Genomic DNA, 576,716 nt, shown 5'->3' on the forward strand with positions numbered 1-576,716 from the left:
AGAGCATGATTTACCAGGGAAGGACACTGAGGGGACATTATAGGTGACAGGCGCTTCTTCTCTTCCCCATTCTAGTGTGCTGCTGTTTTGTCCCCTCACTCCTACCACATGGCTGCCAGCAGTGCGGGGAAAAATCCAGGGCTGCTCGGCCCCAGCTACTTGTCCAGACCACATAGTCACTTGGTGAGCTCACAGCTTTGGCCTCCATCCAGCGACCACCTCACTGTGGCGCTCCCACTGTGGACATCACACACTCCGGGCCTCATGCCGCTCTTCTGGTGAGCGGGCTTCCAGTCTCCCAACCCCTTTTGTGTGCCTGTCTGTTGTCTTGGCCACATCTACCCCAGGGGAGTGCTTTTGGCTTGCTGGCCCTGGCTGCAATTCCTTCCCGCCAGCTTCTGCCGGTCTGCACCCCAGAAGGGTATTTCCTGCTTGCTTGGTGACTGTGGGGCAGCTCTGGGCCAGGCAACCCACCAATTTTTAGCATTCAGTGAATGTCTCCATCTACCACACCCTCTCCAGTGAGATCTGAATTTCATCCTTGGGGAGAGACCCTTTCCAAGTTTCTTCATTCCTTGGGCTCTCCGTCTCCGCCTGACAGCATTCTTCAGAGTTCTCTTCACACCTTTCCAGTTATTCCCCTGTGACAGTTTATATTAAATTTCCCCATTCAAATGACTGTGTGATTTCTGCTTCCTGATGTGACCCTGACTCATACATACCCCATAGTGGATTCCCTTTCCCATGCTTGCTGATTTTATTTATCTCTCTATCCTCAGTAAGTGAATCACGACGACGGTTGCTTAAAGTCCAAACTGTATAAAAAGACTTCCTAGGAAAAGTCACTCCCCTCCCCTCCCCCTTCCTTCTGTTCTGCTCTCATTTCCCATGCTTTCCAACTCCTTCCACCTACTCCTTGATTCTGTCTCACTAGTTTCTAGTTTATCCTTTCTTTCCTTTTGCACTATTGAGAAGATACGTGCATAATTTCTGATTTCCTTTTCCGTAAAATGTAGCATCCTACTGACATCCTTTTACATTTTGCTTTTTTCTCCACATCACAGACTCTCCTGGTGAGCATACCACGCCAGTTCACAGGAATCTTTGTCATTCTTTTTACAGCTGTGTAGTACTCCACTGCCTAACCTAAGTGTACCAGACTTTACCCAGCCACTCTCTCAGGGATCGATATGTAAGCTGTTTCTGCACAAGGCTGCAGTGAATAATGTGTGCATACATATTTTTTGTATTTTTGGAGATGTATCTTCAGGGTAGATTCCTAGAAGTGGGATTGCTCAGTTGGAAAGTCAGTCCATGAATTGCTTTGTTAGTCATTGCCAAGTTCCCCTTTCAAAGGGCTGTGCCAATTTGTATTCCCATCAGCCATGCATGAAAGTGCCTGCTTTCCCCAGCCTTGCCAACAGGATGTGTTGTCATACTTTAAAATTGCTGCTTATCTGATAGGTGAGAAATGGTGTAGTCCTAACTTGCGTCTCTTTAATTGTGAGCTATTTGAATATCTTTTCACAGGTTTAAATGCCATGTCTATGTTTATAAGTGAATTTTCTGTTCCTGTCTTTTCCCCATTCTTCTGTTGATTTTGGTCCTTTCTCCCTTTTTAAGAACTCTTTAAATATTGAGGGAATTAGCCCCTCATCTGTGGTGTAAGTTACAGACCTTTTCCCCAGTGTGTCAGTTGTCTTTTGACTTTGGTACGGTCCTCCTGCTGTGCAAATGTTTTTATATTTTTATATAGCCATGTTTATTGATCGATTCTTTTATCTTGTCTGGATTGTGAGTTGTGCTTAGAAAGACTTTCCCTGTACCAAGATCAAGGAGGAATTTACCCCTGTTCTTTATAGTTTTTCTATAATTTAAATGTTTATGTTTGATTCCAGATCCATTTCAAGTTTATTCTTATGCATGGTGGGAGATACAGATTTTCTCTTGTCAGTAAGTACCCAGTTTTCTCAATCTTTGCCCCAGCAATTTGTAATGCCCCCTTTATCACACACTAAATTTCCATACATAATTGGGTCTCCTTTGGGACTTTTTATTCTCTTCTTCTGGTCTGTTTGCCGGATCCTGTGCCATTTCCAGACTGTTTCAGAAAGAGAGGCCCCAGAGCAGCCCTCAGTGCCTGGTAGAGCTAGTTTCCCCTACAGCTGTGCTTTTTAATTGATTTCCCAGCTATTCGTGTACATTTTATTTTTCCATACCAACTTGTCCTTGATGGTTAATATGATTCAATTATGTGATGCTAGCGGAACTGAGGAAGCAATTCAGGGGCTCAGAGGTACGTTTGCTTTAACAGATAATACTTCAGCCAATGGGAGTCTCCAGCAGAGACCTGGGCCCTGGAAGAAGATTGAGGACCAGGTATTAGTACCCTAGATGGGGTGAGGAAAGTCATAGAGGTAGGAGGCAAACCCAGGGTCAGAGTGCATCTTGGTAGTCACAGTTGGCTACAACATCAGATCGGAAGTTCCAAAACAGTGATCAGGTCCTGAAGAGGCTGGGGAATCATGACTGTATACAGCGGGTGGCAGAGAGCCCTTGGGTTCCATGTGGGAGCCCACCAGTTCCGAGTCTGCAGCTGAGATGAGTTTATATTATCAGCTCGGTAGGAAAATCCTCAACTCTCTAATTCCAGCCATCAACAATGTGGCTTTAAAGGGTTTTGGTCAAGTGTATTTATGCCCGACATATTTCTGAAGTAAACTTTGTTTTATTTTGTTCCTGGTAAATCTAAGTCCTTTCTTCCAGAGTTCACTAATTTGAAACTAAAAGTTTTAAATGCATTTTAAGCAGCCACTTTCCCTCCCCTACCCACACATTGACGAAAATAAACAGGGCCACCCTACCAGCCGCTCTCTGATTTGCATCACAGCAAGAGCTGATGCAAATTCTCACATTTGGGGCTATTTCAGAGCTTGTGGAGATGGCAAAGGGTTCCTTTCCTTAAATAGCCTTGAGAATGGTACCTTGGATGCGTGCTCTCTAAAACATTGTTACTGTAAAGTGAAAATCTTTGATGAAATAAAATGCTAATGATAAACGAAGCATTTTCGATGGTGTCCGGTTTGATATTTGCAGGAAGAAAACATTGCAGCTCGAAGTGGAGAGTCAGTTTGGGGCCCTGCTGTCGTCTGTGGCTCTGCCCTAGGTCCCACCCTGCTCCCTGTCCCGTGGGAGCCCCACCAGTGCTGCCCTCCACACACACATTTCACTTCCCTCCTGCCAAAAAAAGTCAGACATGAGACCTCTTGGAACTCCCTCCCGTAGAGCATCGTGCGCTGTTTCGCTGCATGGCATTTAGCACATATGTTCATAGATAGGAATACGGTACATGGCTTGTCACACTTGGGAAAAGACTGGGAAGCAAAGACAGTTTGTCATGGCTTTTCTCTTGTGGTACCACTCATGCTGCTTTCCTGGCTGGAGGAGCCCAATGTCCCCAGTTCTGGGTTCCAGTTCAGGGATTGATAATGGCATGTTAACTGGTAACGGGAATTGGACAAGGGGGTGGGGAGGGTTAATATCTGCAGAGCAGCTACTCTGTCCAAGACAAAGATCTGTTTACATACCTTCTATCCAATTATTTTAGCTTTCTATGCACTGGGGATTTGTTTTTATTTTTTTACAAGCTAGCAAATAAAGGGAAATGATCATTTAACATGACCTCTTTGTAAGAACTACTCTAACCAACCAAGTTGTTGATGAGGCGGTGTTTCCTTTTCGTTCTTTAAAAAAAAAAATTTCTTTTTTTGAACTGGACGTTTTTATCCTCATTTTTCACTATCATTAGTTGAGCCAGGATTTTCTGTTACCTCTGCTTAACCCAGAGCCTGAGCTGAATCATGGTGCTTTTTGATTTTCTCAATGCCTAGGACAGTGTCCAGCACATAGGACAAACTTGGGGTTGCTCATGGACTTTTAAAGATTCAGAGACTGACCCCAAAAGCATAGCTTTCGAAGTTCCGGGCCAGGATACTTTGGTAGATGAAGGCTTTTTTTTTTGGTTTGACCCCTTTATCCCAGTCATTTGGGTTAGCATGCTGCCTTGTCTGACCCTGAGTAAGATTCCTCTGACTCCTTCGATTCTGTTTCTTCTCTTTTCTGTGCCTTTGGCTGACCCCAAATTTAGAAAACCTCATAACATAATTTGGCCCTCTAGATTTTCTCAAAAGTAAGTCTGTCCCTAATGACTGAGCTGACTCTACAACTAAAGTTCCAGCAAAGTCTGACCTCAAAAGCACCGAGTCGGTTTTCTCCTAATTGAGAATGTCATTCACATTTCTTTGAGGATTCTGCCCACCACAGGAGGCTTCTTCTAGGGCCAGCCAAATACAAATGACCAATAAATATATGTACACATGCTTGACTTCACAAATCATCAGAGAAATGCTAATTAAAATTGAGAAGCCATTATTTTTCATCCAACAGATTTCTCCAATCTAAAAGATTGAAAACATCCAAAGTCAACATGGTTGTGGGAAAACCTATATTTTGATGAGAGATGGACCTCTGTAGATGCCCAGTTAAGAGTGTTGATCAAAATTTGAAATATGCATATTTGCTAGTTTACTTTTAGTTATCTTCTCATCATTTATTTTGAGTTTTTGTGTCTTTTCTTTCTTTCTATAGTAGTCAGGTTTCTCCGGAGAAATAGACTAACTGGAGATTTTATTTATGTCTGTATCTCTAGATCTACATTTCTATCCATAAGAGATGTAGAGATTTATTATAGGAACTGGTTGACACAATATTATGGAGGCCAAGAAGTCCCACTATCTGCCAGGTGCCTTCTGGAGAACAAGCAAAATCAGTGGGATGATTCAGTCTGAGACCAAAGGCCCAAAAACCAGGGAGTCAGAGACTAAGTCTTGGTCAGAATCTGAAGGCCTGAGAGCAGGAGCACTGCTGTGGGAGGGCAGGAGAAGATGGTGGACCCAGCTCAAGCAAAAACAGCAAATTTCCTCTTTTTCCTCCTTTTTGTTCTATTCAGGTCCCCAGCAGATTGGATGATGTGGGCTCACATTGATAAGGGTGGATGTCCTTTACCCAGTCTACCTATTCGAATGCTAATCTTTTCCAGAAACACCCTCACAGACACACCCAGAGATCATGTTTTACCAGCTATTTGGGCATCTCTTAGCCCAGTCACACTGGCACGTAAAATTAATCATCACACTTTCTTCCTTTTTTGTTTTTTCTTTAGAAATCTTGCTGGTTGAAATTTGCTTCCTTAGTCGTGTCTTCTTGTGCTGTAAGCTCTTCACCTGCTTTCCCTGTATTCTTCTTATGCTCGCCTGCCTAGAGAGGGAGAAGCACCTACGAGCAGGTTATTTTTTACTTCAGGGACTTCGCTGAGAGCCACCCTCACTCTTGGACGCTAAAAATAAATGAGACGTATTTCTAAGGAGAGGAATGAGTAGATACAGAGAGATGTGCCCCCCTCAACCCTGCCACACACACACACACACACACACACACACAGGGGCTGACTCCACCCACTGCCTATCTTACTCCTGGACCTTCAGTCTCTAACTGAGGACCCAGGGCTGTCAACGAGCCCACACGGGGTGCTGTGTGATTTGGAAGAAGGCATCACTTTGGGTGAGAACAGCCCTGTGGGCCCATGGTTGGTGAGCAGATGTTGCCTTTGCGTGATCTGGAAAAAGGATTTATCTCTGTTTGCAGAACGGAGCGTGAGCTTGATTCCAGCTCCTTCCACTCACCACCTGGGCCAGGCATCCTTTCGTAGGGCACTGCTGGTTTGTCTATCAGATCTGACACTTGGGAAATTGGCATTTTGCCTGAGCCCTAGGGTATGGTCCTCACCCTTCTTCCCCACCTCAGGCCAGGCTTTAGAGTTTTTTGGCATTGTGTGCTGTAGTTCTATTTGGGGTCAGCTCATTTTTTTGTTTGTTTCAGTGAGTTTTAAGAGAGGAGAGTAAAATAAAATCCCTCCTTCCTTTATCATGTTTAACTGGAAGTTTAATTTCAGAAACATAACATCATAACTTATTTGAATTGTCTTTCATTTTTCACTTCTTCGCACTGCTTACTCACTCCTAGTTGGCTTGTGTTAGTCATCACATTCTCCGCTGAGAGAACCTGTCCTTAGATTGCTACAGTGACACCGTATTGTTCAAAAACAATTTCCCCTTGACTTTTGCCTGTACCATATTTCCCAGACTCCTTCAAGTCATGTACACTCTTCTTTGTGTTTTTTTTGTTGTTGTTGTTTGTTTGTTTTTTTTGCAGTTTTCTCAAGAATGTAGCCACTGGAAAAGCATTCTAATGGGATCAACACTTAGATCATGGAATAATTCACCCATTTCCAGTAAACAACACTAAACCATGCATAGCTTGTTCAGAGCTCCAGTTGAACAGGATGAGTATATTTTAGCTAAACTCTCAGGGGGCAGCAGGGTTGGTGGAATGGCTTCAGTTAGGCTATGGCTGTTTGTATGTCCATCTTGGAGAGAGGCAGGGGGAGAGAAGCAACTCCTACATAAAGAATGGTCAATTCTGTTGAAAATTTTTTTGTTTTGTTTTCCTTGTTTTAAAATTTTCTTCTTCTTCTTCTTTTTTAAAGATTTAATTAATTAATTTATTTGACAGAGAGGTCACAAGTAGGCAGAGAGAGAGGAGGAAGCAGGCTCCCCCTGAGCAGAGATCCCAATGCGGGGCTTGATCCCAGGACCCTGGGATCATGACCTGAAACAAAGAATTATTTTTCTTTTTCTTTTTCTTTTTCCATTTTTTAAATTTAATTTTTATTTTTTTAAATAAATATATAATGTATTTTTATCCCTAGGGGTACAGGTCTGTGAATTGCCAGGTTTACACATTTCACAGCACTCATCATAGCACATACCCTCCCCAATGTCCATATCCCTACCACCCTCTCCCATCCCCCTTCCCCCCAGCAACCCTCACTCTGTTTTTTGAGATTGAGTCTTTTATGGTTTGTCTCCCTCCCAATCCCACCTTCATTCATTTTTTCTTTTCTTACCCCCAACCCTCCACATTGCATCTCCACTTCCTCATATCAGGGAGATCATATGATAGTTGTCTTTCTCCGATTGACTTATTTCACTAAGCATAATACCCTCTAGTTCCATCCACTTCGTTGCAAATGGTAAGATTTCATTTCTTTTGATGGCTGCGTAGTATTCCATTGTGTATATATACCACCTCTTCTTTATCCATTCATCTGTTGATGGACATCTAGGTTCTTTCCATAGTTTGGCTATTGTGGACATTGCTGCTATAAACATTCGGGTGCGTGTGCCCCTTCAGAGCACCACGTTTGTATCTTTAGGATATATACCCAGTAGTGCAATCGCTGGGTCATAGGGTAGCTCTATTTTCAGTTTTTGGAGGAACCTCCACACTGTTTTCCAGAGTGGTTGCACCAGCTTGCATTCCCACCAGCAGTGTAGGAGAGTTCCTCTCTCTCCGCATCCTTGCCTGCATCTGTCATTTCTTAACTTGTTAATTTTAGCCATTCTGACAGGCATGAGGTGGTATCTCATTGTAGTTTTGATTTGTATTTCCCTGATGCCGAATGATGTGGAGCATTTTTTCATGTGTCTGTTGGCCATCTGGATGTCTTCTTTGCAGAAATGTCTGTTCATGTTCTCTGCCCATTTCTTGATTGGATTATTTGTTCTTTGGGTATTGAGTTTGCTAAGCTCTTTGTAGATTTTGGATACTTGCCCTTTATCTGATATGTTGTTTGCAAATATTTTCTCCCATTCTGTCAGTTGTCTTTTGGTTTTGTTGACTGTTTCCTTTGGTGTGCAAAAGCTTTTGATCTTGATGAAATCCCAATAGTTCATTTTTGCCCTTGCTTCCCTTGCCTTTGGCGATGTTCCTAGGAAGATGTTGCTGTGGCTGAGGTCGAACAGGATGCTGCCTGTGTTCTCCCCAAGGATTTTGATGGATTCCTTTCTCACATTGAGGTCCTTCATCCATTTTGAGTCTATTTTCGTGTGCGGTATAAGGGAATAGTCCATTTTCATTTTTCTGCATGTGGCTGTCCGATTTTCCCAGCACCATTTATTGAAGAGGCTGTCTTTTTTCCATTGGACATTCCTTCCTGCTTTGTCGAAGATTAGTTGACCATAGAGTTGAGGGTCTATTTCTGGGCTCTCTATTCTGTTCCATTGATCTATGTGTCTGTTTTTGTGCCAGTACCATACTGTCTTGATGATGACAGCTTTGTAATAGAGCTTGAAGTCCAGAATTGTGATGCCACCAACTTTGGCTTTCTTTTTCAATATTCCTTTGGCTATTCGAGGTCTTTTCTGGTTCCGTATAAATTTTAGGATTATTTGTTCTATTTCTTTGAAAAAAATAGATGGGGTTTTGATAGGGATTGCATTAAATGTGTAGATTTCTTTAGGTAGCATAGACACTTTCACAATATTTGTTCTTCCAATCCAGGAGTATAGAACATTTTTCCATTTCTTTGTGTCTTCCTCAATTTCTTTCATGAGTACTTTATAGTTTTCTGAGTATAGATTCTTTGCCTCTTTGGTTAGGTTTATTTCTAGGTACCTTATGGTTTTAGGTGCAATTGTAAATGGGACTGACTCCTTAATTTCTCTTTCTTCTGTCTTGTTTTTAGTGTAAATAAATGCAACTGATTTCTGTGCATTGACTTTATAACCTGACAGTTTACTGAATTCCTGTACAAGTTCTAGCAGTTTTGGAGTGGAGCCTTTTGGGTTTTCCACATGTAGTATCATATCATCTGCAAAGAGTGATAGTTTGACTTCTTCTTTGCCAATTTGGATGCCTTTAATTTCTTTTTGTTGTCTGATTCTTGAGGCTAGGACTTCTAGTACTATGTTGAACAGCAGTGGTGATAACGGACATCTTTGCTGTGTTCCTGACCTTAGCAGAAAAGCTTTCAGTTTTCCTCCTTGAGAATGATATTTGCAGTGGGTTTTTCATAGATGGCTTTGATAATATTGAGGTATGTGCCCTCCATCCCTATACTTTGAAGAGTTTTAATCAGGACGGGATGCTACACTTTGTCAAGTGCTTTTTCAGCATCTATTGAGACTATCATATGGTTCTTGTTCTTTCTTTTATTAATGTATTGTATCACATTGATTGATTTGCGGATGTTGAACCAAACTTGCAGTCCTGGAATATATCTCACTTGGTTGTGATGAATAATACTTTTAATGTACTGTTGGATCCTATTGGTTGGTATTTTGGTGAGAGTTTTCACGTCTGTGTTCATCAAGGATATTGGTCTGTAATTCTCTTTTTTGATGGGATCCTTGCCTAGTTTTGGGATCAAGGTGATGTTGGCCTCATAAAGTGAGTTTGGAAGTTTTCCTTCCATTTCTATTTTTTGGAATAGTTTCAGGAGAATAGGAATTAATTCTTCTTTAAATGTTTGGTAGAATTTCCCTGGGAAGCCGTCTGGCCCTGGATTTTTGTTTAGAGATTTTGATGACTGTTTCAATCTCCTTACTGGTTATGGGTCTGTTCAGGTTTCCTATTTCTTCCAGGTTCAGTTGTGGTAGTTTATGTGCAGTCAAATGCTCTACCACTGAGCTATACCCCCAGTGGTAGTTTATGTGTCTCTAGAAATGTATTCACTGCTTCCAGATTGTCGAATTTGTTGGCGTAGAGTTGCTCATAGTATGCTCTTATAATTGTTTGTATTTCTTTGGTATTGGTTGTGATCTCTCCTCTTTCATTCTTGATTTTATTTATTTGGGTCCTTTTTCTTTTCTTTTTGGTAAGTCTGGCTGGGGTTTTGTCAATCTTATTAATTCTTTTAAAGAACCAGCTCCTAGTTCATTGATTTGTTCCATTGTTTTTTTGGTTTCTATTTCATTGATTTCTGCTCTGATATTTATGATTTCTCTTCTGCTGGGTTTAGTCTCTCTTTGTTGTTCTTTCTCCAGCTCCATTAGGTGTAGAGTTAGGTTGTGTATTTGAGACCTTTCTTGTTTCTTGAGAAAGGCTTATACCGCTATATATTTTCCTCTCAGGACTGCCTTTGCTGTGTCCCACAGATTGTGAACCATTGTGTTTTCATTATCATTTGTTTCCATAAATATTTTCAATTCTTCTTTAATTTCCTGGTTGACCCATTTATTTTTTTAGAAGGATGCTGTTTAGTCTCCATGTATTTGGGTTCTTTCCAAATTTCCTCTTGTGATTGAGTTCTAGCTTCAGAGCATTGTGGTCTGAAAATATACGGGGAATGATCCCAACCTTTTGATACCAATTGAGACCTGATTTATGACCCAGGATGTGGTCTATTCTGGAGAATGTTCCATGTGGACTAGAGAAGAATGTGTATTCTGTTATTTTGGAATGGGATGTTCTGAACATATGTGATGTCCATCTGGTTCAATGTGTCATTTAAGGCCTTTATTTCCTTATTGATCTTTTGCTTAGATGATCTGTCCATTTCAGTGAGGGGAGTGTTAAAGTCTCCTACTATTATTGTATTACTGTCGATGTATTTTTTTTTATTTTGTTATTAATTGGTTTATATAGTTGGCTGCTCCCATGTTCGGGCATAGCTATTTAAAATTGTTAGGTCTTCTTGTTGGACCGACTCTTTGAGTATGATATAGTGTCTTCCTCATCTCTTATTATAGTCTTTGGCTTAAAATCTAATTGATCTGATATAAGGATTGCCACCCCAGCTTTCTTCTGATGTCCATTAGCATGGTACATTGTTTTCCACTCTCTCACTTTAAATCTGGAGGTGTCTTCGGGTCTAAAATGAGTTTCTTGTAGGCAGCATATTGATGTGTTTTGTTTTTTTATCCATTCTGATACCCTGTGTCTTTGATTGAGGGCATTTAGGCCATTAACATTCAGGGTAACTATTGAGAGATATGAATGTAGTGTCATTGTATTGCCTATAAGGTGACTTACTGTATATTGTCTCTGTTCCTTTCTGATCTACTACTTTTAGGGTCTCTTTTTGCTTAGAGGACCGCTTTCAATATTTCCTGTAGAGGTGGTTTGGTGTTGCAAATTCTTTCAGTTTTTGTTTGTCCTGGAAGCTTTTTATCTCTCCTTCTATTTTCAAGGATAGCCTAGTTGGATATAGTATTCTTGGCTACATGTTTTTCTTGCTTAGTGCTCTGAATATATCATGCCAGTTCTTTGTGGCCTGCCAGGTCTCTGTGGATAAGTCCACTGCCAATCTAATATTTTTACCCTTGTATGTTACAGACTTCTTTTCCCGGGCTGCTTTCAGGATTTTCTCTTTGTCGCTAAGACTTGTAAATTTTATTATCAGGTGACGGGGTGTGGACCTATTTTTATTGATTTTGAGGGGCATTCTTTGCATCTCCTGGATTTTGATGTTTGTTCCCTTTGCCATATTAGGGAAATTCTCTGCAATAATTCTCTCCAATATACCTTCTCTTCCCCTCTCTCTTTCTTCTTCTTCTGGAATCCCAATTATTCTAACGTTGTGTCGTCTTATGGTGTCACTTATCTCTCAAATTCTCCTTGTGGTCCAGTATTTGTTTGTCTCTCTTTAGCTCAGCTTCTTTATTCTCTGTCATTTGGTCTTCTATATCGCTAATTCTTTCTTCTGCCTCATTTATCCTAGCAGTAAGAGCTTCCATTTTTGATTGCACCTCATTAATATCTTTTTTGATTTCAACTTGGTTAGATTTTAGTTCTTTTATTTCTCCAGAAAGGGCTTTTATCTCTCTGGAGAGGGTTTCTCTAATATCTTCCATAACTTTTTTGAGCCCGGCTAGAACCTTGAGAATTGTCATTCTGAACTCTAGATCTGACATATTACCAATGTCTGTATTGATTAGGTCCCTAGCCTTCGGTACTGCCTCTTGTTTTTCCGCCTTGTCATTTTGTCCAGATAAGATTTGCTTTCTCCTCCTCTGGAATTCCACTCTTCTCCTTGGTGAGTGAAGTTGGTCTTGGCTGGATTTCTTGTTGATCTTCTGGGGGAGGGGCCTGTTTTAGTGATTCTCAAGTGTCTTTGCTGGGGGTGGAATTGCCCCGCCCTTATCAGGGGCCAGGCTAAGTAATCAGCTCTGGTTTGCTTTCCGGATCTTTTGTTCCCTGAATGCTTTCCATAAAGTTCCGGGATGGGAATGATAATGGCAGCCTCCCAATATCCGGCCTGGAGGAGCTGAGAGCTCAGGGTCCCTCTCATCAGTGTGCACTCAGAGAAAAGCTCCCAATTGTTCCCATATCCCTGGCCTCTGGTCATACTTGGAGAAAAGTGCTCAGTCACTTCTGCCTCCCTGGCCTCTGGTCATGCTTGGAGAAAAGCGCTCGGTTGCTTCCGTCTCCCTGGCCTCCAGCCATGTGCTTGGAGAAAAGTGCTTAGTCACTCTGTCTCCCTGACCTCTGGCCACACTCCGAGTTTACCCAGCCTGTGCCCAGTTCAAGGTAACCCCGAGCTGAGAGCTCACTCCTCAGCTTTGTCGCTGTAGCCGGCTTCCCCGCTCTAAAACTTGTGACCTCTGCGATACTCAGAAACCCCTGGTCCTTCTGTGACCCTGCGGGACCTGGGGTTACGCTGACCCCGTGTGGGCTTCACCCTGGTTTAGCCTCTGGAGCCATGTCCCTCAGTAGAGCATACTTTTAAAAGTCCTGATTTTGTGCTCTGTTGCTCCGCTGCTTGCTGGGCCTGGACCCTCCCCCCACGGCCTATCTTCCCTTCGCTTTGGATTCACTTCTCCGCAGGTCCTACCTTTCAGAAAGTGATTGATTTTCTGTTTCTAGAATTGTTGCTCTTCTCTTTGATTTCCCATTGAATTTGTAGGTGTTCGCAATGGTCAGATAAGCTATCTAGCTGATCTCCTGCTACCTGATGTCATCTCAGACTGCTACTTCTCCATCATCTTGACTCCTCCCCTGAGCCAAAGGCTTTAATTCACTAAGCCAGGCAGGCACCCCTTAAATTTTCTTCTAATAGACTGCTCATTCCAGTAGGAATATTTGGCCAAATACGTAAAGATTTGAGTGTGGAAATCCAAATTAATCGTGCCATATTTTTCTTAATTTTTTTTCTGATATCTTACAGATTGCCACCTTTGGCAACTGGCTTTGTTTGTAGGCAGTCACAGTGAGGCAAGCTCTTGAATGCCTTTCTTCCCCACAGGCTGTCTTTGACCTTAGGACAATTGCTGATGCATTCTTGATGAAGACCAGACTCCCTGTGGGCATGGAAGCTTCTGTTATGTACTTAGACTTTGTGACCCAGCCTCCAGGGTTTGAACAACAGCCCTATTGGTAAATAGCTTCAAAAGGACACCTCAGTATCCCCAGCATTATATTGAGCCATTTCTTCCTGTTTTGCAACTCTGATTGATGGAGTGCAATGATTTTCTCAAGAGAAAATGTTTTCTTTTAAATGCTTTAAAAAGATGTATGTAATTATTTGAGAGAGAGTGAGAAAGAGAGGGAGCCCGTGAGAGTGGGGGGAGATGTGGGGTAGAGGGAGACAGAGAAAAAGAATCTCAAGCATACTCCCCAGTAAGTGGAGCCTGACACGGGGCTCGATCCATGACCCCAAGATCAAGACCTGAGTTAAAATCAAGAATTGGACGTTTAACCGACTGAGCCACCCAGGCACCCCCAAAATGTTTTCTTTTAAAGAGTCTTTATTTAAAATAATATCCTTTGGTGTCCAATTTACTTTTTATGAGGAGAAACCATAAAAACATACTCATTTGTGAGGAGGAGTGGGTAAAGAGAGCATAAAAGCAAGGCATGCTTTAACAGAACAGCGGTGAAAATCCTTTAGCCTAACCAGCATGGTCCAGGACATCAAGGGCATAAAAATCCCAGTAGCCAACAAACCTTTCTTAAAGGCAAGGAAGTTGGGAGTGGTGTGTACAGAAGGAATCTGGTTTAAATGGGAACTGTAGAAGAGTCAGGATGCCCATCCAGGTTTTGCTGAATGCTGTGGCTAGCGCCTGCCCACTGCTGAGCATGGCCTCAAACACACACTCACCGTCCAGGTCATTTGTAATTTACATTGAGGTGTAATTAAAACTATTTTCTAAAACTATTTACAGTCCCTCCTGTACAAATCAGGGAGTCAGCCCACAATCTCCTTGACCTGCTCGGGCAGGATGTTTAGAGGAAGCTAGGGAGAGAGTTAAGAGAAAGGACGGTCTGGAGCCCCCTGGCCACGTGAAACCCTGGAGACATATATACAGCCGAGGAGTTGTTTGTGTTCAAGTGTGTGTTTACACCCTTTCAACAATACGATCTTTAATATTGCCACATTAAATAATAGCCTTGCCCGTGTTGCTAAGATGGGTCACACTTCTCTGTTTCTTCAAAGCACAATGTTTAAGTCGGGGTGGGGGACTTTAAAAGCATTAATTGCTGCACTGAGCGGCTGGGGGAATTTTTTTTCAGGGCCTGTGGAGGTTTTGGAGAAAGCCTGGAGATCATCCTTTTTGAATTGTGTGTCTTGCACTTTTTGGTGTGCTTTGACAAGTGTTGTTTCTTGCTTGGCTCTCCAAGGCGCCTTATCACTCTATTGGGGCCTAGCCCATGGCTCCCCGCCTGTCGAAGCTTTTCTTCTTTTTATTTCCTTGCTATTCCCAGTCTTCTGGGAGCTTGAAAAACCTTCAAACAAACTTGTTAAGGTTATGAAACTGGAGTCCAATTCACTAACAAAGGCCCGAGGGGGCTCCCCACGATCTGCAAGTGTGCACCACGGGGGGCTGTTTTTGCCTCATAGACGCCGGCTAGCTTACTGCCTCATCTCTGGCTGCATTGTGCAAAGATGAAGGTTTTGTATAATTTAATTTAAGACAGAATATGAATGGTCATAATTTGAAGGAATGAGATGAATAAAAGTATGGGAAAGGCAATATTGTATTTGGAGTTGGTTTTGTGCTCTGACCACTTAAGGGAGAATACTTATACTCACTTGCTTCACTGCCAGGTGGCTGAGCAGTAGGAGACCTATCGCCGAGTCCGGACATTGGGGGACTGTATATCAGAGCCACTGCAGGGAGACTGGGTTGAATTGGGTGGAAGAAAATGTGACTTCTTATTCTGGCTCTGTTGCTAGCTCAAAAAACTAACCATTCACCCTGGATCTATTTCCTTAACAGCAAGTTGAATGATTTAAAACAGAAAATAAGATTCTTCGAGCTTAACACTTTTAGGGGTGTGTGTGTGTGTGTGTGTGTGTGTGTTTCTTTAAAGTGCTTTAAAATTCTGAACTCATGGGTCGCCTGGATGGCTCAGTCAGTTAAGCATCCAGCTCTTGACTTCGGCTCAGGTCATGATCTCAGGGTTGTGAGATCGAGCCCTGCATAGGGCTCACAAGCTGGTTATGGAACCTGCTTAAGATTCTCTCTCCCTCTGCTTCTTCACCTTCCATCTCCACCCGCCTTGAGAGAACGCCCATGCTCCCTCTCTTAAAAAAAAAAAAAAAAAAAATATATATATATATATATATATATATATATATATATATATATACAGGACTCATGGCAGATGGCCAAATAGCATACCAGATCTAGTGCTGTCCTGAGATCGGATGTCAGGACAAGGTGACAGAGCAGATTACCTGGGCCTCTCTCATCAACCCCAACTTGATGAAACCAGGCAGATAAGATTAGAGATGGGACTACTTTTTTGCACAGAAACCTTTTAACCAACATCCATTATTAGGGTGTCTGCTGGGGCCCAAGACCCAAGACCCATCAAAATCAATGAAGAAGAACAATTAAGACACAATCCTGGCAGTTGGGATCTGGTTGGTGTTTGCTTTGCTGTCGGGATTTTATAATCCTCTCATTCTAAAAATGTAAAATCTCATCCTCTATGTTCCCTGATGATGTACGTTTAATATTTTTTCTACCCCTTTAGATGTTGCCATCTGCATGCCGATACGTGAAGGAATATCTCCTTCTGGAAATCTTCAACAACTTTTCTTTCTAAGCAAACTGCAAAATTCATAAATTTTAAAAGGAAGCAGGAGGGTAAGGAGGCATGTTTTACTTTCAACATGTTGTCAGAAATGAGTGAGATACAGTCTGGAGATAAAATCTTGGCCCTGAAATGATGACTTCAGACCAGTGACTGATCTGTCGCAGTGATGAGAACAGACAGATTGGTTCTTCCCGAGGGTCCTGGGGGCCTCCTGAGGATGGAGGCTGGTGTGGAGCATGAACCAAGATTTCCCTTTCTCCCTTTCTGACTGTGATCGCAGCATATCCACCAGCCACGGAGTCTTAGCAGAGCCACCAAGAACATGGTATGCAATGTGTAGAATTCATTGTATTTTAAAGTTGAATATCATTCACGACCACACACGTGTGTAGGAAATGGGGTATATATATTCTATTTGAACACTCATGGTACAATATATGTACCTGGGAAAATACGTCCATGTAAGGACTAGAGTCTCCTACAAGGTCCAGAAAATCCTGTGTGGATCTGTTTAGTGTGTAGATCCTAAGAACACCCGTGATCCCTAGTGAAACATCCTTTCACGCATGTCCCAGGTACACGGTGAGCTTCCAGGATTGCCTGCTAAGGTCTAATTCATACACTGTGTTTATAGGTTCAATTATAATTATAAGCTTATTTTACTTAAATCTCCCCCTTGCTTTCCCATAACATACAACGGCAAGGTCATCATCCTTGTTATGAGTGACGGTGTTCTGTCCCCTGCTGCATCTCCCACCTCCTCTCCTGTCCTCTTCTTTCCCTATCACTCTCATCAGCTGACCACCTTGACCTTCTTTCTGTTCCTAGCACACACAAATCTCCTGTCCTCACGGCCTTTGCACTTTCTGTTCCCTCTGCCTGGAATGCACATCTGACTCCACAAAGTTGGCTTCTTCTTGTCATTTAGGTCTCTGCACAAATGTCACAACTGCAGAGGGGTCACTCCTAACTCCCCTCTCAAATGCTACGCCCATCCATTACTTCATCTCTTAAATGCTTTCTTTTTCTTGAGACACATTATCACTCTGAGGACTGCCCTCTGTTTTTTCACTGGGTATTTGCCCATCTCCCACATAGGAATGTGAACTCCATGCCAGCAGGGACAATGCTGGTGTTGGGCCAGGCCCTGTGCCAAGCTCCTGGAAGAGGGCCTGGCACAGAGGAGTGGCTGGACACCCACTGTGGACTTGATGAGCACACGCGCCCTGACTGCAAAGTGGGCTTTGTTTTGAGCATCAGAAGAGCAAACTCAACTAAAAGAAATAATTCCTCTGAATAATTGTCCCTACCAGGTCACTAATCTGTGTTTCCCGATGGGTTCCCATCACTTGCTTTCGAAGAGATTTAAAAAAAAAAAAAAGAGAAGTCCTATCATCCCATAAGCTTTCCCGCTTCTGTGGTTCACTTCCATCCTTGTTCCTTTGGAGGCCCCTCTCTGCCTGCCAGCCCCCTGCCCCGCTGAGTACCCCCCACTCCGAGGATGTTCTTCTCATCAGCCTGGACTTCCCGCTCCCTGCACATTTTTAGATGGCATCTGTTGTGTCGATTTGCATTTACTTATATCTTTTCCTAGAAGAATTACTTCATTCTTTTGGGGGTGTGTGGTGTTGGGGAGGGGAAGGCGAGAGAACTTGGTAATCATATTTTCAGGTATTTGAAAGGAAATATGTGATTTTTTTTCTTTTTCCAAACACTTTTTTACTTTATTACCTGATATGAGAAGGAATCTGGATCTTCTATTAAATGGGTCCACCGTCTTCTTCAGAAAGTTTGTTGCCTGAGAGAAACAACGAAGTCATTTTTGTCTACTGCCTAAAATTTAAAATGCCCCGTGAGTAGTCATTAATGGACTCATACTTTCCGGTAATAAAAACATGCAATTTCATGGTCCTTGACAGTGCAACCTTTCGAAGGCTACTCATTTCTGTGAATCCCAAGGTTGAAGGATGTTGGAGGTCTTCTCTGTCAGCCTCCCACCCGGGAGAGTTCGTGTGAAGCTACTCAGTGACGGCGCACAGGCAAAGGCTTATAGTCTTAGTCATCTCGTCCTGTTTCCTGTCTCTGGGCAGTAACACGGCTAACCCACTCTAGTCAAATAGAGAGCCTTTATAAGACATACAGTCTCTCTCTGGCATTTCCCAAACAACACCGTGGTGTGGTCACGTGAAGTGACAACACAAGAAGTCAGTTGTGGGACCAGGCCAACTGGGGGTGCTCAGTTCTCTGTCCCAGGCTCAGAGCCCAGCCCACATTCCTGCTGTTTCCATGGAACCAAAATGTTTGTGTGGGTTTAGTAATCTCCAGGAGAAGCTGGTCTTGAGGTGGTGTCCTCCTTCACTAGCACCGGGAAGAAGAACCTGGCGACTCTCTACAGCAGGCGTTCCCTACCTCCCATCCATCCTCCACCTGAATTTCTGAACCTTAAGCTTACGTAGCTCAACCAGTCTTGGAGTGAGGTTACCTAATTCGATGGCAAAATGAGGTACATATTTTACCCTGTTCACACCTGTGGGATTTTGAACGACAAGAAGGAGGAGAAGAGAAAGAACAGAGGCTGGTGAAATCCTATAAATCATTTTCATTTCCCAGCACTCCTGCTTCTGATACCCAAGCGTTTCATCCCGCTACCATTTTCTCTTCACTGAGTCTTCACAGCTCAGGTAGAGAACAGACAAGGAAAGAACCAACAGGCATGATCCAGGGAAAGCATCGCTTGGGAGATAGGGGCCTAGATGGGTTCATGCCTCCTGTGTTTGGAACACAGTATGTGCCGGCCAGCAACTCACACTGGGGCTAAGCCCCTCAGCCATGACTGATGGGTCTGTACACATGCATGTATGTGTGTGTGTGTGTGCGCGCAGGGTGGAGGCCCATGGGATGGGGAGTATAGGAAAAAGCCTCAAAATACAACCCGTAAAGAGGATGTTTTAATTCAAGAGAGTCCCCACCAAGGAACTCTAGTACCACATCAGAGACAAAAAGCATGTATTTTCTGAAAGGTGTTGCCAAGAAACATGTTGAGTACTTATGCTTTTCATTCAAACTTAGAGTTAAGTCACATTTATTGTGCTCATCAAGATGGCTAAATAAGGAATCTGGCCAGACCAGAATTATCTAGAGTTCTGCAAGAAGTCTGCCATGTGCTGTCTGTCACTGGTTCGGCAGATGTTGCTGTGTCCTGAGCGTCCCTTTGCACTTGTTCTAGCCAGTGCTTACACTACCTTTCTGCCCCCCCACCCCCCACCCCCCAATCAGTCATTTTATTTGAATGATCTCTCATGTGTCTCTTTCAAACAGAAAAGAGGAGGTGTCACTAGTGCCCTACAAGGGAGTGTTTCAGAATCATGGCTGTGGCTTCTCAGCAGCACTCCACCAGTGAGCCAAAGTTGTCTCTGCTTTGCTAAATGACAGATTAGGAGGGATACAGAAGGGACTTTTTCCTCAACTTCTGACTGTCTTGTACTTTAAAGCATTTTCAGTCAGGTTGCCCAGAATTATTAATATTTTATAGCACATTAGAAAAGTGATTTCCAGGTCATTTTCTAAAGTCTGAATTTTATCACCAGCTCACCTGTTGACTTGGTATATAGAACACTTTCAGTTTTCACATTTAAAAAGAAAGGTAAATGAGGGGCGTCTGGATGGCTCAGTTGCTTAAGGCTCAGGTCATGACCTCAGAGTCCTGGAATTGAGCTTCACCTCAGGCTTCCTGCTCAGCGGGGAGCCTGCTGGCTGGCTCCCTCAGCCCCTCCCCCTAGTTGTGCTCTCTCTTTCTCCCTCTCTCTCTCTTTGTCAAATAAATAAAATCTTTAAAAAAAAAAGTAAGAAGAAGGGTAAATGAAATTGGCCTTCAGTATGTGTTCAAGAAGACATGATTTTTAGAGTCATTCTGAACAATTTAGAAATGAACACAATTGCTTTTTCTGTCCCTTGGCTGGTTAGTAGAGAATAAGTTTTCTCGCGTTTAAGATAGGGACTTCTAGAAGAATCACTAGCTCTATAGCTCTGGAGGTCTCCTAGCTGATTTTAATAGGCAGCTCAGGTCTGGGCTGGGAAGGATAGCTAAGCCTCAGCTTAGATCAAAAGTGGTGGTGGTGGGTGGGCTGGAAATTCAGGAGGTGGTAAAACAGGACAGGGAAGTTCCAGTTCCAGCCCAGCCACTGATGTGCAAACTTGGTCAAGTAATTGAACATCATTCTGGATCAGAATGATAAATAATACCATTACATTATAGTGTGTTTGTCCTATTTAAAATGAACTTGGTCCATTAAAAATAAGAAAAAAAAAAGATTTATTTATTTATTTCAGAGAGATGGCCAGTGAGAGAACATGTGGTTAGGGAGAGGGGCAGAGGGCGAGACTCTTCAAGCAGACTCCTGCTGAGCGAGAAGCCCAAGGCAGGGTTTGACAGGACCCATGAGATCATGACCTGAGCGGAAACCAAGAATCAGATGCTCAACTGACTGAGACACCCAAGTGCCCTGAACTTGGTCCATTTTTTTTTCTTTTTTAAAAGATTTTATTTATTTATTTGACAGAGGGAGAGAGATCACAAGCAGGTAGAGAGGCGGGGGAAGCAGGCTCTCTGCTGAGCAGAGAGCCAAATGTGGGGCTTGATCCCAGGACCCTGAGATCATGACCCAAACCGAAGGCAGTGGCTTAACCCACTGAGCCACCCAGGTGGTCCTGGTCCATTTTTGAGTCCTTGGATTATACTTAACTTTTTTCAAAAGCTTGGGGGAAGTTCTTACTGAAAATACCCAGCTAAAGTCCAGAATTACAGTAATTCTTCTCAAAGCACATCCAGAGAAACAATTCTACAAATTGTTAGATATAAGATAAATAAGGTCTGGGCACCTGGGTGGCTCAGTGGGTTAAGCCTCTGCCCTCGGCTCAGGTCATGATCTCAGAGTCCTGGGATTGAGCCCCATATTGGGCTCCCTGACTCAGCGGGGAGCCTGCTTCCTTCCCTTCCTCTCTCTCTGCCTGCCTCTCTGCCTACTTGTGATCTCTGTCTGTCAAATAAACAAATAAAATCCTTAAAAGAAAAAGATAAATAAGGTCTGGAGTCTAATGTATAACATGGCGACTGTAACTGACAAACACTCTATTATATCACTGAAATTTGCTGAGTAGAACTTAAATGTTCTCATCAAATAAATAAATAATAAATAAAATAAAAAAGAAAGAAAAGAAAAAGTGGTGGTGACTGTGATAACTCATTCATTGGGGGCAAGTCTTTCTCAATGTATATGTATGTCAGATCATCATGCTGTGTCTCTAAATATCTTACAGTTTCTCTTGTCAATTATACCTCAGTAAGCCTGGGGTAAATAAGTGAATAAGAACAAATGATTCTACCTCATCTTGAATGAAAAAAGATCTTTGGTCAACAGGAAGAAATTTCTTTTCCTCACTTCTCTCCTCAACTGTCACTGCAAGTCCAAATCAAAATTGTTTAAATTCCCCAATTTTTTTTTTATTAAAGATTTTATTTATTTATTTGACAGAGAGAGAGATCACAAATAGGCAGAGAGACAGACAGAGAGAGAGAAGAGGAGAAGCAGGCTCCCTGCTGAGCAGAGAGCCCGATGTGGGACTCGATCCCAGGCCCCTGGGATCATGACCTGAGCCAAAGGCAGAGGCTTAACCCACTGAGCCACCCAGGCGCCCCTCCCCAATTTTCTTAACAGTAGTCTCCTAATGCTTACTGTCCACCCGTGATTGAGCTTCTTTCTCTTCAGTTCCTTTCAAAAATTGGAAATTAAACAGGGAACAAAGCATCGGCTCTCTCTGAGTCCAAGGTGTATAGAGGGCTAGAAATTTGAATAAGACTTTCTGCCCCATGGGGCAACAGTGACTATGTCTCATCAGCAGCAGCATGTAGAAGGGAGGTCACCAGCCCAAAAAAGCCAGAGCTTCCTCCTTCCAAGTTTTGTGCAGCCCTGGGATCAGGAGTGACTTCTGGGGCCAGTGCTCCCTGCCTGCATCACCGTGCAAGTTCCATGAGGCAGACTTGGCCCAGGGACCCTGGGCTCTGTTAATGGCCCTTCCTCCAAATCCTTCTCCTCCCTCATCTTCTGCTCACCTGGGCTGTCTTGAATTTCCCCAGCATGTCTCCTTCTGCCCCTTGGGGACCTTTCTCTTCACCCTTAATGGCTTTGGACAACCCAGGTCTGGTTGTGGGGGTGAATTCAGGACAGGCTTTGCACCGTTTCTGAGTTTCCTAGGTTTTGTCAATGGAAGCCAGACTCTTAATGCTATTTTAATGCAGTTGTTTTGTGTGTGAATAATATGCTCTTTTTGCCAAACCTCAAGCCCTGGAACTAAGATCTCATAAAAATGCCTAGAGTCCAAAGCTAATAGCTGTTATTCAGCTGTTATGGGGTAAGGCCCAAAAAGCCTCAGACTCCTATTATTCTTACTAGGACAGTGGGGGGCATGAAGCTACTGAGGGGTGGCTGGGGCTCCCGATGTCCAAGGACTGGGAAGAGATGTGCCCCATCAGGCCGCTCCAGTAGCTCCACCTCGGGGAGGTCTCTGATGGAGATCGTTGTAGTTCATTCCCTCTGCAGCCCCTGGTCACTGCTTCCCCTTTTGTGATCCTGAATTCAGTGAAGGGCCTCACTTTCCACCGCTCCCCACAACCCCTGCCCTTTTCATACTTTATACCTGATCATCCCCAACATTCATTCAACAATAACTTTTTTATTAAATTGTAGCCATCATGCAATGTTCCATTCAGGTGTACAACATACTGAGTAGACAATTTTTTTTTTAAAGATTTTATTTATTTATTTGACAGACAGAGATCACAAGTAGGCAGAGCAGCAGGCAGAGAGAGAGGAGGAAGCAGGCTCCCCGCTGAGCAGAGAGTCCGATGCGGGGCTCAATCCCAGGACACTGAGATCAGGGCCCAAGCTGAAGGCAGAGGCTTTAACCCACTGAGCCACCCAGGTGCCCCCTGAGTAGACAATTTTATACATTATGCAATGCTCACCAAGACAAGTGTCAGCATACAACATTATTACAGTAGTGACTGTCTTCCCTATGCTGTACTTCTCATCCCCATCACTGACTTATTTCACAATTGGAAGTTTGTACCTATTAATTCCCTTTGTCTATTTTGCCTGTTCTCCCACCTCCTGCTCTCTCTGGCAACCACTGGTTTGTTCTCTGCATCGGTGAGTCTGTGTTATTTGTTTGCTCATCTGTTCTGTTTTTTTAGATTCCACATATAAATGAAATCATATTGTATTCGTCTTTTGATGTCTACCTTATTTCACTGAGCATAATACCCTCTGGGTCCATCCATATTGTTGTGTGAAGATGGGAAGATTTTATTCTTTTTTATGGCTGAGTAATACTCCAGAATCTACCTATCCATCTTTTTAAAAGTTAATTTATTTGAGAGAGAGAGAGAGAGAGTGAGAGCACAGAGGGAAAGTAAGAAGGAGAAGCAGATTCCCCACTGAGCCTGATGTGGGGCTTGATCCCAGGACTCTGAGATCACGATCTGAGTGAAAGGCAGATGCTTAACTGATTGAGCCACCCAGGGGCACCTCAATCTATCTATAATCTATCTATCTATCATCTATCTATCTATCTATCTATCCGTCTATCATGTACCTAATCTACCATATCTTCTTTGTCCATTCATATACTGATGGACAATTAGGTTACTTCCATATCCTGGTTACTGTAAATAATGCTGCCATAAACATAGCATATTTTTCTCATTTAACAAGAATTTATTGAGGGTCTATTATGTGCTGGGCACTTTGAAGGGTGTGATAATAAAATTCATCATTAAAATTCAGCCTGCTTGTAAGAAGATTCTAGACTCATGAATGAGTGTAGACTCTGAAGCCAGAGGTCACATGCTGGCTCTCCCATCCGTTAGCTATTAACCCAGTGACCTTGGGCAAGATCTTCCTGTCTACCTATGTACAGCAGAGCTAATACTGGCATCTGCTTCACAGTTAAGTTTTGATATATAAATGGGTTAAGATCTCTAGTTCAGTGCCCAGCACATGGTAAATACCATGTGAGTGTGTAAGTGAAAAACAAAATAATGGAGAGGAGGTGGGCATCAGAGTGCTCCCACAAACATGTGAAGTAACTTCTGGGAGGAAGAAGAGCAGCCTGTGAGATCTGAGAAGCCTGGGCCGGGTTGAGAAGGACAGGAGGGCATCATGTCCCATGGGACATCTCCTGCCACTATCTTGGATCAAACCGTGGTCACTCTCCTCTCGACCACAGAAATGTCCCCATAAGTGATTTTCCTCCCTGTTCCCCTCCTCTTCAGACTGCAGCCAATGGGTTTTTTAAAAAATCTTAAGTGCGACTATGTCATTTTCTACATGGCATTCTTCAGTGGTTCCCAAGTACTCTCAGGTTTCTATCCAAAATCCTCAGGCGGCTTGCAAGGCCCTGCATCATTTTCCTTTCAGCCTTGTCTCTGCCTCCCCCAACTTTCCTCCTCAACATCCAGGATGTTCCCTCACATGCTATCTGCTAATCCTGAGGAAATCCTTTTAGTTCTCTCTGCTGACCACAGTCTTTCTTCTCTTTAGACCTTTTCTCTTCTTGTGGCCGCTATCTGGAATGCTCATCCCCCCGCCCCCTCCAACTTTCCCTTGGCAGATTCCTAGTGGCCGTCAGACCTCCCTCTCTACCCCACTTCCTTGGGACAGCCTCCCTGGGCTCCATGGCTGGGTTTGGTGCTCCTTGTGTCTTCTCGCATGGCCCCTCCTGAGGCCCTATTGCCACACAGATCACTTTACTGATTGTGTAATTTTGCTCTTCACTCTTCCCTTGACCAAGCTCTGGGAAGTGGTAGAAACTGCCTTTCATGTTCAAGAGTATGTCCCCAGAAGTCAGCACAGTGCTTGACATGCGGTAAGCTCATAATACATATTCTAGGTTGGATTGTGTCTTCCCGAAAATTCATATGTTGGAGCCTTAGCCTGCAGTACCTCAGAATCTGACCTTATTTGGACATAGGGTTGTTGTAATGAGTTAGATGAGGAGTTAAGCTTAGGGTAAGCTTACCCTACTCCAGTGTGACTGGTGGCATTGTAAAAAGAACACCATGTGCAGGGAAAGACACATACAGAGCAAAGATAATGTGAGGACACACAGGCAGAAGGCAGGCATCTACAAGCCAAAGACAGGAGACTAGAACAGGCTCTTCCTTCACAACCATCAGCAGGAAACAACACTGTCAGTGTCTCAATCTCAGACGTCTAACCTCCAGAACTGGGAGACCATAATTTCTTTTGTTTAAAACATTGACTGTGGGGTATTTTGTTATGGCAGCTCTAGAAAATGAATATAACATATTTCTTCACAGACTGGCTTTCCAACTCTTTTAAATGTGCTCCTATAAGTAAAGACTTTGCATGTACACAAATACACCCTAAACGGCTCCATATTCCACAAATAGATGGATCCACAAGAATGGCAGGCCCAGGTGGCTGTTAGTCATCACAGCAAGCAGCCAATTTTAGCTTTGAATGACCCCCTCTTCCTGGGTATTCCAAGAACTTCACCCAAGTGGGCAGGGGAGGCACCCCTCTCAGCAAGCCTCCACAGCAGGGGGAATGTGAGATGATGGGCAAGCAGGTGTTTGTTTTTCTCTCCCTGCCAGGAGAAACAGCTGAGAAGGAGCCAGGGGTTGGGGGTGGGGGTGCGGGGGTGGGGCAGGGCAAAGTGCAAGGAAGGGAAATAAAAGCAGGAATGTGGAGCCAGAGCCAGTCCATTTTGGACTCCAGAACCACACCACAGGATGTCAGTACAGTCTGTACAGAAGCCAAGATGTCAGGGAGAAATTTTCCCCCCTTTTCAAAAAAAAAAAAAAAAAAAAAAAGTTCTTCTCCATTTGATTGCAGCCTCTAATAAGCAATTCTTCCAAATTTCTTCTGACTTAAGAAGTTCAGAGTATGTTGAGCTAAAGAAACACTAGGATCATAATTACGGTTATTATAGGGAGTTGTTGTATGCCCATCACCACAGCATCTGGCTGTAATCACATGCTTAATGGAATGCAAGATGATCCTCTGCTCATAATGGGTACTTTCCAAGCCAGGCAGCCACCAAGTGCCCACCCTCCCACTCGGAGGCCCAACAGAACAGATGTTTGCGGAAAGAGAAGATGCTTGTGCCTGTCTGGGGGGCCAGGGACCTCAGGACAGTGCTAGGGAAAGCCAGTTCCATAACCAGGTCTTGGGGCTTTTATGGTTCTGTCTAGCCAGCAAGGGTAAGAAGCTCACCCCCACTCTGGGTAGGAAGGAAGAGGTTGGGAGGGGTCTGTCCCAATGCTCACCTCTGATCACATTGAGCCTCACAGATGGTGGAGAGGCGTGACTATTGGCTGTGGACCCTTATTTGCTCCTGATAATGGCAAGCCCTCTGGCTCCATTCTTTAATAACTTGGATGCCTCAATACATTGGAAATGTACAATGAAAATCCTTCTAAATTTAAATCCCTTTAAATTCCTCTAAAATGTGATTGTCTTAGCTTGTGCTGCCATGACAGGACACCATAGACTGGGTGACTTAAATAATAACACTTATTTCTCACAGTTCTGGAAATTGGGAAGTCCAACATCAAGATGCTGGCAGATTTGTTTTTTTGGTGAGGGCGTTCTTTCCAGCTTATAAACTGTCACTTTTGCCTTCTTACTGTATTCTTGCACAGTAGAGGGAGGAGCCTCTAGTGACCTCTTGCTCTAAGGTCACTAATCCCATCATGGTGTTCTTGGCTCCCAACCTCACCTAAACTAATCACTTCTCAAATGCTCTGCCTCCTAAAACTCTCCTGTTGGGGGTTAGGTCCTTAACATATGAATTTGGTGGGGGTGTGGGGGGGAGGAGTACAGACATTCTATTAATTAAGCTTCTTATCTATTTTGTGTGTGTGTGTGTGTGTGTGTGTGTGTGCGCATGCGCGCGGGCGCACAGGGATGCGCCCGCTACCCATTTCTTTTTTCACACCTGTTTTGAAAACCAAGAAGTCACAGATGCCTGAGCAGACCTCATACCCTACAGACAGGGCTTCTGATGGCTTTTGGCCTCATCCTGCCATAGTTTACTGGTTATTCCAGATTTTGACTATGGTGGAGTCTTGGTTCATGTCTTTTATGAGTTCCTTTTGATTGGTACTATTAGAAATCCCAAAGCCACTTGATTGTACTGTACTATATATTCTAGGTATCTTTGTTGACTTTCCCTTCCTGAAGCAGAAAAACTTATAGTCACAACACCTTTCCTATCTCCATCATGCTCAGTCTCTATGCTTCTTTCCTTTTATACTAGTTTTTTACTGCTGTCTTCTTTCTGTGGATCCAATGCAAATAAACTTCCCTATTTCCTTAACCAATTCCTTATCTAAAAATCTTCTATATGCCCCCCTGGGCATCTCGAATTCAACATGGCTAGCGATAGACCTTTAATATCCCCTTGCCCACACTACTCCCTGTAAACCTGTATCTTTGCCATTAACTAGTTCAGTTGGTATTACCACCACCCATCCAGGTGGCTTATCCTTCTTCAGTCAAAATCCTTATCGATCAAGTCCTAAAGGGTTTACTCTCAAAATACTGCACTTATCAGAATAGAAGAAATACACATTTAGCATACAACTCCCTGCTTTTTTCAGTTAGAAGATCATCCCCTAAAACCATTTTTTAGGGGTCCTAATTTAATTGATACATAGTCAAATGTCTATCTATATTTTAATTATTAACTTAGTAACGTGTGTATATTTAAAATAACACACAAAAGGTGCCTGGGTGGCTCAGTTGCTTAAACCCCTACTCGTAGCTCAGGTCATGATTCCACATGATTCCAGGGTCCTGGGATTGAGCTCCACGTTGGGCTATCTGCTCAGTGGGAAGTCTGCTTCTCCCTCTTCCTCTGCTGCTCCCCCTGCTTGTGCTTGCTTGCTTTCTCTGCCAAATAAATAAAAATAAGGTCTTAAAAATAATAAAATAACACACAAAATACCAGGTATTAGTTTAGAAAGTAATATACTCATACATATTTCATGAAAGAGTTTTATCTAAAGTCCCTGCATATAATTTTAGCATCAGGGTCTTTGTCATCACTGGAGGCACCTGTAGAATTAATATGGTTTTCTAGAGCAAATCATGGTCAATTCTGTGGTGTTTGAGACACAGCATTTTTAGAATCCAGATGTGATTCTGTCTCTGGAAACATTTCCTAAATGTCACAAGAATCCTTGAAACAGCTGTTTTTTTCGGTTGTGTATTATAATTGTCACTATGTAATCACTTAATATGTTTATTTTAAAATAACCTTTCAAATGCCTTTTCACAACACCCTCTAACACTTGGAATTGTGAATCATAATCCCCAGAAAAATTAATGCTGCTCTATTAATTGACTTTGCCTTGAAAATTTTTCTCAACTGAATCAGTCATAAGACCAAACAACCCAAACCAGCATTGAGTCAAGCCATTTCAGGCCAATGTGCCTTCTCCAAACAGAGGGCCACCATATGCCCAGTTGGCATGGGACAGTTGTAGTCCTAGTATAACATGTTATCCCTGTGTAATTGTCAATAAAACCAGTTTAGACAATTAATCATATCATCAGGTACCGGCGTGTTGATGAAATGGAAACACATGAGAGAACTTACCTAATAAGGACTTAAAAGGACTCAGATATGAGGTCCTGCTGTGTTTTCTGAGGGGTACGTGAGGATAGGGAACACTGTCCCACCTTTAGGAATAAATAGCATTTCCCATGAGCTCTCACAGTACTCCCCCAAGTGATTTCTCTGCTTTCAGCATGTCCCCCTCAATCCAGCTTCTACTGTGCTGTCTCTCCCCTGCTTATGACCCTCAAGGTTCCCCATTGACTATAGGATTCCAAGCTCCTGATGTGGCTTACAATGCCCTCCTTTACTGGATTCCCTTTGCTTTCCTACAACTTTTCCTGATGTTCGTTATATGCTAGAGTGAATCATAGCCCCCCCAAATATGTTCATGTCTCAATCCTTGGTACCTGTACATATTACCTTATACAAAGGGACTTTGAAGATGTGATTAAATTAAGGATCTTGAGATGGCAAATGATTCTAGAATTATTTAAGTGAGTCTGAGGTAGATACAGTGGTACTTTGAAGAGGGAGGCAATGTCAGTGAGGAAATAGGAAGTGGGAGGCAAGTCAGAATCATAGGAAGATACGATATGATGACTAAAGGAGGGACTGGAGTCTTTCACTTTGAATATGATGGAAGGAGCCACAAGGCAGGGAATGTAGTTGAAGATGGAGACAAGGAAACAGATTTTTCCCTTCAGAGCCTTTGGAAGGAGCCAGTACCACTGACACTTTAACTTTAGCCCAGTAAGACTGAGTGTGGATTTCTGACCTCCAGAACTATAAAGACAATAGATTTATTGCCACCATGTTTAAAACCCATGTTGGTGGTAATGTGTTATGGCAGCCATAGGAAATACTACATCCAACTTAGTACTTTACGTTCCAACAACCTCTGTCTTCCTGACACTCACCACCAATCATGCTCTTTCCCACTTCTCCTATTTGGCTGCCATCTCTGCTGCCTAGAATGCTCTTTATGGCCCCACTGTCCTTTCTCCCTCTGACCACCATTTGCTTGACTCACCTTGGATGTTCCCACTGACCTCCATCTAGGAGGGGTCTGTACCCCTCCTCTGGCTCCCACAAATCCATCAGCATTTCTCTAGAATTTCTTTCACCATAGTTTACTAAAATTGTCTGATTGTCATCTCCAACAGTCCAAGAAGGGATTGTGTGAGAGGACTCTGTCTTGTTTTTCTTTTCCTATCTCCATCTTCAGTAGACACTCAATAACTGTTGAATTAAAAAAAAAAAGAATTTGAATAACTTAATTAATAAATATTTCCTGAATAAGAAACATTGGGTTATTCCTTGCCCATTTCCAAGTGATTTGAGGAAGAACTACCTATGTTCAATATTGTATTATGTATCATCCTAGAAGTAATTGTGATTTGCTGTCAATTGGAGAGATTCTAGGAGTCAAAATGGAAGAATTTTTGGTCTTTTACATCCCCCACTGAGAGGTCTTTCTGGAATCTTGGCCTAGCAATGGATGTTTACTGTACTACAGGAAGCTTTCCCCTTAGATGGACTCATTCATCAGGGTCCAGAGGTTCAGGCTCTGAGCTCTATTGGATAATGGGGGCTGAAGTTTAAATCACTGTGTACCAGAAATGTCTCACCTCACACTCTAGCCCAACTGGACTGTGCTTTTCTTTAGACAGGTCTTCTTGTCTTGACAGCTTTGCTCACTCCCTTTCCTCTTCCTAGAATGCTGTTCTCTCTCAATTTCCATGTGTTTATATTTCAACTTACCCATCCACAGAGGTACAGCTTCTAAAACTACCTCAAATCCTGGTTGGCCATTTCACAGTTCAGATGAGAGGATATGAGTAAATCAGCCCAATTCCTCACTATCATAAAAGCAACTGAAGGTCAAGGTCCTCCAAGATGGAGCCAACATCTTTCTCTACAAAGGAGAGAATATTTTCAGAGGAAAGCGAGCACAGCTTTAGCATGGTGGTGAAATCTGCCATATAGGCCTTTGAACATTCTCTTGTGTATATTTTGCGGCCCATTATGGTAATTTCTTCTCCTCTTTACCTTCTTTGTAACTGGGCGATTATACTGCCAATCCCTGGGTACTATAATTTGCATTGCAATATGAGGCTCCATTTGATGCTTGCAAATTATGGGCCCAGGGCTGAAGCTCTGATGTGGGAGTTGGTTGCACGTAAGTCAGAAGAAGTTACATATATATGAGTGTAGCTCTGGGAATAAAGAACCTCTTTTCATAATCACAATTTAATATTTAAAAATAAAACCTCAGTTACAGAAAAATAATAGGAGCAGGCCCACCATAAAAGGAAGAGAACTGAAATGAAGTACTCTCATAAAAGTTTCATAAAATACAACCACACACATATTATACACTGGGGAGAAATGCCATAAAATTTCTACACTGGAAGAGGCAATGTTCCCTCAATCTCCTTTCCTGTTCAACAGGATTTGGCCTGAATTCTGAAGTCCCTATAGGTGAGTGTTGACAGGCATCATGGCATTTCAGAAGAAAAAAGTTACAGTCACTGGGCTGGGAAGATGAGAAAAAAGAAATGAGCGCCATCCAGGGAAATTATAGGGTATTGGTATCAGAGGACAAGGATTTTCATATAGATGTGTTCTTCCTAACTCAGGTTTTAGAAGGATACATGGTTTCTGTTAATCATGAATTCAGGATAAAGCATGTTAGGCTGAGGAGGGCAGTTTCTCTGAAGGTAAGAGGATCTAAATTCTAGTTTTATTTTGCCTCCTAATTGCTCAGCAACCTTTGAACAAGATCTTGGTTTTTTCATCTATTTATTTATGGAGGTTGAACATGGATATCTTCAAGGTCACTTCTATGTTTAATATTTTAGTTCTGTCATCCAGTGGTCATGGACAATATTATTCCAGCATTGACCTACATAAGGGAGTTAGTGAGACACCACATCCAGACCCTGGTAGCAGGACCATCTCTGTTTTATTGGTTTGAGCATAACAGGTTTTTTTTTTTTTTTTCCTGAACCCAAAATCTTCTATAGAGTTAATTGCTCTATAGAAAACACAGATGTGTGTGTGTGTGTGTGTGTGTGTGTGTGTGTGTGTGGTTTCTGGGGAGAGAAAGACAGAAAGGCAGAGAGAGACCGAGGAAGAGTGAGTGTACTCTCAGAAGTAGTGTTGAAATACATAGAATTGGCAAAACCAAGGGCATACAGGTGAAAATGAGGCTGACTTGAACCAGTCTCTTCACAAAAAAAATAACAACAAAAAGGACTGATAATTGTAAATAACCCTCAGATAATGCTCTGTTCTCTGTACTTCAACTACTGTCTGTTTAAATATGATTTATTTGGAGAAAAGTAATTTCAGGTCCTAGGAAATTCATTAAATGAAATTATTTATTTAAAAATTGTGTATGTCAAAAGTCTTCTAATTTTCAATTAAGGTCTACTTATCTCAAAAACTATCCAACAGGGGCACCTGGGTGGTTCAGAGGGTTAAGCCTCTGCCTTCAGCTCAGATCATGATCTCAGGGTCCTGGGATCGAGCCCTGCAAAGGGCTCTCTGCTCAGCATTGGGCTCTCTGCTCAGCGGGGAGCCTACTTCTCCCTCTCTCTGCCTGCTTCTCTGCCTGCTTGTGATAGCTGTCAAACAAATAAACAAAATCTTTAAAAACAACAACAACAACAACAAAAACCCTTACCCAATAAAATAGTTATGATAAAAATTCCAAGGCTGCTTCCCTTAGGACACAGAGATTCTCTTGACTTTTACTATGAAATTTGACCCATATGGAATTTAATATAAAGCAAACTGGTAAGAAGAACCTACAATGACAATTAAATCTTATTTTCTAGTCATGTGACCTATTTAGGGGCAGCATGGCGGAGGTAAAAATGTTCAGACTTTGTCGCTAGACAACCCTGAGCTCCAATCCTGGCATTGCCACCTTTTATTTTATTTATTTATTTTTTTTTTAATTTTAAGGTTTTATTTATTTATTTTAGAGAGAGAGAGCACACATGTGTGGGATAGGGGTGAGCAGAAAGAAGCAGAGGAGAAGAGAAGGGAGGGGGGAAAAATCTCCAGCAGACTCTGAACTGAGCCCAGAGCTGACATGGGGCTCTATCTCATGACCCTGAGATCATGATCTGAGCTGAAACCAAGAGTTGGAAGCCCAACCGACTGAGTCACCCAGGCGCCCCTTAGTATTGCCACTTCTTATGTGACCTTGGGCGAGTTCTATAATCTGTCTAAACTTCAGGTTCTTAAGGGATAGTTGTGAAAGTAAGAAATAATGTATTTAAGTGCATAGCGAATAGAACTTGATAGGAACTAGAAGATAGTAGCTAATGTTACTCCAGGCAGTTGACCTGGCCTGTTGCAGAACTCCCAACTACACATCTACAGGCAGGATGAGAAAACACCAATATATCCTGGGTATAGCCATGACAACAGGCTTTCTCCTTATTGAGGTAGAGGACCATGGAGGAAGCCCTGGTAATACGAACGCACATTCATACATGAATCATATTTAGTTACATGAATTGTAATTAAAACTCTCCCACAGTCACTCCATGCTCATGGGTCACTGGGCTAAGATGGGCTTGCTTACTCCCATTCTAATTCCAATGTCATTGTAAATGTTCCTCACCTCCCACCACTTTCTGTGTTCCCACTGGAAAGTCTAATGACCACTTCTGAGGAGATTCTTAACTGCGTGAGGTGGGAAGTGGCCTGTCTAGAATCCCTTTGAACAACATACGGAATTTACAGAGAACACAGTCTGGGAGAAGTGCTAAGAACCTTGCCCAAACAAAAGCCCTGGGCCCTGAAAAGAGGTCCCATCATGCCCTGCTCAGAATACTCCAACAGCTTCTTGTCATTTTGAAAAACAACAAAACAAAGAAATAGACAAAGAGAAAGAGAAATAAAAATGCCTTATTCTGGTCTACATAGTCTGACAGGATCTAGAGTCTGCCTCTTTCCCATCATTCTTTCCTCACTTTGCACTCACACCCGCCTCGTCTTGCTTCAGGTCCTTGCATTCCTATTCCTTCAGCTTGCAAAGCTCTTCTCTGGAACTTGCCTGGACCACTCTTTCTCTACATTCAAGCATCTTCTTGAAGAGGTTCCCCTGCCACTGTGGGTAAAAGAGCTTCCCCCAGTTCCCCCCTCCCCCGCCTTCTCTTTCCTCCTTCCCCACCTTCTTTCCCTTCCTTCCTCCTGTCTCCTTATCTCCTATCATTTCTTACTCTTGTTATTCATTGCACTTACCATTACTGGGACTTAATTTATTTTTCTTATTTTCTTTTAACTGTCTTTCTTGTCCATATTTTTTTAAATCTCACGGGCATAGAGGGTTTGTGTCTTGCTTGTAGCTGTATCTTGATTGCTTACAACATCTCCTGGTATGTAGTAGGCACTCAATCAGTATTCTTACATGGATGACTAAATAAACAGAGAAGCATCAAAAAGATGCTTGGTCATCAAAAAGATGCGACTGCTGGTTGACCCATGAGCTGGACCTGAGTGGCCCAAGGCTCCTCACCCCCTTCCCTGTCCTTGGAATCTGGGTTCTGCCTGCCTTTCCTGCTCCCCGAGCTTGTTCCAAGAACACAGTCTTGAGGTAATGATGGGGTGTTGAGAGCACCTGCACAGTATACTCGCCTGAACCCAGGTTAGGCCTCTCTCTACATAAAAGCATGTAGAAGGCAGATGCAGGGATCCATTCATCTTGCTGTCACCAAGATAAGCCTCATATGTAAGTTCCCTTTGCTTATTAAAACTGCTACCTACAACCTGGAGTGGCCTGCCTCTTTCTTCAGTCTCTCCCTGTACTCTGAATGTGGGATTCAAGTTCAGATCACACCAGGGAGGTTCCCAAGAGAATTGTAAACCATAAGCAAGAGAACCAAGAGGCTAGATTCTCTCTCCTACTACTAGGTCATGACTTTCCAACTCCAGGAGGCTGGAATGTTTTCCAAGCACAATTAGGTTTGGAGTTTTAATGAACTCCTACATTCAGTTTGCAGATTTACATTGTTTAAGCTGCCATGTGTGTGGTAAAGTGTTACAGCAGTCGTAGGAAGTACTACACCCTGCTTGGTACTTTATGCTCTGGCAATGCCTGTCTGCCTGACGGTCCCCAAAAAACATGCTCTTTCCTGATTCCATTTTGCCACCATCCCTGCTGCCTGGAATACCCTCCCCGCCCCTCACCTTCCTTTCTCTCTCCAAATCCCATTTGCCCATCTGACTCAGCTTGGACATTCCCACCGACCCCCACACTTACATCTACCTAGGAAAGGTTAATCATCTTTTCCAAAACTACCACAGCTAGTAAATGGCAAAGCCAAGATTTTAGCCTAGATGTATGTATTGATGCTATCATATGTGTATTTATTTATGCCATGTAAATTATGTGATAAATCATTCTCATGTTTATTTTATTTTCAAGAAAGTTTATAATTAAAATATAACCTTTTCTTTTTCCTTATAAAAGCCTGGCTTTTGGGAGAAGGGATAACAATCAATGAGAGATGTCAGCAATTTTTAGAACCAAGAAAGGAGATTTTATTTGTCATAAAATGTAAACACAGGATATTTATTTAATAACAGGTTAATAAATCTATATGAGGATTTTAGGAGAGGGAAAATGTCTATGGGTGGGAGTTTTAAGTGTAAGATGCCTAATTCCTCATTGCCATAGTAGGAAGTCAGTAGGGAAAAAATGGGAATATTAAGAAAGAAAGGTTAAAACCTGTATTAGAAACATGGAAGTAAGTAACGGAAGATATAGGGAAAAGAGTTGAAAGTAATGAGTCATATAGGAGGACTTGAAGATGGGGAGGGTTGAAGCCTTATAGTACGCTTAATTTCAAAATTCAATTTGAGTATTGTCCTGATACAAAATAAAATAAAACAAATGCATGCACATTATAGATAACTTAGAAAATACAAATTAGTATAGCAAGAATGAAGGTTATCTCTGAAAATTTCCACCACCCAAATTTAGCCATAATTAACACTTTAGTCTGTTTTCCTCCAATAAATATTATTGTTAAATATATATATTATATATGTTCACATACCTATTAAAAAGGATTCTTTAAAAACATGCTTAATATTGAGGCTCATGGATGGCTCAATTGATTGTGTCCAGCTCTTGATTTTGGCTCAGGTCATGATCTCAGAGTTTTGAGATTATGTTCCATGTCAGGCTCCATGCTGGGTGTGGAGCCTATTTAAGATTACCTCGCTCCTTCTTCTTCTACCTCTCCTCCACCCTTCTCCTTCCCTAAAACAAAACCAAAACCGAAAAAAAAACCAACCTACCACCACCACCACCACCACTGCTAATGAAAAACCCTTGATATCAAGTATTGTTTTATGTGCTTAAAACTTTTTATTTTTTTGCTTGATATTCATTTTTATGGATATTATATAATTAACTATATAATTTTATATAACCTATAAAATTTTCCTAGTGTTTGATATTTAACTTTTAAAAGGTATTACTTCAAAAAAAGTATTACTTCATTTAGTCATTATAGTAGTATTATGAGTTACTTCTCATTATAGTCTTCTTTTTAATAAAAGGAATCTTGAAAAGGTAATGTGCCTTTATGGGCTGAGTATGTGACCCCCTTTCATATGTTGAAGTCCCAACCCCCAGCACCTCAGAATGGACTATATTTAGAGAGAGAACCTTTAACAAGGTAATTAAGTTAAAACGAGGTCATCAGGTGGACCCTACTCAGTATGACTGCTATTCTTATAAGAAGAGGAAATCAGGACACACACAGGAACAAAACGAAGACCATGTGGGGAGAAAGGAAGAAAAAGAATCGTCATTAATAAGGTCTCAAAAGGAACTAATCCTGGTGACATCTTGATCTCAGACTTCTATCCTCCAGAACTGTAAGAAAATAAGTTTTTATTGGTTAAGTCTCTAAATCTGTGGGATGTTACTTTGGCAGCCCTAGCAAACCAACGCATGTGCTAAGGTCATGTCAAAATTAAGGTCTAAATCTGGGTACAAAATGCAATTTTTTGACTCTGTGCATGTGCACACATGCAGAAACATGCATTCGGCTTCCGTGATAGTCACACTCACATTGTACGCAAGTTGATATTCTCATCTCCTCTGCTTTTATTTCTGTTCTTCTCTCTACCTCTTATAATGTTTCTAAGTTCACCTTCTTCTTTTCTTTGTTCCATTCTTTTCATGGAAATACTTGGGCCATTTTTCTTTCCATAGACATTGGTTTTGGAACTCACAGATCTACTCTTTATGTCCTGACTTGTAAATCTCTAACCATCTTATATTCTGTCTCCTCAATTTGTTCCTTTTTAAAAAAAAAATTATTTTTATTTATTTTCAGCTTAACAGTATTCATTATTTTTTCACCACACCCAGTGCTCCATGCAATCCGTGCCCTCTATAATACCCACCACCTGGTTCCCCAACCCCCCCCCCCCCGCCTCCCAGTTTGTTCTTCAAGCCACATTATGGTTAAGAACATAATGTCACCCAAGCTCTTGGTTGTTTTTAGGGATAGACAGAGCAACAAACTCCATGGCATGATGTAATCTGGAGTATGACTTGAGATTTGGTGTGATTAAAAAAGAAAAGGAAAGAGAAGAGAAGAGAAAAGAAAAGAAAGGAAAGGAAAGGAAAGGAAAGGAAAAGAAAGAAAAGAAAAAAGAGAAGAGAAGAGTTGAGTTATTGGCTTGGGACGGTTCTTGAATTGTAACTATCATAATTTTTACCTAGTTTCTTTTTGTTATACTCTGAGGCCTTTATTCCCCATTCCCTGAAAAGAAATTGTAACTTCTTCTCCAGGATTCTGTAATCAACAAAAATAAGTAACACTTTTTGTTTAGAGCAATTCTTGCCTTTATTTAAACAGATGCTAAATAATTATAGACATACTTAGCATTTAAAGGGTGTGTTTCCTTTTAAGTCCTTAAAGCACGTGTTCACATTCATGTTTCCAATGGAAAAACTAGATTTCACAGAGAAGAATCAAAGAGAACAATAAAATTTGAAAATCTTAAATCTTGATGAGTTCTGGTAAATAGAAATGGGACAGGTGGTTTCATCCTCCTGGAATCAATATTTCATTCTACAGAGAATGGAAGTCACTCTCGCTTAGAAATGAGGGTTTGAACCTTTCTTTCTTGAAGTGCAGATGTAAGTCATGTATACTTTCTGGGTAGTCATACGCCGTTGGCAGATGAGTTGATATGCAGAGGTTATTTGTACCATGGATCTATTTTCCACGCTCACAGATTTAATCTTGACAATGACAGTGGGAATTGATGATTAGGGTGCTAGACACTGAAGATAATTTTGGAGTTGCTGTTCTTGTATCCTGGAATCCACTTTCTTGAACATCTTCAAAAATTTGATACGATCTTATATTTCCCCAGTGGTTTTCTAAAGGGAGAGTAGTGGATTTAAATGTTCTCTCAAGATCCCTTTGAGCTCCATTGACTCTGAGTTTCCTGCCTATTCTGCTGGCCACCAGGTGGTATTAACAATTAACCACAGGAAGTGCCATAGTCCATGAAAATAGTAATTAATGAAAGCCTTAGCCAAAGTTGTCATGGGATCTGTTATTCTTATATTCTTATTCTTCTCAGGTGTTTTAAATGGGTTAGAATTAAGGTTGAGGAATGTTTACAACATTCAGAGAATTGATCTGCAAAGACATTAAAGAGAATGTCATTTTCTTTCATTTTTCATTTGCACAATTTCTAATAAAGGTAAGTCTGTGGAGATTCACTGATCTGTTCTAAAGAGCTGTAACTGCAAGAGTTTAAACCTCTATAATCTGGAATTTGAACTAAAAACCACCACCAATATGGGTGCCAATCATCCTTCTTTTAACCATGTAGACAGAGTATAATCCCAGTAGAGTTTTTCTTAGAACTCATTGGGATGCCTGGAAAAAATAAAATAAAGAATCCCAAAATGTGTATGGATGTATAAAATAATGAGCATGTTTTTACATGTTTCAGTTCTGTTAAAAATTTTCACTCCATGAGTGTGAAAGTAAGCTTTGGTCTGGAAAGTATTCCTGGATTGTATTAGGACTACTATTTGTTTTTTCCTGTAAAGGCATATATTTTTTAAAAAATTGCAAATGTTAAGGAGACACAGAGAATTGAAACTTGCATTACAGTAAAATTTGGGCAATTATATGATTAAATAGTTTTCTTCTTCCCTAGAGACACGTGAATAATAAAAATAGCCCCAGATTCACTTAGCATAACCTTTGTTCATTCCGACATTCACTCAGCACTTCTTACTTGGGGTTGCGTTTAATTTATTTTATTCACGTTATTATAATAACAATAACATTTATGGAAATATTATTTGTGAAACGTAAAGTAAACAACTCTTTTTAAACATTTTTTTTGGAAAGCACAAAATTTTAATGTTTTCATATTTATTCTCCTTGTTGTTTTGTTCGCTATCATTTTTATGACCTCAAGTTCATACTGTGGGTAAAAGATAATTCAACATCGTTGGGCGTTCTTTATGTGTTCAGCTACATGTCAGTGTACTTAGTGGGGGATACAGATATGTTTAGAGACCTCTACTCCCTACCAGTTAGCCAAAGTTTGTTTTCTTCCATATGTTTCTGGTTTTAATATTTTGAGGTTTCAGTAGGCAAAAAGTGTTGGTAATTCTCAAGGTTCTGTGTTTTCCTTTCTATGCTGGTCCAATTTAGGAAATGGGATCCTCTCATGTCATAAGGGGAGAGGCAAAAGCCTTCAGTTGCTCCTATGTTACTGAAATCTTTGAGGTAAAATACCACATATTTGGGTCCTTGAACTTCATGTATGTTGTCTTGTCTTCCTCATAACACTTAAGCTTTTGAGGTCAGAGCTGTGTCTCAGGTTTATTTTGAATTCTTCTATCTGGGTCCCTAATAAATATTCAGTAAATACTTGTTTAAGTGAAACGAGCTTTTAGTATTTGATAGGATGGCAATTACCAGTACCAAACAGTTTGGTATTAAAGTTAGTGTCCTTGGGTCATCTTCACAAATTGTATTTACCCAAAGCAATCCCTGAGCCCCGATGCATTTCTCTGGTAAAATAATTCATTCAATTATTCTCAAGAAATTCACTCTTAGTTTTCCTAATTCAAGTAGAACTCTGTATCAAGTCTTATTTTCTTCATGTTTGTAATTCTTCCTAAACTTCTCTATCTTTCTGTACTATATTCCAAACTTCTCTAAGTTCCAAAACAGCTGAACTTTGACCTTCAGAGGGATTTATTATCATTTCTCCAAAACAGTTGCTGGGTATTGTGAGCTCATTTGTCTGGAGTTTTTGACCACAATGAAGCCACTTATGTTTGTTCTGGATGCTTGGCTGCCCAGACCTACATGATTATTATATTTCTTCCCATCTGAGTATACCTCGGGTTATGGAGGCGGGTCTTTGAGGGTCATATCAATCTTCATGTGAGTTCAGTTAAGTCAGATCACTCTGATCACACAGATCATTCCTTAACCAGAAAGGGGAAATTATTGGATAGTCGCCAGGTGCCTCATGGAGTGGAAGAACTGTGTAAGCCAGGAGGCAGATTGGCTACACGGATGTCAGGCCTAGAACCGGGGGCTCAGTAACCATCACATTCCTATTACCCTTCCTTTCCCACATCTCATTCCTCTGTTTCTCTGGGTTGGTTTAATTTTCTCCTACTTCTTACAGGCTTTCTACATGTAGTAAAAACATGTTATAAAAATATGACTGGTTCAGACTCATATCCTTCCAGCTCTACAAATAAAAAGACAGGATCCTGTTTTAAACAAAACAAAACAAAACAGTTAAGGTTTTTGCAGTGGAGGAGGTAGGTAGGGGAGCGGGAGTTGGTGATATAGAGAGAGACCTACTGAGAGAGAATAAGTATAAAATAAAATTAGGGGCCAAAACAAGTTCGTTGGATATCTCTCTAAGTGTTCAGTGCCCAGGGGTCCATGTGGAGGCTGGTTTGCTACAGCAGAAGGCGAACGCTGGTGCAGACCACCGGTTTGCTCTCCTTCTACTTGGAAGCATGGTTGCCATTACTTGATCCAAAATGGAAATTCAGATGAAATGAAATAATTTTCTACATACCTCCAAGTCTCTCTTTATAGATTTCTCCTGTCACCCCGTGTTTCCCTTTTGTTAAACTTTTCATCTTGAGAAGATGTATATTTTCATTCCACTTATTAAAAAATTCTTCTAACTCTCTTCAGTATAGTTTCTCCCTTCATCACCTCCCTGGAATCATCCTGCCAACCTTCACAGTGGCCTCCTAGGGGATAATTTGTGTGATTCCTTCTCCAACAGGTCTTCCTTGTCCTTTCAAAGACTCAACACTGCTCGTGTTACATTTTCAAAACTCCTTTCTGCTTTGTCTTCTAAGATGCCATTTTCCTGTGGTTGTCTCTCTGCGTGCCTTAACTGACTCCTTATTCCTGTGTTTCCTATAAATGTTGGCATTGCCAAAAATCTGGATCTTTTCTTTGGTATTCTTCAGATTTCATTTGGATGAAATCAGAATTATTTCCAAGTATTTACTTGTAGGGCATTTCTTGATCTTGCTTTTCAGATCTGTTTTTCTAACAACCATTGGGCAGCTCCATTTTTATAATCTCCAAACCCCTGAAACTCAGCATGACACACACCAAAGTCTTTTTCTTTTGTCTTTACCTCTTCTTCTTCACTCTTTGTCCAGTTCATTGATAATATCCTCTAAGGATCGGCTAAGGTCAAGATCCTGTTGTGTCTCAATATCTATTCTCCTGTCCTTCCACAGAAATACAATTTCATATTTTTAGCTGGGTTAATGACCACTCAGAATAAAGGTTACTTTCCCAATCTCTCTGTGGCTAAGTTTTGGCCAAAGGAATGCAAATGGATGCATCACGTGATGGCTTTTGAAAACCTTTAAAATACTACTAGCATCTTTCCTTTGCCCTTATTTTCTTAGTCCCCCCCTCCCCCCCATCCTGCTGCCTGGAATGTGAATGGGTTGACAGGAGTTTGAGTGGTCACCTTGAAACACAAGACTGAGAGCCACACCTGGGGAGTACTGAATTCTATGCAGAAAGGAGCTGGGGTTTCTGAGGGCTTTGTGAAGCAGAGGCATTCATCCCACATGGCCAACTTCTGGATTTACGCATAAGAAATTAAGCATCAGTCCTCTCTAGCCTTTGCTATGTTCTGTCTTTGTGATTCACAGCCAAATCTAATTCTCCCTGATAAATCAGCCAAACCCAAATCTTAAAGTAATGTTAGACTAGGCCCTCTCTTCCAATACCCACATCCAATCAGTCTTTCTCTCTTTCTCTTCTCTTTCTTCTCTTAAGCCGCTGTGTTTTCAATGCTAGCCTTCAGTTTCATCCTTGTCCAATATATGCTCCACACTGCCCCTGGAATGACCTTTACAAAACACTTTAAATCCCCAATTAGCCTCCTGAACTTATTCCCACTGCATACAGTTCTTAGTATAAAAAACTATTCATGATCTGGGTCTCACAGTCCATTTCCCGCCACTCCACAAAACTGGTGACTCTCCAAACTAGAGTTCTGGACCATCCCATCATATTTCATATCTCTGTGCCTTTGTATGTGCTGGTCCTACCATTTGGCATGCCTGGTCCTTTTTCTTCCTCAACATTCTTCTAGATCCTTTATGGAGCATTTTCCTAATTCCCAAAGAGAGGAAGGGGACCCATCACTTCTCCCTTTGTGGTAGGATGAACCTTATATGTACATCTGTATTGCAGATTTTACTCTGTCCCATAATTACTTGTTTATATGTCTCTCACTTTTAGACTGTGTGGTTTTTGATGATATCTTTCCTTTTATTATTAGCATTTAACCCAGGGTGGGACACATGATAAGTGTCTCTCTGCTTCCACTTTTGCACACCATCTGTATTAGTTCTTACTGCTTCTGTAACAAATAAGCACAAGCTTTGTGGCTTCAAACAAAGCAAGTTTATCATCTTAGGTTTCTGTATATGAGAAGTCTAAAATGTGTTGGCTGCATTCCTTTTAGAGGGTCTGAGGAGAATCCATTTCCTTGTCTGTTCCAGCTTCTAGAGGCTGCCCACATTTCTTGACTCATGGCCCCCTTCCATCTTCAAAGACAGGAGTGATGGTCAAGTCTTTCTATAGGGCATCACTCTGACTCTTCTAGCCTCCCTTTTCACTTATAGGAGCCCTTGTGGTTACAGTGGGTTCACCCAGAGAATCCAGGATAATCCTCTTATCTCTCCCCATCTGATTAGACAACTTAATTTCATTTGCAACTTTAATTTCCCTTTGCTGTGTGACATAGAAAATTTGGAAGTTCCAGGGATTAGGACATGGACATTATTTTACCTCCCACACCAATTGCAAGTCTTTCCTTACCAAACTAGCCACCAGAATGGTCTATTAAAAACATTTGTTAGATAACATCACAGCTCTGCTGGAAACCTGCCAGTAACTTCTGCTCTCAGTTAGGGTTAAAGTCCTTGTAGTAATACTTCTTACTTCTTACATTGTCTGACCCTCTTCATGCTCTCTGACCTCTGGCTTGCTCTGTCCCAGCCAATCCCAAACATACCAGGACAATCTTGCTTCACAGCCTTTTCCTCAGATAGCTATATTTCTCACTTCCCCATTACCTGTAGGAATCTGATCAAATCTCAACTCACCAGTGACTTTCTTGACAAAATTTTATAAAATAGCAACTCTCACTCTTCAATCAATTCTTATTATATTATTCTGTTTTATTTTTTCTTTAGTCCTTATACTTAAATGACTTACTCTATATTTACTGCTGTCATTTTTAATTTTCTGTCTTACTCAGTTGGATTTTTTGTTGTTGTTCATTTTTGTAGCTCTAGTCCTTAGAAAAATGTCTGACATAGAAAACGTCCAATAAATATTTCCTTAGTAAAATAAGTGGATGGATGCATGTATGTATGAAGTACTGTTGTTCTATCTAGACCCAGAAAGGTTTTATGAGGCGAAGGAAAATGGAAGGTCAGTGTTAAGCTGAGTGCCTGGATTTATCTCAAATCTATTTTTTAATAAGAATTTTTTCATCTTTATCATTAAATGAAGAGGCCCATATCAGCCTCTTAGGAGAGTTCATAAATCAACATGACTAAGTTTTCAAAGAGTTATAATAATTGGCTCTAACTATACTTCAGGAGAGGCAGAGATTAACCAGTACCATGCCAGTCCCATGGCTGATGCCATGCAGAGCCAGCCCCCAGTGAGCTTCTGCAAGCCTATTCTGTGAGCCTCAGAGCCAAGACAAAAAGTAGCATATCTTAAGACTGACATGTTTTAAAATTTAAGAAATTCTTCATTTGCGAGTGAAAATGATACCTTTCCTGTTAACTTTCTTTCAAATTGTTTTCTTTCTGTTTCTTGGAAATGTTGAAAATAGTTAATACCCTCTATAAAGCATATACATGTTCCTGACAGAAATCCCATGTTATTCAAATGTTTAAGTGGTAAAACTTCTAAGATGAAAAACACATGTACACAAAAGAAAAAATATGCTCAGAAAATTTTAAATCTCAGAGTGAATTTTCTGAGGACAATAGAATTCTCTTCAGTGTGGGCATAATAGTAATTTACTGAAAGTAGCCCAAATTTCATGCAAAAAAATGTTCTAGGAATGGCTGACAGTTCCTCCCTGAGGCAAGTGAAGAACCCTGACGCAGAAAATACCTCACGATTTTCTGGGTCCCAAATCATGTGTCTGAAACTATTTCTTGCCTTCATCACATTCCAGAACTTTTGTCTTGGTTGTAAGATTTTTTTTATATAATTTTGAAATTGGAAAAAAAGGAACCTGAAGGAACGAAGGTCAGAAAAGGCATCATGTTATTTTTGCTGCATTTTATACTGAAGCAAACAAAGAAACAGCTGATAAAATTTAGTGTCCCTTAATGTTTATCCAGCATCTTTTTTTTGGGTGTATTAACTTTATATATAATTTTCAGAGTGATGGATATGCTCACTGTCTTGATAGCGTCGTGGCTTATGGTATATGCATATGTCAAAATATCAAAATGTGCACTTTAAACATGTGTAATTTTTTTTTTGCCAATTATACTTCAGTGAAGACATTTTAAAAAATTTAAAAATGCATGCACACACACACAGTTCTACCTTCTAAAGCTCCCCGGTCCAATAAACTTCTGCAGCTATTTACATTAACTGAAATTAAAGAAAATTAGAAATTCAGTTCCTTAGTTGCCCTAGACACAGTTCAAGTGCTCAATAGTCACATGTGGCTAGTGGCCCCCGTGCTGGACAGCAGAGGAGTAAAACATGTGCATCATTGCAGAAAGTTCTACTGGACAACATCATTGTAAATAATTCTTCATTTGCCCCTTACTCACATTTCCATGCTTCACCTAACTTTATGCCCTTAGCAAAGCAGAGATCTCCTTTCTTTCTCATAGAAACTAGGGCAATTTTCTTAAAATGCAAATCTGCTTGTCACTTTCCTGCTCAAATTCTACCCCCTCTCCCCACCCCCGGATGAAATCCAAACTCCTGTGAGCGGAAGCTCCGAAAGGACCTCTCCATCCTCATTTCCTACCTTTTTCCTTCCTTTCATTCTCTGTGCACCTGTTCTCTAGAAACGTTCCTTACCTCCATTGTCCAGAAAGCTCTCTGCTTAACTCTCTACTTAGTATATTTATGCTTATACTTTTGAATTAAAAATATGATCTTATCTGTGAATTCCTCTTGCTCAGGTGGACAATTAAGTGGCTACTATCTTTTGTCCCATAGCCTATTTATTCTAGAGATTTATTAAGATTTTCTTTGTGGGCTAATATATAGCCATCTCTATCAATGTTCTATGCGGACCTCAAAAAGAAGGTACAATGTCTGATTATAGAGTAGGAAGTATGATATGCATATTTTATATCATCCTCACTGATGGCATTTTGCAATACAAACTGCATTTTCTCTCTTCAGACCTAGTCTAAAATAAAATATAATCATATATATATATATAAATATATATATATAATATGAGGTGAAGGAAATATATATATATATATACATATATGTTCATATATATATTCATGTATTTTAGAGAAAGAGCATGCAAATGGGAGTAGGATAGGGTATAGGGAGAGGGAGAGGAGAAGAAGACTCTCCACTGAATGTGGAGCCCTAGGTGGGTCTTGATCTCACAACCCTGAGATCATGACCTGCCAAAATCAAGAGTCAGACACTCAACTAACTGAGACACCCAGGTGCTCAACATAATCGCATTTTTAATGGAAGTTTTTAAAGGTTTTAAACCTAATTTCTTTGACTGTCATAATAAATTGTATATCTGAATTCCCTCAATTGAAAAAATTCAATACAGTTTTAGTCTTTCCTATTCTTGACCAAATACTTTACCATTTCTTTTTTTTTTTAATTTTTTTAAATTTTTTATAAACATATATTTTTATCCCCAGGGGTACAGGTCTGTGAATCACCAGGTTTACACACTTCACAGCACTCACCAAAGCACATAACCTCCCCAATGTCCATAATCCCACCCCCTTCTCCCAAACCCCCTCCCCCCAGCAACCCTCAGTTTGTTTTGTGAGATTAAGAGTCACTTATGGTTTGTCTCCCTCCCAATCCCATCTTGTTTCATTGATTCTTCTCCTACCCACTTAAGCCCCCATGTTGCATCACCACTTCCTCATATCAGGGAGATTATATGATAGTTGTCTTTCTCTGCTTGACTTATTTCGCTAAGCATGATACGCTCTAGTTCCATCCATGTTGTCGCAAATGGCAAGATTTCATTTCTTTTGATGGCTGCATAGTATTCCATTGTGTATATATACCACATCTTCTTGATCCATTCATCTGTTGATGGACATCGAGGTTCTTTCCATAGTTTGGCTATTGTGGACATTGCTGCTATAAACATTCGGGTGCACGTGCCCCTTTACTTTACCATTTCTTAAACTCAGGTTTCAAGTCAGGGGATTATGTGTATGTATGTGTGTGTGTGGGATGTGTCTGTCTGTCTATCTATCTATCCCATCTATCATCTATCCATTATGGGTGAGGCCTTCATGAATGAGATTAGTGCCCTTATAGGAAGAGACACGAGGGCTTCCTCTTTCTGTCCTCCCCTGTATGATGATACAATGTGAAGATGGCTTTCTGTAAGCCAGGAAGAGGGCTCTCACAGACACTGACTTGCTTATACCTTCATCCTAGACTTCCCAGCTTCCAGAACTATGATAAATAAATGTTTGTGGATTAAGCCACTCAGCCTATGGTATTTGTTATAGCAGCCTGAGCTGACTAAAACAGTGTATCTATGTATAAGACACACACACACACACACACACACACACACACACACGCTATAAATCCTGAATGCTGACAACTTTCCCCATCATTCCTCTCCGTATTTGACTCCCAGAGCACTGGCAATTAGATACTTGGACTCTAGGTCTTCAGGCAGGAGTTTGAAAGTATCTTCTCAGGGGATCTGAAAAATAAATGAAGACCTACAAATATCATTGAACAGCATTCAGCTGTCCAGATAAATAACACGAAGGATTTGGCAGACAGTTCTTCCCACTTGCTGAGAGATCTCAATGGAGTCTTTAGTCTTTGTCTTTTAAACATGAATGGACAATCAAGAACTCTCTTGCATTTGAGAGTAGTCTCTAAAATGAAGGAGCAGCACCCACATAACCAAGCAGCAAATACAACTTGTAATAAGGAAAAACTATATAGAAAGGAAGAATCTATTAAAAATGTTATCAATAGCCACAAGAAATAAGTGAAGAAATTGCATCCAGAAAGAAAGAGCATATAGATAGTACTATAAAATGGAACATTCAGAAACATAAATGTTTATTCCAAAAGAGCTTTTGGAAATTAAAAACATGTTAGCAGTTGAGACGGTCAAATGAAAGATTGGAAGAAAGCATAAGGATGTTTCCAAAAAAGAAGAGCAGAAAGGCAAAAACACAAAAGATTAAGGGGGGATTGAAGAATTAGAGGACTAGTCCAAGCTGTCTAGTATCTGAATAGGATTTCCAGACACAAAGAACAGAGAAACGTGAAGGGAAGGAATTACTAATAAATAATTCAAGGTATTTTCTAGACTTGAAAGACATGTCTCTTAATTAAAAGGGATTTGAAAAGGATCTCTGCACAGCACTATGAGTGAAAACAATGCATTCCAAGGCACATCATCATGGAACTTAGGAATGTTGGGTATGAAAAGAAACTTATACAAATAAAGAATCTCTGAGAGAGAACAGATCCATACAAAGTATCAGAAGTCAGTATGATTTTGGACTTCTCAAAGCAGCACTGAGGCAAATGATACAGAGCTAGAAGACAACATTCTGAAGGAAATTTCTGTATGACCCAAAATTCTATGCTGACTCAAAACTCTTTACTCATATGTGGAGTAAAAACAATTTTTCTGCTTTTAGATATATAAGATCTCAGAACATTTCTATTCATCATTTCTTATGCTGTTATTAGGAAATATACCAAGTACAGAATGGGGAGCAAACCATGAAGAACCATGGGATATGGTAGAACAAAAAGAAGATCCACCACTGGAGAGAGGTGGGAGGAATCTCAGTATACCAGGCCGGGGTTAGCCAGTGGCCATCACCATGACACCTTTGGCCACTGTGTCCACGTTTAGCCTGACAAAACCAAAGTGTGCCTGCCTGAATTCTGATCTGCCCCCGGTTTGTCTAAACCACATGCTGATGAGTTCTGTCTCTTCCTTCCATGCTTTGCTGCCAGATTAGCTGAGGATTCTCATTGCTCTACTTTGACTTACTTCTGAGGGCTCGAGATTGACTATGGTAGAAGCAGAGAATACAGAGCAACCCCAGCATCTGATCCACACTAGATTCCTGCCAGATGCCCTGAGTATGGAGAGTCTCGTTTTTTCTGAACTTCCTAATGGCCTTGCCCACTGAAAGCCTCATAAGGGGCTCTTCTATTTTCCCAAGGAAACTGACACCTATGACCTAGACTGTTGAGTTTTTATCTTATAAGGCGGTATAAGTGGCTTTTTTCTTATGCAGCTAAGTTTGTGTTTGCTACTTTAAGTGATCAAAATTTAAATATGTTAAGTGATTAATAACTAAATATTTGTTTGATGAAAAAGGAATGCTTCCATCCTAGGGTCTTGATTGGTCCTTGCAGGCAACACAAGAGTTGAAGAAATGGTTGCATGGGAGTATCAAAAAGGTGGCCTTGACCTGTGGATGATTAGACTGAAGACCACCTAAAAAAGATGGGTAATGGGAACTGATGTGATCAGTGGTTGACTGTCCCTGAAAGATACCTAAGTTCATGTGGCAGAGGTGAGCAACCTCACTGCCCTCTCCACAATTACCTTATTAAGAGCTTATTTCAATGGTCCCTTTTGATATGACTGCCACACGCATTAGGGCAAAAGGTTAAGACTCTGGCCAAGTTCAGTATGTGTTGTCACAGAATTTGTCCTCCAAAAGCTTGTGTAATTTCCCACTATCTCTGGACTTTGAGGATGATGAAAACAGTATTGGATTGCTAGACATTAAAAATTACTGATTTCATAGAGCTAAACAAAAATTCTGTGCCCTTTGTAGCATTTTGACCCCCTTCCTCAGTGTTCACAAATTTCTAATCTCCTACAATGGCTACTGTCTATAATAACACTGACCTTTTCCTGAATTACATTGTTACCTTTTCTTTGAATTTTGTTTCTTGATTAGATTGTGAGCTCCCAAAGGACAGCTAATACCTCTCACTTCTAATTTGCCCTTTAGGTTTTACCACTTGGCATTGAAAGAGTAGTACCAGTTTCTACTCTTCTTATTCCAAGCCAGGTCAAGTACGCTATAGCTCTCTCACTGCACATTTGTTACAGCTCTACCAGAAAGGGGAAGTTAGCCTCTCCACTTTCCAGAAGAAAACACTGAAGCTTAGAGGGGTTCATGGGGGGATCCCTCTGCCAGTGAAAGGCAGAACTGGGAGTCAATCCTGAGGCTGTCAGATTATGCAGCTTCACATCCTAGGCGCTATGCTATTCAAGTTCGCTATTCAGGTCCCTTTTGTTTCAGACAGAATAGTTTCCTTTCAGCTTTAGGAAGGTTAACTTGGGAAGTTGTCACAGAGGCAATGAACATTGTTATTCTGTTCGATTCTGCCTTTTCTTGTTTCAGCTCTCCATCATGATTGTTCCTATTTATTAACCGGAGGGGCTGTGGCTGGGGCAGTGACAGGAATGAGGGAATGCTGAAGGATATTGGGGAGATCCAGAGTTTGGGGGTCTGTGGCAACAATCAATATGTTAATCGCCTAACAATCATCAAACAATTTAGCAGTAATACTTGCAGTATCCTGGGACGGGTACTTTCCATTTCTATTCGCATATGAGGGAGGGCACAAAAGAATGCTATTCAAGATTAGCAGGGGTCCTGGCAGAACCCCAACTCCACTCTGTCCCCATGCCCCCACCCTTGTCTCAAGCCCCTCGCCTGTCACTTCTTTGCATAAAAGGGATCAAGCCTCTCAGTGTGGGGAGTGGTGAGCACTTACATTTAGGTTATGAAACCCGCTGTTGCAAAGAAGCAGAGAGAAGGAAGATTGTGGGAGGGGGTGGGGCAAGTGGACAGGAATAAAGAGAAGGGGCTGAAGTCCGATAAATGGGCAAAAATAATGAGCTGAGAAACTGACTTGCTAGCAAATGGCCAGAAGTCTGTGAAGCAGAGGAGAGGATTCCTGTGGAGAGTGGGGGTGGGGCATGAGATAGAAGAGAAGACTTCCTGAGAGAAGCGAATGGAGCACAGCTGCTTTTAATACTGATCCATGCCTGGGCCACCCCCCAACTACTTTTCCTGTATTGTCTTCTGAAATGTAACATTTGATACGTGCAAAAGAATATGTATAGATCCCAGGTGATGTTTATGCCATTATAACTTCATGTCTAAATAAAATGAGAGAAAGCATATAATAAGTAAAACAGGTTCTAGTCTTGGGTAAGAATGGAAGAAGGGGAGGTATCTGGAATAGGAGACTGATAATTTCCCCCTTTACTCCTCTAAGAAGTATACTGCATGTAAAAAAGCAATTACTATTAGGGATGTGAACAGCTTTCCCCAGTTTACAGGGCTTACTCTACATCCCTACACAGCTGGGTTGGAGACAGTACGCTCAGGCCTTCCTACAGGGAAACGGTGTTTTCTCCTGGTCACAGTCTTAACTGATGTTAAAATGATAAAGCACTGTGAGTCCCTAAGAACGCCTTCTCTAAAAATTAGATTGTGTAACAAGAAGTTAATTCAGGGAACATTACCTGCAAAAATTAAATAACTCCCAACTTGAAAGTGCGTTCATCAAGAGTGATCCACCTGAAAAGGAGCCTGACTAATATTTGGTCGCACTGCATAGTGACCCTCCCGTAATGACAACCCAAGGGTTTCCATCATCTGTTTACTGAATGTCTTCCCATGTCCTCTGGGACCTTGCCTGAGCCCATGTAACTTGGATGGAGGCACACAGGGAGCTGAGATAAAAATGTCAAATCGTCCTCTCTGTGCAAAAATCCTCCATCCTAAACAGGAGACAGGAACTGTCTGGGAGAAGATGCTGTTGGGTGTTCATAGTCCCTGTCATCAGCAGATGAGGGGCCTCTAATCTGGAGGCCCTCCCCCACGTTGAGCCAAGTCATGATGGGAGAGGGCAGAGGAAGATAAGAGAAATGCCATGGAATTCACATGTTGCTCAAGCAGAGAACCCATGCCTTGCTTTTGGTCTGGAATTCTCTCCTGTAGGAATATAATCAATAATGCAGTGTGTACACAAACAAACACACCATTTGTTTTCCTTTTTAATGGGAATTGTGGAAATAGCATTTATAAGCATCTGCATTCATAGGGCAAAAACCATACAGACAATAGTATATTTGTGTGTGAAGTTGCACGTTTATTAATCTTGAATATCAATAATAATAAACAACTCACTGGACTATGCTAGAGAAAAAGGTAAATTATCTTTCTAGTTTCTCCACTGAAGACTGTATCACAAAAGCAGTATGAGTCAGAAAAGGCCAAAAAAAAAAAAAAAAAAAAAAAGAAAGAAAGAAATAGCATAGAGGAGAGGCAGGCAATTAATGAGTAGTAATATTTGTCAATTTTCTGGATTTTCGGTTTGTGGTCTTTTCAGTTTTGTAAAATGAGTAAGTTGTTGTGATTAAATAAATGTTCATGTTTGTACCTAATTTTTAGTGTGTATTGCATTCTCCTTCTTAAGGAAGGCCTTCAGAATTGCTTAATTTGCTGTCACACCAAACAACTTCCTTCTGATTCAGTTATAGAAAAATAAAAGAAGAGGAGCAATCTCTGTACACGGAATCCAGGTCTCAAAAATACACTCATGAATTAAAAATACACTCAAACGGCCCTTGGTCATTCAGCTGGTTAAGCCTCTGCCTTCACCTCAGGTCATCATCCCAGAATCAAGGCCCCCAACAGGCTCCTCCTCAGCGGGGAGTCTGCTTCTCCCTTGCCCCCTGCTCTACTCTCTCTTTCTCTCTCAAAAAAACAAAATAAAATCTTTTAAAAAATACACTCAATATACAAAAAATATATGATTTTGTTTTTAGTAGAGATTGTGCTCAGTTTTTTCTTGTTTTCTTTTTTTTCCTAACAGTACTAAATGCAATTTCCTTCAATGAAATTAACTGTTCTTTGTAGGAGACGCTGTGGTGTGGGAAAGGGATGTGGTCTAGAGACAGACAGGAAAATGTCTGTGTTCTAGCACTGCCACTGACCAGTGGCGGGCTCTTGAGAATGTCTCTGATCTCCCTTCAGCCACAGTCTCTCATTGGTCCTGAACTGATGCATAGTAAATACACCACAGTGAACCAGCCTCACAACAGGATCAGTCCCTCCCTATTTCAGAAAGACCTGTCCCCAGGCCCCTCTGCCAGACATGAAATGCTTTCATGAGTAGATGTTTAAGTTTGTGAGATTTTTTCCTGCATGTATCTAGATGATTATGCAGCTTTTCTTTTCTACTCAGCCAAAATGGTGAACTGATTGATTTTTATAAGGTGAGACTTTGTATAACTGGGATAAACTCCACTTATTTATGGATATATTAATTATTGTTTTTCTATATTGCTGGATTCAACTTGCTAATGCTATGCTAGGAATTTTTGTGTTTGTGATCTTGAGGGATACTGGTCTACAGATTTCTTTTCTGTGTGATGTGTTTGCTTTTGATATCAGCAGGAGTGTTGCTAGGGTGTGTGGGCTCCAGGCAAATATTTTTTTGCCAGGCCTTTGTCTATATAAACAATTAGACTTCTTAAAAAATTTAATTTAATTTTTTTAATGTTTTCTTTTTTTTAATTTATTTTTTATTTATTTTCAGCATAACAGTATTCATTATTTTTACACCACACCCAGTGCTCCATGCAATCTGTGCCCTCTATAATACCCACCACCTGGTACCCCGACCTCCCACCCCCCGCCCCTTCAAAACCCTCAGATTGTTTTTCAGAGTCCATAGTCTCTCATGGTTCACCTCCCCTTCCAATTTAATTTAATTTAATTTTTTTCTCAGTGTTCCACATGCACTGTAAAGTCCATAGGCCTCTGTGAGGCATGGGGAAGAAATAAAAGAGGTACTTATGCAGTTGTTTATTATCTAATTGGTGCACAGAAATTTTCTTTGCAGTATCCATCTCTTCCTATTTAGGGCCCAAAGCCATTTCTTCTAGTTCTTTATCATCAGATGTATTGCTACTTGCTTACTTCCTATCTCCCATCTAGAGAAATGCTCTTATTACTCACAAAGCCAGAACCTATTTGTATCAAAACAGCACAGATCATCATACACCTATAATTCTGTACTGTCATTTACTTGATGTTGATTATGTCATTACTCATGATGCCACATCACCCATCTGCCTGCACCCCACCCCCTCCAAGAATACTGGCTTCCAATGAGACACAGTGAAAGTTATTACCAGGCTTTGTTGATGATGACCACAAATGCAGGTCTTACCCAGAATGTGCAGGGAAATGTGAATGACATTTCATTTTCTGGTCATGTTTAATTTACTGTTTGGTACTTCATAGCACAAATGTAGAAGTTTTAGGCTCTAATAGGTGCATTTCTAGAACGTGATCTTCTTAACGTTGACCACTTTTTTGCATTCCATACATTGCCACTGTTGGGAAGAGGACTAAAGGGAGTCTACAAGTGAAGTAAGAGGGGCAGTCCCATTTGTTGAAATGTCCACCTGTCATCTGGTGTGACTTAAAGCCATCCTGGAATAAGATAACCAGTCAGAGGCAAGAGAGAACATCAATCTGAAGCGCAATGGGTATTGCAGAGCAAAAATCTCAAAAGCCCTTGGAGGAGACAGGCATAACCACTTCCAGAGGACAGCTGACATATCTGTGGAGCTTACAGAGTGGCTTGGGCAATCAACCAGGATGTAGGAAGTGCATCAGGTAAAGCATTCTCACCACCAGGGGTGAAAGACACCTGCTGCCTGCAGGTGCTGTGATCGTGGGTGGCACTGTAGTCAGAAGGTAGACATGTAAGCGTTGGGGCCTAGGTCCAAATATGTACCAAGGGTTGGCAGTGAACTCTTAGTAGCTGGGAAACCTAAACTTGCTAGATGTCCAACATGAGTGAGAGTTACTTAAAATCAACGTGTCAGTACCATTCTGGAGGCCCAATCTTTCATGACCCCACAAAAACAATATTATTCCAGCCAGAGGGAGTAATCTCCTTGCAAGGCATCTCTGGAACTAAAACCTTGCTATGGGGTCCTGCGTTGACTCCATAGGTATGAATCCCTGAGTGAACTGGGGCATATGGTTGATAATAGGTGGAGTAGAGGGTCTGAGAAGGGAGAATCTGGGACCAGGACCAAGAGGTACCTGTCTAATCTCAAGGCATCTTACCGTTGCTAGTTTCAACTGATTCCAGTCACCAGACGGAGATTTAGAATATCTTGAGGAGGGCATTCTGAAGTATGCTCTCTGGGATATAAAAGCCCAGAGCAAGGCCCCTGCTTGCTTGAGTCTAAGAGCAATTAATACTGGATATCAGGTGAAATTTTTCTGTCATTTATTCAAATATTATTTTCTGCCTCTCCCTCTTTCTTCCTTTTTTTCCATAGGGCTCCAATTACATATATATTATTCTATAGGTTACTGAGGTTGTATCCTTTTCTTTTCTTTTTTTTTTTAGTCTTTTTTTCCCAGTGCTTCTGTTTCGATCATTTCTATTGCAATCTCTTCACATTTGTTGATCCTTTTCCCTCCGTAGTCTCTAATCTTCTTTTAATTCCATTCAGTGTATTTTTCATATCTAAAATTTTTATTTGCATTTTTTATACCTTTAATTGGTCTTCCACTCCTGTTAATTTTCCCTCTGCCTGCTTGACATATGGAGCGTAATTGTTGTTTTAGTGTCATTGTCTACTAATTTCGTCTATCAATTCTGAGTCTGTTTCTGTTGATGGACTTTCCCCCTATTTGAAGGTCAAGTTCTCCTGCATCTTAACATGTCTGGAAATTTTGATTGGAAGTCAGGCATGATAAATTTTGTCTTGAGTATCGTATTTTTTTCTCTTCCTTAAAGATTATTGTGCTTTATTTTGGCAGGCGGTTAAATTTCTGAGGACCAGTTTAATAATTCTGAAGCTTCTATTAAAGCTTTTAAAGAGTGGGTCTTGAGTAACCTTTACTCAAAAAGTGTGACTATCACTTGACCCTTCTGAATGCTGTGTCTATTTAATGAAGTCTCTTCACTCTGGCTAAGTGGGGACATGAATTATTCCTGGTCTTATGTGAACTCTTGGATTCATCCAGAGTATGGCCCCTCAGTAATTGTTCTTTCCCCCAAATATATTCATGTGAAGACTGATATTCAGCCAGACTGAGGGGATTCCTTGCAGATTTCTGGAGCTCCTTCACTTCATAACTCCCTTGTGTCCAGTGCTCTGGTCCACAAACTCTAGTCACCTCGGTCTCCCTGAACTTTGGGCTCTTTAACTCAGTAAGGCCACTGGACTTTGTTTGGGATTCCCTTCCTAGGGTGAGGGTCTGGAAATTGCCTCTGGGCAGAGAGCCAGGGTGATCATAGGGCATACCTTGTTTATTTTTCTTTCTTCAGGGATCTTAGTTCTATGCAGCTCTGTTGACAAGTGTCTGAAAATGAGTGTTTTTATTGTATGTTACCAATCATTTCTAGTTTACAGTTATGGGGGAGATCATTCCAGATTCTATCGCTTCTTCATGGCAGGAAGCAGAAATTCTCCAGACACAATATATTTTCTTTCAGCTTTAAGTATTCCACTCTGAGTGCAGAATGAATGCTGCAGATCGCTAGCTTCTCTCACAAATGCAACCTCTATTTATTCTGGGGCTTTCCTCCCTTATCTCTTCTACCCTTAGTTCTCAGAAACTTTTAGCCCAGAATTTCAGCTGGACTGTTGAAATTGATATACTGACCTCCTGAATTATAACTTAACTAGTGCCAAGATTATAGTCTCAAGCTGAGCCGGTTCAAATGGAAAACTCATTTCTTGGAGGCATGTTATTGGGGATCTGTTTTTGGAAAACCGCTTTGTAATATAAAAAATTCCAAAATTAATAATGACTGTAAATATATAGAAATAGTGGTAAAGGGATGATGAGGGACGTTTGTGCTTCCCTGAAACTGCCAACTAGAGTATATGGTTCAGGATAAAACTTGCCAAGTGTCTCACCTTTTAAGTTCAGAGGAATGTCTTCTGGATGCCAGTCCCACACTGTGAGATTTGCTAACAGAAGGCATCCAGCAGAACCAGTTTCTTAAACCCCACTCTTTTGGTCTTTATAGAGTAAAGGACACAGAGCAGGGAAGGATATTAAATCTTTGAAGGAAGGTTCTTGAAGTATTAACAATACCTTCTCCCTCCTCTTTCCTTGGTGGAGAGCCTTGGGAGGCAGGGAGCAGGGAAGTTTCTATTGGTTCCACCCTCTTGTGTTGAAATTTGTGTTTCCCAAGTTCCCTCTACCCCCAGTAAGAACTGTGGGGGTGGGGGGTAGTTTTGTGTGTGCTGAACTGACAGAGCATTTGGTGTTGTTGATGGAACTTCAAGAGAGCATGCCCCAGGGCAGCTGTGTTCCCACCCTTGGCTTGGCAAGGGCTGATGAGTGCTTGCCATGAAAGGTAGCTTGGCCTTGCCAGAAGCAAAGACTTTTGGGTGGATTAGGTATTGCCTTCATAATAGGGGAGAAGAGGACAAGGGAACTGTGCAAGGGTGGGCCCCGTGGAGCGGCCTAATGAGCTGACAATTTCATCCCCACTCCAACACTTGATTCCAGCCCCTTGGTGTTGGGCTGGGAGACAGAGAAGGGACTCGCCAGCTCTGATGTCACTTGCTGTGTAAGCAGAGATCATCCCTCCTCTTTTCCAAGCACAGGGCAAACAGAGAGGGAGGGGGAGTTTTGACAGTTTGGGTTTCACAAATCACAGGATCAAATACTAAACTTGAATGAGGTGAAGAAATAAGATGTCTGGCCTAGGCAGACATCTTGAGGAAGAGTGTAGTTTTGGGGATCCAGAATATTTAGTGTTGCTTGAAAATAAATGAATTTCATTTTGCATGTATCTATATTGAGACTACTCTATCAAACATATCAAAGTGCTTATGCATGTATGTCAAACCAAAGACAGCATTTTAAAAAAAAGCTTTCATATTGTGCCTGATATTAACACGCTTGCAAAATTCCCTTGAGAGAATTTTACTGCATGGATTGATTTGACTGAGGTTTTAAAAGTGTATTTTTTCAATAGAGCTCAGCCATAAGTTGTCTACCTCTCTTCCTGGCAAATCTCCCTGTAGCAAGCCTAGGCATTTTATTACTCCCAAATCCTTTGAATGGTACTTGAAATCAGAGTCATCTGTCTCAAAAATTTTCATTGCTCAGCTGATGAGTAGGTATGAAAGTGTCCAAATATCTTTGAGTGTTTTCATGGGGACTTCTTCAGTCCTCTTCAGCACTTTCATTTCAATAAATCAGATGAGTTTGAATGACTTTGACTGGCTTGTCAGCATTGGATAATTGGTTTGGCTTGGTGAGGGACAAGTGTTGGTCACTCAATTATTAGAGAGTCACAAATATGAATTTTGGGTATAGTAGCTATTAATCTGGGTGTGTGGGGTTTTTTTTAGAAAAATGCAAAATAATCCATATAAATATGTAAAAATGCTTAATGACAACACATATATTAGTTTCCTATTACATTGTAAAAATAGTACCACACACTCAGTGGCACATTTATTACCTAATAACTCTGGAGGTCAGAAATCCTCACGTCAAGGTGTTAACAGGGTAGTATTCTTTTTGAGCCTCTAGGGGCAGAATCCATTTCTTTGGCTGTTTGAGTTTCTGCAATCTTTGCCCTTCCTCACTCCAGAAGAAATTGTGACATTTCTTCCTCTCACTGTGACCTCCTCCCTCCAACGTGTAAGGGCATTGTAATTATAGTCAGTGCGCTGGGTAATTCAGGGTAACCCACATCTCAAAATCCTTAACTTAATCACACCTCAGAGTCCCTTTTGCCACAAAAGGTAACATATTCAAAGGCTCTGGTGATTAGGATGTGCACATCTTTTGGGGTTACTACTACCACATTATGCTCACTAAAAAAGCAAGAAATAGTATGATTTCATGCCCCTCTAAAACTTCAACAGTCTCTGATTGTGACTTCCTTTCTCTTTATTGCCTTCATTTCCTTAACACATTTTTTCCCCCAATTTTATTGAGGTTACCAATTTCCGGTCCCTTTTATACTGTCCGTGTCCATCCTCTATCTTTCCTCTTCTGTTCCTTCTAGACCCCATGACTCATCCTTCCAATCGCTCTTGCCAATGCCCTGACACTCACCTCTTGTCCTTTTGTAACACCTATACTTGTAAACCAAATTTTCCACTTCTTTGCTCTGTCTGGCCTGTTGAGGTTTCTCGGGGAAATCCCACAATAAGCTTTGTTACTATCAAGATAAATTAGTGATCTTCAACCCTCTCCGGGGCCCTCAGTGTGGGCTAGAAAGCCTTCTATGTTTTCACAGTCTGTGCCACTCTTCTCAGGATAAATTACAAGCTTCAACCTCATCTTCTGTGCTCTCTCTCTTTAGGCAATGCTTTGAGGGAAAAATTACAACCATTAAAGCCATCAGAAGCACGTCCATAAACTTTGTCTTTTGTCTGGAAAACATACATTGAAGGACATTTGTCTCTTTCTCCTTCTTTCCTGTAAAGCGGGGGAGGTGTTCTCTTCTAAGGCTAACCCAGAATAGTTGTGAGCCAACAGTATCTACATAGTTCACATTGTCTGTGGAGCGTGTTTCTACTGTGTAAGTATAGTTTTTTATTTTATTTTATTTTACTTATTTTTTAAGATTTTATTTATTTATTTGACAGAGTTCACAAGTAGGCAGAGAGGCAGGCAGAGAGAGAGGGGGAAACAGGCTCCCTGCTGAGCAGAGAGCCCCACGTGGGGCTTGATCCCAGGACCCTGGGATCATGACCTGAGCAGAAGGCAGAGGCTTTAACCCACTGAGCCACCCAGGCGCCCCAAGTATAGTTTTTTTAAATGGTAATTTGTAACTGCTATCTCTACTGATTTAACATTCACTAACACCAATAACTTCTCAATTCTTTGGAATCTAGATTCTTCCCCTACAATTTCATTGAAATAGCCCTTGATCTACACATAAGAAAATCCAAAGCCAAGTTCATTATCAAACCCTATCCCAGTCTAGTTCTCCTCCAGGTTTCTTATTTGTGAAATGTTACTATCATTGCTTAAACACATCTTAGATGGTTTTCTCTCAATAACTTCATAGTATATCAGCTACCAGACCCATAGATTCAATTTCTTAATATATATTACATTCTACTTTCTCATATATATTATATATAACATTCAATTTCCTAAAATATATTATATTCCATTTCCTCATATATATTATAGAGTTGACACTTAAAAAATATTGGAACTGGGGTGCTGACCCCTCACACAGTGAAAAATCCATGTAAAACTTTTGACTCCCCCAAAACTTCACTATAAATAGCCTGCTGTTGACTGGAAGCCTTACTGAAAACATAAACAGTCAAGTAAAGTAACACATATTTTGCATGCATTATGTACTGCATTCTTATAAGAAAGTAAGCTAAGAGAAAAGAAAATGTTCTAAGAAAATCATAAGGAAGAGAAAATACATTTATATACAGGATTGTATTTATTGAAGGAAACCTACATATAAGTGGACCCATGTGGTTCAAACCTAGGGTGTTCAACGGTCAGCTGTATATAATGTTCAATTTCTAAATATATATTTATATGTAATATTTATGTACTTAACACAGAAACGTTGATTTGAAGGGACACATGCACCTCAGTGTTTACCAAAACATTATTAACAGTATGACTAAATTATGGAAAGAGCCCAAATTTCCATAGACTTATGAATGGATAAAGATGTAGTGTATCTATAAAGTGGAATATTACTCAGCCACCAAAAAGAATGAATCTTACAATTTGCAACAACATTGTTGGAGTTAGAGTGTATTATGCTATGTGAAATAAGTCAGTCAGAGAAAGACAAATACCATATGACTTCACTTCTACATGGAACATACAAAACAGATGAACATAGAGGAAGGGAAATAGAAATACACCATAAGAGTTTCTTAACTATAGAGAACAAACTGAGGGTTAATGGAAGGAGATAGGTGAGAGATGCGTGAATGGGGGATGGGTAGGAAAAAGGGCACTTGTTATGAGCACTGGGTTTATATGTAAGTGATGAATCACTAAATTCTATTCCTGAAACCAGTATTACACTATATATTAGCTAACTAGAATTTAAATAAAAATTTGAAGAAAAATTATACATATATGTGTGTGTGTGTGTGTATTTCCCATATCATTAAAGGATATGGGATATATTTATCTGTATTTTCTTATATTTCTCCTCTACCTTTTTATATGTCTCACCATTTAATCTATCTGAAGTTGTATGTGTGTGTATTTTTTGTTTATGTGTGTTTCAAGAGAGGAACGCAGCCTTTTCTTTCTTAACCAATTAGTTAGTCATCCCTTGTCGCCCATTCCTTCAATCACTTATTATGCTCTTACTGACTTAAAATGTCATTTTATTATTTTCTAACTTTATATGTATAAATTAAGACCAGTTTCTGAACATGCTTTCTATTTTGCTGATTTTTCTTTCTATCCTTGAGCCCTACCACATTATTTTAATTATCACACTTATAATTACAATATATTTTAATGATATGAGTAGCTTTAACTACTTGTTCTCAAGATTTTTCAGTTGTTTTACTTGTTTACTTTTCTGCTAAATTTTTAAAAGTTTGCAACTTTAGAATGGAGTTATATCATACCTATAAATCATTTGGCGGAAGAAATGACATCTTTAAGAATAGCATTTTCTTTTTCAGAGTTTAGCATATCTTTTCATTTTATTTGTCTTTTTAAAAAGTTCATCAAGAGAAAAATATACATTATATATTCATGGAAAATTATTATTTTAATATAGTATAGATTTATAGTGATAGTATTTTATCTATGAGAAGTGAAATTTGGTGCTCTTTTGGGTTTATTTTGAGGTGTATTTTCAGTAAAATAAGTTGAGAAGATTTTCATTGTTCTGCTTCTTTGGTACAATTTATTTTTATTTTTTTTCATTATTTAGTTATTAATTTTCATGTTCCAGAGTGGAGCTGGAAGCACATTCTGCTCTGAGATTGCAGATGGTAGACTTCTCTTTACATACATACACAGAGAAGAGGGTAAATCATGAACATCCTCCTGACAACTGATGGGAGAAAGTGAGCTTGCAAGCAAAAGGGAGAAATAACTGATAATTTATTCCTTATCACTCGGTGATTACACAGCAGTCAGTAGACTCATTCCGATAGATTCTGCTCCAGGGCAAGCAGAGTTTCTGTGATGGATCAGTGGGTGCCTAGGCTGGGTAGGGGTGTCTTGGTGCATTCCATGCACCTGCCGTGACAGCCCTGGGCATCCTGTAGGATGTGGGGCTGGGGTTCAGGGGCTGGAGTTCCTAAAGCAAAAATGATCCATCACAAGAAAACCAAACCAAACCCCAAATCTGAACACGTAATTATATTTGAAACAGAGTAGTGATGCAGAAATCTAGACTGCTCCAATGGATGTAAGTGGAATCAGCTTTATATCTAAAATCCACTGACATTAACTTCTTTGTCTGCCACTTTGGTGGCACAAAAAGGGAGTTTTATTTGCTAGAGGAAAGGAATAGTCACAAGGTCCCAGAGGAATTGTTCCAGGAAGTCCTAAAGGTTTAGGTTTACCTTCTCGTTTACTTCTTCAGGTTTACTTTCCTGAAGGTCACATGAAGAAATGGTTTCCTTTTAAATAGTGACTTTGCTCTTTTTCTGGTTTTTCTTAAAGCATTCACTTTTCTTTTCCAATATTGATTCTGTAGTTACATACCTTTTTTTTTTTTAACATAAAACCTTTCTACTCCAGGTCAAAATATAACTTATTCTATGCTAGACCTAACATTCTCAAATACCTCAGAAAAATAATAGTAACAGTATCATGGACATCTATATCTTATTATTATTATTTTTTAACCTTAAAAGGGAATGCCTTTGGTCTTTGAGATGACTATTCCTTCCCAAGATATGGGGCACTTTTATATTATTAATGTTATTGTCAGAAATAACTGTTAAAATTTATCAGATGCTTTGGAGCAACAATGGAGAGAATCATATGACTTTTTTCTTTTTTCTTTTACACTGGTCCCCACCTTCTCTGAGTGCTCACTATTCATAAGTCTCACTTTCTGTGGTTTCAGTTGGCTGCAGTTGACTGCAGTCTGGAAGCACATTATACTCCTTCTGACACAGTGTCAGAAGGTCAATGGTAGCCCAATGCTGTATTGCAGAGCCAGTGTCCTTAACATTACCTCATGCCATCCATAGGCATTTTATCATCTCACATCACCCATCATGAGAAGGGTAAGTACAGTACAGTAAGATATTTTGAGAGAGACCACATTCACAGAACTTTTATTACAGTGTATTGTTGGAATTGTTTTATTTTATTATTATTGCTATTAAATCTCTTGTGCCTAATTTATAAATTAAATTTTATCATAAGCATATATTTACAGGAAAAAACATAGTACATATATGGTTCAACACTGTCTGGGGTTTCAGGCATCTACTGAGGATCCTGGAACGTGTCTCCTGCAGATAAGCAGGGATGATTGTATTGAGACAATGTTTTTAAATAAAAACCCTAGTATTTGCCCATCCTTCAATTTTTAGAATAAACCTTATTAAGTTTTGAAAAATTATATGTATTGGATTTATGTTGTTATGTTATGTTATGTTAAAGCAAATGATTTTTTTTTCTACGTTGGCTTTGTTTTGAGGGTTCTATTAACTTTGATAAATAATTTAGGAAGTGTTTCATCGTTCTGTAATCTTGGAACAGTTTAAATAACATGTGAGTTGTTACTTGAATGTTTTCAAAGATTTGCTCATGAAACACTCTGGACCCAATTCCTTTTTTGGAGATAGTTATTTGAACATTAAAAAGAAGTCTTCCATGAATATCAGTCTGTTATAGCTTTCCAATTCTTATTGAATTCATTTACTTGAAAATTGCACATTTCACTGGGTTCTAAGAATTTGTTGCCATAGAAATATAAAGTTTATTTTTATAATTAAAATAATTTTTTTCACATCTATGCTTATATTGCAAAGTATTTGTTTCTCTCTTGCTTGCATATTTTAGTGTTATTTGTATAGATGAGATACTGTATTTATCAATCAATTTACTTATATATCAGTTCCTCTGTTATTTTTCTGCTGTCTTACTTAATTTCTGCTTTTATTTTGATTAGCTTTTCCCCTACATTTTTCTTTTTTAAAAATTAGTTATTTAATTTATTTATCCCGCATTTTTCTAAGATTTATTTTTATGTATTCTCTACTACATGTTCTGCATTAGTCTTATTTTAAAATAATTACGGTCAAAGATTTTATAAATTAGCTTTTTAAAAAATATTCTTTTTAGATTTATCAAAAAGATACAGTTCCTAAAATAAAAAATAATTAAGAATTAGGTTCAGTAAACCCATTCTCAACAGGTAATAGAAACAAATAAGAAAGGAGACTCCAATGTTTAATACACCATGCAGTTATCACACTGGGGTTGTTTGGTCTTTATTAAAGTTTCAGTTTGCATATAAGAAAAGTTTCACAAGATTAAATCATGAGATCCAAATACACTCAGGGTTTTGACTAAATTGATGTAATTATTACTAACATTGCCTGTTTGAGGCAACTGTGACATCATTGCAATAGGGAGCAATCCATCCCATTTCCCTCAGACTTGCCCTGTGGCCTGGGTTCATTTCCCCAGCCACCTGCAGGACTCAGTACTCAAATGCTTTTCTCCACATCTGCCCCTTTGAATTTCACATATTTCTTAACAAAAAACACAATAGAGTTTTATTCTTCCTCAAGTAAATGGAATTACAATAGCAGAAATTAAAATCCAATGCCTAATTTTAGTTTTAAAAACTAGAAGAGGGGAAAAAAAAGATGTTATTATCAATAATGAATTTGGAAACAATTCTTTAAAACATAATAGGGCAAGTTATTTGGGATATAACTGTATTCTATTTTTATATATGTTTCTTTATAAAGGTGCCCCCCCCCAGGGTGGGGGAGGCAGGAAGGCTGAGATGAACTCCACTGCTTTCTTGGAGGCTTCCTTTCCTGCACTGCCAATGCCCAGGGGGTAACCAGTCTTCAATGGCGATTCAATCCATCTCTTTCATTTAGACTTAGATCTCATTCCAATTTAGGCTTCTCTTTCTCTTCTTCCATACCTAGAAATTCAGGCGAAGTACTTTATTTTAATATCAGATTGAATTGTGAGCAGATTTGCCAAGGCTGCTTCAAAAAACCCTCCCTTATCCCCACACCTCTCCCTTTCTACCCTGCTGCACCCACCGCTTTTCTCCTAGTTCAGAAGGAAAAATCTTTTACAATTTTCTCCAGGAACTTCCTCGGTGACCTGTGTCCCCACCCTTTCCCCCCAAGTCAGGACACTCCCAAGTCTTAACGGCTTCTGGGAGTGATGGTGCAAGTTAGTTCCTGACTCACAGAGTTTTGCACAGAAACCCCAACCAGACTGCTTTGTAACCAGCTTCTAGCAACAGGAGGTGTGCAACTGATGAGTCTCAAACAGTCCTCATTTATTTTTATTTTAGTTGTGTTTCTTCTCAAGGCAAGAACTCTAGATTTTCAGAAGTCAAGAATTTTGGTTTTTTTTTAAACTCATAGAGAGCTTTTTAAGCACAGGAACGATTTATTTCCATATCTTTGTAGAAGATCTCCTTCTATTCAACCCAATCCTGGTAGAACTATGTTTCACCTCCTGAGAGACTCATATGTACTGGACCAGCAAGAGCTTTGCTTGTTGTTTGTGGTGAATAGTGAATTAATGATGTTTCATTTTCCTGGAGATGAAAATGTTGAAGTCATTCTCATGAATTAAAGTTAAATCTGATAAATGTTTCCCACTTCTTTTTTCCTTTGCTTTTTACTAAATACTCATCCTCTGAAACCAAATTCTCAGAGAATTTTGTTGGAACAAAAAAAACTCCAAATACTGTTTTGCAGGTATTGTTGGTATTCTTTTGTAAGTTATAAGCTCTCTGAAGGCAGAACCCTTAACTGGTTTGTTTCTGATAATATCCCTAGCACCCAAAATAGTGTTGACTTATGGTTGGAGCTTAATCTTTAATGAATCAGTTAATAAACAATGAATGTAAGGAAAGCCTCAGAAGGCTATGTTAGTGGGAAAGCAGAGTAAAATATGGAATTTCACAATATAAAAAAATTTAAAGCCTAATCCCAGAGGCTCATACAGGGCTTATATTAAGAAGGACTCCCCTTCCCCCCAGGTTCCAACTCCTAGTATCTGCTTTGTGGAGTCAGGATAGTAATGGGGGAAGGCAGGTAACATGCTCTGAACAGGTGTCCTTAGGCAGACTTTCTGGTTTGGTTTTTATGACTGAGGAACTGGCAGAGATCTGTAACACTTTTTCCAAAGTACTTCTCAGAAATCATATTAAGGAAAACTTCGGTTTCAAGAGTAAGGACATCTGAAGGGAGGAGGAATAGGGTTAAGGGGGAGAAGGCCAAGAGATGCCTTAGTTGTTGGTAACCAAGGCAAAGGCGGAAAAACACAACGTGGATTCTGTTCAAACAACACACATGACTTGGGTCCCAACTTTGTCCCATGTTCCCTCCCCTGTGGAGAAGCTCTCAGGAACTAATAACTGCTTGCTTTTCTTTAAAGTCTGTTTCTTCCTAAGTGTTCTCCTGCAGATGGGTTGACTTGGCAGCAATAGTGGAATCTTCAAAAGTGGGGGTGCAGAACAGGGGGTGTTCATTGACCCAGACAGGAAAAATGGCTCCCCACCTACTTTAGTTTGGCAGCTTTGAGGTAGAGGGAAAAAATTAGACAGCTGTAAATAATATTTGGAAGAACCCGAGGTATAATTTCCACACGAATAGCAGAAAGAAACCTGTCACAAAGCTGAGGCAGGATGTGCTTTTGGGAACATAGAAGAAGAGTTGATTGACCCTGAGAGAGTTAGTCACATGTGATTCGGCCAGGCAGGGAGAAGGGCTCAACCAGAGGGCAGCACTGGGACATTGTAGGCCTGGGTTGGTCTGTGTGGGACATGAGCTGGATAGGCATGGGGGAGAAGGTTTCTGTCACACAAGCCTGGCTCCAAACTCCTTTCTCTTTTGCTTGCTTTCCCTGTCCTTAACCTAACCTTTCACTTTTGGACACTTTCATTTCTGGTCGTATAAAATTTTACTTTAATAAGATTGGTCACCCCAGTTAGACACACTGGAATTGGAATAAATTCTTAGATTAAGTACAGAAAGATTTCAGTGGTTATAGAATTGTATGTTGCCCCACACCCTGCCCCCAGATTCATATGTTGAAGTCCTAACCTTAGAACCTCAGAAAGTGAAAGAGGGCCAAGGGTGCAGCTGGACAACCCTTTGCTAAGGAGATTAGGCATATCATTCATGGATCCAATTAACCATTTCAGCAGAAGCCAGTAAAGATATGTGGGGGACCTTCTTGTCTGATGACTTGGGCCCCTGTGAATTGCATGGGAAACCAATAAGGTTTTTTGAGAATTTTGTACTAGCAGAAACACTGTTAGCCTGGATGAAAGGGACAGATAGATAGCATGAAATGAAGGAAAAATGACTTTTAAGGTGGTTCAGGGGATACCCTCTTCTGTGGGTAGGGCTACCACCCAGGGGCAGAGCCACATCCTCCTTCTGGTGAGCCCTGAGGATGGAGCATTCAGCTAAAGAGGCTCATTCTCAAGCCTTTAAATCTAGAATTTTCCCTGCTATGTTTCAAACTTTGTTGAGAACTGTGACCCCTTTTTCACACCCTGTAATTTCTCCTTTTTGGAAAGGATATGGGTCTTCTATGTCTGTCCCACCAAGGTGTTTTGGGAGCAGATAACTTTCTGTATGGCTTCAGAGGTTCACAACTGGAAAACAATTGTGCTTCAAGATGAATCATACCCCAAGTCTTAACCATACTTGATTTAGGTGATATTTAAGATGAGATTTTGTACCTTAGAGTTGATGTTGGAAAGACATTTGGAGCTGTTGGGGATGTATTTTGCATGAATTAGGACATGAGTTTCGGGGACAGAAAGCAGAGAATTATGGATGGAACTGTTTCTCTCCTTAGAATGTGATTGTATTTGGAAATAGGGTCTTTACCAAGTTAAAATGAAGTTATCAGGGTGGACCTAATCAAATATGACCATTGCCTTTATAAAAAGGGAATTACAGCCTCACATGTAAGGATGAATGCCATCTGAACATGAAGACAGCCATCTACAAGTCAAAAAGAGAGGCCTGGAACAGATCCTTCCCTCATGGCCCTCAGAAGAAACCAATCCTACTAATACCTTAATCTTGGTCTTCTGGCCCCCAGAACCATGAGACATTATATTTCAATTGCTTAAGACCCCCAGCCTGTGGTATTTTGCTGTAGCAGCCCTAGCAAACCAATATAGCAGTCTCAAAATCACCTTGAGTTACCTTCCTTTAAAAGAGCAAATGCCTGACTATTAATTACCTTATTTTAAGAGCTTTTTGTTCATAGTTCATATCAGGCTGATCTATTTTGTTATCTTATAAACTAGGCCTATGGATCTTAGTGAAGTTTCTAACCTCTCATGTGCTGGGTTTTCAATGGGGACAACCCAATGGCTCATTAGAAGTAACACTGGATTGAACATTACTCAGAAGGTATTGGCCCTGCAACCACCATTTTGGTGGGTCACCGAGGATTTCCCAGCTCAGCTGCTGGTTAGTAAAAAGAAAGGGCCAGCTTAGATTGTTTCTAATACTCTTTTTAATTCCAAGATTCTGTAATAATGTGATTTTTATCTTCAAGTTGAAGTCAGTATAACCTAACCAAGTGGAGGAAGTGGAGCCATTAAAAATCATTATGGATACAAGGAAGTGCACTCAGCATGGTATCTCTGCTTCTTGGGAGATTTTGTTTAGGGTGTAGTAAATGTACTCAGGATTGTAATACTGTACTTGATTGTATTCAATTTACTGTGCGTGCACACACACACACACACACACACTCACACACACACAGCACACCCTGCTTTTAATCAACAGTTTCAAATTTTACTATCTACAGAAGCAGGCAGCTAATGTAATAGAGAAAAGTGGCCGGGCGAGAACTAGGAACACTTAGGGAGCCATCGCAAGGAGCAATTTATCCTCAGTGCTAATCCATTGTTGCCAGAAGAGAACAGTGAGCTCAGTGTTGCAAGATCCTAAGGTATTTGATAAGCTGATGAATCTGGCCTGTTTGTGTAATCTCCCAATTTTTAAATGTTGTTTCAAGAACAAAAATCCCACTTTATGGGTCTAACAAGCCATTTGGCAGGTCAAATTTAGAGGAGGTCAAGAAATCTGCAATCCTATTCATAAATGAAAAGCAAAATGTGCCTACTTGACATGAAACATCCACTTCTGTGGAATTAACTAGATGGTCCCATGTAGATAAAATTAATCTCTATACTTAAAATGAGTTGCAAAATGTTAGTCAATCTTACATAAAGGAATGATACAAATTAAGTTGAACAGATCATTTAAAAAACCCTTAGTTTCAGTATTCATTTCAACTTCTCACTCGTTTTTTTGTTGTTGTTTGTTTGTTTTGGTTTTTTTCACTCAATGTTTTTAAAGAGCAGCATTCTATGAAGCGACACTGGATTTTTCTCTCTCTTAGTTTTCAGGCCATCTTCCCTTAGAAGTAGTTGAACAGTGGTCGAATGACCATTGGAATCAAGCTAATCAAGGGGAAAGAGTAATAAATACTTCCTGAATAACATATATTAAATATATTAGCCGAAATTTAAATATGGCCTTCCTCCCAAGAAGCTGAGAAAAGTTTACATTTTGTTCTTAAAATATTTTTTTAAGTTAGCTAAATAATGAGTTAACTAATAAAGATTCATATTCTCATTGAACAGAGAGGGAATTATTAAAGGATTCATTTCTGGTTTCCCAAGTTGTGGTCTGAACTGAATAAAAATTTTTGAGACTTTTTCTAATAGATCACTTAACTAAAATCAAGCCAGCTGCTGAGAAAAGAAATCCTCAAATTCCTCTGGGCCATTTACCATGGACCAACACCTTGACACACACAATTTTAGAAGATCCACACACAAAAAAGTCCAATCCAGTAACTGTGCAATGACTGTGTTTTATTTGTCTAATTAGATCAAGTTCCTGGCACAGTGTCTGGCACAAAGTAGGGTGTTCCATGTTTGTGGAACAGAGATCATTTACGGGTGACGTCTAGAATGTTGTGATTATACTGGCGATGCCCAGAGCTCTCTAAAATTCCCGGACCATCTTGCCCTTCAATATACTTTCATGCAGGACTCAAATGGCTGCATGCCGCGCTGTTGCTTTTTCCACCTTCCCATTTTTCTGCTATCTGACATACACTTTGGATCGGGTGTGCACAGCTTGGGTAAGATTATGTGCCTTGCCAAGATGGAGGCTCTGCCATAAATGGAAACAAAAGAGAAATCAAATCATAGGTTAAAAGAGTTTGGCAGCAATGACGTATTACCCTTTATTGCCTGTGCCTCTTTGCCACCTTCAGTCCTTGAAAATGACAGTCACTGGTGAATCACAGTGGCTGCAGGCGTTCTGCACAGCTTGGAGTTTTAGCAGAAAAGTGGGGAGACCTCTCTGAAGGATGATGTAAGAAGTGGAGGTCTGGGTGGCTTTTAACGGGACTGTTTGGTTACATTTAATAATTTGTCTATTTATTGGGGGGGGTCCCTTTAGCTAAGGCAGTATTTTGTTGATCAGAATGAACTTCCTAAATTTTTTTTTTATTGTTAACACTACATTTCTCCCTATAAAATTTTATAGGTATGCTTCTTTTTCCTTAGATTTGGATGTTTGACTAGCTAATAAGACAAAATGAGTAATAAAACTTTCAGGTAACAGCCAGCAACTCTTAAATTAACACTGTGTAGTTATAAAAATGAAACTCTTCCTAAGCGATCCTGTGCGATGATGGAATTTTCCTTCAGTGTCTGCACACACTCTTTTAGATAGCAATCCTCCCGTGTTATGCTCCCCCAAACAAAACTTACTTCTTTGTGTATCCCAGATATAGCTGTTCAGAACTTCTCCCAGCAGGTACAAAAAGTTCATTAAGATGGTTGTAGACCCAAAGAAGACAATTCTGGCTCCTGGGCCAATGTGTTCCAGGAAAGGGTACACCCACATCCCAGTTACATGATGCACCCAACATACCCTGCAATAGAATTGGAAAGGAGACAAAGACAGGAGTTCTTCTCATGTCAGATTTCAAAGCTCCTGCTATCACAAATATAGAACCCCCACTCCAACCATCCTTCAGCAATGCCAGTTACAAGTTTGCTTCTGACACCCAGGAACTACCAGAAACTTTGTTGTTGTTGTTTGTTTTCTTTTACTTTCTTTAGGATTCATTTATTTATTTGAGAGAGATAGAAAGAGTGTGGGCACAGTGTTCAGTGGGGAGGGATTGAGGGAGAGGGTCTCAAGCAGACTCTGCACTGAGCACAGAGTCCCATGCGGGGCTTGATCTCACGACCCTGGGATCACGACCTGAACAGAAATCAAGAGTCGGACACTTAACTGACTAAACTACCCAGATGCCCCTGTTTTCTTTTACTTTTTGTTCTAAAATAATTTTAGACTCACAGAAGAGTTGCAAATGTAGTACAGAGTTCCAGCAAGCCCTTTACCTAAGTGTCCCAGAATGTTAGCATCTTGAATAATGACAGTACAATTAGTAAGGTGCCATTAACATTGGTACAACAAGTGGACTGCAGACCGCAGACTTTATTCAGAATTCCCATTTCCCCATTAGTGTTCCTTTTCTGGTTCAGGATCCAACAGGGTCTTTGGTAGTCACATCTCCTTAGTCTCCTCCAATCAGGCAGTTCTTTGGCTTCTCCTTCTTTTTCCTGACACTTGATGGGCTCTGATCAGCTATTTGAAAGTGTTGTTTTTCTCAATACTGTTATACAATCTTAATTTCTTCCTTACATATGGAAACAATATAGCATCAGGCAAGCACACTGTAATTAAATCTAGGTGAGTATGTGCCATAGGGCCTTCCAACCAGATAACAGTGTGTACTCAGCAGTGTACTCAGTACAGAGGGCAGCCTGTACCTGCTGATGGAACCTCACCAATAACTGGCTAACCACTATCTGAATCTTTGGATCCTTTATTTGTCCCTCCACCTCCACATTTCACAAATACAATGGAATATTACTCAGCCTTCAGGAAGGATGAGAAACAAGACAGAGGATCATAGGGGAAGGCAGGGAAAAATGAAACAAGATGAAACCAGAGAGAGGGACAAATCATAAGAGACTCTTAATCTCAGGAAACAAACTGAAGGTTGCTGGAGGGGAGGGGGGTGGGAGGATGGGGTGGCTGGGCGATGGACACTGGGGAAGGTATGTGCTATGGTGAGTGAATTATGTAATTGGGTAAGTGTGAATTGTGTTAAGACTGATGAATCACAGACCTGTACCCCTGAAACAAATAATACATTATATGTTAATTAAAAAAAGAAAGGATGAATACCTACCATTTACATTGATGTGGATGGAACTAGAGGGTTTTATGCTGAGCGAAATAAGTCAATCAGAGAAAGGCAATTATCATGTGGTTTCACTCATATGTGGAATACAAGAAATAGCACAGAGGATCATAGGGGAAGGGAGGAGAAAACTAAATGGGAAGAAATCAGGGAGGGAGACAAACCAAGAGGGACTCTTGATTCTGGAAAACAAACTAAAGATTGCAGAAGAGGAAGTGGGTGGGGGATGGGGTAACTGGGTGATGGACATTAAGGAGGGCATGTGATGTAATGAGCACTGGGTGTTACATATAACTGATGAATCACTGAACTCTATATCAGAAACTAACGATATACTGTATATTGGCTAATTGAATTTAAATAAAAAATACTTGCTTTTAATTATTCTATTGTGTTCAAGAGATATTTTAGGCTCTCCACTGTTCTCAGAAAATTCGTTAGAATATTTGCTCCGTTGGTTGGTCCTGACACAACTTCTAAGAACAATTTTCAAGAATATTCTTGGGCTCACCACTTTATCAATTCTTCTCAATGTGGAAGACTGATGAAAATACAAATAACATTACTGCATGGGGAACAAAGATGACTTTTTATACTTATGTGTTTTGGGTTCATCTTCCTGGTAATTCATGGCTTCAATTTTTATTAAGGAGACCTACATATTTACCTAATCAAAGCAGGAAACCTGGGGATCTTTCCCTAGAGCTTGCAGTCTCAGTGAGGGTGATATCATTCCTGCTCAAGGAGGTGAAAATTTGTTCTGAAGACTTCTTCAGAAATCTTACTCTTCTTATGTGTTAAGCACAGATGCATACATACAAAAAACATAAACAGATACACAGTATACATGTGGTCTTAAAATTTCACAGGCCCAGCAATTTCACACCTGGTTATACATCCAAAATAATTGAAGACAGTAACACAAACAGACGTTTGTATACTGATGTTCATAGCAGCATTATTCACAATAACTAAAATATGGAAACAACCCAAGTGTCCACTTAGAATCAATGGATACACAAAATTGGTCTATTCATACAATGGAATATTATTCAGCCATGAAGAGGAATGCAATTTTGATATATGCTACAACAGGATGGACCTTGAAAACATTGTACTAAGTGAAATAAGCCAGACACAGAAAGACAAATATTGTATGATTCCACCTAATGAGATACTAGAACAGGCAAATTCATAGACAGGAAAGTCTAATAGAGGTTACCAGGGGCTGGGAGGAGTGGGGAATAGGGAGTTAAGGTATAATGAGCACCGAGTTTATGTCGGGAATAAGGAAAATGTTTTGGATAAAGATAGTGGTTATGGTTATATAACACTGTGAATGTATTTCATGACATTAAGTTGTAAAATTATAAATGGTTAAAATAATAAAAATGTTATGTATTTCTTACCACAATAAGGCATTTTTGTAGGTTGGATATTAGGAGGAAAAATACCTAAAAAGTTTCCTTGGTGGGGGGCTTAGTAATGAAAGAAAGTGGAGAAATGCTGTCTTAGTGGGAAGAGATGGTCATTAGGTCCATCTGGGTCAGCTTGAATAACTGTCCAAACTAAAAGCCTTTTACCAAAAGAGGAAGGAGAACTAGTCAAGATTTTTCCTTCTTAAAAGGCTGAAGGATTTGTGAGAATCAGCAGAAATTAAATTGTTAGAACTACCCTGTGGGATTCTGATGCATCATATTCTGTTTGTCTATAAATTAGAGGCAGTTTTAGCTTCCTAATCTTTTCTTCACTGGTATAAAGAGTACTGTGTGCTCATCAAGTGATTTATTAATTTCCACTGAGATAATAGGCAATTCTCCAAAAATGTAACACCGAAAAGCTACAATTGATTTTGCAAATCAACTTATAAAATTATAATCTGACTCACTGTAAAACTGTTTCCTCAATTAGGCAAATTAGGAGCCATTTGAATTATGAATGCTAATTGTGTTTTTTCTACCTGTTCCTGTCTTTCTACTTGTTTCTGGTAGAATGAAACTGTCACTAGCAGCTTTTGGTAAGGTGTCTAATGCAGGCCTCTGCTCCTCTGATGTTGTTTGTGATGCACTGTTAGTTTGTATGCAGCCATCTCAAACTATTGACCAGATATAACAACCACAACCGCATCCCCTTTATCTAAAGATGACTCCTAAATTTATATCTCCAGTCTTGACCTCTTCCTGATCTCCAAAGTTCTATACCCTGGTGCAAACTGCACATCTCCCATGGGAGGATGCATCTCCAACCCAACACTTCCATGATGACATCATCATCCTTGTATCCTAATTCCTGCATGACTGCCCACAACCCCACCCATGCATCTCCCACATCCTTCCCTTCTCACATCAATGGTTGCTGCATTACTGCAGTAGTAGCTTGGAACAGAATATGTGGAGTCATCTTTGACTTTTCCTTTCTCACAACTCACATCCAACCCACCCTTAAATCCCATTGGCTCTATTTTCCAAATATACCCAAGACATCTATCTGTCATTGCCATCACTACTATCTGGGTTCAAGCCTTCACCACCCCTCACTAGAACTCCTGCAAGAGCTTCCTGTGGCTTTGCATTTACATTTGCTATAGTCTAGTCAATAGGCTATTCTCATTAGAGCAGTCAGATTGATCTGGTCTAAATGGAAATCAGGATGTGCCACTATTTTGCTCAGAACTTCTGCTTCCCCTCTTGTTAGAGTAAGAGCCAGAGACCCCCAGTGGTTCTTCAAGGCCCTACATAGGCTTGCTGGGCACTCTACTTACTTTTCTTCTCCTCTTCTTTTCTTGCTCACCCACTCCAGCCACATTGACTCCTTGGCCTTCCTTAAGAACACTGAGCACTCTATATTTGTTCCCGTGTCTGGAACATTACTCCTTATCCCGATCTCCCCTATAGTATTCCCAGCGTTCCCTTGTGTCCTTCTGGATTTTGCTTTAAGGACACCTTCTCAATTAGGTCTTCCCAGGCCACTGCATCTAAAAGTTGCTACCTTTATCCTGAAACTTCCTATTCTCCATCCCTTTATTTTTCTCCCCAGCCAGTTAATATACTGTATTTATTTTTACTGATCTGTTTATTGTCTGTCCAACAAGCATAACAGATTTTTTATCTGTTAGGTTTATCGCTAGATTCTGTGGCTCTTGGAGCAATATCTGGCACACAGATTGTGCTCAATAATTGTTGAACTAATAACTGAATAAAGAAATATAAAAAACAACAGCATTTGTTTATTAAGCCTTTACTATATGACAGGCACTTTGCCAACAACTTAAAAAAAAAAGTCTCAACCCTACTCTCCTCCCCAATCCCTATGTTCTTTTTTAAAGATTTCTTTTCAGTGTTCCAGAATTCATCGTTTATGCACCACACCCAGTGCTCCATGCAATACGTGGTCTCCATAATACCCATAACCAGGCTCACCTCCACCCCTTTCCCCTCCAAAACCATCAGTTTGTTTCTCAGAGTTCACAGTCTCTCCTGGTTCATCTCCCTCTCCAAATTCCCCCAACTTACTTCTCCTCTTCATCTTCCAATGTCTTCCGTGTTATTCCTTATGCTCCACAAGTAAGTGAAACCATATGATAATTGACTCTCTCTACTTGACTTCACTCAGCATAATCTCTTCAAGTCCCTTCCATGTTGATACAAAAGTTGGGTATTCCTCCTTTCTGATGGAGCCATAATACTCCATAGTATATATGGGCCATATTTTCTTTATCCTGTGCTCTTTTCTGTAGAGAAAATATTCTCAGTTTTGTAGGCCATATGCTCTCTGTCACAACTCTCAACTTTGCTATTTAGTGCAAAAGTAGCTATAGATAAAAGAGTGTGGTTGTGTTCCAATAAAACAGTGGAAATGTAAAATTCTCAGGGCAGGGTGGTGGATAGCTACTCTGAGTACGGTGTTTTACTAGCATATGTAATCCCCTTCACTATTCAGCAACCCTATGAAGTATGATTATCCCTATTTCACAGATAAGGAGCTGAGACTGAACTAAAGAACTTGTCTAAAAATTGGCAAAGCTGGAAAAGCAATGCACAACTGATTTCTTTTCTGCTGTATGGTCTTGCTTCCCTAAGCAAGGAATTTAACAGAATCTCCAAAAATGGAGTGAAGTTTTTTTTTTTTTTTTTTTTTTAGTTTTCTTGACTATATCTCAGATATAGAAGTCCTGTTATGTATGTGGGTTTCACTGGATTGGTGTGAATGATGCACCCACTTGTCCTAACAAGTTGTGCTTTTGCCATTTGTTTCCTTGATACAATCAGGGCTCAATTCCCTGCACAAAAATGACTCATAGCCTTGCTCATCTATCTGTGGAGAGTTCCCAGTTCTTGGTTGACTTCCATGTCTATCTTGTTAATGCCTTTCTGTCTTAGTGCCCGAATAGCTTATTCTTAAGGTAATGACACCAATTTTAATTTTAGCCTAAAAAATGGATAATTATGTGGTGTGTGTGTATGTGTGTGTGTGCATGCATACACAAAAATATGCAGGTATTTTAGTATCATATGACTTCTAGGATTGTCTATTATTAAATATACCTCCATTTTAATTCAGTTGAAGGTGCAATTTAAAAATAATATTTATTAATGCCTCCTATCTAATTACTACATAACACAGATTTAAAAAAAATACTTTATTTATCTATTTGTCAGAGAGAGAGAGAGAGAGAGAGCACAAGAAGGGAGAGGTGCAGACAGAGGGAGAGGCAGATGCATGATTCCCACTGAGTAGGGAGCCCAATGTAGGACTCGACTCCAGGATCCTGAAATCATGGACCTGAACTGAAGGCAGACACTTAACCGACTGAGCCACCCAGGTGTCTCTTGACACAGATATCTTTTATTAAAGCACAACCAAAAAGTTTCCATCAACTTCATAAATACTGTTCTGTATGTCTTCTCTTCAAAGGCAAACTTCTCCAGGGAATCTGTACTCATTGACTCTATATCTATACTTTGCAATCATTCCTCCCACAACAGTCTGGCTTCTAGTCTTGATACTCCACCAAAACAAAGCAGCTCTTTGACGTCAATTTCTCCTGGTTTTCTTCCTACCACTTTGGTCACTCTTTTTGGTTCTCTTTTTAAGTTCACCCTCCACCACCCACCACTAAACATTGGATTTCCTTAGGGTTTGGTTTTTAAGCTTTCTTCTCATATTGTACATTCTCGGATAATGAGTTCATTTATGTTCACTGCTTCATGTCTAAAACCTATACATGGAAATTTCACAAATCTATGTCTTAGTCCAGACCTCTCCTTTGTTTCAGAGAAGTTTATAAAACAGTGCTCAATACACCTTAAACATACCTCAAAATCCATATATGTACAGCCAAAGTCATGCTCTTCTCCCTTAAACCTGGTCCTCCTCTGATATTCCTTATCCCTGTGAATGGTATTACTAGTCATTCAGTTTTGCAGCTCAAATCTGGGAGTCATCTTTACTACTTTTCTCTCTTGCATCACATATATTTAATCTATTATCTTGTTCTGTCAAGGTTATCTCACACACCTCTCCAATGTTTTTTCCCCCCATCTCCATCACCTTAATTTGTGTTATGATCATCTCTGTTTGGAGTAATGTAATAGTTTCTAGTTGTCCTGACATCTACTATTGTCTCCTTCTGATTCATCCTTGCAATTGCCAGAATAATCTTTTCAAACCAGAAATCTAAACACATTATATCCCTGCTTCAAACATGTCAATGGCCTCTCATTCCTTTTTTGTTAAAGACCTAATTTTTTTAAAGTGACCCTGAGATCACAACCCTGAAATTAAGATAAAGAGTCTGGATATTTAACCAACTAAGCCACCCAGGTGCCCCCAAAGACCTACATTTTTAACAAAGTCTAGAGTGTTCATCATAGACTGGCATCTATCTGTTTCATACTCCCTCTCATACCTGGCTCTTACTCTGACTTTCATTTGGTTCCTTGATTTTACCATATTTCTTCCTGCCATGTAGATTTTTACATGTTCCTCTTTCTGCCTATGCTTTTAGCTCTCTATCCCTTAGACTCCTTAGACTCATTAGGTTATATTTCTCCTTTATATCTTAGCTCAACTATTATAACTTACCAGTCATCACTTAGGAAAATTTTCCCTGATCTACTAGGTTAGGTCAGATTTTCATAAACTCCTTATGAGTCATGAATCTATTCTATAAGCTCTTCTTTTATTAGCACTTAAATTTGAATTATATCTTTATTGGAATATGTTTCTTCCCATCTAGAGTACTAGAGTATCTAAATTCTGTGAGATGAGGGACTGTTTTTACTTCTCCTTTAAAAAACTTTTTTTTTTTTTTAAGAGAGTGAGAGGGCAAGGAGGGGCAGAGGGAGAGAGAGAATCTTAAGCAGACTCCATGCTCAGTGTGACCCTGACATGGGGCTTGATCTCACACCCTGAGATTGCAACCTCAGACAAAATCAATAGCCAGATGCTTAGCCAACTTTAGCCAACTGAGCCATCCAGATGCCCTTATTTTTACTTCACACTGTGTCATCAGCATTTAGTCTGTCTGCCATCTAGTAGAAGAATGAATGAATGAATGAATGAATGAGTAGCATTTAAGCTGTATTAGGAAGGATAAGTAAGAGTTAGGTGAACAAAAATGGGAGGCAAGAACTTTCTAGCCAAATGGAATAACATGTTAAAAGACCTGAAAAAAAGGGAGAGCTCCCAGATATACAAGAAGAAAACATTTTTGTTGAGATCAATGGAGAGAGGGTATGAGGGAGCAAATAGACACCAAACTGTAGGTGGGTTTTTAAGCCATAGTAAGGATTATAGACTGTATTCTTCTGTGGACAACAGAAAGTCTTTGAAAGGTTTCAAATAAAAGTGAAACAGATCAGTTGACCTGGAAACCCATTATATCAGAGTTGCTGGTAGCCAAGATTGGAATGATAGCACTGGGACTGAAAATTAGTGGGTAGATTTAAGAAATATTTAGACCGGCATCTATCAAATTGTGGGTCATAAACAGTAGCATGCTGGAGATGGTCAAGAGAGCTGATTGTTGGATCTTTGGGATGTTTACAAGCTCTTCAGTTGGTAGCTTAACTTCACCCAGTAGAAAATATCAGAAAACTTTACATAAAATGATGACAAAAATTGTTTTATGAAACTTGTGTTTCACTTGTGGGGGGTGTGTGTGTGTGTGTGTGTGTGTGCATGCACATGCATGCTGGCATGATGCAATAGATGTCTCTTTCACTGAAGGTAAAATACATTTAAAAGAAACTGATTTAGAAAATAGAATTAAGAGAACTTGGTGATTGACTGGATTTAGGCAGTGAGGGAACTGAGATGAGTTAAGATTGAATCATAGATTCCTGGCTTGATTAACTGGGTGGAGAGTGCTGCCATTTCCTGAGATAGGGAAAACCTTAAGGGAGCCCGTTTGAGAGGATGATGAGTTCAGTTTGGACATGTTGAGTTCGAAGTGTCTGTAAGTGATCCAAGGGGAGATTTCCTGAAGGCAATTACATGGGTTTGGACTGTAGAGAAAGAACTGATGTAGCAATACAGATATAGGATTCCTTGGCCAAAATATGGTGGTTGGAGCCATCAGAACAAATTGAGATCACCCAGGTAGAGTGTAAGAGCTGAGAGGTCCATGAGAGAGACCTAGAAAAGATCTAAGGGTTAGTTTGAGGAGAATGAAGAAGCTAAGAAGCAGACCAAAATAAATAAATAAATAGAAATGAGCTAGTGACAAGAAAGGAAGACAGAGAAGTATAGTGTTGTAGGCAGGGGATAAGTGGGAAAAGAATAGACTAGACAACATCTAGTAGCATAGTATATTTGAGAATTGAGAATATTAGAAAACTAAATTCCCTCCTACAAAGCAGAAGCAAGAAAATTTTCAGATTCTAAGTGGTATGTGTCTCCTTCAAATCTCTTTTGGATTTTGACAGGGTATACATGATAAATAGTGAGGAAAGAAAAATTGCCCTTGTTAAGCTTAGTAGTTCTTACGCCACCTAGCCAAATTTCATCCCATCACATACATCATGAGTTGTGCTGATCACTGGAGCCCTTGAGGAGATGTAGGGAGGAAGACATATCATCTTCCCTTTTCTGCCTCTGTCACCCTTATTTATCCTGGATAGACATACATACTTACCTATCTTATCACTGATGATCTTTCAATTCTTAAGATGAGTTTATTTAAAAGGCTTTAAAAATTGCTTTGTTATTCACATTTAGTTAAGGAGCTAGGATATTCAACAGCTGGGCTACTACTCATAAGACGCATAGGATGCAGACTCATGCAATAACAGCTAATGGCTAATGTCACTGAATTCTCAGTGACAGGCACTGCACTGAAAGTTCTACATGAGAGACTCTTTGGGAAAGGTCTTATATTATTACCATTTTGCAGATAAGGACACTGAAGCCCTGAGAGGTTCAGTAAGTGAAGAAGCAGGGATACACACCTCAGCAGTCTGGGTCTCAGCCTATGGTCTGGCCTCCTTCAGAGCTCTGAAGAATAGAAAGCGATGGATAGGAACAGGGTTCTGGACAGATTTTAATGTGCTCAGAATAAAAAAGTGATTCAAGTATGGAATCTCTGTGTAGAATTTTTGTTTTTCCCCACTGACTATAAAAGTTATGGAAAATGTGTGAGATATAGAAATATTGCAAAATGTAAGATCAATCAGTTTTGGTGAAGTTTTAACACGAGAGTGAGTCTCTTATAAATTAACTCAAGGGTCAGATTTTGCAACTTCCTGAGAGGGAAGGAAAACCACTGCAAGGATAAAATAATAAACACTTCCTTCAGAAAAGGCATTGACTTAGGTCTTAAGAAAGAGTCACATCGTATGTGGATTTAGCCTACTGAAATTTACTACACTGCTTGGCAGGCAGAGAGCATGTACTCCAAGGTGGGGCAAGATAAGGGATGTGCATTGATCAGCTTCCTGACCAGTGGGTCTCTATATGTCTTCCATGGTATTTCCAACCTGATGCTTTTGAAAGACTTGCCAAGGCCAGTTTTAACTTTTGGTTCAAAATGCTGACTTTAGACGTGGCCCTCTTTTTAGATCTAATAATCTCAATTTAGGGCAATATAAAGGCACCTTGGACCATCTCCTGACTATTGATTGCAATCAATAGTCTGATTATAGATTGCAATCAATCTAGGAGATTGGTTCTTGCTACACTTTTGAGAATCTAGAATTCTGTTGGAGTTTTCTGGAGGTTGCGTACTCATTCATTTATTCAACAAACTCTTCTTGAATCCTTTCTGTGTGCCAGTTGGAATAAGCAGCAGTAAGGATGCGATGGTGTGCCATTGAGGAGATCATGGTGGAGAAGGCTGCCAAGATTCCCACTGTAATGGCCGCGGGCCCCAGGAATATGACAAAAGATATCTGCGTAGGTGGGAACAGGGCTCTGGAAACAGGTCTCAAAAAGTTTTCTATGGTGATGTGTACAGTAATGCTAGAGAATTAGTGCATCAATTCATAGGCAAATACCACATGGAGGGATCCCATTTGAAGCAGTGCTAAAATATCCTCTAGCTCAGTTATAGGGATAATTTTAGAAGTTACAGATAAAATTACATAACTCTTCATTTACTGTGGATTTAATAGAGTATTCTTCAAGATAATCTTAGGATATAATCATAATATACAATTTATCGTGTCTTTCTAATTTTCTCATTGGAGTTAACCCAAATTGACATCAGTTGGAGGTATCTAGACATGAGGCCAGCTTTATGTATGTACACCTAATGCAGTCGCATGTGGTCTCTGACTCAGAAGGACCCTACATTTGACCTAATACTCTGCTTCCTTACCTTAAAATTCCTAATCATTTTTTAATCAGGGGCTCCAAATTTTTATTTTGCACTGTGCTCCACAAATTATGGAGCTGGTGCTATCGGGTAGCTTTACCATTTATACTTTGGATCATCTTACAGGTTATCCACATAGTAATTCGGTCACCCTGAATATTATTTAACTTTAGAAGCCTCAAGTTTCTCTCTGCTAAAGGAGTATAAAGAATACTGCCTATCTTAGAGATCGACTCAGAAGATAACATAAAGTTATTAGCAGAGTCAACTTAGGTTAGATAAAAAAAAAAAAAAAACAAGCAAACAAAACAAAATCTTCCCACTGCTTCCCCATATGCAGAAATACATATTTTTTTCTCTACTCATATACACAAAGATATTTTCAAGGTTACAAGTCCCTCCGCCCATCCCTGGGGAAAAAGACAAATTGTGCATGCCTCCCAGAATGAATTCCTGTAATGAGATAATGAAGAAATGTGTTTTCTTCCTGATTCTAAATCACAAATATCAGAGTAATTTATCCACACAGGCAGGCCAATAGTCTACTTCAGAATATTTTCTCCCAACACATTTCCTGGCACATATCTAAAAAGTGGTTTCAAATGATTTGCTTCTTTTGAATCCTGCTTTCTATAGCCTACCTGATCTTATGGTGATATTTCCCCCAGAGAGCTCGATTCGAATTTCCCTAGTAAAATTCATGACTGATTTTGCTTAACTTCAATCATTTGGACCTTCTTAAAGTATATGGATGCAAAACATCAGGTTGACACATTGAATGTTGTAGGAAACATATGTTCTTTCTAGAAAGAGGTGGGGAATGTGGACAGCAAGGGATTCTCCTAACCCGAACAATCATCAGAGTTGGCTGTGGTAGTGGGAAATGCATGCGCTTAAACTGCTAGCTCTGGAAAGGGAAGAGGAGCACCTAAATCCCACATACGAAAATCACAATTATCCATATTTTGTAGAAATGATCTCTAGTGTCTCTCTAGTACATTTAGTGCTTCTCCTTCTAGTAGATCCTTATTTTTAGGACTGTAGTGTTCTCATTATCACTGCCATGATTATATCTTCCTTGATCCTGCCATCTTTAACTACCAACCTTTCTCTTTTTCTAATTGCCAATCTCCTTAAATAAATAGCAAATTTCTAGACATCTCTTGAGCTCTTGCTTTGTGCCAGTGTCCGGTCTCAAATTGCAGTGAGGCCATCTCTGTACTGTTTGTCGCATCTGTCCTCTTTGTGCTTCTTCCATAACTGTTAAATGTTTCTTTTTTTCATTCAATAAATATGAACAGTGTCTAGAATGTGTCAGGCACATAAATATCACAGTATGTAAAGTAGTAGTCCTGCCCTTGTGACAAGATTTCCAGTATGATTGAAATACAGACACTGTAGTACATTATGCCCTCGCTAGTGCAAGGGAAGGGTGGGGGTGTCAGTTATTATTTTTCCAAGCTGAGTAGTAGTGTTCATTTTTCAATTTCATTTTAATTTTTATCAAAATTATACCATCAGAATCTCTAGATAGTTTATATTAAAAGGCAAAAAGCCAATGCCATACCCAACTTAGTCTCCTTCAGATACCCTGTCCAGATTCCCCAGAGGAAGCCATATTCATCAATTTTAGTTGTTTCTTTAGATTTTATATTTCTTAAAAATTGCCATATAATGCCAATATTCTTGATTTATCAACTTTATATAGTATCTTCTGATTCCTAACATGAAAGATATGGGTTCAGCCACCTCACAACCCTTCCCATCTTTTTTTATCTTTTATCCATAAATTTTTTGATATTATATTTGGGTAGGCTAAATCAGTCCTTTGTATTTCCTTTTCTCATGTTTTTGTTATTGTATCCAAAAACTTTACCAAACCCAAATTCCTTGTTTTCTTCTGGAAGTTTATATAACACTGAACTTGACAGTTTGGGTTATGATGCATTTTGAGTTAATTTTTGTGAAAGGTATAAGGTTTGTATCCAGATTGACTGTTTTTTTCATATGGACTTTCAATTGTTCCAGTACCATTTTTAAAAATTTATCCTTTATTCATTGAATTGCCTTTGCTCCTTTGTCAAATATCAGTAGACTATTTTTATGAATCAATTTCTAGGCTCTCTATTCTGTTCTAATTATATCTATTCTTTTGCCAGGACCACATTGTCTTGAGTACTGTAGCTTTATAGTAAGTCTTAATAGTAGTATCAGTTCTCCCATTTTTTCTTTTCTTCAACACTGAGTTGTCTATTCTATGTCCTTTGCCTTTTAACATAAACTTTAGAATTGGTTTGTCAAGATCCACGAAATAACTTGCTGGGATTTTGATTGGACTTGTTGAATCTATAGATCAAGCTGATAAAAATTAGCATTTTAACAATATTGGGTTTCTTAATCCATGAATATAGATAGATTCACTGTCCACTTACCTCTTATTTCTTTCATCAGAGTTTTATAGTTTTTGCATATAGATCTTGTACATGTTTGTTAGATTTATATCTAAGTATTTTATTTTTTTTTGCGCTATTGTAAATTTTATTGTTTTCAATTCAGATACTCCCTGTAAATTGCTCGTATATAAAAAAATCAATTCCTTTTTGTATATGAACCTTGTATCCAGTGACTAATTAGTTCCAGGAGGTTTGGTTTTTGTTTTGTTTTGTTTTGTTTTCTGTTTTTTTTTTTTTTTTTTTTTGGTTAATTCTCTGGAATTGTCTTCATAGATAATCATGTGATCTGTGAATAAAGACAGCTTTATTCTTTCCTTTTAATTTGTATAAAAATTTTACTTTCCTTTCTTGTCTTATTGCAGTGGTTAGAACGTTCCATATGATATTGAATAGAAATGGTGAGAGAAGACATCCTTGCCTTGTTCTCAGTCTTAAGGATAAAATATCCATTTTTTTTTTTTTTTTTACCATTAAGTATGATGTTAGCTGTAGTTTTTCAAATAGTTGTTCTTTACCAATTTGAGGAAGTTCTTCCCTACTCATACTTTGCTGAATTTTTTTTTCTTTTCTTTTTAAGATTTTATTTATTTATTTGAGAAAGAGAGAACATGCGTGAGAGTAGAGAGGGGGCCAAGGGAGAGGGAGAAGCAGCCTCCCTGCTGAGCAGGGAGCCTGATGCAGGGCTCAATCCCAGAACCCTGGGATCTTGACCTGAGCCAAAGGTAGACATTTAATCCACTGAGCCACCAAAGAACCCCAAGTCTTCTTCTTTTTCAAAAAAATCACAAATGGGGGGCGCCTGGGTAGCTCAGTGGGTTAAAGCCTCTGTCTTCAGCTCAGGTCATGATCCCAGAGTCCTGGGATCAAGCCCGGCATCGGGCTCTCTGCTCAGCAGGGAGCCTGCTTCCTCCTCTCTCTGACTGCCTCTCTGCCTACTTGTGATCTGTCTGTCAAATAAATAAAATTTTTTAAAAAAATCATGAATGGGTGTTGGACTTTGTCAAATTACTTCTCTGCATCTATTAATATGGTCATATAATTTTTCTTCTTCAGCCTATTGATGGGATGATTATACTAATTGAAGTTTGAATGTTGACTGGCTTTGCGTACCTTGAAAACATTCCACTTGGTCTTGGTCGATAAGTTTTTTTAAAAGATTTTATTCATTTATTTAATAGAAGGAACAGGGAGAGAGGGAACACAAGCAGGGGTAGTGGGAGAGGGAGAAGCAGGCTTCCCACTGAGCAGGGAGCCCGATGCAGAGCTCTATCCCAGGACCCTGGGATCATGACCTGAGCTGAAGGCAGACACTTAACAACTGAGCCACCCAGGCACCCCGATAATTTTTTAAATACATTGTTGGATTGGATATGCTAATTTTAAGGGGGGCTGTTACTTTATATCTCATTTTCTTTTTTTTTTTTTGAATTTTTTATTCAAGTTTTTTATTCAAGTTTTATTCAAGTTTCAGGGATAGAATTTAGTGATTCATCAGTTACATATAATACTCAGTGCTCATTACATCAAGTGCCCTCTTTAATGCCCGTTACCCAATTATGACACCCCCCCACCCACCTCCCTTCCAGCAACCATACTTGTTTCCTATAGTTAAGAGTGTCTTATGGTTTTCCTCCCTCTTTGTTTTTTCTTATGTTATTTTTCCTTTCCTTCCCCTATATTCATCATTTTGTTTCTTAAATTCCACATATGAGTGAAATCATATGGTATTTGTCTTTCTCTGACTGACTTATTTCACTAAGCATTCTACCTTCTAGTTCCATCCATGTCATTACAAATGGCAAGAATTCATTCTTTTTGATAGATGAGTAATAGTCCAGTCAGTGTGTGTGTGTGTGTGTGTGTACACACACACATGCATATACATACTACATCTTCTTTATTCATTCAACTGTCAATGAACATCTGGGCTCGTTCCATAGTTTGGTTATTGTGGACATTGTTGCTGTATACATTGGGGAGCATGTGCCAATTTGAAGTGCTATTTTGGTATCCTTTGGATAAATATCTAGCAGTATAATTGCTGGGTTGTAGGGTAGTTCTATTTTTAACTTTTTGCAAATCTCCACACTGTTTTCCAGAGTGGCTGCACCTCTTTGTATTCACACCAACAGTATAAGAGAGTTCTTTGCCCACATCCTCACCAACATCTGTTGTTTCTTGAGTTGTTAATGTTTAGGCATTCTGACTGGTGTGAGGTGGTATCTCATTCTAGTTTTGATTTGTATTTCCCTAGTGCTGAGTGATGTTGGGCATTTTTTCATGTGTCTGTTATCCATGTGCTTGTCTTCTTTGGGGAAATGTCTGTGCATGTCTTATGCCCATTTTTAAAAATTTATTTATTTATTTATTTGACAGAGATCACAAGTAGGCAGAGAGGCAGGCAGAGAGAGAGGGGGAAGCAGGCTCCCCACTGAACAGGGAGCCCCATGCAGGACTCAATCCCAGGACCCTGAGATCATGACCTGAGCTGAAGGCAGAAGCTTAAAACACTGAACCACCCAGGTGCCCCCAGTACCATACTGTCTTGGTGATTACAGCTTTGAGATACAGCTTGAAGTCTGGAATTGTGATCCCTTCAGCTTTGGTTTTCCTTTTCAACATTCTTTTGGTATTCAGGGTCTTTAGTGGTTCCTCACGAATTTTAGAATTGTTTGTTCCAGCTTTGTGCAAAATGCTGATGGTATTTTGATAGGTTACATGGAATGTGTAGATTGCTTTAGGTGGCATACACATTTTTAACGACCCTTGTTCTTCCAACCCATGGACATGGAATATTTTTTCATTTCTTTGTGTCTTCCTCAATTTCTTTCACAAGAGTTCTATAGTTCTCAGAATATGGATCTTTTACCTCTTTGGTTAGGTTTATTCCTAGGTATCTTATGGTTTTTGGTGCAACTGTAAATAGGATTGATTCCCTGATTTCTCTTTCTGCTACTTCATTGTTAGTGTACAGAAATGCAACAGACTTCTGTGCATTGATTTTATATCCTGCCACTTTGCTGAATTCCTATATGAGTTCCAGCAATTTTTTTTTTTTTTTTGTGGACTCTTGGGTTTTCTACAGAGTATCATGTTTTCTGTGAAGAATGGAAGTTCAATTTCTCCTTTGACAATTTGAATGGTTTTTATCTCTTTTTATTGTCTGATTGCTAAGGTTAGGACTTGCAGTAATTATGTTGAATAACAGTGGTGAGAGTGGACAACCCCATCGTGTTCCCAACCTTATGAGAAAAGCTCTCAGTTTTTTTCCCCTTGAAGATGGTATTTGCTGTGAGTCTTTCATATATGGCTTTTATGACATTAAGGTGTATTCCCTTTATTCTTACATGTTGGAGGGTTTTTGTCAAGAAAGATGCTGTATTATGTCAAATGCTTTTGAGAAGATCATATGGTTCTTATCCTTCTTTTATTAATGTGTTGTATCAGTTGATTGATTTGTGGATGTTGAACCACCCCTGCAGCCCAGGAATAAATCCCATGTTGTGGTGAATAATCCTTTTAAAGTACTATTGGCTCCTATTAGCTAGCAACTTGGTGAGATTTTTGCTTCCAGGTTTATTAGGTGTATTGGTCAGTAATTCTCTTTTTTGGGATATTTGTCTGGTTTTAGGACCAAACCCCAAATGTTTTTGCTGACCTCATAGAATGAGTTTAGAAGTTTACTTTCCATTTCTTTCTTTCCTTCTTCTTTTTTTTTTTTTTTTTTTTTTGAACAGTTTCAGAAGAATAGGTATTAATTCTTCTTTAAAGGTTTGGTAGGATTCTCCTGGGAAGACGTCTATCTGACCTTGGATTCTTGTTTGTTATGAAATTTTTGATTACTGATTCTATTTCTTTGCTTGTTATGGGTCTATTCAGGTTTTCTATTTCTTTCTGTTACAGCTTTGGTAGTTTATATGTTTCAAGGGATTTTTCTGTTTCTTCCACATTGCCTAATGTGTTGGCATTTAATCATCCATAATATTCTCTTATAATTATTTGTATTTCTGTGGTGTTGGTTGTGATCTCTCCTCTTTCATTCATCATTTTATTTATTTGGGTCCTTTCTCTTATCTTTTGATAAGTATGACTAGGGGTTGATCAATTTTATTAATCCTTTCAAAGAACCAGATCCTAGTGATCTTCCATTTTTTTAATTAACTTCTATAACATTGATTTTTTTTAAATAAACATAAAATGTATTTTTATCCCCAGGGGTACAGTTCTGTGAATCGCCAGTTTTACACATTTCACAGCACTCATCATAGCACATACCCTCCCCAATGTCCATATCCCTACCACACTCTCTCGTCCCCTCTCCCCCCAGCAACTCTCACTCTTTTTTTTGAGATTGAATCTTTTATGGTTTGTCTCCCTCCCAATCCCACCTTCTTTCATTTTTTCTTTTCCTACGCCCCAAACCTCCCACATTGCATCTCTACTTCCTCATATCAGAGAGATCATATAATAGTTGTCTTTCTTCGATTGACTTATTTCACTAAGCATAATACCCTCTAGTTCCATACATGTTGCAAATGGCAAGATTTCATTTATTTTGATGACTGCATAATATTCCATTGTATATATATGCCATCTCTTCTTTATCCATTCATCTGTTGATGGACATCTAGGTTCTTTCCATAGTTTGGCTATCATGGACATTGCTGCTATAAACATTCAGGTGCGCGTGCCCCTTCGGAGCACCACGTTTGTATCTTTAGGATATATACCCAGTAGTGCAATCGCTGGGTCATAGGGTAGCTCTATTTTCAGTTTTTGAGGAACCTCTACACTGTTTTCCAGAGTGGTTGCACTAGCTTGCATTCCCACCAGCAGTGTAGGAGAGTTCCTCTCTCTCCGCATCCTTGCCTGCATCTGTCATTTCTTAACTTGTTAATTTTAGCCATTCTGACAGGCATTAGGTGGTATCTTGTTGTAGTTTTGATTTGTATTTCCCTGATGCCGAATGATGTGGAGCATTTTTTCATGTGTCTGTTGGCCATCTGGATGTCTTCTTTGCAGAAATGTCTGTTCATGTCCTCTGCCTATTTCTTGATTGGGTTGTTTGTTCTTTGGGTGTTGAGTTTGCTAAGCTCTTTATAGATTTTGGATACTAGCCATTTATCTGATGTGTTGTTTGCAAATATCCTTTCCCATTCCGTCAGTTTTCTTTTGGTTTTGTTGACTGTTTCCTTTGCTGTGCAAAAGCTTTTGATCTTGATGAAATCCCAATAGTTCATTTTTGCCCTTGCTTCCCTTGCCTTTGGCAATGTTCCTAGGAAGAAGTTGCTGCTGTTGAGGTCAAAGAAGTTGCTGCCTGTGTTCTCCTCAAGGATTTTGATGGATTCCATTCTCATATTGAGTTCCTTCATCCATTTTGAGTCTATTTTCATGTGTGGTGTAAGGGAATAGTCCAATTTCATTTTTCTGCATGTGGCTGTCCAATTTTCCCAGCACCATTTATTGAAGAGGCTGTCTTTTTTTTCATTGGACATTCCTTCCTGCTTTGTCGAAGATTAGTTTACCATAGAGTTGAGGGTCTATTTCTGGGCTCTCTATTCTGTTCCATTGATCTTTGTGTCTGTTTTTGTGCCAGTACCATACTGTCTTGACTATGATAGCTTTGTAATAGAGCTTGAAGTCCGGAATTGTGATGCCACCAACTTTGGCTTTCTTTTTCAATATTCTTTTGGCTATTCGAGGTCTTTTCTGGTTCCCTATAAATTTTAGGATTTTTTGTTCTTTTTCTTTGAAAAAAAAAATGGATGGGATTTTGATAGGAATTGCCTTAAATGTGTAGATTGCTTCAGGTAGAATAGACATTTTCACAATATTTATTCTTCCAATCCAGGAGCATGGAACTTTTTTCCATTTCTTTGTGTCTTCCTCAATTTCTTTCATGAGTACTTTATAGTTTTCTGAATATAGATTCTGTGCCTCTTTGGTTAGGTTTATTCCTAGGTATCTTATGGTTTTGGTTGCAATTGTAAATGGGACTGACTCCTTAATTTCTCTTTCTTCTTCTGTCTTGTTTTTAGTGTAAAGAAATGCAACTGATTTCTGTGCACTGACTTTATATCTTGACACTATACTGAATTCCTGCACAAGTTCTAGCAGTTTTGGAGTGGAGCCTTTTGGGTTTTCCACATATAGTATCATATCATCTGCAAAGAGTGATAGTTTGACTTCTTCTTTGCCGATTTGGATGCCTTTAATTTCTTTTTGTTGTCTGATTGCTGAGGCTAGGACTTCTAGTACTATGTTGAACAGCAGTTGTGACATCCTTGCAGTGTTCCTGACCTTAGCGGAAAAGCTTTCAGTTTTTCTCCATTGAGAACATTTGCAGTGGGTTTTTCGCAGATGGCTTTGATAATATTGAGTTGTGTGCCCTCTATCCCTATACTTTGAAGAATTTAAATCAGGAAGGGCTGCTGCACTTTTTCAAATGCTTTTTCAGCATCTATTGAGAGTATCATATGGTTCTTATTCTTTCTTTTATTAATGTATTGTATCACATTGATTGATTTGCGGATGTTGAACCAAACTTGCAGCCCTGGAATAAATCCCACTTGGTCGTGGTGAATAATGCTTTTAATGTACTGTTGGATCCTATTGGCCAGTGTTTTGGTGAGAATTTTCGCATCTGTGTTCATCAAGGATATTGGTTTGTAATTCTCTTTTTTGATGGGATCCTTGCCTGGTTTTGGGATCAAGGTGATGCTGGCCTCATAAAATGAGGTTGGAAGTTTTCCTTCCATTTCTATTTTTTGGAACAGTTTCAGGAGGACAGGAATTAATTCTTCTTTAAATGTTTGGTAGAATTTCCCTGGGAAGCTGTCTGGCCCTGGACTTTGTTTGTTTGGAGATTTTTGATGACTGTTTCAATCTCCTTACTGGTTATGGGTCTGTTCGGATTTTCTATTTCTTCCTGGTTGAGTTGAGGTAGTTTATATTTCTCTAGAAATGTATCCATTTCTTACAGATTGTCAAATATGTTGGCTAGAGATGCTCATAGTATGTTCTTGTAATTGTTTGTATTTCTTTGGTGTTGGTTGTGATCTCTCCTCTTTCATTTATGATTTTATTTATTTGGGTCCTTTCTCTTTTCTTTTTTAAGTTTGGCCAGAGGTTTGTCAATCTTATTAATTCTTTCAAAGAATCAGCTCCTAGTTTCGTTGATTTGTTCTATTTTTTTTTTTTTTTGGTTTCTATTTCATTGATTTCTGCTCTGATCTTTATAATTTATTTTCTCCTGCTGGGTTTAGGCTTTCTTTGTTGTTCTTTCTCCAGCTCCTTTAGGTGTAGGGTTAGGTTGTGTATTTGAGACCTTTCTTGTTTCTTGAGAAAGGCTTGTACCACTACATATTTTCCTTTCAGGACTGCCTTTGCTGTGTCCCACAGATTTTGAACCGTTGTATTTTCATTATCATTTGTTTCCATGAATTTTTTCAATTCTTTAATTTCCTGGTTGACCCATTCATTTTTCAGAAGGATGATGTTTAGTGTCCATGTATTTGGGTTCTTTCCAAATTTCCTCTTGTGATTGAGTTCTAGCTTCAGAGCATTGTGATCTGAAAATATGCAGGGAATGATCCTAATCTTTTGATACCAGTTGAGACCTGATTTATGTCCCAGGATGTGGTCTATTCTGGAGAATGTTCCATGTGCAGTAGAGAAGAATGTGTATTCTGTTATTTTGGGATGGAATGTTCTGAATATATCTGTGATGTCCATCTGGTTCAATGTGTCATTTAAGGCCTTTATTTCCTTGTTGACCTTTTGCTTAGATGATCTGTCCATTTCAGTGAGGTGAGTGTTAAAGTCTCCTACTATTATTGTATTTTTGTCGATGTATTTTTTTGATTTTGTTATTAATTGGTTTATATAGTTGTTTGCTCCCATGTTAGGGGCATAGATATTTAAAATTGTTAGGTCTTCTTGTTGGACAGACCCTTTGAGTATGATATATGTCCTTTCTCATCACTTATTATAGTCTTTGGCTTAAAATCTAATTGATCTGTTAAGGACTGCCACCCCAGCTTTCTTCTGATGTCCATTATCATGGTACATTGTTTTCTACCCCTCACTTTAAATCTGGAGGTGTCTTCGGGTCTAAAATGAGTTTCTTGTAGGTAGCATATTGATGGGTTTTGTTTTTTTTATCTATTCTGATATCCTGTGTCTTTGATTGGTGGCTTTTAGGCCATTAACATTCAGCGTAACTATTGAGAGATATGAATTTATTGCCATTGAATTGCCTGTAAGGTGACTGTTACTGTATATTGTCTCTGTTTCTTTCCGATCTACTACTTTTAGGGTCTCTCTTTGCTTAGAGGACCCCTTCCAATATTTCTTGTAGAGCTGGTTTGGTGTTTGAAAATTCTTTCAGTTTTTGTCTTGGAAGCTTTTTATCTCTCCTTCTATTTTCAGTGATAGCCTAGCTGGATGTAGTATTCTTGGCTGCATGTTTTTCTCGTTTAGTGCTCTGAATATATCATGCCAGTTCTTTGTGGCCTGCCAGGTCTCTGTGGATAAGTCTGCTGCCAATCTAATGTTTTTACCCTTGTATGTTACAGACTTCTTTTCCCAGGCTGCTTTCAGGATTTTCTCTTTGTCGCTAAGACTTGTAAATTTTACTATCAGGTGACAGGGTGTGGACCTATTTTATTGATTTTGAGGGGCGTTCTTTGCCATATTTTGATGTTTGTTCCCTTTGCCATATCAGGGAAATTCTCTACAAGAATTCTCTCCAATATACCTTCTGCTCCCCTCTCTCTTTCTTCTTCTTCTGGAATCCCAATTATTCTAATGTTGTGTCATCTTATGGTGTCACTTATCTCTTGAATTCTCCTCATGGTCCAGTATTTGTATGTATCTCTTTTGCTCAGCTTCTTTATTCTCTGTCAGTTGGTCTTCTATGTCCCTAATCCTTTCTTCTGCCTCATTTATCCTAGTAGTGAGAGCTTCCATTTTTTTTGCACCTTATTAATAGATTTTTTGATTTCAACTTGGTTAGATTTTAGTTCTTTTATTTCTTCAGAAAGGGCTTTTATCTCTCCTGAGAGGGTTTCTCTAATATCTTCCATGCGTTTTCGAGCCTGGCTAGAAACATGATAATCGTCATTCTGAACTCTAGATCTGTCATATTAGCAATGTCTGTATTGATTAGGTCCCCAGCCTTTGGTACTGCCTCTTGTTCTTTTTATTTTTTTTGTGGTGAGGTTTTATGCCTTGTCATTTTGTCCAGATCAGATTTGCTTTCTCCTCCTCTGGAATTCCGCTGTTCTCCTTAGTGAGTGAAGTTGGTCTTGGCTAGATTTCTTGTTGATCTTCTGGGGGAGGGGCCTGTTGTAGTGATTCTCAAGTGTCTTTGCCCCAGGCGGAATTGCACTGTCCTTACCAGGGGCCGGGCTAAGTAATCCACTCTGGTTTGCTTTCAGGAGCTTTTGTTCCCTGAGCACTTTCTGTAGAGTTCCGGAGGATGGGAATGAAGATGGTGGCCTCCCAGAGGAGCTGAGAGCTCGGGGTCCCTCTCCTCAGTGCATCTTCAGAGAAAAGTGCCCAACTGCCCCTTTCTCCCTGGCCTCTGGTCGTGCTTGGAAGAAAGTGCCCAATCGCTTTTGTCTCCCTGGCCTCTCTGGTCACACTCCGAGCTCACCCAGCTGGGACTGGTTCAAGGTAACCCCGAGCTGAGAGCTCACTACTAGGCATTGTTGTTGTAGCCAGCTTCCCAGCTCTAATACTTGTGAGCTCTGTGACCCTCAGACACCCCTGGTCCTTCTGGGACCTCATGGGACTTGGGGTTATGCTGACCCTATGTGGGCTTCCCCCCCGGTTTAGCCTCTGGAGTGATATCCCTCCGTGGAGCAGGCCTTTAAAAGTCCTGATTTTGTGCTCCATTGATCCGCCACTTGCTGGGAGCCACCCCCTCCCCCCACGGTCTATCTTTCTGCCCGTTTGGATTCACTTCCCCGCAGGTCCTACCTTTCAGAAAGTGATTGATTTTCTGTTTCTAGAATTGTTGCTCTTCTTCTCTTTGATTTCCTGTTGGATTTGTAGGTGTTCGCAATGGTTAGATAAGCTATCTAGCTGATCCCCTGCTACCTTATGTCGTCTCAGCCTATTACTTCTCCGCCATCTTGATTTTTCCCCGTATAACATTGATTTCTGCTCTAATCTTTATTATTTTTCTTCTCCTGCTGGGTTTAGGCTTTGTTTGCTGTTATATTTCTAGCTCTTTTAGATATAAGGTAAGGTTGTGTATTTGGGGCTTTTCTTGTTTCTAAACTTTTTTTTTTATATTTTATTTATTTATCAGAGAGAGAGAGGGGGAGAGAGCGAGCACAGGCAGACAGAATGGCAGGCAGAGGCAGAGGGAGAAGCAGGCTCCCTGCCGAGCAAGGAGCCCGATGTGGGACTCGATCCCAGGACGCTGGGATCATGATCCAAGCCGAAGTCAGCTGCCCAACCAACTGAGCCACCCAGGCGTCCCGCTTTTCTTGTTTCTTGAGGAAGGCCTGCATTGCTATATACTTTCCTTTTAGGACCTATTTTTGCTGCATCCCAAAGATTTTGAACTGTTGGGTTTTTATTTTCATTTGCTTCCATGTATTTTAAAATTCTTTAATTTTCTGATTGACTCATTCATTCTTTAGTAAGATATTGTTTAACCTCCATGTATTTGTGGTCCTTCCAAATTTTTCCTTGTGGTTGAATTTGAGTTTCATAGAATTGTGGTCTGAAACTATGCATGGTATGATGGCAATCTTTTTGTACCAGTTGAGTCCTGATTTGTGATGCACTATACGATATACATCTGGAGTGTATTCTTTGTGCACTCTAAAAGAATGTGTATTCTGTTACTTTTGGATGAAATACCCTGGATATATCTGTTCAGTCCATCTGGTCCAGTGTGTCATTGAAAGCCTTTGTTTCCTTGATCTTCTACTTATATGGTCTGTCTTTTGCTGTGAATGTGGTGTTAAAATCTCCTACTATTATTGTATTATAACCAATGAATTTCTTTAATTTTATTATTAATTGATTTATAAATTTTGCTGCTCCCAAATTAGGTACATAAATATTTACAATTGTTAGATCTTCTTGTTGAGTACACCACTTTATTATGATATAATGTCCTTCCTCATCTCTTATTACAGTCTTTGGTTTGAAATCTAGTTTGTATGATATAATGATGGCTACTCCAGCTTTTTTTTGATGTCCATTAGCATGATAAATGGTTCTCCACACCCTCACTTTCAATCTGAAGGTGTCTTTGGGTCTAAAATGAATCTCTTGTAAGCAGCATATTGATGGGGTCTTCTTCTTCTTTTTTTTAAAATCCATTCTGTTATCCTATATATTTTGATTGGTGCATTTAGTACATTTATATTCAGAGTAATTATTGAAATATATGAATTTAATGCCACTGTAAACTTGTAAACTTTACACTGTAAAATTGTAAAGTTGCTGTTCCTATAGATATTCTCTGTTCTTTGTTACTTTTGGTCTCTCTCTCTCTGCTCAAATATTTCTCTTTAATATTTCTTGCAGAGATGTTTTAGTGTTCATAAATTCCTTTAGTTTTTGTTTGTTTTGGTAACTCTTTATCTCTTTTTCTATTCTGAAGGACAGCTTGTCTGGATAAAGCTTTCTTGGCTGCATTCTTCTTTCCATTTAGCATGTTGAATATATCATGCCAGCCCTTTTTGGCCTGCCAGGTCTCTGTGGACAGGTCTGCTGCCAGTCTTATGTGTATACCCTTATAGGTTAAGGACCTCTTGTCCCAAGTGGCTTTCAGGATTTTCTCTTTATCTTATTATAGTGAATCTTTATAAATTCACTCTAATATGCTGAGGTGTTGATCTATGCTTATTGATTTTGAGAAGAGTTCTCTGTACCTCTTGGACTTGAATGCCTGTTTCCTTCCTTGGATTAGAGAAGTTCTCAGCTATAATTTGTTCAAATATGCCTTATTCCCCCTTTTCCTGTTCTTCTGGGACTCGTATAATACAGATATTATTTTGCCTTATGGAATTGCTGAGTTCTCTAAAATCTACCTTCATGGTATAATAGTTTTCTTTCATTCTTCTTTTCAGTTTTATTATTTTCCATAATTTTATCTTCTATTTCATTTAGTCACACTTCTGTTTTGTTCATCTTGTTTTTATGGCCTCCCCTTGGTACTGCATCTTGGTTATAGCATTTTAAATTTCAGCCTGACCAGATTTTAGTTCTTTTATCTCCATAGTAACGGATTCTCTAGTGTCTTCTATATTTTTGTCAAGCCCAGCTAGTATTTTTATAATCATTTTTTTAAATTATAGTCCAGACATCTGACTTATGTCCTTATTGATTAAATCCCTGGCTGTGAGCACTACCTCCTGTTCTTTATTTTAGGGTGGATTTTTCCATCTTGTTATTTTGTCCAGAAAAGAAAGGAGGGAAAACAACAACAACAACAACAACAACAACAGAAGCTTCAGAAAGTGTATGCTGCATACACTCTGTTATTGAGTTTTGGCTACTTTTCCCCACTGGTCTGTTCTCTACAGTACCTCTTTGCTTGCAGTAGGGAGTATCTGGACCTATAACTAGGTATGCTTATTGACTTTTTGTTAAGATAAGCCTGGAGAAGGAAAAAAAAAAGCCTGATCCAAGACAAGAGAAATGGAAAAGGAATAAAAATGCAAACAGACAAACAAAAAAACCATAAGCTTGACTCTAAAGAATAATAAAGAAGGAAAAAAGAGTAAGGAAAGAAGAAAAGAGGAAAAAAAAGATGTTTGATCTGAAAAATAAAAGGAAACCAACCAACCTACCAACAAATGAACAAAGAATTATAAGCCTGTCACCAAAAAAGAAAAAAAAAAGATAGAGAGAAAAGAAAAATAAATTAAATAAATTAAAAATAAGAAATAGAAAAATAAAAAAATTTAAAAAGTTAAGGAAAAAAAAGAAAGAAAGAAAGAAAGGAAGGAAGCCTGGTCCCATTTTCACCAGAAGCTGACATTTTAGAACAATCTTTAACTTGGTACATGCGAGGTGCCTGTGTTGGTCTTCTGAAGAAGAGGCCTGCTGGGTTGGCTCACAATTTAACTTGTCCTTCCAGGTGCAGGGGGCACAAGATTTAGTGTAGGGCATTCTAGTCTCCACTGTGTCTCTCTCTGAAGTCTGACTATGCTAGTGGGTATTGTAGGGTGTGGTGGTGGAGGAGGAAGATGGCACACCTGGCCTTTTATCCTGGGGAGAGGAACACCTGGCTACCACTGTTTGGAGGCCCCCACAGAAAAGGGAACTGAATCCCAGGATTTTGTTATTTCCCTGCCCTTAACCTGTCTGTGCCCAGGCCATCTACAGGCTCAGCACCACAGATCTCCTGTATTTTATCTCCACCCAGAGGAGAGACTTGTGGTGCAACCAGCACCATACTGTCCCAGAAAAGCAGTTGCACAGTGTGTGTACAGAGGCTAGAGTTTATTGTGAAGTGCAGAAAAACTGCAACCAGGTTATCTGCCATCTGCATGAGATTATTCCCTACTCCAGTCTGTCCCAGAAAATCAGTTGCACAGAAGCTTGAATCTATTGTGGCAGACAGTAAAAACAGGGGCCAGGTTATCTGCAGTTTGCATGTGTCTCTGCTCTCTGCTCAGATTTGTCCCAGAAAAACAGCTACTAGGCATGCCCACAGTGGTTTAGGTCTAATGTGGCTCACAGCAAAAAGCTGCTACAAGGTTATCTGCACTCTGTGTACACCTTTCTCCCTGCTGTTGAGCACCCTACCCACTGTGCTCGCTCTTGCTTTTTTCCTGTCCGTGACTTTGCTCCATGAAAAGGGTCCCCCCCTCTTCATAGCTCTGTGGTTTTCCTCTCCCACAGTTCATGGCTCCAAACCTTGCATTTGCCACGTTCTCTCCCTCCAACTGTGCAGACTATTTTCTTAATCCTTAGCTTGTATTCCTAGTTGTTCAAAAAAGTTCAATGCTGATCTGTGTTCAAGGGACAAGGCAAGCTCAGGGTCCTACTACTACCCCACCGTTTAGCTCCTCCCTGTTTTACTAATATTTTTGAGGATTTTTGCATCTATGTTCATGTGAGATACATGTCTGTAGGTTTCCTTTCTTGTAATGACTTTCTCTAGTTTTGATATTATGGTAATGTTGGCTTCATAGAATCAGATAGGAGGTGTTCTCTCTGCTACTATATTCTGACAAATATTGTGGAGACTTGGTATCATTTCTTCCTTAAATCTTTGGTAGAATTCTCCAGTGAAACCATATGGGCCTGGTGCTTTCTGTTTTGGAAGATTACTTATGATTGATTCAATTTCTCTAGTAGATATAGGCCTACTAATATGATCTATTTTTCCTCGAGTGAGTTTTGGTAGATGGGTCCATTTCATCTAGATTATCAAATTTGTGGGCATGGAGTTGTTCACAATTTTCCTTAATTATTCTTCTAATGTCTATAGAGTTAAATGTGAGACTCTTCTTCAATTTCTATTAGTAATTTGTATTTTCTCTGTTCTTTTCTTGGTTAGCCTAGCTAGAGCTTAATCAATTTTACTGATCTTTTCAAAGAATTAACTTTTGGTTTTATTTCCTGTGTTTGATTTCCTTAATTTCTGCTCTAATTTGTATTATTTCCTTTCTTCTGTTTGCTTTTAATTAAATTGCTCTCTTTTCTTTGGCCTCCTAAAGTAGAAACTTAGATGATTGGCTTTAGATCTATTTCTTTTCTAATATATGTATCTAATGTTCTAAATTATCCTTTAAGCACTGCTTTCTCCGAATCCTACAAATTTTGATAACTTGAATTTTCATTTCTTTTTTCAGTTCACAATATTTTAAATTTCTTTTGACACTTATTCTTTGGCAATGTGTTATTTGTTAGTGTGTTACTTAATCTTCAAATATTTTGAGATTTTCTAGCTATCTGTTCCTGATTTGTAGTTTATTTAGTATTATTTAGTGTTTATTTTTATTTTTTTTAAAAGAGAGAGAAAATCTTAAGCAGGATCCACACCCAGTGCAGAACGTGATCTGGGGCTTGATCTCACCACCCTGAGATCATGATCTGAGCTGAAATCAAGAGTTAGCTTCTCAACCAACTGAACCACCCAGGTGCCCCTTGATTTGTAGTTTAATTCCATTGTAACCTGTGAACATACTTTGCATGATTTCTGTTCTTTTAAATTTGTTGAGGTGTGTTTTATGGTCCAGAGTATGATTTGTCTTGGTAGAATGAGAATGCGTACTCTGCTCTTGTTGAATACAGTATCCTATATATGTCAATTAAATCAAGCTGATAAATGGTATTGTTCAGGTCAACTATATCATTGCAATTTTTTTGCTTACAAGAGTTGTTTAAGTCTCCAACTATAGTTAATAGAGGATTTATATGTTTTCTTGCAATTCTATCCATTTTTGTCTCCCATATTTTAAAGTTCTGTTGTTAGATGTATACACATTAAAGATTATTATGTCTTCTTGGGGGAATTAATCCCTTTATCATGTAATGCTTCTCTTTATCCATGATAATTTTGTTTGTTATGAAGAGTACTTTGCCTGACATAAATATAGCTATACCATCTTTATTTTGATTAACATTAGCATGTTATATATTTCTCTATCCTGTTAAGTTTAGCCTATCTATGCCTTTATATTTCAAGTAGGTTTCTAGAAGGTAATACATATTTGGTATTGTTATTTTATCTACTGCAACACTTTTTGTCTTTTGATTGCTATATTTAGATCATTCACCTTTAAAATAACTATTAAGGGGTACTTGTGTGGCTCATTTGGTTAAGCTTCTGCCTTCAGATCAGGTCATGATCCCAGAAGTCCTGGGATTGAGTCCCACATCAGGGCCCCTGTTCAGTAGGGAATCTTTTTCTCCCTCTTCCCCTCACCAACCTTATTTTTTCTCTCTCTCTCACTCTCATGGTCTCTCTCTCAAATAAATAAATAAAAGTCTTAAAAAATATAAAAAATTGATACAGTTGGAACAGTAACTACCTTGTTTGTGTTTTCTATTCATTGTGCTTATTTCTTCTTTTCTTCCCCCTCTTTTCTGTTTTTTCTGCTTTAATTTTATATGCTTCCATTTTCTCTTTCTTTTCTCTTAGAATGAGAATTATGCCTCTTTTCTTGCAGTTTTCTTTTTTCTAGTGTTTCCCTGGAGTTGCAATACAAATTTGAAACTAATCTAAATCAGCTTTCCAATATTGACTCATAGATAGTGCAGATATGAAGGAATAAGGTACTATCAATTTCTCCCTTCCATACCTTATGACTTTATTGTTACTTCACTTATCCATATACAATAATCACCCAATATATTATTATTATTATTGCAACTGTGAACAGCACTTCTCTAAAAGATCAATAAAGAATAAGAAGAATGAAATATTTTGTTTTGCCTTTACTTATTCCTCTTTCTGTTTCTCCTTTCTTTATGTAGATCTAAGTTTCTGACCTGTATGATTTTCTTTCTCTCTTAAGAACATGTTTTGTTTTTTTTTTTTTAAAGATTATTTATTTATTTATTTGACAGAGAGAGCTCACAAGTAGGCAGAGAGGCAGGCAGAGAGAGAGAGAGGAGGGAGCAGACTCTCTGCTGAGCAGAGACCCCGATGTGGGACTCGATCCCAGGACCCTGAGATCATGACCTGAGCTGAAGGCAGCGGCTTAACCCACTGAGCCACCCAGGTGCCCTTAAGAACATGTTTTAACATTTCTTCTAGGGCAGTTCTCTGGACAATGAATTCTCTCAGTTTTTGCTCACCTCAGAAAAATCTTTATCTATCCTTCACTTTGTTTTTATTTTTATTTTTATTTTTTAAGTAACTCTATGGCCAACGTGGGCCTTGAACACAATCCTGAGATCAAGAGTCACATGTTGCACATATAGTGCCAGCCAGGTACCCCTTCTTCAATTTATAGAATAATGTTGCTGGATGTAGAATTCTAGGGTTTTTTTCCTTTGAACTCTTTAAACATCTCACCCCACTCCCTTTTTGCTTGTAGTGATTTCTGATGATAAGTATGCCATAAATCCTATCCTCATTGTTTTATAAGTAAAAGGTATCCTCCTCCACTCTTGCAACCCTTTCCCTCTTAACCCTAACTCCTTTCCATTTCTGCATCACTGGCCAAATTTCTATCTATTTCCCTATTAACTCGTGTTCATCTCATTGATGTTTTTTTTTTAAGTATTTTGAGGGGCACCTGAGTGGCTCAGTGGGTTAAAGCCTCTGTCTTCAGCTCAGGTCATGATCCTGGAATCCTGGGATCGGATCGAGCCCCACATCGGGCTCTCTGCTTGCAAGGAGCCTGCTTCCTCCTCCCTCTCTCTCTCTCTGCCTGCCTCTCTGTCTACTTGTGATCTCTGTCAAATAAATAAATAAATAAATAAATAAAATCTTTAAAAAAATAAAGTATTTTGAAATGTATTTAATATATAGTAGAAATTTTACACACCTCCATACATGTTATACCTACTTACTAAGATCATTTATAATGAATGCTTAAATAACTTGGGAAAGCCGTACAATGCCCTATGGAAATCGTATAAATTAAAGTAGCTAAAACTGAAGTACTAAAATCCTACCAGTTCATAAATGTTTTTGGATCTCCTAGCCTGGGGAAAGGAGAAAATTAAATTAAATTAAATTAAATTAGAGTTACACTTTTTACTGTCTCCTGAGTAAGGAGCAGAAATGATGTTTTGGCAGAGCTGAATAGAAGAACAATGCTAAACCTTAGTAAATTCTTCTCTTTCTTTGAATAACTGCATACCAGGTGACTTTTCTGGTAATCTCTGTTAGAACAAGACAGGGCTGCATAACAAAGTTCCCATATGCTGTTATGGACTCAAATAATTGAGTCACAACCAAAGGGAAGTGACACCAGAATTCGTTTGTTTTAGACAACAAAAACAATGAGAAATCCAGGTGTTGAGTCACTAAGAAAAATGAACACATACAAGAACACAACAAAATCCCAAGCTATTTTCATTTTTTAATATTATCTTTATATTTTAAGAAGTAGATCTTTTTCTGTGATAGTTTTACATTGCACTCTTATTAGTGTACAATTGCAAACTTGTATTTTGTTGGGTTCAGTACTGATGAAATGGTTCTAACCATCATTTAATTCTACTTGTCCCTAGAGTATAAAATGAGACCACCAAAGGTCATTGATAGGTCGTAAGGTAATAAGATGAAAGGGACACCAGTCTCACTTGGTGGATGGCTGCTTAAAAGAAAATCTGAGGAGACAGTATGCCCTCCCTCACTGTTGCATCCAAAGACCAGTTTCCTGACTAATACTGGCATTATTAGTATTCTATTTCTTTTCATTAAGCAGTGACACAGTGAGTATTTGGATACTGTCGATGTTACAAATGAGAATAACAAAAGGAGGACTGCTACCATGGAAACCTACCTGATGGCCTTTGTGGTGAGCTTCTTGCTACTTGAATGCAAGCAAACTCCACACAACAAAGAGCCGATCAATGTTAGGCAAAAAGCTTCTATGCAAGAGCACTGATTATTAACTTTAATGAATGCCTTCAACATTGCAATCCAAGGCAGCATTATTCTTGTCCAACCTCATTATTAAATAAGCACAGGGAAACTTGCATTAAGATATACTTTGGATTGCAAAGCAAGAGCCAATTTAGGGCCATCTTCCACTATTTGTCTCTTGTAAAAGCAAGCTATATAGCTAGCTTAAAGATGCGTGCACTTAGAAATAAACTATTAAAAGAAAACTAAGAAGCTGGGCTGTTGCCAGCTACATTTCAATAGATCAACCTCACTTAATTTGTATGTGTCAGATATTTCTTCCTCTACACAGTCCTTTCCTCAGAGGAAAATTCATTCAGAGGCTTGAAGCATACAACGTTTTAAATGTAGCTGTATTTTCTGTGTGGTGATTTTAGAGAAGAATTTATTTGGTCAAGTTCAGACACTATCCCTACTAACCCAATATGCTATTAAAAATCCAGATTTTTCATAATTTAATAATTTTGGGGAGTATACACAGCCAAAATTCTAACTGAGTGAACAAAAAGGAATAAAAATTAAGTTAATAAAATTAATGGTAATGGGACAGACATATTACTAATAGTTTTCTTTCTTTTGGAAAACCACTTTGACCCTCCCTAATGTCAATTAAGAAGTTATCTCTTATGCTAGATTGTATTTGTGATCCTGGCTAGTAGTCTATTCTTTTCTCTCTGTGTCCACCTGAGTGCCACTTTCCAATTTTGTTCTAGAAGTCTTCATTCAAGAATGGAACAACAAATGTGGACAAGGACAGAAAGTGGGAGAATTGATAACTGCTAATACTTCTGAAAAATTTATTTTTCCTTTGATAGGAAACTTGTTCAGAACTACAAATATATGTTTTGACAAATATTACAATTCTCCCTTATTTTTAAAGGAGTGAAAATTCATCTGGGGAGAGTTGCTATGGTCATTGTGTTGAAATGACATCCACATTACTGTCTTGCCCTAGTTTTCACCATCTTTGACCCTCATGGATTTATGATTTTGAAAGTATGCATCATTCATTTATTTATTCCTTCAAAATATACTAGGCCCCAGTTATGTACCAGATACTGTCTCAGGTGTTGGGGATAATTTGGAGAATGTCTTTGTAGTTCCTGCCCACAAGCTTATAGTCCAGTGGTGGTGCAGGAGTGAGGTTTCACAGTAGTGTTATAAGTGCTATAATAGGGTGATTAGGGATGCCATGGGAATACTTAAAAGGGACACCTACCAACAATCAGAGTGTTGGGGATGACTTCCTTGGTGAAGTGACATCTGATTTGAGACTCAAAGATAGCTGGTAAGTGGAGGTAAGTCCTAGAAGCAAATGGTCCCCACAGAGAGGCAGAGTAAGTGAAACCAAGTTTAAGGAACTACAAAAAGTTTAGTGGAACTGGTGTATGGAGTTCTGGGGAAGAGGCAGAGCTCACCTCAAAGGGTTTTGTGTACTCAAATTTTATAATAGTGCAGCATTATTTTGTAGTATCAAATTTAACCTGGCTTCCCCGTGGCCTGAAATCCTTATGCCTCCTTATAAGCTTTTTCTCCCTTTAACTATGTGGATACTTTATACATTCACACTTCCATCCTTAGCCAAGAAGCAGGAAACAACCCCCAAATGCCCATCAATTGATGAATGCATACACAAATTGTACTTTATCTAGACAATGGAATATTATTTGACCATAAAAGTAATGTAGGCTAATACATGCTACAACATGGATGAATCTTAAAAACATCATGCTGAGCAAAAGAAGCCAGACACAGAAGGCCACATATTGTATAGTTCCATTTATATGAAATATCCAGACCAGGAAAATTCATGTAGACAGAAAGTAGGGTAGTCATTTCTAGAGGCTGAAGGGAGGGAAGAAGGGGGAGTGACTGCTTAAGGGGTACCGTGATAATTTGGGGGGTAACAAAAAGGTTCTGGAATTAATAATAGTGACGATTGCACAACCTCATGAAGTCTTAAAACCACTGGATTGTATGTAAATTATATATCTACATAAATCCAACAAGTATCAGGTGTAGATGAAACAAGTTTGGCAATATATTGATAATTGCGGAGTTAGGTGATGGATAGTAGGGGTTTATTGTATTATTCCCCCTTAAAAAAAGCAAAACAAAAAAACCCTTTCATGTCACAAAGATAATAGAAGCCAAGAGATACCAACTCATCCAGTGTGTAGTCACTAAACCTTAACATTTGTTTACAGTCTCTTCTTATTCATTCATTTCCGTGTTTAACACATGCTTTGAGACTAACATTTTGGTAGGAGGTGGGGTTATTACAATGAACAAAAGAGGCGTAGCTTCTACCCTCAGAACTTTGCCATCTGGAAGGAAAGCCAGACAATAGAGTAACAGGTGAGGGAAGGACATGGTATGAATGCTTTGAGAGCATGGTGTGTCTGAAGGATGAAAAGAATACAGAAGTAACTGAAGGGTAGAGGGTGAGCGGGCAAGGGCAGGAGATGAGGTGGCATAGTTAGGCAAGGGTGAAGTTATACAGGGCCTTTGAGACCACTAAAGGGTTTCAGCAATAAAAATTCTCCAGATGCTGTCACTTCTTCAAGGCCAGTTCTTTTTTATTTGTGTAGGCCAGAAATCAAAGTATCAAGAAGAATTGAGAAGTCACTGTTCTTTCCCTCAACAGTGGCCCATGTATAAGCAAAGATGTCTCTGCTAAGGATGATAATCAGTGTGCCTGGTTGGTTCTGTTATTTATTGCCCCAAACAACAGGATGTAATCATAAGTATGGGGCAGAGGGAGAATCATATGGGTGGTGAACCCAGAACAAGAGCAGTATTTGCCATCAAAGAATGCTATTGAATGAAGCTCTCTTCATGCTGGGTGGGTGGGGAATGTGACACTGCACCTTCGGCAGTGATTCCTGTAGCTCCTGAGAAACTCCATGTTCTTCTTCAGTGAAGCTACCTTGAGCTTCAAGGCCACTGGTCAGAGGTCCTTTTTGACACCTCCAGTAGCCCAGCTGTGCAAGTTGTTATTCTGCATGTGCCATCCCTGTAAGCCTCTGGTCATATGCAGGTGGGTGTACAGACTTGGATAACGGTGTTACCTGTCACCCACACAATGCCCATTTCTGAGGTTTACGCCTGGTCCCTGTTAGCTTATTTATGAGCCTGGCAAGCTAAGACTTGGAACAATATTTCTAAAGGTTATAACCATACTACTGCAGAAGAGAAAGAATTGTACATGATCTCAGGAGAAGTGGTGCCACCCTATCCTGGATGTCCAACAAGAGGTACCACCATCCTCTCTGGAGGTTCACCATCCTCTCTGGAGAATAGACCTGAGCTCCCTGAGGCCAGCTCACTTCCCTCTAGAGGGAGAGGATCTTAGACCCAGAAGCTCTTTCTAGCCACCCTTCCTAGGCATGGAATCATGGCATTCACAAGAATGCCTTTAATGCAGCCACGAGATGTGATGCTTATACTGGCAAGGGCCTAGATGTCAGTACAATGTGTGCCATGTGGCTGGTGGTATTTTATCAAGTAGCTCAGTGTTACAGACTTTAGAACACAGATGTCACAGCCCCAGAGCCAACTACAATGAAAATCAAGATTACCACCCCTGTGAGTGCAATTACAGTATCTGGCTACTCCTTTGACTTTCTAGCAGATGTGGATGAGCAGGTAGAATTTCAATGAGTCTATCCTGCCTGTTTGCCATTGCAAATACTTTTAAATGGACTGCTAGCAGATACATAGCCCTTTTCTGTACAAGTTAGTTCACACGTATAAGTTTTCTCTGGCAAAGGTACACATCTTGTTAGACTTATCTACCAGGAACATGCCGTTTTACAAAGAAACCTGTCCTTGTCTGACAGGAAGGCAAATGGCACTGTTTAGCACTGTACTCCAGTTAGCTATGTTTGATCATGTGTTTTCTGAAATTGTGTACATACATTTGGTTTAAAGTTTATACAGGTATTCTGTGTGACAAAGGGAGGCTAAGTGTAATGTGTTTATGGAGGGGACTTGGCCTGACGTGATGGTGTTTGGCTGACTGACAATGTCATGTGAGCTGTTCACTCCTCTGGGGCCTGATTAGATCTACACAGAGTACTAATGGCAATTCCTGAATTTCTCAAGAGGCTGGCAAGACTTTATGAATGAACTATCACTTCTTTTTTCTTTTCTTTTTAATTTTTTTAAATTGTCACTTCTTTCTTACAGTCCTCCAGCAGAGCTAGGAAACAGAGCTAATCCAAGCCTTCGGACTCCATTTTCCTTCTCATCCAATGTGTTTTCAACAGAATAGCACAGGGCTTAAACTACTTGTTATGGATGCAAAGCAATTTGTGTATTTATACCTGTAAATTTATGCATTGTTTTAATTTACGTAAGATTTTGGTATCATTTCTCAGCTTTTAAGGATGACTTACACATCTTATTTTTCTACTGTTATGTGAGAATATCACAGCCCAGGGATATATCATGGCATAAGGAAAAATAAAAGTGCTACCCAAAAAGAAAAAAAAAAATCCAAACAGGAAAAAACAAACCATTGAAGGGTTTTAAGTAGGAGGATTGACATGATCAGATTTGCATTTTAAAACATTCTGCCCAAGAGGTGGAAAGGGGATAGGAGACAGTGTGAGAAAGGTAGTGAAGAGGGTTTGAGTGTGGGAGGGGCTAGATCAACAGGGCCTGCCAAGGAGAGCATGAGCAGGATACCAGAGGCAGTATGGCATCATGGGAAACAGGCAAACCAACCAACCAACCAACCAACCAACCAAAGGAACACACACAAAACAGGTTCAAACAAGGATGTTGTAGAGAGGTAAAATAAAAGTAGCTCTAGTGGGAAGAGGAAAGGTAGAACTGAGCTCATCCTGACTGGAGGAGGACAAAATGTGGCCAGTTCCAAGTGCACTGAACTTCTTTGCCTATGATTTGCCATCTCTTGCTTCCAGGCCATCTCCTTTCTCTGCCTGACCCACTTTTGCCCTGGCCCTTTTTATGGCCCCTCAAGGGCCAGCTCCCATGTCACTTCTTTCGGAGGACTTTTATGATGCTATGAGTCTGGGCGAGGGAATGTTCATCTGGACTTTCAGAGCCTTCTGTATTTCTATTATATAAACAGCCCATATCAACGTAAGGTAATTGCTTTTTTATTTTTCTGTATTCTTAAGTAGACTGTCAGCTCCTTGAGGGCAGAGTTGAAGCTTAATACATTGTTTACCACCTGTATGTAGCACAATGTCTGACACACCATAGAGAAACAGACACTTGAGAGTCTTTTAGCATTGTACTCAATGAATCTTGTCCCTAGTCTACACTGTCCCAGATCTCTCAGATTAAGGGAGAATTAAGATGTTATAATAATAATCAAGCTAGTTCCATGTCTTTGAAAATTACTAGGAAAATGGGTCTACTTAAATGTATAAAGCCAAAGTTTTGCATAGTTATTTTAGACTAAGTTTCTCTTGCCATTTCCTTTATATCTCAATCAAAAGATCATTTTGGCTGCAGATTTCTTTCTTTTTTTTTTTTTTTTTTGGCTGCAGATTTCTTTTCACTCTTGTGGCATAAACTCAAATCTGGTACTGCAGTGCCTGGATGGTGTAGTCAGTTAGGCATCTGACTCTTGGTTTCTGCTCAGGCATGATCTCAAGAGTCATGCGATTGACCCCCATGTCACTTAAGACTCTCTCTCCATCTCTCCACCCCCCACCATGTGCATTCATTCATGTTCTCTCGCTCTAAAAATAAATAAATAAATATTTTTAAAAATCCCCTCAAATCTGGTACAAATATGTCCTCATCTGAATTTTTTTTTTTAATCAGTGTTTATTTGTGCCTCAGGGGAGACGAGCAATGCTGGGTGCTGTGGGAGACACAAATGTCTGCAGGCTGTGGAAACCCTCTGCCAAAGATGAGACTGAGCAGGGCTAATGGTCACTGTGGAGTTGTTCACATAATTCCCTCCTGCAGTCGCCAGAGAATATGTTCTGAACTTCACAACGCTCCCATATTCTCAAAGACACAGAGAAGGCTCACCTCAGGGAAATGAAGAGTCTATAATTTGACTAATAAAAGGATCTTTCCTCTACTTGAAATGTTTTTATTGCATGACCTAGGTCACCTCCCATACATAGGATGACACTCTGACAAGGAGTTCAGTCTGTGTGGTTCTTTCTAGAAGTCTATCATCTTCAGTTGGTAATTTAAATGAATCAGGCAGGTAGGAGAAGAGACAAGCCAAAATTCAATGTTAGAGAAATGGGTGGTAAGAATATTGTAAACTACTTTATATGGTTACCATTGAGCTAAGTGTAAGGTAGGTGTGTGTGTATGTATATATATAATTTAAATTTTCCCTACTTTGTCTGCTTGCTTTTAGAACTCATGCACTGTCACAGTTTCTCTTATTAAGCAATCTATCTTAAGAATATTTTCTGACATTTGACTGATGTGATGTCTAAAGGAAATGTGTTTGTATTAACCCTTAGAAAACTGTAGCGAGGAAAGCTCTCTTTATTTTCTTTAAGACCAATTCAACTGCTGACCTTTCTCTTGCTCTGGATAGTGAATGGAGGGGATCTGTTTGGGGGCTTGACAGGCTTTGAAAAAAATCAACCAGATAACCACATAACAACAACTGCTTTTTAACTCCTTAGATGGAAAGGAACAGAGCATTACAATAGTGTCCCCTAGAGAGGCTGAACCCAGTCTTGGGAGTCAGAGAAGACCTCCCTAAGAAAGAGATAGTTGAGCTGAGATGTCAAGAATGAAGAATTGTGGGGTTATGACTAAAGGGAGGTGGGGTGGAGGTATGAGGAAGGTGAAAGCTTTGACCTTAGAAGAAACTTAGATTGCTCTTAACCATTAGAGAGAAGGTCACTGTGGCTGGAGCCAGTAAGCAAAGAGGGCAGAGGAGGATGAGGGAGCTAGAGAAGTCAGTGGGTTCAAATAATGGAGGTCCCTGAAGCCATGAAAAGAAACTTTGGACTTCCTGAAAGCAATGGGAAGTCATCCATACTCTCTGAGCAAAGGAGTTACATGGTCAGTATGCTTTTAAAGGATGTGCCCAAGGATCCTGCAAGTGGACAGGTGTGTGGTGGTGGGGGATGACAGTTCTGTGTGTGGTTCAGGAGAGGGACAACAAAAGCTGGGGCATGGTGTTGGCAGTGGAGAGGAGCAAGCACAAAGATTCTTCAAGTACTTCGGAAGAATAGAAGCCAGAAATTGAAGCATGACTATCTGTAGAAGGCCCCAGAAAGATAGGTTGTTGGAGTCTTATAAATTTCTGGCATGAACATCTGGGTGGATGGCAATGCTTAGGGAATACAATCTTGGGGTGCAGTTGGGAAAGCAGGTACTGCTTGAGTATGGTGTGCAATTGTAAGCATGAGAAGCTTCTGAGGCTTATCAGAAGAGAGCTCTGAGTTGCAGATCTGGGATGGAAGAAATCACAAACGCAGAGTTGATGAATTTACTAAGGGAGAGTAGGCAGTAATAGAAAAGGATCTTGGTTAAGAAGGTGGATTCCAAGTTGAGTATTCTCATCACAATAAATTTAAAAAGTTAATAAATTAGAAAAGGAGATCATGGGCTGGTTTCCAAAGTACTCCAGCATGGGGGTTTAGGTAGAGTGGGAAGAGCCTGCAGATGATGCTATGAGGGATGGTTTTGAGATTGGGGAGGGAAACTGGAGATTGTGACATCCTAGTCTGAGAAGACAATGATTCAGGAAGGGGCATAATTTAGTATCAAAACTGCTACAATATCAATGGAAGAGAGGTGGTATAGAAATTCTTCCCCTATTGTCATAAGGAGGGAGTGGGTACAGTAAAGATGTCTACAGGAAGAAACGGAAAGAGTTCCTATTTAAAGTCTTTTAGAGTCTCCTCGAGGTCAGACCACCTGCTGGGAGATCACTGGGGAGTATGAGCTGGAGGTGGAGGGAGGACTAGCAGAACAGGTAGAGGAAATGCAAAGTAAAATTGCCAAGTAACATAGAGGACACAAGCAGCCTCAAAATGGTGATGCTAGACTACAGAGAAAAGAAGTGGTCATGTTGGTATGGATGTCCTGCGGGGAAGTGTGGGAAAGGTCATAACCACATAGAAGATGATTTTGGGGTGGGGGACATGGTTAACAGCATATGGGGAATTCTAGTTCTTCATGTGCTCTCAGCAAGTCTGAGAACCAGCTGTTGGGGTTAGAGAAGACAAAACTCAGAATAATAAGTACTGGGAACTGAGATGGATTATACACACAAGCCTTTTCTGTCCAGATGCAGATCTAAGGAACTGATTTAATCAACACCCAAGTGGGCATTCTGAGGGGATGAGTGCAAGCCATACTCTCAGTTGGTAAGTCCTCCATTGTCCAGAAGATGAGAAAACAACAACTCATCTCAACAACGTGTTTGTAAAAATAAGCAGATCAGAATAATGGGAAAATAATGACATTTTTGGTTCTCAGGGGAAAAGCAGAGCTTGGGAAATAACTTAATGTTTGAACAGTAAGAAATTTTCAGAAAACCCTTTAGCATTCTTAATAGGTTGTGAGGGGACATGAAGCCCATGAAGTAGGACCAGAATCCATAAGAAGAGCAGAGGATAAAATGAAAATAAGAGTTGTGGGGACAAGAGAGAGAAGGAAATGGAACTTTCCCATACACTCCTCAGACAGTCAGGATTTTTGTGGTGGGAGGAAGGAAAGACACAATCATTTCCCAAGAGGCCGATGTGCTTCTTAATCCTCAAGGCAATTCTATAGTGCAAATGTTACTCCCTTTTTAATGGTGGTAAAAAAGTGCTCGGAGAGGATAAGTGATCTTCTCAAAGCACGGGAAGAGAGGAACTGAACAAAAGATGGTGTGAATTCAAGGATCTGGACCTCCACCTCCCAGAACAGGCACAAGAGGTTAATGAGGGAAGAAACATGCAGAAAGGGGCGGGTTATGCTACTTTTGGTCAGAGTATTCTTAGCATATAAAAAGAACAACAAGGATGGCATTTTACACACATCTTCCTTCCTTCCTTCCTTCCTTCCTTCCTTCCTTCCTTCCTTCCTTCCTTCCTTTTGAGAGAGAGAGCAAGAGAGAGCGAGAGAGCCTGAGGGTGGGGAGGGAGGGAGAGAATCTTAAGAATCTTAAGCAGGCACATGTGCAACATGGAGCCTGATAATAATGGGGCTGGATCTCTCATCACCCTGAGATCATGACCTGAGTAGAAATCAAGAGTCCAACACTTAACCGACTGAGCTACCCAGGTGCACCTACACTCATTTTTCTGATTCTCACAGTAATCCTGCCTAAGTGTCATGACTCTCTTTTTTTTTTCAGTTGCAGTAATTGAGGCCAACAGAAACTAAGTGCTTTGCTCAAATGTGTAAGTATTCTACTGCTGGTATAATACATTGCTACAAACTTTGTGGCTGAAAACAACACATACTTATCTTACAATTCTGTAGGTTAGAAGTCCAACACAGGTCTGTGGAGGCTATAGTCAAGATGTCGGCAGGGCTATGTTCTTTCTGGATCCAACTCCTTGACTTCGCTAGCTGCTAGAAGTAACCCACATTACTTGGCTCATGGTCCACTTCCTCTATCTTTAAAACTGGCAGTGATGGTTTGGGTCCTTTTCCTGTAATATCTCTCTGATCCTTCTCCCACAGTCCTGCTCCCCTCTAACTGCAGCAGAGAAACCAGATGATCAGTTTGGGCCCACTTGGATAATGTAGGCTAACCTCCCCAACCCAAGGTCTTAAATGTAATCACATCTGCAAAGTCCTTTTTGTCACGTGAGGTGACACATTCACAAATCCTAGAGATTAGGATGTGGACATTTCTGGAACCATTATTCTGCCCACCATATCAAATTAAAGAGGTATTGAAGGGCTGAACCCAGAGTTTAATTTAGATTCAGTCAAAATTAAGTAGGAAATCCTATTGGCTCTATCTTCAAAATATACCCAGAATTCTTCTAGTTCTGACACTGCCATTTCTATCACCTTGGTCCAAGCCATGCCATTGCCTGCAGTCCATTCTCAACATAGTAGCCAAAATAATCCTTTAAAAATGTCTCAGATTATGTCAGTTTTCTGTTCAAAACCTTCCAATAACTCTTGATTTCAGTATGAACTAAGAACACAGTCTTTACATATCCTACAAGGCTTACATAATTCTTCCTCCACTCCAGGGGTCTCCGGTCACTCTTCCCTCACTCAGCTCCAACATAAGCCTTATGCCTGCACTGAACATACCAGAATTATTGCCAGAGTCTTGAGCAGAAGGGGGCTCTGTATTTTTGTTCTGGCTTCTCTTCCAGTACCTTGAAGTAGAATGGGAGGGCATAGCCTGGTTCTGGGATGCCTCTTTCCTAGCTGGGGATCTGGGAGGGGAAATGGGAGGAGGATGAATAACTCCTGACTTCACTGTCCATGACTGTGCAAGTGGTTTCCCCTTTATCTTTGCTAGTACCCGCTTTCCACTGATAAATGTTGTGAGGCTGATGTTTAGATTCCTACTTTTGCATGTGGTACATATGTGTGAGGTTTGTAGGGGTCTCTGAGGGGCTTCTCTAATTCAGAATTTCCATATGTGGGTTATGGACTGGGTCCTGCTCATGGCAGGATGCTATAATTTCTTGCTGTTTGGAAACCCCTGCCTAGGGGCTGGCCTTCTTGGGTGGGCCACCATTGAGACAGTTGAGCCTAGAGCTCTCCCTCAATGTCAAACCAGATCCACAAGAAACACATCCATCTTTGCCACATACAAGTGATGTGGTCATAGGCGCTTTACAGCTGTCCCTCCCTCCCTCCTGCTCAGGCAGGAGGCAAATGAATGTTCACAAATCTCTTCCTAAGTTAGATTTCTGTCTTATACCTGATTTACCAAGGATTCTTTTGGAGTCTGTTACACTTGGTTTTGGTGAATGTGGGGAGGCAATTCCTTCCCCAATGGCTACCCTAGACCTCAACTCAAGACTGCAAAGACACTCTCCTTCTCCCTAGCCAGACTGAAGAAGGAAAGTTCAGAAGATAGGCATGGCAAAGAGTGTGGATGGTTTTGGTGATGTGTAAGAGAACAAAGTGTTTGAGCTGTCTTTTATAGGCCCCAAGAAAGGCACCTTTCTTCAGAATGTGAGGCATATGTTGCATTACTCTTTTGGTCCCTGTTCTCCACTGCCAGGACATCAGGAAGACTTTCATGCACTGTTAGAGATGTAAAAGTCATCAGGACAGGCAGTTACGGAGAGCGAAAGATTCCAGTTGAACAAAGGAATATGTCATCTGCTGGTCAGAGAACGACATGTTGTTCAGTTTACTTAACTGGTAAAGAAGCATCCACTTAAATAGGGGGACTTCACATGTCTAAAATTTACATGGTCTAAAATTTCACTTTTTTTAGTGAAGAGGGTGTGAATTTTACGTTAAAAATTTTACTTGTTCATGGCTAAAAATTCCTCCCAAGACTTAAATTTGAGTACAGTCTTACTTTTAAGGTTTTTTTCCCCCTCTGTTTTAAAGAAACAATAATCTGCAATTGCATAACTAAAGTATAATCAAGTTTGATGGAGGTGGAACTCTGATTTAGGGCAGTTGAAGACTGTGTCATGTAAGAATGATCATCCTTCATCTTGATTTTACTTTGTTTTGTTTTCTATTTTGAGAAGTTGCACAATGGACACATTTGGGGTAATGAGATTTGGAATATGAAATTTATGAATTTATGAAATTTATGAAAAACCAAAAACCCAGAGACAACAGAAATCTCTATTCTGCTTTAAATAAGCTCACTGTAGTGACAAGAAATGTTTATCCATTAGAAGAAAGTCCTCTGACTCATTATCTCCCCTTCCCTAATGCCTCCTTGCTCCTGCTGTGCCTGGCATTTAGTGTTAGCATGTATTATGCATGGGCCCTGAGATCTCATGTGGGGTCAACTGAATGAGAACCACCATGGGAGGGGGGTATGGGCAGGAGATGGAAGAAACTTCAGGACAGAGGAGACCCACTGCTGAAAAGCAAAGTAGTGTCTTTCAGATTGAAAAACAAAGTAGTGAGTAGCACAAATGCTATACAGGGAGACAAAGGCATGAGGTGCTGGGGGGCCCCAGCCAAAGAACAGATTGACCACCAGGAGGAGTCCTGTATAGGTAGAGTAAGGATACCGTCTCACACAGAATTTGTCAACATTCCATGATCTTTTTTTTTTTTTAATTTAAATTCGATTATACAATGTATAGTACATCATTATTTTTTGTTATAATGTTCAATGATTCATTTATTGCGCATCACATTCTATGATCTCATTCTATGATCTTAAAGCTCTCTGTTTTACTCGGTTCCCCCTTCAGGATCTCCTGATGATTCTTTTAAATTTAAAAAGCAAAGAAAGTGATATTTTCATATCCTTTAGGGCTATTTGGGGTTTTTAAAGTGAAGAGTATATGAGTGAGTGAGAATGAATAAAAGTAAAAGCAAAAGGCTTACACTATTGTAACTAAAATTCTCAGACCGTTGATAAGAAAACACTCTCTGCATTGTCCTCAGAACAGTAAGTATAGAAATACTAATACTAACATCACCACCACTACTACTACTACTATTGACAATAAAAGAAAAATATAAAAATTTTTTATGTGTGTCAGGTATTGTTCTATGGCTTCTATATACTGTAACTGAATCCTCAAAACTGCCCCATGAGGTCCTTGTCCCTATTTCATACCTAACTAAGTTAGAGCTCAGAAAAGTTAAGTGAAGGAGTCAGAATTCCAACCCATAAAGTAGTCTTAACTATTAGACATGCTGCTTCTGATGTATTGCTTCAAAACAAAACAAAAACTAAACACACAATCTATTCAGCCACAGAGGTGCTCTTCTCCCAGAAGAAGGCAGTGGAGAACATGTGAATTGTACAGACTGTGGACACACAATGCTTCCATTCCAGATCTGGCAACACCAAGGATACTTGGCTTTTTCTTGGGCAAGTCATATACTCTCAAAGCGTTAGTTTTCTTATCTGTAAAATAGGCCAGATAATGCCTATCTCAAAGGGTTATTTGGGGAGCTAAATAACGTATTTGAAAAGCACTTGGCACAGAACTCAAAAGAATGGTATTCCTTATAATTCCTGTTAATTACAGTTGCTTTACAAACCAAGAGGACCTCTGTGTTATATCCTGCATAAGCTAATACAGGTCATCCTATTTTTTAGGGGAAACCTCACAACTAAGGTATACAGAATGTGTGGGAGAATGATGATGGAGAGGATGTATGCAGACAAGGTATTGAGAGCCCACCATAAGTGGATAGGGAGATGCTGGTGTCCCAGACCCTGGGTAAATGGAGAGAGGTATGGTGGGAAGCAGAAGGAGGTAGAAAAGGAGTCTGGAATGACTTCTGATGCTCAGTTTGGGAGGACTGAAATAGGGATTGGGAAATGGAACTGCTCAGGGTGGCCGCTCAATGAGCTCCAGTCTATGAGTGAAAGCTCCCATATGCTGTTGCAACTTTGGCTATCCAAATCTGGAAGGAGAACAGGTTTAGGTGGAGCGGGAGCCATGTGGGAATGGACAGCAAGTGGGAATCAGAGCAAAGCACAGACAGTCTGGCCAGCAGATGCAGAGGTACAAATTCAGCTCAACCACACAGGGGATGGCAGGGAGATCTATTTGTTTTATAATTAGCATATGATAAGAGGAATTATTTCTTCCATTTTGGCATGAAGTTCTGGAATGTCCAGTTACAATCCTGGTATGCTACCAAAAGATTTCATATCCTGAAACTTCTAGTATCATGTCATTGGTATGGCAGCTTTGAGATAGTCTGGAAGGAGCAAAAGCCAGTACCTTTTTGATAACAATGAAAATCCTTGGATTTATATACTATGACAGGATATGAGGGGCATTGTTTAGCTCTTGGCATAGCTATGAATACCTAGGGCAGAACACCAAAGGAAAAAGTCTACTTTGAAAGCTCTCTCAGAACAAATCTGAGAGAATTTGCTGGTTAATGCAATACATGTCCAAACAAGTACTGGTTTACTTAAGGAGTATGCAGGCCTGGCAAGCCTCACTTGGCATGAAGAACATGAGTAATGATTCATTTTAATGAGGGATCTTGGGGGTCTATAATGAAGACTATGTGGTATTTGCCATGTGTCTCTTTGAAACGTTGACTGAGTGTACCCACAGTGGAAGAAAAGCTATCAGAAAATACATAGTTGATGAGACTTCTGGGACTCTATAAGTTTCAGATAATTTAATAGTGTATAAATGAATTCACAGAAGTACACCCAGAGATCTCAGAGAAAAAAGCTTCTCTTCCCACAGGTAAGCAAATATGAGCACAAAGTAATGAGACTATATTTTTGGGAGGAAGGGAGGGATTTGATTTTTTAATGATTTTTGATTTTAAGATGAATGCATCCCTGGAATAAATCATAGCCTCTCTACATGATCTTCTGAAAGATAAGAGTCATTTGAATATCAAATGCATATATATAAAGTATGTATATTCATTTTTGAGACATAATTTTAGTCACACTTCACCTGTAAGCCCTAATCATTTGGACTTTTTTTTTTCTTTCTTTTTTTAAGACTTTATTTATTTATTTGAGAGAGAGAGTGAGAGAAAGAGAGAAAGCACAAGAGGGAGGAGGGTCACAGGGAGAAGCAGACTCCCCACTGAGCAGGGACCCCGATGTGGGACTCGATCCTGGGACTCCAGAATCATGACCTAAGCCAAAGACAGTTGTTTAACTGACTGAGCCACCCACGTGCCCTAGACTTTTTCTATTAGAGAAAATCAGTACTTAACATTTTAGGTTGAAACAAAAAAATCTAGAAAGTGATGAGGAAAACAAACAGACTTTGTTTTCCAACAGACTTTGACTAGTCAATGAAATGGCAGATAGAATGAGCATTACTGCACATTTGTTCTGGGGTCTTTCATCTGGATGTCCATTTAGATCTAGCCACAGGGTATGACTTCCTAGAAACAAATTTCCTTTCTGGTCAGATCTGGGGCATTATGTGGTCATTCACGCAAAGTATGTGAAGTACTGTATTGAACTTTATTTTGTACTTATGGGTTGGCTAGAGCAAATGCTCCACAGAGACTGGGCCTCCCAAAAAGCTCCAGGATTTTGGAGGGATTAAATAGAGTTCTGGGGGTGTTTGGAAGAATGTGATGCAATCCTTGAGGTTTAAAGGAGGGGATAGTGACCCAGAACTCAGGACAAGAGAGGCAGAAGTGCTGGTGGGAGGGACCTCTTCTAAGTGTACTAGTACTCCAAAAAGGACTTGGAATTCCAAAAAGAAGTAAGAAATTCTGTCTTAAAAGAATTTTGAAATTTTGAAATATTAAAATATGGTAAGAACTGAAACTAATGTGAAGTAAACCCAACAGTCAACTGTGCTGTTATCAGATAAATGTGGCGCCACCCACTTGAGACTTATTCGTGCCCAATGGAGCAAGTGGAGATTTCTTGTAATTTATTTATCCCAATTAAAAAACAAAACAAACCCTTAAATGCCTATTATGTGTAATTGCTAATTGTAAGACATGTTCTAAACTGACTCAGGAGAATGTCCGTTTTCACTTGTTTCCTATGAAGTTTAAGATCACTCCTCTAAAGAGGCCATTTCTTCTGTCCTCATTTGCATTTGCTCACCAACAACAGCAACAACAAAAAAATCCCAAGCAAAGCCCTTAAGCAATAAAACTACTGTCCAAGAAAAACATTTAGTTTGAAAAAGAGTTGAAAAATGTAGCCTTGGAAGAACCATTGCTTACATGGGATTGTTCAACAAATTCCTGTTGTGTGAGGTTTGGCATATACTTTCTAAAAATATAAGCATCTGGGGAAATGAGACAAAGCCCAGGTCCTGGACCAAATGAGGCACGCAGTGTGAATCTGTTAGTGATTATATCCATAATGAAATATGTGCCCAAATTTAGCAGTGCAAAATCTAATACAATACGAAAGCCCAGCAGGCACTGTCCTTACCATAATATATAGCCAACAGAGAAGGTACATATGGCGGCGAGTCCGCTGCTCCTGCTGGGATACGCATGGTGTGATGTCCTCATCTCGATTAATATAAAGGGCAAAACTGTTGTGTGCTGAAAAAGAACAGAGAGCAGGTGACACAGATTCTTATCATTGCTCCTCAATACTTGTTTTGTCTCCAGCAGGAGAAGGGATAGTGCAAATTCTTAGCAAAAGCACCATAGCAGAGAGCGGCTGTATATGGCTTGTCTAAGATGTAGGATGGACAAGAAAACATGTGATCCATCGATTGCTCTACTGGTGTTTTTCTTCTATATCTGGATTTTTAAATTTTTATTTTATTTATAACTGTCACAGGAAATTTCAGTAATTTTGAAGGATGTGTAGGAAAAAAATTAGAACACAAGAAAGGAATAAAAATAACCACTGTTAATATTTTGGTAGATGTTTTCCCTCCCCCTTGTTTATATTATTTATACATAGTTAAGATCATACTGTGCACGGAATTTTGTTTTGGGACCATACCATGAGAATTTCGGGGGGGGGGGTTGCAGAGGGAGAGAGAGAATATTAAGGAGGCTCCTCTCCCTGTGTGTGAGTCAAACTGGGGGCTAGATCTCACAACTCTGAGATCATGACCTGAGCCGAAATAAAGTGTTAGACACTTAACCAACTGAGCTACCTAGGTGCCCCAACATGAGAATTTTTAATATGCCATTTTAGAAATTCTTCTAGAATATTAACCTTAACTATAGTTGCTCGAAACTCCATTTTATGGATATATTGGATATACCAAAATTATTTGGCCAATTCCTATTCTTGGACATTAAGTAGTAAAAGATTTTAAATTATTAATTTATGAAAAACTTCATGATGAATATCTTTCATAGAATTCTTTGAATGTTAAATAATTTTCTTATAGTTAAAGGCATAATGTCAAATTATGTGTGTAATAGCAGCAGGTTAAGAAATAATGTCAAATTAGTATCCAGAAAGGATGTACTGGTTTTTACCAGCAGAGGATGGATCTAGATATGATGTTTGAAGACCGACTCCAGAGAAGCTTGATGGGACCTTTGTATTTGTTTTTTGGACTCAGTGACCACTCATGCTCAGTTCAGTGGGCCAAGATGGGGATGAAATTTGGTGAGAAGTAAGGAAAGTCAGTTTATCCTGGTGTTGAAATTTGATGAACAGATTAAGGGACAAAGATCTTTTCAGGTAAAACTGGGTTAGGATATAGATTTTTCTTCCAACATTGAAGTTTCTCAAGAGTAAGGAGATGGAAGAACTGAGAACTGAACCATGAATAAGTTTGAATTCTACTTGGTACCTCCTTAATGGCCATGAAAGAATCTTTGCCCTGTTCTTCCTATATTGTTTACATATTTAAGGAAAATTCAGGAAATTGAATATTATAATTTTCAAACTCTCGTAAGTATCATGGCACCAGGTAGCAAGTGGGCCTTGACAGGAAAACACATGGTAGTGATATCCAAGTGAACATCTTAGAAGAAATAAATTGCTTATATTTATAGAAAAAACAGAAATACAGGATTTTTAAAGAACTACAAAGATAGTAGAAATTCTTTGCTTTAAATGTTCTCCTCTCGATAACTATGCTAAATGCCAATAGATTGGTAATTAGAGTCCGGTATTCCTAAAACATCAGGTGGGTAATTCCACAGTTGAGTAGCTTTATATTTCCTTATTCTTTGCTTCTCTATTGTCTTTCTAAAACAGTATAATTACCTCTGAAAGGAACTATGCAAAATGTACATGTGTGTTGATACAGAGACAGTATGTGTTTTAAAGATCTATTTTGTTGTTTTATTCACTATAATCTAGTCACCTGAGATGATATTGGCCTGGAGTTTCAACAACAGTTTGAGAAGCCAATAGTAGTTTTGCAATGTTGCATTCATGTGTAAAATTCAAATGTATAGCTAACGATAAGTCTAAGTCTTATCAAATCTTATACAGGGAAAAAAAAAAAACCAACATTTTTTTTTTAAGATTTTATTTATTTATTTGATACAGAGAGAGACATCATACGTAGGTAGAGAGGCAGGCAGAGAGAGAGGGGGAAGCAGGCTCCCTGCCGAGCAGAGAGCCCGATGCGGGGCTCGATCCCAGGACCCTGGGATCATGACCTGAGTCGAAGGCAGAGGCTTAACCCACTGAGCCACCCAGGTGCCCCAAAACCACCAACATTCTTAACGGGAACTATTAACTCCATTTTACACTGAAGATAGTGCTAATTGACTCTGGTGGCCTGTGTGAGTTACAAAATCATGGTGATATGTTATTTTTTGATTCATTAATATTAAAAAGCATTTAAATTCTACCTCTTCATCCATTGCTCCAAGCTGAGTAGAAAATCATCCCTTTTCTATAAAATTATATAAGTTCAAATAACTTATCTGAATATTCTTAGTTATCCAGTTATCATTCTTTTACTTAGCCTCTTTGTTGATTATCAGATGTCATACCTAGAAGGGTTAGGGTGTATTTTGATAATGCCAGACAGAAAATCTCTGAAAAATGAAAATCTTTCTAGATCACTTCATTAATGGCATCATCACCGCTAAAAAGGAGCTACTTGTTCCATCAATGACATAATCTGTGACATAAGATCTTTCTGTGTGCCAGTTGGCCCAGTGGCAAATCTTGGGTAACAGCATGTCATTCAGAATTTTCAGGCACTGAAGAATGTATATCTCCCTTTCTAAAAATGTGTAATGCAAATGATGTTTACTGTTAAACAGTACATACTGACAAAAGTAAAAGTAGTGTAAAATATTTAGAGCAAATAAAAACATTGCTCTGCAGGTAGTTAAGGTTTTATAAACTAAGAAAATGGTAAAAATCTACAAATGGGCCTGCTGAATCTCTAAGTAACCTTTAGCAGCTCAACTGTAACCCAAAATCTGTAGCAACAAGAGGGATAATTATTTTAGAGCTACAGGTATAAGAAATCCAGTTCTAATCCACTCCCAGGCAACACTGTGCTTGAATGACTTAAGAACCAGGAAGGAAATACTCAAGTCCATTCAAAACCACCTGCTGTACAAAAACAGTAGTCCTATGTTTTGTTCACTGTGGTATTTGTAGAAAAGAGCCTGGCACATAGGAAATGCTCAAAAAATACTCATGGAGATAATTTAATCTTCAAAGCAACATTTTTAATGGAAATTTTTAACTACATTTTGCAGATGAGATAACAAACACTCAGAAAAAGATCATTGTATTGCCCAAGATCATAGAGCTAGTATGTCTGGAAGTAGGGTTCAAGACCAGCTCTGTTTCCAAATGCCAGGCTCTGTTTTCTACATCAGAATTGTATTTGTCAAAGATATAGATAAGTAATATTCAACTCAATAAGCCTGTGGGAATGCATGACTTAAGATCACTTACATTGTCACTCAATTGACCAGAACTATTTTTTGCTTGAGCCTCAAAATAAACAAAGAGGTCTTCACTGTAAAAAAAAAAAAAAAAAAAAAAAAAGTATTTTGCCAAATGTGTTCTTTCCTATGGCATATAAGCATTCTGAATAATAAAACCAGCTGGCATAAAGTTAGGACTTCTCAGTGGTGCACTGATAAAGATGGATGGAGGCAGTTCTTCCCCTTTTTGGCCCAAAGGAGGTCAAGGTGTAACTTTCTTGATCATCCAGCCTCTGGTTCATCTGGCAGCTGCCTTTGTCATGTTGCCCAAACTCCACCCCAATGAGATCAAATTCACAGACTGAGTGCATGAGCTGGGGAGTCGATGCCACATCTACCTCAAGCTCCAACACTGGACCTTGGGTCTGTCTCCCAAAAAAGTTGGTGACATGCAAGGCAATAGGTGACCAGAAGGGTCTGAACATGACAGTGAAACTGACCATTTGGAATAGGCCCAGATTGGGTAGTATCATCTGTCTGTGCCCTATTGTCAAAGGCCCCCAGGAACCAGTCAGAGACAGAAGGAAGCAAAAAACCACCAAGTACAGCGAAAGTCTCACTTTTGACGAAATTGTCAACATTGCCCAACAAATGCATTACCAATCTTTATAATCAGAGAGCTCTCTGGAGCCATTAAAGAGAACCTCTGGGGACTTCCTAGTTTGCGGGCTGCATTGCTGATGGCCGCCATCCTCCTGACATCATAGATAATATCAACAGTGGTACAGTGGACTGCCCAGCTACTTAAGAACCACAAAGGAACATACTTCAATAAAAGATTATCTGAAAACTTAAAAAAAAAAAGGGTATATTCAAGAATGATCTGTTTCTATTTCTCAAACACAAATACCTTTTATTTTGTATTATTATTTTTTAAGGATTTTATTTATTTATTTGAGACCGAGAGAAAGAGAGAGAGCATGAGCAGAGGGGAGGGGCCGAAGGAGAAATAGTCTCCCCGCTGAGCAGAAGCCTGACTTGGGGCTTGATCCCAGGACCCTGAGATCAGGATTTGAGCCAAAGGCAGGTGCTCAACTGACTGAGCCACCCAGTTGTCCCCACAAATACATTTTAACGTTTCCTCAGGTTCCTCAGATAGACTCTGAATGAGTAAAGAAAGATAAAATCTGGTTGCCAGAGGGGGTTCTTAAGAATTGCACTGGACTGTTTTCTGCAGTGCATTGTCAATAGAACAATTGCCCACAGCGGAGTTACTGAGGTTCTACTGTTTGTTTGTAAGTGCTAAGTCAGATGAAAGGTTGAGAGCCCAATGAATAAACCTTTGATTTAATCTATCAACTCTGCCCTGGAAAGCACTGATGTAAAATATAAGCAGTTCTCCTATCCCAAGCTCCAGTTTCCAGTGCCGCTAATTTTAATGAGACTGTGTTCAAAAAACTGCGTCCAAAAAGGGAAGCCCAAATCCATCTTGGTTTTTGGCATCCTTTGTGGATCTTCTTAATGAGGTTCAGGTGATTACCACTACGAACTGACCAGCAACCCAAGGCAAAGGTCAGTCTGGGAGGATCCACCAGGTGTTGTTACCTCTGCACAGAGACACCCAGCCTTGAGCAGAGGACTAGATTCAAGGAAGGACCCATAATTCAATCATGATGTGAAGGAAATGGGATAAGAAAAAGGCTTTGTAGGAGCGGCTCCAAGGAAGAATGCAGTCTTATTAAGTAGAAAGACCAGGGAACTGGCATTTAGGATCTAGTTCTGATTGTATCCTTCCTACCACATTATAAGACTTTAGTCAGGCTCTTTTACATTTGTGAAGCTCAGTACTTTTTTTTTTTTTTTGGTAAAATGAGGGGGTTGCATTAAATTAGTGTACCTCAAACTTCAGTCATGATAAACTAGTATTTTAAGCTTTGCTACATCCCATACTAGGGGTCACCTAGGCGTGAAGCTTGGTAGACATGGTGTCCAGGAGCCATGAAAATGTTTCAATTTCTTCTACAATCAGAAGAAAAAAAATGAACTTTTAGAATGATGATTATATCCATCTTCATATAATGCCATCATAAAAGGTTACATATATAATAAATACATATAAAACATATAAAATCTATAATAAATATTTATAAAAATACATATAATTAAATAAATGTATACACATACATATATATATATATATATATATATATGTATATACATATAAGTAAATGTCAGAAAGAAAGGCCCCAAAAGTGCAAAGTGCCTAGGGCATACTAAAGTCAAAAATCATACTTTAATCCTGTCTCAAGCCATCTCATTTTTTAAAAAAGTATTCTTAATTCAATTCAGATTAAAAAAAAATATGTATTTAATGGGAAACTTATAAATTCTTATAAATAGAATATTTATAAGACTTATAAGTTCTCATAAATAGAATATCACTTGATTGAAGACAATCACAAAAACAAATACAATGAAAACTAATTGATCTCAATAAATATATGGCTAAATATGTGAGTCTGATTGACAGCTCTGATTCTGAGGCCTAAACTTGATGTGTTCAGTAGGGAGGTTAGTAAGCATTAGAGAGGCATTAAAGATGTACTAGCATGAAATAGAGACTCCCCTAAACAGAATCAGAAGGATTTAAAGATAATTGAGAGGGAATTACCTTTTCACTACCTGATTCAATATTGCTTAATGCCCGGTCCCTGTGCCACGTAAATTATCTTATCTATCATCAGAGCTACAATGTCAATGCACTGGAATGGATTACCCATGAGTTGTCTCTCTACCTTTTAAGTGATGAATTATTTGATTTATGAACAGATGTTCTTTTGCCAGAAAAATGGAAAAAAGAAGATAGGAAGTTGAGGTATTGATGGAATAATTTAAGGGTATTTAACAGGATTATAGAAATGGATTTACAAGGCATGAGGAGGATCCGGACATGCTCCTATGAAAGACATTTTGATTATCTGTGATGGTCATCAGTGGCCTACACCAAAAAGGGGGTCTTAGAATAAACTTTGCTGGGGAATGCATAGAAGGATAAAATGATGCTGTGTGATGGCATGAATTCAGGCCAGCAGAATGAATGAATTAGGGAACTTGCTCAAGATGATTTTAGAGCTCTAGAATCTAGAATACTATTTTTTATACAATACAAAACAATAAACTAAAGATCGGAAGAGCATGTTCTACTGTCATTTCTCAGGTCTTCCTCCTCTCCAGAATAGTTTTTAATAGGAAAGTACAACTCCCATACCATGTGAACCTCAGACAAAAATCATTTCTTCCTTGGAGGCAAAACTGGCTTCTGAATGTGAGGTATCATCTACCAGCCCCTGCTTGGCTGGATAATAAGAAACCTGGCAACCCCATATCCACCTCCATGCATCTGGGAGACACAGGCAGACCTCTGGGTGCATTCTCAAAGTAATGTGTACATCAAATCACCAGAGAAGCTTCTTAAAAATGAGATTGCTGGGCCTTGCTTCCAGGGTATCTGGTGTACTGGATATGGAGTAGAGCTCACAGTGGTCCCCATGGAGGTAAACCACAGTTCCTGTCTTTGCATTTGTCATGATATCTAGGGTTTCTTATAACCCTATGACCACTTTCGACTATAAATAAAAAGCTGAAGGATGGTTGTATGTGTGTGCATGTGCACAGAGGTCACCATGCAACTGCATTCTTGGTGACCCAGGCTACAGGCAGGGCTGGAGAAATGACTAGACCTTCCTGGCAGGATGGGGTAAGGGAGAGTCCCTAAGGTGTCCTAACAATTTACAGGTCTATCACAAATAAAAATATCATGGAAAAGTGCTCTAAGAAACAGGAAGTTGTACACTCCATTTTATAATTCAATATTTTGTTTGCTCCCCTCAACATACACCTATAGATTAAATGGGGGATAGTAAAAGTGAGAAATCTTATTCTGTAATAAAGCAAGAAGGAATTTCTGAGTTTGAAGATAGAGCCCTTTGTATTAGCAAAACATGATCTAAAATGTAAGAAAAGGTGACATCAGAGATGACTGGCAAAAATCACAAATGCTCACTGCTCCGAACTTGGCAAAGCTTCTGGGCTCTCCAAATAAGTCAAATGTTTGAAGAATCCAGGAAGAAGCAGGGCCAGGTGGGGACATGCACAGAGCGAGGCAGCTCTTCTTTTGGGGCAACTGTAGATCCAGAGTCAGTAGAGGGGAGGAGGTGCCCATCACATCCCAGGCACCGAGGAAACAAGCCAATGAGGGCTCTCAGATACCTAAATTTTTAACTCGAGAAACCTGTCCATGTGTTTCATCCCTGCCACCAGAAATGGTTTTTATTAATTTTACTAATTGGTCAGCTCAAAATTTGTCATCTTCCCTTACTCTCTTCCACAGAAGAGATTTTAATGTGCTGCTATCTTAACCACTATAGTTTCCAGTTCTCCACAAGTCTGAGGGAGCCTTCTCATGGCATAAGCTTCCTGCTCCTAAGGTCTGAGGTGCTGCTTTTGGTGGGGCTATGCCACAATATGGACAGTGATGACGTAGAATCTTTCCAGAAACTAACAGATCTTTTTTGATTGTGCCGTGGTGGTGGATAGCTGTTCCTGCTGGCTTACATGGGCATCTCAGAATACAGAACTGATGAATCACAGAACACCACACCATACTATAGGTTGGCTAATTGAATTTAAATAATAATAATAATAATAATAATAATAATGATAAAAAGAATCAGGTTAAAATGTGACCAAGGGTCAGAAACTTAGATTCAGGTGGAACCAATATTTATCGAGTGCAATATGCTCTGGGCACTTCCAAAACTTTTCAGGAGCTCCATATCCAACGTGGGACTCACTCTCACATTAGCCCCAACCATCTTTAGGATATGGTTCCAATAATTAGGGCAAATAAACAAAACAGTGCCATGCCTTATACCAAGACAGGCATATCTTTGCAAATAAGAGCAAATGGTGCATCACAGAAACAATTACGGTGGGACAGTGGCACCATTTTACTGGGCTATTATTTTTGCACTTAAAAAACATTTTTAAGATGACTTGAGGTCAGTTAATATCTCTTGCTGAGTCTTCCTAAGGAAGAGACTCACAAGGTGCTAAAGGTCTGTGACACGGTTTGGGAACTTCAGGGCGGAGCCAGCAGCCAGCAGTCCACCAAAAAGAATTCTTTTCAGGAATGTGATGCCAGAGATGACCCATGTTGTACCTTAAATTGCAACAGCAACTTGAAAGTGACCTATATTTACTTCTTCCATGAACACTGCACGAGTGTCTGCAGTTGTCACAGAATAGCACCTCTAATTGCTGACCTCAGACAGTCAAACAGGTACAGTATGATGAAACCCTCGCAGTCCTGCAGACCTGTGATGGTACGATGGCCCTGGCGATTTGGTCTGCTCGGGGTAGGGGTGCACAGCAAAACTTCACGTGACAGGAGACATTTGAACTGGGTCTTTAAGTGTGACTCGGTCTTCAAGGAAGACGTTCATTCACAGAGACAAAAAGTGTGTGAAGGCACAGCACACATCACTGAGAGATCTGTCACTTCTGTAGGACATGAAGGAGAATGACTAGTTCAGTTCAAACAGGTCAGGTAGGCATAACCCAAATCATGGAGGGCTTTATATGGACTTTGTCCTGTAGGAAGCAGAGATACTTCTGGAGGCTTTTAGACTCCTTCCATGGAGTTTGATGTAGATGACGTAGGAGAAATGGACTTGGATATTAATGGTAGAAAGAGCAAGCTGGAGGTAGAGCAGAGGGTGGATTGGTGAGAGCAAAGAGTTCTCTACCAACCCACTTCTTTCTCCGTCTAGTCTTCTATCTTTGCTTTTCTCGTTGAATAGACCCCATTCTCTCCCTGACTTCCTTCTAGAGCTTCCTTAGCCTGCTTTCTCCCCTACTTCTCTGCAGCCTCTCCCCTACCAGTCCCCTTTCTGCTCTTTTCTCTCTCACTTTAGTAAGTACCATAATGCTGAAGACAACAGAGGGAAAAGAACAAAAAGAAAGCCAGCCTTTAATTTTCCCAAATACATATTTGACACATAAACATGATTTCTTTAATCTCTCTGCTGTGTTGCTTTGCCTATATTAATTTATGTGCATAAATACTGAATACATAGCAAATGGATACTCAGTAATTTACTGAACTACTAATATATCCTCACTTTTATGCTGGACAGTGTCCTCCAGTATTGTGTTTAGTTCTCACAGCAACTCTAAAGCAATAGTTATTTTCACCCTCATTTTATAAACAAGGAAATGGAAGAAGAGAAGGTTGAATTTGTCAGAGGTCATGCAGATCTAGTAAATCGTGCAGCCAGCATGAGTCCTCAGATCTACTTGACTCCAAAACCCATGCTTTCAGGGAGTGACACACATTGCTTCCCAGGCTTGTTTGTTCTTTCATTCAATAAATACTTACGGTACTACCATGTGCCACTCAGGAGTCCAGGTACTTAAAATATATCTCAGAACAGAGCAGAAAAAGAGTCTTGGACCCCATCAATGACTGTTCTTGGGAATGCATTTCTATTAGGCTCATAGACATGTCCACTGACAGTGAATGGATAAAAAGATGTGGGGTATATATGTACAAAGGAATATTACTCAGCCATCAGAAAGGATGAAATCTTACCATTTGCAGTGACGTGGATGGAACTGGAGAGTGTTATGCTAAGTGAAATAAGTCAGTCAGAGAAAGACAATTATCATATGGTTTTACTCATATGTGGCACTTAAGAAATGAAACAGAAGATCATAGGAGAGGGGAGGGAAAATTAAAATAAGACGTAATCAGAGGGAAAGACTAGGAAACAAACTGAAGTTTGCTAGAGGGCATGTGAGTGGGGGGATCAGGTAACTGGGTGATGGACCCTGGGTGTTATATGCAACTGATGAATCACTGAAATCTACATCGGAAACTAATGACACACTATATGTTAATTAACTGAATTTAAATAAAATAAGATTAAAAAATTAGGCTTATACAGATTTTAAGCCTCTCACCTCAGAAAAGGCCAAATTTATTAGGGTTGCATGAGGATTATATGAAATCCTACTGTAAAAGTGGCTTGTGTGGTATATGCAAAAAGTAATTGAAGTATTTTGTGAGATCTCCCACTTCAGACATGTTGCCAAATAATAGTCTAACATTCACTGCATGCCAGGAACTCTTGTAAGAACTTTAACATGAATTAAAGCTAATTTACATCTCACAACAATCCTTTGAGGCATATATTATTATCAATTCTATCTTACAAAAACTGAAGCCCAGAGAAGTTAAGAAAGCTGCTCAAGGTTGCCTGCAGGAAGGTGGTAGATTTGGGATTAGACTTGGGCTGTTGGATTTTGGACCCACCTTTTTAACCATGATGCTATCTATATTGCCTCTGGAGCAGAAGACCCAAGCACAGGGGAATAGCTAGTGGAAGAACTGGTATCAGAGAAGGGTACTTGTTGGTTTTATGGCTGTTCCTAAGAGAAGGAACCCATCTCTTGAGAAGAGAACCCATCTCTTCTCAACCACCCATTCATCTTGGGAAGATCTCAGGGGCTGAGAGATGAATGAGTCTACATTCAAGTTTATAAGGAAGGCTATCAGAACAGACTTTTTGCTCATGTTTGGAGGTAAATCCCATGTATACTGAGGGCCTCAGCTAGCCAGAGGGGCAGGAGTGAGAATAACCCCAATCCACTGACACAGAAAAGCACTCTCTTTCTGAGATGCTATTCATGCTACCATTTTGTCGTGTCTTTGGCCAACCCTCCTTAAAAGTGTTTTGAAGTTTGGAAGAACATTCTAGAGGGTGGGTTGAGGGGTGGTGGAAGGGAGAGCCATGGGGGATGTGGTACAGAGAGAAATCCAGGGAAATGTAATTGGGTGTTTCTGCAGTCAGTAAAACCTAAAACCTTCTTAAGGATCACTGACAAGTTTAGGGAGCAAGTATAGAAAACAAAACCCACTATTAGGAGCACTTTGAAATTAAAAAAGAAACTTCAAAAATGAGAAACTAGGATTTTAATGTTATTTGCATGCTTCTCAAAAATTATTCTGAGCTCAGCAGAATGTACTTATCCATATATACAAGCATCCTCCACTTGAAGGCTATTTCTCTAAAAACACAATTCTGACCATTTGGTTCCCTTCTCTAAAATCTCCTCATGATCTTCAGAACAAAGTCCAGGTTTCTTAGCCTTGCCTTCAAAGGCTTGTACTTTTGGATTTAATCTATTTTTCTAGAGTAAACTCAGACTATTCTGACTAGTAACTCTCACTGTTTCCCCCAAAGGCTTCATGTGTTCATGCCTTTGCTTGTGTTCTTCTCTCTGAGTGTAACCCCCTGATGTTTGGGGCCTTCTCTGTAGTATATACTTAAGACAGGGTCATTTTCTGCTTACCAAAGAATCATCCCTCATGGTTCTCTGCACCTCCACAGTTAGATGGGGCCATTGTGACTAGTTCTGTTCAGTGGCCTATTATTAAAAGAAGTGATGTGGATACTTCTAGGCCAATGCATTTCCAAGCTGGGGTGATTATATAATGCATTTATATACCACATAATGCTACAGTTAATATGAAGGAAGGAGACTCCAATGTAGTGGAACAGTTCTTTAGGGAGAAGGAACAGAACTTCCTGGTCATTGTATGCTCAGCTCCTTGCACTGCACAGAAAACTTATAGGGTCTCAGTAAACTTGTGTTCAAGGACCATGATAGTATGACTTTCTCTTAAGTAAAGTTTTGTTTTTTAAAAACTCAGCAATTTAGGAGGAATAAACTATAAGTTCCTGGATGCAATACATAAGTAAATTTAAATATTGCATTCATCTTGAAAGCACAAAAACTGTAATTTTCTATTACAGAAAAAGGGGACTACTTTGCCCCAAACCATATTAATATGGGATAAAGTCACCAAATTAAAGCTGTATATCCACAAAATATATAGTTACTAAGAAGTGAGAAACAGTAACATATTTTCACTGGCCTTCATAATCTCATCACACTGTTCTCTCAGAGTGTACAAGCAGATTTCAGTAATCCCACAGAAACTCCTTTCTTAAAGATCTAAATTCCATTGACATATAATGTATTATTATTACCAGAGGTAGAGGTCAGTGATTCATCAGTCTTATATAACATCCAGTGCTCGTTACAACACATACCCTCCTTAATGTCCTTAGTTACCCCATCCCTCCACAAGCCTCCCCTCCAGGAAACCTCAGTTTGTTTCCTAGAGTTGAGTCTCATGGTTTGTCTCCCTCTCTGATTTCAGCACATTTTAATTTTTCCTCTCTTCCCTATGATCCCTTGTTTTGTTTCTTAAACTCCACATGTGAGTGAGATTGTACCTATTTTGTTCAGCATAATAATCTCTAGTTCTACCCATGTCATTGCAAATGGCAAGATTTTGGTTTTTTGACGGCTGAGAAGTATTCCATTGTATATATGTATCTTCTTTATCCATTCATCTGTTGATGGACATCTGGGCTTTTTCTATAGTTTGGCTACTGTGGACATTTTTGCTATAAATATTGGGGTGCATGTGCCCCTGCAGATCACTGTTTTTGTATTTGTGGGGGTAAATACACAGTAGTCCAATTGCTGGGTCATAGGGTAGCTCTATTTTCAACTTTTTGAGGAACCTCCACACTGTTTTCCAGAGTGGCTACACCAGCTTGCATTCCCACCAACAGTGTAGGAGGGTTCCCTTTTCTTTGCATCCTTGTCAACATCTGTTATTTCCTGACTTCTCAATTTTAACCATTGAGTCTGGTATGAGGTGGTATCTCATTGTCATTTGTTGAGCATTTTTTCATGTGTCTGTTGGCCATTTGTATGTCCTCTTTGGAGAAATGTCTGTTCCTGTTTCCATCCAGCCCATTTCTTGATTGGATTATTTGTTCATTGGGTGTTGAGTTTGATAAGTTCATAATAGATTTTGGATACTAGCCCTTTATCTGATATGTCATTTGCAAATTTCTTCTCCCCTTCTGTTGGCTGTTTTTTGGTTTTGTCAGTCATTTCCTTTGTTGTGCAAAGGCTTCTTATCCTGATGCAATCCCAATAGCCCATTGTTGCCTTTGTTTCCTTTGCCTTTGGAGGCATGTCTAGCAAGAAGTTGCAGGACCTGAAGGATTCCTTGGGGAATTCTACTAAACTTTCAAAGAAGAAATAACACCTATTCTCCTGAAGCTCTTTCAAAAAATTGAAACAGAAGGAAAACTTCCAGACTCTTTTTATGAATCCAGCATTACCCTGATCCCCAAACCAGGCAAAGACCCCACCACAAAGGAGAATTTCAGACCAATATCCCTGATGAGATTCTCAACAAGATATTAGCTAATGGGATCCATCCCCACATTAAAAAATGATCCACCCTGACCAGGTGGGATTCATCCCTGGATTGCAAGGATGGTTCAATATTCACAAATCAATCAATGTGATAGAACAAATCAATAAGAGAAGAGAAAAGAACCACATGGTCCTCTCAATCAATGCAGAAAAAACATTTGACAAAATAAAGCATCTGTTCCTGATTAAAACGCTTCAAAGTATAGGGATAGGGGGAACATTCCTCAACTTCATAAAATCTATCTATGAAAAACCCACAGCAAATATCATCCTCAATGGGAAAAAGCTGACAGCTTTCCCACTGAGATCAGGAACACGACAAGGATGCCCACTCTCACCACTCTTGTTCAACATAGTATTAGAAGTCCTAGCAACAGCAATCAGACAACAAAGAGAAATAAAAGGTATTCAAATTGGCAATGAAGAAATCAAACTCTCTCTCTTCGCAGATAACATGATACTTTATATGGAAAACCCAAAGACTCCATCCCTAAACTACTAGAACTCATACAGCAATTCAGTAATGTGGCAGGACACAAAGTCTATGTACAGAAATCAGTTGCTTTCTTAGACATGAACAATGTAAATACAGAAAGGGAAATTAGAGAATCGATTCCATTTACTATAGCACCAAGAACCATAAGATACCTGGGAATAAACCTAACCAAAGAGGTAAAGGATCTGTATTCAAGGAACTACAGAACCCTCATGAGAGAAATTGAAGAAGACACAAAAAGATGGAAGACCATTCCATGCTCATGGATCAGAAGAATAAACATTGTTAAAATGTCTATACTGCCTAGAGCAATCTATACTTTCAATGCCATTCTGATCAAAATTCCACTGGCATTTTTCGAAGAGCTGGAGCAAACAATCCTAAAATTTGTATGGAATCAGAAGAGACCCTGAATTACTAAGGAAATGTTGAAAAAGAAAAACAAAATTGGAGGCATCACATTGCCTGTTTTTAAGCTTTAATACAAAGCTGTGATCACCAAGACAGCTTGCTACTGGCACAAAAACAGACACATAGACCAGTGGAACAGAGTAGAGAGCCCAAATATGGACCCTCAACTCTATGGTCAAATAATTTTCGACAAAGCAGGAAAAAATATACAGTGGAAAAAAGACAATCTCTTCAATAAATGGTGCTGGGAAAATTGGAAAGCTATATGTAGAAAAATGAAACTCGACTATTCTCTTATACTATACACAAAGATAAACTCAAAATGGATAAAAGACCTCAATGTGAGGCAAGAATCCATCAGAATCCTAGAGGAGAACATAGGCAGTAACCTCTTCAACATCAGCCACAGCAACTTCTTTCAAGATATGTCTCCAAAGACAAAGGAAACAAAAGTGAACATGAATTTTTGGGACTTCATCAAGATCAACATCTTCGGCACAGGGGCCCCTGGGTAGCTCAGTGGGTTAAGCCTCTGCCTTCGAGCTCTGCATCAGGCTTTCTGCTCAGTGGGGAGCCTGCTTCTCTCTCTTTCTCTCTCTGCCTGGCTTTCTCTGCCTACTTGTGATCTCTCTGTCAAATAAATAAATAAAATCTTAAAAAAAAAAAATCTTCTGCACAACAAAGGAAACAGTCAACCAAACAAAGAGGCAACCCATGGAATGGGAGAAGATATTCGCAAATGACAGTGCAGACAAAAGGCTGATATCCAGGATCTATAAAGAACTCCTCAAACTCAACACATGCAAAACAGATAATCATGTCAAAAAATGGGCAGAAGACATGAACAGACACTTCTCCAAAGAAGACATACAAATGGCTAACAGACATATGAAAAAATGTTCATCATCACTAACCATTGGGGAGATTCAAATCAAAACCACATTGAAAAACAACCCTTCACGAGTTAGAATGGCCAAAATTAACAAGACAGTAAATAATGTGTTTTGGAGAGGATGTGGAGAAATGGGAACCCTCTTCCACTGTTGGTGGGAATGCAAATTGGTACAGCCACTTTGGAAAACAGTGTGGAGATTTCTTAAGAAATTAAAAATACAGCTACTCTATGACACTGCAATTGCACTACTGGGTATTTACTCCAAAGATACAGATGTAGTGAAAAGAAGGGCCACCTGTACCCCAATGTTCATAGCAGCAATCAATGTCCATAGTCGCCAAACTGTGGAAAGAACCAAGATGCCCTTCAACAGACGAATGGATAAAGAAGATGGCCCATATATACAATGGAGTATTATGCTTCCATCAGAAAAGAATGAATACCCAACTTTTGTATCAATTTCAATGGGACTGGCAGAGATTATGCTGAGTGAAATAAGTCAAGCAGAGAGAGTCAATTATCATACGGTTTCACTTATTTGTGGAGCATAAGAAATAACATGGAGGACATGGGAACATGGAGAGGAGAAGGGGGTTGGGGGAAATTGGAGGAGGAGATGGACCATGAGAGACTATGGACTCTGAAAAACAATCTGAGGGTTTTGAAGGGGCGGGGGTGGGAGGTTGGGTGATCCTGGTGGTGGGTATTATGGAGGGCACGTATTGCATGGAACACTGGGTATAGTACATAAACAATGAATTCTGGTACATTGAAAAGAAATTTAAAAAAAAGTTGCTGTGGCCAAGGTTACAGAGATTGATGTCTGTGTTCTCTAGGATTTTGATGGATTCCTGTCTCACATTTAGGTCTTTCATCAATTTTGAGTCTATTTTTGTGTATGGTGTAAGGAAATGGTCCAGTTTCATTTTTCTGCATGTGAATATCCAATTTTTCCAACACCATTTGTTGAAGAGACCATCTTTTTTCCACTGGATATTTTTCCATACTTTGTCAAAGATTAGTTGGCCATAGAGTTGAAAGTACATTTCTGTGTTCTCTATTCCATTCCATTGATTACGTATTTGTTTTTGTGCCAGTACCATACTGTCTTGATGATTACAGCTTTGTAATAGAGCTTGAGGTCTGGAATTGTGACACCACCAGCTTTGGTTTTCTTTTTCAACATTCCCTTGGCTATTCAGGGTCTTTTCTGGTTCCATACAAATTTTAGGATTATCTGTTCCAGCTCTGTGAAAAAAGTTGATGGTGTTTTGATAGGGATTGCATTTAATGTGTTGATTACTCTATGTATCATAGACATTTAAATAATATTTGTTCTCCAATCCATGGGCATGGAAAGTTTTCCATTTCTTTGTGTCTTTCTCAATTTCTCTCATAAGTGTCCTATAGTTTTAGAGTACAGATCTTTTCCCTCTTTGGTTTGGTTTATTCCTAGGTATCTTATGGTTCAGGGTGCAATTGTAAATGGTACTGATTCCTTAATTTCTCTTTCTTCTGTCTCACTGTTAGTGTATAGAGATGCAACTGATTTCTATGCATTGATTTTATATCCTGACACTTTGCTCAACTCCTGTATGAGATTTAGCAATTTAGGGGTGGAGTCTTTTGGATTTTCCACATAGAGTATCATGTCATCTGTGAAGAGTGAGAGTTTGACTTCTTCTTTGCCAATTTGGGTGTCTTTTATTTCTTTTTGTTGTTTGATTGCTGAGGGTAGGACTTCTAGTGCTATGTTAAACAATAGTGGTGATAATGGACATGTTTCTGACCTTAAGGGGAAAAGTTCTCAGTTTTGCCCCTTGGGAATGATATTTGCTGGCCTTTTCATATATGACTTTTATGATATTGAGGTATATTCCTCCCCACCCCTACACTGTGATGAGTTTTAATCAAGAAAGGATGCTGCACTTTGTCAAGTGCTTTTTCTGCATCTATTGAGATCATAGGGTTCTTGTTCTTTTCCTAAAGAACCTTCTTCACTGAGTCTCCAAATACAATGATTCCAAGTGGTTTTAATTTAAGCTTGTTTATGATAAGATAAATGTTATTCTGATTGATTGACAAATGTCTACCAGCAGCAATAAGAGCAATTATATTTGACATGAAGACATTATAAAATCTATAACCCAAACCTTTGAAGCCTGATTTGAAATGTCAAATTTGACTTATGAGAAACAGTTATAATCCTACTTCATGCAAAAAGCATTAGGTTAATGCTGGAGCAAAGTACTGTTGCCAAGCATGTGCTGGCATAATTAATCAAGGATATTTCAGAAATGAGTTGTCTCCAAGAGGTTATTGATTTACTGTCACGACACATTCTCCTTACGGCAGCGATAGTGCTCCAGAGCTGGGATGCCCTGGCATGCATGTTTCAGTGACTAAGCCTTGATCTGTCCTCCTGGACGCCTGCCATCCTGCACTGACATCTGCAAACACTCACATTTGACAGCTTCATGCCTGAGCGTGGTGGCTTCCAAGTTGATTAGGATGAGTTCAGAGGGGTTTTGGACCAGTCTGAGTGTAATTGAAAGCAGAGAACTGTGTCTCCAGAGAGAGAAATGCACCTAGTAAATAGCATCATGTTAATAGAGACTGTACATGTTCATAAATTGCTCATGTGCATGCAAATGCACATTGCAAATATATCCATATGCACACACATGTGTAAACACCCCCCCCCACACATGTGTGCACACATAAACATAGCATACGTAAGGGATGGTGCCGATCTTAGTTTTAATATTGAATATTTAATATTGAGGCTTATCTCTATTATCTTTTAAGCTAAATTCAAGTCTTACAGAAACGTTATTTGAACACAGACAAAGCAGCTATAACCCAGCTCTTTTTCACAATGATTTCGTGATCAGAAGGCCTCACAGCGCAGAATATTCTAATATTCTGCCAAAGACCACAGGGGAAAAGTCAAGGGAGAAAGTGACAATTTAGCTCACAGCTCAAAAACTTTTCTCTGTAGCCTTTTAATTTGATTTTGCAAACAGAAAAAGACACACTTTCTACACCAAGTAATGTTGATGGTTACAGAAGTATAGATGGACCCACAGTAGATACTGGGTGGAGAGAGGCCTCTAGGAAATGGATAACATCAAGTTCAATGTCCCTTCTAGGTTTTTTTGCAAGTCATGTTTTCCTGTAAATTTTCTATAAATTTGGCTGCATTGCTGATTGTATGACCACTGAATATGGATGAATGGGGCCTCTAGCAGCTGCATAAGCTCTTCTCTCTAATGGGGAGGTAAAGAGAAGAAGAGCCCCCATTGGCAGGCTACATGACTTCATGGCAACTGGAGCCCTTCTGGACCCTAGGCTCCTCATCTGTAAGAGTCAACAGCAGTCAACAGCAGGGATCCTAAGTCCTGAGAATTCATGTCTATATCCTTGATGATACACTTCTGTGTCCAGTGTTTGTATCTGCCCTTCCTTCCTCCCTCACCATAAACTTTCATTTTAATGATAACACATATGGTGCACAAATATTAAGTATCAGGGGGTTGTGTGTTCACAAAGTGAACTCACTCCCATAACGAGCACCTACAACAAAAAGCCCCCGTCATATCCCCTCTTGTCAACTAATCTCCCCCTCAATGTGACCACTACTCTGACTTTGAACACCAAAGTAGTTATGTTTCATTTTAAAATTTATATGGCTGCAATATTATACATATAGATTTAGATATAGATATATATTTGGTGCCTGGTTTTGCTCAATATTACATTCGTGAGACTCATCCATGTTGAGGCTTAGAGTTGTGGGTTTCCATTCTTGCTGCTGTATAGTTCTCTATTGTGTAAATACAACACAATTTATTCAGTTATTCTTCTGTCGATGACACTGTGGCTTCTTTGCAGTTTGATCCATTTAGAAAACAGGCTGCTAAGAACATTCTTGTGTTCTTCTCTTGGTGAACACATGTTTGCATTTTTCTTGGCTATATGCTGAGGAGAGGAGTTGCAGAATATACAACGTCAGGGAGTTTTTCAAGGTGATTGTACCAACTTACACTCCTGTTAGTGGTGTAGAGAATTCCACACATTCCACATCCTTGTCAGCCTTGAGGCCGTCTGTCCTTTTCGCTTCAGTAGTTCTCATGCTTGCCCTTTAAACAACAGCATTGCTCTCCTAACCGCTATCACCTTCGGTCCCAGGGGACCCAGATTGTCACAGTGTTGTAGGTCAGTTTTCCTGTGGAGCAGACTCTGAGGTAGAACCAGCATGCAGAAGGCCTATTGGGAAGTTTCTGAGCATTAGTGTCTGTCAGAGGAGAAGGAGGAAGAGCCACGATGCAGAGGGAGAAGGGAGCCTGGGATGCGGTCTCAGCCTGGCTGAACCATGGTGAGCTTGGAAGCCGGCCCTGTCCTTCAGAGCTGCCTTGAACTGGAGTAGGTGGACCGGATCTTTGTACCTTCCCAGACCAGTTATGGGTGTGGGCTTCCCCAGCGAAGGGACCTGACCTCTATCAAGACAGTTCTCCTCCGGAGAGGTTCCAGGAAAGGACATCAGAAAGCACTGACAAGGGCAGCACTCCCAGCTGCTAGCAAAGTAAGTCTCTTGTCCCAGAGGGGCCTGGGTGGCACATCACCACCTCCACGGAACATGGATGGTCTTTGTTCAAATCTTATTTGCTAGCCCATTCCATGTCTTGGCCATAGGATCAGGAGTGAAACTAGCAAAACTTCTATTTGTGAAATTCATCGAGGGAATATCTACCACCACAAGAGCCTGACCGTTCCCACCTGCACTGCAGGTCTGTGAATGCACTGACATTGGCACTGAGGTGAACTTTGCATTTTTAGGAGGCAAGAAGCTGGTCAGTATATGGTAAAATCCCTCACTACCCCTTCATCTGGGAGCTATAAAGTCAGCTGTTGTAATTCTACACATGGTCAAGCATGATGAATCAGCCTTCTTGACATGCAGCGGGGTTTCGTATTACATAGGATATAGTTGGCACTTCATGCTCTTCACAACTTGTTATCAATTTGTAGCTAGTCAACAATTTATTTAGCTGAATAAGGCATAGGCTAGACAGTCTAGTTTTGGTGACCATGGATTTGAGATTCTAGGAACCATGCCAGTCATTCTCTTGTGAGAAAGTGTATATGAGAGGGGATTCTCAAGGAAGAAATAGGCTTTAGGCTCCAGATGAAGATCTTAACAAAGTGACCTTTGATTTTATTTTTCCTTATGGCCTATGTTTTGTTATTTGCACCCACAGACCAGTATTTTAAACAACTTTTGTTTTCCAAACCATATATATCATCTCATAATTCTCCCCATTTTAATATAATTAATCAAAGACATACATTTTGGCCAGCATCAGATCAGTATGAGATCAACAGTATTACTACACAGCTCACAGAGTTCAGCCAAATCAAAGAAACCTGACATTTTCATTAGCCTCTGTAGCCTAATCAAGGGCAGAGCTTTTTGTAAGCTTAAACACAACTCATGGGCTGTTCCCCATACCTACTTTTCTTGACCCCTGGGAGTCAGGTCTCCATTGTGCAGATATCTTGGGTAAGCAGAAAAATCCCCAGTGTACATAGTGATGACTGAAATTTGTGTCTCTTCACAGAAGACCTCCTCACTCGTGGATATTGGACCTTCAAGGGTTGTTCATCGGCTTTTGTCTTTAGGTCGACTGGCCCCCTGCTCCAGCCAGCATTATTTTCTGACTCAGTGTTCCTTTTTCTTTGCTAGTCATGGATCAAAGCTTTAGGGGAGCCTCTAAAGAAGGAGTAGGATGAGAGCAGAGCTCACTTAGAGAGTGAGAATTCTCACTCTTAATAATCAGAGAGGATGAAGGAGAAAGATGATTCCACAGTGTAAAATGAGGAGCATTTTGGGCTGTATGAACTAGGTAACAGCAGTCAGTTCCAGAATCCTGGCACAAAGAATAAAGTGAGCTGAATGTTGTACGAAAGCCGTGTGCTGGGCTCTATGAGGATGGGCACCTTAGGGGTTATGAAAGCGGAATACACTGAAAGTATAAATTGATTCAATAACTCTTCTGTTAAATTTATGAACATGACCAAGAATAAAAGATTAGTAAGGAAAGCTAGGGTCCATTGAGAATACCAAGCATCCTTATAGTTAAGGAAACTATATATATATATATATATATATATATATATGTATATATATATATATATGTCCTTCTCCAGTGTTGAGGAGGACCCCTTCCTCTGGCCTTAACTGGTCTGGGGTCTGACCCACCATGGTGATGGCTTCAGTCTAGAAGAAACAAGGTGGCTTCCAGTATTTGAGCAGAGATGCTAGAATCTGTTAGATGCTTGAACAGAAGATGGTTTACAAATGTCGATGAGGAACAGGATAGGGGAGGAGAGGGAGGCAAGGGCCAGGTTGCTCCACTGAGTCATGTGCGTATTCTTTGACTCTGCCTAAATTGGTCCTTAGTCATATTATTGTCTTTGATCGATTCTTGACAGATCATCTCAGGTGATTTCCATCTAATTCCTGCAGGGAATGGGCCCCTGTCTTATCCTTAATTCCTTTTAATTCATCAGCTATGGAGGATTACAGATAAGCAGGATTCTAAATCAGAGTAATGAAGAGAAATGTCATTGAGCGATATCTGGCTGCCCCTGGTGTGCTAAGGGCTGGAGATGAAGGAAATGAAATGTATAGTGTAAGAAACCGACTTCACAGCCTTGCAGAGGCAGCCAGGAAGGAGCGTGTGCACAGGGCTTTCAGACAGTAGGTGCTTTGTACATCTTTGTGCAATGGGGGAGTGCGTAAGGGGTCTGCAGAAACATGGCAGATGCTGAAGGCATGACCCGGTTACATTCTGTCATTTTAAGTTCACAAGGAGGATGAGCCAGTCTTCCTATAAGTGTTTCTCTACCAAAACTCTCTCCTCCAAGTGAGGTATATTGTGTTCAGCTCTTGCCAAACTTAAATTGCATCCATGTTAAAGAGGAAAAAAGGCTTTAGCACATTCCTTAGGGGAATGGAAACAATTTATTTTGTTTGTTTCTAATGGAGAGGGTTAGCTCCAAAATCTCACTGTGAGGTCTGAGAATCTGGGTTGAGGACTGCAAGGCGGCCAGAGGGAGCGGGAGAAGGAGAGAGAGAGAGAAAGAGAGAGGGGGTGACAGAGTGGGAGTGAAACAGAGAGAGGGAGAAAGAGAGGGAGGAGAAAGGAAGAGAGAGAGACTAGTCCCTGAGACCTCCTCAGGTGATTGAGACAGCAGAAGCAGCCACTTACAAAGCCAACACATCAACTATACTTCCTGGATTTAGGGCAGGAATACATACTTAGCTACGTATTATATGAATTGATGTGCTTTCACAATATTTAGTTTTTCTTAAAAATGCTTGTTTTGTTTTAAAATTAAAACCTTCCTCTGCTGCTCAGCACAACCAAGTATAATACAATTTTGGGGGTGGTAGTGGTGGTGGTTTCTGTTTGTTTTGTTTTTCTCCTTGATATTCAGAGAATGGAACCGCCAAGCTTACAGTTCACCTCGCTTCAGAGGAGGGACGTTGAAGGCATAAATGCAAATGACCTGGGCAATAACAAGTAATGAGCTTTTGGAAAGACTCTCTGATTTCCCAACATGAGCTGGATGATGAGAAACATAAGCATGATTTCTCATCTACTGGTGTCCCCAAAAGTTTATTTTATAATATAATTTCTATCCAAAGGGTTGGCTTAGTCTCCTAACTCGAGTGGAGCATCATCACTGCAAAGCTGCAAATGTCAGTATACAGCCTCAGGGTTAACATGGGCAGCATAAATAACAAGGAAAATGCATCCTTCTCTGAGTTCCCAAGCCTGTAATAAGACTGCTGGCATTTCAGTGATATACAGTCTCTTTTTATGTTCAGCAGAGAGCAGTATGCTGTGGGTCTTGGAGATATTGTTTGATTGCTTTACAGAAACCAATCAATAACACACAGGTAAAGTTTTCTGCAAGATACATAAATCCTAGCATGGGGAGACCAGCTGTTGTGAGATTCTGGATGGGTGCCAGTTTCCAACTGGGGAGTCTCAAGGAAATGATCCTGAATCTGGGGCTTTGTTTGGATTTCAATGGAACATAATCGGGCGACATCTGGTCCCCCCACCTTGTGCTGGCTTGGCCACACTTCCTCCGCTGTGGCTCTGGGCACCTCCTGCAGGGCTTCCTGTGAGTGCCAAGGACCAGTACCCTGCCTGTCACCAGCTGCCAATCAGTTTTTCACAGCGGGGGACAAAGAAAACGAACTTGGGGCCCTGAAGAGGCCTGCTGAGAACGACTCATAAAAATGATCTTTAAATCCAATTTGGGTCCTGCTGCCCTACAAGTTACTGGACATGAGATGGAAAAAGAAATTTAAAACTAACTTTGGGGCAGGGCAGGGAGAGGAGCTAGCAGAAGGGAATCAGGAAAAACATGGGAAATTGGCAGCAGTGCGGTGGGGCACAGGGTAATGGAAATGGAGAGAAGGGGTGAGAGACCTAATGAATGAGGGATAATAATAAACAAATTCATGGAAATACATGCACCCTTACTAATAAGCAGTGACATTCAAGTGAAAAACTCTTTTCACATATTAAATTAGCAAGTCTTTCTTTTTAAAATAAGACTATGTTGCAAGAAGGAGGTGAAAAATGCATGCTCCTGAATATTGGACAAAGAATGTGTGACAACCACTCTTTTGGATGGGAACTGACCTTATTATCAAGGGCCCTGAACCTTTTCCCAAAGACTGTAATTGAACTTCTGGGTCTATGCTAAAGAAATAATAATCAGCCTAAATAAAACAAATAAGCACAAGATAAAAACATACCCTTCCTCAGCTTAGTGAACAAAGATATTTTCCCTAACCATATTTATAGCAGCAGAATAATTAAAAATTCTAACGATCTACAATGAGGGAAAGGTTTTTAAATTAAGATATAACCACTTCACAAAATAATACATAGCCCCTAAAAGATATCAAGAAAAATACTTATCATATTTAGATATCAAAGAACATCAAAGACTACTGACATTATCATATGCAGTTTTGAAAATCTTGTTTTTGTTCCTAAAAGGAAGACATTATAACATTAACAATGACTTCCTTTGTCTGCAGGACCATGAGTGACCTTCTTTCTTGTTTCTACAGTTTTGTATTTTTTAAAATGCTCTTTAATTTGTATGTATTACTTTATTATTAAAGATAACTTCATGAAAAATTTTATGCACCAAATAAAAGGTATATGGAATATATGTAAGGAAAAATACTTGAATGTTTTTAAGAAAACCCAGAAATATGAAGAAACAGGGCTCAGCTTACAGCAGATGCTAAGAGGAACAGGAAACAGGGTGAAAAGGAGAATGTTCTAAATACGAGAATTAAAACTGTAAGGGGAAGGGAGAAACATAAGTCAGTGATAAGAAAGGAAGAAAACCAGATAAAGTCGCAGGACACAGAAAATGAAAAGGAAGGGCTAGCCAATGAAAAGTGTATTGTTGACTACTGGATCCCTGTGGCTTTGCTGGAGGACATTTAGAAATGTTTGGTCATTGGAAGTAGTGCTGGGACAAGACCACATGCCTTTACAAACAGTGAAGTCAGAGATGACTGGACCCAGCGGAGGCAATGGATGAATCTGATTTTCCTTGTTCGCTGCCATGGCCAGGAGTTCTGGAGTTTTTGGTTTCAAGTTCTCAAGTCAGTCGGCTAGGATGTAAGTGCCCCAGCAGAGATTCCTTATGGCTTTCCCATTGCCAGTGGATGGTCCCCTGCTTATCTCGGGTGGTCATTTGATCTATGATATCTCAGGCTAACTAATCAGATTTGTTTGTGGAGAAATGGAAAGGGAAGAACTTAGAGAGTGTGGCAATAATCAAGCATATTGAAAATTGCTGAAAAATTGATAATGTAGTGTAGGCAGAAAAGTGTACTTTGCATAAGTCTCATGTGTGGTCCCCTAAAGAGTGTCTGTCTCTGGCCCTCTGGGAAACTCGAGGGGAAAGCATAATTGTTCAATGTTTTCCTAAGATCTTCCACTTGCTAGATTGTAAAACATTTTTATTTTTAATGACTCTTAGATTTTAGTTCTGTTTGATGTATATTGGCTGCCTCTATCTTTTCCTAATCCTGCCTGAAATCCCTTCCTTCATTCTAGAAACTCTTGAGAATCCCTACTTCTTAAAACCCATATATGATCAAGTAGTAAGTTAATGGGATTTCTGGCAGCAATTTCCTTCATCTGAAGGCCACAGCTTCCCAGAATTTCCCTATTTTCTCTGCCTCTGCTTCCCTTTGGCTCTGCAGCTTCACATACAGTAAGATAAAAGAGGACAGTTCTTGTTCTCCAGCGTCACTGTAAAATCAGGCAGTGCTGCATGGTAGAGTTTTTCCCACAGTAAGTAATTCCTTTTACCTCTCACTTGTGGATGGAGCCTTCAGTTTCCTAGAGAAAAAGTATCCTGGCAATGATGTCACCCTGTTTGAACAACATGAAGTATTTAATATTTCTGATCCTACTCGGATTATATAAACCCATTTACCTTCCCCTGGTACAGTTTAAATTTGCAAGTAGATTTAATAGAGAGATTTTTCTTGCTAAGCTATATTACGAAAACACTTCCTCTTGCAAATTCTCCCTTTGCCTTCTGTTAGTCATTTCGCTGCCACATCCATGGCTGGGCTGAAGCAATTGTGGAAAGCCTCTTAGCCTCAGCACCTTGAATGTGTCATTCGAGTCTTTTTTTCAACAGTGGGATGGGGTAGAAACTCCCTCTCTTGCTCATAACTCACACGTTTGCTGAAAGATAATCACTGAGAGAAACTGACCATAAACTAACCATTTGCTTTTCCCAGAGTCCAAGGATTACCAGCCAATTTAAATTTACTGCACTAGCGTCAAGGAAGGAAAAGAATTTGAAGAAGTTCCTTAAGTCATTGCAAGGTTAGAGTTATTTGCTTAGCTCATTGCTCTCATTGGAGGTGTCCTTAACTAGATTTCTCTTTTTCACCAGAGACAATGGCAACTCTAAGTGAGTGAGGTTTCTTAGAACTTTTCATTTCTGTCCACTCAACCCATGTGGGGTTAGTTTGGAGGTGATTCTGTTTCTCCAGGTGCACTGAAACACTTTAGGCTCTGGCATTTGAAACGTTTTTATACGGAGGAAAGGTGTTACAATTTATATGTGTTATTGTAATAGCTTTATACTTCTCCCCTGTAGATTCTGACATTTAAACAAAGCTACTTTTCTTGCCTGCTTAGGTCAAGGTCACCAATGTTCACATGCTACCCCCAAATCCAGCTTTGCAAGGTTTGCAAGTCATCAACATTGAAGAGCACCCAATACGTTCCTTCTTCCTTCCACAGCCCTCTGGAACAATCAGCTGTGTGTGGGTAACAATGAGGGTCCCAGGCCATCATCTCAGGCTGTTTTCTTGGGTTGAAACTCTGGGACTCTCATTTTTAATTTTCTTCCCTTCCCCTTTAACTAAAGAGGTGAAGCCAAAGAGAAAGGCGTGCTTTTATTTTTTGTTAATTTTAATAAGCAAAAGAATGAGGTTGACTGTGGGCTTTCTTTATGTAAAATGTACTGAACAATGAATAAAGAGCTTTTGCAGGTATGAAATGAGAAACAGCTGATTAAGGGAAGGGTTCTGAAGTTGGATGTGGTTGGCATTCTAGGTTTGTACTTACTGGCTTTGGGGCAGAAAGTCAGCTTATTTAAGCCTCAGTTTACACATCTATAAAATGGGATTAAAAAGAATAGCTCACCTAATGGTATTTGGAAATAAATCAGACAAAGTATATAAAACGTTCATCATAGTACCTGCCACAGACTAAGTGTTCCAGAGATGTTTGTGTTGTCATTGTTTTATTGTCCCAGCTGTAATCTTTCCTTGATTCTTCCTTATGACCACAGTACCTTGGAGGGTTTTGAGTGAACTTGAAATACAGTGGCCTTAACCAGCCCATATAGGGAATCTATGATCATGGATGGATGAATGAAAGAATGAATGGATGGATGAAGTTTACTGGCTCTTAAAGAAAATCAGAGGATAGTAGTAAATTCCAACTATTTAATAACCAACTATTTAATAACAATATATTGAATTCACATAATAGGGGTAGGGAGGGATATCTGTAAGGGTAGAATACTCTTACTGTCTTTATTTACCCCCTTCTCCAATATGTTTTTGGTCCACATACTCTATCACAATCTCTATAGAAATGGTTCAGTTGGCCTCCAGGTCATTATATCCAAATCTTAGCATACTGAATCTTTTAGGCAATTAACGTCAGTATGTTTAAAGCTAAATTCATCACCAGCCATCTTCAAGTTATTCATTATTTCAAGATATGGTTCCCCATCCATTATCCAATAGTGTTCAAATAAGAGACTGAGAGTCATTCTGACTTCTTCCTTCAGATTCCTGTTGGTAAAACTGGTTGGGAAACACTGGGAACAGATCAGGTCTTTTTTTTGGCGGGGGGACATGGGGAGGTTACATTTCTAACTTTGGCTATGAGCATTAGACATGAAGAAGCCTTATGATGATCAAGTACATGTAAGTTGGCAGCTTGGAAAGAAGATTTAGCTACATAGTAAATGAAGCCTTGGGTAAATAAGCTCACTTAGGAGAAAAGTATATATTAAGACCAGAAGAGGGCCTAAGAACAAGCCTTGGAGAACTCTGTTTTGTGCTGGATAGAGCACAATGGATTGTGCTGGATTGAGCCTGCAATGCACAGTAGAGGAAGTAGCCAGAGACATACAAGGAGAGCCAGAAAATGTTGTATTAAGGAGCCAAGGGAAGAAAGATCTGAGGAGAGAGCAGTCAGTAGCATTTAATGCCACTGAAAAGGCAAAACGAGGACTGAAAATGTCTACTGATGTTCTGGCAAATGGAGGTCAGCAGAGACCTTGGTAAAAGCCGTATCAATGGTTGATGGAGATAGAAGACAATAGTGTAGTCAATCCCTTTAGTCCATATTATTCAATCTAAACTCTTAGGCTTAGAATTTAAGACCTTTCCTTAACTGTTCCTCAAGTTGTTTTCAAGGTAAGGTTTCATTTATAATCTCCAAAGTGACTCTTTGCTTTAACTATGTCAGTCAGTACCCCTGTCCCCCCAAGGATTTCTTTCTGCATTCTGTTCACATGTCCCCCTTTGATTTTCTCTACCAAGAAAGTCCATGGAATACCTTTGTTAGTTAGCAGAGGATGCGGGGTAAGAAGCATGTGAAAGAAGAAAAATCTTTAAGCAAATGTTTTATGAGTTTTGCAAAAGGGTGTGGCTGAGAACAGAAGATATTGCTCTCTTTAATGTTAGCAATGATTAAGAAGAAATCTTTGCATGGGGATGACTTGGAGTTCAGCATTGCTGAGTCAGTGCAAACATTAATTTATTGATGATTTGAGTCATAATTTGCCAGTTGACTGTTCACAATTCATGAAGAGGCTGAATAAACTCAGCTCATTTGAACTTGTTCAGCATGTTCAATACTCTCCCATTTTATGGCAGATTAAACGATGTGGAAGACTTTTGTCTTTATTTTACTGATGAGGAAATTGAGGGCTTGCATTCTTTAGCATTTGTATAGGAAAGGTTCAGTCTAGTGGGAAACATCTGGCCTTTGTCTTTGGAGAAAACTAGATTCAAATACTGCTGATGTCAGTGATTAAATTGGAGGACTGTGGACATTTATTTGGCTTTTCTGATTCTCAGTTTCCTCATCTATTAAATGGGGATAATACTATTCACATGTGATTGTCATGAGAACTAAATTATATAAACCCACAGCTGTGCAAAAACAAGCATTCAATAGTTACTAGTTTCCTTTCCTTTCCCTCCTTAATTTTCAAAATCCCAACAGAAAAAGCAACACCAGATGCACATGGATATGCTTAACCTGAGCGCTGGCAGGATGTGATGGATGATAAGGGAACTCAGCCTCTCACCACAGTATATGTGTTTGGAGCTAAATCTCCATCTTCCAAAGACATTATTGGACACAGTAAGAATTAGAGCTCATAAAGGGGTTATCTTGGCTTGTTGGACTGACTGAGCTCATGGGGTCAAGACAGAGTGTACATGTGTGAGGAGAGGGACCATGATTTATCTTTCTGTCTCCACACGGCTTGATACAGTATCCAGAAACTACCAGATAACCCAAGAAACATGGGATGGTGTGTTGGCTAGTTAATGTAACAGATGAAAAAAGCCTAGGTGGCTTAGATGGTTCAGTATCTGCTTTTAGCTCAGGTCAGGATCCCAGGGTTCTGGGATTGAGTCCTGAGTCAGGCTCTCTGCTCAGTGGGGAGTCTGCTTGTCCCTCTCTCTCTGCCCCTCCCCCCTGCTTGTGCTACCTTGCACTCTCTCCCTCCCTCCCTCTCTCTCATATAAATAAAAACTTTAAACAAAGAAAAAGAAAAAAGCCTGGCTTAAAAAAAAAAAATTCAACTTGGCTTTGACACAAACTCTGCTTGACCGGGGGCAAATTACATAAAACATCGCAATTTTAGTTCTTTGCGGAGCCCCTTAGAGCCAAAATGTTCTGAGAACCAAACCAAATCAAATCCAAACCAAAAAGGCAGGCATAAAACTTTTTGTAGAAATATAAATGCTTAACTCTAATAGTTTAACCCATACACACATGTAGAAACAGTTATATATTCTCACTGAAAACTCTAAAGATTCTTAAGTATTGCATTTGCACTAATTTCAGAGGTTTAATTTGTTTTTTAAGGGTTTTCTCAATTCTTTGCAGAGGTCAGTGATTTTTTTTTGTTTCTATTCTTTCTTTTTTTTAAGAAATTTATACTACCTGGGAATATTCAAGTTTTCTCTAAATAGTAAAGAGTACATTTTAAACTTTATTTTTGCAACTCAGATGCTATTGAAAAGGAACAAAATGGATGGGACCCCAGGATCTTGGAACACTCCCTAAAAGCCATCTGACATGGATCAAGGCAGTAAGCTTCCAACTTGTTTTTGAAACTGACATAGTGACTTCAGCTAAAATGGCATGGCAGCTTGAAAATGATTCTTTCCAAAATAGCCATTCACCAGAAAGACATAGGTTGTCTTAAATATTTACTTTCTGTGACTCCAGCTGCATGTTTTAGGGGCAAATGAGACCAAAGGTTGAAAATATTTCCTAAGCCAATTAGATGATTTAAGATTTCCAGGTCCCTGTCATCATTGTCCTCAAATGAGGAAAGGGAAGTGAGCATTGTCTTAATTTTTCCATCCACTACTGACATTTTTACAAGAGGCTGCAGTCAGAGGAAATAAATATATTTAAAAGAAACTTCATAAAAAAGCAAAAAACTGGGAACATAATTTTCTTCTGATTATCTCAATATATAGAGAGTACTAAACAAAGAAAGCAATTCATACTAAGAATTGTTGATGGACCTGATCCCATCAATAGAATTCCATGGAGTATACTTTGCATTAGGGAAATACCTTACTGATAATATGCTATATTCAGTAGGACCCTTTCTGACCTTATTTTAGCTATTTGTTCCATTTTTATCCATTTGGCATCCAAGAAGGATTTTGTCTGGTTTTAATAGCTTCATAACTAAAAAAAATAATAATTCGGAAATCACTGGACAAGAAAAATGTCTAAACTTACCAAAATAAAATTTATTTTATTTTTATTTTTATTTATTTAAAATGACCAATGAAAATATAAAGCCCACTTTTAAAAAGTCAACAGTACAAATATGCAATAAGAATGACAGACCCTGGGGCATGTGGGTGGCTCAGTCTGTTAAGCGTCTGACACTTGATTTCAGATCAGGTCATGATCTCAAACTCATGAGATTTAGCCCTGCACTGGGCTCCGTGCATGGTGGGGAGTGTTCTAGATTCTCTCTCTCCCTTACCCTCCACCCCACCCTTGCTTTCTCTTTCTCTTTCTCCTAAACAAATAAATAAATAAAATCTTAGAAAAAAAAAAAAGTAGCCCCAGAGAACAGCATATGATAGGACCCATATAAAGGTGTAGACCTAGAAGATATGGAGAAAGAGTAGGGGTAATTTTTAAAAGTATCAGTCCTCTTCTATTTTCCATTTAAGAAATTATAATTTCTTTCAGTTTTTACCATAGGGCCCATCTCCCTGACCATTTGTTTTCAGTGCTTTCCTCTGCACATTATATAGGCATGAAAACCACTGCTTATCACTGGGAAGTTCAACCTTATTTATTTATTTTTGCAATACTGTTATTACGTCCTATATTCATAATTGCTTTTTAATTTGCTATCCTTCCTCAGTTATTTATTTAATTTATAAAAATGTATTTTTCTTAAGCACATAAGCCATCATTTCCAAAGGAAGACACTCTAAAATACACTATAGTGAAAAATACGCCATCATGTCAGTCATCTTAACAAGCTTAAAAAACCATGTTCTCCAGTGATTCCCTAATCTTTAGAGAGAGTGGCGATTTGTAGGCAAACAAAATACCTTAAAATCTAGAGAGGATGGATCAATGGAGTTTACAGAATCATAGACTCTTTATGAAGGATTGCCAATTATCATCACACCTAGAAAAATAATTAGAAAACCTGATGTAAAACAGTGTATCCTATTAGCATTCTTTTGAAGTTCTCATGAAAGGCATGAACTCTCCCTCTAGAAACGTCCACAAATGCACACACCCGTACATATATTTTCACAAGCTAGTTGTCACCTTCAATCCACCCATGTGTGCTGTTGGTAACCTTATATTATGGACTGGATTCTGCTCGCCCCCCTACATTGATATGTCAAAGTCCCCAACCCCGAATGTGACTGTATTTGAAGATAGAGCCTTGAAAGAAGTAACTGAGGTTCAATGAGATCATAAGGATAGGGCCTCAATCCAGTAGGACTTGTCCTTATAAGTAGAGGGAGATACCCCTGGGGTGTGCCCACATAGAGCAAAGGCCTTGTCAAGACACAGGGAGAAGGCGGTCATTTGCAAGTCAGGGAGAGAGGCCTTGGGAGACACCGACCTTGCTGACACCTTGATCTTGGACTTCTAGTCTCCAGAACTGTGAATAATAAATGTCTGTTGTTTAAGTCAACCAGTCTGTGTTATTCTGTTATGGCAGCCCTAGAAGACCAGTACATCACATGACTGAAAGACCCATTATTATATATGAAGGACAATGTGATTTGATGGATGTTGCTAATTACACACTAGTGCTGTTTTATACCCGAGCACTGACTAATGCTCATACCGGACAGCTTACCTGAGACCACAGAATCAGAGACTTCTAGAGTGGGAAGGACCTACTTTTAATTGCCTTATAAGCCATCATGTCTATTATCATCTTCCTTAGGATAAAAAGATATAGTTCATTAGAGCTAAAAGTGTTATAGACTAAGTCAGTGACTTAAATTGGAAAAAAAATAAAAAGCTCAACAGAATCAACCCACAACGAGTCCACGAGTCTATGAGTCAATATCCTTTTCCTTTTTTTTTTTTTTTAAGATTTTATTTATGTATTTGACAGACACAAAGACACAGAGAAAGACACAGTGACAGAGGGAACACAAGCAGGGGGAGTGGGAGAGGGAGAAGCAGGCTTCCCGCAGAGCAGGGAGCCCAATGCGGGGCTCAATCTCAGGACCCTGGGATCATGACCTGAGCCGAAGGCAGACGCTTAATGACTGAGCCACCCACGTGCCCCATGAGTCAATATCTAAGAGAAAGAAAAATTCTCTGGAATTTTCAGCTTCAAGTTGTATTTACGCATGAAACAAAACAAGTGTATCACCAGGATGGCCAGGTCATTGGCTCATTATAAGGTCTAACCGCTAAGGTACCTGAGGAAGAGTCCCACTTAAATAACTTAAGTTGTTTTAAATTTGGACTTTGCCATGTCTGATGTCTCTGCGATGTCCACCTGGGCCAGAGTTACCATCTACAAATGGACCACTTTAGATGCCATCCCCTGCTTCATGTAAGTTACAGAAGCTACAGCACAATTAAGAATAAGGCGTGTTAATGCCCTCTCCTCCAAGTAATACGGCAGAGTGGTTTTCCTTTAATTCCCACATTTTCTCCAGACTCGCTGAAATTACCAAGACCTACAACTGCTGCTTATTATTATTGTTGTTTATTGCTGCTTACTGCAACAGACCCATGTAAGGCAGGAACCCGCCATTTTCAAAAGGTATTTTCTCCCTGCACGGAAGGGAAGAAGCCTTTGAAGAGGAAACAGGGTCAGTGGGGGCTGAGTTCAAAGCACTCCCCAATGGCTAGGAAGCAAGAGAAGACTTCAGAAAGGAAAAGGGCCAGTCTTTGATGAATTGAAAAATTCAAAAGAATTTCTTCTGCTAGCCTAACAGGGAGAGTCTTCCACCGTGAGCGGCAGGGAGAGGAGGTGGCATCGTTACCAATTTAGCGTAAGCAAACCAGGACCAGGAACTTCGGCATCGGGGACTGCTGCAGTGGAAGATTTGTTTAGTCTTAAGAATTTAAAAATGATTTGAAATCATTCCTTGATTTACGCATTAGGAAAGACTCTGAATGATTTACTGTCCTTGTTGAAACATTTAGATTTTCAGTATAAGTACTGGGGACTGCCTGGAATGACTATAGTAAGTGCATCCTTGATAAACATCAGCTTGTGGTTAAATATTTTGCTTGGGAATAATCTGTTCATATACTTCATGTGAAACAGTTAATGAGCCCTGGATGGCAGAAGTACAGAACTCCTAACTTCCCTACATGGCTATGCTGAAGATCTGTTAACTGGACCGTTGGTCCCAGCATCCCAACTTGACATTTGGGAAGCATATCCTCATAGAATAACAATGAGTGTCATTTTAATAAGTGTAATAAATATACTTTAAAACATATTTAATATATTTTAACAATTTGATAATAAATAAAATAAATGTTGGCTAAAGCAATTTGGTTAGTATGATACTTGGTCTGTTCTGGGTCAGAGGACACTTACCTGGTGGTAAGTCCAGGAATCTAATACCATTTATATAAGAAAAACAGACTAAATTCTATATCCAACTGAGCAAGAAATAACTTTTTGGTAACATGACCCATTTTAAATACTTAGAAATACGTAAGAGTGCCTATGGTAGTTACCAGATATGGCAGACAATTCTAAGATGTGTCTTCCATGACCCCAGCTTCCTGGTATTCATGCTTTTGAGTATAGACTGGCCCACTGGCTTGCTTCTAACTAAAGTATATGGCAAAGTCAATGGGATGTCACTTCCATGACTGGAGTAGATAAAATTAGGATTTCTGTTTTGCTAGCAGGCTACTTCCCTTGCTGGCTTTGATAAGGCAAGTGGCTATGTTGTGGAGGTCCCCATGGGGTTACTTCCCCATATTGAGGGGGTATGCTCTGGCCAAGAGCCAGTTAGAAACTAAGGGCCTGAGTCCAACAGCCCTGGAAAAACTGAATCCTGCCAACGGCCGCATGACCTTAGGAGATCCTTCCACCCTCAACCCTTCATATAAGATGCCAACACTGGCTGCCGCATTCACAACACCCTATAAGAGGCTTTAAAGCAAATGACCAGCAAAGCCATGTTTGGACTCCTGACCTACAGAAACTGAGACGATAAATGTATGTTGGTTCAAGCTGCTAAGTTTCTGGCAATTTGTTATAGAATAATAGAAAAAAACTAAGAAAGCAGGTGTAGATTCATCTAAATATTTTGATCTTACCCATACAAGTTCAAACTAGCCCTTTACCATTTCAACTGGGCCCTGAATGATGTTTCAAAATGATTTCATTTACCTTGTCAACATCCTAGCACATTAAGGATTTTACCACAAAATTTCTCTACTCTTGTTTAACCTCCCCATTTCCCCCCCCCCCCCCCCATTTTCTACCTATTCAGTGATCCGGTATTTGTTCCTATACTGTGCTTTGAGAGAGGGATGAACTCGATGGCAGAGTGCTCTTAAGTCTGCCAGAAGGGGTGACATTCACATAAAAAGCTGGTTTTCAAGAGAGAAGCAAGTGATACAGAAAACAGATAATGCGGTGTGAAAGTTCCAAAGAGGAGAAAGTTCTATCTGTGGGGATGTAGTTTGATTAGGCTTTAGACTTGCAGGGAGCGAGAATAAAAATGGAAAGAAGCTGTAATGGGGTTTATTTCAGAAACAACAGTTTGCTTCATTTAAAGGGAACAAAAGGGAGGGCCGACTGCCTTTCTTACTCAGAGTGTGTATGTAGGTGGCTGAAGGAAGAACCGTGGAAAGAACTGCGAAAGGCTGGGGATGGGGCCAGGATGGGGGAAAAATGAAAGAAAGAAAGAAAGAAAGAAAGAAAGAAAGAAAGAAAAAAGGCCTGAAAAGCTGCAGCTTTAAAATACAGTGTGATCTGGAGCTAGAGGGGTCATTTGGGTGCATGGAACCAGAAAATTAAAACACACACACACACACACACACACACACACTTTTAGGAGGAATTCATCTGGGGAAGTCATGTATTCATTCAACATATAGTATGAAGCACCTGTCTTGTCCCTAGCAGTTCCACTCTCACAGAGCTGGCCCTTTGGTCACCTCAGGATGGCTTGCCACCAGGCTGTCCTGAACCACCCTCGTTTGCAAAAAAAATAAATAAATAACATCCCGTAGGCTGGTTCTGAAGACAAGAACTCTGGAGACGTCCATGGGGCATTTAAGGTAGTGTATCTATTAATTTCCCAGGGCTTCTATAAAGATTACCATAAAATGGGTGGTTTAAAGCAAGGAGAATTTATTCTTTCACAGTGCTGGAATCTAAAAATCTGGAAAGTAAGGAGGTGGGGAGGCAGTCCCTCCAAAGGCTCCCGAGCAGCATCCTTTCCTGCTTCTTCCAGCATGGAGAAGCTGCTGGCATTCCTTGGCTCGGGGCTGCGTTGCTCTGGTCCCTGCCCCTGTGGCTCTGCTTCCCTATCCCGTTCTGCACGTCTACCTCATCTCGCACCGCCTTCCTCACAGTAGGACACTGGTGATCCAAGAGAAACCCCTCCTTCCCAGATCCTTAAGCAATCACATCTTTCTGCCATATAAGTTAATGGCCACTCTTTTGACATAATAGGTAATATTCACAGGTTCTGGAGATTAAGATGTAGACCTATTTTCTGTCCATTTGTTTTGTTTTGTTTTACATTTCAAAATAAACTTACTCATGGAATGCTTTTAAGATTGAGAACTTCCCCAATGTTTGGCATGCTAGCCAGTCCCTACTCCAACTGCTGTAATTAGGAGAAAACATTTAAAACAGAAAAATCATGAGTTATTTCAGGGAAGACTATAAAGAGCTGCTTCCTGTTCCAGAGCCAACCTTGATGGGAAAAGAAGACACAGGTGGTCCCATTTATGGAAAAGAGTGACGAAAGCCCAGGGCCTGCACACAGGGCACACAGAGAGCTGGGCCAGAGTGAGGACTAGGTCTGGGGTTCAACAGGCAGGGGTACTGGTATGGCTCGCCTTGGTTTGGACAGGCCACAGTGCTCTCTGAGAATCCCCGTGCTGCCTGCCACACTCAGTTTCCTTCTTCTAAGGGATTTCTTATGCATGGTTTGTCATGCTGTCTATCCCATGACTTGACTTTCCTGGTGGAAGCCAGTTAGACAAGGAGCCAGACTTGATCCAAAGGCAGCCTACTATAGGCAGGCAATGGACCCGATGGTGACCTGCTTGTTGCAATATATGCCCAATGGAACTGCTTCATATGGGATCATGGCAGCTGACCTTGGTCTTTCTCTAGAGGCTTTAAATGGAAGACACACAAGAGCATTAGCCAAAAGTAGGGGGGGCTGAAGCAAAAGACACAGGAAAAAGGCAGGAAGCAGAAGCCACAAGATCCTAGAAGATGTCAAGTGGAAAGGCAGTTTGTAACAGCAGCAGAACCCATATGGTGGTGGTGGAATAGCAAGTCTGAGCTGGTAGACGGAGAGGTGGGTATAGCAGAGCTGAGTGTTGAACTTGTGAGGCTACTGGAGCTGCCATTGGGTTTCCAGAACTGCTGTCAGATGAAAGGCGCTTCTGTCCATGGTTGGCTATAACAATGATCCATGTTCGCTTCTCTGTGAGGCCTCTCTGTAACCTAGCCTTACAGGGAAGGTTCACGTGTCCTCCTACTGCATTCACACAAGCTTCAGTGACCCTTCTGAGTTTCTTTCTCATAACCGAGAACAACTTGAAACCCAACCTGCGTATCCCATTGGTGCCAAAAAATACTCAGTAACTGATTATTCTGTCAGCATAATAGGAAATGGCTTCAAACTGACCACTTGTCCCCACAGAAGAAATGCCAGTCGTCAAAGGACATCTCCATACCTGGAAGTGGCTTCATGATTTCCCTCAGTTGTGGTCATTAACACATGGTGTGAAAACACTTCAAAAACTGCAATGTACTTATAAATGATAATTAAATTACTTTGTGGTAAACGTGCCCTAATTTTAAAAATATGTATACTATATAATTATGTGCTTAACTTTCAATTAACACTATCAACCCTTCTTATAAGCCAAAATGAAATAAGCAGGGATTGGGCATTTCATTTCCTTTAAAAGGAATGAACCTGGATGCTCAAAATGAGTATAGAAGATAGGTTGTCCTGTTCTCCACATTTCACAAATTTCAGTTTTTCAATGGTGGCATCATTTCAGATCTATTACGCTCTTGACATTTGCTGTGCTTCAGAATCTCTGTGGAACTTAAAAATGTATATATAGAGTTGCCTAAAACTTATTCTGGGAAATTCTGATTAACAAGGCATTCAACTAACGGAAGGGGACCACAGGAAGTAGAGGAAAGATACACTTATTTTTTTTCCTCGATTCAAGTTCTCTTGACCAAACTCACACAGCTTGACTCCTTGGACACCAGCATGATCCGTGGGTAGGAGATGCCACCCCTTTGGTTTTCCTCAGAGATCTTTCTCTGTTTGCAGTGGTTACTCAGGAAAGCTCTTCTGGAGGGTGGGGGGAGGGGAGGTGCGGATCTCCTCCCACTTCTCCCCTCACAACCATCCTGGATGACAGACAATAAAGATTGGGTTTTTAAAAGAACAAGTTGTAACCTGTATCTGTAATTAAATCTTAAATTTCAGGGTACTGGAGACAGCCACCCAAGACGTGAAACTGTGTCTTCAAGAATATGTAAGGACGAACATCTAGATGCCAACAGGGGATTCTAACTCTGCTTTCCTAAAGGCTTGGCTTTCAACTTGCATGCATATATTGGTAAGATCTGGTAGCACTCTTTTTTTTTTTTTTTCCTCTCCACAAAGAAATGATCCAGAACTACTAGCTTCCTAGATAACATTATTTTCAACATTATAGTCACTCCCAGGAGATCACAAAGGAGCATTTCCCTTTTGAGACAGACACTGAGGGCTAACTGTGCTAGAGGGAGAACTCAATAAGGGTTATTAGCAACTTCACTTATTTTTGGGATAGAAGAAGAGCCCTTTAGGCAGTGGTCAGTGGGCCTCTTGTGTTTTTTGCAAGGGAAAGCCAGAGGAACACAGAAAGAATAAGAACTCTTGAATCAGATCCACCCAAGTTCAAATATGGGTCCTACCATTTCTTAGCAATCAGATCCCAGGAGAGTCAGTGAACATAGCTGTAGGCCTCAAAGGGGTACATTTACAGATCCCAGAGAAAGACTGCCAGGATCTGAACCCTGGCTCTCTTGCTTACCATCTAGGAGTTCTTAGGCAAGTTTCCTAGCCTCTCTGCATATCATTCAATTCATCTATAAAATGGGAAAGTTTTAGTGACCTCAAAGAAAGGTCTGGACTTTGCTCCCAGGTATTAGGAGCTTCTCTCTACATTCCTGGAATAACCTGTCTAACCAGAGTGTCTCTGCCTTGGTGCTTTGGCCACCAAACAATCTAACAATGTGATTTTATGATGGAGGTTTTGGGCCACATGATAGCAGTTCTGCCTCGGAAAAGGCCTCAAGACTAAAGGTCAGCCATGTGACGGCACACATCAGTGTGTGATTGAGCCCCAGGGTAAACTCTGGCCACCAAAGGCTCGGGTGCCCCTGGTTGACAATACTCCAGGCACGGGTGTCATACATCCTCACAGGGAGAAACTGGTGCCATTCATAGGTCTCTGGGGAGAGGACGACTGGAAATTCCAGTATTTGGGTCTGTCTGGAATCTGCTCTATAAGCCTACTCCTTTGGCTTACTTTAATACTCTTGTAAAAAAAAAAAACAAAACAAAAACAAAAACTACAGCCATCAATATGACAACATTCAGTGAGTTTTGTGAGCCCTTTTAGCAGATTTTTGAACCTGTGGATGGTTTTGAGAACCCGTGAACTTGCAAATGGTGTCAAAGGAACGCTGTTCCCTCTAGTTTTCTGGTTAGCTAACTCTAACAGTGGGGGAAGCTTCTGCATACCCTCATGGAGTTGGTGGAAGGATTACAAATTCTGATATGTAGAACACACAGAACAGTGCATGGTACGTAAGGTGTTCCGTGTGTGGTGGCTACTGCTTTGTGAACATCACACACAAACATCGACAAATCATTTTTTAAATAAACACATACTACATACTAGTTTGTGTGTTGAATAGCTCAAATGTATCATCTGAATTCCCAATAAACTCTAAGAGTAAATGAAAAAAAAAACTTAGAGGGATTCAGTAAGTAACCTACATCAAGTCAGTTAGTAAGGAGAAGCTAGGACTTAAACCATGTTCTTTGTGTCTTGAACACAGACTCATTTCTGAAAGCCTATGCTTCCAGCTCTTAGGCTAGACTGCCCCATAAAATACCTCTTTTGAAGGTGCTCATGAACTACACATCTATAAGGATTACTGAGGATGTTCCCAGACACCCATGCAAAATGATGAATAAATGGGAGAAATGGCTACCAACCTTCCAGTGTTCTTCCTTGTAGGAAAGAATCATCCAAACAATTCTAATGAGCCCCATTTCAAAAACTCCTTCATTGGATGCCAAAAAAGAGCACCCTCATCTCAAACTTCTTTATTCCTTTTCAAAGCAATTATCATTCTGTAGGATTATAGCTTTGGAAGGGGCAATATTTATTCTTGATTGGGTTTTCTACTGACATATGAAATGAATAAACATCTTAGTTTCTGAATTAGAGTGTATCAAATTCCATTATAGCATCAATAAAATGAAAGAAGCAGTAAATTTAGGTCAGAGCCCTCGGGGGGTTAAAAATCAAATCACCATGAAACTCTACACACTTAAAATCTTCTATAGAAGCTGTGTTCTTTTTTTTTTTTTAATTTTTTTTTTTTACTACTTTTGTATAAATAGATGCCATTTCAGTACACTTTGCTGCTGCATATATCAAAATGTTGCCTAGAAAAAGAACTGACAACAATTCCTCTCATTTTGGGGATTGGCCTAATTACACGCCCACTACTTCACCTCTCCCCGGCAACGAGCTCCTCTTCCCTTTCTCCTTCCTGGTCTTATTCATTTCAACCTCCTTCCCTTTTCCTCAGTTTCTTACAAATTTGACTTCATTCTTCACGCTTTCCAGTATATTTTGTACTTATGAACATGTGCTATTAATAGCAATGTTTCAAATTGGGATAATTCCTCAAATTGCATGCTGCCTGGTTGCCATGGGACCCAGTCTGTTATTAGGTTCACTCGGTTCATCTTTGGGGTGCCAACTCACCTTGAAAAGTATTACAGCATTCTCATAAACCTGAGTAGCCCGTCTATGACTTAACTGGCATGGGATAAGAAAGCAACGAAACACTTAATTGTCCCCAAATTCTCACTACAGATAATTACTCAATCTCGTTTTATTCTGTTTGTACAGGTATTTGGCACCCTTCCGCCCCTTTCCTCCCTCCCTCCCTCCCTTTCCTTTCTTCCTTCCTAGGTGTCTGTTAAGAAAAATAAATCCATATCCTGGATAATGGCAATACAACCACTCAAATAGATTGAAGGATACTTTTCCATCTACATTGAATGGTTACTGTGAGGCCAAATGATATAACGTAGGTGAGAGAAACTGACTGGCCAACTATCCTATACAAATGTAAGAGATTATTGTAATATTAACTTGGGAAAAGAGGGCTGGCTAATGTTCAGTGTTTTGAAGAATAAATCCAGAAACCTTGTTTATTACCTGGGCTTTGAGAGGTGCTATCCTCCAACTAAAAGCAATAATGGTCACTGGTGGGCGCCTGGGTGGCTCACTGGGTTAAGCCGCTGCCTTCGGCTCAGGTCATGATCCCAGGGTCCTGGGATCGAGCCCCGTATCGGGCTCTCTGCTCAGCAGGGAGCCTGCTTCCTCCTCTCTCTCTGCCTGCCTCTCTGCCTGCTTGTGATCTCTTTGTCAAATAAATAAATAAAATCTTTAAAAATAAATAAATAAATAAATAAATAAATAAATAAATAAAAATAATGGTCACTGGTCCTTAATGATGCTAATTTAGTGATAACAATGTTACCAACTGTCTCTTCTTCTTCTTTTTAAATTTAAATTCAATTTTAATTCAATTACCCAGCATATAGTACATCATTAGTTTTTGATGTAGTGTTCTGTGATTCATTAGTTGCACATCAACCCAATGCTGATCACCACACGTGCCTCCTTAACACCCCTCACCCAGCTACCCCATTCTCTCACACACACCCCCTCCTCACTTTGTTTCCCCGAGTCAAGAATCTTTCATGGGTTGTCTCCCTGTCTGATTTCTTCCCATTCAGTTTTCCTTTCCTCCCCTATCATCTTCTGTGCTATTTCTTATGTTCCACATATGAGTGAAAAGACATGATAATTTTCTTTCTCTGATTGACTTATTTCACTTAACGTAATATCCTCCAGTTCCATCCATGTCAATGTAAATGGTAGGTTTCATCCTTTCTGATGGCTGAGTAATACTCCATTGTATATCTGTTTCTTCTTCCAAAGTGGACCTATTAGTCAGATTAATGGCTAAGCTTATTTCCTTTGTTGAGTATTTATTTAAATAAAATGACTTCTCAGAGATGGAACCTGAGTTCAAGTACTCTGGGTTGTCAGGAAAAGGTTATAGTGGTAACACATGCTATGAGCTTGTGAACCCAAACTGAATTTATACATATTTCAAAAAAAGAAGTAACCTGATTATGTAACAAATTGTAAAAGCCCCTGAGTTCATGTTCAGATGCCAGGACTCTTCCAAACTCCCCACCTTTTCCCAGCTTGTACGGGAATTTTCATAATTAAATCAGTTGTCCATCTGGTACCTTTAAGCGCACAGTGTTGTTTTTTTTTTTTTTAAGATTTTATTTATTTGACAGACAAATAGAATACAAGTAGGCAGAGAGGCCAGCAGAGGAAGAGGGAAAAGCAGGCTGTCAGCTGAGCAGGGAGTCTGACATGGGGCTCGATTCCAGGACCCTGGAATCATGACCTGAGCCGAAGGCAGCTGCTTAACTGACTGAGCCACCCAGGTGCCCCTTCAGTGGATTTTTTGGAGGCACTTCAAGTTAAACTGTCAAGGGGAAAGCCACCTTTTTCCTGAATCTTCAGCTCCACATACATTGTGAGTTCTTAGCACTGACATCGTAAGAATATACAGCTATGGGAAGAATTTACCACATGCTCAGGGGCTACCCAGTGTATGGGGGATTCATGGGGTCATTGTAATAATTTCATTGTTCTCAAGGAATCCACATGCCCCAGACCAGGAGTTTTTCTACCAAAAAAAAAAAAAAAAAAAAAAAAAATCCTTAAGATTTTACCTGGCAATCAAGAGGGGACAACTCTTGACCTGAGGCCTTCCTCCCACCCCCACTCCTTCCCATTCTGCCACTCGGACCCGAGGTTGAGAAAACATCTTCATAGGCTGTGCTATTTAGAGCTCCCACGCTGATCTCACCTTGACTGAAAAGTGAATTCTCTCCTCCTCCTAACCTCATTCATATTCATTTCCTCCAGGAAGCACTCCTTCAGGAATAGACAGCTACTCTTCCTTCTGCGTTCCCACACCACTGAATGTATAATCCTGCTATTTCATCCTGCAGTTTTGTAAGCCACTGTTGCTAGTTCTGTTTCCTTCAATAGTCTGAGAACTGTTTGAGGTCAGATGCTGTTTTATTCATCTTTTCATTACCAGCGCAGACCAGAGAAAAGCAAAGAGGTTTAATTCATGTTTCAATTGTTGTGGCTTGAGAGGATCTCCGGAGCACTAGGGTGAGAAGGATTCTGATGCCAAATCCTGGTACAACACAGAAGGGAGAGCTGAGATCTGAGCGCCACATGCACATATCCCCATAGAGGGGGAGGCCTGATAACACCTGCTGTGTGCATGGAGTATACTTTCTGGTTCAAACCGAATGGACATTCAGTCACAGATGAGCCTGGCAAGCATCCACGATAAGCGCCTATTGCTGTTTTAGCCCCCTTTAACCTCAACTCTTTCCAGAAAATCTCCATCTGTTAAATCCCACTTTCCCTCCACACTCTAGGGGATTTCTTTTCTTATTGCATCCTCAGTAACAGGAAGGCAGTGGTCCAGGGTAATACTTCTGAACCACCGTCAGTTGTCAATATGGGATAATTTCTCCTCTTAAGCAAGTACGGAAAGTCTCCTTCCTGCCCTGTCTCATATCCATACTTGAACAATGCCCACGTTACCACTGTTTTACCAAAGAAAATGTACAGGTTCATCTCAGGTGACTTAACATCAGATATCTGGGAAGATGAGACTTCATCTGGTCAAAAGATTCCTGGCATTTGGAATCCAGGATACTTTATCAGGTTATTTTTAACCGGGAGGTCATTCAAAGAGAGGTACAACTTGGGTTTCAAGCAAGGGTGTAATTAACGGGACGTACCTTGCCCGTTGCAAGAATGCATGGGCTTCTTTTATTTATTATTTTTGAAACTCCTATCAATGCTATTTCCACAATTTCACTGGACATTCCAAAGGTATCACTCTTTCTGACCCACTCTGGAATTATTTGGCTTTTATTATCTTCTTGAAATGCTCTAGATAAACTATGAATATCCTAGATAGAATTCCAATTCTGCACTCAATAAGGCTTAGCGCCAACCTATGCAACTGCAAATGTTGCCACACAATCAACTGATTGTTATCAAGAGCTGAAAAAAAGCGGGACCAAAGCTTATTGTAAAAGGAAGGGCATGAATTGATTCCAGCCCCATGGAGTAATAAAAACACCCTCCAGTCTGGTCTCAGGAACCAACTCTATCTGCCAACAAACTTTATGTAGATCTAGGAGGGAAATAATGTTGGCAGAACCCAATAACCCTAGTGGGTCATCCATCCAGAGCATCAGATAGGAGTCAGGCTGAGTAACATTTCGTCTTCCGCAGACCACACACAACCTGGTCTAAGAGACAGACACAGCAGGAGTCTCAGTGAGGCCATATTCTCAGCCAACATGTCACACAATTTCCTCTTGCAAGGTACATATGACAGGACCATTTGCGTGAAATGGAAGTGTTCTGTATCTAGTTAATGGGTGGCTAGGTTTATCTTTCTTGGGTTTTCCCAATCGAAAGCAACAAATAACTAGTTTCATTTTACCATAGGTGCCACAGTTCTGACAATTCTTGGACACATATTGACTTAACACACAGATTTAGAATTCTCTTAATCCAGTCCTTGATGGCATGGGGTCACTAACTTCGATTTATGGCAAGTAAAAATGGTCTATGATTTGAAGTCAAGATAGAACTCAATAGGAAATTTTGGCCCTGCCAGTCAGTAGCTGTAGGACTCTGAGCAACTCATTATACTTCTTTGTGGCTTTAACTTTTTCATCTGAAAAATGTGGGTAATACTGTTTTTCCCTCGGGGTTGTGAAAGACTGAACAAAGGTATATATGTAAGCCACTATATAGTAGAGATTCAAAAAAGTATGGAAATGTTATCTTTATTGTTATTGTTACAGATGTATTATTATGTCCTTTGATGTGAGTTTGTTATGATATATATATGATTTTGGTTTTCTTTTCTCGTGTCATGTCCCAATCCTACCACTCACTTACATTTGTCTTCCTTTACTGTGGCTCGAGTCCCTATCTGTTATTTCTGAGATTTGGAAGCCTTCTTCTCCGGAAGTCTTGAGAAGTCTCAGTCCTCCGCAGACTGCTATTACTCTTGCTCATTTTAAGCCCTTCTCTCTAGTTTTCCTTTTTACTCCACAGAAGGAAACATGTTGACACAGATAAAAACCCAGCTGTGTGGCCTTGGATATTGCTTTAAATGCTCTGTACTCTTGTTTCCTCATCTATAGAATGAGGAGAACAACAGAACTTATCTCATAGGGTTGTCATGAGGATTAACAGAGTTCGAATAGTATCCAACACACAATTCAGCACAGTGAAAGTGTTTGCTGAATAAAAATAAAAGGAAATGAACCTTTTATTCAAAGTGGAGCTTTGATGAGAGATTTAACGGCAGGTTGCAAGATAATAAACTCTCTTTGCCTGGATCATCTCTTTCTGTCTTTTAATGCTCCATCCCAGAAGTGGGAAGATGATGAGAGTCCAAACAGGAGTCTGAATCTGAGGGAAAAGTTGTCGAGAAAGTTTAGTTTGAGCAAGGAATATAGGCTGAGGGATAAAAAGGCTCCACATGACTCTAAAACAGCTCCATTTCATTCATGAGGCCTGGGGGTTCCTCTTGCGTATTTGGATGAGTTCTGTGCTAAAATAGTTTTTGAAGTATGCCCGGGGTCTGTCTCTCAGGAGCTCTCTCAATCCTTGTTAAAAGAGACTTTTAATATCTTCCTTGTGCCCGGCAAAAGATCAACTATAGAGGTTGTGATTTTGTTTTGTTTTTTGTTCTTAATTTTCTTTACAGAATTCTTCCAATATCCTCTGAGATGGACTGAAGTTCTCCAGGGGACTTTGCAAACATTAGGTCAGTGTTTGTATAGGAAAACCTATAGAAATCTGAGTAACCTCCTTATAAGCGAAGAGCAAATAAGAATATGTTAAGATTTCTGCTTCAGTGGTAACTAACTCTTCTTGAAGACCTTTTAGTCAAGACACTGAGAGTGTAGTCTATGGACCAGTGACTGGCTGTTAGTACAGATCCATGAAAAGATAAGTAAAGGAATTGAGAATAACAACTAGAAACTTCTAAAGCAATTTGCCCATTGAAAATAATACATGATTTGGGATTTGAATGTTGTTTGTTTTTTGTTTTCTTTTTCTAATAATAAATTTTTATTGTATTTTATAAAAATTTAGTTTCATACCAGATTGGAAATTAAAAAATAAATGCTCTTTTACCACAGATAGTTTTAAGTATTAGAAAATGTCTACCAGCTGTTGGTCCAGAGGTGAGGAGCCATGATTGACTGATGGCTCAAATCTATGATTCCATAATTTCATGATCCCAGGGAGAAAGTGGTGTCTGTGGTTTATTTGTTTTTTGCAGAAATACTAGGTTTGTTAAAGAAAAAATTCTTTGTGGAAACCTGAGCTACTATCTAGCCTTATTAAGGTCCATAGATTGCTACTAGCAATCTACTTGTGGTCATTCAAATTTCTTACAGCAGGGGTTGTAGTGTCAGATAGAAAATTCAATCCGGATTCTGTCATTTGCTACCTACTTGACCTAGTAGATCCTGATTCTCCTTTAATTTCTCTAAGCTTTAAGTGTGAAAGTACTATTTATTTTCTAGGGCTGTTATGAACCTCGGGTAGTTAGCACTTGTACAGTATTCACTATTTGCCAGGCACATAGTAATATAAAACATACATATATTCATTTAATACTCACAACAGCCTTTGAGGTAGTTACTAGTTCCATTCCTATTTTGTAGATGCAATACAGTTGGCATTCAAACCCAGGAGGGCTGGCTAGTCTATCATTTAATCCCCTATATCAGGATTCTTTTCATGAGTAGTTTGAATAAATGTTTGCTCCTTATGCATTTCATCTCTTTGCCCATTGTAAGTGGACTTAGGTAGTGGCTCAGTTCTATCAGACCCTCATATATTACACATACATAAATATAGGGACTTCTGCCTTTATCCCCCACCTACATTTTACAAGTTCTACTCAGGTAAAACATCCTGAGCCAGGTATGGTTAATACCAGATCTGGTATTAATATCTGGTATTAACTAATACCAGATCTGGTATTAACTTAGCTTCACTAAGCTAGAGGGTACTTGATAAGTTCCAGTTGCCTACATTGCCAAGCATAGAGGCCACTGTTGGCCAACTTCTCGCTTCATTTACTCAATCACCCATTTGTTCAACATCCATGTTTTGAACACCATGTGTGTCAGGTGTTGTGCTAGAGCACAGGAAAGACAAATATGTAATGACACACACTATACTATTAAGGATGTGATGTTTACTGGGTAAGAGGAGCTCATAAATATGGATGTGGAAGTGGAAAGATGTGAGGGAAACAAGATCACATGGTAACACAGGTGGGGAGATAAATACATGGTCCTTCCTCAATTTATTCCTCCTGTCCCTGCCAAGGGGGCTTCTCAGCTCATCAGCAAGCAGCCATAGATAAGCATCCACAACCTCAATATTCTGAGGCTACGACCACAGTCTATCTCAACAAAGAAAAAGAGTCCATGTTTTCCAAGCTGTGAGTGTAAGCGTTGTTGGTTCTTTGGGTCCTGAAAGTGTTAATATTAAATATCTGCTAAAAAAAAAAACTTCAGGACTTCAACTTCTGTTAAAATTCCCTTGGACTAGATTGCCCTTCTCCTATGTTTTAACTCTGGATGCCTTTTTTTTTTCCCCCTTCAGAACTGAGCTCAAATGTCATTTCCATTCTACATCTTCTCCATGTCTTCATTTGTCCCATTCCAAGAACTGACAAGTCCTTTTTCAGTGTTCCAACTGTATTCTGGGCATACCTGTAGTAAAGCATTCATTGTATTGCAATTTCAATTGAAAATGTGTAAGATTATACATTTTTTTTTGCCTATGAGTGGGCGGTATTTTGCTCATCATTGTATCTTAATGCCCTGTTCAATAAAGACTTTTGGAAGAGCAGGGTTCATTCAGGCTGCCACACCAGATGTAAATCTGCCTTATTAATTACTTCTACAGTGTCCACATTTAAGATGAAAGAGAAGTTGTCACTGGTCCTTCTCCATTCCAAATGTAAGCCAGTCATGTGGAGTTCATGTCTCTTAGTGGCAATCTTATCTCCTACCTTTCCCTTCTAAAGATTCTTTCCTCTGGCTACATAAGGTCTTTTTGGAGAACAGAAGTTCTTCTTCAGGATCTATCTTTCCTAAGATTATCTTGAGTATTCCCACTTGTTGCAGTTTCTTCAAGTGTTTTGGCTCTTCTAGGTCTAAATGTCCATTGCTAGAGTGTCTGCTTCTACCCAAGGCTCTACGACAAACATCCTTTATTCCTTATAAAACAACCCAGATATTGTAACTGGTGGAGATCCCCAGACTTCAGAGAAAGCAAAATCCCCACCTTCACATCCAAACGATTAATTATGATTGGTTTAGGGCTTTATGTGTTACCAAGTTCTAGCCAGTGAGGTAAAAAGGAAATGCTGGCTCCTTTTCCAGAGTGAAAACAAAAACAAACAAACAAATAAACAAAAAACCAGAAACAACAATAATAAAAATGCCACAGTAGGGAGAGAGGCTTTTCCTCTTATGGCTTCCTTTTTGCTTTGGATATCATTACAAGAAAATAATTCTGGAAACAAAGGGAATCATCTTGTAACCACAAGGCAATAACTTTGAGGATAAAAGGCCACCATACTAAGGGTGGCAGATTGGAAAATTAGAAAGAAACTAGGTCCTTGGTAGCATTGTTGAGTAACTGAAATAACACCAGAAATACTTACCCTTTGACTTCTTTTTATGTGAGAAAATAAATTCCCAATTTTTTAAGTCACTGGTCATGTTTTTTATTACTCGAAGCTAAAAGCTTTCTGATTAATATAATTCTTGAAGTTTTTCCTGCTTTTTTTTATGAACCGAGACTTACTTCTTTTCTCTTTCCTCATAGTTCTAAACCCTAACCTTCTATCAAAGTCAAGTTCAGTTAGAGTAGAAATGATTTTTTCAGAACTGGAGGTAAACTTACATGATATCTGCTCAATAGATGAAGAAACTAAGGCAGAGATACGTTCAAAGATTTGGCCAGGACACACACAATAAACATTGGTGCTGGCATCCAGCTCTTGTGCTTCCTAATCCTGGAACTGTGACTCCTGGTGTCTTGACATGCCAGAAAAGATGAACCACTAGTGCGACACAGTTAAGGCATAGTATTATTTTTGACATCATAGCCCTAGCCCCTAGCACAGTGACTACATGCTGTTGGATATAAAGGTTTGTGGAATAAGTAAATGTAGCCCCCACTATATTGTAAGCTCCATGAAATAAGGCTCCCTCATATTAGGCTATTCAGGGCTCAGCCTGCATGGTACCTGGTAGATTTCTCCATAAATATACATATTTTTTTGGTGGGTGAATGACTGGGAATTGCCAATGGACGTGTGATACTATTTTTGAGACTTCAGTCAAAGGCACTGAAACTCAAAGCTTTGGATAAGATGGAGGAAGATGGAAGAAGGACATAAAACAAGTTAAACTCTTGAACTAAGAAGTCAGTCAGTGAGCTTTAGAGTTAGGTGTCCTCACTTACCAGTGGCATGGTCATGGGTAAGTTACTTGTCTGAGCTCCCATTTCCTCCAAAACAAGAACAGGGATGGGAATGGTGCCTCCTTCATTGGGTTTTGAGGAGGATAAAATGGAATTATGAGAACATAAAACATATAGCACAGTGACTGGTATATAGAAAAAATTATTATATAGTCATAATTACTATTGTCTATGTTTTTAAAGAAAATAATATTCTGAAGGAGGTATGAGAAAGGAATGTGGCTTAGAACAGACAAAACAGTCATTTAGGTTGACTTGATGCAAATGTGTTTTAAAGGAGGGAGTGCATTCTGGGTTTAGGTAGCTCATATTGCTTACAGTTGAAGAGGGAAAAAGCGAAGCAGATGGCATGGTGACACAAAGGACTGCAGCCTACTGCTGCTAGAGTTTGTAAAAATGGAAGCCCATGGCTGCCAACTTGGCTGAACTTCAAACAAGTCCCACAAAGAGTGTAACTCGCTCAAGAGGGGGCAGGAACTTGATGTGAAGCTCTCTAAAGTGCAAAGAACATTATCATTACATTCATGGCAGCTTGACTCAGTGCTGGGGACTGGCCCAGATGGGAAGCTGGTGTCAGAAAACTGTGGTCAGATAGTGCGCCTCATGGAGGGACTCCAGAGATGGAGGCCTTTGCAAAAACCCTTACTCCAGAATAATGACAAATTACCAACAGATGGCGTGAGTCACGGAAGTGGGGTCGGAGTGAAGCATCTGCAAGCTCCCGGCAGAGGCCCTACCCTGCTGGGCTATGCTTGCAGAAGCAGGCCTGGCCCAGATGGCCTCGAAGGTCACTAGGAGGGGCACCAGCCATACGCGCTCTACTCCTGAGAACTGGCACAACCTGTCAAGCCTACAGAGGCTACCCAGGATCAAATAAACCAAAATATCCTCGTCAGGGAAAACGTCACATTTCCTTTTGGGCTTCCTGGTTACAAGAACATAAAAATGTACTGGGGCGGAAATAGTAAAATGCAGAGCCTGAGGGAGGTATGCAGCAGAAAAAGGCTGCTGTTCTCCATTTCGGGAGCTGATTTGATACATTTCCTTTCTCGTGTACAGGTTTAGCTCCAAATCAGAAAAAATATTGCAGATGATGTACCTTTCCCACATAATTTCCCTGCCAGGATTTTATAAAATCTAGCCACATGCAAAGCTGAGTGCAAAAGTATCCAAAAAAAATTATGATTTTTCCCCACCTCTTTCAACAAAGTAGAAATGGATACATGTAACCTGTGCCCTGAGGGACACCTGCAGTGGTAGAAGAAAATACTAAATTTGATTAAAAAGAAAAGTCTTGCATGGAATAGTGACCTCACAGCATTCCATTTGAGGAAAAGTCTGTCTTTGGGGGTTCCATGGCACCTCGTACACATCCTGCCTCCTCACTCTGGTTAACCATTCCCTAACTCACTTCTGTCACTAGAATTTCAGCCCTCTAAGTCAGCATTGTGTATTATTCATTTCTAAATCTCTGACACGTCCACCTAAGATTTAGTAGGTCCTCAAGTAATGAGTGATGAATGAATGCATACATACGGGGCTCTGGAGTAATAACTCATTTTTGTTGTCGTTGTTGCTTTCTCCCTTTCCAGGAAGGGAAGTGCATTGGAGCTCAGCATGGAATAATCCTTTTGCTACATCAGACAGTCTGATTGAAGTTCACTACATCCTCATCTCCCAGTTGGTTTTTCCTCATATAACCCATCATAGAATATTCACCACCAGTCACGAAAGGCCGTTTTCTAAATCAAGGTCTAAGTATTTCTGTTCCACCTTGTTATCAATGCTGTGAGATTAGGTCCTTAAATCTAATCTGCATCCCTTCTTCCCTGATAAAAGGATTCTAATCAGGACCTATCTGTGGAGTCCTCACTCACTCTATTCCCAAAAGAACATCTGGAAAAATCTAGATTAAGAAAAAGGAGGACCTAGTAAAGTGACATGGGCTGGATAGATTTTTTTTCCCCCTTCCTACTTTATTTCTCCAGCATTTATTATTATTTTTTTTCCCATGAAAAGACAAAACCTAGTCAGTACTCTATCAAAATTTTCTTCTTTTTTCAGATAAAACTCCTGAAAGGTGTCTGATGCTCTCAACCAGGTGGGGCAATTGCAAGGTATTTCTCTTTTCTTTGGGAAACTCCGATAGGGATACTCATTTTATTACTATTCATCACTTTAGTTGACCTCTTAAAGAAGACAATTGACAAAAGCAATCGGACTTGACCTTGTGCAGTTTTCCAGAGCAAAAATTACTTTTTCTTCCTCTATGAATGAGCACATTGTGTGAAGAGAGGATGAAAAAAAATCCCTTAACTTTGAAAAGGCAACTTGCCTAGTGTTTTACTTTAACCGTGGGAAAAACTGTCAAACCCCTCTCTTCCTCTCCTAGTGATGTGGTCCTCACTCCCTCCCCACCTGGCATTCCCAACTCCATGACACTGGGCAGAGGTGTGTTTTTTTGGGAGGGGGATTTTGTAGTTTTCAGAACATCCTCACTGGTGCTCAAGCACCATGGACAGATGCCAGATAGCTAGCTTTCCAGAACCACCTAAATCAAAATGCAGATTCCCCCCCCCCTTTTTTTTTTAAGTAAAAAAAAAGAAAAGAAGCCTTTTCTAATGATTTACTACCTTGGTAAACTGTGGACAGGATAGAGAGGAAAAAATAGCACTTATTCACCACTTCGTGTTTCTTCAACTACACAAATAAGGTTTATTTGCCCTTCCTATTTATTATCTCATCGAACCATCCATCAATCCCAAATCTCCTGAGCTGTGATTGGAGCAAAAGGAATTAACTAAGGTCATGTAATCAGAGGACCTGGTTTTAAGATTTAAGAAACTATAGATTTTAAGATTTGGGTTTCAAATGATTTCAGAAATGGCTGCAGTGCTGGGCAGAGCCACCCCTATTGTCCATGCCCTGAGGTAACAATCATCATCACTTCATGCTTCAGCCACTTTCTGGGCTTCAGGGAGAAGGAGGCTGGATAGTACCTGGAGCAGGACCAGAAATGAGACTCATGGACACCCCTCCATCAATCAACACCTCCCTCTGCTCACGGCCTCCAGTCTTGCTGGCTATCGCATATACATTTAAGTTACTATTATTTGGCTCAGGGGGGTTAGCATAGGCTGGGAGTTCCCAGAGCATAAGAAAGGGGTGGCATGGCCAGCATATTACTTTGAAAATTTAAATGCAAAATAAAAATTTATAAAACACCATTTTACATTCTATGTTCCTTCGTCCTATCTTTAATATCTAAAATTTTTTAAAAAGATTGTAATTATTTATTTGATAGACAGAGATCACAAGTAGGCAGAGAAGCAGGCAGAGAGAGAGGGGGAAGCAGGCTCTCTGCTGAGCAGTGAGCCCGATGCGGGGTTCGATCCCAGGACCCTGGGATTATGACCCGAGCTGCAGGCAGAGGCTTTAACCCACTGAGACACCCAGGTGCCCCAATACCTAAAAATTTATTGATATGCTGTCTTTTTTATTAGAAATCAGTGGAGCCAAAAGGGAGCTGTGGAGCAAAATGGTGGAAGAGCAGATGGGGAGAAGAAGAAAGGGCCAAGAAAGCAGGCAATCTTGAGAAAAAATAAATATAGGTAGCTTGTTTTCTACCATAAAGGGAAAAGCAAAGTGAGGAACTCAATTATAAGCAGGCAAGATGATAAAATAAGTAACCTATTTAAGACTTTTGTCTTTTTAAGAGAAGATGCCCAGGAAAAACCCTTTATACCTCAAAGGAAAGCTGCATCATCTAGAATTTAGGGGTATATGTATACCTTGCCATTAAGGACAGATGACCCGCACACGTGCATTTAGTCATCGCATGATGCCCGTTTGTACTCCTTTGTAGTGGTTGGTGGAGGGCAAGTTCTATTTGACCAAAGAACTCCTTAGCCAGTGGTGTCCACACCCTTTTCTCTGCTACAAACTGATATTCTTTGTTCTTCACCCACCTTCCCCTCAAAATTCTCATAAGCACCTACCAAATGACACAAACTCGTAAGACTCTAAAACCCGATAACAGCTGTCTACTAATTGCGAGTCTGTATGAATGTTTCCTTACGTGTAGAGAAACACAACAGATTGAGAAACACCATCACTGCTCTCTGCACTGAGCCTTCCCAGTAAATCCTTCACACAGTTGTCAGCATCATCTTTCAAATTTGATCTACATAAAATCTCTCAAAGGCATCAAAGGCTCCTGAAGGGCTTCATGATTAAGTTGAGACTCCCCAAAGCTGGCATCCAAGATCTTCATGCTCTGGTGTCTGACGGCATCTCCTTCATCTCCCACCAGTCATTCACATACAGCCTGCTCTAGCCATATCAAAGAACTCTGTTTATTTAGTAATTTAGTATTCCAGAGTTTTCCTCTGTCATTTATTCCTGTGCTGTCAAATACAGTAGCCACTAGACACAGGTGGCTATTGACCACTTGGAATATAATAGTTTGAATTAACCCAGACTGTCAGCGTAAATAAACACCAGATTTCGAAGACTTAGTATGAAATAAAAATGCAAAGTATCTCATGAGTAATTTAAAAATGTTGGTTAGCTTTTCAACGATAATACTTAGGATTTGTTGAATTAAGTAAAATATGTTGTTACAACCGATTTCACCTGCTTTTTTGAAGCTTTGTTTCATCTGGCTCCCATACATGGTTTGTATGGTGCTTCCATTGGGCAGCACAGGTCTACTGTTCTGCCCATACTCTCTCAGCAGGAAGTCTCTTTTCACTTCATTTACCAAGTTATCTATTCCTCATCCTATTAAAACTCAGCTTCAGCATCACTTCTGGGGAAGCTTGCTTAGTTGACTTCATGCTCCTTCCATCTCTATTATAAAAACATTAACATAATACCTGTATTGCAGTCACTTTTTAGGTGCTCGTCTCCTTCTTTAGATTGACTCTTTGAAGGGAAAAACGCTTTCCCCATTATTTCTGCATGAAGGACATCCCATGAATCCTTGCTTAATTAAATAAATGCCATTTCAAACTTGAATATCAGTGGTATGCACCCATTTATTTCCTAACACGTATTTTTTCCCTAATACATATTTAATGAGTACTTATTATGCACTTTGAGAGCGATAAAGCAGAAATATAATCCTTTATATTAGTATAATATGTTGCAGTTTACAAAGTACTAGGATATCTAGTCATTTTCCTCAAAAACCTCTGTCAGGGTCAGGCCACTTATTTATGTTCCCTTTTGACAAGGGAACTAGGGCCCAAAGAGTTTAAATGATTTTCCCAGTCATGCAACATTAGAACTCAAGAAAGGGAGGTGTGACAGCTAATTCCATGTTCAAGAAGCAGCACATCGTTCTGAGTGGCTGAAATAAAGGGTGTGAAGACATACAGCTGGAGACATGATGAAGAGTCACACTTTTTCCGGTTGACCAACATTCTTCAAATTTTAACCAGTCCCTACCATCTTTATGAGCTTTACCACATCAAAGAGCAATGCAGACTCTTACTTACTTAGTATTTTTTTAAAATGGATTCTATATTAACTCACTTACTTTACTTTTGGTCCTAAGCAGTAATAAAAATGGTTTGGTATACACATACTATTATTAAAATACAATGAGATGATCGTATACTATTCTTATTAATTATAATATATTCTTAATATATAATAATTAAGATGTAGTATGTTACATATTATAGCTTACTTTAATATATGTTAGATTAATTAAACAAGGAAGCCATTAGATTGAGTTGGTTCTAATGCCTTGCCAGCTTACATAAGCAAACCAAAACCTAAGTTATAAATGCCTCAAGATTAAGAAGCTGAAACCTAAGGACAAACAGTTATAAACAATCAAAGAGGCTTTCCCAAATAGAGCAATTCCTTATGCTATAGACAAATAATCTCCTTGTTTTTCTTCCATGTCTTCTCTATAAAAGTGTTGCCCCAGCTCTTGTTTGTAGACTTTTCCTAACCATTTCTGGTTCAGGTTGATGTTTTCTCAATTAAACTTTTAAAATTTTAATATGATTCAGTTTATCTTTTAACATATAAATGTTTATATTTTTCCTAATAAACTTTAAATATATATTTTTCCTAATAAATAGTAAATATTTATCTTACGTAAACATATAAGTAAAATAAATATATGTATATATAATATATACATAAATATAAAATAAATTTCACTAGGAATATCTATACCATCCACTGGGAAACTGTAATGGACATTAGGAACCCATTAAGGATCTTCAACTTGGAAATGACATCATGAGGTTGACATTTTAGACTTCTAGAAGCTGATCTCCTCCTAATCTGAAGGAAAGGATGGAAGGTGATGGCATGGTGACTCTAGTCAATAGTAAGTTAAGGGAAGTTAATGTGAACTTGGAACCACATTTTTTAAAGATTTCTTTTTAATTTTTGACAGAGAGAGAGAGAGAGAGAGAGAGATCACGAGTCAGCAGAGAGGCAGGCAGAGAGAGAGGGGGAAGCAGGCTTCCCGCTGAGCAGAGAGCCTGATGTGGGGCTCAATCCAAGGACCCTGAGATCATGACCTGAGTTGAAGACAGAGGTTTAACGCACTGAGCCACCCAGGAGCCCCTGGAACCACATTTTTAATTACCTTTAAATAAAAGAGACACTGAGATCATGAAGTGCCATGTGAAGTGTGATGTGATGTCATTTCCTGCCTCTGAATGATGAGGCTTTGTAAATGGGGCAGGCTGCACATGAAATAGTGCCAGAAGGATCAGCAAAAGTCTTCCTTGCCCATGGTCAAAGATCATTTTTCTGGAAGTCTAAATACCAGAAGCACCCAAATAATAAAGTTATTAAAGAGAATCAAGAAAAAAGCCCAATTAGATGGCAGTGGCCTGATCATTTTCTGTGGAGGGTGGTTTGTGGAGATGGTGTCATCTGCTGAAATAAGAATGAGTTGGCAAGGTCTTGGGGCATACCCCATTTAAGACACATGATCAGGGACATCATTACGTGATGTCTTTTTTCCACTTCTGAACAAGCTACATTTATCCGTTTGTAATAGAACCCCAGAGAAGATGGAAGAGAGTTGACAACAGGGTGGTGAGAATGCTTTGCTGGGATTCCCAACTTGGGCAATATTAGTGGTGGAATGCTTCTTTCAGAGAAAGAGAAACCAGGAAGCTAAGCAAGGGGAACTCAATTACATAATAGGGTGATGTCAGTGCCACAGTTATAACTTGAGTTTCTTCAGATTAATTGCTTTCTGTAGGGAAAGGCCTTCCCATGTGAGTGTAGTTAAGTAAAAATAGTTTTATGTGCTTTGTTCATATTGCAGGAAACAGAGCTGCTCTCTTTATAGTGCCTTACCTCCGAGTCCAAAGGCACTCCTGGAGTCAAGCCTTCCCTCTGCTGGAGGCACAGGACCTACTGAGGGCCATATTCTGCTTTTGGCTGAGAAAATCACAGCTGCTCCTATTGGCCCTCGATATGGGTTTTCTACCAGGTGTTGGTATGACCCAACATTGCCAAAAAGGATTTTGGACAGGCATCCTTCAAGGCCATGTCTCATGTGGCCACAAAGGCAACTTTTGCCTTTTCCGGGGAATAAGAATTGAACTCTTAAATTGAGAATGAGTTGGCGTTTTACACTTGACATATTGAGAATGGAAAGAACACATTTTTCAAAAGCTAGCTAGCTCCACACCTACACAAAGAAGCAGATGAAGGTTACCTTAGTATTCTCTGCACTCCAGACCACACCCATCACTTTGGTGACACTCATTTATTTCTGGATTTTGAGCTTCCAACAGTCCCCTGAGTCCCAAACCCTGAGTCTCTCTCATTTGAGGTTCAGATCCCCATAGTGGCTACTTTGATTCCCTTTCCTGTTCCTCAGCTCTTTTCTTCTTGAGGGCCTATGGCTGTGTGATGCTTCTGCCTTTCCATACTCTCTCCCGGTTTGGCTGTCAGGACAGTCACTCCCCACCATAGTGCACTAGACATGGCAGTCATGATGCCTGCCATGCTAGTCCCTGACACACAGTACTTGCAGTGGCCACCACTGTCCCCAGCCCCACTTAGCCCAGTGCCTAGAATATAACAGGCACTAAAGAAGTATTTGTTGACAGGCTGACTAACTGGATAGAGGTTAAGAGTCTTGTGTTCTGGGATGACCCCCTCCCCCACTGCACCTGAGAAGCCCATTATTTTTGCTCAAGAATCATAACTCGGTGAAGAAAATTCAGAAAGTTAATGACCTTTCTTTCAGTTAGGTTGTTTCTGAAAACAGGATGCTTGGTGGCTTGCCCTGACATCTCAAGTTCCTTGAGAAGGAGTGTGAAATCACGACCTTTCTGTAATTCCATTAATTTTTTTTTAATGGTCACCTGAGTAGTTTCTACATAATTGTCATAAAATTATGCAAATTCTGAGGCCCACACATTTCAAATTCAATGAAAGTTAACTACCCATATTTTTATTTTTGAAAACTCATACTGAGATAAAAGTCTTAGGTAAATAGTCACAGCAGTTGACAGAATTATTTGAGCAATTATTTAATGTAAAGAAAATGATCTCCTGAATTAAAAAGCTACAGAGAATAAGCCCAAGACCTGCATTTTAAGGTAAGATTATACAGGTGTGACTTTTTTCACTCTGCCAGAGCACTTCTGTAAGCGAAACAAGTGGATAAATACCAACACAGAAGTCAGAAAATTATGACTGAGTTCCTCTGTTATCATCATTTCAAATGATCTCTTTGCAAACAAGGAGTTTCCTCTTAAACAGATTCTGAGCACAGATGTCCTCTTAAAAGAATCTGTATGTCTTATTGACTATAAAACAGTTACACAAACAAATATACACCAAAAGAGATAGTAGAGCCACATTACCTTAGAATACACACAAATTGCTTCTCAAACTGGGACAGAGCAAGGAAAAAGAGAGACATATTTCAGAGTTTGGAGAGAAGTAGTCAAGAGGATGGACTATAAGTATTTTCCAATGCCTGAGTCGTAACAGATGCCTGACTTTCCCTGTAGGCATGTGTCAAATTTGCTGCTTTGGCCAATAATTTTTTTTAAAATTATCAATTTATCTTGTCTTTTTTGGGCAAATTAGGCTTAAAAGAAGAAAAATAAATGAGTACCATTACCATATATTTTTAGGAACTTTTGCCTAATTGAGGAAACTATGGCGGTATTTAATTACCAGCAGGGCAAAAGTGACTTTCATTCATTCATTCATTCATTCATTCCATAAAGATTTACCGATCTCTTATGTGCCAATTATCTGAGGCAGAAACATAAACCAGGTATACCTGCCGCTCCCTCTCACCGTTCTTCCTCCCATTTGTGGGGTGTCTAAAACATAAAGCTGACTAACCACAATACAAAACAGAGCACCCCTCTGTGCTATACGATGCGCACAAGACATTGTGAGTAGATTTCAGGGGGCAAAGGGAGAGCTTTTCACTGGACGGATCAGGGAAGGCTTTTTGGAAGATGTCGCATGTCAACACAAAGGACAAAGAGGATTTCAACAGTGGAGACAGAAAGGAAGGCTGTGAAGGTCAAGCGAGAGTGTTAAGCAAAGGCACAAGGGAACACGGAAATGGGGAAATGGGGGAGTTCACCAAGAGCTTGCTATAGAGAAAGGACAATGTTTGGTATTAAGTCTGAAAAAACAGACTGGACCCCGTACAGAAGGACTTCAGACTCCATGCTGGAGAATTTTAAGTTTATTAGGTAGGCAATAGGAAGTCATGAAAGGGTCTTGAGGCAGAGAATGCTTTAATAGATGTAGTTTCACAAGATTAATCTGACAAGAGCCCATGGGATATATTAGAGGGGAGAAATGGAAGGCAAGGAGCTCAACCAAGAGAACATTATTATTCTCCAAGTGACAGAGACTGGGGACAGCTTTGGGGAAAGGAGGAATGCAAATGAAGGGCAGATTCAGAAAATACTCAAGGCAAACGGCAGAATGGCCAGAAGAACGGGAAAGGGAGCTGGTATTTATGGAGGACATACTACAAGCTGCTCCGAACACTAATATACAGAATGAACATGTGTCTTTTTCTGTTGAAGCTCTTTTCTTTGAACACGAGATAATTATTAACAATGGCTTCTTTTGATCTCAGTATGTTCTGGTTTGGACAATGCATTACACAAACCTATTTTTGTATACTTTTCCCTTTGTTCCCTTAATACGACCTTCCAGTTTACACCTGAAGAAGATGAACATCTGAGGAGTCGCCTCATGGCACATGGCCAGTAGGTGGCAGAGCCTGGATCGGAGTCTGGATCTATGCATTCTGAACCCTGTGAAATTTCTGCTATACCTGGTTTCCTGCCCCCAATTTATGACAGCTGTGACTGGAACAGAGTGGGGAAGGTTCATTAAGAGGAAGAGGAATGTCAGAGAGAATCAAGTTAGGCTCCCATGATGACGGTGCTGGTTGGCATGTGTCTATAAGATCTTTAGGGTGATGGAAAGATATAGAAAGAGTTGGAGTGAGTGGCTGGAACTTGGGAGCAAAATCACTCTAGCAACAGATTCGTGAGCCTTCCAAACCAGCAGATGCAGGACCGTAGGAATAAGGATGTGGCCAAGCTTGAGAATGCAGGACAAAGGTCACAGCTCAGATACCTGCAGTGGCTGGGCAGGTCACACCGTGAGTGAGGGGGCATACGTGAGGCATGACAGAGTGAGTGGCAGAGGTGTTTGTGAGGACGATTTTCATTCTTCTCAGAAATTATTGGCAACTTCGGATAGAAACAGTAGAGTCATTTAAACAGGAGTCTATTTCTCTCTTTTTAAAAAATGGTTGTCTATTTCTTAATTAAAGCTGGTAACTAGAGTAATTTCCAATATTGAATTAAAAAAATCACAAGGTATTTATTTATTAAAATAGTTATTTTGTTAATGATAATAACTTCTGTTCTAAATAATAGAACAGAAAATGATAAATTACAGTCTTTCAATTTTTGTCTCATTTTTCCTCCCTAGGAGAGCTCTCAAATGGGAATTTTTAAAAATACAATTAGTTCTTATCAGAATCACTAATTATGTGCAAGAATGTTGAAACAAATTTCAGTACATTTTTGCTGACCTCAACAACGGCCAAATAACTCAGACACCATTGCCAGGAGCCCGTAAGGGAGGACAGGCTTGGGGCAGCATAGGGTAGAGGAAGCTGGGGGAGGGGAGGTGGAGAGCATCTCGAAAAGCAATATGCTCACTTCAAATTTACTTACCAGCTTATTTACTTAGAAAAAAAAATTAATTTATTTAGGAGAAAAAGTTAACTAGTCTCTCCATTGCTTCACACTTTCAGTTCAAAGGTAATAAGTGCCTGTAGCCTTCATGGACCTGCACCAGTGGTTCTCAAACTTTTGCCAGTGTTAGATCTACTTGGACTTCTTGACTGGAGGACTCATCACAACACAGATTGCTGGACCAACTCTCAGGGCTTTCTGTCCTTAGGTCTGGGATGGGTTGTGAGAATCTGTATTTAACTAGTTCCCTAGCAGTGCTGAAGTTCCTGGTCCAGGGACCACACTTGGAGAACTTCTATTCTACATACTGGTGGGCATGCTAGGCAGGAGCTGGCTGGCTTCTGCCTTTTTCAGAATTGCCGTGGAACATAAACATCTACTAAGGCCCTGTTTCTCATGGCACTCTGGAAAATGATTCAACGACATGGCTTGGAAAAGAGGTCCAACTTTTTGCCTCATTGTCTGTGTTCTGAATCCAACCTAGTTTAATATTTTGGAAAATGTTACCCTTTTCTGTACCGAGCAAAGTAAATATTTTGTCAGTTGTTAAGGATGAGCTGCAGAGTAAGACCTAAAGATGTATCCAAATTCAGCAGGAAAGCTTGGAGCTGCTTTGGAACTTTTTCCAGATTGTGATTTGTAATGTATTTCAGAAGCCAGCAGAAATACCAACCACTCAATCTATTAAGAAAAGGCTGAATGAACCTTTTCACAGCAGTTTTTTTTTTTTTTTCCACACCAACTCTCATTACGCTTGGCAAAGAGTAAAGAAAGAAGAGAAAAAAAAAATGCCTTTCTGTCCATAGGATTTCATCTGAGTATTGTTCTCCCATAAAGAATGTAGCGGCAAAGAGCGAGAATTGGGAGAAATTTTTAACAATCCCTTTTTGACAATTAAAACAACGAAGGCCCATGGAAGGTAAGTCATTTGCCTGCAGACCAGTCAGTGGTGGAGCTGGAGCAGGAATGAAACTCAAAGGCTCCTGGCTCCTGGCTCCTGGGCCAGCCCTTCTTTAGCACAACACACCACCTCCCATGCAGCAGAATCCTCAGAGACACATTTTTAAAACAAACAAAAAACAAATCCCACCAATAGTGTATGTAATTCATGCTGTGCTTTGCCCTAAGCCATTTGGGTAGGGTTGGCTTTGCACACTGGCAGTAGCGCTGGAGGGTTGACAGGAGAGGTCCTGGAGGGTACCTGTCACATCTCCCTCCTTGGCTCGACATTTCCTGAGTCATCTTCTGTTATAGTGATCTGGGTCTTTCCTGTGATGGGTGGGGGGCGATGGTCCAGACAGAAGCCTCATTATGGTGAGAAAGATAAGCCCCATATTTCAACAAAGAAACATGTGGGGCAGACTTAAAGGGGCCAAGGGGTCTTGGAGATCATCGGGTTTGCACATCTCACATACAGAGGAGGAAACTATGGCTTTCAGGAGCCTAGGAATGTGCTGGGTGTTTAGTTTATTCAATGGCACATGTCATGCCTGATCACAGATCTCCTACCCTGCACCAGGTTGCTGCTTAGACCTTATTGTATAATGTGTTGACTTAAGCCAGAAAAACACGTTTCACTGTGAGTTTAGATCCAAAAATACCGAGTCTATTCAATACCAAGAAAGAAATATGGTAGTATTTATTGAGTGCGAACCCTATGCCAGGCACTGTCCGGAGCACTTTACATGGACTACGTGTCTAATCCCTCACATTGCTGAGAAAGATAGAAAACCATAAGGTAGGAAATGGAAATGAAGCCTGAAATGAAATAACGAATGTGAAGCACTCTCAAGGCCTGTGCCATTTTCCCAGGATATGCCATGATCTATGAAATGTGATAATACAAGTAAAGGGTTGACAGCAGTTCTTGGCTCACAGAGCATACTAAATACTATCCGTTATTAACACATTTTTCTCTGTTTCTTCAGGTGGAACAGACCAAAGAAACTGGATCCAGATAAAAGTTATGAGCCATATTAGATTCAAACCCAGGTAATGTCTTTGGGAACCAGCTGCCACCAGCAGAGACCACAGAGACCACAGTGTAACAGGGAGAAAAATGCCCTACAAAGCCAAATGCCGAAGTCAGAGAGCACAGAAGAATGGAATTAAACAGGTTTGTACTGGGCCTTGGTTTCAAGGAGCTCAGTGGGTTGACTAGTCTTCTCGTCGTCTGCCTTTATCACACCCAAGTTAAGAGGAAAGTGCATACAGGATGAAGATGTCTTTTATATGGAGGCAGTTTGCAAAAGCAAAATGGATCATTCCAAGCCAGTGGTGAGGACCCAATTTCCTTAATTGAAATGCACAGATCTACTGGTGAAGGAAAAGAATATCACCATTAATTAAGATGAAACAACAGCAGTACTACTCATTATAGTACCCGAGGCAGGTAAGCTACCTGGTAAATTGCTCACTTGGGAATGTGTGACTTACCAGGTCCTGGCATACTGGTAAGAAACTGGGGAAATCCAGAAATCTAGATAGAGTCCACCCCGCTGCTTCTCACTTCCTCTCCTGCCTGGAGGTCAGAAAGGATTTGTTCTGTTTTGTTACAGAGGGATAGACTAGGATCTCTGAGTGGAAGACTCATGAACATAGATTTGGGCTCAAGAGAATACGTTTTTAACATCAGACGATCCAACAACGAATGTGCTGCCTAGTGGAAGTAAGTGATCAAAGAGAAGTCCCAGGAACACTCAGATGGTGTGCAATTATTGGCATTCTAATTTTCATTATTGTTGTAATCATTATCTTGGTAGCATTCCATCAAGTAGATGTGGACACTGATTTGTATTGAAACGGCCCCACCAAGGGAGTCCCAATAAGTTCTCTTCAGTCAAACTTGAGTTTAAAGGCAGGTTCTATCATTTACCAGTTACAAAGCTGGTAATTAAACCTCACTGATCCTTCATCAGTTTCCTCATTTGTACAGCAGAGATTACAATAAGTACCTCTCCCATTAATTTATTCATTTGCCCCATACTTAGGAGGCATCTACTGTGGGCTGGGCACTTTTCTAGGTGTTGGGGACTTGGTGATGAACAAGACAGACAAGATCTCTATTCTTCATTGGGTTCAAATTTCAGTGTGCGTAGAGGGAGTCAGAAACTATACAAGATAAATACAACAAACTAACAAGTATGATACTTACACAGGTAGTAATAAATGTTGTGAATTAAATAAGACAAGATAGCTTTAGTTACAACGGCCATGGAAGACTTCTCCTAGAATGTGATACACACATTGGAACCCAAAATAAGAGAGGAGGCCCTAGGACCCCACCGAGCTAGATTAGTGCATCTGGAGTGGGTTGAGATAAGTAGTTGTAGATGAGTTTGGTGATGAGAATTAAAGGAGGAAATGTAGCATGATCTGCCCTGTAGTTCATGACACACAAGAAGTACTCACATTATTCCTACTAAAAAAAATTCCAGGACATATCGATGACCTCGAGTAGTCAGGGCCGATAGAGGCATCCCTTCTCCCTACTTGGACACCCCAAAATGCTTGGACTAATACCTGCTAAACTCACCACCCTGCTAACACCCAATCCAATGCTAGGAAGATCTACATTTAGAACCACTGGAAAGCACGGAATTTCAGAGCTGGAGAAGACCTTGGTCTATCCATATGTCAATGATCACGCCACAATTATGAGTAATCTGAGGGCTCCTTGGAGCAGCCTCTGAAGACCGGTGAAAAGGGAGGTTGGGCTATTAAGAGGATGGGACCCTACGCTTCCTGTTATTACTTCAACCATAAGAATTCTACAAGAGTCTGCTCTATTTTTTATTTTTCACTTGAAAATGAAATTGTTTTGCTAAAGACAACCCTACAGTTGGAAAATCATCAATTGAATCCAATTTCATAGGTAAGGAAACTGGGTCTCAAAGGGGGTTAAATGACACACTCGAGGTCATTTAGCTGGTTTGTGGCCAGCTGGGACTAGGACTTAAAACTTCTCCATATGTTTTACTAAATAAAACAGCTATACCCATCTTTATAGGTGTGGGATTTGTTTCTGTTCAACTTCATGTAAACAAATATCCTTTATTAAAAGTGTATATCTGAGTTCTGACTCTTTAGAAAATATCACTTTTATTTAATTAATTTTGAACAACAAATACAGGTCCCATTTTCAGGATCTTAAATCTCACAGAGGTTTCCTCAAAAAGAAGAGATGTTTTAGTTAGAGTCTAGGAGGAAATTGTGAGGGAACAGGATTAAGGCAGAAATTTCTAAAAACTGTTTTTAAAAGTTGAATTAGTCTTTCCTCCCTAAGGGAAAACTAAAGCTGAAAATTGGTGACCCTCACAGATTCAGTATAGTTTGCTAGAAAATTCATGTAGTTAACTAAAGTGAGCTGTGGAGTCAGGGGTTAGAAAGTAGCAGAGGTTTAGGAAAATGACAAAAGACATGATTTGCACAACATTGAGACTGAACAAGGACATCCAATTTTAGGAATCACTACCTTTGATGGTGGGAACGGCTCTTCTTCTATTTAGACTCAAGTTCTGTGGAGAAGGGGGGGGCACTTGGCTACTTTAGAACATTAGAAGCAGGTTTAGAAGAAAGCAGAAATCTGCAAAGTTACATAAAGACATATGTCAAACACCTGCTTTGGAGACAAGAAAGTGGGCAGGAGAGTTAGGTCAATTGGAGGCAAATTTTCTAGTTGGAAAAGGATAGTAACAATGGGGAGCATATGATCCTTTCTTTCTACTTTGGACCATTGAAGCACCACTGCCACGAAGGATGAGGTAATGTAAATTGCTTCCCAGATGAGCTGACGATAGTTAATGGATAAGTTGTCCTCTTTTGGTCAGTTAATGCTGGCAGCTAAAGCAAGGGAACAGGAGCATTTTCACAAGGTCACAAATCTTTAGAGCCCAAGGTACTCTCAGAAGAAGGCTAACAGTTTTCTCTTCAAAGGAGAGTAAAAGGGGTGCCTGGGCAGGTCAGTGGGTTAAGCCTCTATCTTCAGCTCAGTTCATGATCTCAGGGTCCTCTCTGAGCAGAGAGCCTGCTTCTCCCTTCCCGTCTGCCTGTCTCTCTGTCTACTTGTGATCTCTCTGTCAAATAAATAAATAAAATCTTTAAAAAAAAGAAAAAAGAGTAAAGGTGTTCCAAAAAATCCTACAACTAAATGGAAGAAAAAAAAAAAGAGAGAGAGAGACCCAAATGAGGACAGTACTAGCAGTAAGTGTAAGATTCTATCTTCATTCTCTATAGACTTCCATTTAAATTGCTTAAGAAAAATAAGTAAATTCAGAAATGAGAAAGCACAATCAGTTAACACACAAGTGAGGAAACATTCACACTAAAATCACAATGAGATGCTGGACCTTCTTCTAGCGCATGAGTGCTGACAAGGGTGTAGTGAGGCTGGTGACCTCATGCACTGCAGGAGAGCAGTGTAAATCGATACAGCCCTTCCAGAAAGAAAGCGATTTGGCAACACATCTTGAGCTATAAACATGGTCATACCACATGACCAGTAATCCCACTTGTAAGAATCCATCTTAAATAAAAATATGTGAAGAGCTATATCCATAAAGATGTTTGTTAGAGTACCGTTTAAAATATTACAAAGTTAGAATGGGCAAGGAATTTCAGTTCAATTCAGCAAATGGTGATTGAATACCTACCAGTATTTGGGTATAATAAAGGAGAGTTCTTTTCCTCAATAATTCATGATCACAACTTAATGCCTGTACTCTTTTCAATATTATGCAACTATTAGAATGGAGGTTATAGAGACACTAAGAGATTAAAATATGTGCAATATATTAAATTTAAAAAGCTGTCCACAAACATTATATTTACCATAATGTTTAGAGGGGAAAAAAAAAATGAAAAAGCCCTGAAGGAAATAAACCAGAAGGGTAACAATGATGGAATCATGGTTCATGTTTTATCTTTATTTTTCTGTAATGTTGGTTATACTACCTTTAAGATAAAGAACAGTAATAAAAAGAAGAGAAACAGAGAATAATAAAGCTGTGATTGAATAAAGATGAAGATTAATGAGGAAAGTACCAAGTACACTTAAAAATTTTTGTTTACTTAAAAATTGCTTTTAGCTATATATCTTTAGTAATTGAGTAGGACTAGGGACTTGTTAATTTTATAAACTATTTTATTTTAGTTGAAAAACTATGAGGGTGTTAAACCAGAGATTTACTGAACCTCACTCATGGAGACCTTCAGAATCCTTCATAAATAAGTTACTCTGAAGGAGGTGTTTAGGAAATGCTGCGACCTAAAAAATGATGGGCTAAAATTAACTTCAAAGGTTTGGGCTTGAAGAAGAGATAAGATTCTGGTGTCCCAACCAAGACAAAAAGAGTGGCTTTTCCTGGCAAGGAACACCCTGTAGGTAATGGAGCAACATAACCTCTCCAGCAAGGAGGTGAAGCCATGCCCAAGAGTAAAGGAGGCCTGTGGGGGCGAGAATTGCTAGGTGTTCCGAGTTCCCCAAATTAATTGCTTCAATTCTCTGGGCCTTGATTTTTCCAGGACACCTGAAGACCTTGGAAGTTCAACTAACATTATCATTAAAATCCCCCAGGAGGGGGCATCTGGGTGGGCTCAGTTGGTTAAGCATCCAACTCTTGATTTCATTTCAGATCATGATTTTAGCTCAGGTCCTGATTTCAGGGTCATGAGATCAAGCCTTGCCTCGCGCTCTGTGCGGGACCTGCTTAAGATTCTCTCCCTCTCCTTCTACCCTCCTCCCCCTGCTCTCTGTCTTTCCCTAAAAACAAATAAATAAGCAAACAAACAAATATCCCACAGGACTAAATTTTGCAGGATTTAAATTTTTTTTACTAAAGTAGCTTTGCTTTGAGGCCACATAAGTGTTTTTTTAACATGACCATCAAAAGTTCTTCATTTTTTCTTGTACCTTGAACCAGGCATGTTTGGGTTTGAGCTTCTCAGTCTATTTCTCACCTTAGGGGCCTTGAATTGCTCATATCTTTCCCCCCTCTATTATGGCAGGGGTAATCCAAAACCTTGCCCTCCTGCCATGAGCAGTTGATGCTAGATGAACACAGATGCATTTGATTAAGCCATTCACCGCTGGGTGCCATGAGCTGTTAGAATCACATTCTGGATATTAAAAAGGATTTTGCACTCTACCTGATGTAGGTTAGAGAATCAATTCCTGATTTCTTCATATTTCCCTGAAAGTCTGTTTTCTGAAAAACACTCCCAGGATCAATTTCCATATTAAGCATAGTTCTTGATTGCAGGCAATAGAAACTGATCTGATCATAATTAACCCAGCAACAACCAACCCTACCCCCCCCCCCGGCCAAACACAATTTTTGGAAGGGCACCAAGGGCTCATAGAACTAATGGAGTCCTCAGGATCAGGCTCATAAAACACCAGGAACAAGAGCTCTAGAAGCATTGGCTGTGAAAACCAAGCAAAATCTCACTAATGAGCTGGTTCAAGTTCTATGGAAGAAAGAAATTATGAAGAATAGTGAAAAGTGTAAAAAAGATCTTATTTACGTGTGTGTATAAGTAATGAAAAAAATCATTGACCTGATTGTGATTTGCCACTCACTAGTTGTGTAACCCTGTATTTTATATTTCTGAGCCTTAATAACGCCCTCCATAAAAGGAAGAACCAGGTTAGAGCCTGGTTAAACTATGGCTTCCTTCTAGCTTTCATGATCCTTGAGTTTATCCGACAGCAGGGACCTGCCTAAGATCCCTCCTCTCCCGTGCCCCGGCACCTGGGGAGGACACAACTGTTAAACCCCAGTGCAGCCACAGAATCCTCCCAATTACAGAGCTCCAGATAGCTACTACCCATCAGCTGGAGTTTGCGGAGAACGGGAAATCAATTTCCCATTCCCCGTCTGTACTATATTGTTCTGCTTTCACAGGATGAGCTGAACCAGAAAAGCCAAGATATCCTAAGAGCATCAGGCAAAGTCTTTTCTGAAAAGAATCTTTAAGACCAGCTTGTGTCCTGCTGCTAAACATCAGTTCAACTTGTAAAATCTCCCTGGTAACACAGTACAATAAGGCACCATCCGGTCCGCCTGGAAGTTTTATCATATAATTCAAACACATTTTGGGAGCTCTCAGCATGGCGTTCTTCATTCAGTTCTCACAGGCCTTGTTTTTTGTCCTCCATTCTCCTTGTCCACACACCTGACAACTGTCCCATTTATATTCTGCTGGAATCCTCCAAACTGAACATAATAGAACGGAGGGAAACCTAGAAAAGCCCCGGATCTGATTCACTTGGTCTTCATAATCAAAAGAATCTGGAAACAGAAATGTCAGAACTCTGTAAAATTCAATCAGGATAAAATAAGAGAGACACTTGTCTACTGAAAGAAAAAGTGTTCAAAAATGAAACAGGAACCTTGATAATTTCTCTCTTCTAAATCAGAAGGTTCATCTCACCAAACAAGAAGCATTAATTAGGTTGGATTTGGCTATAAATCACAAAGACTCGACATATGTCAGTGCCTTGGAGCAGGGATCAACAGGGGGCAGCCCATGGACTCCATCCAGCCCGCCGCCTACTTTTGTATATTGAACTTGTATTTGAACACAGTGCCTGAAGCTCAGGTGTGGTCTATGGCTGCCTCCACAATCCAACAGCAGAGTGGGGAATTTGCCACAGAGATGATATGGTCTCCAGAGCCTAAAAGGTTATTAGCTGGCTCTTTGCTACAGAAGTTCCTGATTCATTTGTTTGTAACTTGTAAGTGTGTAAGTTGTTAACTGCTGCCTTGCAGTGTCCATGTAGCTCTCTCGTGTAAGTAAGCCCAGAAGCCAGGGACACAGCAGTTAATAGTGTCATCAGAGAAGGGACTCCTGTCTTTCTGCTTTGACATCCTTGTACACGGCTTTCCCCATCAAGACCACTGCAAGATCCAGAATGACTTCTGAGACTCTTGCTACCATTTCTAAGATGTAGGATAGAAGAAAGAGGAAAAGCAGAAGAGTAAAGAGGGGGACCTTCCTAATGATCCCTGATTAAGTAGCTTTCTTGGAGCCCACAGAGCACTTCCATTTACATTGGATTTGGCAGAACTTAGCCATTTGCCCTATCTAGCTGCAAAGGAGACTGGGAAATAAAGATTAATTTTTTTTTTTTTTTTTTTGGTGGCAGTGTGCCCAGCTAAAAATAAGTCCATTATTTTGGAGAAAAGAGAGTGGGCTGAGGTAGCAGTCTTGGCTACAAAACACTACTTAGTGAAATCATGTGTAGCAGATTTAAAGGTAACTGATACCTTGTTTCATTTCGGGGCAGAAGTTTTTGAAGAATGAAGAATTTGCATTCTGGCATTATAAGTAGTACTTCTTTTGCCTTATGTTTAATCACTTGGTATGTATATTAGTCAATTAACATCAGTGATTGTCTTGGTCAGTTCGTTTGGGATCTTTTTTAAAAGATTTATTTATTCTGTGGGGGAGGGGCAGAGGGAGAGAATCTTCAAGCTGACTTCCTGCTGAGTGTGCCTGAGGCGGGGCTCCACTCAAGACCCATGTTATCATGACCTGAGCCAAAACCAAGTCAGATGCTTAACTGACTGAGCCTCTCAAGCGCCCCCATTGGGGTTCCTTTAATAAAAATGTTAGAACTAGCATGCACTGGGAGGCTTAAACAACAAGCACTTATTTCTCACAGTTCTGGAGTCGGGAAGTCCAAGATCTAGGTGCCAACAGAGTCATGTGTCTGTTGAGGACCCAGTTTCTGGTTCATAGCCAGCCTTCTTCTCCCAGGGCCTCGTGAGGTAGAAAGAGAGTGAGAGAGCTCTATGAGGTCTCTTTTATAAGGGCACTAATCCCATTCATGGGGGCTCCACTCTCATAACCTTACACCCTCCAAGGACTCCACCTCTCACTACTATAACCTTTTGGATTAAGACTTTAACATGTGAATTTGTGGGGAACACAAAGTTTCAGTCCATCGCAGTGATGGATGCATTTACTCATACAACAAGACTAACTGAGGACCTACACTGTTCCAGGAACAGTGGGAACCAAAGGCAAATTGCAGTGATTCCCTAGGCTCTGGATTCAAGGAGTCCAAGTCAACAAGGGAGAGAGGCAAGCCCATGGACAATGGCCTTTCAGGGAGAGAAGTTTCCTGGGGAAGTAGATACTGGTGCACATGGAAAATACACTGGAAGGTCTCAGGACTTGTGCTGAACGCTGAGGAGCTAGCTTGAAGTACTTTGCCGGGTGAAGAACTGGAGCAAGGGCATTCCAAAATGAGGGAGTAGCGTATGCAAAGACATGAAGAGACGAGAAAGTGACCCATATAGCCTGGTTGAACACACACCGCGTGTGTCAGGAGGCAAAAGAGATCATCCAGAGATGTGGGCACAGATGGTCAGAACAGAAGGGACATTTGCACAAAAGGCGTGGAATATCCCTTGGACAGTGATAAGGAGGCACCGAGGGGTACCACTTAGAAGAGGGGTATGATCAATCCCTTCTTCATAAAGATCATTCTGGTCATGGTGAGAACAGATTGGGGTGGAGTGGGAGGTAGGAAGGCCGGAGAAGTCTTCATTTACCACTTGTCACATATTTTGCGATTATATTTAAGTTAAAGTACGATCTTGTAATTGTTGTAGGAGATCCCTTCAACCAATGGCTACTTAAGAAAAACAACAGAATGGATAGAAATTACCTAGCTTTCATTGAATCTCCTCAGTCATTCTGTGAAGCCCCATCTTATGCAGGAAATCACTGAGGCTAAGAAAGGTGAAGCAGCTTGCCTACAATCTCACAGCTCCTTAAGGGGCACAGTGGGGAGCTTGCATTAAGGTTTTCTGATCCCGAGTCCGGTGCTGTTTTTCACTGCATGTTGAGAGCAACAAGCATTCCAGACTCAACCTGTCACCCCCAAATCCAGTCCAGGCAGAACTATTTGCATATCTTGGCAGCAACATATCTTAGTGGCTTTAAATGTAGGAAAACACGGAGGCATTTCCCCTCAGTCACTTTATGAGGCAAGATATCAAGAGTATTTTATTAGGCTTTGGCAAATACTCTTAATAGGAAAAATCAACCATATATTTTGTTATTCTTTTGTTCAGTGCTGTGGCAATTATTCAAACACCCATGAAAGATCTATGTTTCTTTATGTGTCCAACTTTCTATTTGATTATAGTCCATTTTTCATCATTTATGTGGGGAATAAAAAGAATTATCAAAATAGACTTGCTTAAAGTCTCAAATTAACTAAATTAGGTAATATTTTTATTTTTTTAATTGCTCTTACAGATTTTTGTCTTCTCAGAAAGAGCTTTCCAGATACCTGTTCTCGTCCCATGACCTCCATGTTTGAGTTAGAGGCCGCCTCTCATTTATTATGCTATCCTATGCTCTGCTGAAACACTTAAAAACCTGCACAGTACTAGTTAGTTTCCTCATCTTTTTCTCCACTTGGCAGAAAGACGCTTGAAGTCAGCAACACGATACATATTTATCTTTATATCTCTGGGCACACTAACTGGCATTTAATAGCCCACCACAAGTGTTTGTAGATTAATTAACAAAAGGGACTAACACAAAATTATATTTAAAATGGTACTGTGGGGCGCCTGGGTGGCTCAGTGGGTTAAGCCGCTGCCTTCGGCTCAGGTCATGATCTCAGGGTCCTGGGATCGAGTCCCACATCGGGCTCTCTGCTCAGACGGGAGCCTGCTTCCCTCTCTCTCTCTCTCTGCCTGCCTCTCCATCTACTTGTGATTTCTCTCTGTCAAATAAATAAATAAAATCTTAAAAAAAAATAAAATGGTACTGTGATAGAGTATTTAACATATTTTTTAAAAATCTACCTTTGCTGTAATTTTACTGCAAAAAAGCAAAAGCTCTAGGAACAGCCTCAGGGGTACAGAATCCAGTGGGGCTATTTAAGGCTCCATTTTGGTATTTGTTCAGACTTAGGATCACGATGCTTTTTAAGAAGTTGGTGCAGAGACGGCTGCTTCGGGCTTCCATTTCTTCCTCTCCGTCACATCCCACGCAAAGCAGAGGCTCTACAGAGTAAGTCTGCCTTTCTTGGTTTCAAAGCAGAAAGCCTTTCTGTTTTGCTGAGCTGCTGTCTGAGGAGAACAGATGTACGCTGGGCAGGCAGGCCTTTAAAATTCAATTTAACTTCTATTGTCTGACTGTTCTCCATGCTGCCACCTCACCATCCGGAGCTTCTCAGTTTTGGTGCAAACAGGAGCTAAGCTCGAGGGGCTCTCCTGTCTCAAGCATACCCTCTCAAAGCTCTTTCAAGATCATACATCTCACCTCTTCTCCTCAAGAGTGCAGCACCATACACTCCCAGGTTTACATTTTATGACTCTGTCCTAAAGCCTGAAGAGGTGTCACAATAAAGTAACGAGACATTTTTCCCAGCAGATCGAAAGTCATAATCTGATCAGTCTTTTGCTCAGAACTGCCATTTTTCAGAAGTGCCTTAGGCGCTGCTCATATCCATGCTTTCCCCCAGTCTAGAACTCTAGATGGTTCTTTCCACCCTGACCTTTCTTTTCTACCTTGTGGGTCGGGCTGAGGTCTAAAACCTACGTCAAACTTTGTTCAGGGCAAGGGGGAGCTGAGGGCTGATCGTCTTCCTTCCTGTACATGCTCCTTCCCACCCTGAGGCAGCCAGCCTTAGAGGGTGTGTGTGTGTGCGTGTGTACACACGTGCGTGCGTGTGAGTTTAAGAACTATAACTGCTGAGCTCCAAAAACTGCAGTGTCACTGGGAAAATGGAGCTGAGAATGGGTTGAGCATTAGGCAAAGTACTTGCACTTTGAGGAGAGGTAGAATTTAATTATTGGTGGCTTACCACTGCTTCTCAGCCCAGGCCCATTTTGCTCTCCAGGGGACATCCAGCAATCTCTGGAAGCATTTTTGACTGTCACACTTTGGGGCAGGGAAGGGTCACACTACTGGTGGGAGGAGGCCAGCAGTGTAGCTAAAATCCTACAATGCACCCCCTTCACCACAACAAAGAATTATCTGGCCTAAATATTCAATACTGCTGAGGCTGAGAGATGCTGGGCCAGACAGAGGGCATTCAGGGCAGGTGTCAAAAGTATAAGAAACAGAAAAAATGTAGACTTATTCTTGGAATTTTAAAAAATCATTCAGGTGACATGTCATCAACCTCCCCTCCCCTATAGATGACATGTCACCTGAATGATTTTTGTGTTTGAGGCACTTTTGCAGACATTTTCACATGAAAATATTCTTCTGCTCTTGGCACAGAATGTCAATAGGAGACCTGTGATGTGGCTGGCCTCTGGTGCTCTCCAAACTGGGTTAGTCCACCCTCGTATTTATTCACTTTCTCACGATCCTGTGCCCTGGGTCTCCTCCATGGCACCAGTCACCATAGGCATCTGGGTCATTCTCACTTGCGATATGCCTGTCCTGCCCGAGTGTAAGCCTCAGGAAGGACTGGGTCCATCGTGCATCCCGTCCAACCCAGGAACCAGCCCAAGGTCTGGTGTATGGAGGGGAGAGGAGCAGGTAAGACAGTGGGCGCTGGCATCAAACTGCCTGAGCTTAAATCCGCACTCCATCACTAACCCACGGCGCAACCGCAGACAAGTCACTTAACTTTTGCACACTCAGTTTCCTCATCTATCAAAAGGAGGATATGTGACACCTGCCTCATGGGTAGAATTAAATGAGTTCATTTGTGCAAAGTGCTTAATGAATATTTGATGGTGAGTGACACACCAAAGACCAAAGAAAGATAGGGTTAAACATCTGCCTGCAAACCAGCAATGCAGAAAATGAACAAGAAAGAGAAACCTTTGTGGGTATTTACCTTTGTGGGTATTTCTAAACATAATATTTTTCTTCTTTGTGATGTAATAAATGTGGAAAGCTGTTTGTTAATATTTACAGGCAAAAGCAGTGAAAGCCTCAGCAGGATATACATTGTCACCATATTGATTTTACTTCACAACAAATGTTCTACTCAGTTTCTCTGCTACGTCCAGTTTTCTCACTATGTTTATTGCTATATGTTAATTTCATTTTTTATTGTCTCCTGATAAAAACTGATTTATAGCACTAGGTAAGTCAGTCAAAAAAAGGAATTTAGCAGTTTTCTGTGGTTGAGCACCACTGGTCCTCTCGTGTATAAAAGTTACTTTTTTCTTCAGACTTATATTCTTTTGTATCAGAGGGCTCTTTCGAGCACACGGAGGCTTTAATTGTTCTGTAATTGATATTTTCAGAAAGTTTATTGTGCTCTTTCGATCTAGTCTTCCTATGGGTCTCTGGCCCTTTACTACCCTTCATTGTCTCGTGGTGATTTCCTATGTATATATCTTGTATATATCTTGTATATATATATATATCTTGTATATATCTTGCTCCAGAGAGAAGCTTGATTTCTAATCACTCATTCATGCACACGATTATTCACTTTACACTCAGGAAGCAATTCTTGAGCACCTGTGTATTCCAAACTCTGTTCCCAGCTCCCAGAATGAGGAATGAACACACCAGTGGGGTCCAGCCCTCCTGGAGGGGCATTCTTGAGTACAAAGGGAGACCATAAGAAAATAAAGCATGTGAACAAGGTAATTTTGGACATGATGTGAAGGAAATCAACAGCACGGTGGTATTGGTTTTCTATGGCTGCTATAACAAACTACCACAAACTTTGTCACTTAAGGTAACACAAAATCTTTGTTATAGTTTCTGGAGGTCAGAAGTCTGGCATGGATCTCATTGGGCTACAGTCCTCTAAAGAAGAATCCATTTTCTTGCCTTTTCTGGCATCTGGAGGAGACCATATTTCTTGGCTAGTTATCCTTTCTTCCATCTTTCATCAGCAATGATGTGTTGAGTCTTTTTTCCATTTCATGGCTCTGACATTGACTCCTGTGCCTCCCTCTTCCACACTTAAAGGACCTTGTGATCACACTGGGTCCACATGGATGAACTGGGTAACATCCTTCCCTTAAGGTCAGCTTATTCTTGATGTGCATTCCAGCTACAATCTGAACGACACCCCTCCACTGTATAACACACCATACACATATGTTTCAGAGATTAGGGCAGGGACTTCTCTGGGAGCCATCAGTCTGCCTACCACAAAGATATAAGAGGAACTACAGTTTTAGTCTCCTATTTGCCATCTACATAGAATAGATGTTTAATCAATTCAAGAGTTAGGAAATAGATCAGAATTGTAACATTTGTTTCTTGTCAAATAGTCACAGCGAGAGCTATGCTTCCTTTACTGAAAAATTGGGGAGGGGTGGAGTGCTTTCAGCCAACCTTCCAGGTAAATACAAAGCTATCCCAATGCAGGGAGAGGCTCAGGTGAGGCTCTGGGGGAGCAGCTCCCTCTACATTTCGCTGACTTCTCCTCTGGGTCTGGCCCTCCCCCTGATCACTAGCCCAGGACCCTGGTGCTGATCTTTCCTCCCTTCTTCTTAGCAGCCCCTCTTCCTGTGGCTTACAGAGGGCTCCACCACCTTCATTTCTCTTGGCTGTGGCAATTTTCCTGAATTATAAAATGGAGAATTTTTAAAGGACCCTGGGATAAGGAAACTGAATTCTAGAGTAGCTGGGGGAAATATCTGAAATGGTTGAGAAAGGCTGTGGTTGGTGGATGTGAGTAGAGAGTTTTATGGGATTACTTTTATGCAGGATGAAGGTGGTGAGTTTGGGGCACCTGGGTGGCTCAGTGGGTTAAGCCTCTGCCTTCGGCTCAGGTCATGATCCCAGGGTCCTGGCATCAAGCCCCACTCAGGCTCTCTGCTCAGCAGGGAACCTTCTCCCCCAACCCCCCGCCCCTCTGCCTGCCTCTCTGCCTACTTGTGATCTCTCTCTCTGTCAAATAAATCAATAAAATCTTTAAAAAAATATGGTGAGTTAAATTTTTAATTTCTGCAGTGTTGCTCGATTTTATGATGTTGCTATTTTGCTGAATGCGTCCGAATCACGTTGTTCTTCCTCCTCACTAAACTACAGCCTTTGGTTCCTCAAAATGTATCCTAAGAATTAAGCCTTGACAGTCTAACAAGACCTTGCCTCACTGACCCTTTATGCCCCTGGATTATATAACACAGTTAGTTGGCTGCTTATGTGTCGCTTTGCTTCTTTTGTTTGTAGCCCATCTATTTTACTCTGGGTTCATGGCTGTGTTCTCCATGCAACTGAAAGCTCTCCTCAGGAAGGGAGGAAGTGGCCCATTGCTCTTATTTTGCTGGTATTTCTGCACAATAGCTACAAAGTTCTGTGGCCAAAAGTTGCCAGATTTGATTATCTTAATAAAGGATGTTGCTCGAAAATGTTGCAGAAAAATATTAATTTTATTTCCTAGCTAGCTTTTACCTGCACAACTGAACACAGGCCATGTCCACCAGAAAGGCTTGAGAATTAGATTTTCAGAGAAAACTGCTAATGCCAAACCACATTTGAACACTCGGGAAGGCCAACCCTACTCGTATGAGGATAAAAACTCAGCAGTGCATTCCTTAGCATGCTTTCTCCAGATGCCACTCTCATCTCACTTTATACGGAGTTAGATCTAATTAGAAATTACCATGCACACAGACATTTTTATTTCTTTGTAGAATGGCCACGGAAATCTCTGACCTAGATCATGAAGCAAAGCTGAAATACCCTACATTAAAGACATGCCTCTACCCACTGCAATTCGAAGAGAGAAAAATCTAGGCAGGATAAAAACGATACGTCTATGTTTCACAAAATGAACTGCGAAAAACTGGAAATTTATTTTCTTTGTTTCCTCTCCCCAAAAGACTCCACCCCCCAAACTACTAGAACTCATACAGCAATTCAGCAACGTGGCAGGACACAAAGTCAATGTACAGAAATCAGTGGATTTCTTATACACTAACAATGAAAATACAGAAAGGAAAATTAGGGAATCAATTCCATTTACTATAGCACCAAAAACCATAAGATACCTGGGAATAAACCTAACCAAAGAGGTAAAGGATCTGTATTCAAGGAACTACAGAACACTCATGAAAGAAATTGAAGAAGACACAAAAAGATGGAAGACCATTCCATGCTCTTGGATTGGAAAAATAAACATTGTTAAAATGTCTATACTGCCTAGAGCAATCTATACTTTTAATGTCATTCCGATCAAAATTCCACTGATATTCTTCAAAGAGCTGGAGCAAATAATCCAAAAATTTGTATGGAATCAGAAGAGACCCTGAATCGCTAAGGAAATGTTGAAAAACAAAAATAAAACTGGGGGCATCACGCTACCTGATTTCAAGCTTTACTACAAAGCTGTGATCACCAAGACAGCATGGTACTGGCATAAAAACAGACACATAGACCAGTGGAACAGAGTAGAGATCCCAGATATAGACCTTCAACTTCATGGGCAAATAATGTTTCCTCTCTATATTTTTCCTTGAACCTACCTTAAGGACTAAATATCAGTACAATCTCATTTATTTTATATTGTTCTCCCTTTTGGAATTGAGAACAGGGAAGAACCCAGTTTCTAGGGCTCAGGAGGTGAGCTGTCTGAGCTTTCATTCTGGTATGGAAGCACAAGGAACTGGTCATGTGTCAGCTCCATGGACAGCTCCATAGCTGATGCCAGGGTGTTTGTTTATTTATTTTTTCTTTCTTTCTTTTTTTAAGTTTAAATGCAATTAGTTGTGTTCTCTCCCTTTTTATTTATAATTTTATTAATTTGGGTCCTCTCTCTTTTCCTTTGGATTAGTTTGGCCAATGGTTTATTAATCTTATTGATTCTTTCAAAAACCCAGTTTCTAGTTTCGTTGATGTGTTCTACTGTATCCCTAGTTTCTATCTCATTGATCTCTGCTCTAATCTTAATTATTTCCCTTCTTGTGTGTGGGGTTGGCTTAGTTTGTTGTTGATTCTCCAGTTCTTTAAAGTATAAAGATAGCTGGTGTATTCTGTTTTTTTTTTCAATTTTTTTTGAGGGAGGCTTGGATGGCTATGTATTTCCCCCTTAGGACCGCCTTTGCCATATCCCATAGGTTTTGGACCGAAGTGTCTTCATTCTCATTGGTTTCCATGAATTGTTTAAGCTCTTCTTTGATTTCCCAGTTGATCCAAACATTCTTCAGCAAGGTGGTCTTTAGCTTCCAAGTGTCTGAATTCCTTCCAAACTTTTTCTTGTGGTTGAGTTTCAGTTTCAAAGCACTGTGGTCTGAGAATATGCAGGGAATAATCTCAGTCTTTTGGTATCGGTTGAGCCCTGATTTGTGATCCAGTATATGGTCTATTCTGGAGAGATCACAACTAACACCAAGGAAATAGAAACAGTCTATTCTGCAGAGATCACAACTAACACCAAGGAAATAGAAATAATCATCAGAAACTATTACCAACAATTATATGCCAATAAGTTAAGCAACCTGGGAGAAATGGATCCATTCCTGGAAATCTATAAACTTCCAAAACTGAATAAAGAAAAAATTGACAACCTGAATAGACCAATATCTAGTAACGAGATTGAAGCAGTGAAAAAACCTCCCAAAAAACAAGAGCCCAGGACCTGACTGATTTCCTGGAGAATTCTACCAAACACTCAAAGAAGAAATAATACCTATTCTCCTGAAGCTGTTTCAAAAACAGAAACAGAAGGAAAACTTCCAGACTCTTTTTATGACACCAGAGTTACCCTGGTCCCCAAACCGAGAAAAGACCTGGTTTCTTCAATAAGAAAAATTACAGCATTTCTTACCATCTCTGCTGTCATCACCCTAATCGCAGCCTCCATCATTACTCTCCTATCATTTCAGTAATAATACTAGCATTTAGAGGGTACTTTTTCTGTGTGTGGACACTGCTTTAACTGCTTTGACAGAATTTACTTATAAACCCTCACAACTTAGAGATCTCAGAAACCTCCTCTATCACTGGTCTCCATGGGCTGGTCCATCACTTTGTCTCTCATAAACAACATGCAGAACAACATCTCCCTTTCACAGATGAAGACACTGGGTCTCAGAGGGACTAACTTCTAGGAGACACAGCTAGCCTGGCAGAATTAGGATGGCCCTCAACTGACTTGGTGTGTGGTCATAAGGCTCTGCCTACAGCAGCCAGAGGAAGGTGAGCTTTTCAAAATTTCAGACTCCTCCAAACTTTTCAATGGTTTCCTCCTGCTGCTGGGATAAAGTTGAAACTACCATTATACCCTTCAATGCTCCCCTCCCCCTTTCTGTTCCTTAATGGTACTTTGCTGTCTCTGGACCTTTGCATTTGCTTTTCCCTCTTCCACAAACACCCTTACCCTACTTATAATGCTGGTTTCTTTTCAACCTTCAGGTCTTAGCTTCAAAGTCACGTTTTACAGCAGACCCTGTCTGACCACGGCCCCCGCCCTCTCCATTATATCACCAGAGCACTTATCTCGACCTAAAATCACTTTTGTCTTCTATTTGGTGCCAGCACACACTCCCCACCTCCAAAAAAAAAAAAAAAAAAAAAAAAAGAGAATTTCAGACCAATATCCCTGATGAATATGGATGCTAATATTCTCAACAAGATCCTAGCTAATGGGATCCAATAGTACATTAAACAAGATTATCCACCTTGACCAGGTGGGATTTACTCATGGGATGCAAGAGTGGTTCAACATTCACAAATCAATCAATGTGATAGAACAAATCGATAAGAAAAGAGAGAAAAACCACAGGGTCCTCTCATTGATGCAGAAAATGCATTTGACAAGATACAGCATCAGTTCCTGATTAAAATGCTTCAAAGTATAGGGATAGAGAGAATATTCCTCAACTTCATAAAATCTATCTATGAAAAACCCACAGCAAATATCATCCTCAATAGGGAAAAGCTGACAGCCTTCTTTTTGAGATCAGAAACATGACAAGGATGCCCACTCTTGCCACTCTTGTTCAACATAGTACTAGAAGTCCTAGCAACAGCAATCAGACAACAAAGAGAAATAAAAGGTATTCAAATTGGCAATGTAGAAGTCAAACTCTCTCTCTTCGCAGATACATGATACTTTATATGGAAAAATGAAAAGATTTCACCCACAAACTACTAGAACTCATACAGCAATTTAGTAAAGTGGCAGGATACAATGTCAATGTACAGAAATCAGTGGCTTTCTTATACATGAACAATGAAAATATAGAAAGGGAAATGAGAGAATCGATTTCATTTACCATAGCACCAAAACCATAAGATACCTGGGAATAAACCTAACCAAAGAAGTAAAGAATCTGTACCCAAGGACTACAGAACACTTATGAAAGAAATTGAAGAAGACACAAAAAGATGGAAGACCATTCCACGCTCATGGATCGGAAGAATAAACATTGTTAAAATGTCTGTACTGCCTAGAGCAATCTATACTTTTAATACCATTCTGATCAAAATTCCACTGGCATTTTTCAAAGAGCTGGAACAACAATCCTAAAATTTATATGGAACCAGAAGAGACCCCGAATTGCTAAGGAAATGTTGAAAGAGCAAAACAAAACTGGGGACATCATGTTGCCTGGTTTCAAGCTATACCACAAAGCTGTGATCACCAAGACAGCACAGTACTGGCACAAAAACAGACACATAGACCAGTAGAACAGAGTAGAGAGCCCAGATATGGACCCTCAACTCTATGGCCAAATAATCTTCAACAAAGCAGGAAAAGATATACAGTGGGAAAAAGACAGACTCTTCAATAAATAGTGCGGGGAAGATTGGACAGCTATATGTAGAAGAATGAAACTTGACCATTCTCTTACACCATACACTAAGATAAACTCAAAATGGATAAAAGACCTCAATGTGAGGTAGGAATCTATCAAAATCCTAGAGGAGAACATAGGCACTAACCTCTTCAACATCAGCCACACAACTTCTTTCAAGATATGTCTCCAAATGCAAAGGAAACAAAAGCAAAAATGAACTTTGGGGACTTCATCAAGATCAAAAGCTTCTGCACAGCAAAGGAAACAGTCAACAAAACAAAGAGGCAACCCACGGAATGGGAGATGATATTTGCAAATGACACTACAGGCAAAGTGCTGATAGCCAACATCTAAAAGAACTCCTCAAACTCAACACAGACAAAACAGATAATCATGTCAAAAAAATGGGCAGAAGGTGCGAACAGACACTTCTCCAAAGAAGACAATATGAATGGCTAACAGACTCATGAAAAAATGTTCATCATCATTAGCCATCAAGGAGATTCAAATCAATATCACATCGAGATACCACCTTCCACCAGTCACAATGGCCAAAATTAATAGGACAGTAGACAACAAGTGTTGGAGAGGATGTGGAGAAATGGCAACCCTTTTACACTGGTAGTGGGAATGTAAGTGGGTACAGCCACTTTGGAAAACAGTGTGAAGATTCCTTAAGAAATTAAAAACCTAGCTTCCCTATGACCCTGCAATTGCACTATTGGGTATTTACTGCAAAGATACTGATGTAGTGAAAAGAAGGGCCATCAGTACCCCAATGTTCATAGCAGCAATGGCCAAACTGTGGAAAGAACCAAGTCGCAAAACTGTGGAAAGAACTAAGAGGCCATCCAACAGACGAATGGATAAGGAAGATGTGGTCCATATACACTATGGAGTATTATGCCTCCACCAGAAAGGATGAATACCCAACTTTTGTATCAACATGGATGGGACTTGAAGAGGTTATGCTGAGTGAAATAAGTCAAGCAGAGAGAGTCAAATATCATATGGTTTCACTTACCTGTGGAGCAAAAGGAATAACACAGAAGACATAGGAAGAAGAGGAGAAGTGAGTTGGGGGAAATTGGAGTGGGAGACGAACCATGAGAGACTGTGGACTCTGAGAGACAAACTGAGAGTTTTGAAGGGGATGGGGGTGGGTGGTGGGTGAGCCTGGTGGTGGGTATTATGGAGGGCACGTATTGTATGGAGCACTGGGTGTGGTGCATAAATAATAAATTCTGGAACACTGAAAAGAAGTAAAATAAAATAAAATAGAAAAAAATTCAATTAGCCATCACATAGTACATTTTTAGTTTCAGATGTAATGTTCAATAATTTATCAGTTGTGTACAACACCCAGTGCTAACACAGATTGGAAGGGGTGTGTGTGTGTGTGTGTGTGTGTGTTGTAGTGGTTACAGGAAATCTAAATTGAAACTTTGCTACATGTAGCTTTAATGTTCACTTAGATAATTGCTCTCTTTGTAAACATGGTTTCTTACAAAGTCTTAGCCTGCTGCTATGGAAGCAATGACATTAACAGAAATAACAGTGGTGCCACAAATCTTCAGGGATTTTTTTTTTTTAATGGAAAGGAAAATTCTAAAACTAAAAATATACTTTTTATTTGCAACTATGGGAATACAAACACCAGAAAAACACAAGAGGACTGTATAATTGGGACATGGGAGGTATGCTATCTGGCAGTTTTAGGGAAAGGACAGTCATGGGATGGAATCTAAGTCTTAGGTCATTACGACTTGCTCAAAAGAGAAAAAAAAAATCTGCATTTATGAAGAAGATTATATCTGGGAGGGAGAGACAGCTTCCTCAACTTGTTCCTTCACACACCCTTTGCATTACTCTCCTGGAGTTGAAGGTTCTCATCCTAATGTCTCCTGAGTTTATATTACTTATGATATCATGAACCTACGTCCCCAGGCATAGAGTTTTTAAACACAGATAATCACCTACTACAGAGATACCATCCCTTATTTTAACTGTTAATCTTAGTTGATATTTATTTATTTTACAGAATCCATGAAAAAAAGTCCATATCTCAAAGTGTTGAAATATAAAAGAAATGCCTTCTTTATCTCAACGGTTTGGAAAACACCAGTTAGATCTGAAGGCATATTATTAGGATTAGTAGTCTACCTCATTTAAATTGGCCTCTATTAGCACTATTAGTAAAGACCATGACATGGTTTTCTGCTTGCTTGACCTTAATGATCTTTTGATTACAGCTGTAAATTGTTTATATCAAAATGTTGATTCATAAAACTTGGTTACAGAAAAGTTTTCTTTCCACCAAGGAGCACATTTTCTTTGTTTGTTTGTTCTGTTTGGGGGTTTTTTGTTTTGTTTTTGCGGTTCCCCCCCCTTTTTTTTTCTTTTATATTTTTTGCTTTCTTGTGGATCTTAAAATTTTTAGGGGCTTTTAAGGAGACATGCTGCTTTCTGTATTTTAAAATCCACCTTAAGGCTAAGGTAAATTTACAGTAAAAAGAAAAAAAGCAAAAAAAAAAAAAACCAAATAAAAAAAAAAAACAAACAAAAAAACTTGTCCATGCTTCTCTTATCAAATAGATATTTGAAAATAACACCTGAGGAAATTGAAGAAGAGGAGAAGGGGATTTATGCACCCTGATAGCAGGCTACAGTAGCATCTTCATTTCCAAAGCTGAATATATTCTATCCAGAATGTTTTTACTCCATTAGATTTTACACCAGTTAATTGAGTTAGCAAAATACAATTCCAGATTTTTACAATAGGGAAAATATGATGGCTACAGATTGAAAACTACCTTGAGAAAGAAAAAAAAATTAGTTGTTACTTAAAATAGGTCCAGAATGAGCCAGTGCCAGTTACATCAGTGTTGCACTGCAGAAAAGTTGTCTGCTCGCTATTTACAATGGAGGGTGAAGAATTCCATTTTAATTTTTGCAGCTTAAGCTATGTCACACATGGGGATATGTCAGCTCACAATGATGTCTGGATCTGACAACATGACTACATAAACACTGGAGCCGGCAGACACTTAAAAGTAAAAAGAGAGGTTGTGGAACAACACAGTCAGATTCTGGGTCATTGAAAAGATTCAATAAATGAATAGTTATAGATAATGACTAATGATTTAGAGGAATAAAATTAGAGAACAATTGCCATGTATTTCCATTGGCAGGTTTATCAAACATTGATTCTTTAAGTACTTTTGCTAACCATAAACTCTCTTGGTCGATGTTTTCCTTCCCTCCCCATCCCCCCACCCCGGAATCTGTAGTTTATTAAAAACTTTAGTTTGGGAAATTCTTTGCTGCTGGCTGAAAGAACACATGCATGCCCTGGGGTGTTATAACAGCACATTAATGCAACATTACATTAATCAATGGCACCACAGACATATACTATTTTAAAAAGAAAACAACTGCAAAATCCACATGTGTGTTGTCTGGGCAAGTAAGAGTCTGACTTGGCAAAATGTCACATTCCAAATTCAGCCATCCTGAAATAAATCCAATTTGTACTCTTTACATCAACCACAGAAAACACTGATTGAGCAAAGGTAAGGTATTTATGCATCCATCATTTATCACCGGAATATATAACAGGAAAAGAATGAGACATGATGCCAAAGAGAAACATTCCTTTAAAATTAATTAGCAAGCTACTAAAGATACTTATCAAAAGGATACATACAGGCAGACCTGCGCTGATCAGCCTAATCCAACAGCTCTGTGCATACAACAGGAGCCAAGCCACAATCACTAGAGCTTTGAATCCAGGCCAGAATGTCACCCTCATGTGGCTCTGTGTTTTTATCCAGAAGAGGCTTGGAAGAGATTATCTGGATAATTTGTAGAAAGCGGATTTCACGTTTTGCTACTCAAGCCTTGGCATATGGCTGGTCTGCTCAATCTTTTAAGCATGGACGGGGAATGAAGCCACAGATAGGCTCATTTTCCATGGAGACCAATTTACCTATCCCATAACCCTGGACTACACTGGTACACTGCTTCATGGGGGTACATGAAAAGCATGAACATATGAGCCAAAAGCCTTGCAGTGACTTCAGACTAAGTGTGTGAGGCATGCCTCTGGTGAAACCAAGGAAGACATATTATCTTGATGAGGAAGCAACCCAGAGGTAAAATATATGGACGAGGGTGGCTAGCCTAATTTCCATTACATGAAACGCCCCTTCCACTAGATAGCCTTGGATTACTTGAACTCTCTGAAAATAACTCCTTCCGCTTTCTCTGGTTTTCATTTCAAAGTCTGTCTCCTTTCTCTGAAATCCTTTCTCTTTGTTCTTATTTCTACAGCAGGTTTCTCCACCACTCTAAGGATAACCTTTCACCCTTGCTTTCAACTTGGACTCTCCAAATTATTCAGAATCTTGTTCCATCAATTGTTTCTGTGAGAAACTCAAGATGGCTATAAATTCTTTGTTATTCCTTTCTTTAAGAGGTGACAGCAAGCTCCTTTTCCCTTGGATCTGACCCTGCCTTATTGATTTGATTGATCAACAAGATGCAGAGGAAGTAATGCTCTGTGCTTCTGAGGTTAGGACTGAAGAAGCCTTGCAACTTAACTTTGCCTGGATGTCCTGGAACACTTCTCTGGGAGCTACACTTGGCCGCATAAGAAGTTGAACTAACCTGACAGACTGATGAGGCCATATGTAGCTGCTCTGGTCAACAGCCCCAGCAGAACACAACTGTGTAGCCATCCCCATCAAGGCACAAGACATGTTGACTGAAGACCACTGAGCCAGAGAGCACTTCACTTTGCTGGATAAAGACCGGTCTGCTGATACCATGTAGAACAGAAAAATCACCTAGCAAAGCAGTGCCTCAATACCAGGTCTGCTAAACCTTGATACATTTCCATTGTTGTCAAAAGTCACCAAGTGTTGGGGTGGTATGTTATGCAGCAATTGACAATGGAACTTAATTTTCCTTTTTCATCAGTTCTTCACCTTCTACCTATAAATCTGCTCAGTTCTTCCCAGTGTTAAAAATCTTCCTTCAACCCTACCGTATAATACAATAAATCTCTCTTCTCCTCAGTGGTAACCATCTTCAAAAAGACTAGTCTATACCACTGCTTCCGTGTCCTCATTTCCCACTCTAAACACACAGCAATCTGGTGTTCACAATCTCCATTCTAAAATGGCAGGATTTCAATGTTGGAAGGGACCTTAAAGGCCACGTCATCCAGCCATATGTTCCCTCCTGAATTCCCCTCCATTCTTAGTAGTAGGCGTCTTGACGATGCTCTAACAACTCAAGGAATGTAGCACTTGGTGCCACCCAAGGATGCTCATTCTATCTTTGGATATCTGAGATTATGAGGAAGTTCTCTCTGATTCTGCACAGAATTCTGCCTCTGTGAAGCTTCTATCCACTAGTTTTCTTGCTCCTAATTTTATAGAAAAACCCTAACCTCTCCAATTTAGAGATACTTAAAATTATCCAGGTAAGACATGGATGAGGTGGTGGCAGTAGAGATGGAGAGAAGAGAATGTATCTTGTGTTTATTCTAGTTGAAGACATTTTAGTGTCACAGTTACCTTTTGTCTTTATCCAATGTCATTGAACTTAAGTCTTGAGCTGCTATTCTGAATAGCTGTGGGAAATGTGGAGACCATAGGGACAGCATGATACAGCATAAATGATGGTTCAGGTGATGGCCCATGAGGTCAGGCTGCCAAGCTAGAATCCTGGCTGCAGTGTTCTCTAGCTACGTGACTTAGAGTAACTCAGCTACTAAAACTACAGCCACTTGCGAGGGAAACTCAATTCAGTTCAGTTATTTCATAGTCAAATTCAGAATTCCAACATTCAAATTAGGGTTCTGCCTTTCCTTCTCTTTTTCCTATGGTAGGATCTAAATTCTAAGAAGACCTGTATGTGCCATGGCACCAGGAAGGAGTCATCCAGTCTGTTAGCCCCCATTCCTGCTGATTTTTGCTGGGGATGTTGGCCTGTACTGCTTTTGCCACTGACATTGCTTCTATTCCACAGCCTCCAGCATATGGAATCCACATCACATCTGCTGATGGCATCCTTTCTGCAGGACACCAAGGCCTTTGGGAATCCCTCCCAGGGCAGCCTCTGGGGACACAGGAATGTTAAGATATTTTCCATATAGTCCAAACATCTCAACCAGGCATCGCTGCTTTCCCACTCCACCATCATGCTGCTACAAGATTGCCCTATTAGGTGTGGCCTTTCCTGGAATGATGACTGGATGCAAACCCAGGTCCTCTGGGACTTCCCCAAATGCTTCTGGGCTTTCTGTTCTCTCTCATTTCCAGAGACACCAGGGCATGGCATACCTTCTCAGGGTACTTCAGCATCTATACTCTAGATTCTTCTCCTGCCAACAGCTAAAATGTCATCTTCTGTGGAACAAGGGGCTTCTCTGACCTCACCCTCCATGCTCCTCAACTCTACTAAGTTGTCAGTCTTTGGCTTTTGATGGGTGAAGCAAACTTTGAAGGCAGTTTTTCAAGTTTATCTTTTAAAGAAAATTTGTCTTGTAATTAACCAAATGAAACAGAAGAAAATCTAAACCAACTGTGGCTCCAGACTCTTTGTTATGAACCACATGATCCAACTGTAGAAGTAAAAGCTAAGAATTTGGTTCTTTGTTTTTTGCACTTATTCCTGAAGCTTAAAGCCTCAGCAATATGAGGTAAAAGAGAATTACCAAGAAGGAGAAAACATTGGTTAGAATTTTAAAAGTCAGTCTCATTATAACTACACTTGATTAGATAGTGCTTTCTTTATTTCTGAAAGTTATTATTAAATTAAATTGATGGTACATCTTATATCATATGGCACAATAAAAATGAGGGCGGGGGGAGTAATTCAGGGGTAGTTTGTTTGAAGCCAGAACTGAAAAACCTAGTTTTAAGTCCTAGGTGTCTTTGGGCAAGTTACTAATTTCCTACACCTCAGTCCCCACATCTGTTAAATACTAATAGTAATAATACTGAACTCAAAGGTTGTTATGAGGATCACATGAATTCACTCACAGAGAGCATTAGGACCATGTCTGGCACAAAGTAGTTAATCAAGTAACATTAGTTACTATTCTGTGTGGGATGAGGAGAGAGGTATAGAAGTAAGGACAGCTCTACTAATCAGATTTGCAACTAACTTGCTAGTTTCTGGTGTGGAACTAGAAGCATGCTCTCCTTCCTCCAAATCATTGTCTATCCACTGGGAATCTAGACTCACAAGACAAAGAATAATGCCCACCTCCACTAGGGTTGGAAATTGTCCCCAGTTCCTTACCAAAGAGGAGAAGTAGGGTTAGTGTTTTTCACCACTCCAGGGAGAGCAGAGGGTGGTAGAGAGGTATACAGCCTGTCGATTTCTAATCTGATTGACAGAAAAGCAGCATTTACATTTCTTAGATGATTTGTGTGGTCACCTCTACTTATGGAGCCTCTGGGTTACTCCTGACTATAACTGAACCACAAAATCCTTTCCAATGTATAGCTTAAAGTCAACCACAAATTTAAATTTACAGCCAGCACTGGTGCCTAAATCAACCTGCTTTGTTGCAATGAAGTTATGTGGTAAAGCTTTATTTTTATGGCTTACACACTTCAGCTACTTTAGGGAACTGTCTAGGAATCAATGGACATCTCATAACAAAACACTTCTCATAACAAAGCAGTATTTGCTTGGGCTTCCTAGTCGAAATGTCCTGTGGACCTTTGGCAAATAAAATGATTACTTTATGGGCTGGAGTAGCAAGGTGAATGGGAGTGACATTTACCGAAACATAGAACAGGGAGGGTGATCAGAGTAGTCCAAATTGCAGTTTTGGATATGTTACATACAAATGCCTATGGGAAATCCCGGTGGAGGTATTAGGTAGGTCCAGAGCTCAAATGAGATATAAATATGGGAGTTCTGTTGACTTTTGTTGGGTGAAATCATAGAACAGGAAAATAGAAAAGATTGTAGGAAGAAAAAAAATTCAGCATTGGTCCCAAGACACCACAATATTTAAGCTTTTAGGAGGAGAGGAACCTGCAAAGACAATGAGAAGCAGCAGCCAGGAAAAAAAAATGATAGGCCAAGAAGAGAGAGTTCCAAGGAAGAGGAAGTAGCTAGTTAGGGAAAATACTGCTAAGAGAGTCAAGGGAAGTGAGGAGGAAAATGTGTCCATAGAATCGGTCAACATGGAGGCAGACTATGAACCCTCCATACTGCCCTGAGAGCAGTCTCAGTGGAGTGGTGCAGCAGGATTCTGATTCAGAGTGGGTTATGGAGTGAACAGGAGTCAGGCAGCGGAGACAACCTGTGTAGACAACTCTGTAGAGAAGCTCAGGCTGAAGGAAGAGGAGAAAATAGAGGTATGTAAGCTCTGTGAGTGTAAGGAGTGATTCAGTAGACAGCAAGGGACAACAATATAGAGGTTGTCACATCGGGGATTCATGTCATCTTGAATGTCACCTGAAATCATTCTGCTGTTTTCATGTTGCAGCTGTGGTCATAATCCTCTACTCTCATAAGACTGAGCTTGAAAAGTCTTTTCTCTATTCTCTTCAGTAGTGAATTCATCACCCATCTACAGATTCAACTAGCAATTTATGCAGCTGACTACCCACGCTAACCCCTCTGGGCTCCAACACCATATGGTGAGATGGGCAGCTCACGTGGAATCTCACCAGTGTCTCAAAAACAACATGTCCCTATAAAGAGTAGAAATTTTCTCAGCCAGGTCCTCTCTGCATCCCTATTTCCTTTAATGGGACATTCAGATACTCACACTTAAAACCATATTTTCCTCTTCTGTCATCAGAAAACCATCTCATATTCTCTGACTTGGAGACTTTCTCTTGGTGGTCCCCCTGCTCAGACCACTTTCCCCACCACTTCCATCTGTCCAAAACCTAGCCATCCTTTAAAGCTTATGACATGTGATCCAGGAAACTCTGCTGATCCCTTCAATTGGATGAGATCTCCTAACGGTTCAGCCTTCTCGAGCACTTCTCTTCAGTTAGATTTACTTGAAAGCTTGTCTTATCCACCTGATTAGACTCTAAACTTACTCCTTTTTGCTTCCCTTGCATCGCTAGATACAACAGGCTCTGACCAACTTTTGTTTAACTGGCTCAAAAGCAAATTAATAAATTCTTTAGATGAAATGAGTTTTTTCCAGTTGTGTGCATGCAGAATAAATAAAACGCTGGAAACTTAAGAATGTACTCAACTGGAGTACAGAAATGAGCTCATATGAACATCAGGGTACTGCCAAAAACTGCTTTTCTTTCCTGGAACAAGTATTTACTTAACTTTTTATTATGGTATGGAATATTTCAAATATACATAAAAGTGGACAGACTAGCATAATGAACCCCCATGAACCTATGATCCAGTTGCAACAACTCACAATATTTTCCCATTCTAATTTTGTCTATTCATCGACCCCTTCCATTTTTTCCTGGAGTATTTTAAAGCAAACTCCAGACTTCGTATCATTTCACTTATATATACCCCAGTAAATATCTCTACCAGATGAAGCTTTGTTTTATAATTTCACCACATGTCAAACCTAATGAAACTAATGCTAATTTCTTAATCTGATTTAATATCGAGTTTTTGTTCATTTGTCCTCAATCTGTTGCAGTCATTTTATTCAGGGAATGCTTAATTTAATACTTATTGCCCATTTTAAGGCAATTTAGTGCTGGACATTAACTCTTGATTCTTTTAGCACATGTGCTGGAAGAGGTTAAGGAAAAAGGAGATATTCAATTTTTGAATTAGTTTCCTTGATTCATTTCCTTCCCTCTTCAGCTACTGCTGTTTTGGATCTTCCTCATTACCATGTTTATCAAAAAAATGGGAAGGAAAAGAAAGTGTGGCAGAGACCACTATTTATTTGTCCCCCAATATCTTTTGTCCCTTTTCTCTAGAAGAAAAGAAGCGGCACAAGACTAAAGATGACATTTCCTAGATTCCCTTGCAGTTAGATAGCCACAAGACCATGCAACTTTGTGAGCCAAAGTGATGTGTGCAATTTCTGGGTCATGCCTTTAACTAGAAAGACGTTTGCTGTCTCCTCTCTGATACCGCCTTCTTAATGGCTTAAATGCAGATGTAGTGTGGTAAGCTATTCGCCACCAAGCACATGATGAACAGCCCTAGAGGATCCAGAAGCTACCAGATGAAAGAGCTCGTTGATCTCATCAGGAAGAGCTGGCCTGTCAACATGCAGACCCTCAGTTTTAAACTATTATTACTTTGGTATTGGTTACAAAAGCTGTCCTGATATCTTAATTAAGTTAGAAGGTAAAACTCAACCATGTCAGTAATATAAATCAAATGAAAGTTTTCTAAAAATCTAATGAGAGTTTCTTTTCCCTACATCACAGTCAAATGTTCTCTGCATATGTTTCCAATTATTACCAGCTATCATTCTGTCTGGGAGCATGCTAATCAACTGACATGAGTTAACTAACTGTATACCACAACAAACAGCAAAGTAGAAAGACTGGCTGGGTTTGGTTCCAAACAAATTTATCCTCCCTTGTTTCTTCCTAGCTAAGAAGGAATTATTAAAAGTATGGGACCCTTCAAAGATCTGTAAAATGGGAATGACAGAGTTCCCTAGAAGACTAATTAGGGAGAATAAATAAGTTTGCATGTATCAGAGAAGTGAACACAGTACTTGGCACAGAGAGGTATCAAGAAAAGGCTTATTTCATTTCCTTTGGTTCCCCGCGTACATAAGTCCCAAGGGTCTGATGATATTTTTCTAATAATCTACTATTCTATAGCTATTCAGGCCTCCAGTTCTTGTCCAAAACAGCAAAAATGATCAGACACTGAGTAGGAGCGCTGAGATTTACAACGCCAGTCTCTTTTGAAAGGCCGTGAAAGAAACCATGGAATGCACTAATGGATGAAAATCTTTGTCGAGGATTGTATGGCTGCTCAGAAAGAATGTCGGTAGGCAGTGTATTAGTTGGGGAAAAAAACTGGCTGATACAGCACACTACCCTCTCCTCTCAGAGGGTTTGTCTCCTTTGTGTAACATCAGGGGCTCCTAGAGCATGAGGCTCTGCTCCGTGCAGTTCCTCAAGGATCCAGACGGGCAGAGTCACTGACCAGCCTGATAACAAGGGATGGGAGGATTGTGTGGGGAGATATTTACGGGCTAGTCCAGGAAGTGATTTCATAACTTCCACTCACATTCCACTGTCCCTGAGTCTTACCTTGAGACCTAACTGCAAGAGCTGCTGGCAAATATGGTCTGGTGAGTGCCCAGGAAGAGGAGAGATAAATGTGGGGATCAGCTAGCAGTATCTGTCAAAAGTAGTTACCCTGAAAGAATTTACTGAACTATTTTATTTAGCTTCGACTTGAGTACTGGGAGAAGACACTTAGAAAAACTTGGCCAAAACCTCAATTAGCAGAGTCTTACAAAAATCCTTGTATGATACAAGAAATGAATCTAGGGAAGATGATTTTTTAAAGAACTGATCAGAGAAAAGTCTCCCGAAAACTTCAAAGCGAAACTTCCCCAAAACTTCAGTAAGTAATAATAATCACTTAAAAAAAAAAAAGTTTTAATGGCAGAAAACCCAAATTATTTTAGTTAGAAAAAGACTTAAGTGTTGGATCCTTTTCCTCTAGGAAAAAAACAAGCACTTTTCTTTAGTGAAGGGTTTGAACTTCTAAGGGATTTTCAAGAGTCATTAACTTCACGTTGTCTTTTCCTAAATAATGGTGTCCTAGTTACTGGACCAACAGCACACAGGTGGCCCCAAAACCACACACGCATTGGTCACACTCACTGTGAGAGTCTCAGACACATGGCGAAACCTCCTAAGAGGCCGCTGACGATTATGTTTCATTATAATGATATTTCCAGAAATAAAGGGAATTACACATTAATAAAGCAATGGAACTATGTGCATAACCATAACAACTGCTGCAAATTTAATAACATTTTATACTCCTCAAGAGTTCTTTTTTCTTTTCTTTTCTTTTTTCTTTTCTTCTTCCCTCCCTCTGCCTTTCTTCCTTCCTTTCTTTCTTTCTTTTATTGCCAGAAAGATGAGAGAAGTTCTGAGAAAGAGCTGAGAAGCACTATGTCTCTCATCTGTACCCTCACAGTTCCAAAGATGTCACAGCCGTGCTCAGCACATGATAATAGTGACCTCACAGTAGCCTCTTGGAAACACCCTTCCTGGTTCCCACATGCGTATTTAATCTTGAAGGATGGTCACAGCCTGGAGCCCACAGTCCAGTGTCTTTAAATGACATCTGGTCTGAGAAATGTTTCTCTAAGTCAAGTCCAATTTCATTTGTTTTCCAAAGTACATTTCTCTTTTTGAATTCTCACCAAAGCAAATGGCTCTCATGCATGTCTACGGAAATTTCTGAATATCTAAATAAAATTTCAGAACATTTTATTTTTTTAAACATTTTATTTTTTAAGTAATTTCTGCACCCCACATGGGGCTTGAACTCACAACCCTAAGATCAAGCATGTCATACTTTACCAACTGAGCCTGCCAGGTATCTTAGAACATTTTAAAGAAAGACACAATCTCAATTATGCAGCCTTCCAATTAATTTCAATTAAATCAATCAAGTTTTTGTTTTGTTTTGCTTTTTTGTGTTGACAAATGAGGGGTCACAAATGGGAAGGATTATTTTAAAAATTTCTCTTCCTCCTCCCCCAATTCAAGGAAAGCACAAACGATTAACTTCTTTTTACCATTTTTCTGCATATTCGTCTATGACCTCTCCTTGTCATATACAGATGAGCATTCAGATCAATATAGAAAACGTCTTCTGGATGACTACGTGGCAGAAAGAAGACCAAAGGCCCCTCCTGGGGAAGCTTTCTGACCCTCCTGAGAGCATATGTCAGAAAAAGTGCCTCTTTCACTGGGAGGATATGAGGGTCTCGAGGAGGTGAGCCCATCAAGGGAAAATTATCTGCCCTTCAAGTGTTAATCCATCTGCCCTCATTTTAAAGTGAAAGATGAAGAGGTCTGTCTTCCTTCACCTCAAAAATTGCCATATACGGGGGGTTTTGTTACTGCTTTTTGCTCATTAGGCAGGCTCTCTTTTCTCTGTGGCTTGTCCCCTTGTTGTTTTGCTGCTCCTCGGCACCCATACCAGTCACTGTCTTTTTCTGATGGGACCTCTGAGTGGCTCAGGATGTTTCTTCTTCTGGAAGTGCCGTCCTTCAGGCTCTTCCATCCCTTTTCTCCCTGCACTCGCTTCCCATGCCTATGCCTCCTTCTCAGTCTTCTCCCTTTCCCCTGGGCATCGGCCAAGGCTCTATTCCCAGCCTTCTCCTCCCTCCTAAACCCAGGCTGTCCCCAACACTTCTTCACCTCAACCCAGAAGCAGGGAGCTTCCTAAAATGCTGCCCTGACTCCACTTTCTCTCTGTTTAAAATCCTTTAACAACTTCCCAAAGTAGGATCACCTTCAGTCTCTTCAGCCAGGACACCGGGAGCTTCTGGCTCAGTCCTGGGTGACTGCCAAGAGCCTCCACCTCCTGGCACCTCTTCGCAGGGAGGTCAGACTTTACGCAAGTCAAACATATGGCGGTATTTCCTGTCTCTGCTTATACTGTTACTCCACCGGGCTGCCTTTCCTTCTTTCCCCCCGTCTCTCTAACGTGTAAATCGAATCATCTTCTTCAGGCAAAACTTTCTCATGCTCTAGCATTTCTGAAAGATAAAACCCAAACTACTTTTTGGTACAGAGGGCTCTCCCAGATCTGAGCCCTTGCTTCCTTCTCTAACCACACCTCCAGTTATGCCCTATCTCTGACTCTGCTCCCAGATAATCCAGTTATTTTGAGTCCCCAAATTCAGCACGAATGGAAGTTGTTCCCCAAATCATCATATCTGCTCTAAACTTTCAATTTCAGGTCCCCAGGAGTGGTCCCTGGAACTCTTCCTTCTTCTGCCCCTTCTTGGAGCTTTAATGGTCTTTTCCTTGATTGACTGTTCTTTCTGTAGAGGAACAAAATCATTGCCCAGAATGTCCCAGGCACAAGGGGGTTAAGTAAATATCTGTAGAGCAAATATCTGCCAAAGGGTTAATCTCGGACTATTGATGCTTCCTCATTCCCTGGAGAGGCCTGGTAATACTGCCGCAATGGAGCATCTTTTTTTTTTTTTTTTCAGTGTGAATGGACAGAGGAGATCCTGTTTCTTTGTCTTTCTGCTCTGCCAGCCACAGATGTGCCTGGAGAGCCTTGGGTGCTGCTGCTGGAAACAGTAATGACTGGGAGTTGCAGAGGGGGTCACCTACCAAGCGGTAGAGGGATGCAGCACATGTCCTGACCCTCCTAGGATCCAGGCTGGGGGCAGGGCAAGTATCAGTCCAGAAGGATAGACTTTCAGGTTTCTGTCCATACATTAAACTGTATAACTTGAAATTATCCAAATAATTATGTGGATTAAAGAGATTTCTAAGTACAACCCCTCTACCAAAGTTGTGATGTTTCTAAGAGAGAATGCCTCATATAAAAAATAGCCATTGGCAATGTGACTTGTCGAAGCCTCATGGTCAACAGAACATGGCATGGGCAGAAAGAGTAATTCCCTTATAAATCATTTGTGATTATTCCCAGTTTTCTGGATTTTACTGATCATACTTAAAGCAATTTATTTCTCTTACATGATGTTTCTAAGAGAGAATGCCTCATATAAAAAAATAGCCATTGGCAATGTGACTTGTCGAAGCCTCATGGTCAACAGAACATGGCATGGGCAGAAAGAGTAATTCCCTTATAAATCATTTGTGATTATTCCCAGTTTTCTGGATTTTACTGATCATACTTAAAGCAATTTATTTCTCTTACATTTATTTCTCTTCTACTTTTTTTCTCCCGTGTCTTGCCCTCTCACCAAAAGAAAGGCTATTGCCTTGTTTTCCCCTTAACTGCTCAAAGTTAGAGCTCAAAGTTCTAATCCTCATTTTCTGTCTCTGTGAAATGGGAATAATAATAGGGCTGCAAGGATTAAGTAGATAATATTTAGAAAGTGCTTAGCGCAGCAAGAGAGGGGAACGTGATGCATGTTCGCTGAGATCATTGTCCTTTATATTCCATTTATGAGTGACAAACAGAAGAAAATACAAGAAATAAATCACTATTAAGGAAAAGAAAAGTAGTAAGTCTTATGATACAATTAACATAAAAGCCAGAGACAGCAACTTTGTCTTCTTTAAAATAACCAGACCTATCCTTCTGAATTGCTATACTGAATAACCTCTCAATCAATACTTATTTCTTACTCCTAAGTACATGACTTATTCTAGGTCATGTGGAAGATACAAAAAGAGAGCTTTGAGGAATTGACACTCTAGAAGTCATATCTATTTCTTTTCTATTTCTGTAATGTGTATCCTAGCTATTCCTCAACAGGACAAGGCAGCTTGCTGTAAAATGCTCAAGGTGGTGGAAGGCAACACAAAATGAAGAATCAATCAAACAAACAAAAATATGGTGGGAAAGAAGGAGATAAATCTATTTGGAAGCCACAAATAGCTGGCTTTTTTTTTTTTAATTTCAACTTTATTTGGCCAATGTGTTCAATTCCAATATTATGGTAGAAATGCCTGAAGAATTGTCAACACTTGATTTAGCATCCTTGGCTGTCTCCCAGCCTAGATGGAGAGTCCTTGCTCTGCCTGACACCAACCGGAGGCCACGTAAGAAGTCACAGAGCAGGGTTCCACAGAAGAGGTTCCTGCCCATACCTGTCCTGGGTCTCAGCTGGCAACTACCTCTCATCCAGTTGTAATATAGCCCATGCTGTGGCAGAGACCAGAAGCCCCTGTTTAACCAAACAGTTCGAGAGACATGCTTAATCATGGCCAGAGTGGCACGAAGTGAGAGTGACTGCATCCAGCCTGACTTCGCCCCTCCCCACATGGGACAAGAGTCTCTAGGGAGTCCTGGCCAAGTTAGAACGGACATCCTGACATCCAAAAATGTCTAAAAAATTTCACAGATGGAATTTTAAAAATAAGCGATAGTATAAACCTCACAGAAAGGAGACTTTGCCAGCATGAGGTTCCAAAATGTTTTAGTGAGCACTCTGGGAAAGCCACATATGAAAAAGAACATGACAATTAACAACAAAAAAGATGGCCCACAAAAATGGGCTGGCCTAAACATAAGTTCCTTTCCAAAAATTGAAAAGCAAAAAAAGGGGGGGAGCTTATTTTTTTAATTTTTAAACAGTTTTTAATTCCAGTTAGTTAACATACAGTGTTAGATTAGTTTCAGTTGCACAACATAGTGATTCAGTAGTTCCATAGTCACCCAGTGCTCATCATCAGCGCACTCCTTAATCCCCATCACCTGCTTCACCCACCCACCCCTTCTCCTCTGGTAACCATCAGTTCTCTATAATTAAGAGTTTATTTCTTGATTTGTCTCTCTCTTTTTTTCCCTTTGCTAATTTGTTTTGTTTCTTAAATTCCACACATGAGTGAAATCATATGGCATTTGTCTTTCTCTGATGGACTTAATTTGCTTACCATTATATTCTCTAGCTCCATCCACGTCATTGCAAATGGAAAGATTTCATTCTTTTTTATTGCTGAATAATTTTCCAGTGTGTATATAACACTTCTTCTTTGTCCATTCATCAGTCAGTGGACAATTTGGGTTTGGCTCTTGTAAATAATGTTGTTATAAACATATGGGGTGCATGTATCCCTTTGAACTAGTGTTTTTGTATTCTTTGGATAAATATCCAATAGTGCAATTGCTGGATCATAGGATAGTTCTATTTTTAACTTTGTGAGGAACCCCCATACTCTTTTCCACAGTGGCTGCACCAGTTTGCATTCCCACCAACCGTGCATGAGGATTCCTTTTTCATCACATCTTCACCAACACCTGTTATTTCTTGTGTTGTTGATTTTAGCCATTCTGACAGGTGTGAGGTGAGATCTCATTGTAGTTTTGATTTTCATTTCCCTGATGGTAAGTGATGATGAATATCTTTTCATGTTTGTTTGTCATCTGGATGGCTTTTTTTTTTTTTTTTTTTTTTTTTTTTTTTTTTTTGAGAAATGTCTGTTCATGCCTTCTTCCCATTTTTATTTGGATGACTTCTTTTGGGGTGTTGAGTTTTATAAGTTCTTTATACGTCTTGGATACTAATATTTTATTGTATATGTCATTGGCAAATACCGTCTCCCATTCAGTAGATTATCCTTTAGTTTTGCTGATTGTTTCCTTTGCTCTGCAGAAGCTTTTTATTTTATTTTTGTATTTTTAAAAAGATTTTAAAGATTTTATTTGTTTATTTGACAGGGAGGGAGGGAGAGAGAGAGAGAGCACAAGAAGGGGGGGGACAGGCAGAGGGAGAGAGAGAAGCAGGCTCCCTGCTGAGCAGAGCCCAATGCGGGACTTGATTCCAGGACCCTGGGATCATGACTTGTGTCAAAGGCACATGCTTAATTGACTGAGCCACCCAGGCACTCCAGAAGCTTTTCATTTTGATGTAGTCCCAGGAGTTTATTTTTGCTTTTGTTTCCCTTGCCTTGGGAAATATATCTAGAAAAAAGTGACTAAGGCTAGTGTCAAAGAGGTTACTGCCTATCATTTCTTCTAGGATTTTTATGGTTTCAGGTCTCACATTTAGGTATGACAAAGACAGGTTTAAATTTATATGTATTAGAAAGAAGTGTTACTTCAAAAAAAATTTCTGCATTTCCAATTAATGTTCCCTCCTTATAGTGAGCATCTATGTAGTACACGAGAGTACTAAATGTGGCATCAGAGGAGAAGTAGAAACAGCTCGCATTAACAGAAAGGAGGCTGCTAGCATCAGGGGATACAGCACTGTTTTCACTATTAAATTTTAGGAGGTTACTGTATAGATAGTTATATTAAAAGTATTGAGTAAACTAATTGGCTATATCTCCAGAGTGATTTGATAGAACAGGCTATTCAGACTGGCAAAAAGTGCCTGGAGTCATATAAGCTTGACTTGCACTCAGGCTCTTCTGCCTAAAAATAGGCAGAAGGCATGGACAGACATTATTACAAAATGGAGAAATTGGCCATATTTTTAACTTCTGCGACTCAGCTCCTCGTCTGTGAGATAGTGATAACAGTCCCTAGTCCTCAGAGTCATTCCAAAAGTAAAATGAGATACCGGAAGTAAAGTGGCTGGCCCATGGCAGGTATTTAACAAAGATTTTGCCTTCCTATCCCCAGGTGTATCCTATACAAATTTCCATTATTCCTTGTACAGATGTATTGACTTTAATATTCATATTGTGATATTTCATAAAGGTGGATGAATCATAGGTCATCTACTTGTACAATTATTTCATTCCCTCCCCGACTAGAGTATAAGTTCCACAAGGAGGGGGTTCTGCCTATTTCCTCCTAGCATAAGTGGTAAGGGGCATATCACACATAGTACATGTTCCATCAATATTTGTGGTACGAAGGGAAGAAGACATTTTTTATTGAGGACTTACTAATGTGGTCCAAGTGTGTTCCTTTTTGGTGACCACCTTGAAGCATACGTGTGGCTTCAGAGACTCTCCAGACAGAATGCTTCCTGCTCTTCTGACTGGAGCTCTCAAATAGCAGCATTAGATGTTCTGAACATCCGTGGGCTCCTCAGATTAAATCTGCTTTCCCTCCAGCACCCACATTCAAGTGAAAAGTTTGAAGGGACTCAAAAATGGATTTTATTGCTTTGATGTACTTTTGATCTACACATTTTCAACAATAGAATTTATTTATCACTGTAAATGCACAACCATTCAGTTTCAAAACAGAATGAGGGCAGATTATGAGCTAGCTTAGAAAATTAATTACCACTTACATAACAAATTTTTGTGGTAAAATATATTCTCAGTTCCAAATGACTAGCTCATGAATGAACTTCTAAAACCCAAACCATTTGTACTTCAGGGCTGTCTATAACCCACTCATGAGAAATCATGGAAGTTTTAACTTTATAATGTCATAATTTAAAAAAAATGTAATCTAAAGTAAAATCTAAAGCCTCCTTTTTTCCTTCCTTCTTTCCACCCTCTCTTCACCCTCCCCTCCCTGTGTTTCCCAAACACAGCTTAAAAAAAAAAAAAAATCCTCTGTATTCCAAGCTGCACTGGCAGAAGAAGCTCCAAAAAAGTGTTAAGACTGTGACTCACCTCATTGTAATTCTGCTTATAGAATTTATGGAAAAGGAATGAAATCCAAGAAAATAAAATAAAACTTTAAAAATCCCACTGATAAGCAAAAGTCCTTTCTGTAGGAAATAGAGTTATATAAAAAGATTTATATTTTGTTTCGTATAACTCAGAGGAAACCCATATCCCCTGTTAACTGCCACCTCTAATTAGTTACAGACCATTTAACTCCATAAATGTTTTCCAGGATTAATGATAATTGACACATGTATTATGCTTTTAATCTTTTAAGAAATGCTAATATTGATTCTTTTTCCTGCAATCTTGGGATGGTGCCAGTATTATCCCAGTCAAAAAAGAGGTAGAGATGCCACCTTGTAACTGGCCCTGTAATGGTTAAGTCAGCCTGGTTATGTATGTTGGCCAGGGGCTGTCTCTTTGCCACAGGTCAGGTGGCAGGTCCAGGCACTGCCAGGGTGATTTCCCTCTTTACTTAGCTTTACTTTACTTTACTTAGCTCAGGTCCAGGCACTGCCAGGGTGATTTCCCTTTTTGTGTTCTTCCTAACCACTTTCATTGAACCCCAAGGAAGCCTACGGACCAATGAATGCAAAGATTCTCAAACTTGGCTGTGTTTCCACATCCACGTGGCAAACATTATGAAGAATACAGATGGTGCATGGGCCCCATCTCGGACTGAGTCCATCAGAACCTCTGAGCGTGAGACTTGGGCCAATCAGGCTTGACCAACCTTAGTGCAACTTTACTGGAAGCAGAACAACATTATTCAGATCTCTAACAAATGAAGTTGACTTTCAAGGAAGAGAGGAATTTTTAATGGGGATCTGTCGAGATCGATTTTATGTGTCAACCCAACCGGGCCACAGGGTACCCAGGTATTTGGTTAGACATTATTCTGGATGTGTTTGTGAGAGTGTTTCTGGGCTAGTGTTTTGAGCTAGTAGGCCAAGTAAAGCAGATTGGCTCCCCATTGGGGGTGGGTGTCATCTAATTCACTGATGGCCTTAATAGAATCTCAGGGTGAAGATCGGAGAATCTACTCTCTTCGCCTGTCTTCAGTCTAAGACATGGGTTTTCTCCTGTCCTTTGGACTCAGACTTGGACCAGAACCTCTGCCGTCAGCTTTCCTGCTTCTCAGGGCTTTGGGCTTGGACTGGAACCATCCCATTGGCTCTCCTGGGTCTGCAGCTTGTTGAATGCAGATCTCAGAACTTTTCAGTCTCCGTAATCACATGATCCAATTCCTTATATGTACGTACACACAGACACACATGAGCTCACATGTACACACACACACACACACACATCCTACTGATTCTGTTTCTCTGGACAACCCTGACTAATATAGGATGTTTCTTTTGACCATATATGCTAGTAAATATATATAAAAAGGTACACAGACAATGTTTGAGAGATATTTTACAACAATGAGACAAAGAAGCAGAGGGCAAAGTGCCATTATGTAATTATGTAGAATAAAGGTTGAGAAGGTCCCTACCTGGGACTTTGGAAAGAAAGTTCCTGTTGAATTAGAAGGAGCTGTGCAAGGATACAGAATGAAGTGTTTATATATATATATATATATGTGTGTGTGTGTGTGTGTGTGTGTGTGTTCTCCATATATATATAATATATATATTTATATTATATATAATATTTCATTTCATATATATATTTTTTCATTTCATATAGATATGTAATCTTTACATTCTATTCACATACACATAAATAATCTTATATGATTCTAAAAAACAGGATGTTGAGACTGAATATAGTTTAAAGGTGAAGGTATTATCTGGTAGTCTTGAATAATGATAAGCTCCTTACCTCTTTGTATCTAGAATGTTTACTGAATGGATAAAAGAAAAATATTATCAGGAAGAGAAAGGCAGTGCTGAGTGCCAAACTCAGCAGGATGCAAGGGCACAAGGTTTCTCAGGGCATCAGAAGCTCACTGGCCTGGGCCTTCTTTTTTCATTCTGTCTCTTGGTTCCTGTGAGCTGTGGTCTATGATATCGAGTATCAAAAATGCTGGTGTTCCTTAGGATTGATGCTTCCTGCTGCATTTGCCTCTTTTTTTTTTTTTAACCCTTCTTCAGTCTTTCTCTCTCTCTCTTTTTTTCATTCCTTCTTTATTTAAGCAGTGGGTAAGTGTTTGAGGAAATACATTAAAAGTCAGTCATATTAATATGATGGGGCTTTAAGCTAGGGATGAAGATTATTTGGGAAAATGTGTTCTCCAGGGGCACCTGGGTGGCTCAGTGGGTTAAAGTCTCTGCCTTCAGCTTGGGTCATGGTCTCAGGGTCCTGGGATTGAGCCCTGCACTGGGCTCTCTGCTCAGCGGGGAGCCTATTTCCTCCTCTCTCTCTGCTTGCCTCTATGACTATTTGTGATCTCTGTCTATCAAATAAATAAATAAAATCTTAAAAAAAAAAAAAGAAAATGGGTTTGCCAATAAAAACATTTAAAAGTAAAAAACAAAAAACAAAACAAAACAAAAAGGTCTGGTACTGCAGTTTAAAGCAAATTACCTAAATACAGATAAAGGAAATTGGGCAAGATAATGGCATCTTTCTGAGTTTCCTACACCAGAACTTTTCAAGAAAACTTACCACACACAAGCAACTGGGGAAAAAGAAATTCACAAGTGAATAACTCAACATATAACCCTCAGCAAAATCTAATGAAAAGTCACCATGCTGGTTTTCAATATAAATTACTACATACAAAACCTGTTTTGCAAATATGTTATGGATTTTAACGTAAGTTGCTGCATAAAATGTGAACAGTTTTATGACAACAATATTCTGTAATTTAGACTTTCAGCTTAGTTGCATGGATTACTTATGTAACTCTATAAAATGATGAGCTTATAAGGGAAAAATACCTTCACTTTAGTGATTCCAGTTTAAACTTACAGAAATATCAAATAACTTATTGAAAAAAATCCCAGATGAAGTAAAAAGGAATGTTCTGGGAAGTTGCCATTGACAGTAAGTTGCCCTGATCTTATAGATGTTTGTTTCCCAGGATTACTTAGTGAGGAATATCAGCAGTTTAAAAATAAGAATGGCCAGAGGTCTTTAACAGTCTCATCAGAGGATTCTAGACAGGCTGACTCTTTTCACTCTTTTTTTTTTTTTAAGAAATATTTAATCTAATCCTGTATAAAAATCTGAGAGCAAACTAATAAGGAATAAAGATAATTAATTAAAAATGAATTAAGAGACTATGACTTGTTCTTCACTATTATCCCAACAGCCCACCCTGACCTTGGACTGTCTCTGCTACTCATGACAGTGGAGGCCAGGTCACAGGAAGGGAACCTGGGGAGGAAACCTTTCCAAATCATAGGAATCTAGGAGCCTGATCTCTGACTTCCAAATAAGGTTAAAGCACAGCTTCGTTATCCAGATCCTGAAATGTCAGCCAACTTCACCAGCATGAGGAGTGCAATCAAAAAAAGACTGTGCACCAACAGAAATACATCAGTCACTAAAATGGAAAGCCATATAGCAACAACTGATGTCAAAGCCGACGAGCATTTTTAAACAACAACAATAGACTAGTACAGGGGTATGCGTACCAAGATAAAGGAACATTCTCCTCCAAGAGCCTAAATCTGCTGATTAGGAATCATATCAACTGGGCAATAAATTGCATACAGAGATTTACCTCTTCCGACCATGCTGTCTTTACACACTAACACCCCTTCACTTCCATTTGCAGCTAAACCTTTTTTTTTTTTTTTTTTTTTTTAAGATTTACTCATTTATTTTAGAGGGGGCTCAGGAGGGGAAGAAGGAAAGGGAGAGAATCTCAAGCGACTCTCTGATGATCACAGGGCCAGACAAGTGGCTTGAGCTCATGACCCAAGCCAAAATCAAGAGTCTGGATGCTTAATTGACTGAGCCTCCCAGGCACCCCTCAGTCTACCCTTCATTTTAAACTCCCATGTCCTTATTTTGAGCATCCTCCTTTTCTCCAGTGAAAGCTTGAAACAAACTCACCTAGGAGAAACAACACCAATTTTCCCCATTACCTAATGTTTCCAACCTGTTACAAAGTGCAACTCATAAAATCAAGAGGGAGCATCATTCTTTGTGTGTGTAAAGCAATACCAAAGTGAGGAGCCAGGATTCAACAACGCTACGGATACCCTTCTGGAAATTGCTTGTGCAATGGCACTCCTTGAAGGCCCATATTTCATTGACTTGGCAAAATTCCCTTTCAAGGTCATTTCCAAGTGCTCGTCTTGTGCAGAGCAGCATGCGTGGAGCCGCACTAGCATGGCACCAGGTCAACCCATTAGTCATTGCTGGAGCGAGCCTTCTGCGGAGAGGCAGCCTGCTTCAAAGTCAGATGGGCTTGGCAACAGCATGCCAAGAAAACTTTCAGATTTGAAATGTTACAGAAAAGAAGGTCACAACACCTTATAATGGCCTACTCTCCTTGCAGAAGGTGGCTTTTCATATTTTTATGCAGATATTCATATCTGCCCAGTGTGAAAACCAGGTTAGGAAATGTGGTGAGTGAGGGTGCGCATATGTCTTCAATTGAGCACCGTGGCGGGTGCCAAATTCAACCGAGCTGATCGGATCGTAGGTCTGTGTGAAAGCTGGAAGGGGTGGAATCTAGTTGCTATAGCTGCAAATTAAACAAATAAATGAGACACCGTGGAATGCAGCAAAATATCTGTGGTTTGATTAGTTCACATTTGCCATATGTGTGAATATTAGCAGTCAAATTCTTAGCTTAAGCAAAGTGGTTTACATTAGGTGCAAGCGAGGGGAAATGCTTAAAAATAAATAAGGGAGAGTTGACTTCTACCTCCAAGGATAAATCTCTTACCTGTTATATAAACTTTTAAGGAATTTCATTAATTTTTTATGTTAGGAATATATATATAAATTTGGTGTTGCTAAAAATACAAGATTTCCACCCGAGCATTTTCCTTGAAGCTTTAGACAAGAGTTTGATGCTAGCTTCTCACCTATTATATGATAATAAATGAACATCATTAGCTATAGGGAAATTTTATCTTATCGTTGCCATAAGATTCCTATCTTATCCTCTTTGAGGGGACTTCTATTTATGGGGCATATTAAGTGGCAGGCACTGTGCTCTGTATTTCCATGGCCAATCTCTGGAATTCCTGCAAGAAGCTGTAAGTTCCCCACTCGTGGAATTCAAGAAAGAAATTTCAAAAGACCATTGAACAGAGAATTCTACTCTGACTAACTTCTTAAATCACTTACACTAAACCCTTTTCACAGAATGACAAAACCAGAGAAAACTGGAGAGGTCATCTGGTTCAGCGGCCCTTTCGAGGTGGCTCACGTGTCTGCGTCTCTTAGAAGAGCTGCCTACAGAAACAGAGTGTGGCAGCAGGGAGATAATAGAAGGGCTGTTTACTAAAATCAATCTTTTTATCCTAACACAAACAGATGGTGGCAGTGTGAGGAGTAGCACTTGGACATATAATTCAATATATTACCAGGTCACATAAATGAATGTATTTGATAAGGATGAAAGGGGTTACCTTAAGGGGAAACATTTCCACCCACCAGAGCTAATCCCTACAACTAGGTTAAAATGTATCACAGGATGCCTCGGTGGCTCAGTGGTTTAACCCACTGTCTTCGCCTCAGGTCATGATTTCGTTGTCCTGGGATCGAGTCCCGCATTGGGCTCCTTTCTCCACGGGGAACCTGCTTCTCCCTCTCCCTCTGCCTCTGCCTGCCACTCTGCCTGCCTGTGCTTGCTCTCTCACTCTAACAAATAAATAAAATTTTTAAAAAATGTATCTTAATTAGATCATCAAGGGCAAGTTCATTTTCTGAATATGGATATGGTAAAACAATAAGAAAAAGTCACCCTTGCTTAGTTGAAAAGGAAAATCATCAAAAATGCCAGGGATGTTTATAAGTGTCTCGATGAGATATGTTTATGAAATATAATGACGATTCATGGTGAAAGGCATCTGTTCACTAGATATTAACAAAGCTCCATGAAGAGAGACCCTGGGTATGATAAGTGTGATGGATTGGGTCGCTCAGCATCCTACCTCCAGCTAGGGCGCTGGCTCACTGTGCAAGCCTGGACAAGTTCTCATGCTGCACACTTGAAGCCCAGGAGACAGAGTTCTGCTCTGGAAAAGGGAAAGACTGATTTTGAAAATTATAAGCCAGTGAGCTTGACAAGGATGTTATGAGATTCTAAAACAGGTCACTGAAGAACTTAGGTGGGAAATAGAGAAGTAAATGGTGATCACAGGTACCAGCCTAAGTTCACTTAGAGAAAATAATCTTATTTCCTTTCCAGAAAGTGTTATGAGACTGGGAGAAATAGGAAAGAAAGGCATTCACCCCACCATTATTCACTCATCCTTTCCAAAACATTTTCTGAGATCTTCTATATGCCAGGCACTGATCCAGAAGAGGGGACTATGTGAGGAAGCAAAGAGCATGCACCTGCCATTAAAGAACATCCAGTTCCAGACAGATGCAACAACATAGTACAAGTACAGGACAGTGGATGCTATCATAGAGGCACATGCGGGGTAGAGGTTCCTAAAGAGGGGATGGGCAGTTCTGTGATGTAAGGCAGAGTTGACGCATGAGTGCACTGGGAGAAGGAGGTTTCTGAGAGGGAACTCAGGGCTGCGTGGACACCCAGTCCCAGAAAAGCCCCATCGTAACCTTAAATAGGCTCATGGAAGTTAACCAGTATTCCTAAAGGACCAGGAAATTTAGAGAAAAATTTGGTAGCTTAGGTTCAGATTCAAATAGAAAAGAAGAAGAAGAAGAAGAAAGAAGAAGAAGAAGAAGAAGAAGAAGAAGAAGAAGAAGAAGAAGAAGAAGAAGAAGAAGAAGTAGTAGTAGTAGTAGTAGTAGTTGGGTTGAACATTTCTTGATGGGTTGCCACAGACTTTTCTTGCTGTTCTTCCTTTACTTTTCAATGTGACTCAGATAAAGGAGCATGTGGATAAGATGAAAATTGTAGTGTCTTCATGATCTGGTATGAACTTAAGGGTTTGGAATAATGATTCTGGACTCCCAGAAAAGTTTCTTTTCCCACTTTATCTAAATGTTTCCACTTTATCTAAATGTTTCCAACACAATGACCCCTCAGAACCTCTAGATATCTCGAATCCAGGCAAATTGGGAAACAGCAACACCTACTCTTCTCAGGTGATTTTGTCCCCAAACTACCATCCACCTGTTGCCAATATCGTCTTATAATCCTTTTCCTCATCAGGTCCCTTAGTGTCCAAGAACTCTCTCTTCATTATATGTACTGCGTTAATTTCCTATTTCTCCATCCCTGGATATGGTGATAATTTTCAGTGGCCAATACCGCTATCTGCTCTTCCCTTCTGCTACCACACAGGGCAGTTTCATCTAAATACCTGTCTTAACCTTAGGAATCAACCATCCCCTCGGCGCATGGCTACAAGGTGGTTAAAATTCACCGCTCTGAAAAACTAGGTTCCTTGTTACTGAATTTACTCACAGTGGGAGCCTCCAAAGAAGCTTCAACTCAGGCACTTCAATATGAAACAGTTTCATAAATGAATCATTTTATTAAATTCTAATAGATCCATTTAATGACCCTTAAAATCTCAGTACTGTGGCTTCCCCAGGGCCCACGCTGTATCCCAATTGAGGTTAACCCAATATGGAATTCACTAAGAATATGCCTACGGATCCTACATTTTGTATACAAAAGAACAAAATAACAACAACTTTGAGTCTTAGCTAAGCCACACGCTGGTCTGGTAAGCATGAAGTGCAAGTGTCAGAGTATGGTATAATGAGACTGCCAAAAAGAGTTAATGGAGCTTGGACAACACTAATAAGCCAAGACTTTGGCTGAACTGCTCTGCTGTCTCTTGCCAAATCATACGGAACTGTAGAAATGAATGTAGACAAGCCGAAGCCTCATCAGGGATACTGAGCATGATCCTCAAGGGCCCATATGCCATTTTCTCAGCAAATATTTATGGAGTGTGCAGGAATACCAGAGACTATGCTAGGTTCTCGAGGAAAAGATGAAAGAAAACAACAACGACAACATTTGCTGCCCTTTGATGGCCTCATAGCCCATGGGGGCAATAACCAATAAATACTAATCAAGCAATGTGATAAGTGAAATCTTAGGTGTCAGGACAAAGAGTTCTGAGTGCAGGGAGAAGGGACCCGCTCAGGTGCCTGGAGACTTGGGATCACTTCACACACAGGTGGTTTCTGAGAAAGGAATGGAGCAAGGAGTCTTCACAGCTTCAGCTCTTCTAGGAAGGTAGCTGAGGCAGCAGTGCAGAGAAAGCTCTGGTGAGGAGGGAGTGGGGAGGTGGGGAGAGAAGAGACTAGCCTATTGCCTCAGTTCAGCTGGTTGATGATGAAGCCTTGAACTAAAGCAGGTATCGTGGAGATGAGGAGGCTGGGGCAGCTTTGGGAGCTACTTTGGAGGTACATGGAATGGGACTCATCAACTAACTGTGAGGCATGTGGTAGAAACAGCTTTCAGATGCTTCTGCCATTACTGAAGTGGCAACATGAGGGGAACAATAAGATGAGAGGATGGGTTAACATGATGAATTTGTTTCAGTATGTTCATCTCAAGGTCCTTGTGTCAAATGTTGAGTGTGATACCCCTTGGAAGATGGGCCGGGAAGTATAGACTTGGAATGACCCACATATAACACAGACTGAAGTCATGGGGAGGAGTAAGATCCCCTTAGAAGAGAACATGAAGAGAACAGAGATAGCCGGTATTTGAGTCCTGAAGAATGGATGAACAGTCTGGGAAGATTTGAACTGCAGGAAAAAACAAAGGTTTCATTCCTTATCAGAGTTTTCCCTCAGCTGAACACCCCATGGCCTTGGTTCACTGTTGAAGCTCCATCATTGGAGATGCTCAAGTAGAGACTAAAAGGGAATTTGCCAAGATATTGTTCAGGAAACTGAGGTATCACATGATGCACAGACCAGATGGTCTTTAGAAACACTTCCCAAGTTTTAAGATGCTAGGATTCTGGTTCTCTATGATAGAAAATGCAGCTTTGTTTTTCCACTTCACTTTCTTTGGCAGCTATCACTGATGCTTGCTGAGGTTGGAGCTTCAATTAAAAGGGAGCTGGAAAGGATATAGGGATGGACTTCTGCCAAGGAGCTGGGTCTGTGGCTAATGAATGATCTGTTTGTGGTAATGAAGAAGGAAGCCAGTTCCTAAGACAACACCTTCAGGCCTGGCCCTACCTCTCCCCCAACTATGAAGAACTGAGGGCACGTGAATGGGAAACATATGAATGAAGTTTACTTTGAAATATCTATGGATTTAAGGATTAGGGGTAAAAGAACTTGAGTAAACCACACTTTTGGTTTTGCTGACCCCAAAATATCTGAATATAATTTATAGACCTTTTGATGAACTCAAAATACCGCTGGGCCTGCTCATCTATTCAGTGTAGCTAGAAACAGGGCACAGTGTAAGGCAAACTGTATTAGCCTTGAATTCTATCCTTACGTGGAAAATTAGTTCTACAAAGGAATTTGGGATATCAGAAAATTGCTTTAAAAAGACATGGTCTAGGGGCAGGTGGGAGGGTGGGCGAGCCTGGTGGTGTGTATTGTGGAGGGAGGGCACGTATTGCATGGAGTACTGGGTGTGGTGCATAAACAATAAATTCTGGAACACTGAAAAGAAATTTAAAATAAATAATTTTTTTTTAAGACATGGTCTATTGCCCTAGAGAAAAAACAACTAATACTCAGATAAAATAATCAATATATGGAAGAGCTTTCTAATAAATTTGACCCAGGCTTTTCCATTTACCTGGCCCATAACTTTCAGATGTTCCAGAGACTACGCTGTGTTCTTTGGACATCATTTCAGGCCTTCTCAGGCAGTAACAACAATATGATACGTACCAACCAAAAAGACCCTTAGAGGGGACAGCAGGCTATGTATATAAGATTTTACTGCAGCGCAGCTGAGATTGAGGAGGGAAGTAAAGTACAAGGTAGGGAAAATGTGAATAGTTTGGGGTTGCATTCTCTGTCAACTATCATGAAAAGGAAAAGATAGAGTGGAGGGAAGAAAGGACAAGAAAAAAAACCATGGATATAGGATATTTGATTCTTGATGCAACAAATATTCATTTGATGCAACAAATATTCATTGGATTTCCATGATGTAGAGGCACTGTTTGAAGTGCTTGGGATGGATGAGTAACTGAAACAAAGACCCCTGCTCTTATGAAAATTATATTCCAGCAGAAGGAGATGGACAATAAGCCATAGACACAGCATGTAAGTAAAAGCAGATTATATGTCAAGGATGGCAAGTACCACCAGGGGGACAAAGAGCAGGGTAAGGGGACTCTGGGGACACAGGGGTAGCTTGCAATATCCAATAGGCAGCTGAGCGGGCTTTACTGAGAAGGTGAGGCTGAACAAATGAAAATTCACAAGGACAAAGGGATGATCAGTAAAATGAAGTGAGAGCCTTCTGGAGAAATTCTGGAAGTATCTGCCTCACTGCGGATGGAACTCCCTTCTCGTTCCTGGGTCTTTGGGGTCTTATTTGTTTTCTTTGGGAGGTCCACTGGGAGTCTTAGAAAGTGGTTCCCAAGAAATTTCTGACCTCTGTTCTGGTTTTCCTTTTAGTTTTGAAAATTTCCAGATTTCTTCCAGTTACTTTAGAATATAATGGGAAAATAAGAAAGGTCAGTTTTTTTCATGTGAAATAGAAGATAGCCTTCTCGTGACCAACAGCTTTTTTTTGGTGAAATACCCAGTATTGGGGTGGCACAGACTCCACGGGTCATGATATGCATCATCCGTGTGGCTCTGAACTGGAAAATTTTCCATAAATTGTGTTATTTAACAGAAGAATAACATCAAATCTGAGTTCCTACAAAACCAATGACCATCCAAGCAGTATTTAATGCCTTCTCTTCTAGGAAAGACAGATGTACCAAAACTTTAGTAATTCTCAAATGTCAAAATAATATCAAACAGAATAAATAGTTACCTAAATTTAAATTCCCTTGAGGATCAGTTACCTATAACAAGAACAACTGGCAAATCAAGCATGAAGAGAGGTGGGGTTTATTTTCTTATCTCCTTATAAATTACCCAGGGAATGAACAACTGCTGTAATTATAAGAATATCTAGGTCATGTATGCTTAAAGATTTGTGGTAATAATATAAATATCTAAACTTCTGCAGTGCTTGGTATTCTCAAAGCATTTTATAAACATTAATTAGGTCTTCACTAAGCAAAGACACTTGTCTCACTGTTGGTTCTTCCTTTTACAGCATCGCTGAGAATTTGCAATCTTTCTAGAGTTTAAATATTTATTTATTTATTTACTTACCTACTTATTGCTCTTAATGTATACTTATTCTATTGACAGTGTTTTAAACTTATAATCAGCAGAAGAGAAAAATTTGGGGCTCTAGTTTTGCAGCCAAGAAACAGGCCAGAATAACAAGAGGGCTTCTCCTTGTCAGAGTGAACAAAGCCCACAGGACACACTCTGTTAGTTTGTGGAAATGTTTTCCTACTCACGTACCTCCACCTCAAACAGGCCTTTAAAAGTGGAAATATTCTTCTCATCCTATAACTTACACAGTGCCTAGTAGGGTGTTTTGCATTTAATGGTTTTATTGAAAATTAATGTTTGCCAGATTGAATTGAACCAAAGCTCATCTCCCGGGAGTTGTGACCATGTAGCCCCTGTAATTAGCATTGTGTTTTGAAAATGATTCATTTTGCTGATCTCCAGTTTTCTCTTGTCTTATCATCAGTGGACTGAGGACAGAAAGGCGGTAGAGACAATAAATGTAAACATGACATCCTTCCAGGTTTCATTTTTTTTTTTTTGAGAGAGAGAGAGCACATGCGTATGTATAAGAGGGTATGGGAGTAGGGGAGAGGGGCCATGGGAGAGGGAGAAAGAGAATCTTAAGCACTCAGGGCCCTGAGATCACGACCTGAGCAGAAATGGAGAGTCAGACGCTTAACCTACTAAGCCACCCAGGTGCCCCAACCTTCTTTCAAGTTTCAAAAACAAACATGTAAATACCCTTTTAAATCCCCAACAGGGGTAGAACGGTCTTGACTCCAGTCAAATACATTGTATTTTATAGGTTTATATTTTTAATTATAATACATGAAAATTGTGTGTGTGTGTGTGTGCACATGTTATTTCAGTAGAACCTGGAGATAAGCCAGCAGTTACACAGCGAGGCTCTGTTACTGTTGCAGCCCATCTGGGTACCCATTTCCTCTTCTATTCTCCCCAAAACCTCTAAGATTGCTTGCTGAGAGAATGGAGGAAAACAACAGAAAGGAAGAGATAGGATACTTTCCTTCAGTTACAATCATGTCTAACAGGTACTTTAGAGTAAATCTAAAGGAAAGTCCTGTGAGTTCCAAATCCTCTGAGGTTTTCTTTTTTTTTTTTTTTTCATGCATGTTTTAACTAATTTTTTTTTTTTGCTGGGCAGTTGAGTGGTATAAATTCAAGACTGACTTGGAGATGTCTTCTGAAATAGTGCCATGACAAACATATAAACTACATTTGGCGTCTGGGTCTGGAGAAGTTATGCTGAGACTCTTCAAATAGTAAGTGTGACTCTACACCTAAGAACAGGGCACATCTTCTCTTGGAATGCTTGTAGCTACAATGATCTAGAAAGGTCAGAGCCAAAGGCCTAATGGATCAGAAATCCATCCATAGAAGTATTTAAAAATTACAAATTAAGCTAGTAAAATATTAAATATGCTCTATCCTCCTAGATTGTTAGATATATATTTTAAAAAACAAAATAAAAAATATGTGATGGTATAATAAAGGCATATAGATTTATAAATTATAAAGTTTTTAATTATAAAATTATATTATTTAATATAATATAAATATAAATATCCCAACATTTTATTTTCTTGCCTTCATTTCAGCAAATTCACCAAATATGTAATTATAATGGAATTTTCACAAAATTTAAACTCTACTGACAATATTAATCTAAGGCATTAAAAGTAAAATGTAAGTTTAATCAAAGTATACACAATTTGAAGGTTTTCATCAAATTACAAAGATTCAAATGAATGTAAAAATGTTTAGTTATTTTCATACTTTTAAGACCAAATATTGAAAATTATCTGAGATTAAAATACAAATGATAATTATTAAACTTTTAAATAACATTTAAAAGTAAAGTTGAAAATTCTTATCTAATTTGTGTTTCATAAATACTTTTACAAATTTTTATAAAAATTAAATTATTCATGATTCCAGTAGTTAATGTTCATATTTTAATAGCCAATGTAAAGAAACAGCTTACTATATAAAGTTACACATACACAAATTTAGAATAATGCAAATTAATATTGCGAAATAGTCCTCAGCCACCATATGCAACTTCTTGTAATTCCGGAACCATGAACTGGAACATGAAGAAAACCAAAGAAACGATCATTCGTCTCTACCAATGGACAAAGTTCATCAGGAAAGCAGCTATTGAGCTCTTACTATCTTAGGGGATTTGATATGCTGATTCATTTATCTTTTCCCTTTCTGAAATATCCCTGTCACTCAAATTCTCCTTGAATTCCTAAGGAGTGCTTGTCTCCAAGAGTGAGAAATTTAACTCATCAAAGTGAATTGAGGAGAAGTTCTGAGAGTCAAGTTATCGTTCTAATGGCCTCATCAGTACCTGGAAACCATTCATTTGAAACATTAAGTAGCACCCGGGTCTGCAAAGGTTGTGATTTATTCTCTGGCCTACAGGTAGTTTTGTGCATTTGAGGGATATAGATCAAAGGCGAAACAGTTAAGGCCCATTCTCCTCTAACACATGGTGTGATTGCTGGTTCTCTGTGAAGGACCTACTCATGTTGTTAACTTCTTACTGTGCTTAATGTATCAGCTAAACTTTATCACAGGTGCATATGTATAGGAAAAAAACATAGTATGGTACAGTCCTGGATTTAAGGTTTTAGGCATTCCCTCCCCCCCAAAAAAATTGGGTATTTTGGAAAGGAGCCCTCTCAGATAAGGCAGGGAGGGGAGGGATGACTAGATGCTGAATTCTTGCATTAGTCGGACAAATAGGCATTGATCTTACTACATGCCAGGTGGGTGGGTGCAGTGCTCGGGGCTGGAAAGCTGCTGTTGGCATTAGGAACTCACACTTGTGCAAGGGATACAGACGTGTTTGATGGAGACTTGAAGGTGCCCTGCAAGCCTGACAGGAGAGCTAACCAGGTCTGTGGGGCTGAAAAGAGACTTCTGAGAGATGTTATAGAAGGTAGCAGGGTGAGCAAGGGCTCCCCAGTAAAGAACGGAAAGTGCACTGGGGGCAGAGCATGACAGATACAGGGTTATGCAAAGGGTTTTCACATGCAAGAAAAGCCAAAAGTTGGTGAGGCACAGAGTAGTTACATCAAGCCCCTTAGATGGTGAAATGAATCTGACAAGACCCGGCTTATTCGTTTGGAACTAGAGCAGAGGTGCCATTTTAATCCTTCAACAGCATGGCTCTAATTGATGTCCAAGAAAATGCTAGTTGTCTGAGCTGTGTCACTTTTGAGGAGTTGGCTTGGGAAAGAATTAATCAAAGCCCCTGAGTACAGTAATGTTTGTTTGTTAGTACACACCACTTTTCTCAAAATATACCAAAATTGGGGGCAGAGAGGAAACTGTTCATTTGGACCTATGACGTGTGATGTCTAGCTCTTCGTTCCCCTATAATTTCTGTGATGGGTTGCCCTTTTCACCAGGAGCACCCAGTGACATATTCTAAAAATTGCTGTAACCAGAAAAATGCAGGCTTCCTAGTTAATAACAAAACTGCTCAATTCCAGAAGCAGAAAGGGAAGACCATGCAAAATTTCTCTGCAGAAAATATATCCTCAAGTCTCATAAGGTGACGCACAAACCATCCAAAATACTTGACTTGAAATGTGTGAAGGCAACACCATGTCTAAAGCATCAGAAGGAATCAGACTGAGAAGAAGGGAAAGAGCTCACCGCCCCGGGCAAATGCCCTCTGATGGGCACATCCTGCCAAAGTCACTTCTAGCGCCTGCAGCCAATCTCTCAGAGAAAATAATAGTCTTGCTGCTCTGCTGAGGCCATTTCTCCCAGTGCCATAGTGATTTCCAACACAATCCCCTGACATGAGGAGGAGGCTACAGGGCCTCAGTAGCGGTCTAGGTGAAACTAGGTTCTTAGGCTCCAACAGGGGACAAGTCTTTGAACAGCACAGAAATTAAATTCATCCATAGAATTTGCCAGTTGCATAATCCAACACCACCAATCCCTTACAAACTGTGGATTCATCTACTACGCAGTTTTAATGGTGACTCCGTTTCATGGGAAGATGTTTTTATTGACATTCAGTCTTTTCTAATTACAGTCTCTCATAACCCCCATCATTGCACAGGCAGTTAGCTACATTCTATGGAAAACTCAAATCAGAAAATAGTTCTTTAATACCTTTTTTTTTTTTTTAATGAAAGGAAATTATTTGTTTTAGTCCACTCACCATTCCGTGATTCAGCCACCCTGGGATAAAATTATCAAGCAACTTCGGGTAAATCATCTCTCTGTCATAGGCATAAATGATCCAGAACACTGCTACCACGAACTAGAAGGGAAAAGAAATCCATTATTTCAAATTTACAATATACAAGGTGTTGGTTATCCATTGTTCAAAGAACCCAACAGAATTGTAATCTAGAGTGAGAGACGAATCAATAAACCAGCTAATGACTGGAAAGGGATTTCCAACTTCACTCCGTTTGTGGGAAAGCGTGGGGTCCTTCTGCCTTCCTTGGTCTCCCTGCTGTGTTCTTTCAGGCAAAGGAATCTGTTTTCAAGGGAGAGATAAATGACGTGTCTCTCATCTGGAACAGCTCCCTTCTAGGGCTAACTGTGTTGGTTTGAATCCTCTCAAGAGGGTTTAAAAGTTCACTGGTGGTTTTTTGGACCCCGTTCCCCACTGTACAGAATCAGCACACATTCAAGAAACTGTGGTGTATTTTCCTTGAACCCATCATGTGGTTTAAATTAATCTTCACATTCTCAAGTTTCCATTTCACCACTAACAGCATTAAAATCACTGCTATATAAAATGTCCCAAAGTCACATTTCCTGCAAATGTATTAATTTATATAGCCTAAGCAGGGGCTTTGGCTGCATTGAAAACAGAGCGTATGGAACACAAAGGAAGAACCCTAATTCTCTTGGAATAACTTACATGTTCATCTGGGCTCCTGAGGTTTCTTTTGACTCATCAGCAACATAGCCATTCCAAAGAGAGTACAGTGCTCAATTTATTCTCTTATCTTTCTTCAAACTAACAGTGAGATAAGTTCAGATAAGATAAAAAAATGAATGGTCCAGGGTCTAGACCTTCAGCACAGAATTTTAAAGAAAATGCAAATGCTTTTGTAGGTAGTCAATAAATGTGGCATGGAGACAGCAGCTACCCCAGAGAGAGGGAAATCACAGTCTCTGCAGAGTTGCATCTCATAATAAATGGTACAGAGTGATAAAATGCAGATGAATATTAAGCAGAAACAATTTTTATCTCATTTCTTGTAAGTTATCCATACCCCCACATTTTATTAATAAAAGTAGTAAATATTTTAATGCCACTTTTCATAAAACTCCCAGCACAAGCTAGTAATCAGAAGAGTTCTAAAGTTCTTTTCCAAGTATGTCAGTTATGACATGGGTAATCATAGCCTGAAAAGAAAGTTCACCCTTAAAACCTAAGATGTTATGAACATTTCTCCTTTCATAAAACATATTGAAAGATAATTACAAGAGGCAATCATAGACACACATAGTTTCAATACCAGACTGGGGTCTCTTGTTACTTATCCTGCTTTTGGGTCAACTATTTTTGGTTGATAAATGCACAAGATGGGGGAAAAAAAAAAAACACCCAAACATTATTAGCTTAATGTTAACTATCATTAGGATCTTTCCAAGTACAATGGGTAATTTAAAATTACTCACAACTTCAGTTTAGTCATTTCACTACAGACTTCAAATGTATTATCAATGTTACCTGCCCACACACCTGGGTGCCAAATTTACAGCTTCACAGCTCAGAATGCAGTCCCAAGGATCACAACTCCCATGTCCCCTGAGAGCTTATTAGATGTGTAGAACACCACGTCCTTTCCTGATATGCTCTGATTCTGCATTTTTAATAAGATCCTGGGGTCATTCATGCGCAGTCTGAGATGCCCACTATGGAAGGTCCTACTCCAGCCATCTTGAGCTTCTGGGCCCTGCTATGGAGTGAGGCAGTTACTGAGCTGAGTGACTGGTCTACCCAGAGCCTCCACCTCCTTTTCTAGACCATAAGGTGGGAAACCATGATGCTGGAATTTCCTTCCCCAAAAGACACAAGTATTCCTGTGTGAACCTCCTTCATGGGTCTGAACTGGAGGGTTGAGCACACAACCAATGGGTGTATCCCCTGACCTGGGAGGTGGTTAAGATGTGTCTATTTCTGAAGACAGGGACGAGTTTTACATTTTGTCTGGGACTCCACACACAAGCACAAAGCTAACCCTGGATGGAGCCATAGGTGGAAATCCCTTCATCTTTGCCATCTAATGTAACCCAACCGTGGATGACATCCCATCACATTCACGGGTCCCCTCCCACAGTCAACGGGAGAGGATTAAATAGGTCTGCATCAATAGGGGATGCAATCGTGGGGCCATCTTAGAATTCTGCTTACCATATGCTTCCACGTTTCTTCTTTTCCAAACTGTTTCAGCTATTTTAAGTCCTTTGCATTTCCATTTAAATCTTACCATCTCAGCTTGCTAATTTCTATAAAAATATCCTCTGAGAGTTCTGATTACGACCGTACTGAATCAATACATTCAATCTGGGGAGAAATGACATCTTCACAACATTGCATCTTCTGACCCAGGAACATCACTGATGTCCCCATTCATGTAGATCCTTGGTTTTTTAGTTTGTAGTTTTCAGTGCACGGATTGAACACATTTTTTTTTTTAATTTATCACGAAACATTTCATGTGTTTTTTTTAATGTTATTGTTGACAGTATTGAATTTGTTTTTACATTCTTTGTTACTCATATATAAAAGTACAAATGACTTGTATATTGAGCTATGTCCTCTATCTTGGTTAAATTCATGTAGTTCAAGTCATTCTTGCATAAATTATTTTAGATTTTTATATGTATGTGATCTGCAAATAAAGACAGCTTTTCTTCTTCCTTATAATGTGTATGGCATTTACCTCTTTTTTCTTTTCTTAACTGCACAACCTACAAACTTCAGCACAATGTCGACTAGAAGGGATGAGCAGCAAACACCCTTGCTTTCTTCCCCATCTTAGGAAGGTGTCCAGTCTTTAACATTTAAGTTTGATATTATCTTCAGGTTTTTCTTAGATGCCTTTTATCACATTGAGGAAAATCTCTCCTATCCCTCATTTATGTATGAAGCAGATAAAAGCCTACTTTTTCAGATAATTTTGCTGTGTATTGTCAGGTGATCTGGTAATTCTTTTCCTTATTCTGTTAATATGATGAATTATAGAGATTTTTAATGTTAAACTAACATTTTATACTTGGTCATGATGTATTATCATTTTTATATATTGCTGGATTTGACTTGCCGATATTTTGTTAAGGATTTTTCTCCCATCTTTATTCATAAAGTATTATCAATCTGTAGTTCGTTTTATTTTCTTACGTCTTCTTCTAATTTTGGTGACAGGATAACGGTGGCCTCAACAAATAAACTGGGAAAAGCTCCCTCCTCTGTTTTTCAAGGGACTCTGGGCATTACTGGTATTATTATTCCCTCCTAACCTATTTAATACACTTCTTTTTTTTCTGTTCTTTTTTCTTTTTCTTTTTTTTTTAACTTAAATTCAATTAGCCAATGTATACTACATCATTAGATTTTGGCATAGTGTTCAGTGATACATTAGTTGCGTATAAAGTGGTATGTTTCTCTAGTGGAGCTATCTGGACTCTAAAGTTTTCCTATGAGAAGACTTAACTGTGAATTCCATTTCTTTAATAGATATAAGGTTTTCTGCTTTCTCTGGAGTTCGTTTTAGTCATTTTTTTGTGTTTTGTGGAATTTTTCCATCTCATCTAAGTTTTTGAGGTTATTAAGCTTTCTTACTATTCTGCTATAGAAATCAACAATTGCTATCAATCAGGTATTTTTTCCTTGGAGAGCCCATTGTTAATGATTGACTAGCACACTGCTGTGGAGAACAACTTTCTGATCTCCATTCGTGGTGTCCTTACCCCATGGAGAGCGTTGTGGGATCAGTACTTACCTGTGCAATGTGATCACTTCTTTCACCCCTACCATATATTGAGGGAATTTTGTGGGTTATTAAAAGTGAAGTGACTTTCAAGGAAGTGCTGCCTTTCTTAGTGTAACACTAGAAGGTTAAGAGGCCCAGCTAACTGAATAATCAGCCATCTAAATAATTCTTAAGATAGAAATACAGCACAGATGGTGGCTCCTTGGCTTCAAGCACTGATCTCCTCTTGATAGCATGGTCATCAGCAAACCCAAAATAAGTTTGAACTCTACTACCAGAGCATGAATATGAAACAAAAATAGGTTCTCTTGGACAGGCGAAGTGCCACGGAAATGTTCCACCATTGTGGCTGGCTATTTCTCAGCGGGCACGTGCCGCTTCTCAGTGGCCAGGCCAGGAATACTGTACTCGAACTGAGAGTAGCAGTAACTCAGGCACTTGACAGTCCTTCAAGCTTCCCAGACAAAATCCTTGTGTTAACAGCTACTCATTGAGGCCTCATTTGATGCCCTGGAACAATTAGAAATGAATGCAAAAGAAAACTGGATTCACGCTTTGTCTCCTTCTGTAAGGAGCCTCTGATATGGTTTCCAATAGAAGCTGAAGTTAATCAGCTTTTGTCCACTGCTAAGAAAAGGCTGTACTGCTCAGTGAGAAATTCTTTGGAATTTAATAAAACCGAGTAGAGTGCAAAGGATGTTGCTGAGAAATGTACCATGAAGGAGGTCACAGGGAAAAGTCACTTATCTATAGATTGGTCTATAAAAGCCATTTAGCATATCTCAAACATCCACTGTTGAAGGAGGGAAGGAGGAAATAAATGAATACATCTCTAAAGTCTTCAGCTTCAATATGACATGATCTATGAAATTGCTTTTTTTTTTTTAAGATTTTATTTATTTGTCAGAGAGAGAGGGAGAGAGAGTGAGCACAGGCAGACAGAATGGCAGGCAGAGGCAGAGGGAGAAGCAGGCTCCCCGCCGAGCAAGGAGCCTGATGTGGGACTCGACCCCAGGATGCTGGGATCATGACCTGAGCTGAAGGCAGCTGCTTAACCAACTGAGCCACCCAGGCATCCCTATGAAATTGCTTTTCTTTTAAAAACTAAAAAAAAAAAAAAAAAAAAAAAAAAAAAAATCTGGGGCTCCTGGATGGTTCAGTCATTAAGCATCTGCTTTTAGTTTAGGTCATGATCCCAGGGTGCTGGGATCAAGCCCTTCTTCCAGCTCTCTGCTCAGCCGGGACCATGCTTCTCCCTTTCCCACTCCCCCTGCTTGTGTTCCCTCTCTCGCTGTCTCTCTCTCTCTCTCTGTCAAATAAATAAATAAAATCTTAAAAAACAAAACAAAACCCTAACCCAGTACTCAGACTTTACCAAATACCTATTGGGGGGAAAAATGAATCCTATTTTGAGCTCTATTACTTTTCTTCCAGATTTCCTTGTAATGCTTTGCTTTCCCATCACTTATTTCCATGATAATATTTGCTGAGTGGTAATAGGTAGACATGTTTCCCATTGTGCTTTCTCCTTCCAAACACAGAAAGCATGAAAATATGTTGTGTTTTGGATACTAGCTGGCTTTGTCTCTGATGGGTGCCAGCAGAGAGGGACTCTCTCATTTTGACAAGGTACTTCCTACTCTTCCCATCCTCCAGGTCTAGAAGATTCTGAGTCCTGACATGCTCTCCTGGCTGACTTCCCTCAGCCCTACCCTCAAATTCAGCAAGGGGCCACAAAGCACAGGCCTCTCTGAAATGCTACATTATCTTCTGTTCCAGTGTATAGTTAGTTTCTAGTCCTCATTCCTGGAAATGTGACATAGAATTCCTCTACTTGTAATTATGAGGCTGTGAGGAACACTACATATTTTTTACTCTGTGAACTATGCTCACAGAGCACATTAGCACATTTCTGCTAAAAATGTGTGGAGTAAATGATCAAGATGCATTGGTGCATCCTGTCTGGGTCACGGTCCACATCTCCCATAGGAGGAAGCTCCCTTCAATTTTTTCCCTAATGACCTAAAATTCCTTTTACACGTTCTCCATATTTTTTGGCCTCCTCTCTGTGAGGAAGAGAAACCCTCTTTCCAACATGATTCTTCTAGCCAATCTCGTCTCAGACCTTCATTTGCCAGCCTGTCCTTCACCTGTTTGAGTCTTCTATCATCCTGACATGATCTTTCTCTGGATTTATGGATCAAGATGGAAAACTAAAGGCTCTCTTTCTCCCAAGTCAGCCAGACACAATAAAAAGTGAAACCAATGAAATAGGAAACACCCAGAGTCCATATACCACTCTTTTCAACAGGCTGCTCAGTATTAGGAAAATTAAGCCAGGACAAGGCAAGACTCTGATGTAAGAAATGGGATCCAAAGGTTCTCTGGTTGAGTGAGCAGAACAGAGAAACTGCTGTAGGCGATGCCCTCTAAAAGACATTGAGTGACCCTTGCTGGGAACAGGAGGTCTGAGATGCATGGGAGCACTGGGGAGATGTTCTGATCCCTGCCTGGCTTCAGGTGTCAGAGGTGATGATGCAAAATGTGGCCACAGGCCAGCATGTCATCTCTGCAAGAAGCAGGATGTGGGTATGTTATAGTAAGCAAGAAAGGATCTGTGGTAAGCAGCCTGCGTGGCCAGCTCCTGCTCACCCAATGAACCCTAAGCTTCCTGTCACCATACAAAACGGTTGTGATCAAAATGAGTGAAGGAGAGAGAAATGGGTGTAGCACAGAGAGAAGCCATTCTCCAAAGGAGGTTGGGGTAGGTGGGGGAAAAAGACAGAAATTCATGCTGCCCTAGCTCAGTTCCCTAGCCTGTCTCTAGTACTATTGTTTCGCAGATGGCTGGCTCAGAAAGAACCAATTTAAGGAAGAGTAATCATAAGACAATAAATAGCATGGAATGTGTTCATAAATATCATGAGAGAGAGAGAGAGGGAGAGACAGACAGTGGAATATGACCATTTCCCCTCAAAAAAGGACAACTGAACAATACAAACCAGAAAAATGATTAATTAATGATCAAATAATTATCCATGAAAGAAAAGAGGTCAAAGATGAAAATCTGAGATTAAATAAAGACAGAGCAAGATAAGAGTGGAGAGCTTAGGAAATAAGTAAAATATAAAATACAAAACCACATAAAACTGAAAGTCACATTATAAGCATTAAAAGGAAAAACTGCCTTTGGTAAAGACAGTGGGGGTTTAGCTTTCTGTAGTACCGTGGACCAGAAACACTGAAAAAATTTCCTACCATGAAACACTAGGTGCTAAATAAATTACAACAAATATACTTTCAAATATATTGCTGAGCAGACAAGAAAGAACGGGAAATGACTAGGAGTAAAAACAAACAAACAAACAAACAAACAAAACAAAACCCACCCATGTAGACAAAAACACAACAGGAGGAAAGAACAACACTAGCAAACACAGAAACTGGAGCTTCCCCTGGGGCAAATGCCCATACCAGAATCAGAGTGCTCTGTGGACAGTGGCCATGGACATGGATGATCGTGGCCTTGGATCCATGCAAATTGGCGGAGTGCGTACAGGCACCCGTGGGCCTTGTCCCACAGAGGGGTCAGAGCTTCAGTGAAAGGGTAGGCTCAAGGAAGTGCTCACAAGGCTAAAAAACTGGTTTTTACTCATAATTGCTAATATTTTTTCATCAAAAATGTTTCATTTCACTGAATTTTGTGCTGCATCGAGATCATCATTTTTCCTCCTTTATCTTCGTATCCAATCCAGCTAAGTGTGGTCACTCAGCAAGGTCTGCAAAGACAGAGCTTTTATGCTTGTATCAAATAACTGGGGCAGGTATGCTAGTGCTTCTCCCAGATTCCCGCTCCAGGGCCCATGTGTGCATCCCTTAGATGTTGGGAGCACTGGTCACCAGCTGCTGGGAGCTGCATCCCTCACTGGGAACTCGCTCAGCTACAGGGCACTGTCTTGCCTGAAGTCACGTCCCTTCTCATGGCGGAGTGGGGGCAGTCTAAATCCAATGTCTGACTGATGCCAGGAAACAAACACCCAGGCTTTCTGCATCCATTTCATTTAGGGCAACTCTGAGCGGTCATCCCAGCCCTAGAGGTCTCAGGATGCTGGTTTCAACTGCAGTTGGGTCATCTCCTACACAACACCATGTTCCTCCCTTCTGAACAGGTGTTTCTCCCAAGAGCCCCCTTCTTTTGCAGGTACCCTGAGCCTGTTCACAGGAAGGCCCATCTAAGACCATGCCATGCACGTGTGAGTGCCAGACAGGCAAATTTGAGCATGAAAACCTTCGTAATACACCACCATAAGGAAATGTAATGTAAAAAAGTAAAAATTCTTTGTAATCACACCCTATAGAAGTAAAAGGATGGGTATACCCTTAAAAGGCTTTTTCCTATGCATTTAATGGGCATTCCAGTCACTATTTTAGAAAATTAGACCACACTAATAGCTAGTGTTCTACAATTTTTAAAAAAATATATTTTATTTATTTATTTGACAGACAGAGATCACAAGTAGGCAGAGAGGCAGGCAGAGAGAGAGGGAAGAAGCAGGCTCCCTGCCGAGCAGAGAGCCCGATGCGGGGCTCGATCCCAGGACCCTGAGATCATGACCGGAGCTGAAGGCAGAGGCTTTAATCCACTGAGCCACCCAGGTGCCCTGTGTTCTACAATTTTTTAACTTAAATATGTTTTACAGTGGTATCCCATTTTTCTTAAGCACCTCAAAGTACCACGCTGACTGATTTTACACCACAATTTACTTAAGCACTCAGGAATAGATATGTATCTTCAGTCCAATTGTTGCAGTTTCCAATAATGCTGCAATGGTGTGTGACATGTATGTTTTTTATGTACTCACGTGAGTACTTCAGAGGAATAAATTAGGTGAAGCTCCTGGATCCAAGGTCACATCGCCTTTTGAGTTGACTTTCACAAAGGCTCCTCTCTCATTCCCTGCTTCCAGTGCCTCCTGCCTTTACCCCAGGTCCAGACCACGCTCTCCCTGTTCCGGACTGTTGCGGTAGCCCCTTGGCTACAGCCACCGGCATCAGTTTCCTTTAAATTCTATCCATGCTTTATCTTGGCCTCGGAGTTACCTTATTAAAAATCTTTAAGAACTTCTCAGTTTAAAACTTCCAATGACTCCCCCTTGTTTGCGGAATAAAACCAAAACTCCCGTTGTGATCTGGTCCCAAATTCTCATTCCAGTCCCCTTCCAGCTTCTTCCAGGAACCCAATCAACCGACTACGTATAGTTTCTCACACTCACCACACTTCCAAGTATCCATGCCTCTGTATTTTTTTGTAACTACAGCTTGAGATTCATTACAGTTTTTTTTTTTTTTTCAAAATCTAAGCTCTATTAAGTGTTACTTTCATGGTGCTCTTGTCCCCACCACCTAGAAATCCCCCACAATTTCTTATCAAAAGTAATTAGTCTTTCTCTGACCCACCTCAGTCCTCTGCTTATAACACCAGCCCATTCAACCAAGTCTTACATGTCCTTTAACCTGCTGGTCCCTTTAAGCTGCTGGAAGGCTCCATCTGTTCTCCAGCCCTTCAGCAGGGCTCCATTTGCCTGGAGTGCCTCCCACCAGCCCCACCGGCTCATCATCACCATATAGAAGGGGTCCGAAAGAGCATAACCTCCAAGAAGCCCCCCCTGAGTTGTCCCTTTTCCTTGCATGAGCTCTAGTAGCAAGTTACGTTTTTCCTTCATGATGCTGAGCATCATCGAGACGGAATCAGTGAGAGTGTCATTACTGGTTTCCCCTCCCAGTGGGATGTGAACTCTGGGAGAGTAAAGACCAGTCAGTTTCTTCTCTGTTGCATCGTCACATCTCCCTCGGCGCTTTATATGTTTATTTCTTAGCTCTTTACTCAGAAATAATCAAAGACGAACTAGAAGCTGAAAAATAACACAGAGAATTCCTGTGCCTCCTTCACCGAGCCTCTTACACAAGACTGATGCATTTTCAAACCAGAAAACTCACGATGGCATAACACTATAACTAAACAACACATAGACCTATTCTGATTTCACCAGTTTTTACAGGCACTCGTTTTCTGAGGGGTCACATTATACTACGAAATTTTGCCACATGTACACATTTGTGTAACCTTTACCATAACCAGGATTCTGAAGAGTTCCATCACCACCGAGAAAGCTCCTAATGTTACCTCATTAGGGTCATGCCCTTCCCCAGTCTTAGCCCCTGCCAGCTAGGGATGTGCTATCCATCACTGTATGTCAACATTCTGAGAATAGTATATAAATGTAATCTTTTCCAGTGCTTTATGAAGGCAGGTTTATACCTATTTATTCTCTACTTTACATAGAACAGGAGCTTCATAGGCAAAATATTATTTAAGAGTTACAACTACTTTGAGGTAGCTACTATTATTCTTTTGGTTTTATAGATGAAGAAATAACTTTCCCAGGGTCAAAAAGTGGCCAGGCGATAATGTGAGGCCAGACAATGAGACCCCAGAGCCAATGCTTTTAACCTCTCTTAATACTTCTTATACATAATAGTACATACTTTTGAAGCAATTAATAATTGAGTGAGTGAATGGTTAAATACCAAAGACTATTTCATTTCTAAGTCCTCTAAGAAGGCCTGCATGTAACAGGAATTCAATGAATGTCTGGTGAGTAAAATGTTTGGTTAATCTTTCTAGAAACCCCAGAAGAAAAAGAAACATGGTGACACATGGAGAAAAATCACCAGGCTGTTCGTTTGGATCAAACATGGCATCCAAGGCCATAAGACAAGAGCACAGAATGCAGACCCAGTCAGGAGACTCATTCTTGTCTTTGCTAGGAATCAATGCATCAGTGGTATCTCAAGCATCTCAGTAAGGACTATGTGACCAGGTTCATCCTCCCTCCGGCAAATTCATATTCGCTGGATAGAGAAATAGAATATCTAGATGTAGAAATAGAATAGAAATAGAATATTAACTGATATTTGGGTCTTGTCTTGCACCTTGCAGTCATGCTCCCTTCCTTACTCAAGTTTTACCAAATAAGCTCCTGTCTGATTCTCATGTCATCTTTGGGATGCAAGTCTTTCCCCAGAACACCAGCTTATGTATGGGCTTAGGTGCTTAAGACCAAGTCCTGAGGCACTTGGCCCAGGTCAGGCTAGGTATCATCCCTGTAACTACGGGCTGAACCCACCAGTCAGGCCACATTCCTCTGGCTCTGGCTCTTTTCAGTGTCTCAGGTATCTCCGCTTGGCCTGTTTCAACACTGACTGAAACGTAGAAATGATAGCTTTTATGGTCACCTTTAGTTCCCACCAAGTGGATCCGAAGTTGCCTGGGGGTGGCTTCTAGTGGAAGCAGCCTTCTCTTGAAGGTTTATTACATGGTCCTGAGAGAGTCCTGCAGGCTGTGGGCCTGGTTGGTAAGGTGGTATGCCCTGTGAGGAGGTAGGGTGTGGAGAAGATGAGCCCTTGAGGGCGGAAACCCTGTCTGTTCCCCTTCCTGGTTATCCATCAAGCTCCAGAAAGAAATGGGGGGAAAAGAAATATGAAGGTCTGACTGATATAATAAGTGTGAATCAGGAGTAGTTGCCACTCATTGGAAAACTATAAAGATTACAGCCAGCTGACCAGACTGAATAAAAAGGATGATCAAGTACTCCAGAAAAGTGCCCAGTAATACGGCTAGAGCTAATAAACACAACGGGAACAGTTAATGTTCTTTAATTCCACGATGGTATAGGTTAACCCTGATCATCTGGCACAAACAATTCTTGAAAAGGGACTTCAAGGGAAGATAACTTCTGTTATGGAGACACTGATACAAAGAAGATTCAGTAGGAGCCCTAGATAAACCCATTCTCTAGGTAAGATGTGGTAAAAAGGGAATCAGAACTTACTTATATATCCAGCTATATGATGGAATAAATGTTCCAAACCTACTCTCCCAATGAAAACTACCATAAAAAAAAAATGAAAGGAAAGATAAAAAGTTTCATTAAATATTTAGGTAATCATGTATCAGTTTCTCTTTCATTCCTCCAGTGCTTCTTTTGGTAAAAACAAGAAGAAAGGTATACATTCACTCATATAAATGCCAAATGTTCATATCTGTGTGCCTCCCCTTCTTAAATAGACATGTCATACTATATAACCTTGATTTTGTTGTTTCATAACATATCCAGGAAACATGAAGCATCTTTTGAAAGAAACTGCAATGTGACAAAAAGTGAAACTGTTGGTGTCAAAGTAAAGTGAGGGAGAATCCAGGAGATCAGCCAGCACCAGAGGCCAGCTTTCCTCCGGAAGTATCTGTCAAACCACAGGGACCCTAAACTTATCTTTGGAGGCTCTGTGGAATTCAAGAGATACAAGATAAATGCTGCCCTGGGTGGGCAGTCCCACTGAGGCCTCCACCTAAAGCTAGTACCCCAGAAAGTTACACTTTCCAAGAAAGGGTATTCCTTAACCTGACAGAGAAGTGGACACTAAGGAAACCATGGCTGTTGGAACCTGAGCTCTGTACTGAGAAGACAGAGAAAGAAAAACTACCCTGAAAATTCAGAACCATAAGATAGCCATCAGAACCTTAAGATAGCAATTATGTGGGTTTGTGGCCCAATATGAGCTTTCAGGAAGATGCAGTGATCTCAAATGTGTGTTCTTTTAATGCTCGAGTTAAGAATATAAAAATCTGCCACAATTTAAACTAAAAAGCAATTACGAAAATTTCAGAATATTGGTATCTTACTGATCATAGCCTCTGGCCAAAGGGCATTTGGGTTTGAAATCAATACTAGAAACATAAAAATCCCTGTATGTTTGGCAATCTAAAAACATGCTTTAAAAACTAGAGATCAAACACAAAATCATAATGGTCTCTGGAAAATATTTAGAAATAAAGAGCAATAAAAATGGTAGATAACAATTTTTGTGGGATGTAGTTAAAGTGTTAAATGAGGGAATTTTGCAGCCTCCTAGAACTTACAGTAGAAAGAGAGGTGTAAAAATTAATGAGTGAGGTGTACATCTTCAGACGACAGCAAAGAACAGCCAAATGATTAATGAAATTGAAAACAAGCATACAGGTGCTTGTATGCTGTAGGTACAGGAAATAAATCTGTAGGTACAGGAAAAAAAATCTGATAAAACGGGGTCATAACTATGGCACCCCAGACCACGCTCAGATTACAGGGGCAGAGGTGATGGACATGCCTTGGCGCACTTGTATTTCATTGCAGCTTACTGTTTAGGAAGGTTTTGTCCTGGAGAATCTTTTATACACGTGGAGCAGGAGAAGGAATGTATAAGAATGTTCAAAGCAGGGTGCCTGGGTGGCTCAGTGGGTTAAGCCGCTGCCTTCGGCTCAGTTCATGATCTCAGGGTCATGGGATCGAGTCCCACATCGGGCTCTCTGCTCAGCAGGGAGCCTGCTTCCTCCTCTCTCTCTCTCTGCCTGCCTCTCTGCCTACTTGTGATCTCTATCTGTCAAATAAAATAAAAAAAAATGTTCAAAGCAGTATTGCCCAGAACTGCCAAAAACTTTGAAAAAGGCCTAATATTCATAAATATTAATGTAGATAGATTTCTCTGATGAAAATGCTAGATACAGGTCAGACCTTTCAAGAAATCAGAATTTTTTCCTCTTTTGTGCAATTTTCAACCTACTAGTTCAATCAATCAGTTGCTTATTTGGAAAATAGAAGATGTATCCACCACCCCTCAGATTTCTAGGTGAACTAAGTTGGAAATGGTGAGTGAGGAAGTTGTAGCAGAGCAGACCCATTTCTAACTTAGGACATAAATCCCACCAGTGGTATATTATTTTCCCTTGAAGCCTTTTACCAGTATTTGAACCTTTCCTTCCACCTTCTACTGCCTTCCTGAACCATAAGAACTTCTGGGATTTTGGATGGTATGATCACACATACCCTTGGAATTTCAAGAACTTAGACACTCTAACCTTTTGAATGAGTGTCTGCAATGGAGCAGTGTGAATACTTTGCTGAAAGATGCTCTCGTCTCTCAGGACATTCTCTGTGATGTGAGACCACTTTTGAGGCAAATGGAAGAAAACTGACACTCTTTACTTGTCATCCTGCTGGATACTGTTCTAGCTACTCTGTGACTTTCGTTGTCCTTCACAATAACCCAAGTGAGTTAGGTTTCGTTGAGCCCACCCATCACATTAGAAAACCAGGATTGAGGGAGCCTATGAAATTTGTATTAGGAAATGGTGGATCCAGAATTAAAACCCACATCTTCCTCCAAGGCTCACGTTCTTTTAACTACATCTGGTCTCCTAATGCCTCACACAGGTGAGATCGCCCCATAACGTCGGTCATTTTTGCATTCTAATAACTAACCCTCCTTTTATGAGTTCAAAGTTTAAAAATGATCCATTTTAAATTCAATTCCATTTGAACACAAATTGAGCAGGGCTTCTTTCACTCTCTGTCGAGTGACAACAAATAAAATAATTAAACATATCCCTAAACCTCACACAAGACTATTTTTATTATGTTGGAGAACCACTGCCAATCAAATAGCATTGATAGAAATTTCTTTTTCAAAAAATGATTTAGACCTTTTGTCACATAAAATCACTAAATAATCAAATTCATGCTCTCTGTCTTTCTTTCCCTTTCTCTTTTTAATAAAAGGGGACTGTAGTCTATTATTAGATAGGATTGCATTAAAATGAATATCTACAAGCACATGGGAGAGATATCCAGCTAACTACAACTTGAATTTAAAGTTACCACCTGAGAATAAAATTAAGAAAGATCTAATTTAATCTAATCTAATAAAAGTTAATTAAGTAATTAGAACATCCTTTTGTAGAAGCATCCTGTTAGGTAGCTATGGATCAATGACTGCCTATATTCAGTGTCTTGGGTATAATATCATAATGGCCTGACCAGAACACTATTATAACAGTGGACTTTGAAGCCTGATTAAATGAATTATGGGCTTCCCAAGAAGGATCTGTTAACAGGGAAAAGTATCATTACCAAGGACAGGCTTATGGATAGAACAGGGCAAGAATGGGTCTCCTGCTTTGCATAGAAAAGAGTGCCTCTGGCCCCCCAAGGTTGCTTCTGATCTACTTGGTAAGTCAGTCCCTATGGAGCAAAAGGATGCATCAGACTAGTAATCTGACCACCTGGATACTCTCTGTCTTCTTCAAATTGTTCTGTTCTAGAGAGAGTTTATGCAGATTCTAGTCTCCCTGACAGCTTTTTTTTTTTTTTTATCATTACAAATTATTCAATTATCCTTCTGAGTTAAACTTTAGTCTGTTATCATTTAGTTTGCATTAGTTCATTGGCTGAGAGAAGGATCCCCTTAGAAAAGATTGATAAAATTGAGTGTCTGGGTCTTTGGTCCTGGACTACAGTGACATTTAAATACTGTCCCAGCACACTGGGATACCCACAAATGGTCACATAGCTCTCTCTGAATTGCTGTGGAGACGGGAGAGAAAAAGCACTAAAGTTTTCCTTAGTTTAGGTTATAGGCATAAACAAACTAGGAAAATACATAGAACTTTCTGTGCATAGTTTGCAGTGGGGAAAGAACTTTTGGAAAGGTTGGTGTGTTTGTTTTTGAACATCGTATCAACTGCATATCAATCTTATTTCTTCTTCTAGGAATAATTACCCTTTAAACTTAGAGCATAGATTTGAGGGTCTATTTCTGGGCTCTCTATTCTGTTCCATTGATCTATGTGTCTGTTTTTGTGCCAGTACCATGCTGTCTTGATGATGACAGCTTTGTAATAGAGCTTGAAGTCCGGAATTGTGATGCCACCAACGTTGGCTTTCTTTTTCAATATCCCTTTGGCTATTCGAGGTCTTTTCTGGTTCCATATAAATTTTAGAATTATTTGTTCCATTTCTTTGAAAAAGATGGATGGTACTTTGATAGGAATTGCATTAAATGTGTAGATTGCTTTAGGTAGCATAGACATTTTCACAATATTTATTCTTCCAATCCAGGAGCATGGAACATTTTTCCATTTCTTTGTGTCTTCCTCAATTTCTTTCATGAGTACTTTATAGTTTTCTGAGTATAGATTCTGTGTCTCTTTGGTTAGGTTTATTCCTAGGTATCTTATGGTTTTGGATGCAATTGTAAATGGGATTGACTCCTTAATATCTCTTTCTTCTGTCTTGCTGTTGGTGTAGAGAAATGCAACTGATTTCTGTGCATTGATTTTATATCCTGACACTTTACTGAATTCCTGTATAAGTTCTAGCAGTTTTGGAGTGCATTCTTTTGGGTTTTCCACATATAGTATCATATCATCTGCGAAGAGTGATAATTTGACTTCTTCTTTGCCTATTTGGATGCCTTTAATTTCCTTTTGTTGTCTGATTGCTGAGGCTAGGACCTCTAGTACGACGTTGAATAGCAGTGGTGATAATGGACATCCCTGCCGTGTTCCTGACCTTAGCGGAAAAGCTTTCAGTTTTTCTCCATTGAGAATGATATTTGCGGTGGGTTTTTCATAGATGGCTTTGATGATATTGAGGTATGTGCCCTCTATCCCTACACTTTGAAGAGTTTTGATCAGGAAGGGATGTTGTACTTTGTCAAATGCTTTTTCAGCATCTATTGAGAGTATCATATGGTTCTTGTTCTTACTTTTATTGATGTGTTGTATCACATTGACTGATTTGCGGATGTTGAACCAACCTTGCAGCCCTGGAATAAATCCCACTTGGTCGTGGTGAATAATCTTTTTAATGTACTGTTGAATCCTATTGGCTAGTATTTTGTTGAGTATTTTCGCATCTGTGTTCATCAAGGATATCGGTCTATAGCTCTCTTTTTTGGTGGGATCCTTGTCTGGTTTTGGGATCAAGGTGATGCTGGCCTCATAAAATGAGTTTGGAAGTTTTCCTTCCATTTCTATTTTTTGGAACAGTTTCAGGAGAATAGGAATTAGTTCTTCTTTAAATGTTTGGTAGAATTCCCCCGGGAAGCCGTCTGGCCCTGGGCTTTTGTTTGTTTGGAGATTTTTAATGACTGTTTCAATCTCCTTACTGGTTATGGGTCTGTTCAGGCTTTCTATTTCTTCCTGGTTCAGTTGTGGTAGTTTATATGTTTCTAGGAATGCATCCATTTCTTCCAGATTGTCAAATTTATTGCCGTAGAGTTGCTCATAGTATGTTCTTATAATAGTTTGTATTTCTTTGGTGTTAGTTGTGATCTCTCCTCTTTCATTCATGATTTTATTTATTTGGGTCCTTTCTCTTTTCTTTTTGATAAGTCGGGCCAGGGGTTTATCAATTTTATTAATTCTTTCAAAGAACCAGCTCCTAGTTTCGTTGATTTGTTCTATTGTTTTTTTGGTTTCTATTTCATTGATTTCTGCTCTGATCTTTATGATTTCTCTTCTCCTGCTGGGCTTAGGGTTTCTTTCTTGTTCTTTCTCCAGCTCCTTTAGGTGTAGGGTTAGGTTGTGTACCTGAGACCTTTCTTGTTTCTTGAGAAAGGCTTGTACCGCTATATATTTTCCTCTCAGGACTGCCTTTGTTGTGTCCCACAGATTTTGAACCGTTGTGTTTTCATTATCATTTGTTTCCATGATTTTTTTCAATTCTTCTTTAATTTCCCGGTTGACCCATTCATTCTTTAGAAGGATACTGTTTAGTCTCCATGTATTTGGGTTCTTTCCAAACTTCCTTTTGTGGTTGAGTTCTAGCTTTAGAGCATTGTGGTCTGAAAATATGCAGGGAATGATCCCAATCTTTTGATACCGGTTGAGTCCTGATTTAGGACCGAGGATGTGATCTATTCTGGAGAATGTTCCATGTGCACTAGAGAAGAATGTGTATTCTGTTGCTTTGGGATGAAATATTCTGAATATATCTGTGATGTCCATCTGGTCCAGTGTGTCATTTAAGGCCTTTATATCCTTGCTGATCTTTTGCTTGGATGACCTGTCCATTTTAGTGAGGGGAGTGTTAAAGTCCCCTACTATCATTGTATTATTGTTGATGTGTTTCTTTGATTTTGTTATTAATTGGTTTATATAGTTGGCTGCTCCCACATTGGGGGCATAGATATTTAAAATTGTTAAATCTTCTTGTTGGACAGACCCTTTGAGTCAACGGCATGGATGGAACTAGAGCGTATCATGCTTAGCGAAATAAGTCAAGCAGAGAAAGACAACTATCATATGATCTCCCTGATATGAGGAAGTGGTGATGCAACATGGAGGCTTAAGTGGGTAGAAGAATAAATGAAACAAGATGGGATTGGGAGGGAGACAAACCATAAGTGACTCTTAATCTCACAAAACAAACTGAGGGTTGCCGGGGGGAGGGGGTTTGGGAGAAGGGGGTGGGATTATGGACATTGGGGAGGGTATGTGATTTGGTGAGTGCTGTGAAGTGTGTAAACCTGGTGATTCACAGACCTGTACCCCTGGGGATAAAAATATATGTTTATAAAAATAAAAAATTAAAAAAAAAAATAAACTTAGAGCATAAACATCTGCAAATGACAATACATTTGCAAATGAGAATATACGTGAGATTTACTTACTATGAAAGAAATAAATGCTCATTACGGAAATTTGGGTGGACTTTGTTTTTGCCCTTTAAATTGTTCTGTGATGATCTCTGCTGTATAAACAAAGGTGGAAGACACAACAAACAAATGGTCATCTCTGGAACCAAACTGGCCCAGAGAAGCATCTATGCAGCCCAAGCATCAGCATTCTGTCTGCCCAACAGCATTTCAGGAGTTGTGTTCTGGTATTTGAGCTACTTGAATTCTTTGCCATCTGCTTAGGCTCCTCTAGAATTGCTGATCAATTATGGATTTTTTTTTTTTTTTTTTGGTTGAAGAATACCTCTTGTCAATTAAAAGCCAGGGTTAGACTAAACTAATTACTTTGAAGATCAGCAGTTCAGGAATGTGCCAAGATTGGAGAGAAAATCTCCTTCCTGTGGATGATTCTTTTGCCTGAGAATTCGCTTTCTCTTTCTCCTTCCTTCCTACTCTTTTTACTTGAGGCCCTTAAAGCATCAAGCAGGCATCAAGCATGACTGACCAGGTCCAATATGGCAGGCATTATTCTCCAGGAAGGACCAGACAGGACAAGAATTGACTGCTGCCGCCTATTGTGGCAACAGCTTGTCTACCCTCTCTCAGGGTGCAGGTCCCGGTGCTGGGCTCACAGCCTTGAGGATGAGTGAGCTTCGTCTTGCCTACTGCTTCTTGTTTTATAAGATCCCTTTTGAGAGTAAGTGAAATTGTGTGAGGGTGTTTAACACAGTGACTGGCACATAGCATTCAGTAAACTTGCCAGAAGGTCTATTGGAGATGTGTTCCCATTTTCCTGGTTTGCCTGGCATTGCAAGATAAAATGCACAAGAAAGTTCTTCTGTGTATCCTGCAACATAGCAGAGAAGACACTCATCCAAATAGACAAGATTATTTACAGGCAGCCGGGGCTGAACGAGGCTGAGGCCCAGGAGAGTAGTTCAATTTGATGAACTGATCTGATTTAGACCACCTCAAATCCTTGGTGAAAATAGGTGGAGGTATAAATTATAAATTTAAAAAGAAAAGCAGATTTAACTGAAAAGCTTCTCCTGATAAAGCAGAACAAAATTGCTTTCAGGAATTCCTAGTAAATTTTTTCTGGGGTAGGCACAGTTCATTTGTTAGGATACCCATAAGGAATGTACTGGATCATTTCTTGCCGAAAATATTCTTTTGCAATCCTGTAGCCACGAACTGTGCCTTCTTGAAACCCCAGAGGTGAGCTGCAGATGATACTGGATACAATTAGTAACCATTTTTAATAATGATGCTAATTCTATTGATAAAACCTGATTTTCAGATATTAAAAACAAGCACATTGGGTAAATGGGTGAGCTTAAATCTATACTCAATGGTTGAAACAAGAAGACAAAACAGGATGATTTTTTGTTTGTTTGTTTTGTTTTGTTTTTGCCAAAACTTATACTTTGCAAACTGGCCTCTAAAACTGTATAAAACCATTGGCCCCATAGTGTGAAATAATGCATCAAATGGAAACAGTAATAAGCACAAATGAACAGCTTTTGTTAAATAGCCTCAGGGAAACGGATAAACAGCGGCTTTTAATCCAGATTCTGCATAACTCCCTTTCTTACTCTGATGTATTCTCCTAAATTAGAAACTGTGGTCAGCTCAGAACTTCTGTATGTAGCTAAAAATACCCATCAGGCGAATGATGAAAAGCAAAGTTAGGTCTGGTTTGTCAAGAAGCAGAGTACCTGCTAACAGCAAGCTCCCCAGTGGTCTGGGTCTGGGTGAGGTCCTGGCTGCACCAGGGGCCGCAGACTTGCACCCTGTAAAGTGGGAACCCCATCTGTACAACTGTACCATAGAAGCATCTTCTGTGAAGTGAGAATGACGGAAATTCCTACCGTTTGAGGCTATGAGGGTTGAATACGCAGTTAAAGTAAAGCCCTTAGCACCGTATCTATCCCCCAGTAGCAGGGAGCAGAAGTTAGTGCTCATTTTTAGATTTTTTTTCAGCCCCTTGAGTTGTTTGTGGGTTTTGCCTCTGTGGGAAGGGAGAGGGTGAGAAGTCTCAGAACGTGCAAATGGAACCGCTCTTCCACCGGCTGGAAACAAAAAAGAAAGGCGACTGCAAATGCCTCTGGGTGTGTGATGTCTTCCTGAAAATTCTAAGGCAATTGCAGCAGGAGGGAGGAACAGGTAGCACTTCTGAATATTCAGACAAAAATGTCACTCTATTAATGAATCTAGGGGCTGTTTCTCTTTGTTGACTCAAGGCTAATTTTGACAGCATCCCCTGGGCATATGCGTGCTTGTATTATTTTCTGGGCACGGGAGGGCTGAGGCTTCTTCCTGCTTCATTATTTGTGCTTGTAGGAAAGTCGTCATTCTAATTTTGTAGTGGAGTTTTAAGGTGAGGAAAGGGGAGGGTCCCTCCTTAAGGTTAAGTCATGAGGGAATCCAAAAGGGGAGGGAAAACTTATCTCCGTTCACACTGTCCAACGTGGGCACACCTCCACTTATGCTCAGAATTTTCTTGTTTCCCATTCTTCCCCGGTCTCCCCTTGGCGAACAATGAACAACATGGTAGAGCACCCACAAGCAAACTGGGACAGAAGGGCTCCTTCTGGTTCCTTCTGAGACACGCTCCCTTCATTTTCTCCCCATCCACCAAACCTTAGCAGCACAGCCCAACACCCAGTGTGTTTGCTCCTTTGTGCAGATGGAGCACAGATGTAACCTACGGGATAAATGGGCGTTCTGGAGAGGGAAACCTCTTGGCAGGTGCCCTTCAGAGGAGTTTAGGAGACCATGAGTGGGACTCCAGGGCTCCCTGTGAGCTGTGGCTCCACGCATGCTCTCCCCTCATTGTCCCCCAGTTCCTCATCTTCTCACCTTCCCACCTGTCCCCTGACATGTCCCCCAAAGTTAGAATTATGCCTCAACTTCCATTTCTAAGAGAGCTAAAGGAAGACATGATGAAGGAAAGTCCTATGTAGAACCTGCTATTCGCAGTAAGATAAGCAAATCATTAGCACGGTCATCCCACAGGCACCACTAAAAGTGAATAAACTTTGCGTAGGTGGAAAGTCCACTGGCTCCTTCCTTGGGGGGAAATATTCCTTGTACTATCAGCTGAGGTGATACAGCACATTCTGATCCAGCTAAAACAGGTAAGAGTCACCTGAAGACGCCCATAGGGACTATAGTGATTTCAGGGCACCCACACAGCAAATCACTGTTTCTTCTTCTACAGAGAAGGAGATAAGGTTGGGGTAGAGTGATGAGGGCAAAAGGTGAAAGCAGGAGAGAGAGAGATTGAGAAGGAGGAAGAAAGATAAGCAGAGAAGGAAGAAGAAAAATACTGTGTTCCTTTTTTCTTTTCCTTTTTAATCAACAGTTAATATTGCATCTTGTTCTTGGTTTCCCAAACAAGGGCATACAAAGATCCTGACTGGGATTGGTAGGGGGGTGTGGTCTTATTTTTGAGAACAAGAATCGTGTGTCTATTTTATAATATGCGTCACATTATTAATGTTACTGAAGGTCAAGTCTACCATTTCTCAATCACGTATTTCAAATATATATCATACTTATGGGTATAAATATGGAAAAAAGATGTCTACATTTCTTGAGACACTTTTGTGGCTCTTTGGCCCAGAGAGAGTGGGAATTCTGTGAAATGACACTCAGTGCATGACTGGTCTCTACCACGTCTAGGGGGCTAGTCAAGAAAGACTCTACTCCTCCAACCTGGTTGTCCACCTGTCTGAGTTGCTGGTCTGTGGCAGGGCCAGCTCTCACAAATTTCCTCAGGAGTTTCAGAAGCTGAACAGAAACCATTTAGTCACTTGTATAACATATGGGACTTTCTTTGAGAAGAACTTCAAATACCAGATTTTTGATAGCTGTTTATAAGAACACGAATTAAAATGTACCAAAAAAAAAAAAATGGTGCTGGCAGAAAATAAATGGAAAAAAATATGCCTTCCTTGGCTCAGATAGGAAATGTCCATGATAAGTCTCATTAGTTTTACTCTCTTTTTTGTAAAACAACAGATAAACAAAAAATTACTTAAAATCCCATTTGTTTTTACTCAGTTTACATTTAATAGTTATTCTCAATATTTGTTACTTATCATAGTTCTTAAAACTCCTGATTTTATTTGGGCAGCAATGTGCCCAATCCCTAAGGATAAATCATAATTCATTGAAGCCCTTACAGTAAGCTCATTTCCTTCTCCCACTTGCTTTCCCAGCCTCCCTTGCAGCTGGTTCTAGCCATGTGACTCTTCTAACAAATGAAACCTATGGAGAAGTCTGTTGACAGGGCTTAGAGGAAATATTCATGATCCTGATGAAGAGACAAACACATGGGGAGAGCCCCCTAAAGAACTTCTTCCTCTTCCTGCCCTGAACATGGTTGCAGTGGAGGTGATGTTTGGGACTTTTATCAACCCTCTTGAGGCTGTAGGTGCAAGTGCAAGGCAAAAAGCCAACACTTGGGAGAAAAGAAAGTGGATAATACAAAATGCCTAAGTCTCGAATGATAACACCAAGCAATACCATTCTGAAACTACCTGCTTACAGGCTTCTTGCTTTGTGAGATATTAAATATCTTTATTGCTTAAGCCACAGTTGAATGGATATTCACTCAATAAATACTGAATTATTTAGGTCTTGCTCCTGAGGCTTGGGTTACAGCAGTAGATCAAACATGCAACCTCTCTGGCCTCACAGGGTGCAAAGTCAGAGGAGACATCTGTTACAGAAATAAAAGAATAAACATAGAACGTGCCAGGTAGTGGTAATCATTATGGATTACATAATGCAAGTTAAGGAGATTGAGAATAATGGATAGCTAATTTATATTGATTATTCATGGAAGCTTTTCTGCGAGGTGATCATTTGAAGAGAGACTTGAATGAATTAAAACAGTGAACCAGGTGGATACCTATGGGGGTTCTGTTACTTGCAGCTGAAAGCATCATTAACTTAAACATTCAATAAGTTTGTGGTCATTTGTCAAAACAGAGCTCCAACATCATCATTTCTGGGAAGTCTTCCAAGACCTCCCACTCACTAAAATCAATCCCTTCCTCTTCTAGGATAATTCTTCACCTTAGACCCCTGCATTGTTATCTACACCATGCCTCTTCACTGTCATTGTTCATAGAGCTTATAAAAAGTCACTTTCTCTAGACATTGAGACTCTTGAAGGACAAGATCAATTCTTAGTCACTGGTATCTTGGCTTCTAGCACTCAGTACTACTTACCTAGTAATCTCCTTGTATATACAAATAATTATTGACTTGACTAGAGTTTCTGTCCTTTGAATGTTCTGGATATAAATGTGTGCTTTCCACTGGAGTGTGATTAAAAGTGAGCACCTATAGAAAATGTTATTAAACTGTGATTATTTTTTGTGTTGAAGAAATTTATTTTGCAAGCATCAAGCAAGCTGCCTGCTCCATGAAGCTGTACACATTACATAGATCACGTAGGCAGAAAATCTTTGGTTTCCATCTAGGAGACAAATATATGTAAGATTGTCGAGAAGCAACCTGGTTCCCTATCAGGTACTTCTGTCTAATCACATTATGTCCTTGGTCTTTGGAAAAGGCTATCCAAAAAATGATGTAAGACCACTCACCTACGTTAGGTAATTACAGTCTCCCAAGTATTTCTCCTGGTAGGGGAGGAAAAAGTTCATTTCATTTACTGATCTTGAAGGAATACCCATCTGTGAACCCTCCCTCATAGGCAATCCAACTCACACTCACTTCGGTGCAGGAAGAAAGCATACGATTGGTTTAACCCAAAATGAACTGGGTTTTACCATAAAATATGACCTAACACATATTACATTTTTAGCTTCAAAGGTGAAGAGAAAGGAAAAGGGCATTTGAAGAAACTTAAAACATCAATGAAGGTTTAAAAAAAAAAAAACAGAAAAGAGTTTGGTTTCAGGTACCTGTGTGAAAATTTAATAAAGAGAGGATCAGTGGATATGAAGTGCATTTTTATGTTAAATCCAGAGTTTGTAGGATAAAGTAAATAATGTGCTTTTCTAAAAGTTTTCCCTTAGTATCAAAACAGAAGGAAAGGCATTTGCTTCATATACTCTCAAACAGAATAAAATTCCCTTCCTTTATGTGTTACATTAACAAATATTTATATTAGTAATTAATATAAATTAATGTTTGCTTTCCATTTAAGCCAATCTCTTACTTAAAAATCAGAAAGGAAAATAATTTTTTTTAGATTGTAGGGATATGATCTAAATTCGTACACTTCACAACATTTTTGTGAATAACAGCTTAGAGTTAGCAGGTATGTCAATAAATGAAGCCTTACGAATCACTTTTTGAAAATACTTGCTAGATACTTTTTCTTTAAGTTTGCATTTGAGATTTCAAATTACATTTTCCATATATCTTAAGAAATAGGTATCATACAGCCTCTAGCACAAGCAAAAACAAATTTTCGAGGTACCTAGACTAGGTTGATACATATCAAATCTTTACCACATCTTCACAAAAACACACTTATAACACCGGAGACAGTTACTGAATGAATAGCTTTCAGACTAAACTCAGATAAAAAGCCCAAATTCCAGAAAACCCTATCTTGGCGCATCCTGGTTTGCTCGGGATACCCTGGATGCCCACCCCTGGTTAGAACATCTATCAGGTCCTAAAATCTCCAGGTCCTTCTCGGATCCTCTCCTCCTCTCCACAGAGAGGGACATCCTCATCCTCAGCCAACAGCAACATTAGTTAAGCAACAGCCCAGCTTTCGGTCTCGAGCAACCCAAGCGACACCAGGGACAAAGATGTATGGGGGAGGTGGGGAGATCCGATGACATGTCTCCTGCAAGCTGAGAAGCTGCAAATGAATGGATACATACACTTGAATGATTGGAGAAAGTATGAGAGCTCTAGGTCATTAAAGGGGCTGCTTTGGAGAGTAGTTGGAAACACATTTAGAATATCTGAAAGAAGCACTTTCATACCCATCAGTTTTTTTGTTGTTGTTGTTTTTTTTTTTTTTTTGCCACTCTTCCTCTTTTTCTTTACCTTTTTGTTTGTTTGCTTGCTTCGTTGCAAGTCTTAGCTGATTCTCTTAGCTAGAAGGGTATCTGCTAACACAAAAGTCAACAAACTCACAGGAGACAAAAGACATTCTTGGTTTGATTGCTCCTAACAAACTTCAGTCCTTCCAGACCACATAATGTCATAGAGTTATTTGTAATGCTTCTTTAAAAGGGTGACACGGTTCAGAAATAAACTGCACATGGTACAAAGAGCCTCCCATGGGTTATCCCTGCAAAATGCGTTGCAAGGCTTTGGGAGTGGTGGTGGTTTCCGGCCATTAGTGTTACTAAATCAAGGCCAGCTTTGCATTTCTGGGCATCTACACAAATCAGGATGATACATGCTATGTTCACTCAAGCAACCCCGCTGATTTCTTCAAGGTTACGCTCAAACAAAACTTTGCGCCAATTATCTTTGATTGGAATGCTTCATTATTTTTATATATCCTAGAGATAGAGTCCATGAAGTAGACACTTTAGGTCTATGGGTCACAAAAATCATATTTAGTGCTTCATGCCCACATAAAGCAATTACTGTCAACTCTCAATTAACCTCGTTATCGGAGGAAGCATTAATGGAGACAATACAAATCCTAGATAACCTACCCATGTCTTTCTTGTTGCCATAGTTGCAGCTAAGATGAGAGAGAGAGAGATAATGGGAGCACCAGGCAAAGCTTGGGGTTCAGAGGTCTCTTTAGGAAAATTTGAGTGGAGGTGCCACTCTGCTCCTTATTATGCCCCTTGTCTCTCTGCCCTGCATCAGGAAACAAAAATAACATGACTTTCCCTGCAAACTTCCAGCTGACCAACAAAAGGTGAGAAGCAGAGGAAGCCAGGAGAAAGTGGGGTGAAGGGGAGGTACCCTGAGAGGCTGGCAATCACCAGCAGTCAGAGCCTGGCGGCCTCTGGGGACCACAGGCAGGTTCTCAGCGGGGGCTGTGCACCTTGGTCTTTAGGAAGCTCCAGCCATGTTCAAGACTCTCGGGCACTGGGCAAGTGCTCGAGTGTTGTGCTCTTTCGGATTTTGACTATCTCAACCAACATAGGAAAAGGTGTTTAATTATAAATGTCATAATTAATCACTTGCACACATGATAAGCATTCTTACGCTATAGATGCCTATGGGATAGGGACATTTCCATCAAATCAGGTTGCAGGCATGCATGCTCCTGCCATCCTTCAGAAGAAACGTCCCAGGCCAGGAGCCACAGGAACGGTAAGGATGACCCCTCTTCACGTGATTTCAAGTGGTTCTGCTCCAGAAAGGGTTTTGCCATTTTAACTAGGAAGAAAAACTTCAGTGGTAAAACCACACTGAAATTCCAGACACTAGTGAGTAACTAAGGGTCTGGCAGAGACACAAGAGGGGCAGAAGAGCACCTCCGAAGTCACAGCAAAGACGAGAGCACACCAGAAAGGAAAGCTAGGACGTTAACTTGGGGAAAGGAGGCCAAAAAATCATAAAATTATGTTTTAATGAAAAAACCATGTTAAAATGCTTATAAAGAGACACATTTGTGTCCTTTGTAAATATGACTTTGCTATAAAATGAATGGGGACTGGCTGGAAAGAAGCTATTTATCAGTTTTTTGCCTCAGAATGAATTTCTGTGTATTAGCTTGAGAAACTGGGGAAATAGATGCAAAAACTCAAATGACAGTAAGAAACAGTGGAAAACATAGGAAAATTTCTGGAGAATATAGGCCAGAATTCTCCCTAATACCAAGGGGAGACAGAGAGAGAGAGAGAGAGAGAGAGAGCAATGTAGCAGAGGGACCTCAAAAAGTGCAACCCAGCAATCCCACTACTGGGTATTTACCCCAAAGATACAAATGTAGTGATCCGAAGGGGTACGTGCACCCCAGTGTTTAGAGCAGCAATGTCCATAATAGCCACACTGTGGAAAAGAGCCCAGATGTCTGCCACAGATGAATGGATAAAGATGTGGTTCATATATACATATTACTCAGCCATCAAAAAGGATGACAGCTTACCATCGACATTGATGTGGATGGAACTGGAGGAGATCACTCTGAGTGAAATAAGTCAATCAGAGATTGATTCATGAGATTATTCGCTCATATGTGGAATATAAGAAGCAGCACAGAGAGTCATAGGGGAAGGGAGGGAAAATTGAATGGGAAGTAATCAGAGAAGGAGACAAACCATGAGAGCGGCTTAACTATAGGAAACAAATTGAAGGTTGCTGGAGGGGAGGCAGGTGGAGGATGGGGTAACTGGGTGATGGACGCTGGGGTGGGCACGTGATGTGATGAGCACTGGGCATTATATGCAAGGTGAGTTATTGAAGTCTATATGAAGTGGAGATGTAATACTTGTTGATATAATGAAACAAGTGATGTAATATTTGTTAACTAACTGAATTTTAAATAAAAAAAAAGTTCAAGAAAAAGAAAAGGCAAGTGTCTGTAAAAGGGAAATGACTCATGATAACAGGGAAGATTACGAAAAATGTAAATATTGACTCTAAAATATCAGTGGATAAGCCAAAAATAAGAGTTAAAGAAATAAGTGAAGTTGTTCATCCGATTGATTCATTATTCTTTAAATTCTTCTGCAAAGCTCATCAGGGTGGGAAGGGGCATACCCCTGGAATGAAATGTGATGTGACTTCTGGGTTAAAAAGGAGGGGTGAAATTAAAGGTATAATTACTTCTCGTCCCTTTTTCAAAACACAGAGAAAAGAACAAAAAATAGTGAAATAGAGTAAAGTATCAAACATGATCAAGCAAACAAAAAGTCCCCCATCCTTTTTACGAACCATGAGGCGCACATGGACCAAATTCAGAAAGGACACTGAAAGCTGATGGGTATCTCGAATCTCAAGCAAATGCAAAATTTCTGGCCAAAGTGATGTCAAAAATGTCTAAAGGGCACAGGCAATCTGCCTTTGTTGAGAGCGCTAAGAGGCACAGTTTAAGCCCTAGAGACAAAGTTTGATATGGCATAACAGAGGGAGAGGCAGAGCTAAGAGAAAATGTGTTAATACTGTATTCCTATTTACTTTTGTATTGTGCTACTGTATTCCTTCTAGCCAAGGAAGGCTTCCAATGACATGCCTACAGAAATTCCAAGGGAATAAGCCAGTAAAAAGAAACAAAAGACACGCAGGCTTGGATTTTCTAGATAATTCTTTCATGCACAGAGTATAAGCCTTTTATACCTTATGCCCATGGAAGTTTTCTCTTCCATGATTATTCTGATAGAAAGTATTTGAATTTTATATGTCAAGTCCAAAGAAGGAAATACTAAATAGTATGGAAAGCATCTAACTGTCAGATTAAGCAACAGAATTTGAGAGATTTGCTAGATGGTTTCAATATGAGCACCCATTTATTTTTTCAAAGGAAAAAGATGAAGGAATGAGCAGAGGAGTGTGATCAGATTACAAGAATCTCCTTGTGTTGCTTTCAAGAGTTAAGGACTACTTCATCCAAGAAAATACAATTCAGTACACAGGAAAAGCAATTCAGTGATAATCTGGGTACTCACTAATTGGTCTTAGAACAAGCATCTTCTGCCAGTTATAGATCTGGAAGGATTTAAAAAAAAAACAACTTTCTGATTCTGCCTAACATGGACCTTGGGCTTGATACACATTCTAGACCAGATCACCGGGGTCTGTTTTTTTCTATACAATGGCTGGCAAGGAAAGATCTGAATTTGAATTAGGTAACATGCGCTTCCTTGTTTTCACAATTTGAGATTTAGAGGAGTTCTCTCCCTCTTTTCCTGGTGATCCATAGGTTAATATCTATAGAATCTCATTGGACTCTGGCCCTTTAAAGAAACATGGTTTATGGGCAGATAATGGATGATTAACGGACTTGTGAAGGAAGTCAAACAATGGAGGGACTCTAACAGAAAATAATGAAAATCAATGAAGCCAGAACAGACCCAAACATAAAGCAGCATTTACTTAAGCGATATTAGCCAATGGCACAGTCGGGAGGGCAAAGCAGTTTGAGCTGACTTCCTCTCTCAAGTTTAAAAAATACTAGAATGGTCATAGACCCAAGGACCATACATTTTAAGTTCGGGCTGCTCAAGACACTGCTATGGGTTGAACTGTGTCTCTCTAAAATTCATATGTTGAAGTCCTAAATCTCCAGTATCTGGGAATGTGACTGTATTTGGATCTAGGGCTTTTCGAGAAGCAGGTAAGATTAAATGAAGTCAGTGAGGGGTCCTAATCTAATATGACTGATGTCCTGATTGGAAGAGGAGATTAGGGCATGGACACACATGTGAGGAGATCATGTGAGGACACAGAGAGGAGGCCACTCACTGGCCAAGGACAGAAACCTCACAAGAAATCAGCCTTGCGGATGCTTTGATCTCGAACTTCTAGTCTCCAGAACTGTGAGAAAATAAATGTCTGTTGTTTGAGCCCCCAAGTCTGCGGTGCTTTGTGACAGTAACCCTAGCAAACTAATTCACAAACCTGCTCTATAACCAGCCCTTCTTTTTCTCTTAGAAGTCTGAAATAAGACCCAAGTTTCTTTTGTGGTTAGATGCATTCTACATCATACTCACAACCCCAACAGGAAAGGCCAGGACGGCTAACATCCAGTCCCGGAGAGAGATGAGCTTCTTGAGCTGCCTTTCTTGTTCTTGGTTCCCACTTCCTCTAGTCAGGAGACTGGAAAGATCAGTCAGCACGCAAATGCCAAAAAAGACAGCCTGGATGACCTGGAGGGAGACAACAGCTGGTGTTAGTCAGGAAGATCTAAGGAGGCCCCAGCTGTAGGACAAGCAAGCAACAACTTTATGACAGACATATGATAAAGGAAGACCAGAAGCATACTTAAAAGACTAGCCCTACCAAAAAAAAAAAAAAAAAAAAAAAAGAAAAAAAAAAAAGAAAAAGGGAGATATTTACAAATTGCTCTCATGGGTGAGAGAATTCATCCTAAGAACACTGCTTCCATTTTTGCTCACCTCAGGACACATGCGAAGTAAGCATGCACATATATATCTAAATAGGCCCAACAGAAAACAGTATCAAATATCATAATGACATGTCCATATTTTGAAAATATCATATCTATGATCTAGTTATATTGACTAGTGGGGTTTAACAAATATTGAAGAAAGACAAAGAAAAGAATCAGGGTAGCCTGAATAAGAAACAAGACACTTTTTTCTGAATGTGAAGAACTCTTCCTATGCTTTAATCTAAATTTAGAAATGTTCTTGCCAAAGCTTTTAGTCCTTGAGTCACAATCAAATGAATGCAATAATCAAAACTTATACAGAGCGATTTTCTGTTGTCAAACCTAAATGATAGGACCTCTTTCTCAGGTTTTCTGTTTTTGTGAAATAAAATCTTCGCAAAGTAATATAAACAAAGATAAACCACACCTTATTCCCCAAAAAGCTTTCAGTTTTACATTCCCAATCAATTACTAATTAAATTACTTATATCAGCTATGTGTAACTTGGACTATTACAGGGAGGACTCTGAAACACTAAATCTGTGAAATTCCCTAAGTGGGGGCAAAAGTATTAATGACCCAGAGCTGTAAGTAGAGGCAGGAAACCACTGTCATGTAGATTAGCAAATGATAATTCAAATTATGGAAAGGGAAGAAAATACATTCCTTGGGCTTAAAAAGGCATCCATTTAGCACCAAGAATAGATTCAGTGTAATTTTTCTGGCTTCTTTTACCAGAAATCATTTACTGATGGTATGTTTATAAGAGATACAACTTTACTCACTACTTCTTTAGAAAACAACAAAAAGTGTTGTGTAAATGTCCATGTTGGCGGTGGAAAGAACTTGTGATTCAGTGGATGAGAGGATGAGTTCCTCACTGAGGCACAGAACAAAGGGATCAAAGACCCTCACAATCACGTGGTTCCATCCTTAGCATAGTACTCCACACTCAGATTCTCAATCATTCTGTTCAAATTCTTATGTAAGCCATTTTGAAAATTCTGAATAATGGAGATGCCATTGCTGACCTTAGTGAAATAAAAATCCTGCAGTATTTTTACATAAAGTGCAACCACTATGGTCTTCCAAGCTCCCCAAATCCTGCCATCATTAACCAGTCTTAGCTAGAGTAATGTTCTCTTCCTTCTCATACCTTAGCTTGTCTTATAGCTTCAATGACTTAAGGTTTATTGTTATTCTTTCTACAACCAGAAACACCAGAGTGGGAGAAGCAGAGTCTGATTACTGAGCATGGCCCGACTGAAGGGGTGGCAAGAATCATGTTGTGATGACCAGACATAATTTCAATGACTCAGGGAATAATTTTACACTTAGGAAAACTTTCTATACCATATCTTATCACTTTAGATGTTTGATCTTTACGTCAACCCTAAAGGGCTTTGAGAAATTGGAGTAGCCCAGCTGGGGAATAATAATCTCCATGCCAGTTTGGTCAGTGAACATAGGAAAAGGTGTCCTACCTGATCAGTTATCAGGGAAATGCAAATGTATATGACAGTGAGATAACATTTCTCACCTATATAATTATCTGTAATTTAATTCTCACAATACTACTGGTTATATAGATGTAGAACAACTAGAAACCCTACAGTGGGAATGCAACTTGGGACAACACCTTTGAAGAATACTTGGCAGTATCTAGTGATTTAAAGATGCATATACCTTATTATCTAGTGACTTCATTACAGAGGGTATTCCCTTACTGGAACTCTCATACATGTGTTCTTGTCACATGCACCCAGAAGTTAATTTCTGCATTCATTGCTTCAAAAAAGTCAGCCTATATGTCTCAATTTTTGATTGGAAAAATAAACAATGCTATATCCATACAATGGAATTCTAAGTACATATCTGTTTTTCATTGTCACAACAAAACATTAAACAATAAAAGAAAACAAAAAAAAATGCTACATTTTGCCAGCATTAAAATAAATTTCAAAAGAATGCAAAGATAGTTTTAAGGATGCATGTATATAAAGTAAAATATGAAGAAATCCATGGAATTAATAGCACTGAATTCAGGTAACTCTATAAGGAGGAAAAGATTTGGGGCACTTGGGTGGCTTTGTTGGTTAAGCATCAGCCTTTGGCTCTGGTTGTGATCCCAAAACCTGGGATCAAGCTCATGCTTCCAGCTTCCTGCTCAACAGGGAGTCTCCTTCTCTCTCTCTCTCTTTGCCCCTCCCCCTGCTTGTGTCCTCACTCTCTCTCATGAATAAATAAGATCTTTAAAAAAAAAAAAAAAAAAGAGGGTAAGACTGGAAGAAAGATACAAGGGCCTCAACTGTATCAATAATACTTTATTTCTTAAGTTGATTATTTAGGTATATAAAAGTTTATTGTATTATTTTCTATGTACTTCATTATTATGAAATATTTCCAAATACCTTAAAAATAAAAGGTAAACAGAATGTTTTTCATACTTTGGGGATGTAGTTGGCTAGTCTCTTTCAGCTATTATGCTTCTAACTCAAGGTTCCTCTATTTTAAAGATGGGCTAGTAATAGCAGGATTTAGTGAACTCCAAATGAAGTGAATTTTAAATTTCATAATCAAGTAACTGCTATCAGAGTTGCTTTCCCAGTATAAACAACTAGACATTTGTGCTAAATATAGAAATCACCTTTTTCATATATTGAACTTTTTCCTCTGCAATCAGCCAAGAAATCTTTTTTAATTAAATGGCTCACCTGATGAGGTCAGGCCCACCTCAAATAATTCTCCTTTTGCCACATAAAGTATTGTAATTACAGAGTTGGTTATACTCACAAGATTTTACAAAATCCCATGGGAGGAGATTATACAATGGTGAATATCACTGAAATTAATTTTATTATTCCATATACCACAAGCTGTGGGTTAAATAATTTTCAGAGCTCATGCAGAATGGAGAGTTATTCAAGTTCTGACCAGAGAGGCCTTACTGACTACAACAAGCATTCAGTAGAGACCTAAGAAGTTTATTACCTAAATAGTGATGTTAAAATAACCTTGAAATAAAAGCTACTTTACATCCACCTCAACAATACTTCAAAACAATCATTTAAAAAAAGCTGATCTACAAGTAACTTAAATACCTGCAAAAACAAAATTCTACAATTTTTAAAAGATTTTTATTTATTTATTTAATTGACAGAGATAGCGAGAGAGGGAACACAAGTGGAGGGAGAAGCAGGCTTTCCATTTAGCAGGGAGCCCAGTGTGGGACTCAATCACAGGACCCTGGAATCATGACCTGAGCCGAATCAGACACTTAATGACTGAGCCACCCAGGCACCCAAAATTCTACAATTTTTAAAGAAATATATCAAAATCCAGCCATTTGACAATATCCAACATTATAATATTCAACATCTAATCAAAAATTACTATATTTTCCAAGAAGTAAAGAAATCTTTAACCAAGAGGAAAACAGAGAAATAAAAACAGATATTGAAATGACAGAAATATTGGAATTAATAGACAGGAACATAAATCACTAAATTAAAGTAAGTTCAAGAAGTTAAATGAAAATAAAAAAGACATTAAAAAGAACCAAACTGGGGGTCATGATCTCAGGGTCCTGGGACTGAGCTCCACATTGGGCTCCCTACTCAGTGAGAAGTCTGCTTCTCCCTCTGCCTCTGCCCTCCCCACTGTTCATGCTCTCTCTCTCTCAAATTAAAAAAAAATCTTTAAAAATTAAAAAAGAATCATAAAAGAACCAAACTGAACATTTAAAAATTAAAGACACTGTCTGAAACTTAGAAGTCACCTGGTGGAAATAATGGCAAATTAGACACCTGTAGAAGAAGAATTTAAAAATTGAATATAAAACATCATAAACTATTCAAAATGAATCACAGAAAACGATTTGCGGGGTGCCTTGGTGGCTCAATGGGTTAAAGCCTCTGCGTTTGGCTTAGGCTATGATACCAGGGTCCTGACAGAGAGCCTGCCTCCTCCGTCTCTCTGCCTGCCTCTCTGCCTACTTGTGATCTCTATCTGTCAAATAAATAAATAGAAAAGAAAATTGAAAAAAAAAAGAAAGAAAAAAATTTTAAATATCAACAGAGTCTCAATGAACTGTGAGAAAATGTCAAATGGACTAACCTATGTGTACTGGAGCCCTAAAGGGGCAAGGAGGGAGAGGGAGGGATCTAGAAAAAGTATTAGAAGAAATAATGGCTGAAGTTATTCTAAAACTTCATTAAAACTATGAACCCACAGATCCAAGAAATGAAACAAATGGAATACACACAAAGAAAACTACATCAAGGCATAGTACAATCAAATGCTGAAAAACTAACACTTTAAAGCCACTGGAGGAGGGGTGCCTAGGTGGCTTGGTCAGTTGAAGGTCCAACTCTTGATTTTGGCTCAGGTCATGATCTCATAGTCCTTGGAGCCAGCCCTACGTCAGGTTTTGTACTCAGTAGGGAGTCTGCTTGAGGATTCTCTCCTTCCCCCATTTGCACACACATGTGCTCTCTCTCTCTCTCTAAAATAAGTTAATAAGTCTTTAAAAAAAAATAAGCATTGGAGGAAATAGATATATCACAATCAGAAATATAAAGATAAGAAACTTCAGATTTTTCATGTAAAACAACACAAGCCAGAAATCTATGGAATGATATCTTAAAGCCCTATAAGGGAGAAAATTTCTCAAAGGTGAAAGACTTTTTCAAATTCTGCAAGAATTTATTGTCACTAGAGTTTCACTACAAGAAATGTCAAAGGAATGGAAAACATGATACCAATTAATATTTCAAATCTATACTATACACAGCAATGATAATTACTAAAAATAGTATATATGTGGGTAAAATATAAAATATTTATCTTTTAATTTATTTTATTTTTTAAAAGATAATTGACCAATGCAAAAATATGAGAACATATTGTGAGGATTTAAACACATTCAGAAATAAAATTACAGCAGCACAAAGGGAAGAAATGGGAGGCATGGGTTGTTAAGTTTTTAATTTTATATAAAGTGGCACAATACTATTTGGCAGCAGAGAGTAATAAGTTAAAGTGTGTTCCATAAACCCTAGAGGAACCACTAAGAGAATAAAATGGAGATCTTCAGCTAATGCATTAGTTGTCTGTGCTGCATAACAAATTACCACAAATTCAGCAGCTTAAAACATCAACAGTTTGTTCATTCACAGTTCTATATTTCTGTTGGATGCCTGGCTTCTATGCCATCAAAATCAAGGTATTGGTCAAGCATGGTTCTTATCTGGAGGGGCAAAGAAAGGAGCGTCTTAAGCTCACTCTAGCTGTTGGTAGAACCCAGTTCTTTTTTACTATAAAACTGAGGTTCATACTTCCTTTTTACGTGTTGGCCAGTCATTTTCAGCATCTTGGATCTGCTCTCCCGCCCTTGTACCTGATCCCACCCCCCTATCCTCAAAACCAGCAACAGAACAGCAGATTCTTCTTGTACTTCAGATCTCTCTGACTTTCCCTTCTGACATCAATTTTAAAAAGCTTTCTGCCTTTAAGGGCTCATGTGATAAGATCAAGCCCACATGGGTAATGTCCACTTCTTAAGGGCAGCTGTGCCATACATAAGGATACATAATCAGAGAAGTTATAGCTCATTAATTCACAGGTTCTCAAGGTTAGACTAGGACATCTTTGGCAGCCAATTTAGAAATTCTTTCTATCACAACTAATAAGTTAATATGGAATATAAAATGGAATACAAACAGTACATTAGGGTAATCTAAAAGAAGGCAGAAATTGGGAAAAAGGAAGAACAGCTAGATGAGACAGAAAAAAAAAAAACCAGTAAGATCTCAGACTTTAACCCAATAATGCCTATAATTACATTAAATACAAATGGTTTAAACTCTCCCAACCAATATCAGAGATTGACAGACTGCATTTAAAAGACAAACAAAAAGCATTTTAGGGGCACCTGGGTAGCTCAGTTGGTTGAGCCTCTGCCTTCGGCCCTGGTCATGATCCCAGGGTCCTGGAATCAAGCCCCACTTCGGGCTCTCTGCTCAGCAGGGAGCCTGCTTCCCCCCCTCCCTGCCCCACCTGCCTCTCTGCCTACTTGTGATCTCTGTCGAATAAATAAATAAAATCTAAAAAAAAAAAAAAAAAAAAAAAAAAAAAAAAAAAAAAAAAGAAGCACTTAAAGTCAATAGGTATGGATTTGTTAAAAGTAAATGGATGTAAACATCAATTTTAAGAATGCTGGAATGCTATATTAACATATAAAAAAGTAGGTTTCAAGATAAAGGATGGTACCAAAAATAGAGAAAAACATTTCATAATGATAAAAGGACAATTCCTTAAGAAAGTATAATGATCTTATAAAGCAAAAATTAATTTAATATGGGACTGAATTACTCAGTAAATGTCTAATAATAATTTAATGATAAATAATTCACTGATTCTTGGGAAATAAGTGCCTTTATGAAGATTTAAAAGAAAAGGAGAGGAGAAACCTTAAAATGCAAGGGGGAGAAGAAAGGAAAGAGAGGAACAGAATCTCACATTCGAGAAGAGAAAAACAAAAGTAAATCCACAAATATAAATGTAATAAGTCTGAGTTTGCCAAACTTGGAAGATTGACTGTATTGTGAAGTCTTATGCCCTTCTACAGTTGAAGCACCTTCTTATCCCGTGGTGTCATCTGACACAGCAGCCCCCTAACTATTATCTGGTAGCTCTCCCTGTCCCTCTCCGTAGACCTCTCCACTGGGTCTCCCTGCCTTGTAACCACAGTGCTGCCTCCCACTTCACCTGAACTGCCATGGAAGACTTCCCCAATGAGTGTGTGGAGATCAGGGAAAAGAAGTACCACAAAATGATTTTCTACTCCTTTCCAACTATCAGGAGACTGAGAGAAAATTGTTGGGTTTTGTTAGTTTTTTGTTTGTTGTTTTGTTTTGTATTTTAACTCACAGTGGCTAATTTTCAAAAGATAATCCCTAAATATTATAGAACAGTCCACCATTCTCTAGGGAGAAGCATGGACAGACTTTTGTTTATGTTCCTCATTTAAGCAGTCAGCCAATACTGTTAAGCTAACACTTTAGATCTCTGCTGCTTTAAGAGAATTTGATTTGAGCTGACAGGCAACCAATCGCTTTAGAGACATTGTACTCTACTGCCTATCTGTATCATGCTGTCCACTGCAACTTAAAATTCATTAACATAAGAATGAGAAAGTCCTATGGAGATGCACAAGTGAATCTTAAGTAGGATTACCTTGAAGCATTATTTGGCTCCCACTCTGCAGAGCTGGCATTTCCAAACCATCAACTCAGCATGACACACATATACACCATCTGGCTTGAAGTTCTTAACAGGCTGGTTGCTCTTATTATTTTGTATCACGTGTAGAAATGAAGTGGTCAAATGTACCGTATCTCTCCAAGAAATATAAATAGGAATTTATCAGAATGAAAAAAAAAAAAAAACTCAGGATATTTTGAACTCACTGTAGTATTTGTTCCTCTAAAATGTTCTCTACTGTTGAATAATTTCTTCTGCATCTTCTCTCCACCCCCTCAACTCTCTCTGTCAAGAGATAATACATTATTTACAGAGTCATTTTAGGTCTAGGATTCATTTCCACTAGTATGGAAATGTACCCAAATTCCATTCATATTTTTATCTTTTCTTACCCATAAGTGGATTTTATCAAATTAACTTAATATTATTTTTCTTTTTTCTCTGGAATGCACTGAACTATTACAATTCTGTTTCTAGCATAGGGCAAATTCATTAGACTTCTACCATTTAGTCCCCAACATATACGATATGGTTTATCCAGAATAGGTTTTATTTCACTTCGTTAGGATCATCTTCAATGTCCTCAATTATATGTAATTACACCAAAGATTTAAAAGAAAAGGAGAGGAGAGGAGAAAATGTCTATATATTAGGTTATGTCATTACCATAATTATTTGCTAATTTACATTTCCATCTAACAGGCCAATTTCAGGCAAGAATAAAGAATGCACCAAAGTAAGAAAAGCAGCATTTTACATAAGAAATGCAAATCACTGTTTATATGAATTTTTAAAGCACAGTATGCTTCTCTTGACCACTGGGAGTAAACTTCCAAAGGCTTGTATGTATCATGTACCATGTTTTGACTATATTGGATTTCATAAGATTAACATAAATATTACCATAATATTTGAAAATGTTGCCTATTTTGAAGTTAATTTAGACACAGTGGACAGAAGAAACAAGACAACTCTAAGGAGGTAGCAGTGGACACTGGAGTGATGTGGATCAGGGGCTGAAAGAAAACCAGAAAGAACAGATGGAAAGAAGGCAATAAGTTTTTCAGATGTCCTAAGGGAGGGCCTGGAGGAAGCCCCTGTATAAGGATCAGAGCATTAACTAAAGGGAAATTTAGATAAAAATGAAAGCAATTCATGGCAATATCTGTGTTCAGTGAAGAATAAATTTGACTGAAGGAGTGAACATGTGGAAACGATATAAGGGCCATAAAATAGCAGTACTATAAAACACAATCTTCAAGGAATTCCCCCCTCTATTCGACAAATAGCATATTTTTTAATAGCACAAAATTCCTTCTTCTTGTTATTAAGATAAAGTGTGAATGCCCAAGGGATTTCAGCACCACGAGACAATGACTCAGTATGAGGTCAAATGAGTGAATTCTGCAAGGATATCCTTTGCATTTGTTTCCAGTGTGTTCCTTGCCTGAGACATCTGAGTATCTGTAGCAATTCTCCAGTCCCAGAAGTCCATCAGCTACAGGGAGGTAGCCATCAGTCACACGTTTGGACGCTACTCTTTGGAGAAATCGATGTCTTTAAAACTACCACAGACTCTCTAATCCACGGAGATTGTACCCGTCACATGCACTGGCTGGTGAATTTTCCTCTACTGCCTGCCCTGAACAAGACAACGTGGTTCTCACACTAGTGACTATAACTCTGGTTTTCTAAAACATTTAAGTGATGTGCTGTAAGCCCAAGGTTTTTCAAGAAATCTTCACCACAAACATTTTTGAGGAGATGGACTCACTGCATCCTCAAGCCCGTGGTTTTCAAAATGTGATTTAGAATCCTTGCCCATGTACGCAGACATTTACCTCATACTGCTCTATCTCATTACTGAAAATCGATGAAGTAAGCCATAAGTCACCACAGGCAAGCAATCCATTCAGACAGACAGAAAGAAAAATAAGCTTTTCAGTCAGAAATAACGCACTTCAATGAGCAGCTTCGGAAAGGAAAGCTTGTCAACAAAATTCATTACAAGATCACGTAATTGCTTTCAATATATAACGAGCAAGGAGAACAGTCGTCCAAAGTAGGCATTTGGATATGCTTCACAAAGTAATGGGTGCAATCACACCATGTTCCAGCAACAGCCCGCTAAAAGTACAGTGGGGACCCTTCCAGAGACTCTATTCGAATCTGCAAATAATGAGAGAAAATTCCCTTCGGGTGTTCTCACTTCGTTTCACTGATACATACTATGAGCTACTCAGAACCTGTAGGCTTAAAGACTTTTTAAACTATTAATATTAACACAAATCCCTTTTTAACACCAAATTAAACACACCATTGATTTATTTAACAAATATTTATTGATCACTGTGTACAAAGCATTTAGTGAACCAGTAATGCAGAAATGCGGGTTATGAAGTGATCGTGTGTTGAACTGCAAATGTGAATGTGCTTAGAAGTGTCTAACCTCTGATCTGGTGGAATCTACATCTGTTAAATACATGATATCTAGATGTAAGCACAATAATAGCAATAAACAATTACTGAAAAAAATGTTGTGTCTTAACACAAATCTGTTCTGGAGTGCATTATCTGTCCTAACATCATAAAATGTGGTCCCACTACCTTTTTCCTCATTTCAGCAGAAGATGATTTAAGTGCCAAATGTAATCATTAAAGAGCTAGATAAATCTGAAAACTACATTAAAAAGGACCTTGACCTGAATTAAGACCAAATTAGATCTTAACTGATTAGATGATATAGAATCAAATAATCATACATAACCTGTGTATAATCTGTATATAATAAAATGAGTTACACATATTAAGAACACAAGCACATATACATATGAATTTGTGTTAATAAAATCAATATGAAGATGTGACCCCTGTTCTTAGAATTTTCTAATCTACTGATTTTGATCTAACATTGAATCTACACAAAGTCTATGTCTATACAATTGTAGATAACTATTTGGCAGGAACTGATGGCTAACATAGTTACAAAGGTGCTCTGTTTCTAGTACTGATTTCCGCCTTCAGAAACACATCTTTCAGACAAAAATTTCTGGGTGGCTTTGAGAGATCTCACTCCTTATCAGCCAGTATTTGCTCAAATTGGCCAGTGTTCTACCATATTCACTAATTCAATATATTATTTTGAAGTTTACTATTAGAGTCTGAAAAGTAGAAGATGAATCATTCTTTTCATGTCTATTGTCCACTATTTCATGTAAGACTCCACAATATTTGCCTCTAGACTGGAAATATTAATGAAATCCCAGAGCCCTTATAGTTTGAGAAAGTATGAAGCTACTATTCAAAGAGTCTTCCCACCATCTAACATAAGTGACAATGAAAATATCAGACAAAATTAAAGGTCTCTAAGACATTTTAAGATTTCATTAATGACAAAAAAAATTAGATAATGCCAAGTAGGGGAGACGATATGGAACAAATTAGTGGGAGTGTAGCTTGGTTATATCGCTTTGAAAGACAATGGTATTACCTAGTGAAACTGAGGATTCGTATACCTGTGAATGGTTTTATGTACATCTGGAGTTCATAAATTGGAATGAGTTTGGAGATTTAGGTATAGGCTTTTATCCTTCAGTCTAGTATGGAATTAAAGAAAAAAAGATGCAGTACCATTATTTATTATACTAGGAAACAAATAAATATATCCAATTCTCAGTTACTTAGGTAACAAAATAAATACAGCCATTTTTTTTTTTAAAGAGTTTATTTACCTATTTGTCAGAGAGAGAGAGAGAGAGCACAAGCAGGGGGAATGGCAGGGAGAGGGAGAAGCAGGCTCCCCACTGAGCAGGCAGCCCAATGCAGGACTGGATCGCAAGACCCTGGGATCATGACCTGAGCTGAAGATAGATGCTTAACTGACTGAGCCACCCAGGTGTCCCCAGCAATTATTTTTTTAATGAAGTTATTACTTTTAAGTTTCTCTTAAGAAACAAGCTTTTCTCATAGGTTCAAAAGTAATCTAATGAACATAATTTTGAATCATAACTAAAGTATAGTATGATTTTATAATGTAATATGATTTTATAGTTCTTTAAAGACTTGGTGACATTTAGAACTATAAGTTTATGTTGAGTTTTAGAATTGAATTCATTAATTGTTCTTAAAAAATGACAGGTTTACTATAAAGAACATTTGAGCTATCATAGGAGAGTAACTGTAAGGTGTAACAAGAACTCTTAAAAGGTACTCTGTGGCTCAGAGAGACTATCTAAGGAAAGAAGAACTTAGAAGAAGCTGTCCTTCTCAAGGATGGGCTTCAGAACTCACTGGAAGAGGTAGGTTGCAGCCTCTTGGACAGTGGGAAAGTTCTCTGGGTTGACTGAGCAAGATCTGGTCCATGGTCACTAGGCAAGGAAGAAGTAGCCTTCCCAGATGCAGGTGAGCCTTGGCTGATGTGCAGGAGCAGGGATGGTGCTGAGCAACCATTGTGGGCAGGAGACTGGGAACCTGAGAGGCCCTTCTTGGGAGGGCTACAGGGACATGGTCAGTAAGGGTCCACACTCCCCTGCCTGTGACAGGGGAGAAGTAATACTAGACATCCTTGTTCCCAGGTGGCAGGTCCATGGGACAGCAGGTAGAACCAGTAAGTAAAACCCCTTCCTCATGCCATGTCCCTTCAGCACCCTCCATTTAACGTTACTGTGAAGGAGAAAGTCTGGTCCATTATGGAAAAGCAGATTTTACAGGGTTAATCTGGAGCTGAGAAACAATATATATTCATTTAACTCACCACGGCTTCATTGGTATTTAATAGCACTGATGACACTGTTTCATTTATTCTAATGAAAATACAGAAGAATCAGGGACGAATATTTGCTTTTAATTATTCAGCCTGGCAACATGAGTCCTACCTGACTTTGGGCCATTTAATTATTTTATGTCGTCTTCTATAGAGAGTAAATGAGGAAAACCAATGGAGATATTATCTTAACATTTTAAATATGGTAGAACATTCAAGATGGTCTATTTTTGCTACTAATTTGTGAGACTTGTGTTAGGCAGAGAAGGCTAAAGTGAAGGGCCAAAATGAAATATTGCATACGTGCTGAAATTTAACCAATCATTATCATGACCTTCTTGTTCATTCCAGAATTGTAATGATAAAGAAAACAGAAAACAACCCAAATGTGCACAAACAACCATGGATAAGTAAATAGAGATATTAGAAAAATAACATGGCGGTGAAAATAGTTACCTGTATCAACATAGGTGAATCCTTCAAGCATAATGTTGAATAATAAAAGTAAGCTGGAGAAGACGGAAAAGCTATGATATTATTTAAATACAGTCTTAAAAGAACTGAATAATAATCCACGTATTAGCCCAGGAATACACATGTGGTAAAACTACAAGGAGAAGACAATGATAATAAAATGCCACCCACAGCCGTTAGACCTCCCTCTCCCCTTCTCAGTGCACAGCACAAGTCCCCTTTTACCTTGTTTTTCTGACCACTTGATTCAAGTATAATGAAATCATCAATAGTGTTGCTGTTTTATAAATTCCTGACTCTCTCATAGGCCAGTGAGGGAGGGTTTGGCTGTAACACAATATTGCAACCCTTGAGACTGCCACACCATGTGGCATGTAGTATTAGTACCCATTTGCCAATTACAGAATTAATCACAGTGGTGACAGCCAAATGGGTGGCTGGGAGCCTGACCTGGGACTGGTAGAAGGATGGCATGCAAGTGCTGAGGGTCCCGTAAGGAAGGCTCTGGCAGAGCTATATTCCCACTGACCTGACCTGCTGTGATACTTGTTTGCACTTGCGCATGGTGCCCTAATGATAGTGCATCCAAATGGGATCTAATGGGTTTGGGTGTTTGGAAGCAAGCCCAGAAAGACCCTAGGGCAGTGAGGGTATCAGGAGATGAGTAAGGAGAGACAGATCACGGGGTTTTGGCTGGCTACAGAAAAATCAAGTCAAGAGAGACAGAGGGAGAGAGACATAATGGGAGTCCTTTGCCCAGTGGGGGCGGTCACCTGTCTGGTGGGAGTGAACGAACTGAAAGATGGGAGACTGTGATCAGAGGAGTTCGAGGTCGAGCTGTTCTCGATGACAACGAGATCTGAGGGAGGCTGTAGTGTAGCACCAAGCTCCAGGCTGGTGATTAAAAATCAGCAGAGTTGAGGACAAAATGTGTTGTGAGGAGTGAATTACATGTACTAATTATGTTATTGTAAATGTGGGGGCAAAAAATAAAAAAAAAAAAAGTTAAAAGAGACTGGAGTCAAAATACAAAGAAACATTGATCCTAAAAAAAAAATCAGAGACGTTTTAGGAATGCATCAGTGAAGTATATCGATATGAAATACATCTCTAGAACAATGAAAAGTAACGGAGTGTCTTGCATCAATTGGAATATAAATGGTGGCGGCTTTCCTTTTAATTACATTAAAGTGATGCATCTTCTTCTGACCTTACCGCATTTCTGTTCTCATCAGCAAAGTGTGTGTTTCAATGCTAATAAATAGAGCCAGATATCAATAGCTAAAACTGTACGTGGAGAGAACAGTATGAAAACGTTGATGAGTACATATCATTTTGATACATCAGTTTGATTTATACCTCACAGAGGGATAAAACTAGTCTCATCAGCTTTGTTATGGATGGAATAAAGCAGGAAAATCCAAAATCCTCTGGAGAAGTTCCAGCAGGTATTAATAACAATACACATTTCTTCTAAACACAGTATTCATCCAGAAACTCTGGAAGAAGTTAAGTCAATACCATACATCAAGACGTCAAATAAAATTAAAAAGTATAAATTCAGGAAGAAAAAACACATAGAGCGCTAAGAAATCAGAACACAGGAAATAGTATTGTATGTTGCTTTATAAGGTACATAATTTTTGAAGACAAGCAATAATTTCCTCACTAGAATAATAAAAATCATCAGCTCTTTGTTACAAACGGAAAGTACAAATTTGTACTAAATTTTCAAGATAGCTAGGAATAACAGGGTTGCTGGGGGGTGGGAGGGTAAGGAAAGGGTGGTTGGGTTGTGGACATTGAGGACGATATGTGCTATGGCGAGTGCTGTGAATTGTGTCAGACTGATGATTCACAGACCTGTACCCCTGAAACAAATAATACATTATATGTTAATAAAGATAATTTTAAAAAAGATGACTAGGATAAGCAACTTTATGGACACTATCTTGTTCTGGGTATACTAAATTTAGTAAAAAGCCATTTATAAATTTCTAAGTGATTCTGAACAAGATTTCTCTGAGAATATTTTTTTTGTCTAAATCAGAATAATCAAGAATAATATTATTTGAAATAATTACCGCAAGCTTTTGCCAGTAGAGAATCAAATGCTTACTTATGGTTTATGAGAGTTAACGCTTGTACAGTGAAGCCTTCTATCACTTGCCAGTGATAAGGTTTTGGTTGCTACCCACAGTGCTAACACAGTGGTTCTCACAGCTTCTCCAAATAGCAAGCAGTGACTATTGATGGCAATTTTGCCTGTAGGTAATGAAGGAAGGAAACGAGAGAGCGGTGGAAGGGGAAAGAGAGAATGGAAAAAATGAGTAAGGAACATCCTTGGGAGAAAAGCTTTATGTCACGTTGTCTTAGTCTGTTTGGACTGACATAGGAAATACCATACACTAGGTGGCTTATAACCTACAAAAACTAATTTCTCACAGTCTGGAGACTGAGGAGACCAAGATCAAGTCCCGGAGAAAACCGCATTCCCAGACAGCCATCTTTTCACCGTATCACCTCACCTCTCCCTGGAACCTTGCATAAGAGCATTCATCTGATTCATGAGGGCTCTACGCACTCGACTTTATCACCTCCCAGAGGTCTCACCTGCTGATACCCTCACACTGCGAGTCAGAACTCAACACAGAATTGTTGGGGGTGGTGGGGTAGGGGTTGTAGCAGACGGAGGGGACCCAAACATTCAGGCTGGAGCAAATACAAAGTTATAACATGATCAGATACTCTAAAATATATATACCTCGACCTCAATACAACAGAAGATGTTCAATTTTGTCAATAACTCTCTTGATCAGAATGCAGCTGCTAAAGGTTAGGGTTTCAAACTCGTAAATGCTAGAGAATATGGTGGACAAGGAGGAGCTAATGTATCCATCTTTTCTATCGTTAACAGACGCGGCACGAGAGTTGAATTGAGAATATTATGTAAAGGTGTTCAACAGATCAGGTCAGATTTACCGACTGTCCGTGAGGAAGCTTACATGCGCTATATATCCCATCAGCCTCAGTCACTTTTTAAAAAAAATCCACTGTTGATGCTGAGCCCAGAACAGAGTATTTAGTCAACATTACAAAGCCCAACTTTTCTTCTGTGACTTCAAGATACCCTGAAGGAAATCTCCCCAAATGCAGAATCAGAAATAATCTTTCTTTTAGTGGCATTATTTCCCTTTGTTATCCTGTGATTGTGTTAAGCACACCAATCAGTTCGCGGAATAGGGTTCAGAGATAGGGATGAATGCCTCTCCCCAAGGCTCTTGAGCCAGGCAGGAGCCCCAAATTCCAAAATAAAGGCAGGGATCTACCCCTTGGATAACTAAGCCCAAAGTTTTCATGAGCCACTGCAGACACAGGACTCTTTTCTCTCTGTCAGAAGTGAAGGCCCCACAGTTTTGTAAGATCACGCTGCCTCTTGGAATACAAGGAAGCATCAGGGCCTCGGCTCCATTCCCTTCCACAGTGTCCACCTGGTGCTGGTGCAATCAGAACAAGCTGCCTGTGTGTTTGCCACTAGTCCTTGTTACCACTACTTAGAAATGGATTTACTCCCCTCACCCAAATATTGCCCCACTGATGGATCTTTCTCGAGAGGGCCACATCCTATGGAAATTATTACATATTTCCAAGTTGTTTAGCCTTTAATAACCTTTAGTTTAAAGCTCTATAATGCAAGATTTATGATGTGTTTGATATTTAAATAAGCACATATGGGCAAAAGCTAGGATCCTCTGGTAGCCACAGTGCTCCCAGACATGATCTTAGAAATTTGTGGGTAAGTGATAATAAGGAAGTCCTAGGAAATTCTTTCTTTGGGACACTCTCCAGAAGGTCTGTAGAGGAGTGGCTTTGGTAATGTTATTATTTAGGTCTCTCTAGTTCCTCGTTGAAAAACTCACCCTAGGATCTTGCAGTTCAGTTACTTATTAACACTATCAATCATAAGGTAACATAAATGGTTAAGTTTTGGGGTTATGCTACTAAATTTCCTTTTATACTCATACTTAATTTTTATCATGGTACTAATATTTACCAGGAGATCTGCCCTCTTAACAGATATTTTTAAGGGTACCATAACATACTGTTAACTGCAGGCTCGATGTTGTACAACAGGTCCTGAGAATTTATTCATCTTACATAACTGAAACTCTACACCCATTGATTAGCAACTGCTCATTTCCCTCTCTTCCGCCCCTGGCAACCACTGTTCTACTCTCTGCTTCCATGATACCTTCCTCGATACCTCATAGAAATGAGTCATGTAGTACTTATCCTTCTATGACTGAATCATTTCATACAGCATAATGTCCTCATGATGCTAAACTAATTTCTGTCAATTGAATGAACATAGTTGACACATGGAAAAGCTTTCTCTACATAGAAGGTAACAAAAGCTGACACAAACTGTTTTCTGGAAGGTATCTGTAATGACGAAAACCTGGCCCAGGTCTTAAATCCAACAGGTATGCCTTACCTGAATGTAGAAAGCATAGTGTAAATAACATACACATCCATTTTGGATAGATTCTCAACTCTGTGGACCTAAATTCCTTTTGTACTTTTCTGAATCAGTGTTTATACGTAGCACGTTTCGAGGTTGAGGTCACTATCTCTGCTTGAACATTATCATGGAACATTCTGCACATGGCTATGTGTAACCAGCTCAGTGATGGCCAAACATCCTTGGGCTTGAATCAGCTCCTGATAGAAAAATCTTTAAATCTCTCACATCATGAGGACATCAGGGCTTCCTTTAGTCAAAAGACAGGTTTTGGGCAGTGACCATAGTGAGCAGGGTAAAGGCTATACATAAACAATATCCTAATCAAAACTGGCACAAGAAATCATGATATACTAACTTTTTTCAAAAGTGTAGAATGGTTGCCTCATGATCACCTATATGGTCGTTTATGACCCAGAATATGTTTTGGTTGTTTGTCAGGTTGGCCTTTTTGTCTTTCCCAGTGGACGCTCCTCCATCTCTTTGCTTTTACCTCCTTAACTTCTCCAACTCCGGACTCTGACGCACCCCAGGGCTCAAACAGTTGGCCTCTTCTCTTTTCCAGCTGCAGAGGTCTGACCCAATGAATACCATCTCTCTGAAATGACTCCCACACTGACATCTCTAGCTGTGCCCTCACCCTTGAATGCCAACTGTCTATTTGACATCTGCGTTTGAACGTGGAATAGGCAACTCAAACTCAACGAGTCCCAAAATGAGCTCCTGGTGTTCCCCCACAAGTCTGCTTCTGCTACGACCAGCCCCATCTCAATCAATGGCCACTCAGACTTTACAGTAACGAGGACCCCAAGTCCTGTGAAAGCAGTTCCTTAGCAAATCCTGTTGGCTTTATCCCGTCAACATCGTGCACCGCTTCTACCACTGTCTCGGGCTCTGCGTTGTCACCAGCTCTCCCTTGGTTTTTCAGAAAGGCCTCCCCATCTGATCCCTCTTCTCCCCTCTGCTCTATACGGCAGCCAGAATGTGGCTGTTACAGGTCAGATTATGACACTGTTCACACTCCTTCACAAGCTTCCTACCTCAGGTCCAGTAAAAGCCAAAGTCCTTCACAATACGTGTCACCAGGCCCTTCCCTGTCGCTGCCATTGACCACCTCACTCATGCTGCTCCAGCGTCCCTGCCTCCCCCGACTCGAGGCCATTGCACCTGCCGCTCCCCTGAATCACCCTCACTTGCTTCATTCAAATAGTAGCTTACGGTGAGGCTCTCCCTGCAATCCTGGGAAACCGCAACTCCTCCTCACAGAGGATGGCACTCTCTGGCAACCTTTACTCCTCTCTTCGGGAGTTGGGGGACAGTTTCTACACCCTCTCCCCTCCCTCACTGGAACCTGGACTCCACGAGGTCAGGCGCTGGCTCGATCTGTTACTCACCGATGGATCCCTGGCACTCAGTAAATGCTGGCCAGATGAACGAATGACTGAATTTTACCTCTTTCCATTTTCTCACTCAAAACACAGTGGCCAGCCTTGCTCAAGGTCACTCAACAAGGACATTTTGAAGCCTCAATGTGAACCCAGGTCTTCTGACTGAAAGCCCATATTCTCTGTACTAAGACACACCATTTAGCCTACCTCCAGCGTTCCTACCATCTCTGAGGCGGGGCCTGGTTTGACCATGCTTACTTACAACCCCAAACACCTACCAGAGCACAGTGCAAATGAAGAGTACAAAAGTGTTCACTAAATAAAAGAGAACTTCATCCAGAAAAATATGCTAACCACTTCCTGTCCGGATTGCGAACCTATCTGGGGCAAAGTTAGATTTTAGTCATCCCTGTGTCACCAATGATACAAGCTTAGTGCCTAGAACAAGGCAGGATCCAAATGGATGTGCCATCAAGAAACAGAACTGTATCATGTTAACCCAAATCAGGATAATCAAAAATGTATAAGTACAGCTGAAAGGTCATGGAGTTCTGCCCTCAGTTCATGTATGCAGCAGCCAAGACACCTAATGGGAACTCCACCACTGTATAAATCTACAGACACCAGAAACTGAGGAAGGAGAAGGCTTGCTCTTCAACAAAAATTACACTCTTGGTCGGTAAGACTGTGGTCAACCCCAGGTGCTTGCCACATGCCAGGACCTATGCTTGGTGCTTTTCATGCACAATCTTATTTCACTGCCACAAAAGTCCTTTAAGACACACATTATATCACCATTTTACAAATTGTGAGTGTGTAACTCAGAGAGGTAGAGTGACTTCAATCAGTCAATATAGGAATCAGGCCTTTGACTTCAGCGCAATGTTTTTGTTTCAATACACAAATGCTTCTTTTAAACATGAAAAATAATTAAACATCATAATATATCTGCTTCCTTCCTATGGTACAAATGAATGCAAATATTCTAGTTCTGAAACTTACAGCCTTCTCTGACATTTCTCCACAGTCTTCTGCATTTACTTAGTTCTTATTTAAACTCTGTAATGCAAGTGGGCATTTCCAAACAGGTAGAATCTTTCAGGAATGTAATTTGGACATAAGAATCAAAAGTCCTTAAAATACTTTCAGAAATGCATCTTACTTAGTCACAAAGACTTATGGATAAAAATGTTTGTTTCAATGGAGTTTATACTATTAACAGTCTGGAAATTGCTAAACTCAACAAAATGACATTACTTAAATCTTAAGGGAACAGTGGAATGTTATATATCCATGAAACACCATGTCTCTGAACAACAGTTAACCACTTGAGGAAATGATTAAGAAAGATAATCAAGTACAAAAAACAGTAACGAAAAGTAACCATCAGCACAACAGCAGTAACTACTATTACCTGAATGCTGAGTGAGTGACAGGCACTATGCTGGGCACGAGACCAACTCATCTCATTTCATCTTTACAACAACCTCATGAGCTGGGGGCTCCAGTCATCCTGATTTTACATGGGAAGAAATACAGGCACAGAAGAGCTTTTAATATACAGTATGATCTCAGATTTATGTATTGCATTTGTACAAAGAAAAAATGATCTAGAAATAAAGCTTTTAGCCAGGATACTTTAAACAACTGATAATCATACATAGTGGTCGGATACCTGTAAGCTGACATTCATTGAAAATTTGATTGCAGGGGGTGCCTGGGTAGCTCAGTGGGTTAAAGCCTCTGCCTTCAGCTCAGGCCATGATCCCAGGGTCCTGGGATCAAGCCCTGCATCAGTCTCTCAGCAGGGAGCCTGCTTCCCCCTCTCTCTCTGCCTGCCTCTCTGTCTACTTATAATCTCTGTCAAATACATAAATAAAATCTTAAAAAAAAAAGAAAATTTGTTTGCAGTCTAACGAACTTTCATAAGTGGAAAAATACATACAAACGAAACATTTTACTCAAATTATAACTCACTATGTCTTATTGTTAATAAAATAAAAATAGTGCTGGCGTCATATTTGCTCATATTCCCTTTCTCTCCCTGCCACCACTCCCACCTTTGTGCATTTTCCTTCCCACATTTTGAAAGTGGAATCAGATGGGTTTTTCCATTCATATTTCTGAGAACTTATTGCAAATATGTAACTAAAACAGCTAGCGAAAGCATAAACTAATTATGTCAAAGGTTCTTGCAGCATTTCCCCTGAGGAATTATCTAGTGTTGTTTTTAAACTAGTTATGCTGTTTTTTGGGAGAAAAAAACCCAGGTATTAAATTCATTATCCCTGTAAGATTTTTGAAAACAGATATGTGTTTTGATAGCTCAGCATGAAAATATACTTTTGTACTAACTTTCCTGCTCTTCGGGGCCTTGAAATAGTTGAAGCCGTTAACTAAGTGTTTGGGTTGGTTGTTAGCCTTGGGATTTTGTTTGCAATCAAATTAGGTTAAGAAAATGTTTACGGTACTTCTCTGTCCTAAGAGAATTTACAGAATCAAAATGTCCTTCTAGTACTTCTCAGAAGATGAAGAGCACACGTACTCAATCAGCTTTGGGGAAAAATATCTAAAGCCTTATTTTAAATTGTGGCTACCTGTATAGCCTGGGCTAGTTTCCGGAAGGGAATTGTAGATAATGTTAACAGGGGTGGAAATACACAGGGCAGAACTCAATTCTCCAATGCCTGTCTTTCCATTCTCTCATATTCACTTAATTCTTATTTATGTGCTCACCATTCCTAAACACTAGCAATTTTTCCCAGGCAGAACGTTAGCTCACAGGGGTATGTTTTACAAATGCTTTTCTCTCAGCCTGGCATGTTTTTCTACTTTCAGCCCACCTCCCCCCCGTTACTCCTCCTTGGAGACCCAGCTCCTCTCTCTCCTTGAGAGCTGAAGGGACCCTCTATGCCTTGGTGCTAAGATTTTATGTCGTATATTCCTCTAACCTTGCATGTATGTCCCTGTATTTAGGTGTTGTTTCTGTCTGTCTACTCTAGAAGACTGTGAACTTCATAGGGAGGAGCTTAATTTTCTATTTGTGTGTGTGTGTGTGTGTGTGTATACACATGATTATATATATCATATGTATATTATATTATATATATATATATATATATATATATATATATTTCTTTTTTGAGAGAGGGAATGGGGGGAGGGCCTGGGGAGAGAGAGAATCTTAAGCAGGCTCTAAACCCAGCACAGAGTCCCACATGGGACTTGAACTCATGACCCTGAGATCACGATCTGAGCTGAAATCAAGAGTCAGATGCTTAACCGACTGAGCCACCCAGGTCGCTCCTGTCTTTAGATTTTCAAGTCCAGTCTACTTGCTTAAGTACTCAGTTGCCCTTAGGCAAGTTCTTTTTATACTCTGAACCTCAGTCTCCCCCCCCTTTTTTTTTTAAAGATTTTATTTATTTATTGGGCAGACAGAGATCACAAGTAGGCAGAGAAACAGGCAGAGAGAGAGGAGGAAGCAGGTTCCCTGCTGAGCAGAGAGCCCGGTGCAGGGCTTGATCCCAGGACTCTGAGGCTTTAACCCACTGAGCCACACAGGCACCCCAGTTTCCCCTTTTGTAAAATGGTCATACAAATATGACTACACAGATTTATTGTGAAGATTAGGTGAGATGCTGCATGTAGAAGCACCTGGAACATAGGTTCTCAATTAATGCTAACTTGAATCTGAATCATTCTATGCATTCATGCAACACACATCGCAACAGTGAATCAGCACTGAGCAAAATGACTAATAGCTAAATCCTCAATACATGATTACAAAATAAAAAAATAAACATAAAGCAAAATGTGTAGACCAGTGGCCCTTTGAATTACAAGAACTTTAAGGATATGATAAGAACTAGATCTTTTCTCCCTTTAGGCATAGACTCAATTTTGCCTGCAATTTTAGGGGCTCTCCAAACTCCCCGAAGCCCAGTCATGTCCCTCAAGTCTATAGGCATCTGTAGGAGTCCCCTCCTATACTATAAACAACCCTGTACAAAGCCTAGATTGCCTCGGCCACATGATTCGCTTCCTTCTTTAACTGCTATGGGTCATCCTAACTCACACGGGGCTCTGGCCCTTCCCATTGAGCCTGGTAATCTGCCTGTGAAAGAGCTGTTGACCATGAAGTGTTCTATCCCGGCATGTGAGTGGACAGAAACCAAAATTTAAAGATCCCAGTTGCCGGACTGTTTTGGGGGATTTAACATTATATGTGTGTGGGGTGGGGGGGACGTAGTCTGGGCCTTTCAAGCATTTAGTTCTTCTTATTCACCATAAAGGCAAACATTTACAAAGTCAGGGTGGACTTTTTTCTCGATTAGGGTCAGAATTTTTGTCAGAGAGCTCCCAGGCACACAAAATAGGATGATAATTCTTTCCAGTCTCAACCAAGCTGAATGTGTGTGTCTCTCTGGCCAAACCACCTAATGTTTATTGACATATTCGGGTATCATTGGCAAATATTTTAGCTCCCTTGCAATTCTGTGCATCTGGAGATGTGAATGAACAATTTCTGGACAGCATCTGTAAAACCGGCTATGAATTTGCCGGGAATTTTCCTGGAGATAATCCTCACCTGGAGAATTGTTTCTCCACACATCATTTCTCTGGAGATCCCTTGTGCCTACTTAAATAGAACTTCCTCAGACCCAGAATCAGGTGCTCCTTCTTCCATGTTTTAAAAATACCTGTAATGTGACAATCATCAAATTACACAGTGATTATCTGTTCATGTTTCTGTCCTTCTATACTGTGAGAAACCCATGGGAGGAAGTGATGTCTTAATCTTTGCAAACCTATTGCCTGACACAGTGCCTGTTTATAAAGCAGCCACAGAGGAAAGACACAAACACGAAAGGCATGTTTCTTGCCTTCAAGAAGTTCAGAGTGGGATGATCCAAATAAATACTTAAAGGTGATAGAATATTACCCAGACTATATTCTGGGGGGCAGGGGGATGAGAAAAGGTTTCCCCAAGGGTGTGTCGTATCTGAGTTGAGTTTTGGAGAGTGAATGAGAGGCAGTCCCCAAAGGAGGGTGACGGATAAGGAGGGCAGGGTACCCGTTCTAGGCAGAGGCAGCAGCAGTTCTGAAGGGCAAGCAGAGTGATGGAAGGAGCGGCACGGAGTTCTGGATAACTCATATGTCATGTGAAAAAGGGGTAACTCTCACCTTGAGAGGTGAGACTGGAGAAGGCAGGGGACTAGCTATTGAAGGCGTGCGAAGAAGTGTTACATTTATGCTAAAGGACAAATCGAACCACTGCACAGTTTTAAAGAGAGGAGCAGCCCATTCTGGAAAGATCACCCTGAGAACAGCTATTGGTTTGGAGAGTGATGATACTGAAGGCAGAGAGGCTGGGGAGGAGGCTATTTATTTAAGTAAGCCGGTGCGAGAACAGAAAAAAGGCAGTGGAACTAGAAAGGAGGAAGAGTAGAGTGTAGCCAGGATGCAGCCACTGGCTTTGTGAGGGGAACGGAGATAGAAGAGCCCATAACCACTCCCAGCCTTTAAGTCTGTCAGAAAGGGTGCTATTTGCCAAGACGCAGAGCATGCTAAAAAGTTTCCTCCTTTGACGTATTAAATTTAAGGTGGCATTGGGGCACTTAAACAGAGAAGTCCAACAGGCAGTTGGACATAGGTTTATAGTGTAGGGTCTTTCGAGAACAGTAATTTGTTGCTGATGCCATGAGCATGAAGGAGCTCCCCCAGAAGGACAGTTCACAATGAGAAAACAAAGCATCTGACGCCAGCCACTTGCAATACCAAGATTTATGGAGCACAGGGCTCCTGAAAAATAGCTCAAGAGGGAGTGTCAGAGAGAGAGGAGGAAGACTGTGGAAAAACAGTTCCATGGAGAAGGAATATTTCAGTAACCCCAAGCGCTGAAAGAAATTAGAGAAGTGCACACATTCTCACTGAACCTGACGATGAAGAGGTCTTTGTGTCTTGACCATGAGCACAGTTTCAATGGACATCAGGAGATACCAGCCAGTATGGAAAGTGAATTAGAGCTGAGCCACACGACTGAGCATGAAATAATCTTTCCCAAAGCGTGACTACGAAAGGGAAGAAAAATAAAGCAAGTATTTAGAATTCCAAGAGACTTCAACTCTGAAACAGTAGCTCTTGCTGACTCATGCATGGTTTATTAAATTATGAAGATTTTTAAAATTTAGTGGGAAATATGCTTGATGGTGAATTCAACAAATTTTTTCCTTAGTTACCTTGAGAATATTTTGATCAGTAATTATACAACTTTTAATCTCTGTTGATTGGTGAAGGTAAATGGAAGACTCAGGAAGGTAAGCCCGGGATAGAGACTATTGGCTTAGAATGGACATCCATTTCACATGGGTGAATGTGCTTCAGATACTTAAAATATGCATCGGTTTCTTCATTCAACTATGCAATTACCCAAGGCAGTAAGTCAGTCTGCTTCTCTATATACTGTCATTCTTCCCACACACATCTGCTGCTTTTAAGGATATTCCAAAGATTCCATCTGGACAAGACTTACTACCTCTCACCTACCTCAAACCAACAACAACACAAAACCCCACACCTCCTCCTCAAGGCGCAAGGGCACTTCCTCTCTTCGGTTTCAAAATAGAGTTTCTCTATAATATTTTGTGTGAGGGTGTGAGTCTAGAGGAAGAGTTTGCTTCTACACAAACTAGAAACAGCTCTCTACTAAAAACAGGGCACATACCTCATAATAAAGCTAATGAAAGATGTGCAAGATTGCCACAAAGGAAAACTACAAAACTTTACTGAGAGAAGGTTAATAAAGGCCTAAAGAAATGGAGAAAAATACTATGTTCTGGAAGGTGCCATTTTGAAAAATGTGAATTCTCCCTAAATTGATTATAGATTCAATGTTATTCCAATTAACAATCTAAAACTTTTTGTGTAAAATTTGGCAAGCAGATTCTAAAATTAAATGAAAATGAAAAAGGCCAATATGAATAAAAACAGTATGAAAGAACACAGTTGGAGGACTTATACTACCAGATATCAAGATTTAATTTACAGTACAATAATAAATAGAATGTGGTATCAGGGGCACCTGGGGGTCTCACTCAGCTAAGTGTCTGCCTTTGGTCAGGTCATGATCCCAGGATCCTGGGATCCAGTCCTGCATTGGGCTCCTTGTTCAGCAGGGAGCCTGCTTCTACCTCTGCCTGCCACTCCCCTGCTTATGTGCTTGTTCTCTCTCTCTCTCTCTCTGGCAAATAAATAAAATCTTGATTAAAAAAAAAAAAAAGAGTGTGGCTTCAGTGCAAGGATAGATTAATAGACCAAATAAGTAGAACAGAGTCCAGACACAGATTCCCATAAGATCAGTCACCCAATTTATAACAAAGCTGCCACTGCTGTCCTTTGGGCAAAAGAATGGTTATCCATGTGAGAAAAAAATGATCTTTCACTCCTACCTCACACCACACGCAAAAATCACTGCCAGATGGATCATAAATGTGAAAGGCAAAATGACAAAACTTCTAGAATACAGCAGAGGAAAATAACTTCATAACCTTGGATTATGTAAATATTTCTTAAGAGGATAATAGAAAACATGTACAGTAATGGAAGAGATTAATAAATTAAGCTTTACTCGAAGAACTTCCACTGATCAAAAGATACCAGAAACAGTGTAGATAAGCTATAAAGAAGGAAATATATTTATAATATATATATATCTGAAAAAGGACTTAAAAAAAAAAGCCTCCTACAAACCAGAAAGTAAATGGGAGAGTACCTTACTTTTTAAAATGGTAAAGGACTTCAACAGGCACTTCATCAATGAGGCTACTCAAATGGCCAATAAGAAAATTAAAAAATATAAAAAATTAAAAATTAAAAAATTCTCTGGTCACTAATAAGTGACCAGATAAACACACTTTGAAACCACAAAGAAGCATTACTTCATACTTCCAAATAGCTAAACAAAAATAATAACATAAAATAAATCCCCCAAATGGACATTATGAAGTGTTGGTGTGGATACAGACAAACAGGAATTCTTAAAAACTGCCGACAGGAGTGTATATTTTTAAAGCCACTCTGGAAAGTGTCCACAGAGTTTGGCAGTATCCACGAAGCTGAACATATGTGTGCCCTAAAACCCAACAATTCCACTTATAGACACACAAGCACATACAGGTGCACCAAACATATTTATAAACATGCTCATAGATGCTCTAATAGCTAAAAACTGGAAATAACTCACAAGTGCATCAGCAACAGAACAGGAAATACATTTAAAAATCTGTAAGACGAAATTCCACACAGCAATGAAAAAGAGCATATGAATGCTACTTGCAACCCTAGGTAGCAGCAAACCTTACAGACACAGTGCCTAACAAAAAGAAGCCAGAGAAATAGTCCGCGTTGCATGATTCCACTTCTACAGAAATTAAGAACAGTCAGCAATGATCTACAGTGACAGAGGTCAGAGGTCAGAATAATGATTAATCCTGAAGGGGTAAAAACATGGAAGGGATGCAGGATGGTTCCTAGGGTCCTGCTCGTACTTGATATGCTGTTCTGAGTGTTGGTTATACAGATGTGTTCCCCTTGTAGAAGTTTTTTGAACCATTTATATAAGATTGTGTAGGTCTCAATATGTCTGTCATGCTTAGAAAATAAATCAATAGGACAGAGATAGCAAGATAGAGTCAGGTGTACAGAATTATGGCATTCCACACTAATACACCTATAGTCCAAGGGTTCAAAGCTTCTCTCTAATAATAAATACCTGACAAAGGTAAATATCTATGGCTATACTATGTGTGTGTGTGTGTGTGTGTGTGTGTGTGTGTGTGTGTCTGAAACTGGCAAAGGCAAGTGTTAATGTCCTCACATACAGTTAAAAGAGTAATTTTATACACCAGAGCCAGATTTTGGGCCCCGTCCAGCTGAAGTTGTTAAGTGAGAATTCTCTGAGCTGCAAACTGCCCTTCTGTTTTTTATTCCTAGAAGCAGAGGTTAGATCAGGGAAAAGGAAAAGCAAGGAGTTCTATTTAGCTTCTTGCACTATCAAATAGATACCACAAACATTTGACCATCACCGTCAGAAGATGTTTTCCTTCCAAGCCCTTTTTACTTGGTTTTATGTTTCTCAAGATACAGTCTTAAATTGAGTGAATTTTGTCTTAAAGGCTAATGTAGTAAGAAGTCTTAAAGAAAAATTTAAGCCCCCATTTAAGCACAGGAAATCTGGAATGTTTTAAAAACAGATTTGAGTCCAGTCCCTCTGATTAGCACAAACATTGCAGAAATCATATGCAGCAGATACCTTAGAAAGAAGCCACTCAGGAGTATCCTCTGACCACAAAGAAGATAACCATCCCTGTACTCTGGAAATACTTTTTACTTAACTGCAGATTGAGAGATGTAATTCAGCATAAAAGCTTTTATGCAGCCATTTTGCAAAATCTAAACATTTAAGCAAACCATAGAACTCCAGTTAAAACCACCCTAATTCAGCAAACAGGTTTTCAGATGGAATTTTTATGTAAAACCATGCTGTCCATCGTATTTTTCACTGCACCAAACATTTCAATATAAGTATGTGTACTTCATTTCCCTCTTTAAGAAAGAAATATAACAAAACACAAAGAACCACAGGAACTGAAACACAAAGGATAAACTGAGTTGGAAGTATTTTGAGGTTATTGTGCCACAAGGGTATTTTAGTTGATCACCAAGCTTTCAGGAAAAAAAAAAAAATGTCTAGCTTAGGGATTCGGAGAACTATTACAGAGGATACATCCTTTCCAGCTGACCTGGAATTTCTTCCCTCTTCTCTGTGTTCTGCCAGGTCACCTCATCCTCTCAGAGTCTCCAGAAACCTCCTTCCCCTCTGCTTCTCAACCCTTTGGTACAAAAGGTGAAAACTCAAGTCAATGGATGCTGAGGCTTCCACGTATGGCCAGTTGGCACATTTTTGTTGCTTGCATTCATGGGGGAACATTTTCCAGTTGACTTTTAACAGCCTGCGTTTTCCCCTCCAGTTCAAAGCTGTCTCCATTCATTCAGGTATCACTGCAGTTTTGTACAGCTCATTTGCACAATCTGGGTGGCCAATGTCTACTACATCTATGGATATGTTTTGGATAAGCTATCACTTTGTTCTATCTAAATAAATTGTCCATTTATACTCTTTGTTTACTCAAGAACATCTCTCTACAAGGAGGAAGCACTTTTATATTCAAATGAATCCTTGGCTTTATTTGTCCATCCATAAAAAAAAGATTGCTTTTCTTGCCTCAAGACAATCTTAGCCCAATGTCTGATACAACCTATACAAATTTGAATGTAAATGAAGGCTTTTCTAGAACGGTGGTATTAAACAGTTTCACTTCTCTGTAGATACTACGAAAATTGCTATATTTAACTTTAAATACAGAAATGCTTCAGTGAAGGTTAGTAAGAGCATCTGGGGAAAGGAATTTGTGGAGGGAAGCCACCCTAAACCTAAACCAGGGTCAAAATTACTAAACTGGAGTAAGTGTGGGAATTGGGAGCATAGAATATATACTCTTTATTGAGAGATATCCAAATTTTTTTTGGTAGAAACCAACAGATTTATTTATTTATTCCATAAATATTTGGGGGTACCCTGAAGTGTGCTAGAGACTATTCTATGCGATGAGGATTTGGATATGCCCAGGACGCAGTCCCTGACCTCAGTGAGTACAGACTGCATTGGAGGCAAGAAGCACAGATAATACACCTAATCATTTTCTAGTACCACAAACCGCGCGGCTTAAATAACAGAAATAGATCCTCTCACAGCTCTGGAAGCTAGAAGTCTGAGATCAAATTGTTGAGACATTGGTTCCTTCTGAGGGTTGAGAGGGTAAATCTGTTCCATGTCTGTCTGCTTTTTCAGCAATCCTTGGCACTCTCTGGCTTGTAGAAGCATCATTCCAATCTCTAGCTTCATGTTCACGTGGTGCTCTCCCTGGGGGTGTCTGTGTCAGTTTCCCCTTTTTATAAGGGCATCAGTCGTTTTGGAGTAGGGGTCAATGCCAGGCTGTTATGACCAGCAACCACCCTCACCCTATTTCTTTTTTTTTTCAATTTAAAAATAAAATTATAAACATATAATGTATTCTTAGCCCCAGGAGTACAGGTCTGCAAATCGCCAGGTTTACACACTTTACAGCACTCACCATATTTCTAAAGAAAGTTCATTCTGAGGCATCAGGAGTTAAGATTTTGATATAGTAATTGGGGGTGTGTGTGTGTGACACAATTCAATCCATAACAATGTAGAAAGAAAGGCATGAAAGCTCACCAGACTTTGAGGAACCGTTATAGAAAAGCCCCCATATCCATAATGGCCTCCAATCCTACCACCTGTTTCAAGTCCTTCACCTATTCCTACCGACTGGCCTGTTTGGAGGCTGGCTGCCGCAGAGCCAGAATCCAGTGAACGGCAGCCACTACAACTGAGTGAGCAAGAGAGCTGTGGGAAGGTCCTTGCCTTCTCCTTAACTTCCAAAGCAAAGCCCTCCATCAAAACCCAGACTACTCAAATTTCAAAAGTACATATCAGAGAAGTCACTAAACATTCCCCTACAGAAAATGAACCATTTCACTCGTGTTGCCAATTCAAGGATAGAATTTTGCTTGTGGACACATTTTTTCTGGAGCTGTGGGAAAAATACTGATATCATTTGACACTTTTTTCTCAGTAAAATCTACACTTCAGGGTGTTTTTAGTCAACTTGAGGAAGCATTCCAGTGATCATACTCCTAGGAAAACATTTTAGACTCAAGGATATATGCAATATTAAAATTACAATACACAACAGATTCCTGAACTTCCTGATTTTTCTCCCTAAAGGCCATTGCTCTGTTTGCTCACCCTTATGGGTTCATTAGGAGCCTCAATTTTAAGATTTCTCACACCTCCCGCTTCTAAATGCCATATGGGCTCTGCCTTCTCCCTTCACATGGCTCTACTCTTAGTGTTGTATCGCATCTTCTTGGTCAAATTCCTTTGGTTTATCTGGCTTTCTTGGCCTGGGATCCTTCCTTAACCACTTACATTCCCCTAGCTCGACCATGTTCTCAGTATTCTACTGTGTTCTCATTGGCCTGTGACATGTTGCTCTGATTTTTAAACAAATTTCAGTAAAAATATAGAAATGTGGCAATGAACTGAGAGGCACAACAAGAATCCTGTCTTTGCTGAGCTAAATCACTAGTATGCCATTTTCTGCCCAGAACAGATACCTTCACTTTTGGGGTTTAGTTCTAAGCTCAATAGTTAGAGCTCTGGGATGAATTCAGGATATTCTGTGGCTTCTGAGATTTTTCTCATTCAGCACTGAAAAACAAAAACAAAAACCGAAGAGCTCATACCTGAGAGAGGTTAAAAAGTCTTTAGTAAAAAAATGTCATATATATATGTATATGAATATGTGTGTATATATGTTTTATACATATATGTATACATGTGTATATGTATGTATTCAGAGGTCTTTAGAACTACAAGGTGCCCCATTGAGACAAAGGACCACTGTCCTTCTGCACAGATGGCATCCTTGGGATGGAAAGAGGGGTCCTCATGAAGAAAAGAATCCCTCCACTAAACTGAGGTCAGATGGAAGCACCACCCTCAAAATGAAAAGAAAGGTGGGAGTCCTTCACTTACTACTGTGAAGCAATTAAAGGAATAGAAGGCTAAGATCTTTCATAATAGGGCTATAGGCACTTCAACTTTTCAATGTTTCTATCTTTTATTTTAGTACCTCATCTGTTTCCATGGAATTGAATAAGCTGTAAAACCTTTAAAAAAAAAAAAAAGTCATCCTAAGGAGGCACTAGAAAGGTAATGAAGAGGATTCTCAGAAACCAGCATAGACCAACTGTTAGATCTGCATTTGCTTATCACATGGGTTCTGGGGAACACCTCTGGGGTTGATCAAAATAAAAACAGAAACCCCCTTCCATCTTTCCCAGCAACCCCAGCAGCCACTGCTGCAGCAAATCAGAAACACTGTCAATTTCTTCCATTTAGGGCAGAAAATCAAGGCAAAAATATTTTGATGGGCAAGGATTTTTCACTCAGTTACTCCTCAGAATCCTGGCTAGTGACCAAACCTCTTCCAAGGCCCTAGTAATTCTCCTTTAGTGAACAATTTAGGGTTAGAACTCATCAAGAAAAAGGACATTCAGTAGCTCTTTTTAGAAAACATCTATATTTATCACATGTGCCCTGTCAATGCTATAAATGAAACCTCAGTGAGCTAAAATGTGAATTTCTAAATACAGCCATATACTTCACCAGGCCAAGGCAGAATGGATATATATGTTCTATTAAGCAACGTGGTTCTTTAGGTGGGTGAACTTAATGTAGCTAATCAATGTTACCTTATAATCTAGCAATGATGATTAGGAGAAGACTTTTGAAACACTCATAAGATCTGGTATGTCTCTCTTCCTATACTTCCACATTGTCTTGTCATTGCTTGGGCCTGACACCCTCCTTAGACTTCAACATTATTGGAAGAAGGACTATATACTACTTCTCACTATATTACTATAATCTAGCATAGTGGTACACAGTAGGTATTCAGAAAGTGTTTGTTGAGTAAACATGTTAACTAATAAAACTGGTTATTTTTCATTGCCTTCGTGTTGATTTTAAACATATAATCCAGTGATACTTTTCAAAAAAACAGATACACTGATAATAGCCTAAGACACATACATGTGCTAGATATTTGTGTCTAATGTATACACAGATTTTCAGGGACTCTGATATGTATATATATACATATATATAAAGTCAACATTAATATATTATATTAATAAATATATTACTTAATTAATATATTTATTAACATTAATAAATTAGTATGTTTATTAATATTAATAAATATATTATAAATAGATGATTATATTACATAAATATAATAAATATAGATTATAATATTTATATATAATATAATATATAAAAATAACATGGCAATCTGAAGAATGGAGTTTTATTATATTTTCTTTCTTTAGTTTTGGCTTTGATGAAAAACTGAAAGGTTACTTTGACTTATCTACATCTGTCTCTGCTTATAACTAACCCTTGTATTAAATTAAGTCAAATATCTTTTAAATGGAATAAAAAATAAAGGTGTGTGATGGTGATGAAAAAATATTACCAGTCATTGTTATTTTATCTAGGACACTTATAGTCAGGGTTCAGAATGTTAAAATGAATGCAACGATGAAAAACTAACACAATCTCTCATTGAATCTGTTGTGTCCAGAGCCTTTAAAAAATACCGAAGTCCTGAAAGGGTGGCATTTTCATGGAGCATCTCCTGGACATTTTAATTCATTCTTCTGACTGAAAACCTTTGCTCAGATGTTAACTCAGGAATCATAGTAGGTGGTTTCTATGGTGATTACACCTGACAAGACTTTCTGGACTCCGTCATTTCAATTTTCAGGGCCCTGCCACTCATGCTGTCTTCCCCCAGTCTCTCGCCTCTGCAGATCTGTACCTGCTCCAAGCTCTATTCTAGGAGGACTTCATGTCCTTAAGTGTGATCTTCCTCTCCCCACTCTTCCAACACAAGCCTCTTTCTTCTAAGCAATAATTCCCCAGAAATTAGGCTAAGATGGTGGAAGACAAACAATGTGATTACCTAATTAGAGTAATTCACACAATGGTGTGAATAATTGATATGTATCACTCTTTCAGGCTACTTGTACTTTAACTGATAGACTGTTCTCTCCAGGATTATTTTGATCATTGGGTTCAGTGGTCTCCCAGATGCCTCTGCATGTGCCATCTCACTACCACATTTTCTCACCATATTCCCCTAAAATAGAAGTTTAAAGAAGAAAAGCCAGCAATTCAACATCTCATTTTTATCAACTTACCTCTACCTGCTACTCAAAAAAGTCTGACATAAGGATAAGTAAAAAGAGTTTATAAGAAAAACCAAAGCTTCTCAGATATGCATACAAAGATGATACAAAATAAAATTCAAACTTTTTTAACAGTGACCTTGAATTAATTTTTTATGAAATAAACTTTAAGTATGACTACATTATTCTATTCTCTGCTAGCGTCTTATAAAATCTTCATGGGGAGGGGTATGTTTGTATATCTCACTTACCTTTTAAAACAAAGGGAATAAAGATAAATCAGAATATTAAGAGACCACGTTTTAAAAAATTAGGTAGCTTTCAAATACAGTTTCATTAATATGGACTCCTACTATTTCCTAACGTAAATGAATCCTTTTTTAACTTGTAGATTAAAGCTATGGCCAAATGTCAGCCTCCTCTGTTTCTGCTTTCCTTAAAAAATAATAGATAGATAGTGGGAGTCAAGATGGTGAAGTAGCAGGCTAAGACTACATCAGGTAGCCAGAGATAAGCTAGATAGCTTATCTAAAGATTGCAAACACCTACAAATCCAAGGGGAGATAAAAGAGCAGAAGAACAGCAATTCTAAAAACAGAAAATCAACCACTTTTGGAAAGGTAGGACTGGCGGAGAAGTGAATCCAAAGCAATGGGAAAATAGACCGCGGGGCGAGGGGCTGGCTCCCGGCAAGCGGTGGAGCAATACAGCACTAAATCAGGACTTTAAAAAGTCTGTTCCACTGAGGGACATCGCTCCAGAGGCTAAACTGGGGTGAAGCCAACGTGGGGTCAGTGTGGCCATAGGTCCTACAGGGTCACGGAAGGATCTGGGGTGTCGGAGTGTCACAGAGCTCACAGGTATTAGAACAGGGAAGCCGGCTACAGAGACAGAGCTGAGGAGTGAGCTCTCAGCACGGGGTTACCTTGAGCCGGTGGAAGGCTGGGTGAGCTTGGAGCGCGGCCGGAGGCCAGGGAGACGGGAGTGATTGGGTGCTATTCTCTGAGGGCACAATGAGGAGTGGAGCCACGAGCTCTCAGTTCCTCTGGGCTGGAGACTGGGAGGCCACCATTTTCATTCCGGTCCTCCAGAACTCTAGGGAAAGCGTTCAGGGAAAAAAAGCTCCTGAAAGCAAACCCAAGCTGATTACTCAGCCTGGCCCCTGGAAAGGGCGGTGCAATTTTGCCTGGGGCAAAGAAACTTGAGAATCACTACAACAGGCCCCTACCCCTGAAGATCAACAAGAAATCCAGCCAGGACCAAGTTCACCAACCAAGGAGTGTAGGTTCAATACCAAGGAGAGCAGCGGAATTCCAGAGGAGGAGAAAGCAAAGCACAGAACTCATGGCTTTCTCCCCATGATTCTTTAGTCTTACAGTTAATTTAATTTTTTTTCAATTTTTTTTCTCTTCTGCTAGATTTTTTTTTCTTTTTTAACATTTTTTAAGTAGTTTATCTATCTATCTATCTATATAACTATATATTTTTTTCTTTTTATATTTTTTCTTTATTCATTTTCTTTTGTTAATTGTTTCTTTTTTTTTTTCTGAACCTCTTTTTATCCCCTTTCTCCACCCCATGATTTGGGATCTCTTCTGATTTGGCTAAAGCATATCTCTCTGGGATCTTTGCCACCCTTTTAGTATTTTACTTTCTCCTTCATATACTCTTATCTGGACAAAATGACAAGGCAGAAAAAATCACCACACAAAAAAAGAACAAGAGGCAGTACCAAAGGCTAGGGACCCAATCAATACAGACATTGGTAATATAACAGATCTAGAGTTCAGAATGACGATTCTCAAGGTTCTAGCCGGGCTCGAAAAAGGCATGGAAGATATTAGAGAAACCCTCTCAGGCGAGATAAAAGCCCTTTCTGGAGAAATAAAAGAACTAAAATCTAACCAAGTTGAAATCAAAAAAGCTATTAATGAGGTGAAATCAAAACTGGAGGCTCTCACTGTTAGGATAAATGAGGCAGAAGAAAGAATTAGTGATATAGAAGATCAAAAGACAGAGAATAAGGAAGCTGAGCAAAAGAGTGACAAACAGCTACTGGACCACGAGGAGAGAATTCAAGAGATAAGTGACACCATAAGACGAAACAACATTAGAATAATTGGGATTCCAGAAGAAGGGAAGGTATATTGAGGAGAAGGAGCAGAAGGTATATTGGAGAGAATTTCCCTAAAATGGCAAAGGGAACAAGCATCAAAATTCAGGAGGTGCAGAGAACTCCCCTCAAAATCAACAAGAATAGGTCCACACCCCATCACCTAATAGTAAAATTTACAAGTCTTAGCGGCAAAGAGAAAATCCTGAAAGCAGACCGGGAAAAGAAGTCTTTAACATACAATGGTAAAAATATTAGACAGGCAGTGGACTTATCCACAGAGACCTGGCAGGCCAGAAAGAGCTGGCATGATATATTCAGAGCACTAAACAAGAAAAACATGCAGCCAAGAATACTACATCCAGCTAGCTATCATTGAAAATAGAAGGAGAGATCAAAAGCTTCCAGGACAAACAAAAACTGAAAGAATTTGTAAACACCAAACCAGCTCTACAGGAAATATTGAAAACGGTCCTCTAAGCAAAGAGAGAGCCTAAAAGTACTAGATCAGAAAGCAACAGAGACAATATACAGTAACACTCACCTTACAGGCAATACAATGGCATTAAATTCATATCTCTCAATAGTTACCCTGAATGTTAAGGGGATAAATGCCCCAATCAAAAGACACAGGGTATCAGAATGGATTAAAAAAGAAAATCTATCTATATGTTGCCAACAAGAAACTCATTTTAGACCTGAAGATACCTCCAGATTTAAAGTGAGGGGTGGAAAACAATTTACCATGCTAATGGACATCAGAAGAAAGCAGGGGTGGCAATCCTTACATCAGATCAATTAGACTTTAAGTCAAAGACTATAATAAGAGATGAGGAAGGACACTATATCATACTCAAAGGATCTGTACATAAGAAGAGCTAACAATTTTAAATATTTATACCCCTAACGAGGGAGCAGCCAACTATATAAACCAATTAATAAGAAAATCAAAGAAACACATCAACAATAATACAATAATAATAGGGGACTTTAACACTCCCCTCACTGAAATGGACAGATCATCCAAGCAAAAGATCAACAAGGAAATAAAGGCCTTAAATGACACACTGGACAAAATGGACATCACAGATATATTCAGAACATTCCATCCCAAAGCAACAGAATACATATTCTTCTCTAGTGCACATGGAACATTCTCCAGAATAGATCACATCCTGGGTCCTAAATCAGGTCTCAATGGGTATCAAAAGATTGGGATCATTCCCTGAATATTTTCAGACCACAATGCTCTGAAGCTAGAACTCAATTACAATAGGAAATTTGGAAAGAACCCCAATACATGGAGACTAAACAGCATCCTTTTAAAGAATGAATGGGTCAACGAGGAAATTAAAGAAGAATTGAAAAAATTCATGAAACAAGTGATAATGAAAACACAATGGGTCAAAATCTCTGGGACACAGCAAAGGCAGTCCTGAGAGGAAAATACATAGCGGTACAAGCCTTTCTCAAGAAACAAGAAAGGTCTCAAGTACACAACCGAACCCTACACCTAAAGGAGCTGGAGAAAGAACAAGAAAGAAACCCTAAACCCATCAGGAGAAGAGAAATCATAAAGATCAGAGCAGAAATCAATGAAATAGAAACCAAAAAAACAATAGAGCAAATCAACGACACTAGGAGGTGGTTCTTTGAAAGAATTAATAAGATTGATAAAACCCTTGGCCAAACTTATCAAAAAGAAAAGAGAAAGGACCCAAATAAATAAAATCATGAATAAAGAGGAGAGATCACAACCAACACCAAAGAAATACAAACAATTATAAGAACATACTATGAGCAACTCTACGCCAACAGATTTGACAATCTGGAAGAAATGGATGCATTCCTAGAGACATATAAACTATCACAACTGAACCAGGAAGAAATAGAAAACCTGAACAGACCCATAACCAGTAAGGAGATTGAAACAGTCATCAAAAATCTCCCAATAAACAAAAGTCCAGGGCCAGAAGGCTTCCCAGGGGAATTCTACCAAACATTTAAAGAAGAACTAATTCCTATTCTCCTGAAACTGTTCCAAAAAATAGAAATGGAAGGAGAACTTCCAAACTCATTTTATGAGGCCAGCATCACCTTGATCCCCAAACCAGACAAGGATCCCATCAAAAAAGAGAACTACAGACCAACATCCTTGATGAACACAGATGTGAAAATTCTCACCAAAATACTGGCCAATGGGATCCAACAGTACATTAAAAGGATTATTCATCACAACCAAGTGGGATTTATTCCAGAGCTGCAAGTTTGGTTCAACATCCGCAAATCAATCAATGTGATACAACACATTAATAAAAGAAAGAACAAGAACCATATGATACTCTCAATAGATGCTGAAAAAGCATTTGACAAAGTGCAGCATCCCTTCCTGATCAAAACTCTTCAAAGTGTAGGGATAGAGGGCACATACCTTAATATTATCAAACCATCTATGAAAAACCCACTGCAAATATCATTCTCAATGGAGAAAAACTGAAAGCTTTTTTTTTTTTAAGATTTTATTTATTTATTTGTCAGACAGAGATCACAAGTAGGCAGAGAGGCAGGCAGAGAGAGAGGGGAAGCAGGCTCCCTGCCGAGCAGAGAGCCCGATGCGGGGCTCAATCCCAGGACCTTGAGATCATGACCTGAGCTGAAGGCAGAGGCTTAACCTACTGAGCCACCCAGGTGCCCCAAACTGAAAGCTTTTCTGCCAAGGTCAGGAACACGGCAGGGATGTTCATTATCACCACTGCTATTCAACATAGTACTAGAAGTCCTAGCCTCAGCAATCAGACAACAAAAGGAAATTAAAGGCATCTAAATCGGCAAAGAAGAAGTCAAACTATCACTCTTTGCAGATGATATGATACTCTATGTGGAAAACCCCCAAAGACTCCACTCCAAAACTGCTAGAACTTGTACAGGAATTCAGTAAAGTGTCAGGATATAAAATCAATGTACAGAAATCAGTTGCATTTCTCTACACCAACAAGATAGAAGAAAGAGAAATTAAGGAGTCAATACCATTTACAATTGCACCCAAAACCATAAGACCCTAGGAATAAACCTACCCAAAGAGGCTAAGAATTTATACTCAGAAAACTATAAAGTACTCATGAAAGAAAATGAGGAAGACAGAAAGAAATGAAAAAATGTTCCATGCTCCTGGATTGGAAGAATAAATATTGTGAAAATGTCTATGCTACCTAAAGCAATCTACACATTTAATGCAATTCCTATCAAAATACCATCCATTTTTTTCAAAGAAATGGAAGAAACAATCCTAAAATTTATATGGAACAAGAAAAGACCTCGAATAGCCAAAGGAATATTGAAAAAGAAAGCCAAAGTTGGTGGCATCACAATTCTGGACTTCAAGCTCTATTACAAAGCTGTCATCATCAAGACAGCATGGTACTGGCACAAAAACAGACACATAGATCAATGGAACAGAATAGAGAGCCCAGAAATAGACCCTCAACTCTATGGTCAACTAATCTTTGACAAAGCAGGCAAGAATGTCCAATGGAAAAAAGACAGCCTCTTCAATAAATGGTGTGGGGAAAATTGGACAGCCACATGCAGAAAAATGAAATTGGACCATTTCCTTACACCACACATGAAAATAGACTCAAAATGGATGAAGGACCTCAATGTGAGAAAGGACTCCATCAAAATCCTTGAGGAGAACACAGGCAGCAACCTCTTCGACCTGAGCCGCAGCAACATCTTCCTAGGAACATCGCCAAAGGCAAGGGAAGCAAGGGCAAAAATGAACTATTGGGATTTCATCAAGATCAAAAGCTTTTGCACACCAAAGGAAACAGTCAACAAAACCAAAAGACAACTGACAGAATGGGAGAAGATATTTGCAAACGACATATCAGATAAAGGGCTAGTGTCCAAAATCGATAAAGAGCTTAGCAAACTCCACACCCAAAGAACAAATAATCCAATCAAAAAATGAGCAGAGGACATGAACAGACATTTCTGCAAAGAAGACATCCAGATGGCCAACAGACACATGAAAAAATGCTCCATATCACTCGGCATCAAGGAAATACAAATCAAAACCACAATGCGATATCACCTCACACCAGTCAGAATGGCTAAAATCAACAAGTCAGGAAATGACAGATGCTGGCGAGGATGCGGAGAAAGGGGAACCCTCCTACACTGCTGGTGGGAATGCAAGCTCGAGCAACTACTCTGGAAAACAGCATGGAGGTTTCTCAAAATGTTGAAAATAGAACTACCCCATGACCCAGCAATTGCACTACTGGGTATTTACCCTAAAGATACAAGCGTAGTGATCCGAAGGGGCACATGCACCCAAATGTTTATAGCAACAATGTCTACAATAGTCAAACTATGGAAAGAACCTAGATGTCCATCAACAGATGAATGGATAAAGAAGATGTGATATATATACACAATGGAATACTATGCAGCCATCAAAAGAAATGAAATCTTGCCATTTGCAACAACATGGATGGAACTAGAGCGTATCATGCTTAGCGAAATAAGTCAAGCAGAGAAAGACAACTATCATATGATCTCCCTGATATGAGGAAATGGAGATGTAACATGGGGGTTAAGGGGGTAGCAGAAGAATAAATGAAACAAGATGGGATTGGGAGGGAGACAAACCATAAGTGACTCTTAATCTCACAAAACAAACTGAGGGTTGCTGGGGGAGGGGATTTGGAAGAGGGGGGTGGGGTTATGGACATTGGGGAGGGTATGTGCTATGGTGAGTGCTGTGAAGTGTGTAAACCTGGCGATTCACAGACCTGTACCCCTGGAATAAAAACACATTATATGTTTATAAAAAATTTAAAAAATTTAAAAAAATAGATAGCATTTTCTAGCCAAATCGCATTGAGACAAAATGCTGAAGACAAAAGAATAATTTTAATGAAAAAAACACCAACCATGTCTGAGACCAAAGTAAATAACCTGGGTCAATGAGTAGTACTTGGAGTTTTCTAAGAGCAAAGGGAAGGCCTCCTCAGGTAAATCTCATGGTTCAGAGGGTCCCGATAGCTGATATTGGAAGAACAGAAAATCCTAACATAAGCAGAGACCAAAACTAAGCTGGTGTAGTCAGTGGGTGGTATCAGAGCCCATAAGATATATCCATGTCTGTTGAAAGTTTCAACAATGCTGGCCGAAGCTATACAAAAAGGTAAATATATTTTAAAATCAGTATTGACACCACTAGCAAACAAACACAACCGTACCCTAATGGAATGCAAGTTTGGCCGAATTCTTTTAAAAAGCTCGCCGCAGGTCTGCCATTTAACACATATTTTGGTTTGGCACTGGGCATCCCAAACAACGGAACAGGTGAATTCCACACATGTACATTTCTAATACATCATTCTGTCAGTTAGGCAGTAACATTTCCATATCACCCTTCCAATTCCTAATTGTCTAATCAGTTGCAAGACCAAATTACACATCACTCAAGGCAATATAAAACACAGGCGTGTAAACAGTATCACAATGGCTCATTGTACGGTCAGATTTATCCTCCTTAGATATGCTATTTCTACTGGGGCAAAGAAAGCTTCCATAATGATACCATTTTTATAAAGGCCCTAACCAAAACTAACCAACACAATATACTGCTTGGAAGTACATGCTATTTTTTTAAAAAGGGGAATGATAAACACAAAATTCAGGATGGTAGCCAGGTCTAGGTAGAAGGCAGAAATACAGGATGGGAAAGGAACATGATATGGAAAGCAACAGTAGTATAAGCTCAATTGTATAATTATACTTAATAACTTGTGCACCCATCTATTATACTGTTTTATGTTTAGCATCTGACTCATGACTGACTTTTGAAAAGTTTCTGTCTTGTTTAGAATGTGGAGTGCTCTATGCGATAGAGCATGGCAAGCCTGGCTTACGCAGAGAGAGAACCAATATTTATTGTTAGTTTGAAATCCCTTTGATCTTTGCAATATTACTGGCTAAAAAGCTTGTGAAGTTTTCTTCAGGAGCAGCAGCATATAAAGAGAGCTAATGAAGCATTTCTACTTTGATATTTCATATTTACTTTCTTCAAAAGTAAAACATTTTTTAGATTTATTTATTTGAGAGGGAGAGTGTGTGTGTGAGTTCAAGCGAGGGGAGGAGCAAAGGGAGAGGATCTCGAACTGACTCCATGGTGAGCATGGAGCCCGATGTGGGGCTGATCTCACAACCCTGGGAACAGGACCTGAACCGAAATCAAGTTGGACACTTAACCAACTGAGTCACCCAGGTCCCACACCCCCACCCACCGCCAAAAGTAAGACTTTGAAAAGAAGTTTTAGATTCACAGCAAACTCGAGGGATGATATATATTTCCCATACACCCCGTCGCCTCCTTCACAGCCTCCTCCATCATCAACAACCCCTGCCACAGTAGTGCATTTGTTACAACTGTATAACAGTGGTAACCTACATTCACTTGTCATCATCACCCAAAGTCCATACCTTATCTTACAGTTCCCTTTCGGTATTGCATAGTCTATTGGTCTAAACAAACGTATAATGAATGTATCTACAATTATGGTGTCACACAGAGTATTTTCACTGCCCTGAAAATATGCCTATTCATCCCTCCTCCTACCAACTCCTGGTAACCAATTATGTTTTTATCGTGTCTATAGTTTTACCTTTGCCAGAATGCCATACGTTGGAGACATACAGTATGTAGCCCTTTCAGATTGGCTTCTTTAATTTAATAATATGCATTTAAAATTCCTCCATGTCTTTGCATGGCTTATAGCTAATTTTTTAAATGGTGAATAAGATTCCACTGTCTAATGTACCATGACTTATTTATTCATTCACCTACTGAAGGACATCTTGGTTCTTTCCAAGTTTTGGCAATTACAAATAAAGCCACTATGAACATCCATGTGCAGGTTCCTTTTTGGACATAAGTTTTCAACAACTTTGGGTAAATACCAAGGAGCACGACTGCTGAATCATATGGTATGAGTGTATTTAGTTCTGTGAGAAACAGCCAAACTCTCTTCCAATGTGGCTGCACCTTTTCCAGCAATGAATGAGAGTTCCTGTTTCTCCATATCCTTGCCTGCATTTGGTGTTGTCAGTGTTCCAGATTTTAACCATGCTAGTAGATGTGTAGTGGTAACTCACTGTTGTTTTGATTTTTGTTTTTCTGATGATAAATGATGTGGGGAATCTTTTCATATGCTTATTTTCCATCTGCATATTTTCTTTGGTGAGGTGTTCGTTAAGGATTTTGCCCTTTTTTAATCGGATTGTTTTCTTACTGTTGAGGTTTAAGAGTTCTTTGTACATTTTGGATGGCAGTTCTTTATCAGACATGCCTTTTGCAAGTATGTTTTCCCCATCTGTGGTTTTTCTTCTCTTTTTCTTATCTTTTGCAGAGCAAAAGTTTTTCATTTTAATGCAGTCCAGCTTATCAAGAATTTCTTCCATAAATCATGCCTTTGGTGTAGTATCTAAAAAGTCATCACTATACCCAAAGTCATCTAGGTTTTCTTCTATATTATCTCCTAGGGGGGTTATAGTTTGGCATTTTATATTTAAGTCTGTGATCCATTGTGACTTAATTTTTGTTAAGGATGTAAGGTCTGTGTCTAGATTCATTTTTTGCATGTAGATGTCCAGCTCCAGCAAAGACAATCTTTGCTCCTTTGTCAAAGATCAGTCGTCTGAATTTACTAGGGCCTATTGCTAATCTCTCCTCTTCTGCTCCATTGATCCATTTATCTGTACTCTTGCCAATACCACGCAGACTGGAGCAAGTCTTGAAGTAGTATCAATGGTATCATTCCTCCAACTTTGTGCTCCTTTAGTCTTGTGTTGGCTACTCTGGGTCTTTTGTCTCCCCCAAAGAACTTTAGAATCAGTGTCTTGGTACCTACAAAATAACTTGCTAGGTTTCTGATTAGGATAAGATTGAATCTAAAGGTCAGGTGAGGAAGAACTGACATCTTGACAATATTGAGCCTTTCTATCTAAAATATAGAATATCTTTCCATCTATTCAGTTCTTCTTCGGTTTTCCATCGGAGATTTGTAGTTTTCCTCTATCTGTTATGTTAGATTTAAACATAAGTATTTAATTCTTGGGGGCCCTAATGTAAATGGTATTGTGCTTTTAATTTCAAATTCCATTTGTTCTTTACTGGTATATAGATAAGTAAGCATATCCTGCAACCTTGCTATAATCACTTATTAGCTCCAGCAGCATTTCTGGTCAATTCTTTCAATTTTTCTACATAATATGATTACTTTCTAATTCAGAAACAAATATGGACATCTTTAGCAGAATTTTAAAAAATGTGTGGTTACCCCTTTAAATGTTAAGTAAAAAATAATTACAAAAAAAAAAAAAGGCAAGAAACTTTTGATAAAATTTAGCCAAGACTTAAAACTGGTTGGAGGTTTTTGTTGTTGTTGTTGTTTTGTTCCCATTATGTGCTTTGGCCAATATGAAAGCTATTCTCTGATTTTCACAATTTCTCACACAAAGGTATATTAGTTGATCATTTTCATCACATCATCACTATAGTAGCTACTGAGGTAGGTGGACAATTTCAAAAAGCCTGATATGGGTGCCAAATTGTTTACATTTTTAAGTCTATTTTGAATAAATGAGATGTCCTCTGGGAAAAATCCATAGAAAATACAAATCGAAATTCAATTAACCCATACAAACAATGCACTCTGTATGTGTCCAACACCACAGTCTTAGATGATGGTGCTGTTTGCTGAGACAGAAAACACTGAGGTAAGATGAGAGGTGGGAGAGTTTAATCAGAATTATATATATTCTAGATAAATAAGATTGAAGGCAAAAAGGGAAGTGCTTATAATATAGGATCAAAGAACCTATGCTTAAAAAAAATGAGGGGACATAGGACTGGGAAATGTGCTGCAGCAGAATATTTGAGAAATTCTCCCACTACCAAATAACACAGCAAGCCCCATTTCAGCAAAAAGCAAGGCAAGTTCCATTTGACAGGCTTTCTTCTAGGAAAAAAAAAAATCATACTTTTCCTTTATGATTTAGATCTGGTACAGTGCTGCTCCCTATTTGTGCCAAAGGTCACTAATAGCAATTTTTTAAATGTCAAATTAGGTCACAGCATAATGGCTTTCTGTGGCAAACACAGATTGGCTCAGATATGTTTAGTACAGTCTAATTATGAGTTTAATTGGTATTAATATATGGAAAAAGTTTAAATATTATTAGAAAATGTTCATTTTAAATTATAATGCTAGACTGCCCTCCAGTAAAAATGTAAAGTAGAAATAAAGCAATTGCCAATTGTATTACAGTATCTACGATATGTTCCTATTTACTTCTAACTTATATTTGATAGAGATCACATTTTGATTGAAAGATATCTTTTTCTTTTTTGAATTTATTTTTTCAAAGATAGAGAATTCACTAAGAAAACTGCTTAAGAGTTATTGTCATATAATATGGACTTACCGTATCAGCATAGCACTATGGTAGCATAAACATAACTGAAATCTTAATCCAAGGAAATTCATATTGTGAGTTTTTAAGCTTAAGTCTTATTTACAGTGACAAAAACACAAAAGTTCTTCTTCTTTTTAATTCATGTTATTTGAAATCACAATTTAAGAGCAAAGACGAGAGCAGTCTGGATGAGGTCTTTAAAATATCTTAATCATTCTCATTCAAGATAGGTCTGAGTAAGACTGGAATTGACCTTTGAGACTGACTAATGATAAAAGCATTCTAATGGTTTAGAAAAGATAATTTAGCAGTTTAGGCATCATAATTTATATTCATGCATGTAATTGCAATGGAAGCAGCAAAAACCAACATGGCTCAGCATCATACTTTCAGTTACCAGTTATAAAACATGATCATGTTTTCAGAGAATATCTCTGCTATGAAATATTTGGTCTTATTAGGTCTGTGTAGAATTTTGTAAGCTTCCATGTAAATAACCTCCGCTCTATTGAGAAGGTATTTCTCTGGACTTACAGGTTGGTTCTCTGTCACACTGAAGTAATGGAGCACATGAAAAAGAAACTCTAAATCCCTACTAACAGGTCTCTTCTTATTAGCAGGAGGCTCCAACACTTTGTTTGTATATAAGACATCTTCCAGAATGCAATGCACTCTGTCAGTCTTCTTCCTATTCCTTCCTGCCCTCTTGCTTTCTGGGTTTTACAGAAACCAGTCAGACAACACTTTGGCTGCCTTCCAGATCTACCCCTTGGAATAAAAAAGTAAGTGTTTCCAGATATTTTATCCCTGACTCGGAAATAAGAAAAGAGCTTCAGAACCATCATCTGTTCAGTTGCCTTTTTTTGTTTTTTCCTATTCACTTAGTTATTTATTTATTTTAGAGAAAGAGCACATGAACGTGAGTATGAAAGCCAGCAGACTCCACTGAGCATGGAGCCTGGTGAGAGGCTTGATCTGGCAGCTCTGAAATCATGATCTTAGCTGAAATTGTATGGTCAACTGTGAGTGAGCCACCTAGGCACCCAACATCATCTGAGCTGTTAGACCTGGAGATATGGGGGGCTATCAACTACATATTTGAAAACTATTTCACTAGTCTTGGACTTCATGGATTATTTTCTCAGATTCTAGAGAATAAGTCTGGATATAAATTCTAAACTTTTGACATTACTGTGAAGTTCATCATATACAAATTATATTTATATATATTATATATATAAAATGTATGAATATATATGTAATATACACACACACCTACACAAACACAAATGTTTTTCTTTCACCCCCAACTTTCAGATGAAGAAACTAAGGCACAAAGCTGAGATACTACTTAAGAGGCTGTGTACTTAATCATTGAACTCTCTATCCTTTCTGAACACTATACTCAGTGATGCAATTACTTTCATCCTAAAATGACCAGAGTCCTCTTAAATCATAGTTCTTGTTTCTGATTATACATATATATGTAACAATTATAATAATAACAGATAACATTTATTATGTATTTGATACATGCCTGGCATTGTATTATAGGACTATTATATTTGATCCTCAAAACTGTATGTGATAGATACTATTATTATTTCCATTTAACAAATGAAAAAAAATTAGGCCTTAGAATTCTAAGATAATAAATTTACCCAAAGTCATATAGCTGGTAGATGGGATTCAAATTCAATCTGACTCCTGAACCTAAGTGCTCACCTCTTACACTATAAATCCTCTATGTAATAGGTATGTAATAGGTTACATGTTAAGAATTATCATTTTATATATTTGACTATAAATAAATAACTAGTGAAACAAATGTTCTTTCATCATATACAATGCATAAGCATATATTTGCAAATTAGCTGAAGACTTCTGAATGTATTTGTGATAGGAGATTTAAATTCAATAATTCTTCCTATATTCACTTTGGTAGATCTTTGTGCACTGCATGAAGAGGATTTCTGACCTTATGACTTCTTACAGGGTTTAAACAATGAGAAGTACTGGCAGGAAATCAGACAGAAGAAGAAATGGAAACGTGGAGTAGTTGTTTTGCTTACTCAATTCCTGAAGCTCCCCCTCCCCCATGTTGTAAGAGCACCAAGTCACTGCTCAGGCATAGCAGGGGTCACCTGTCCCCTATTACTAGCCTACAAGTTCTGTACTATAGTTTGTGACTTCCCTCTATCCTATCTACTCTTGTAAATAATTCCTTCACTAAACTCACTCAAACTACCCAATTTAAGAGCCATCTTTCTTCTCTGGACAAGACCAAAACTAACACAGAAGTGATAGGTTCTGGCATAGAACCCATGTCTTATATGTTAGTAGAGAATATATCTGCATTTTATATGCATTTGTAACATTCATATGTCTTTTTTTAAAATAGCAAAGATGTATCAGTGTGTTTACAAAGAAAAGGATGTGTAGTGTTACAGCAGACACACTTTTTTCAGACTTTTGATGTTGGCTTTTCAAACTAGATCTTGCAAATCACTCATGACTCAGCTAAAGTACAATTTTAATGCAAGATGAATGGAATATACAAGCAAACCCAGAATTATTTTGTGCAGAAAATTATTTTTGCTCACTTTAGCTGTGACAATTTCAATCTAATTAGGATGCTCTAAGCAGCTGAAGATTTATGCTTTGCTGAAATATTGATGAGCCCAAACAAATTATGTCTAATACTACTATTTTTTGTAAACATAGAGTCAAAGACACCTAGTCACTTACACTTAAGAGATATGTGAGGAAATATTTGCAGGGCATCTCCTGGATAGGACATTGTGAAGTTTAAAGACCTTGAGTGACAATGGTAGTATTTCTCTATCCATAATGTTAAGCTAGAATATAGAGAAATAAGTACTCCAAATATGGGAGAGTATGTAAATTGATTTAAAGTTAAGAAAATCTCTTGAAGACTTTAGTAGAGCAATTCTGCCTTTAAGAATTTATCTGAAGAAAATAATCACAAACGAGTAAAGATTTATCTATTTATATGTTCACCGAGACAATCAATACAAGCATCCATATTAATTATGGACATTATGACATTATGACATTATGGAAGAATGTATAATGGCAGAGGCAAATGTTACCAAATATGCTAGGTGGAAAAAGAACAGGTCATAAAATTATATATAAGCTACTTTTGGTGCCAGTCAAGATGATGAAAACTGACTACAGACTATCACTTTCACTAATTACAACTAAAAGCTCTGAAAAGAATACAAAAAGCAGCTACCTGAGGGCTTTAAAAAGTCACATAGCATGTGGATTGGGAACTGTAAAACTTGAATGAGGATCCACAAGGGGTGAGGTTCATGAATTTTAATTTCCCTTTTTCCCTAGTTTTGACCTGAGGGCAAGCTGTCTTGGAGTTGTACAGCAAACACTGACACCAAAAATTCCAGGATAAATACCTTCTAGCCAGAAAACTGGGAAAAATGTTCCTGCATGCTAGAGATTGTGAGGAAGACCTTTTCCACCCCTACTTTTTCCGCTTTAATTCCTTCTCAGTTATAGAGCTGCACCAACAATAGTATAAGTATTTAAAACCCCAAGGACAACTCTAGCCAGAGGAACTGGGAAAAAAGAAGCCCCCTTGTATGATGTGTTGAGGCGGGGAAGGTACTTTTTTTTTTTTTTTTTTCTGTATCACTGTGAAGGCAACCCCAATTGTGTAGGACTACATGACAGAATGGGAGGTTAAAATTCTGAAAGGATTCCATCTTTCCAGCCAGAGGAACCAAGAAAAGGAGTATCTGAGAGTTGGAGAGTATGAGAGAAATCATGGAAAGAAGGGAGCTGCAAAAGGACACTCCCAGCAAAGTAGGAATAGAAGGAAAGGTACTCAAACTGATAAAGACTATTTGCAAAATGATTTATAGTTATAATTAACTGCAAAAGACTATTTTCTTCCTAAAAAAGAAGTAAGGAAGAGGTATCCAGTCTCACAACTTCTGTCCAATATTGTACTAGAAGTCTTAACCAATGTAATAAAACATGAAAAAGAAATAAAAGTTATGAAGATTGGGGGAAAAGAAGAAAACTCTATTATCAGACAACATGACTGTCTACATAAAAATAAAGAGAGGGGGGAGGAGTCAAGATGGCAGAGAAGTAGCAGGCTGAGACTACATTAGGTAGCAGGAGAATCAGCTAAATAGCTAATCTAAAGATTGCAAACACCTACAAATCCAATGGGAGATCGAAGAGAAGAAGAACAGCAATTCTAGAAAAAGAAAATCAACCACTTTTGGAAAGGTAGAAATGGTGGAGAAGTGAATCCAAAGCAACAGGAAGATAGACCGCGGGGGCGAGGGGCCAGCTCCCGGAAAGTGGCAAAGAAATAGAGCACTAAATCAGGACTTTTAAAAGTCTGTTCTGCTGAGGGACATCACTCCAGAGGCAAAACCAGGGTGAAGCACACATGGGGTCAGCATGGCCTTAGGTCCCACAGGGTCACAGAAGGATCTGGGGTGTTTGAATGTCGCAGAGCTCGCAGGTATTAAAAAGGGGAAGCTGATTACAGAGATAGAGCCAAGGAGTGAGCTCTCAGCACGGGGTTACCTTGAACAGGTGGCAGATTTGGTGAGCTCAGAGCACGGCCGAGGCCAGGGAGATGGGAGTAATTGGGTGCTGTTCTTTGAGGGCACACTGAGGAGTGGGTCCCCGAGCTCTCGGCTCCTCTGGGTCAGAGACTGGGAGGCCGCCATTTTCATTCCCATCCTCCGGAACTCTACAGAAAGCAGTCAGGGAACAAAAGCTCCTGAAAGCAAACCTGAGCTGATTACTCAGACCGACCCTGGTAAGGACGGTGCAATTCCACCCAGGGTAAAGACACTTGATCACTATAACAGGCCCCTCTGCCAGAAGAACAACAAGAAATCCAGCCAGGACCAAGTTCACCTACCAAGGAGGGCAGGTTCAATACCAAGGAGAGCAGCGGAATTCCACAGGAGGAGAAAGCAAAGCATGGAATTCATGGCTTTCTCCCCATGATTCCTTAGTCTTGCAGTTAATTTAATTTTTTTTTCATTTTTTTTTCTTCTTTTGCTAAATTATTTTGACTTTTACCCAATTCTTTTTTAACGTTTTTTAACTAGTTTATCTAATATATATATTTTCTTTTTTATATTTTTTCGTTACTTGTTTTCATTTTTTAATTCTTTCTCTTTTTTTTTCTGAACCTCTTTTTATCCCCGTTATCCACCCCCCCCGATTTGGGATATCTTCGGATTTGGTTAAAGCATATTTTGCTGGGGTCTTTGCCATCCTTTTAGTATTTTACTTTCTCCTTCATATACTCTTATTTGGACAAAATGACAAGGCAGAAAAAATCACCACACATTAAAAGAACAAGAAGCAGTACCAAAGGCTAGGGACCCAATCAATACAGACATTGGTAATATGACAAAACTAGAGTTCAAAATGACAATTCTCAAGGTTCTAGCAGGGCTCAAAAAAGGCATGGAAGATATTAGAGAAACCCTCTCAGGCGAGATAAAAGCCCTTTCTGGAGAAATAAAAGAACTAAAATCTAACCAAGTTGAAATCAAAAAAGCTATTAACGAGGTGAAATCAAAACTGGAGGCTCTCACTGCTAGGATAAATGAGGCAGAAGAAAGAATTAGTGATATAGAAGACCAAATGACAGAGAATAAAGAAGCTGAGCAAAAGAGTGACAAACAGCTACTGGACCACGAGGAGAGAATTCAAGAGATAAGTGACACCATAAGACAATACAATATTAGAATAATTGGGATTGCAGAAGAAGGGAAGGTATATTGAGGAGAAGGAGCAGAAGGTATATTGGAGAGAATTTCCCTAAAATGGCAAAGAGAACAAGCATTAAAACCCAGGAGGTGCAGAGAACTCCCCTCAAAATCAACAAGAATAGGTCCACACCCCATCACCTAATGGTAAAATTTACAAGTCTTAGCGACAAAGAAAAAATCCTGAAAGCAGACAGGGAAAAGAAGTCTGTAACATACAATAGTAAAAATATTAGATTGGCAGTGGACTTATCCACAGAGACCTGGCAGGCCAGAAAGAGCTGGCATGATATATTCAGAGCACTAAATGAGAAAAACATGCAGCCAAAAATATACATCCAGCTAGGCTATCATTGAAAATAGAAGGAGAGATCAAAAGCTTCCAGGACAAACAAAAACTGAAAGAATTTGTAAACACCAAACCAGCTCTACAGGAAATATTGAAAGCGGTCCTCTAAGCAAAGAGAGAGCCTAAAAGTACTAGATCAGAAAGCAACAGAGACAATATACAGTAACACTCACCTTACAGGCAATACAATGGCATTAAATTCATATCTCTCAATAGTTACCCTGAATGTTAAGGGGATAAATGCCCCAATCAAAAGACACAGGGTATCAGAATGGATAAAAAGAAAAAAAAACCCATCTCTATGTTGCCGACAAGAAACTCATTATAGACCCGAAGATACCTCCAGATTTAAAGTGAGGGGTGGAAAACAATTTACCATGCTAATGGACATCAGAAGAAAGCAGGGTAATATCAGATCAATTAGATTTTAAGCCAAAGACTATAATAAGAGATGAAGAAGGACACTATATCATACTCAAAGGATCTGTCCATAAGAGGAGCTAACAATTTTAAATATCTATGCCCCTAACATGGGAGCAGCCAACTATATAAACCAATTAATAACAAAATCAAAGAAACACATCGACAATAATACAATAATAGTAGGGGATTTTAACACTCCCCTCACTGAAATGGACAGATCATCTAAGCAAAAGATCAACAAAAAAATAAAGGCCTTAAATGACACACTGGACCAAAAGGACATCACAGATATATTCAGAACATTTCATCCCAAAGTAACAGAATACAGATTCTTCTCTAGTGCACATGGAACATTCTCCAGAATAGATCACATCCTGGGTCCTAAATCAGGTCTCAACCGGTATCAAAAGATTGGGATCATTCCCTGCATATTTTCAGATCACAATGCTCTAAAGCTAGAACTCAATCACAAGAGAAAATTTGGAAAGAACCCAAATACATGGAGACTAAACAGCATCCTTTTAAAGAATGAATGGGTCAACCAGAAAATTAAAGAAGAATTGAAAAAATTCATGGAAACAAATGATAACACAATGGTTCAAAATCTGTGGGACACAACAAAGGCAGTCCTGAGAGGAAAATACATAGTGGTACAAGCCTTTCTCAAGAAACAGGAAAGGTGGGGCGCTTGGGTGTCTCAGTGGGTTAAAGCCTCTTCCTTCGGCTCAGGTCGTGATCCCAGGGTTCTGGGATCAAGCCCCACATCGAGCTCTCTGCTGGGTGGGGAGCCTGCTTCTCTTCCTTTCTCTCTCTGCATGCCTCTCTGCCTACTTCTCTATCAAATAAATTAAAAAAAAAAACCAATAAAGGTACAAGTACACAACCTAACCCTACACCTAAAGGAGCTGGAGAAAGAACAAGAAAGAAACCCTAAATCCAGCAAGAGAAGAGAAATCATAAAGATTAGAGCAGAAATCAATGAAATAGAAACCAAAAAAACAATAGAACAAATCAACGAAACTAGGAGCTGGTTCTTTGAAAGAATTAATAAGATTGATAAACCCCTAGCCAGACTTATCAAAAAGAAAAGAGAAAGGACCCAAATAAATAAAATGAATGAAAGAGGAGAGATCACAACTAATACCAAAGAAATACAAAAAAGTATAAGAACATACTATGAGCAACTCTACACCAACAAATTTGACAATCTGGAAGAAATGGATGCATTCCTAGAGACATATAAACTACCACAACTGAACCAGGAAGAAATAGAAAACCTGAACAGACCCATAACCAGTAAGGAGATTGAAACAGTCATCAAAAATCTCCCAATAAACAAAAGTCCAGGGCCAGACGGCTTACCAGGGGTATTCTACCAAAGATTTAAAGAAGAGCTACTTTCTATCCTCCTGAAACTGTTCCAAAAAATGTAAATGGAAGGAAAACTTCCAAACTCATTTTATGAGGCCAGCATCACCTTGATCCCAAAACCAGACATGGATCCCATCAAAAAAGAGAACTACAGACCAATATCCTTGATAAACACAGATGTGAAAATTCTCACCAAAATACTGGCCAATGGGATCCAACAGTACATTAAAAGGATTATTCACCACGACCAGGTGGGATTTATTCCAGGGATGCAAGGTTGGTTCAACATCTGCAAATCAATCAATGTGATACAACACATTAATAAAAGAAAGAACAAGAGCCATATGATATTCTCAATAGATGCTGAAAAAGCACTTGACAAAGTGCAGCATACATTCCTGATCAAAACTCTTCAAAGTGTTGGGATGAGGGCACATACCTCAATATTATCAAAGCCATCTATGAAAAACCCACCATAAATATCTTTCTCAATGGAGAAAAACTGAAAGCTTTTCCACTAAGGTCAGGAACACGGCAGGGATGTCCACTATCACCACTGCTATTCCACATAGTACTAGAAGTCCTAGCCTCAGCAATCAGACAACAAAAGGAAATTAAAGGCATCTAAATCGGCAAAGAAGAAGTCAAACTATCACTCTTCGCAGATGATATGATACTCTATGTGGAAAACCCAAAAGACTCCACTCCAAAACTGCTAGAAGTTGTACAGGATTTCAGTAAAGTGTCAGGATATAAAATCAATGCACAGAAATCAGTTGCATTTCTCTACACCAACAACAAGACAGAAGAAAGAGAAATTAAGGAGTCAATACCATTTACAATTGCACCCAAAACCATAAGATACCTAGGAATAAACATACCCAAAGAGGCTAAGAATCTATACTCAGAAAACTATAAAGTATTCATGAAAGAAATTGAAGAAGACACAAAGAAATGGAAAAATGTTCCATGCTCCTGGATTGGAAGAACAAACATTGTGAAAATGTCTATGCTACCTAAAGCAATCTACACATTTAATGCAATTCCTATCAAAATACCATCCATTTTTTTCAAAGAAATGGAAGAAACAATCCTAAAATTTATATGGAACAAGAAAAGACCTCGAATAGCCAAAGGAATATTGAAAAAGAAAGCCAAAGTTGGTGGCATCACAATTCCGGACTTCAAGCTCTATTACAAAGCTGTCATCATCAAGACAGCATGGTACTGGCACAAAAACAGACACATAGATCAATGGAACAGAATAGAGAGCCCAGAAATAGACCCTCAACTCTATGGTCAACTAATCTTTGACAAAGCAGGCAAGAATGTCCAATGGAAAGAGGACAGCCTCTTCAATAAATGATGTGGGGAAAATTGGACAGCCACATGCAGAAAAATGAAATTGGACCATTTCCTTACACCACACATGAAAATAGACTCAAAATGGATGAAGGACCTCGATGAGAGAAAGGACTCCATCAAAATCCTTGAGGAGAAACAGGCAGCAACCTCTTCGACCTGAGCCGCAGCAACATCTTCCTAGGAACATCGCCAAAGGCAAGGGAAGCAAGGGCAAAAATGAACTATTGGGATTTCATCAAGATCAAAAGCTTTTGCACACCAAAGGAAACAGTCAACAAAACCAAAAGACAACTGACAGAATGGGAGAAGATATTTGCAAACGACATATCAGATAAAGGGCTAGTGTCCAAAATCAATAAAGAGCTTAGCAAACTCCACACCCAAAGAACAAATAATCCAATCAAAAAATGAGCAGAGGACATGAACAGACATTTCTGCAAAGAAGACATCCAGATGGCCAACAGACACATGAAAAAATGCTCCATATCACTCGGCATCAGGGAAATACAAATCAAAACCACAATGAGATATCACCTCACACCAGTCAGAATGGCTAAAATCAACAAGTCAAGAAATGACAGATGCTGGCAAGGATACGGAGAGAGGGGAACCCTCCTACACTGCTGGTGGGAATGCAAACTGGTGCAACCACTCTGGAAAACCTTGTGGCGGTTCCTCCAAAAACTGAAAATAGAGCTACCCTTTGACCCAGTGATTGCACTACTGGGTATATATCCTAAAGATACAAACATGGTGCTCCGAACAGGCATGTGCACCCGAATGTTTATAGCAGCAATGTCTACAATAGCCAAACTATGGAAAGAACCTAGATGTCCATCAACAGATGAATGTATATAGAAGAGGTGGTATATATACACAATGAATACCATGCAACCATCAAAAGAAATGAAATCTTGCCATTTGCAATGACGTGGATGGAACTAGGGGGTATTATGCTTAGCAAAATAAGTCAATCGGAGAAAGACAACTATCATATGATCTCCCTGATATGAGTAAGTGGAGATGCAATATAGGGGTTTGGGGGGTAGGAAAAGAAAAAATGAAAGAAGGTGGGATTGGGAGGGAGACAAACCCTAAAAGACTCAATCTCAAAAAACAGAGTAAGGGTTGCTGTGGGGAGGGGGATGGGCGAGGATGGTGGGTATATGGACATTGGGGAGGGTATGTGCTATGATGAGTGCTGTGAAATGTGTAAAGCTGATGATTCACAGTCCTGTACCCCTGGGGATAAAATACAATATGTTTATTAAAAATAAATAAATAAATTTAATTTAAAAAATGAAAATGCAAAGTAAAAGATGCTTAACATCATTAGTCATGAGGAAAATGCAAATTAAAAGTGCAGTGAGATACCACTAGAGAGGGGCTGGAATCTGGGCGCCAGGGGGGCTCAGTGGGTTAAGAGTCAGTCTTTGGCTCAGGTCAGGATCCCAGGATCCTGGGATGGAACCCTGTGTGGGCCCAGCCTACTCAGTCTGCCTTTCCCTCTCCCTCTGTTCCCCTCCACCTGGTGCCCTTCTCTCTTAAATAAGTAAGTAAAATCTTTATTAAAAGAAACATAACCCACCCTCCCCCCAAAAAAACAAGGGCTGGAATCATTAAAATAGAAGACTGACAATGTTACACTTTAACGAGGGCACAAGTAACTGAAACTCTCATGAATTGCTACTGGCAAGGCAGCACGGCACATCCACTCTGGAAGACAGTTTGGTGGTCTCTATCAAGTCAAACATATACTTGCCTTATAACCAAACAATTCCACTCCTGGGTACCTACTCAAAACAACGAAAACTCATGTTCACACAAAAACACGTATGTAAGTGTTTATAGCAGCTTTTTTCATAATCACCTCAAACTAGAAAAAATTAAATGCACTTTAACTTATGAATCAATGAACAAAGTGGTACACAATGCCATGAAATACCACTCAACAATAAAATGGAACAAACTACCAACACACAACATGGAGGAATCTAAAATGTATTGTGCTAAATGAAAAGAGTCAGACTCAAAAGGCTACATATGGTATGCCTTATCTATATTTTCTATGTATATGTGAAACTATAGCAATAGGGAACAAATCTGTGATCTCAGGGAAGGGTCTGACTGTAAGGAGTCAGCATAAAAGAATATTTTTATGTGATTATGGTGGTGGCTACAGGATTCTATGCATCTGTCAAAAATCACTGAACTGTACACCAGAAAGTGAATTTTGGTGTATGTTAATTTAAAAAATAAATGTATACAAACCATATGCACACACTGAATTTTGTTTTACAGGAAAGAATATATATATATATATATATATATATATATATATATATATATCTTAAAAGGCAAATACCAAAATACTAACATTAGTATCCTTGAGTGATAAATATTTTTCTCTATAATTTAAAAATAATTTTTTGCAAAGAATGTGATTTTTTGTGAAATCTGACTATATATGTGTGCATACACATATATACATATACGTATATTTCTGCTGTCTGATTCTCTATGTATGTATATATGCAAAGATCTGAAATAAATACCATCTTGGGGTGACTAGGTGGCTCAGTCAGTTAGGCATCCAATTCTTAGTTTCAGCTCTGGTCATGATCTTGGGGTCATACAATCAAGCCCTGTGTCAGCTTCTGCACTCAGTGTGAAGTCTGCTCGAGATTCTCTCTTTCCCTCTCCCTCCACCCCTAGCTTGTCCTCTCTTTCTCTCAAATAAATAAATAAGTCTTTTTAAAAATAAAATAAATATACCATCTTGAAGCCCTAAAATACTAAGATGCACAGAAAATCAGAGATCATTAAAATAGAATATATTTCCTTCCCAATGGCTTTCTGTATTGTACAAATTTTCTATAATTCTATGTGTTGTTTTTGATATTAAAATTTTAAATTATAACATGGCCTGACATGTCTAAATATGTCAATACTTAAGGGGCTAGATCGTTGTCAAACTGACTTTTTAGAATTCTACACTTCTAAAGCCCTGTAATGAACACATTCCATATTCTCAAGCTTCCAAATGATAGCAATTCTTGCCACTTTGCAAATTCAAGCAATTTCTCTGGTTGTTCTTGATTAGCATATCTTGATTTAGCATATCAAAACTACCTTCCATATCTTGCTCCATCCCACAACAGATCCCATCAAGAGGTCTTTCATGTTCAAAGAGTTCTCTGTGCTCAAGGTACCTGGCAGGACCACCCCCCAGGTGAGAAACGGGCCCTTTAAGTGTCTGGCCACAGGCTGCAGACACAAAAGAACGCTATGTTGTTATGGAATCTGAAGCAATAAGATTTTTCCAAATATACTTGAATCACAGGAACATCTGATTCAATATGGAAAATTGTACTATTGTTCACACTTCCACAGAAACATATGACATTTCAGGGAACACAGAGAAACAAATGAAAACCCTCAAGAGCAGCTACCAATTTTGCTAAATGTTATACCAGACATGGAGGATGGCAGGGATGGGGAAAAAAGTGACCTCAACTAGTGGTCAGATGACTTTCTGTAATTTCAATAACATTTGCAACTAAGAAAGGGAATGGGTGATTATATCATCAACTATTTCCCCCACTCTAACAAAACCAGGCCCCTTTTTTTATGTCTAATCCAAAAGAAACATTTCCAAAGAGGGTGAAGAGGATTGTATGTGAAGTATTATACTCATAATGCTTCCCTTGGGTTAGAAAAAGTGTTATTTCATCCTTAAAGCTTATGTGCACATTTTAGGGTCAAGTCTAATTCTACTGGGAAAAAAAAATGTGCAGTTTCACCTTCTTTGTGTGATATCCAAATAAAACAAAACAAACAAACAAAAAACCCACGTAATTTTGTTCAGAGTACTCAATGACCTACTGGCCTTCACATGACTGGCAAAGCAAAGTACCATAGTTACATAATGATACACAGAATCTCCTCTTAAGATATTTTATTTCCTATTTAAAATTAAGCCATGAACTAGAGTCAAGAATATTTTATTACAGCTACATAAGTAAATATAAGACAAATTTAAAAGCTTCAGTCAGTATACTTATGCAATTTATTCTTTTCAACATTTTTTTAAAATGTCAAAAATTCTTAGCATGTCTAAAAGCAAAAAAATGTATCCCCCAGGTATATTTGACCATTTCCTGCTCTTTGAACACCCCAAGCTTTTCAACATCTGAGCTCTTATTTATCCTGCTCCCTCTGTGATTTCCTTAAATTCTTTTGCAATAAGGATTTAGATAACAAAAATAAATACCTAGATTATATTACTTTAAGCCTCTACAAAAATGCCTTCACCCAGTCAAAATATAAGACCACTTTTTTGGCTTTCATAAAAATCACAATGTAAAAAACATAGTTTTAAGAATATTTCTATATATTCTGCTAAAAATCAATCAAAGGCATTATTTACAACACTATCCAATGTCCTTTATAAAACAGTCTGAGGGATAAATAACCCTGAAAAGTCAGTGCCTGGAAAGAACCACTCTATTTTTCCTGATAGATTGCTATGCTTCCTTTATTCCAATGCTAAGGACAACACAATCAAGTATGTATTCTTTTTTCCCTTGGTTGCCCTGAAGATTACCTAAATTTGTTTTTTAATTTCAATAAATAACCTCTCCCTAGCACTTAATACAGATTTCTCTTTTATTTTTAAGTTGTAATTTTTTTTCAACATGTTTTTAATTATGCCACAGTGGAAGTCACTTTAAATATGTTTCAAAATATGTTTAAATATACTTTAAATATAGTGGGCAGAAATAATGCTGAGACTGCAACCTACAAGTTATTCCATGTTAAGTCATAATACAAAACCAGTATGGCCTAGGGCAGCATTTACCAAACTAGAACATGCCAAGCAGTCACATAATGATCTTACTAAAAGTGTGGATTCTGCTCAGAAGGTCTGGAGTAGAGCCCGAGGTTCCATAGTTCTAACAGGCTCCCAGATAAGATCACTTCTACAGGCCCTCAGACCACATTTGGAGGAGGCGGGATCTAAACAGTGTTCTGTCCATGCATGAAGGAAAAGTTAGGACAAGACAAGCAATGAATATAGTGGAGACCTAGGTCACTAGAACCCTCACAATGGTGAACACTAAAAATTAGAGCAAATGGGATAGCCTATTTCTGTATCAGTCTTTAAAAATCAAAAGGTCTTAAATTCAGTATCAATATTAATTTACCATTTTATACAACAAATGTCCAGTTCATGTTTTTCAGAGAAGTTGATTCTGATTGATGTGTTAGACATTGCACCATAGACATTTAAAGAAAATTATGGTTGGTATGTTTCAAAAATCCCTCTTATTCTGAATGTTTTAGGAGGAAAAAGGACAAGAAAACTCATCGAATATTTGGAAAGTTTCCATTTATTCAAATGTTTACTAAACACCTATTACACTCCAGCACTACGTTGAGGTCTCAACATACAATTGCCTTTTTCTTTTAATTCATTTATTCTGGTTTTATTCCGATTCTTCATTTTTACTATCTTTGGGAGCAATCACTGTATAAGTTGGGGAATTATCCTTTAATCAGGAAATAAGTGAATGAATCTGCATCATTTCAAGAAAATTCATCAGCTCTGATACTGGTTAAGAAGCTATTTAAATAGCAGTTCATATAGATTTTCTGTCTTTCTGTCTTATTTCAGTTAAGAGAGTATTCCTTCTCCTGACATGGCCTATTGCATAACGATAGATTCTAAAATACTTCACAGTAAAGAAAAGACCTAGTTTTCCCATGTTGTTCAGTTTTCTATAGATTCTCATAGTGCCCATTGTTATGTCTCCTCTGCATAGTTTCATGGGTGCAGTAGGCAAAAACCTATATTTTGGTTAAAGCTAAAGCTAAAATTAACCAGTTATCTAATATACGTAAAGAACTAGCTGAGTCATTGCCTAAGTATGATAACATTTAAGTTTCTTTCTGGGTCGGAGGATTTAAAACCAGGTGTACCAGTTTTTTATTGCAGCTATAACAAATTACCATAAATTTAGTGACTTAAACAGTACAGAGTCATTATTTTATAGTTCTGGAGGTCAGAAGTCCCAAATGGGTCTCACTGGGTTAAATCAAGGCATCAGCAGGACTTGGTTTCTTCTCAAGGCTCTAGAGAAGAATTCATTTTCTGTTCTTTCTGGCTTCTACACACCTCCTACATTCCTTGGCTCTTGGCCCCTTCCTTCACCTTCCAACCCAGCAAAGTTGTGTCTCTCTGTGACTTTCTTCCACAGTCACATTTTCTTCCAACCAACTCTTCCCTTCTGCCTCCTTCCATTTTAAGAACCTCTGCGATTATATTGGGTCATATGGATGATCGGGGATAACTTCCCTATTTTAAGGTCAACTGCCTAGCAACCTTAATTTCCTTTGCTGTGTAACTTAATACACTCACAAGGTATGAAAGGATTAAGATGTAGCCATCTTTGAGGGCTCATTGGTTTGCCTAACACACCAAGACAGGGTTCCATTTCTATTAACTAACTTGAATTTTCGAAACACTTGAGTTCTCTTACAGTTTTTTTCAATGCTAGAAGTTCTTAGGGGAAGAACAGGGTAGGATTACTGATAGCAAAAACTTGTATTTCAGGTTTTAACCATGAACTCTGATTCTATTGCAATGACTCTGACCCTCAGTGTAAGATATGAATATAGCCGAAATGGCCACTGCCCCAGAACCAACCGGTCCCAGATACAAGTGGCCTGAGACTCCTGATTGACGTTCTGGTAAACTCATGAGGTAGACCATGGAATCAGACTGTGGCCACCAGGATAATTCCTGACTTTGCAGTCCAAGCTGGCTAGAAAAAGGGCTTTCTCACTAAAGTTTTAGAAGTTAAACCCTCCTCCAAAATTGCTCCAGTGATCTTAGAATCATTAAAACTTTCCAAGGCACTAAGTAATCAAGATTATTTGTTTTAAACACGCAAAAAAATGAGAAGTCAGGTATATTAGAGTAGCCTAATTTTTCCATGCCATTACTAAGGACTGTGCAGGAGACTATTTCAACAACTTTACAGTGCATAAGCTCTAATCATTAAAAGAATAACACTTTGCATGAATGTTTTTATGAATACAGTCTAGACAGACCTTCTCATAGGAACTCTTGATTAAAGATAATTATTAGGTTTCAATCATAAGTCACAGAAAGTAAAAAGTCTGAATAGGCTGAAGGCCCTACAAAAACTGAATCTAAATATGAAACAAACAGAATCAAGTTTGAATGTATGGCCTGAATTCTAGGAGATAAAAGTATGTTTGTGGTGATTAAATACTTAAAGCAGGCACGTTCTGTCATCAAATGCTAAAATAGAAACTGCATGGCAGTTTCTGCAGAGTCAAATAGCCTCTACTGTGCTATCATGTCATACAAAGGTTATGGGAAGTATATTGTTTTCTTGAGAGCCTTGTTATTTAACACACAGTAAGCAATGCCCAACATGAGAAGTCGTCATCTCTCATGGGTTAATGGATACCCCAATTTCTACCCCTCTCACCTGCTGTCCTCCACCCTCACTCCCCTAAAACTGTTCCTAACACAAAGGTGCTTCTGAGAACTCTCCATAGCTCCCATGGTACTGGTAGGGTCTCCAACAATACTTCAGCTCAGCACTGCTCCTTGGCGACACCAAAGTGGGCTAGTTCTAAGTGAGATCTGATTAAGGAATGGAAAAAGGGAGGGATCCAAGAGGAATTTTATTTGCATAGCCCCTGAAAGAATTCCGAAAATCTATGCACATATTTTTAAATAACATCTAAACATTTTTAACAGAAGTTTAAACACTTGAAAAAGGAACATGATTTCAAATGCTCTGATACATATTTATCAGAACCTCAGGGCTGCAGATTTCACTCAATCTATGGAAAATGTCTGCTCTATCACATAATTGGCAGAGCCCACTCTCATTGACAAGCCAATCAACCCAATAAAACTTTCTGTCAAAACAAGCCTGACTTCGTTTTTTTCAGTCAAATGTGAAGATAGTCCTGGTGACAGTCTGTATTCTGAATGCTAAAAGGAACAGATAAATACAGCACAGAGCCTTGTCATGTGCTCACCCCTTGGATGAATGAGGAAGAAGGAAGGAGAACTGACAGGCATTATCCATGTTCAGAGGCAGATCAATTTCGAGGAAGAGAAGCTGAGAATCTGAAAACTGAAACCTTGAAACCCTCTATGCCCTGGGAAGTCTTGGATCCCAAAGGCACGTACATGGTTTGGAAACTGCTGAGAAAAAGTGCTTAAATTCTTCTTTGAAAGTATCTAACGTGAAACAAATATGAAGTGGTGTTTTTAAAGAAAAGGCCCTCTGACTGCATTTCTTTGAGGGATTTTAAGCCTCTGGAAATATCTTAACACAGGTATCATGTTCTCCTCATCAAAAAGGAAGGTCAACGATTAGAGATTATAACCTTGCTTATCTGCCAACCTTGTGTATAATCTTGGATGGGCAGTTGTGCTGTCCCAGGATTTGCTTCTACATTACCTCTAGTCCTTGGAACTCCTTGATTTGTTCTCACCCTCTACCCATCTTTGGTCATTGTTGAGTGTGTTTCACCAAGTCTAAATTAGTCACCTTTCCCCTTTAAACTCCTAGATTTCACCCCATGTCATTATTGGGCCTAATGCTCATATTCTGATGCTCTGATGCTCTTTAGTGCCAAAAGTAGATAAGCTTTTTTTAAAAAAACAAAAACAACAACAACAAAAAAAACCCTGCAACTGCCAAGGCTATCCTGTTGTGCCAACAGGGCTGCTTATGCAAACTATTGAAAACTCAGTTGGAAATCGAGTGTAAAGACATACTGGTAACGCATTTTGAAAACCTCTCACCTAATGTTTCTGGGAGAAAGGTTAGAAGTAAATTACTGACAATGGGCAAGAAGACAGATGCAAAGGAGACAACTTTATTAGGGGCTTTCTCTTCTTTATGAGGATTTTGGTCCTTTCAGAGGAGCTCCAAGTAATTCGACAATACCCAGTTTCCTTCAGTTGCTGCAACTTGATCCCACGGTGGGTGCTCTGGAAAGCACGCTGCAGGCGAATGGGTCTGAGGCCACTCAAGATCAAGGTCGTCTGATCCATTTGTTAAGTTGAGACTCCTTCCGTGTCACCTCTTAGAAGCAGGTCTGTGTTCCCCTCCAAAGAGCCCACCACCTGGCTGTGCCCACTTCCATTCGTGCCCCAGCTACCACGTAAGGGGTGGTTCAGAGGTGCTGCTACGGGGGCAGCCAGGCCTTTACGCGCAAGCACTGAGGGAGAGGCGAGCACACCGGTAGAGGCTGGAGGGGCGCGCGCGCGCGCAGGTGCCCGCGCACCCACCCCACCCCCCCTACACACACCGACTCGGGGTGCAGGGCGGACGCGGGAGGGGAGCGGAAGGCCTTACCAGATCAATGAACGTCAGGAATTTCCAGCTCCCGCCGTAGGTTTGATGCGAGGGCATTTCGATGGCCTTGTAGTTGCACAGGATAGAGCAGTAGGACAGCAGGATCGCCACCCGCAGCACCTGGCACGGGACAAGCGCCATGTTCGCAAAAGGCCTGGCAGGCTGGAAGGCGAGGAGGGAAGGCTGGAGGCGCAGGGCGCACGGGGGCGGGCGCCGGGGGAACCCTGGCGCGGCCAGCCGCGGGGCGGGCCGGGCCGGGCCGGGGCGGAGCCGGGCGGAGTGGGGCGGGGTCTGCGGCGGGCTGGCCCCGCGGGACCGGCGACCGGGAGCGCCTGGCGACCTGCGCGGGCGGGGCGGCGGTGGCGGGCCCTGGCGGCGGCCACGGTCTGGCGCCGTGGCGTCAGCTCTTTCGTCATCTCCGTCATTCTGCTCCTGCGTTCGCGGGGCCCTGGGACACCCGGCCGAGGCGCCCCCTAGGCGTCCTTTGGGTGGGTGGGCGGCCTCCGAGTGCGGTCGGGGCTGGGGAAGCGGGCGGCGCGCTGTGGAGCTGCCGCGGGTGGCATCTTCAAGGCGGGGGCGGCGGGAGGGTTGGGGGGTGTGTCCTGACAGAGGGGACCCCAGTGAGGACTACCGTCGCACCCGGAGGGGATTGCGGCGGAGATGGTTCCTGCTGGCCGAGGCGGATGCTCCGTGCGGAGGGACCGGTGGCGGCCTGGACGTGGGGTGTAAATCCGCGCGCGGGGGGCTCCCGAGTGACTATTTATTTTGAACCCAACTAGATTTTTACTGATAAGACTTTTAATCACTCTGAAATTACCTTATAAATTCTATTCCAAAGGACAGACTGCCCTGTGCTCCTCCTCACAGAAGATTTATAAATAGCATGTAATACAACAGGACAGACCGTGAACTTGGGACAGGAGGTTTGTAAGTAAAAGGTTATAGAGAAAGGGGTGTCAGGTAACTGTTTCTGCTTGAAGACTGCTTTCAGCTTCAAACTGAACAAACAGAACAAATCGTTCTGAATTTGGAAGCAAAACCCGGTGTGTAACATAATACTAATCTTTTGAGGGTTAAACTGACATTGCCCTTTTACTTTTTTCTTTCCTACCGTACAATACCAGAGCTTAGTGGAAGGAAAATAAATATAAACTGGATTCTCTCTGCCTTCCAGTAAATGTTGTCACAGTGAAGTTGCCTCGGTCTGTGGGCAGCATTTTTTTTTTTTTTAAATCATGATCACATTTCAGCCAACCAGATGCATGATCAGAGTATGAAAAGACAACATAGGTATTTCCTGTGGATCCGTTTAAAACAGGTGCCCTCTCCAAATAGTCTCTGAGTCAGTGAATGTGGAATAAGGGGTCAGGGAAAGCAGAGTGTTAGAAATAAAGAAAAAGTAGCAACTCACGAATGTTTTCCTGAAAATTTCCAATCAAACTAAACCAAAATAGAGAAACCCATGAGTTTTTTTTTTTTTTTTTTTTTATTGGCCTTATAATTATGCCAATAGAAATCGATGTCATTGGGGGCCTGGGTGGCTCAGTGGGTTAACCCCCTGCCTTTGGCTCAAGTCATGATCTCAGAGTCATGGGATCCAGCCCCACATCGGGCTCCCTGCTCAGCAGGGAGCCTGCTTACCCAGCCCCCCCCCCACCCCCCCACCCCACCCCCCGCCTGTCTCTCTGCCTCCTTGTGATCTCTGTCTGTCAAATACATAAATAAAATCTTTAAAAAAAAATTGATGTCACAAAAACCATGATAATTTCAAAATCCCTCTAGCATAAAACTATTCAATTTCAATATTTGTAGTTTTATGTCCATGTAAAAATTAGGTCTGTTTCTTTTTAATTGTCATGTAAATAAGATTGCAAAATAAAAAGTAGATCTACCAAAGATCTTACTAGGTCCTTAAAGTTTCACAAGTTAATATGAAAGTCTCAAAGTTTGTAAAACCCTTCCTACCATACATTTTAGAAAGCCATTAATAAGATTCTCATCCCCATCATTAGAAAATATAACATTTTCATAAAGCCAATTAAGATTTTCATCTGTGGTCACTTTCTTTTTAAATAAATAATTATAGCACTCAAATAAATGTTTGAATCCATTCTAATGGTTTGCTTTTGTTATTTTGGATTAGATAACCATTATTAAATAATTTTGTGGAGTTCCTTTTTGTTTGTTTGTTTGTTTTGGAGAGTTTGGTGGGTATGGGAGGGGCTGAGGGATAGAGAGAATTCCAAGCAGGCTCCAGGCCCAGGGTGGAGTCTGATGGAGGGCTCCATCTCATATCTGTCTCACAACCCTGAGATCTTGACAGGCAGGAGCTGAAATCAAGAGTCAGATGCTTAACCCGGCTGCCACTGGAGATTGTTTTGTTTTGTATTTTTTTTTTTTAATGAAACACCTGCATAAACCTTTATTCAAATATTTTATGAGAATGTCAGTCCATAATTTTTGGAGCTTTTTGTTAACTATTTATTAGCATGTCCAGGTTGTTCTTTTGGCTTTTTATACCACATGTAATAATCTTATGTTTTAAAGGTATTTTTTGTGAGAGATTTTACATACATTGTGTTTTTACAGTGTAAATAATACAATGGGATATTGATCTTAAAACTTCACTCAGTACAGGTAATCCCTTTTTATGAACTATAATGCGTTATTTATGGATATGTATTTACATGATGATTCAGTACTGGAATTAGAGAAGACTGTTTTTCACTGTATAGAGGAAATACTTGCATGTCACTTCTTTAGCTTTTTCATTCTACCACACAATTATTAGTGATAAAGAATAGCTTTATTCAGCTGAATTTCATGAAAACATGTTTTCCAAGGGAAGATTTCAAGACCATATCTTAATTTCTAGTTACCGTAGTGTTCTTTGATTATTGTAATAGCACTTAACTCTTAGTTCATACTATATGGGCTGGAGATACTCTTCCTTAAGAACTTCTAAAAACGGCTACAGACTCTTATTTGTTTCTCTCTTCCCTTTTCTCTCTCTCTGTTTCTTTTCTTTTCTTTTTGAAGGAGAGGGTGTCTGACATATTGGTGATGATAATCCTTGCTAATCTTGGAAATGACAGGGACCCCTGTGTCTCCCTTATGTTGTATCCAAGTAGCCAACTTTATAGAGCTGTGAGTCTTTGCTTAGAAATTCAGGAAGAAGAATTATATATATGCATATCCTTATAATGGTCAATGTCTATGCATTTCCTTTGGTTCTTTATTTGCACTAGATAAACATTTTCTAACAGTATCAATATATTTGAGCAAATCCTTTACTCCCCTTCACATTTGTCTGTGCCACAAGTGTGGAAAATCCTCTCAGTATTGTAGAAAAGACACATTTGGGTTGCTTATTTTTTCCTCATTATAGAAGTAGCATATGTATGGGATGCCTGGGTGGCTCAGCGGGCTAAAGCCTCTGTCTTCGGCTCAGGTCATAATCCAGCTGGGATTGAGCCCCACCTCTCTCTCTGCCTGCCTCTTTGCCTACTTGTGATCTCTGCCTGTCAAATAAATAAATAAAATCTTTAAAAAAAAAAAAGAAAGAAAGAAAAGGAAAAAAAGTAGCATATGAATGATATTTAAAAAAAAATTACCCCTGCTCTCATCAACCAGAGAAAACACTACAAACATTTCAGCACATACCAGACTGTCTCTTTACAATACACACATAACTACTTGTGACATACTGTGTAACAATTTGCATCAAACAGACTTTTATTTAATAAGAATAATCTCTAACTATTCAAAACTCTATAAAATCATGCTTAATGATTCCATAGCATGATGTAATATGAACATATCATATTTTTCTTAAACTTTTCTTTGGATTTGGGCATTTAGTTGTTATTTTTTTTGTCTTTATACATACAGTATAATGTCCGCGTTTTGAAGTGAGAAAGTCATTTTTAAGGATTATTTACAGCTCAAAACCATTTAAGAAACCACCCTCTTATAATTTAATGTGTGTGTTTTTTACACGGGTTTATATGAACTGAGGTACCAAGGAGAAATCCTTAGCCCTAGAGGGCAGTTGGGAAAGAGTAAGATCTAAGTAAAAGAAGTAGGTAAAATCATTCTTTTTTCCAGCAATTGATGCTCATTACAGATTTTTGAAATTACCTTAGATATCAGACACAGTACCAGTGATTTCCTCCATCAGAATTTTTTGCTATAAACCAGGAAGAGTAGTTGCTTACAGGCTAACTGAGCAACCATTAGTGGTTGTGTCCATGTTGTTGGCTGTGGCAGTTTTCAAAGATTTAAAAATGGGCTGTATTTGCTATAGAAAACTCTACTAAATTATGAGATTGCTCAAAAACCAAGGATTCTACGGAAAGTCACTGAAAAGCTTTAGAGAAAGTAATGTTGAAATTATACACAAGTCACCAGCTAGCTCCCATACAGACCTGAAACCTCCCCCTAAATCCCTGGAGTCTAGCAGTGCATTTGTCAATGATTCCCACCCTGCGTGGGACGTATCTTTGTGTGCATGTATCCAGATCCAGCACATTCAGCAGGACTTGGCATAAATCCACTTTAACAATCCTCTTCAGGGGCACCTAGGTGGCTCAGTTGGTTGGGCATCAGACCCTTGATTTTGGCACAGGTCATGATCTCAGCGTCATGGGATCAAGCCTGGTGGGGGGCTCCTCACTCAGCGGGAAGTCTGCTCAAGATCCTCTCCCCACCTCCATCCCACCCCCACTTCCATGGGCATGTGTGAGCACACTCTCTTTCTAAAATAAATAAATAAATAAATAAATAGATCTTTAAAAATTTTTAAGAAAAATGCATACAAACATACATACATAAATATATAAATAAAATTAAAAATTTTTAAAAATAGTCCCTCTTTAGGGTATAGGATGTGGTCTTCCTGCTCTAAACGATCCACATGGGTGACCTACTGGTGATTCAAATTCCACATGTACTTGTCATACTCATCATTTCTTTCTCAAAAACTAGCCCTGTGGAAGTGTTCTTATTCTCTGGGTACAGCACCAGTGTGCTATGTTAGAAACGTCAAGATGGAGCCAAATGGCCTGGAGGTGCCAGTCATAATATACATATGGAAGTATGGCAAGTTGAAGGCAATTCAGTCGCCAGAATTCTCAGGGAAGAAACATTTTCAGAACCAACTTGGGTGAATAGGGTGACAGGAAGAGAGACTTACAGCATCTAGAATAATCTCCCATGGTATCAGGGTAATTGCATAGCTTTTGGTTTGCTGAATGAACTATACACAGGAGTTTGGAACTAGAACTCAGTTGTTCTGCATCATGGAGCTGAAAGGGGCTTTCTTCCCCATAGCCTTCAGCCTCTATTCTAAATAAATACTGAGCAGATATTTAAAGATATCTCAGCATTCTTAAGCTCAAATTCTTTGGAAGCTAGGCATGTATCATAATTAAGTAAAGCTTATTGTAAGGTTATAGTGCATAATTTGCTTTGTTAAAAACCAGAGTAAATGCCTAACTAAATGCATTTCAATTCAAAATTTTAAAAATTTGAGTGCCAAGACGCATACACACACACACACACACACACACATCTGTGTGCTTGAGTCAGTTGTAGGTAGGAACCTTGGAATTATCATTTTGCAAGAGTGCCAAGTTGACATCTTACCCAGGGTGTCCAAAAACAAAACAAACCAAACAAAAAACCCACAGTCACTCACTACTCATCATCTATGAAAGTTAAGGCCACTTTGGCTGTAATGGACAACTCTATTCCTTGAAGCAGGATGAAGGAAAGTATGAAGATAGGTGAAGAGAACATGTGTACAATGTCCCTTAAGGAGGGTTTATAAAAGAAGATTCCACACGATTCCACCTTCACCTCATTGGCCAGCACTCTTCCACGTAGCCACAGCTAGTGAAAGCAGCCTCCACTCTGGGTGGCCACATACCAAGCCCCAAATCAGGGCTCTTTCAGTGGGGAAGGGGGCTGTTATCGGTTGAATTGTGTCCTCTCCAAAAAGGTATGTTGAAGTTCAAATCCCCACTACTTCAGGAAGTGGTGTTACTTGGAGATCAAGTCATTGTAGATGTAGTTAGTTAAGATGATGTCATACCTGGATAGGGGAGATCCTTAAACCAATGCAACCGGTGTCCATATAAGAAGACAGAGTCAAACAGGAAATGCCATGTGAAAATGAAACCAGAGATTAGAGTCATGACCAAGGAATGACAAAGGATGCAAACTGTCCCCAGATGCTAGGCTAAGCTTGGAACAAGCTCTCCCTCACAGGCTTTAGAAGGAACCAACGGTGCTGATGCCTTGATTTCTAGCCTCCAGAACTATGAGACAACAAATTTCTGCTAGTTAAGCCATCCAGTTTGTGGTACTTTGCTAATGGCATCTCCAGGAATCTAATACAGGGAAGAGAACAGATATCGGGATATCACTACCAGTTTCCACCACAACATCTAACCAACAGTTAAATTCCAGGAATATTTTTTCTCTGCCACATTTGTCAGCTCTGGGCCTTCATTTCTATTTCTACTGCTCTTGCCTTCTTAAATGAACTCCGTTACTTTTGCATCTTGGCACCACCCTTATCACTTACACTAGAATTATCTTCCAGAAACCGCAGGTCAGATAGTATCACTCCCTCTCAACAAAAAGAGTGATTTCCTCATGGCCCACAGGCAATCTCAATTTCTTATAATGGTGTTCAATGCCTTCCAGAGTTTATCTTACCTTAACTCAATGTTTCAACTTCCATGACAATACCTTTTACAATAATATGCATCTCATTATCATAGGAACCAAAAACTCAACACTTATTTTTATTCTTCTATGCCTCTTAGGTACCAATGATTCATATCACTTTCTTCATCTGTTGAATGTCTTTTCATCTCTCAAGGCCCAGCTCTGACTGAAATTTTCTAATAATGCATATATTTGCAAATACTTGCCCACTAGGAAGTTCTTTCACATTATACTAAATGACAATTGTCGGATCTTTTGATGGGGCAGCTCAGGAGTATCGCTGGGACAACCACCATCACCCTCTTGGCAGGGGATTGCCCTAAGATTCCCTTCACAGGGAAGTGGCCAATTCACTGGGGATGCAGTTGTCAGAGAACATTCTCTCTTTTGTAAGATGGAAAGCATATTTCTCAATAGTTTGAGATTACGTGAAGCAGCTAATTAAACTATTCCCTTGGGCTCCAGACTCTTTGTCCATAAAAGGCAAGACTTTGGGGGAATTGGTAGCCTCAGCAGTCAGGCAATATTACAGAAATGTGGAATGCAGGGATAGTGGGATGGGTTGCTATTTACTATATAAAGCAAACTTTTCCCAGAATTCAGGGTAGTCCATTTATTGGCCCTCTGTGTTAGTTATCCTCAGAGCTAGTTAAAAGTCCAGTTTAGAAGCTAGTATAATAAACATTCAGCACAAGAGAGAAGTTTGATAAAATTAAACCAAACACCATCATTTTGTTTTCAGAAAACATGATTTACCATGAGAGATGGTAGCATCAAGCCATCCTCCAAGTGCCAGAAGCCAGATTAAATTATCTGTGAAGTTGGCCAACCAAGAACAGAGAGAACTTTGGCTTCCCTTGTTCCAAGGGAAGACCTTGGTAGCCAAGCAGGCCTCCTGACACCTAGCCCCAGGAACCGAGCATTCACTATCGACTTCAAAAGTTCATGTGTCAAAATTAGCAGGTGAATTGTTCACATCGCTGACAGCTGGACTCTGAACACAGAAGACGATAGGACACCCATAAGGATGTTTGGAATGTTACCTGTGAACACAGTGATCTGTTAAGCCAAGCCACGATTCTCAGTAGTTTCTAACTACTGGAAAACTACTGAAATATTCTGCTAGCATAGCCTTTCCTTAGTCCTTTTTATTCTGTTTCTCTGCGATACAATGATGAGAGCTTGAGTAGCCATCTTCTCAGTATGAGGAAAACAACCAGGGACATTGGCCCAGACATCATCCACAACCTACTGAACCAATGGCAACAGCAGCCTCCCTACCTGTGGGCTTCTTGTGAGGTGAGAAAAATATCCCCCTCTTTGTTTCAAGTGGTCTAGTAGGGTGTTCCATTGCCTGCAGCTAAAATGTGGTACGGGAGGTAACTGGGGTCATTTCTTGGTATGCCTTAAAACGTGCTGAATCACAGTATAGTAGGACAGTAGGAGAGTACTAAGACCAGGATTCCAACTTAGGTATGTTTTTATATAACAAACACTCCTATAACACTGCAGGCCAGGCTCTGATCTAAGCACTTGACAAATATTAACTAATTTTCTCCTCACTAAGGATGATTACTATTATTATCCCCATTTTAATTAAAAGAAAATGGAGGCATAAAGAAAATTAAGTAAACTGCCTAGGATCATACAGTCAGTAAAATGGCAGAGCTGGGGTAAAAAGCCAGCTTTTGGGGGTTCTTTATTATTACATCACGCTGCCTGATGATGTTAGTCAGTTAATATCCCATGCCATGTTCTAATTCCCCTTCTGCTACTATTGGGCCATATGATTTGGGCTGTGTCTCCTCATAGTTTACAGTTCTGTACCCTCCTCCCCGAGGCAGCTGCCCACTTCACCCACGCTGATCAGACAGAAATGTATTGGGCAGAAACAGCATCTGTATTTCAGCATCTTTGGTGACATTTGGTGAACCATGCATCATTGTCTGATTCATAAGGATGAGAAAATTTGAGATAAGAGTTCCACAAGCCCACAAACCACCTTATCATAGCCCTCATGAAACTTTCATTATTGACTATCTTTTTGTTATCATTTGACTGTGTCATTGAATTTCATGGCAAGGGAGGCGGCTGAAGGTGTCTTGGACAAACTTGAGCTCTATCTTCTTTAAATGAATGCTTCATCATTTCTTCATTATGCTTATGCTCCATTTCTCCATTATTCCTTGCACATAAATTATGCTCCATTTCTCCATTTTTCCTGTCACATAAATTACATCTGATTACCAGATTCATCCAATTTATTATATTTAGTGTAATATTTTCCCCAGAATTGTGTAATGATGTTTCTTTAAGTTTTGCTTAAACTGATGGATTATTTTCTTTCACAAAACTCTGCCCCTCTACCTTAATATTTATTGAAGGCCAGACATCTTTGTATCAACAGTCACAGAATGAAAGACTCTTCTATTCAGAGGAAAACTTAAAGATAGCCTGTTCCAGGCTCTTTATTGTATAAATGATCAAACAGGCCCAGAAATTTAAGTGTTTGCAGATACACATTCAAAAAGCTGGAAAGACCTCCACCAAACGTGGTCAGTGGTTTTTTCTGAGAAACGGGGTGGATATTTTTCATCATTTATTTTCTTCTAAATAAGTTTTTCAATAATGCCTATGCTATTTTATTAGAAAATATAAAGTGAAGAAAAATGAAAATTAAGAGTATATGACATAAATGGGAATTAAAAGGTAAACTTGTGTCTAGCTCTGAGTTAAATGCCTGAAGAGAAGAACTTTAGAAAGAAAATTACTTAGGCGACTCCTAATATCTGGAATTGGATAGTTTCACAGAGATTTTTACTCTGCCTCTTCCACTGATTTCTCTAGGATTGTCTACTGTGCTGATCGATGGGGAGTCCAAAGGGCTCTGCCTGTGATCAGAGCGCCAGTGTGGGATGCCAGAGAATCACCAAGCCCCAAACCAAATCCAAGCATGATACCAGGGTCCGCAGTCAACAAAATCAGGGACTCATACCCATCAAAGCAACAGTCAGAGCTGTTAAGCCATTCTACAAGCAAGATGAGAGGAGCTGCTATCAAGAAAATCACCTGAGATAGCAGCTGGGTGGGCAGACCAGATGCTCTAAGGAAGTGAAAAGATACATTTAATGTAGCAGGACATGGGCTTGTAGGGAATGGAGAAGATATTAGAAATTAACTTGGGTAGCTCTTTTGGAACACAGATTGCTTGTGATTGAAGCAGAAATTCCCTTAGAGAAAACTGCAGCAAAGAGACCGCAGCCACAAAATAAAGAACAGTCCAGAATATATGAGTGAGCAGGCCTGTCCCTATAAGTAACTGTATATTCTTACAGCATCTCCTTCAAGGCTAACAAATTTCGTTTCCTTTACTGCTTTATAACTCTTCAGAGAGACGATTTTAAAAAACAACACCACTGTTTACACTATTAAAATTTTAGCACATAGACATACTTGCAAAATGGGATTAGATGTTGGGGGGGAATCCATATGGTAGTAAAATTATTTTATAAATTATTAACCAGCTGGCATTTTCATTTAAGTAAGAGAATCATGAATTTTTCCCAGCATCGCCTTTTCAAGAGATAATAAAGTTCGGCTGTAAAAGGATTCACAACATCCTGCTGGAACAATAGATGATAAAGTCCAGGCAAATAGTTACTGGCACAAAATTTTTTCTTTTTATAGGAAGGGAAATTTCAAGAGTAACCCTGCAAACAAAGTAATTTTTATAGAGTGAAGGCAACACTGCAGTAAAATGTGCATCTGGCTAAGGTAGACTACTGGATTTAGGCCCAGTGGTGCAATTTCTTAACATATGGAATAGCATAGCCCATCCTGGGAAGCCTCCTCAAACCCTAAACCTCAAGAGCTTTATCAAAAGTTGGGATTGAACTAGATATCTACAGTTATCAAATACAATGGAAAGTTTTCAGAAAATATTGTCGGATGTATATGTGCATGTATATATACACATAGCCAGGTTACTTATTCACAGGGAGTTAAATAATGTTGGAATGTGGAAGAATCCAAAGAAGAACTGAGTTCAGTGAGAACTGAACTGAGTTCAGTGAGAACTCAGTAAGAACCTCAGACCTATTAAAACAAAAAATAAAGGAAATGGGAATGATGAAAAGAAAGAACAGAAGGAGAGGGGGCAGAGAAAAAGGAAAAAGAGGGAAGAAGAAAAGAAGTGAGGGAGTAAATTAAAACTAAGTTTCATTGACAAGAGTAAGTTTCTTTTTTTTTTTTTTTGATGATACTGTTTTTAAAATGTGCTTTTCCAAATTGATAAGAATTGATAAGAAGTACATTTTCAAATTAGTTACTGTATTTGAAGCCAATAGTATATGTCATTCTTCATTCTTAATACAGAGACAGTGGTATGTAAGCAAATGGGTCCGTTTTTGTGTATGAAATACACAAAATATATGCAGAAATTATATCACTGGAAGACATTCAGAGTTGTATAATAACAAAAACACTCAGATCAAATAAATTAGAATTGCTGTTTCCTCACCGAACAAGGAAAAGTGTTTACAAGAGAAAGAGGAAAAAGAAGAGAAAACTGATAAGAAGTCTAATTTTTTTAACTAAGATTTTGAGTAGTTTTAGTTTTATAGAAAAGTTTCCAGAGGATTGCTGGACTGTATCCAGATTTTCCTATTGTTACCATCTCACAGTGGATGATACATTTGTATGCAATTGTATGCATAGTATGCAATTGATACATTTGAGTAAACTGAAGTTTATACTTTATTCAGATATCCTTCGTTTTTACCTAGTGGCCTCCTTCTGTCCTGGGATTCTATCTAGGATATCAAAGCACTGTTAGTTGTCAGCGCTGCTGATCTGAGCCTCTGTACTGCCCAGATCCCCACAGTCTGGTCCCTGCCCGAGGTTCTTCCAATCCCGTAGGATTCCCATCTTTATTATGTTGAGCTCATACCAAAATCTACTGCTGAGGTAGTAAGTCATTTCTGAAGTACAGACTTTCCATGTTGCTTTGTTCAAAAAATAGATTTTCCTTTTACTTAATTTAGAAATAAAATGTCCTTTGACTTCTACACTCATGTCCCAATTACAATGGACTCAGGGACTCAAAGGACTCATGTCCCTTCAGTGCCATATTCCCCCAAAGCGGTCTTAGCTCCAAACCCACCCCTTGCTATGTGCCTGTGATTCTGAATTGGGTTGCGTTAATCCCATTCACGATCTTTTTTCAGTCACCTGCCTGGATCTCCTCAGGAAGCCAGGGACTTGTTATTTTTCTGGGCCAATCCGCTATGGGGTATTGGAATCCTGTCCCTGAAATCTAGTCCACTAGTTAAGGCCTTATTTCCCCAGAGACACCTGGGGCTCTTGTGGCCAAGACCCACACAAACTCTTATTTTGTGTTACGAATCTGCCCTCTCACTCCAGTCCTCGGACATATGTGCCAAGGGTTTCCTAGACAAAGATAAGGATTGCAGTGGGTCTCATGGTTCCTGGCATGGAGGGTATTCTTGGTCAATGTTCTCTGACTAAATGCCCCTGAGCTTGAGCCCAGCTGTCAGCCTTAGAATCTGGGTTGGGTTTCCCAGTGGACAGAGTGGGCCTTCCTATCAGGCCTGACTCCTGCCTGATCGCCCTGTCTCACTGTGAGTCATTAGCCGCATTCTGCTAAAGAAATACTCTTTTAAATAAATAACTCAATGAAAGGGGGAGATTCAGTCTTTGAATAACAAAATTTAGGACCATTGAGGAACAGTTTCTGACTTTATCTAAGTATGTGTTAAATTCCACACTTTATTTTGTGATTTAAATGGCCAAAATTATCATACTGCTCGTCTGTAACAGTGATCTTTCTTTGTTTAATGGTATGGAAGTCACTGTTGAGAAATGTGGTTGAGGTGAACCGCTTGCTTTAGCTTTTATTGAACATGAAATTGAGTAATAAAAATTTGAAAATGAAATAAAAATATTCAGAAGTACGTAAACCACTGGTTATGTAAATATAAAATTCTATTCATTTAGGAATCTTTTTTATCCAATATGAATTTTTTTAAAAGATTTTATTTATTTATTTGAGAGAGAGAGGGCGAGAGAGGGAGAGCATGAGTTCACAGAGGGAGAGGGAGAAGCAGATTGCCCGCTTAACAGAGAGCCTCATGCATGATCTGATCCCAGGACTCCAATCGGGATCATGACCTGAGCCAAAAGCAGACTCTTAACTGACTGAGCCACCCAGGCACCCCATGAATGTTTTGTTGTTTGTTTGTTTGTTTTTTAATTTGAAAAATCTGAATATGTATTTTTTTTACCCAATTCCCCAGATCAGATTTAGACTATGTGAACCATAATTCCTATAACAATTTCCTAAAATAAGCTATGTTGATACATATAATCTAGAAGGTATTTTTCCTTATATTCCATTCATGTAAATTTAGAATTAATGTTTATTATGGTTTCAGTTATTCTCTATTTATAATTATTGACACCTTTGTATGTAAGTGCTTCTGCAGTCTATAGAGAGGATACACCTATTTGTATGATAATAGATAAATGATTAGTGTGCCATTTGCTGTTCATGTAATTGATGGATTCCCTGTTTCATTACTTCTCCATTCTTATTTTAGCTCTGATGCCAATGAGCTTTGTCACTCTACAATGTCTACAATGCCTGCATAAAAATGAATAGGGCTCCTCATGTTTCTGACATCTGCTCTTTTTCTTTTTTCATTTCACAAAAATGGTGTAAAAGGGGCACCTGTGTGGCTCAGTGGATTAAAGCTTCTGCCTTCGGCTCAGGTCATGATCTCAGGGTCTTGGAATGAGCCCCACATCGGGCTCTCTGCTCAGTGGGGAGCCTGCTCCCTCCTCTCTCTCTCTCTCTCTCTCTGCCTGCCTCTCCTCCTACTTGTGATCTCTCTCTCTCAGTCAAATAAATAAATAAAATCTTTTTTAAAAATGGTGCTAAAAACAGAAGGTGCAAAATGGAGCTTCAAATTTAGATATATTTTCCTCTATTAACACTTTGCTATATAAAATTTATTTTTCAGAAGCAGAATCTTTGGACTACTTAGTGGGAAATAAAAAGGCAGATAAAGTAGAGTAGAAGCAACTTTTCATGCCTGAGTTTGCTGAGGTGATGCAAAATGACAGAGTGGGCCTTCTCGTTCCTTCTGTGCATGTTCACAGTGCTTGGAAAGGGTGACCATGACTGAGGTTGAGAATTTCAGGTAACCTCAAGAATGGTGAAAAGGCACCTGCCCATCAAGCAAATACCCATGCATCTCCTTTACTCACAGTAATATTAAAAGAAATACAGATGCTTTATTTCTACCAAGAATAGGCCACAAAGAATAGGCTTAAATTGAGATGTAATATACATAGTACATAACTAATATATACATTTAATTACAATTAAAATTAAAATTGGAGAAAATATATCCACGACTGCAGGATATAAATACTAAATAAACCAGTGTCCAGATCTTGGTTCCTACTACTATTCTCCATTGAAAGGAACCAGGCTCCATGGAGAAATGGCTGATTCTAGAACTGGGGCAGGAAATACACAAAATGAGCCTAGAGCATTTTGTAGTGTCATGAAGTAAAAAAGTACTAAAAACGAAACAAAAGACCAAAATAACAAACAAACAAACAAACAAACCCTCAAACACCATCACCACCACCACCAAAACAAAAGATGAAGGTATGTGAAAGGAACATAGCAGTCAATAGGTGAGCTTTCAATGACCAAAGCTGAAACAATTTGAACAGGAAGAGATATAATGTAGCACTGAATTATAATCCAAAGTCTATAACAAATATCCATGAGTTCATAGTGACATAAATAAAGGATTGAATAAATAACTAACCCGTGAAGAACATTTCTTAATAATTTGTATAGATACTGCCCCCTCAAGGAAGTAGAGGATAACTTTCACCCATTAAGTATGGACTCCTCATAGGGAATTCCTTCCAAATAGTACAGTATGGAAAGGGGTGGAAGGAATAACCTCACCGTGCAGAAATGTTAAGAACACTACCTCCATCAAGTGATCAAGCTTAACAGCATTAGTGATAAGTCTATTGACAACATGTACCTTTGATATGGTGTGATAGAATGGTATTCTACCTCTGTGTTCTTCCTCCCCCAAATTATTAGTAACTTTTGTCCAGTGATGAGGAAAGCAGTATTAACTGAATATGATTCAACAAAATACCTGATTAGTAGGTACTAAAAATACCTGACTAGTAGACCGTCAAGGTCATCAAAAACAAGAGAAGGCTGAGAAACTGCCACCATCTAGAGGATCCTAGGGATACATAATGGCTAAATGATAATCTAGATGGGAATCTGGAGCAGAAAAAGGACAACAGGTAAAATCTAAGGATATCTCAATAAAGTATGGGCTTTAGTGAATAACAATATATCAATACTTATTAGTTGTAACAAACGTATGTTACTGATAGGTGTTAACAACTGGAAAAAAGGGGCACAGGGTTATGGAAACCTTCTGTACTAGCTTTACAACAATCCTAAAAGTCTAAAACCATTCCAGAATAAAAGTATCAGTTAAAATTTTTTAAAAAAAAAAAACTTAAAAAACTTTAAAAAGGTACTAGACCACAACATCAAAGTGATAGAAGCTGACATTCATAGGCCCCAAATAATCTAAGAGGCAGAGCAAAACGACACACAAAGCTATTTAAAACAGAATTATTCAAGAGAGCAAAAAGTCAGGGAATATTGGGCAAGGGTAAAAATAAAATGATCATATAGTCATATGATGTAATATTAGGTAGGTATTTAGAGTCAATTTTTAAAACATAACAATAGTATAGGAAAATGCATGTGAAATAATAGTGAGTGAAAAAGAGAATACAAAACCGTACATATAATATGAACAAGAAATGTATACAGATACCCAGTTAGAAATATAGGCAAAGAATATAACTAGGCAAAAAAAGTTGTTAATGGTAAAGGAGATACATTTGAAAATAGTTTTTTAATTAGTTTAGGCTATCTGGACAGAGGGCAGCTGACACTCTCCAACATCATTGGTGAGAGTGTATTTCGGTCCATGTGTTCTGGGGCAATTTTAGCATTACGTTTTGTTTTGTTTTGTTTTGTTTTAATTGCAAGCTCTGTGGATGGCTACCCCAAAGACATTCAAAGCCCTTTCTCCTGCCTTTCCATATGATAGAATATGAAAGACAAAAATAAGCACCCCCGGGTTCCCTGGTAAGAAGGGTGTGCTACTAAGCCAAGTAGGTAGACATCCCCAGGAAGGGCCTTTCCAAACAAATGATGATGAAGCCTCACAAGAATACAGTTTGGGGACTTTCCTGCTACTTTAGACCAGCGATGCTAACACAAGTACTGGCAAGTGTGGGACAGTGAATTTGCAACACAGAGAGTGCAAACCAAATGCTACTTTGCAAAGCTGAAAATCAGAAGACGGGCTCCCTGGTGATGTTGAGCACCTGTATCAGGTGGGCCCTGACCCTTGTTTTTGTTTCTGTTTTTGTTTTTTGTGGCCTGAGACAAATAGATATCTTTTTAAACCTCTGTGGTAGGTTTTTCTGTTTCCTGTAACCAGAAGGAATCCTAGTGATTACAACAAAGAGATGGGGAAATAGACATGCTTAAAGAGTGTAATTTGCCTACTTCAAGAGGCAGCATAGCAATGTGTGATTAAAAACTTTGAAATTTTAATTTCATCTATATTTTACCTATATGTGTTAAAAATATAAAAAAGAACTCCTTAATGTCCCAACAATGTTATTGACTTACTTATTATATAATATTTACATAAATTATGGCTAGTCTTCTAGTAGAATTACTTAACAGTCATTTAAACTCAGTCATTTAAACTCCATTTTTCATGGAAAAAATTTCATGATGAGTGTAAGAGGGAGTTTTTCAAACAAGTTGGAACCATCTAATATTTTAATGATGGATTTATTAATATGAAACATTAACATATTATTAATAAATCTTAATAGATATAGTGATATAATAAAATAAAATATAATATATGCCATTGTGTGTCATATATACACACAATATATATATATAATTTATATAATTATAAACGTAATTATATGATGTAAAAACATATTAGACAAGAAATAAATATTGGCAAAGATGTAGAGAAGAAGGAGCCTTTGTGCTTTGTTAGTGAGAATGTAAATTGGTACAGCTACAATGGAAAACAGTATGAAAGTTCCTCAAAAAATTAAAAACAGAGATATCATATGATCCATGAATTCTCCTGTTGGATATTTAACTGGAGGAAATGAAAACACTAACTTGAAAAGATTTCTACACACTATGTTAATTGCAGCATTATTTACAATAGCCGAGATACAGAAATAACTTAAGCGTTCATCAGTGGATGAACAGATAAAGAAGCTGTAGTATATCTATTTAATGGAATATTATTTGGCCATAAATAAGAAGGCAGTCCTGCCATTTGTGACAATATGGATGGACCTTGAGGGAACTATGCTAAGAGAAATAAGCCAGGCAGAGAAAGAAAAATACCTAATGGTATCACTTACATGTGGAATCTTAAAAAAAATCCCTAAAATTGAAAAACAAAAAGCTGAACTCACATATACAGAGACAGATTGCTGGTTGTCATGTTAGAGACAGAGGGTGGGTGAAATGAAGAAAGGCGGTCAGAGGTACAAACTTTAGGTTATAAAATACCTAAGTCTTTGGGATATAACATACAGCATAGTGACTACTAGAGTCAACAATAATGCATTGTATATTTGAAAGTGGTAAGACAATAGATCTCAAAAGTGCTCATCACACACAAAAAAGTATTACTATGCATGGAGTTGAATGTTCACTGACTTACTGTGATGATCATTTCATAGTATATATACCTGTCATTGTACTGTATACCTGGAACTGACATGTTATATGTCAATCATATCTAAATACAAAGGCAAAAAATAAAAACATAACTAATTTATTTTTTGTATTTATTTATTTATTTATGAAGAGAGAGGTTGGGGGAGAGAGAGAATCTTAAGCAGGCTCCAGGCCCAGCATGGAGTTCAACGCAGGGCCACGTCTCACAACCCTGAGATCCTGACCGGTGCTGAAATCAGGAGCTGGATGCCTAATCAACTGAGCCACCCAAGCGTTCCAAAATTTAAGTATGTTAATATGGACAGAAAGGGGACTTTATTGACCAAAAATTATAATCTTTAACTCTCAGGTTTATGTTTTTATATTACACTTCACATATTTATATTACATTTTTCTGTGTTTTCAAAGAAGTCTACATTGATCCTGTATTACTTTTTAGGTCAGAAAGAAATAAATATATACAAAATTTTATAACCATGCTTAGAACTAAGCTCTAAAATGAATGTAAAGTCAATGGATATAAATTTATTTTTAAATGGGTTGACCTAGTCTTCTTGTTAGTTAAATGCATTCTGCTGTGAGAAGACAGTCTGTCTGTCTTCTAGAGTCTAGAAAACCACAGTTTTGTGTAACTGTAAAGTTGGCTCTTGTGCATGTTAATACAACTTTCTTGCATGTTCCATGGAGGAGAGAGACAGTGACGTTTTAAACATAGGCCTTGGAATCTGGAAACTTGAGTTCTAAATTTGAATTATTTTCATCTTCTATTGTGTCTCCACTGTCTCCTTAGTCTTTGGGGAATTTTGTTTTCCTATATGTAAAAGGACATCTTCCATGATTAAATCTGAGGCATTCTGGGAAAATAGCATGTTGGGCGACACTATGCCCTCTGCAAAGGGTGCAACTGAAATGTTTTCCTATCATTTGAACACACATTACCTCTGTCATTGCTACAACCTCCTGAAAGGCAGATAAGCAACAGATGTTACCGTTACAAACAATCATCAGATGAAGCAGTGGAATAAACAGGCACAGTGGGATGAGGATAAGTTGATTTGCAGACCGTGTGGGAGGAGAAGCTTTCAGAGCCAAGGATGAACACAGGGTTACAGTATCAGGTAAAAATGTACTTGCTCAACATTCCAGAGAGGGAACTCCTCCGCTGCGTGACTTCTCAAGGCAATTCAAGGCCAGCTTCTAGGGTGGAATGAGCAGCACAGCTCACATGACTACTTTATTAAGGTAGAAATGACATGCTACAGGGAGGAAAAACCGGAAGAGACCCCTATTAACACCTTCTCATCCCCCTGATAGATTTCTAGGCTTTCCCACTTGAAAAAGGGCTTACCATCAGCATGATTCAGGGGCCTGGTGAGTTCTTTATCCTCAGAAAGTCTAGCTTAACTCCAAGTGGACTGGGACGGAAGGAGAGGAGATTCTTTCCAGTTTTGTTTTTGTTTTTTTTTTTTTAAATCAAAGTGCGGACAAAAACCACACAGACTAGAGAAAAGATAAAGAAATGTAAAAATGGGAGCACCTGGATGGCTCAGTGGGTTAAAGCCTCTGCCTTCGGCTCAGGTCATGATCTCAGGGTCCTGGGATCAAGCCCCACATCGGGCTCTCTGCTTGGCGGGGAGCCTGCTTCCCCCTCCCTCTCTGCCTGCCTCTGCCTACTTCTGATCTCTGTCTGACAAATAAATAAATAAAATCTTAAAAAAAATGTAAAAATGAATATAATGTACTCCTGAAAAAAAGGTCAAGACTGTGCCCTCTCTCTTCCTTTCTCTCTCTTTATGCCAATTTGGATGGGAAAACATGTACACTTTCTGAGGGTTTTTTTTTTTTTAATTTTTGTAAAAAAGCCTAAAATTTTACCTAGGTAGCTTCAGGATTTGGGCACTAGGCAAGCATTATGATTCTGGTTACATACTAATCATACCAATTTTCACTCTTGTGTTGAAAAGATTTGAAATGATGTTTGAAGTTTGATTAAAAAATCAGGAGAGTCATTCTGAAAACTGAGTTTACCAGTGAAAGGGACCAAATGATAGTCATTTCTTTAAAAATGTGACTGAACTTCCCTTTTCACAGAAATTCCAATGGAAAAAGTCTTCTAGTGTTGCAATTCCATTTCTCAGTGCAAAAGACACTGACGATCTCTTTTGGATTCCCTCACAGAGGTGGTTGAACCTCAGCCAGAGCTCAGCGGGGCATTGTGAGCAATTCCATTACTACCAAGTCATTTGGGGGAAAAGGTGGCTCATGCATTGACTCTGAACTCAGTTCCTGTGCACGATGCTCCAAGCCCAGAGTTTTATGATGACTCAAACATTAGCTCTCTGGTCCTGCTCATGACCCATGTCTGAAGCTCTGTGAAGCCCAGCAAGATCCCACAGGGCAGTTTAACACCACCCTCCATCATCACTTTCTGACTCCAGTAAAAGTTTAATAGTGTCTAAAATACCGAGATATGTTTCAGCTGGTAAAACTGAAAGCCAACAGCATTTTTGTTTTAAAGCCGATCACTTGATGAAAACCCACGCTTTCACATGTCTTTTCTTGTCTTTCTACTATGATCTACGACTCACAATGTTTCCTAGACTAATATTTTAGGCTTGACTTAAAGTGTTGGAATATGAGCTCTCATTTTCATTCACTATGCATTAAACTAATCCTTAATAAAAGAAACCAGAGCTCCATAGGGAAATGGTTGATTCCAAGACTAAGACCAAAAAAAAAAAAAAAAAAAAAAAAAACCTCAAGATAAATCTGGAGTATTCTCTGGTACCAGAAAATAAGGAGGCACTCCAAAATGATGGGAATATGTCAAAATGATATAGGACTCAATTTGAAGGAAATCCCAATGGCCAAATATGGGACAATTCATGCAAAAAAATAAATGGACCATATATTCAGCAGTGGCTAGGACTATGAGTTATCTTCACTGCACTATGAGATAGGCAAGGCATCAGGCCAGGGTCCAGGCTCTAACACAGCTCCTTGTTTGGTGGTGACCTGAATCAGACCTGAGTGTGCCCTGAATTCCCTGATTGGGTGAGGCCTCTGGTTCTGCTCTGTAGACAAGGGAGGCCATGGGTTGTGCTCTCTGTTCAAGGGCCACTGAATGTAGAGCTATGCAGCTTCCCATGGATTGGTTAAGTTCCCTGGCTGGATAGGTCAAAGGCTATATTCAGTAGTAAATGGGTCTACAAATTAGAGTTCCTGCTCAGGTGCAGTGGAAGAAGCAGCTCTAAAACCAGTAAAGCTCCTGTTTCTTGTCTTAACTCAATCCAAGCTACAATGCAAGTTCCCTGGCCAAACAGGGCCATTGGTTTTGCTCTGAAAACTTTTGGCTCTTTGTACCCTTCTTTTGGCTAGAGCACCACTGAGCTCACAGCTTCTAGACGTTTACACCAGCCCTTATGGGTAGATGGGGCTGAAGACTCTACAGCAGGTGGGGCTGCATCTCAGCCCCCTTGTCAAGGTTGGAGGAAGTGCTCCAGGCTACTCGCAATTTCCCAGATAGACTTTCCCACTGGGGAGTGGTCAGGAGCCACCCTCAGCCTTGGCAATGAATTAGTCTCCTGCCTGTGGGAAAGAAGGCTTTCTCTGAGTATGATAAAAAAAAAATACTTATCAGAGATCACAGATATGCAGCGCCTATTGCCAAACATCTAGACACAGTTGTTTCATGTATTTTGTCCATTGTTTCAGCTGTTTGTGGTGGGAGGGTAGATCTGAGTTCTATTCCCCCATTAAAAGCTATATATTAAGGTCTACTATTTTTCTTTTGATTTGATAAATTATGGTTTACAAAGTCACTATTTCCTAATGTGTTTTTCTCCAGACTGACTTCTGTGTTCTATAGGCTGCAGAGGGCTTTCTGCTTTCCTTTTATGATTCAATTCCTTACAGCAGTACCTGAACAAGAACTGAGACCATATCAAGCTCATGAACTAAATAATGAATAAAACATTGAAATGTTATCAAGGTCAAAGTGACATTTAATAAGCATAAAGATGAGCTGCATCTTGATGGAGCCTAAACCAAACTCTTTTCCAAGAAGGGAATGCTTTCCAGTCATCATGCAGAATTTTCTCAGTACTTACTAGGTACTTGGAGGGAAACAGTTAATTAGATAAGAAAAGGTTCTGGACTATTTTTGGCTGCTAAGACTTCTAACATCAATAAAGTCATATCTAAAGAAAACAATAGCCAAATTGAATAAACAACATACAAACATTCTATATCAGAAAAGGGAAAACAATATATATTATATAGAGGCAATTGTGATGTCAAGTGTATTTATTTCAATCTGTACTTGAAAACCTTTTGGGAATCTCCCATGTTTTGAAGATGATTGGGATATAGACCTTTTAGTATCTGGTTGAATTCTATTTTCCCAGACACTTCCTTTTTTTTTCTTCAACTTTATTGAGATATCACTGACATATATGTAAGTTTAAGGTGTACAATGTGATGATCTGATACATGTATATATTACAAAATGATAACACAGTAGGTTAGTTAAACCTCCATTCCCTCCCATAATTACTGTTCTGTGTGTGTGTGGTGATATTTAAGTTCTGTTCTCTCTACAACTTTCAAATATATAGTGCAATATTATTAATGGCAGGCACCACTCTGTGCATTTAGAGCCCCAAAACTTATTTTATGGCTAGGAGTTTGTCACCTTTGACTCATAAGCCCCCACTTCCTTCACCCTACCCCAACACATGGTGATTGCCATTTCATTCTGTACTTCTATTATTTCAGCTAAATCTAAAAGATTCCACATATAAGTGAAAATGTACAGTTTTTTTCTTTCGCTGTCTGACTTATTTTATTTAGCATAATTCCTTCAAGGTCCATCCATGTTGTCACAGACGGCAAGATTTCCTTCTTTTATGGTTGAATAATATTCCATTGTATATACATACCACAACTTTTTTATCCATTCATCCACTGATACACACTTACGTTGTTTCCATTTCTTGACTATTATGAACAGTGTTGCAATGAACATGGAAATACAGATATCTCTTTGAAATAGTGTTTTTGGGGACACCTGGGTGGCTCAGTTAAGTGGCTGCCTTCAGCTCAAGTCATGATCCCAGGGTCCTGGGATCGAGTCCCACATCAGGCTCCTTTCTTGGCAGGGAACCTGCTTCTCCCTCTGCCTCTTCCTACCTCTCTGTCTGCCTCTGCTTGCTTTCTCTCTCTCTCTCTATCCTTGACGAATAAATAAATAAAATCTTTAAAAAAAAATCATTACAAAAAAAAAAGAAATAGTGTTTTTGTTTCTTTACAGTATATACCCCAAAGTGGGATTGGTGGATTATCTGGTAGCTCTATTTCTGATTTTTTGAAGAAACTCCATCCTGGGAAACCATCGTGGCTGCACCAATTTATATTGCTGCCATCGGTGCACAAGAATTCCCTTTCCTCCATGTCCTCGCCAACACCTATTTCTGATCTATTTGGTAACAGCCATTCTAACAGGCATGAGGTGATATCTCACTGTGGTTTGATTTGCATTTCCCTGATGATTAGTGATGTTGAGCCTCTCTTTCATGTACCTATGGGCCATTTGTATACCTTCTTTGAGAAAATGCCTAGATTCTTCTCTTGCCTGACTGCTATTCCATTCCTCTCCTGCTCTTCCTCACCTCCTGATGGGCACCTACACAATTTTTATGACCCAACTCTTCTGGGAAGCTTCTCCTGTTTCATCTAAAATACAGTTTCTTACTTCTTCCTCTGTACTTACATACCAGTTAGCACCTTTGTCTCTCATATATTATATTTTGATTATTCCTAAACCTGTATCACCATTAGTCCATGAATGCTGGAAAATTCTCCAATCCTTATTTCATGACTAGATTAAAATATTGTGGTTGACGCATTTCAGTCAGATAATAAACATTTGCAGGAAAAATAAATGAATTGGGGTGCCTGAGTGACTCAGTGGGTTAAGACTCTGCCTTTGGCTCAGGTCGTGATCTCAGGGTCCTGGGATCGAGTCCCACTTGGGGTTCTCTGCTCAGCAAGGAGCCTACTTCCTCCTCTCTCTCTGCCTACCTTTCTGCCTATTTGTGATCTCTCTCTCTGTCAAATAAATAAATAAAATCTTGAAAAAAAAATGAATCAGTGAGTGAAAGGATTAACATAAAACAACTTAATGAAGACACATGGAATTTCATGCTTAGAATAAGAATGGAAGGAATTTGCTAACTGGGAGTTTGTAATAAACAGAACAGAATAGGGTCTTCTCCTGGCAAGCCTGCATAGTTTTGGGAAGATGTTTATGAAAAACAACAAAATATGTAAAGAAAGGATAGGCAGGAGTCAGCCAGGGGAGTGGGCATTTCCATGTGTCTTGACCTAATGGGGAATTTAATTATTGCTTATTGAAGGTAGCTTCCTTTTAAGAAGCAATTCTGTCAAAGAAATCTTTGTGGAAAACACAGAATTTAAGGAACTTCTCCCATATCATTATAGGAGCAAAAGGTTAGGCAAACCATTGCATGTAGGCAAATTATGAAAGAAATACAGTAAAGCAATCGCTTTGATATTATGATATATTTTTGGTGGGGTGTCCTGGTGGCTCAGTCATTAAGCCTCTGCCTTTGGTTCAGGTCACATCCCAGGATCCTGAGAATGAACCCTGCATGGGGCTCCCTGCTCAGCGGGAAGACTGCTTCTCCCTCTCCCACTCCCCCTGCTTGTGTTCCCTGTCTCACTGTCTCTCTCTCTCTCTCTCTGTCAAATTAATAAATAAATCACCTAAAAAAAAGAAATTATGATATATTGGGACACTAAATATATGTGACATAATTCAATAGAAGACATTCATGCATTTTTAAATATTGGTTTTAAAAAACAACGTTTTCTTATTCTATTCATATCCTTAGTTATTTCTTCTGTAAGCTGCCCACAGTTCAAAGGATAACATTGTTATGCAGAAGAGTAATAAAGGGTATTCTCAAGAAACTTAGAAAGCCTCAAGTTTCAATAAAAATCTCTATTCATCTATCTACCTTAACATCCCTATGAGGACCCAGTAGGCCAAACAAAAGGCAGGGCTATAGGCAAATAGAAAATTAGCATGTGTAAAACAAATATTTATAATCAAATTCATTGAAAAAATCCATAATTTTTTAGAAGGAAAGAGAAATTATTGAACAAATAGATCTTAACCTTTATCAAATGGAGTAACTTGGGCATGTAACAATATTCTGCTCAACTGAAGAAGAGACCCAGGCTCCAAACCATTTCTGTGCTTTATAAAATATAAGAAAGGAAAACAATAATTATTAAATTATTATATACTAACAGTTAATCTGATGAATACAAAGGACAAGCCCTAAATTCTATAACACTTTTTCAGGAACCATTTACATCATAGCTTTCCACTTGAATTTATATTTTTACTCTATTTCAACTCTAAGTACTCTTTCACATTGAGTCTAAATAGAAATACAGGGTTTTGTAAAATATTATTAATTTTTAAATATGATAGAAACAATACAGACTCATTTTGATGATGTCAATACTGTGACGAATATGTCCAGTTTTTAAAATGTTTTTTAATGTTCACAGATAAGATGAAACTCAGTATGGTCAACTTACATATAAGGTTGTATGTATGACAAGCTTATATATATATATAGTATGATAAATATCTGTATGACACATTTCTATCTCTAATTGTAGAAAGGAAGGAGAGAATCACACAATTTTGCATTGAAAGGACTAGGGAGATGTGCTGTTCCTTTATTATAGATTGCCACACATCATATATTGTGACACTATATCTTATCTGAATTAGGTACAACTTTCACCTAGAAAGAAGAAATGTTTTTGACCTGAATGACATTATTTGTTGAATGTGACAGAAATTATATATTTTTCTTTTCTTAAGATTTATTTATTTATTGGGGTACCTAGGTGGCTTAGTCGGTTTAGCATCTGCCTTTAGCTCAGGTCATGATCTCAGGGTCCTGCAATGAATTCCCACATCAGGCTCTACACTCAGCGGGGAGTCTGCTTCTCCCTCCCTCTCTGCCCCTCCCCCCTCCTACTTTCTCTCTCTTAAATAAATAAATGAATTTTAAAATATTTTATTTTTTTATTTGAGAGGGGGAGGGACAGAGGGAAGAAATTTTTTTTTAATTTTTTATTTTTTATAAACGTGTATTTTTATCTCCAGGGGTACAGGTCTATGAATCGCCAGGTTTACACACTTCACAGCACTCACCAAAGCACAGACCCTCCCCAATGTCCATAACCCCACCCCCCCTTCTCCCAAACCCCCTCCTTCCAGCAACCCTCAGTTTCTTTTGTAAGATTGAGTCACTTATGGTTTGTCTCCCTCCCAATCCCATCTTGTTTCATTGATTCTTCTCCTACCCACTTAAGCCCCCATGTTGCATCACCACTTCCTCATATCAGGGAGATCATATGATAGTTGTCTTTCTCTGCTTGACTTATTTCGCTAAGCATGATACGCTCTAGTTCCATCCATGTTGTCGCAAATGGCAAGATTTCATTTCTTTTGATGGCTGCATAGTATTCCATTGTGTATATATACCACATCTTCTTGATCCATTCATCTGTTGATGGACATCTAGGTTCTTTCCATAGTTTGGCTATTGTGGACATTGCTGCTATAAACATTCGGGTGCACGTGCCCCTTTGGATCACTACGTTTGTATCTTTAGGGTAAATACCCAATAGTGCAATTGCTGAGTCATAGGGCAGTTCTATTTTCAACATTTTGAGGAACCTCCATGCTGTTTTCCAGAGTGGCTGCACCAGCTTGCATTCCCACCAACAGTGTAGGAGGGTTCCCCTTTCTCCACATCCTCGCCAGCATCTGTCATTTCCTGACTTATTGATTTTAGCCATTCTGACTGGTGTGAGGTGATATCTCATTGTGGTTTTGATTTGTATTTCCCTGATGCGAGTGATATGGAGCACTTTTTCATGTGTCTGTTGGCCATCTGGATGTCTTCTTTGCAGAAATGTCTGTTCATGTCCTCTGCCCATTTCTTGATTGGATTATTTGTTCTTTGGGTGTTGAGTTTGCTAAGTTCTTTATAGATTGTGGACACTAGTCCTTTATCTGATATGTCGTTTGCAAATATCTTCTCCCATTCTGTCAGTTGGGAGACTGACAGATTTTGTTAACTGTTGATTTTGTTAACTGTTTCCTTTGCTGTGCAAAAGCTTTTGATCTTGATGAAATCCCAATAGTTCATTTTTGCCCTTTTTTTTTTTTTTTTTTTTTTAAGATTTGTTTATTTATTTGAGGGTTAGGGGCTAAGGAAAAGAATCTTTCAAGCAGACTTCCCACTGAGCATGGAGCCCAAAGTGGGGCTCAACCACAGCCCATGTGATCATGACCTGAGCCCAAACCAAGAGTCAGGCACCTAACTGATGGAGTACCCCAGTGACAGGAGTTATCTTGTGTTGAGTTTCTCGGTCATAGAATAACAGAGAAAGCAGGTATGAAGAAAAGAAAGAATTACGGAAAGGAAGGTCATCTGAAACTTGTCATGTGACTCTAAGAATTTAATTATATTAGACAGCAAGCTAAAATTCAGGGTCACTATCCATTCTAAGACCAAGGCATTCAACTCTAACTGCTTGTACTTGAAGTACAATTCAGTAGTCAGGGCTGAAATTGGTGAAATGCAGGAAGTAGCATCCAAATACCAAAATCAGACTGAAGAATTCTCTCTTTGTGCTGATTTTAAATCTTTAAAAAAATGTTTTTAAAAAGACTTTATGTATTTATCTTATAAAGAGAGCACATGACCAGGAGGAGGGAGAGGGGGAGAGAATTTAGAGCAGACTCTGCACCCAGAGAAGAGCCTGATAGCCGGCTCAATTCCATGACCCTGAGATCATGACCCAAGCCAAAATCAAGAATTTAACTTACCGAGCCATCCAGGCACCCCACGACTTAAAAATATTTATTTGAAATAGACATAGAGTAGATATTTAATATATGTTGGCTTACCTTCTATGAAATAGGAAATATAAGAGTAACAGGGCTGGGATGCCTGGGTGGCTCAGTTGGTTAAGCAGCTGCCTTTGGCTCAGGTCATGATCCCAGCATCCTGGGATCGAGTCCCACATCGATCTGCTTCTCCAGTCCCACTTCTCCCTCTGCCTCTGCCTGTCATTCTGTCTGCCTGTGCTCGCTCTCTCTGCCCCCCTCTCTCTCTGATAAATAAATAAGATCTTTAAAAAAAAAAAAAAAAAGAGTAACAGGGCTGCTAGCCAGCTTTTGGTTAACTCTTGAACAAATCATTTAACCCCTTTGATCTTTAGTTTCTTTATATAAAATTCATGCAATGAGAGCCCTTTAATGCTAAGACAGCTACGATACAAAGCATTACAATTTCCATATACTGAGGACTAGCAATACAGTACAATTTTCAAGTGTGATTGAAAGATATCTCAACAGGCTCTTATGTTTTCCTAAGAGTATTCAACTTGACAGGCATTAGGCATTGTGTTATGGGGGTTTCCATGATGAGTAAGACACAGCCTCTCCTCTTAGGAAGAGATGTCTTCTTGAGCATAACGCCACTGTCATTGGGCACGTTTTTTATTCCAGGTCCTGAGTGACATTACTTCACTTCCTTCCATGTTGAAAACAACAATAGTTAAGTTACTAGCATGGTAAAGAAGCTATTCAGAAAAGCCAAAGAAGAGGATTATGGTCACAGTTTACACAAACAGTCAGTAACAGAATTGCAAGCACAGAACCTGAGTGCCTCACCCCTGGAACACTGCGTCTTTTCTCAGGCCCTGCTTTATTTCAGGGACGAAAGGGTAAGTACTAAGCAGCTCCTCCAACAAAATGCTCAAGAGTCCTGGAGAAGGAAGGAAGGAAGGGGGAAAGAAAGGAATTTTTTTTTTTTTTAAGGGGCATCTGAATTGAAACTGTAACTTGAGTAAGGTGATGCCAAAATAGTCCCATGTCAAAAGAGCTTGGTCAGAGCAGCTCTACACTGTTAAATGTCCCCATCATGGGTTAGGAAAGAAAACAAGAGCCACTAGATGGGGACAGATAGTTTCTGAGGGAACTGGGTTGGATGATAGGCAAGAAGCCTGGGACATGAGTCGAAACCTAAATGTAGTGATTGGTCCCCCACTTCTGAGTCTGGCAGGGAAATGGTTCTAAAGTACACTCTGAGCCATTTAGTGAAAGAGCTATTGCTGTGTGATAGTTGCTGGTTAGTCAGAACTGTACCTCTTTGCCTTTGTCAGTGTTTTCACTCTGCTTAGAATATACCCCCTCTTTAGTTTTGCATTAGCTCTCCAGTCAGTACAAACTACACTGGATACATGAGGCTTTCCCAGCATAGGCTTCCTCTGTCTAGGTCTTTCTTATCTATGTGTTTGCGCTCTTTAATAAAGTTTTTTTTTTTTTTTAATGACTTTAGGTTTTCAGAAAAATTGCAACGATATTACAGAGAATACCTGTATGTCTCTCACTCAGTGTCAGTGATGATTAACTCTTAAATCCCAATGGCACATTTGTTCAAACTGAGAAATTAACAAAGATATATATATTACTATTAACTAAATTCTAGACTTCAGATTTCGCTTTTTTTTTTTTTTCCACTAACATCCTTTTCTGTTTCAGGATCCAACCTAGGATACTACGTTGCACTTAGTAATCACACTTTTAAAATCTTAATGTTATTATTTGTGACCCATATATCACTTTTTTACCTTGCTTATGAATAATCTGTAGACACCTAATCATCTACTGGGCTACCATTACCTCGAAGGCAGGATTCATGACAGGCTGATTCTTTTGGTTAACCTGAAATGACCTGAACTGATTATATACTTAGTGAATATTTTAAAATTGTTATATATGAAATGAATTTTAGAGGAAACTTATCATTTCTTTATAATCTCTTGGATTTTCTTCTCCCTCATGGGCCCTTCATTTCCTTGTTGCTCTTCAGTGCACTAACTTCTGAATATTTGCAGGCCCAGCTCTCAGACTTTAGGCTATCTTCCTTCCTTCCTTCCTTCCTTCCTTCTTTCATTTTGATGCTATAAGTGACAGTAGGTTATCTCATACAGTCCTGAGGCATTAAATACTTCCAGTATGTTAAAGATTCTAAAATTGTACCTCTCACCCAGACCTCTCTCTTAATATCGAGACTTACATAGCAGTTGCCTTCATGTCCTCAAAGTTTATGTGTTTAATTGGTGTTTCAAAATTAACACCTCCCAAATGCAGCTGTGCCCTTCCTCCCCAGTCAGGCCTCCGCTCCAGCATTCACCTCCACTTCCGTAAATAAAGCTCTGTTTATACAGGTCAAACACCTGGGAGTCTCCTTTCCACTCTCTCTTCCACCGCACCTTCAGGCTCTCAGAAAACATTCTTGCAGAAAGGTTTCATGTTTGAAATGATTTGCCAAAAGGTCACAGAGTGGCACGAGACTCAGACTCAAATCCAGGCTTTTTTTTTTTTTTTTTTTTCTATCATCCCACAGCTGTGTGGGGCATTAGAAGCCATGGTGAGAAATTAAGTTGGTCCATGTGGGTCTGGCCAGGAGAATCGGCAGAGGGAATGTTAAAGTATGCCACAGGGCTTGTGCCAAGGAAATGAGCAAAGGTTGGGGGCAGAAGCACCGGAATTGGAGTGAGATGGGATTCCCAAACCAGGGAAAATAGATAAGAACTGAGTGACTTAAACCCGAAGGACCTGAAAAATGGAGAAGAGAATGGTGCTTCAATAACCAGAGGCCTTGTGAACAGAGTTCTCAATCAAGGATTTTCCCCTAAACTTCCTCTTATTCAGCAAATAGGTGACACCCACCGACAGAGGCACAGGAAACACAACAATGGGGAAGAGAAGTGAGGTTCATACTTCCATATTTTTTACATTTTAGCAACAGAAGATGGGCAACAAACAAGTCAACAAAGAGACAGGAATTTTCAAATAAAGATAAGTGCTAGGAAGAAAATAAAGCAGGGCGAGGTGCTAGTCAGTAAAAAGGTCAGGGAAGGTCTTAAGAGAAGATTCTCAAGGAAGGTTTCTGAGGAAATAATATTTGAGCCAAGCCATGAAGATTGAATTGAGAGTATTTCAGATAGAGGGAGCAGCATGCGTAGAGATAAAATAAAGAAATAAATACATAATCAAAATAAAATAGAATAAAATAACTCAGCATGTTATGGGAAAACAAATAAGACCAGGTGGCTGGAGAGTAGTGGGGGAGGGTAGTAGGAGATGAAATGAGTGAGGATAGGCTGTAGAAGCCTTCATCCACCACGGAGGGGTATTTGTGTTTCGTTCAAAGGGCTATGGGAATCCTGATCTAATGAAAAATATGTAAGGATTGTATCTGAATTTGTCGACCTTTTACAACTTGAGCAGAACATTTAGTTGAAGTGGGAATGGAGAGGTTGAGCTAAATCTTGATGTTAACTAGCATATTTGACCAAAACAAATGGTCAAAGATAATTAATGCTGGTCCTATCTCCCTTGCTTCAAGACAACATTTAGTCTCATCAGAATCGTACTAAATCTTTGTATCAGAATAAAGCATCAGAACCCAAGAATGTCATTCTTTAGTGACGGTATTCACCTTTTGGTAATGAAATTGCTATTTTAGGCTAATAACTTTGTAATTGTTAGCATTAAATACTCCATACGTCTGTCTTCCTTCCTTTCTTCCTTCCTTCCTTCCTCTTTCTTCCTTTCTTTCCTTCTTTCTTTCTTTCAAGATTTCATTTGAAAAAGAAAAAGAATGAGCGAAAGAGAGAGAAAGAGAGAGCACAGGCCAGGGCGGGAGGCGGAGGGAGAGGGAGAAGCAGACTCCCCGCTGAGCAAGGAGCCTGCCACAGCCATCTCTCCCAGGGCCCTGAGATCATGACCTGAGGAGAAGGCAGACACTTAACAGACTGAGCCACCCACACACCCCTTAAATATATGTATGAAAGTAAGTAGTGAACTTCAGAAAAAAAAAGAACTTGTATTTTCTTTTTTCTCCTAAGAGCTTAGCTTCGCACGTACCCTGGAAGTCAGAACAATGTGATTTCGATGTCTTCTCTGGACTGCTGACCACCTAGAGTGTGCTCCAATTGCTAGCTGGTTTTCTTTCTCTCTCCCTCTCCCTCACTCCCTTCTTCCGCTTAAACTCCCTCCCCGTTAATCCCTAATGAAAACTCAAATCTCTAAAGCTAAAGTACCCACCTGTGCTTGCCACAAATCTGAATTCTGGGAGAACAGGAAGCTAGAAAGCAGGTCTGCCGGATGGAATTATTCTTCTACCGCTTTAAAAACATGGCTTCAAATTACTCAGATTTCAATACCCCTGTTTTCTTTCTCTTCCGTTTGTAATTATCATTAGGATTCTATGAACAACAAAATTTTAGCCAATTATGCTACTGAATGCTGGGTTAAAAAAAAAAAAAAACAATTACAGATGGCAATCTACTTTGCAAATCTCTTCTATAAAAATAAAATAATTTGTTAAGTTGGTTTGCTGGCCAGACCAAAAAAAGTTAAATCAAAGGAGTTTGGGCTTTGTTTCTTATTTAGCCTTGGTCAGTTGCACACAAAAAAAACTGGCAGAAGGAGCTGCAGTACTTTCCATTTGGTGAAGGTTGCCAAATAGAGTCAATTTATTTCCAGAATAACCTTGAAAATGTTCTAATTTTCGCCAGATACGGTTTTGCTGAAGTCTTTGGCCTTTAATTAGGGTCTTTCTTTTAAATAGCTTTCCTTTTTCCTGTTTCTTATTCGAGATGGTAGCCTTTCTGATAAAGTGACAGAAATCTCAGTTTTGACCATAGATCAGCATATGCTGAGTCACTCGATTCTATAAAGGATCTGAGTCACCGGGCAGATAAAAATATGATACACTTGCCATCTGAAATGCCCATCTAAAACATCTCTCTCCCCATGCTTACAAGTTTTCTTTTATTCAAAATTATCTTTCAAAAGATTCCAAAAGGGGAAATAACACAAATGGCATGAGACAGTTACAGTAGGCTTGGGACATCTGGGTCATGTAGGACCATGTTTAAATAATATCTTGTTGAAAGTTGTGTGTATGCGCACACATACACGTGCTTGCATGCATATACTTCAGTTGTACGTATTGTCCCAGTCACAGAAAATGCAGTGGGCCTCAAGTTGACTAACATTCAGTTTATCCAATAGAATAGGATACGTCTAATTTAATTAGACTTGAGGTAACACAATTTTCTATAGGTAGTGTTTTTAAAAACTATTAATAACTGATTGAACATTTAGAATTTTATAGTAGTTTTTTTAAGACTAAACATATTTAACTATTACCTATGCACTGACCTACACATTGAATTGAATAATTTCAATGATCATTTGGAATGTAAGGAATACCCTTTGACCAATTGGTACCATACTCTTTATGTGTTGTGATGATTTAAGTTATAGTAGATGCTTCCAACCTGCTATTCTGTGTCATGTGAAAATTACATTTCAGATAGAGGTTTCCTGTCATAGTATAAGAAAATCTTAAGTGACTACCCAAAGCATTATTTATTTTTAAAAAGCCAAAGTGAAGTTCACGGAGGAAAAATCAGTCAGCGTTTAATGGATGGAACAGAGAGTGGAAACATCTGACAGAACAGTAGGAAACTTTGTACTGTTTTGAATGCCTCACCACTACTCATACCATCTGTCATGCATTTCTCATGAAATAAACAATTTTCAGAAATGGTTGTGTCCAGGAAAGACACATTTTACATTTTATTGATTTATTTATTCTACGGGGACTAAAAGTCATGGCGCCTAAGAAAATCATTTGTGAGGGAGATAGCCTTTATACTACTTGCTAGCCGTTTATTTGAAAGTATCCATTGAGATCTCAGAAGTGGATACATAATACAATGGATAGATGAAGTGGGAAATGTGGGGGGTGGCCTAAAAGAAGGCAACTGTTGCCAAGAGCAAATGCTGAATTTCCTGCCGGTTTTATTTCCTCAAATCAGAGTTGCTGAGAGAAGTCTGGCTGATAGAAGGATGGGGCGGGGGAGATGACTTTTCTCCAGGGGGGTCTCCTTCATATAATTCTTGTACTGTTGCCACAATCTGGCCATATTTTTATGCCAGAGGAAACATGGCATTCGCTACACTATTTACAATTTTCATACTATGTCTCAGTTGATTAATATAAGACTCTTCCCACCCTTCAGCCTTGAAAATTAAGTTCTCTTAAATAGTTATCATTTCCTCAGTAGTCCAGGGGCATTTCCCATAGCAGTCCAGTGACACCCTTGATTTTGACCACTGGTGGCTTGTCATGTTTTAATATCGTGTTTCTAGGATTTCCTCTATTTAATAAGTTCACCTTAGCTCTTTTCCCTTTTGTTTCTTCTATCCTACAGATGCTATTTGCTCATCCCAGGAAGACAAATGTTGTGATTTCAGGTTCTGAATACAGTCTCAAATCCATTGTGACTCTGTGGTCTTGGACACACCACTTAACCTCTTGTTTCTTCAATCGTAAGAAGGCGTTTCAGTGATGTGTGCTCCTCGAGGCTCCGGTGAAGGTTGAATGAGATAATGTATTTAGAGCATCTGGCTCATGTTAGGAAATAAATGTTTATTCCCTCCCACACTTATTTCCTCTGTTTCTTTCATCATTATTCCCATTACTGTGTCTGTCTCTCCTGTGATGTGTCTCATCCATCAGCTTCTGTTCTACCCTTGTATCTGTGGCACTGCCTTTATCCTTCTTGTGGATTGATGACCCACAGAGGTGCTGTGTGCTGAGACCGTGCACTCCCCCTATCTATTATGCTATGTTTGAAACAATTTCAAGGCTCCACAAGTCATACTTTATAGAGCAATAAAAGTAGCAGGCATTCTAAAACAACCAGAAAGATTCTGGCCCTTTCTCATGCTTTTCAAATTTAATGTGTCTCTCCTGGACATACTTCAGAGTATTTTCTGAGCTCCAGCCATATATTGTTGCTTTCTTCTTTTGTTTCCCTAGCCTCATATCTCTTGTGGTAATTTCATTATTCCTTTGCTTTTCTTGAATGCTTGTCCTCCCTTTGACTACTTTTCATTTGCCATTAACAGGGATTTCTTCTGCCTAACAATCCAGTGACCTTGCATCTCTAAATTTATTTGCCCCAAGACTGGTGTTAACAATCACTCCTGGTCTTGCTGTTTAATCTGTTTGGTGGCAGCACCTGCTCCCGCCAGGTCCTCATGCTCATCCGTGGCATAGCTTCAAATTACATTACCTCTTGATCAGAAACATCTTGTATAACGCTTTTCTCCTCCCCTCACTTTTTTCCAGGCATGAAGAAAAATTATGAAACTCTACTTATTTTCCATTTTATTTGCTACCATGTTGTATTAGTCGGGGATCTCCAGAGAAACAGGACTGATAGGATACAGGAGATTTATTACAGAAATTGGCTCATGTGGCTATGGAGGCCAAGAAGTCCTTCAATCTGCCATCTGCAAGCTGGGGAATCAGGAAACCTGGAGACATAATTCAGTCTGAATGTGAAGGCCTGAGAACCGAGGGGCCAGTGGTGTAAGTCCTGGAGTCCAAAGGCTGGAGAACCAGGAGCTTGGACGTCTGAAGGCAGGAAAAGATGGAGCCTTTTTGCCATATGAGGACACAACAGGTCTGGTACCTGGAAGAGGGCCTCGACCCTACCACGCTGACCTTGGACTCCAGCTTCCAGAACTGTGAGCAATAAATTTCTGTGGCTTATAAACTATTCACACTGTGGTATTTTGTAGTCATTTGTTATAACAGCCAAACAGACTAAAACAGAGGCTTTCATTTGGAAGCTCCCATAGATCTCTCCTGTCTTCCCCTCATTTACCTTATGACAGTAACTACCATTAGAAGTTAAAATCTTATTTTAATTCTTCCTGTCTTGTTCAGAAACTTTCATGCTTCTCAGTTGTTTTTTAAAATTAGTACTCAGACCAATTTCAAAGCTTCCTACCCAGTGGATTTCTGAAATCGGCTTATTCTTTATTTTTCTCTGTAAGTTTTCTGCATAGGCTTCAAGGGATACAGAAAAGAATCCTGTAATGGGTGTACTACTTTGGATACTCCTAGGCCAGTGCATAGCCAGGGATAAAAACTGGAGGAACACGTGCAGAGTTATTAGAGACCATCATGGAGACAGTGGGAAACAAACAAACAAACAAACAAAAGCGATTTGTTTGAGGACCTCTGTGCTAATTCATATCAAGACACCAATGGACCTGCTTCATATGAGCTCACTAGCTTTTCTCAGAATCACTGAACTGTTTGAGGTTATTTAAAATCATTAATATGGTTGGCTATTACTGCGTATAAGAAAGATTAATAAATCCCTGGCATAATAATAATAACTTAGCTTTCTAACTCTTCTTTTCAACAGCATCAAAGCCAAGTATTTGAAGAAGAACATTTCTTACCAAACCTTTTCACAAGTACTATCTCATGGCCTCCATGCTATGTGTCAGGTTTATTATAAGGACTGGTGGCATGGTACTCACATTTCTGATAGATGCAAATACCTACTATGCTGACATTTTAATTGGTTTGGCATAATCCCCATGGTCTCTGCAGTAGGACAAAGCTAATTGGCCCATTCCCATTTTCAACTCACATGCCCAAGCATCAAGAGATTCTTCTCTGTCACTTTCTCTACACTCCTTTCCTTTCCATATTCGTAGACCCATGAAATTGATGCCTTTCTCACGTAGTACTTGTGTTTTTGAAACCAGGTTGATCTTCCTGTCCTCAGTCCTGCATGGCATTAATCTACCTACCTGTCTCAGCAAGGTGAGATTTCCTAGATCCGAACTGGGAATCCTTCCACTTTATGCTCCAAGACTTTAATGCTCTTCCATCCAGGATACCGTGAGTGGGGGACAGTCAGAGACCTACAGTTGTCCAGCACTATGTCCACATTCCAAGCAAAACTTACCCTTTATCCTTAGTGTGTCTTTTCTTTCTCCTTTTTCAGGAGGAATCCTCCCCTTGAAATATTTCACGACTTTCCTCCAATCTCAGTTTCTTGAAACCTTATCTATCCTTAAAAAAGAATCCAGACAAAATTCCACCTCCTCTATGAAGCCTTCCCAGTATTCCCTTAAAAGTGTTTTATTTGTCCTTCTGAATTATAATAATGTGTTACCTGTATTATAAACGTGAGACTTTTTAAGGCTCTAGATCTATGGGGAAGCTAACATTTCATCTTGTGCTTGAAATTGTCTTCTCATTGCTTCAAGAGACTCCATGGATTATAATCTTCTCATTTTAGTCTTTACAGCTTTTGTTTCATTCTTCCCTACTATGTTAATTGGGACATATAGGTATATCTTCTGAAAAAAAAAAAAGTTTAAAGTACAATGATATATCAGGTTCACATTGGCCTGTTGAGAGCTGGGAACTAGAAAGCAGGGAATGGTACATGAGCCACATATGTTAATTGAATAGACAAATGTATTAAAATTATACATTTCTGTTTTATTTCCTTTTGGTCTGTTCTTCACACTGCAGCCAGAGTGATCTTTCATCTGCTCATGCTGCTCCCCTACTTAAGCATTTAAAGTCTTGCCATTGCTCTTAGGATGTGTAAACTCTTCAAAGTTCTTGCTATTGTCTGCTTCAGCTCAGGTCATGATCTCAGGGTCCTGGGATCCAGCCCCACATCGGGCTCTCTGCTCAGTGGGGAGCCTGCTTCCCCCCTCTCTCTGCCTGCCTGTTATCACAGTCTGTCAAACAAAATAAATAAAATCTTTAAAAAAAAATTTCTTGCTCAGATCTGGGTCCAATTTATCTTTGTAGTAGCCTATTTCTCCACTCCACTTACATTCTCATGTTGAACTTCTCAGGTTTTAGAGAGTCTTCATTCTCTCTGGGCCTTTCTAAGTGCTATCACCTCTGTAGGACTAATCTCTCTGTCCTTCTGTCGCTCTCATTCCTCAGCAAATTTCAACTCGATGTTGGAGCTCAGCTTGGACACAATTTCTTCTGGAATGCTTTCTGTGACTGTCCTTGACCAGGAGAAGGACCCTTCCAAGATTCTCTTACAGCCTGCATGCTTCTCTAGCATCTGTCCATGCTGTTATTGCCACGTTATCAGGGTCAGTCTCCCACTAGATGAACTACGGCTCATACCTCAATTGTATCTCTCTATATTTCACAATGGTGTGAATATCTATGTATTTATTTACAAAACATGTACATACGTGTATAAAACAAGATGATATGGTGAGTGACAAGGCAGATGTCAAGAAATGGCATAGACAAAATGTTTCAAAAGCCACCTAACTTGCATCCTGTCTTATATTTCATATCCTTAATAAACCTCTACTCATATGCGTAAAATATCTTCCGAGTTAATCCTTTCTCACTTCCTCCTTCAAAATGATTTTTCATACTACTCTCCTTCTGATAGAGTTCCTCACTTTGACAGAAGCAGTGTGTTATTCTTTGGGCACAAGACATCCATTTTACATATCCTCAGCAAATCTCGCTTTCTAATTTGTCTTACTTTTTAAAGTAAACCAGACTACAGAACTAACTTTTTACATTTGGACTTCACATTCTATTCTTGTTTTTGATACTGCTATTAGTATTACTAATTTCACTTCTGCAGACTGTCTATAGCCTGAAGCCCATTAGGAGGTCTTGGAAATCATTTATTTCCTCATAATTGGTTATCACGGGTCATTTTGTGTTAATATTCTCAGCGAGTCTGTGAAGCAAGACATTCAGTCACCAGCAGAAATAAACTAAGATAAAAGTTAACTGAGTATTCCAGAATAGAAATAATGGCATTTATTGGCAATTTTTGATGGTTTTCATCCATCTTCTGATCCATTAGCATAGAAACTTGTGGAAGCAGGTGTCTTAATTTCTTAATTTCTTAATTTCTTGTCTTTCAAATGCTAGATGACACCTTTAATAAACCATGCAACCAGCAGTCAGCCTTCAGTAGAAGCATGCAGGTCTAGCAGCCCCTCACATAATAAAGACTAGCTATGTGAGGTCTAGCTATGTGAGGTCTAGCTACCTCACATAATAAAGACCTGCTATGACCAAAGCAACTCCACACTCTTTGCCCTACTCTCTGCCCAGCTTTCTCATTCATCCTCCACCTCCCAGCAACTGTCCCCATCCTTGCCCCTCCTCCATATACTTGGCATCTCTGGCTTCTTGCCTTTCAATTCATCTACAGACTCACAATGTATTTCTTGCTTTCTGGTCTAACAACGTAGAAAGGACAGCAGGATCATTCCATTACTCTAACTGGACATAAGAGTTTTTCTGGCTCCTTTGACTTCCCTGGTTCTGCCTCCAGAGGGACCAACATTGGTCATAATTATCCACAGCCCTGTGGAATGGGAATGGTGTAAAGCTTGAATTTTAGTCAACGTCACTGCTATACACTTCAAAGCATGCAGTTCTTGAACCCATCCAAGTTCTCGAGAGAGGTGTTCTCTCGGATTATTCATGCAATTGAAAGACTGTGCTCTTCTAGACACTGTCATCTCCTCTTTTTGTAATAACTGTCTTGAATGTTACCTTTATGATTCCAAAATAAAAGTCATCAATAATACAATCTACATACACATAGACTCAAAAACTTAATATTCAAACTAATATAAAAGATATAATGGAAAAATAATTTTTAATAGACTAATATGGATTTCATTGTGTAAAAGCTTAGTTAGGAATGAGCACTCTAGAAGATATAATAGTCAGATGTGGTCAGGTGGTTGTATCTATGGACCAAACCAACTTGTAGCTACAGCAAAAGCAGATGGTTAGAGGTGTGTTTTATTTGAAAACTCAAATAGCATAGAGAAGGAACTACTATCAGAATGTGATTTTGAAAAAACAGTGATAAAATCCAAGCAAAACAAAATACAATCTTCCTCCTAGGAAATATGTTGCTATATAAAATGCAATTAACTTCTAAACTCAGATAATATAAATAGGTATTTGACTTCTAGGAATATCTTCTGGGATATTGACAAGTTATGTGAGAGGCAAGATAATTTTTTTAAAGATTTTATTTATTTATTTGACAGAGAGAGACACAGCAAGAGAAGGAACACAAGCAGGGGGAGTGGGAGAGGGAGAAGCAGGCTTTCCACTGAGCAAGGAGCCAGATGCGGGGCTCCATTCCAGGACCCTGGGATCACAACCTGAGCCAAGGTCAGCCACTTAACAGCTGAGCCACCCAAGCCCCCGCAAGATAATTTTTCTTGTCTGGACTGTCTCCTGTAAGACAGGAGACATCTGGCAATCCTGGATCTTGCCCATAGATCAGGTCAAAAGCAGTAGCTTCTTCATCATGGCGGCCACCAAAAAATGTTCCTCCCCCGCATTATCAAAGGCCACCAAGAAAATGGCAGAGCACCCACTGAAAAGCACGGCTCTAAATTTTCCATCTGCCAGGGAATATGAAAGGGGAAAAGGAGTGGCAGTGGGGGTGTGAATTGACATTTATTACATACATACTATGCTGCAATAACTGGTAAAGAATTTTACATGTTTTTTAGCTTCATCTTCAAAATTGATCGTTGCAGTAGAAAGCCTAGAGAGGTTGAATAACTTATTCCAGGTCACACAGCTAGGAAGTAATGAGCTAAGTAGAGCTTGATGCCAGAGCTGGTAGCATTCTTGGCTCTCTGGCTGGACAGAAAACTAAGGAATGGCCAATATCAGACCCACAGCAGGAGAGACCCCTTCATGGAAATTTCAAGGGGGTTCCCAGCTGAGCCATGCCAGATGAATGAAAGTGCAGGCCAGGCAGAGAATGTCAGCCAAGCTATTCACAAGCTCCAGCTGAGTAAGGTCCTGTCCACCACTGTGCCGCAGAGTCTAAATCCTGGCCCAAGACCCAGTTCTGGAACAATGCTGCTTTCTGTGACATTTTTCTTTTCTTCTACTTCTTCTTCTTCTTTTTTTTTTTTAAAGGTCATTGTTTTTCCCTCTTGTGATAGGAATAATAGATGCTTATTGTAAAATGTTCTGACAATGTAGAAATGTATAAAATGGGAAGTGAAAATTCTGTAATGCCATTAATCAGAGATAATTATTGCTAACCAATTGGTAGATATCCTTTGGGATTTTTCTCCTGAGCATATAAAAATATGAATGTGTCTTGGAGATATTGAAGGTTAGGTTCCAGACCTCTGCCATTGGGTGAATAGCACAATAAAGTGAATAAAATGAATTTTTTGGTTTCTCAGTCCACCTAAAATTTATGTTCACACTATATTGTAGTCTACTAAGTGTGCAATAAAATTGTGTCTAAAAAGGAAATATACAACACTTTAATTTAAAAATATTTTATTCCTAAAACATGGTAATCATCCTCTGAACTTTCAGTGAGTCATAATCACTGATTACAGATCACCATAATGAACATAAAGATAATGAAAAAGTTTGAAATACTGTAAAAACTCCCAAGATGTGACAAATGCTTGAAGTGAGTAAATGCTGTTAGAAAAAAAATGGTGCTGATAGACTTGCTTAATGCATGGTTATCACAAAACAATTTGTAAAAATAAAACAAACCGTGGGGTGCCTGGGTGGCTCAGTCAGTTAAATGCTTGATTCCCGATTTCAGCTCAGATAGTGAACTTAGGGTCCTAAGATCCAGCTCTGCTTGGGCTCTGCACTGGGCGAGGGGTCTGTTTGAGATTCTCTCCAACTCTCATGGCTCCTCACCCACTCTCTCTCTCTTAAAAAAAAAAAAAGAAAAGGAAAGGAAAAAAATTAATAAATAAATAAAGCATCTGTGAAGCGCAACAAAGCAAAATGCAATAAAAGAAAGCATACCTGTAGTAATGTTAAATGAGAACCCACTCTACATACTGTTTTTCACTTACTATTTTAAATAAACAATATATTGCAACATTCTATCCCTATCACTTATAGAAAAGGATCCCTCTTTCCTGCTTCTCATGGTTGTGTAATTCATAAATGTTTGTGTACTCTTACACTAGACCGGTAAGGAGACTTTGCCCAGAGGACAGCAGCCACAAAAAGTGACTACTTTTTTCATTTCTGCCACCACAAACGATGCTATAATGGGCAACATTGGGCATACATCTTTGTGCAAGGGTACAGATATTTCTACAGGATACATTCTTAGAAATTGAATTGTCGAATTGCCCTCCAAAAAACTCAACCAATTTTCAACTATACCAATGGTACATGAAACTCTCAATTCTCTACACCCAGCAAACTCCAGTTGTTAACATTCCTTTCTTTTTTTCTATTGGTTTTGGGAAAACAATGCATGTTCCTTATTTTAAAATACAGTTCAGCATAAGAAAAGTAAAAATCTCTTGAAATCTTATCCTTTGAGAATTTCCACTGAGATGTTTTGCTGTACATCTCTAGGGTACTGCTTTGTGCCCCAACAAGAGACATATCCACTGGGAACCTGTGACTTATTTGGAGAAAAGTATGAGTATCAGTACTTGGATTAGTCAAGGCTCTCTAGAGCGAAAGAATAAGAATATACTACATATTGATAAGAGGAGATTTTTTTTTTTAATATATAGGAATTGGTTCATGCAATGATGGGGGCCAAGAAGTCCCACAGTCTGTCATCTACACACTGGAGAACCAGAGATGGTGGTGGTACTCTGAATCTGAAGGCCTGAGAGCTGGGAAAACCAAGGGTGTATCTTCCAATCTGAGGCCAAAGGCCTGAGAACTGGATCCGCTGGTGTAAGTCCCAGAGTTTGAAGGCCTGAAAGCCAGGAGCTGTGATGTTAAAAGGCAGAAGAGGTGGGACCAATGATTTGGGGCATATAATCACCTTTAATGCTTCAAAATATTCCATTGTATGTATGTTCCATGATTTATTTCATAACTTTTTAAGGCAGTTCCCTACTAAAAGGCATGCTGAGATTCCCAAAATCCTTTTGCCAATTATAAGCAATTTTGTAGTAGATTTATTTACTTGACTCAATAAGGGAACTTCTTTGGTGTGAAATCCTGGGATCATGAGCGATGGCTTGTGAGAAAGCATACTCACTTTGCATATTGATGCATACTGTCAAACAGGCTTCCTACATAGTTATGCTTATTTTCTTGTGGTGTCTGTTTCTCCCCATGTTGCTTAACAATGTTGCAACTGAGTCACTTTAAATTTGGGTATGCAAGAAATGTCATTTATTTTATTTATTTAAAACAAACTCAGAGGCCTATCTTGCTGACATGGAAGAGTGGATTAAATTACACATCTAACTGGGGATCTCCCTCAAATTCGGCCCCCAGGCCAAGCCACAAGGTCTTGAGAAGTACCTGGAGGATTCTTAAAACTACTCAGTGCTGCAGAGAGCTCTAGCCTTCTGTCCACAGGGCTACTGCACAGGCATTTGTTTTTCCAAGTTTTTTTTTTCCTTGTGGTCCCCCTTGTGATTCTGCTGTTTCCATGTCATACTCGGGGATCTTTGAAGAATTGTGACTCTAGAGCTAGTGACGCCTTCATCAGGTCACTACCCCAAGCAGCCCTCACCACATCTGAATCACTGTCTTCTGTGTCTCCATCTGTCTGTCTCCTTTGTCTCTCTCTTTCCCCACTTCTCTATAAAGCCAGACGTAATCTTGTCAAATAAGTTCAGATGTATGCTGATGTCAGGAAAAGGCAGGCAGATTTTGCCTGCCATATCCCTCAAATATCTTCAAAGTGAGAGAACAGAAAAGCCGGCGAAGGATAGGGCCAACTTACAGGGAAAACAAACACGTTCATCAGCTATCAAATCTTTTAGTTTTGAATTTTTTACTGAGGGTCTCAAAAGGTGTTTTTCATATCAAAAAATCCTCTCCTAGATTTTGTTTTAGGGCTCCAACACTCCCATATTTTATTCTTCATATTCTTTATTTGCATATTTTTAAAAGATTTTATTTATTTATTGAGAGAGAGAGACAGAGATAGTGAGAGTGAGCATGAGCAGGGAGGAGAGAGAGAAGCAGGCTCTCCGCTGAGCAAAAAGTGAGACATGGGGATTGATCCCAGGACTCTGGGATCATGAACTGAGCCAAAGGTAAACTCTTAACCAAATGAGCCACCGAGACATCCTTTTATCTGCATATTTAAATCATCTGGATTGTGTGTATGCCATCTGATGAAAGAATATAATTTTATTTTCCTACTTGGATATCAAAATTTCCTAAAACTATTTATTTTTTTTAAAGATTTTATTTATTTATTTGACAGAGAGAGAGATCACAAATAGGCAGAGAGACAGACAGAGAGAGAGATGAGGAGAAGCAGGCTCCCTGCTGAGCAGAGAGCCCTATGCGGGACTCTATCCCAGGCCCCTGGGATCATGACCTGAGCCAAAGGTAGAGGCTTAACCCACTGAGCCACCCAGGTGCCCCCTAAAACTATTTATTGATTAACCAATCAGTGATTCATTGATTTAAATCCTGCCTTTCCCTCCTTTACATTTTTTAATTAATGCTGCCAATGTATAATAAGTTCTATGTATTTCCTTTACTTCTAGCCATATTACTGATCTCTAGTGTTAAGCTATCACTTATATCTCTTGGTTTTCTATGTATCAGAATGATAGGCATCATCAGAGAGAAAGTTTTAGCCCTCATACAAACTCCAGTGAAATTGTACAGTTTTCTTCAAATGGGTTTTATGTATTTCCTGTTAGTTTTTGTTAGTACTGTTGGGAATAGAGGATATATGTGAATGTTGTCTGTTTCTCTTATTGCCTAAGTAAGACATTTTGAATAATATTAAATTATAAGCACATGTATTTCCAGTGTTTCTTCTGAGCTCCTGCCCCCTTTTAAAAAATCTTTGGCTCCTAGCGAATGTACATTTAAAATATTTAAGGGACTTGTCAAATTTTCTCCAATTTGTACTCCCACAGAGTATTTTAGAGTGTCTATTTCCTACGCCCATATTGGAAAGGGGTCATGATATGTCATAATTTATCTGGGCATAAGCAGGTCTTTGAAAGGGCAAATCAAATTGCCCTAGCAACAGCCTGGCATATTTTTCTCCTGGTCTTGCTTTTCCAGGCACCAAGTGTGGACTCAAATTCCTTGCCATGCTGCTGTCACTTCACTCAGCTCATGTCCTCTGAACTCATCTCCGTCTTGGCTCTAACCTAACCACCCTCCCCCTTGTTTGATTTGCTAACTCATCCCCACTTGTTGGAGATGGAGCTGGCTTAGTCAGTCAGATACTTGCCAAGTGGAGCAGAATATTATCAAATGGAGGGTTCCCTAGGGAGCAGAGCTCAAACTAAGTCCAAGTCTATAGGTTGAAATGCAGAGGATACCCCATACAAATAACAGGAAGCCCATATGCAAACACTGCACCCAAGCTTTAAAACCCAAACCCAGGTAGCTCACTTCTGAGATTATGAGCCCCTCTCCGACTTGGACCCGGTAACAAATCTTTAGGCATCATTGCTAATTTAAAAGCTTAAAGAGTGTTGATTAAAGACCTTGCCAGAACCTTTCATATATTGGAATTATACTTGGTTGTGAGTAATACAACTTCTTTTTCTGAAAGAGCAGCTTAAATTTGGTGAAAATTCATTTCTTCTCTGGGTAAAAGTGTGGAGGTAGGTAATCTAGGGCAGGTATGGCAGCTTTGCTGCACAAAGTTCTCAGGGACCCAGGCTCCTGCAATTTTCTACTTGATTATGCCAAGAGTAATTTTTTTTTTCTCCAAGAACCAAGGTAGAACTTCAGTCATCACATCCATGTTCCAAGCAGGAGGTTGGAAGAAAGGAAGACTAAAGGGTAAAGAGCTGGTGACAATTGCCTCTGATAATTCTTAGATGTTGGCATAGGACATTCTCACTTAGATTCCTTAGATTCCATTGGTGAAAACTCAGTCACATAGCCACACCAAGTTGTAGAAGAGGCCAAAAATGTAACCTTTGTTCTAGGTGGCCAGGTGCTTAGGTAGAGTTCTATTATTGTCGAAAAAGAGGAGAATGGATATTGATGGGGTCATTAGCAATTGTTGCCACAAGAGTCTCTTAAATTATATAATAAATTAGGCCTCACAGTTTAACACAGGAAGACAAACATGTGAATAAGCAAATGAACTACTTTCTTATATTATGGCTGTACGTGAGTGAAGCATGCAAGAGGAGGTTGGGGTACCGAGGAAGAGTGGATCAATTCTGCTGGGCAAAAGAGAGGATGGGGAGGTTTCATAAAAGAGAAAATGTTTCAACCATGTCTTGAAAGTTAAGTAGATTTTTTCCAGGTGCTCTATAAAGAAAGATATTTGAAGCCATGGGAGCGGCTTAGGTATAAAGGAATAAAGTATAAAGGCATCTTAAAATTTAGAAGCATTTTCATTTAGATAGTAGGCATAAGGGAAGTAGGTAGCTCAGCAAAGAGATGAGTCTGGACAAGTACCTGGGAACCAGAAAATGAATAGCTATGTGTACCCTATTTAGGAATCTAGATTTTGATCTCAAAGCAAGAGAGGAAAGATCTGGGTTATAGAATTATAAATCATATCTGATCATTATTTTAAAGAATAATTTTAAAAGGATGTGACTGATGAAAGCCTTAAGAAGGAGAAAGCGTTGAGGAAGTCTCATGTTCTGAGCATTGCTTATCTACGTGGATGGAGTATCAGGCACGTCTGGTATTTTCACTCTTAGCATCTTTGCGGTAAACATCTTTGCCACAAGCATTTTCATGGCAAATATTGTTACCACATAACTAATTGGCCATAAGGCAATTTTGCCATAAAAGATAAAATAACGGGTAGACAGTTTGGTTTCATTACACCATTACAAATCAACCATCTTCAGAAGAATTACTGTATTGAAGTTAGTTGTCTGTTTGGCTTCATTTCCCCATTGACAAAGCTCCCATTTTTACATTACATAAATCTTAACCAGCCCTCCTACAGTGATGAGTAGATATGGTGGTCTTAAAACAGTAATTAACCACTACATGTATCAGCTTTAAAAATACAGTGATAAAACTTACTAAAAGTGTAAGAGCATATAAAGCCAGATTGTGTACTATATGGGAAAATGATAACATATCATTTATGATGATAACAAAGCTCAGTTACAAACGCATGACAGTGTTAGCATTTCTTCCACCTTTCCAGTGGAACTTTGGGATGTCTGTCAATGGACATATGACAATATGCCAAGGTCGAACAATAGCGTAGGCTCTCATAAGCCTCAATAACAAATATGCATCCTCATATTTGAAAAACGGATACATTTTTAGATGCAGGAATAAATTAATAATTATTTTTATGAATTTTTCATGTTTCATTATGTCCTTTATTAAAAAGGACCTTAAGTCCCTCTTCTAGATGGTATTTTTTGTTTGTGTGATTTTAATCTTTTGTGGCAGATTTGCCCTATGGCCAATTCATTTTGTGGTGAAAACATTGGCAGCAAAGGTGTCGATGGCAAAACCACCGAGAACCTTAGGTCAGCGCTCTCCAGAGGAGGAGAAGCAGGGGATTGTGGGTACAGGAGAGTCTGAATGATATCACACGGGTCAACGGGCTAAAAACCCTCATGCATGAGCTGCTGCTGCTGTTCTAAGGCTGAAGGACTTCAGAGAAGTCTTAGTTTTGCTCTTAAGGCTTTGCAACTCATTAAATGAGGCCCAGTCAGATTATCAAAGATCATCTCCTCTACTTAATGTCATTTGATTGCAGATGTTAAGCCACATGTACAAAATATCTTCTCAGCCAAAGTGTTTATTTGAATAATTAGGTAATAAAGCCTAGGCAGGTTGATATATAAAGCTAACCATCGTGGATGGCAATACTATTAACTGTGCTAACCACTGTGGATGTACAGGGGCTAGAGGAACAAATTTGGTGGCTTAGGAGAAAAATAATGTGCTTGGTTTTGGACATGGAGGATGAGGAATCTATAGCACATTTAGGGGAAACTGAGATATTATTTTAGTGTTTACAGATGCGTTCTGGATTTGAATTTTAGAGCCAGGGAGTTCAAACCTCAAGAAAGGATGAAATCACACAGGGTGAGTCACCTATATGAATGTGTTAAAGGGGTGGGTCATGAATGTAAGGCAACTGGAAACCAAGAGTCCAATCTTTATGGAGCAACTTCCATTTACTTCCGACTAATCATTGCCCTGCATAAATGTTGGTCCACTGTTGTCAGATCTTTCTGTTTTCCAAAACTTGGAAAATCCAGATGAGTAACTGAAGAGTTCCAGTTTTATATATTGTTTCTTAAATTTGCATGGAATACGGTTGAGCCCAAATTGCATACACCTGTGTACTTCATCCAGTCTGTGGGTTTCCATTTTGAGAACTTTGAACAAGAGTGAGAGTAGAAGGCAATGGATGGGAACCCCAACACTGAAGGGTCAATAAGAGAATGTTCCAACTGCATACTATCAGGACTAAAATGAGGCCTTAGAACATGACAGTTAGAAGTTAATTGGTGAATTAGTTTGTCAATAGTTTTAGCAATATTGTGGAGGCAAAAGGTTGATTGTTCATGTTGAAGAAAGCTGAGGCTATTCTATTAAGACGTACCTCATAATTTTTTTCATATAAGCAGTTTAATAAATCCCTCTTTCCTTTTAGCTCTTGAGAACGTATTGTACAAGTCTTGCTACCTTCATGGTTCTGTGCTCAGACTGAGGGAACATGTGGTTCTATGTTCCTAGTACACTTTAATCTTCCTGGTTCCTGGTTAAACTCCAGGAAAGGGGTGCAAAAAAAAAAAAATTGAAGCATAACCACAATTTATTTCTACCCATAAATTATGCGTAAGTGTATACAAGACAATTAACAGAAATGATACATTGCAACCATCTGTGAACACTGCCCTAAAAAGAATCCCTATAAATTCACATATTTGGCAAACATAAACAAATTAGTAAATAAATAAATAAATAACATACACAAAGTACTCATTCTTCCCAAGATTCTCTGAGACCTCTAGAGAGTAAGTTAGTCAAGTGCAAAACTTGAAGCTTATAGCATCTATGCATGTCACTTAATAATTCAGAACTTAATCAAGTCCCCAATCGCACCTGTATTTTTCTGTATTCTGATACCAGAAAAATGAAAAAGTGCCCAATGCAATTGGAATTGTATCTGTCTATGAATGAAGAAAAGTGCTACTCTGTGTGTGTGTGTGTGTGTGTGTGCACATGAATGAAAAATTTTATTTCCTCATGAATTTATGCCAGTCAGCAGGACTCTGCAATCTGCTTTCATGCTCCATGAACAAAGCTGCATTCTTGGTGTCAGACTCATGATGGCAGCCAGAAGTGACTGCTAATCCCTAAGCGGTAACCCTCCTTGGGTAATAAATGCAGCGTCTCTAGAGATTGAACCTCACCAAAAGGGAAAGGAGCTTCCGTGTGCGCTGAAAGTTAAAGGAATGGAGAGAAGTCTGTTGCCCATAGATATCTCCATCCTGTAACCTCAGTCCTCTTTAAATTCTTTGGGGATTCCATTAATTGTAGATGAATATGGGTTAGCATGCTTAAGATGCAAAATCCCAGAAAAAAAAAAAGCAGTTATTCACACTTGAGTCTTGATTAGTTGGTTTTTCTGTTTACATCTCTCTGAGATCAGCAAGTCTGAGACGATGTAAGTTGGATGGAAAAGGAAGCTGAAGAAAAAAAAGGTAGTGGACAGCTTTCAGGAGGTGTGCTCAGCTGAGCAGCCTGCATGGAGCCGCCAGATTCCTGGGGTCAGAGTGGGCATGGCTCTAGGGAAGGGTAAGGAAAAGGTTAGGAAAAAGAGGATAATGAGAACTAAGAAACCGAGGCAAAATGGTGGACAACAAAAACAAATTCTATTTCCGTCCTATTGCCTCTTGAGTCTCCTTGTGGTTAGGGGATGAAGTGCTTCTCCTGGTGGCAATTTAGCAGCAGCTGCTGGGGCTGGAGTGGGGGTTGCTTAGGGTGGGGAAGCGGAGGTCCACCCCACCCAGAGATGCTGGGCTGAAGTGAGAATGAGGAAGAATCTAATTAAAATGTCTCAAATTAATTAAGAAACCACGATAGCTGAGAGATGAATCATCAGACTACTGAACGTCCTCACCTGTGGGAGAGGAATTTTTCTTAAACCTGGTTTTTCCATTTGGCTAAGCATATTGAAACTTTGTGTGTATGTGCGCTTATCTTTCATTATAATAGCAAATACAATTTAACTGTACAGTTTTACTTGTTAGTAAGTCGACTTTATCACAGGTTATTTCTATGTGTGTGTCCATATTTGGGCCAGTTCTTGGATTTTAAATACATTTTGCTATAATTTATATGTCAGAGGAGGAGTGAAAAAACTGGTGCTCAATTATCTTCAATGTTTTATATTCACATAGAGATTTACAGCCTTTTTTTTTTTTTTTGCCCTGAACAGTGAAGTTTAGGAGAACATTTAGCCTTTTAATCTTCACACATGCCCCGAGGAAAGCATCAGTATTTCTACTTTACAGCTAAAGAACCTGAGACTCAGAGAGGTTCAATGATTAGGTTGCCAAAATGCAAGTACAGGGCTCACCTCTGAGCCAAAAATCTGGGCAGCAGTATCTGGATGTCCTGCTGTGCTTCAGGATTATTCTCAGCACTGCGTGAAGAGGAGAACAGCTTCCTTCTCTACCCTTTCTGGGCTATTTTTTTCACATGAGTGGTACAGAGGGCATCAGGAGCAGGTAGGCAAGTAGGAGATAATCTTGTTAAGGTGGACACCGTATAGAATGCCATAGAGTTTGATTAAGACTAGAACTGTTGATATTTAAAAGAGTAAAGTACAACATGGGATCCCTAAAACTTGGCTGTCCACAGGTTTTCATAGTATCCATGACGGAATCTAAGCAAATTTTGTTTTCAGTTTGTTATGAAAGAGGAAGTCCTTATCACAATCTTCATAGCTCTTTGTTCTGTTCTGACGACCAAGTAAAAAGAAATGAAGACAAGAGCATGGCCAAATATGATAGATAAAAATAAAAGAACTATGTGTCAGACATGAAAACCTAACAAGACCTATGAGGTTTCTACATTGTTATTTCTCTTAAGCTTCCCGGGGGATGCTAAATTTTTGCAAAAAGTCAGGAGGCTTAGAAACCACACAGAGAAACATTCCTTGGAAAGAGGAACTCTTCAATGGCCTAAGATTACAGATCCTTGAATTGGAATGGTATGCAGCTGAGTTTTCCATTCTCAGTTCCAGGAAAAAAATGGGATTTTTTTTTCCCCCATTAAGAATACTGTTAGTTATTTTGAAGTATACAGTACATACATACTTCTTTCTAAAACCACTAGATTTCGAAAGAGGCACACATCTGAGTATTGCAAACCTTCTCTGCTGATTTTAGATCAGACCTAGAGTTCAACTGTGGAACAAATTTCATTTTAAGTACAGAATGGAACAGAGGCATCCATCACATGGCTCCTAAAGCATTCATTTACTATTTGTTTCTTGAGAATGACTCAGCATTCATATTTATAATAATACAATCAACAAAACAGTCATCAATAAATATTGGAAAGCCTGAACTTTCTAGATACAGTGCAGTAATTATTCTATCCTGACAAGACTTTTCTTCAGTTTTGATAGGAAAAAAATTGCCTTAAAACATAAAAAGAATCTTAATTAAATAAAGTATAATTAAAGCACTGCCCTTTAAGTCAGGTTTTCTTTCTGTTTTGTACTAATAAGTGCAGACAGCAAATTGCTTAGGCTCTCTAAACCTCAGTTTATCTTCTCATAAAGTTAGGAAAATGTTAACAGCCTGACCACGAGCATAGGACTCCTTTGGCTGCAGAGACAAGATACTCAACTCAAAATGGAAGAAGAAGAAAAAGAATGCATTAACTCCTGTATGTGAGAAGTCCAGGCATAGACTGCATCAGTGTGGCTGGGTCCTAGCTCAAACAATGTTGTTAGGATGCAGTCACTGCTGTGGACTGAATGTTCATGTTCCCCGAAATTCCTATTTTGAAACCCAATCTTCAATGTGATGGTATTATTTGGAGTGGGGCTTTTGGGAGGTGATTGGGTCATTCCTCATAAATGGAATTAATACTTTTATTTTAAAAAGCCCCAGAAATCTCCCTCATCCCTCTGCCTTGTGAGGGCACAGAGAGAAAATGGCATCTATAAACTGGGAAATGGGTCCCTACCAGACATCCAATCTGCCAGCACATCAATCGTGGATTTTCCAGCTTCCAGAACTGAGAGAAATAAGTTGCCATTGTTTACAAGCCACCCAGTTCATGATATTTTGTTAGAGCAGCTCGAGCAGACTAAGACAGTGTCTCTGCTTCACTTTCTTCAATTACACATAACTCTCAGGCAGGGTCTCCTCATGGGGCAAGATGGCCTCCAATAATTACAGCTCATATCCAGTCTGTTTCTCAACTGTTACAAGAGTAGTCCAATCATTGATCGGCAATGTCTCCCACTTAGCATGACCTGGATGTTGTGTTTATCTCTGAATCACTCCTTGAAATCAGTCAGCTGTGAAGTATGATTAGCCTCGTTTAGGTCAAATGCCCACTCCATAAATGGAAGGTAGAGTCAGCTCTACCCAAATGGTAGGAATTGGAGAGCAGGTACACTCCCCATTGAAAATCTGGGTATTGTTATGACAAATAGAATGTATTAAGGTGGTCGTGATGATCAAATAAGATAGTATATGTACATAAGACAGTAAGTAAAAAAAAGGGCTTATTTATTATGCCAGGTGTTATTTAATATCTCTAAAAAACTATTTATCCTTTTAATGCTGATAGAGATTTTGCAATGTGAAGCATCTGTGTTATACATTAGTTGGAGATCTCCGTTTCAGTTTATCAGATTCTTCTCTGTAGTTATGGTAGCAAATTCCCAAAGAATGATTGCAAGAGAAAAGAACCACCACTAAGTATTATCTTCAGCATAAGTGTTTGAATTCTTCTAAAAGAATGAAGCAAGAATTAAGCAATTAAACATTTGCCCTCCAAACAGCAAAGTGTCTTAAATGAGTAGAAGAGAATGAAAAGATCTAATTTTTTTATTATAAAAATAAATGATAAATTCTTGGAACAGTAACTTTGCATGGGAGCACAAATGTTAACTATTTGTTATTTGAGTACAATTTGAAAAACAGTTCTTTGATTTTCAAGTGTTATAAAGACTGGTTAGATGGTCACTGATCCTAGTTCCTGTTCCTCTGCACATGTGCGGTCTGGATTTACCAGCGGCTTTGCTTTGGGTTGAGAAAGTATGCCTTCTTCTGCTCAATGGAATGTGGCAGTGATGATATAAGCTGCTTTTAGGCCCTGACCTTAAAATGTTGGTTAATCTTTTAGTCCTATCATCTAATATGATGTCCTCAGAAGTCACATCTTTAAGGATGGTTTTAGATTAGATAATATTGGATGGCATTACTATCAGAAGCTTGAAGCCCTGAGCTAGCAGGAAATTGGCCAAGGGGAACCACTAAACTCCCTTTGAGATGTTACAGAAGTGAGTAAACTTTTACTAAGTCTCTTATTTTGGAATTGAGTATTATGCCTTGCTGAATATAATAAGCAGGTCTAGAGCAAAAGAAAATTTCACTAATAACAGCATCACTTCATTTCCTTTCTACACAGAAGTACATGAATTCATGAGAGCAACAATTGAGTCAGTCTTTCCGCGATGGTAGAGGAAGTTCTCCTTATCTTTTTCATCCTCAGGATAAAAATAGTTGAAAAAAATAATTCACAATTCACAATTGATTCAGGCTTTCCGCAATGGTAAAGGAAGTTCTCCTTATCTTTTTCATCCTCATTTCATCATCATCATTGGCATTTTTAAAAATTAAAAAAAAAAATTTTTAAATAGTTGAAAAAAATAATTCACAAGTTAATAATACACTTATTTTTGTTTTATTTATAACTTACCATGTCTATGTCAACATTGTGCCAAAAGCTTTTATGTGTCTACAGACCCTCAAGCACAATGTATTCAAACTGAATATCCAATCGTTCTCTCTATGTCCCTCAAACCTCCACCTCAAATCCCTATGCAATTGAATAATATTGCCATCTACCCACTGCTCAGGCTAAAAGCTTAAGGAATTGAAACCTTAATTCCTATGTCTCTTCTACTAGGTCACATGAATCTCACTCATATATAATTCTTGCCATTTTCATCATCACTAATGTAGTCCAAAACATCTTTTATCTTTCACCTAGATTGCTAAAATAGACAAGTAATTACTAATATTACCTTTTCTTATCCTAGTCTGTCCCTTATCCTAAATTCACTTTGTAGCTAGATTAATCTTTTGAAAAGGCCAGTCTGATTGTGTCAGTCTCTTGCTGAAATCCTTCAATATCTCTAAATGACTCTTAGGATACTCCCAACTCCTTGGTACAGTTCACAGTACTCTATGATCTGGCTTTTGTTTCCCTCTCCAAATTATCTCTTGCCATTTTCACCAACTATTATAGGCCAACAATTAGTACTATGAATAATTCTTCTGAACCTCCCAAGATGATATTTTTGTTGACAGACACTAGAACACTGAAAGTAAGTTGTATCTGCCTCTTTGGTGCTCTTCATTCTATCCACCTGCCAGGCTTATCACACTTGTGGGGCCCAGAGAAAAAGGCACAGTCACTATATGTCTAAATATTTAAAAGTTATCAATAGAGCTAACAGACCATTAAGATATATTCTACCTTTCCATCTTACCCAATATATATTCAGACTAAGTTATATTCAGGTTTTAATTTTGAATTCTCAGTTTCTTCAGCTATACTGGAGCATGACAACAGTGTGAGGAGAGAGGGTCACAATGAATGGAACAGAACAGAGAATCCAGAAATAGACCGGCACAAATATAGACAACTGATCTTTGACAAAGTGGCAAGTGCATTTTAATGGAGAAAAAAATCATTTTTTTCATAAATGTTGCTGGAACAATTGGACATCACTATGCTAAAAAAGAAAACAAGGGGTGCCTGGGTGGCTCAGTGGGTTAAGTCCTCTGCCTTTGGCTCGGGTCATGATCCTGGGGTCCTGGGATAGATCCCCACATCTGGGGTCTCTTCTCAGTGGGGAACCTGCCTCCTCCTCTCTGCCTGCCTCTCCGCCGACTTGTGATCTCTGTCTGTCAAATGAATAGGTAAAATCTTAAAAAATAATAATAAAAATTAAAATTAAAAAAAGAAAATGAGTTTGGTATCCATACCTTACATCTCAGAAAAAAATTAACTCAAAATGGAATGTGCATCTAAAGGTAAAATCTAAAACAATTACACTTCGAGAAGTACACAGAAAGTTCTAATCTCTGTGACCTTAGATCAGACAAAGATTTCTTAGATGTGACACCAAAAGCATAAGAAGGAAAAAAATGGTTATATTAGATTTCATTGAAAGAAAAAGAAAGATAAGACATAGACTGGGAATACATATTTGAAAATCAGATATCTGATAAATTACTTCTATCCTGAATATTCAAAGAATCTTAAAACTCAACAACATGAAACGAACACCCCAATTTTTGAAAGTGGGCCAAAGTTCTCAACAAACAGTTGACCAAAGAAAATATATGGACAGCTAATAAGCATAGGAAAAGATGCCCAACATCATTACTCATTAGAGAAATGTAAGTTAAAACCACATTAGGATACCACTCATACCTATATAAATAGTCAAAATTAAAGGACTAACTGTACCAAGTGTTGGCATGGATGTAGCAGAAAAAGAGCTCCCATAAACTGCTGATGGAAATGTAAAATGTTTGGAAATCATATTGACAGTTTCTTTTCTTTACTTTTCTCTCTCTCTCTTTTTTCATTTTGACAGTTTCTTAAGAAGTTAAACATATACCATACACCTGAATCAACCATTTCACTTTTAGATATTTACCCAAGAAAATAAAAGTATATATCCACTTGAAGACCTGTGCATGAATGCTCATAGAAGTTTTATTTGTGATGATCAAAAACTGCAAACTTAAATGTCCATCTACAGGTGGATGGATGAAAAAGGGAATACAATCAGTAATGACAAACAATGAATGATTTGATGCATGGGATAGCATACAACAATACTTTTTCTCCATGGAAAGTACTTCATCGCTTGCCAATATTCTACATTTCCTAATGCTTGGTGCTATGGACGAAATGTTTGTATCCTCCCCAAATTCATATGTTAAACCCCTAATCCCTAATGTAATGGTATTTAAGGAGGTGGAGTCTTAGGGAGGTGATTAGGTGATAAGGGTAGAGCCCTCATGAATGAGATTAGTGCTTTTAGAAGGGACACAAGAGATATGATCTCTGTTTTTGTCATGGGAGGATACAAGAAGAAAGCATCCTTCTACAAACCAGGAAAAGGGTGAGCCAGGAACCAAATCAGGCAGCATATTTTTCTTGGGCTTTCCAGTCTCCAAATCTGTGAGAATGCATATCTGTTGTTTAAACAGTCAATAGCATTTTTGTTGTAGCAGTCTGAACTAACGTATATGGATAGTCATTTCAGAATAAGGTGACTGCCATCTTGTAATGCTTATAGAAGTCTACCCTGGGGGTTGGTAAACATTTTATGTAAAAGGCTAGACAGTAAATATTTTAAGCTTAGCAGCCACTCATCTGTCACACTATTCAATTCTGATTTTGTAGCACAAAAACAGCCATAGACAATACATAAACAAATGGATGTAGCAGTTTACAACAAGACTATTTACAAAAATAGACAGTGGGCGGATTTAGTCCACAGGATGTAGTTTGTCAACCTCTGTTTTAGGCTGTTAGAATTGGTGTGTGTCTTTCAACCTTTCCCCTGCTTGATATATTGGATCTGGGTCCTATTGGCCATTTGCCTAAGCCATTGATCCTGGATATCAAGGAGGGCATCAGTGGATCTTAGCCATCTCTATGGTGCCAAGAAGCCTGGGTACTTAAAGCTATCTGGGGACTTTCCCAGTGTCGGTAAGCAGGTTCTTTCTTTCACAAGATGCCAAAGGTCTATGAGAAGAGTGGGGGATTAAATATGACTAAAAATTCTTTGTTATCACCATAGAGAGATTGAGTTTATTTTGCTCCTCTTGGATCCCCTTGGATTTCCTTGGCACTGTGACTGAGGTAACCAATAGAACTGATGAAAATAATGTTGTACTAGTTCTGCACCTACACCTTAAAAAGCTATTAGAAGCTTTTCACTTTGTACTTTTGGGAGTTCTGAACCAGCATGTAAATCACCTGCTGACTCTATAAAGAGACCATAAGGGGAATTCATGTGGTACAATCATGGGAAGAGTTGGAGTCTCAGAGACCCCACGGATAGAGAGAAGCCCAGCCATGCCACCATCCAGAGCTTAGCTCAGCCTTTCAGCCATCCCTAAAGAGACATCGGAGCGGGCCATCCTGGACGTTCCAGTCAAGGCAAGCAACAGATAATTGCAGGCTCAAAAAACATTATATGGAGAACATCTTCCCAGATGATCCCAATAAACAAAGATGAGAAAACAATTTCAAGCTACTAAGTTTAGATAGGTCAAACAAGGCGATAAGAACACTGAGTGAGACCTTATCTGAAAGAAAGATGTAGAGTACATTACTGATCCTCAAAGTAGGTTCTGTGAGATGCATATAGGTGTTCATTAAATAAGAGCATCAGGGTTTTGTGTGCAATCATCAAGTTTGGTGTCCAGATTTCCAATTAAGGTTGGAAACTATTTTGTATACCAGGATTAAATAGGTCCACTTATTGCAGAACATCCCAGAGGCTTTAATATATACATTTTAATAATAAACATTATGAAACTCAAGGAGGAGGACATAAAATTTGCCTGTGACTTTTTAAAAAGATGTACTTATTCATAGCCCGAAGAAGGATTCCCAGAAGTGATGATGTCTAAGCTGCGTCCTGACCAAGAAATAAAGTCTGGGATATGCTGAACAACATGGTCTCTGAGCTTATTTCCAGCTCTAAAATGTCATTATCTAGAATCCATTATGAGATGGTCTCTTTTAGCATTATTAGCTCTCCAGTACAAGAAGTGGAGCAAGCACATGGAGTTCCTGGTGGATATCCAAACCTTACACAGATTTCATTCAGTTCTACTCATTATGGATAGAGGTTTCTGCTTTGAGCCACTTAAATACTCCTAACTTCCAATCCTAATCAATGCCTTGAAGTGAAAATATGGTCACTGAGGAAGGACCAAAAAATATCATGATTTAATGGAATGAGACCTCAGCAAAAACTTTATACAAAGACCATATCATTTGACGATCATATTTCAAAACAATATTATCTCTCCAATAACTCTGCTCCCTCAATTTGAAAATAGACTCAATTGGGTTTTTTCCCCTTGAATTAATTAAAAAAAAAGTGAAAACAGTTTAACACTATTTAATCCCATCTACCTGTTAGAATATTGTCTCAATTGCCCTACTTGACATCACCATACTTCTTGAATTAGTAATCCATAGTTTGTATAAGAAATGCAAACTTCCTTCTCTCCCTGCTTATTTCATAATCTACTACGTTTGGTTCCCTTTTGTCACTTTCAATTATTTTTAAAAATGGCTCCTTTTCCCAGGTTAACCCATCTAATTCCGAATCTGAAGTCCTGTATACAGTATGACTGAGAGTAAGCAGTGTTCTTATATCTGTACACCAGCCCAGCTCCTGCCCATACCCTAAGCCCAATACTCACACTGCAGACCTTTATTCCAACTGGTTATTTCCACCCAAATATCACACAGGTATAAAGAAACCTCTCCACTCCCAAAGGCAACACAAGGCCGTCCAAGTATTTATTCAGCTAGTATTTGTTGAGCACTGACTTTGGGTCAAGAACTTCACTAGGCATTAGATTCTAACAGTGAACAGGACTCCACACTTGGGGAGCTTATGGCCCAGTGGTGAAGATAAATAAATAACCAAACACTTCTAGGGGGAAACAGGAGTTTCTATGGAATGGCCCAGGAGAGACTCTTCATTCAGTCTTCATAGTGGTGAAGAAGGGTTGGAGGAAGTTGGCGTAAAGTTCTCCCAGAATAAAAAATGAGTAAGTGGAGTTTTCAAGGATAGATAGGGCAAAGAAAGAAGAATTAGAGAGCAGCCAACCAGAGGTAGTACCTTGCGGGAGACTTAGAAGGAAGAGACTGAGTCATATACTCACATACTCATCAGCAAGCCGTTCTGCATGGCTGGATCAGTGAACGAAGGTGCACAAGAAGTCACAGGTGAGCAGGACAGGTGGAGGAAGTGTTGTCTTTACAAAATCGAAAGTCATTGACATTTTGGCATTGTGCAACAGTTACAGGTCTTGTTTTTGTGTTTTCCTTGTAGATGGACTATTTTAAATACATATGCCATGTTTCTAATCAAGTTAAACATGCTTTTATCCTGTGGCCTAGCAATCTTATTTTCAGGTATTTACCCAAGAGAAAGGAAAACATACTATGTCCACACAAAGACTTGTATAAGAATGTTCAAAGCAGCCGTATTCATATTAGGCCCAAGCTGGAAAGAACCCAAATGTCCATCAATGGGAAGATGAACAAACAAATTGTGGTAAACTTATACAGTGGAATAATACTCAGTAATAAAATAGAACAAATTACTAAGACACTCTACCAAGGTCAACAATCTGGTTGGTCCTCAGAATCATTATGCTGAGTAAAGTAAGACAGACACTGCTCACATACTGTATGATTCCATTTATATGAAGCCCAAGAAAAGGCAAAATGGATTATGGCAAAAGAAATCAGAAAATGGGTGCTCTTGGTGTCAGGGTGATAGGAAAGGGACAAGGGGAACTTCCCAGGTTAGAGATGCTCTCTCTCTTGTTTCAGGTGCTGGTTGTGTAAGTTTATTCACAAGTCATGGAGTTCAATGCTATGATCTTTGCATTTTATTGAGTGGTAATTATACATCAATTTTTTAAAATGCCAATGATGTTGCTTTCAAAAGTCTAGGGTGACAACATGATTTGCTCATACTAACGCTGCTCAGATCTTGCCACCTGCTACACTGCAGTATAATGATTCTAAAATATATTTTCAGTGGTGTGGAAGAGAAACATAAATACAAACAAGATGGGAAAAGTTTATTCAAAAAGATGATAAAGCAGAAATACTTTATTTTAACTGAAATAGATATTTTAAAAATTTTAGATTAAAAAACCCCCTGAGAAATCAGTAACTTCTCATTTGGACACATATAAAGCATACTTGTTTTCTCACCTGTGAATTAATTTACTAAAACACTGAGACTAAATCCAGATGAAAATTAATGGAATATGAAAGAAAACTGAGTGACAAAATCAATAGAGGTTATTTTGACATCAAGCAGTTAACTGTAATAAAAATATTTTTCAGATAAGACAAAGAGCAATAATTCATTAAAAGGAAGAGATAAATTTTGAATTGAAGTACTGAGTAGGTTATTTATTCTTTGATAATCTAACAAAGAGGAATGAATCACAAGAACATATTGGAAAAATATCTAAATTTCTTTCAAATTGGATATACAATACTGACATTGACAGAAATAAAATCATATTCACAATATGCCTTTACCACAGCTCACCAGTTACAAGCTGATTCATAAATATCATCAATTGAGAGAGTATTTAAAATTATTCATATACAAGAAAATCTGCAGTGCCCCCAAATCTTATAACTCTTACAATTCACATATGAAAGAAGTTTGATTGAGGTTTCTCTGAGCTTGACAACAATCCTGAAAATTTGCTTATATAGTTATGAATAAGTTGTGAACCAGAAAGAAAACACATTTTGATCAAGCATACAGAAGAATGACTAAATTATCATTTCCTTCTTTCTACAGAGAAGGATATAATATAGCTCTTGTCCTGGGGTCACTAATATGCAATGAAAACATAAGAGAAATAAAATTATAGGTATGATTCAGGCACTTAGTAAACAATAGTCCCCCCCCCGCCCCAGATTTTGTGATGTTTTTGGAATTTGTCAGAATGTTAAAACTTGTAATTTGTTGTGATTTCTTTTCTTCCTGCAAGAAATATTGCCTTCCATTCTTATTTTCGTATCTGTAAATTTGTATTCTTTTTCTTAAAATGCAGCTCCCAAATTATATTGTTGTTAGGCCCCACCACCCCTGGACCCACCTGCTTGCTTCTTTTTATAGATTGTGCATTCCTCAAGGTCAGAGATTGTGACCCTTTTCTCTTTGGCACAGTGCCTGACAAAAAGTAGGAGCTTAAGGAATATATGTGCAATTAAATGGAGTGGGGGGAAGATACAGATAGCTTAGCTGAAAACAAAATGTCAGTGTTGGAGGGGGCTGTGTGGATATACCAGATCAAAGTTTGTATTCTCTCCAGAGAATAAATATCCTTTTACCTCTTTGGGTACTGGTCTGGCAGAGCCTAATTTTTAGTAAGGTTCATCCAATCCAGCTCTCCTGTAACCTCAATTCCCTGGATACAAGTATTACTCAGTTAAAATGAAAAATAGGATTCCGTGCCTTGCCTTAGCTGTAGCTTTCTTGTAAGGAAGGACATAAACTCAGTACCTTTTTGGTTTCATAATATCTTGGGGGAAATATTACAAATGGTTAAGTAAGTTTTGAGCCTTTGCCGTTAAGTTCAACTATAACCTGAGTTATTTAGTTAACTTATCTCTGCATTGCAAAACCCAATGAAAATAGTTTTATAACAAAATTAAAATGATAGACACCATCAGTCCCAATCTGCTAGGGGAACTGAAGTTATCTGTTACTTTTCACGGAGCAGAAATAGAGGTGGTGGCATTACACGGCTGGGGGTTTGCTTCAGCAGCTGTCTCGACAGGCAGCTCAACATTATCCCATCCCAACAGATGTGATCCTATTTTTAAAGGCTTCTGGAAAAGAGAGATTCCCTCACCTCTCTTAGCAACCCATTCTGATATTTTTACTTAAATATTTTATGTATTTATTAAAGAGAGAGCAGAGCGAGAGAGCACAGAGTGGTTGTGGGGGAGAGCAGAGGGAGAGGGAGAAGCAGACTCCCCACTGAGTAGAGTAGAGAGAGCAGAGCCAAAGGCAGAGGCTTAACCCACTGAGCCCCCCAGAGCCCCCCACCCCAGGTTCTGATATTTAACACTTCATCCAGGGATGCTGGTTCTCTAAGACTGACTCCAATATTTTCAAGTTTCTGTGCTGGTGTTTTCCCTTATTCTCATTTCCTCTTTTAGTATTAATTCTATTCCATCATCCCTTGCCTTTTTTCCCCATTAATTTTGCTTGTAGACTTTTTATTTTTTTCCCAAATACAAACAGAATTTAAACTTAGCCAAAATCTAAAATAAAAGAGAAACAAGTAGAATATTATTAACAATGTCACACATACTTGAGATGGAAATAAGTTTGAGCTTAAATTTTATACAAATGGTACCCAGGCATTTGATAATCTGTCCCTATCTGCGTCTATTAGATGTGTGTGAACTTGGGTAGGTTGAAGACATACATCATTTGATTGAAAAATGATATATTGTGGTAGCTTTGAACACAAAAGCCTCTATAATTTTGTTTTACTTTTTAATCTCTTTTGAATCCTCCCCAATTTTCCATGCTTTTCCTTAAATTGATGAGTTCTGAACTGAATATGAATTCTAACAGAGGGCTAAGGGTAGCGCTGAATGTCTTGGGCAGAATACATTTTATTTCTGCCTCATTAATTCAGTGTTTACCTGTGAATCTATCAATATACCTATGTAGCCCACCACCACCAGCTGGCCAACTCTCCTATGAGAGTTGTAATTTGATGGGTGCCAGGAAAATAGAGTTGCTTTGAAATAGTTCCCATTATCAGGTACCTGATTGCCTAAAATTCTGCTGTTAGTGATTCGTTTAATTGAATCTGTTTCTTTGCAGGATTTTTTAAAATGGAAGAACTTCTGACAATAAGATTTTAATCAGCTTGCTCCCAAAAAAACAGCAACCGGCTGGAAGCACTGAGTATGTGGTAGATGACTGGGAATAGATGTAGAGAGAGGGTGACCATACATCCTAATTGGCCCTGGACTGTTTGGGTTCATGCCCATTGCCCAGGCAGATGTCTTTTCAGCTTTTCCTTTTACTTGCAAAATGTGTGATCACCTCAATAGAGTCAACCATAGTGGGAAATGGATACTAAGTGCTGGGGTGAGGAGTCTGGGGCATGGATTCAGAGTCCTCATACCCGGACTTGAATCTCTCCTCTCCCACTTGCTGACTGGGTGACTGTAGGTAGATTATTTAACTTATTTCACTCTCAGCCACCCCATAGACAAACAGGGGCTTAATATTACCTGTTGGGTCAGCGTCTCCGGGAATGCAGGAGGAACAATAAAAATGGCTGCTGGGCCGTCATCTTCCAGGCTGTCCTCTTCCTTTACCCATGGCTCTCCCACCGGAAGGAAGTATGCCGAGGGCAGGTCACCATAAGCAAACTGACACCTATGCAGGAAACAGAAACATCAGGACTCCCCCTACCCTCTAATCACTGAATACCTTACCTTATGTGGCTGTGAACATATGCCCTGTCTTAACCCAAAGAAGAGACCGCTCTACCTGCTCCAGGGCGTGACTTCCAGGACTCTGCTCTCCTGAGTTGCGGAACCTCGCCCAAGGGCTCCTTGAATAAACCTTGCCTTGGGCCTATCTTGCCGGGTGTCATATGTATCTCACCTGTAAAACCTTACATTAACTATTTCTTGAATACTTCTAATAATGGTATAGCCATTATTATTGGAAACTACCATTTTGCCTAGACTTTGCATTTCTAAAGCATTCCAATCTACCAAGACACAGATATTTTTCTACTCTAAATCACTCCCCATCTTATTATTTGCATTTCATTTCTAATTGTTTCCCTAAATTTCACTGTTCAAAATTTTCTTTGGGGCACCAGGGTGGCTCAGTAGGTTAAGCGTCTGCCTTCGAGCTCCACATGGGGCTCCCGGCACAGTGGAGGATTCTGCTTCTCTCTGGTCCTCTGCCCCACTGTCCCTCTCTCTCTCTCTCTCTCTCTCCCTGCTTGTCCTCTCTCGCTCTCTCTCTCAAATAAATAAATACAATCTTTAAAAAAATTTTTTTTTTATATGTACCAAGAAAACTGATGGCACTTACACTCTGCCCCACTCTGGTTTAGCACTGACTTTCACCTTCATGCTGTGGTTCTGCGTGTGTTAACTCTGTCCTTCCAACCTTGCCAGAAATTTCTCGAAAGCCATAGGACTCATCTTGCCCTTCCCCAGAACCCAGAACACTATGAAGAACACCAAGGAACTGCCAGATTTGTGTGACTTCACAGAATTAAAACTCCAGGCTACACAGCACTCTCAGCTTCATTCTCCATTTATTTTACCTGAGGGTAAAAGGTGTCAAAATTATTAATGTTTTGTAAAGGGGGACAAATAGCTTACAGGAGATTCCAACATGCTACAGAAGGGTAGGAACTGTATCCTTCAGGATTGAGATCCAAAATAAGGACGACTTTGATAGTGCCAAGTGCTTTGCGGCACAAACCAAGAAAATGAGTCTGCCCTGAACTGGATGGAGGAAACTTCTACAGAGCTTGAGCTGTATCTCCATGGTTCACTGGATTTGTAGCCTTCTCGCTGGGCCTGCCAATCAAGATGCTTAGGAGAGTGCATTTTTGGCAGACAAGCCCTGACTACTTGAAATGAGGCAGGCATCACCGGAGCATTTCAAAGGCCAGACGCCAGATGGTAATAATACATTTCAACTATTAGAAGTTTGGATCAGAAAGCTAAAGGTGAAGGTCTTATCTCATTTGTCAAATGATGTAATTCATTATTAAATCAGGACAAACCAGTTAACATCTGAAATATAATTCTGGTGGCTATTTATAATGCACTCACCGGTTCATTTAGTTTGACTGGCTTATTTAATTGTGTGCAGCATTTCACAAAAACGTAGGAAATGACCTATGCAAATCACAGTTCTAGATAAATCAAAATTCTTCTGCATATGCCAATTAAATGTGAGCACATTTGAGTTACTCGATGAAATTGTATCTTACTTAAAATAATTCAAAGCAGAAAACACTCCAGGTAAATTTAGTGAGCTACGACAACTTGGGTGCTATGCTCTTTTCAGAATGAAATTGTTCACAAAAAGTGCTCATATCCAGGCTCTCAAGAAGAGAGGGTGGCCATAAATGAGTCAGTTAATTCTTCAAACATTAATACCAAAAGTGAAAACAAAGACGTTAGCAGACTCTACCCTGGGAAGTCTCTATGTACTTCTTAGTGAGAAGTGAATGCGTTTAGTCTTCAAGAACGTTTAGAAGATAAAATCCTGGCAATTCTGGCACTGACTAGGGAGGGACAGATAATATAATCAATCCAATACTGAATGTTTTACAGCTATCACACAATTTACCACTGGAGTCCCCAACACCCTTCTTCATCATCCGCATCATAATCATCACTATCATGGTGATTTTATTAAGCATTTCCCATGTGCCAGGCATTGTTCTAAGAATTTCTGCTTGTCTTACTTCATTTTACCCTCTCAAAAATTCTGGGAGGTGAGTGCTCTTATTATGCCCATTATAAGGATAAGGAAATGGTTCCCTCAGTAAGACTCACAGAATATCAAAGGTGGAAGGAAATTTAGGGCTCCCTTCTTTGAACTAGCAGTTTAAAATGAGGACAGGCAGGCCCAGAGGTTAATGTCTTGCTCTGAGTCACAGAAAAAGTTAGTGGCTGAACCACAAATATTTAAACAACAGGCCTATATTAAGTGCTTTCTGTATGCCACACAACCCTTACAATAACACTATGAGATAAATACTGTTGTCTCAATGTGCAGGAAAGTAGGCTCTCAGAGATGTTAATGTATTCGGGCGAACACCCTCAGGTCAATGAGCCTGTTCAGCTTTGGACCCTAGCCTACCCCTAGAGGTCTTACTAGTATCACAGACTTCCTCTCCACCTTTCTTCTCTGACCACCTCTCTTCTCTGTGTGCCTTCCCCTATAGCTTCGTGGCCTCCTACCTAGGCTACAAATGGCTGCATTTTAACCTCTGGTTTCATGAGGAAGGAAACAGTTCATGGAATCCTGGAATGATTAAGAAAGAAACCAAAATAAGTGGCGGCCCCTTTTCTAAGTTCTGAAGCCCAAAAGCAGTTAGAGCCTCTCAGTTTGTCCTACAGAAAATTAAATATCAGTGATAATGGAAATCTTAACAATATATCTATGCTTTCAGATCTCCTGATATTTAAAATCATGCGTACTTTCATTTCCTCTTTCATTTAGGTTTCTTGGGGGCATTTTGCAAACTACTGTCATTATGATTTTAATGCAATAAACTTAGCGGTGAAATCTCTTACTGAGGACTTACACTCAAATGCAATTGTCTTGAGTTTTTTCTGCCTCACATTTCACCCTGACCATGAAATCAATATTTCCCATCATGTACGCTTGTTTTTTTAAAAATCACATCATGGTTTTATTTAATAAAGAGAGTTTTAAAGGTGACACCCGGTGATTTGTTTTCAGCGTATATTTAGGTTTCCCTGTTTGGGTCAATAAATATTATTATGCATGCTTTGTAAAATGAGAAATACACACACAATGTATCAAACAGGAGATACACACACACGTATGTACTTGAGATTTTACATAACCGTTCATTTTTTCTAGCTACATACATGTGAAACTTGTTGATGCTTCCAGCGCCAAGCCCAAGATTGCATTTTCTGTATAAAGAGGCAAAGCTGAAAAATTAGATTTTCAAGAGCCAAGTAAATCTGGTAGTTGCTTCATTAACATGGAGATGTGATCTGAACTTGTTAAGTATTTGCTAATAAGAGAAAGGTACCCTTTATAGATATTCGGAAGGCTATTATTTTTACTCATCTACTCTGATAATACAATGTATGTTCTAAGACAAGCTGGGGGTGGTAACCAAGGGCTTCATTTATCTGAAATTAGAAGTGCCCATAATGGGTTGGCAGGGCTGTGGGCAGCATTGTGTGTTTCCCAGTTCTCTCTAATTAGCCATAGAAAAATGTGAAGAATAGCACCCACATTATCCAAATTCTCTTTAGGATTTGCTACCTTAAAAACTATTTTCCTTTTGTTATGTTCAATATGTATAATTATGCTTTCAGAAAGCCCTCTTTTGGAATTCTTTCCTTGCTGACCTGCCACCCAGTTGCAAGCCATATCCAGCAGCTACTACTTATTTATTGAAGGTTCTTTTGGGGAAAAGCTCTAAAAATTAATTAAAAGAATATATCACATATATATTAAATATATATTTAAAATATTAGATATAACATATAATAAATATTTACTATATTAGATATAATATATTAGACTGTATTAGATAATATATTATAGCTAATATATAATATACAATATAATATATAATATACAATATAATATATATGAAATATGTGTTTTAAAATATCCTATTTAAAATATATATTTAAAACTCCAAAGTCTGTCCCTTTTTTAAAATTACCTATTTGATAAAGGAATCTTCTTCTGGCTTCTGGTGGCTTCTATTACATCGTATCTTACTACCTACTCCCCCCCCCCCCCCCCCGCTCTTCAACTCTCTCATCTACCCACACCGGTCTTTCAGTTCCTCGTGGCATGAACTGCTTCTTGGCTTAGGGATTTTATACTTTCAGTTCCCTCTTTCTGAGGCACTGTTTCTCTGCTCTTCTGCAGTTGGGTCACAGGCCAAGTGTCAACTCTGCAGATACCACCCCCCCAACCAATTTTATTTCACCCTATATATTTACTGTCTACTAACTACCTTGTTTTATTCTTCATGTTCTCATGATTTGAAGTGGTCATATTTGTTAATTTGGTTACTATTTTCTCCCCAAGTAGAATGTGAGCACTACAGAATCCAGAGGCCTCATCTGCTTTGTTTACCCTGGTATCTCCAGTGACCAAAGTGTGCTCAGCACATAGGCACTTGATATGTTATTTTTGGAACAAAGAGAGAGTTGATAGATAGATAGATAGATAGATAATAGATGTCTTTACCTCAAGGTAGAAGTTATGATATAGACTACCTTAAGGGCACATTAGTTGGGAAGTGGCACAAGAGAACATTCTAGAAGGTTAAAAATATTCTCCATCTTGATCAGAATAGCGATTACACAAACACATGCACATATATACCCCCAAATTAATCTGGTTGTACATTTGTGATTTGCTTATTTTGTGTACTTAAATTTAAAAAGATACAAACTGCTGTGTTAATCCATCAAGGACTAGACTACATGCATGACATTTGGTAAGCTTGGTAACACTGGTGCCTGGGGCAGAGATCTTTAGACATCCAGCACAAAACCTTTGATTGTTGGAAAATAGTTGTTGCCTTAAAGGACAGATCTAAGATCAACCACACACCAGGACGCCTTTCTAAAACCACAGGTTATTCTTTTAATGTGGATCTGTTTTACCTATTATCTACCTGTGACATTGGGTAAGACTTTATTTAGCTAAGGGAGTCTCATATTTTCTCAGTGGCTCTGCCATCGCTTATACACAGAGCCCAGGAAACGATAAGAAAGCAGGAATATAATACTAACCTTAAAACTCCGAGTCCTTATTCACCATCATTTATAGCTGGCACAGTCTCCGCTAGTTGAGATTCCACAATGCATATCAGAAGAAATGATTATAAAACAAAGATGGATGAAATGAGAGGGCCCTAGGGGGCCTGGGTATATCAGTTTGCTAGAGAGAAGATTTTGTATGCAAGAATATGCATTATTCTCTATATGAAGAATGTCAATGGGAAATGACACACTGAATAAGTGGTTCCTTTATGAATCTTTTTAAAAAAGATATAAAACAAATAATTAACTTTCTAATGCTGTTATAGTCTATGAAAATCAATGACAATGGCCTTGTTTATATTAATGCTCTTTTCAAGTAATTGAATCTTAACCCTCTTGAGTAAAAAGTATTTAAAAAAAGATTTTAATTTTCTATTGTAGGAATCTTTCTAAGCAATCATGAATTTCTTCCTTCTCACTTACAAAAGGTGTTGCTCTCTCCTTTCTCCTTGCTTTGGGCTCATCAAGTGTGTTGATGGCTGCATGGGGCCCTCTCAGCAGTAACTATGTTGTTATCCCAGCAAAAACCTCCTCAACCTACCCCACTCCCTGGTTAGCTGTCTATTTTCATTATCTCCTTCCTTGCTGAGAGCGCCGATACCATCTTCTACTAGCACGTCTTCTCTTTAATGTGACCCTTTTCACTTACTACCTTATTATACATAGAATTTCTAGCTAAACTTGTCACAAGTTTGTGACAGTTATTTGACTGTGTGTGTGTGTGTGTGTGTTTGTGTGTGTGTGTTTCCTCTTCTGAACTCTTGGTTCAAAGTTATATAAAAGAGGGTCCAGTCTATCAGAGATCTGACCAACAGACGGAATGAGAGTGCATCAAGTCTCTGGTCTCAGAAATCCTAAAAGGTAAAGGATTGAGGTACCAATAAAAAAATTCATTGGCAAATTCAAGAAAAATGCATTTGTTCCTCCAAAATGTTTTAAGATTTGATAATGAGAAATAACTCTTCTCATTTCTGAGCGTGTAGTATATCAAATTTACATGGCCTAGGTTTAAGCTGAAATCTCTCTCCCCTCGACCACCATAGAACTTGGTAGGAATGTGAAGGTGCTTGATAAGCTCTTTCCCCTGTTCTCCCTTTCTGCTCTCTTCTTTTCCTTTTCCTACTTTTTTTCCTCACCCTGGGTTGTCAGCAGTTCAAACTTTAGAATTTATGACTGTAAGGGAACCCCTCACAGATGAGGAAGTAGGGGCCCAAGAAAGGGGAGGCAAGTCTCCTACTGGCTCAAGCTCAGAGCTGGGACCTATGCTCTTTGCTCTTACCTAAGGACCCCAGGTCATCGTGGCTCCCTCTGCACAGGCTTTGGCAGAGGCTTTCTCAGTTGGTACCCAAATACCCATTTTCCACTTTGCCTCTCACTTTATATTTCCACACCCTTTCCCCTTCAGTCTGTGTCCTATTCCTAGACCTCTATTGTTCCCCGACAGCAACCCTGCCCAAACATGGGGCCTCTCTGTGTCACCCCCCTCCACGCTTCTCCATATCATCCCCATCCTGTGCTTTGTCAAGACAAATCAGTTTGAGTCTTAAGTTAGCTGTCACTCTGGAAAAGCAATCTAATAAATTAATCTCTCATAAGAAGTTAATGACTTATTAAGAGCTTAGGATATTAAGAGTTCACTACTCATATTTGGCTTGTACTGGAAGATTTTCATCAATGCAAAGTCCTAACCCCACGCAGTGACTGTTAAGTGGAGAAATTTCAACTGTAACCCATTTTAGAGTGGGGTAAGGTGATAGCAGAGAAGGGGGGGCTATTGTTAATGACATACCATAAGCCTATGTTCCCCTATATATAAGGGAGCACGCACTTCAGGCTTTACTTATCCTGGACAGTCTTATTCCTACTACTGACTGCTTCCTAATTTGGTTTTTTGTTCTCAGTCTTCTGGTTTTCCTATCTTCCTCAAGATAAAGATCTGCTGTGGGCAGCCCTTGAGGGCTCTCTAGAATGTAAGAAGCTAGCCTACTAGCAATTTAGACTGCTGAAATGTGCAGAGCCCTTCTGTAAACTGTGGGCATGGCTCATCCTAAACGAAACCAGAAAATCATCAAAGTTTGTTTGCATTCTGTTCTTCCCCACCAACTACCTCTCTCCCACCCCTCTCCCCACGGTACTTTCCTAATTCTGTACCCCACAAACCTTTGTCCTCTCTCAAATCTTCTCATCCCCAGCCTTGGTTCATTCACTGGGAACTTTTCTTTCTGAACATATGTTTACACAGAGGAAATCTGGTTAAACTAAAAGTCACAAGAAGATTTTTGAGGAATAAAAAGGGCCAACTTGTCCTACGGGATCACATGAAGCCTGAGGAAGGTGATATACTGCGCAGAAGGGGGTTCTCAGGCAGTCAGCTAGCTTCATTTCAATCTTAGGGTCAGGTGTAAAGCAATGGTTTTCAAGGTTTAATGAGAACGGGAGTCACAGGTAGCGGTGTTTTCCTTAAGAACTATGGAGTTTCCCGGGACCTAATTGTAAGGACTCTAATTTTACAAATTTAGGGGTCATCCCAGACTTTTACAAAAGCATTTCAAGAGATGTTATGGATGCCTGGATGGTTCAGTCAGTTCAGTGCCTGCCTTTGGCTCGGATCCTAATCCCAGGGTTCTAGTCCTGAATTGGGCTCCTTGCTCCCTGTCCCTCTGCCTGATGCTTCCCTGCTTGTGCTCTCTCTCTCAGTCTTTCTCTTTCTCTCTCTGACAAATCAATCAATCAATAAATAAATAAAAGAACTGTTGCTATTGGTGGTCTTTGGTCTTTGAAACATACCTAGAGATACTCTGGAGTATGGGGTGATGGTCACCAGATGGCTGGAAGTCCATGAGCTCTGCCCATCCTATGAAAGCCAGGAGGATGAACACTTGATCCTTCAATCATAACAGATGTCACCTTCAGCCTCAGGTAGTATGGCTCCAGCAGACTGGTCCTTAATTACCACACCATGCTTCCACTTTCCAACCAAAGGAAGTTATAATGGGATAGACTGGTCTACAGTAGAGTGTTTGGCTTCTATCCTATTAACAATTCAACAGACAGGCATATTTTTCCCACAAAATTCTTCTTTCCCAACTAATTTTTGGAATCCTAAGCTTCCTTTATACCATACAAATCATGAAACTGCTTAATTCTTCACCATATACCAAGTAAAGCAGGTGAGTAGAAAGAGGGAGAGCCATCAGAAAGGCATTTCTAAATCATCACTCTTTACCAAGACCCAAGGCTATATTCCATTTACTCATCAGAACTCTATAGCAGGTAACCCCTTTAGAATCTTATTTATAGTACTATAAATTTATCTGAGGGAATGGCATGCTAGTTAATTCATTTTACAGTTTTGTGGAGGGATTTATTACAGAGATTTATATAGAATTTGAAGTCATAAGGAGTTAGGCACATCATTTTGACCAATTCCCTAACTTTAAAAATAGAGAAACCAGGCCAGAAACATAAAGGATATAGTGGACACACGCTCCCCACAAGGACTCCTGCTCCTCTTCTTTCTTTTGGGAACTACTCTTTCCATGAGGACCACCCCCAACTCCAAGTCTAGGTATGAGCAATCATATCACCCTACCACCCCTGCCCAGTGATTGGCCCAAGGGCAAGGAACTGACCACGGCGGCCTTGAACTCTCTGGGAAGAAGGTCTTTTCCCACTGGGGTTGCTAAATTGGGAAAATGATAATCTGACACTGCTGCCACCACCCTGCAGAATATTTGTCTGAAGAGCAAAGTGAAGGAGAGGGATAGGAAAAGTTGAGAGAGGGAGAACGGACCAGGGTAAGATCACTGGAGACCAGGGAGCAGGCTGAGTTAGAATTTGGTTCTTTAGTTCTAGTTTTATGAGTCAGTGAAGTCCCTGTCACTCTTTTTTGTTTGTTTGTTTGTTTTTAAATTACCATAGAAGGTATTATGTGTTTCAGGGGGAGGTCTGTGAATCATCAGTCTTACACAATATACAGCTCTCACCATAGCACATACCCTCCCCCATGTCCACTCCCAGCCACCCCATCCTCCCCACCTTCCTCCCCTCTAGCAACTCTCAGTTTATTTCCTGAGATTAAGAGTCTCTTAAGGTGTGTCACCCCTTTCATTCTTAAACTAGTTTGAGTTGAGGATTTAAACTGATTAGTAAAATGGACGTGGCTGGTTCTAAAGCTTTCGGTAGGACGTCTTCTGGCACTCAAGTTTTCTTGCCCCAGTGTATCAGTCTCCATGCTCTGGGGCAACAGGTCTTGAGTTTCAGAATGCCTAAGTGTAAACTGCATTATCTGCTAAGAATGCAGATTACTAGGTCCACAAAGGTTCAAATTTGGTGGGACTGGGTGGCAAAGACCATTAACCTGTCCCCTTATCAAGCTTCTTCCTGAATGAGAAAAGTTCCGGGTGGCTTACGAGGCTGTTCTGTCCCCTAGCTGTCACCTTCTGTTCCAGTCACACTGTTTGCCTTGAGGTCTACAAACATGCCAGGCTTGCTCTGGTCTTAGAACTTTATCTTAGCTGCTCCTTCTACAGGAAAAGCTCTTTACTCCACCTAGTCTACTGCTAAACCATTCTTTTTAATTACTGGCAGAAGTGTCACTTTTAAGAAGTGTCACTTTTAAGAAGTCTGTTCTGATCTCCCTATTTAATACAGTAACACAACACCCCTCACCCCACCCATATCCCTTACCCTATTTTATATTTTCCCCCCAACTCTTTTCACCTACCATACTTCTATACCCTTCATTTCTTGTTTATTTTCTGTTCTCTTCCTCCTCCATTCCCCCTCCCCCTTGCTAGACTGCAAGCTTCAGGAAATTGGGGATCTTTGATTTGTTCATTGACATATCCTAAGTATCTTCAGCATACAGTAGGTAAGTAATAAATATTTTTTGAATGAAAATGCTTTCAGTTCAAGGTGATTTCTGACTCTGAAAAAAATGCCATACTGCCATGTGGACATTAATTATTTTATTAAGACCTCTCAATCCAGATCCCCAGATTTTCTTTACCTTTCAATTGGAAAAGCAGTAGGAAAAGTAATGGAAAGAAAGTTCTTACCTCACTGCTGATGCTAAGTATGGGGGTTCAAGCTGGGTCACCTATGCTGGAGGGATCCTCACTTTCCTTAGAGCCCCTTAGGGCTGAGGGCACAGTTTACCATTGCTGGTTTTGTCTCTGGAGGTTTTCTGGGAAGAGGAGTTCTTCTGTTACTCTATTTCCCTTGCTTATAAGCAACTGGACAGACATATTGCAGCATTAGCAGTTGGAGGCAAGGATGCATTTACTTCAACATACTGATTTTTTCCAAGTAGAAGGATGATAACTAGTTTGCACATATTCACACATTCTGCTTCAACTTCATTCAGGCTACCTTCTTTAGAAGCTTGATGATTTCGGAACAAGGTAATAAGAAATGAAGTTTGACTAAACACTGCCTTTAGGGGTCCTCTGTGGTAGTGGGATGGGTCATCAAAACTGATATATATTTGCTTTTTAAAAAAATTATTTTAACTGCCCAATTAGCTGAATACCTTAATATTCACATTATGGCACATAATCTCATCTTTTAAAGAGGCATTTAAGATTTCAACTAACACTCATTCTAGCGAAGCAAAACGCTGCTTGCTATCCTTGCTCAGTTTCTGGGAGTTTGGGCAGCTGCTGTTGTGTGTGCTGAAGGGAAATTGGGTTCTTAAAGAAACTGCTTAATCTTCTCTATTAAGCTATTAAATAAAATGGGCTCTGGGAGTATGTAGCAGGTGGGTTTGGAAGTGAAAAAACATTTCCAAAATCATGTTTTGCGTTTCAAATGGATGTTTAAAAATCCAACGGCATACATTTAAGAGGGAGCGATGATGGGTGCGTTTTTATTAAGTGCCTTAAGTTAAATGAAGAAAGTCTGAAAATTCGAGAACTTACATAATGAAAGGAGAAGCCGCTTTAGTGGAAGTAGGCCTTGAATTTAAATGGGATCAACCTGGAAGGACACAGTGAAATTTATTCCAAATCATTCAGATTTTTCTCCTTTGAAAAAAATATCGATGAAAAACGTATCGCCCCTTTATTTTGCGGAGTCGTCCTTCAGGGCAATGTCGCCATTGCACGGGGACCTCAGAAATACACTGATTATAGGTCGAAATGACAAACAAAACAAACCAAAACCGAAACCAGCAGTGCAATTGTCGAAGTCATTAAGGGGGCTGTCCTCCCATTTAATGTATTCATTTTTAATGAAAAGGGAAGGGAATATTTGATACGCGCTGACATTTGGTCCCTTTCCGCGAAATCTGAAACTTGAGACGCAAAACATTCCGCAGTTGTCGGTGAAATACCGGCTTTAAAAGCAGAACCACGGTGAATGTCTTTGGCCCGGAATTCCAGAGACTAATTTCCACCCCTCCCACGGAGTCACCTGCTCAGGGGGAACCCCGGCCAGAAATCCGGGTCGCGCCAGGTCAAATCTTGCGCGTCTCTTGTTTACTCCGCCCGGGGCAGGGCGGCGGCGCGGCCGGATGAGGGAGGGGGGGTGGCCGCCTGGGCCCGCGGTTCCCTGGGGCACTGGGCTCTGCTCGGCTCTGCGCGGCTGTTCGGGTGCCCGGGAGGGGCGGCGCGCTGTCCCCGCCGGGTGGGGGGACCACTCGGAGGAGGCGCTCCGGTGCTCGCCGGACCCTGCAGTCGCTCGCCGCGGCCTCAGGGGAACCTCCCCCGAGGGTGCACACGAGTCCACACACGCCGGGTAACGGCTGGAGGGAGCCCCGGTGTCCCCCGGGTGTCGCCGGGTCGGGAAGGAAGCCCAGGGCCCGGTCCCCACTCGCCTGGGATTCCCCTGCCCCCGGGCCCCGCTCTCCCCGCGCTGTCGGCTATTTCACTCGCGTCTCTTCCTAGGCGGGCGAAGCGCGCGGGCTGGAGGCAGCCGCTAGCCCCGGGTCCCAGCGCGGCCCACCAGGAAACCGGCAGCTGTTCCCCGCGCCACAGCGCAAGCCAATTTGAACACCCTCGCGGGGGCGGGCCGCTCGCCCGGAGCTGGGTGCACCCAGGGCACCCTGGTGAGTGACCCCAGGGAAGGCAATGGGGGCATTTCAAACGCGTGAAAAGTTCGTGCTTCCTCAGGGGCACGGAAACTGCTAGTAAAAAGGTTTGCAAAGCCCCAGAAATGCAGCCAGAGCTAGTCTGATTTTATTTTTTTTTGAACCCTAACATAACCGTGAGTACAGGAGGGTGCGAGAAAGAGGAAAGGGAGCAAGAGGTACACGGACAAAATCATAATGACAATACTAATTATTATATAATTCCGTTTGTCATCAAGACTGGGAAGATTAAATTATATAGAGAAATGGGGAAGTTGGGTGGGGGTGGGGGAGTTTCCACGTCCCTAAAGGAAATTCTCAGGCTCCTAGAGACGCCCAAGTTTTTTTTGCATGACAAGTAGAGACCGGCTCTCGGGGGAGTTTCCCGATCCCAGCGAGCGCGAGCGCTAGCGCGAGGTCGGCGGCGGTCTTCCCGCCCCGAGCGGCCTCAACGGGGCCGGGACCTTCCCTCCCCGCCGCCTCCCTCCCCCCATCACCCCGCGCGCCGCACAGTCCTTTCTCGCTCGCCGGCTCCAGACTGGTTTTTCTGGTTCAACCTCCCTCCCTGGGACGCGCTGGGGGATCCGATGACGTCGCTGGCTGAGTCTCTCCCTCTTCCTCCCTCCCTCCCTCCGCCTCTCCCCCCGCCCGCCCTCGCCGCGCACTCCTCCTAGTAACTTCTGTTCGGGGAGGCGCTGCCAGGAATAACCCGGTGCGTCCACAGCCCGGGAGGGGAGGCGGCCGCTGCGGCTCCCGCACGCAGACTGCTTGCGGCCCGGGCCTCGCGCTCCCTCGCGAGCCCCGCGGCCCCGACCCCGGGCCCATCTCCGTATACTGTCAGAAAAATAAATAAAGGAAAGAGGAGCCTGGGCAGGCGGTCGGGATCTCTTCCCTCCCTCCGCGCCCGCCCTCCCTCTGTCCTTAAGGAAATGCTACCAGACACCCCCCACCAGACACGCTCAGCCTTGGCGAGGAGCGGCCGCCGCGGCAGCGAGAACAAGGGCACCAGGGGGGTTTCCTCCTCCTCCTCCTCTCCCTCCTCTTCCACCTTCTCCTCTCCGTCCTCCTCCTCCTCCTTCTCAGCGGTGACTTTCCAGGTGAGCGGCCGCCGCTGCTGCGAGGATCCCCCTTGCCCGCTCGGGCTCGGGCCGCCGCGTCGCGCCCTCCTCCCGCCCCTGTCACCCGGCGGCGGCCGGGAGCTGACAGCCGCTCGAGGGGCTCGCGGCCCGGAGGCGGGCAGCCGGCGGGAGGCGGGCTGGAGGTGAGAGGGTGGAGAGGAGGCGAGCGGGGCGCCGCCGAGTGCTGTCTCTCCCCGCCGGAGGAGGGTCTCCACAAAAACATCTCCGGGGACTGTGGCACAAGTCTTTGCCAAGTTCAGTCTTGGACCTTGAGGCTCCCCGGAGCCTGGAGCAACTTGGAGGGTCTTCTGGCTGGTTAACAATATTCCTACACGTCTGGACTTTGGGGTGCTGGGTGCAGCTTTGGGGTGCGTGGAGGGCGGACCGACCGTTTGGGAGAGCAGAGCGGCGGGAATCTAGGTTCCTCGGCTCGGTAAGTGGCCTAGGCGCCGTGTTTTTCCTGCCTTTTTTAGCACCGGGAGCTTGTTTCACTTTATACCGAAAACGCCTCCGCCGGGTTCGGTCGCCTCCAGCGGCGCGCACCCCCGGCCCCTTCCTGGTTTCCCCAGGGTGAGGGTCGGAGGGGGCGGGGATGGGAGAGACCTCGCCAGGGGGGTCCGGCGCGTCGGGAAATGCGGGGAATACCCTGGCCGAGGATCTATGCAGATGAGGGGAGGCTGCTTTGCGTAATGTCCTGGGGGGAGGGGGCCGCGCGGGAGCGCTGGAGGCTGGAATGTGCCTGGTTACTAATGAGGGACGTGCACCGGCGCGCACCGCCCGGCCACCGCTGCGGCTGCCGCGGCCGCCGGTCAGTCGTCAGGTAGCGGGGGAGGGGGCCGCGGGCGTGCGGCGCGGGCCAGGGGCGGGCGGGCGGCGCGGGGGCCGGGCCGCCGGCCTGCGGCCGAGCGAGCGCGGCGAAGGCGCTAGCTGTTGGCATTTCAGTGACTCCTTTCTCCTCCGGAGCGAGGAAGGGAAGGAAGGAAGGAGAGAAGGAAGGAAGCGAGGAAGGAGGGGACTGTCTCGATGGAAGGTTCAGGCGGAGGCGCCCTCGCCTTGCGGGTGCAGCGGCCGCAGAGCGGCTCCCGGCGCGTCGGGCCGGCCCGGGGCGCGTGGAGACGGGTGGGGGCGGTTTGCATGCGTGTTTGTCTGTGCGTCTGCCGGGGGACCGGGAAGGGACATGTGTGTTTGGGCTCTGCACTGTAGGGAGCTGGGTCTGCGCCTTTATGTCTGTTCCCTGAAGTGGGTGGAACGTTGGCCCGTTCCGGGAATGTTCCATGACGTGGTGCAGCCACAGGAAGGGGGTTAACGAGGGGCTCTCTGCCGCGGCGGCTCTATCAAAGCAGATGTGCTGCCGCTGCTCTCACCTCCCTTCACCCCTCCCCCCGCCTTTCCATTCTGTGCGTCTGGTGTTGATAGGGGCGAGACAGGAAAACACTGCTCTGTGTGTGTGTGTGTTTGGGGTGGGGTAGGGTGGTGGGGTGGGGGTGGGGGTGATGTATGTGTGGTGTCTGTCGTATTTGGTGGGGGAGACTCCAGATCAGCTCTGCCACCCCAGCTGTTATCACAGATTGGTGCGCTTTATACGCATGTGCCTCTCGCGTTCTGTCCCTCTTACATAACACTGCCAGTGCAGCAGAGGACACGAGAAAATGCGACCCCAACCCTCCAAGCCCAAATTGGGTGAGGGGATAGAAGGTCAGGAAGTGTCCCTTGGTGTTGTCCTTCAGGGACGTTGCTTCCAGTGGAAAAAGGGAGGAGGGTAAAGAGGGTTTTCTTCAAGTGGCTCTTCTCATCTCTGACTTGAAAGCATCTAACTGAAAAGGACTGCAGGAACTAGTCTTCTCTAATGGGAAAGCTTTTACAGGCTTCGCCGAGGGAAAGTGGGTACTTTAACCTCGGGAGTACAGAGAAGACAGAGAGTCCTTAATAGACACTTAGAGGAGCTCAGCACTATGTGTGGGGTAGGGGTCAGTGGGGATGGCTTTGAGGGGACCGGAGAAATAACCCGATAATAGGTTTCGCTGGAGGCCTTAGGACACCTGTAATGGCTTAGAATTCTCACAGGAAGCAGTGTGTGCAACTGACATTGCAAAAGCCTTATTCTCTGCACAGTTTCTTAGGCCTAAAATGAACATAAAAAGGCTTGTTTCCGGTACTTTCATTATAATGGAAAATTTGAACCGATTGTTCTCCTTCCTTTTTTGCCATTTTAAAAATAACCCAATTTACCTCCAAATAAATATTGGTACTCTCTCCCACCCCCAAAGGCTAGACCTTGATAATTCACAAGAGAACTGTGTTTTTCTAGCATACTCAGAGCTCTAGTCAAGGGCTATTGATTTTTCTCTTCAGTACAGTTGTTTCTTTTGTGGCGCATAATCAAGCCCAGAAATTACTTGAAATATTAATAAGATCCATTTTAATTAAATTTGCAATGATCTGTCCTCCTAGAAAAAGGCCATTTAACTTTATTAGAAACATTTCCTCCAGTGGTATAGTATAGTAATGTTTGGTGATATTTGTCCTTGAGCAAACCAAGTTATTTTAAATATTTGCATATATATGTATATGGATATATATTACATTTATCTTCTGTATATGACATATGTATTAGTATTTGCAGATGTCTTGTGCTTTTCACCTTGTAAGAGTGCCAAAACAAGGTTTTAACCAAATAGATTGTGTAATGAGTAGATTTGGTTTGATTTTTACACTTGATCTTAGCCAAAAGGCTGAGAAGTGATTGATTTGGTTTGATTTTTAAGGTATAGGCCAAATGGTTAACAGGACAGATATGCCTTCTGTGTGCTATCGCTTTCATTATTAGACAAAATTTCTGTGGACCACGAAGAAATCATGTTACCAGATAAGAACGGTGCATTTTATTTTGAGGTGAAAGGGATTTACCAACATCCACTTAATGACATATGCTTCAAGTGTCATAATCCTTTTTGACCACTAGGTTTGAAACGTGCAGTATCTTTCTTATGTACAGAGAAATGTTATATGACAATAGTGAATCTTTTGAAAATTGTCTGAGTTTCTTGCTTTGAACATAGGTCAGGTATAAAACAAAATTTGTTTGTTGGCATCTTTATCTCTTGATACGGTAATTGTATTTTATGAGGTTATGGTATCTGTATTTTATGAGGTTGGCTTTTTTAGAGACTGCTTCTTTTTATGTAAGAGTGCTTATGATTAAATTGATGTGAAATTGATCTGGGGGCAATTTTGGGAGTGGTAGCATATTAATGATACTATAGATATGAATTTTAACTTGTTAGGTCCCTGTGGAGGTCTTTGGGAAAATACTATTAAAGTAGATAAAACATTTTTATATTTCTATTAAACATGAGATGTGAAAATGGATTTACGATATGTGTGTTATCACAGAATGAAATCATATTATTTGACTACATCGAAAGATTAGCCAGCGGAATCTTTTGATTGATTAGGTTCCTTTTACATGAGATGTGTTTTCAAACGTTCTTGTTACCATGAAAACAAAACAGAGACAACATGTATGCAGGCGTTCCTTGTGGAATAATGATACATGTGTCTGCTTGAGCTTTTGGCACTTTGTCACTATTCAGGAAACCAGGTTGAATTTTTTGTGCTGATTGAATTTAAAATGAAAAAAAATTTTTTTTAAAGAATTTGCCTATTTTGATTTTTAAAGCAGGGCTTGCTTACTTCAACAACAACAATTACAAATAATAGTCTATTTGTGTTGGTGTAGATTTTTTTAGTTATCAATAATTAGCTGAGGTTAAACTGAAAGCTTCAACATAGCAAAAGTAGTTTTAAAGACCTATAGAAAATGTTATTCGGCATGAGTGAAAAGCGTACTCCATTAGGGTGTGGAATAATTTAATTCCTAATATAGTAACTATTATAATAAAGGAAAGGTGGTTAAGATCATCAACTGGATGGGTGGTCTGGGATCAAACAGGTTGCTACTCACCTAAGTCTGTTAAAAAACAAACACTGTTTTCAAATTTTGGTTCCTGTTCAGCCTAAACAGGACTCTATTATTGGTCTGTGCATCAATCTTGTAAGTGGAGAAATCGTTCACAATTCAAACCTCCACCTAGAAATTCCAATGCTATGCTTCTAGTTAAGGAATTTATATATGAACGCATCATGAATCCATATTTTGGCTAAAACATGGAATGTAAGGATTGCACCTTTTGAAGTGATATTATAAAAAGGAACCGAGGAAGTTTATCATCTCAACTGGGTGGACGTCAGGCTTTATAAGATACCTCACACTATCAGCATGTATGGGTTTCCTGTAACCACATAGGCAGAGCCTTCATTAATCTTGAGTAAAACTTCAGTGAATGTTCCAGTGAGGCTTCTCAATGCTGGAAGCTGTGGATGAACACAGAAGATTGAGAGAAAATGGGAAATCTTTATGAAAATAAGATTGTGCTTATTTGAAGGAAATTGTACAAATAAAATAATTTTCTATTGGTTCTTGGTATTTGATCACAATTTAAAAAAAAAGCATTGCATTCTATATGCTATTTATGGCAATGCTAACAAAAAAGTTGTAAATCAGTATTTGTAGCCATGAGATGGCTCTAAGTAACTTGGAAAAATATTTGAGCACTTTATCTCTGATTGTGACCCAGCTAGTCTCCCTGTAAAAGAGGAAACATAGCCCACTTGGTCTGTGCAATCTTTGGATTCTCTGATGTGGACCCATGGCTAATAGCATTAAGATCGACATCATCAAGACTGAATTTGGAGTGGAATCAGAACTGTTTGATAATTTGTATCACTATTTTTTTTTTTTTGAGCCAAATACATGCTACTCTTAAGATATATTATGTGTCAGTTGAGATAGTAAGTATGGCATTTGATCTGTTCTACAAGTGTCCATACCTTTGGATTTCCTATCCACTTAAAATTTGGAGTCTGACTAGGTAGACATATTTGAAGAAAGTGCTTTGGAGAGTAGAGATGAAAATGATGTTTGTATGCCTGAAGACAGTTCTGGGCAGAGAGCAGGTAGGGTTTGACCCATCACTTCTGGGTCAAGAGGTGATAGTGATTTCGACTTGTCATTCACATTCACATCATTCACATGTCTTAGCCATTTCTTCAGAGAACTATGACAGGTGACCCAGTCATCATTTATCAAAGCAAGTTATTCATCCATGCATTCAACAAGTATTCACTATGGATCAGGCCTTGTGCTAGGCGCCAAGCATATAATGATGATTTAGACCAGAAAAAGAGCCTCTAATCAGTGGAGTTGACAGATAAGTAAAGCCACATTATGAGTGCTATGGACAAAATATGGAGGAATATGCCATAAAGGGTATATCACCCCTGTCTGAGGAGGTGATATTTGAGCTGAGATGGAAGCATAAGTTATGGTCAAGTGGAAAGAGTGGATGGGGAGAAAAAGAGTATTGTACAAAGAGGGAATAATGGAAATGCCTTTAGATTGGGGGATATATAGTGTTTTGGGGAGCTGAAAGCGAGCCAGTGTGGCTGGAGGGCACCATAACAAGAGATGGGGCAAGATGTAGCCAGACCATGTGGTTAGGACCCCATGAGTGATTATTATCTAGCCTGGTATAAATGGGAACACTGTCCTTGGAGAATCAAGACATATGATTGGCTATGTTAGAGACTGATCATTGGAGAGGGAGTTTGGGGGGGGGCAGGGCCTAGAAGTTGGAGAAGGCTTATCTATAGCAGGAATCCTCTTCCCAATACTTTGACACCAATGTTTCTTAATCCCTGGAGGTTTGTTATGATTCCATGCACTGACTTCACTTTGAGGGGTTTAGTTGGAGGTTAGCTATTGTTATTTGCAGATAATTTTTAGAAATAATAAATAATTTAAACTAAAAAGTACTTATTTGAGGCTCAAGTTAACTAAATTGGTCAACATTATTGATTCAATTAATGAATAATTACCAATTCCGAAGTCTTTACAAGGTCGCTGTTTGAAGAACCAATTAATCTTTAGAGCCCAGCACAAGCTGGATCTATATGTTTCTAAACAGATAGAAACAGCTAGTGAAACATCCGGTTCCCCAGATAATTTAGATAATTTGTCTACACGACTGCAGATACCGGGACCTTTGGAAAAATGTAGATCTTATTTTTTATATTCGGTATGATTAAGGGTCAGTGTAACACAAAAGAGTAGGGGGGAAAAAAGAGTAGAAAATAAAATTTCTTTGTATAATCTTGGACTCCTACTCCCTTTTGTCAACTATTGTAACTTAATTAATTTGCTCCGTGTTTTAAGATTTATATAATGTAGAAAATTCAATTTAGGTTGCAAAAAGGGTCAGTATCTGTAGGAGAAGTCTCAAACTTGGGCTCTGGATTCAGACTTGGGGGTCAGAATGAGGATTGAGAGGTAAGAGGATGATGATCCCTGGCTTAAGAACTTCTTAGGATCTAGAGAAGACATATGGCTTATTAAATAAACTTTCTTAAAACTTACCAGTGGAAGTAGAGAATAAATGGAGGTATTTCTTTTTTTCTGACTGGAAAGATTAGAGGGTCTTTATGGAAAGAAGTTTTGATTGGTGGCCTTGAAGGGTGAAGTGAATGTCAGTAAATTCTCCTGAGAGGGAAGGGTGGGGCACAGTGAATTTAATCTATGTCCCGCCACCCATAGTTGTGCCAAGGGAGAGGAGGGGTGTATGAACCTGGAAAGGTACCTTGGCTCCAGATCAGTTGGGGCATACAGCCCTCCTGAGAAAGTGGGACTTCACTTGGGTTTTATGAGCAGAGGAGTGATGCTATAATGTGTATGTGTTCAGAAAGATTATAAGAATTTATGGACTGGATATCTTGGTGGCAAGGAGACCATTAAATTGGTATAATGCCCCAAAAAGAAGTAAGGAAGTTTGACACTACTGCATGACAAGGAGAATTATTTTATCTTATTCATAGACATTTTAATAATTAACAAAAGTGATTTAAATGTTTTGATAAACATGGACAGATATGTATGGCAAGTTGTTAGTTTGAGCTACATCTTAAGGACAAAGGACTACACTATTATTTTAAGCTACTGTAAAACTTTTTACTCTGAACAGTATTCATAAATATTAATAGTGAAAGTTGACTACCAAGCACTAACTTAAAAAAATGGTTATACTTAAAATTATAAGACATTTATGTTTTCAGGTGTAAATATTTAAGGAATAGATAGGTGATTCATTTTGGGGTTCATTAGGATAGTGCTTTCTCATTGATACCCAATTGTACCTATATCATGACAGTACTGGACTGATAGTGTAGTGCAGTGTATTTGCAAGGCAGTGCTTTTCTGACAAAGATTTATTTGGTGGTTTCATTTTCTCTGAAAAGGAAAGCAGAAGATCAGTGAAGCTCTTACCATTTGCATTGTTACAGATTGACTTGATTTCGGAAGGCCAACAAAAAGGTGGGACTTTTGAAACTAGGCAGTGGGAAAATATAGACACACCCTTATTTATACTTGCTTGGGGATCTGTCGGCATGCATATGTGTATAGGCGTGCACGTGCACGTACAACACATGTATACTAATCTTAGCAAATTGTGTGTATTCAGTGAGAAAGAAAATTTTGATACTTCAAATATAAGCATGAATTGTCATCCTGATAGTTGCAGCAAGACTTTCTTTTAAAATGGAGATTGGGTCTAATTCCATATAAAGAAGATTATAGGAAAGGTACTTTAAATTGTAAGTAGCTTTGTTCACTAAAATGCTAGATTCATTTGCAACAGTGTTTTATTTCTTTTGGAAGCCAGACAACTAGTTTAATAGTGTACATATGAAACACTAATTTGGCTTGTTAATTGGATGCAATTAAACTGAGGTTATTTTATACTGCTTAATTGTCTGAAAATTACATGTGTTGCCATGCCTGTGTAATGTGAGGCAAAAACTGGGGGTATAGTGGAAGCGGAGGTGGAGGGACGTAAGGTCTAGTACTGTCTTTGCAATTAGCTCTCTGTAAAAACTTGGAAGCAAGTCCTTTAAACTCTCTGGACTTCATTTGGAAATGAAAGGATTGGAACAGATGGGCTTCTAAAGCCTCTTCCAACTCATATTCTATCAGTTTATAAATTCTACTTTGTAGTTCTAGAGAACGCAGTGTCATTATATTCTGTAATTATGGTATTACAAGGATGAACTAAACACTTTCATAAAATCAGCACAGTGCCAATTTAGCAAATCCGTTAGAAGGAAGGGTATTTAGGCTGTAAGAGCACTTACTCTGTGCCAGGCTGCACACCAGGCACTCTCCAGTGACAACTGTCAGAGGGTTGGTGTTACTACCTTCATGGTTACACTTGAGGAGATCGACACTCAGAACAAAAGGTGAACTGATTTTTGCAGGGACACTGTCATAGTCCGTAATGAAGCAGGATTTGAACTCAGGGCCATTTGGCTTCAAAAACATTTGGTCGTTGCACCATTTCATGCAGCGGCATAAGCAACTGTTAGACGCTGAAGTTACTGCAGAGGTTAAAAAATTAAATTGCCAACCGTTTTGCTCACTTAGCACAGTGTTTAACCCTAGTAGTTTAGGCATATCCACCAGTGGGATAGACACTATGTGAAGAAGTTACCTCGGGGCTAAGAGCCTGGATTTTAAGTCAGACAGAGCAGGGTGAATTCCAGCTCCCTCACAAGCTCCGGGGAATTTCGGAGGGTCACTTAACCTCCCAGAGGTTACAAAATGAGGATGATAATATCTGTTTAAGGGTCATTGTGAAATTTTTATGAGAATGTGCGTCCCTGTCACTGAGCACAAAGTAAACGTTAAATGCCTGGTAACAATGATTATTATGAAGAAGGGATTAGACCCAAAGGCAGGGGGTGGGAAACACAGGAGAAATGAAATTGTTGTGACAGTAAACTATCACTTACACATTTTCAAATGGTCTATTAAACTCCTGATTGAAATGCTTTAAGAAACAATGTCAGGATGCCTGTGTATTTCGACCGTTGACAAGTGGAAATAGGGGTATTTCTCATTGAGCTACACTAGTGAAGTGAACGAAATTCTCTGGTTCTTCATGGATCATCCTTCTGGAGTTTTTTGGTCTAAAAATAGCCCTTGAGGCCTGAATTACCCAACTTGAACTTCCCCGTACATCGTACATCGGAAGAACTGGGGAACCAGTGTTTACTGCTGGGGCCTTGGGCTTGTTTAGGGGGCACAACTGGATTTGTTTCTGGGACTGTGGACTTTTAAACAAACATTTAGTAATTCAGCAGAGATTTATTCAGCACCTACTGCCCTGGGAAAGGTGCTGTTCGAGATGCTGGGGATTCATCAGTGAATAAAAGAGTTTTTAAAAATCCCCTGTCCTCATAGTGTTTACATTCCAATGGACTGTTTTAGAAACTTTTGGGGGCAAATGTAGTTCATTGTGCTACTTTCCAGGGTTTTTAGAAATATCTACTTTCATATTGCATCTGTCAACCCAAATAACAGTTAATGAAGCATTGCAAGACTTACCAAATAAATCATTAATGCAAAAAGCCCATTTATTAGACCTGTATCTATTATCTGTGTTTTTCAGAGTAACATAGTTTTTGAAGAGGTACTTTTTTGCATAACTAAATATTACATACCTTTTTTTTAAAATTCCTCCTTAACAGTTTAGCATGATGGCCTTTCCTACCCTGTCGAATCAAATTCTGAGTATTTTTTCATAAGGAAAAAAAGAAAATGGTTTTTAAATGACACATTCTATTGTAAAATTCATGTATAAGCTTGTTAAGGTGGAGATATTATCACGACTTCTATTTAGCTTGTATATTTTTCGTCTTATTTAAATGAATTTTTTCATTTTTTTCCCCAATAATTTTTGTGATCAAATTTCTAGCAGATTAGGGTGGTTTATGCTTCCACAAAAATGTGGTAAAAACACAGCTCATGGTAGAGAGTAGGCAGGCAGGAGGTATTTGGTAAATGTTGCAGTCATAATTCTCAAGAAACTTATACTTGAAGTGTTAAGAAAAGACATTGGACTCACTGTAAAATGGCAGGAAGGGTCATCAGAATCAGATGATGGCTGAAGTCCTGGCTAATCTTTGCTCCAAGTGTTTCTTCAGTTTACTAGGAAGTCCTCTGGGAGACAGCTGTCTTCCCTGTATACCCAGCCTCAAACATCTTACAGCCTTGGTCCGGGTTTCCTTGGGCTCTGCAACTTTCCATTTGATTTTACAGCAACTGCCCAGGTAGAGCCATTTTAAGGTAATTTTTTCCTACAATTGGATAGGGAAGTTTATAGTTGACTGGAATTCTTCCTTGTGAGATAGTTTTCTTTGGCCATATTTTGTTTAGGGTGATCTGAATGAAACGCTATATGAAAGTAGTTACTGCTTACACATGTGGGGTTTAAGGAAAAGTTGTTTCTTGGTAGGTCTGCTTGGATAAATTTGGCATAAAAAGAGAATGTATTCCTTTACTCCATTAGAGATCTTGGCCTTGGAAGCAAAGAAAAATGCAGGAGGGAAAGCTGGGGCTGAATCTTTTCCTCTCATTTGAAGTGATGAACTCTGTCTTTGCAACCCACCAGGGCCCCATGAGACAGTCCTGATGGCTGGCCCCAGCACTTTGTGGACAAGTCATGGGAAGTTCAGCTTCTAATTATCCATGGAATAATTATCAAACTTTATTTTTCTTTCTTCTCCTGATGCTTACATTTTGAATAATCCCCATTTCTCTAAGCAAGGGAAAAACCCAGGGTTATAAATATTGAATTTATTTTCATGTTACTCTGTTTATTTGTCATGTATCAGAAGTTTATGTTTGGAGAAATACAAGCTTTTTGGGTAAAATGAGAATTTCGAACATCTTTGTGTCCTTGTTGTCAGGATGTGCTCATTAGAGCCTGAACCCAGTCCGCAGAGGACGACCGAATGGCTGCTGGTAAATCCTGACCCCACTAGTTCATTGCTGGCCTCATTATTGATTTTCAAAATGATTCAGGCAAAGTGGCTGTACTTCTGTTATATTTCATTGTTTCTTCGTCTGTAAAAATGAAGCATTGTTTATAGCACTGCCCTACCTCCTGGGAGCTGAGCAGGGTAACACAAGAGAATTGGAGTGGCTATTTTTAGGATGTGAAGCAACACTAAATTTTGAGAATAATTCAGTTGTTGAAAAAAATCTGATACACAGCAATACATTTGTGACAAGGGTTAGTAGAGTGTTCTTGAGATAATTGACTGCTATTGATGCAATTTATTATAGGCATATGCAATTGTTTTCAGAAAGATAATGGTTAGCAGCTCCGTGGATTGTTGTGATATCTCCAGTGCATTTAAATTTTGCGTCGGTCATTAATGCACATGTGTAGCGAAATTTCAGGATAGTTATACCCCTATTCAAGCAGAAGGAAGGAATCCAAAGACATTTGTTTTTGAATTTGTGATCTATTTGCTTGGTCCGATGGCCTCAGTTAGTATTCGTGATGAACTTGGTGCCCAAATTTAATCAAGTGTAGCTTTTAAAAATGGGCCAAGTGGCTGAGAATATTCAAAATGACTTTTTAAAATAAATCACCTGACAGTATAAAATATAACAAATAAATTGGACATTTAGCGTGGAGATTAGATTTTTTAAATAGACTCCAAATTTGTTCTGTCATCAGTTGATTTTGGTGATCTTTTATGAGAGTTTACTAATGTTAAATCTAATGGTGTCCAAAAGTGGTTATAGGGCATCAACAGCTGATTTAGAAAAATATCACATTTTAGCTAATACCAGGAATTTCTATTGTTAGGAAATTGTCCTGATAATTTATCTTTCTTTTCCTATATCCTTGTGGGTTGTGTGGGATGGGAACAAGAAGGAAACAGAGGACACTTTGAAATTAATAACCCAATGGCCCTGGCTGTGAAGCCTGCTGTGGGTATATTAACCCTCCCCATAGCTATAAAAGCAAACTGTGTCTAAAAGTCTATCTAAAATTTGTGATCTCCTTGACAGCAACAGGTTTTGGTTTGAATTTCATAAGACTTTTTGACAATATGCTACACAGTTGTGTAAATCAAACTACTGTTTTCTTGTTTGACATGCAAGGTATTACTAAGAATATGAGGCAGGCAGAAGGAAAGCAGTGTAGAAATGGAATTCTGAGGGTCTTTGGAAGATGCAGGTGCCCTCCTTCCTTATTCAGGGTAAGCTTTCCCAGAGGCCTTTTTCCAGGAGGGTCGGATTTTGGTTTTGAGTGGGCGGCATCTTCAGTATCAGTTCAGACCGTAATTCATTCATTCATTCATTCATTCATTCTTTCTTTCTTTCTTTCTTTTTTTTTTTTTTTTTTAAGATTTTATTTATTTATTTGACAGATCACAAGTAGGCAGAGAGGCAGGCAGAGAGAGAGGAAGCAGGCCCCCTGCTGAGCAGAAAGCCTGATGCGGGGCTTGATCCCACGGTCCTGGGATCGTGACCTGAGCCGAAGGCAGAAGCTTTAACCCACTGAGCCACCCAGGTGCCCCATCAGATCATAATTCTGCACATGACACCTTATTTAGGGCTTACTGATTTTTCAGATGATGTAAATGGTCTGACTTTGCAATGTAAGTCTTTTCATAGAATGTCAGGATTAGATAAAACCAGTGGAGGCATCATTTCATCCCCCATGGAGTGAAGAGAAATCACTCTGTATGAATCGCCAAGGACAGCATGCATTCAGTCTCTACTTACACACCTCTTCTTTGCTTTGGGAGGCAGATTGCACTCCTGGACACTGCCGCTGATGAGCAGGTTTTGGCCCTCTGTAGTAGCCAAGTTTTCTCATTGACTTGCATGACATTCCTACAATTATTTAAAGATAGAGATCATGTTCATCTTAAGTGTTCTTTCCTCCAGGCTAAATATTCCTAGTTCCTTCAACTAGACCTCTTATTAGGTTGTTTCATTTTTATTTTATTAATTTCTTCAGGGATCATGTCTGAAATGTACTGTAGGCTCTTATTTGTCATGAATCCTCAAAAGTAAATTGCTTATCGCCAGTTACTTTTCTGGATATAGCCTCTTACCAACGGGGCAGAAGCATTTTACAGGAAAGGCCTAAACATGCTTGCTGAGACTTCTATAGCGGGAACAGAGGGCTGTGTAATAATGTAACACAAATCTATTTTCACAAATAAAGTTACTGGCATTCTGGCACGTGTGTGATGTATGGGAATATAAAATATAAAGAGGAGTGTTTCACTATTCTTATCGTCAGGACTTTTGTGATCTGTACTGAACAGGGAAAAAGCACTGTGCAAAGGAAGCTGTAATTAAAAGAAGCAGGTGAAGTACCACAAGAGAGGCATATGGGAAGTACTAAGGGTGAAAATCGTCTCTGGCTGAGGAGTTCTGGGAATGTTTCATGGGAGAACGGGGTGCTTTAGATAGGTCTTGACTCTGATAGGCATCAATGTGGAAAAGTGTCAAGAGTATTCTCGGGGTACCTGGGTGGCTCAGTGGGTTAAAGCCTCTGCCTTCGGCTCAGGTCATGATCCCAGGGTCCTGGGATCGAGCCCCACATCAGGCTCTCTGCTAGGCAGGGAGCCTGCTTCCCTTCCCCTCTCTCTGCCTCTCTCTGCCTACCTGTGATCTCTGTCTGTCAAATGAATAAATAAAATCTTAAAAAAAAAAAAAGTATTCTCACAGAAGCATCTGATTTGAGGACAGCGTAAAATGCATATTAAGTGAGTGTTGGTGAAAAAGTTAAAATGCTTGGGATACATTGTCTAAGGACTTTATTCCAGCTTAAAGAGTTTGTACTTAATGTGATAAGTAATGGTGGAGGTACACAGTGCAACACAGGGAGAGTTTGGCCCCTGTTTTTGGCAGTTTCATAACTTTACAAATACAGTTAAATGAAATGAAATAGATGAAAGATATGTGAAAATTTTTATAGAGAAAATTCTATTTCATGTGCATTTTGCATGAGACACACTGGTTTTGAATTAGCATATCGTTTTCTTTGAACTAGAAGCTCAGCAGTCTTCAGGATAATGGCTTTAATCGTAAGTAAAGTAAATGTATTACTGGTGGACATTTTGTTAACAGTCACACGTGGGCCAGTTACTCATATCTTTTCTACTTCCTACTCTTTGGTGGTATAAATGACATGGCACACTGACACTACGCTCAGCTCAAATGGTTGCCATTTTAGTATGAAGTAAATTAATCTTTTCTTTGATTTATATTTTCGATTAATAAAAAGTGGAGATATAGAATATTGGAAAGTACTTCTCTGCAGGTACATGACTTGTAAGACTATTACCTGTATAGGACCTGGGAGTATGCATTGAGTTTTGTTGCATTTAAATAAAAATTTGGAGAAATTTTTTACTTTAGATCTGGACTGCCTTCAGTGTCTATGAGAAAATGCCTTTCTTTTTTTTTTTTTTTTTTTTTTTTTTTAGAAAATGCCTTTCTTAATTTGCCTACACAGATTGCTTATTAATCCACATAATAAATGGTAAACAAGGTGATGGGCATATATTTCACAGAACAAGGGGACTTATACACAGAAGTGATATCCTAGACAATATGTTAGACAAGAGTAACATAATTATATATTACTAAAACAAAAGGTACCATTTCCCGAGTGGGCACTTTGATTTTGGAACTCTTCTTTTAACCACTGTGGAAAGTAACTTATTTTAGATTTAGCTCTGGTCACACTGTTAGTCTCCAGAGAAGTACAAAGGACTCTGTGAGGGACTAGGAGAGAATACAAAAATACTGAAGTGTAATACAGTAATTTATGCAGTTCATTAAATTTTAATTACACTTGAACGCATGTGGGAACACTGATGTTTCAATAACACTTGATTATAGGCCATCTGAGCACTTATTATTATTTAGGCTTTATTGAGGGCCTATTCTGAAATATTAAATATAAATGGAGGCTGAAAAAGGAGGTAGGCTCTTAAACACTTAAGTGCTATGTAACTTTTCCATTTGAGGAACATACTGTTTACCTGTAGCCTGATAAATCTGAGGTGATGAGGTCCCAACTTGTTATTGTCTGGGAGAGGAAATGAGCAGTTCTTGAACCACCTGTGGGTCGTGGTACTTTCTTAGTGACAGGTGCTGTCTTTTGTGAAGTTGTCCAGTCTTGAAGGCATCAAGGCATGAATAATTTGCACTGAGGGTCGTTTAATAAAGAGAAGGCTGTAACTTCGGAGGCAGCTTGTAAGAGGAATAAAATCATGGGACTTGGAAATACTGAAGTAGAAAGAGATCTTATTGGAACCAAAGATTGTGGAGCATGTCCTCAGATAGCTTTTCCACAAAAGGTTTATTCATTCCTGTGTGTGTGTGTGTGTGCGCATAATGTAGTTCTCTCCTAATTTCTGTACCTTCCCCTTCCTGTTCACTCAGTGAGCTGTAATACTTCTTTGACTCTGCTTCCCATATTGAGTTTTGAGCTGGGCTCTGCTTGGGGCAAGTGCTGGCTCTCCAGGAACAATGCAGCCCTACAGTATGTAATGGAGAAAGGACGTGGAGCTGAGAAAGAAGACCACCCTGATGATTTTGTCATTGCATTTCTTGGGAGCCACTTTTCTGGAAAAACAACAAATGATTGGCAAATGCTTATTTGAGAAGAATCATCCTCAATACTGGATATTATAGAGAAGAATAAAAACCTAGTATGTCCTGAATATTTTTACAGGTGCCAGTTTGTGTGATGGGTCAGCCTCTCCCAGTCATGTTACGTCAAAGACAATCTGTAGTCTAAGAACATGGGGAGGCTCTTGGGGTAGAGAACTGGGATCTCAGAAACACAGAGACCCAGATAAGTATGGTAGAAATTCACAATTACTCTCATATGGTGACTAAAGGTCTAAATGAAACCGATCCTGAGTTAAATCCTGAGTTTTAAAGGAATGGACTTGAAAAAGCTCGTCTTGATTTTTTGTTGAATGGAATGGTGATATATTTTTTGAGGTTGGAACTGTGCAGTTTTAGAATGTACTTTAAAGTACAAAATTGGAGCATTTTGTTTCTAAAGAGAAAGCATAAAATACATTATCTTTATAAAATATCCTTTGTCCTCACAGTTGCCTGATATAAAAGAGGTGCTTTTGAAAATAGCACCAGGACCTGAAGAATTCACAGTTTATGATTATGGTTTATATTTTTAATTATTTATTTCTTCAAGTATGTATTTTTCATTATTTATTTAATGCTAACATACTGACCTTTTGTATTCTAAGTTACTACTAAATTTATGGTAATACTGATTTCACTTATTTATTTATTTAAAAAGATTTTTATTTATTTATTTGACACGGAGAGAGAGCCCACAACAGAGGGAGCAGCAGGCAAAGGGAGAGGAAGGAGAAGGCTCTCCACTGAGCAGGGAGGCCAGTGGGATTCCATCCCAGGACCTTGGGATCATGACCTGACGCTTCAAAGCAGACGCTTAACCCACTGAACCACTCAGGCATCTCAATACTGACTTCATTTATTCTGTAATTAGGATTATAAAACAGGATAATTTTTAGTCATCCCTTCCTTGTTCTTTCCAAGTGCCATCATCAGCAATTTAAGTGTGACCTAGAGAGCATGAACATGGGAATAAAATCTTCAGTAAACTTAGTATTTGAACAGTCACTTGCAGGTTTTGGAGTGTTAATTCTATACCATGGGCAGGTGATTGGAAGGAATAAGTAAAATTATGTTCTAATTGAAACCATGAGCATCACTGCAGAGATTCAATAAATAAAAAGATGATTGATCTGAGAGGGAAAAAAGCCAAGGGAAAAATGTTGTGAGATCACCCTGTAGATGGACAACTACTGTGGTATGTTCTAGGATTAGACACATTGGACTCAGTTTTACAATAAAGAGTCTTTTGGTACAGTTTGGGAAGCTCAGGGAAGATGTTTAAAAGTTACTGTATTCAAGCTAAATAAATAAAGTGGTCAGTGGTGATTATTTCGTGGCTCCCCTCCCAGCATTCATGAGTAGGCACTGGCAGCTAAGCTAGCCTAGAGCCGCCTATGGAGGACAGAAGGGTGGTTTTAGTTTGGAGTTAGGAGTATGGGAATGGGAAGGATTTGTGGTTCCTTTTCAACAAAATTGAAAAGTTTGTATGAGTTCCATACATTTATCCTAGTCTTGTGTTCTTTAAGCCTCCTTCTTGATAAAATGGGGATAAGATTATATGTGAAATAAATGGTAAACTCTAATAAGCTGTGCAAGCTTAAGATATTATGTATACAGTATTTCATTGTGTTATGGAAATGTTTGGAAATAAGACAACAAAAGAAGTACAAGGGGCTTTGGATCACATTAGGTGGAAGCCAAGGTAACCTTTAATATTGCCCCTAGGTAGTACATGACTGGGTAGAACAACTCACATTTATTAAATTGCAAAGTCTTTCAGGTACACTTAAAGTATATTTAAAAAGTTCAGTAAACTTTTAAAAATGTAACTTCTTTATCAAGGAGAGGTAGACCTGGATAAAGAACTTCGTGAAAGCAGAAAGCATAGACTTTGTAATTCTTAGATTCATTTACTTGTGAATCCATAGGTTACAATGCAGTACACATTTTAAACATCATGACTCTTAGTCTAAACATGTTTTTAAAAAATAGAGTTCATTTTTAAGAGCAATTTTAGGTTCACAGCAAAACTGTGTGGAACAGAGATTTCCCAGATCAGCCTACATTCTGCACCACACCCCCAACCAGAGTCTCCTCCACTATAGAAATCTTTGCACCAGAGTGGTACAGTTGTTACAACTGATGAATCCATGCAGACACATCATTATCACCCAGAGCCATAATTTACACTTGGTAGACCGTAAGTATTTTACTTCCATGTCCTGATGTGAAACTTTGGTTAGTTAAAATATTCGAGATGGTGGCACAGTATAACATTTGTTAACATTGATTCAGCATGAGAAGATGCCTTGTGGTCTTCCTTTTAAACTTTATTAACCTTAAGCTACTGCTTCTCTAGAATTACACCTGTTAGAATCTGGTTTATGTTTTCACACTAAATGGAAGGCTGGAAATTTAGGATAAAAGAAACGATAAAAATCACCATTATTTTTAACTGAATGGGTAATTTCCATTTTAAAACGTTCTGGCCATAAGTTTTGTGTGCTATTAAAGTGGCGAAGTACAAGATTGAAAGCCTTGTGAGAGACTCTGATTTTTTTTATATTAAACATTTGATATATAGCAAATGAAGGCCCTGATAGGACTTTATATGTATGTAGTGGGTGTTTTAATAATGAAAACATACAGAATATGCTTTTTTTTTCAGAATATAATTTTTATTTGCATAACAGAATATGCTTTTTAGAAATATCTAAACAGACTCGCCTCCCTTGGCCTCCCTGGAGCTATGCAGCATGGAAATGTTCTCTTTTCTATCTCAGTTACTTCAGGAATCCGCAATTAAGAGATAGAAAAAGGAGGAGAAAACATAGCAACAACACTGAAATCATCTTCCCTTTTTATTATTTAAAAATAACCCCAGTGAGGGGGAAAAAAAAAGTCACCTTTGGGGAAATTACGCTGAAAATGAAGCTAAGAAACTTATGCAAGGAAAGTGCTTTCTCTAAGCACCTGAAAACATACGTCTTTCCGCGCAGTCTGGGGGAATGGACGAGGAGCGGGAGGCGGCCAGCCCGCTGTGACCTGAGCGCAGCGCTGGAGTCGCCCGGCTTGGTGTGGTTCGGGAGGAAAAGCGACTCCCCCACTGCGGAGGCGGGCGCTGCTCTGGGTGGCTCCTCCGTGTCCCTGCCCCTGCGCCGGGGCAGTGCGGGCACCGGCTCAGGGAGCCCTTCCAGGACAGGGGAGCCCCGGCCGCCTGGCCCTCCCCCGCCGTGCCTGGCCCGCCCTGGAAGGGGCTGAACTTTGGCCCCCGGTCCGCTGACACCCGAGGGAGTGTGAATGCAATGACGTCTCCGCTCGGTTCAGCTGCACAACAGGAAATGCTCTCGGCCTCCCCCCTTCCTGCCCGGAGAAAGTGGGGCTCCTTTTTCCCGGCGGCCCGGCCCGCCGCGCCGGCTGAGACCTACTTTCGGGGCCGCCTGCGCCGGGTCCGGGAGGAGGGGGCGGGGAAGGGCGCGGGGGAAAAGGGACCCCGAGGGGGAGGATGCACTTGGCTTTGCAATGGCTCACGTTGCTGATTGTGCCAGGGGACTCCACGGTGCTGAAAAGACCGAATGTCGGGTGACCGCTGGCCCTGGGGAGTCCACATCACTTGCATAAGAGAGGGAACACCCAGTCAGGTGGGCCAAAAATAGGAGCGAGCTCCCGAAATCGAATCGAATAGTGCTGAATAATGCTGACCAGAGAGGGCCAGACCGGACTTTCCATCGCCTCAGTAGAATGTACAATCTTCCTTTTCACAAAGCCCTGACAGGAAACCTTTTGTTTAACCTCCTTCTAACTGTCACCTCTTACTTTGTTGTGGCGACAAAGATACGAAGAACATTTAGTGCAAAGCACAAACATCATGCTGTTGTTACACAGCTCAAGACAGAGCCATTACAAGAACATTATCTCTGTATTCCTGAGTTTAATCCTTGTTGTTTAGGTAGTGAATCTTGTGTGAATAAATACGGATGATTTTGTGAGTTTGAGCCCAGTACTATGGCCCTGGATTTACCGCCCTTATAGAATTTTACTGTTTTCCTACATTTTTGTTTTTATTTATTTATTTGCTATAGATAGGCTTATGAAATTGAAGCCAAGCAAATAAATCCAGGCTTTTTAAGATAAAAGGTGTTTTACTTTGTGCCAATGATCTTTCAGGTTACATTTTAGAATAGGTGTTTAGTATCAACATTCTGTAATTTAGTAACATAGATCTTGCCTGTTTCATATACTTGCCAACATGGTAAAAAAGAGTAGCATCAGCTGGGCAGTCCTCATTGTGATTACTTTCTCCTTGACTCATGAATAGGCTTTGTAATAGTAGATTGTTCTTTTGGCCACACAGCCAAAATGCCAGAGTTCACAGGGAGGTCTGCTAAGGTTTCTTCTATTACAGACTTGATAGTGAAAAGATTTAATAGATTCAAATATCACTTAGTAGTTCTTAGTAAATCTAGAAAATCATTTCACATTGGAATATACACCGTGTACATGTTGAAGTTAAACTGAGTCATAAAGCTAATCACTGATTTTTTAACTTATAGCTGTTGTCTAATTTTTTTTTTTTTAAATAAAGTCCCCATGGGATCATCGAGTGTGTATGTACTACAATATCATTTCCCTTGGGATGCTTTCAGCTGATTTATGCAATAAGGAAGTGAAAGATTACTTAGTACATTTGGAAGAAGAGCTATAGATTTAAAAATTATATGTTTTTTTAAAGATGTCTTTTTCCTTACAGAATTTAACACAAAGATTCTCTTTACTATCCAAGTCTCACGCAAGTTGTTATTTTAGCTCTCTTATTTGGTTATGAAATGCACAAAAATATTTATACAGATATTCTCGGTGGCCCACTAGAGCAAATAAAGTTAGAAGTTTAGGACAGAGGGGAGGTTGTGGCTCCTTGGAGCCATGCCAAAGGGAGCGGACTCCATTATAGTACACTCTGAATAGTCCGACGGATTCAAGAGGCAAAATGAGATGGTGTGAATGGAAACGTTTCACAAAACTGGAAGGCACTGTGCTAGTGCGAGATCATTTTTTTTTTTTTTAAATATGATTCTCTTTTCCTTTCTCTCTCCCTATTGTAACATTATACAGAGGGTGTATCTGATATGACAAGGAAAACTGTTATGTAATGTTAGTTTCATCCTTTGTGGCCACTTTATCGTTGTATCCCCTGCACTATGTTTATTTGCTTTATATGAAGATTTAACTGCTTTTAAACCCAGCTTTGCCATTTATAGAACTGGTATTATGAAAGTATTTATTTAGCGGTATTAATTGAAGGATCAATTACTCCAGCTCTGTGTTAACAATAATCTTTAGATTTTATGCAACATCTTGTTGGATGTACTAAGTAGCATCCTTAGGCACATTAGCTAAATCCCATAACAACCAGGAGATTAGCATGGTGTTTTATGAAAGTCATTGTGTGAGGAGTTCTTATAGACTGTACATAGAATCTGAATTTCCTTAACATTAAGCCAAACCCAACACCTCATCTGTAATTGTCATCCAAACATATGTAATTTGATTCATATATGAGTTAGAAATATATCCATTTTTGGGATATATTCTGCTTTTTAAGCTGCGGAAGAATTTTGTGCCTTTATAGTGACCCAAACTACAGCTCTGATGAGGGTAGGTAAAAGAATATTTTTTACCTTTCAGCTAAGAACGCTGTGTTTCTTGGAGGAAAATCCTAGAATAAAAGCAGTCCTCCATTGTATTTTGGAATCATAGTTTGAAATATCTTAAAAAGCATTTAAAAAAAATTGGTTTACTACTGTCTGTCTTTCCCAATGAGGTACACAAGCTAGGGCAGAGTTTGCCTCATCCCCACTGAACGCCCAGTACCTAGAACAGTGCTCTACCAGGAGCACTGGAGAGGTGCTGAATGAAGAAAGTAAGACAATACCACTATCTCTTCTGTTTTGGATGCTGCTTCATATTCCAGAATCCTCTTTTTGTTAAGTGACTTAAACTCAGTGATCATGGGACATTATTTGATTTTTCAATGGAATGTAAACATGTAGTAGGTATACAATATGCATGTAGTCAGTGGAAAAATATTGAAAGAAGCATCATGATAGATAGCAGCAATATTACCATCTTGGGACTTTATTTGTGATTCTAATCTTTTGCAACCCTACTTTTCTAAGGAGAGTAATTTTTGAAAAAGCTTACTGACCTGTTGGTTCACAAAAGAAGATTGAACAAAGCTGAAGAGTTGCCCACTTGAATTTGAGTCATTTTTGTGAGCACTTAATTCAAGGGTTTAAGAGCAGACTGAGATCCAAAGATCCAAAGATCCCCTGAGCTCTTAAACATATTTGACCATTCATTATCCAACACATACTTTGAGCCTATCTGGAAATTGGGACTGTGGGTTAAAAGGCCATGGCTTTACTTCTGGTGCCTGGGAGGGTGCCCAGCATAAAGTCTACTGGCTCAATAGGGTCAGCTTCTTAGGTGAGCATGTGTCCTATAGGGCCTGATTTTGGTTTAATACTGTGTTGCCACTGTCTTTAAATTCTTAATTTTTTAATTTAATTTAAATTAATTGGGGGGGCAGTGGCAGAGGAAGAGGGAGAGAAAGAATCCTAAGCTAGGCATAGAGTCTGACATGGGGCTCGATCTCATGACCCTGAGAACATCACCTGACCTGAGCTGAAGTCAAGAGTCCGACGCTTAACGGACTGAGCCACTTAGGGGCCCCTGAAATTCATAATTTTTGAACAAGGGTCTCTGCATTTTGGTTTGCATTGGGATCTACAAATTATAGCTGATCTTGGTGCTTTGTGAACATTTGTGACAACATGAGGGACTTGACTATAGAAGTTACAGATTTAGATTTAACTCCAGAAAACATTGGTTTGACTGTGAGCCTTAGTTTTCCGTCTCTCTGAGGTGAAATAAAATGAGACACAGACTGTTTGGATTCCATCTAATAAAGTATTTCAGCTACAGTATTATTTGGAACTGAATGTGAACGGCCTTCAGAACACTCTAAGGTGTTCAGTATAACCTTTTGCTTGGGTTGGGCTAAGTAAAAATGCTGATAGAACATCAAAGCTTAAAGCTAACTTAATGGGAAATGTAATAAGTGCATCAACTCTCTTCTTTATATTCTCAGTTATATTTTGGTTCACTTTTATTTAACTTAACTTTTATATATTTAACTATTAAGTATTTCTTCCTATTACCAGTGATGTAATTATTCACTATTGAGTTATTGATAATAATGGGTTAGATATTTGGCAGGATTTATATTAGAACATGTTTGTCTTCTGGAGAATACGAATGAGTATATAAGATAATAGGAGAGAGTATACAGTGGTGGAAGGGGTTTGCTGTGGTCATCTGGTCTTTCCTTTGCCTCCAGAGTCAAGCTAGTCTTTTAAAAATCTTTACTTAAGGGGTTCTTGGGTGACTCAGTGGGTTAAAGCCTCTGCTTTTGGCTCAGGTCATGATCCTGGGGTCCTGGGATCGAGCCCCGAATCAGGCTCTCTGCTCAGCAGGGAGCCTGCTTCCCCATCTCTCTCTCTCTCTCTCTCTCTCTCTCTCTCTCTCTCTCACTTTCTCCTGCCTCTCTGCCTACTTGTGATCTCTGTCAAATAAATAAATAAAATCTTAAAAAAAAAATCTTTACTTAAGGTGGTTCAAAGATGCACATTTCATAATTCTTGTTGAGAGCCAGTTCTGTTGCTTAATCAAATTTATGGCTGGGAAGAGTCATTTAGGGCATGATGGAGAGTGTGGGTTTCAGAGTGGGGCTACCTAGGTATAAATGTTGCCTTCACTGCTTTTTCATTGTGTGACTTTGGGCAAGTTATATCATTCCTCTTAGCCTCCATTTTCCTCACTTTTACAGTAGGGATGTTTCCTAAAACAGACCTCAAAGATAGTTGTGAGGTTTAAGTGAATTAAAATATATAAAGTACTTACTTGGTCTACAGTAAGCACTCAATATATGCTAGGTAAGGAGGTAATTTTAAGAAGCCTCCTTATTTATTTATGTTACCTAGACATTTTCAAGTAATAAGTGAAAGCTTACATTGTTATTCTCCAAAGACTTCGTGGTCTAATGAAGGAGCTGATTTGTAATCCAAATACTAGGACCTTGTGGAGTAAGTGTAAAAGTAGAAGGAAGTAGAGGGTGATAAAAAGGCTAGAAGGAGCTCTAGGCCATCTTGGGGGTGGGTGAAATGGAATGTTCCCTCAGCTGCCCTTCCAAAGCTCCGCAGGTATCCAGAACAGGCTTGGTGAGGTTTGAGAATGCCTGGGAATGTCTGGGGGAATTCTAAATGTTGAGTATGATTGATGAATAAGGAACAACTGGGAGATCACGACTGACAAGGTAGAAATATAAACTGAGGCCAGACAATGAAGATGTAGACCATAGAGGTAGAAGGGCAACCAAGAAAGTCATGCCTTATAAGCCAAGAGTTTCTCCAAAGAAGGAAAGAGTGTCCCTACCAAGGCCTTTGGAGAGTTAAAGTAAGATAAGGATTGAATAATGATTTAAGAATTAGGAGATGGCTGGCATTTATTTTGTCTGTCATTTGCTTTTAAGTACGAATGAAAGACTATTGAAGGTCTTCCTATTGGTAAGTGTAGGGAAGACATTTAAATTAGACACAAAAGCTTTTGCCTAAAAGGTGATTAAATCCATGATTTACCAAAAGAGTCCTATTGTCCTTTCCTTTTTTATGCTTTCAGATTAGGGTAAACCACTGGTCTGAAATTAGTTCATGCCTCCACTAGATCTAATCTTCAGTAGCAAGAGTGCAGTAGAGCCTTACTTATCATTGTAACTTTAGAATCCAATTAAATTTTTAGTTCATAGTGATAATTTAAAATTTATTATATTTTATCTTTTCATATTGTATGATATTATAGTGCTAGGCACTTTTCTAGGCACTGTACTGTTAATTAATTTAGTTCTTGTATCTTATTATCTTACATCTTTAAATCTTTATCTTCTTATGAGTCAGGTCTGTTAGCCGCATTTATAGATGAAAAAACTGAAGAATAGAGAGGTTAACTAGCTTGTTTAAGGTTACACTGCTAGTGTGTCTTGGTTCTTGAGTTGAAAAGGTAGCTGCATTAAAACCCCAGGCACCTTTTATCACGAATGCAGCCTTCTTCCTTGCTGAAGTTCATTATACATTTGTTGGATATATGGATGAAGAGATGAATGAATTACTGAAAAAGGGGGATTAATTATTACTTTAATGAAGATGAATACATCTGATTAATTTTTTTTTCTCCCTGTGGTGGTAGCTTTCTTTTATTTTTCTAAGGGAAATTATTCTTCTGTTATTTTAAATAATAATTCAGCTCCTAAATTCTTAAAGTTTAAGATGTATTTAGGAATTTGTTTCTTAGTAGTTGGGGATAAGCCTAATGAGCTTTCCTTCTGGTGTGGGTCATGGGGGGGGGCTGTCTTAGTTTATTGGGGTGGTAATCCTAACACAAAGGTGTCATCTGGGTGGTGCAAGAAGGAAACACCACTTGTAAAGCTGTGAACCAATGGTCAAAGGCTAGCTCTGAGTGCCCTGACCTTTGGAAGCCAGGATTTGGGAGATACCGAGATAACTTAGTGATAAATAATAGCAGAAAATGATGGGAAGGGACATTATTCTTCTGTTTGTGACCTTCTTTTTAGCTGTAACTTTGTGACTTTATGTAGCAGTTATCCAAAATGGCACTAAATTCTTAGAAGATGGCACTTACAAGATGGCACTCCATCTTCTTTGGAGATGAAATGAATATGAAGGGATGTATTTGCTGCACTTATAGAAAGATTGACCTACTATGTCTTTACAAGTGACAGAATAACTTTAGATGATGAAACTCACTTTCCTACTATAGAAGTACTTTTGAAAAGTTTACTTACAAGCTTTTATAAATAAACTGTAAAATCCATAAGGAAACATTGGCTTTAAATGACATGTTATACCAGATGGACTTAACAGATAAATACAGAATATTCCATCCAAAAGCAACAGGATATGCCTTCTTCTCAAGTGCATATGGAACATATTCCAGGATAGATCATAGGTAAGGCGGCAAAACAAGTCTCAATAAACTTAGGAGGATTGAAATCATATTAAGCAGCTTTTCTGACCACAGTGGTATGAAAGTAAAAATTACGTGAAGAAAACTGGAAAATTTACAGATATGTGGAGATTAGACAACATGTTACTGCACAATTAATGGGTCAAAGAAAAATTCAAAAGATAATTAAAAATAATACCTTGAGACAAAAAAATGGAAATATATCAAATTTTTTTGGTTGGAGCAAAAGCAATTCTAAGAGGGAAGTTCATAGTGTTAAATGCCTACCTCAAGAAACAAGAAAAGTCTCAAATAAACAACTTAAATTTACACAACAAGGAACTAGAAGAGAACAAATAAAGCCTGAAGTTAGTAGAAGGAAGTAAATAACAAATATTAGAGTAGAAATAAATGAAATAGATGTTAAAAAGACAATGGAAGGGATCAGCAAATCTGTTTGTTTGAAAAGATAAACAAAATTGACAAGACTTTAGCTACACTCACCAAATGAAAAAGAGAGGACTCAATTAAATGAAATCACAAATGAAAGAGAATATGTTGCAACTAATACCACAGAAATACAATTATAAGAGACTCCTCTGAATGGTTACATGCCAACAAATTGGACAACCTAGAAGAAATGAATTAATTCCTAGGAGCATACAACACACCAAGACTGAATCATGATGAAATAGAAAATCTGAACAGACTGATTATTATTAGTAAGGAGATTGAATCAATAATTGAAAACCTCCCAACAAACAAAAGTCCAGGATCAGACAGCTTCCCTGGTGACTTGTACTCAATATTCAGAGAATTAATATCAGTTCTTCCCAAACTCTTCCAAAACATAGAATAGGAGGGAGCTCTTCCAAACTCATTTTCTGAGGCCAGTATCATCCTGATACCAAAACCAGACAAGGATGCCTCAAGAAAATAAAATTACAATTTGATATTTCTTATAAAAATGCTCAAGAAAATATTAGCAAACTGAATTCAATAGTACATCAAAAGGATCCTACATCATGATCAAATAGGATTTATTCTAGTGATGCCAGGATGGTTCAACATCTATAAATCAGTCAGTGTGATTTACCACATTAACAAGATGAAAGGCAAAAATTATATGATCATCTTAATAAATACAGAAATATCACTTGACATAATTCAACATTCATTTATGATAAAAACTTTCAACAAAGTGTGTAGAGAGGGAACATATCTCAATATAATATAGGCCATATATGACAAGCCCACAGCTAAAGTCATGCTCAGGGGTGAAAAGCTGAAAGCCTTTACTTTAATATCAGAATAAGACAAAAATGCCCACTCTTACCACTTTTATTCAGCATAGTATTGGAAGACCTAGCCAGCGCAATTAGGCAAGAAAAAGAAACACAATGCATCCAAATTGGAAAGGTAGAAGAAAAGCTGTCACTATTTGCAGATGGCACGATAACATAAATAGATAACCCTCAAGACTCCATCACAGAACTGTTAGAACTAATAAACTTACTCAGTAAGTTTTCAGGATATACACAATCAGTACCCAAGAATATTTTATGTTTCTATAGACTAATAGTTTCTAAAGACTAATAGTTTCTATAGACTAATAGACTAATAATGTTTCTATAGACTAATAATATCAGAAAGAGAAATAAAAGCAATCCCATTTATAATTGCATCAAAAAGAATAACACCTAGAAATAAGTTTAACTGAGTAAGTAAAAGACTTGTATGTTGAAAATTATAAGACATTAATGAAATTGAAGAGGACACACACACAAAATAGAAAAAATATTCTGTGCTCATAGATTGGTGGAATAAATATTCTTTTTTTTTTTTTTAAAGATTTTATTTATTTATCAGAAAGAGAGAGGGGGAGAGAGCGAGCACAGGCAGACAGAATGGCAGGCAGAGGCAGAGGCAGAAGCAGGCTCCCTGCCGAGCAAGGAGCCCGATGTGGGACTCGATCCCAGGATGCTGGGATCATGACCCAAACCGAAGGCAGCTACTTAACCAACTGAGCCACCCAGGCGTCCCCTTTTTTTTTTTTTTTTAAAGATTTTATTTATTGGAATAAATATTCTTAAAATGTCTGTACTACTCAAGGCAATCTATGGATTCAATGCAGTCTCTACCAAAGTTACAATGGCATTTTAAAAGTTCACAAATAATCCTAAAATTTGTCTGGAACCACCAAAAAAAAAAAAAATCTCAAATAATCAAAGCAATCTTGAGAAAGAGTGAAGCTGGAGGCATCACACTTTCTGATTTCAAACTATATTATGAAGCTGTAGTAACTGCAACAGTATGGTGTTGGCATAAAAACAGAGACATAGATCAATGAAACAGAATAGAAAGCCCATAAATAGACCATGTATATATGTTAAATTGATTTATAACAAAGGAGCCAAGAGTATACAATGGCGGGGGGTGGGGAGGGAGGACAGTCTCTTCAATAATGGCATTGGGAAAAGTGTTCATGGGAATGAATGAATGAATGGACTACCCTACACCATATATAAAAGTAAATTCAAAATGGATTAAATAATCGAATGTAAGACCTAAAACCATAAAGCTCCTAGAAGAAAACATAGGTGGTAGGCAATTTGACATACGTCTTCGAGATAATTTTTAAAATCTGACACCAAAAGTAAAAGCAAAAGCAAATATAAGCAAGTGAGACTACATCATACTAATAAGCTTCTGTATAGCAAAAGGAACCATCAACAAAATGAAAAGTCAACCTATTGAATGAGAGAAAATATTTGAACATCATATATCAGACAAGGGGCTAATATCCAAAATATATGAAGAGCTCATACAACTCAATAGCAAAAAACCCATAAACCAAAAAAGTAGAACACAACCCCACCACCCCAGACCCAACCTGATTAAAAAATAGGTAGAAGTTCTGAGTAGGCATTTCATCAAAGAAGATACCCAGATGAACAACAGGTACACGAAAAGATGCTCAATATCGTTAATCAGTAGGGAAATGCAAATCAAAGCCACAGTGAGATATCACCTCACACCTGTTAGAATGGCTGTAATCAAGAAGATAAGAAATTACTGTATGCAAGAATGTAGAGAAAAGGGAACTCCTGTGCCCTGTTGATCGAATGATAAATTGATACAGCCACTATGGAAAACAGTATGTAGATTCCTCAAAAAATTAAAAATAAAGCTGCCATATCATCTGGCAATTCTACTTTTTTGGAATTTATCTGAAGAAAATGAAAACACTAACTTGAAAAGATAAATGCATCTCCATGTTCATTGAAACATTTTGTACGATAGCCAAGACTTGGGAACAACCTAGGTATCCATCAATGGATGAACATATAAAGAAGATAAATATGTATATATCATATATTTAGATACACACACACAATATCTATTATCTACTATCTGTCAATCTATGTAATATTATTTAGCTATAAAAAGGAATGAAATCTTGCCATTTGAGACAGAACGAATGGACCATGGAGGGCATTATGCTAAGTGAAGTAAGTCAGACAGGCAGGGGAGAGGGGTTGGGAGAAAAGGGTTAGGTGGGTTAAAAGGTAAAATGAAGAGAAAATGAATGGAGCAGAATAAAGGAGAGATGAGCAGAGAGAGAATCCTTCCTGATTCTGTACCTTCATACTTCTTGGCTCCAGCCCCCAATAAGGCCCAGCTGCCTTTAGATTCCATATGATAACCCGGTATCTATCACACTAACTCCTTTGTTTGCTCAAGTTGGCTTGAGTTAGTTTCGTAACTTGTAGTTTGGAACATTGACTAATGTTGTGCTTTATTGAAATATGAGGCCAAGTTGAGGACAAAAGAGATTAATTTGCGTTTTTCAGTAGGTAATTTCCCTGCTGAAAAGGGAATGTAGTTGCATTGTCAGTTCCCAGAAGATGTAGATAACTGGAATTTTGATGATAGGATCTAGATGGGAAGAAGGAGTTTGGCCTCTTATCTAGATGTTCAGGGCTGCGTCTTCATGAAAGACCCAAGGAAGACAGGAGGACCCCAAGTGAAATCTTTTTTTCCTCTGGATGAAGTCCAGATATGTTATCTTCTTTGTGTTCCTATTTTCTTGAATAAGTTTATGTTTAGAGACATAAAATCATGCTTAAGAAAGCTCTCTGTTGGGGCTCCTGGGTGGCCCAGTTGGTTAAGTGTCTGACTCCTTGATTTTCAGTTCAGGTCATGAAGGTCATGATCTAGGTTTGTGAGATCGAGCCCCACATCGGACTGAGTTCAGTGTGGAGTCTGCTTGAGACTCACTCTCCCCCTCTGCCCCTCTTACCACTTGGACTCCCTCTCTCTCAAAAAAAAAAAAAAAAAAAAAAAAAAGAAAGCTTTTGCTTTTACAAAGAATAAAGAATATATAGAGTGTTTTTTTAAGGCCTATGGTTACATGTTATGAATAAGTAATTTTTGAGACATTTCTACCTCCATTGAGGACCAAGATACTTTGCCATTTAACACCAGTGATCAGTGTGAAGTTGGCGTATATTTATTTGCAATTTGTTAATGTTATTTGAGGATAGTCATACTAAATGTGAAAGGGACAGAATGAGAGCCATGTCAAGGTATCTTTTAAAAAAAAATAAATTTAATTATCAGTATTTAAAAATGTGCTTTACTCTTCTTGCATAGATAATGTATGTTTCATTTTTATTTCCATAAGCTTAAGAGGTTTCAACATGGAGTTTATTTGCAGAAGGCAAATAAGAGGATATTATAAAAGCAGGTCCTTGAATAAAATAATGATAAACTTATCCATGATATGAATTGCATTAGGACATGTGTTTTATGAAGAGCAGTGTGATTCAGAAAAAAAGGCTTGTATGTGAGATTACTGTGGACCTAGATTTACTGAGGAGATATTTGTAGTCAGTTCCTGATTTGAGTTGCAGCTGGGAAATCACATTTCTGATCTCACCAGTGAAAATTGAATAGGATTCACTTTTTACTTTTTAAAGCACAATTATGAGTCAAATATTAAAACATAAAGCTCTGAAACAGATTAAGAAAACCACTATTATCAGGAAGAGGGCAGAGAATATTTATGTCACACAAAGGGCATTTAACAGTACTGTGTTCTAATTTTCCTTTTTTATTTTATTTAGATCTTGTCTCACTGAGAAAAGAGAGTTGAGGTGACTTACTTCAAAAGTCTTTATAATTTCTGAGAGTTCTTTTTGCCTGTGTTTCTGTAAGACCTAAAATAAAAACACATTGAAAATACATTGGAATTAAGAAAGTCAGTGTGAGTGAATGAAGATGTCATTAAACTCGGTAGTGTTATGGCATGGCTTGGAGTTAACAAGACATTTAATTCAAACCAGAAAAATATGTCTTAAATATAAAATAATCTAAATTGCATGTGAAATAACATGAAGGGAATTATAGACTGTAAAGAAACACATGAAAGTGTTAACTGCAGATGTTTATATTAAAAAAAAAACATGGTGAGAATGATTTAATCTGTGACTTCAGGCTCTCTCAGTTAAAGTGCTTTTATGCCTTCACCATTTTCTGAATAATTGGAACCTGTATGTGTCAGAGTTTGTTTTTACATTGCTTGGTCATGGGAAAATACCTTTATGTAAGTTCGGGCTCATTCATTCATTTCACCTTGTATTTATGTAATTATATGAATGTGTTAGTTCTCTAAAATTGAAAGAACGGTATGTTTATTGGCGAATAAGAAGTCATTATAGGGTGCTCTATTTTTACAGCTGTGCTTCAGGGTATCGGGTTCCAAAGAGGTCAGATGGGCATGACCTCACGGGCATGGATCTTGGGGAGACAATTCTGGAATAGCCACAGGCCTGCCGAGTTGAAAGCTTTTGCAGAATATCCAGATGCTGTAGTTGGGAGGCATCTAGACTGTTAACGCTTTAATAGATTTTTCTTACTAGCATCCAAATTCAAAACTGAATCCAAAGATAAGAGGACCAGGTGGGTGTGTAAGGACCATGTGAACCTAGCTACAAGGAAGTGATATTTGCATCCATGAAAACTCTCTGTTGGGACTTTGCAGTTTTAACTGCCTTTGTTTAGAAGAAAAAAATAAATAGGAAGGTAGGTAATGAGCGAGTTGAAGGAGAACGTATTAAGAAGGGAATAGAGAGACTCTTGTGGTTGTTTTATTTCCTTACTAACATTGTTCTTGTTAAAAGTATGGAAAAATAATAGGGTTTTGAGAGTGTGTGTAAAGCCACACGAGACACAGAATTTCTTTATCTGATGCACATATACAGTAGTTTTTGATACCACAGAGCATTGTTGTCTAGTTCAGACTCCTTTGTAAATCATGTCCAAGGTCATGTCAGCCTTTGGGGTCACATGTATTAAAAGTTGTTTATAAGATTCTTTAATAAAATAAATTCAAAAATACTGATATCTTCCCATCTTCTAGGAAAGATGTTACATTGTCTTTTATTATACCTTTTAATGAGAATAGAATCTGTTGCATGCACTCATGGCTGGTGCCATCTGTTGTGCGTGTAAGTTTTCCTGCAAGTCGTACATGTGGCTTTTGCTGTTCCCTGTTCAGCAGCATACCAACATATAAACTCAGAAGGTTGGATGAAAATTTAATAGGGCTGGGGTAAGTAAGTGACTCTTTCATTTTGGTGATGTGATGTCACTATTTTTCTATTATTAGAACATTTTATTTTTCATATCAAATAGATTTATAATGGAGAAGGAATCACTGGTGATAAAACCAACAGTGCATCACATGTGGAACTAACTAACTTTCACTTATACGTGGGCTATTAGAATAGGAGCAGGAAAGAAGTTATCACTAATCAGATTTGAAATTACTGTTCAAAATTCATAATTTCAGCATAACGATTAACAATATTAGAATAAATGTTTTTAAAATCAGTTAACCTGAGTTGAACTATTGCCTATTACATTTGTTGTATGCATTACATTTGTTGTATTGTATGCTACAGAAGAAGCTTTTTGGAAATTTCTTTCTAAAGAAATAGTTTGTATTACAATATGATAGACAATTAAAACACAACAACTTCTTTGGCGTTTGCTTACCATTCTTTAAATTATTTAACAAATATTTATTGAGTGTCTTGTTATGTGCCGGGCACTGTTGTAAGAGCTGGGGATACAGCAGGAGCAAAATAGGGAGCAAAATAGGCATGGACTCAGCCCTCACGGGGGTCACTCATTCATTTTGATCCAAGAATTATACAGATATGTAATTATGAGTTATGCTTAGGTGCTGTGGTGGAGATGAAGAATGTGCTAGAGAGGATAGTAGGAGCGCTTCATCTCTTTGATGAAGTCAAGGGAAGGTAACTCTGAGGAAAGGGGTGTGTTGAGCCAAGATTGGCTGATGAGGACATTTTAGGTGAAGGGGCTTGGCAGGTTTGGTAGGTTGAGGAAGCAGCCTACACACAGGCCTTGGGTTGGGCAGGATCATGGTTTTGATCAGAAACAAAAGGGAGCGCTCCTGTGACTGCAGCACCAAGAGCAAGTGAGGTGGGACTGGGAGAGTCAGTCGGGGCGGGGGGTGCATTCTGTGTAGTCCTGTAAGCCCGATTTAGGATTTTGGCTTTATAGTAAAATGAGTGGAATGGAAAGCCACGGAAGTTGTTTGAGCATGGGGATGAAAGGGTCCTATTTACATTTGCAGTACAGGGAACAAATAGAAGGATGGCAAAGAGAGGATCTAGGACTAGTCAAGAGGCTACTGTGGGGATTCAGGGAGTGAATCAGTACACTGGATTAAGCCACTGCAATGGAATTAACCAGAGTAGTAGAGGGGGAGAAGGGAGGAAAGTGGGAAAATGGGAGAAATTAAAGAGATTTCTAGGAGTAGAAATAAGTGGGATTTGATAATGGATTGCAAATAAAGAGTGAAGGAGGGGAAATAGCAAAGAATGAATCCCCAGTGTGTGGCTTGTGGATCTGAATGGCCAGAGATGCCATTCCCTGGGATGAGATTCATGGTAGCAGAGCTCAGTTTCAGGGAGTGGTGACTTTGGTTTTTGGATCTGAGTTTAAAGTGGCTTTGGATTATCTAAGCAGAGATGTCAAGTCATCAGCTGAACATGGACATCCAGAGGAGAGGGTGGACTGGAGAGAGAAATCTGGGAGTCAGCTGCATACAGATGGTGATTGAATTGGGGTCCATGCAAGGGTGTGAAGAGAATATTTAATGGGAGAGGAAGAGATGGTGTGGGGCTGACTCAGGAGAAACTCCCAACTTTTAAAGGCCTGGAATAGGGGGGTGTGGAAGCCCCCAAGAAGATGAGGAAATTGTGGGGAAAGAACAACAGTAATGAAGGGTCAGTCCAGTGTCCCCTCCCCTGGGTGGGGAGACCTGCTCGTTTCCCAGGGCCATGGTGACAATACAGTGCAAACTAGGTGTCTGGAAACAGAAATTTGTTTTCTCATAGTTCCGGATGTTTGAAGTCTGAAATCAAAGTGTCAGCAGGGTTGGTTCCTTCTCAGGGCTTTGAGGAAGAATCTCTCCCACGCTTCTCCCCTAGTGTTCTGTGTCTCTGTATCTCCACGCGGCTGCCTTCTCATCTATAAGAACACCTGTCCTCTTGGATTAGAGTCCTGCCCTATTCCAGTATAACCTCACCTTAACTAACTGTAATAACAATGACTATTTCCAAGTAAGGTTACATTCCGAGGTGCTAGGGTTAAGACTTCAATATATCTTTTTTTTTTTTTTGCGGGGGTGGGATACAATTCAGTGCATCACAAGAGGATACAAACAGACTTTCTCTCCATCACATCTTCTGGGGAAGACAGGGACAGGACACAGTTCCCATTCTCACCTGTTCTGTCCAGTAAGGTCTAAATAAAGTGTGTACAGTCACTGAGAGGAATATGATGGCTAGGAATAGAAAGAGGACCAAATAGGGGTAAGAGAAGATGGGAAAATTTTTTCTGAGAGGAAATGAAATTTGAATTGGGCCTTTACAGATGTGGTTCAGAATTTAAATTTGTGGAAAATTGAAGTCAGAGGGGGAATTACAAGAGGAGCAAACCTGCACAGAGCTTTGATCGGGGGGCATGTTCCCAGCCTCTGAAAAGTAGGAATCTATTAAATGTAACTTGTCATGAATATCTACTGGTATCCCTTTATTGAAAAGGACAGTAGGTGCTTTATGTGTTATGGGGAGGCTTTGGACAGGAATAGGGCTGTGTGGTAAAAACAGTTGATTTTGTTAACTTACTGTTTATTGAGATCTTACTGTGAGCCGGGCACACTGCAAGGACTGGGGATAAGTCAGATTTTCATTACACATTTAACCACCACCACCACCTCCAATCACTGTTGCATTAACCATCATTTTAACACACAGTTTATGTAATAATAGGATTTTCATGACTGCATGTCCAAATGTCCTAAATTTAATACTAGTACCTAACGATAATTGAGCATCTTACTTAGGGCTAAGCAGTATTCTAAATATTTAACTATGCTAATGAAATTAATCTTTACTTTAACCCTGTGAAGTAGGTTCTACTACATTTCATAGATGCTAAGGGGCCCTCAGTTGTTTTTAAAAGATTTCATCTATCTATCTATTTATCTATCTAGAGCGTGTAAGTGGGGACAGAGAGAGAGAGTCTCAAGCAGACTCCTAGAGCAAGCAGACCCTGATGTGGAGCTCGATCCCTCCACAGTAAGATCACGACCTGAGCGGAAATCAAGAGTGGGTGGCTTAACCGACTAAGCCACCCAGGCACCACTGTATGATGGCATTTGAGTACCTTTAAGAAAGAACAATAAAACCTCCCATTAATTGAAAGATGCTATTGATAGTAAGTTTGATTTCAGAAATGCCAAAATTAAAAAAAAAATGTTTATGTCACAGAACTGGGGATAACTTAAATTTGATGACATATAGCTGGAAATAGAGGCTCCAAGAAGGCAGTATGGCTTGCCCAGAGTTGCACACGAAGGGTATGCAGTGAAGCCCAGATTCTAATCCAGGGCCGAATGCCGGAGCCCTGGTGCTTAGCCCTTATGCTCTATGGCTTGGAGGTAGCATGACTGCAAGATCTGAGCACGTCCCCAGTGCCTTGTTTCCTGTACTGACAGCCTGATGCTGTTTCGGGGCTCCAAGCTGACTGAGTTTGGGGTATGTTGGTGGGGAGAGGTGTGTGCAGAGCTACAAACTGCTGCAGGGGATTCCACTGACCGAGAGCTCTGGGGGCCGTCCTTTGGCTGGTGACTTCTTATCAATCTAAAATTTTTTATGGATCTAAAATGTTCACAACACAGAAAGGCCATCATGGTGGGAGTGATGGGCTGAAGGTGAGGATGGGGCAAGAGTGGATGACTTTCCTCGTGGAACATGATGCATCTCCAGCTCTGTTATAGGTTTCCCTCCCTCTGAGAGGCAGAGTCCGCACTCTTCCCTCCGTAGTGTGAATCTCTCTGAGCGTCAGCTGGGCTCACTGTTTGACTTGGTTTCCTTTCCTGTGAAGTTGCCTTTCCTCTGGTCTAAGGTGGCCCTGGAGGTAGCTCTAGCTTCCACGACTTGTGGAGGGTGTCCAGGAGGTTAGATGAGTGTGGGAAACTGCACTGGAGTCAGCTAAAACACGAAGGGCTGAATGTGTTCCCCTCTCTCCTCCTTTTGCCTCCTTTCCATTCTTTTTTTTTTTTTTTTTTAGATTTTATTTATTTATTTGACAGAGAGAGATCACAAGTAGGCAGAGAGGCAGGCAGAGAGAGAGAGGAGGAAGCAGGCTCCCTGCTGAGCAGAGAGCCCGATGCGGGACTCGATCCCAGGACTCTGAGATCATGACCTGAGCCGAAGGCAGCGGCTTAACCCACTGAGCCACCCAGGAACCCATCCATTCTTATAACATATCCAGTTTGTCCTGATACATGAGTTTTTTCCCCCCTCAAACAGCCTTTTTTTTTTTTTTAAAGCAATCAGATCTTGTTCATATATCAGATACACTGAAACTATTCTAATGATAGCATGAAAGAAATTTGTTTTTTTTTTTTAAGTCATCCCGTAGTCATTCTCAGAGTAGAAGTTTCACTTGGATGCCAGGGCTTGAATTCTTGAGGATGTTGTAATTGCATGAGTAAGACCTGAATTGATACAAACTTTTTGAAATGCTCCTCCTAAGCTGTGCATTCCAGCCTCCGTAGGTCACCGTGAGCACTGGGTTTGTCATCCTGCACACCGGTAAGGGGCCAAGGGGCCAAGGGGCCAAGCTCCGCGTGCTGCCTGATGGCCACATAGGAGGAAGGATTGCTGTTAGGGAGCGGAGCACCTACCCTCTTTTGATTTCTCCACTAAGTACGTTTTCTGACCCAATGCTAAAATCATTTAGTTTTTATCCTTCTAAATGTGCCACACAACAATATTTACCACTAAGCACTTGCCTCTTAGGAAGGATTATGAAAACTTACCATGCTTTAGATTCTTCTTTATTTCCTCCTCCCCTTTTATACCTACATTTTTAATTTTCTGGATGTTCTCAGTAGTGATATATTCTACCTAGGACTCTTTTACTTAAGAATATACTCTGTTATGGAACCCTTACTCCGTTAGATTGTGAGAATGTGTCCCGGTGACTATGACCCGCATGGTGAAAGGGACAGAAGTTGATGGCCATTGTTAGCATGTGTTTAGAACTAGATGTAAATGTTGGTTGTTGTGTATATTGGGGCCTGCCACTGTGTTTTCTGTTAAGAGTGACGCTCTGCTGCCCTATGGAACTGTGTGATGACGGGCGTGCCCCTGTATCTTGTGCTGACCATGTGGTGGGCCCTAATCCCATGTGGCTTTGGAGCCCTTGAAATGTGGCCAGCGCACCTGAGGAGCTAAATTTTTAATTGTATTTAATGTGGGTTTTAAATTTAAATGTAAACAGCCCCACATGGCTATCCTATCAGATAATGTAGCCAGAGGAAACGTGTGTCACTAACCCAGGATGGTGATTTCAGATGATCATTTGTTCACAAATCGAAGAGACATTGATGTGAACTTGTCAACACAATTCCCCATCAATGTTAGGTCTGGAGCTTACATGAGAATACTGAAAGGAGCTAACTCATTTATTAAGAAATAAGCAGTGGTTAGTTAACCACGCCTCCTTCACATACACCCTTGAGCATACATGTGTTTGTGTGCACATGCATGCACACACACACACAATTTTTTCCTGGTTTCTCGAAATGGAAAAAGGGAGAAATACAATGTTTTTGAATGGCTCACTGTTTTGAAGAACAGATAATGAATTCGTGACCTTTCTTTTGGGGGCAAGGAAGAGTCCGTGAGGGAATGAAAGGACAGGCTCTGCCCTGTAATAAGAACTCTGGGAAGGGGTCTCAGATGATTCTTAGTTTCCTCATCTATAAAGTGGGGATAAAACACCTCCTCTGTCTGTCTAGAAAGATAATATATATATGTAAAAGCTTCTTTTCAGGGAGATTTTTTCCCAAACCAGTATCTCAGCTTTTTTATAATCCTGCACTGGGGCACTGCTCTTTCTTTGTGTTGACTGTGGTCCCAAGAGATACGATTATACATATTTTCTCCTTGATCTTAAATGCCCTCTGGCTATTTCTGCACCTCTTCAGAAGCCCACACTTGAAAGAAAAAAAATCTCTCTTTTTCAATTCTGCCCCAAACTTGTTTTGGAACTTGTCCTTTATGAGTTCCAACACTATTCTGCTCAGTCCTTGAGCCTGCCCCTCTTGTCCTACACTGTAGAGCTTCTGTGAACCCAGCCCCTCCTCTTGAATGCTGTGTGTATGTGCTTTTAATATATATTTTTTTCATGTCTGTGCTTTGTCTTTCTGATTAGAATGAAAGCTCCCTGGACAGAGGTGGCCTTTAAACTTTGTGTGTGTGTGTGTGTGTGTGTTTTAACTTTTTATCCGTAATTTTATCCAGTGTTTTACACTGGATAAAACATTGGAGTGGCACTCCAATGTTATAGGCTAGTAGTAAAATAGATGGCTTGGCTCTTTAGGACTGACTGACATTTTCAGTAAGTACTCTTTGATTATTCGGATGCACGTTTTCTAGCCTTATCATGCTCAAGAGGCTCCCCAGGTGCTTTAAAAATAATTCAAGTTCTTAGGCTTTATAAAGATGATTCACGACATCTGATGTGGGTTGTAGGAAACCTGAATTTTAAGAAGCAAATCTGATTAATGCTGCTCCAGGCAAACGGAGGGCCAGGCTTTGAGAAACGGTGGTCTCTATATTATGATACATTCTGTAAGGGATATTCAGTTCAAGCAGAAGTGTAGGGTTTTTGTTTGTTTCTTTGCGTGTTTTTGATAGGAAATTATCACAGAAATATCACATCAGAGAGACCGGGCTGATTTTGTCAAGCCACAGTGTCATAAAGCCCTTATTAAGCCTTTACTCAGAGCCTATTTGTCCTTATTTTAGGCTCTATTTTAATAGGCTTGGTGATCTGCTCTGCAAGAGACGTTTAGGAGCTGTGCCTTAGATGCAAGGAGAATAGTATCGCTGGTCAAGAGTGGCACCTTAACTGCAAAAGTAATAGCTGACAGCCTGACAGTGAAGAAGGGAATTGGCAAACTATAAAAATCAGACATAAGCTCTTCAAAAGGAAGAACAAAATGTAGGCCAATGTGGAATCGAATGAAAGGTAAGCAACTGCATGGAGCTTAGTGGATTCAGAAGGCTCTCCCAGGTGACTGCAGTCTGTAGCAGCCCTTCGTTGGTTTTTCTTCTTGGAATCTGCCTTCCGCTAGGGCTAAGACCATACCTGTCCCAACTAGTACTGGGACAATACGCTGCTTATCTTACAGGAAAAATACTCCACAAGTATTTTTCTAGTACATCAATTGAATAAACAAACAAACAAACACATAAGTAGTTTTGCTGTAGTAACCTACGTTCATGATAATGACCCTGAAAATTTTTTGGCTAAGAAGAGAGCCAAGTACCATAACTATATATATGTTTAAATAATACACTATAAATATATATTATACCTACATAAATATATAATATAAATATAATACGTAAACATACACATAATAAATATAAATACATATATAGATATAATAGAAATAATTATATATATATTATCTCAACAATATTTGGTGTGTGAAGTCTTATTCTACATGTATAGTAAGCAATTCATTCTCCAGTTTTCCACTCTTTAACTTTATTGTCCCTTTGCCTACTGTATTCATAGCTGAATTATCTTTAAATGGATGGCATTTATTTTTTAGATTATCAAGTATGTAGTTATATACTAAAATATGTTGAATCATCAACAATGTACATTATACCGATGCCACATGAACACAGAATATTTTAAAGTCTTCAAAAATAGTTTGATAGATTTGTGTATCTATAGAAATCTGCATATTCTAATTTGAAGATGTCTCTTTCTATACAGTTAATACTGAGTCATATTTTATATGGTTAATCATCCTTCAGTAGAGCATAATGGTTTCCTTGGAGCATGATACATCTATTAAAGCAGATATTTTCACATGCATACTAATTATGAAAATGAATATTATATGGTAGCCAGCTACATGGGCTCTGCATATTAGAGAAAACCATATTTAGATATCTTATAAGTGGTATATCTGATCTCAAGGTCTTTCAGATTTGTATTCTTTCAATTTGTCCTTTAGTAGAGTTTTGTTAACTAAAAAAGGAAAAAAAAAATTAAATTCCTAAATAGCATGTGTTTTATTTCTTTTTCTTTTTTAATTTAAATTCAGTTAGCCAACATACAGTACATCATTAGTTTTGGGTGTCGTGTTCATTAGTTATGTATAACACCCAGCTTTTTTATGGTATATAAAACAGGTAAAATTGTGTTTGGTTACTTTGTACTTTGTTTCAAACCTGTGTTTTAATTGGTTGTATAGAATTTGGAGTTCATTTTTGTCAGAGGTTGTGTCTTACTGGAGGGAGGAAGAGATGAAGAGAAAGTCTTCTTTTTCCATAAGTACAGTTTTGGTCTTAGGCAAAATTTAGAAATCAGGGAAAGTGTGCCTTTGACAGTGACATCCTACCATTTAGCACTCCCTCCAAACCAGTGGGCCTGAAAACACCATATTATCAAAATTTAGTTTGATGTCTCTGATCGCTATATTCCATTCCAATATAAACTACTTCCTCAAACTTTTCTAGTTTCTGAATATCTGTTTCTTTTCCAATCAAAAGTCCCAGCCAACAGCTATGTATCTGCTCTGTTTTAGGCAATGGGCTTGGAACTGTGTGGAGAGACAGGAGCATACATATAATATATAATCTGGCACTGGAATAACACATGCATAACTAACTCATAATAGTAGAAGGCAGAATATGCATAAAAGAGGTATAAACCAAGTAAAGGGAAAGTTCAGAGAAAAATAAACAATTGTAGGAACCAGAAAGGGTTTTATGGAAGACATGGGTCTTGAGGAGCAGTTAGGATCTTTAGGATCAGAGATGGGGTTGGCGGATGGCATTCTAAGTGGAGAGAATGTTCCCGGTGAAAGTTAGATCACACATTATGGCTGCTCAGGAGTTGAATATTGCTAAACTTTTGGGAGCACCATTCACATAGAGTATTATATAAAAGGTGCCCCCTTTAGTTGTGCAAGCATATTAGCTATTCATGAGAGCCAGGAAGCAAGATATGTACAGGAATGTGATCGGCGAATCATAACTGGTACAGCTTGGACCATATTTCCATGGATTTTGAGTGTAGAGTGAAGTTGCTTTACCCCTATCATTGGATCATTGAACTAAAAGTCCTTTAAACTCTTTCAAACTCTGAAACTCTATGATTTTTCTAATTCAGTTAGTAAGAAGGAACCAAGGAAGATTTTTGAGCAATGCAGTGGCTCAAAATTTCAGAAGATGATTATGTATATGAAGTGAAATGAGTTGAGAGGTCACTATGCTTCACATGTGTGTCAAGTAGTTCTGTTTCTTTAATGCCATCCAAGTGAAGTTGGAGTATTGAATCAAACTGATGCCCTGAGGGGTCACAAGATGAGCCCCCAAACCAGGCCCTGCCAGCCCTCCTCTTTACTTCGAGGTCACACTAAGACTTCATTTCTCTGATCTCTCATTTGGTATCCTTATCAATAAGCTTTGCTATACTTTCAACTTTCACTTTCTTTCACCATTTATGTCTCGTCTCTTCTCTCTGTAGATCGTGCGCTCTCTGCCAGTACCTTTGAGAATAGATCTTTTAGGCTTGGTCTCGGCTTGGGCTCTGTCCTGTGAACTGCCAAGTGGACTGCCTGTTGGTCGCAGCTGTCTGTTTCCCTGCGTTAGCTCCAGCTCTGTGAATCAGGAGCCCAAGAAAGACGCATGTCATTGGGTTATTGTAATTGCATAGAGGCAGAGTAAACCATGGGAATTCATTCATTCGTTCATCAAGTGTTGACTGAGGAACACCGACGGTAAGCACCAGCTTTGTGTGCTTTCTCTAGCTGGTCCTGCTTCCACCCTTCCTCCCTTGAAAAGAATTTTTTTTTTTTTTTCACAACAGCTGAGTCTCTCTGGGAGTATCAGCAAGACCTCTGGTAGTGTTAGAAGGCGACAACCCAGGGGCAGTGGCAGCTCGTTTTATTTTTGGTTTTCGTTGGTCAGGTGTTTGTAAGTTGAGAACTGCCTGTATTCAAACAACATGATTTGGTAGTGTGTCATGAACTCCTGTAGAAATAATGGATGTGGTACAGTTAAACGGATAACAATGAACAAACCCTAACATTACATACTAGATAGTCAACTTTTAAAGGCCAGGGCATGGATTAATGACTCAGAGTACATGAATATGCTGTGGATGGTTCACAGTCTTATTTCATGAGAAATTTGAGACTTGCTTTGCGTACAGAGATCTAGCCTTTTGTGAACTTGCCTGGGGAATAGCCATTGTTTCATAGTGGGTACAGACCAATGCATTTGGGAGATTATCTTTTGGAGCTGATTAGTTTACTGCAATTCATGTGTTCCTGTCAAGTTTTAAATTTATCTCACAAACAATATTATATCACATGAAAAAGAAAGGACGTAACTATCCAATCACCGTTTATGATATATCAACTTGATATATCAACTTTTTAATTTTTCCTTGGATATTCTTCTGATCTTCACTCATATTCACACATTTGGAGTGTAATTATAATATTGATATAGTCCTTATTTTCAATATCACATTCTCATATACACTTTCTCTTTTGCTAATTTTTATATTCTGGTTTTAATGGCCATATAATTTTTATCTTTTAAATAATTATAATATTGATATAGTCCTTATTTTCAATATCACATTCTCACATACACTTTCTCTTTTGCTAATTTTTGTATTCTGGTTTTAATGGCCATATAATTTTCATCTAACTAACAGTCACAGTTTTCTTTAAATTCCCTTACTTCTGAATATTCAATTTTTCTCCTGTGGGATTGTTTGTCAAAGGGTATGAATATTTTTATTATACGTGGTCCCTATTTTCAGATGACTTAGCATTTTCATCACAGTCATGCCAAAGAGAAAAACGTCACTACATTGTTGTTTTGGTTTGCATTTCTTTAATAATAAGTGAGATTTCTTTCTTAATTACATCTCATTTTCTGAATTGGCTTGACATAGTTTTTTCTAACTTATTTCCTAGTTATTTTTGGAAAATTAAGGTTCTGTGAGCCTTTTATATATTATAAATATCAATTCTTATTACTTGGTTTTAGTATTTCTTAATGTGATTTAACTTTTATTTTGTTATTTTATAAGTTTAATAATTCCAGCTAGTCTTATTTGGTTTACCTATTTCTGATTAATTGTTGATGAATGTTTTCAAAGTTATTTACTCATGTATTTACTTTCAAACTGTTTTAAAAGTTACAGTCATACAGGTAGTGAGGTTCTCTACTTGTCATTATTCACGGTGTTTCTCGGTCTGCTGTCAGGTGGATTGGATTCTTATAGATACGTATGTTCTAGAATCATGAAATGATCAAGCTAGAGTGGGATTATCAGTTTCTACTTTTAATACTTAGAGGAGCTAGTAAATAATATTTATGGATAAATGTAGATTTACATTTGAGAATTTAGAATGTAGATGAAAACCACTTGAGATCTTCTGAATACAGTGAATCTGGCTGGTAAGTTAACACGTATTTAACTTCAAGTTTTAATAGCAAAAAATAGTTATATTTTATATTTTTGAAAACATTCTATGTTTGGAAATCAATCTTTCCATGTATTTCTGAGCTTTTATGACACTGTTTACCAGTGTCTTCATTTTAAAATTTAAGTATAATTTCAGAAATAGGTCTTCAAGTCACCAGTCATTGGCAAAAAGAAATTTAGCAACCTGTTATGGATGGTCTAAATTATGCCCTGTTACTGGTTTTTTTCTGAGGTTTAGATTCTGTTTCATAAATGAAATTTACTTTCAGGATTTGTAAAGCATTTCAACATTTTCTTTTTTGTTGGTTTAATTGATCTTATAGTCATTTTAAAATAGCTTAAATTATCTGAGAAATATTTTGTTTATTGGCAGGTAGTTGAGCAGTATATTTCTCAGCTGTGATTTAGAGACAGGAGTTCTTATATGGTTAATTAATAAATTAATAATAAATATGGTTAATTACCATATTTCATACAGGGGAGGAGAAGTTTAAAAAGCCAGAGGAAGACTGTTTCCCTTAAGTAATTTTGGGATTTAGATTTAGACAATTTAGATTGTCATTCAAAAATATTTTAAGTGGGCAAAAAAAAAAAAGCCCCATCAAAACAGGTATGAGGAAAATATAATTAAATTGGTTTAAATAAATTGTTGAGAAGGAGGAACCATGCTGGTTGTGTGCTGACAACATACTAGCCTACTCTTATCCCAAGTCAGTAGGTATGAAAGCCATGATTGGCAATGGTTACCTAACTGGTATATATATAATGGTGTGGGCTGTGAAACTGAACTGATACAATTAGAAAGATTAAGAATGAAGTCAGGATCGACAGATGGGAACAAATGAATAATTAACTATTCTTACAAATATTATAGGTCTAGTTGTTATATTTTAAGTATCATTAGTCTTGGTAAAGATATTCTTGTATGTGGGACTTTCTTTTTCTATTGAGGAGTAAGAAATAGCAATTTAGTTCCTTCTTTGGTCACATGATCAGTTTCATTGAGTTGCTCTATTTTCATTCAGAAAGAGCACAGAACTAATATCTAGAGTAGACCGGAGTCCACTCATAGGAAACAATTCATTCTGATAGTGTTTGGAATGAAATATGGCATTCATCTCTGATTCTGTACCTACTGTATTTCCTCACAGGTTTGAGTCTGATGTCCTGTGGTTCATGTTGGACAACAGATTTACAGAAACATATCTAATGTATTGTTGAAGGAAAGTATCTGTGACACTGTTATCTTTTCACTCCAATATTGCTTTCAGATGTTAATTACTGTTTCCAGGAAATCATTTTTTAAGAGGAATGTATAAAAGGGATTCATAGATCTTAGGAATGATTAGTATAACAGGTGGAAAACAAAAGTAGAACATGTGTCTTCAAATTCATCTTTATAATTTCCTACTCCTTCATTTGGAGGGACTTAACTATAATAGTAGAAGTTTAAGCAGGGAGGATTGAGCCTCTAAATCTCAGACTACACTAGATGTTCAAGTTTGGTATTGATATAAACTTTTGTATTTACACTAAAGTGACTGAATTTGCTACATCTTGCTCAGTTCTTGCCTCTCCCCTCATTCCCCAGCACCAGGTACTCTTCTGTCTTCTTTAATGTAGCAAAAGGATTGATCAGTGTCAGGACACTTTTAGTAGAAGAGATCTTCGGACATTTGTTTAAAGTGGCAAATTGTACTGAGATGTGTTTATTTTTGGCTTTTACTTTGTTTTGGTGGAATCATCAGCAAGAAGGCAAGAGAGAAGTGAAATAGAGAGAGAAGTATTGCAGATTTTTTTTTTTTTCTTTTGCTAGAGGGAGTGGAGGAGGCGTAGAAAAAAGGGAGAGAATCTTACACTGGGCAGGGAGCCAGGTTCAGGGTTAGATCTCACGACCCTGAGATCATGACTTGGGCCGAAATCAAGAGTCAGATGCTTAGCCAGCTGAGCCATCCAGGTGCCCCAGTATTCCAGATTCTAAGAAGGTATTGTTGGTGATAACAGTTTCTTTAAAAAGGATCTGAAAGGGTACCGCCCTACTGGCAGTTTCACCTTCTCTTTTATTTCCTTACTTGCTGTTAGAGATCAGAATCACTATATGATTAAATGGGGACCACAGGAGTCATCTCTGAGTCTTGAGACTCTATGGAAGTGACATACTGTGTTATCTCAGAATTTCTTGAATTTACTCTTGACAAGAGTGCTCTCAAGCCTGTAAGTTATTGTTGTCATTGTTACTAAGGAGCATAGGTAAGAGGTTTAACTCTGTAAATAGTTGTTTACGTTACACATTCAGTCAACAGCAATGGCAGATCTGTTGAAATTTGTCTTTTTCGACCTGAAAAAATTATATTTTCGCAGCATTGTTTCAGTTGTCTTCCATGGCTGATCAGGGCATTTGTCGGGACTGTAGTGCTTATGGTTCAGTAGCCCAGAATCCTAGGTTCTGTGCCTGGGTGATGTGTGTGGTACAGTAGTAATTTGACAAATTATTTACAGTGAAGGAGAAAACACTGGATCTGTTTACTGCTTCCAGTTTTACAACAAGGGAATCCTGTTAAAGTTCCCAAGTAGCTTTAGTAGTTCAGTAGTTGAAAAATTCCGCCTCCTCACTGCTCCCCCCCCAACATCCTGTTTCATCACAAATATTTATCATTTTATTCATCGGTTCTCCACCCGCCTGTGGGCTGTTGTGGTTGCTGTCACCCAGCCAAGAGGCTGGGGAATGCCTACCCACAAGCAGCATGGGGAGTCCAGCTAGGGTGCTCACAAGGTCCTGTAACAGGCTAACATTGAACTGTTGGCCTCATTGTGCTATTGAAATAGATACTTAGTGAGTCTATTTACATAATTGCCAGAATCATTGATAACACACGCATTGTTGCTAGTTGTAGTGAAAATATACCTACTATTTGGGGTAAGAAAAAAACTGAAGTCTGCAGCATTTGGAGATGCTATTCTGATGTGTTTTGAGAGCATCAAATTAAAAAAAAAAATACTACCTAAACAAAATTATTACCTAAGAAGGCTGGCCTGTCTGCGTGCTTGGTTAACAGTTTTAAAGAATCATCTGGTGTTCCAGCAGAGTTCATTTAGTATGAATTGGCTACTCGCTTTTAGAATATTTAATATAACACAAAATGTAATATGATATATAATAACGTAACATAGCATAACATACCATGAAATACTCCACTTTTTTCAGAAGGGATGGCCTTTTTTGGAAAAGTGTAGGGCCGGAATTTTTTAGACAGGAGTTAATGGGTTTTAGGAAGGAAGACCACACAGGGGAGATGCCCTTCTCATCCCATTGTATTACTGGGTACATTCTGTCAACATCACTGATCATTGGGGATACTAACCTTGATCCCTTGGTTAAGGTGGAGTCTGCCAGGTGCTTCCACTGTGATGTTACTACTTTTGTCTTCCCATATTCTGTTCTTTGGCAGTCAGCCCACACTTAAAGGGAGAATAATGAAGCTTTACCCCTTGAAGGGAGGGAAATCTACAAAATTTGTTAATTTATTTGTTTATTTATGTACCTATTTATTTTGGTATGGATGCATGGATATTTATTTTATTCTTTGGATTATCATCCGGCGCCATCTTTGTGTTTCTTTGCTCATAAACGAGTTTTTAACTTTCTCAAGTTTGTTTTGCTGAGCCGTACAGTAGTATGTGCAGCTTAGTGCATGTTTCCCCACCTTCTTGGTCTCTCCTTCCTCCACAGGTTTCCACTCTCATCCTTCAAACCACTAGATTCAGTTTTGCTGTTCTAGTTAGCATGTAAGGTCATTTTTATAGTCGAGTTTTTATGTCTGCACCGTGGGAAGAGAAGTTGTGATACAAAACTTCTTGTCAGCAGATTGGTGAAGTTACCTGAGAACCTGAGACTCAAATTTATGAGAATGTGCGACTAGGGGCTGGAGAAGACTTCCAGGCAAGAAATCAAAATCGTTTTCTTTAGCTCCTTTGTGCCTGGTTTTGGATAAATCAAGTCATCGTGCTTTTAGGACATGTAGAATCTGAAAAGGAGAGATGGGCAATAATAAATAGTGAGGTTACATTAGGAAATTACTTTGTGTTCCTCGTGCAGGTTCTTTTTAATATTCTTTTATTTGGTTCTGAAATGATAAGTTAATAGCTGAGCTTTGACATGAAACCTAAGAAGAACTTGCAGAAGTACTTCTATATTTGCAGAAGTATTCTGGATACGACGTTGATTGTTGAAGCCTCCTTGAAAAAGTACTCATCTGAGTATAAATAATATTAAAAATTACATCCAGGTTTGTCATGTCAGAGAAAATAGCTACTGGTTATTTGTTTTGTAGAATATTTACTAACCATAGAATGTTACGTTTTGCATTTCTCCTCCATTCCCCTTAGATGTGATCAGGTCACAAACTCTGTTAGGTGGAAGGGGCCCCCAGAGAGGAAGCTCACAGATCACACATGCGTTGAAGTTTCTGCAACGGATTTTACAAAAACAAGAATCAGTTTGCCAGCAGCTTCCATTGTGGCAAATCTTACAAAGAGTAAGTTTCAAAAAGAGAGAGAGGGGGAAGAGAGAGAGAGAGTGTTCCTCTGAACAGGAAGACAAGCAAACTGGAAATCTGAAATCCGAGCGGAATGAATCCTTTGCAGGGATTCTTACCTCTGCTGTTGGAAGTACAAAAGCAGTGCAATCCTCTGTCTAAACTACAGGGGTCCCAGCTCCATGGCAACATGAAGAACCTCTTCTGTCAGAGGGTATGCAGGCACAAGTACATTCAAGGCGCAGGGTTGGGAGTGAGTTTGAAGGGCAGTGCGGGGAACCAACCCTCCATGTCTTGCCCACGCATTTTTATGCATATATTATAATAAGGCCTTTGTGCAAGGGGGCTGCATAGAAGTTCATGTTCAGCTGCCCTCTGGTCTTTTACATGATCTCGCTGCCCTCACCTACCTCCCTTCTCTCCAGAGAGGAAGCAAGAAAAGGCAATTAAAGAATGCTACTGTGAGGAAAAGGCTCTTCCCCTTTCCTCTTTTTGGAACGTCAACATAGCTATTGCTTTTCTGTGTGTCTCTAGGGGTGTTTGGCTGCTTCTTTCCAGTCTTTTTGTAGGGAGAGCCCTGAAATTGTAGCTTTCATGTAGTGTGGGGGCTCATGAAAGCTGTAATTATCTTCCTCCTCTGTGGGAAGGAGTGCTTTCTGTCCATCATCTGGTGTCCTGCCTACTGAGGACCTGGGGTGGTGTGGAATGATTGGAGGATTAAGTATTCCAGCCCCCAAATTCTTGGCCTCTGGTGAAGTTCTGAAACTTAAGGTTTTTTTCTCTCACTCATGCTTCCCAGCGATGCTTATCCCTGTCAATCCCACAGTCCTTTGCTTTGTTTTGTTTTTTTTTTTCACTTTGAAGAGATAATCTCACCATTTGATTATTTATTACATGTCCATGTTCCTGTCCTGCATTTTAGAAATGAGAGGTCAGTGTGAAAAATGTTTATTTTTGCTCTGTTCCAGTTTTGCTGATCCCGGGGATAAATCGAATGTTCTGCTCGATCCTGGTTAGCTCTATGAATAATTTCTAAGAAGTCTTTTGATCGTTTTTGTACCACCTAAAATTTGAGGTTGAATTAGGGTGGTTATCTGTGCTAGGTTCAGAGATTAGGGATCCAAGAAATACCCTGTTCAACAGAGATCTTTACCCTTTTCCTTTTATTTTTGAACATCATCCCTGCCCAGCATCATAGATGGCTCTGGTGGTGGTGGTGGGAGGTAGTACTTGGCTGGCAACCTGACGATCTTGTGTTCCTGAGGAGCCTTGCACAACACCTTTTGTTTTCAGCTTACACTTTGGACTTCATTTATCATTTCTTCACACAAGGAGATGGTCTACTTCCTCCATTGTTTCTGCTTGGGACAATCTCTTTGGCTTTGAAAATAAATGATCTGCAGCTGAGATTTTATATCCTCACTCTTTGAAAGTTTCCAGACCTAATTCCAACATGTAGGATAATCCTGCGCACACAATACCCAGCAATTCTCAGTGTTCTGCTGGTGTCTAAGAAGTCAACTCACTTCTGACACTGTTTACCTGGAGATAGTATCATATTCCATAGGTTAAGGGTTTAATTCATGTCAGTCATGAGTCCAAGTTGTTACCTGTACTTCTGACCCACTACCTACAGATCAGAGGTTTCAGTGACCTTCTCCTTAAGTTCTTTTAATTTACCAAAGTGACTCACAGAACTCAGGGAAACACTCATTAACCTGTTTATTAAAGGATATGATAAAGGATACAAATCAGCAGCCAGAGGAAGAGATACATAGGGCAAGGTCCCAGGAAGAGACACGCCACCCTCCCCTATCTCCATGTGTTCACCAACCTGGAAGTTCTCCAGACCCAGTCCTTCCGGGTTTTTATAGAGGCTTCTCCACAGTGTCATGATTGACTAAGACATTAGCCATTGGTGACTGGTTCAACCCCCGGCCCCGCTCCCCTACTTTGAGGATAGGGAGTGGGACTGAAATTTCCAACCCTCTAATCACTTGTTTGGCTCCATTGATAACCATTCCCATCTTCAGATGCCCTCCAAAAGTCACCTCATTAACATAACAAAAGGTACCACGATCACTCTCAACACTTAGGAAATTCTCAGGGTTTTGGGAGCTGTGAACAAGGAGCTGAACAAAGACCAAATATTTATTAGAAACATATTTTGATCATCTGAACGACTAAATATATATTTCTTATAAATCACAATATCATACCTATGTATCATTGATTTTGTTTATTAACTACCTTATTTGACTGTTTTTGACTTACTATTGTGTGCTGGCCAGAGCAGACAAAAAGCAGCAGGCATGTGTCTATCTGTGAAGATCTAACATCCTAAAAGTTAAGCGCGGACTCCAAGATACTGCAGTACATTGTGAAATGGGCTGTAAGAGAAGGATGAGCAAAGCCTGGCTGTGAGCTAAACGGGGCGCAGTCAGCTCAGCTTGAGGGGCTTAACTGAGTTGTAAATACTTGAGCTGCACCTTGCGAGATGAGTAGGAGTTTGCCTGGTAGACAGCTGGAGGAAAGGCATTCCAAGAAGGTAGACACCGACATGCAAAAGCCTAAAGAGATGAAAATGACAAGGTGTTTTATGAGCAGTAAATCTTCATATGGCTGGATCAGAGGAGGAGTGGAGGTCATAAGGGAAGGATCTGGAATGCTTGGCAGGGACCAGGTCAAGGAGGGTATGCCATGCTGGTATGTTGGAACTTTATCCTGTAGGCAACGAGGAGAGACATGTTCAGATTTGCATTTTACAAAGACTCTCAGGTGGCATCCTGAGAATGAATTAGAGGGACCTAAGCCTGGATTGCGAGACTTAGTTTGCAGACAGTTACAGTAATCTTTAAAAGACTAAAACAGAGGCCTGAAGTGAGGCTGTAGCAATCACAATAGTGAGCACAGGATGGATTGTCAAGTGTGGGAAACAGTACTAGGAACAGAGTCAGTGTGCGGCTTGAGGGAAGAGAAGGCAATTTTCAAGACTCCAGATGGATGACAAGGTGAATAGTGATAACATTGCCCAGGAATGCAGGCAGGCCTTTGAGAAAAGGAATGACTTTTTTTTTTTTTTTAAAAACATCTGTGGTCATGTGTGGTCTATGGAAAGATCACTGGTTTGACGATAGGAAGGACCTGAATTTTAACTTTGCTTCCCCAGCTTATGACCTGCATATTTTTAAGTAAATTCCTTAACCTCTGAGATTCTTGGTTTCCTGGTCTGTAAGGAAGAGGTAATAATTATTGGCTTGCAGGCCATTGCTGAAGGGTGAGAGAGGGAATCTGTGTGAAGCTCCTGACTCAAAGCCAGTTCTCAAATAAAGGGCAGATGATTATCACTGCCATATTCTGTAGGCAGATCTTGAGGCCAGTGGAGTCCAGTGGAGAGGCTGAGAATCAAGAGTCTATAAGAGAAGAGAATTTATCAGTGGAGCTGAGGCACCGTGTTCATTCATTTATCTAGAATCATTGATGGAGAGCTGGTGGGTACTAAGTTCTGTGCGAGAACTAAGAAGTCCAAGGTCTGTGGCTCAAAGATGTTGGAGTCTGTGAAGGTTATACAGCGAAGGATATCAAGAATGTCTCTATAAGAAGAAAATCAGGGCAAATCGATATATTTAGGTTTAAAAATTGTGTAATATAATATGTGTTCAGAAAAGTACATATCCAAGCGAATGAATTTTTACAAAGGAAAGAGTAAATCATTAAACACAGCACTATCAGCGTTCCAAGAGACTGCTTCTGTCCTTTTTCAGTCACAGTAGAACCAGGGTAACTACTATCTAACTTTTTTAATTTTTTAAAAGATTTTATTTATTTATTTGACAGAGAGAGATCACAAGTAGGCAGAGAGGCAGGCAGAGAGAGAGGAGGAAGCAGGCTCCCTGCTGAGCAGAGAGCCCGATGTGGGGCTCTATCCCAGGACCCTGAGATCATGACCTGAGCTGAAGGCAGCGGCTTAACGCACTGAGCCACCCCGGTGCCCCTCTACTATCTAACTTTTTAAAATAATATATATATTTATTTATTTGACAGAGAGAGAGAGAGTGAGCGTGCGGCGCACCAGGCAGAGGAGAGGCAGAGGGAGAGGGAGAAGCAAGCTCCCTGCAGAGCAGGGGAAGCCCAACATGGGCCTGATCCCAGGACTCTGGGATCATGACCTGAGCTGAAGGCAGTGGCTTAACCAACTGAGCCACCCAGGTGCCCTACTATCTTAACTTTTAACACCACATAGGTTTTACCTGTTTTGGTGCTTTATGTGTGTGGATCCATATGCTGTGCTGTTTTTTGTGTCTAGCTTCTTTCACTGAACAGTATGGTAGTGAGCTTCATTCATTTTCTTGCACCTAACAATCATTCTCATTGTTGCACAGAATTTCTTTGTATGAATGTAGTACAGTGTATTCATTCTACCATTGATGAATTTGGGTTTTGCTTTGGTGATTACAAATAGTGTTTCTATGAATATTTTGGTGCATATCTGCTGGGTATATACCTAGGGGTAATTTGCTGGATTGTACGGCTTGGGTGTATTTGGTGTGAGAGGTTAACTGCCATACACTTGTTCAAAGTGGATGGACTGATGTATACTCCCTTCAGTGATGCATGAGGGTCCACTCTGATGTGGGATTCTCATGTTCCTTCTTCTGGCCATTCCGGTGGTAATTAAGTGGTATAGCCTTGTAGTTTTGGTTATCATTTCTCTGATGATTAACGAAGCTGAGTCCTATTTCATATATTTTGGCTATCTGATTCTCTTTTATTAAGTTCCTGTTGACATGGTTTGTCCATTTTTCAATTGGGCTTTTTTTTCTTTTTGCAGCATCCTTGCTAAACAATGAGAATTATTTATTGAGGGCCTACCAGAAACTATTGTAACATTAGAATTAGAGAACAATAGAGTCAGACTTTCTGCCCTCATGATGTTTATAACTTTGACTACTCTTTCAAAAAGCGTGGCTATGCTTAGGAGAGGTGAGGTGATAAACAGAGCAAGACGTGGGACCCAGAGAGCACTTTTATAAGTCTGTGAACATCTTTATCTGCACTGACAATAGAAAGGCACTGGAGAAAGGTAGCCCATATAAAGGCAAGATGGTTATTGTTTGCACAGAATCCTGGAGCGGCCAGAGTGCCCTGAGCTCTCAGAAGTGCTGGTTGAGGCAAAAGGAAGGCATGGTAGGGAGGTGTGTTGCTAAGTTTATGTTGTGGAAATTTTTCCTTGAAAACCTGATGATGTTATTATTTGATTTTTTTTTTTTTTTTGTGAGAAGATAAAGTCATTTGTCTGGAAAAATTGTCTAGTGTTGAAGAAAATGCGGAACACTGGGAGTTGTCTCTGGAGGAAGAGTGAACTGACGAGAACATTATGAGGTGAAGAGCCTTGTGTTCTGAGGGCTCAGCAGAAGTAGCTCTGTCTCCCTCATGGATTTTCCGCAGCCGCTCTGAGCAGGTGTAGGAACGGAAAGGGGAGTGATCCAAAGTCGTGATCCATTTTAGAATGCATATAGTGAAGGACAAGGTGACAAGTGAGTGGAGATGCCGGCAAGAAAAAGGTGGAGTGGTACACAGAGGGATTGAGACAGGGCAAGGAAAGAAGCCTGGAGAAGGAGGAAGGGGAGGAAGAGAGAGAGGAGAGGAGGAGGAGGGTGAACTGACGGGAGGGTGGAGTGTCTCTGTGAAGCTGAAAAACGATGGACCATGAATGTGACAGGTTAGGTGACGTGACAAGACTGACTAGGGGTACCTGTCATATTGACCGAAATAGATTGGATTTTCCTGTGAGGTTTTGTGGAAAATGATCAACACATAGGCACAGCACCTCTTAAAAGAGGTCACATTTTGGGACGCCTGGGTGGCTCAGTTGGTTAAGCAGCTGCCTTCGGCTCAGGTCATGATCCCAGCGTCCTGGGATCGAGTCCCACATCGGGCTCCTTGCTCCGCAGGGAGCCTGCATCCCTCTGATTTGCCTGTGCTCGCTCTCACTCACTCTCTCTGACAAATAAATAAATAAAATCTTTAAAAAAAAAAAAAAAAAAAAAGAGGTCACATTTTAAGTTTTAGCTTGTCTCCTGCATTATTAGTCAATGCATATTTTTCATTGAATGAGGACTCCATTCAATGAAGTTTCATGTGAATATTTTTCTCTTCTGTCAGCCTCCCCCCCCTTTTATTTCTTAGGCTGTGCCTTTTATTCCCATGTCAGCCGTTGGTTCTTAACTGGTTCAATGAAATTGACTTTAGACAATATAGGATAAATATAGACACCCGAATGGTCAGGTTTTACACTAAAATGAGATGCTGAAACTAAAATTCTGTTGCATGAGCAACCTCAGCGGAACCATGTCCCTTTAAGCAGTTACATTTGTGGTCCTCCTTATACCCATTTGGAGCTCTCATTAGACCCAACGATCACTTGTTATGTCTCCTCATTGCTACACACTGAAATCAGTAAAAGAGTGTGCTAAACTCTTTGGTTTAAATTTAGTACATAAAATGCATATTGTGTGACACTCAGCTGAAGTCTAGAGAGTGAAGTGCACGTTTTCATAAAACTAACATATACACATTGCTAAAGAGAAGAGCTCAGCATAAGACCTGCTTGTAGGAATCAACAGATTGAAAATCCTGTGAAATGTGTAGAACTCACCGGGGCAGCTGGCCGAGACTGCAGAACTGGGGCCCCATCCCTGGAGCTAATGGTAGAGCTTCTAGTTTGGGAAGATTACTACTGGGTACCTCCTGGAGTCATTATGACAAAGAAATAAAATAAACAGGAAGAAAGGGAAAATAGAAAAGAAAGAAGATAAGGAAAAAAAGATGAACGAAGCCGAGAAAAGAGATAAGACTGAGTTCTGAAGTAATCTCTCCACGAATCTCTGTTTTAAAAGGCAGATTTCAAAGGATGCTAGATAGAATCACAGCAATTTTAGGATCACGAATGAAAAACAATGTGAAGTATGTAAGATTATATGTGAAAAAATATCAAAACTCCTTAAAGAGCTAAATTGGCTGTAAATTCAAACTACTTGGGGCACCTGGGTAGCTCAGGTGGTTAAGCAGCTGCCTGCAACTCAGGTCATGATCCCAGGGTACTGGGATCTAGTCCTAGGTTGGGCTCCCTGCTCAGCCAGGAGTCTGCTTCTCCTTCTCCCTCTGTTGCTCCCCCTGCCTGTGCTTTCTCTCTCTCTCTCTGGCAAATGAATAAGTAAAATCTTAAAACAAAAAAACAAAAACACCAAAACCCAGAAAACTTCAAACTACACATATTAAAATTAAGATATAACTATAAGTTTTATTTTTCCAACAACCTTTTAAATTGTAATGTGATGGGTGTGATAAGTTTTGTGATCAGTTTTGGTTATGGAACAGGACTGTTAGTATAAATAATTAAGTTAGATAATTTTATTTATTTTTTTTAAGATTTTATTTATTTATTTGACAGAGATCACAAGTAGGCAGAGAGGCAGGTGGAGAGAGAGGAAGGGAAGCAGGCTCCCCGCTGAGCAGAGAGCCCGATGTGGGGCTTGATCCCAGGACCCTGAGATCATGACCTGAGCCGAAGGCAGCGGCTTAACCCACTGAGCCACCCAGGCACCCCCAGATAATTTTATTTTTCTCATCAATATCAGATTACACCAGGGAATTATCAAGGCAGCCTCCAATCTCCAAGATGATTTACTACTTCTGCGTACAGTTATTGTGAAGATTAAGTGAGATCTGAACTCTGGGTTCCTGAGGCCCTGGGTCCAAATTATTGTTGTACCATTAATGGCTCTATACCCTTGGAAGTTGTGACTCAGTTTCCTCATCTGTAAAACAGGAATGGTAATAAAGCTTACGCATAGAATTGTTGCCAGGAATAAATAAATTAAGAAATTAATAAATTTAAAGCACTTGAAACTGCGTGAGGCACATTGTAGACATTTAATAACTATTACTCTAAATTCTATTGCCAAACTTTCTGTTAAAAGTACCCAAATTAAAAGCAAAAGTTATTCAAAATAGGGGTATATATTTGCTTTTATAGAGTTATAGAACCCTTGAAAAAAATTTTAAAAATTAAAAAATAAAATTATAGTACTGTTGAGCCTTATTTAATTAAATCATTGAATACTTACTACCAAATGCAATAAGATGTTCCAAGCTCTATGATGGTAAGTAAGAGATGACCCTGCCCCCCAGACACACAAGCTTTGGGAAGTTACACTGTTGACTTGGTTTTCTTGGGTAGATATTATGCTCTACTAGGAAATAGCATTGCAGTTAAGTGACACTATATTTTTGAGCACCAATAAAATATAGTGCATTGAAGGACAGAAAGAGGTGCTAATAGTAGATCATACCTTGATGTATTTCTCAGCATAGCAGATCACACAAGAAAAGAGGCAGGTATTTTTCTAGTGATAGATATAGCATAATGGATCGAACATAGGTATATTAGGAAACCTGAATATTCAAACCTGACTCTACTGTTTTCTGATTGACTGTCGATACTTGCTTTAACCTGTGCCTCAATTTCTTGACCTGAGAACTATTTCTCAAGCCCATACCACCTTGCTGAGTAGGTTGGTTACATGCACTAATGTTTATGAAAATGCTTTATGAACTATAAGATGTTAAGCATTTGTATGTTTTTTTTCATGTTTCTATTTTATAGAACTTGTGGATTTATGAAGGTCTGTGGCTCAGAAATGGACACTTAATTCAGTTTTAATAGGTTTACAAAGAACTTTACTATTCTCATAGAATTACCTGTGGATCAATACTAGATGGGGTCACTTACTGCAGAGAAAGACCAAACAACAAACACATTCATAGCTGGAAGGTAAAACTAGTTAAGAGGTTATGTGACTGACCTAAGGAACAAGTTGCTATTCCTGAAGGTCCTTCCCTCTGCTCTCCACACTGTTCCCTGACTATTTCTCAATTGAGTGAAAGGAATACAGGCTTTGAAATTAAACCCAGTTGTTGATTTGATTTGAAAAAAATCCCAGCTCTGTCACTTACTCTTTGTAAGGCAGGCAAGTTACTCCACCTCTGTGAGCTTCATGTCCCTCATGTGCACAGGGGAGTAGAATTACTTGCTTGACAAACTTCAGTGAGCACTGAAGATCATGTCTGTAAGGCACCTGCATAACAACGAGCTGACGGATTATTTTTCTTAGACATCGCCGAATTTCAAGGCACTGCAAACAGGAATACTAATACAAGTAAAACCAGCAACTGTTTGCCATGGGTAGGCATCATTCCAAATATATCATGCCTATGATTATCTTAATCTCCAAAACAGCCTGATGATGCCAGTGTTCATCTGATTGCCACTGAGGCTCGGGAACTGTAACTGACTTGACCAAGATCACCCAGCCAGTTTGTGGCAGAACAGGTTTGCAAACCTGCGTGCTTGTGACTCCAGATCCCACTTCCCTCGGTACGTACTGGATTATTCCTGTTCCTCCCTGGCCAGTTTGGGGATGTGGGACAGAGAATGAAAGGACTAGTTGTTTCAAGAGAATTGTTTTTGAATTGGGTATTTGCTTTCCAAATCTTCACATTCAGGTAGAAGGTGGAAGGGGCCCCGCAATCAGCTATTACGTAACTCCTGAGTGAGGGATGAAGGCTCACTGAACTCCACTTTCCTTATTGTACAGTTATGATATTTGTAAGGGCACAGCAAGCATTGAAACGGGGTGGTAACTGTGGGGAACAATGCTGGCAGCTGGCTCGGTCTTGATCTCGAATCTGTGCTCTGCAGTCCCTTCTTAAGTGACAGTCCAGCACTGAGGACAGAGCCTTGGGGAATGCCTGCTTTCTTGTTGCATTTTAAACCAATGGGGTTTGGTTCAGCATATCCATTTTTTAAACCATTGATATTATATCGCAGGATATTATGATTGATCCTTTTGAAATACTGCCCACATATTTTCTCATTGATTTGTTATTATCCTTCTGATAAACTACATTTAATTAAGATAGGGACATCACATTGGTCTTCTCATTGATTTGCATTCTGTGTCTGGATGTGTGCACTTAGAACACAGTCCCTTTAAGAACCACTAGCTCTCAGCAAAAATAACCTAGAGCAGCTCAGGTTACTGCCAGGCTCCAAAGACTCTTCAGGGGGTCAGGTTGCTTATTTCTCTGCCACCTGCCTCTGCAGAGTTATAGGAAGAGCTTTCTTTGTGCCAGTAGAGGAGGTCTGTGTGGATGTGGGTCCCAGAGTGCCGCTGTTTGCCAGGCTCCCCTCATGACTTCTTCTGGACTCACCTTCCATGCATTGTAGTTTCTTGTGGGGCTGCTTAAATTGCTTTTAAATCAACTGTTACCCTGTCCCTGGGCCTGGATGTTGGAACCCGTCTTCCTATCAACTTTGGGTTTTGTACTGCTTCTTTGAAAAAAAAAAAAATGAAAAAGATATTAATAGCCATCCAAACAAACACACACCTTCCACCCCCAAAGTGAAATTGTAGCAGTGAAGTGAGGGAGTCATGGGAGGACACACCCGTTTCCCTGGGACCCCTCATGCCTGCACGTCTGTCTCGCTCACCTTTCTTTTCGCGGAATGTTTTTGCTGGGTGTACATAAGCCAGTCGATCAAAGAATAAGCAGCGCCTAATGCTCTCTCAAGACAAACCAACAAACTCAGGTCTAGTGTGTTCAACTGTGAAAAAACAAGGAGTATCTGAAGAGGCAGTTCGATGTAGGGGAGAGGATGGAGAGCCAGCCGGGACTTCGACCATCGGGAGCCTCGTCTCCGCCATGTTCCTGAGGTAGCGGAGTTCTGGAATGATAGCATTTTAACAGCGAGGTGGGATCTGTGAGAGATTCACATTCTGTGAGGTCCGGAGAGGTGGGGTGACCTACCTGAAGTTACTCAGAGAGTTGGCAGTACGTGTGCACCCATAGCCCAAGTGCACACATCATCGCTCTCCACTATACAGCAAGCCATGGTCCAGAGTCAAGGACTCGCCAAGCCCTCCTTTACTGGCACAAAGAAAGCTCTTCCTATAACTCTGCAGAGGCAGGTGGCAGAGAAATATGCAGTTACCTTTACCTGTAAATGGGGATCATACTCTCTGAATCTTACCTTCTTTGTAAGGTGTTGTAAGGATCTGCTGAGTGTGGTTAAAAACACTTTTTAAAACTATTAAACTATATATTAATATTAACCAATATCAAGATATATATATATATACACATAATAGTTGTGGGAATGGTTTACCTGAGAAAGTTATAAAAATAGCATTTAACTCTACCTTCTGTATTATTACAGTACATAATAATATGGTGTGATATCTAATATTTTGTTAAAATTCTTCTTGAGGGAGCACATAAAGGCAAATCTGGATTCTCTTTTGAAAATGTGAAACACTCTGAAATTCCCTAAAGTATAATGGTAGGAACTCTAGACATGGAGTTACTGACCTGATAGTTTTACCTACTGACAGTATTATTTCTTTGCCTTTCCCAAAAATGGGAATAATAAAATTATTGGCTTATCTTGAGTTATCCTAAAGATGACTTTAAGGATGTGAAAGTACCAAACAAACATGAAACTGTTATTAGCAAATTTTATTACTGAGGGCCACAGACCCTGACCCCTAGCACATACGGTATAGTGAAGGAGACAGGTTATGCATTCCAAAGCACGTTTCAGCATTAATCAGACATTGGTGTCAGACAGATTCTGTATTAGGGTTATTGATCATAATGAATTAACAAATCCTTTTATTATAATTTATAAGTGGACATGTAATCATTTTTATAATTATTAGTTTTTCCCTGTAGACATTTACAAATTGTCAAGATGCAGGTATGTGTAGTGTACCTCATATTTATAGGACATTATATATTGTAATGATACAGAAGGTAGAGATTTAATGTTATTTTTACGACTGTCTCAGTTACACCATTTTCACTACTATTTATATTCTGATTTATCTCATTTGATTATTACAGATATTTCTGAATTGTATTAATATTACCACTATTTAACAGATAGGAGGTTAAAAGATTTCCACAGGACCTCATGGAATGTGAATGGCAGAGCTGGGATTTTGAAGCAAGGTTTTGCTCCCAAATGCTGTGATGTTACCACTGTAATCTTTCTGTGTTGTGTTGGAGCTTCCATTCTTTGGACTGTATTTTTTTATTCGTTTCTTTCATTGACACAGTCATTCGCTCAACTCTATGTGGAACTCTGTTACATGATTTTCTCATGCTTTAGGGTAAATCTCTTTGGATAGGATGAATTATTTTACGTCTGATTTCTGCAACAGAAGAAGTCTTGACCTTGACAATTGAACTTTACAAAAAAACTGGATTTGTGTGGAGGGAGAGGAGACAGCACCTAAAGGGGGAACCACTCATGTCAGAGCGGCAGTAAATCTTTGCTATCCAATAAGGTAGTCCCCCCTTCTCATAGAGCTATTTACATGTAATTAAGATTTAAAAAAATCAGTTCCTCAGTCACACCAGCCACATTTGGTTGCTGGCTACACATATGGTACTGGACAGCAAAGAACTATAAATCTGTGTCTAGTCAACAGTGCTGAAACAGATAATTTTGCTGTCTGGTATATGTATGTATGTGCAATTGATCACTGGAAATGAAATTATCTGTTCACATTTCTATTTAAGACATACCATTAGCTACCATTTATTGAGCTCCTTCTCAGTAAATCGGTGCCAGCTGTTGTCGGAGTTGCACAACATATATTATTCTGTTTTATCCTGACACTCTTGTAGATTGAGAAAGTAAGGTGTAAAGAGGTTATGCAATTGCCTGAGATGGCTGTGGGTTGAACCCATTGTTCTGTCGTGCCGTCTCTCTATATAATCCATTTGAACTGCATTAGGAGTTGTCAGTGCATTGTCCTACCATTCCGTCCACTTCAGTTCAGCAAATGTGCAGGGACTTATTCTGGGGGAGCTAGAGATGCAACCACCCACACAGCACAGCCTCTGATATCAAGCGGTTCCAAATCAAATAGAGTTCAGACACATCGTGAATCATTAGGATGCTGTAGGGTGGTCTCTGATATGAGACTTCTTATCATGCAACCAGGAGCCATTGAAAGGTTTAATCCGAGGACATAGTCAGATTTATGTTTTATAATAGGATAGTTATTACATTTACTTAGGACATGGAATGTGGAAGGCTAAGACTGAGGTCATGGTGGTGGAGTTAGAAGACAGACAGGGAGAGAGGCGTCATTTGGTAAAATTGTTGAGCTGTAGTGATTAGAGCTGGTGTTTGGTGAAAGTTTGGCCTCCTCAAAGGAGATGAGGTATGAGGAAAAGGTTGTGTGTACATGTGCACCCGCTCGCTCACATGTGTTCAGGTAGATGCATTGCATGGTGCGACAGGGTGAAGACAATGGTTTAATTGACCATGAGTCATAAAATGTCCAGAAAGTAATATTTGCTAACTGGAAAAGTCTGCTGTTAAACAATGAAACATTTTAAGTATTTGGTTAAATAAAATAAAACAATCCTGCCATAATACTGGAACTGGAAGGGGGAATTAACCTTATAGTCTGAACATAATGGGTTTTTCCTAGGCTGAGCCCAGGATAGTGAACTAGGGATGCATTTTCCCATTTTTTTTTTTTTTAATAGAGCCACGGGTTGTAAAAAAGATTTATTATTGTGGTATTCTATTAGTGACATGGTGGATATAAATACAGCTTCTAGCGAGCCTAAAGTTGAAAAAGCAGATTTTTTTGCAACGTTATCTTCGGTATACGCTCCCTAACCCAACCCCTAGTTCTGTCCAGATAATTAAATGACCTGGTCCCAATTTAGTGACCAGGTGATTGTGCTGTTTGATATTTCAAAAAGATAAAAGTTAGCAAGTGCCCCTTGAGCATGGTTGTTGGCATTTCTCCAGCAGTGGTTTAACTTCTTTGTTGCAGCAGAAAATACTGTCACAGATTTAACTTACTGTAATGATAGCATAGGTTCTACTATAGGATAAGGAAGTTCCATTTTCTTAAAAAAAAAAATCAGTTGTGCTGCTGATAGTAAATTTTAACAGGCATGGAATTACTAAAACCAGGAGTGCTGATGGAAATAATTGCTTATGGAACTCGATCTGTGATCTCTGGATTGATAGGTTATGTCTGTGCAATTTGAAACAGTGCCTGCTTTGGAGATTGGCTTTGTTTTAAATTATCTGAGGATCTTGAATTCAGACTTGACCAGTATAGATCACCATGACTGAAGGCTGTCACATGTATGATGCGCAGTGAAATCTGATTATTTCTGGGTGCCTTGTCTAATTTTTGAGCTATTTAAAAACAGGAGCTTCTGTAAAATTCATAAAGCATTTTTGGTCTCTGAGTCAGTTAAGTACATTCCGTGTTCTTCAGCAAACACAAATATGTCTCATTATCTTGTCTGTTTGATTTTTCCCCTGTTTTTAAAATGTTTTCTTGATTCATTTTTTGAAAATGAATGAGGCCTTAAGAAATAAAAGGGACCCTAGATTTAATCTGTTTTATTTTTCTCCATTTTGTGTGAGTAATTCATTGCTGAACTGTTGATGGTTTTTGCAGTGTTCGTCAGTGGATGATATCGGTGATAAGAGGTACACGTGTGTTTCTTCAAAAGTGCCTTCGCAGTGCTCACCTAGAGGGCACTAGTGAACATTTCCGTTTAGATTCGCTAAACTAGGACACATACTGTTGACACATATGCACAGGAGAGAAACGTGAATGCTTTGCGAAATCTTAGTACTAAAAATAATTTTCACTTGTATTTATAGCAGTGTTATCATACTTGAGGAAAGTGATGTAGAACCTACCAGGATAGGAAGAAAAATGTTATCTGGTTCCTGTTGCTGGAAAAATACCCTCTAGAATAAAGCCCTTACATTTGTCGAAAGTTATGGCAATGCCACTAATAAGTATTTGCCAATTTTGTGGGTGGGTTAGTTAATATCAGTAAGCAGTGAGATAAATTCTATCACAGCTAATAATTAACTGGGCAACAATGCACATCTGTCCATTGTTGGGAAGGGATTGGTAACTAAGATGAACAGTAACAAGTAGGGTATGCAAGTTCAGAGGCATAGATGGTTGCCTTTATAGTTCATTGTGTCAGCACATTTGCTTAAAGGAGCCCAGGAAGAGAACATTTTTATATATTCAGATATTAAAATGTGCAAAAAATCCAGTATTTTCTAATATGAAAGTATGTGAAAGCCCTTTCTCTGCAGGGTAACTGTGCATATGTTTGAGTGGGAGGAAAAAGAGAACAGATGACTTGAAACTATTAAAATTGTTACACATGTAAAAAGTTAGTTTCCTCCTCATAAAATTTAAAAAAACACACACACACCAGGATTTCAGTCTTACTTACCATCTTACTTGTCACTCAATTAAAATATTGGTACATAACATTCATTGATTCATTTATTCATTCACTTATTTGGCAAACAGTAATGATGCCTACTGTGTGTCAGGTACCATGGCAGGTGTATCTGGTGCCTGTGATAATTATATATATAAATGATCAAATGCATGCAGGAAGAAATATAATTGCAAATACAGTATGCAGCATGTCAGTTTCATTGGCGAAACTTATAATTAAGCTCAGCTCTCCTTAAAAGCATGTTTTAAGGGGATATAGATGCAGAACTGCAATGTATGTTATTTTCCTAACATCTATTTGGAAAGCGATGGATGTTGTTTTTCTTTGGGCCAATTAAGTATTCATGTTTGGGGAGCTCCCGTTTTAAAAGAGAGAAATTGTTATATGAGGGAGAGCATGCATAAAAGAGAAGATTACGTGGCATTTTATAAGATAGTTGGCGGTCCCGTTTAATGCTTATAAAGTCGTGTTAACATTTACTAAACAGCTTGTTATTGCGGGCGCTTATTTAAACCAGCTATTTGTGGTTATGTCTGTTGAGGAAGCTTAAAACTTCAACTCTCTCTAGCCATTAAACTGCAGCACGTTGACTTCAGGTCTCTTGTAAGAAAGTCTAAATGTAGGCTGTTGAATAATCCCTTTGAGGGCCCTGTAACTATTTTTATGCCTGGATATGCGTCATCAGTGGGTATTTTCTCTGGTGACTTGCTTACATCAGGTCTCCTACCATACATTCTATCAGTGAGTGACTTATGATTGATGGGAACCACGGCCGTTGTTTAGCTTTATCTGTGACCTCAGCGAACGGACAACAGGAATTTCCAGGCTGTTAAATTCTCTGAATGCTTGAAGACAGGGGCTCACGGTGTTGATCCAGGCAGGTAGCAGAGTGCTGTTCTTTACCAGCGGATGATGGGAGGAGGGACAAGAGAAGAAAGGGGAGGGAGAAGGAGGGGAAGGGAGGGGGAATTCCTTTTGTGAACAGCGGCAATTCTGGCTCCGCGGGTTCCTTAGCCCTGCGAGGCTGCGTGTGGGGCAAGGTGCATTTCCGGAACCTGAGAAAGCGGACCGTCAGAACCTTGCCGTGGAGGCACCCGGGGACTCTGTGGGGTTGGCCGGGGAGGGCACGGAGTTCTCTTTAACGAGTTGGGCTTTTGTTTTTCAAATCCACTGGCCAGATTTTATCCACGAGAGCGGGACTGTTAGGATCCCAAGTACGAAATAGGGGCTTTGAATTGAAAGGTGTGCCGGCATTCCTGGTAATACGTGGGGCTCTGTGTTGTCTTGCATCCAGTTGTGTTTGGAGGTGATTCTGAAAGTTAGCCTGCACCTCACATCGACAGGCTTTGGGGAGTAGAGCCCGGCACCAGTGGACGCGTGTGGGAAGGAATTAATGACTGCATTCACAAAAATGTTTTCCCATTTTCTTCTTTCTTCCCGTATCTCTCTTACACCTGTGAACATGAGGCTCCTGAACTGTCTTTGGAATGACTCCCCAGCATGTCAGCAGCTACGTTTGCTTCCCGATGCTCCAACCCATCTCCTAAACTTTTTTCCTAGTCCTGTCTTCCATCTCCTTGACTGCCTCTTCCTCTTTCATCTCCTCCTCTCTCTCCCTTTCCCTGATGTCGCTTTGTTGGCAAAAGTAGTTCTTGACCTCTTGCTGAGTTAAAGAAGAGCAGGTTCTATGCAGATGGGCTGAGGTACACATGTGAATTCAACCAACTCTGCTTTGCCGGTATTTGCAGGGTATCTCTTCAGTGATGATTTTGTTTTTAAAATGACAATTAGATAAAATTAAAACTCCTTTTAGTGTAAAGCAATTACATCATTTAAGCATTTAGGTGAAATTGATTTTCTGATCTTTTAAGACTGTTTGTTTGTGGAAAAATAACTTTGATTGATTAGGCTTTAGCAAATCTTACTCCTTTTTTTCCTTCTCCCCACTCCCATGAAGGCTTAGCCCCTTGATGTAACAGATTCCCAAGGTTATTTGTTACTGTAACTAATTTCTTCATGGCATGCTTCCTAGGAATCAAATTCAGAAATATACTCCAGAGCCTAGGACTGCTGAAACAGGTGCTATGTGGGGTAAATAAGCCCTAGTGGAGACATTTTGGTTGCTTTTTTGCCTCTTACAATTCTATTGAGTGGGCATGGACATATATAATTACTTTTTATAGCCTCGTTTCCAATTAAATGTCCTAATGGTAAAAAATCTATCCAACTATCCAGTCATATTGTTTTAATTTTGACATTTAAAATTCAGATTAATGGAGGAGAAAGAAAAATGAGTGCCACTATCAACCTCACCTACAAAAAAACTTTCCTTTCAAAAACTTGCTTTTGGAATAAGCAGTATGACTCACGACAGTTTATAATTTGAAATTTGCGAAAGATTAAAATTCATTTTCTTGGGTTTTGAGTCATTAGTCATTGAATGAATTAAGCCTTCATAATGCATCTAATTAGAAAGAAATCATGAAAATTTTGGTGAGATCCATTGTTTAGGTTTATTTCAGCCTACTGTCCCCCAGGAGCCATTGGTAACTTGCTTTATTTTCATAAGAATGACATTATATGAAAAGTATACATTTGGGTTTAGTTCCGATGCTAACATTCCTTTTTGCCATACATCGTAGGGGATGTTATTAGATGCTATAAAATTCTTCACCTTCTCTTTTAAATGTATGTATGCTTTTATGTGGAGGAGTGTGAGAGCAGAACCAAATGTGGAGGAGGGCTATGTATTCTTCATTAAAAATATATTTCACAAAAGATTATAGTTTGTGTGGGAGGGAAATCGCAGCTTGTCGGTTGATTGCATTGTGCTTATTCCGTATAAGAACTATTTGAGTTTAGTCAGGATAACCTCATTTTAATAATCTGATGACTGCTTCTGTAGGGAGAAGAGAATATAATTTCAAGGCTGCATGCTGATGGGCAATGGTAATTATTCTCTTTTTGGCAGAGCTTAGCATGGAATCTGCTTTGGTATTTTTATAACTATATATGCAGATCTTTTCTTCCAAACCTTTTTTTTTTTTTTCTCTCCCCATGTGCAGAGCTTTCTGTAATCTTCAAGACTGTGAAATCCCAAAGGTGTAATATCTAATGATATCAGTGAAAGATGATGTGTAAACCTAAGTTAGAGCAAAATCTTGGCTTGAAGTCTTTTTGTTAAAGTAGATCCTTTACTGCAAGTGTAAATTCCACTGTATACTTGGTTTCTATGGAGACACTTTTATTACTTATGGATAATCAGACTGCTCAAATGTAGATGAGTGATTGGCATATCGACTTTGGTCTGTGCAGCTGATAGTTTCCTGGTTAATATGTTACCCTTTAACGAAGGTTCCTATTATGTTGGAGGGCTTACAAGGGTGATGCAGACAGCAAGCCACCTAAAACACTGTGGAGATATGACACTTAATTTTACCTTCTTGTAGGTATGTTGCTCTGGTATTACATAAGGTAAAAAGAAACCCTCAAAACCACCTACAATTAGGATAATACATAAGTGATAGTATCAGAACAATTGAATGACCCATTTATAAGGCTCATTCTGGGAGGGTGTAAAAATATTTCATTTGGTAAATAATTCTTCCCCTTCTTACTAGATAAGTGGTACATTAAGAGCATCGAAGGATTCCTTAGTTTTGTGAATTCTGCTTAGTGATTATTCAAGTTTTAAAAAGTCTTATATCTTATTTATGAGGGCTCATAAACCAATGAGCTTTATACTCAAAACACATCATCTTGATGGTGGCTAAAGGACAAGCCCTCTCATTGGAGATGATCTGTTGGGGCTTAGGAGCTGGAAGGCTCTCACCTCGTAGGTGCAATGTCAGGAGTGAGCTTGGCGATGCCGGGCTCAGTCCTTCTGCAGCCCCGATAATGGAAACAGAACTGCTAATTAGTTAGGGCAATGTTTGCAGCTTTATGTGTGTTGTCTTAATCTTCTTGTGACAGAGGTTGGCAGCGTCCCTCAATGACTGATGCATGGATCCACCGTGAGGTACTCAGATTTCTGCAGCGAGATGTCAGCATTTGAGTCAGCAGGGTAGAAGTCCCTGTTGAGTGGTGGCGAAGGGAAAGGCTTTCATAGAATTGGAGCCTGCGAGTTCAGGGATAGATGAAAAGCACTGTGTAGACAACAGCGGATGGAGATAAATGTATTGTAGTGGAAATATTTTATTCTACTCTTTTCACTTAGTCTGGAAGAATATATATTTTATGTAAAAGAAAACTTTGGGTGGGAACTATCCTGAAAGTGGGAGCTTATAGGCCATTTTATTTTAAATGCAAGCAATGGCTCTCAGGTCCAAGAATTTTCATCAGAGGCATTCTTCTAACTTACTGAAGTTACGTGATGCTATCTGAGTTCCTCAAAACTAAAGGATGGATAGGAATATCTTCGAAGCATATGTGTGGGGGAATTCTTGCCATGTGTCAGGCAGGTTGCTGTAATTATCTACACTCATCTCAAACCCACTTGCTACAGAATTTTATTTTAAAAATTTCCCCCTTTCCAAACCTTCAGATTTTTAACTGGACATTAAAAATTTTTTAACATGGAGATTTATAGGTATTTAAATAACTAATTGCCCACAGGTGCCTCATTTTCTGTAAAATCACAACCTAACTTCTGTGTGAACTAGGTAAGGTCATGTTGAAAATGGTTTTCTCCTGTTATTTAGGTTAGTTTTATATGAGCTGAGAGGTATTCATAAGACCACATAGCATAGTCCAGTAAATAATTTATCTTCCTCCTGGGGGAATAAGTTCAAGAAAAACCAGGAATATATATTACCAGCCATGAAAAAAAAAGATCTTTGCCTTTTTCACCATAAAGAGTAAGATAAAAATCTCTGTCCTCAAGAAACTGGAGTCTGCTATGGTGAGAAGACCGCAGATGCCCCCTGCCTGATCCACACTGAGCACTGGAGGCGTCAAGGATGACTGAGATTTGAGCCCCAGAGGCTAAGGAGTGAGGGTCCCAATAACAGAGATAAGAAAGGAAAAGCCATTGGGGCAAAGACAAATTTGATTTGATGGAACTGCTCTGTTCAGATAGGGCTATGAGGAACCTGTGTTTATAAATATGGCTTTGAGTTGTGCCTGGGCATTGATGGGTGGGAGGAATCAAGATACAGAGCCCAGCTAGAGGCTGAACTTTGGACATTTCGTCCAAGCCAAATCCATGTAGGCTAAAGGGACAGACTTGGGGCTAGGGTCTCAGTGGAATGGGTCCATTTTCCCCATATATAATGAAGTGCTGAAGCAAACCTTTCTCTTTTAGGTGAAAAGCTGTCTTAGAGGAAGGGCACCAAATGAAGGTAAAGGTGTAAAGCCCTCAGGCCTCAGAGAACCTGCACTTTTAAAGGCAAGTAATGATTGCTGAGAAAAGAGGCTTCTTTGTCATTAATGTAGGACACGTTGGTGACTCTGTCTGGTGGCAAAGGCTTGCCTGTCAATCCCACTTGAGGCTCAGTTGCCCCACTGGGAGGGTCAAATTCCTCTCCGACCTTTGTTCCGTCTCACTGGAGTCTTTTTTTTTTTTTTTTTCTTGTGAGGTTTCACCCTCCTGGAGCAGGGTTCAAGTTATGGGACTCTCAGCAAGAGTGTTGAGTTTGGGTCCTAGTGGAAATAGTCACGGTATCTCGACATTCTCCTGTGTTTGTTGGTGGCAACTAGTCTCTGCTGGAGAGTGAACAAAAAGGGAATACAAGGGAGCTGAGTTTAGAACCCTGGGAAATACTTTTCTTTGGGGAATAGGAAGGAAAATAGAACTTATAAAGAGGAGCAGCAAGGGGGTAGGTGGAAGCCAAGAAGATCCAAGTAATAGGAGAGGTGGCTTCTAGGATTTCCAAAGATCATCATTTTCACTCATGCAGTATGTGCTGAGGATGTTCTAGATGCCAGGCCCTGGGCCCGCTTCTGTGGATACAGTAGTGAACCAGACATTGTCCTCATCCTGAAAGAATTCATTGGGAATTGGAGATCACAACCCAGGTGGCTCTGTCAGTGGTTTTTACCGGTGTTGCCATGTGACCCAGGGAAACCGCTGAAGCAGCGGGGGTGAGCCCCCGCTGAAGCTGTGGGGTGAGCCCTGTTTGAATGGGGGCGGGGCATGAGGAGGACAGGTGGAGTGCCGAGGAAAGATTGTAGAAGGCTGGTGAGGGTTGCTGAAATGTCTGACTCTGCAGTCCGTGTTTGCCAAAACTGCGGCAGTGAAATGGCCTGGGAAGGGACCTGAGATTAAGGGACCAGAAGTCCACATGGGGGCAAAGAGCTTCCTCAGCAGCTGTGAGGAAGTGAAAAACATTTTGAGAAGGGAGTCTGGCACTAGCCAGTAGAGGTCTGAGTTTGACATAGAGGAGAAAGAGAAGGCTCAGGAGAGTCGTGGAATTAAATTTAGGATGTTAACAGAGAGCTGCAGGATGGAGTGATTGGGGTGATTAGAATGGTAGCTCCTGTGACATTCATCTGTAATACATTATTATCCCTTATGCTTAACATGGTCCAAAAAAGATCTCCTACCTGTGTTTCAACCACCACTGCCCTAGAAAAGTTCTACTGTGTCCCACTTAGCCTACTACAGCCTGTTAGATGGTGTTCCTGACTCAAGTCTCTCTGCCAGTGGTCAGTTCCTTACTGCAAGGCTCATCTTCCTAAAATACCATTTTTAATGGGTTACTGTGAAGACCTAAAACCTTCCCTGCCTACGCACTGCCTACAATTTTAAAGGATGGGCTCCTGCCTAAAATGAGAAGACCACAAGACTTCATAATTTACCAAGAGCTTCTAAATACATTGTCTCACTGAATTCTTATAAAATCCATATGGCAGACAAGACAGATGTTGCTGTCTTCCTAAGTGGATAAGTCACACAACAGAGGAGTAGACAGACTAAATAACGGGCCCAGGGCTACACAGTTTATGAATGGCAAAGCCAGGAATAGAAGTCAGATCTTCTGAGTTCAAATTGAAGTGTTTTGTACCAGAGCTTGGTCTCCCCTTGCCTGTAGAACCTCATTTCCTTTCTCAGCCTCTAGTTTCTGTAATTAGGATGATGAAGAGATGTGCCTCTAGTTTTAACATCACAGAGAGGCCTCTCTGTGTCCCTTTGGTCACTGGCCTGTCACTGCTCAAAAGTTGTGATCTAGAGCTGTCAACTGAGACACATTTGCTGACTGATTTTCCCTTTGATAGGGAAAAGTCTGTCTCCTGCCAGGACATCTGGGGAGGCACAGACAACACTCTGTCCTTCCCTGATGTCATTCTCAGTGCCTGCGTGTCTCATATGGAACTTGGAGAGGGTTGCCACTGACTTTGCATTGGATTATGGGATGGCTTTTGACCACTGCCAGGACCATCGCTTCCTCCTTTAACTGTTCTCTCCAAGAAGGTGTACCTCTGAAGCATGCTTTGTATTTTTACCCAGAGCCATTAATGTCTGAAAACTTGTTTAAAAATGCATTTTCTTGTTGTATCAATTAATGTATAGTTTTGTTCCTGTTTAGAAATGAATAATTCTGGAAAATATTGTATATAGAAGGATATAGATCTATGTTTTGAACTACGTATTAAAATCTGGAACATTTGTTAGTAATGCAATGATTAATGAGTCTGTGTTAACGTGATTTTGGAGTACACTCTGTTTTCATCGTTTTCTCATTGTACTGAAGCCAATATGATTGGGGTTTGACAGAATTTTGGGAGAGAATTTACTGCATCCCAAGTTTAAATGACATTAAAAAAATGCCTGATAATTGTCTAGAATATCGAGAATTGCCTCCACTCCTATAAAGATTGATAAAGGAAATATGTACATGTAGATTAGTGAAATAATATATTCCAAGAGTGCCGCGTTGCCCTTAGAGCTGCACACATACAGAAAATCCCAGCATCTGCAGCTTTGTCATGAGAAAAACTAACAAAGAATAGTTGCAGTACTTTTTTGTTAAAAAAAAAAAAAGTGTTTCATAATCCCCACTGTTTTTTCCCCCTTATAATGGTGAATTCCTCCTGGAGACAATCGCATAGTTCCTCAGGAGGCTGAGATACATCTTCATGTTCCTAGCACCTCTCATGTTGGGATTAAAAGGCCAATAAAGGTATGGGTTAGTATGAAGGCGCCCAAGGCCGAACTCTGGGTTTTTTCCCCTTTACTTTCTTTAAGTGGACCAAAGGTGTAATGATATACAATATACTGGAATGAGATACAATTTGGACTTTGGTAGTACATCATTTTACGGAGGCAACAAGATATGTAAATTTTAAGTAACATTAAATAGAAATATTCCTGAAATGGGATTTTAATGGTGAGCTATTAATATTGTATTATTTACCTTCTAGGTAAGTACATTTTTTTTATTTATTAGGGTACTCATTGGAAATAGTGATTTATATTGTGAACTTACATTTTTCTCTGAGCCTAATTACAGTGAGTGGGCTAGCTAATAAAAATTGAATAATTAAAGGGGCACTCCTGATTTAAAATAATTAGACACATATGTACTTTATGAGTTTGGTAGTACCTATGTTAGACTGTACTATGGGTTGAATGATGCTTGGAAAGACTAGCTTATATTCAGAGTATTAGCAATACTAAAAGAAGCCCACTCCGAATATGTGATAAAGAGAGGAACAAAAATATGGGAAGTTGATATTTTTGTAGATATCTTTATTCCATCTCTTAAAAGGCAGATGCCATGCAATGTATCCTGTGATGACTTTTTTCACAAAAAGAACTTGGCCATTTTGTATTTCTCCCCATTATTCTCTCCTATCTTGTTGAGTGACTTTTGCTATTGGTAGCACTCAGTAGAAAGCCATGATAACTTGCTGTGGTGCTTTGTGGTCTTCAGAACTGACCCTGTGGCCCATGCATCCCCATTCTTGGCCCAACGAATGTAGACTCATGTCGCTCTGGAGCTGTAGACTATGGAGTCTGTCCATCAACACTCCCCAAATGCCCATAATCTCTACTAACGTCTCAAGTTCCTCACCTCCCATACATCTTGCCAAAGCCCGTGGTCATCCTCTGTCTTCATATGTTCAACTATTTTTTAGATTTTTTTGGTTCTGGGTTTTATTTATTTTTAATTATGTCATGTTAGTCACCATACAGATCATCCTTAGTTTTTCATGTAATGTTCCAAGATTCATTGTTTGCGTAAAACACCCAGTGCTCCATGCAATCCGTGCCCTCCTTAATGCCCATCACCGGGCTACCCCATTCTCCTATCCCTTCCCCTCTAAAACCCTCAGTTTTTTTCTTGGAGTCCACAGTCTCTCATGGTTTGTCTCTCCCTCTGATTTCCCCCAATTCACTTTTCCTTTCCTTCTCCTAATGTCCTTCCTGTTATTCCTAATGTTCCATATGATAATTGACTTTCTCTTAATAGCATTTGGATTAGTTGATCGTCATGCCTTGCTTGATAAAATGCTTGGTTCTCCCAACTTCGCTGCACTGCCCTTGTTTTGAGGCTTTTCTGCCACTGTCTCTTAGTCTCCTTTGCTGGTCTTCCCCTGTAGTCCCCTCCTCCCCGGGCTCTGTTCTCAATCCCTTTATCTTCTTTATCTAAATGCTCTTTCTAGCAGATAGCAATAATCACATGGTTTCAAATACTGTGCATATACCAAAATTTTCAAAGTTTTCTAGCCATGAATGCATCTTCTCCTTAGTTCCCAACTTAAATACTTTTCTTAATATGTTCACTTGGCTGTCTCATGGGTATATCAAGTTATGATAGTGTCCTTCTGGCCACACACTGGCCTAGTGTGCTGCAAAAGCTCTTCACTACCCTCCCTGACACTTCTCAGAATAGTCTATTAAGTATAAATTATATAATGCATTCCCTTGCTCAAAATTTTCCAATAAATTTTTATTAACCTTAGAATAAATCTAAGCTGTTCAGGCTGGCAGTGCATCCTTCCAACACACTCCATTCCCTATTAGGGTCCAACCATGTTGGCCTTCATGCTGTTCTTGAGATTCGCTGAATTGTTCCTGTCTTGGTCTTTGCCCTCACTGTTTTTCCTGTTTAGAATGCTCTCTACCCTCATCTCAGGTGTGGCTCCTTGTTCAAGTCTCAGCTCAATGTCACATCTTTGAACAGGCCATCTGTGACTCGGGTTTGAGCAGTTTCTTCCCTCTGTCTCCATTTCACCTTTTATTACATTTTTTTTCTAGGACTTACCAAAACCTGAAATGATCAATATAATTGTTTATGTGTTTTTCTTTTTCCCTGTCTTTGCACCCCCCCTGCCCCCCCCCACCCCACCCCGACAGACTTGCTGTGGTCAATGACATTTTGTCACTCATCCTTGCATCTCAGTGCATAGTAGAGTAAATAGTACTTCCAAGTATTTGTTGATATATTCTTCACCTAGAGCCTGGCTTCCTTATCTGGAAAACAAAGGTGTTAGGACAGGTGACCTCTGAACCTGTCCCACCTAGGTAGTTTCAATTCTTATCACTCTTCTAGCCTTCTGAGGCATCCTTTGACCTCCTTAATGTCCTGTTAATAGGCTGTGTTTTTTCAGGTTTTCAGGCCTTTGTTTATTCTGTTCTCTCCCTACTGTCCTTCCTTCTCTTCCATGCTAGCCAAATTCTTGAAGGATTTTCCTTCTCCTTTTGTCTATACCCCTCAGAGGGGAATATAATAATTTTATGTGTACATGTCTTGCCTATGTGAGATTAGCTCTTCTCTCATGGGACTATGACTTATAGTCATCAGTCTTGAATCCCAGTGGCAGTTATTATGGTGCAAGCATATAGGGTATACTCAGTATATTCTTTATAACTCAATTAATAAGGGCATGATGTCTTTCAAAAACATTGCTTTCAGAACTCTAAGAAGGCTTGGGCTGTTTTACTAATTTACATGGGATAAAATAGGTTTTTAAAAGGCAAATAGGTCTATATCATTTTTAAGCCCAAGCTGGAGGGAAAAAAATGTGAAAAAAAAAATTTAGACTTTGGATGACATGGTTTCTTGCAAACCATTTGTAAATGGTCTTAACCAAATAGCTTTTTTATAAAAATATATTCATGGAACTGAGCAGAGCAATACGTGGACATTGTTTTTCTAATTAATTTGGGTTAAAGCTTGAATTACGGTTTTAACTTGCTTCAGTTTGTTCAGGTATTTGGAATTTCAAGAAGCTCTATGAAAATATCCCACCTACACATTTTGGATATCCTCTTCCTGCTTGTCTTTAGAACAGCTTGGTTCTTTTAATAGCAATGGCTGAGTGGAGGGGAACCATTTGTAGTGGGTAAATTTAAGTACAGTATGTCCTCCTGTTCCAAGCAAAAGTCATGCTAACTGCTTAGGGATTGGTGCAAATATGTTTTCTTTTTTTCGTTGTTGGTCAGATCCCTGAAAACACAGTGTTTTAAAAGGACATTACTCATTCCTCACACAAATAGAAAAATAACTGGTCAACTTAAAAAAAAAAAATTCAGAAGCTGGGGAACACCTCATCTATTCTTGATTTATTATCATCTTTTCAGAAGCCATTCTTAAAACGTCCCTGGGCTAGCTGGGAAGAGCTAGTGTTGAGGACAATCATAGCTTTGCTTCTTCACTTAGTGTGTGATCCCAATGCTATATGATTATACTCAATTCAGGATACACAAATGGTTAATTCCACCTGGAGGACCTGGGACACGCACGCTCAAAGTGAAGAGTAACCATGTATTCTATTCATGGATTAACTATTTTCAAAGAATTCAGTCAAATACACTTACAGTATCTTTTATGTTTAATAACATTAAAGGCACGTAGTGGCTCATGGTAATCATTGTGCACATCAATTATTTGTGAATAGTATTGTCATTCCAGATAATGCCAGTGATTGGATTCTCAGTCTATCCCAGAATTTGCTGTTTTGCATAAACAGCTTTATTCAAGAAGCCATCCTTTTCTTTTGCAAGAGTAAAGATGAGAAAAAACTCTGTTTCTATAAATATCTTGTTTGGGGTAACCACCCCCCACCCCGCCGTCTTTTCCCTCTAGTGAGTAGATGTGAAGGATTTCCTGAAAGGGTGTAGTTTTGCATGGGAGAGCATGTGTTGGGTGCACTGCTGAGGACAGAAGGCAGGTGAAGCTCGATTCTGTGTTTTTATGCAGCGGCCTCATGCCATTGTCTGAGCCTCATGGTGTCTGGAAAGAGGCTGTGTAATGTATTAAGAGTGGCATTGCAAATCCTTTCTGTTAGGGGAACATTGTCAATATGGGTGGTGGAAAAGCTGTGTCTTATGGCTGTTGGTGGGCCCTTGTTAGATCCTGTGGAGAATTCATATCTGCAGAGGGTGGGGTTGGGGAGACTGGAAATATGGAGAAATCGTGGATTAAGGGTGCCTTGGTCAGAAAGGCTGGGAACTATGGGAATAATACATTGAAAAAATACCAAATGGGAAATTTATGAACTCTAAGAAACTCAGTATTGCTTGAAATCTTACTTTACTCTCAAAATTGGCCATAAAAGAACTAACTTCAATTGCAGGAAGGGGGTAGATCTTTCATTCTCACCTACATGCTTTGATAAATCACAGTATCTCCTAGTTTTGGTTAGGTAAGGTGAGCTGGACTTTGTCCTTTCATTTTCAGGCAAAGATGTGAAATGCTGTTGAAACGTGATTTACTGAAGAGTCATGTGATGTTCACCAATCATTTATTGAAAAGAAAAAAGATGTAGTCAATTCATATTTTAAGATAAAGTGGGTTTGAAAGGTTTTATGAAATCACTGTCCATTTTGATTCGGTTTTGCCAGTAGCTGCCAGCACTTGGGCTTTGTTCTTGGTTAGTCATAACTGTTTAGGAAAGATTGCTGCCTTTTGGAAATGGTCCCAAAGACTCATTGTTCCAGACATCGGACATCCTTATGTTATTCAGGTCCTACACACTTGGTCTAAAACAGATTAATTACTAATCTCTCAGTGAATAATTAACCATTTGACTTGTTCCCAAGTTATATACTCACTGGGTTAGAAATGATTTCCCAAACTGCTAAAGACAGGGGAAGGTTATTCCTGGTTTCACAATGTTCCCGTTATTACTAGCTTGTGTGTATGTGTGAGAGACATCAGCTGATGCCTAAGCTCTGGTCCAGCTACTCAATCAAACCACTTCCTGGGGTTTTCTCGGGTAATGGCTGTGATTCAGAAGATACCACAGTAGTTTTAAAGGGCTGTTCCCTGTGTGTTACTCTGGGCCTGAATGACTGAGAGCTGTCAAATTCAAAAGGAGCATTTTTGTTGCCATGACCTTAAATCTGTGGCTTACTTTTGCTCAAAGTTGCATTTCAGCTGGGTTAGCGTTGCTTGTCTGTGTGTTTCCAACAGTATATATTTTAAGACCATTTATTTCATAGTAGTGGGCTAACAGCTTAATTTACATTAATTAGCCAATCCGTGCCTTGGTTGAGTTCTCACCATATATGAAGTCCTGTGTTAGGCTTGGGGCAGACAGGCAAAGGTAAGTCATTTGTGGCTGCCTTTGAGCTGTAGTAGTAACTGCAGAGATGAGAGCTCAACATGAAGGCGGCCGAATGAGGTGTTGATGCAAACGTACGCAATTATAGTTTTATAAACATGTTTCTGTGACTTTAGCTTCTGAATCTATACACTTTGTGTGATCCATAAGGGTAAATTTGTATTTTTAAGATTTTATTTATTATATAAAAATGTCCAGAGAACTACTTTTATAGAGGTTTTGATTTGTTTTGCTTTATTATCTTTCTCAGAAGAAATAAGACTTTCAAAAATTATTTTGGAATCACGACAGATGTGTTCAGAAGCTCTACAATTGCATTTTTGGCCACGGAGTAACCAGTTTAAATTTGGGAATTTAAGACCCTAGTTCTCTCCTTGGATCTTCTGACACTTGACCTGCCTTTTTCCTTCTGATACTTGCAGATCTTCTTTCCTTGTGGCTGGATGATCCAAGTCTAATGAGATAATATATGAGGAAATAGTCTGTAAGCTGTGAAGTGTTGTGAATAAGCACATGTCAGTGTGATTATCATTGTCACTATTGTTTTCACATAGTCACTCTTCCTATTGCCTCACTACACATGCCAGTAACTCACTTCTGCGATGTCAGAAATTATCTCATTGGGGAAGCTACTTTCTTTTTGAGCTGAAGAAAATTTGGTTCATGGATGGACTTTGTCTTTGGCAAAAAGTTGATTTCTCCAGGCCTGTTGTCTGTGTCCCGGGGAGCAGGGAGGTGATGAGGAGGTTTATGAGGGGAAAGATTCAGTGTGTTTGTACTGCGTGGTGATTGTGCAGTGTCTGGCTATCTGAGCGTTGTAAGGCTCACTTCACAAAAACTGATATCTGCTCATATAAAATGAATTTAAATCTATAAAGGGAGAGATTGTTCTTGGTAGTGGTTAAAAGTGTAGGCTCTGGAATTAAATTGTCATGCCTTACTTCTAACTGGGTGATAATTGGGTAAGTTTTTCCTCCATGTGCCTCAGTTTTTTTCTGTATTGTAAAATAAGGATAATTTTATTACATGGCAGGACTTTTGTGAAGTTTATTTTTTTAAATTTAACTTTACTTAAAAAAAAAAGATTAATTAATTAATTTATTTATTTGAGAGAGAGAGATTGAGCACACACGAGTGGGAGGAGCAGAGAAAATCTGAAACAGGCTCTGCTGTGAGCTGGGAGCCTGACATGGGGCTCGATCTCACGACCCTGAGATCACGACCTGAGGTGAAACTAAGAGTCAGACACTCAACTGACTGTGCACCCAGGCACCCTTTCGTGAAGCCTAAGAGGAAAAATGGATATGAAGCAGTTTGCACTCACCTAGATTCAAAGAGGAAATAAAATTCTGCTTTGATGGGATGAAAGCTACCATCTCTTATACTGTTTTAAATTCTATTTAATGGAATTTGGTTGACTTTGATAATATGTCTTTCGAGAGGAGGAGGAAGGGAACAGGCAGGGGTGGATAGAGAGAAGGATGTGTGAAGAACAAAGAAGGGGCTGTGCGGTAGGGATCCTTCGTAGGTACAAACTCATGGGCTTTATGCAGCTGGGTGGTGTGAAAAGGTCTTCCAGATACAGCCAGTGAGGGGTAGCGTGAGGCCAGAGAAGCAGACCTCCTGAACTTAGGTGCTAACTTCCTTTCTTCCAATACACGGGTCCTTCTCTGCTGCACAGTAATGTTCTTTTTTTTTTTTTTTTTAAAGATTTTATTTATTTGACACACAGAGAGAGATCACAAGTAGGCAGAGAGGCAGGCAGCGAGAGAGGGGGGAGCAGGTTCCCTGCTGAGCAGAGAGCCTGATGCGGGGCTCGATGCCAGGACCCTGGGATCATGACCTGAGCCGAAGGCAGAGGCTTAACCCACTGAGCCACCCAGGTGCCCAGTAGTGTTCATTTTTATAATAACTCTGGTGCAGATTATCAAAGGAGCAGAGAGTGCTGTGCTGCCACAGATATTCCGAGGGGTAGCGGTGGGGACTTAGGGACCTCCTTCTGTAGACTGAGTGCACATATCTGCAGCTGTTCAGGGCTGGCCTTGCTGCTGTGGCTCGGAGCTTTTAAGCGTCCTCTACTCTTCCTGGCCTCGGAGTGAAGACTGTGTTTCATCTCTCTGAAGGGCCGTTTCAGATCAGTGTTCTGGGGGAGAAATTGTCAGTCCTTCTTTTCTGCTACTAAGGAAGGTAATGAACACCTGTTCCCTGATTGAACACATAGGCTATCAGATTAGTAATATGAATATGCTTTTAACTAGGCCTTTTTGGATTACTGTGTCTGAACTTGAAGTTACTAAGGAAAGCTACTAACATATATAATCCAAACCTCAGTATTTATAAAATGCTGAAAACAAATTTTAAAATTAGAAGAATTATTTCAGGCATGTTAATGACTAAAGATTAAATTGATTTTAATATTATATTTGAATACGTGGTTTTTAGGAAATCATTTTCTAGACTGAATGAGGAATTTGTATATAGTTGGTATATTTTTGGCAAATAAATACCTTTGTTTTATGCATTAAAATTTTGATCATCCATGATACAACCCTTTTTTGGGTCTATGAGCACTTTATTTTTAAGAGAAGTGGTAAGTAACAGTGACATCTTTTTGAAGCAACATCTAGGCTAAAGTTGCTCAGCCTTGGTGCCTTTGACATTTGGGTCTGGACAGTTCTTTGTTGCAGGGGATCTATTATGTGCATTATAGGATGTTTAGCAGCATTCCTGGCCACTCCCCAGTAGATACCGATAGTATCCCTTGTACTCAGTTCTAACAACCAAAAATGTCTCCACACATTGCCAACTGTCCCCGAGGGAGCAAAAATCATTCTGGGTTGCGAGCCCCTGAACTAGGATTTTCGCTATTTATTCAAATCATCTTCTGCATCGCTTAAATCTGGATTATTCTATAATTTTGAATAGATGTTCAGAATCACACCCATGGGGGAAAATACTCTAGAGGCAATACATTGGACTTATACACTATGAAAAAGTAAGATTTTTCAATAAAATGGGTTGAAATGTTATCTGATTAACAGTTATCATAACAAATCGAATTAACCAGAAGTCTAAACATTTGGATAAACATTTTTTCTCCTTCTTTTCTTTCAAAATAGATATATCCCCTTGATTCTGAATTCATTTATAACCATGACTTGATAGTGTTTTTGAAAAATTGCAAATAAGTGGAAATGATAGTATGATTTGCCACATATTAAATGCTCTCTCAGATTAGAACATTCTGTGTGTTCCTCTTGCACCTACTGGAAGGCTTAATTGCCTTTACAGATGGGCATCTGTCTCAATGAAGTAATCGTGCAAAAAGTGCTGAGGTTGGGTTTTCTAAGTTTCTTTATGGTCCTCTTAGTAGATGTGAAGCAGAGAGCTAGCTACACCTGGTTATTAACTGCCATGGAGAAAGAGACATTTCACTTGGCATAGGAACTAAGGGGCTGCTTTGTGAAATGTGTTTTGCTAACGATAGAACATATCTTTATTCTGTGAACCATGGGCTGAAGCTTTAGCCAATCAGGGGAAGGAATTTACTGTATGGTAAAAGGAAGTATTTGTTCCGTTATTGTAGTACATGGCCTCTTGCCATCTTTGATAACGGATTGAAGTGTTGTGCACCCAAAGTCTGGTACCCTCTTGACCCTTCATCAGTCATCAGCTGCGCCGTGAGGTTAAGTGAATTGTAGCTCAGCGGGATAACCATTGTTTAAGCACTGTGTCACTCTTAAAAACGGAAATTTCTGACACAGCAGTCTTGCAATGTGATGTCTTTCTAGTTTTAAGATGATAGACATATGTTTCCTTTCTGTTGCTAATCTGTACCAGATTAGTGGTATAAAATGATAATATAGAAAGCTTGAAACGAGCTTGTTTAGATGGGTGACCACGAGACCCTTGGGAATTTCTTTTTCTTTTTTTTTTTAAATAAGAACGTCTACAAAAATAAGCAGCCTTTTCTTGCACAACATTTCAAGAACTTCACATGGGATCCTGTTGGAATTTTCTTTGTCTTAAAAACACCGGGCTACTTTCCAACGCTTGCATGCTACTCCTTCAGTGTTCATGTTTTAATTATGGACAGCAGGTATTTGTCCACATGTTTTCTAAGTGATGGCACATAGAGAGTCTTTTTTTTTTTTTTCCCTGACTAGTTCAGGAATGCTTTGGAAGAGCTATGTCCAGTATTCAAGACTTTATGTCATCTAATCTTTATACTTCTGTCCTGTACTCAGACAAGTCGAGTAATGTATGAGCTGCAGCTGTCGCTGACCAAAGCTCTCACAGAAGTGGGCAGAGGAAGAATCAGGGATGGTGTGTTCAGGTTCTGGGTATCAAAAGCATATCTGTTGCAATCAATCTGTGATGACAACAACTGGCTTGTAGAAGGCAGTTCAAGACAGATACTTGTTTTATCTTTGACCAAATGTACAGTAGATGGATGCCATAGTGGTAAATACCACTAAGAGCTAATAAGAATTCGTCGAATATATACAGTTGCTTGACTTGGATAATAAGAAATACTCATGGATGGGTAGTGTTCCTTAGTTTTGGCTGCAGCCTTTCTGTAAAGTTGTAAACAGAAAGTTTGATTCTTAATAGCATGCGAAGTTATAAGAAAGACAAATGAAAATACAGAAGAGCAAAGAAAAATGTTTGTTTTCTGATATAAGCAGGCAGTAGTGCTTTCTAATTAAGTGTCTTTTGATTAAAATAAATATTGACACGCAGGCATATATCCAGCTGCTCTTCAGAGAAATACTAACACCGTGCTTACCAAAGCTGCTTAGAAATCCAGGAGTCAGTAGAGCTCTACCTAAGTTTCCTCATAACTACTGGATCTCCTTATTCCCATCTTCCATATTCCCCATTCTCTAGTTTACCATGGGGGCAGGGAAGAGAACTAAAAATCCCCATCAAAAAATTGTAGCTCAGGGGTGCCTGGTGGCTCAGGCTCGCTCTTGGTTTTTGGCTGGGGCCATGATCTCAGGGCTCAGTGTGGAGCCGGCCTGAGATTTCTCCCTCTCCCTCTGCCCCTCCTTCTAAAACAAACAAACAAATAAACAAGCTTGTAAAAAAATTGTAGCTTAATTTTTATCTTCTCTCTCTCTCTTTTTTTAATAAAGACCATTCAAGGGAATGAGAATTATTTTTTCTTTCTTTCTTTCTTTTTTTTTTTTTAGCAGTTGGGAAGTTATTAATTGGCCTTTTTGGGCTGAGTCTCTCTGCCTCTTAACCCGGTTGGGGTAAAATGAAATCCCGATATGGTTAAATCAATTAAGGTAGAGACTTACCTTAAAGATTAAAAAAAAAGCCCTTTGTACAACTTTACATATTGATCCTCGCAGTAATTCTCCTCTTTGTCATTTTTTCATGATATCATGGTATCATTTTATCATCATATCTCCTCTGTATCATCAAGACACACACTGCTTTTGGGATTGTCCACATTTTTTTTTTTAAAGATTTTATTTATTCGACAAACAGAGATCACAAGTAGGCAGAGAGGCAGGCAGAGAGAGAGGGGGAAGCAGACTCCCTGATGAGCAGAGAGCCTGATGCAGGGCTGGATCCCATGACCCCGGGATCATGACCTGAGCTGAAGGCAGAGGCTTTAACCCACTGAGCCACCCAGGCACCCCTGTCCACATGTTTTTGAATAACTGATGGCATGTCCAGATTCCTAAGACTGCAGCTGCCTCCCAGAAACAACTTTCCAGACAAAATACTTATGTTCTGGTGACTCAAGTTGAAAGATAGTCACTTTGATATGGATATACATAGGGCAAAAAGATAAAGGAGTAAGCTCTTATCTAGTTCCCAAAGGAAGCTTTACAGCAGAGATGAAATTTCAGGGACTGTTCATTGCTAGAAATACCGGTGTTGCTGGGCGTTGGGGGAAAGGAAGTGTGTGCAAGCCATCATGCTCAGTGGTTTCTTTTTTTTTCTTTTTCAAGTTTTTTTTTTTTTTTTTTTTTTAATTGACAGAGAGAGACACAGTGAGAGAGGAAACGGAAGCAGGGGGAGAGGAGAGGAAGAAGCAGGCTTCCACTGAGCAGGGAGCCAGATGTGGGGCTCAATCCCAGGACCCTGGGATCATGACCTGAGCTGAAGGCAGGTACTTAGTGACTGAGCCACCCAGTCGCCCCTCAGTGATTCCTTGATAGCTAACGTTTACTGAGGACTTAGGGTGTGCCAGGCAGGCATGCTTTAGATGCCTTAACTTCGTTTCTTCTCCCACAGCGTTTGAGGCAGTTACTGTTACCGTCTCCCCTTTCCTAGGTGAGGAAACTGAGGCACAAGGAGAATAAATATTGTGCTTGATTAGAGGCAGTAAGAAGCTGAAGGATGCCTCTTAACCAATGCACCGCCCAACCCAGCCCTGAAAAGGAGGGATTTTCTTCATTTTACACAGGAAGACACTGAAGCCCAGGGAGGTCAACTTCATCAAAAGTCACAGGAGGCCAATGGCAGAGGAAGGATTTGAACCAAGGTCTGAGCCTCTCAGAAGTTCTGTGCCTTTTCACAGCAAGAGGAAGTCTTTTGGGGAAGGTTCAGAAACGCATCGCTGACAAAGAAAATACGGCAGGTCCGGCTCCTTGCCTGTAAAGACAGTTTTAAGGTTACAAAGAAGGCTGTAGAGGTTGTTCATAATCCGTTGGGAGGCAGGAGAGCAGTTGTTTACAGAGGCATGCAAGCCCCTTCTGGTTCAGCTGCGTCTTAGAGAAATCATCTGTCTCTGTCATGGTCCTGGGCTGTGCCTCATTTCGCTCAGTGTGCCTCTTTTTCAATGTACTGGGCTGTTCTATTCCTGTTTATAAATCTTTTAAGTGTGCACATTGAAGAAGTAATTAAATTGTCATTATAATTTATAGTATGCCTGAAGTCAGCCACCTAATTAAACTGCAAAAGAAGAGAGGTGGTAGGTTCATATGCATTTATTAAGTATTACTGTATTCATTATGCAAGGATTTTGAACCGGGTAAAAGAGAAAACTAAGGGTAACAGTGGTCTTTAAAAGTTTTTCCATTTCTGCTCTCTCAGTTTAATAGGTTGAGACTCTCACTAGTTTGTAACATAACCCTAATGTCTTTTTTGGTTAATTTTTAATGAAAACTATGATTTTTATGTTTTCTCATTTTCTCATCACTCAGCATTTTCTTAAAATGTTCCTGAGAGCATTAATGCACAGCACCCCACATCCTAACTGAATAACATTTAGAAATACAATGGAAATAGCAGTCCAAACTCTAACTTACATGATAAAAATGGCAATGTGTTAGATACCCAAGATCAGTTAGAGGAGATTTGGTTTTTCTAGAGCAATCGTGACAGTCAATATATTTATTTTCTTATCAGAGAATAAAATAAACTACAACAGAAACAAAACCAAATGAACTGTAATAAAACTCTTACTAGAGGAAACATTTTTTTTTTTTAAGAATTTATTTATTTGACAGTGAGAGAAGGAGAGGGAGCACAAGTGGGGGGAGCAGCAGAGAGAGAGAGAGGGAAGCAGGCTCCCCACTGAGCAGGGAGCCCGATGCGGGACTCGATCCCAGGACCTGAGATCATGACCCGAGCCGAAGGTAGAGGTCTAACCCACTGAGCCACCCAGGGGCCCCAAGGAAGCAATTTTTGAAGAGCCTATTTTTAAATTTTAAGCTCTAGCACATGTATATGTGTGTGTATATATGTTATGAGAGGTGAGAATCGATCACTTGCCTAAGTGTTTGAGCCCCATGGGAGATAATTGCAGTTTGTAAGGGAATGCACTGAATTTATTCTTTTGGGGTTTGGTCCTTTGAAGAAAGTAGAATATTGAGGGACATAATCAAAGTATCATCCAGGCAAATGACAGATTGTGTGCTGTGAATTTACCCCTCCTTGTATGTAGTTTTGTGTGTGTGGCAGGGTGGAATGAACTGAAATTCCAAAAAAGGCAATATTTTAAAGAAAAGAACAGGCAATAAAGAGCAGAATAAAGACATTTAACTGAGGTACGTAATAGCAAATGTATAATACCTAGAAGCTACGAGGTGCTCAAGAAGTAATTGAATGAACAAGTGTCATGTATAAAGATTCCAGTTTCTTTCTCCTTCTGTGTGCACATAAGATACCGCCAACTTCAAACAGTTTTCTTGGATATTATTTTTCTTTGCTTACCCACAAAAACTGAGTTGACCTGTAAAGCACTTGCTGTATTAGTAATGGGTAAGGAGTTATATATTTGGGTGTCAGTTTTTCTGGAAAAAGGCATTCCGAGTGACAAGCTGTGACATTGGGGAACATGGATCTTTCTGCTATTGTGGGAATAGCGTCTCTACCACTCTTGATTTCTTAGCTACTTCTAGAGTTCTTGGTTGAAGGGATCTGGGGAGCCTCTTGCTGACATTCCTGGAGGCTGGAGATTGAAGGAAAGAGCCCGTGAAGATGGCTCTAATTCCAAGCTGCAGGACTAGAGGAAGAGGGAAATCCTCAGAGTGGGCAGCAGAAAGGAAAGAGAGGGATCCCCAGACTGCCCTCAGGTTGGTCTGCTTACTGGGTGGTCTTTCTGATGGAAGAGGCAAAGGTAAATCATGCGTGTTTAATTTGAGAATTGCTAACACATATGTATTCTTTTAATACGATCTTGGTTTATAGCAGTATAAACGTTTTTCCATACTGGAACAAAAAAGTTCCATGAAATAATAAGGATGAAATTTAAATAAAGATTTTGCTTAGAAATGTATTTTAGGGATGTTTGAACTGTAAATATTCCTTGAATCAGTTCTCAATGGAATGTGTGCTTTTCCATAGAAAGAAATACTCTTATTCCTTATGGGATATCCTAACACCTGTCCCTGAGTTATCAAGAGTGGAGCCTCAAAATGTGTAGTATGTAAAAAGTGTGGTTAGATGTAGGTAGCTGTGAAATATTGTGAAAGTTTTCATTTGATACTTCTGATTTACTCTAAATCTGGCATGACATTTACTACTGAATTTGACCTCTTTGGGGAAAGACTTTCTAAACATCTTTTATTTCCTCTTTACTTCTGAGAATTCAATTAAATCTGTAGAAGGATTCATAACTTGTTATTTGCCATGCACTGTCTTTAGAAATATTTTGTAATATTGTACCTTCTTGTATGCTTTTTGATTCTTCAGAAAGCAGTTATTTTAGGAATTATTTTATGCATAGTAACTATTAATAGCCATTAATAGTCTGAAGAAGTTAATTCGTAATTTCCAAGAAGATTTAGGGTTTTGAAACAAAAACAGTATATGCATTAATCAGGAACACTGACAAGGCTGAGAAAAGTGTTGGCTTGTATTTAGGACTTATATTAAAGAAATCCAAACAGACTATAATTCAGAGTTTATTTATGCATATAGTTCTGGTATCTGAGATTTCATATTAAATTTTGTGGTGTATTATGTATGGAGCCGGGGGCAGAGAATTTATAGGGAAAATATAACAAAACCCTGTTTTTTTCCATTTTTATATATTTCATTTTCTACAACAGCAAATCTATCTATCTATCTGTATATATATATATATAAAACCGTTGAAAGTAGTAAAGTTGTTTGAGGAAGAACTGTTGCTTGTCCTTCACATCTGGAATCTAGTATAATAAATTTGTTTCATTCTTTCTAGTAATTATATTAGCTAAACCCATGTTTCATTTGTTAGTGATTCTAATGTTATGGAGACTTATATAGTGGGAAGAGAGAATGTAGGGCTGCAAAAAGATTGAGGTATAAAATATTGATAACAGAGGCTTACAGAGATTGCCAGGCTGATGTGCCTCCTCAATTTTACAAACCTAAAATTTCCCGAGAAAATTTTCAGGTAACATTATGAAAACCTGAATGCTGTTTTATTGTTATTGGTGGTGCTTTTAATCGTTATAGAAATCAATAGCTCTCAAGCTATTTTCCCCATCTTCCTGCAGCTGTCCAGAGCAACCATCTGCTCTTGCAGGTGGACCCAATTCTAATCTCCAGTAAGACTGCCACACTGTCTGGTCTGCCTACCATTTCTTTCTTAGGAGTCTACTTTGAAATGGAATCCTTTTCTAAAAAGAAGTTCCATACACTGAATTTTATCTATTTATAATTTGAAAGGATGGGGCTTGGCAACTTAGAACTTAAACCAGCATTAAATTGTTTAGAGGGAAAGGAACAATTTTAAGGGCATTTATTAATGAGTTCGAAAGAAAGCCAAAAGATCTGTTTCTTGGAATGTTATTATTATTATTTTTTTGCATCAACCTGATTACGAAATGTATATGTCTTTTATAAATTTGTGTTATTTGTATGGTGCTATTCTGTTTTTTCCCAAGGACACCTAGAAGAAACAGAATTATTTTGTTGGGCTGGTCATGTTGCTCATAGTTCATCAAATGTTCTTGCATTAGATCTTTGGTTTACATTAGACATGGCATTCCATTTTTTTTCCATATATAGAAACCGTGGTTTATTCATCTCAAGCTTATAGTGCATATTTTAGAGCTTGTCGTTATTAGCACATTGCTTCTTAGAAATCAATCATCTGAGTATTAATATTGGGGAAGGTCATTGTAACTGATGTGTCAATCAATAGGGAAAGATTTTGCTCCTTAGTAACAAAATGTAACAATGATCTTGTTTATTTCCAAACATACAGAAGCAAAGAGGCTTTGTTATACCAACCATTTTCCTTTGTGAATTCACTTAAGTGTTTGATTATGTTGTTCTGTTGCCTCCTTGTGTTATTGTTGGTGTGTGGCTCTGCTACGTTTTTTCAGTTATCTGATTATGTGTACTAAGTAGCTTTTTAATTTCCTTGAAAATTGATCCAAGTCTTCTGTGAAATGTTGGTTGATTTAACTTCTATTTCTCTTTTATTTTTTTCATAGTTAAATGAAGCACATAGGAATCAAAGAGGATTTACCTCATCTTAAAAAGTTGATTTATTACTTAGACAAGTTGCCAGATTTATTAGGAATAAGGCCTACTCTCAGGGCCAGTAGTGACAGTAACTGATAGCTTGTAGAACTCGACAGTATTAGTATACGTATCAGTAATTTTTAAAAATCTTGAAACAGGTGATAAACACTATAAATTTATTTCTGCTCATTTAAATTTTTATCCTTTTGGTTCTTCTTAACATTATGGGAATCACATCAAGTCAGTGAGTAATTGTGGCTCAGAGTCTTTCTTGTCCCTTTTACAGTTACAGAAAAAATGTAGAAGGTCTGAGGGGATAGAGGCCTTTGATGAATTTCTGCCTTTCTTTTTAAAAGGAGAATCTATAGGAGGAAAAAATGTTTACATTTTCCCTATTGTGAAGTTTAACCAAAATGAAGAGATTTAATTTTGGTTAGTAGCATCCTTTCCCTTCTTCAGTGACTTTCAGAGGATATTACCTCAACTTCTTGCCTAGCAGGACAGCAACAAACATTTTGCTTTCAACTTCCTTTAAATTGCATGTTTTGTTTTGACAAGTTTATGCACCTTAATTCTTATTGCTTTGCCTTTGAGCTGGTGCTGTTGACTAAGGAAACTTCTAGCAGTGACCAAAAGCTAGAGTATGGGTAAAAGAAAAATTATAGATAGAAATCTGTGTTTTACCCCTTTTTATATTTCTGTAGTGTCTACCCTGGCCCTGGCCCCAATCACAGGTGATTCCTTTAACACTGGTCGGCAGATGTTTATTGAACACCTGTTATGTGCTAGGTTCCGAGCAGTGAGCAGGGTGCAGTTTCTGTCCCCAGGAGCCCTGGGTGCATAAGAAAGGCAGAAGCAAACAAAGTACAGTACAATGATGAGGGTTTCTGCAGAGTTGGGCATGAGGGGGTAAGAGGTGAGCTAAAGGTGGTAGTGAATTAACAGTGTGGGGGGATGGGGGCATTCATTCTGAGCAAAATTAATCAGTCATCTGCCATTTCTAGGAACTGTTCATGTGTCAGGGATATAATGGGGAAACAAAGCAGTATTGCCTCTTCTGAGAAGCTTCTATCCTAGTATGGGGGACAGATGTATGTCTGCCTTACTAGCACACACGCTCTGTGTGTATGTGTGTTAATTAAGTGGGGACAGGCTATGGGAGAAGGTGACATTGGAGCAGGGACCTTATGGGGTCAGGCAGAAGGAACAGCAGCCTTTGTGATACTATGCACTGCATATGAGTAGTTAGATCTCTCCTGGAAAGGAATTAACATTTCAAAGTGGGGAAGAAGAATAACTTAGAATAATTGAGGTGATATGTCTGGCAGGGCTCTTGATATTTTGTGCCCCTATTAAGGCCACCAGACTCCAGCCAGGTTCAGCCAACATGAACCAACCATTGTGTTGCTCCTGGCTCTGGCCCTAGCCATAGAGTGACTGGGTATTACCCAAGCCTGGGTCGAGATCCCCTTTCCAGGGGGATGCTCCCTTTCTCCTGAAGCCCCCAAGCCAGTGCCCCCAGCTTTTTCTCCTGCCCACACCTTGGCACAGGGCAGACTCTGGCTTGGAAAGGATAAATCTGACCTAAAATTAAACCGTGAGCTATATATATATATATATATATATATATATATATATATATATATATATTTACAGCATCAAATCTTCAACAATTAAAGAGAAAAGGTGTGGGTGGGTGGGGTAAAAAATAGCAATACCCACACTCTGAAGTTTTTGAGAAAAACAGGAAACTAGTCTTTTTTAACCAGTGATGCCCAGAACTGGTTATTGCAAAGAGGGTTGTTTTTCTAATGCATTGTGGTCAGCCCAGCTGTGCCAGAAGTAGATTTCTGCTCATTATGACAGCCGTCTGTGGATTTCTTTAGCTGACAAACCTATAGACAGGCAAGCATAATTATCAGTAGTAACCTGGTCATTATGGCCGGATGGTGCTTGGAAAACAATTTGCACAGGTCCTGAAAGCTCGTGGGAACATACAAAATAAGAGCATTTGGCGAACAGGCAGCTATTTCCGGGAGTTGTGAATGACCCAGACCTGTGAACCATACAATAGCTTATTGTAGAAAGACTGTTGGAAACCTCTCTTTCTTTGGATTTTTATTTTCTGCTGACAGATAACATTTGATGGCAAGTGACATAATATTTTTTCTAATTTGCTCATTAACTCAAGCTCCACCTTCTAATTATGTTTTAGCCCTCTTTATTTTTGGCTAACATTTGCTGGTTAGTGGCAATGAAATAACAATTTTAGAAGTAAAAATGAGATCACAGAGATGTTGTCTCTTGTTCTCTGAATCTCAGAAATGCACCATCACCGCTGCATTTGTGGGCAACATGGGGTAAATGATCACAGAAGGGATTGTTTGGGCAATTATCAATTAGGTTTGTGTTCTTCTGAATCATGTAAAACGCTTTAGAGCCAAGCTGAAATGGAGTGGTTTCCTTATCTGCCCTGGGGTCAGGGCAGACTAGTCACAGAGGTTTCCCCTCAACTTCCTGTGTGGCTTCAGTGTCATGGGGAGCCCCTCTAAACCAGAGCTCTCCCTTGCAGGCCATTTCTTTGTGCATGTGGAGAGGTCATCTTTTTCAGGCTGAAAGGGGCCTTAGTTTTTGGAAGTTGAGTAACATAACCTAGATTTCATTGCTCATAGCATTGTGGTCGTCCAGCCAAGCACTTGGTCTGTGCGTCGAAGGATCTACACATTTGTATCAGCCTTTACAGTTATCTCTTTAATAAGTAAATTACTCATGCTTCTCTATTGTGAAGCATGTTTGCTGTGCCTGATCCAGGCAGTGTGCCTGGGCTTAGTAGTGTCCCCTGTCCTGCTGATAGCCCGGGCCACTCCAAAAAAGGCAATCATTGCTGCTATTGATTTTTTGGTAGCACATCCACCATGTTAGATTCTTTGCAACGAAAGGGAGCTCAACTCTTGGCATCGGTCTGCCTTTTCATTTTACCAGAAAAGTACTGGAGTCTGCAGTCTTTCAATGGTAGTGACAGGAGCTGAAGGGGGATTCTTTCCCCTCCTTACTCTGGGGGTGGCTTGGGGAGAGTCCTAGGTAGTAGTAATGAGGAGCAGGAAGTAGAATGGGGGGGAATGGAAAGGCCTCCTAAGTTTAACCCCTTCCTGTCTTGTTCTCAGTGAAATGGGGGGAAAGTAAATGCCATTTACCCCTCAACAGCATGTGACAAAAAATCGTGAGATGGTAGTTGTCCAGGACTTCAAATGCATATGGTGGATGCTCTTCCTGAAACAAAACAAAACAAAACAAATCCAGAAAACAAACCTGCTTTTTCAGAAGGCCCAATATTTCAAATGCATATTTAAATCCTGGTGTTTCTGCTGGAAAAATAGAGCCCTGGAAGTTGTGATAAAATTGAAAGGGTAGAAAAATAGATTTTTTATTTGTCTTCTTCTTCTTGCATATGCCCCACTGTGGCTTTTTTTTTTTTTTTTAATGTGTTTTCATGTTCAGATTTTTAAAATTTTGAGGACTAAAAATACAGTTTTTGACTTTCCGTACTTGATAGGGCCTGAGTATGTCTTTGACACTGTGACTTTCGTTTATTTATTTATTTTTCACATTGTTACTTTTAAATAACTACACCAAGCATCTGAACTTTTAGAAGCAGGGCATAAAAATCTTGGTTGGGGGGTGGTGGTGTGCAGAGGTAGAAAACAGTTTCCTTTCTTATTGTAGGGCAGTGAATGGAAACTATCCCAGCAGATAATTCAGTCCTGCTGAGCAGTTCCTAGAACTAGAACTAATTTGGGTCTCTACCAAATGGATATAAATATGTAAAGCATTTGTCCATTACATCTCAAGGTTCCTCAATTTGGTGGTGGTGTTGCCTTCCATTTTGCTTTTGCCTGCGATTTTTATTACAAAGGCACAGTTAAAAACGCGCTGTACTCTTGTTCTGTCCTTTCTAATGAGAAGAGGGTGCTTGGGAGGTGATGGCTATCTGTGCAGGAGGCTGTGGCTGACGAGGCCAGAGTGTAATCATTCGTTCTTCCCCTGCTGCGCACACGTGGAGATTGTGCCTTGATTTCTTACAGTCATCATTTCTAACAGCCTGGAGCTCAACGGAGACTTGCTCTGTCAAGCTTGGGGCCATTTTTCGCTTTTGTTGGAAAAGGCTTCTCTTGTGGGACTGCTCACTGCCTGGGTGGTTGGTCTGCTGGGTTCACAGACACCCCCCCCCACGGGAACCCTCAGGGCAGAGGGCTTCACAAGGTCGCTTTTGCCAACTTTCTTTTGAGCAGCCCCCTTCTCATTACCATCTGGAAAGAAAACAAATCATGGGAGTGGGGATTGAAAGGGAGGCTGGAGATGACTAATTTCAACTCTTTCTCTGTTCCGATGAAGAGAGGACCAGAGAAAGGTTATGTCCCCTGTCCTGGTCACAGAACTAGTTGTACCCTGATTCATGACCCTGCTTTCATTCTTTTTCACACATCCAGCCCAGTAAAAGACTTCCTGAGGAGAGAGGATTGCTTTTGCTTTAACAGGGGTGCGCTGTGAGCATTTCCGGAGTGAGCTGACACTCCTGGGTTGTCATTGGATGCTCAGTGAGGAATACAGCCGTTGTTGATGGAAATGCTTAAGAAGCAGGATGCGGCATCGGTGGCAAGGTCTGCGTTCACCTGGGACCTCGCCGCGCACAGAGCGCTGGAACTCCGCGGTTTGACCCTGGTGATACCCGGTTCATGCCGAAACCTTCCTGCCAGGCTCTCAGTGTTCGGCTCTCTTGATTGTATTTCTTCAGTTAAAAATCGGATGCCATACTCTGTTAATCTGAAGAATGATGTTGGTTGTAGGATTTCTCTCAGTTGACCAGGATTTCCACAATGGAGTTTGAGTAATATAGTGACCTGCAGGATCTGTGTGCAATGATCACTTGCTCAGACACGTCACAAGCACAGTAACAAGTCACAGAAAGTTACCATAGCACATTTAGGAAGTTAGAGCCTTTCTCAACTTGGTACTGTTGAGATTTGGGGATGGACGGTTCTTTGGTGTGGGGGGCTGTCCTTTGCATTGTAGAATATTAAACAGCATTCCTGGGTTCTACCTGCCAGACGACAGTAGCACCCCCTCCCCCACTGTGATAACCAGAAACAATCCCAGACATTGCCCAGTGTCCTTTGGGGGTCAAAATCGCTCTGATTCAGAACCTCTGAAGGCAGACAGCCAATCTGAGAAGCCCTGCACATATGCCAGCCTGAATCAGATTCACATTTATAACAGAAAGCTTGACCTTAAGAAGCCAGAGAAGGAAAGTAAGGTTTGGGAGGGTTAAATTACTAAATGATGAATATTCCTAATCCTGTGACCCAGTGAATAGCAACCCAAACCAGGGGATTTCCCCTGTCGGTTTGTGGCAGGAATTCCCTTTCTCTTCCTCTTGCCCTCAGCTTGAGGACACTTCCTTTTTACCACTGTTCAAGTTTCTGATTGACCTATTCTCGGGGTCAGCTTTTCTCTTCCTCTCTCCGGCCACCCCAGCCACCCCAGTCACTACCGGTAACCGGACCACCCCTGCTGCCTTTCGGAAAGACTAGCACCACCAAGATTCTCCCTGCTGTTGCCCCCGGGCCATCCCTCTGCCCCTGAAGAATGTGTCCTGCTGTTCTTCCATTATTTATTTATTTATTTATTTATTTATTATTTTTTTAAATTTTTTTTATTTTTTATAAACATATATTTTTATCCCCAGGGGTACAGGTCTGTGAATCACCGGGTTTACACACTTCACAGCACTCACCAAAGCACATACCCTCCCCAATGTCCATAATCCCACCCCCTTCTCCCAAGTTCTTCCATTATTATTTACCTCTTAGGGTTCTACCTAGACTTTTGTGGCCCATGTAGGAAAAGGGGGGAATAGTTTCATATCCTTTTGACTCAAGTCCTCAGTGTGACTATTTTTTTTTCAAATAAAATATATGACATGTAGGTGATACAGGTTCTATAGTACTCCTATTACATCGCCTTAGGCTAGTCTGAGATGCCAGTCACTGTTCGTGACTCTGGTTCTAAGGAGAGGCATTCCAGACTTCAAGTAGTAATCATTAAAGTGAACTTTGGCTATGTGACTTATTTTAAGAAGGAACCTTTTTGGCAGGCTGGAAGATGAAGTGTAATCGTCCAGCTTGTACCTGTTCCAAGTGAGTTCTTCACCAAATCCACAAGGAGACCCTCAAGTAGGCAGCTTGGACTCTCCTTTCTGTTGGGACTTCCCACTCTAAGTCCTAGACTTGGAGGGCAGACAAGCTGGACCATCTATGGTTTGCTTCTCTGATGTGGAAAAAATAGACATCTGGCAGTCTCCTTGGATTCCATTTGGCCATGCTCTTGTAGATAATCTTTGCCAAATGGACTAGTCTGCCTAAGCCTGCCAAAGGAGGAAAAGACAAACACCTTAATCTAAGGACTGACATACCAGCTGAAGGAAATCAATAACAAAACAGCTGGAATCTTAGCAGGCTCTAAAAGGAGTAAAAGAGAAGATAAATGTTGTACATGTATACAGTTAAACTAAGGGGAGTTTATATTAACTGAAAGATAAGAACAAAAAATAGTTACTTTTTTTTACATCAAATAACAAATTTTGTGGGGGTATAGCTCAGTGGTAGAGCTTTTGACTGCAAATAACAAATTTTGACATCAAGTTTGTCAAAGAGACAAATGTTTATCATTTTGGACTAGACAGGTAACAGTGGAAAAGCCTGCTACTTCAAGACTTGAAAAGGTTTTCTGCAATTCTGATCATGTTATCTGGCTCCCCTAACCCTTCACTCTAAATTTGTCAAATAGCACAAATTGCTAAGTTAGATTCAGTGATAAATTTGTGCAAGCTAGAATAAGAAAATAGTGGCCAGTGACTTTTTTGGGGGAAATTTCTAGATCATCTGTGCTGAATGATTTCCAAATTGGATTCTGGGTACTCTGGGACATTTACCAGTTTTGAAAGAAAATATAGTTGTGGTGGATTTAACAATATGTCTCTTTTAACCACCTCCAAATTTGAGGCTTTAGATCATGACAAGAGGGATGCTTAGCCTCCACATTTTAAATTTTCTTAATTGTGCACACTTAGAAAAGAGTTGCCTTTCTCAAATGGCTCTCTGATTACATGACTTGCCTTTTGTTGTAGGATCTATACAGTAACAATCTGTTTTTAATGTCTGTTCTTCGCTAGCCCCTAAGTTCTATGAGGACAAGAACCACAGCTTTGGGAGTATGTAATTGTTGTTTGTTGAATGAGTAATTGAATAAATGAGGGGAAAAAAGAGTTCATCATGATCATTTTATAAGAAAAGCATAATTTTTGATAGAAAAATTAAATGAAGACATTTCCCAATAACGAAGTTAAAACACAACCTAAAGGAATATCATGTAGTGAAGTTTTGTTTCCTTTTTGGAAATTTGTGGCTTTTATTTAAGAACAAAGAAATACTGTATTTTCTGGAGAAGGAGAGCATGGAAGGCCCTCCAAAATTAATCTAGTGGAATGTAGACATATAAAGTCCTCCAAACCCAAAATCAATTTTAGTCTTACTTTATAATAATAAACATTTTTCAGTGCCAAAGTAAATTAGGACAATGACCTGGGTAAAAGAGTACTCTTGAGCTGCCTACGAAAGATTTTGATTTTGTTGCCCAATTTAGAGCAGTGACCTTCATTTTCAGTGTGAAAGTGTTCCATCATTGTTGCAGACAGACGTGGTTGACTCACCTGAAACTATTGCCATGTGGTTCAGTCACACTAGTATAGATAGTGAGTAATAGGAATGCTTCATTATATTACACTTTCTTGGCTTGGCACCGATGGTTCATTTGCCAGATCAAAATCATGAGTGAAACTGAAAACTGAGTGTGAATAATTGCTGGGTACTTGGATTTCTTCAAATCAAGCATCTTTTTGTATTGCTACTATGTATATGTTTTCAAAAGCATTGGTTTTGAGTCAGATTCACTGGGTTAAAAAACCACTTTCAGCCTGTATTGTGAGGCAATGGATAAGCTCCCTAAATGTGGGACCTTAAGTCGTCTGTAAGGGAGGTCATATTAGTGCCTGCCTCGTAAAGGATTTAATGATAAAATACACATAAATCATGTAGCATGTTGCTGGAACACACAGATTCGGTAAATTCAGTAAATGTTGTTTATTTTTCTCATTCTATGCTGATTGTTTTAAACTCCATTACTATTTCTAGGTCTTTCATTTTCTTCATGCTTTCAGTAGTAAGCCCAAACTTTTAAGCTTCCTTTTTATGGAAATCAGAGCAGTCTAAAGAGAATGTAGGCTGCCAAACTATCTGCTACATCTCATAAAGAAAGAGATAATGCTTGGTGTATATGTCTGTATCTAACTATGAAAGAACCACAATCCTAAGCCTTCCCAGACCAAGGGCAGGTGGACCCCACTCTTGGCTGGGAGTCAAATCTTATTACCAGCCTTTATCTATTTCAGGCCTGATAAAGTTGCTTCCTCTGGGTGATTTTTTTTTTTTTTTTCTAATTTCTTAAAACATGAAGACAGAGGGAGTTGGAAAACTTTTTAAAAAGTAGTATGAAAGAACCTCTCTTATTTTTATAGTTTCCAGAAACCAATTTATAAGTCATTTTTAAGTTCTAAAGAAGCATTTTTTCGTAAATTTTTCATCACATGAATAAAACTGGGTTTTCAGTTATAATTATACAACACAAGCCATTACACTGTAAAACTACATTTTTCACTTCGGATCATTCCTTGTTAACTCTTTGATAATGCAGTGGTTCCTTGTCCTGAGACAAAGGGTGAAAGCCACCTTGGGGTATGACCCCAGCGTGAGGAGGAAGAGTTAGTTATTAGGTACTAAGTGTGTGAGAGGTCAGTGGGTTCTAGAGTGTGGCTTCAGAAATTTTCTTGGTACGCTTATTAATAATAACTTGTTATCACTACGTTTAGTTATTGCCTTCTATCAAGACGGCTGAATCAAATGTGTGAAAGTTTCTGAAACAGGCTAGTTTGTGCCTCCTCTTTGTTAAGAGCAATTTCTTTCATCTTGCACAATTTAAATTTGGTTCTGATGTTTCCCAACAGAAGTTGTTATTATTGCATTGCTTTAAAATTTGTTTTCAAATAAGAGCTTGAAATGGATGACCTATAAAATTGTGTTCAGCTTGTCAGTTCTATGATCAAAGTTTACCTTTGTCTTTTAGAAGTTTTAAGATTTCTCCAGTTTTGTATGGTTTCTCACTGATTCTTTTTGGCTCCCCAAATCAATAAATCCCCATTAGTAGTTAGACTTAGTTGTTGAGAATCTGAAATTTTACTTTAACACAATGAAGTCTTGGTTGTATCTCTCCACTGTAGCCAACATTTAATCCAGTAAAATATTGTTAAGACTCCCCACCCCAACTCCCCACCCCCAGGACCACAGCTACTAAAAAAGTCTCTCAACCTGGAAACTTAAATGTGTTTAAATATCTCCCATTCTGATAGCAAACAAACAAATAGAACCAGTAATCCTAATGGCTGTTCTAGCTTCTAAACCACCCATCTCAACTGCATCACCTGCTTTAGGAAGGAGTGCCAGTAACCTCTTCACTTTGAAATTCAGTGAAATCTTTCAGGTCTTCGACATATTTGACCTGTTGTTGATGATTTGTATTTGACTCTGTTTATCATTTGAAGTTTTCTCTGCATGGCCCTGTGACACTGGGACCTGCTGCCCTACGCCTTTTCCCAGCCCCTCCCACATTCCCTGTTGTGGCTTTCCCCAAAGCACAGCCCTGGGCCTCTTCTTCTTGTAGCTTCTCAAACTGTGTACCCAGGCCTATTGTTTTAAGTATCAGCTCTAAATGCTGGTGACCCTCATGGTGTTCCAAACTGGATTTTCAGCTCACGTATCCTATGGGTTCTATACCTGTATGTCTGCCTGGACATTTCTACTTGAATGTTTCTGAGGCACCTCAAACGTAGCTTATTCTAAAACTGAATATGCTCCATTTCCTCTCAAACTTGTTTTTCTCCTTGTCTGCCTTGGCAAGCTTCTGCTGATTACTCCAGATCCATTTCAAGTGTGTCCATTTTCAGCCCTTTCCTGACACCTACCCCTTGCTAGGGGCCCTGCTGTAACTTCTACTACAGCACTTTTCATGCTGCCTTTAAGTTTGGTACTCACTGAGGTCAGAAACCACATTTGTATGCTTTCTGATCACGACAGTGCCTAGTATGTGTGACAGGTGCTTAGTAAATGATGTTGAGGGGCACCTGGCTGGCTCAGGTGGTAGAGCATGTGACTCTTGGTCTCAGGGTTGTGAGTTCAAGCCCTACATTGGGTATAGAGATTAGTTAAAATATAAAATCTTAACAAAATGACTGTTGAATATGCTAACAGATGGTGGAAATAGTATATTATAGATAGTGAGAAAGGAAACAAAATTTTTATTTCACTGAGCAGAAAAGTTTATAAGTGGTTAAATATTAAAAAGATGTATTTTGTAGTTTTACAAAAAATGAAACCATCAGCCTTATTGATTAGTTGTAGGCTCTGGGACCTCAGAGAGTTAGAGAAGCTTCTATTTATTTCCTTCCTGGACTCGTGGTTGACTGGGTGCTTGGGCTTGGTTGGAATGGAGACTCATTCCTGGGATTATGGGAACACGTGTGGTATTTTGAGTGACTTCCCCAGCTATTTCAAAAAACATCTGAGTGCACACAGAAGAACTCATCTGTCCGCTTGGGAGAATATGTAGGTGCAAATATTTCCTATTTGCACTTCCTCCGATTTATTCTGCCTTCCCCAATGGGGCTCTATGGGTCAGAATAAGGGCACGATATGTAGGCTTCTGTTGACTTAGGCAAAAAGTAATGAAAAACCACGATTTCAGTTATAGAGATGATAACCTGTCTCCTGCTCCATCCTCTCTCCCTTCCTTCTACACACAGTTAAGATTGTATATCTGAGTGTGCTAATCCTATCCATTTAAAATTATCCATAGGCCATGAATATTAAGTTCATCCTTGAGTAGTGATAGCTTCAAAACATTGCATTGAAGGAACATTGGAAACAGTTTGTTATTGGAATCCTTATATTGTTGGGATTAGCTTCTAACTAAATAGAACAGATATCCAGATACCATGAATTAATCCATGTTAATTTTAAAAATAAGAAGTTTTAGCGGTGAAGACTCATTTGCGACTATCCCATATTGAAGATTAAGTTCTCTGCCCTAGGATGCTGGACCATTGTTATGTAACTGTTTCCCTTTTGGCATTCATAAAAACAAGAAGCATGTTTCCAGAGGTCATCCCACATTGAGCAAAAATTTTAAATACATGAATAAAAATTCCATCTGGCTTTCTTAATACTAGAAACTTCACATAGATTTGTAATTTTGATGTGTTTTGTAGTCTTATGCTGGCTTGGTAGTCTCTTAGGAGAAGGAACAACCAAAACATCCTGTTTTTATACTATCCAGCATCAATCCCAGTGGAATTATTACAGAAATAGCTTAGGTTCTTCCTATATCAGTTAGCAGCTTTTTTTTTTTTTTTTTAATTTCCATCATTTAATGGTTTTCCTCTCTTAGAAGTGTGACTTAAATAAAATTGATTTGTGTCCTCAAGCACTGAAGTCCTGCTAGGTGTTAATTGTCCAGGGGTTTCATAAAGGGCTTGAGGATCACGGAAGTGTAGGGCCTGACCCACCGCCTCTGCAACGGTGACTGTTTTCAATTGCAGATATTTGTAAAACTCTTTTCAGGTTTTTTTCTTTTTTTTCCCTCCTTCTTCCATGTCAGGGTCTCATCTTTTTGAAACTTCCCCAGGATTACTTTAAGTGTTTGCTTATGTGAAAATTGAATAGGAAAGATATTTCTAAAGGGTTGTAATAGGGTTTAAGTCTGGTGAAACAGCCAGAATGATGATTCAGAAGCTGAAAATAGCTCCACATTTTATGCAATCAAGTAAAACTCTGTACCTTGGCCTTCCCCACATGGGATTAGCAAGGAGCCGGGAGCTCTTCCACCCGTAGCATGACTAGGGATGCCACGCGGGGCCAGGACAGCCTGCTGCCTAAACAGGGCATGTGCTGCCCAGAGGCTCACCCTGAGCTACAGGGCGGATTAGAGTTTAGTGATCTCAACTCATATTCATTTCCTCTGAAAGGAGAACTCACAAGGTCCTCTCTGTTCCAAGGAGCATTTATGCAGTGAAGATTCTCACGACGGCGCCCCGTCACCCCAGAGGCGGAGGTACGCCACGTTCGCCTTTGTTGCTGGCTTTCCTGATGGAGCACTGGGACATTTATGGCATTTATCCCTGTCCTTAGGAATCCCCTTTTAAGACCGTGGGGAGGGAGAGTGATTGATTGAGTTTTCTTCTCCTCTCTTACAGATTTTCCCCCCTTAGTTTGTTTTCTGTATGTTTTTGTGCAAAAAGCTGTCCCACAAAGTGAGGAGGCTAGAAGATGGTTCTTGAATGAATCCCGTGTCTGTTGAGCAAGGGGCAAGCTTTTCCAGGTACAACCTCTCGGGGCCAAGAGCTGAGTCATCTTTGTGACTGAGAGTTTGGCGCGTCTCCTTTCAGTTCTTGTTACCCCAAATGAGACTCTCTGCTTCGTCCTGTCAAATCAACAAAACTGTCAGGTTATCATTAAGGAGTGATGCCCCTCTAATTAAACAGAACTGATGGGAATGATCTAGGAGGATATTAGCAATGGAACAGTGATGTTTGCATTTAAATGATCTTAATTACCCCTTAGACTTAATGCCCTAATAAGATGAGCGGGAGAATGTCACATCTCACTTAGCTGTATTGTTCTAGACAGTGGCTGCAGCTGAAAAGGACCAGAGTGCATTAACTTGCACTGTGGTGTCTGCTTTTGCAGACGGAAGGTTTGGGAATGTATGTTCTTTTCTTTTTCTTTTTCTTTTCTTCTTCTTCCTTTTTTTTTTTTTTTTTTTTTCTTCAAAGGAAATTAAATCACAGCCCTGACAGGAGAGGGTGAAATCTCTGAGCAGACCTCCCCAGTGCTTGGAATTCACAGACTCCACCGCGTCCCAGTTTGCTATTGTCCTAAGGCAACACACTCCCCTGCTGCTCTTTGCGTCTTTGGCCGCTGGCCAGCCTCCCAGGGCCTCCGGCTTTGATGTGAGGAGCAGACTGTCCTCGGGCCAGGCTGTTGTTGCCCTGGCCTGGGCTTTACTCACTCAGAATGCCAGGAGGGATGTCCTGCCTCACAATATACACTTTGACAGCTCAGGCCACCGTCAGAGGTTTCTAACACTCCCACGGCAGAGGGAGCCTGCCTTCGTGTCATCCACAAGTGGCTACCCGCCCCCCCACCCCGCTACTCAGCTTTACTTTGCTGGCTTTGGTGCTCTGTATTGTCCCGGTGGGGGTGGGACACTCTCTGCCTGGGGAAGACACCAGCGCTGCCAGGTCAGCTGTCAGACCTTAGGGCCTCCTTGGCAGGGCTCAGGGGAACCGACCCGGCGAGTTGAGCAGCTTCCTCTGGGGACGTTGCATCGACCTTCATTTGATCTGGGCCTGGCAGCCTGGTTAGGGAGGACAAAAATTCTGGCTCGGGAAATCTTTCTCAAATGAAGCTATTTCCACCATGATTCCAGGCTTGCAGGGAGAAGCCTGTGCTGTTGCCAATTTAACGGCTGTCATTTTGGATAATATCAATCAGTAATTTTAAAAGCAGGTGGACATGTAAACACAGAGGATTGTAATGATAGATACTGAGGGAGTAAAAACGGGGCTATGCCTTATAACTAACGGAAGGGCCAGACCCATGAGGGAGAGAGAGAGAGGAGAGGGAGAGAGAGAGTTTCTCATTGATGAGCTATTTGATTCAAATAGAAATTGCCTCAGAAAACTGAAAGCAGACCATATCTTGTTCCAGTTTAGGTGGCACAGTCCTTTGCATTGTATCTTAATAGGATTAATAATAACATTTCCCACAGAGGGGGTCTCTTGTTTCCATTTTTGTAAAACCCGTTTCCCCCCAAATATGTCTCTTCATCCACCATTATTTATTTCTTTAAATGAAGTTTTATAATGTCCCAAGGTTGGTTGATTCATGTGTTGTTTTCTCTAATGAGAACACATTACATTTTTGGCAGTCAGGCCTGAAAATGATTATTAGCTCTTTTTTTGCCGTAGATGGGGAATGCAGCCTGCAGGATCCCATGACCTAGTTAGGGGAGGACACCTGAAAAAGTTCAGAGTAGAAAGGGGAAGAGATTTCTAGAAGACAAGCTTCATGGTCTTTTTAGGGCCTGACTGCATTCTCTTTTGCAAGCCATTCATGAGCAAAAATTTAGGGTCCTTGTGGTAATACTGTTTTCTTGTTGGTAATGAGTGTGTGTGTGTGTGTGTGCGTGTGTGTATATTAGATTGGGGGAGATAGGTAAATCCATTGGTTCATCTGAATGCCAGGGCCTTACTTTCCACAGCTACCCCAATGCAGGTATTTTTAAACATTCAAGTCTAGATACTTTGAAATTGCAGAGTTTTGCCATAATCCATTCCTAAATCCCATCTACCAGCAAGCACAGGGAAGTTTTGTAGGACAGGAACCTGGAAGGGAGGAAAACTGTGGTTAAACCATAGTTATGGCACTTAACATTAATAGGAAATGAATGAATATTCCATATATCATTTCTTATTGCTTACAATAAGATGAAGTTGGTAGTTCAAAAATGGAACTGAAACTCAGTAAGTTTGTTGACCCTACCCCCCCAATGCTAAAATGTATTATTTCTCTTTCACATGCTTCCCTTCTCTCCTGCAGCTTAAAGGTACTCCATCTCCCCGTAAATTTTTTCAGTTAAAAAAAAAAAGGTTAGAGATTGACTTTTTTTATGTTTATTGACTTTTGCAATCTTCTGGGTTTTATTTATTTTTTTTCCCCTGTTAAATCCACTGGGCAATATATTGAAAATATCGTAGGTTGACAGGAATTTTCTAAGGAGATTTAAAAAACAACTAAGGTATAACTCATTAATAATTTCATTCTGTTTCTGGATGTATTTTCTTCCCATTGTCAGCCAGTGTGGGAGGAAAGGGAAGAATAATGTTGGAGCTGAGTGTGTGTGTGGGTATGTGCCATCTAAAAGTACTTTATAGAAGAAAAAAGTGTTTATTTTTATAATAAAAGTAAAATTCAGCATTCCAAATAACAGAAGGCTATTAATTCTGTTGTAGTGAAAAGGTACATTCTAGTGCTTTTAAACCTGTTAATCATTTGAGACATATGTTAATCAAAGGCATACATATGCACACACACACACACACACACACACACGGTAATTTTTGCTACCAGGCTTAAATTTAAAACATCATTAATAATACTGTTGCTATTGCCAGTGGAGAAAATTTTCATAAGACTCAGGTAAATCTACCCTTTTTTTAAAAAAAGATTTTATTTATTTATTTGACAGACAGAGATCATGAGTAGGCAGAGAGGCAGACAGAGAGAGAGGGGGAAAGCAGGCTCCCTGCCGAGCCAGAGAGCCCGATGCGATGCAGGACTCCATCCGAGGACCATGACCTGAGCTGAAGGCAGAGGTTTTAACCCACTGAGCCACCCAGGCGCCCGTAAATCTACCCATTTCTTTATTGCCCTAGAATAGCGCTATCATTCCCAAACTTACAAATTTTAAACAAAGTCAGAAGTTCCTGTGACCTGATTCAAGTGAATTCAAGTTAAAATTTCAAATGATAATATCTACACCCACAAAACAGGCACACTGCAGTCTTCGTTTTTGAGAACTCTCAGCGTGCCTTCCAGCATTACCTTTCCTGGGCTCCCGCACTCTTTCTGTCCACACCACCCCAAACCTGGAGCCTGATGGAGTATAGCCTATTCTGGGAAACCATTTGCCACACAACTAGCCTGTGTACAACTCTTGCTGTTCTCATCATCTATCATGTCTAGAGTCACTACCACACATTTTAGCATTTGGCATTTAACTTGTTAAAATAGTTTTTATATGGTGGCTCAGGGCTTTGTTATTATGGTCTACTTTATTATTTCTTAGAACAGCTAGTGCAGTGTGAGACACCTGTGCACATGTTCTTAATTGGTTGATTGTTACTTCTGCTATCTGTCTGGCTGTTAGTAAACCTGTGTTACTGCTCTTCTCAAAATGGGGACCTCAGACCAGCCGTCTGCCTCATCACGGAACTCTCCCAAATTAGACCCCATCCAGACCCATAGAATTAGAATCCACATTTCAACACACTTCTCTGGTGATTCATAAGCACGTTAAAGTTTCAAAAGCATTGTGGAGGAAGGTTTCTCTCCCTGGGAAGGGTAGAGACCCCAGGAATTTTCAAGCCTCCCTTTTGCCAGTGTTGTATTGTCATCATTTAGGTCCCTGGCTGTATTGGAGTGGAACTGCTCGCTCTTACTCCACCAGTGAGGTTGGAAATTAGTCTTTTCATAGAAACTGTTACCTTTAAAAGTGACCAGAAGGCCCTGGTTAAGTATCAGGACTATAGTTATGTCCTGATTCAAGACAGCTCTAGATGTAAATCATTAAAATCCCTTTAACTGGCTTCTTTTAGAATTCTCATACTGAGAAGCAAAAAGTATGATTTCCTTTTCCTTAGTTACCTTTTTTTTTTCTTTTGCACTTGAAGTGCTACACCCACTCAGCTTGCTATTTTGAACTCTGGGAAAGAAAATCTGTGGGCATCTTGCAGTCTTTCAGGAAACAAGGCTCAGATTAAATATTTGCCACATTTTCTGTGTGTTTCTTTCTTCAGGAAGTTGGAGAGGCACGTCACTCATGCTTTCACTCAACTTGACACATAGTATGACGTTCAAAGTGAGGATGGAAAATAGCTTCTGTCCTTATTTGTCTATCTTCGTGCAGATATTCCTGGTCTTTCCCCTCTCGTTTCTTCCATCTGCCCTTACTTCCTTTTCACTAGGGTGTCTAGAATTCTTGAGGTACTCATACATTCTATAAAATACAACATTCCTTGAGAGTCCCTAGGTCTGTTACATCAAGGAAGATAACACATGGACTCAATTAAATGTGCAGTGACATGTACAATATTCTCAGTCAAGTTTATGGTTTTTCTTTTTTAAGGTTTATTTATTTATTTGAGAGGAAGAGAGAGAAAGGGAGAAAGAGAGAGAGCCTGAGTGCAGGAGCGGGGGCAGAGCTGGAAAGCAGCAGAGGGAGAAGGAGGCTCCCCACTGTGCAGGGAGTCCTGATGCAGGGCTCCATCCAAGGACCCTAAGATCATGACCCAAGCTAAAAGGAAGATCCTCAACTGACTGAGCAATCCAGAAACCCCTAGTCAAGTTTATGTTTAAAAGATTATCATAATTTTAGGGGCACTTGGGTGGCTCAGTGGGTTAAAGCCTCTGCCTTTGGCTCAGGTCATGATCCCAGGGTCCTGGGATCGAGCCCCACATGGGGCTCTCTGCTCAGCAAGGAGCCTGCTTCCCCCTCTCTCTCTGCCTGTCTCTCTGCCTACTTGTGATCTCTGTCTCTCAAGTAGATAAATAAAATCTTTAAAAAAAAAGATTATCATAATTTTAAATTATTTGCATTTTTCTGTTGGTTTTGCTCAATCTTTGAACCTAGTCTTCAGATAGCAGACAGTGGTTGGGATGAAGAGCAAGGAAGATAAAGTGTTCTCCCAGCCATTCAGCTATGTTTTTAAATGAATTTGGGGCAGTGTCTTGTAAATATACTAAGAAAATAAAGTGGTTCTGTGGGATATTATTTTGTGATGGTTGTGTCATTTATATAGTTTAATTTCATCATTGTTGAGGCAATTAGGATGTTTTATTTAAGCTGGAACTTAACACTTTTCTATTTAATCACTGTTTGCCTGCATATAAAGGATTTTATTCAGGGGATCTTATGAGGAAATAACACAATTCAGTTGTTGGACTTGAGAAATTAACTATTTCTAAGCAAGTGAAATGGAATTTGGGAAGGCACAGAACCAAGTTTTTTAGAATGCAAATATTTATTGAATATAAAAATGTAATAAATGTAGAGATGCAGGATAATACACTATTTTTTACATGGCAAAACAAAATATTGAAAGGATGCTTATATGTGATTCAACACAATTCTATTAAAACTTCTAATGGGATTTTTTGGGTATGGCTGAATGCAGAAGGCAAATATTACACTTAATCAGGTAATATAATCTGGGAAAAATGGGTAAGAAATTTGCAAGTATCTATGCACACATAAGGAAATATGAAGGAGTGTTTGGAGGGGAAAAAAAGAGAACAAGGTTATCAAATCTAGCCCTACGTAGATTTCAAACATACTATAAACCAGAGTAATAATTAAAACTGCCTAACACATGAACAGCAAGTTCCTACGATAATGCCAGTCCCATTACATTTACTCAGTCTGAACAAAGTTTACAGAAGCCTATAAATGGACCCATTATGATACAATAACACACATAAAATATAAAAGAGCAAGCTTAGTAAATGGTATGTGGATAACTTGGAACTTGTCAAATACGTGCCAGATATATTAAATGGTTAAAGATCTAAAGATTTTTCATCTTTACGTTTATTGAACGTATGGAACAATTTGTAGAGAAGTTAATGTATATATTGTACTAAAGTGCCATTTAAATGCATAAGAAAAAAAACAGGACTACAATGTAGTCAAATTATATGGGTAGAGATAATTTTCACATTAGAAAGGAAAGACAATGAAATTATTTTTAAATGGGAGAGTAATTATGGTCACCATTAGTATAAAAAGACAACCCAGAAGTGCCAGTTTACATTAAATAAACCACCAAAAGAATTTAATCACATGAAAGGGTGAGAAAGTTTTGTGAAAGTGGAATGCTCACATATTGTTGGTAGCTTCATACGTGATTTCAATCTCCTCACATCAATATGGCTAGAAATGTGAAGTCCATAAAAATACTCATACTCTGATTTACTAATCCCATTTCTGTTAATGTTTTTAAGGAAGAATAGTATCTCTACTATTAGTAGCTTCTCTAGCATTAAAAATAAATGAAAACAACTTAGATGTTCCCACACAGAGGAATGGTTGAGGAAATGTCTACATATGCAAACTATGGAATATTATATGGCTAGTAAAAATGAGAACTGTGTGAATTACATGGAAATGTAGGATGTGTTTGTGACATATTAAATGAAAAAACCAGAATACATTGTTATATGTGTTATGAGAACATCTATGTGAACATATGCTTCCATGGGAAATAAATACATTTGTAAAAATTGTTAATAATTGTGTTTGGATGATGAGATTGAGGGTTTTTTTGGTTAAAAATGTCTTCAATGTTGTTATGTGTTTCTAAAGAAAAATAATACAGATGGCTAAGTAGGGCAGCTGTACTGACTCTGGCGGTTAAGGTACTGCTTTCCAAATGTTATTTTGGAGTCCTGCCAAAATATGCCAGGATGTTTTGGGTCTCTAACAGTCTGAAGTTATTCTGTTTCCTTATTCTCCTTGGCCAGTTTTTTACTAGATTTACAAAGAAGCAAGTTACTTGCAACCATGATAAAGAGGGTGGTGTGGAGCCTGTGGAATTTGCTGGTCTGTTGCTGCCTACTTTGCACTCAGTGCCTTCTCTATTTTCCTCCCATCACATATTAAGAAGCATCTTTAGCATCTTTGGTGCTCAGAGAAGCTCATTGATGTAAAAGAAAAATAGTGGAATAGTGGTTAGGAAATCTGCCTTCTAGTTGCATGACCTTGAGCAAATGACTGTGACCTTCTGCGTCTCAGTCTCGTCATCAATAGAAGGATGGTGTTTGAACACCAGGGCCCGGACAAAGGATTAGTCCAGGGATATAAAAACACCACAAGCCACAAGCACACTCCAGGGTGCCAAGTGCTACTCTAGTGTGCTCCTAAAAGGGCAAGTTTACTGTGTCGCTTTTGCAACAGTATGGACAGCTGAAGTGCTCTCAGGGAGTGGTCTGGTCCACTCAGAGGGCATGGTTACTGTATACTACATGGGGTAAACCATTCAGCTAGAGAAGGTCACTCAGGTTCAGCATTGTGGCTAAAATATAGACCAGTTGGTGACAAGCATGATCAAATATTAGCTAATGATAAATTGCTCCATTGTTTAGACTACATAACTGAAATACAAAGTTTCAGATGTTTTTAGATTTTCCGAGGAAGCTGAAATACTACTCACTGAGGTGTTTTTGTTTTTCCTTTTTCCTAATGTGTAGAGGCAATCAGTAAAAACAAAAACAAAAACAAAAAAAAAACAAAAAAAATTAAAGGTAAGAAGGTTTAGATTCAACTGCTTTCATCAGGTTGTACAATTATTTTAGGCATTGCACTACTGTGTGGTATAGAAATCGTAGGGAACCTACTATCATATCATGGGTGTCATTGTTCATTTCTAAGGAAATGAACATTTCTAAAGAATGTTGTATTGTGGTTTGTACACATGAGGCACACCTGCTATGTAGGCAACAGATCTGTATCTTCTTTGCTAATTAGGAGCAATCATTTTACTGAATCATCCATACAGATGACTAATATATTTTGTACTTTCTGCTTTTGAGGTTTGATGTGAGGTGTCCATACCACCACTGAAAAATTCCTAAGTAATTTGAAATCACTGGCCACTCAGATAAGCGTAGTAAGATTGGAACGAAAACATACTTGCTATATTCTAGATGAAAGACCTTCTGAGATTCTGGCTTAATGACTGGCCCCACGCAAGTACTAAGTCCTTTTATGAGGCAAGAACTACATACTTTAAGAAAGCAGTGCTCTAAGAAATAAACAAGCATAGGAAGAGGGATGGTAGATCTAAACTTTTGTATAGGTCAGTTTCACATTATTCATTGAGAAATCAGCAAGAAAAGGATTCTTAAGAATCTTCAAGCCAATCTGTGAGCCATTCCGACAGGAAGTGCCCTCGCTTTTCCTCAGAAAGTGACCAACAGAAGGATATGTTGTGAAACCCTGTACTAGCGCAAAACCATCACAGCAGTAGTTCAGAGGCAGTATTATAAAGCTAAGTTCCAAACGTTATTTGAAAGGGCCTTTGCAACTTTTATCCAAGTCCTAGAAAAGTACATAAATATTTTCACAGCTCTAGATATCCAAGTGTGAAAAATGGATGTGTTGTACCGTTTTGAAACTCCTGTAGGTGCTTATATTTGTTGATCCAGAATAATTTAAAATAACCAAACCATTTGAACTTTTGTTTTGCTGTATTTATGGCAAGAACCCTAGACTAATAATTAAGATTATTTGTCTCTGTGAATGAAGAAGTCTTTGGAGACCATATCCACATGAGTTTTTTAGATAACTATTTCCTGAATAGCAGTCAAGCCTAGACTCTAGACATTAGATTGTCTTGGAAGTGAAAATGTATTTCCCATGACTACTGTGGATTTCTACTTAGTGTGTATAATTATTGCTGTTTGTCTTCTCCATTGTTAGGAATTTTTGTTTTTGTTTTTGTTTTGAGCATCTACCTTCTAATAGTGGATAGCAAATCATTTCAACGTTTTAAAAAATACTGAGGTTAGTTAAATTAATTTTTACTACTATGTGTGTTGGGATTAGAGTGGAGAGGCCATATGTGGCCATATGTGGCTAATTCCAAATTGCATGATAAAAATCATGTATTTCTGGCTTTGGGATAGGTTTTTGATTTTTCACTTGACTGTGGTTGGGTTTGATGTTCTGGGACTTTAAAACACACTAAATCCACCCCAGGAGACTTGATTTGGGAGTAGCTGGCCGCCAGCCAACTCTGTATCTTACTCTTCTGCTTGGCCCTCCAACCTCCGTTTATTTTAGGCTCTCATCAGATGAGATATAGCTTGCTTTCTCTCAAACTTTCTCTTGAAGCTGAGATAGTAATTTAATATTTGGGCTTTAGAAAAGGTATAAGGTGGTAGAAAACGTGGTAAAATGAATGGAATTAACTGATATTATTTATAAACCTAATCAAGCTGTTTATGGGTCTTTAGTAGAATAAATACTTTCTGTGGGAGACCAGGTATAACATTCTGAGGATGATTTTGAAATTCATTCCAGTGAATTCTTTCCAAGTGACTGATTATAGGTATTAGTTTATATTCCTCAACAGAGATTATATGGAACTAGAACTTCACTGCTTTAAGGAACTACAGCCTACACATTTGCATTGCATTGGTAAATTAATAAGAACCAATGAACTGAATTCTAAAGCAATCAGTTGCCTCTTTTTCTCACGTCTAATTTTACATATCCTAACTGTCATTATATAGTCCTTGCTTCTGTGTGCCAATCAGTACTGACAATAAACTTTTCTGCTCTCACATTGACTGTGTCATTTTATTGTTTTCTTTATGCTCGGACATTCATTTTGCCCCAAACTGGATTGGTTTAGTTAGCAGATGCTTTTGTTGTTTTATACTCTTAAGAAGCACAGTAACTTAGGAGAAGATTTAGTAAGAATCTTGATTTGATTTCTTTTTTCCTTTTTTTTTTTTTAAGATTTTATTTATTTATTTGTGCGAGAGAGCGAAAGAGTGAGCACAGGCAGACAGAATGGCAGGCAGGGGCAGAGGGAGAAGCAGGCTTCCCCACCAAGCAAGGAGCCCGATGTGGGACTCGATCCCAAGACGTTGGAATCATGACCTGAGCCGAAGGCAGCTGCTTAACCAACTTGAGCCACCCAGGCGTCCCTTGATTTGATTTCTGTGTTATTAATGTATTGATGCCATGATGCTGCTCTGGTTTAAACACTGTTTTTGTTTTCCTTTCCTCATTAGGTGGAGTCTTTGAATTTTTAAAAAGACAATGGTAATGAGATCCACCTGAAAAATTAAGTGAACTGATTTGGTTGGAACACTCTTTTACCAATTCATTAACAGTCAACTGCTGGGTAAGTTGAGTCAAGTGCTTTTTATATGGTTTGATTTCAAAATTATTGGAAATATCTTTTAAGCAAAATACTAAGCTTTATGTGAAATTTTGGCAGTGATGATTTGAGGCTCTTACTACCTGTGAAAGATGTTTGGAATGCTATCTAAATGAACATGTTTGTAAGTGTTTACAATATTTCTGGGAATGTACCAATTAGAAAGATGAGAATATTAGAAAATGTTGTCATTTGTAATTTGGGACCAGATACTTATATTTACTATTTTAGTACTTATTTGCTTGTTGAAATCTTGGAATAATGTAAAAATATCAGATTTTACCATTAGTGAGATATTTATGTATAATTGTACTGTATTGTATCAGAGGCAAATCTAAAATCTAATGATTTTAGATAAATCTAAAATCTAATGATTTTGAGTAAATTAGTATCTCTCTTTATTTAGGCCATTCTCATTTTACATAAAGCTTGGTTCATGTGATAAGAATAGAAACCTTTAAGTCTTGCTCAATTCAACTTCCTTGTGGCACTGTGTTTTGTGGAAAGCTCTCGAGGTAGAGAACTCCTAACCAAGATGAGTTAAGGCTTTTAGTAAATTACTGGTGCTGCCAAGACTGAATTTAGTGGGAACAGGACTTTGGCTACTGCTAAAATGTCAGTATAGTAAAGCCTGCTCTGTCAAACAGATTTTTGGCATCAGAACTCTAAATGATACTGATTTTAAGGTTTGGTAATTCTTCTTCATCTTCTTTTTTTTTTTTTTTTTTTTTTTTTTTTAATCCAGGCAAACTCATGCTTTAATTAACCCTTTACACAGTAACAGAAAATTTGGAAAAATATTTATTTTTCTAGTCCAGTCACAAGATTTCAGTTTCTGAAATTCTAAATTTTATGCACAATTCTAAATTGTACAGCTTGTTATTTAATTTTCCTTTGAATGAACTGAAGCTATTTAAAAACCTGATGGATGATAATTAATAAGAGGAGAAAGTGGCTAATCATTTGGGGAGCAGACTTTTAAACCAAACTAATAGTATCTGCTTCACCTATCAACATCTTAAGATGTGATGAGGTCAGGTGGTTTTTCAGAGATATGGTTGCATAATTCATATGATGCCAACAACTGCTTTAGGTTTGTCTGAAATGATCTCCCTTGAGACAACTGCCCTAGAACTTGATTTGTTAGTGTGGCTTTTGAGTATTCCGTGAGTGCAGAAATAAATACCAAGCTTGGAAACCCCAGGACATCTTTTCGTTTTGTCTGTAAGGCTCATGGCCCAAGATTCATTTGTGACCAGTAATTTACATTGTTACAGGCATATGGTGCCATTCAGAAAAAGAAATAAAATTAGATAATTAAGGGATATAAAGCAGTTAGATTAAAAAAAACCCTTCAGGAAGAGAAACATTAAAAGACAGTTTCTATAGCAAAACTTTAATTCTTCAATAGCTGGAGTAGATGTTAGAAAATGATAATGAATACTGAGCACCACTAACCTAAATGTTTTTGTCTACCTCACTTAATTCTCCATGTACTCACAAGTTTGGCTTTTACAGTTATTCTCAAAGTACTCCATTGTGTTATAGTTAAATTTTGGCTGATGGAACCTAACTTAAGGGATTTTTTTTTCAAGATTTTATTTATTTATTTGACAGAGATCACAAGTAGGCAGAGAGGTAGGTAGAGAGAGAGGGGTAAGCAGGCTCCCCACCGAGCAGAGAGCCCGATGCGGGGCTTGATCCCAGAACCCTGGGATCATGACCTGAGCTGACCTGAGGCTTTAACCCACTGAGCCACCCAGGCGCCCCTTAAGGGATGTTTAGGACACTGTGCAAGTTATGCTCTCTGAGTGCTGCCTGAGAATACACCTGGCCAGGACATTGAGTACAGCTGGCTTTTCTTGTTTATTACATGTGTGTTCTGGGAACCTTTGCTCCAAAGTCAGCATACTGGGAGTCACTGTGTTTTAAAATAATAGTTTTTTGGGGGGGAGATAAAGTAAATTCATAAGATTATGTGAGGATTAAACTCCTGGCAGGTGGTAGGAGCTCAACAACTATTAGTGTTTATGAGGATGGTTAGTAGTGGTAATGGTAGTGTGTCATTATTTAAGCATAACAGTACTTAGCACTTTATTAATCATGTGACTGATTCTTTAGCCTGTCACTGGTGACAGAACTCATTGAGATGGGTACATTTTCTCAATTAAACCAAATGCTTTGGTTAGGAAACACTTCATATGAAATTAGTATGGTTTTTTATGATGTCTGTGTTGTGTATAATCACCAGTCTCTCCCTGACTTTGTCTGTGAACCTGGCTTTGCCCATTAGTCCCAGTGAGGATATTTTCTTCAAATAATACATTTTAGAAATTTGCCTGATTTCCCCTCCCCACATTGGTAGTAAATAGAAGGCAGTTTCCAAGAAAGGAAAACCCTCACCATTAGGATGATCTTTCTCTTATATCACTTTTTATAACATATAGTAAAAAAAAATTTATCTTTCTATCAACAATATTGCTCCTCATTTGTTGCCATTTTCTTTCGGGTAGCCAGTGCTCTTGATTTGTCTTGAAATTATTCATTTTAAGGTAGGTGAACTTTGGACCATTAGGTGGACTATGGACCTTTAACAATGTGTTCAAAATTATATTCTTTCATTGCATCAGTTGCAATTATTTAAGAATTATGTAAATGGTGGGGAGCTTGGGTGGCTCAGTCCGTTAAACATCTGCCTTTGTTCAGGTCATGATCTCAGGGTTCTGGGATCAAGCCCTGCGTTGGGTTCCCTGCTCATCAGGGAGCCTGCTTCTGCCTCTCCTTTTGCCCTCCCCTCTGCTTGTGCATTCTCTCTCTCTCTCTGAAATAAACAGATGAAATCTTAAAAAAATAAAAAAGAACTGTGTAAGTGGTATTTCTTCTTTAAGCTGAGGAAAGGTAAGAAGGATGGTGAAAATGCTTAACATGTTCTGTGAGTTGGGCTCTGTGCTACAGGTACTTAAACTTTTTAAAGTTAAAAGTAAGTGGGGCACCTGGGTAGCTCAGTGGGTTAAGCCTCTGCCTTTGGCTCAGGTCATGATCTTAGGCTCCTGGGATCTAGCCCCACATTGGGTTCTCTGCTCATCAGAGAGCCTGCTTCCCCTTCTCTCTCTCCCTGCCTACTGTGATCTCTCTCTCTCTCTCTCTGTCAAATAAATCAATAAAATCTTTAAAGTAAAAAGTAAGAGTCCCATATTCACTTGAGAAAATTGGGTTTCAGAGCAGTTAATTACTTAGCTGAGAATTACATAGTCATTATAGTTAGTAATTTTTGGAGCCAGAAGTTATTGAAATCCAAATTTAATTTATAAATAATAAAATAGAATACTCAAATAAATTAAATAAATAATTTAAATATATATGTCATTAGTTACACAAATCGGGAAAATAAAACTGAGGAAACTTTTAATCCATTCTATTTGGACACGTTTTAGCGGATTTTGTAAAGATTTGGTAATGTTGCAAATTAGATTTACTCTCTGCTCTCTATGGGTTTGATATAATTTTTCTAGCTATAACATAGAATTCAGAGTAGACCTTATGAGCTTCAATGTGTTGTGGCCTTCAAAATGTTTCCTTTCATGTGGGGTCATTTTTATAGTTTTTGCATGCATGCAGCTCTTCTGTTTGGGTCCTTTATGTTTTTACACAACTGGAGAAGGTGTCAGTATTTATGAATGAGTATTACTGTAATGATAGGAAACCTAGAACCAGTCTCTATCAGGGCTGCTGTTTCTTCTGCCATTATAGTCTGTGTGAATGGAGCCCATTACTGTTAGCTTCTTGGGCCACATGGGTTCATTTTTCCCAAATTATTTCTTTCGCTCTTGACACATACCTGATACCTCCTGCTTTGTTCATGCATTTCTCTTGGCTATGCCTTCATGCATTCCCACATTCGGTTCCTGACACCTTCATGTATTCATCATTCAGTCAACAAGCATTAATTAAATCAGCAGCATGAACAAAGCACATTTGGTCCATGAGCGTTTTTTTAGTTGTCAGAAAACTGACTGAAGTTTGCTTTTATATCATCTCATAATATTCCTTTCTGCCGGGACGCCTGGTGGCTCAGTTGGTTAAGCAGCTACCTTCGGCTCAGGTCATGATCCCAGTGTCCTGGGATGGAGTCCCACATCGGGTTCCTTGCTCCGCAGGGAGCCTGCCTCTCCCTCTGACTCTGCTTGCCACTCTGCCTATGCTTGCTCTCTCTCTCTCTCTGACAAATAAATAAATAAAATATTTTTAAAAAAATATTCCTTTCTGCCTATCCTTCTTTCCTCCTGACTTTAGCATGCACTGAAGGGTGGTTGTGAGGGATAAACCTCTCATCTTTTATTCTCCACACAACCTACGCAACAGGACTTAGTGTAATTATATTCCTTGTTTCCCTGATGACGTGAATTACCATTTGTGTAATGCTATACAGTTTACAAATGGCTTCCATGTTATGTTATCTCACTTTAGGCAATAACTATTATGTACATAGCACTCACATTTTATTTTGTGTATGAGGAAAAGGAGGCTCAGGGGGTTACAAGTGAGTGATTTGCTCAAAGTCGCAGCACTACTGAGTGGTAGAGGCAGATTTGAACTCTGGTTCCTGCCACTTCAGATAGGGTATCCCTAGCTGCCAGGTCACCGGTCTGGCTGACTCCCAGTATTCAATCATTGGAGCTTTGTTGATGCAGTCACTATATTCTGTTCAGTATGAATCAAATAAGGAAATAGACGCTATATGGAAGTTTGGGAGAAAAATCAGGTCTGATAGGGAATATTGGAGGCAGTGTACCTTTACTTTCCTTGGTGGTACAACTGTTTAGTTCACCCAGACACTCTCCCAGCTTTGAGAATCTCACAGACTCCAGGCAGCATCCCTATAGATGAAGAATAGCCTTTGAGATTCTGATTCTCTTGGGTAGTTTTCGTAATAAATTGCTGAAGTGGATATTGGCCAAAATGACCCACTTAGAGATCTTTATTTATGAACCTGATCTCACATTGACTTCTCATCCATGAATTGTCAAAAGACAAATTAACTTTGAGTTTTCAACCTCATCTATTATTTGCGTTATTATTTTTTCGTTAATTGTACTTTACTGATTTGAGAAACTGGTTAGCTAATTTTTTTAGTATGATTCATCTTCATGTTTTACCGTTTCCCTCTGAATCCCCTTAACAATTTTTACTTCTCTAATGTTACTTTTTGTATGGATTTTTGTGCTTTATATTAAAGTGATTTGTGTGAAATTTTTCTCTCACATGCTACCCTATAAGCTGCTTGAGGTCTTGTGTCTATTTTGTGGGTGTCCTCTTCAGCCTTGAAAATGGTGATTGAAAAAAATAGTAGATATTCAATAAATATTTGTTTAATTCAATAAAAATATTTGGCTATGAGTTTTCTTTTTAAAGTTCATTTTGGGGACTGCAAATTTATACCTGGGTGCATATTGAATTTTAATCATATTAGTGAGATGAGTCAGCATGTCTGCTACTTATTAAATACCCAGAGCAGAGCAGTAAGAATAAATTTTGTGTTTTTCTAATGATCTTTTTGAATGCAAAGAAATCTCTATATAGAGTAACAACAGTATTCTCCCCCACAAATAAAACAAAAACCCCTTTATTCCCCTGACAAGGACATTTTATTGTCCTTGTCTTGGCCATGGGAACAAAAACAATTGACCTCTGAAAAGATGTAATGAGATAAAATAAAACATGGCCTCTGAAGTGAAGGCTTCCTAGGAGAGGGTGGGGTGCAGGGGTAGTGGTGAGGTAGGGGGGATAGTGGTGAAGGAGGGTGCAGGGGGGTAGTGGTGAGGGTGGGGTTTCAGGGGGTAATAATGAGTGTGGGGTGCAGAGGGTAGTGGTGAGGGTGGGTTGGAGGTAGTAGTGAGGGTGGGGTGCAGGGGTAGTGGTGAGGGTGTCAGGGGGTAGTAATGAGTGTGGGGTGCAGGGGATAGTGGTGAGGGCAGTTTGGGGGTAGTGGTGAGGGTGGAGTACAGGGGTAGTGAGGGTGGGTTGGGGGTAGTGGTCAGGGTGGGGTGCAGGGGTAGTGGTGAGGGTGGGTTAGGGGTAGTGGTGAGGATCGATGCAGGGGTAGTAGTGAGGGTAAGGTGGGGTGTGTAGGTGCAGGAGTCCCTAAAAGCACAGAAGGCACTTAAGAGGCACTTACACGAGTTTGCACAAGAGCTGTCAGTTGATGGGGTGCCTTTTACCTCTCCTCCCACGCAGAGGTACTTTTAGAAAACTTCAGTGAACCCTTGAACGGAGGGTTCAGGAGATTCTTTCTGACTTCATTGCTCCAATCTCTTCCTCAATTTCCCACTTGTCAGGTATGCATGCATTATGGTACCCTTGTGGCTACTTTCTGCTCCAATTGTTTTCCTTAAGACTCTTCTGATACTTGCACAGGTCACGGCCTCTGTTCATTATTCCTAGATTCCATATACCGGAGGATACTGTACCTAAACCTGTCTTTTGGGAATTTGCCAGTTGGACCCAGAGTACCTTCTAGTCTGGTTTTGTGCAGTGGGATCTCAGGCAGGTGTGGAGGGCCGAAACTGGAGGAGCAGCAGTAAGGATTGACGGGACACAGATAATGTAAGGGAGGGGATGCAGGAAGTCAGCGTAGGGCTGCCTGATTGGGTGTAGGTGGTTGTGTGGGTATGTGTGTGTGTGTGTGTGTGTACATGTGCATTTGTATCTGTGCAATATGGGGGTAGGGGAGCAGAAGGAAGCTGTCAATGAGGACACGAGGCTTTGAGCCTGGGAGTTTGAATGTTACTTTTAATAGGAAAAGAGAAGTAAAGAGAGAAACTGGTTTCAGTCATAGGGTGATGAACTCGATTGTAAACTAGTTGAATTTGAGATAAAAGTAGATAAAAAGCCTATGTTATACTACATGGCTTTTCTTTCTCCATGAGGGTTGATAGTTGGAAACAGGAATTCACTGGAACACCTGAGTCTTCTTCCTCTTGTTGCTGTCCTTAAATATTTCCCAAGAGCTTAGGATAGTTTTAGGTTTTCTCAACCTTACTCCTGCCAAAATCCCCCACAAATTCACCTCCTCAGGAACATGTGTACTTGTCAGAGTACTCACAGCAGCCAGAAGTGTGCCTTTCAGCATCCAAAAATAAAAATGGGGAAAATAGCTATCTTTTCCTTTTGAGGAGCATAATCATTGTCATCTCACGACTTGCTGAAATAGCACAGCAAAGGAACATTTTTTGGCAGGCTGGGAAATCTAGGGAATGCGCAAACACATGAACTGCTCTTTTGCTATGATTTATTCAGTTGGAGCAGTCCGCATCAGGGAAGCAATGGGATTTTTACTTCAGCATTAAAATTTTTAAAAAATGTATTAGCTGTTTGAATCTAAAGTTATTCTCTCAATTGGTGGTGTTTCTAACAACAAAATCTTTAGGTTCTTAAATTTAATGGTGGCAGTGGGTTGGCGGGTTCCATTGTAGTCCACCCCCATTCCCATCCACTGAGTTTTTGAATTTCAGAAGAGATGCTGTTGATTAAATCAGTTTAAGAGCATATAATGATCCTGTAATTATCATTTGTCATTACCTTGTGTACTAATGATTAAAGCAAACATTTAATAACTATAGGGCAGTAAATATATTTTAGATCTTGAGCCATAAAAAGATTTCCATTAACAGAATGTTTTGTGCACAAATAAATTATTCATTGACTGTAGCAGAGCTTAATTCTGTCATCAGCCTTAAGTGGAAATTTTGAGAACACCAATCATCACAGATGCCAGCACTAACTTGGCTTTGGCCCCCATCCTTCTTACATGGAACCTGAGCTTTTTTGGCTATTTGTAAAAGCTTCAGTTTAGGTTAAATTCAATGAATATTTATGACATTTCTGCCATATGCAATTTAGTGTTCTGGTGGTTAGAGGAATAAAACGAGGAGGAAGTCTGCATTTTAGCCTTTCCTTTGCTTATCAAATCTAAAAGAGAGATGAGACTGTTTTTACCTGACTTGGATAAAAGAAAGCTTAACTAGCATCCCCAGAAATGTGTAAGTAAAACATGTTGCCCATTCAGAGGAGGAAATCATACACACTTTCTTGAGGGCTTAGGGATCAGGAAGTCTTTCCTGAGGAAGGCTTCATGATGGGTAATGTTTTGACAGGTGGAGAGAATTATATCCACATAGGCAAAGAAACAGGTGGATGGTATGGGTGTCCTCATGAAGTGGAAACTAACATGCTGTGTTCGCTGAGTGAGGAGGAGACATGGAAGAAACAGAAAGAATGATGTCAAGAGATCCGGCGTGTAGAGGGCCTTCAGTGTGCAGTTAGCAGATTCGTCCGGTAGACATCAGAGAACCTTTACCCATTTTTGAGTCAAGGAGTAACATGGTTGGATTACATTTTGGCAATATACCTTACTTCACTTTATAAGTAAGGGGTAGAAGACTTGGAGGTAGAGAAGTTAGGAGCTATTGGGATAGTCTCCATGAGAGGTTATTGGGTTCTAAACTGGGCTGGATGAAATAGGAATACACAGGTGGGGACAGAGGGGATTAAATTATCTGCAGGTTTTGGCTTGTGATGGGCAATGAAGGGGTGGGAAACAAGAAGTTAAAGATTCTGTTCCGTTCAACAACTTCAGTAGACTCTTGAATCCCACTAATATTTATGGAAAGCCAGGCATGTGCAAAACATTGTGCTAGAGGTGTGTACTGACGAAACAAGTGTGGTCTTTTTCCCATCTAGCTGAGAACTTAGGTGTGCTTATAAAATACGTCTTCAGTTAACTAAAATCCAAAGGAGATGATGATCATTGTCATAGCAGGAGTAGAAGAAAGGGCTATGAGAACTCAAAGGAGAGAGGTATTAATTTTGACACGGGAAAAATGAGAAGCATACAGGGGAGAAGATGCTTCATCTGGGCCTGGAAAATCAGATAGAGGATAGATTCCAAGGTATTTTAGCTATCAGAATTGTAGCTGGACATCAAGACAGGCAAATATCAAAGAAGCTAAGGGGGAAGGAACTTCATAAGAAGAAGAGCTTTTACTTATTGTCTATGTGTGTCTGATTTTGAGCTGGGAACTCAATATTTAAGGAAGGTATGTCTAACAGTATCAAGTGCTGCAGAGTTGTCACCAGTGTTCTGATCTAAGAAAGGGTCACTGTCTTCTCCAGTTTAAAGATCATGGGTGGTTTTTGAAGGGATTTCCTTAGGGTAGGGGTGGAAACATCCTAAAAGTTACAACTTAATCTTGAGGATATAATTAAACTATGTCAGTGAAAGAAAAAGCTGAACTTCCTTCAGTGATTCCTCCTTAATGGGTCAAGTTTATATAAACCGTGGTTGATCTTAGTGCTCTGGCTGGGTTAAAGGTATCACCCTGAGACTATGTTAGCCCTGAGAAGTCTTCACAAAATATTTGAATATTGCAAAAATGTTAGATTCTTAGATTATTGTCTCACAGGTAAAAGATTTCAACACTTATTACCAGCTTTCCCCTTCCTCCTTCCCACTCCTTCCCTTTAAGCACCAACTGGTTATGGTGAGTACATTTACCACACCCTTGGCTCAGGGTCAGGGAAGTCCTCAGGCTCTCCTTGGCCCTTTTCCCACATGGGAGATTTCCATGAGAACAATCCAGGGAAGTGCGTGCCCGTGTGCGCGTGCACACACATACACACACGCACACACCACTTCTTTTCCTGTCCTCAAGGATATTCGTGTGCCAACAAACAGACAAAATATACATTCACCATGAGGAAACAGGTGAAGGGTGCAGAATCTGCTAGGAGGCAGGAGGGATACGTCTGACGGTTTAACATTTAGGAATAATAATAGACTTAAAGAAAAATTTTAAGTTGCCTTGCTAAGATGAATAGCATATTAAAGGAGAAAAGGTGACATTTATATCATAGTTATATTTGGTTGATTTTTGGTGTGTTTGTTTTAAATCCATTATTATAGCAAATTGGGCACAATAAAAGAACTTTCACAGAGGTGTCCATGTTACAAAGAAGAATCTTAAATTATATCAGACTACCTTGCAATTTAAAAGGAATAGAAAGGGACACCTGGGTGGCTCAGTCAGTTAAATATCTGCCTTCGGCTCAGGTGATGGGGATCGAGTCCTGCATCAGGCTCCTTGCTCAGTGGGGAGCCTGCTTCTTTCTCTGCCTGCTGTTCCCCCTGCTTGTGCTCTCTCTCTCTTTCTGTCAAATAAATAACTAAAATCTTAAAAAAAAATTAAAGAAATAGAAGGAAATTAAAAGGAATAGTAGAATAGAGCAAGAAGCATTTGCTCCTTAACCCCACAAATGCGTAATAGTACATGTTAAGTATATTAAATGTGAGTGTGTTTATAATCATTCTTCCATTCATCTGTTCACTCCTTTGATCACTCCTTCAGTAAACATTTACTGAATTCCTCTTGTATTCCTGGCTGGGGGCTGGGAAATACAGCTGAGTAGAGAAGAGAATTAGAACATTGTAAATAAAATACATCCTTCTTATGTGTTCAGTCTGCTAGAATACAGGAATCCAGTTATTAGATTGATGGGAGTGAAACTCCTCAGAGCTTCTGAAGAAATTGCCATGCGTTCTTGTCATACTTTACCTATTACAGCTGTGGGATTCTTTTTCCTTAAGAATTGAATGGACAAGGTATTTTATCTGGCTGCTTTTCCCCCTATCTTGCAGAAGCCTTAACATAGATATTTGTTTCTTTGTGCATACATGTAAAAAGCCTAAATATCCTCAGGGAATTTCCCAAATGTAGGGACATATTCTGCCTTTGCAAGCACTGTCAAGATTTTTTCAGCTGGCCATCGAACTTGGGAGTGAGAAGGAACGGTGTGACTGAGTCAGGCTCGTCTCCCAGGGCACAGTAAATCTGAGAGTGCAGGGATATGTCCCTTGCCAGCTAATACTTTCTTTTTTACTCTTATTTATTATGTCTCCTTGCTTCATTTTTATGACTTTCTACTTTTTTTGTGATGATGTGGCTCACAGGTTTCTGTCTCACAGGATTTAGTGTGTTGTCATGTCAGAGTGGTAATACGGTATGCGAAGACAGGGCCTTCAGTTCATACCCCTAATGGTTTTGCAATGCACATTCATGAATATTTGGGTGAGTGTAACATGCCACCATGTTCACCTCTATTTTAAATAGTTAAAATTCAAGTTGAAATAAGAAACCTATAGAATCTTCATCACAGAACTCTCAATCTCAAATTCTTTTGTTTTCAAAGCATATAAAACATAATATGTGCATAAATGACAGTAATTTTCATTATAAATGGCAACAGTTTTCATTCTGTCAAAATGTAAATTTTAAGCTTGGGGAGTTGATGAACATATTAACATATATTTATAGACTTTCTAAAATATTTTAGTTAAAGTATGTTAATATGAAATCTTATTATGCATAGTTTAAGACTGCCCTAACCTAAGTTTGGAAGTATTTATTTGACAAGGATAAAACGTTTATGTGGACTTTTTTAATTCTAGAGAGAAAAAATAAGTTAATTTCACTTTGGTATTATTTTTTAAATGGTTTGCATTTGTGCCTGTATTATTTTCTAAACCATATATATTTTCTTAATCCTTGTATCTGTAGCCACGGAGAAGACAAAAACTACTCTGATGTGTGTATATAGTTAATATATTCATTTACTCATCCATTCATTCATTCATTCATTCATTAATTCATCCATTCATTCATTCATCCAGAATAGGAATGGAAGGAAGTTGACCAATGATTATATTTTTGATTCTGATAAATGCAAGATAAACTAATGGGTTTTTACTGGGAAATATAGTACTAGTGAGGGGGCCTGACCAACATGGAAATTTAAGTGTATTATATATGCATGGAAAATTGCTGTCTAATCAGGAAATATATAACAGCATCAATCTGATAAATGATTAATTATGAAATTCCCTTTGATCATTTACAGGTCAAAAAGATTCAGTCCTTTCAAAACATCAAGAACTATATGTGTGCTTTTCAATTTACATGTTGTGAACCTTTACCAGCTGGCAAGAACAAGACTTAAAATACTTTGGTTACTTATCTATAACTTTTCCACTAGTTACAGTAAAAGTAGAGCTATTCAGAGCTCCTCATATAAGATTTTATTTTTAAACCATTTAAACTTACCTAATGGAAAGTTCTCCTAAGGTAAAGATTTTATAATAAGACACGTTTGGTTTTAAAGAGCTAGTTTCAGATATTGAAAAGCAACTTTTAAATCAGCTATTTTTTATTTTTTTCTTGGAAGCAGCATGATTGGCCTGTACAGCAAATGGGATATAATATCTGTCTACTTAGGATTTTGCTTAAAATATAGAAGTGGGCCAGTGAATGAAGATAATGTCATTTATTTGAAATATCATTTTATTTTAAATATTGCTAGATTTATTATCCCTTATTATCTTTAATGTACCCTATCCTACATGTACATGTTTGATGCATTTTGGAAAACTGATAGAAATTTAAATTAAAATAATTTCCATGTTAACATTGGCACTGTGAATGATTCTTCAGAACAGATGCAATTAGTTAACATTTTCTGAAGAACACATTTTTAAATCTTTTTACTCACAATAACATTATCACTTAAATCCTCTGTGAATATCTTAGAGAATTAAGTTTGGATATGTTCTGTGTACTTTCTGTAATGTCTATTATAATTAGATCTTGCATTTCTACATTTAATAATAATATGTAGAATAACTTATAAGAAGGATGATTTAATAACTAAATGATTTCTAAGTTTTATTTTCTAACATTATCAAAGCCTTCATAAGTGATTTCTGAATTGAAGAATGCCAATATTATTTGGCCACATATGAACATTACATGGTAGTTCACTGTTGGGGGGAGGAAGTAGTGATTAACTGGAGAGGACATTGGTTGAAATATCAGGAAGCCACTCAGGTTCTTGTCCTGAATCTCAGAGAATAGTCGACAGACCTTGAGCAAGTAGCTCAGCTCTCCCCTATCCCAGTACCCACCTTCCTGATTTTATATAAATATTATTATTATATATGTATTTTATATATATATACACATACATATATAATGAGATTTCTCTATATATCTGCAAAACCTCTAAAATTCTTTCTTTGTTTAAAACCTGAAAATCAAGACTTTATACAGATCTTTAAACAAAAGTTGATCTGGATTATTGTAGGACCCAGTCCCTTAATCCAGATGTCTAGGAAACGTCCTTCCTCTAAACTTCCAAGTACAAAGGGACAACTCTACTCAAAACGCTCATTGTGTTCATGTAAGTTGTTGGAAAAAACTTGCTGCGATATTTATTCTCCAAGTTTCAGAACTGGATAATCAACAAAAATGTAAAAGGCCCGCTTCATTCTCTTTGGCCTTCGCTGCCATTCTTCCTCCTACGAGACCTTAGTTTGAGTAGTCTGGTAGGGAAATGCACGGGGCGGGGGGTGGGTGTGTGGAGATGGTGGAGTACAGGTCAGCCAAGAGCCTTGGAGGCAGGGAGAAAAGACAGAGGAAAGAGGAAAGAAGGTACACTAGGTAAATGGTTTTCTTTACACCAGTATGGAATTCCTCAGACTCAAACTGTACAATCCCCTCCTCTCTCACGTCTGGTATGTGTTTTCACTCAGTGGTATTTAACTGTGGTTTTATATCTGGCTGAGACGGGGCGGAGGATATCTGAGAGGGGCAGTGAAGGGTGCTGTTACCTCCCTAGCTCCTTGGACCGGATCAGCCATCACGTTACCCAGTAATCTCGGAGAGATTCTAAAGAAGAGTGGAGGCAAAAACCTGACGGAGCTGCTTCCATGGCAGTTTTGAGGGAGAACTGGTTAGAAGCCACACTTGGTTTGGACCTTAAGAGCACACAACTCGGGATTTGGCTTTGGCGCCAATACTTCTGGGACCTTCAGGGCAAGAGTTCAACTGGAGGCCCACAGATAGTCTTCTTAACCTGATCAGTGATAGTCTTTATAAGGAAGAAGATGGTCATGTTGTGGGCTTGATGAGAATACTTTTTGGGCTCACTTTTGTTGTTTTGAACAGTAATTGAATGATCATTAAATAATTTGTCATGTCCTGTTAGTGAATTTTATGTGGGTCATGCTGGATAAAAGTCTGCTTACTTGCATTGTTTCCAGCTTAAAAAATTTAAGCAGAATGATGCTTTTAGATTTTCTATTGCTGTTTTTTTTACTCGTTTTCATTCTCAATGACCTAAGAGATTTAAATATAAAATGTTAATTGTATTCAAAGTATATAAAGCATCAATATATTTTCATTAATAATATAGAGAGAGGAAGTACAAATTCAAAAGCTAAACATTTTCAAAAAGCTATTTTTTAATTTAATATCCACAATAACTTTAAAATCAAAAGGAAGTCCATATTATAATGAATGTATAAAATATTTTAAATCCAAAATTATTGAAATAAAGTTTTTTAACTTTTTTGGCAATATAATTATCTTTTTTTTTTTTTTAAGATTTTATTTTATCCATTTGACAGACAGAGATCACACGTAGGCAGAGGCAGGTGGGGTGAGGGGGGGAAGCAGGCTCCCCGCTGAGCAGAGAGCACAATGCAGGACCTCGGTCCGAGGACCCTGAGACCATGACCAGAGCCGAAGGCAGAGGCTTTAAGCTACTGAGCTACCCAGGCACCCTTGTAATTATCTTCTTAACCACTGAATGGAAGTATATATGGATTAGTGTTCAATGTTTGTTCAGTTGCTAATGTAAAGAATTAATGTGATTCATGCACTTTACATCATCACAAATTTAAAAGTGAGAATTGTTTACTTGTAAAATGTTCTTTGGGCACCATGTATAATTTTTCCAAGTGCTGCACTTAATGCACTGAGATTTCTAAAACTATGGATCAGAGCACTAAGAGAAGCAAGAAATGGCACGCCTGGTAGTCCTTTGTATAGAGGAATCTGTTGCCTTTGCGCCATTTAAAAACAATGGCTAGGTACTCCGTGTTTTCTTTTACTCAAGTATTAATGCTGCTCACATTTTTTCTGCTTTTGAAATGGTGTAAGTCCACACTCTGCAGTGTCACAACCCACAAACCTTCAGGGCATTCAGACTCAGTTTTTGATTGGGGCAATGAGATGGCTCACCAGATGCAGAGAAACATTGCCCTGGCACCTAAGCAGCAACAGTCAGGAGCTAGGACATTTAGGGCTGCAGGACATTTGGACGCTGGTGACAGAGTTGCACATGTACTTTTCAATACGTTTCTTTTCTTTCTTTTTTTTTTCTTTTTTCTTTTAAGTAGGCTGCATGCCCACTGTGGAGCTCACTGTGGGACTTGAACCCTTGACCCTGAGATCAAGACCTGACCTAAAATTAAGAGTCAGATGCTTAACCGATTGAGCCATCCAGGCGGCCCTCAATACATTTCTTTTGTGTGTTTTTGTGAACCTTCTAAAGTGTGGGACCCAAGGCAAGAACTCCTCCTGCCTCGCTGTGGGATGCCTGACCACTGGCATGCTGAAGAGGGGCACCATCTACAGTGGCAGCAGAGGGGTTTCTTGAGGAGGACAGTAGGGGGAGCTGGTACAGGAAGGAAGAAATGGCAAATGGTGGTGGTGTGACTGACTAGCAGGCTACCTGTGGGTTCTTGTAAGTCTCCCTTGCTGGCATTATACAAATACTTGGCTGGGACTTCTCAGGGGGCCTGGAGGTCCTGTGTGAGCAGTTGGGGCTGAAATGAGAGCTGTGGTTAATTGGTATTGATGCCCTTTCATCTGTATACGCCAAAGGGTGAGAGGTCCTTGGAGTGTTTGGGTAATTCATTTCCAAGTCCTTCTTGGATAAGGATGAGGAAAGATACTTCCATCCTGTAGGTCTGTTTCCTTCCACCTATCTGGAAAGGAGAAGAGAGTTCCTTTCCTTTGTGAAGACTCTTTGTGGAGAGAGGGGGGACACAATTGAATCATTGATCCTAGATCCCTAGAATTGTAAATAGATTTATTATTTACTTACAGTGGGGATCTTAGCTGCAAATAGAATTCAGAGGATCTGAGAATTTGATTTAGAAAAAAAATTCTAATTTTATTTTCACTAACCTCTCACTGAACTTCAGCACTCCCTCCATTATTAATTAGGCAATAGACAAAACAGTAGTTTTAGCAATTTCTGTGCCTTTGTCTCCAGTAGAAATAACAGGTAGTCTCACATCATCCCTTTTGTGGCTAACATCTCAAAGTATCTTTGTGATTATGACTACTCAAAATTACGGTGGATATTATCTTGCTTTATATCTTGTTTCTAGTTTCCAATAAAGAATCATATATATTACTGTCAACAAATTTGTTTTAAAATTTTTTGAGATTGTTGTATGTCATTATAATCATTTCCTTTATAATCTTCTGTATTTAATTTTATGCAGTTAGAACATTATGCTAGGAGGGATCCACAGGCTGTGGTCAGACTGTCAAAGGGGCTCATGGCAGCAAGAAGTTTGAGAAACTTCAATATATATGAATGAGATCCCATAGTTCTCTATGGAAGATCAAGACTTGGAGAGTGTAGTGAGTTATTTAAGGTCACACAGTACAACAGGAATTACAAGAGGTATCCTTCCTGGACCATGTGGCCTCCTGGCACCTCAATCCTGATCTCGGTGCCAGGGAATTAGCTCCTTTGTTTTATTCAGCGAACCCTTTGATTATGGTGAAAGCCAACTCAGTGTCCTTTTGTTTGCACTTCCCTAACCTGTGGTGTTCTTCCTCCCACCTCTCCTTTCCAAGCCGGCTGGTGGTGGTGGTGGTGGTGAGAGGTGGTTATCTCCAGCAGCACTTGCTCCCAAAGCATCACAAAGCATGTTACCCTAAGATACCTGAGGGGGTCAGCAGAAAGAATAGAAAATTTAACCCTGGTTGCTTGGCCCAGTTTTAATGGTGGAATTTTAGGTAGTATTGATAGCCCCGTAATAGCAGGGGGAATCTTTCAGCCAAGCCCCTGGGCGCTCTTAAATTAATTTAAGAAACCTTGTCAGATTCTTTCGTCTTTATTTTAGACTAACACATGCCTGAAATATCAGCAGAAAAATGTAGAATTCATAACTAATTCTTAGATTTTACTTGTCAGTGCCATTTCTAAGCACTGTATAATCCTGTTAAGGATTTTAGTGTTATTATTAACCACATATTACAGATGGTAAAACTAAGGCACAGAAAGGGTAGGTAACTTGCCAGAAGTTATTTATGTGTCTATTAAGTATTAGAGGTGGAATTTGAAGGAGATATTGTTCATGATCTGGGCCACGGTGCTACACATCCAGCTGTTACATCAATGCCAGGCACCACTGTTGTCCAATCTCTATTTTCCTTTGTTTGGGGTTAGACTAGGAATTTACACATTTGGGGTGAAGACAGCCTTTGGGTTATTATGATGCAGTCCTAGAAGGAACTCTTTTAGTCTCTTGGAGCTTGCTCCGAAAGGTACCGTGTCATTTGGTTCATAGTCTCTTGGGCTTCACTCCCTTGCTTTGTGTGTGATCAGGCGATATGGAGAAAGAAAAAACAGGCTCATACTCAAAAAGTTTAGTAGTGTTGCAGAATGCTAGATCTGGGTTGACTTTGTCTCCCTGTCAAGGACAATGACAGTGCTCTGATGTTTGCTTTTGAAGACTTCTTGTCAGTGACATTGACAAATATCAACGTCTTGGAGAATTTATATCTGAATTCTTGTGTTTTGAAAAATAAAGTTTGTTAGTGTTTCTCTTCTTGAATACTAGTTGATGTTTTGCCAACTAGTCAAACGTCTGCAAATCTGAGTGCTGGCTGAGAAGTTAGCTTGCCATAACCAGTTATCCCCAAATGGCCAGATTCCATTGGTACCACTTTTATAGATGCTCACTGCTTGCATGCTTGGGGTTAGGAGGTGTACTGTTCCACTCGTTTTTGCCAGACATGCCCAGTACATTACTTGATGTGTTGGGACAGATGGTATAGCTCAAACTAAGATGATGAGGGAGAAGGAAAGTGAAAAAAAATAGAAAAAGGGCACTTGATTTTCTAATTCGCGTTTCGGAAGTGAATTTTAGCTTCTGTGATTGACTAATAAATGCAGTGTTGCCATAGACTTGAATTCATTAACGTCTGTTTAAACAGATATAACTGAGTAATCAGCAGGAAGCAATCTCTTCCTTCATGGATGCTGTCCCAAACTTCATGGGGTCTACTCCAGATTTGAAAATGTTGGGCTATTGGAAGTTGTCAAAAATAGACCTGGTTTTTTCAGAATAAGATATACCACACCAATACCAATTGAAACAGAAAAATCCCAAATTTTATTTTTAAACTGTAAGAAAAAAAAAATATATATATATATAGCCTGGTGAAGTAGCGGTGATAAGCACAATTAATCAGTTTTTGTGCAGCTGCTTCCTGACATTTCTGCAAATTGTTGTGGAAAAATTAATGAAGGTTAGATCAGTAATGGTTTCAAGCTTGGCCAGTGGAAAGTATGACAGTGTTTCCATCAGCAATTAAGCTGGGCTGCTTTCTTTTTTCTATAGGGGAAGTGGTATGATGTGTGTTCTCCACAGGAAATGGAAAACGGCAGCTGAACTGTGAGCACAGTTCTGAAGGAGCACTCGGGAGTGCTCCAGCAGCCAGAGTGCTCCCGCAGACTCGTCTGGATTCGCACTACAGATTTGAATTTTCGGCAGGAAAGAGTTTGCTATACAACACTGAGGAATCATTTCTTAAAAATGATTTTAAAAAGAGTGATAATTTGGAGATTTTATTGCACTGCCAATTCAGAAACCCAGATATGCTATGAATCTAAACTTTGGGAACCAGAAAGTGGAACTTATGACAAACAGAAAGTGAAACTTACCTATCTAATTTTATTTTTTGAGCCAAAGGTAACTCAGTATGGGCCCAGTTCACATCCTGTGTAACCCTATGGGATTTTCCCCAGTATTAGTTAAAAATTTTCCCATAGGGTCACACAGGATGTGAATTAAAGTAAACACTTAACGAGCATGATGAAAAGGAAATTAGCTTTCTAAATGACCCTTTCACTGTTAACATCCTGAGTAGTTATTGGAACATGGGAAAGTGTCCCTTCAATGTCTCATTATCAAATGGTTACATTATTAATAGAATATTGTAATATTCTTCCCTATTACATATAAAATGTATTTCCTTAAATGTGAAACTAAATTTTACATATGCATTTTCCTTTTTGGAGAACGTTGAAAAGCCCAGCAAAACTCTCTGTAGGTCAGTGTTTCTTAGCCTTTGGTAAAAAGAGAAAGATTTATATGATCTGAAGAGAAACCAGAGCAGTTTCTTAGCCTTGGAAAGAGGTGTTCGTAGACCTCTTTGGGATTACTAAAAGCTCCTGACTATTTCGTCCCGGAAAAATGCATATACACACAACATATTGCGTATGATTTTAAAAGTTTCACAAATCCCTTTAGTGACCTTGAGCCCCAGGCATTTTTCAAAGGACTGGGTTTTTACAGCTTTTTACAGACAAATAGAAAATTATACCTACAGTTATAAAATGTTAATTCTTTATGAGTAAAGTATTGTAAGAGGCACTTCTTAAGAAATTTTAACTGTAGCAATAATAATCTTTCCTATTTCCATGTGAAAAATGCTTCCTTGTCCTTGGAAGGGAGCTCACACATTGGACAGAATATACAAAGCTGGGCTTGAAGCTGGCTGTGTGGCATTTTAGCAAGTGACTTCAGTTGTCCTGCCTTAGCTTTTCTGTCCTGGTTCAGCTTCTCTAACATGGTGGCAACAAGGTGACAATATGTTACTTGTGTCTAGTCCACGCTCAATGTATATCCTTTTACTTCTCTTCTTTCCTTCCCTTTGAGATCTAATGTATTTATCTTTTAAATACAATTTTTTTAAAAAGTAAGTTCTATGCCCAGTGTGGGGCTTGAACTCATGACCCTGTGATCAAGAGTCACGTGCTTTACCAACTGAGCCAGCCAGGCACCACAAGATCTAGTTTAAATGTGATTTTCTTGCACATCTTTTTGGTACTCCTCAAGACACAATTTTTTTTTCACCTTTCCCTCAGTTACCTTCTCTTGCTTTGTAAATTTCTTTACTCTTAAAATTATGTTGTCCTTCACTGGTTACATCTCAAGGTGTTTTTTGATAATCTTGTGTTTTATTAGTAATGTTCTCTTTATCTCTATGCATGTTGTATCCAGCATAGTGCTTAAGACACACAGATACTTCCTGTTCATTAAATTAGTAGTAGTAGTCTAGTGCTTATTAGAAATGAAATGATTTGGATGTGGGCTTGTGATTGTTACTAGATTCTATTGATAGGACTACTAGTCATCTCAGAAGAGAAGTCAAACGATCTGTGTATAGCCGAAGTGAAATCTAGTGGGAGCACAGAGTCTGGAATTGAAAGCATGTCTTTCCTAAGCTTTGACTCCAACTAGAATGTATTCTAAACCAAAGCTACAGTATTTACACCAGAGTTTCAGTCGGGTTAATTACCAAGTGACTGGAAAAAAAACAAAAACAAAAAAAGTGCTTTTACATTTCTAAAATGTATAGACCTAGACATTACATGGGTCTCAGAAGGAATTTGGGGCTTCCAAAGCCTTAATTTATACTTTATTTTTTAGAATCTGGGCTCCAATGATAGCTTGAAGGGCATAGCCATTTGCTTTTCTTTGGATTAAGTCTTCATGTGCCCTGTTGATGCTTTTCAACTCTAGTTGGACAAAAGTGTGCCCTGTCTTCAAGGAGCTGTAATTTCTCAACTTCCCTTTTTCCCTGCTTCCCTGGAGGGGGTGATTTGCAAATGAGACCCAGGGAAGGGATTTCAGAAGTAGCCTTGAGGATCCATTGGGGGTACTAATGGTATGCAGTTGAGTGGTGAGAGGTATTTCATAGTTTTGAACAGAGAGTCTTGTTCTGCTGAGCTACAGATAAAAGATGAATTTAGGATAGATAGGGAAGGAAAAAAAGATACATGTTGGAAATGGGCTGAACTCAGGGCAAAGAGCAATATGGTTGAAGATTTTGCTCAGTAAATTGTTGGCTAGGAATTCTTGGCTCTCATGAGATGCACAACCGTTCCTTCACCCAGGCATTTCCATCTCCTGGAAAGCCTTGTCTCTTCCTGTCAGAATTTTCAAGCCCTTATTTAACTTGTACCAGCTGCATAAATATTTCTTTCACAACACTAGCTCATAGCAATCTCTTCTTTACTGAGCTCATATCGTACTATTATAAATGTAGTGGCACTTAATTGATGTTTAAAGCTGTAATTTAAATTTTCACTTGCATGTCTTGTCTTTTCAATGAGTCTCTGAACTTGTGTAGAATTGGATAGTGTAATAAAAATATTCTCTAATGTCTAATATGAAGTCATGCATATGGCAAGCACTCAATATATTTTTAAGAGTTTTAAAGGATATTGGATTTTTACTACATCCCTTAAACTTTACTGAATAGAGCCAAAAAAAAAAAAAAAAAGAAAGAAAAGAAAATACAAAAAAACCTAGAAGACACAATCCTTATTCTTATAGTACAGATAACCAAGCTGGATATTTTGCTTAGAAGATTAGCAATTTGATGGAAATTTGGCATTACAGAAAGAGTGTTTTAGAAACATCCAAATTTTCTAGAATTAAAGTTAATGCATATAAAGCACTCAGTATACTGCCTGACAGATAGTATGTCTCCATAATTACTTTTTAAAACAACAATTATCAGTATTCTTGTAATCTGTTGACTAGGTCTTCCATCTGTGATTTTCTTAAAGATTAATCTGTATTAGTGATGTCAGGTTCTTTACTGCATGTCTTCATAGAAATTTGACTTCAACATCTCTACCCCCCTGCAGTTATTCATGTTAAAGATACCAATGACCTTTTTGTTAGTGGATGTTGTTCATTTCTTTCTTATGACTTTTCTGCTATATGTGACTCTCTTTTCCTTGAAATATTCTCCTCCATTGGTTTTCATATCACTCTCACCCTGCCTCTCCAATTACTTCTCAGTGTCTCTGTCATTGATTTTGCCCCCCATCAGCCCAGAAGCATGACAGTGCAGTGTTACGTCATTGGGCTTTTTCACTTTACATATTCATAACAACCGAGTGTCTGTATGCTCTTTCGTTTCTTTGACTCTACTGTAGTGAAAGCTCTAGTGTCTCACTTCTGCACCTCCAACCATATACTAGATGTCTCTTCTTGGACTTCTTTGTAGTCCAAATAAATTTCATATTCGACACGCCCAGAATTGTAGTTTCCCTTTAAGGGCTGTTCCCCCCTCCCTCTTTCCGTTAAAAGCTTCACCATCCCTATAAGTCCTTCAAGCTAGAGCCCTGGAATTAGTCTTGATTCTTTGCTCGCCTTCATGTCACACAGACGCACACAACCAATTCTCAAATTCCATGTGTTCTTCTTCTAAACATCCTTTTAATCTGCAGCTCCTCCCTCTGCCCCATTCAGTTCTTCATTGTGTTTCCTTGAACTATTGCAGGAGACTCTTGACCATTGCCCTTGCCTTAAGGGCCAGCCACCTCTAGTATGTTCTCCACGCTGCTTCCTAAGTTATTTTGTTCCCGACAGAGAAATCTTCCTTCTGTTTTAAGATAAAATCCAGAATCCTTACCATAATATATAAGGTACTTTATATCTTGACCCACTTTTGAGTTCCCAAATAATTTCTCTAATATCATTATTATGCCACACATAACTTTATATTTATAAACCCAAGTTTGTTTATCTCTAAACTCTATCTCCTTTCCTTATGCTTCTGTGCATTTACAGCTGCTAGTTACAGCCTCAAATGTCATTTTCAATGTCTCCATTGGGTGAACATCCACAGATAATACAAGGTGTAAAGGTCACCTCCCTTGTGTAGTTTTCGTTCCTCCTTTCCCTCATCCCTCACCCTGGCCGTTAATCATCTTCTCACTTCTGCCCCCATAGCGCTTTGTCCGTACTTGACCACACACATGGTGTACAATTATTTTCTCCCATCCAACCCTAGAGCATAAACTCTTTGAGGGTTGTGTCTTATTCATCATTCTATTTCCAGTGACCAGCATGGGCCTGCAGAGCATTCAATATAATAATAAAAGAAAAGATTGTGAAGAGATCCTGAATTTATGTTCTACTATAAATCATCTGACTTGATGATGAGGAATCCAGATTAAAATGTCTTATAGTTTATAAATTATTCACTTTAAATGATTTAACAATATGCTCTTTCTTATCACACTAAAGGGACAAATTTAAGGAGAATTTATGAAATATGTGTGTCATCAATGCATATCGAGTAATGAAATCTTGAGTGTGAGTGATATTTTCAGAATACAGAATATTCAACAACAGAAACTGGGAGATGTAGATGAACCAAAAGATGGCTCAGTTAGAAATTCAATTAAAAAAAGACAAAAAACATTAATTCTTCAAGTGAAATAAGGCCTTCTAATAGTTTTGATCACATTAATATAATTATCTACAATTATTGAAAAGTAATAGTCTGCCCATGGGCTTTTTATTATTGCAATATATATGTTATATGCATACATTTTATGTATAATATATGTAGCTGGTGAAGTCACACTAGTTATTTAAAACTGTAAAGTTATTTATAAGCTTTGTTAGTACTCATTTTAGTTTCTTTAGCAGGTGAGAGGTCTTATAAACCATATATAACATTCAATAGAAGGATTATAAAGTGACTAGTCTATAAAGCCATATACTTTTATTAATAGAAAAACAAGCACTTTCTTTTCATAGTGCTAAGTGGATCTGCAACTATATATGAATTTTATCTCATCATCCAGACAATTGGTCTCATTCAACTCACACTTTTTTTGAAACTGTGGACTTTGAGTAGAGCCAAGTATTTCGACCCTCATGTTTCATTTTAAATAATTTCTGTTGCTATGTCTTCAAGTTCAGTAGTCTTCTGTAGGTCAAATCTGCCAGCCAGTGTATTTTTCCTCCCAGATTTTGAAGTTGTCCTCTATAGAAGTTCAATGTAAGTCTTTCTTGTGTCAACCATATTGCTACTACTTAACATATTTATTCTTTACTCTAGTTTCTTGAGCATATGCAATACAATTAAAATAACTTTCAATGACTTTTCTACTAATTCTGTCATCTATGTCATTTCTGGGTCAGTGCTGATCCATTAATTTTTCTCCTCTCTATGGGTTAGATTTTTCTGTTTTCTTGGCATACTTGATAATTTTTTATTGGATGCTAGAATTTTACCTTGTTGGGTATTAGAGACGTTTGTATGCCTAAAAATATTCTTGAGCTTGGGCAAATAGTTTGGTTCTTTCAGAGCTTGCTTTTAGGCTTTTGTTAGATAAGACTAGAGCAGAATTTAGTTTGGGTTAATCCCCACCTTCACCCCCAACCCAGATGGAGACCCTTCTTAATACTCTGATTGATAGCTTCGTAATTATGAGGTTAACTACTCTGACTGTTGGGAACAGGCACTCTCTTTGGCCCTTTCTGAGTCCTGGGCACTGTTCTGTGTCACACTTTTAGTGGTGTTTCTCCTGACATTGGGTGGCTTCTTCATATGTGTGTGCTGGTCAATATTCTATTAAATCTTCGCTCTCTGGAGCTCTCTCTGTGCGGTGCTGTCCTCACCAAGCTCTGTGAACTCCAGACACTTTAGGTTTCCAGCATTCCCCTCTCTGTTTCTTCAACTTGAGGAGATCACTGGTCTCTTCTTAAATTTCCCCTTCCCGACCATGGTGAAAATTTTCTCTGGGTAGTAATCTGCAGTAATTTAGGGCTCACCTTATCGGTTTCCCTTCTCTTTGGAATTACTGTCATTTGCTGTTGGATGTCCAGTGTGTTGAGAGTTATTGTTCCTATTTGTTGTCTACCTTTATGGTGCTTCGCAATCAGGAGAATGACTCTGGTGCCTCCTACTCCATGTTGATACTGAGGCTGAGCCAAGGCCCATTTTCATACTTATTTACTCCTTTATATAATACTCATTAACCCAAAGAATTCAAGGCACTATTAGATAATCACTAAATAAAGGATTTAACCTAATGTACACACATATCATAGGGAGTTAGGTTTGTGAAATCTTTGTTGAGAGAATGTTAGGAAGTATTTTCATAGCCTGATGCAAGGTATTGCTCTTCCTTTTTCAAAAGTTTTATCCATTTTAAATACTTAAGCTAAAAGTTGTGTGATTTTAAATTCGGTTGTGAATTTGTGAAATTTCAAAATAATGGCTCTTTCTTCTCTTATTCTCAATCTGACATTTTTAAAAGCAGCCACATTGTGTGGCAGGGGAGGAGGAGAAAGACTTGTGACATGCATGAAATTTTAGCCATTGCACAAAATGATAGGGTTTCAAAGATGTAAATAGAGAGGTTTAGACAAATCCACCTACTTTCTCCTATTTGTAAGAAGCCAGGTTTCTTAAATTGATCTTAAATGATCATTTTGCTTTCACTAGCCTCTCTGCATCTACAATGGAAGAGAGTTTACATGTGTTGCATTTTTAATGATTTGTCTTATAGTGCTTCTGAGGTCATTCTGTGGTGGAATGCTATCAGATCTCTCTCTCTCTCTCTCTCTCTCTCTCACACACACACACACACACACACACACACACCCATTGTGAAAACATAGACATCTTCCAGAGAATTTTCTGATGTACTGTTCTTTGAATGTGATGACATTTGTTTACACAGGAAGCTAGACACTAGATTCTTTTCTTTGGAAACTGTGTCAGATACCCATTTTCCACATTGGTTTTTCTCAATATGGCCTACGTATGTACCACTTACATATTTAATGTTCGGGAGTCATGGAGACTGATGAAGAATTCTTGATATGAAGTGCTCTTATCGATCCACTTTAAATATTTAATGTTGAGAAAACATCCTCTTTCCTCCCCACTGATTTTCTTTTTTAATTCTCCTTGGCAATTCATGGAGCAGAAATCAGATTGAAGACAGACCTTCAGCCTTACCTCTTGTGCTATATTTTGCATGCTTTTCCATCAGCTCACTCCAACCCCTAAAAAATTCCATTATATTTCCTTTGCCAGTTGGCTTGACATTCTTACTGGAAGCATGATAAATAATGTATAGCCCCAAGGATGTAGTCCATGTCTCTATGGGTTTCTAAATCAAATTTTTATGTTTGATTAGAAAAAACAGTCAACATTTAAAAAAATGTATGTTTGTTAAAAAATTATATATCAATATTTACTCTTACCTGTCCTCTTAATGTAATACTTGCAATTGCTGTCGTTATGAAGCAAGCATCAGTTGCCAGAAGCTGTGTTAGGTGCCGTATTTACATAACCTCTAGCTCTTACCATAGCCTGCAGGGGGGGCACTTTTATCTTCATGAGAAACACTAGGAAATCAGCCCTGATACATCACTTTTTCAATATCACATCCTTGGTAAGAAGCAGGGCTGATGTCAGGCTAAGTTCTACTACCCTGAGAGCTTTAGCAACATATCCTAGGTTTGTCAACAGTGATGAATGCACTTAGTGGTAGAATTTAGTACATAAAGTAAGTACTTCTAAAGTAAAGTACTTACAAAGAAACTTTTATTGAGAGCCAAATATGGGCCAGATCCTGCTCTTGGGATGATGGATTGCAGAGATCATAAAGCTAACTTCCTTGTACTGAGAAGAGACACGGGGAGCAAGAGTTAGACAGTAGCATGCCCTCCTTGCTTTTGAAGGGTTCATGCACACAGTGCCTAGGGAGCATGGAGGACAGTACGTAGAATCTTTGTGGGAGTGTGGTGGGGAGAATGTTCTTAGAAGGTGTCAGTAGAAGTAGAAGGTGATGTCCACGACTGTCTATGACAAAAGTTAACTTCAGACTAGAGACTTAACCTTTGTCTACTTACAGTTAAGGCTAACCCAGTCCCATTTACTGACTGAAGTACTCACTTGTACCTAGTATCTACCCTTCACATGTATTAAATTGTCCATTATGTACATTTGTTACCCTCTAAGTACATCATATCACTTTATTTCTTATATTTTAAAACATATATGTTATAAAAGAACTTGCACTTGGAGTTGTGTGGAATACAAAGATGAATATAATTCAAGCTTCAAGGGCTTTCCATGTAATGAGGGAAGGAAGAACTGTATTCAGATATTTATGAAAGAAGGTTAGCATGCAAAGAGCTTCATAAAAGGAGCAGAAGTGTACTGTGGCACACTGACAAGGGAACGATGACTACCCGCTAAGAAATTCATTTATTCATCCAACCATTTAACCATTCAACCATTCATCCATCCATCTGACAGATATATAGAGCATTTGTTACATATCAGGCTTTGTGGAGAAGCAGGCACACCTGCTAGATCTTGTGTGTATTCAGTAGGTTGATAAATCTTGATGGAAAAGATGAGAGTTTGCCAAGCAGAGCTCATAACTTGAACAGGTCATAAAGATAGGAAATGGTAATGCTCAAGAATAATGACTAAGCCATCCTTTCTACAGCCTAGATTACTGGGGTAGATGTAGTAGAAGACTAGGTTGGATAGTCAGATAAAAACCAGATTCTGGAGGGTCAGAAATGACAGTGCTAGAGATTGGAAGTTACTAGGAAACAGGGAGTCACTGGAAGTTTTTGAGCAAGAGAGCAGTAAGATTAGAGATCTTGTTTTGGGAAGCTTCCTATGGCAGCCATGGTGTGTGGGTTAAGTTAGTTGGGGAGGAGCCTTGGAGATAGGGAGATACCCAGTAGCTCCATTACCCGCCATTACCTCAGGCAGTTTGCCCAAGATGACTCCATAGATTTGGGGCCACTGGTCACTCCCTCTGTCCATGGCTGTTTTCCTCCAGCGGGTGGGCTTTATGGCCTTGTGCACAACTTTCCTCCTGGGTATCACTTTGGCCTCTCCTCCCACAGTACCTCTCCATCCTACAGAGGCTTTGTTCTAGGGATGGTTTCAGTTCATTAAGATTAGGACTATGACATCCTCTGTTAAATTTATATATACACATTGAAAGTATTATTCTTTAGTAAATACAAATTATGGGACCATTGTTACAGTATTTGAACATTGATATGAAATGTTGCCATCATTATAACATTGTTTCACTGGAAAAATAAGGTTTTGTTCATATAATTTTAACTTGCAGGGATTTTCCAGGCCTGTGTCCAGCCCTAAGTTGGCACCCTTGCGTGTCTTTGGATGATACACGTCTGCTGGTCTTCCTTCTAGCTGCCGCCTTTCTCCCAGCTTTATAAGGCACTTTGCTTTCAAGATATCTTGATCTGGATGCACTGGTCATCCTCGATGCAAATTAAATATGGAGTGTACTCAGAGCATGCAAACTGAGTTTCATATTTGCTTAAATTAAACATTAAGGCAGAGTGGCCTCAGCTGACCTTCACAGCCCACAGTTTTCAACTCCTTTATTTAAAAGTACAAAGTACTAGCCAAGTTGACTCCTTCTTACTCACCCACTGTTTCCCATTTCTAGGCTATTGGCTCATTGTTCAATCTCCATGGGTTGCTCTCCCCTCTAATAACTATTTTTAAAGGCTTCTAACACTTCAGGGTCTGTGTCTAATACCACTTCAGCATACCTTTATTCAGCATCCATTATTACTCCAACCACAAATACAATTTTTCCTCCTTTGGATTATTCTTATAGTACTTGTCATAGACAAGAGCTGAGACATTGCAATCGGACAAACCTGGTTACAGCGTCCACCCTTTACAATACGTGTGACCCTGGACAAGTTACATAACCACTATAAACCTCATCTGTAAAATGGAAGTAATAGCACTTACCTCCTAGGATTGTTTTGATGGTTAAATGAGATAATGAGATAATGTATACACAAAGCTTAACATTGGGTTTTCTGTCACACGAAATATAGTCAGAACACATGTGAAATTTTCATGTCTTCTCTGGGATTAAGTGCTGTATTTTATTTACCTTTGTGAGGTTTTCCCCAAAGCCTGTCTCTAAAAGAGCCTATTGTAGTGTTTAAATATAATAAATATTCCATTAATATTTTTTGAGAAAGGAACTAAATTTGGTTTTCAAGTTGCAGAATTCATCCCTAAAAAGGCAATTTTTTAAAAAAGTGACAGGCTCTGATTTGTTAGGGAAAGTCCCAGTATTAAGTATTAATAGTTCAACTTTTGCTCTGAAAAATGCAATGGTTTGGATAATAAGTTTTATGGTACCCTATTTATGGAATATTTGCAGTTTTGAATTCTTCAGGGTACTCTTCCCATTATATTGTTAATTATTTCAAATAGTTTTTTTTTCTCTTAAGGAAGATTGTAAGCTACTTGAGAATACAAACCATTTCATATATTATTTCTCCAAACGCTACTGAGTGTGGTAGGAGTACTAACAGTAGTTGGGATGAGGGTATATATGCAGAGCAGTGACCCTATAGGTGCTAAGGTCCTAATGGTATCGACCATGATATAAAAGCTGCCTTTTTAATGAAAGTATTAGTTAATGTATATATACATTAAACTATATGCGAGCAGAGAATAGTAGTTTTAACCTATGATGGGAGGTTCGTCCACCAAACAGAATTTCTCTAGGGCAGAGCTCATGTCTGTTTGTTTCCCCAGTGTAGACCAAGGACCAAGCACAGCACCTAAAGGTATGTACTCAATACAGACTTGTTGAACAAATGAGTGAATGATGAGGATTTTGGCATTTCACATATCTTGTGTGTCATCAATCTCTACCAAATCTCTCTTGGATGCTTTGTAGATGGTATAACAAAATGTATCTAGAGTCTGGAGGGCTTTAGTATGCCTGAAAATGCTCAAAAAGTTTATGAAAAGATAGAGCTAGATCAGGAGACACCTAGCCTTCTCAGACCTTCTCCGGAAACTGTTCCCATGTAGCTTTTTTTCTGAATACGCTCCTCTTCCAGAAGTAAAGTGGAAGATTTCTTTCTGTAAAGCTCTGCCCTGCTTGATCAGAGAGAAGTGAAGAGCAAATGAAGGCCCGGCCCCTTTTCCTCTCTGTTCCTGTCCTGGCACTAAGGAAAGAACAAGTTGGTGTGAGCGCTTCCTGTTTGAGGTGAAGGGAGATTTAGCTTTTTACCATTATAGTCTCTGAGGCTTGTTGGTATCTCTGAGGGTGGGGAGGAGTTGGAGGGCTCCTTTAAAAGGAACATTAGCATTACTTCCTTCCCTTTCCCTGAATGAGGAGTATAGGTTGGGGCTGGTGAGGAGAAATGGCACAAGGTCATGCACCATACTTATCTTGCTTCTCTGGCTCCTTATTTCCCTAAAGATGCCTGCTGGCCCTTGCCAACCCACATAGTTACTCTTCTGTTTATAGCACACATCTTTCTACTCAGTTACCTTGTGTACATTTTGCATATAGTTTATCATAAAGCATGGATACCTCACAGAGTGACTAACAGAGTGACATCTGTTAGTGCAATGTTAAGGGATTTTGTTGAGTATGTGTCTCTTCTTTTTGTTCTTAATTTTTTGGACAAGGGCTGAAATTTTGTAGTCAAATTTAAAGGACTGATATTCCACATTCACCTTTCTCAAGTCTATTAAAAATAATTTTCTAGCACTTTTCCTGCAGTAATTCCTTCAGCCTTTCATCATGAGATGAAATGGCCTTATATTCAGGCAAATGTTCTTATTAGGTGGCCCTATTTTCTTAAAAGAATGTAACTTTTGTCCTTATCCCCTTAACCAACTATTCTTAATCAATTAGGGCTGCTATAACAGAAGTACCATAGACTGACATAAAGAACAAACATTTATTTCTCACAGTTCTAGAGTCTGGAAGTCCCAGATCATGGTGCCAGCATAGTTGCGTTCTTGGTGAAGGCCTTCTTCCTGGCTTATAGATGGCGAACTAAGTGTATCCTCTCAGGGCTGAGAGGAAGGATACAAGCTCTCTTGTCTTACAAGGGCACTAATGCTAGCATGAGGCCTCCATGCTTATGACCTAACTACCTCCCAAAGATTCCATCTCCCAGTGGGGTTTAGGTTTTCAACTTGTGAATTTGGGGAAAAGGGAGATCAAAATGGTCCATCACATTAAGTTCACATGAAATCTAGATGTTCATTTTTCAGTAGGTTCTTGGCTACTACTCTTCCTCATATCTTCACCATGCCACTCCGCATACTTTCATTATCTGCTTGGTCACAAAGGGACTAGAATTGTGTACCTTGATGTTCTAAAGTTTATCCAGGTATCAAGCTAGATCAGGAGAGTGTGAACCTATTCTATATAACTTCCAAAACTCAGCCTCTGTGGGGCAGTCAGTCCGGTTCAGTATTGATGTGATTTTTGAACGAGTGGCCAGGCCACTGCCATATGTAGTATTCATTTATAATTATTGCCAAGTCCTTTGAGCTCTTCACCACTAAGACATGATTGTTGAAGCAGGGAACTAATCTTCCCATTAGAATTTATACATGTTGGGTAAAAATAAACTGGTATTTTGCTTCCATGTTCAATTAAAATTTGAACTGGAGTTCACTGTACTCATTGTAAACTGGCTCATAATTTTCATAAAATAATCGAAGGAGATTGTGAAAATAGGTATAAGAAAAAAAAGCTTTTGATATTCATGCTTAAGAGCTCTATCCGCTTAGAAGTTGAAACCCTTAGGAGTTCAACAAAGGTTGATATGAAAATGAGAGACTTTGGTTCCTTTTCCACCCCTTCCAGGTTCCCATCCCTGAGGACTTGGGTTAATGAAGGGCAACATTCCCACACACAGGGCACCAAAAAAGAGATGTTCTTTCTCTGTGATTTGGGCAGCTCTTGATTGGAAGGGAAGAAATCATTTCATTGTTCTCTCTCTTGTTTTTGCTCCATCCTGATATTGGCCGCCTATGGGGTGAAGGCAACTACTGAGTTTATTTCCAGTGTAGGCATCTGCAATCTCTTGAGTTTAGGAAGGATTTCTTCTCTTTGTGTTCCAAGTGTTGTGTGTGTGTGCACATGTGTGTAGTTGGTGCTTCTGCCTCTGTGCTGGCTACAGCTGTGCAAGATCCAGACAGCAGCTGTTTCACACTTCATCTAAGTCTTTGTGCCCACATAGTGTAGGTGAAGTCTTTTTTTACCCTCTTTTTCAACTAATTATATGCTTTGCCTGTGCAACTGTTATTATTTCACCAACATCTGCAAAACCGAGGTCATTTCTCTTTTAAAATATAGTCAGAAAAATAGCAGAAATAAGCCTATTTTGAGAGCTTGTGTGGTGAAGCAAATTCCACTAAACAAAAGAGAGTCTCCGGATTGGAGCAAGAAGCATCATATTTTATCACCTGAAACTTCTGGGTGATGAGGAACCAAAGGTGTATGAGCTTATTTCCTGAGTGGAGTTTAAAATTATACTTGATAGATTTCTTTTGGTATGAATTAAATACACTAGCAATCTTGATTAGGCCAAATGTGAATTTCTAAGAAGTATTTTCCCTACTACAGCTTCATACGATGGCTTTAAAAAACCATGCATTCGTTCTTGGTATGCTTAGTGACTTGACTCACAACAAAAATTTTAAGTATCTTTTTCATCTGTGCATTTGATCAGTTTTTAAAGTTAATTGGTATGGAAACCACTTAGGTATTAAAGAGCATCAACATCAGAGTTTTATGATGTAGAGTCTAACTTAGATACAGAAACATGACAAGACTTTACCTCTTAGTATTAAGTAAGTATAAAATTCTCTAGTAAATTAAACAGTAAGTGCACTCTGTCTTGCTTTATAAACTCTCCTTTATGTATTGCTAGTGAATTTTGTCTCCAATTAATATTCCCTTATTATAGGGTGATTCTTTTTTGGAAACTTAGGGTTTTGCTTACGATGCTTTTATTTTTTTCTTTTGACGATGTAGTTTTTATCCTTCGTACTGGATTTGGGTATATTAGGGAAAGGAAGGGAAGCAGTGAATTAGTGAATTCTAAGTGAATTAGATCTAAATACTATATGCTTTACATATAGCTCCTTTTTTCCCCCTTCATATCTGTGTGACCAAGACATGGGTATACCTGTAGTTCCTTCAGGAAGTGTCTTTGAAGTTTCCATTATAACCGTGGCAGAGCCTGACTGGCTGGTCACCAAACCTGTATCCTGTTCTTCTGGGGCTCATAGTTAGATTGCATTTCACAATCCTTCCTGTAGTTCGTGAGCCATGTGGCTGAGTTTTAGTGGATGGAATGTGAGTGGAAATGCTGTGTGCCACATTAATGTTTGACTCCTAAAACCCTCCCATGGATGACCCTCCATGTCTTCCCCCTCTTGCCGGCTTGAAGGAGGGTAATCATGGTGGCCTTTCAATCCTGTTGTAAATGGTGGGCCATTGGTTAAATGGGCTTGGGTTCTTGGATTGAGAGGAGCCATCCATCAGGACCCTCATTTTGACTGTTATTGTGAATAAGCCACTAAGCATTTTAGATTTTGTTTGCTACAGCAGCTAGTAGTACGTTAACAAATAGAGATAGAATTCCTGGCTGTAAGAGCCTCCCATTCTAGTCTGAGAGATAAATACATCAAAACAATGGCACTTTGTGGTGAATCATTAGTAGGGGATCACAGAAGACTTGAGAGGCAGGATTATACTTAGACTTAAAGATAAGAAACAATAAGCCAGATACCTCTCTATGTCTGTGAAATATTAATGTTAGAAGTTAGAACTTAAGTTAGAACTTGAGTCTTCACACAGAAGGCCTGTGGTGAAGATACCTATGAAACAGTGACTGAGAAGGGCCATGAAATTAGCATTCAGATCTTCCCATGACCAAGTGATTTCATTTTAATATTATTTCCATATATAGATTCATTTAATTCTTAAAATAACTAAGGAAGGTCACAGGACAGGAATTATGGTGTCCATTTTACAGGTGGAGAAACCAAGGCCGACTTTTAAGTGGTGTATCCAGGGATACATAAACAGGAGAGCTGAATTAGTGTGCTGAAGGAGAGTGGCCATGGATTATTGGGTTATTATTGGATTATTGGGATTCCCGAGTAAAAGACAAGTAGCTCAAAATCCTCTTCCTGACATTTACTTTCTTTGTCTATTCTTTGGCCTTATCTAACCTTGGCTGGAAAAGTTATGTTTCAATGTTATCATGAGAATTCAATGAAACGAAGTATGTTAAAATGTACTGTACTTCTATAGCCCAGTGTTCTTTTCATGTTATCGTATTACCTCTTAACCTGTAGCTGTGCTTCTCTGTGCCCCTCATTCCCTCTTTTTTTGATACTGGCTACTGCCTTATTGCATAGTTGGTGAAGCTTTGGGAAAGATCCTCTCCCTACTGGTCTGCTCTGAACACTGTGGAAGGGCAAGCTGAGCCACTGGCTGAGCCGTCCGACCCGCCTTGTGCATGCCTGGGGTTTTCCCTGCTGTGCCGTGAAGGCTCTCCTGCCAGCCCCAGTCTGTTCAAAATGGAGAGGCTTCTCCGTAATGATCGCTATGTAGCCAGTCTTTGTCAAACAGTTCTATTATTTGCTCATTAACATGAAGCAGCAAAGGATAAAATTATGATGCCTCTAAAGCTGTTGTTTGGTAGAGATGACAGTTTCTGTTTGGATTGCCTGTAGTTAGCTCAGGGAGAGACACTCGGTACTCAAACAGAAGGATATTTCCAGTTTGGGGGAAAAAGAACAAGTTCTTTAAATGCTTTCTGTAGACATGACTACTTTCCATGCGCTTTTAGGAATTTTTCTTCCTAGATCTCCTAAATTCTCCCTTTTCTTTTGCTTATCTTCTCTCAGGGTATTGAAAGGAAGCCACTTGCAAGATTTTATCTTACGGTTTTAAATTTAATTGAAATTTGAAAAACGAAAAATTTGCAATTGAAAAGCAAATTGAAATCTTCCTCATCAAATAGATGCTTTAAGTAGTAAGAAAATTTGTTCTTTTTATAAATTTTTGTATATAAATTAACTCAATATGATCAGTCATGCCTTTCTTATCTCAGAGCATTTTGGGTATGTATAAAAATGAAGGCCAAATATCTAGACACTTGAGGTGAGTCTCTTAGAAAGGACTCAAATGTTTCATAAAGAAACGTAAATCAAGTGGAGCTGCCCATCTGGCAGTTGGAATGCCACCTTATTAAACTCAAATTTGCACTTTGTGTGGTAGAGGTGCTATTTAATAATGACTAATACCATCTCATCGATGTTCATTGAAGGTTGGTAAGTATCTAAAATTGCAGTAATGGAGACACACTTCTGCAGCTGAGTATGGTGATGTTTTCTCTGCTAGGTTCTGTGCTTCAATTATCTGTGTGCGCTTAAGACAGTTTTTCACACCAAATGCAGACATTTTCCAATATTTATTATTTATTTATTTATTTGCTGCCATCTAGTTGTGTTGCAACCCAGACACTCAGTCTGAAGAAAAGGGAAAATATTTGCTGCTTAATCAGACTGCTGGGAAAGTTTTCTTGGGCAGCCACAAGGTTTTTAACATATCGGGGAGAGGGGTGGAAATTGAAGTCAGCTGTTTGACCCGCATTTGAAGAGAAGCCATTATTCATTGACATTAAGTGATAGGTAGATTTTCATGTACAAGGTGAAGGTGAATAAATTTCAGACTGATCAGTGGGTGTGGGCCAGGGGTTGAGTATCAGGGACTTGGCCTTGATGTATCATTCCTTTTTAGCCTGCAAGGGAACTGTTCTCTCCCACTAACCGGATCTTAGCCTAGAGGTTTCCCTGCTTTCTGATGTCACTAGTTTACCTGAACTTTAACTACGGTTTTTAGCTTGCATGATAGAAGTCAGCTGACAGAGCTCTGATGTTTAGGACTTTTGATAGTTTTTTTGGCTGGGTGGGGGCGTTGCTTTGAGCAAGTGTTAATTTTCCAACTCATTAGTTGATTTTGAAACCAACTACTAGTGACCAGAAATGGACTAATTCTTAATCCCTATTCTATAGGCTCAGAAGACACAATGCTCAAGAAGATAATGCCTGATACCTTCTCTCTCTCCTTTTTCTTGGTGTTTTAGTCCCTCATGGAAACATGCCTCACCCTGAAGTTGACAAGATTCATATCCCCATGTGCTTTTTTAGAGAGACTTAGGTGCTCCTCATGGGGGCCTGGATGATGACTTTCTGACTGACAAGACAAGAAATGAGCTATGCTTTATGGCTAGTCATTCAACCAGTATATGTGTACACACACACACACACACACAAACACACACACTGCATGCACACATACAGAAATTCTTACATCGATACTCTAATACTTTTTACTTTATAAAATACAATGAAAATAGCGGCCTGAGATCGAGCCCCAAATTGGGCTCTGTGTTCAGCTGGAAGTCTGCTTGAGGGTTCTCTCTCTTTCTTTCCCTCTGTCACTCCCTCTTCTTCCCTTCTCTCTCTCTAAAATAAATAAATCTTTAAAAAAATTGTAGGGAGGGGCGCCTGGGTGGCTCAGTGGGTTAAGCCACTGCCTTCGGCTCAGGTCATGATCTCAGGGTCCTGGGTTCGAGTCCCGCATCGGGCTCTCTGCTCAGCAGGGAGCCTGCTTCCCTCTCTCTCTCTCTCTGCCTGCCTCTCCATCTATTTGTGATTTCTCTCTGTCAAATAAATAAATAAAATTTTTAAAAAAATTGTAGGGAATCATTAACACCTTTAAAAACCCTTAAATATTCATATTTGCTTCATGATACTTTGTCTTAGTGATCCCTTCTCTTCAGAGGTGCTAACAATATGACTTTTTTTTCTTTTCCCCCGAAACTGGATAGAAGTGAATAGGAGGGTATAACAAATATGTTTATGGGAAACCTTACTTCATTACCTGCTATCATGACTTCTTTCCTAAAATAGATTTTCCTATTTTTTTTTTCTCATAAAGAAAAGGGGACAAGGGGTGGAACTCCTTACTCATAAGAAAAAAGTGAGAGAAAAGAAACAATATGGGCCTAGTACTCAAAACCCAAATACCTAAGCATATCATATGGAAAATATTTATGATAGTACCTCCTCACCAACAGTTTACTATAAATGGAGGGTGTTCATATTCTGGTCAGCTTATTTTCTCTGATAAAGAAGCATCTCAAAGAAAATTTTAACTATATTGTTATTTGGTTTAACTTTTAAATAGAAATTTTGTGTCTAAGTAGACACAAAATAGAGTATGAAATAGTTACTCTTAAATTCTGGAGAGATAATTTTTATTTTTTTATATTTTTAGGCATTAACTAAACTTGATCTACTCAAATGAATCCAAATTGAATTAAAATGTTTAGTTCTAAATTCTTTCACAAGTTTACATGGAAAAAAGGGAAGAGTTGTTAGCTCATCAAAAGTAATACATTTTAAATTCTTTCTTCAAAAAGACAGTAATTGGGACTTTAAGCTAAAATGGGCACAGATCATTTAGGTGAATGAAGATGATGTCACTCAACATTGTAAACAAAGGGCCATTCTGGAATGACAGTTACCCTGTTGTGTACATATGTGCTTGCTGTGTCCAAAGAGTATATACACGTATGCCTAGAAAATCCTTCCCTTTGTTTCTAATGTAGTGATTTTATGTCAAGAAGAGTATTATAAATAATTCTGAATTGGGCTTCTCAATAATAGTAGGCAGTGCCTGTCAAACACAAAAGAAGATTTTCATCCTGAGCGGCCATGAAAAGTTTTCTCTTCCTTTGATTTGATGGTGAAGAGAGGAAATCAGGAATCCCTTTTGTCATTGCTCCTCCCAGGAGAGGGGCCAACCTCATGACGAATCAGACACACAGAGGAGAGAGTCAAAAGAATCTCAATAAAAGAAGCCAAATCCCGAAGGCTTTAGAGGCCTCTGGATCAAGCGTAGCCTGAAAGCACACTACCCCTGGACTATTAAGGATCCTGAGTCAACGGTGTTAACATTTTTGCCGTAGAGAGTTTGAGTCAGGATCTCTGTTCTTTGCTATCAAAAAGGCATCACACAATGCTATGATAAAATACCTTGGTTGGTGTTTCCCACCTCTTAGCTTTACCTACAAGCCCATAAAGAAGGCATGACACTGAGGAAAGTGGAAGTTTGTACAGGTTTTCATGGGGTTGCAGTTGTCTGCCTCTCTTATCTGCCATTGATGAGCCATCCCAAAGTCCCATTAGTCTATTGTATAAAAAGTTTTCTGACTGCTTACTGGTTACTAGTTGGTAGAATTTACTCAGGGCACTCAGGGAAGTAGGAAGTATTCAGGCTCAGGCCTTTGAATGTCTTCTGTTTTAGTTTCTTCAGCAAAAAGCCTCTTTGTTCATTAGTATCCACAACAACAACATACACTCTTTGGTGATTTAAAATTGACCGCTTTGATAGGTCAACTTATCAGTAGGGGAGTGGGGCCAGCATCTTTATTCCCATTTTACATATGAGGAAATTCAAGCTCAGAGAAAGGGAGACCATTCAAGGTCAATCCACAGGAGAGGGAGATCTTAAACCTATGTCTTCTGCCCACAAATTCCACACATGCTCTCTTAAAACTAACTGGTTTATAGCCTCCATTTGGTCCACAAAAGGAGCCTTGTGTTGGGGGACAGGAGGCCAGGGGGCTGCCCACTGATTGTGTGATCCATTAAATATTGTTGTGACAATGGCTTAGCCTCTCTGAGCCTTGATTTCCTCATGCTCTTCCTACATTACGAAGATATTATGAGAGTGAAATGATAAGCTTTGAAAAATAACATAATGTATATATGCAAAATAATATTAAAACATTTTCTTCTCTATATTACATTGCTACTCATCAATTCAAAGAAGTATTATAATCTGCCTATTCAAATAATTTACACCCATGTTAAAATCAGAGAGCAGATGCTGCAATAAAATTAGTTCTGGCCCTTGTCTAAGGCCCTTAATGAAATCAGCTCAAGCCTGATAAATTAAACAATATGATAAAATATTTAATTTTGCAATCTTCTCTGTGTTTTCATTTGCTTAATTGCTTTTGCTTATTTTTTCTCTACTTCAGTTTATTTTGACTAGAATTTGTGTGAAGAAAGAATTCTTAATGAGATTTTTAAAGCAAATTCTTTGCTCTTCAGTGATGTATGAGAGAGGATGAAAGTGAGATGTAACAAATATACAGTATAACAAATAACATCAGTTATTTAAGACCATTTGTGGGATGGCAGATTTTGGAAAAATTCTCTTAAAGCTGAAACAAAAGTATATCTATTTTTATTTCTTATAATGTTTTCAAGGTGAATTATTTCTGGCTGCCTTGTTTAAATTGTGTTCTCCAAATTATTTATTTATGTGGGTGTGAAGAATGTAGAAATTAGGCCAATATGTCCATCCATATTGGATACTGGTCAGTGTTGACTGAAACCCCAAATTAGGAATCTGACAAATTCTCTGGCATTTGGAGTTATTTGAATACAAAGATCAAATTAAATCACATATAACTGGTTAATCAAAATGGCACTAAAAATGGTTTTTAGACTCGTAATTCATTGTTTAAAATTTTAGTATCATTTAGAATGGTTGATGCTCAAAAGTAGAGGTTGATTTGAGACTTGAAATACTTTCTGATCAAATAGATTCTAAACTTGCTCAAGTACATGTGTCCAAATCTGATTTTATACCTTATGGATGTTCAACAAATAAAAAACATTCATCCAACCCCTTCAGTACACCATACAGGATTTTTATGTAGATCTGCCAGTGTAAGTTATCTGTGTCCAAGAATATGTCAGATGCATTTACCATGTCTGCTGCTGAGCTTTGACAGTAGCTGGAAATTTGACCATGTCTCAAAGATAATATAATTTGAGCATATTATTTCCATATTATTCATTTGCAATTCCTTAGAGAAGGAAAAATAATTAATGTTTCTCTTGAGTTGTGTTATATGTACCTTTGCTGTTGTATTTATGAAATCCTTTCTTTTCTTGGAATCAATACAGGTGAAAGCAGAGGGAAAAGACAAATATTTGGGGAGTTTCCACTTACTTTTATATTCCTGGAACAAATTAGTTTTCACAATTGTGCTGCCCAAACACTATTGAATTATACAAACAGGTTCAATTTTAGAAACAGTTCCCAGATACATTTATTATGACTTTTGTAATAGTTCCCATTATTGAGGAGTGCATGTATATGTGTACATATTTGTAAGTGTAAGTACGAGACAATAGGAAAGAGAAGTAGAAATAGTACTTGAACCTAGAAATGATATTATTGTCAAAATATGTGCCAGGAAAGCCTATGTACTTCCTAGAGGAAGGCCCCAAGTTTAGATCTTAGTTCTCTAGTAGCCATCCTAAAGAGGAATGCTAAGTAGGCTTAAAATGTAATGTCCATAAAACAAGTTTTCAATAAAAAGAAAATTCTTGATCCTGACAACAGGCAAGTTTCTTCCACATGTCATTGTTTGGGAGAAATAAAAATTATAAATCACACAACTTTTTAATTGCTAAATAAATTAGAATAGACACCTTTCCTTGTCTATGGTAGCAAGCAATGCATACTTTAGTAGCCATTGAATTGGGGGGGGGAATGTGACATAGAATCATCATCAATTTTCTTTGATAAATTATTGTTTAAAGCACTGAAAAAAAATCACCTCATTCACTAATGATACCATAAAAAGTGAATACTTAGGACACCAATAATATTTTCTAAATGTTGATAGAATGAAACACAGCTTGACTATTGCAATATTCTGCTTTAGGTAGCAGTATAGAATTATGAGATACAATATCTTTTATTACTATAGCTCTCCCTCACTGAATACCCACTTGATCTCATTATCTTTTAAAAATCAATTTATCAGGTACCTACTATGACACATTCTGGTTACAACAACCGTGGTTGGGAGGAGTTCTTGTTTTATTTTCTGAATGAAGAAAGAAGGCTAAAAACACTAAGTAAATTATCCAAGATTTCACAGCTGCCAGGTATTAAAACTGGCATAGGAATATAGATTTTCTGACTCAAATTCTAGTATTCTTTTCATTATATCTTTTCTCCCTTGTCTCAACAATTTTGTGTACTTTTATAAAACTGTATTAAATTATCATGTTAGTCTGCCCAGGCTGCCATAACAAAATACTAAGATTGAGTGCCTTCAACAACAGAAATTTAAGTCTTACACTTTCAGAGACTAGGTGCTGGCAGGGTTGGTTTTTATTCCAAGGCCTATTGCCATCATCTCATTGTGTGTTCACAGACCCTCTTTTTGGTGTGCAGGCGGAGAGAGAAAGTGAGAGACTGCTCTCTGATGCCTTTTCCTGGAAGGGCACTAATCCTATGGGATCAGGCCCCACTCTTACAGCCTTAATTAGTTCCTTCAAAACCCCATCTCCAGATAGAGCCCCATGCTGAGTTAGGACATCAGGATATGAATTTCTGGGAGATACAAACATTCAGTCCATAATAATTGTCAACTCTGAGAAACTTCATGTAGAGGAACGCAGCCAGTCACTCCTTCCTCATTCGTGTGCCTGGGACATGCTTGGTGGTTTGTCTAGGCTCAAGGGCTTAGGTTACTACCAGAGCAGGCTTAAGTGAGCTACTGCCATCCAGTGCAGTCGCCTGGCACTCTAGGTTGATGCTATAGTCTTTGGAACTGGAGTGACTAAGGCCCACGCGAAGTCTCCGAGGGCAGTTGTAACTCATAAAAATGACAACAGTAACACTTGGAACAAATGCCATGTGTCAGATACTCTACGACGTGCTTTGGGTTTATTGAATTCATTATGTCTCATTGAATTCTCACAATTGAATGAGGTTGGTAGGTGACATTCGGTATTATTACTTACCTTTGTACTAAGATTTTTGTAGTCACAAGCTAGTAAATGCTTGATCTGTGATTTATTGGAACTGGACTGTCTGACTGCAGTGCTTTAAATACTGCCCTCTTTTTCCCTTGTAGTTAGCATGTAGACTGGCATCTTGATAGTCAGTGCAGTAAATGTACTCTAAAACTGCAAGAGGTAGGAATATTCATGAACAACTCCAGGAGTGCCTTTTTTTTTTTTTTTTTTTTTTTTTTAAGGAGGAGAGGGTAAGGGCAGAGGGAGAGAGAGAATCTTAAGCAGACTTTCATGCCCAGCATGGAGCCCAATCTCACAATCATGAGATCATGACCTGAGCCAAAATCAAGAGTCCAAAGGTTAACTGACTACTCCACCCTGGGACCCAGGGATGACGTTTTATATCTAGAGGGCTGTTGGAGTCGACATTGCCTTATTTGTCTTGACCATTTCTTAGGTAGAAGTTTGCTGATGTGTTGCTTCTGGGCTTCAAGTTTAGGAGCCATCTTACTTCTCCCTGATTTTCAATGATCTTCTCATACACACACATACACACGTAAATAATATATATATATAAATATATATTTATATATAAATTATATAAATATGTAATATTATATTATAATGATATTTATATATTTATATAAAAATATATATATTTATATTTGGCAAAAGTATACATAGACTCAGCATCAAATTTCACAGGTTTCAGTGATGAAAATGACAGCTTCAATCAATAAGACAGGAAAGTGAGACTGAAAAACTAGAGAAACCAAGTTAAATAAAGATTTTATTGTTTACTTTTAGGTCGAGACATTTAAGCTTAACTCTTGATCAGTTAATTTAGTTACTGTATTGAGATGAGATCTTTAAGAAAAGTTAACACAGTTAGATGTTTGTACTTATTATTTGGTAAAAAAAAAAATACACATTTCTGTTAACTTTTTTCCTACCTAAAATTTTTAACATATCATCTAGCTTTCACAAATTTATTTTTCTTTAGTTTGGTAGCTGAAAAAGAGCCAGGAATTCTAAAACTAATCCTTTTTTGAGGTTTAGGATGCTCAACTTTCTTAAAATCCACTCAGGTCAGTCACTCAGGTTTGTTTTTTTTTTAAAAAGATCTTATTTATTTATTTGACAGAGATCACAAGCAGGCAGAGAGAGGAGAAAGCAGGCTCCCCGCGGAGCATGTGGGGCTCGATCCCAGGACCCTGGGATCATGACCTGAGCTGAAGGCAGAGGCTTTAACCCACTGAGCCACCCAGGCGCCCCAGTCACTCAGTTTTAATAGGTTTCTGTGTCCTTGACTGTTGGATATGGTGGTACACAGGCCAAGATCCCTTCCATGCTTTATACATGAGAGTTTATGATGCTCTTTTTCAGTCATTAAGCAAGCCTCATGCTGGGGACACATACACACACATACACATGGTGAATTCACACCCATTTATTAGTTCATTCATTCATTTATTTACATTTATTCATTTAATCTTTTCTTTTTAAAAAGACTTTATTTGTTTATTTGAGAGAGGGAAGGAGAGATGGGGGAGAGAAAGAGCATGAGCAGGGAGAAAAGGAGAGGCAGAGGAAGAAGCAAACTCCCCACTGAGTAAGAAGCCGGATGCAGGTCTTGATCCCAAGACCCTGAGATCGTGACCTGACCTGAAGGCAGTTGCTCAACCAACTGAGCCACCCAGGTGCCCCTCATGTAATTCTTTTCATCATTCACTCAGCTGACAAGTATCTGTTGTCTTCCTACTCTGCCAGCTGCTGTCCCATGTTCTGTGAGACAGTCACATGGCTGTTAAACTTTCAATATATTTCAAATGTGTTTGAATATACAGTTATTTCAATAAGATAACAAATCCATATTCCAGGTATTAACTAATAGTTTGATCATCTAAAACCCAGTAAGAGTTGTTAAATCAATATGGGTCAGTGTTCCCGTTTACAGTATAAGAGACTTCTTCAGCCGCAGTTTTGAAAAAACAGTAAAAAACAAAACAGAAGAGTATACAATTTTTTTTTAAGATTTTATTTATTTATTTTACAGACAGAGAGATCACAAGTAGGCAGAGAGACAGGCAGAGAGAGAGGAGGAAGCAGGTTCCCCACTGAGCAGAGAGCCCAATGCGGGGCTCCATCCCAGGACCCTTGGATCATGACCTGAGCCGAAGGCAGAGGCTTTAACCCACTGAGTCACCCAGGTGCCCCCAATTTTTTTAATTGTCTTAAATCTACTGTTCATAAAGAGTGGCTTATAGTTCATTAGCCTCGGAGTTTGATTGAAAAATAAAGGATAAATGTAATTGTTTATTGTATTACTTGATATGATAATATATTATTTGGATATATTTATCAACTTAGATAAATTTTACATGTATTCTGGGGCAAAACCCTCTTCTTAAATAACCTAAAAACAAAGAGTGTTCTTCCTAAGACTGTTAAATGTCTAAGAACTCAGACAAATGGATGTTTAAACTTATGAAGCCTTCACTAACTCTAGCTCCCTCTCCTACCCTCATCAGCCTTCTACTTTTCTGAGTAGGTTCAACACATCTTCAGGGAATTTCTCCATTTTTCCCCCTCTCTCTTTAAAGGGTTCTCTCTATTTAAAAGGTTCTCTCATTATTTCTGTTGTCCTTCCAGTCTAAAATTGAAAAGTTTCCATTCTTGATGCTGAAACGGATCTCTTAATTTATGTTTTTGAGTTTGCGCTTCTTTCCTACTTTTCTGAGAGTTTATCCCACTAATTATCTTATGACTTGGATCTTTCCCCCTTTCCTTCTCATCATCCTTGTCTTAAAACAGACTTCTTAATCTTGAGTTTTTTTCAGACTACATATTTGCAGAAATTTGCCCCAAAAGGGATGGAAAGATATAGGCTCTAAATGTGAACTTGTTAAGTGTTTCTGTGATTGTGGCAGTGTGCTTAGAACCTCTACTGGCTTAAGCCCCCATGTTGCATCACCACTTCCTCATATCAGGGAGATCATATGATAGTTGTCTTTCTCCGCTTGACTTATTTCGCTAAGCATGATACGCTCAGACCTGTACCCCTGGAGATAAAAATATATGTTTATAAAAAATAAAAAATTATATTTAAAAAAAAAGAATATCAATGGCCAAGATAAGCAGGAAATTATCCAATAACCTCAATATAACATGAGAAGTCTGTCTTCTAATAAAACAAAATCAAACAATAAAAAAAAAAAAAAATCACCAAAAGAGAACTAGGAAAAAAAAAAAAGAACCTCTACTGGCTCTCATTATCTACCAAATGAAGCTCCTTTATCATCTGCCACCACCTTCCCTTCTCAGTCCCACTTCCATTACCTCATTATATCGAATATGCCAGTCACAGTTTCTCCAGCATCCCTGGCCCTTCCCTTTTGAACAGTATGTTCACATTAAATGCCTTTTCTTTGCATCTCTGCTTGCCAAATCCTAGCCTTTCAAGGCCCAAGATCATGTTTCTTAAAGACAGTTTTCCCAAACTATCTTTTGTTTCTGTGAATCCGCAATTCCACTTTATGTACCTGTTGCTTTTCTAACTTGTTTATGTGGTTTTCTTGCTTATTAGACAGTAAGCCATTTGAAAACAGGAATTTTGTCTTACTTATCTTTGAATTCCACACCTGAACATTATTCTTAATTCAGTTTTTCTTGGTAAGTTTTATTGAAGTTGTCTAAATGTCAGATATAATATATGTTTTTTATGTAATGTATGATACTTAGATTACATATATATTGTAAGTAAATCAGTAATATCTGGATTCAAATTCAAATAAATATGAAATTTACATTCCAATGATATTTTATTTCATTTCATTAGTTTATAAAAGCTTTGGGAAAAATGTCATTTGATTGTGTGAAAGGGCCTGCAGGTGGAATTCTGGAATTATCTGACAGAGTTTACCCAAGAGGATCTTATAAATGCCTGCTTGAAACCGTGGGGATTTTTCTAGCCTTACACTTTGTGGGCAACAATATATTCCAAGATGGGGCTGAAAATATGCCATCCAGAGTTTATCAAAGTGTCAGGGGAGTACCTGAACAACCACATAGCATAGATAATTTTAAAGGTTTTCTGCTTACTTCCTTTGGGTAAAACATGGCTTCTGTTTGAACCACGTACCTCTGCTGAGGCTTGCTTTGTTGTTCAAGCCCTCTTTGATCATATGCTTTCTTGAACTCTGATAATAACTGAATGAGGTTCAGAATATTTGCTGTGTGCTAACATTATGTCCTTTTCCGAAGTCTATGTGCCTTGCTAATCCAGGACAGTGCTAAATCAAGATGTGCTCTTTGACTTACTGAGGTTGCTCACTTCTACACTGACACATGGGTCAACTTCCTCACTCTGTAAGAATTTTCAAGAAAGGAGATAGAATTGATTATTTCAGCTGCTCAGTTATTAGAGGCAGACAGGGCCCATCCGGTCAGGTGTTACATATGATATGTCATAGGCCTTGCCTTGATTTTTTTCTTCAGGGATCTTTATTGTGGGTAGACATAATGTAGGGAACTAAGATGATTCTTTTTCTCTCCGACTTGAGAATTGGTTGTAGCATGAGATACGAAATGAAATTCCTATTTTCAGTTATACATTCATTGCTTCTGGTATTATTTCCATTCACATGGGAGGGTCTACTGTGAGAGATGGATTTTTCCTTCAGACAAAGTCAGCCTGTTTTATGCATTCTTATAAAATAATGCTTATTCTACTATTTGTTTTCTCTATTCTCTTTGTTCCCATAATCCAAAGTTAACATTGGCCTTGATGCTAATCTTGGCACATCCAAGAGGAAAAGTTGGAGAAGGAATCATTACCTTACTTGTGTTTACCTGTAGCAACCAAAGAGTAAGCATAAGCACTGGAAAAGGTAAAATTTGAGAACACAATATATTGAAATTACGACTTTGCTGTTGTATTTCTTGTTAGAGTAGAGTAGCCAAATAGTCCTCCTCTGGTTTTATCCTCCAAATATTTAGTTAGGGTAAATATTTAAGAAAGCTTGGCAGGAAGTGGTTATTTACCTACCATAATAACATTAAGAGATAGAATAGTGGGAATTGAAAGAAAGGGGAAAAAAAAAGAATTGGAATATAAAAATAAAAATGTTCACAACCAAGAAAACAAAAAAGATATTTTTATTTTAATTCCAGTATAATTAACATACAACATTATATTAGTTTCAGGTCTACAACATAGTGATTCAACAATTTTATACATTACTCAGTACTCATTGTGAAAAGCGTACTCTTTTTTTTTTTTTTAAAGATTTTATTTATTTATTTGACAGAGAGAGATTACAAGTAGGCAGAGAGGCAGGCAGGCAGAGAGAGAGAGAGGAGGAAGTAGGCTCCCTGCTGAGCAGAGAGCCCGATGTGGGACTCGATCCCAGGACCCTGAGATCATGACCCGAGCTGAAGGCAGTGGCTTAACACACTGAGCCACCCAGGCGCCCCTGAAAAGTGTACTCTTAATCCCCTTCATTTACTTAACCTGTCCTCCCACTGATGTCCCCCCTCTGGTAGCCATCCGTTTTTTCTCTGCATTTAAGAGTCTGGTTTTGGTTTATCTCTTTTTTCCTTTGTTCATTTATTTTTTTTCTTAAATTCCACATGAGTGAAATTATACGGTGTGTGTCTTTCTCTGATTTATTTTACTTAGTGTTATATTCTCTGTCTCTAGATCCATTTATGTTGTTGCAAATGGCAAGATTTCATTCTTTTTTATGACTGAGTAATAGTCCATTATATGTATATATCACATCTTCTTTATCCATTCTTCTGTTGGTGGGCACTTGGGTTGCTTCCATATCATGGCTATTGTAAATAATTAAATAATGCTGCCATAAACATAAGAGTAAATATATCTTTTCAAATTAGGGTTTTCATATTCTTTGGGCAAATACTCAGTAGTGGAATTACTGGCATTATCTGGTAGTTCTAATTTTTACTTTTTGAGGAACCTGCATACTGTTTCCCACAGTGGCTAAACCAGTTTACATTCCACCAAGAATGCATGATGGGTGATGTTGAGGATCCTTTCATGTGCCTATGAGGCATCTGTAGGTCCTCTTTGGAGAAATGTCTGTTCATGTCCTCTGCCCTTTTTAAAATTGGATTATTTGTTTTTTTGTGTGTGCTGAGTTGTATAAATTCCTTCTGTGTTTTAGATACTATTTATCGAATGTGTTATTTGCAAATATCTTCTCTCATTTAGGAGGTTGTCTCTTAGTTTTGCTTATAGGTACCTTTGACGTGCAGAAGCTTTTATCTTGATGTAGTCCCGGTAGTTTATTTTTGTTTTTGCTTCCCTTGCCTCAGGAGACTTATCTAGAAAAATGTTGCTATGAATGATATCAGAGAAATTACTGCCTGTGTTCTCTTCTAGGACTTTTATGACTTCAGGGAGGGCTCACATTAGGTTTTTAATCCATTTTGAGTTTATCTTTTGTGTGCAGTGTGAGAAAGGGGTCCAGCTTCATTCTTTTGCATGTTGCTATCCAGTTTTCCCAACACTATTTGTTGAAGAGACTGTCTTGTTCATTGCATATTCTTGCCTCCTTTGTCAAAGATTAATTGACCATAAATTCTTGGGTTTATTTCTGGGCTCTCTATTCTGCTCTGTTAATCTATGCATCTGCTTTTTGTGCCAATACCATACTGTTTTGATTACTATAGCTTTGTAGTAGATCTTGAAATCTGGAATTGTTATACCTCCAGTTTTGTTCTTCTTTTTCAAGATTGCTTTGGCTGTTTGTGATTCTGTCAAATTTTAGGATTATTTGTTCTTGTTCTATGATAAATGCTATTGGCTTTTTGATAAGGATTGCATTAAATCTGTGATCACTTTGGGTAAAATGAACATTTTAACAATATCTGTTCTTCCAGTCCATGAGCATGGAATATCTTTCCATTTGTTTGTGTTGTTTTCACTTTCATCAGTTGATAGTTTTCAGAGAATAGGGCTTTATACCTCCTTGGTTAAGTTTATTCTTAAATATATTTTTTTTTTTTGTGCAAGAAATCAGACAAGAAAAAGAAATAAAAGATAAACAAATTGCTAAGAAAGAAGTAATACTGCACTATTTTCAGATGACATGATATAGAAAACCCTAAAGACTCCACCAAAAAACTACTGGATCTGATAAATGAATTCTGTGAAGTGGCAGCACACTAAATCAATATATAGAAATGTGTTGCATTTCATTTCTGTACACTAATAATGAAGAGGTAGAAAGAGAAATTAAGAAAATAGTCCCATTTAAAATTGCACCAAAAATAGTAAGAGTTTTAATCATACAAAACATCTAATTCTTCTTGCCCTTTTGAAAAAAACAAGGCAACATATACCATTCTGACAGAGAAATAATAGTTGTGGAGATGGGGTTACCATATTTCTACATGCCTCCTTGGTGAAATTGTGTTATTATGAACCAAAGAGCATACCTCCATTGGCTATTAGTGAAAGAGCTATCCTTACTTTGGGGAAAGTGATTGCATAATTTTACTTAAAATGCTTAATTTAAAAATTTTTTCATTATAACAACATAAGAAACTTGATAACAGAAAATAGCTTTTGCTGGAAAATTAAATAAATTTAAAGACAAATAAACATTTTTGGTTTGGATATGAAATGATGGACTACTTGTAGAAATTGATTATCTTGACAACTAATTTTTCTACTATTTACTCATTTTAGGATAATTAAAATTTTCATTGTATTTATTTTATTTTCTGTAAAAATTGTTAGCCAGTTCAATGGGAGCATTGGTTTTTAGCTGCTGTTATTTTCTGTTTCTTTGACCAGTTAGTTTTAAAGTATGGATGATAATCGTTTTCCCTCATTTAAAGTTCAGTGCTATTTATTCTTCATTCCTTTTAATCTGTTTCTGCAATAAAGGACAGATTAGAGGAAGTAGTGTGGAGAGTGGGAAATAATTGACTTGAAGTTTGAAGACCTAAACAATAGCCTCAAGCCATCATAATGACCTGTTAGCTCCTTAAGGAAATCTTTTGATTTTTCTGGTTCTCACCCTTTTCTTCTGTTAGTTGACTGATGGATTGAATGATTTCTGAAATGTTTCACAGTACTTATTACTCCCTGTGTGATTTAGAATAGATTCAAAAATTAATGATGATAGAAGTGGATAGTTATATACCTGCTCCTGAAACAAGTTAGGTATGACTTATTTGATGTCAAATCTGTGATCAAGAAAACAAATCTCAGTTACAACTGTGATCTTGGAAAATATAACATGTGCTTAGGAATCACATGTGGGGAGAAGTTTGCATAGCCAATACCAGATGATCTCAGTCCAGATGCAGAGTAAGGACTGGAGAGCACTATTCGATACTGAATCATCAAAGAAAGGTTAAATTATGTTCAGGAGACTCTAATTAACTCAAGAAGAAGCCTCATATACTTTGGAAAATAATCACTAGCAGATGTTAAAACAAAAATCATTTTCTCTGTAGTTTTCCCTAACCATAAGGTTGTATTAACGAGAACACCTTATTCCTTAAGTAACTCTGTGAACTAACTTTTCACCATTCCTAAAAACATATACAGTTAGAGAAAAACTGGAATGATATACCAGACAAGTGTATTTATTTCTCAAACTCACATTGAGAACTGTGTAGTTTTGTGTATTAGCAGAGTTTTCTTTGAAGACTTACTCAATATCTATTCCTCACTAAACCTTTCCTAGTTCTCTCAATAAAATTGACCATTCCCTCTTTTGTGTTCTCCCTGTACTATATTTATATTTGACATAAGTCAAAGCACCAAAAACACTCTGACAACTAATTTTTCTACCTTTTACTCATTTTAGGAAAATTAAAATTTTCACTGAATTTATTTTATTTTCTGTAAAAATTGTTTGTTCATGAATATCACCCTATTAGGCTCTGAAGTCTTAAATAGAGAGCTTGCCTCTCCCTTTCTGTATTTTGCTAACTTAGCCCATTTTCTGGTACATAGTGGGCATTGACAAACGCCTAAAAGTGTCATTAAATAGTGACCAAAAAATCTAATTAAGGAGACTTAAGTTATATCCCTAAATCACATGCGCCTACTTTTTTGGTTGTTTTGAGTAATATTAATTTACACAATGTTCTATTTTGTGTCTTGTCTGTGCTCCAGCAGCAGCTACATGCTGAGAAGCAGCAAAGACCACAGGTAGCTCTGGGATCATGTTCACAAGCAGTTTCTAGAACCAGAACCCTAAGCAAAAAGACAAAATAGGTGAATTTGATTCAGTTTGCCCCAACTTCCTTTTGTGGAAACTCCCTTTTCCCACACACATTTTGTGACTTTTCAGAGCCTCTGCCTTGTCCCAGTAATTAATTGTTCCATGTTCCAAAAATTACTACCTTTTCCTTTTCCTATTTGTATCTCTTTAACCCTTTTTCTTCTTCTTTCCACTTCAAACCCAGCCCCAACCTTCACTTTGATTTACAAACTGCTTCCAAAGATCTAAGCTTATAATCATCACACCAATCAAAGTGTGTGTGTGTCTGTGTGTATGTGTGTCTGTGTGTGTGTGTGTTGTCGTCATGTCATCATGTGTGCCTGCCTTCTCTACTACCTCCCAGCTACCTCTTAACCTTGCCACACCAGACACTCCGAAGTGGGCCCATTTAGAGCCTTTTTTTTTTTTTCCCTTTTTTGGGTGGGGAGAAGATGCCTCTCTTCAAGAATCTGGAGGAATTGAAATGTATCATGAGCATGCATTTCTCTTTAAGTACCCTTCTCCCATCTCTACCTACTACTTTGGAATTTCTTTTACTACTATTGAATATAAGTATCTCTTCTCTAGTGTGTGAAGAGCAGTGTTCATTCTTTTAAACATGTCATATTTAAACGCTTCTTTTAAATGAGAAACAGAAGGACCATATCTTGTTTCCAGTCCTATTTGCCATTTTTCATAGAGTTGATGCGAATAATAATTATTTTTAATAGTGACAACTCTCATCTAAAATGCAACTGGTTTATCTTATCAGCTCTTCTAAAATTATGATCTAGTGTGCATTTATTTAACCTAAGGGGGGGAAAAAAAAGAATGATGGAAGGTACTTATATTTGCACAAGGAATTTGCCAATGAAGCTTTAACGTTTTGCAAGACTCATCAGAAAGTCATATTAAACTATTAAGTCCTAACTTGTCTCAAAATAATTTGGAAAATATAGAGATTGGAAATAATGAAAAATCCTACCAGTAATGGATATTTAAAAACATATCTATCTATCTATCTGCCTACCTATCATCTATCTATCTATCTATCTCGTCTATCATTTACTACCACAGCTCAGTGTGTTCCTTGCTTGGCTTAGTGACAATACCTTATAAGCATCCAAGAATAAATATCTAATGCCAAGATTTTTTAAGAGTAGAAGGGTTGAGAAACCACTGGGACAGAAACAGTAATGATCAAATTTTCCAAGTATTTTTTACATGCTGGAGATGGGGGAATTGGAAAATATTTTTGAGGAACTCTCCTGTAAGCCTATAGATGACAGAAAAATCAGTCTGTACTTCGTAAAGTGAAAGATAATTTTCACCCCCTATTTAGGAAAGAATTTTAAATGATGTGGGGTTATTTAACAAGATCCATTAACACTTCCTGAATTAAAATTGTTAGTTTTATTAAATATTAAAGTTTCATTGCTTGATGATTTCTTATGAATCTAATAACCGAAAAGCAAAGTTAAAGAAATGAAAATCTCTCCTCTTTTGTTCCATCGTTTAAGAGTATACTGTGTGAAGTCTTGATTTCCAGGGAACATAAGCATAAGTTGTCACACTACATTCTCAAGAACTATTTGAGGAAAGATTTGTCTTGTATTTTGATAAGGAGACAGGCCCCAAAACTCATTTAAAATTAATGCAAAAATCATTTTCTGAGATGGTTATATTCAGGTCTTTATGGTAATAGTAATAACTGCCTCCTTTGTAGAAGCCGTTACTGATTCTAATTTACAACAAAATTATTTGTGTACAGTCACCAAAGTTGGTGTCATATCTTTCATGTTAATATCACCCAGATCTTTGCCTTAAAATCACACTAATTACCTGGAAGTTTCGTTAAGGTAAAATGGAAGTGTAATATCCCTGCCACTGATTTTTTTGTTTTCCAAGGGAAAACCAAACATTGAAGAGGTCATGAATTGTAAGGCATGTCAAAGAAATTTCAATCTTATTGAGGGAAAAAAGGGATGTTCTCTAATCTCAAATTCCAAATATTTGTGCATGTTATGAGATAAGTGTTTCCTATTTCTAGTAGCCATAGTCCTGGAAAGTTAAGCCTGGAAAAGCAGATTCAGAACTGGGAACATTGCCCTGTCACAGCTTGTCTGAGGGATACTCTTGTGCTCTGTTTTGCCTGTGGAAGCTGTTGGCAAGAATGAGGATTTCTGGGATTGGGAATGGTTGGGTACCTATCTATAGTTTGCAACTCAGTTGGAAGGAGTGGGTGCCCATGCTGGCTTTCTAGCGGCTATGTTCTTCTTTTCCTTAATTACCTCTTAAGTTCAGTGACTATGGGATTGTCAATCATATGTAGTCACTGAATACTGCAAGTTATTGTTCCCTGTAAATAGCTGTATCTATAGATTCTTGGCCCATTTATGTCATGGGTGAATGTTGTTTGGAGTGCAAAATAGCTCAGTGATTTATTAATTTTTTTTTTTTTTTTTTTTGGTCTGGAGGGTTGCCATGCTTTACTTTAGAGTTGGTCATATTGCCAAAGTATAGTTTTTGTGTGTGTGTTTTTAAAGCACTTTAGATTGTTTTTTTTTTCTTTAAAGAGGTGTTATTTGGTTTGTTAAAAATATAGATACAGTTAATTATCTTATAGAATATATGTCTTTTCCTTTCAGTATTTAATCAATCATGCTCTTTGGCTTTGATGAAGCTTTCAATTTGGAGAGCAGTAGAGCTTGTCAAGTGTCATTTTCAGTACCAGCAAATGGTTGATTTGAGGCAAGGAGAACAAAGTTTTAAAAAGAAAATAAATCTAGCATTTGCTTAATAATTTGCCCTTTGCAGCAACAGAATCTTATCTGACCACCCACATTCATCTGGCTGCTGACGAGGTTCTTGCTTCAATTGCGGAAGCTATTTTTGTACCTTTTGTGTCTTTTGAGGAACCAAGTGGGCCTACTTGCTTATAATGATTCAGATCTCAAAGCGCACAGGGGGTCCGGAAGTGATACTGTGGTGGTGTGGAAAGGGGGGACGTTAAAGCGAACTACTTCCTTTGAGCACTTTGAATGCTCACATGAAGTAGGCCTGGATTAAGGCACATTTTGCCATGTCTTGAATCTTTAGTCCTTCCTATGAGACTCTAACTTGTCTGGAAGAAAAAGCAATATTAAAAAAAAAAAAAAGGAACAAATATACAATAACCATCTAAGAATAATATAATAATACTTTTATATGGCCTTTTGTATAGGGAAGTAAACCGTCTTAAAACGGTTGATTAATCTACTTGGATTAAGTAGTTTGATTGACTTTCCATGCATTTATTTGGATTAAAGTTGGGTAAATATTAATTCTAAGTATGAGAAAGTCCTTTCCTTTATTTCTTGTTAAGTCTCAGGATTTTAGTGTGGTTGGTTTTGGCTTCCTATTTCAGAAATTAATTTTAACCCAGAACATAACATTGCTGAAATAAACTATAGAAAAGAATTCGCGACGAGGTTATCTGAGATTTCATCCTTTGGAATTTCTTTGCTGATATACCACAGTAAGTTTTATAAGACTCTCAGCTTGAAGGCGGGACTGTGTCATGCACAGCCAAGGCATAATTTCTAGTTCCAATATGTTAAGATATAACCCTGCCATTATTTTCCTAATTGCCCCCACTTTTGCTGGTATAGGCAATTCTCTTTTGAATACAAGTATTTGTTCAAAAGATTTTAACTATGTTAAAAGAGAGGAAATTTTTTTCTTCAGGAAAAAAAAAATGTCTTCTTGAGAGATCCTCTTCCAAATTTTCTTTCCTCAAAGAAAGCAGTTTCTGTGAATGAAGAAAGCATGCCTCTTAAATTGACTACAAGTGCCATCATTTAAAAAATAGTCTTGTTCATTTTTTAGATTCCCCGAAGTTGTGAATGAGTTCCTGTGGGGAGAGTCGGCCTTGTGGAAGGCATCGATGGTTGTGATGCCGTCTTTTGATATGTGGATAACAGGTTAATAACTACAATTTATTACTTTATTCTAATTGTTTTTATATTTAACTTGAAAAGCAGTTTTGGCCTACCATGTACCCATATGTAAACCAACTTCGACATTAAATCAGGTAGGAAACAATACATATGCCCTCTCCAGAAAAAAGGGTTGTGAAAGTTTTGTTTTGTTTTGCAAACCAGTTGCAATGATAATTCCTTTAGTTAAGATAATCTCATTTAAGAGAATTTCTTTCTGGCAAGGTTTATTTTCATGTAATATTCTACTTAGTAAATCATAATTATTTTGGCTCTACAAAGGAGGAAAAAAAATCTCAATTGTAAAACAAAACAAAACAAAACAACAACAACAACAACAAAAAACCTGCAAAAAACTTTTAGAACAAGATATTGAAAGAAGCAGGCTGCAGTCAAAATAAGCCATAAATACCTTGACTAAATATGCAAACTATACAAACATCTGCAATCATGCCCTCAGTGTAGCCAGTGTGGAAAAAATACACAGTTTAGTTTTCCATTAGGTTTTAAATATCAAATTGGATTTTAACATATGTCAAATTAGAGGGTAATCATCAAAATATTTTTACTTTTTTCTAAAAGTTCTCTCAATTGGCAGGGTTTTATATTAATATACAGTATCCTACTCATATTGGCAACTTGGCTTATTTTAGGGAGAACTAAGGTTGTTATGGGGATTTTTACTAATAAAAGAAGCATTTATAATGAATTTGGCTTTCAGAACGGTGCCTTTTTTTTAATCATCCTGTGGAAATAAGTCTGTATTCAGCTGGATTCTGGCAATGGTCACAGTTTTTTTGTAGATCCTTTTCCCCCTTACCCAGTCCTCCTATGTGGTATTGATTTGTGAGACCATGATTGTGCCCTGAGATGCTCATATATTTCTTAAAATATTTGGTAATTGATCTCTGGCATTTTAAAAGCAAATATATGGAAACGGCTTCCAAAGTTTTATTCAGTAATTGCTATTTTAAGATGTGCATACTTGTTTACAAGTGTAATACCCCCCTCATTCTCAAAAAAGGCCAAATGACCACTTTGATTTTTAAAAATGTTTAATACTAAGATTATGAAAGTAGAGAGGTAGTGTCTGTTACCAGTCATTTTATACCATCATTATTTAGGATGTTATTATGTGATGCACACTTGACTTTTGCCACCACGCAAGTAATGATTAATTTCCTGAGGTAAAGATTTTTTTCTAAGATAGTGTTTTTCTAAGCAAAAGATCCCAGATTGACAACTCTGGATACTGTAAGCCTTTATTCGTCTGCAGAGCAAGCCTGCCTTCCTGCCAATCCCACCCAGCTGTTATCCTGAAGAGACCTCTGTTGAGGTCTATACGGGAGGCTGTTTCTGTGCCTTTCCTTTCAAGGCCTGTCTGAGGAAATTATTTAACTGGGTGCCAAATTTATTTGAGTGGGACTGTGAAGAGTGGCCAAGGGAGAGGGCACACTTTTAGAAAAATGCAACTCTTCCATGTAATAGCCACGCAGAGGATAATATCTTTTTCAACACTGTCCCCCTCTGAAAAATGGGCCTATGCTGCCAGGCAGTGCCTGTCTTTACCGCCTTGAAGGGTTTCTACCGGCTGGAGCACCATCCACAGGAAACCCCAGAGTCATATTCTCCAACGAAATATCTCACTCCTTTCGTAGAGCTCAAAGACATTGGGAAAATTTCAAATGTGAATGCGAAATTGTGTTTGGAATATCTCTCCTTTGTTGGCAATGGGTGCCAAAAATGACTCTGCGTGGGTTTGCTTACCATAAAAAGAAATCTCACAGAATGAAATAACTGGCTGGGTATTTTTTTTTTTCCTCCCCATATGAGGATTGCTCTAATATTACATTTTTTGAACATATCAATTGATTGGGAAAACTGGAAATTTAACTTTTAGCGTACATTTAGGAATATGAAAAATGAGACATAGCTTCAAAATAGAGAAGTGATATAGCTGTAATTAACCACATAACTATGGATTTCATAGTGCCAAATAGATGTCTATTGAGAAAATGTAAGTAAAGCTGCAGGCACATACAAGGGCACTTTTGATGGGTCGTAATAATATTATTACCATTTCCCTATTAATAAGCATTTTCATACGTTTAAACAATAAGACAGAAGCTCAGGAATTTATCATTGTTGGTAGTTAGATTAAAAGTAACACCTAACAAAAAGAGATGAATGTTATCATCTCATCTTGGATTCAACTTTGAAAGCCTTGAGATTAAAAGTGAATTCTTCCCTCGATTGGAAGTTGAGGGGAGCAGCAAAGAGATTGTGGAACATTCCCAAATCCTGTCTGGTTTTAACAAGACAAATATGCTATGCCCAGTAATAGATCTATGGTACACACAACTTACATGGCAAATTCTTTCCCATTTCCAAGATAAAACAACTGTAGACAAGAGATTGATAAAGAGAGTCACATTTTTAATGGTTTAAGAACATGATCAGTATATTCCTCTAAGGACCCATCATTCTTGTTTTCTCCCTCCTATTTGTCTCCATATGTCTCAGAAACTGCAAGAAGGAAACTGACTTTATGGATAGCAGTTATTTGAAGCCTCTCCAAGGCTGGTGTTGAAGAGAAATGCTATATTCTCAGCTATGTTTAAAATCTAATGTAAAAGGTAGATGTGAAATAGGAGTAGTTCCCAATTCCCTCGTGATATTCTTAAGCTTTTCACTGCAGTGAAAAATGAGATGTTGGATTTTAGAGGAAGGTAGACCAGAGGGATCCCCAGTCCTGCTGAGACCTCTAGCTCAGACACAGACAGAAGCTCTTCCGGTATGACCTGAAGTAGGGAACGTGGTTCAGACGATCATCCAGTTTCGAGATAACATGGTTGGACATTTTAGGTAGGCTTGTCTTTAGAAATTTAAAAGGGAATGGTCTCCCTGACAGAAGCTATTTGCATAACTGTATTATACTATCAATGTATTTTTTGACTGGGATCAAAGTTTTGAATTTTAAAATTTTCTGGATAATAAATGCTATTGGAATATGGAATGGTCCCATGTGATATCAGCAAAATCGATTTTTTAAATAAAATAGTAGATTTTGACTTTTCCTGAATAGGCTCTTTTCCTAAAATTTAAGTTCCACAATTAACTAAACTTTCTAGGTAATTTTTGTTCTGACCACGAAATACCGGCTTTTGAATCTTTGGTATGTCACTTTTCTTCATCTTCTGGCTCATTCTTTAATAACAAAATAGTACTGCCTTTGTGTGATTTTAATTTGTGCATCTCTTTTTTTATAATATGTTCTTAGTGAATAAGAATTGTGTATGTGTTGTTTAGGGTATAATGGTTTTAATTTACTACCATATACCACAGAAATTAAAACTGTGTGATTTATAAAGATATTATCTCATTACTAAATAAAATGTTTTACTCTATTTAATTATTAAATGTATTATTCCAATCCTATTTTTCCAAAAAATTTTATGTAATTGCTTAATTTGAAGTCAGTGTTTTAAAGCAAAATTTTATGTTATTCTGGGTAAACCAATGAATGGGAAGTGACCATATGCCTAATTTTCACTTGTGAGCTTCTTCCTTTCCTCAAAAAGGAGCACTTTTCAAAGCACTTCAATTATCTGTCATGATAACTTCTCATGTTCTCACAAGAAGCTGTCCTCATAATACTGTTCTTAATACTTTATATTTTGACAATATATAGTTTGTACAATTTAGTCATTTTGAACATTATTTAAATTATGGATTTGTGTGATTTCTAGGAAGTGGCATTTTGAGGACACTTTCTATAGTATAACCATGTAAAACTCATATATTCTCCCAAGACGATGAACAATTTAAGGACTAGAAATATTAAAATCCAAGGGACAATATTTAGGAGAAAGTATTTCTGAAGATGTATTAAGTTACGATAAAACTTACTAGCCTAAGTGGATGGGAGAGATGAGATCTTGTAGGCTTGGAGGTGAGCCAAACCTGGGTTTGACTGGTTCTGACAGTCAACTTCCCTAAGGAGATTGATCCTCCCTCAGGCTCATGATTCTGTCAAATAGGTATAACACTTATCACATAGAGTTGTCATGAAGAGCCAATAAGGTAACACCTAGGAAGCTCTGTATCAGTATCTGGCATATGGTAAATGCCATATCATTATCATTGATATTACTTATTAATGGTAAGCATTATCATTGTTATTACTTGCAAATAATTACAAATATTACTTGCATATACAGGTCAAAGTCATGTAAAATATTACATATGAAAAGTAACTTAGAAATTACTCAGTTCAAGCTCTACCTCCTAGTTGAGGAGAGGCTCACAGTTGTATCTGTTGAGTTGAAAATACACTGTGCTTTCCATTTAGAGGGTACTATTCACCATTAAAAGTCTGATGGTGGTTGTGTTTACATAAACCTTAAATACTTAGTTAATTAGAGAAAAAATTCAGTCAATTTGGGTTCGACATTGCATATTCTTGTTAGCACGATTGCTCTGACTGAAGTAAATTTGCATTGCAGT

The 576,716-nt window shown here is 39.3% G+C and overlaps 2 protein-coding genes across 14 annotated transcripts in view; one reads left to right on the plus strand and one right to left on the minus strand.

Annotated features, from left to right (window-relative positions):
• Window positions 1–63,899: 63,899 nt before the first annotated feature.
• AIG1 (androgen induced 1) lies at window positions 63,900–330,035 on the minus strand. Of its 10 annotated transcripts, none has more exons than XM_004752739.3 (6): window positions 329,711–329,977; window positions 265,682–265,837; window positions 235,703–235,804; window positions 118,783–118,898; window positions 70,455–70,618; window positions 63,900–64,586 (listed from the first exon to the last, which is right to left on the minus strand). In XM_004752739.3, the coding sequence occupies exons 1-6, from the start codon at window positions 329,849–329,851 to the stop codon at window positions 64,549–64,551; spliced, it is 717 nt and encodes a 238-aa protein (XP_004752796.1). In that variant the 5' UTR covers window positions 329,852–329,977; the 3' UTR covers window positions 63,900–64,548. The 10 variants fall into 10 exon arrangements, with proteins under 10 accessions (XP_004752796.1, XP_044922228.1, XP_044922226.1 ...); XM_004752741.3 differs by lacking the exon at window positions 63,900–64,586 and adding an exon at window positions 69,525–69,849 and having other exon boundaries at window positions 329,711–329,978; XM_045066293.1 differs by lacking the exon at window positions 265,682–265,837 and having other exon boundaries at window positions 329,711–329,980.
• Window positions 330,036–405,996: 75,961 nt separating this feature from the next.
• Window positions 405,997–576,716, plus strand: part of HIVEP2 (HIVEP zinc finger 2) — a 196,046-nt gene continuing 25,326 nt past the window's right edge. The window contains exons 1-3 of one of the 4 annotated variants that reach the window (XM_013056236.2): window positions 405,997–406,093; window positions 517,105–517,217; window positions 572,101–572,195. The gene's annotated coding sequence lies outside the window, so the exon portion shown is untranslated. Of the gene's footprint in view, window positions 406,094–406,221; window positions 406,923–517,104; window positions 517,218–572,100; window positions 572,196–576,716 lie in introns of those variants that run through there. The other 3 variants (XM_013056235.2, XM_045066297.1, XM_045066298.1) reach the window with 3 other exon arrangements.

This window comes from Mustela putorius, unplaced genomic scaffold (assembly GCF_011764305.1).
Source record: "Mustela putorius furo isolate JIRA1106 unplaced genomic scaffold, ASM1176430v1.1 tig00003863_pilon_pilon_pilon, whole genome shotgun sequence".
Taxonomy (NCBI): Eukaryota; Metazoa; Chordata; class Mammalia; order Carnivora; family Mustelidae; genus Mustela; species Mustela putorius.

Bases quoted from the DNA above. Each gene is read 5' to 3' on its own strand.
- AIG1 (XM_004752738.3), bottom strand. From the start codon at position 329,851: ATGGCGCTTGTCCCGTGCCAGGTGCTGCGGGTGGCGATCCTGCTGTCC. The intron at 265,838-329,710 runs GTAAGGCCTTCC...GTCTCCCTCCAG, and splicing joins TCCTGACGTTCATTGATCTG to GTCATCCAGGCTGTCTTTTT. The intron at 235,805-265,681 runs GTGAGTATGATG...TTTCCCTTCTAG, and splicing joins TGGCCTTTCCTGTTGGGGTT to TTCGTGGTAGCAGTGTTCTG.